Genomic DNA, 576,716 nt, shown 5'->3' on the forward strand with positions numbered 1-576,716 from the left:
GCCGCGACAGCCGTTTGGGAGAATTTTGGAACTTGGCAGTTGGAATCTGGACACTCTTGATTGGTAAGAACCGTTGTACGGTACTTGCTCCGAGTTTTGAAGCCTGGGTTGGCTATTTGAGTTTGATTTGTGATGACCGGTCATATCTTGTATTGATTATTGTGCGAATATATGCGTTGCAACACATATAGGCAGGTAATGTGGAGATATTTCTCCGGAGTTGTTTAAATCTGAACGGCGCACAGTTTAAGTGCCATTTTTTTGATAATACTGCATATTTTGCATTATTTTTGAGCATGCCTGCTTTTAGCGCACTCCGTAAGTGGTGCTGCTGCTTTGGAAACCGGTTAAATCTCGAGGAATATGCTCCAGCCCCCCCAGAGGGGACTCCTAATAGGGATATGTATGTGAAGCATGGTCTTTCCTCTATAATGTACAGCACAGTGTGGAGGAAATACACCAAAAAGGATCCTGAGTTACGATGGCCTTTTTATGGATCGTTTGATATGCGTAAGATTGAGTATGTGGAACAGTGTATGTGTAAACGGCGTGCTCGCCAAGACATGTTTGAATGTGTACGGTTATGGGTGAAGATAGTGCGTGAGCGAGAGAAACGTGAGAAAGCGCTGTTTGATAAAGAGCAACGGAAAAATGATCATGTGAGAGCACAGGAAGCGAAGCGTCGGGAGGAAAGAGAACTGGCGGAGAGACAAGAGAAAGAGCGTAGGTTGCAAGTCTCGGGTCAATATGCTGTCCGCCAGCCACTTTATCCTGTCCTTACTAATCTTGAAGATGATTTTTATTTATTAGATCGCTCTCCGCCCCCTTATGTTGGTGCGTCCGCCCCGAGATCACAGGATTCTGGATCGGTTTCGGATAAGGTAGACACGCGGTCCATGTTATCAGTTGAGCGTATGGGTGAGCTTCGGAAAATTTCTCTGCGCGTGCTTAAAGGCAAGCTACCCCTTGCTGAATTGTTGGAATCTTTGGAAAGTTGGCAGGATAGAGAGAAGCTGTATTTTGCTGCAACTCTTTCTGATGAAGTGATTACTGCCTTTCGGAAATATTCAGATGTTTTTGAGCCTGATGATGTAGTATCAGATTCTAAAGCATTACGTAACGGTGTTTTTTCTCCCTCTGAGGTACCCGATGCGGTCCGACGGCTGTTTGCATTGCGGGACGCGGCGAGTGAACTTAAAGAGAGAGCGCGCCTACAGGCAGCGGAGAAGGAGCAATCGGATTCGCATATCGGCGGCGGCCAACCATCTACTTCCCATTCAGATAAGAGCGAACTAGTGCATGCTAAACCGATGCGAGAGGCGGCATCTTTGTATGTTCCTCCTAAAGGAGCAGGAAACAGTTCAGATATATCTTCCCCCGATGCTAGGGGATATTTTGTGTATAATTGGGTTTATACTCCCTGGCATAGGGCTGATGTTATGGCATTAAAGAATGCATTGCCTGACCCCCGCAAGAATCCAGCGGCCTTTTACGAAGAGGTCGAAGGGGCCTTGAATTCTTGTACTATGACTTTAGCGGATATAGATTTGTTCTTTGGGCTCATTTTACCACCGGATATGTGGAGATCTGTGCGGAAGGTGGATGATGTTACCGCTTTTAAGGCTAGGTGGTCTGAGATTGAGGATGAGGATAGGGAGAGAAAACCCGCGCAAAAACCACCACGGATTATTTTAGACCTTCCTGCCGCTATCTTGACTAAGTTGAAAACAATTATTCCCCCTAAAAAGATTGACTGGAATATGTTAGCCTCATGTAAACAGAAGGTTGATGAATCAGTTTCAGATTTCTTTACACGCTTTGAGGAGACGTTTCATGATTTCAGTGGTCAGTCACTTACGGATGATACGAGTCGACATCTTTTTGTCGATAAATATGTGGCGAATTTATTACCGGGAATAGCAGCTCGATTGAAAGCGAGTGAAAGTTCTTGGTCCACCTCGTCCCCGGCATCCCTCCTGACTATGGCTCAGTATTATGAGCGTCAGGAACAAGAAGCGAAGGGGAATGAGGAGAAGAAATCGAAAGATTTGAAAACTAAGGTGATGTTAGCACAAGTATAGTATGTGGTCCGCCTCGTCGGGGTGTCGAAAGAGGTAGAGGAGGATTCTATGGTCCCCCTTCAGGTCGGTCAGATGTTAATAGAAATCAATGTGCGTATTGTAAACAGTCGGGTCATTGGGCCAGGGATTGTCCGGTATTATATGCATCTCGTCAGGGACGTGGTCAGGGACCACCGAGAGGTAGAGGGGGTTTTTCGAATTTTAGAGGGCACTCTAATGATCGTGCTCGATTTGACCCTAACGTGCAGCAACGAGATAGACCTAATGTATTTGATCGGCAACATCAGTATCAAATGTCTGGGAACGACCGTTCTGGGTACCATGATTCGCAGCATGCGTAGGATTGCGTTGGATGGGGGTTGGAATCAGTTGAAGTGCCGGTTGATCAGAAGGGTCCTTATGTTTCAGCAAATGTTTTGGGTTCTACTGATCGGTTACTAGTTGATACAGGAGCTACTCGTAGTGCGCTGTCCAAACAATTGGTTCCGAGGGCTCCCCCATCTGGCTTAATGGTTACATCGGTAGGGTTTGATGGTACACTCTCTCGAAGCCCTCTTTCCCGACCCCTTGCATTCCATGTTGACCACTTTTCTGCACCCTGTCCGTTTTTGCTTGCCCCGAACACGCCTGACAACATTATGGGTCTTGATATGCTCAAGCACTTCAGAGCAACGATCCGCTGCTCCCCTACTGGAGTACGTGTGATCTTAAACGATAATCACCCCATGACAGAACGGATGTGTGTGGTTGCAGAGGATACTGTCTTAGCTTCCCTCCCTCGTACTTTGTGGGCTACTTCGGATACTGATGTGGGACAGATGGTGATTCCGCCTATCCACATTAGTGTCCAGGAGGGTGCGGTGTTACCACGCCTCCCTCAGTATCGTATTTCCCAGGAGGGGGAGGAGGCACTCATACAGATTGTGCAGGATTTGATTAAGGTGGGAGTAGTGGAGGAAGTTCCCTACAATGTCTGCAACAGCCCTATTTTACCCATCTTGAAAAAAGATACCGATACCAGGGTTTATCGTTTTATCATTGACTTAAGGGAAGTGAATAAGATAGTGATACCTCAGTATCCAGTGGTTTCTGATATCACGATGTTACTCACTTTGGTCCCGCCAATGGCGACCACGTTTTCAGTTATTGATTTGAAAAATGCTTTCTTTTCGATTCCTATTCATCCTGATAGCCGATACCTTTTCGGTTTTACTTTGAATAATAGGTCTTATAGATTTTGTAGAGTCCCTCAGGGTTATACAGAAAGCCCTAGTATTTACAGTCAAGCATTGAAAAGGCAATTGGATTCCTTTGTTCTGCCTGAGGGTGTCGCCCTTATACAATATGTCGATGACATCTTGTTGGCGGCCGACACTCCTGAGCTGTGTGAGAAGTGTACGTTATCTTTGCTTTCCTTTTTGGCATCTCACAATCACAAAGTGTCGAGGAAGAAATTGCAATTCTGTAGACCAAAGGTGACTTATTTGGGTCACCTTTTGTCTAAGGAGGGGCGTGCACTCACACCAGATCGTATTCAAGCAATTTTGGACACGCCAGTACCTTCCACACAGAAGGATGTGCGTGCATTTTTGGGCCTTGCTTCTTTCTGTAGGCAATGGATATTGGGGTTTTCACACATAGCTAAACCGTTGTTAGCCCTTTTGACAAAAGACACACCGATTCCTCTTCCCTGGTCAAATGAGTGTGAAATTGCTTTTCAGCAATTACGACAAGCTCTTTGTCCAGCACCAGTGTTAGGTACCCCTGATTATACGAAGCCCTTTTCACTGTACGTACATGAGAAAGATGGATGTGCATTATTAGTTTTAGTGCAGATGCACGGCGACAAGCAGCGCCCTTGTGCATATTTTTCGGCTGTACTTGATCCTGTTGCCCGATCATTGCCTGGTTGTTTTCGCTCGGTTGCGGCGACAGCTGTGTCAATACGCCAAAGTGAGGGAATTGTGTTATCTCACAAACTGTTGGTATTAGTTCCCCATGCTGTTAATGCCCTGCTTAATCAGACAAAGACGCAGCATTTGACCAGTGCTTGTTTAACGGGATATGAGTTGACGCTTTTGGCTCCTCATATTACGTTAAAGAGATGTGCAAGGTTAAATCCAGCCACATTGTTGCCGTTCCCGGAAACTCAGTCTGAAGCACGGAAAGCACATGATTGTATTCTTGTGACTGAGGAACAGACAAAGGGTCGTATTGATCTCCAGGATACGCCCTTTACAGATGTAGATGGAGAACTATGGGTGGACGGATCATGCCTGAAGTTACCAGATGGTACGACTTTAGCAGCGTATGCAATTACCACATTACAAACAATAGTGGAGACTGCACGCATACCGCAGAAATCAGCTCAAGCAGCGGAACTGATAGCATTAACACGAGCATGTGAGCTCAGTGCAGGATTGTGTGTGAATGTTGATACAGATAGCCGCTATGCCTTCGGAGTTGCGCACAATTTCGGCCTACTCTGGAAGGAGAGAGGGTTTCTAACGTCACATGGAGCACAGATAATGTACGGGGAGTTAGTTCACAACCTTTTGACTGCATTAACATATCCAAAGAAGATTGCTATAGTTAAATGTAGTGCCCATAAGAAGGTGGTTGATAAAGTTGGAGAAGGGAATGCTTTAGCAGACCGGGTGGCACGAGAGACTGCGATGCAGCCTGGTGCTACTGCAATGTATGTTGTGAAGTCGCAGGCAGAAAGATGGCACGATGCTAGGAGAGAAGTGCTGGAAATACAGAGGACCGCTTCCGATAAGGAACGGGAGCAATGGTCCAATGATGGAGAATTAGATGATGAAGGGTGTTGGAGAAGTAAGCAGATGGATAAATGGAAGTTACCCACAGCCTTCGTACAACCTATGGTTCAGATGGCACATGGACTAGCGCATGTCGGACCTTCCGCAATTGTCAAATTACTCACACGAGTTTGGGAGCATCCGGAGATCGCTAGTACGGCAAAGAGGGTAGTGCAGACCTGCATGATTTGCCTGAGGTACAACCCAGGAAAGGGTACACGAGCTCCAGCAGGAGGATTTGCAACACCTACTGCACCCTTTGAGGTTTTGCAGATGGATTACATTCAGCTTGAGCGCTGTAACAATCTGAAGAATGTTCTAGTAGTGGTTTGTGCCTTCAGTAAATGGGTTGAGGCATACCCTACGAAAGACAATACTGCAATGACTACAGCCAAGATGCTATTGAAGGAGTTCTTCCCTCGATATGGTGTTTGTAGATTGTTGTGGAGTGATAACGGACCTCATTTTATAGCAGACGTTATCAAGTATGTCCTGAAAGGCCTAGGCATTACTCAGAAGTTCCATGCAGTGTTTCACCCTCAGTCTGCGGGATTGGTTGAGAAATATAACGGTACTTTGAAGCTTAAGATCGCTAAGATCCAAGCTTCGACTTCTTTGACTTGGCCAGACGCTTTACCGCTGGCATTATTGTCAATTAGATCAATACCGCATTCTCGGACCGGTCTCACACCCTACGAGATCGTGTTTGGACGCCCAATGAATATTTGGGGCCCACCAAAATCGAAATCAGTGCATGACGTACCTTGTGTAATGATGAATGATTATCTGGCACAGTTAACGGATAATTTGGTTTCTATTCATCAACAGGTTCGAGAAGCGCTCCCTGATCGGTCCACAGGTGAAGGTCATAACCTCCGACCTGGCGATCAGGTTATGATTAAGGTGTTCGAAAGGACGAACAGTCTGGAGCCGAGATGGGTTGGTCCTGAGCAAGTCCTGCTCGCAACGAGGACAGCTGTGCGAGTTTCCAATTGGAAGAACTGGATCCACTCTTTGCACTGTCGTAAAGTGCCGCCTGGATTGGTGGAGCCTGCTGTGTTGACCGACCATCGAGAAATCCTGACTGCAGATTAAGGCCGTGCTGTGGAACCGGACGACACTGAGGAGCTCTTCCCGGACCAAGCGATTCCTGGAGGAAGAAGATATCACCTCAGACCAAGGAAGTGATTTTTTTGTATCCAAAGACGTTGTCAGAACGGCCCTTAGGTTAGTGAAACGGAGAGCCAATGAGGCAAGGGGGGGGATCAGCCCTGCATTAGTGTAGTGACACCCGTCTTGGCCCGCTGGTGAAGAAATCAACGGCTGCCTAAGGGGAAGAGTTCTGACAACCTTTTAGTTTCAGGAAGATATTGACTTCTTATTACAAGATGGAGAAGAAGAAGATTCTTTGTGCGACAAGCTTTATTATCATTGTGGCTATTGTTGGTATAACCACATGGTTTGTTGAGTATGTGACTCCTGCCCGTGAGTTGCTTGTTTTGACCACTCCAGTGCCTGAGGAGCACTACTTTTATACCCTTCCGTATCAAGAATTGAAGCATCGTCAGTCTTATTTGAATAACACATTCATCCAGATGTTGCATCATACCCATGTTGCTACAAATGCTACGAACTGTTGGATATGTGGTATGATGCCAGCTCATCAGAAGAAAGGAGGAACGCCGTTCATACCTCTTCCTTTCTCTCATAATGGCTCTTGTAGAGCATGGTACACTTTGCTTTTTGCCACACGGAAACCTACAGTGGGACGATTACTTTTCAGACTTAATAGGGAATGTCACCAGGATAAAGAAGGCTATCCACAAGCGAATGGGACAATATGGGAGTGGGAAGAATATCGACCAGACAATGAATCGATCCCCTACATTTTCACGAACACCAGAGACACTGCTGGGAATGAACAATTTGTGATTCAAGTGGCACAAGCTCAAGCGGATCTGTGTGTTCAGAGTGTGGGTTATATTCCTGTTGGTGTTAGCGACTGTATTATTGTTTTAAACATCGACGGATTAAATAATAGTACTTTCTTAGCCTCCCATAATACATACTTTGTATGTGGGAAAAAGGGTTATTGTCGTTTACCAGCCGGGTGGTCCGGAGTATGTTATGTAGCGTTCTTATTACCTCCTGTATTCTTAGCACCTGCATCCTATCATAAAGATCTGAAGTTGTTGAATAATGTGACTGTAAATAGGTATAAACGTACTCTATCCATTGATGATGTTGATCAAACTGATACTAGCTTACAGCAGTATATTGATTTTAACTTAGGATTGTTTTTCTTTGTTGGAGCTGCCCTAAATAGTAGGAAGGTTCGCAGATTAACAAGAGTTGTAGAGGCTGTGACGAACCAAACCGCTGCTGCTCTTGGGAATCTTACGGAAGAATTACAAATTACTAGAATCGTTGCATTACAAAATCGTATGGTATTAGATGTTATGTTAGCTGACAGAGGTGGAGCATGTAAAATTATCGGAAGTAGTTGCTGTGTGTTCATTCCTGACCATACGCCATCAGTTTACAATGCTATTAATAAATTGCATAAAATTGCAGCTGAGATTCATACAGAAAATGGCACTTGGACCTTTTCTGGATGGTTTTGGGCATTGATCACTACATGGGGATGGAAGGTTTTAACTGGTCTCTGTATTATTGTAGCAATTCTGTTTTCCTGCTGCATCTGTGTTCAGTGTGGCCCTTTACTCTGTTCTCTATGTGTGTCATTCTGTATACCTGATAAGAAAGTTATTGCCAATGTCACCTATCAGAAACATTTAACCAAAGAGGTGGAAGAGATGATGAAAATTGACATATATGATGATTATTCTAATAAGCCGAATGTCTTCAGTAAATGCTGAAAGGGTCGTCTGTTGAAAACTAAAACGGCGATATGATTAAGCATTCACTAAAGACATGAATTCTCTCTAGTTAAAACATGTTTCCTGTCTTATGTTGACTAATGTCCGGACTCCATTTTGTATTGTCATGTCTCCACGTGCTTTGCACGAGAAGAGTCCTATCTTTTCGTTAGTTGCTCTTGTAATCTGCCCAGTAACAGTCTATAAATAGCTCCTTTGTCCGTCTGGCGCATGCCCAGACTTGACCACATCTGTTATCAGTTAGTCCTTGCTTGACCATGTTTTCGCAGGCTCAGGAAATTGTTAACTCCGCCCACATATTGATTCTGTATCGAAAATGTCCATAAATGGTAATGAATTTTGCTCCATGTTGTATCCACCCACTTATGAGCCCCTCTGTTGTGTATAAAAGGGGACCGTGTACGTAAGTTCTTTGTGCTACTCTATGCAATACTGAAGAAGTGTTGTGTAGGTTGTAGGACCACCCTTAAGGGTTAATAAACTTTGTCTTTGTATTTGCAGCTTCCGTGCCAACTTCCTTCTAGCTTTTGTTACAGGAGAGCGAACCCTAGTATTCTGCGGGCCTAGCTGGGGCCTGTATTCATCATCCTTTCTTACAGAATTTTGCCTGTTCCGATAATCTGTGTTGCTTGCCCCCACTGCTACCTTGTGAGCAGCTGCTAGCAACCGAAGCACACAGCTGATCTTACTCAAAGGCAGATCAACTGTAACAATATGCGTGGTGCGGTTACATTATGTCAGGATCTAACTGCTATAGTTACATGTACTGCCGTCCCCATGTATGTGTATCCTAATGGAACCCCTTTGCTTAATGTGCGTGACCTAGGTCATGGTTTAGAAAATTCAATGCACTTGCCTGTGACTCAAGACCTGCTAGCCCCAACTGGGCGTGCTGCTACTGGCTGAGTCTATACATGATGGCACACCTTCCAATAGGAGGGCCTTAAGAATGGAGGCCCCTATACCCTGCTGGACTACATTGTGTGATCCAAGGCTTGACCTTCCTTTGACATAAGGGCACCTTGCCATACATGTGGTCCGGGTATCCCCTGTATAAAGCTTTCTCCTATGTTATCCATTATTGAGCTATGTTTGTTCATCCAGACAACAAGCATTGAGGTAGACCCTAGCTGTGCCAATCCAAACCTGTATTTGGGTGCCCATCACCCAAATGGTATCTTGGCTCTGGACGACAGTTGTCTGTTACTGAACTTGATAATACTAAAATCATCGACCTCGGGAGGATGAGGGGCTCAGTGGACCTACTTGGCTGGGAGACAGCTAACAGGCTTTGGCTCTATTCGTCCCTCACTGTGTGCTCCTTTTCCCCCACAATGAGGCTCAACTGGGAAGCCACTGCATCCCTACCCACTTGACAACTTAAAGAAACCTTGTTTTTCCACACTTTATCCTCTATCGCTCCAGTTAGTATACAGTGAGTGTAAGTGTCTTTCTACCATGGACCACAAGACCATATATACATTGGTGACTGTTCCCACTATGCTATTTGCCTGCCCAGCTTCTGATGCAATTCGGAGCAAGTGGCCTTAAGCAATGGATGTCTTTAGTAATGAAAACATTAATAAGCAAGGCAATGAACCAGGACATACCTTTAAATGTCTCTGAGGTGAACCCAAGACAGGCAATATGCAAGAGACTTCGGATGCCAAGCAGCCATCGAGGTCATAAAGGACCATCCGATCCAAAAACAAGCCCCTTGAAGGTATACCCAGCTGACCCCAAAATATGCTTCCTCATGGTCCTGAACTGGACCTATGCATGTTTCTAGACGTGGCAACAACCACTCCTCCACAGAAACTCTCATTGAGCCCAACCAGCAAAAGCTGCATTTGAAATTCAATCTGAAATTTGTTTGCTGAGATTTTGGCCCAAAACCAGCTGAAGCTGCAGTTGAAATAGCTATAAAATTGTTCGCTTGGATTTTGGCCCCCAAACAATGTAAGTCTCTCTATCGATGGCCTACAATGACAGTAACCCTCAATGGAACTTCCCAAGACATCTGCAGGGCTGCCTGCCTCCAAGCATCAGGCTCACTCGCTGCACCCTGCTGAGGCACCTGTCCATCCTAGCCTCTAAACCAGCTGTGACAACGCAGGCCCAGTAGATAATGACATCATACTGGTCTCATGCAGTAAAAGGTGCCCTCTAGTGTGAAATGCGAGAACAACATGACTGGCTGTGCTTTGCGAGATAATTAAACTGTGAGACAACTAACAGGCTTGAGCTCTTTTCATCCTTCTCTGTGCTCCTTTTCACCCAATAAGGCTCTTCTGGGAAGCCGCTGCATCCTTACCTACCCAACAGGGTGTTGCCATGCACTGCTGCACACAACATAGCTTGTGCTGGAAGGAGGCACCCCACACCCCCTCGTCTGTACAAATGCCTGACTGACGCTGCAGGGCCCTTCCCTCCCTGCACATCTCCCCAGGCAGCACAACACAAATGCCTGACACTTGACCCTCGTGGCTATGCCAGCATTTAAAGCAATCTAGTTAAGACTTATTTAAGGTCATTAGTGTCAGACTCTGCAGGACAAAGCTGCCTCCCCTGACTTTAATGCATTGGAGAATGCAGCCGTGATATTTTCCCACATGTCACGCATGTAAATGTGCCTGTTATATACTCACTTCTGGAAGCAATACGCTCCAAACCTGTGTGCGCTGTCCTGCTAGGAACAGTACTACATTAATGACCAAATAACTGCTTCCTTCCTACTCCCTCGGGAGGGAATAATGGAATTCACCCACCCTCTGGCCTGTGACGGACCCCAGACTAATTCCAACAGCTACCAGGACTAAACCAATACTTAAAGGTGATGAGGCCACGTGTCTGAGCCACCTGCAAGTCACGAATGAGGATGTGTATTGCCAAACGTAAGATGTGTTAGGTAATACTTGGGAGCCCAGACATGGCGGGCGCCCTTTGTTTCCTCACTTGTGACCACCAGTTGTGTAACCCAAGGACACATACCCCTACCTGTCACCCTAATCGTCAACTCATCTTTACTAGTAATAACAAAATGCGTTTGTGCTTTGTCCTAAAACATATAATCGCCATGTTCTGCCGCCCAGAGCAGTGTTGTGAATCCCAGTTGGCGGCAGTCACTCTGATTTTGCGTTATGACAAACGGATGCATATTCATCTTACAATGCCTTGTTAAACAAATCACAACTGAAATGATGGAAGGATGACGATGTGGATATATTCAGGTATTTATTTAATTAAGAAGAACAGGCGAGCGCCAGGCTACACAGCCTCCTCTGATGTTCTGGAATGGAAACTGAACGGAACCCACAGGGATTCCAGGCCACGCTCCACACACACAATGCATTGAATATAAACAACACTGCCATAAGGCATACACTACACATCCCCCTCTCTTGGAAAAATAAAACAAAGAACAAAAATGTGAAATACATAACCATAAGAAAGTTACATGACAATATGTATACAATAAAAATAATAATGATAAAGATGGAAGGAAGAACTTTTAGGAAAACACAGAATTACCTCTCTTAACAATGTGAGTATATTCCATAACACATTACCTGACATATTCCTTAAGCCATGCAGGTAAAACCCTCTTCCTTTTACCACTATCCACACCTGTGTCCCCACTCCCTTCCACACCTTCCATATTAATGCTAGAACTACCAGGCACTTCCCCCTTCCTTACAGTGGGAAGAGATTCCGGAAGAACGGAACTCTCTCCATCAAAATTCGCAGTAACATCAAGCTCTTTGAATCTCCCATCCTGTTCCACCAACCCTCTATCAACACTCTCTCCCCAACCCAAATCGGCTTGTACTTTGCTGCAATCAAAATAATCTTCCACCCATTCAAAATTAGGTGTATGCTCAGAATTTGAAGTACTCTCTGCATGCATCTGATCCCAATCAAATGCAACATTTCTCATGTTCCACACCCTTCCATCTCCCAGCCTAACAGCATTTCGGAGAACCTCCACCACTTCAAATCTACTCTCACCTTTAGGAACTTTATCAGGTCTTTTAATTTTTACCCAGTCCCCCACTTTCACCATTACCTCCTTTGAACCATGTTGTACATCATAATACTCTTTACATTTGCCATGTGCTATTTCTAGGTTATTCTTTACCTCTTCTGGTGACCATTGTTCAATCCCACCTTTCATTATCCAGTTAGGACAGAACTTAGATCTGGGCCTTTTACCTCTCATCATAACAAAAGGTGATAAACCCGTTGTGGAATGCCTTGTCACTCTATACGCCCAAACAGCTTTTTGCAACTCTAACTTCCAATCCAAATGTTTACACATTGCAAATTGAATTACACCTTTGAGAACACGATTAAACCGTTCCACTGTACCATTCCCACTAGGATTATAAAGTGAAGTTGTCTTATGTTGGATGCCACATTTCTGGAAGTATTCTTTTGCAGAATTGGATGTAAATTGTACTCCGTTGTCACTTAAAATACACACCGGCAGCCCTTCCAAAATAAAAATCTTATCCAAAAACTTCAAAACAGTGTGAGTGTCTACTTTGTCCACAATCTTGACCACCGGCCATTTGGTGATTAAATCAACCACAACAATGCCATACTCTCTCAAGTCACCCACTGGTCCAAAAATATCAATTGCAATTACTTCCCAAGGAGGACTGGGAATTAACCCTTCACTCATAGGAGGTCTCAAGGTTTTAAGAGATTTATCTGCAGAAGAGCAAATTGAGCACCCCCTAACAAACTTCTCCACTTCCATGTCCACTCCCGGCCACCAGAACACACCCTTCACTACAAGTTTGGTCCTGACTACTCCAAAATGTCCTTCATGACACAACTCTAAAATTCTTTTTCGCAGACTTCTAGGAGGAACAATTCTATCACCTCTAAGTAATAAATCTTTATCCAAAGACAATTCTGTCCTCACACCCCAATAAGCTTTTTCCTCCATTTTAATATTGAATTTCTTTGGCCACCCTTTACAAATATAATTAGAGACCGCTTGTAAAACCTCATCCTTGGACTGTTCCTCCACCCATTCCTTTTTAGTAATGACCGGGGTGCCTGAGTCTTGGATAAGGGCAATGCTAAAATTGCCCCACGGGTCATCCTCACACTTCTCCAAGGGAGCAGGCAGCCTAGAGAGACAATCTGCGACCACATTGTCCTTCCCAGGTACATAAATGATTCTATAAATGTACTCCTTCATCCTCATGGATATCCTTGCCAGTCTAGCAGAAGCTCCTACACTGCCCTCGCTAGTCAAAATCTTAACCAGAGGTCGATGGTCGGTGTGGATGATAATAGGTTTGCCCCACACAAAGGCTCTAAAATGTTCTAACGCCCAAGCACATGCTAATGCTTCCCTTTCAATTATGGGATATCTGGTTTCCGCAGGAGATAAGGCTCTTGAAGCAACTAAATAATTCTTTCATGACCATTGTTTTCCTTCTGCGACAAGACTGCACCCAGTCCTTTGTCGCTTGCGTCCGTGGTAAAAAACACTCTAAGTTTGGGTCAAAACTACTCAAGGCATTCACATTATCCAGATATGTTTTGATCATAGAAAATTCTCTCTCACAGTCCTCCGTCCATTCAAATTTTACATTTTTTTTAAAAAGTGAACGTATGTTGTACAAGATGCTAGCAAAATTAGGTATGAATTTTGAGCAATATTCACTCATTCCCAAAAAAGATCTAACCTACTCCTTGCTGCCCGGAGCTGGTGATCTCATAATTGCATTAATAAGTGACGGTTTAGGTTTCACACCCTCGCCACTGATAATGTGTCCCAAATACGATACCTCCCTTTCGCCAAATTTACATTTGCTAAGCTCAACGCTTAAACCAGCATTCTGTAAAATTCCCAAACTTTTATTAAGCAGATCATCATGTTCTCCCTTGTTCGCAGCAGCTATCAAAATGTCATCTTGAAAGAAACTCACACCTTTCACTCCACCCAAAAGTTTGTGCGTCAGCCGCTGGAAAACCGCCGTGGCTGAGGCAAGGTCAAATGGCATATGTTTAAATTGATAACACCCAAAGGGTGTGATAAAAGCAGTGAGTCTTCTTGATTCTGGTGCTAATATGACTTGATGATAGGCTGCCGACAGGTCAATAGTTGAGAACCAACTAGCTCCCCTAAGTGAGGAAACCATTTCATTAATTTTTGGCAGGGGAAATTTCTCTATCACAATGTTGTTGTTTAGGTGGCGTAAGTCAATGCACAGACGAATTTTCCCATTGCCCTTCCTCGCGACGACATCCTTAGCTGACAAATCTTGTAACTCTTTATTGACTTCGTCCCTTATCAAAATAGGGACTGGTCTCACCCTATGAACTTTGGGCTCTGCTGCTTCTTTAAGCACTATCTTATGTTCAAACCCTTTGAGAGCTCCTAAACCCTTCCCGAAAACACTTGGAAATTATTTTGTTAATACATCCCCCATTTTGTAAGTTTCATCCATTATCAAAACTTTCTCCTCACTATTAGGGTCCAATATAATGTGTAGATTCTTTTGATCGAACCAACCCAACACGGATGGTCCATGCTCCGCCACGTATAATTTGCCTCTAGCCGATCTTCCTTTGAACCAGAATGTGAGCCACCTGAACCCTAACATGTTAATCTTTTCCCCCGTAAAACTTACCGGGTTCACATCTGTAGGGTGCAGCTCCTGCCCCATTTTATCTATGAACTTTTCTTTCCAGACTGACTCATTTACAATAGTATAAGGTGAACCAGAATCCGCATATACATTAATCCTGACACCCCCCAAGGACACTTCACAAATAGGTTTCCCCTTGACTGATTCATCCGAGACATTTATGACATAGTTCCCTTGTAAGCTTTTGACACAAGCTTCTTCACTGTCCCTTTTAACTTCAACGTCCTCATCACCATCCCATACATATTTCACATTACCTCTTCTACGGCACATTTTGCTAAAATGACCCACCAACCCACAAATGCCACATTTCTTCTTTAACGCTGGGCAATATTTACTGAACGCTAAATGTTCCTTGCTATCGCAGCGGTAACATCTCCTCTCTTCTTGTTTCCATTCTTTCTGTGCAGACTTCTGGACCTGAGTAGGCCAACGTAGTCCTGGATTCCTATTTGCGTTCTGTAATTTAAACACACCACTAGGGTCTTTTCCCGACTCTTTAACTACTGTGGCACATCTTCCTGACATCTCCGATTTTCTTACTATGGCCAACACATCATCTAAAGGTGCATCCCCATTGACCTATAATCTGTCTTGTAATGACGAGTTATTGTTATGCATGACCAGTTGGTCCCTAATAAGGTCATCGTGAAGATTATCAAACTTGCAATCTATTGCTAATCTCTTGAGGTCATCTAGCCATTCATCCACAGGTTCCTCTTTATTTTGCTTCCTTTGAAAGAATCTATGTCTTATTACGCCAATGCACACCTTTGGGGCGAAGTATCTGTCCAGGTCTTTAAGTGCCGCCACAAACACATTCCCAGCGTTATACGCAGATTTCTGCATTCGCAAATACGTTTTTAAACCCACAGGACCTAAAGAGTGAGGTAGTAGTCTTTTTTTTTGGTCTGGTTTCATCTTACCATCCTCATCAACGGCCTCAATGTAATTCACGAAATACTCCTTCCACTCCATCCATTTATTAATGGGTTGTGGTCCACTCACCCAAAATGCATGTGGGGAGCTTATTGAGAAGTTTTGTTGAGACATTCTCTGTACCTCTGTTTGGGATGCTTGGTCCCCCTGATCCATATGCAGTTCACAAAAATGTCAGAAACTGGAAATGTGTAATTGCTTGTATTAATCCACACTATCATCAATAAAACAATGACTTTTTTTTTTTTAAATAAAATGACTCTCCCGACTCTCTCACCTGTTCTTGCTTCTAAATATTGCTTCTCCTCATTGTCGAGTTTTTAATTTAATAATCCTTAGTGTCTGCAGTATGTTCTATTCCTTCTCTCCCGATCGCGCTACCTCCAAAATGGCCGCTACGTTGAACGAGGTCTCGTTACGTGACCTTGCGCGCTAGTGGTGCTAATCCTCACGCGCATGCCCCGCTCGCACTCGTCTGTTCGTGACGAAGCGAGCAGAGTCCGCGCAGGTATGGAGCGTTGCTGCAAGTCAAATAATGCCGCCGATGGCTCCCAACTGTTCGCACCAAGCTGTGAGCACAGGAATCAAACCTCAGACTCCCTCAGTTCGCCTCAGTGTCGGTGTCGGGGAGGATCCCAGCAGGCACGATCCAAAAAAAAAAAACTGCAAACCAACGATCTGTCCCTCGACGCAAATCCGTCAAAACTCCTCCGCATCCGTTACACCTCTTCCGAAATGACAGCAACACCTCATGGGTCCATCCAAAATCGTCGCCAATTGAAATGATGGAAGGATGACGATGTGGATATATTCAGGTATTTATTTAATTAAGAAGAACAGGCGAGCGCCAGGCTACACAGCCTCCTCTCCAGGACATCAGCCAGGAACTGATGTTCTGGAATGGAAACTGAACGGAACCCACAGGGATTCCAGGCCACGCTCCACACACACAATGCATTGAATATAAACAACACTGTCATAAGGCATACACAACAACAACGCTGTTTTAGACTACTCAGAGTGAAACCCATAGTCACTTTTCTGGCTATTGCTCGGTGGGGTCCACTAAACTTGTCTTCCATGCACCGCACGAGGAGACCCATCGCAAAGCGGTTCAAAGCCAGGTGCCGGCGGAGGCCCTGTGAATGCCCAAATCATTAAGCTCTCATGGAGCATGTTGCGCCTGACGCAACGATCATCCCACGGCCGGAAACAACCCCCATCAGCCCCACGTACAACCACTGGACATCTACACAGTGGGGCCCTGCAGCACCAAGGGTCGGGCTGCAAGTGCCTTGCCCCACGACAGGCATGCCATGCAAACTGCAACGCAACATGGGAACAGCCTCGCAAGCAAGCCATGACTATTGACTTTGACAATGTTTGATAGATGCATAAGGAGAATACACTACCACTATGGCTTCGTAGCAAGAATTGGTGGTGTACACCCATTGTTAAAGTTACTAGAGACCTGCCTTGTTTGGTGAAATTTTCCCTTGGGACACCACTGAATTCTTTTCGGTCGGTCCCTGTGCGCAGGCCTCAATTGCGCATACTGAGCGCGGCCCTTCTCATTCAGAAACTGCTTGCCCTGCGCTTATTATAACATGACACTGAGGCAAGGCCCGCAAAACACCCACACAGCACCCATCCCCCCGAGCGATGCGCAGTTCTTAACTGCGCATACTGGGCGTGGCCCTTATCAAACAGAAAGTTCTCGCCCTCGCTGTGAGTAATACATTCGCAAACTATGTCTAGAGAATTATTTTATGTGCTGTGTGCCCGGACCGTGTGGCACGCACTCAACGCTAACTCCGTAACCGAAACGATGAAACATACCACCTTGAAGGCGGCATCTCAGCCCCTACCTGCTGCCCTCTTTACTTCATGGTTCATGCTACTTACCAGCAAGCGCAACCTGCAACGCGAGGCAGGCTCTCCGGCGATACAAGGCAACAGGCCAGCACAGCCCCCCACAAATAAAGAGACCCCTTCTGGGCACACCTGCAGGCTTACCCGGCAAGTGCACCATCCGCAACGCCAGGGAACCGACGGCCCCCCTGACAAGCACACACACACCATATCCCATATGGGCCCCTGAACGGTCTAAATCAAAATGTAAAGGGGGGGGGGCACCTCCGCTGCTTCATGGCTGGGCCAGGCAGTGCACCTCGAGACCAAGGGCGGAAAGCACAGAACTGGAGACCAACACCCCGCCACTCGAAAACCGGGCCTGTCCACTGTGCAAGTCACACAGTGTTAGCGATGAGGGGAATGCACGGGCTGGTCCTTTGCCAGCTGGTCAAGATCCCCACCTGACTTCTGAACAAACCACACTTTAAGTGCGTGAACTGCATAAATAATTCCCACAAGTCAATGGTGCTGCAGCACACACACAAAATTGTCAAAATACCATGAACTGTATCTGGACAGGGCTGTCCTCCAACACTACCTCTCCACTGCAAATCCGGACGCCTTCTGAAATATGGAGTTTCAGCTGTAAATATAAATTAACCATGCACCACATTCAAAACCATAATTCTATGTCAGGACCGGAGGCTCCGATTATGCTTCTCATTTCTTTGCTTTATTCACAGCAGCCAATCAGATTTCTCATATATAAAAAACTACCAATCCCAGAGCACCTAGTGCCTACAACAATCATAGAGTCCACCTCATAATAGGTCCTGCCGAGGCTAACACCTCCTCTTTCTTTGCTGCTGCGCAGCCAGTTAAGTGCTTTTCCTCATTTTGTGCCTTTGAATGTTTAGATTGCCCTTTGTTCAACGCGCGCTAGCGCGACTTGTCTATGCTCATTATTGTGCTTGATTGTTCGATTTGTGCGCTTGTAGGTGTTTCCGCCGCTTAGTTGTTGGGCGCGCTTACCCTTGCTTATGCCTCAGCTCGCGCTATGGAGATCGCTTTGCTCGTCGCTACTCCCGGGGCCCTCCGCGGAGTAGCGAGTTCTTCGTGGGCATACTTGGTTCGGGAGCGCTTCGGCCTCCCCTGCAGGGCGCTTCGCGCCCGTAGCAGTTTTTAGGTGGAGTGGGAGTTGGGGGGCGAGGACGCGCGATCGCTGGATCGTGCAGTCCTCTTTCAATTGTTACGGGCGGGCCGTGCTGCGCATGCGCGGCGGCCATTTTGAGTGTCAGTTTCGCGCTGATTTCGATCGGATCGGTATTTCCTCGCTATAGCTCCGTTTTGGTGACAAGTTGTGCCCGTTTTTGCCCCCAATTACGCCCCATGCATTTCTGAGCAGAGGGTTGTAAGAATTAAGCATAGGCCTTGCCTAGAGAGGCTGTTGGCAAGCCCCTCCCTCCTTCATTGATCATTGTTTATAAGTGACTGTTGGCTTGCCTGGGGTTCGCCTCTCCCCCTTGACTGTCCATTCCTTGGACTCGGATTTAGGTTATACCTCCTTGCGACTGCTCCCTGTTCCAGGGTGTGACATGGGTTACCACTGGTATATCAAATTACACTCCTTGCATACGTGCCTGTCTTTGGGGTACGATGGCAGAGTACTGCTACGATGAAGAGTATTATGAAGAGGTTCCTTCGGGTTCTCTTGAACAGGATATTGTGGAGGCATTGGATAAAGGCGTACAAAAGTCGGTGAACACGGCTCTGGTCAGGGCGATTGCGCCCTTAAAACTCCATCTTAATGCAGCAGGGTTGGATTCCTGCCTCAAATCCACCTGCCAAATCAGGGGCCTCACAGAAGAAAAATCCCCACAAAGCAGATTTTGTGCGGCTCGCGGACTCCTTGGCTCAAGGCCAACCCGTTACGCCGCAGGCGGACCCCGCAGAGTCCCTCCATGGGGAAACAGGCGATACGGATACAGATCAGGGATCTGATGATGATGATGAGACAGCCAAGCCTGCCAAGAAAAAGAAGGAACATCACGCGGAGCCGCCCCCTCAACCCAGGGTCCTTACCTTCGAGCCCTCTGACATTATCCACCCCAACTCCACTGCATGGTATCCCTCACAAGAGGTCGTGGATTATGTGCAATCGCACCTCCGTCGTCCCTATGATAGGGAAGTCAGGGCGCGGTTGCGTTCGGAATGCCCTCAGCCGGAGCTGGCAGAGAGAGTGGCGGACACCCCTGACATGGACCCCACTATGTTAACTTACCTTCGTAAGTACGCTAAAGATCCAAAGAAAGGCATCGACCGGGCATGGTGGTCATGCCAAGATAAATTACTTGATCTCTCTGGCCCCCTTACAAAGATCTTAGAGCTGGGCTTCCAAGCCAAAGAGAGTGGTTCTCTTGTTGACCCAGAGGAACTCATAGGGTGGGCGCAGAGAGCAATTTGTCAACTGGGCAACGCAAATTGCGCCATATCTGCGGAGAGACGGCGTTCTACGCTCCTTAAATTAGACCCCAAACTAGCGGAACTTTCTACTTCGGAGGCCGGCCCGGTTGCCTAGGGCCTCTTATTTGGCCAACCGTTCCTGAAGGAGCTCACCAGGTTTGTGGCCACTTTTAGTGGCCTGGACAAGGCTCAGGAATCCCTAAGGAAAGCCTTTTGTCCGGTTTTTACCAGGGCTGCACGTCATAGAGGGCGGTCGTTCGGCTGTGGTAATTCCAATGCCCCACGTGGTCAGTACCAGCAGTACCACCAACACCAACAGCGCGGAGGCTACCAAGATTCCAATTCCTCCTTCTACCCCACCCGCAGGGCACGCCACAGATTCCGCAGGGGCATCGGCAACTCCAACAATCTGCACGACACCAGAAATTCAGGTGAGACTGATTTTGGCTTCCGAGGTGACATTGGGGGACCACATTCAGTTTTTCCTGCAGACTTAGCAAACAATCTCTCAGGATGCTTGGGTATTGGAGACTGTACAGGGACACACACTGGAGCTGTACGACACCCCGGTCCAGGGCCTTATGCCCCCTCCTATTCATTTTTCCCAACACAAGCGGATCTTTATCGCAGACGAGGTGAACTCTCTGCTGCCCAAAGGGGCCATTGTTGTGTCTCAGATACATCCCCGAGGGTTTCTCAGCAACGTCTTCCTGGTAGAGAAAAAAGGGGGCGGGTCCAGACTAGTCTTGGATGTGAAGAACTTCAATGGCTGGATCATGTATCGTCATTTCAAGATGGAGGGTATCCATCTGTTACGAGACCTGCTGCAGGAGGGAGATTGGATAGTGTGCCTCGACTTAAAAGACGCTTATCTGTCAATCCCCATTTACGGCCCACACCAACGCTTTCTCCAGTTCCTCTGGGCGGACGTTTGTTACGAGTACGCGGTTCTTCCCTTTGGCCTTTCGTCGGCACCTTGGTGCTTTACGAAACTTCTTCGTCCTGTGGTGGAGTTTTTGAGAGCGCGCAGGGTTCGGATGATCGTCTATTTAGGCGACTTCATTCTCATGGCACGTTGCCCGCGCTTGGTCATCAAGCACTTGGAATGGTCGATCTCTCTCCTCCAAGACCTGGGGTTTGTAGTGAATCCTATAAGAATTCTTGGTTTCCAGATAGATTCTCGATCCTGCCAGCTTCTCCTCCCTCCCCAAAAGATCAGAACCATCAAGAAAGAGTTACGGTCGGTATTGAGCAAGCAAGTTGTCTCGTTGCGGTCAGTGGCCCGGATAGTGGAGCTCCTAGCCTCCTCGATTCAGGCCATTTTTCCAGGCCCTCTGCATTATCGGGCTCTACAACGATTGAAAATCCGGCATCTCCGCAAAGGCCTCGGGTATGCAGAGAGAGTTCCTCTTTCAGAGGAGGCGAGGTGGGAGATGCAGTGGTGGCTCGAACACATGGAGTCGTGGAATGGCAGGGCCATCTTCGGGTCCACTCCCGAAGTTGTCATCGAGTCAGATGCCAGCCAATGGGGCTGGGGAGCCCGCTGTGGCTCGATATCCACGGGGGGGTCGTTGGTCTCAGGAGGAGCTAGCCTTACACATCAATTGCTTGGAGCTGCTGGCAGGCTCTTTCGCGATTCACAGTCTTTCTCCACAGAAAGCAGATTGTTGCATTCTTCTTCAAATGGACAACGTGTCGGCGGTTCGATACGTCAACAAACTAGGGGGGACACGATCCAAAATACTGACAGAGATTGCCAAAGACTTCTGGCATTATAGTCTTCTGCACAGAATTTCGGTGGTGGCAGAATACCTCCTGGGGCGCAGCAATGAAGTGGCCGATTGGCATTCCCGTTACCTGCGAGACTTCAGCGATTGGAGGTTGCACCCGCGAGTGTTCCGCGCTCTGAACATCTTATGGGGTCCGTGCCACCTGGACCTGTTTGCCTCGCGCCTCAATCTGCAACTCCCGGGTTTTAACAGTTGGCGTCCGGATCCGGAAGCGGTAGTGTTGGACTTGGCCCTTTTTGCAGGGTCATCCCTAAACTTTTTGCCTTCCTCCTGTATTTTTTCTGACCTGTTGTTGGCTGTTTTATGACTCTGGGCACCTTACCACTGCTGATCAGTGCTAAGGTGCATATGCTCTCCCTATGGTAAAATGTATACATTGATTGGTGTCCATGTTTGGCTTATTTGGTTTATTATCAGCCCCTAGTAAAGTGCACCAGGAGTGCCAGGGCTTGTAAATACAAATGCTGCTGGTGGGCTTGCAGCACTGGTTGTGCCACCCACAGATGCGGCCTAGCAAAATGTGTCTAAGGTCTGCCACTGCAGAACCTGCGTGCAGTCTGGTACTGTCGCGCTGACTACGCAAGTGCACCTACTTGCCAGTCCCTAAACCTTCCCTTAACTACATATTAGTCACCCCTCTGGTAGGCCCAAGGGCAGGGTGCATTGTAGGCATAAGGTAGGACATGCCCTGATGTGTGTGGCATGTCCTAATAGTGAATTACAGCCATTTTCGTTTTTCACTATTGAAGGCTACCTGCTCTCCATAGGCCAGAATGGGCTGCTGGAATTACTACACGCTGTATTCCCAGTGGACTCAGAGAGCATGGTAGAAAGTCAAGTTTAGTATGCCTGAACTCAGAATAATAAAATACTTCTTTTAGTAAAGTTTATTTTAATATCCTGTGTTTGTAAATAATACTTTTAGAAAGTTAGTATTTTCTGACCTGGCCATTTCAGTCCGCCTCTGCTGTGTGTGTGTGTTCTGCCTAGTAACAGTAAGGAGCAGGGCTGGGGAATTCCAGGAGACAGGCTGGCTGCCAGGTGGTGGGTAGAGAGAATACACCAGGATGGGTGGGAGGAGTACACCTTTGACTCTGAATAGAACTGTGCTCTGCCACCACAATGCCGGCTCCGCTCCCTGTGGAGCGGCTGATGTCTCTGCCCTGCTGCTGAAAGGAAAGAGCAGAGTCACCACAACAAAGTGCTCCAAAACTGGACTGAGCTAGGCCCAGGCCCCCTGGCTACAAAGAACAAAAGAAACTTGCTATAAAAAAAGGAGCCCTGCTCCTAAGAAATCAGATCCTGTTTGCGCCAAGAAGAAACTCTGCCTGAAGAGAAGGACCTGGAAAAGCTGTATGGAGGAGTACTGTCTCTAAGCCTGAGAGACTGGCACGCGGTGGGTGCCTTGCTGCTGGAAGGAGAGGAAGAAAAGACTGAGAAAGACTTTTGATCAACCTGTGCTTATCAAACAATCTTGCTTGTGAACTTGCCCCCTGAACTGCGCCCCAGGAACAGTGGGCACTACCTTTCCCCAAGAAGAAGAGAAGCTGCTGGAAGTGATTCTGCAAACAACTGAGCTCAGCGAACCTGTGTGCCCCTCATCTGAGCACAGCGACTTCTGCCACCGGGACTATTGTGAGCACAGTGAAGGCTTGCCTGGCCCGAGCACAGCAAGCAACTGCCCCCCCGAGCCGTAGCTCGCACAGCAAAGAAGAAACTGATCAGGCTCCAAGCGCCGAGCCTCTGCGACCCCCCTGGCCGTGGAAGCCCCTGTAAGGACCTGCGACGCACCGTTCATCCCCTGAGTGAGGCTGACGGCGCTGCGACGCGCTAGAAATCACCCCCGGCCGGCCCCTCCTTCTACCGACGTCATTGTGTGCCTGGGAGCGTTCCGAAGTGCCCCACAAAGCATCGCCGCCCACTGACCAGGAGGGACGACAACGCGACGTGGGACACTCCTCTGTGGACCCCTGAGGCTGTGACGACGATTTCCCCCAAAGAACAAAGGTACTGTGAGCTGCGCGCGCTAGTACGACCCGTCCGTTGCTTTGTTCGGGCCGTACTGGCGCTGCCGTACCGCTACGCTGTTCACGCGTGAAGCGTGAACTTTGGCACCCTTTGTATCAGCTGTGCGAGGCCCCCGTGAAGGTACGGTCCGTACTCCATTGAATATATAGGACGTTGCTCACGCGGGAAGCGTGAGGTTCTGCAAGAGGCGTACCGGACGTGTACGACGCGTACCTACGAGGGTACGGTCCGTACGGTTCACGTCCAACGTACGCGTGCTCACGCGAGAAGCATGAGAAACGGCAAGACACGTTCAAAACCTCGTACGAAGCGTACCGGAGGCGCGACGAAGCGTACAGACACCTAAAGAACCCTATTTGAGGTAGAAAATTGCCATTTTGAGAACTGTGGACTGCCTAAAAGTAACTGGAACCTTATTTAAGTGAAGACCTGTATTTTTGAAAGCCTGCCTAAAGAAATCTCTTATATAAAGAACTTTATTTTTACATAAATACAGTCTTGTGTCTCTGTGTGGTGGGTTGGTGGTTATTGTGTGGGACACTTTGAATGCTTAACCTAATGCCCTCTGGAATCTAGCCTGACTGCTCGCGCCACGTTACCTAGAGGGTGAGAAGGGGTTATTTTCCCAGAGTAATCCTTCGCCCTGACTTAGAGGAAAGGGTCCCTGCTTGTCGCAAGTGCATACCTGCGCCAACCAGAGACCCCGGATTCTAACAGGTAGCCTTGGGCGCTTTTCTTCAGAACTGGTCCGAGACTCTGAACTATGCGTTTCCTCCTTTTGCAATGATACCCAGGGTGTTGGCTCAGGCCAGACGTCAACAAGCGAAGTTGATTCTAATAACTCCATTGTGGAGGGCGCAGATTTGGTTCCCGTCGGTTTTAGAGAAGGCTTGTGCTGCGCCTCTCCTCCTTCCGCAGAGATGGAACCTGTTGCTGGACCCTCAGAAGAATCCTCACCCTTTGGTAGAGTCGGGGCAACTGCCTCTAGTGGCTGGGCGAGTTTCAGGGATAGATGGGAGGTCCCAGGCCTTTCGGGAGACGCTCACAGGTTCATTAGTGAGGCATGGTCTGCCAATACACATAAAAGATATTCATCAGCATTGAATCAGTGGTGTAGCTGGTGTTCGTTAAGCACTGACGTAAGCAGGAAGGGGTTCCAAACTTACAGGGGGGCTGAGAGGAAATATAGGGAGGAGTACACCCTCCCAGGTTATACACTGTTCTACCAAAAGTACTCCCCACCACTAACTCAAAGATGAGATTGTGAGTTGTATTCGAACAGACCTAGAATTTTCAGATGTTAAGATCCCTAAATGAAGATGGAACTAAACACCACTACTCAGTGGGGAAGGAGGCAACTCCTTTTGTTTTATATTCCCTCACACACCCTAGTGGTGTCATGCTTCATCATCGGGACACCTCGACCCCTATAAGTCGAGGTGGGCTCGACCATGTCTCAGGGAGCTCTTATGAAGATGTTTTTGGCCAGGGGGATAAAGATTAAAAGCCACAGCAGTTCCCAGTATCCCTTTTATTCTTGGAACTGTCAGTGGTGATAATAAAATACAGTTTAAGGGTCAAATTGCGATATTATGGTCCTAAGACCCTATAGCCAACATTTTTCAGTCCTGCTGAGCCCCATAAAGGGTGCTGGACTTTCTTCAGGGCGGAAAAAATGCCCCCTGGATTGGGTTAGGCAGAAGAATTCCCTGCACTATTTGGGATGAGGGCGACTAACGCTCCTCATCAATTGTCGTGGACTAATTAGCCTTGTATGTCACTCCATCTAGGTAGAGAAACAAGGAGACAAAAGAAAAAAGGAAAGAAAGAGACACCACATATAATTATATATGGAGATCCAGGAATGTTCATGTCTACAGACGTGCGTCTCAACTCAATCAAGGTGAAGACAACAGACATTTCCGGGTGGCGGGTGAAAAAACACTCTGATTTTCTCACACGTTCATATTTGTGTATTGCCCGGTTTTTGTGGCGGCTGTATGCCGCATTCTATCTCCTTTTATTCATAGGTGTACGTCTATACATAATGTACTAACACCCGTGTAATCCTCTTATGAAAAAAACACTATAAAATGTGAAAAATCGCCGTGGTTTTTTATATATATATATATATACATCTGTACATGTAACATGATCGCGTGATGACATGCTCACCATTCGCGCTCTTACATACGTCTATACTTTCTCTCTCTCTCATACATGCATTCTTACCCCGTTTTGAGAGGGGTATCAACTCCAAGTGGAAGACTACCGTTAGTGGGGTAGCCCTGTAGTCAAACACTTCGTAATCGTAAGCGTAAGTATCATCAACCCCATGAGATGTGAGTATCCCAGTTTGTCATGAAGGGTTGGCCATCAAGTAAGCGTACACATAGAAAGACACACAAAAATATAAACGAAAGACAAAGTCTGTTAGAGTTATGTTCGGTGCTGGATCCCGCGAGGGGACCAGCTCACTCCTCATACCTTAGCGTTGTAGTCACTCGGCAGCATTTACTCACGCCATCAAGGGTCCTGCCCCTCGTATCAACCTATTCGGTGGTGGTTTCACTGCTTGGGGTGCTGTTCCGTTTCCTTGTGACGCTTTAAACACACAATTCGCTATTGGTTGTTGCCCCGCCTACTTCCGTATCCTGTCACCGACTCTGTCGACTGTCATCGAGACTCATGGGAATTGTAGTTTTGGGCTTAGTGCATGTCTATTGATGCTTTCTTTAAGGGATTTTTTTATTTCTCAAACAAAGCTTTACCAATTTGCTGATGCATGTTTATGGATTCTCAACCCGTGTATATATTCATATCTATTTCACACTGGTCCATCAGAGGTGACCAATATGATGCCAATATAGCCGGCGCAATTGCCGGTTATAACTACAGGCTATCAGTATTATTCCGTCGCCTATGGATGATCTGTATGACGAAAGTGTGTGATCTCTATATGTCTTAAGCCACTCGGGTTTGAGAGTCTAGTTATTAAATAGAGAATGTATCTCATGGGACACCCACAGGAGACCGCCACCTGGTTCCAAGACGCCTGGCTCCAGAGACTGGCTGCTGAATCAATACTGTAATTTTTTTATTTTTTGGGACATACCCACCGCGGAACGCAACCTGTTTGCGTTGTTGGAGGGTCAGAAGCTATTGGTCTTAAAATAAAAATAGAAAACCAAGTGATCTAGCCATTGGTTGCTAAAAAGCAACATCACACCCAATCTCTAGTTTCCATAGTTTTCGGTTTTAAGTCTAGGTATGACTATATCTACGAGACTTGAATGTGGGGTTATGTTTCAGTTGTATTATTCATAATGAGTGTTATCTCTGAGTAAGTTGGTTCCATGGTATTGAATCGTTTAATCCAATGATGTGGGTTTTGAGTCTGTATACCCATCGTTGTTCGCGTTCCAATAGGGTTTTAGACATATCGCTCTCCCCATTCACTTTCTCAATAATTGTCCACCACAAATCTGAATCTGTGTGTTTTTGCTCAATGTAATGTGCTGTCAATTTAGTAGACGTAATAGCCCTTCTGATCGTGCTTCTATGCTCACATATACGCACTTTGATTTTTCTTGCTGTCATTCCCACATACATCAGTTGGCAGGGACATTTAATCAGATAGATGACCTTATCTGTATTGCAATTCGTGTGTGATCGCTGTTCCCACGGGTATGACATTCCCAGATCTATTTCTTTAGTCTGTTCTGTAAACGGGCAAACCACGCAAGTCCCGCATGGGTAGTGTCCAGTGACCATTGGTAGATTCCATAGTGTTGTCTGTTTTCTGGATTGTATTTTCGGTTTCTTGAAATCAGTATGAATGAGAGAATCCCTCAGACTTCTGTTCCGTTTAAAAGAGAACATTGGTTTCTCATATTTCAGTTGATTGGACGTGAGAACTGTCCACTTTTTATTGATAATTTTCTTAATCATATTGGATGATGTATTATAGGTGGTAACACATATGAGAGCGTCTGGTTCTTCTTTTTGATGTGTCTCAAGTAGGGCCTCTCTGGGTGTGTTACGAGATCGTTTTTTTGCATTTTCAATAATCCTTCTTGGGTACGATCTTTCATATAGTTTCTTTGCCAGACTATCTGCTTCTATTCTGTATTCCCCCAGATCAGCACAATTCCTGCGTATACGCAAAAATTGGCCTATTGGGAGATTTTCCCTGAGTGACCGGGGATGGGCGCTGTTGAAGTGGAGTAAACTGTTTTTATCAGTAGGTTTGGAAAATAAAGAACTGGTAATCCCCCCATTTTTTGTGCTCAATTTTACATCTAGAAATGATATCTGGTTTTGGTTAGATGTCATGGTAAATTTCAAATGTGGGTTGAGTTGATTGACCCATGTATGGAAGTTGGTCAATGTGTCTGTATCGCCTTCCCAAATTACCAAGATATCATCTATATACCGCCACCACCCTTTGATATTCTTGGTATATGGGTTGGTGGTCCATATGTGTTCTTCCTCCAGATGTCCTACATAGAGACATGCTATGCTGGGAGCAAATGTGCTCCCCATAGATGTACCGTGTGTTTGCAGGTACAGTTGATCCTCGAATCTGAAAAAGTTCTCTTTCAATGCCAGACTCATAAGTGTGATAACCCAGCTTATTGGTGCGTCCCAGGTCCATTCTCCTTGCTGTAGATATGTTTCAATCACTCTGATGCTCTCATCTTGCGGAATGCTGGTATATAATGCTTCAACATCCAGACATACCAAAATGTTCTGTGTTGGATCGTATGTAACATCCCGAAGGACGTTTAGTAGATGCTTGGTGTCTTGGATGTAGGATTTGATTTGAGTCACCAGAGGACGGAGAAACCAATCTGTGTACTTAGACAGTGGTTCCAAAAGGGAACCTAACCCTGACACAATGGGTCTCCCTGGTGGTGGTATTCTTCCTTTATGGATTTTGGGTATTGTATAGAATATTGGTGTTCTAGGATCATCACAGTTCAGGAAATCCTGCTCCTTCTTATTTATCCACTTCTGTTCCAGTGCCTCTATTGCAGAGGCCTTCAAACTTTTTGATGCCGAGACCCCCTTGTCAAATTTATTAGGCGTAAGGAGCCCCTTCTGACAAAGATTTCGAGAACTTGGTACCCCTCATCATTGACAACTATCGACAACCATAAACGCCGCCAATTCCCACAGCAAATCATTTTTACGTTGGGGAAATAAATTAAACAGTGTTTAGCAGAGCAAAGGTCAGTGAGCGTGGGGGCGTGGTCAAAGGTGTGGCTAAAAACAAAGGGCCTCATTTATGAGGCATTGACATAGGGCAGCGCCACAAGGCTTCTTGCTGCGCTGCCTTACGCCACTGTATAATGGCAGGACTGCACTTTATTTATGAAATATGGTGCCTTCCTGTCCTTCCCCCTGTGTTGGCACACAAATTGTTGCCAAGCGCCAACATAGGCAGGATTGTTTTTGTGCAGGAAGGGTCACCTTCCCGCACAAAACAACCCGTAGAGGGGTTTTCCTCTTTCTATGTATGCTGCAAAATGCAGCATACATGGAAAGAGGAAAAAATGAGGAGAAACGAAAACCTACATCTGATTGAGGTGCTTGAGTCAATGGAGGTTCAAAATAAGTGACACTCCGGTGGTGCAAACCTCTCATGAATCAGCCCAAAAATATTTTGCTATTTTTTTTTTTTTTGGTCTTTCACCATCAGGTAGCTAGATATAAAATAATGGGCGGCTTAAATGAAAAATAAAAGTAAAAAATTGTTACTCAGTGGGAAATGCACTATAGTACATCATGAAGCTCCTATTATTCAATGCACTGCACCTTGTAGCACTGCAAATACACAAGTCACTTTTCTCCACTGCACTAAATTTGGTTGGTGCAGTGGAGAATTGTGACTTTTTAGTGCTACTAGGTCACCACCTGTGACAGAGAGCACTGTGGATGTGCAAGCCATTATTTTATACTTGCATTGCACACACTATAAGATAGACTGCTACAAACTGTGCAAATAGTTTTAGGACAAAATTGAATTTTTAAAATTTGGAATTTAGTAATACCAGACCATAAGTAATGCATTTATTTTGCTTAACTTCACAGCACAGTTGTTAACTCTTTGCACTAGCACTAAAAAAAACACATCTTTGCCATCACAGTGCTTGGAATGATTCCAGCAATTAAAGCCAGAATCACTTCCAACCACCCTTTACATTTGAAAATTAACTCCTAGAGCACATTGGCATTTCATTCAGGCAAGCAGGCACCCTCCCTGGCACTAAACAACACAGCACATGCCACTCAATTAACTTCAGCCGAAGTATTGTAATAATTGGAATGAAGAGTCTGGGGTGGGTGTCCTTGTCCAAAAGGAAGAGCACGTTTTGGATTTCGGCAGAGGTGAGGTATGGAAATGCGCGACCCCCTTCCCAGGACTCCATGGCCCCCCTGAGGGTCGCGCCCCACAGATTGAAGACCTCTGCTCTATTGTAAGAGTGTTTATGGTTTTCTTGAGCTGGTGTTCTCCACGGAACACCGATCCCACTACAGCAACTGTCTCTATGGTTGTGAATTTCTTGGCCTCCTTAGCCTCATCGGGCCTAGCTTATAGAACCGTTAATAATTTCAGATCGGCTATCTCAGCAGGACATGTACAGATAGATGGAAAGCCTTTGGGTGAACACCCTTTATTGTGCAAGTTACTTAGGGGTATTCGGATGGTTAAACCCCCGCAACCTAAGTATACGTCTCTCTGGGATGTTTCGATAGTCCTTCGGTTCCTTGAGGCCTGGCCGGCTAATAAGTACTTGTCACGTAAACAACTTTCGGCAAAATTGGCCATGTTACTGTGCTTGGTTTCTTGTAAGAGGGTTTCGAACGTCCGAGCTCTGGATCTCGCAGGACATCAGTTTTCCCCTGACGGGGTAACATTTACTATATCACGGCGTACCAAAAGTAATTCTACTTCAGTGTCATTTCCGGCCTTTCCGGATAATCCCAAATTTTGTGTGGTCAGATGTCTTAAAGCGTACGAGGTAAGTACAGCTGAATTCAGATCTAATTCACATGGTCAACTGTTCATTGCCTTACCAAAGCCTTTCAGGCCTGTGACCCCAGCCACCTTGTCTAGATGGGTGCGCTGGCTCATGAGTGAAGCAGGCATTGATGTGTCCAGATTTGGCGCCCATTCGGTCCGTGGGGCAATGGCGTCCAAATCCTTTTCCATGGGTGTAAGTCTTTCAGACATAATGAATGCAGCAGATTGGTCTACTGAAACTACGTTTAAGACTTTCTATTATAAGCCTATTCTGGATGTTGTGTCAATTGTGGTGGCACAGCTTTGAACAAGCATAATCGGAGCGTCCGGCCCGGACATAGAATAAAAAATTTGCGAATATACGTGACAAGAATTTTCAATTCTATTAAGGACAACGGAGGCGAAGATTATCCCACCCAGGGTTCAGTATTATGATTTGTGATATATGATGTGTACCTTGCATTACATGACTTTTCCCTCCCTTGTGCTTATATGATGCTTATGATCTGTGTAAGGTTGTCCGGTATTACGGATTCCTGTTTCTGTTTCAGGTTCTGATGGCAAATGATGAGCCTACCATCTTTATGCTGTTGGAAGTGGAGCTTCCCTTTGAAGTTCAGTTGCAGTGACCCGCAGTTTCGTCAAGGATCACGGACTCGTCTTCACGTTTGAAGATTGGAATGTCTATTTGTTGTGAAGGACTCTTCCTCCAGGTTTACGGTTGACTTCGGATTGTCTTGGACTTCTCGATCATGAGCAGGCAAAGAAAGAGGAGGTGTTAGCCTCAGCAGGACCTATTATAAGGTGGACTCTATGATTGTTGTAGGCACTAGGTGCTCATGGGATTGGTAGTTTTTTATATATGAGAAATCTGATTGGCTGCTGTGAATAAAGCAAAGAAATGAGAAGCATAATCCTTGCCTCCGTTGTCCTTAATAGAATTGAAAATGCTTGTCACGTATGTTCGCAAATTTTTAATTATAATTTGCCAAGACCGCAGCGTTCTCGGCAAATTAGGGCTCTGGATTTTTGCGGAACTCCTAATCTACAGGCCCAGGGATTTGATCCATGGCTAATCATGGAGATTTATAGAGTTTCCGCCAGCCGTGTTTGGAACGCTGCAGACTTGGCGAGGTAGGGCTCCTGATTTTCAGAGAGCGCCTGACATTGAGGATCTGGGACTCGAACTTCAGCAAGCAGCGGCCCGTCAGAGACAAGTTGCTTCCTGTCCTGATTTTACATACATAAAAGAAGACTGAAAGGTCCTTCCTAATACCCCTGTCCTGATGAGACCCAAATAAAGGGGTCGATATGCGTAGACTACCAGAAAAGGAGGAACCCAATGATCACTAAAGTGGCATATATTTTACTCTGTACATACAAAAGAGATGTGTTAAGGTCGAGCTGTGTTTCTCTCATTTGTACAGTAGGGTTACCACACAGTGGACCGCGACAGAGTTTTGTACATGGACACTGGTTATGCAAAGAATTGGGGTCTAGGAAATGATTTAGATTGTTTGGATATATTGTATATAGGTCTAATGTCTATGTAAACTGTTTTGTTGAATATTTGTAAGAAAATGAATAGTCTCAACCAGATATGAAATAAGAAATGAAATACGGTTGCGACATGGAATGTCATATGAATGTGATTTGTTTGTGATTAATTCAAACCCAAATTAGTTGGGATCTGGATCCGATACGCTGGAGTAATTAAAGGTACTCCAATGTAATGATGTTATAATATTTGTTCCTCCACCTCATTTTCTCTTTTGAATTTATGCATAGCCCCAAACAAGTGGAGGGTTATTTGGACAAACCCCTTCTTTATAGATATCTATCTACTACAAAGAGCGCCCACAGCCCTCACTCATTGTACAGTCCTCACTCACTGCATGGGATCTCACTCATTGCGCCGAGAAACACTGGCTGTGCTTGCCCTCACTCATTGCACGCAGCCCTCACCCACTGCTCAGAGAAACACTGAATACAGAGCAGTCACCATGGGGGGAGCGCCCAAAGACGGAACACCAGACCACAGCAGCCCCAATGTTCCCCCCCGGGCCCGTAGGAAACGCAAGCTTCAAATCGAGGTCCGTGCCCTGATCAGCGTGTCAAGCGGGCAATAATTACCAAGCAAATATGCGGCGACCGATGCCCCTGATAGAGCGGAATGTTGTTCTGAAATTGTAGGGGTGCATCATAATCACCGGTAGTCCGCACCCATATATTTAGTGGGAACTTATTAACGTGTGGTTTAGAAATGTAGTACTAAAGCAGCATATATTCGTGCGAATAGAAATGTAATCATGTCACTTATGAAGTTCAATGTAGTGGTTAATCAAAAATGTATGTTAGATAATGCATAATGAATTAGTTTATGTATAATGTGATGCATTAGGTTCAAAACGTGCCCCATATTAAAGTCTGCACGTATAGTTTTGCTTATTCATGTATGCAATTTAATGAATATCAATGCTTTTAATGTGATTTTAGAAATGCGTGTCTGAATTGTGTAAAGGCCTAACTGCATATACGTTTCAGAAAAAGGCCTATTCTTTCTTATGTTAGCTGAATATTGCAGGCCGAAAATTGTTTCCCTTGGAAAGGCTCTGGGTTTTGAGAAAGTCAGCAGATCTCAGAGAGTGGAAAGTTTCTCGTTCTCATGTTTCTGTTGCAGGTGCAAGGACACCTAGCTCGTTAGGAAGACTAACCCTTTGTTTTAGGAGTTAGGATGGTAGGAGAAGCAACTATGGGAGTACACTGGAATGCAAATATGATACTTTCAGCGGAGAAGGTCCCTGGGACCTAAGGACTTTGGATGTAGTACGAGTTTCGGTGGAAAAGTACAGGAGGAAGACCTGGTTGAAGAGGTGTGACGAGGGCGTGTTCTACGATTTTGTGATTTTGAATTAGGGACAGTGCCCCGTGGGTTGAGCAGTTGAGGGTTAGGTGAGAAGCTAGAAGGAGCATCTTAGAATGAGCTCTATAGCTTTGGCTACTTACCTATGCAAAGTGAGTACTTCAAAGGAAGCATTCACTACTGACACCTTTTTCTCTCTTGCCTGGGGAAAATGCTAAGTAGGGATGACATCTTAGAAATAGAGTAGGGATAGACTAATTGCTTTTTTCTTTCTAGGTTAATGACTTCTAGAGCTAACTATTCTTTTTATCTTGAGTCAGATGAGACTCCTGCGTAGGATATTTTTTGTATTAGTGCCCATGTATTTTCTTAAGCTCGTTATCAGGTGCTTTTATGTGCAATTATTTTTGGCTTTGTAATAAACCCTTAAAGTTTGAAATTCGGAGTCAGTAATCCTTTGGAGTTTCAAATGGGGTTTGCTTGATTATGTGATAAAATTGGATTTTCTTCCCTTTACACTATTTAGCAGATAGAAAGATCCTGGCGACCTGAGAGGATTCTTGGTGATGGCAAGATAGATAAGAATCCAGCTCTATCAGTTGGTAGCAGAGTAGGATGGTTATCTCTGATAGTAAGGGGAGATCTAGATCAGGATAAGCGATTACTTAGTCCCGTAGAGTTCGAGCAATGGTGATCCATTGGATTTTGAGCGAAGGATGGCGGCGGCAGATGGAAACCGATGGAGAGTAGCGGTGCGGCGGAAGTAGCAGTTCGTGGTAGTGTGAGTATGAACAGGGTGATGTTTGTTAGATTGCGGTGCTGATTTGAGTGTGTGATGTCTTGCGGAGTTGGAATGAGAGTCGAGTGATTGAGGATTGGACCATGAGCGCGAGCGGGCCAAGAGATTTGATTTTGCTATCCCGGGAGAGATGATTGTTGTGTAGAAGACACCCAGAGTTGAGATTGTTGACCAGAGATTGTGGGAGTCATGAGATGTCGTTGACAACCCACGGATGATAGGGAACGTATGTGTGAGTGCGTGAGTAACCGACGCTGGTCGTAGGTTGCTGTATGTGGAACATCGAGAGTTTGAATCCCATCAATTGATTTAGAGGCGATTGTCCGGTCGTTTCGCGGACAGACAGTTGCCAGATTTTAGGTCAATGGTTTCGAGAGACTGCCCGGTCATTCGTGGACAGACAGTCAGAGAAGTGATTGTACGGTCGTTTCGTGGACAGATAATTACTTCAGAGCGTGAATGAGACGCATGCAAGAGTGAGGAGCGAATTGTAAAGGAGGGGAACTGCTGCAAGCGGAGGAAGGGTGACGTCAGACGGTGCCGCGCTGCGATAGGTCGGTTGGTGTGAGTCGCGCTAGTATTGGTGGATTGACATCAGGAAATGAACAAAAATACTGTGCGCAAACAGAAATCTGATCATCATGAAATGTTTTAAAGTTTTACGAGAACTTTGTAGAGGCGACAGACATGTGGTTACTCGGGGAGGAGAAGAAGCTCCTCCCGAAGATACTCCAGCCCATTACATGGCTAAGAATGTGGGGTTGCATACCATAATTTGGCTTGAAAATTGGCACAAAATGACTCAAGGGGAGGGAGAATTGCTTTTCCCACGATATGGTACTTTCAGGTTAGATGTGTTGTACCAGTTGAAATCTGTGATGTCTTCTTTGCGACCTCTGCCTAGACCGACACAATTTGAGGCGCTACACGCATGGATAAGAGAAGCGTATGACAGGAAAAGGGATAGGACTCATGAAAGGGTGAAGAAGTCGATCAGGGCATTCCAAGATGCGAGGTGGGATGCATTGGAGAAAAGGTGGAGAGTGGAAACGATTGAGGGGGATAGATTATATCCGCTAATAGAAAAGACAGGAAGCACGCAGGCGAAGAGCGTAGAGGAGGATGACAGTGATACGGATGACAGCTTGGTAGAGAGATTGTTGTCAGAAAGACCACCTCCAGTTAATACAGATTCTCATGAAGGAAAGTTGATGCCAGTAGAAGGGATTGGGGGACCACAGACTCAGACGAATGTGAGGGTAGTAGGGAAAATCTCAACAGGAACAGAGGACATGAAAATACAGTCTTCAGTAGGTACAGAAACAGTGGGAGTTGCGAGGTTACCAGATGCCTTAACAGTACCGGTTACAATTGGACCCATAGTATCGGTCTGTGATCCAGACCAAGCAAAAATTGGCAGTCTAGCGCAGTCAACTGCGGGAGAGAGGATCACTACTGAAGGGAATGGCACTCTGAGTGAAATAGCACAGGCTCCGAGACCTATAGAATGGAGTACGCCATTGCCAGCCACTGCAGATTCCTCTAGAGGACAGGTGGATGTGAGGCCAGTGAATCCAAGGTCTTTGGCCGAGTCGAGATCAGATTTGAGAATGTGGGTACCACCTGCGAGGAATCAAAATGGTAGGACGACAGAGAATGGTGAGCAAGATGAGCCTGGAAACAGACAAGTCTCTAGGAACATGACAGAAGAGAGTAGGTCTCGAGATCAGAGCTGCGAATATGATAAACGGAGTGGCGCAGCTTGTCAAGAAACGTTGAGAGGAGCCATGAGTGCGAGGATATTGGATGTGGTGAGGCTGAAAGCGGAGGTAGATGAAATAATTAATGTAAATCTGCCTTTGGACAGGATAGAAATGTATGAACAGGACGAACTGCTTTTTGTAGCAAAAGATGTGACTCGTAAAGCGAGGACTGCGCATGAGAAACTGACAGATTTGGCAAAAAGGTACGAGGTGGATTTATCCAAGACGAAGGCATTGCAGGGGAGCCATAGGTTGCAGTATAGTGATCAAGAACTGGAAGAAAAGAAGGTCATGGGAGTGAGGACACACATTAGAGATTTGATTGTAGAGTTGCGCGCATGGATCATGCTTGACAAATGGGAGGAAAGGTGGTCTAAGAAGAAGAGCTCCAAAAAGACTGCAGGAGAGACGCCACCTCCAGGTGGAGGGATGTTAGGGGTAGAGAATTACCCTTTACGAGAGGTACAGAATGAAGGATACGTGCATGTGCCTTGGAGTAGGGGTGACTTGGATGCATTAACAAACGACTTTACTCAGCTGAGGGAAAAGCCTGTAGAATGGTACAAGGAGGTTGACCGCTTTGTCGAAATCTCAAAGATATTGTGGATTGATTTGAGCACATTGTTTGACATTGTAGTACCAGGTGATTTGTGGTCAGCATGTAAAGTTGCGGTTGAGTGGCCGACTTCTGAGCCAGAAAGGGATTCTGGCACAAATGGTCCGTCGCCTATAGTTATGAAAAAGTTTGAACAAGTGATTACATGGTTGAAATTGAAGATCTCACCTCAAGATGTTGATTGGGTTAAGATAGACCGAACTGTTCAGGAACCAAAAGAGACAGTGCATGAGTATTATGAACATCTTTTGCAAGCAGTACAGTGGGTTAGACACCTTAGACCCCAAGGATATGGGACAGTTTGTTTCAAAGTTTGTTTTGGGATTGAGGCCAGAGGTTAGTCTCATGATACAGCAACATTTGATTTGTTGGCAGAACAAGCCGGTCGATGAAATTTTGCGATATGTAAGGTACTGTAGTGACGAGGTAGTCTTGAAGCACCGGAAATTGAAAGACAAACTGATGCTAGTCCAGATGCAAACGACTCAGGTCCGACCTAGTTGAGGGACGTTGGGAAAAAGGCAGGGAAATATTCAAGGGAATCAGAATGTACAAGGGCAGGGAAAAGGAAAGGCTGTAGACCCTAAGACAGGAATGGATGTGGCAACATTGAAGAAGACCACGGCGTGTCATCTTTGTCACCAGATCGGACATTGGAAACGTGAGTGTCCCTTGAACCCAGCAAACCAGGTGCAGCAGGAGGTAGAGGTAGCTCAAGTTCCTACACCTGAAGTGGTCAATATAGTGACAAGGCCGAGATCAATGAAAGGGGGGACATTCAGTCCGCAGGTACAAGTTCCCCAGCCACCGAGGGTCCCTCAGGGAACTCGGACCTAACAGCAGATGCCTCTTTTTGAAGGGTATGATGAGTAAAGCCCAGACCCTTTGGCATGACGGTGCCTGAGGGGGGAGGAGGACTGCACACTTGGAGTAGTCTTGGAGGTAGACCAGAGGGGACCGTTTGTGGAAGCAGATGTTGACGGTCACCCTAACACCTTTTTGGTTGATACTAGTGCTACCCATTCTACTGTAAGATCAGCAGTAGTTCCTAACCTACCCCTCTCTGGACAATCAATCCAAGTTGTTGGAGTAGCGAACAAGTAGTGAAAAAGAAAATGACTAACCCTTTGACAGAGCCGATCCCTGTAAAAATAGGAACCTTCCGAGACCGAAACCAGTTTGTGGTGTGCGACTCGAGTCCAGTCTGTCTGTTAGGAAGAGATCTACTCTGTAAGTTAAATTGTACCATCTATTGCACACCTAAAGGGGTTGAAGTACAGACGAAAGACAACGATGCGACCTTTAAAGTTGACAATCAGCACTTGTGTGTAGAAATGTACCCAGCACTGACAGTGGAAGAGCTTCCACTTGATCTGAGAGATTCTGTATCGCAAGATGTGTGAGACTTCACCAGAGAAGAGATTGGGTTGATCAAAGGGGTAGAATCAGTGAAGATCCATGTCAAACCGAATGCAGAGTTTCCTAGGACATCCCAGTACAATTTGTCACCTGTAACTATTGCAGGGATCAAACCTGTAATCGAGTCTATGATCAAGCAGGGGATTCTGAAGGAGATCATGGGTAGCCCATGTAATTCACCTATCATGGGACTACAGAAACCGAGTGGGAAATTCAGGATCATGCAAGACCTGCGAAAGGTCAACATGATAGTTGTTCCATGTTGCCCAGTGGTACCGAATCCATCAGTGATACTGTTTCAGATCCCATGTGATGCTGAGTGGTTTACGATGATTGACTTGTGCCAAGAATTCTTCTCGATACCACTCCATGAGGAAAGCCAATTTCTTTTTGCTTTCCGGTTGAAAAATCGCGTGTTAACATGGTGTCGTATCCCACAAGGGTATACAGAGAGTCGATTGATCTTGAATCAGATCTTGAAGAAGAATCTTGAGAGTCTTGTGTTGCCGCAGAACTCAGTTCTCGTGCAGTATATCAATGACTTGCTCATTGCCTCAGAAACAGAAGACGCTTGCAGGATTGATACTATTGCTCTACTGAATAATTTGGCAGAGAATGGGAACAAGGTGTCTCCGAACAAATTGCAGTACTGTTTGAGCGAAGTACATTATTTGGGTCACAGAATTGAAAAAGGCAAGAAAAAGGTGTCACCATATTGAATTGAGGCAATCATGAATATGCCTGTGCCTACCACTCAGCGGGAAGTCAGAATGTTCTTGGGGATGGTTGGCTACTGTCGTCAATGGATTCCCAACTTCTCTTTTGAGGCGAAGCCCTTGCAGAGGCTGACACACAAGGATGTGAGCGATCCGGTACCATGGGACAATGACCGTTTCATGTCGTTCTTAAGGCTGAGGGAGGCCATGTGTTGTGCCCCGGCTTTGGGAATGCCTGATTACAACAAGGCTTTCTCGTTGTTCTGTTGTGAGAGAGAAGGTTGCGCATTGTCAGTCCTGACTCAGAGTCATGGAGGTGTCCGTTGACCAGTTGCCTACTTTTCAGCTACTTTAGATCCAGTAGCTTCTGCGTTGCCCGGATGTCTCAAATCCGTTGTTGCAACAGGTGTCAGTATCAAAAGATGTGAGAGCGTTGTGATGGGGCACCCTTTGACCGTATATGTACCACATTCTGTTGAATTGTTAATGACGAGGACCAAAACCCAACACCTAACGAATAATAGATGAACACGTTACGAGCAAGTCATACTTGCCGCAGAGAATGTGACTTTGAAAAGGTGTTCTGTTATGAATCCTGCTACATTGATGCCTGTACCGAACTCGGACGATGAAGATTGTGAGGACCATGATTGTCTCGATGTGACTGAACTATGCACCAAGGCGAGACCTGACATTGTCGATTAACCACTTTCTGACCCTGATGAAATCTTCTTTGTAGATGGTTCATGCCTAAGAGACAATGTTGGTCGGTTGAGCGCAGCGTTTGCTGTATGTACCATCACAGGAGTTGTTGAAGCTGCTTGTCTAGAAGGAGTACACTCCGCACAGGTAGCTGAAATCATTGCTTTGACTCGTGCCTGTTTGGCTGCTGATCAAAATCGAATCACGATCTACACTGACAGCCAGTATGGGTTCGGTGTGGTTCATGACTTTGGACCGGTATGGTCACAGAGAGGATTTATGACATCTGGTTCACCCATTAGGAATGGGGAATATGTGAGACAGCTATTAGATGCATTACAATGTCCCAGGGAAATTGCTGTAGTGAAGTGTGCGGCTCATGGAAAGGGAACTGATTTTGTTTCTTTGGGCAACAATTATGCAGACGAAGTTGCCCGCTTCTGTGCAGAACAAGGATGTATATTTACAGGAGATTACACAGGAGAGAGCCAAGAAAGAACTGAGCTCAGCATGATGTTAGCCATGGCAGACACTTGGGAGGAACTAAAGCGACTGTATGATGAGGTTACCGAACAGGAGCGTGATGGATGGATCAGATCCGGATGTGAGAAAGGAGATGTTGATGTGTGGGTTTCAAGTGATGGTCGAGCAGTGTTACCAGAAAACATGTTGAGCCCAATGGCAAGGCTGATACATGGTGCAGTACATCTTGGCAGAGATGCAATGGTGCGAGTGTTTAGACAGACATGGTACAACCCGAAATTTCGTATGGTGCTGAAGCAGTGTGCCAGAGGTGTGTTTCTTGTCAACAGATGAATGCTGGAAAGAAGACCGTGGTTACTTTGAGTCACATTGGGAGGTCAGGAGGACCTTTCAATAGGATGCAGTTGGATTTCATTGAGATGCCAAAGTGTAATGGGTTGAGGTATATTCTGGCCGTGGTGTGTGCTTTCTCACGATGGGTGGAGGCTTACCCAACCCATAGGTGTGACAATCTTACCGTAGCTAAGCTATTATTGAGGGAGCTTATCCCGAGGTTCGGTTTTCCGACCTCTTTGGAATCAGATAGGGGGACACATTTCCACAGTGAAATCATGAAGTTGCTTTATATCGCATTGAATGTGGACCAGAGGTTACATTGCAGCTATCGACCAGAGACTTCTGGGATTGTGGAGCAGGTTAATTGAACTTTGAAAGCACGGATGGCAAAAGTGTGCACATCAACGTCTCTGAAGTGGCCTGATGCATTGCCACTTGTGCTCATGAGTATCCGCAGTGTTCCAGACAGGAGAACTGGGTTGTCCCCGCATGAGATCCTGATGGGGAGGGCAATGCGATTGCCAGCAGTACCAGCTACCGCTTTAATTAACATCACTGATGATTTGATTCTCGATTACTGCAAAGGACTAGCTAATGTGGTCAGTTCTGTGTCTCAGCAGGTGCAAGCCGCAACTGTTCCAGCCTCGAGTGACCTGTGCCGCGACCTGTGTCCAGGGGACTGGGTGCTTGTTCGTAAGCACGTGAGGATGAGTTGCCTGGATGTTCGGTGGCGAGGCCCCTACCAGGTGATACTGGTAACGAACACAGCAGTGAAGTGCGGAGGATTGCCAAACTGGGAGCATGCCTCCCATACCCGCAGAGTTCCAGCACCCTTGGAAGAAACAACCCCTCTTGTGAATAAAAACCCAGCTGATGTGGCAGGGCCACATGAGAGGGCAAGTCAAGCTGTGAGGGTTGCTGACGCAGCTGGTTGTGCACTGGAGCAAGATGAAGGGGATTGCGTCAATCAGAACCCCGACTTTGACTCAGATGGAGAAGGTGTTGCTGTGGGTGAAGTAGAGTCAAATTCAGCAGAAGAAGGATATAGTGCACAGGGTACCCAGGGAGAGAGCAGAAGTGCAACCAGAGCAGAAGAGGCTTGGCCCGCGAGTCAGAGGCGACTGAATCTGAGGTTGGCACCTGAACGAGACCTTGCTCCGGTTTCTGAAACGTCTGAATCAGAACCAAGCGTCGGAGAACAGGCTCAAGGAGGTCTGAGAAGGTCTAGGAGAACAGGAGTGCCGTGTCAGAGATACGCCACCCTGGAGTGGACGTACGTTGTAACTGATGCCAGGAGTGGTGAGTTCGGGGAGGTTGAGGTCCGTGACTGTGGTCAGCAATACTCCTAACGTGAAAATCGATTTGGGATTGGTGGTTCCAGGACTTGAAATCGAAGGCGTGCTGAATCTAACGGTTCCGAATCCCCCACCTCTGAGTAAAGTTCATGAACTGAAATTGCACAGATTGACCTTTCCAACGTTTGGTTTTGAGACACCGACTCATGAAACGAAAATTCTTTGTCTTGAACTTTTGCAGCATGTTTTAGAGATTCTCTGAGCTGATCTTATCTTGGACTGAAAGTGAACTTTGTTGTAAATAAAGGTCTATAAAGAAGATAACCTAGGCCCGAATGGAAGAAGAATAAATGTAGGGACTTTCCGCAGAGAAGACGAAAGAGGGCTAGGGAAGTCTTTTTGTGGACCGTGTAAATAAGGAACTGAAATTGCAAAAGGGAATTACCAGCTTCTCGGAGTGTTGTTCTAACTGGTTAGCAAGCGACGCGTGGAAGAGAAAAGAGTCTCTTGAGTGATTGCTGCTGAAGCCAAGAACTTTGAGAACTTTTTCCGAAATCATGGATGCTGGAGATACCCATTGTAGATCCAAATTAGTAGTAGGTACATTTGTAGGTGGAGTGATAGTTTTTATAATCATAGTAGTTGTGGTTTCGTATATAGTTCCACATGAGAAGGCAGCGGAGGTACAGGGAACACCTACACCTACCACTCCTAGCTAAAAGGAGGTCCCCATAGGAGCTGAAAGAGCTTTACTAATCGAAGAGAGTTGTAGATTTCACATAGATTTGTGTAGAGAGGATTTTAAGCTTAATGCGTACGCTAGACTGCCATATGAGTATGTTGATGCGATGGATGCAACAGATTGCTATGTGTGTATGCAGTTACCAGCTTCAGTGGACGAGGGCATTAGGTATCACCACCTTCCACTGACGTATGGGATTTCCTGTAGTTTGTTACTTAGTATATTTTATGAAAGAAGTCAATTTGAGTATTTCTTTTCCAATTATGATGCAGTGCTTTCTGAGGTTCCAGCTTACAAGCATTTGAACAAGTATGATTACTATAAATCATAAGATAGGCTTAGGAAGTATTTCATACCGTCTTTGGAATTGGATACAGCGTATGCCCATAGACACAATCTAACATGCTCATTGTCAGGTGTAGAGAAAAAGTTTGTGGATCAAGTAGAAGATAGATATAGAAAACTAACACAGACACGAGATAGGGGAGACAGTCCAGTAGATTGGACCGAAGAGGAAAGATCTCACAGGGCTAAAGGGAGTTATGGTCCTATAGCATTGGACAAGGAGCAGAGAGGAAAGTTGTGTGTAAGATGGTATCAGACCTATTATGAAAAGGTCCCAGTGGGACAGAGTATGTGTGATCACATTTTCACTATGGAAGATTCTGCTAAGAACTTTCTGCAAGGTTCTGATACCAACTGTCTATTATGTGTGTGGAAAGAATGCTTATGTTAGATTGCCTGCGAATTGGTATGATACGTGTTATTTGGGGATTCTTTTTCCAAAGATTTACCGTGCAGAGGATTTGGAGCTTTTAGAGACTGGACAGCGTTCGAGGGTGAAAAGAGCTGAGAGTGTGGGAGCGGTGATTGGAGATGTTTTTGGAGCAATAATACCAAGTTTGGGAGTAATTTTGAATGACGTGAAAATCAGACGATTGGCGACTGTGGTTGACGAGTTGTCGATGAACACTGCAAAGTCACTGTTACTTGTGGATGGGGAGATGTTGTCGATAAGGACAATGGTTTTGCAGAACCGCCTTGCTTTAGATGTTTTACTGGCAAAGGAGGGTGGGGTCTGTAAATTATTGAAAGTTCAGGAGTGCTGTACTTATATACCAGACCACAGTAAGGATCTGGAGAAATATATAAGTAACATCACTACAATCCATCAGGAGATAGAGGATTTCACTGAAGAGGGTGTTTGGGAAAAGGTTGGAAAAGGATTTAGTCAGGTGGAAAGTTGGTTTGCAAATTTAGGGAGAGGGTTCCTTGGCTATGTGTTGAGACCTCTCATTATCATTGGGGTTTGTGTGATTTGTTTGTGGGGATTTGTCAGAGTGTATAAGTGGTATAAAGGAAACAGGGTCGAGAGAGCTCTTAGGGAGAATGAGATGAGAATGGCCAGACAGCAGGACAGTCTATATCAGAACCATAAGAATATGGAGAGACTCAGACGGGGGAGGATGGCAACAAGTTCTGTTTAGGTCGGTTCTTTCTCCAAGGAATTTGTGTGTGTAAGGGTGTGATAACACTAGTCATCAAAGGGGGTAACTGATAGAGCGCCATGTTGTTCTGAAATTGTAGGGGTGCATCATAATCACCGGTAGTCCACACCCATATATTTAGTGGGAACTTATTAACGTGGGGTTTAGAAATTTAGTACTAAAGCAGCATATTGTAGTGTGGATAGAAATGTAATCATGTCACTTATGAAGTTCAATGTAGTGGTTAATCAAAAATGTATGTTAGATAATGCATAATGAATTAGTTTACGTATAATGTGATGCATTAGGTTCAAAACGTGCACCTTATTAAAGTCTGCACGTATAGTTATGCTTATCCATGTATGCAATTTAATGAATATCAATGCTTTTAATGTGATTTTAGAAATGCGTGTTTGAATTGTGTAAAGGCCTAACTGCATATACATTTCAGAGAAAGGCCTATTCGTTCTTATGTTAGCTGAATATTGCAGGCCGAAAATTGTTTCCCTTGGAAAGGCTCTGGGTTTTGAGAAAGTCAGCAGATCTCAGAGAGTGGAAAGTTTCTCGTTCCCATGTTTCTGTTGCAGGTGCAAGGACACCTAACTCGTTAGGAAGACTAACCCTTTGATTTAGGAGTTAGGATGATAGGAGAAGCAACTATGGGAGTACACTGGAATGCAGATATGATACTTTCAGCGGAGAAGGTGCCTGGGACCCAAGGTGAAGCTAACCGACTTTGGATGAAGTACGAGTTTCGGTGGAAAAGATCAGGAGGAAGACCTGGCTGAAAAGGTGTGACTAGGGCGTGTTCTACGATTTCGTGATTTTGCCCCGTGGGTTGAGCAGTTGAGGATTGGGTGAGGAGCTAGAAGGAGCATATTAGAACAAGCTCTGTAACTTTGGCTACTTACCTATGCAAAGTGAGTACTTCGAAGGAAGCATTCACTACTGACACCTTTTTCTGTCTTGCCTGGGGAAAATGCTAAGTAGGGATGACATCTTAGAAATAGAGTAGGGATAGACTAATTGCCTTTTTCTTTCTAGGTTAATGACTTCTAACATATAGATTGGAGCAGTTATTGGTTGCCTAATGCTTCTGGAGCTAACTATTCTTATCTTGAGTCGGATGAGACTCCTGCGTAGGATATTTTTTGTATTAGTACCCATTTAGTTTCTTAACCTTGTGATGAGGTGCTTGTATGGCAATTATTTTTGGCTTTGTAATAAGCCCTTTACATTTTGAAATTCGGAGTCAGTAATCCTTTGGAGTTTCAAATGGGGTTTGCTTGATTATGTGATAATATTGGATTTTCTTTCCTTTACACTATTTAGCAGATAGAAAGATCCTGGCGACCTGAGAGGATTCTTGATGATGGCAAGATAGATAAGAATTCAAAATTTGGAAAACATACGTGGCAAGAATTTTCAATTCTATTAAGAACACGGAGGCGAGGATTATGCTTCTCATTTTCTTTACTGAAAATTCTCAGCAGCCAATCGGATAAAGGAAAAAACAAATTAACACTACAATACCCATAAACACTCCTGGGTATCACATGACAACCATAGAGTAGACCCTATATAAAGAGCATAAGAGAATACTACATCCTCTTAGTTAAGTCCAATAGTTAAGTCCAATAAACAAAGTCTGAGATCTGTTAACCAACTTGAAAGAAGAACCAAGTCCCCAGAACGAAACCAGCAGGTCCACCGGCAGCAAACAGACGAATTGAAGCCAGCTTCAACGGAAACAGTGTTATCCTGCAGAGGTCAGGAAGACGTGTCCAAAAGTGAAATCGGCAACTTTACTTGAGATCTGAACCTGAAATGTAAAGACAGAGTCGTAATACCATACTTCTCCAAGAGAGACGTATCAGAAAGGGAAGGGTAAAAAACCAGCATATATATACAGTATAATACATAAACAATGCAGAGCATAAAACAATACAGAATCATGGGTGGGATAATCCTCGCCTCCGTGTTGGGGGGAACATTTAGAAGTTGGGTCTGCCCCCCCTGTAATTTTCATGAAAAAAAGGTGTGTGGGCCTGTTTGTTTTAAAAAAAAAAAAAAGATGCTCAATCTGTTTTGGGGAGCGGCCCCTTGGGCAAGGGTCGCTCCCCTCGGGGGGGGGGGGCAAATGTGTAGCTGGGTCTGTCCCCCGGGGGGGGCAGATCTGTGTTATTTTTTTAAAAAATCGGTGTGTGTGGCCCTACTGGGCCAGAATGATTTTTTTTTTTCAAGCCCTAGCTGTTTTAGGGAGTGGCCCCTTGGGCAAGGGTTGCTCTCCTTGGGGGAGCAAAATGTTTTTGGGGAGTGGCCCCTTTGGCAAGGGTCGCTCCATTCTGGGGAGCATTTTTTTGGGCCGTTTCTGACCCCTTGGAAGGGCAGATTCAACAATTAATTTTATTGTATGCCCACTAGGCCACCAGGGATTGTTTTTTTGTTGTTGGGAGCAGCCTCTTGGGCAAGGGTCGCTCCCCTTTATGGTTAGTTTGTGGACTAGTGCATTATTTGTATGTGATTGTAATGTTTTATTTCTCCTTTTTATTCTAGTGTAAAGCTTTTGATTCCTGTTTGCGGTTTCGGCAGTGGTTGTTTAGCAGTTTTGCGTAGTTGACTTTTTTTGTAAGAAAAACATTTTGTTGTATTTACTCCAAATGAGTATTATTGTCATGCATGAATGAATTTTTTTGTAAGTGGTTTCGTAATGGCAGCATATTTTGTTAGTGTTTTGAGCATGTAATTCTTTGCGAAGTGTTTTGTAATGTCTTATGTGTAATTTTCTTTTCTTTTTCTTTTTTAGTGGGATATTGTTGATCCTTACTGTGTCTGTGCAGAGTAGGTGGTGGTGAGTCTAGCTGCTTCTGGCAAGTGAGTGGTATTGTTTTGGAGTATATAGGTCTTTGTGATAAAGAGGCATTTTGTTTATAACTTATTTTTCAAAGTGTTTGTTGTTGACTTTTTTGACAAGTTACCTTTATTAATATGGATTATCGCTAGCCGTAGAATGACTGCTCAGCAGTTTGTTGGTATGCTGCTTGAATCTTCCTCTGAGCAGGATTATGAGACTGACAGTGCGTCTGAGGGAGAGGAGGGAGGGGAAGATTCAGGCAGTGAGTTTTCTCTCCACATGGAATCATCGGATGATGAAGATACTCTCAGTGCGGATGAAGGTACCCCCAGTGTGGAAGAAGTGCTTGTTTTAGAGGGGGATACTGATGTGCCGATGGTGCAGCAAGAGACATCGGTATTGCACCCTGAGGCTGGAAGGCTTCCGACTGGAAGTGCTGGACTCTGGGTTGATCCAAACATGGTGCAGCCGGTGTTGCCTGCCTTTAGTGTGGATGCAGGGTGTAGAGTGGATTGTGAAAATTCTTTGCCTATACAGTTCTTTCAGTTGTTTATGGATGATGTATTTTTGGCTGAGATTGTTGAGCAGACTAAATTGTATGCTGAACAGTTTTTGAGGGACCACAGTGCCACACTTAAGCCCCACTCTAGAGCTACCCGGTGGACTCCCACAAATCTGGATGAGATGAAGAAGTTTTTGGGTTTGACTTTTTTGATGGGCTTGATAAGGAAACCGTCCATGGCTTCATATTGGTCTACCAGTCCCTTGATGCTAACAGCCACATTTCCTGCGATTATGTCCCATGATCGGTATTTACTTTTGCTTCGGATGCTGCATTTTGTTGATAATACTTAGGCATTGCCACAAGATCACCCTGACTGTGACCGTCTTTTTAAGATTCAGCCTGTAATTGATCACTTTGTAGATCGATTTTCAGAGATCTATACTCCTGGGAAAGAAATATCTATTGATGAGTCTTTGGTCCTGTTCAAGGGCCGTTTGGTTTTCAGGCAGTACATCCCTAGCGGTGTGCGGAAGGAGACTCGTATGCAATGTGCCGATTGTCCTTCTAATGCTGGGCTGTGTGTGCCCTCATGTTTCAGATTGTATCACACTAAAAAGAGTTTTTGTGAGTAACCGTGAGTCTAATAGTGTACTGCCTTGTCTGTATGGTTTGATATAGTTGTTCAGTTTCACATTTGGCAATAGAATGATGTCTTTCGTTTCTGCTGTTGTTTTTGTAGTTATAGTTTGGTATCTAGTTCCAATTGGTTTGTGTTTTCTTTCTTGTTTAAAAAAACATTTATGACGGTGTGCGTGTACTGGCGCTTGGCTGGCAGTGTGCGAGGACTGGTGCTTGGCTGGCAGTGTGTGTGGACTGGCGCTTTGCTGGCAGTGTGCGTGGACTGGTGCTTTGCTGGCAGTGTGTGTGGACTGGTTCTGTGCTGGCAGTGTGCGTGGACTGGTGCTTGGCTGGCAGTGTGTGTGGATTGGCGATTGGCTGGTGGTGGGTGGATTGGCACTTGGCTTGCATTGAGTGGATTGGCGCTTGGCTTGCAGTGTGCGTGGATGGGCGCTTGGCTTGCAGTGTGCGTGGATGGGCGCTTGGCTGGCGGTGTACATGGACTTGCGCTTGGCTGGCAGTGTGCGTGGACTGGTGTTTGGCTGGCGGTGAGTGGGCTGGCGCTTGGCTGGCGGTGTGTAAGTAGTGACTAGCTGCTGGTCACTACACACACTGCTAGCCAAACGCCACTCCACGCAATCCGTGAGCTGGTGTGGTTGGTGTGTCAGGAATGTGAGCGTGTGAAAGTGATGGGCACTTGAATGGCGCTGTCTGCTGGTGTGAGTGTTGTAATGTGCTGGGCCCGCGGCTGGCGATGGGAATGGTTTTGTATGTGTCACACGTATGAAAGGTGTATGAATGGCCTGTAAAGAGGTTGGTGCCTTGTCGTGGCTTTACAGCTCACGAGCTGTGAGTCAATGGTTCAGTTTCTCGTACTTTCAATTATTAACAGTGCATTTCTTTTTTGTGAAATCTCTGGTTAATACAAGTATATATACTGAACCATCGCTCACCCTCGTGCCAAATCCAACCAGTATGTATGTGTGCTTCAGGAATAGATGGTTGTGTAGATAAAAATTTCTATTCTGTTTTCGTCAAGCAGGGTGTACCTTGTCCCTTTTTGTGAATGTTGTAATGTGTTGGTTTTGTGCCTGGTGGTGTGAACGTTCTTGTGTGTCTCATGTATGAAAGGTGTGTGAATGGCCTGTAAAGCGGTTGGTTCCTTGACGTGGCTTTACAGCTCACGAGCTGCGAGTTATTGGTTCAGTTTTTTGTCCTTTCAATTATTGACAGTGGATTTCATTTTTGTGAAATCTCTTGTTAATAAAATGCTTTATACTGAACCATCACTCGCCCTCGTGCCAAATCCAACCAGTATATGTGTGTGCTTGAGAAATAGATGGCTGCGCAGTAATCTTTGTCTGTTTTGTCTCTCTGCCAAGCTGTATATTTAATTTAAGAATAACCTAACAACTGTAGTTTTTGTCGTAAACTAAACACCCATGGGACTGCATGGTGAGGTATCTCTTGTGGATCCCAACAAGTTATCTTACCCACAATGTCCTGCAAACCTCAAAATGTGACTGTGACATTTTCCTTGCATTATTTTGCCTAAATTTTCACGTGGCGGAAAGTAACAACAAATTTTCAACCCCCCTGCATTTCTCCAAGTGTCCCAATAGAAATGGTACCTCACTTTTATGGGTGGGGCAAGTACCCGCGGCAGGGAAGGGCCCAAAACCTATTGATGTGACATCAAAATTACCTATCACAAACCAACCTGGTTTTGCAAGGGGGGTCCCATGAGTTTTTGGTCATGGGCTCGGCGGCCATCTAGGGAAACCTACCAAACCCACACATTTCTGAAAACTAGACACCCAGGGGCTTCCAGGGAGGTATGGCTTGTGTGGATCCCCCAACGTTTCCTTACCCAGAATCCCCTGTAAACCTCATTTTTAGCTGAAAAATATCACTTTTCCCACACATTTCTGTATGGGAAAGTTGTGGCATCACCGGGCTCACACAAATTTCCCACCACCCAGCGTTCCCCCAGGTCTCCCGATAAGAATGGTGCCTCACTTGTGTGGGAGGCCCAAGTACCCGCGACAGGCAAGGGCCCAAAACGTAGTTAGGCAACATCAACATTGCCTATCTCAAAACCACCTGGTTTTGTAAGTGGGGTCACCTGGGTTTTTGGCCCCGTACTCGGCGGCCATCTAGGGAAACCTACCAAACCCACACATTTCTGAAAACTAGACACCCGGCGGCTTCCGGGAGGTATGGCTTGTGTGGATCCCCCAACGTTTCCTTACCCAGAATCCCCTGCAAACCTCAACTTTAGCTGAAAAAAATCACTTTTTCACACATTTCTGTGTGGGAAAGTTGTGGCATCACTGGGCTCACACAAATTTACAACAACCCAGCGTTCCACCAGGTCTTCCGATAAAAATGGTGCCTCACTTGTGTGGGAGGCCCAAGTACCCGCGACAGGCAAGGGCCAAAAACGTAGTGAGGCAACATCAAAATTGCCTATCTCAAAACCACCTGGTTTTGCAAGGGGGGTCACCTACTTTTTTGGCCCCGTACTCGGCGGCCATCTAGGGAAACCTACCAAACCCACACATTTCTGAAAACTAGATACCCGGTGGCTTCCAGGGAGGTATGGCTTGCGTGGATCCCCCAACGTTTCCTTACCCAGAATCCCCTGCAAACCTCAACTCTAGCTGAAAAAATCACTTTTTTCACACATTTCTATGTGGGAAAGTTGTGGCATCACCTGGCTCACACAAATTTCCCACCACCCAGCGTTCCCCCAGCTCTCCCGATAAAAATGGTGCCTCACTTGTGTGGAAGGCCCAAGTACCTACGACAGGCAAGGGCCCAAAACATAGTGAGGCAACATCAACATTGCATATCAAAACATTTTTTGGGCCCTTGCCTGTCGTGGGTACTTGGGCCTCCCACACAAGTGAGGCGCCATTTTTATTGGGAGACCTGGGGGAATGCTGGGTGGTGGGAAATTTGTGTGAGCCCAGTGATGCCACAACTTTCCCACACAGAAATGTGTGAAAAAAGTGATTTTTTTCAGCTAAAATTGAGGTTTGCAGGGGATTCTGGGTAAGGAAACGTTGGGCGATCCACGCAAGCCATACCTCACTGGGATCCGCCAGGTGTCTAGTTTTCAGAAATATGTGGGTTTGCTAGGTTTACCTAGGTGCCGGCAGAGTTAGGGTTCAAAAACTACAGCTAGTCACTTTGCCAAAAAAGGGTCATTTTTCACTGCAAAATTGAGGTGTGACCACGTTGCGTTTTGCGCCGTTTCCTGTCGTGGGCACTAGGCCAACCCGCACAAGTGAGGTACCATTTTTCTCGTAGGACTTTGGGGAACGTGGGGTGGGTGGAAATTTGTGGATCCACGCAGATTCCAGAACTTTCCATCACAGAAATGTGGGGAAAATGTGTTTTTTTTTACAATTCTTTAGGTTTGCAAGGGATTCTGGGTAACATACCCTGGTGGAAGGCACTCAAGTCACCCCATCCTGGATTGCCCTGGGTGTCTAGTTTTCAAAAATATATAGGTTTGCTAGGTTTCCCTAGGTGCCGGCATCGCTAGGGTTTAAGAACTACAGCTAGGCGCTTTGCCAAAAAAGGGTCATTTTTCACTGCAAAATTGAGGTGTGACCACGTTGCGTTTTGCGCCGTTTCCTTTCGCGGGCACTGGGCCGATCCGCACAAGTGAGGTACCATTTTTCTCGTAGGACTTTGGGGAACGCGGGGTGGGTGGAAATTTGTGGATCCACGCAGATTCCAGAACTTTCCATCACAGAAATGTGGGGAAAATTTGTTTTTTTTGACAATTGTTTAGGTTTGCAAGGGATTCTGGGTAACAGACCCTGGTGGGAGGCCCTCAAGTCACCCCATCCTGGATTTCCCTGGGTGTCTAGTTTTCAAAAATATATAGGTTTGCTAGGTTTCCCTAAGTGCCGGCAGAGCTAGGCTTCGAAAACTACAGCTAGGCACTTTGCCAAAAAAGGGTCATTTTTCACTGCAAAATTGAGGTGTGACCACGTTGCGTTTTGCGCCGTTTCCTTTCGCGGGCACTGGGCCGACCCACACAAGTGAGGTACCATTTTTCTCGTGGGACTTTGGGGAACGCGGGGTGGGTGGAAATTTGTGGATCCACGCAGATTCCAGAACTTTCCATCACAGAAATGTGGGGAAAATGTGTTTTTTTGACACTTTTAAAGGTTTGCAAGGGATTCTGGGTAACAGACCCTGGTGGGAGGCACTCAAGTCACCCCATCCTGGATTCCCCTGGGTGTCTAGTTTTCAAAAATATATAGGTTTGCTAGGTTTCCCTAGGTGCCGGCAGAGCTAGGGTTAAAAAACTACAGCTAGTCACTTTGCCAAAAAAGGGTCATTTTTCACTGCAAAATTGAGGTGTGACCACGTTGCGTTTTGCGCCGTTTCCTGTCGCGGGCACTGGGCCAACCCGCAAAAGTGAGGTACCATTTTTCTCGTAGGACTTTGGGGAACGCGGGGTGGGTGGAAATTTGTGGATCCACGCAGATTCCAGAACTTTCCATCACAGAAATGTGGGGGAAATGTGGTTTTTTGGAAAAAAATTTAGGTTTGCAAGGGATTCTAGGTAACAGACCATGGTGGGAGGCACTCAAGTCACCCCATCCTGGATTCCCCTGGGTGTCTAGTTTTCAAAAATATATAGGTTTGCTAGGTTTCCCTAGGTGCCGGAAGAGCTAGGCTTCAAAAACTACAGCTAGGCACTTTGCCAAAAAAGGGTCATTTTTTACTGCAAAATTGAGGTGTGACCACGTTGCGTTTTGTGCCGTTTCCTTTCGCGGGCACTGGGCCGACCCGCACAAGTGAGGTACCATTTTTCTCGTAGGACTTTGGGGAACGCGGAGTGGGTGGAAATTTGTGGATCCACGCAGATTCCAGAACTTTCCATCACAGAAATATGGGGAAAATTGTTTTTTGACAATTTTTTAGATTTGCAAGGGATTCTGGATAACAGACCCTGGTGGGAGGCACTGAAGTCACCCCATCCTGGATTCCCCTGGGTGTCTAGTTTTCAAAAATATATAGGTTTTCTAGGTTTCCCTAGGTGCCGGCAGAGCTAGGCTTCAAAAACTACAGCTAGGCACTTTGCCAAAAAAGGGTCTTTTTTCACTGCAAAATTGAGGTGTGACCACGTTGCGTTTTGCGCCGTTTCCTGTCGCGGGCACTAGGCCAACCCGCAAAAGTGAGGTACCATTTTTCTCGTAGGACTTTGGGGAACGCGGGGTGGGTGGAAATTTGTGGATCCACGCAGATTCCAGAACTTTCCATCACAGAAATGTGGGGGAAATGTGGTTTTTGGGAAAAAAATTTAGGTTTGCAAGGGATTCTAGGTAACAGACCATGGTGGGAGGCACTCAAGTCACCCCATCCTGGATTCCCCTGGGTGTCTAGTTTTCAAAAATATATAGGTTTGCTAGGTTTCCCTAGGTGCCGGCAGAGCTAGGCTTCAAAAACTACAGCTAGGCACTTTGCCAAAAAAGGGTCATTTTTTACTGCAAAATTGAGGTGTGACCACGTTGCGTTTTGTGCCGTTTCCTTTCGCGGGCACTGGGCCGACCCGCACAAGTGAGGTACCATTTTTCTCGTAGGACTTTGGGGAACGCGGAGTGGGTGGAAATTTGTGGATCCACGCAGATTCCAGAACTTTCCATCACAGAAATGTGGGGAAAATTGTTTTTTTGACAATTTTTTAGATTTGCAAGGGATTCTGAAAAACAGACCCTGGTGGGAGGCACTGAAGTCACCCCATCCTGGATTCCCCTGGGTGTCTAGTTTTCAAAAATATATAGGTTTGCTAGGTTTCCCTAGGTGCCGGCAGAGCTAGGCTTCAAAAACTACAGCTAGGCACTTTGCCAAAAAAGGGTCATTTTTCACTGCAAAATTGAGGTGTGACCACGCTGCGTTTTGCGCCGTTTCCTGTCGCGGGCACTGGGCCGACCCGCACAAGTGACGTACCATTTTTCTCGTAGGTCTTTGGGGAACGCGGGGTGGGTGGAAATTTGTGGATTCACGCAGATTCCAGAACTTTCCATCACAGAAATGTGGGGAAAATGTGTTTTTTTTGACAATTTTTTAGGTTTGCAAGGGATTCTGGGTAACAGACCCTGGTGGGAGGCACTCAAGTCACCCCGTCCTGGATTCCCCTGGGTGTCTAGTTTTCAAAAATATATAGGTTTTCTAGGTTTCACTAGGTGCCGGAAGAGCTAGGGTTCAAAAACTACAGCTATGCCTACCCACACAAGTGAGGTACCATTTTTATCGGGAGACTTAGGGTAGTTCAGATTTGTAAAGCACCTGTTATTACCTATTGATTTATGATGCATTTCTCCCTTCCAAATGAAAGACATTGTGTAAAAAAAAAGTCATTTTGAAAAATGACCAATAATTCTCATGCTAGTATGAGTATTCCCAATTTCGAAAATGTGCAAATATCTACTGTTTCTAAACTCTGTAATTTGTTCCCATTTCAGAAATACATAGGTGTCTTTCATACCGATTTTTCCATGTATACATTTTCCCACAATAATTGCTATATACCCGGAACATAATAAAGAACCATTACAAAATGCTGCTCAGTTTTTTACTCTGGGTTCGTTGGGCTCTTGGTGAACCTACAAGTCCTATATATCCCCACAACCAGGAAGGTCAAGCGGATGTAACGGTACATTGCTTTCAAAGAGATGTCATAATTCGAAGAAGTTACAGGTGAAAACGTTGACACAAAAGGCTGCTTTTTTCAACTTATTTTTAATTTTTCCTATATTTAACTGGTAGTTTCTATAAAGAAACCTTGATGGATCTACACAAATGCCCCCTTGCTGAATTCAGAATTGTGTCTACTTTTCAAAAATGTATAGCTTTCCAGGATCCATTATTGCTTTTGTACCCATTTCTACCATTAACTGGAAATGGAAGGAGGTTGAAAGCACAAAAAATAGGAAAAATAGGCTATGTCCCAGAAAAATGCCAAAACTGTGTAAAAAATGTTGGTTTTCTGACAATATTCTGTCATTCCCTAAAAGCTGGAGAAATGGTGATTTCAGCCCCACAAACCCTTTTTTGATACCATTTGCAGAGAAAAACCCAGACGCTTTCATTTGCAGCCCGTTTTTCCCATTTTTCACAAACAAAACTAAATTTTGCTGTATTTTGACTAATTTCTGGGAACCCTCTAGGAGAATCCACATTCCCCGGGTACCTTTAGAATCCCCATGATGTTGGAAGAAAGGGACGCAAATTTGGTGTGGATACCTAATGTGGTCAAAAAGTTACAGGGGCCTAAGCGCACACTACCCCAAATAGCCCAAAAAAGGCTTAGCACAGGAGGGGAAAAGGCCTAGCAGCGAAGAGGTTAAGTGATGTTCACCAACCGCTTTGCCATCAACCTCCACGTGACCCGCCGAGATGGCGGATCGAAAATTATTGACAGTGCGATAGGCAAGACCCAAAGAAGCGATGGACGCCAGAAAGTTCACTACCAGGGAGACATCCGCTGAAGAGGGATCCACGTCCCGTTGAGAGCACCAATCACACCATCGTTTCCAGGCTGCAGCATAACGCTTGTGTGTGTTGGGCAACCAAGCCTCACTGATAAATCTGGTAGCGTCTCGCGAAAGGCCTGGGATTTTCCAGTGATCCCCGAAATTCGCCAAGTGACCAGCATAAGATTGCCTGAGGTTATCAATGGATGCGGTGATTTGAGCAGATCCAATAGCAGATTCCACCGCTGGGGTAGAAGGATCGGTATTGCACAAAGCATTTCCAGAAGTACTGGGAACCATGCCTGGTCCCTCCAAAGAGGAGTGATCAGAATTAGATCTGATCGATAACATTTGGTCCAGGCCAGGACCCTGGGGATCATTACAAATGGAGGAAACGCATAACACAGAGACGGAGGCCACACCTGTAGAAAAGCATCCGTGGCCAGAGCTTCCGGATCCAGACGCCAGCTGAAAATTACCGGAACCTGTTTGTTGAGTCGAGAGGCAAACAGATCGATCTGACAAGGTCCCCAAGTCTGAGTCAACATTCGGAACACTCGAGGGTGAAGCCACCAATCGCTGAAATCCCGGAGATGTCGGGAATGCCAATCGGCAATCTGGTTGTTGCAACCAGGAAGATACTCCGCCACCACAAACAGTTTGTTTTGGAGGCAAAAATGCCAAAAGTCCTTGGCAATCTCCGCTAGAAGGTGGGATCTCGTCCCACCCAATTTGTTCACATACCGAACCGCTGACACGTTGTCCATGCGTAGGAGAATGCAACAATTTGTCTGACGGGGCGAGAGGCATCGAATTGCAAAGGAACCCGCTAGAAGCTCCAGGCAATTGATGTGGAGATTCAATTCCTCCGGAGACCAACGGCCGCCTGTGGACACTTGACCGCAACAGGCTCCCCAACCCCACAGACTGGCATCGAATTCTATCACCACTTCCGGAGTTGATCCGAAGAGGGCTCGACCGTTCCACGACTCCATGTGTTCTAGCCACCATAACATCTCCCACCTTGCCTCCTCTGTGAGAGGAATCGGATCTGAATACTTGAGGCCTTTCTGGAGATGACGGATCTTGAGTCGTTGAAGCGCTCGGTAATGAAGGGGACCCAGGAAGATTGCTTGGATAGAGGAAGCTAACAAGCCGACGACCCGGGCTACAGACCTCAAGGACACAATCTGCTTGTGCAAAATCAATCTCAACTCTCTCTTGATTGATCTGATTTTCTGATTGGGCAAGAGGAGTTGACACGTGAGGGAGTTGACCAGAAAACCCAGGAACTCGACAGATTGAGATGGAATCAAGACAGACTTCAGCGGATTGACTAGGAAACCCAGAGTCTGCAAAAGATCTATGGTCCAAGCAAGATGCTGAATCACTAGACGAGGACACTGGCCCATGATGAGAATGTCGTCCAAGTAGATAATGAGACGAACCCCCCGGGCTCGAAGAAATTCGACCACAGGCCTCAGAAGTTTTGTGATGCACCAAGGTGCGGAAGGAGAGGCCGAAAGGAAGGACTTTGTACTCGTACCAGATGCCCTGCCAATGGAACTGAAGAAAACGACAATGTGGTTTGTAAATGGGCACGGACAGATATGCATCTTTCAGATCGAGGCGGACCATCCAGTCCCCTTCCTGAAGCAGATCGCGAAGAAGATGGATCCCCTCCATCTTGAAGTGATGATATACAACCCATCCATTGAACTCTTTGAGGTTTAAAACTAGCCTGGAGCCACCCCCCCTTCTTCTGTACTAGGAAGATGTCGCTGACAAAACCCTGGGGGTGACGAGACGTCTGCACTATGGCTCCTTTTTGAATCAGGGAGTCGATCTCGCTGGAAATAAACACCTGATCCTGAAGGGAAAAAAGCATCGGACGAGGAGGAAGAGTTTGAGAGGGGGAATGAAAAAACTCTATTTTGTAACCCTGCACCGTGTCCAGGATCCACGCATCCTGCGAGATTTTTTGCCAATTGTGGAGAAAAAACTGGATCCTGCCCCCCAATTGCACCTCCGAAAAAGAAATCAGGCTCACCTGAAGAGGCGGCATTATGTTGACCTCCTTGGGAACCTCCAAAACGGCCTTTTCTGAACTTTTTTCGGGATCCACAGGTCAGATAGAAGGAGGCGGAGGATGTGGAGTCTTGATATCTACCACGTTGGGAATTATATCCCCGCTGGGCGCATTGTTGTGAACCACGGCCGAATGACCGCCCACGATGTCGTCCGGCCCGGACGAAAAGCCCGCTTGAGGGAACCATGCGCTTTGTCGAGGCCACTGAAGGTAGCAACGAACTTAAATAATTCCTTCAGGAAAGGCTGACCAAAAAGTAGACCTTGGGACAAAGGACCAGATTCCTTTGTCCCAAGGATAACCCGGACTCGGTCCCGCCTGAATTGGTATCCCAAATAGCGGCTTTATTGCCTTGGCTACAAAAGGGGGGCGTGTTACCAGCGTCATCAGATCATGCTGCAGAAGCAGCGCAGTTGGTAGAAAAGATTAAATCAGCAGCGGCGGCTGATAGAGCTGCGGTTCCCCCCTCTTCTTCACTTACAGGTTCCAGCCCCGCCCAACCGAAGGCAGATGGTGGTCAACCGGCCCGGGCGCAAGAAAATGGTAAGGAGGTGGCCCTGCCTCTCTTGGGTGATGGGTCATTGCCCTCTAGGAGTGAGAATTTGGCACAACATGTGTCCCAGGCAACGAAAGAATTGATTTGGGCGGGAAAATATATTTACATTTTTTCATTGCTACTGGATCACAGGGAAATGGAACAGGCAAAGACACTAAAGGAGTGGATGTATCCAAGTGAATGGAGGGCACAGTGCGCTAGATTTAGGGTAGAGGAAACTTTGCTCAATTGGGTTAGGGCTTTCGCAGTATTCACGACCATCATGGCCGAACGGCCTCCTAATGTGCAGGTGCCATTGGCTTGCTACCAGAGTAGGATTGTGGGGTGGAGCGAGCAGTACCCGGGGGATGCCTGGAAGGAGTATGATGATGTCAATTTCAGGAAAGCTAAGGAATTTGACACATCATTGACATGGGACAAGGTTGACTCTGTGTCATGGCATAGGCAGTTCTCAGGGAGCTCTGCCCCACTGCAGTCCACCAGTGCGGTCAGGGGGTACTCCACCAGACCTCAACACCCCTTTCGGGCGGCCCAGGGGAGTGAGATCCCGGGTAGGGGTAGGGGGGGGGGTCTGAGAGAAAAGGGGTGTGTTGGGATTTTAATAAGCGCACCTGCACGAGGGCCCCTGGCACCTGTAAATTCAGACATGCATGTTCAGTCTGCGGTCACCCCTCCCACCCCGAGTCATCTTGCAGGTCTAAGCAGGGCAACCACAGTCAGAGGGGGAGGGGGAAGCCAGTGTAGTTCAGATAATCTGGATATCCCAACCCCTATAGATGTTTTGGCAATGATCCCTTGGTTGAATAGGTACCCGAATCACACAGCGGCCACTCTACTGCAGGAAGGTTTTTCTCAAGGTTTTAGGATCCCGGCAGGGGGGTACACAGGTAGCGCACATTGCAGGAATCAACTGTCGGTGCAACATAACCCCGCAGTGGTGGCTGCTAAGATTAGCAAGGAACTATCCCTGGGTAGGATAGCTGGCCCTTTCCAGAAGGTGCCTGTCCCCGATTTTGTGTGTTCTCCACTAGGGGTAGTACCCAAAAAAGAGAAAGGGGAGTTCAGATTGATCCACAACCTGTCGGCACCGAGAGGTGCGTCACTGAATGATGCGATTGATGAGGGGATCTGTAGTGTAAAGTATGCCTCATTTGACCAGGCAGTTGACTTATTGCGGGCGCTGGGGCCAGGGGCATTGATGGCAAAATCAGACATAGAATCTGCCTTCCGCCTCCTCCCAGTCCATCCTCTGGACCACCATCTCTTAGGTTTCACTTTCGATGGCAAGTTCTATATGGATAAATGTATGCCCATGGGCTGTTCCATCTCATGTGCTTACTTTGAGGCGTTTAGCTCATTTTTGGAATGGGTCATGAGAGAGGTGACGGGCCACCGGCAGGTTATGCATTATCTGGACGATTTCCTTTTCTTAGGTGCGGCGGGATCTCAGGAGTGTGCTTGGGGGTTGCAGGAATTTTGTGTGCTCATGCGGGCTTTTGGGGTCCCGCTAGCGCCGGGGAAGACGGTTGGCCCGTCCACCTGTTTGGAATTCCTTGGTATCGAAATTGATTCAGTGGAAGGATGCTTCAGGTTACCCATGGCCAAGGTATCTAGCTTTAGAGCAGCCCTACGTCAGTGCCTACGCAAAGACAAGGTTACATTGCAACAGCTACAGGAGGTGGTGGGGCAATTGAATTTTGCGCTTCGGGTCATCCCAATGGCACGCCCTTTTTCACGCTCTATTGCCCAAGCTATGAAAGGGCTACGGGAGAAACATCACCGCACGAGGTTGTCATCTGAGGTTCGCCAGGATATGCCTATTTGGATGGCATTCCTGGAGGATTTTAATGGCAGAGTAGTGTGGGCAGGTCCTCCCTCCACATCAGCGGAATTGGGCTTATGGACGGACGCTGCTGGGAGTACGGGCTTTGGCGCCATCCTGGGTACCAGGTGGGTCGCCCAGCGGTGGCCTGCAGAATGGAGGACATGGGGACTGACCACCAATATTGGCTTTCTGGAACTCTTCCCGATATGGGTAGCATTGATGGTCTGGCCGGAACACTTATGCAATCAATCCGTGGTGTTCTGGTCGGATAACATGACGGTTGTGGAATGCATAAACCAGCAGGGGGCACGCTGTCCACTCATACTCCGCTTACTAAAGGAGATTGTGTTGCAATGCTTAAAATGGAATGTGGTTTTCAGAGCCAAGCATGTCCCTGGCATCCTCAACAATGCAGCTGACTCCCTTTCTCGCTTTAAAATGCAGGTTTTCAGGGAACATCTTCCTGCAGCAGATCCCCAGCCGGCGCAATTCCCGGCAGCACTTTGGCAGATTGGTGCCCCAGATTACAGGACCTCGTGGTTGCTAGCTTAGCCCCCAGGACCAAGACAGCTTACGAAGGGGTGTTTTTGTCTTACCGGGCTTTTTTGGGGCAGGAATGGGAGGTTAGGTGGGCCCAGGAGGACAGCTTTGCAGCTTACCTAGAATCGATGCACAGGGAAGGGCGCTCAGTGGCGGCTGCGAACAGACATAGGGCGGCGGTCTCCTTCTTCGCGCAGGGTAAGGGCGTGCGAGATCCCACTAACACCTTTCTGGTGCGCAAGGCCTTGAGGGGTTGGCGCCGTTTACAGGGTTACCGGGGCGATAGGAGAAGGCCCATTGGACTGGCACGGCTGACGGCCTTATTGGGGGCGCTGCACAGTGTCTGTAGCTCCCAGTGGGAGGTTATTTTGTTCAAGGCGGCATTCTCCCTGGCCTTCTATGGGGCTTTGAGGGTTGGGGAGTTAGTTGCCGGGTCAAAAGCTGATAGAGTGGGCGGAATACGGTGGGCCGGTGTGGAGATCAGGGAGGACGTTATGAGAATAACAATTCAGAGATCAAAAACTGATCAGGACTCTCGGGGTCACACCATAGTGCTCCACCGGGCGCGGGCCAACCCTTGCTGCCCGGTTTCTCATGTGGAGGCTTTCTGCAGGCAGCGGGAGGGCACGGCAGGGGACACACTGCTGTGTCACGCCGATGGTACACCATTGACCAGGTACCAGTTTAGGCGAGTCTTGGAGCTAACGGTCAGACTGGCAGGTTTCGATCCAAGGGAATTCGGCACCCACTCATTTAGGATTGGGGCAGCAACTGAGGCAGTGGCGAGGGGTCTCTCAGTGGAGAATGTAAAGAAACTGGGGAGATGGTCGTCCGAACGTTACAAGAGTTATGTACGAATTGACATGTTGTGACAGGATGGTGCTCACGCCCGGTATGTTTCTGGTTTTTTGCAGTTTCTCAAACCTGTCACGCAGGGGAGGAACTCGCCACCGGGCGCCAACGACCGACATCGGCACAGCACGGAGGACACAAGAAATTGGTGACTTGGATTGTGGGCCACTCTTATGTTAGGCGTGCGGAACATGTTTTTCTTTCAGGAGACCGTAGGACGAGTGCAGCGCAAAAGGGGTTTGATATCTCATTTTTCGGGAGGGGGGTTTATGCCTCAGCCAGTTTCGGAATTTTTTCCAGGGACTCTTAGCTCAGCAGCGACCTTCCCCGTCAGTGGTGATAGTTCAGCTGGGGGAGAATGAATTGGCAAAATTGGGGAGGCGCGTGCTTACTGAGGAGATCATTTCCAATGCGGGGTGGGTGGCCAGGGCTTGCCCGGGTTCCACAGTAGTTTGGTCTCAACTTATCCCTCGGTGGCAGTGGCGAGGGGGGGTCTCGGTCAGGGCGTTGAATCACTCGGTACGGAGGGTCAACACACAGTTGGACAAATTATTTCGGACCCCCCAGTTGCAGACGATTCCACATGGGTGTATCTGGGGCGAGCATTTTTACTTGAGGGACGGGGTGCACTTGACTGAGGCAGCGAACGTCTTGTGGTCTAATAATGTCTGGGCCTGGTTGGAGGGATTTGCAAAGTAAGCGCGCTCCTGGTTTAGGTCTAGGTAAAGGGGGAGGCCAGATCGTCGGTTAACAATGCTGGCCTGTGGCGGTAAGGTCATGACCGGTGAGCAACTATTTGAAGGTCTGAGGAGGCGGGCATCATCCTACGGAGGTGCCCGCCCAGGGGGAGGGGCCATTGGCCCCTCCTAGAACTTCAGGGGCAAGGTAACTGGTGCTTCAAAGTGGCGTGGGTTGGGGAGTCACGCTTTCCTTAGGCTGGTAGCCACCCCGCGCGCGCATACTCATGACGTCACCGGATGGCGCAGAGTAAGGGCCCTCCTTTAGTGGGTAAATGAAGTTCACGGCGTGGACCGGGTAATTACCGGGCCCGGCTGCGCATGCGCACACCTGTAGGGGAGGCGCAGCTAGTAGGACCTGACACCGGTTAGCGACCTTGCCATATGGCCCAGAAATGTTAGTATACAAAAATGCAGAGGAGGATGTTAGACTCGGTTAGGAAACAATCTGTATTAGAGTCTTTGTTAAGGATAGTCACTCACACCTGTTGACAATAATGTATCTAATGTCCTGCTGATTTTTGTATAATTGTTTATCATGCAAATTATAAAATTTATTGTTTTTTAACTTAATAAATACGGCCGGGGGGTCTCGCGACCTCCCGCCTTCCAAAGATACCACGTCTATGTTCTGTGTCCGGGGGTGGTGAGGTCATAGGGGGAGGGCGGTAGCCAGTCACTGACCATGTGGAAAGGGGGGGCTCTTGGCCCCCCCGCTTGCATGGCGGTGCGGCGACCTCCCCCGTCCTTCCGGACTTCTCGGTGGTGGGGCGTGTCCACTGGAGCGCGCCCTGCCACCGATTGGCTGCCACCGTGACCCGGATGTCGTTAATCGACGTCCGGGTCGGAGGGGAAGGGCGCGGGCCACTGTGGGATAAAGAGGCGGGGAGCGTCCAGGTGACCCCCTTGTTGCCTGGACGCTCCCCCACAACGGACGTGCCCCGGCGTTCGGGGCTTCAATTTTCCCCACCCACCATCCCTGGAGCACGCGGTTGATGCGTTACTAGTCCGACTAGCGGGCACTTGGCACGGTAAACTGTTCTGAAATGTTGGTTTCTGATGAGGTTTTCTTTTAGGACTTTTTCTCCCATTGTAGTGATCAATATTGTATCGTGAAGTTATGTTCTTGTTTATGCTTTCTCGTAGGCCTTTTTTCTCCCAAGGTAGTGAATGATACTGTATTATGTGTAACTGGTGCAGTCGTGTTTAGGCCTTTCTTTCCCTTGTAGCTTTATGGTGTTATACATGATGTGTGATTTTAGTCAGTGTAGTTGTCCTTTAGAATTTTCTCCCATAGGTCGTCGTATTTATTAGGTATGGGGCATGCGGTAAGGTCATGACCGGTGAGCAACTATTTGAAGGTCTGAGGGGTCGGGCATCATCCTACGGAGGTGCCCGCCCAGGGGGAGGGGCCATTGGCCCCTCCTAGAACTTCAGGGGCAAGGTAACTGGTGCTTCAAAGGGGCACGGGTTGGGGAGTCACGCTTTCCTTAGGCTGGTAGCCACCCCGCGCGCGCATACTCATGACGTCACCGGATGGCGCAGAGTAAGGGCCCTCCTTTAGTGGGTAAATGAAGTTCACGGCGTGGACCGGGTAATTACCGGGCCCGGCTGCGCATGCGCACACCTGTAGGGGAGGCGCAGCTAGTAGGACCTGACACCGGTTAGCGACCTTGCCATATGGCCCAGAAATGTTAGTATACAAAAATGCAGAGGAGGATGTTAGACTCGGTTAGGAAACAATCTGTATTAGAGTCTTTGTTATGGATAGTCACTCACACCTGTTGACAATAATGTATCTAATGTCCTGCTGATTTTTGTATAACTGTTTATCATGCAAATTATAAAATTTATTGTTTTTTAACTTAATAAATACGGCCGGGGGGTCTCGCGACCTCCCGCCTTCCAAAGATACCACGTCTATGTTCTGTGTCCGGGGGTGGTGAGGTCATAGGGGGAGGGCGGTAGCCAGTCACTGACCATGTGAGAAGCATAATCGGAGCCTCCGGTCCTGACATAGAATACGGCTCTATCAGTCACTTTGCTTTTGCGTAAACAAACCCCTTCAATACCTCATGAATTTGTTTTCTTTTTTCCATGGTCTTTACGGTTGGCCACCCTAGTCCTAAAAAGTAATGTGCTTCTTATTTCCTTCAATAATTTCCCGTAATCTCGTCACATATTCAATCGTTTCTATATAAGGGAAATGATGCTTACTTCATCTAGACCTAAAACAAGAGACTTGCTAAAAAGGCTGACTTCCTTTCTAAAATAAAAACAACATTTTAACTTCCTTGATTCCGGGGGCGGCAGGTGAGCTCATTGAAAAGTAAACATTGATACCTTGTTTCTATTTCCATAACATTAACCCTTTGATCAGGCACTCTATTGGCTCGCAGTTCCGGAACTATGAAGGCACCTGTAGTGCGAATGCGTGCACTGAACGCGAAAGAAGTAGAACGAGTTTAATCTGAAAAGCAGCGGCCATTTTGAAGAAATCGGTTACAAGAACCGTTCCTGCGCGGATCCCATACGTTAACAACACAAATGTTTAGAAAGTGTGTTGTTTGATTCCAAATTCCAGCAACTTTTATTTTCTTAAATACAGTACAAAATACTAAATTACATAATAAAATACTTCTACTGTGTATCATATTAGAAAATTTTTATTAAGTAGTTTTATCGTATCAATTAGTTTCTTTAATTTTCTAAAACGTCTAATACGGTGTTAGAAACATGGGAGGCGGTCTATCGCATGGCGAAAAGCTCCATTCTCGAATGGCCGCCCGAGTATCTCATACACCCTGAAGATGCCGGCTGTCATTTCGCTCCTTGCAGTGTCTCGACCAGCTCTTTTTCTGCTCTTGTAGTTCCGCCTAGTGACCGGTGCAGGAATTGAGAGAATCCAGACAAGGGAGTGACAGCTTAGAGCGGTGTCTAAGGATCCCAGTGGGCTACGTAGGTGGATCAGCAGGATGGCTGCGCCAGCGCCCCCATTACCCCCGCAGTTCAAGAGTTTACAACATCACCTGCGGACAGCCCAGGAACACGAGAAGCGCGACCCGGTGGTAGCCTATTACTGTGAGTATGAATGGCAGTACAACCGCGTTGTGCTAGATTTTGAGAGGGTGGCAGTTAAATAAACAGCTATCACATTGTGTCTATACATGCGTGTAACCAGCTTGAAAACGTACAATGGAAAGGAATCGGAATATCATGTTTGCAAAGTCAGCAAAACTCCTAACTCTGCTCAAACTGCTTCCAAGTTCGGCCAAAGGGAGTAGGTAGTGTTGCGATTTTGCTGCACCGCCTTGCTTCTGTGACGTGCAGGTACTGCATCATCAATAAATGTAGTGGGTTTCTAAAGCAGAGAAAACAGTGGCCCGTAGTAACAATATTCTTAATGCAATAAACCTGGTAATTTCAATCTATTCAAAGCAATCCAGGACAATTTTTAACCATAGCAGCGCAATTCATTTTTGTGCAAGACAAACGTGCTCGGTACTTTCTTTCGAGTTAATACACTCAAGTGATAACTTGTGATCAGTAAGTGTTTTCAAAGTCTTCGGTATTTTGATCTCCATATAAATTATGAGATCATCATCAGGACGGAAGAGAGTGACAGAAACTGCACGATTTGTCTTGCACCAGTACATTTTGATGTCAGGCGGACCACCTTCGACAGGCTGTCGGTGGCGATCCACAAGACATTCAGGCCATCATTCCGACCCCCGGATTACAATAAATACCAAGGGATTAGGATGTCCCTTTCTTACTTCCTTTAGGCATCCGAAAAGGGACTCTGGGGACCCATTCAGGTACCCTAAGGGCCACTGCTAAGTGGACAGCCCCCGACCCCCCCAACACATCTATGCACCGTGCGTCAGGCACCCCATGTAACGCAACTGGTGCTATGTAAAGCCCTCTGATACCCTATTCCGGGTCAGGTTCGTGCTATATAAAACTCCGTAAAAAAATTGGTGTCGGGCACACTATGCATGGGTGTGGGAAACATGTCATTTTCTTCTGCTGCTTGTGCTGTAGCCAAAGCCTCAGTAGAAAAAGGCAGTTTTCGACTGCCTACCCGGCTGTCTTATCGAAATATGGTGGGTGGGACCACCGACTTCTTGTTGGGCAGTGCCAATCCCACTGCGATGGTGGTCGGTCGTCCGTCCGACTGCCATCGTAATTAGGCCCATTGTTACTAGGGTCCACTCGTTTCCCTGCTATAGCTACCCCCATTCCCCTGTGATCCATGGGTCTCCCTTGTCAGACTACTACTACCATGTGTGATTCAGTATTTATCCTATGATGGTCTCTCCCCTCTTGTGTGAAGGTCTTACCTTTTTAGCTTAGGGGTACAGAGGGACCAGGGCTGAGCATCTAATTACAACTATTCCTAGTGGGGTCATTTATGTATCTATCTAACATGGAGTGAACCATCTCCTAACAAACCTACATGTCTGGTTGAGCATCTAATTACACCTGCTCCTGGTGGAGTCAGTCATGTTTCTATTTAACTTGGAATAAACCGTCTCCTAACATATCTATGTGTCTGCTTAGTTCTACAAAGTGTCCTGCATCACAACATGTGGGCTACCGAGAGATCACCCAACCAGGATCTCTAATGCCTGGCTGGATGGCAGGGCTGAAAACGTTTAACTCAAATAGCATAACCAGGTGCTCATCCATAAACACCTTTTTTGCATCCACCATCTCGGTATGGTGAATTATAAAAAAGACAAATAGCAGATGAATTATAAAAAAGACAAATAGCGGCTGGGACTTGCTGGATGCCGCCATTTGTGTCATCAAGCTAAGAAGCCATTGCATCATGAGGTGTACCATGCATATGTCATTCTGCTATTTTTTTTTTGCAAATACCACTCAGAACCGACAAAATCCATTTTTGTTGTTGCTGATACTGTACAGCAGTGATGATAATCATTGGACTAGTCCCTAGATTGCAAAGACCAGACATATTTGCATTTCCAGTGCTTATTTTAAATTACAGCTGTTAATAAAGAACCCCTTAAAAAAATAATAATAGCAATTTGGATGGGAGGTTGGAATAGAAACAAACTAGAAGACGTGATTTTTTTCGCCACGCATACTATTTACTATGCTGAATGGCAGTTAAGGTGAAAAAGTAGTGAAAAGTGGTTTAACGAAAAAGTATTGTAATAACTAGTTTAATTAGGTTGTTCTTTTAAATACATCTTTCCTCTTAACATACCTGTGTAGTGTACTACTGTCAAGATGCTGGGCGAGATTTCTGCTTGCTTCTCTAAGTTACAGGGGATGAAAATCTAATATGCAAAGTTACTTTGGGTAAGGGTCATTATGCTTGCTAAATTGCTTTTTGCAACCTCGAGGCTTGACTTCTAATCTCTATTTACTCTCTTGATGCTTTTCCTAATTGTGCCTGGTTCGGCAGGTCGCTATATGTTCCAGTGCCACTGATTTCTTTTCTGGCAAAGTTGAGTGTGTTTAAAGAGGGTAATAAAGTGAGCTATTAAGCAATATAAAAGAGTAATCCAGTTTCTTCCACATCTCACTGGAGCCTCCTGCAGTCGGAGTTCCTTTCCCTCATTGAAGACAACATTCAGCATAGTGCTAATAATAATGGGAAGCTGTATCCAGTTGTGTGATTTGTCTGTAATGATAGAGACTTCCTGAAGGTTCCCAAAGCCTAGAACCTTGCAGAAAACCTATCTAAGATGAGGTTCTGTACACACAGCGCAGTATGGTATACAGTTTCTTCCTGTGCATCACTTATATGGGTACCACAAACACGATCTGTATAGGAAAATTCTCAGCTATACAGCAACCACAACAAAACAGACCGATTGTTCTGGGTAAGCAGTATACAGAACTGGGAAACTGACCCATGCAACAATCTGCTAGCTATGAGGTTGATGTGAAGAAACGGAATGTACAATGAATAGTGATATTTACATCAGACGCATGTCCTATTAAAGCATTGCATTTACATCTGACTTTTGATGCTTTCTGCTGCCTCTAGTCTCAATTTACATAACAGAAGCAAACCTGTAAGCCAGACAACTGAAAATAGATTTGCAGAGCCGATAGTTCAGCTTTAATGTTCTAACGTGAAAATACAGACCTGTACAAATGAGGAGCCTGTTTTGATGTGTTTTGCAACTTGCCTTTTCAGGCTCTTTTATATTTTTGCCCAGTAATTTATTGTCTAAACTTGCAACCCAACAAGGCACAAACCTAGTACTCTACAATGTAAAACCCCTTCCGGTTGTATTTGTCAGAGTTCATATTGTTAAACACCTTCCTATTGCTTTTGTCAGAGAGTTCACAATGTATAAGAACCCCCTTCTTAGTTTATTTATCACAGAGATCACAATGTAAAACTCTTTCCTAATGTGTTTGCCAAAGGTGCTATGCAAAGCCATTTTCTAATTATTTGACACAGGGTCTGCGTTAACAACATCTATATCCGTTATTAACAATGGAACTACTTGGCATACGGCGAATCACATCTGCTGTCCAATTAAATGCATGTAAAAGGATTAACAAAGGGGCCGTTTAAATCATGTATTTTTTTTGTAATAAGATGAACTATGCTAAAAATTAAGCTCGTGTTTAGCCAGACCTAAAATTGAAAGACCAATTTTAAACCTGATTTAATTTCTCCGAATAGCGCACCCCAGTCGTTAAGGTTCAGTCAGGCACCAGGAAACTACCTGTGTTGACTCTGCAATTTATAATCTCAATAATATATCTTAGATTTGTATTTTCTGTTCTAAGAAACCAGGGCATATTGTTTGTCCATAATTGTTTTGAAGTGACCTTCATTTTCATGTTGGTTACAAAAAGTCATTTAAAAATTATTTTTATCTGCCGACCATCTGTGTTTCCCTGCATAGTACGTTCTGTATATTTTTAGTTAGCTAGAAGGATTACATCAAAACTGTAAATATCTGTAAATGGTGAGCCCTCTGTTATGAAAGACTTGGTAAATTAATGTATTGGGTCAGGTATTTATATCTTCTTCTTCAGCTTCATAGTAACCAGACTAGCTTTGTTTTTCATACAGAGTTGAAAACAGTACTTGAAATTGGGGATAAGTTGGTTCATTCTGGTCAAAGGATTCAAAGATATTTTGGTAGTTGATAGTAACAAAACGGATAGTAAAAATGCCTGAAACTTATATTACACAAGTTAGCTGGTTAACACAATTTCCATTATTATATTGCGAGGCTCCATTCCTGTGGGAAAATAGGCCCCTTTGTTACTCTGCTTATAGATTGCCCACCCACAGAAACATTAACTCTAAATGAAGTTCTTAAAGCTATAAACCCCGGACAGATCTGTAAAACTCATGCCTATTATGTTTTGCTTGTAAGAAACGCAATTTTAAATGGCATCCCTTTATCCAGTTCCTGCCTGTGTGCTAAAATAGTGTCTATGGAAGAAAAAAAATTGTTGCACAAGAGATCCGGCAAATTGCAGTCTTGTCAGTTTATTAGTTAATGCAAGAACCATTTCTCAACAGTTTTGTTAAATGGACTGGAATTACAATTATGCCACATTGCAGTGATTCTCATCAGAGGAAATACAAGGTAAGTTTAAGTCCATAAAGAAGTGTGTCAGGGGTGTTCACCTGCTCTATTCCTCTTCTTCATGTAAATCAACCAGGTTGTGGATTTTTTAAGCACCAGCTTTAATGATGCCCCAATTTAGGTGCTTCTAGGATCTCAGTTCTCCTGTTTGCAGACAATGCTTTGTTAGTGTCAAAGACCCCGGAGGTCTACAGAATCTCTTAGATAAATAATCATGTGAGGTCCGACAATTAACTCTTCTAAAATTAAGCTGATTGCTTTTAGATCCTAGAAGGGTATTAAAAATGCCTTCCTCTTAAACAATTTCTTCTGGGACTAGTTAATGATTTAAGGTACATAGGAATATGACTCATCAAACCTAAAATGGAGCAATACCATTCTAAAATCTAGGAGTCTCTTGGCACAGCACACAGGTCTAACAGTGCATTTTGCTTGGAAGCATGGTGGACGTGTGATCTATCCTGTATTGCACATAGTGTCAAAATATCTATTTTTTTTGTGTGCACAAATTTGGGAATTCGACAGTGTGACTTGTTTTCTGTATGTGAGCCTGTTTCTTTAATCAACTATTGCTACTACCAACTTGTACACTAACTGTCCTTCTGTTGTTGGACCTTGGCATTGTTAGCATATATTTTCCATAAAAGCTTATACTGCATTTGTATTGGGTAGAGGGAATCCACATATTTAGGCATTACAGAGCCTGTATGATTGATGTTTTAAGTTTGTAGGGGGGCAGGCCGTTAGACTTGATTTAACATGGCCACAAAATGTTAAGTCTGAGAGGCATGCTGCGGTTATGGACTTCTGCGTAAACTATTTCTATTGATGTGGCAGCCCTTGTTAAAGGCATGTTTAAGACCTAGCAACAGAGTGCTTTGAGTACCTAAGTTCCTCAAGGCACTGGATGTGGTCGAGCCTGCTATAGCTAAGATCCTGTACATCACATTTAGATTAGGCACTTTACCTCCAAACAAGTTTATATGTAAGTGGAGCTCTTCGCCCAGCTGGTACAAGTTGTATCTTCATAGTACCAAATGGGTTGGGAAAGAAATACCTTTTCCTTTCAAAAGTTCACTGCACACTTTACCGAGGGCGAAATGGCTTAGGGACCTGTTCGGAAACGTGGACATTATGAATGTAAATCAGCATTTAGAAATTTGAAAACAGACACATTTACCAAAGTTAGTTTCGATGTGTCACGCTATTATAATCAAACCTTTGTATATTAAGTATTGATTGCCTTTTGTGTATGCATGAGCTGTGTTAATTGATGTAATTTTACTAAAATGTTTTTATCTTGTTTACAGTTTTGTTTACCTTATATAAAATTACTTAGTTGTAATTTGATGCATTCAAGTAAGAAATCGTATATCGCTCTGCATGCAAGCAGTTTAATAATTAGTGAATGAAAAGTATTAGTCACTGACCTGTGCTTTTGCGGTGGCTTTATTTCCAGTTATTACAGGAAACTTTGGAGCAGAAAAATATACTATATAACAATCTCGGAGTCATGGTGTAGAAGTAGAAAGACTGATGACTAGGATGGTAGGGAAGAAGCACACACAATGTTGTATAATATGTGTGTAGCAGCAAGTGATCTCCATAAAGCCTGCTAAAGACAAGAAGATCAGTTTTACAAGGATCATGGTCTACAATGAACAGTTAATCGGTTGTTACTGTGAGGAAGGTTCCAATGCTGAAAGTTCTAGTTCAATACATAAGAGGTTCTGGTCTCATAGATGGTCTGTTTATCTTTAAATGTGTTTGTGTCATGGTTGGTACATTTGTTATTAAATGTCCTTGTCTCATGGATGTTGTGTTTGTCTTTAGATGTGCTTGTCTCCTGATTCTATCTTCGTTTGATCTGTAGCCACAGTTTGGCTGTAGTGGTTTCATACATGAAAGGAGGATCACAGTTTTTTCACGGAGGGTTTTGAAACAATGCATTTTGTGCTGTAAATAAACTGGCATGGGAAGCCTTGGTTAGAGCCTAGTGCCAGGGGAGATGCCTTTGATTTCCCATTGGATATAATTTGGAGGGAAGGAGAATGGAGGACAACGTTTGTGAGCGAGTGTGATTTGTGACAAGCAAGTTATATTACCACCATTGATCTGGTAGAACTAGGCCTGCAAAGTGCAGCACTTGTTAACGGTGGCAAGGAAGGGATTATTAGTCTTACGGAGGAGACTAGTTGGAGCAAGGATTCCTGTGAAATTTTGTTACATATTATAATGAGAATTTGCACTGAAATGTAAAAGAGGAAGGTTATAGTAAGTGCTAGATAATTCCATGAATATTATGATTGATTGAGTACCTCCAACGTGCCTAATTATATCTGTTCTGCAGTAAATATGGATATCACACAACGTAAAACAATCAAGATAAGGTTTCTAACCAAACAAACAGATTTAGATTTAGTGCACCGTACAGTGTACAGCAGTTGGAATCCAATGGGGAAAGTTTTGTAAAAGGCACATGTCCAGCCCACAAAGCAATGCAATAGTGTTAATCAGAGAAGCCTGCAGTTAAACTCTGTGATCTGTGGATCCCAGATTACCTAATATGACATTTCAGACTACAGTAATCTAGACATGAAGATTAAGAGCGGAGTCATCCAACTTTTAGAAGGTTTCTCCCTAATGGCAGCCAGATAGCAGGAATCCAGGGAGTCATCAGACAAATAGTCAGGGTGGTAACGGAGTGCCCCACGATCAGGAAAGGCCATCCGATTTCATATTCAGAAGCTACGCATTGTATGGCTAAGTTGCTGTTCTGTAGTCCTCGTTCATTCAACTGAGCATCGTACCATGCTCAGTAGTATTCTGAAAGTCAGGCACTGTCACTCTGGTCTGGCACAATGGCAGATTGTGGAGGAGTCTGTTTTTCTGCACTAATCTCCCGGACCTCCACCAGCCTTTTCTGTGCCTGAATGCTTGTGCCAGCTCTACACTACAGAGATGAGGGCCAAAGCATGATGCCCCACTGCAAGACACCAGGTAAGTGGGCCACATGTCACCCATCTGTTATGATGAGGAGCCATGATACATCGTTTTTAAAAGACAGTATGGAGTCACTAAAGAAAAGAAGCGAATATGAGCTTAGGGTGTGTGGTTGGTTGGATCAATTTATTGCCTTCTTAGTCAACAACATTTGGGTCTATGGTTCAGTTGCTCCATTATTCAAGAGAACAAACTTTCAGCCTTAGTTGTTTTCTATTCAAGTTAGAAGACATACCTCAATTTTTATGAATGGTCAAGACATAATTTTGGCAATTGTATTTTGACCTACTGCACCATGATGTCATTGACAAATGGAAAGGTTTTGATGGCCCAGTTGGAACCCCAAGTGTTCAAGTAGAGATGAAATATAGCTTTGGGTAAGCATTCATTGTGGGGCAACCCACATACTCCTTGAGGTGTGGGGGGGGGGGTGAAGAGAGTTCTCCCTCCATCGGGGTGAATTGTCTCAATATGAATAATGCAAACCATTTGAGAACTGTGATAGGTATTCCCATGTTTGAGGGGAAGGGGGTCAAGAGGGCCTGTTAATAAGATCTCAAGGAGGACTACAATGCTGTTTTCTTTTTCAATTATTTAGCCTTCTGTCTTTTGCTTGGTAGAACATTATTTTGGGGCTGCAGTGTGAGGCTGAACCCTCATGGTGGTATTAAAGTTGTATGGCAATTATTGCTTCCATTTAAAGCGTAGCTGCTTTTTCAAGGATTTTACCCTGGAAGGGAGATTGAGTAATGAGAGGGATGGAAGGGAGTATTTTGAGAGTTTGTTGGAATTTGATTGCTGCTAAAGAGTAAATTACGGTATTACTGAAGTTGGGAATGCTTGAGGAGAAGTATGATTGATAATGTGGATAAATGGGTGAGGGCTTCTGAAGAAAGAGTTTCAATGAATAGGGCATTCCTCAAAAGAGGCAGCTTTTGATAATATTTACAAGTATGGCTTTGGTCATTGGGCTGAAAGACTGCTGATTCTATATGTGTTAGTTGTATTATTGGACTGTTGGCTTACTTGTTATTTAGATCTGTGTTCTATCTCTGCCCTGATCTTGTCCATTAAATACTGGTTTATGTTGGTACATTTTGGTGCAGAATTAGGATTGGGATGGTAGAAAGGGGGTTATTGCAGTGTTTGATTACCTCTTAGATAGCCTTCTTCCCATTGGCGTGTATGATGAAGTTCAGCTAGTAACCCAACTTGGTTTTGATGTTTTGATTATTTGCATACTGTCTTTAGTGTGCAAGTTTTATTTCACTGTACTTGCTTCCATTGCTGTTTCAGTCTACACGGTTCTCCAGTACTTGCAGAAGGGGCTCTAGGGTGAGCCAAGAGTTTGGGCTTGGCATTTTTCTGGTGAGCAATGAATGAAGATCTGCTTTGTGGAAAAGGATGGCACTTAGAGTTTGCAGCGCTGACTTTGTGTCTCGCTATGAAGACAGATTAGTAGAGCCAAGAGGTGTTCCTGCAACTAATCAATAGGGATATTTTGAATTATTATTATTATTATTATTATTATTTTATTTTGTAGAGCGCGTAGTCACCCGGAGGTATCCCAGCGCTAAAAGTGGTCTCATGAAGACTTTTGTGAGCTTAGGTTGACCTCTGTCAGGTTTTGCTTTGTGTGAGGTGCTGATTGGTATAGTGTCATTATTTTGATATGCTTGGCAATTGACAGTTGGAAAGTCAGGGTATTTCATTTTTTAATATGTTGATATGTGAGCTCTTGTGGATATGGAGATACTGTATGAATATGAATTTACCCCAATTACTACATAGTTCATCAGCCTCTGCTTAATTTGCAAAGTTAAAAATGTTTTCAAAAGTTATTAAAAGAGCAGCCAAAGGGTGCTGTGCGCACTAGACAACGTATTAACCCCTTGTGTGCCACGCCCTTTCCCCGCCCTGTGCCGGCCGTTGCATTAGCGGGCGGGGTTTATGACGAGCTGGACTCGTCATGGGCACAGCGCAACCGCGGCCCATGACGAGTCCAGCTCTTCATGGGCACAGAAGGGGTTAAAGTTAACAGGTTACCTTCAGCTGCTGATTACTGTAATCAGCCATTTAAAGAGATGGCCGTGCTATCAGACAGTGTAAACCCACCTGTTTGGATCCAGGGACCAGCTTTTGCCAGCAGTAGGAAACCTAAATATAATCCAAACAGGGCGAATGGAATGATTCCCTCTTTATTTTTTATTTTATTTTTTTAGTTTCCCTATTGACATATATTAAAGTTTATGTAACAGACACTTTTGTCAAGGTGCAGTTATTTCATCAGAGCGCTTATGTTTTATGAAAATCACAAATATGTTTAATCTCTTTCTAATGACCTATGTCTTGAATCGTTTATTACCTCCTAGTGAGACATAGTACATATGAAATATAGCATAATGTTCTGTAGAGCTGTTTTTTTTATTAATGGAAACCAGTGCTGCAAATTTGCCTTTTCCTGCATCATGGTGTCATTTTCGCTGTACTGTGAAAATTAAGTGGAATTTGATCTTTGTACTCTAGTCATAAATGACCGTGCATTGATTAGTACAGTTGCTCTAATTAACATGTTTTATTGGGTCAAATTTATTTTCCCTGGCGTGGCATAAAATGTATGAGATAAAAATGTGTTTAAATATTACGATTTCATAAACTGTGTTGGCTGCTCGCTGTCTAAAATGCACTTTATTGCCTGCACTGTAATGACTGTTGTTAAAAGTTGTAAAACCAATAAAATTGCTTTATTTTTAAAAAGTTGTGTCATAGCAATTGTTTCATTACTAGCCCCAAATATGCCACACATCCATGTACACTGTCGGTTTTATTTGTATAGATTGTTTTCCAAGTGAGTGGTTTGTGCCTCACTCTTTAGTGATAGCTTTTTCACATGACGAAGGAAGGAGTCCCTGCCTGGCACTGCATACATTCAAAACTAGGATGCCACCTGTATGCCCGCTAGTTGTCACTGATGTACGTTTAGATGACTTGTAGGTTCTTGCAGAAATATCACTTTTTTGGGCACAGCTGGTGATCTGGTTTAATTCCAGCTATGGATCTGGATGGAAGTAAAATTGATACAAGTAGAATTGTCTCAATCTCAGAAATTCTGGAAGTTAGAAAATAAGGAAAACATTCACTCTAGTGTGTAACAGAAAACAGACGATCTTCCTAATCACATACATATGATATGGCTATTTTCTTTGTTAAGGAATTAAATCCAAGAATGAAAGGACAAACATAAGTTGTGGGGGTGAACATGTTCTTTATCGTACACAATCTTTTTTGATGTAAAGATTCCAAGCCACATTTCAGAATAATATAAGAATAATCTGGATTTTATCATCCAAATATGGAACTCTGTCAACAATGTGGGCACAGGTAGGGGATCAGATACGAGTGTGGTCACACCTACCTCTGTCTTTGTTTGGTAGATCCGCCATTTTTAAAAGGATATCCCTCCCTCGTCTCCTGTACCAGTTACAAAATCATCCCTATCCAATAAAACCTACATGGTTCCGCCAACTGAATGCGATTCTAGCCCGCTTCCTCTGGGGGGGCGGTGCATCACGGGTAGCTCTAAGGACCTGCTTTCAGTCTACCTACACTGGTGGAGTGGCTACCCCAGATATCCAGGCATATTACATGGCCTCCCATTTGCTCGTCCTCAATGACTGGTTGTATAGTGATCATCTGGACCTGGCATATGCGGTTGAAGGGTGGCTGTTGGGGGATAATGCCCTCTATATGGTCCTCTATTCAGTGACATTACTTTGTGAGCTATCACCTGCCATATCCACGATTTTTAAGATTTGGAAGACGGCACTCCGCCAGATGGGCTGGTGGGGGAAACTTACTAGGGAGACTCCACTGTGGAATAATGGCCAATTACAACAGCTAATACACCTGTCTGGGGCAGTAGTGCATGGATGCACCCTTAAGTCCTTCTTAGATATACAAACAGAATACGCTATGCCCTCTCAATTCAATTTTATTTGTTAAGGAACTCCTACGGAGGTCCACAAAAATACACCAATACAATAAAAAAAACATATTTTTAATACAATACAAAAAATGTTTCCCTTTTTTCCCTTAAATATAACAGTAGATTAAAAAGTGGGAAGAAGGATAAACATACTTTTTATACAGTGCAAACTTCTTCAATATCCATTAGACGTTACAACCTAATAGCTAGATTTTTTTCAAATTTCCTAATAAATAACCAGAAAAGTTTTTACAAAATTGGAATATCCTATGACAGACCATTTCATTTGGTGGGAATAAAACAAATTTTCGGGCCTCCTGAGCAGAATGAATATTACATTTAATAAATGATGATCTTAAAAACATACGCCTTGCCCTTTGTAATTCCGGACACACAAATAACACTTGATTGAGATCCTGGATTTGTATATGACACAATTCACAAATTCTCTCCTCTCTTGGGCAACAGGTTAATTCTCAAAAGAACCATCTGTCTTCTAATCCCCTGTGGATGATTCCAAGTTAATTAAGGCTGTGGCCTTTTACCCAACGCACTCCCATAAACCAACTCATTGTGGGACTTGGATTTACTTAAAACTATATCTCTTTCCATACTAATCGAGCTTGCAGACTTCTTTAAGAATAACTTCAGTGCAGACTTTGGCATAGGTGAATTACTATTTGAACTGAGCCCAAATATGTCAATTGTGTAAGCAAATGTTCTAAAGAATGCCGATTGATCCTTTAGCTTATCAAAGATTTCCATTCTCAAGGCAGCCCTAAGAGAGCCCTCATCCCCCCCAAAGGAGAGCATTCCTCCACCTCAGGACCGCTGACAGAGATAAAATATAAGAAGAGACTAGACCGAATTTCAAGCGTAGAACATATGGGGCAGCCAGAGAATTTAGATTACAAATTGGGCCGAAGAACGAAGGGAGGAAGATGAACAATGGTCCATACCGGCCCTTCAAATTCCACCTGCCAAGGCTTGGACATCATTAGCCCTGCAAATTAACTCCCTAACATTAGCTAACTCACTTAGAGCTTGCAATGGGCGCTCTCTGTCGGACCTTGAGGGTAAACATACTTTTAATCGTCCTGGCCAGACTTCGCGTATTGATTACATTTTGGTTGAGGCCAAGACATGGACGAGGGTTTTGGATTTTATGATCCACCCTCGCCATGATAGTGACCACAATGCGCTGACCCTCGATCTGACTGTAGTGATGGAAAATAGCCCCACGCAAAACAGTGGTAGGCCTCGACCCTTATATCTTTCAGGCGACAGAAGACGCCTTAAGTGGACGCTGATTCTTAAATCTCCTGACAAAATCAGCCTTATCTACTCGGCCACATGTAATGCCCTTGCACAAATGTGTCAAACCTTAGAACAGGACAGTGATATCAGGAAAAATCAAGTGTCCGAAATCCATACTGGGCTAGTTACTATACTGGGAAATTATCTAAACCCCTGGACTTCTAGAAAAAAGAAAACCACAATGGCACTCTCCTGGTTTAACTATGAATGCAAGGAGGCAAAATTAGCCCTATTGGCCACACTAAAATCTGGCGATATGAACGCGGTCGCTATGAGTAGAATTAAATACAAGCAGACTGTAAAAGTGGCTAAGCAGAATTGGGAATACGAGAAATGGGAGGACATCAAAAGAGCTCTTACCAAAAAGGATATGAGAGAATTCTGGGCAATTGTTAGATCAGAATCAAAGGAAGGCTTTATAGCCGATGATCCCAATATTGCATCGAGTCAATGGGTTGATCACTTTCAGAGTTTGTATGCTCCCCTGGCCCCCACTTCTGAGGCCCCATCCCCCCCTGATGTGATTAATGAAGTTATTGATAGTATATCTTCAAGGGAGGTAGAAAAGGCTGTAAATAGACTTCCAGTAGGCAAGGCACCAGGCCTTGACAAGATTCCAGGGGACCTATACAGGCATAAACCCGAGGTGTGGATACCATATCTCTGTTTACTTTACAATGCCATTGTCCATGGTGCTCCCATTCCGAATACCTGGGCAGGTGCCGAGATAGTCCCGGTTTTCAAGAAGGGCTCCCCTCTCTTGCCTAGTAACTACCGCCCGATTAGCCTAATCGACGTCAGCCAGAAGCTCTTTGCACGTATTATTCTAGATCGAGTGCAAGCCTGGATGGATGAAAAACGAATACTAACTCCCTACCAGGCTGGCTTTATAGAGAAGACATCCACGGTGGACCAACTTTTCCGACTACAACTTCTTTATTGGAAAACCGTGAGGGTAGAGGGTGGCAGCCTCTACCTTATCTTCGTCGATCTCAAAGCAGCTTTTGACTTAGTCCCTCGGCAAACTTTGTGGGCGGTCCTGGCTGAGATGGGGATGCCTGCCTGCCTTTTGGGGATTATAAAACGGCTCCATAATGATAATTTCGCCCAAGTTAGGTGCGGTAAGTGGGGCAATCTGACCCCAAAGTTCCCTGTTAACCGTGGAGTTAGACAGGGATGCGTCCTGGCCCCAACCCTATTTTCTCTCTATTCTAATGCATTAGTGTCCCACCTGAGGGGAGTCAAGGACATCGATGCCCCCAAACTTAACAACGAGCAGGTGGTCGCACTAATGTTTGCTGACGATACCCTTCTGGTGTCTAAATCCCCTATGGGGATTCAACGTGCCCTCGATAGTTTCTCTGAATTTTGTTCCCAGAGAGGCCTTGAGGTCAATTCCTCAAAAACAAAATTCATGATATGCAACCCGCCCAAAAAAAATGGTCCTAACCCTTCTCTCAATGGTGTTACTCTGGATAGGGTTTCAGTCTTTGAATATCTCGGTGTCACTCTTTCGGATAGGATGGAATGGGGTCCCCAGCTAGCAAAAGCTAAATTACGACTCACGCAGACTTGCGGTGGGATCCTTAAATTATACAGAGCTTCCATCTCAAAACCGATAGCACCCATCATTGAGATATATAAAGTACAAGCACGGGCTGCATCTCTCTATGGGGTTGAACTATGGGGGCACTGTCTAACCGGAGACATTGGCAGATCTGAGAACTTGTTCCTAAGGTCGTTAATGTCCCTACCACCCAGCACTCCCCTCATACCACTCAGAATGGACCTGGGAGTAAGGTCTATCCAAGACGAAATTGGTTTAAGGCCACTATTGTATTGGCGCAGGCTGTGGGCAACACCAGAGTTAGTGGACTATCAAAATGACTTAAAATCGCTATTGACCCCCCGTGGTATAGATAATATACCGTGGTTACTTTATATTAAAAGGGAGCTCATTAGATTAGGGTTTCCTGCACTATGGCACCATCCTGAATTAAACGCCCCTACACTCTCTAGAGCTGAATTGGCAAACGCTTTTTGGTTAAATAACAAAAATATGATGCTAACCAATAATAAATCAGGCTCACTGACCATGGACTTCTTCAATACTAAAGAAGACTTCAAAATAGAGCCAGTTTTAGACCTGATGGAGCCTAACGCCTCTAGGAAATTATATATGCAATTCAGGTATGGAACATTGCCCCTGAGAGCATTCACAGGAAAATGGTCGATAAATAATCCTTCTGACTGCCCAACCTGTGGAGCTTCTAGTGAAAGTGACTTACACGTCCTCTTTTTTTGCCCCACATATAAATCTATCAGAAAACGTTGGCTCCTTCAACTCTGTAGGAATTTGGGGACTACACATTGTAAAGTTGCCTACAGAATTCTGAAGACAGACACTGCATTACCCATAGTTTTTTCGGTATCACGTTTCTGGTATGCTGTGTGGCGAAGGAGAAGTTTCCTTTTATTGTCAAATCCCCCGGAATAATTCAACACCCATTGATGTTATTTCTCATTGTTTTTATAATATTTTAATCTTTTAATCTTTTATCTACTGTTTTAAATGAATTAACTGCCAATTAATCTAATCTTTATGGTACTTACTTTTTATGAACTGCAATTCCCTTTTCTTCTTTTTGTACACTTGTATGTCTTTGTGGATTGCTTATCTTTTATGGTCTACGACCGAAATAAAGATTATTTTGATTGATTGATTCCAAGTTAATTAAGGCTGTGGCCTTTTACCCAACGCACTCCCACAAACCAACTCATTGTGGGACTTGGATTTACTTAAAACTATATCTCTTTCAATACTAATCGAGCTTGCAGACTTCTTTAAGAATAACTTCAGTGCAGACTTTGGCATAGGTGAATTACTATTTGAACTGAGCCCAAATATGTCAATTGTGTAAGCAAATGATCTAAAGAATGCCGATTGATCCTTTAGCTTATCAAAGTTTTCCATTCTCAAGGCAGCCCTAAGAGAGCCCTCATCCCCCCCAAAGGAGAGCATTCCTCCACCTCAGGACCGCTGACAGAGATAAAATATAAGAAGAGACTAGACCGAATTTCAAGAGTAGAACATATGGGGCAGCCAGAGAATTTAGATTACAAATTGGGCCGAAGAACCGCCCTTCAGCCTTATCAAAGGCAAGCCAGTAGTTATTATCCAATACTTCTGCAGCATAATTTAATGAGGGAGGAATTTTAACCTTGAATACTGACAGGACATAACTAAAATGGCGTCTCCCACAGGTTTGATAAAATCTGTTTAGAGCTCCGTCCTGGGAGGCAGCCTTACCAACACACAGTTTAATATGCTCTGAATCTTGCCCATTTTTAAAAAAAACCTTTCCCAGGTACAAATATGAATCCATCAATTCTAGTTCTTCATGCCCCAACAACCACTTATACCCTTTCTTTATTCCATGACGTTTCTTGCGGAAGATTAAGATTTTGCTTTTGAAAATATTAATTTTCAGAAAATGGTCCTCCGCATATTTAGTTAGGGCATCCAGTCGACGTTGCAAGCCAATAGGAGTTAAATCGAAAATTGCAACGTCGTCTGCATATAGTAGGGAACCGATGGACAATGTACCAATTCTAGGGACATCCCCCCTCACTGAATTTAAAATGCCTGTGAGAGCATATTTATAAAAGGAAAACAGAAGAGGGGCCAACAGGCAGCCTTGCTTAAGCCCATTATCAGTCTCAACCCTACAAGATAGACCCTGCGGGCCTCCCATCATCACTTGACACCAGATGTCTGTATGTAATTCTATCAAGAGACCCAGGAGATGGTGTGGCTTACAAGATGGTGAAGCTTTATCCACAGCGTTTGACGATCCACTTTATCAAATGCCATGGAGAAATCCATGAAAGCCGTATAAACTGACATGCTTCGTGAGAAAGTATATTTCTCTACAATGGTCTGGACAGCCGTGATGTTGTCCAGGGTTCCATGATTCTTTCTAAAGCCAGCCTGATCTGGTGGTAAGATGTTCTGGTCCTTGGCCCATTGCTGCAGGTGACAACGTATACTTTTTTTTTTTTTTAATTTGTTTTTATTTTGTTAATAAACAGCAGTACAAAACAGCAGTCGAACACACAGTTTTCCACAAGATAGAGCAGTTCAGTAGCAACTGATAGAGACAAGTTCGTAGGAAGCAATTCTATAACAGTACACATCCTCAATATCCACCACCCCGCGCCCACACCACTGGGCCCCCCCCCCATCAGTCTGAGTCCGAGGCATCATCGTCTGGATCTGAGGGCGGATCACAGATGTCACCCCTGAATTTATTCCACGCCCCCCATACTTTACCCCATTTACGAGGGCAGCCCCGCCTAATAAAGGCCGACCTCTCAGCAAACATGGCCTCGTCCATGTCTGCTCCCCATGCGGTTAGCCTCGGCAATTCCTCTGTTCCCCATTTTTGGGCTATGTTGCGTTTGACTATCATTATCCCTAGCGTAGCCCATCCCTGCGCCTGGCGTGAGAGGTCGTTAGGTTCCCATATATTTAACAGGCAGCGTCTAGGCTCTGGCACCAGTGAGACTCCCCCCGACTGTGACAACGTCCGCATCACCTGCTTCCAGTACTCCTGGAGTACAGGGCATTCCCATATGGTGTGAAAGAAAGTTCCCACCTCCCCGCAGCCGCGCAAGCAGAACGGATGTGGCGCACTACCTATGCTGTGTAGGGTGTGTCTGGTGTAGTAGGAGTGGTGCAGAGTGTGGAGCTGTACTAGCCGGAGCCTCGATGGTATACCCGCCTCTCGTGGCGAAGCCAGCGCCTCCCACCACTCCGGGTCATCAAATTCGCCTACATCATGGGACCATTTCTCTCGGAGAGGACCCATTGGGTCTGGTAGGTTGTTGATCAGCTTGCGGTATGTAAGCGATGTGGCCCTTTTAGGCATATAATCCGTTAGTAATCTGTCCTCCAAGGGCGACGCCTCTGGCACTGTCTCGCCAGGCGTCAGCCTCGTCAGTAAGGCGTGCTTGATTTGTATGTATCGGAACCACTCGGAGGACGCCAGCTCGTATTGCTGTCGAAGACGCGCAAAGGTAATTATGTCATCTTTGTGCCACATGTCGCCAATCGTAGAGATCCCGATATTGTCCCAATTATCAAAGCCCCTGCTGTTTCTGAGCTTCCCGAGTTGCTTTGTGTCCCGACAACGTATACTTTTTGCAAATAATTTACCCGAAGCGTCCAACAACGCAATCTGTCTAAAACTAGTAGGTAGACTCTTCGGGCCCTTTTTGTACAAAGAAACTATAATACTCCCCTTCCAAGATCAGGGGATATTAATCGTTCGAAAGCAGCAGTTAAACAATGACACCAAAAGAGCTCCCCATGCCGCTGGCTCCTTTTAAATTAACACGATCGGGATTCCATCCGGCCCTTGTGCGCCAGAGGTTCTAGCACTCTTTATGTAAGCCACTACTTCATCCCTTGATGGAGGACCATATTCCAAAAAAGAAGACTTCTCTATGGTGGGCATCAAAAAAGGTACTGAACCATTATTTGTATATAATAGTGAAATATACAGGGGTGTGAAAATTAATTAAATATCTACTTGTCCATGGGGCAGGTTGCTTCATAAATCTACTTGTCCTGTAACAAAATCCACTTGTCCCTTTTGTGCCATGTAATGCGGCGACGAATTACAGCAGCAATCTCATTATATAAGAGTTCTGATATAGCATCCTTAATTATGCCAGGGCTTGTACCATAGTAGGGTTTGAATACTAGCAATTCCCTTATGTTTTTTTTTATAACACACTGAGTTGTTTGGTTCCATAAATCGTACATTGCATTATATACTGTTTAAAACATCCTAGCAGTGTTTGACTTGCATAACTACAGATGTGCGCCTCAGCTAGCAATTCCCTTATGTTGCTACGTTTCTGCAGGTCTACATACTGGGGCTGAAGGTAGTGCCCTTTTGAGTCTGTGTAAGCCTACAAACTTGCATGTTTTAAGGGTTTTCACTAACTCTTTTCTAATCTTTTCCCATACTGAAAAAGTATGGAAATTTACTCCTGACAGTGGCAGACGTAAAACCTCTTCCAGGGTTGGGGAAAAAAGTGGTTGGAGGAAAAAAGAACTTGAAACATTCAGATTTTCACATGAGCAAATCTACACATGCACATTTGCTCATGCTAAAATGCAGTTCACAAATATTTTTTAGGAGTACTATTTCTTGGCCTACTTCTGTAAATTCTTGTGAATTCACAGAAACTGTATATATGCACTTAATGCAAGGATATATACCATGGATGCACTTTTGAGACTTTCTTTAATAATTGGGCCTCTAATTAGGCCTTGTGTTAACCATGCCCTTTTGTGTTTAATAAAATTATGTCTCTCTCGCTATCAGCTGGCTTCACTGTGAGTGACCGTATTCTGCTCTTTTACATGGAGCATATTGGCACACAAAGTAGTTTTGTTCAGTGCCCGGAACTGCTGTGGCAATGTGTGCTTTTTGAGACCAAAAACAATTTTTACATTTGCCAATGCTTGTTAGAATGGTGAGGGACCAGCAGCTCCCACACCGATAAGATTTTACAAAAACCATGTCTAAACAAGTCACGCATTGACAAAACCAAAAGCCTGACCACCAATTTCAGGCCTACTGGCTTTGCCAATGCTTGTTTAGTTTTGTTTCCTTTAATCTTATTTGTACTGGTTACACCGATTTTCCATTATGAATATTTTTGTGAAATACAAGAATACATCAACATGTAACTAAATGATGCTGCAAAGTTATGGTACTTACAATCTTAAAATGTTTTTTTCCTACTTGCATTTTAAAAAAAATATTTTATTTTGAAAGCAAAGAACCATCACTATTGCTTTTAAGCTTCTGCAAATATTTGCATATAATCAGAGAGCATTCTGGAAGCTTTATACATAGCCTCATATTACTAAACTTTGAAAACGTGTGTACACATTTACACTCGAACCACCGCCAGTAGTGAAGGCCGAGCTTACAACATTTACTTTTAGTGCTCACCCTAATAAGTGCTTTGCATTAATGAACCATAAATATAAGTTTAAACAGCATTAACATATGGACACACATATTACCTTAACTGAAGACAATGCCCTTCCCTAATCCATAATGTGGTACTGTAAACTGGCAGCCAACAAGTTTGTGCTGTAGGAGTTTGGGCCTACTTGTCCCAAGGACAAAATACACATGAAAACTTGTTGCCCTTGACCCCAAACAATATGTCCAGGGCATCGGGCTATAGGAATTCCACATCCCTGTGACCATCCACTCCCTTTCTGGAATCGGAGTAGGGAGAGCCCTCTATCTTGAATCGCAATATTCTGCAATCGGGTGCCAGAATTTCTTTGAGTTTTTGCCTCTAGCGGCTTCCTTCAACCCAATGCATTTGGCATCAAACTCCCTTCTCTTTTCTCTGAATTTATAGCGACTTCTTGCTCGCTTAAGGTGATTGATTTCCTGTTGTTTGCCAATGGAGTATTGTAAATGTTGTTTTCGGACTAAGCGGTTAATATCTTGATTTAATACTTTCAGCAAGGGCAAACCCTGGTTTGCAATGCGGGTGCCAGCTGAATCAGTACTTAAATTTTGTATCTCCTTCATTTGGGCCTCAAAGAACTGTATAATGTTTGCGGCAGCAAGGCCCTGCTGTTCTACTTGGCTTTTCTTCACTATCACACCTACCTCGGTGGTATTTTTTGGGGTCCAAAAGGAAGGGTAGGTTAAAGGCTATTGTCAAACCTATTACGCTGTGGTCATTCCATACTGACGGAGATACCACTAAGTTTTCACAGGCCCCAAACATTTGGTAGGAGACAACCACATAGTCCAATAGGCTTTGTGTATAATGGGAGTTGAAAGTAAATTCTGCTATTTTATCAAGTGGTACCCTACCATTTATAATGACCAAGTCCATGCTTCTGGTACTATCAAGCAAGAGAAAACCCAGTTAGTCCGTTTTTATTTTATTTGGTAGTAGAGAATCTGGAATATGCCAGATTTCCTCTTTATCTGGATTGGCATAAGTCTCCAGTGCAGAATTCGAAATTTTCGCATTCAAATCTCCCACTAATACAACTAAGTGGCATTCTTCCATGGGAGCTATCTCATGAATATATGAGAAGAGTGTACTCAACAAATGGTCGAAGTTTCCCTTGGGGGGATATATAGATTTGCCACCAGGAAGAAGGTAAGACTGCCAGATTCTCCCAAACATGACAGCTTAAGGTAAATACAGAGATTTGATGGTGGAGAAAAACTTTCTGATTCCAGTTTATCGAGTTATTGATCTAAATGGAAGCCCTGCCGCTGGCATGTCCCCTTTCGGAGTGCTTGGCATAACAAGAGAAAACAAAAAAGCCATCACAATCAAAATCTTTGCACGACCAGGTTTCTTGTAGACATATAATCTAGGGATTCAAGGATTTAAAAAAATTACATTTCTCTTCTTTATGACCTAACCCGGCCATATTCCAGGACAGAAGTACCCCCCTCCCCTCCCCCCCCCCCGGCTACCTCAAAGGACCGCTTCTTTCTACTACCGGACAGTTGGTATTCAGGGCTTTTGCAACCCATCTCCACTGGGCCAAGTCGACTTCTATGTCTGTGTCCTGACAGGTGCCTATGGCATCTGACATCCGATTTATTGAGCGACCCTCCTTTATTTAATGAGACCATAATATTTTTAGCATTACCCAATGGGAACTCTGAGTTGGTGCCTAAAGCGTCTAACACCACAGGATTACCGTCCCTCTGTACTTTCGGGCACTGAATTATAGGACACATAGTGGAATATTCCTTAGATTCTAATACAGGCATCAGATCCAGCCATCGTTTAAAAAAATGCTTGCAATTCTGCATGACCAAATTGGCCACAATCAGAGAACTAAAGTTGACTCTAGAATAAAAAAAGCTCTCATGCAGGTTAATCTTCACGAACGAGATATCCCTACTTTCTATTAACTTTAGTGCCTCTATTTGGGAAAAGAGCTTAAGAATGAATCCTCTGTTTACCGGACAGGATTCACCATCAAATAGCCAAATAAAATCCATGATAGAAGAAGAAACATTCTGCACCACATTATCTTTCTTTACAGCGTCTCTTGGGGGGATCCATAGAAGCACTCTATCACCACGACTGACAGCTTGTGCCTCCTCATTAAACTGAGTCATCAAGTGCGACACAGTAGTGGTGATTGGAATATCTGACTTTCTATTATATGATGATGTTATCCCTGTGAGAGTTCTATTAGATCCCGTCTGTGAGTTGCCCAGTGCTTGCGACCCCACCTCTAAGTTAGCATATACATTTTGTGCCCAGTATACTAGACCATGTCTGATGTATGGCAGCCCCACTTCCCTTTAGAATTCTTCTACCCAAGGGATCACACGACTCACTAGTCTGAAGGGAATAGGATACTTGTGGAGACTGCAACACTGGACTCGATGGAATATCTGCCATTCCTGTAGTCCCCATTCTCCCGTCTGATGTTAAGTGCACTATAATCGGGTCTCTGGGGGCACCCTCCTCAACTGGCAATTTGAGACCTCCCTCCTCCATTGTAATCTGAGGATCACACTGGCTATCGGGGATCTGTGGGAAATGTTATTTTGCCATTTTCCATTCAGGGAATCGTCTTGTCTTTTTATGTTTCTTTTCATATTATCCCCTTTGAGGTTTATTGCGAGACCTTCCTTCTTCTTGGCTTTTGACCCTCCTTTCCCAGATGAGGTAGGGGGCTGGGCCTGTGATGTGGATGTGGATGGGGCCTCCCCCTCCATCTCTCCCCTGCCTTTTTGCCCCACATAACTCCTGATGGTATCATCTTTCTTGTTATCCCTACTGCCCTCCTTTTTCCCTTGATGAACAAAGGGTAAGATTTTAGTGTGACATTTCCCAAGGGGGGCCCACTACGGACTACCCAAAAAGTGAGTTTAAACAAAGCTCTTCCTTTTCAAGATTACACAAAAGTTCAATGGGGGGGGGGGGCAGTAGGAAAAGGGGTATTCCTGCTTGAACAGACACATCTCTCTGCTCTCTCTGGGGGACAGGAGAGAGAGGTCTGACATCTGTCTGTTCTCTCGTTTGTATAGATATCTTAGGCGAAGGTTTAATGATGTCAAATTTTGTTACCTTTTGCACTTCAGACAGCATTATAGAAATCATTTCCAGCATATGGTCTGAACTTAATACAGATTTCTCCAATAAAGACAAAATGGAACTTGGTATTCTTTCAATACAGACAAAATATTCAGAGGGCACAGCATGCTTCTCATTTTCATTTCCCAACTTCACTTGTGAACAAGGCAGGAATACGTCATGTACATCATATGCATCATAAGCAGACTCCAGGGAAGTACCAATCAAGTGACTTGTGCTACAGTATAAAAAAAGCAAAGAGAGTTGTCTGGGGGAAGAACTTGCAATTGGAGTATTCTTCTCCCTAAATCTACTCTTAGAGTAACCATCTTTGTCAGCATGATCATAAGGGACTTCCCAGCCCCTTGTTTGTGCTTCTATATCAATGTCTGGAAGTGTAAAGTCATCCCTTGGGTAAGATTTTCCACAAGCCGTTGCCTTCTCACCCATAGCAAAAACGCCTCCCCCCCCCCCGAATCCTCCTGGAGTCCTCTGGTACACCCAGGTGCACAGTCATCACTTGTTCCCTTGTCCGCGCCCCCCTACTCCAGAGAGACAACAAATGCAGCCACAGTCATACTATTACATGTTTCCCTATTTACTGGAATGTTTTGATGACTCTGCTGGTTAAGAAGATGTTCCAAATCCAGATTTGCATACAAGTCAGCGACTGATGGGGTGGATAGACCAGCAGTAGGGCACTCTAAGTTTGATTGATTTGGAGAAATGTGTTTGCTCTGCTGACTCTGTTGGGTTGAATGGTGAACACGAGAACCGGGGTCCAGGTTTATGCATAGGGGGGATATCAGATGGTTGTCCGCTTGAGCCGTCCTCCGCTCCTGAAATTGTCACGGCCGTGGCCCCTACGCAGTACTTTATCTGACCCCCCGCGAGGCCACAAGGGTTCCTCCGTGCTTCCCCCAAAGACGAGTGAGGAAATGTTGCTAGGAGAGGCTTAGAAAGCAAGTTTTCTTGACCCAGTATTGCCTCTACAGGAGCAGACCAAGGAGTTTTTCGAAAAAAGCCAGTAATGGTTGGCTGGGCTTTATAACCGAGATGCTTTAGATGTCTGGTCTCGCTATAAGATCTCCTTAATATACTTATACGGCTTGGTGACGAGGAAAGTACATGCCCGAGCGTAATTTTTTGGAGGACATCTCGCAAAGGCGTACTTAAATGTCAAAAAGGAACAAGCTCTCGCCTCCACTCAATTGCTTGTTAAAAAATAAATGATCCAGTGATTTGTCAACCTGATCCCACTAACCAATGAAACTTGCTGATTACTGTTACTTGCAGCTTTCCCTTTATTTCTGCGGCTGATGGCTGAAACCCCGCTAAGGTAGCGCACTGGTGGCACATGACAGCAAGCACACCAGACAGAGCGAGGAGGAAATGAGAGGAGACAGATGGGAATCCCTCAGAGACCCTGCTCCCCCTGCCTTCCTCCCTTCTTACCTTGCTCCGGACTCCGCTCCTGGCGCTTAATGTTGTATCACCAGTGTCACCACAGGCCACTACAGCCTCAATAGCCACAATAATCTCAATTACAAGAGGTCCCTCAGCCACCAGCAAGAAAGTGGAAAGTCAGAGAGACTGCCACTCAGCCACCAGCAAGGAAGTTTGAGAGACTGCCACCGACTGCCACTCAGTCGGTAGTCAGAGACAGGTCGCAGAACACAACTGGAAAAAGACGTCCGATGTAAAACACCAACTCTATCCGCTGGGCTGGCTAACGGTCTGACCACAGTCAGACGGTGGGCGCTTGGTGAAAACGCTGGTGAAAGTGCTGGGAGGGAAAAAAGCCGCTCGATGTCCCAGGTTGTTTTTTTGTTGTTGTTTCATTTCCACTCCCTCACTGCCTCCTTCTCTGCTTGAGCTGCTGGAGCAGGCTCTAATTCCTCCGTGTGGAACCAAGCGAACCAAGCAGATTCCCGGTTCACTCCCCGGCTTCCTCCACGAATTACCTCGCCCGTCACCCTTTGCCGCTGCCAACCTCAGTGACCTCCGGGGCGGGGGGCCAAGCCAGTCCCAGCTCGCAACTCAGCAGCTTTTCCGGCGGCTTTCCTGCTGCGGCGGAGTTTTTTGCAGCGGCGCTCACAGCCTGCCCGCTCTGCCTACTCTGCTCCTCGCACACAGGCTCAACTGACCTCAAAACGTGGACTGGACTCACTGCCCGAGGCTGAAAACAGCTATAAATAATATGAGTGTCCTGAAAGTCCAAGAATAAATCACGAAATAATAGATGAAACGGGTCAGAACACTGATGACACTGTTGGCGCTCCTGCCCTTAGACGACTCGTTTCCAGATAGGAATGGTCACAACACTGATGCCGCAGTCAGCGCTCCTACTACTCTTTCTAGAGAGTCGAAGAGATTCAGGAAGCCGGTCCAGTGCCGGCACGAAAGAAGAATTCCAAGGCCTTCCACACGGCTGGGGCCGGTAGCAAGGAGAACACAATATGCAGGTAAAGACGAGTGAGACAGGGGCTCACTCAAGGATGTAGCAGCAGGATTCAAAAGCGGCGGACTTCAGCGTGGGTCAGGAAGGTCAAGGATATGCTATGCCCCGTACGCAATTCTTTCGCTATCTCCACTTCCGACATGCATTTACCCCATACCTGTTTCACTTGACGGAAATCCCTCAATTTAATCCCATCGAAGCAAAGGTGACCTAGGAGATCATAAGATTACTAAAATATATCGCACACTTATTAACAACACCCCCACCGCGTTGTCTAAAACTAGGGAGACATGGCAGGCAGATCTGGGTCCCCTAGAGGAGGATGATTGGGTGGAGGCTCTAGAGTCCACATGCAGAGCAGCAATTGCAGCTCGTCTGATCCTTATCCAGTTCAAATACCTGCATAGAGTCTACTACACCAGACACAGGCTATGGCGTGCTGTACTTATCACATGCCCACATTGCCTGCGCTGCAAATCCTTAGAGGGTGCATTCCTTCATACCTGAGGTCCTGGGATGGACCATAGCCTCCTTAACGAGACTTGCTCTACTACATATTACGGAAGACATAGGTGGGAACAGATATAAGCGTCACCTCTTATTCCTATGCCTTACACTTGCCAAACGGGATATTGCCCTGGTCTGGAAAGATGAATTTGTATTCACCTTGAATGTAGATGGCAGAACTTTTCTCTTTACCTGAGGTCATTATGTTCCTAAAGAGCAGGAAATGTGGCACAGATGTCCTTTTGTTATTTCTTTCTTTCGCTCCTTCTTTCTTTTCTTTTCTTTGTTCTTTCTTCTCATGTCTTTCCTTTCTGTGGTTATTAATCTTTCGAGCAGTTTATTCCTTGTGTAGTAAATCCGCTATTATTGCTGAATATGTTGCTCCATATGCTTGTCATTATATCTATATGTACGGGGTGCTCTCTGAGACCCCGGTGTTGTATCGGATGTCAACAATAAAATTATGCCGTGAAAAAAAACTTTGGAGATTATTTCTGTACAAGATGATTGCAAGTATCTTTTTCTGGTAATGATTTGCAATACTGTGATAATCTGACATGCTCAGATAAATGCCATGAGACTGTCAAGATAAACATCCAGGAACGGGTTAACCCGGTGAAATGCGACACCTCCGCAGGGCAGGAAAGCTAAAGCAGAGTGGAGTTACTATAAATATATTTAGCTATATTTTGGCTATTTTCTCCGTAACCTCCAGTGCAATCTACAAACCGTAAGTATGTTTAGAATCCCTAGGATGTTGGAAAAAAGGACACTAATTTGGCGTGGATACCTTATGTGGCATTCACACCAATGTGGTTAGTGTGTATGTGTGTATATATATATTTATATATATATATTTTTTTTTTAGGGGTAAATGTGGAAAAAGTGCTCCTCAAAAAAAAAAAAAAAACAGTTTTCAGCCTAAAAATGTGCTAAAGTCAACATCTTCCCAGATTTCATGAATATGCAGAGCGGAATCAAAATTTTTTTTACTGCAGATTTGACAGTTTTCAAAGAGGTATCCTATTTTCTCCTATTTTTTGTGCTTTCTAGTAACTTCCAGTTTGTGGTGGAAACGGGTTTGAAACCCATGGGAGATACTGGAAAACTATACATGTCTGAAAAGTAGATAGAATTCTGAATTCAGGAAGAGGTTATTTGTAGAGATCCCTTAATGAGTTCCCAAAGAAAATAACTGCAAAAATTAAATAAAAAACATTAATACGAGTAAGAAAAAAACAGCAGTTTGTGACCACGTTTTAATCTGTAAAGTCTTGTCTTAATGCACGATTTACAAAAGCAATATAGCGTTATTCCCAGCCAAAGGTATATAAAGGGTTTGTAGGTTCCCCAGGAACTTGGGGTACTCGGAGCCAACAGCTGAGCAGCATCTTAACATGGTCTTCCATTGCATATTGAGTTCACAGCAATTCATGTGGTATGATATAAAGAGTGAAAAATGGGTATGAAGGCAACCTCTGTATTTCCGAAATGTACACCAGATACTGAGTTTAGGAGCAGTAGCAATTTGTACATCTCTCAATTTCTGTGTACCCATACTTCTATATGATTCTGAGGGCGTTTTTCAGAATTTCTTCTGGTTTACATTTCGAAGGCACATATGCAAAGAGAAATCCAATTGGTAATATCAAATATTCTACTATTTTGTGTTCTCACATGCCTCCCAATTAAAAATGGCACCTCCCTTGTGTGAGTAGGCCTAGTGCCTGCAAAAATTAAGTTTTTTTTTTTTTTTTTTGCAGTGTAGGCAGTTGTGGATTTTCTGCCCTATCTCTGCTGGCACCTAGAGAAACCCAACAAACCTGCACATTTTTTTTAACTAGACACTTTGGGGAGTCCAGGGTGGGGTGACGTGCGTGGCTCTCGTCAGGTGTTCATATGCTGAAGCCCTTTCAAACCCAAACTTTGGCTAAAAACACACAAAAACTGAAAACATCTGGATCTACTGGGAGTCACAAATTTCTTGATACCCAACGTTACCCCAATAAAAATCGTATCTCATCTGTGTGAGTGGGCCTACCCCCTGGGACAGGAAAGGGCCAAAAACACAATGTGGAGACATCAAAATTCTTGTCACAGACATTACCTGAACTGGGGTAGCTGCCATTTTTGGGCCTGGCTCGGTGGTCACCCGAGGAAACCTACCAAATCCAGGCATTTCTGAAACCTAGACACCCAGTTGCGTCCAGGGTGATATGACTCCTGTGTCTCTCACAAATCTTTCTTACCCATAATGCCCTGCAAACCTTTTAACACGTCCTTAGCACTCGAAAGCGGAAGCTTTGATGTCTCCAGCTCATCTATAGCACTCAAGGAGTTAAAGAATAGCCCAGGAGTGGACCTTTGCTTTTTGGTGACCTGAGGGAAACTGGTAACCTTATCCTTTTCAGATTGTTTTTCTCTCTCGGTGTGCTGTAAACAGATGTTGCTCTAACAATGTTATTTAGATTTAAGCTTTCCTTCAGAAAGTCTCTCACGCAGGTACAAATATGGACACCATCCCTTCACGAGCCCCTCATACTTTGTGTTGCTTGCCTCAGTCCCCTCCCGCATTGTATTGCTTGTGTGGTCCCTTACGCATTGTGTTGCATGCCACGCCCCTCCCGCCAGAAAAAACTCACTGTGATGTTATCAGCATTGGCTGCGTCATAGGTCTTTGTTTTTCTAACTTTTGGCCATGGTGCACAGCAGGCCTGGGGCTGTGTAACGCAGTTAGAACACATTGACAAAACTAATAGCTCTGGCATAAGCGAGACCTATCGACTTTGGAAATGCTTGTAATGATTTGGTGTAAATCATTCAGCTGTTTTAAAAATATTAGTGTTCAGAGAGGGGCTCTGATTGTGCATAAAGGGGTTAATTGGCAGAAAAAGTTAGATATATCCAGAAAATTGGTTCCGCTGGAGTCCAGCTGGGCTGTTGCGAAACCCTAAACATGGAAAAAAATAGGCCATTCTGATTGGCCGGGGGAAAACAGGCATTACATAAGAGGAAGGACTATTAGTGAACGAATGTTACGAAAGAGACAGAGCTGTACGCCTCCCTTGTGGTTCCTCTGGCTCCGTTGAGACCAGAGGATGATGGAGATTTTCTTCTGTAAGATTTGTTGAATGCTTGTCTGATTCTTCTGTATGTGCCCATGAAGCAGCTTGAAAAGTTATCAGAGGAGGAGGGGAAACCCTTTGAGTTTTATGTTGGACAGAAAGAAGGGGATCTGGCATTGAGGGGTTTGAGAAGAAGTGAACTGGTTTAATTGATAGTACAGTTAAGTAGCTGAATAAAGGAAGTGTACCACCTAGTTGTTAATAAGCAGGCGAAAAGGGAACGGATTTTCAGATGAAAAGAATACTTCCGTCACATAAATTACATTTGAAATGAGTGGAATCAAAGAAAGAATGATTGATACCATTGCTGCACTCATTTGAGAATTTTTCAGAAAAAATAAGGAAATGGGCGCATGTTGAAGGAGTGTAAAACAGTGAGTAAAGAGGCACCTGAGGATCAGGCAGTAGTATCCAAGGATGAGAATGATGTCTGAGATTCAACTGCTCACTAGGGTGGAACCGGAATTCCCATTAAGAAGGTTTCTGGATCAGGATTGGCAACTGGTGCATACTCGTGTGCAATGGACCGGATATGATATGTGGCTTTCACAAAAGACTTTCTGAATGTGCTTGAATCCTGAGAATTGGTACTTGGAAGTAGAGAGAACTGTGACAGTGTCACAATTGTTGTTGGTAGATTTGGATGCTTTGTTTTCCATTGTGGTACCTAAGAATCCGTAGGGCACTGATAAGGTGGTAGTGCGATGGCAGGAGGAGGAGCCTACACAGATGGCTCCAAAATATGAGTCTTCGCTGAACGTGATGGATAAGTTATCGGATACTTGAAGGAAAAGGTACCAGTACAATGCTTAAATTGATCTAAGACTATGCAGACCTCACAAGCCAAGATGAAACTTTTACATGCTTATTAGAGATTGTTACAGTTGTACCACAAAGTGTAGTGGAATAGAAGATGCTATCCAGCTCAGGATGCTGACATTATTATCTGACTTTGTAATGGGGCCATGTTCCGATATTAGTACCCAGGTGTACTGTCTGTCATGTATTGGCAAGCTAAGACAGTTGAAGAAATATTAGTATGTGAGTGCTATTGTAGTAAATACCTTGGTTGTAAATAAAAGAAAGACGCAGATAAAACTGATGATGGTAGGAACTGATTTTTTTCTACGAGGTCGCCCGGCCACGCAGATGGCAGGAGTACAGGGACTATCAAGGGTGCTGTGTAGAGGGGTTGAGAGGGGGAGAGGAAGAGGTGTGCAGAGTGACAGGGGAAATCAACAAAAGGCTTGCTTTAAGAGTGGAAAGGTTGGACACTGGGAAAACAAGTAGCCGAAAGTAGGAATTGGAAGGATGCAGGAGGGATACCTCTGTGGTCTTGTCACCTCAATTTGTTATGCTAAATTCTCCACCAACCATGATTCCTCCGAACTAGCCAATGTCTGCATGGAGTGATGCATTTCTTTGCCTCAACTACAGGGGTTCGGACAAGCCCTAGCTGTGCTTAATAGGGTTGCCTGGAAGGGGACGACTGCTTGTAGACTCATGTGTCTTTAGTTGATCAGGAGGGTCTTTATATACAGGGTAAGGTAAATGGACACCTTGTGAATGTCCTAGTTGATAGCAGAGTCATTTAATCTACAGTGAGACCATCAGAAGTTCCCCAGTTACCCCTCTCAGGAAAAATGGTGCATACAGTCAGCATTTCAAATTCTGTCACTAATCATCCATTTTCCACCTCATCCCCATTAACAATAGTTCCTATTCAGGAACAACATGGATTTATGATCAGTCATTCCAGCCCTGGAAATTGAACCGGATTGTGTATCGTACCCCTGAAGGTGTGTGAGATCAGGCCAGAAATCTCAATGTGCTTTTCGTGACATTGGTTATGCAGGCGGAGAATTGTTCCAGGAGTTAAGCATCTTGTCAGAGAGAGAGAGCATGAGTTTGGTGTCTTCAGCACAGGATATGATGTTGATTCCGTGGGCTCGGATGATGCTGGAGCCTGGGGTCATGAACAGAGTGAGCCTGAGTGAGCATTGTTGTGGAACCCCGCAGATTAAGTTGATGACGTTCAAGTTGAAAGAGGCCAGGCTGACCAACTGGGTGCTGTCTGTCCGGTAGGATCAAATCCAGCGAAGGTCAGGACTGTCGATGCCATCTTCATGCAGTTGTTGGATAAGTATGTGGATGCTGAAAGTTCCAGTAGAATGTGGGCCACAGTGTCACCTCTCTGCATGATCATTCGAATGTCTGGTTTTCAGCCTCCACATTAGCATCACTTTGTATGCTTCAGATGGGTTTCTGTCACTGCTAACGTGGATTAGGGGTATGTGTGTGTGTGTGTGTGTGTAGAGTGTCCTTGTGTGATATGGTGGCTGGGGAAATTTGTTTGGGGCAATCTTGTTGCTGTTTTTGCTGTACTAAATGCTCTGCAAAAGGACTCTCGATGTTGCCACTGACACACTACATGAAGCTCAGTTATTGCTCAACGTCGTCCGCTTGCACACTGAAGGAGTTTTCTCTCAAAAGAAACATTCAGGTCAGGTGGCATTCCCAGTGACTAAGTATTCAGTAACATCATCGCTTCTTGTACCGCTGGGAGGGGCCCAGTCACAGTAGTTCTGAATGTACAATTTGTGGGCATTATTTCACAGAGACAGCAGGAATGACTATGCACAACTGACTGCCATTTGAAGGTGTGGCTTTTAAGAAATCTACTCATAGAAGCGCTTTCCAGAGGTAGACTAGCGTCATATCAAGGCTGAGTAAGACGGCAGTAAATGACGCAGCAATCAGCATAACAAGCCCGCCTTCACCATCATTTCAAGTTCTATCTTCTATCAAAAAGCTGGTGTATACATTCACACCACCTTTTCAGATGTCTTTTCCGCATTTTTAATCAATAAACTTTGTATGTTTGCAGTGCTTTGTGAAAAAGGATTGCAGCTTTATGCTTGATTGTAAAACCATAAAGTAGATAACCGAAGGAATTGCTCACGCTCTCCCCTGATGTGAGATTTTCATTTAACTAGCCCTTAGGACTGTGTTCATGAAACACCAAGTCTATTTGCTATCTCCAGTCTCCTGGCGGACTAGCCATATTTTATCTGGATTGTATCAAATATTTTATGTCAATACTGCAGTGTGTGATAAGCTACCGACGTTCAGCTTTCCATGGCGTTAATAGATTCAGGTTGCAGTCAATAATGCTGGAGAGGGGAGGTGAGGGGAAGTCGAGGTTGCCATTGTTAATTTTTGAGACGGCAAAATCTCTGATCTTGCCGCTAAGATTGGATATGGGGTTGGGGCGAATGTACTGCCAGGTTTGTGTTCTGATTTCTTTCCTTTTTATTTGGATATCAGGTCAGCTGAAACAAAAAACCTGGTTGTCTATGGTCAGGACATGCCACAAATAGGCTCCTGCTCTGCCCGCTCCTGCTCTGCCCTTGCCGTACTTAAAGCTGACAGTGCTAACTTGTGGCTTCGAGAATAAAAATAAATAACATTTATAAAATAAAAAAAGTTTTTTAATATGTTTATTGACATTTTTTCTGATTGCAAGACAATAACTGGTTATCAGTAGAATATGCAAACATGTTCAAGTAGACAGCAGCTGCGTATCTAATCAGCAGTAAAGGAGAGTTAAACAATGCTATTATGCACCAGAGCATTATTGTGGGTCCCATCTTCCCCTTCCAACCATATACCCAACCATATAAAATCATTGTGAATCAGAGAGCGAGAGTCCATAGTGTGCAAGCCAAGGCTTCCATATTTTCCAAAACTTTTTAGGGCAGCCCCGTGCCTTATAGGGCGTCTTCTCTCCTAGCATATACATGTCCATGCTCTTTCTCCACTCAACAAGAGATGGAACCGCCGCGGCCCCCCACACCCTAGCTATGTCTCGTTTCGCGACCACCAACCCTAGCTGCAGTAAGACCAACTTAGGTTTAGGGAGGTCAATGTCCGTGGAGATTCCCAGTAAAACAAATGAGGGGCTAAGTGGAATCGTTTCCCCCAGGACATTCTCCATCTCCGCCATCAGAGTCGTCCAGTACGTTTGAATCTTCGAACACTCCCACACCGTATGATAAAATGTACCCTCTGACCCTAGACAATGCAAACAGGTGAACGTTTCTGCCCTCCCTATGCGGTGCAGTCACATTCTGTCGTAGTATGCCCTATGCAAGCATTTGTATTGAATCAGCCTGAGGCGCGATCGGATGGCTTCCTCTCGAGGATGCATCAGTGCCATTTCCCAATCCAAATCGTCCATCTCCTCCGCTTCCCATTTCATTCGCAATTTCAGCTCTGTATCTGGCTTATTGTTTATTATTGTCTATACGTTTAAGAGACCGCTTTTTCCGCTATTTCCACTATTTCCCCCCTTCAAGAGTCGTCCCTCTAAGGGTGCATATTCGGGGATGTCATCAGTGTCTAGGCCCTGCGCCCGCCAGGCATGTGTCAACTGTAAGTACTTGCAGTATTGAGTCGTGTTCATGTCGTATTCAGTCTGAAGACGTGTAAAAGTGACTAACTCTTTGTGGTATAGTATGTCTTTAAGTTGTGAGATGCCCAACAGGTCCCATTTTCTAAAATCACGCCGCTTCTTGATTTCTGGCAGGCGATTACCCACCCATATCGGGGTCTCCCTAGTAACCCGGCCGCCCCATTTCATCTGTCTTTCCGCTTGTTTCCATGCTGCCAGAACGATCCGTGTCGCTGTAAGGAGTTTTTTAACCCCTCTCCCCCCGTATATATAGTGCGTGTACGGGTATTTAATGAACTGTGTGCGCTCTAGAGCATACATGGGGTGATCCCTCTCTATATGTTCCCATTCATTCACAACTATTAAATCGGCTGCCCAATAATACGCCCGAAGATCTGGCAGGGAAATGCCGCCATTATATTGATTACGCTGCAATGTCGCCAGGGCTACTCTCGGCGGCCGTCCATCCCAAAGGAATGTCCGCAGTGTGTCATCAATCCTGTTGAACACTTCCACTGGTATTAACTGATAAGTGTTTTGTAACACGTAAAGAAACTTGGGGAGCACTATCATTTTGTATGAGGCTGCCCTACCCAGTAGGGTCAGTGGCAGGGACTTCCATCTCTCCATAGCCTCGCGAAACTCCCTAAGCACCCTAAATAAATTATGATCCAGCGCTAATTTCGCATTTGTTGTTAAATATAAATACCTAGATATTTAATGCCCTCTCGGGTCATCTGGAGCTGGCTTGGGCCTATGGTGTAACCATCACTTTCCTCCACCGGCTATCGATAGGATTTCCCCCAGTTAATCTTATAACCGGCATGTGCGCCATATGCTTCGCAACTCCCCATAATGCTTGGGAGTGTTCTTTCTGGGTTTGTCACATACATTAATATATCGTCCGCATATAAGGATATGCGTTCATCTGGCCCTGTCGTTCCCTCCGTCCAAAAACCTGTTATGTCTGGGTGTGTTCCAATCCCGCAAGCGAGAGGTTCCAGTACCAGGGCGAAGAGTAGAGGGGATAGAGGACAGCCCTGACGAGTGCCCCTACCTATGGGAAATTCCCGTGATAGCACCCCGTTGACTCTGACTCATGCCACGGGTCGGTCATATAGTACGGCGATCCATCGCCGGAACACCAGTCCGAAGCCAAATTCCTCCAATGCGGACATGAGAAAGGGCCAATGTACCGTGTCAAATGCCTTTTTGGCATCAAGGGACAGAACAAGGTGTGGATCATCCCTCTTGTTTACCACTTCCAGCCAGTTATGCAACCGTCTCAGGTTAAGCCTTGTCGACCTTTTGGGCATAAAGCCCGACTGGTCTCTAGGAACTTTCCCAGTTTTCAGCTGGCCAATGGCCATCGTGATTTCTTCTTTTGTAATCTTACTGTCTAAGGACTGTGAATCATCATCCTCTAGCCTGGGGAGCTGTATCCCAGAGGACAGAGTATTGTCCTTGATATGGCATAGCCATCTTTATGGTGTGTAGTGTTCAGCCTATCATCTGTCCCACCTCGCTCTCTCCGCTGCTGTGGTTTCTGCGATCCATGTGTGTCTACTGTCTCACTGTTTTGTCATGTTACTGAACAAACTCCCAACTCTTCAGTCCCTCACCCCCCCCCACACATCACCCCCAACATCCATCTGACTACCCCTAGGGTCAACAGGACCAACTGCGTCCTGATCATATTGGCAAAGTCTATCGCCCACCCCCCCAAACCCAGTGTCTCAAACTGTGCTCAGTCCTTCTAGTCCCCTCCCATAAGCCCACAAACCTCAATTATGCAGTCCTGGAGGTTAAGTCTCAAACTGACAACTTCAGAGTTTGCTTAACGAATACCAAAATAGGAAAGAAGAAAAAAAAAGGGGTGGGGGGAGAACGGGGGGGGGGGGTAGAGGGGAAGGGGAGGTGGGGAGGGGACAAAAAGCTCTGAGGGGAGTGGGTAAGGGAGAAAAAACAGCAAAAGGAGGAGGAAAGAGAAGAACAAATCTAAAAAAAAAATCAGGGCAGAGCATGTGGGGTGGCGTGCGATGTGTTTTCCTGGTCCGCTACTCTCGTTGTTCTCCAGGCCATTCTTTACTCATCAGCATCATTGTTCACGGATGGTGTCGGAGTGTCTTTTCCAGTTGCAATGTTGTTCCCGCCCGTGCACTCCAGGAGGTTGATGTTGTGCATCAGGGGGTGCTCTTCGTCCGAATCCGTGGTGATGTCCTGATCAGTGCAGTCTGCCGAGCGGTGCGTGGCAGGGTCTTCAGGTGTCTCCAGCTCCTGGGGGCTGGCCAAGCGCAGGACGCCCTCCGAGTCCGATGCTCGTGGTGCAGCCTCTGCCACTCTCCTGTTCCGGTAAGGTGTCGGTCTGAGTGCCATATTTGGTGCAGTGTCTTTATTTCTCCGTGCACGTCTTTGTGATCTAAAGGTGTTAATGTTCAGTGAAGGGGCCTTCCCAGAGCGTGGCGGCACTCCATGGGGCGCTCTTGGTAAGGGGTGCTCCTCCAGCCAGTGCCAGGGCTCTTCTGGGGTGCTGAAGAACAGGGTCTTACTTTGAAAAAACACCTTAAGTTTAGCAGGAAAGAGGAGCATATACGTAATTTGCAACTGTCGCACTTTGTCATTCACAGAATCAAATGTTTTACGTTGCTTTAGAATTTCTCTGGAGTAGTCCGGGAATACTATTATCCTTGCGTAATCTATTCGAATTTCTCCTTTCTGCCGGAATGCCCTGAGAATGGTGTCTCTATCCTGATAGTTAAGAAACCTGACAATCCGCGCGCACGGAGGTGCTTCCGGCGGCGGCCTGACTCCCGGTATTCTGTGTGCCCTCTCAAAGATGAAGCATGGTGAAACATGGGTATCAGGGAATGTGTCCAACAACCATTGATGTAGGTAAGTACCCGCATCTGCCCCTTCAATTGCCTCTGGAAATCCGAGAAAGCACAGGGTATTTCGTCGTGCTCGATTTTCCGTGTCAACTCTCCAGAGGACCTCTTTCAGGGTTGTCGTCAGTGCCTTGACCTCGCCCCGCAGCGCGTGAGTAACGTCTTCATCTTCTGAGATACGATGCTCCGCTTGCGTGACTTTTTCGGAAACATTGCGGAGATCTTGACAGAGCAAGTTAATATCGATTTTTTTTTTTTTAATCTTGTCTATCTTGCCTTCGAGCACCTCTCTGGAGGACTGAATCGACTGGAGGAGGACCGCGTTGTTGGGGCGGGGTGGTCACCCGGGCCTGACCCGGTGGAGTTCGGCACCTGCAGTGGTTTAGTAAATTTGTCCATCATTCCCTGATTCTGTGTTTTGGGGTCTTTATCTCGCGCCATCGGTGGCCAACACTAGGGTGTGGCAACCGTTAGTAACCACTGTGAATCACCGGGGCTTCAAACGTTACAGTTCGCCTGAGTCTCTCACTTTCTCCACCAAGGGGCCCGTGGAGTGGGGACGCAATGTGTGAACTGTTCCCTAGTCCGGTCTTCAACCAGCTAGCGGGGGAAGGTAAAGTCCAATCGCAGCGTGAGCCACATCGGATCCTCGTCTCCACTGTGACTCGGACTCGGCCCCACGTGTCTGCACAAAGGTCGCGGCAGCCCGATTAGTCCTAAGTGAGCAGATGGGTTTTTCCTTCCTACATGTAGCGCCACTAACTGTCCTCAAACCCAGTGCCTTCCACGCACGCCTATGTATCACTCACCACTTCTTCGCTGCACCAGGTCGCACTGTCGTGGTCTCACGGCCTTTCCCCGTGCGGACTGTTCAGGTGTTGTCCTTCACCGCGTTATGTATGTTCCTTACTGCTGGGTCAGTCTGAGAGGGTTCTTACAAAGCTGCACTGACAGGTATTATGTCTCCCCCATAAATGTCGCTTTAGCCCTTAGATAGGCACCTTCCAGTGTCCCTGTGAGCGAGTCTGTTAGACAGTGTCCTATCAGTGATTTGCGTCACCCCCAGCAGTAGTCCCGGAGGAGGGAGGCACATGGTGCCCACGTGTTGCCTGCTGGATGGCGAAGTCCCGGCGTATTGCTGTGGACCTCGTTTCTGTGGCCCTGAAATCACCTTTCCTGCAAGTTATAGTCCTGTACACCCCGCGTCAGGCCTTACTCACTGCGCAGCCTTCCTGAATTCCCCCTCTCCGACGGTCCATGTCCAGGGGGGCCGCCGTCCACGCTGAGCTCTCCCAATAGGGCACAAGGCCCCTTTGGTCGCTCTACCCGGTGTCCAACCTGGGGGAGAGGGGGGCACCCACGGCCACTCGGGCGCCGATTCCTCCCCTCGCGGGGCACCCCCTTACCTCTCCTCATGCCAGTTCTTTGCCTCCTCCGACGTCGGCCTCTCAGGCGAGGGCCGGCCGCCCCGGCAGACCGCGTGACCGGGTCCGAGGCCGCGGCCCGTCCACACCTCCCTGCTGAGCACTACCCAGTACTGGCGCGGCCTGCTCCATGTCTTGGTGCCGATCGTCGCACCCCCGGTCCCAGCAAGCAGAGCCCAGTCTCTTCAGGGGGAGGGTTCCTCCAGGCGCTGCTCCCTATGGTGTCATTGGGAGGCACCTTCTTAGCCAGTCTCCACTTCAGAGGCGCTCCCGGAATAGGGTATCCGTCTCTCGGAGCTCAGCCCGTTGCCATTTTGTCTTCGCCCGTGTCCGCCCAACTTCTGCCGATTAAAGGCACCACGGGTAATATCGCTCCCAGAGCGCCTCACCGGAGCACTTGGGTCAAGTTCTGCCACTCGGTCCGTGTCTTTGCGGTACCGGATCACGTAGAGAAACCAGGAATTAGTGCAGGATCAGTGTTCGGCCATCGGAGCTCCGGTCGGACACGTCTAGTCCACCATGCTCTTCGTCACGCCCCCCTTATAAAACATTGTTGACTCCTTTGTATTATTTATAGACCAGCTAGATCGTGGCATCAATGGCTATTGGTCATAATACCATAAAGTCCAGGCTATTTAGGATTAAGGACAAGATAATTAACAAGGTTAAAGCCTTTTAGATCTGGTGTAAGCCAACACCTTTTGATTTTACTAAAATTATATGTATAATATACTTCAATCAAATGACCTTATTTGGTCTAAGTATACCATAGAAGTATAAAAACATTAATGCAAATCATCAGTAAATCCATAAGTCTCCTGTGACAGTGTAAAATAGGCACGGCATCAAATAGCAATAAAACACAATAATGCATAATCGATAAAAGCATGGAGAGCCATATGGACTGCTAACATATTTTTTTAATTAAAATGTTACATAGAAATAGTGCCCCTTATAGTGGGCAATGTTTGCTAATAGATAAAAGCTGCTTTACTGTAACATATATTCGCCTCATTTAAGAGAAGTAATAAATAGCGTTTTCCCACTAGTAAATACAATTTTCAGAAGAATATAAAATGTAGCTTGCTTTGTGCTGAATGGTCGTTGCAAGGGCACACGGGTAAGTGGGGGAAATAGGAACCCTGTAGGGGAAAGGTAGCCAGAAAATGCATAATTTGGATCCAAGTAGCAGAAAATGGTGATGCTGATTGCACACTTATGTTAAATATGGCTCAATACTAGTGCTTGGGCAAATCCACATGCAGGCCTGGACTGTTGGCTTGTATGCAACCCTTCGCATTCTATCCTTCAGGCATCCAGCTAGAAAAGTATTTTTCAGGGTAGTAAGGGAACTAGCTGACGCAGTACCGGGAGAGCTGAACAGATACTCTTGTCCCATGCTAAGGCAGGTGTTTTGAATATACCTCATCCAGGGGATACTCAAACAGCAGTCAAGTTTCAGGCAGTGGGCAAGCACGTCCCTCTTAAAAGAGGCCTGGCTCTTAGTCCAAAATCTGAGCCACAAAAGTAGGGGTTGCATTTTTATAAAGTCATTAATGTACCCAATCCCCTCCCCTGTTTGCATATGAAGGAGCTAGTGCTTTTAGGGACTGCTAATAGCCTTGTGATAAAACCATTCTCAGTTGTTTCGAGGCACCGCTGATTGCTAATGCCCCACACCCCAACTCCATCGGAGGCGACCGCACAACTCTTTGTAGATGGCTGTGAATTCCCTAATGGGCTTCTGCGGGCAAAATTGAGGACAGCCTCGACTGATTTGGAGAAGGCAATGGTGCTACTGGAGTTCAAGTGTCCCCTACATAAGGTGTATGTGAAAAGGAATGCCTAGGTAGGAAATAGCCAATTTTATTGCTGTTTACTACAAAGGTAGTACTATCCTTCTTCCTTCCACCGAAGACCATTACATGTGTTTTGTTCTGGTTGACCCTTGGATCTAAGCTTGAATTGACATGAACTTGCAGAAGCGGTCCAATAAGCTTTGCTGACCGTTGTCAGTTCTGGCCATTAGGACAGTGTCATCATCATAGAGTGGGGATACTATGATCACCTATAGAAGGACAATCTGCCCTATGTTCTACTAGGTGACCCTCCAGGTCATTTACATATAGAGAAAAGAGAAACCGGGCCAGGTCCCAGCCCTGGTGTACAGCCCTTGCAAGACTGAAGGCTGTTGTTGTCCCCCTCTCTCCCTGGGCCATATCTCACACTGGCTGTGGCATTGTTGTGTAGCTCCCTAAGGAAGTTAACAATGTACTGGTCAGCCTCTATGTCAGTCATAATACTCAACAGTTTAGACCTATTGACAGAGCTCAGTTCCATAAATACCAGATATTGCATGCCCTGCTTAGCCACAGTGTATTTACCTATTAGCATGTGCAGATTGAGGGACTGCTCGACTGTTCCGAGACCAGGACAGAAGCCAGATTGGAGTTCCGAGAGTATGTTGCCCTCATCGGCCCATGTCTGTAGTCGAACCAACAAAATGAATCCCATAATCCTAGTGGGAAATTAATCAGTGAGATGGGGCGATAACATTGTGGATCGCTTTTTGAGCCCTTTTTGAAAATGGGAACAATAGTAGCATGGCACCAATTCTTAGGGGGGCCAGCAGCTAGGACAACATTAAGAACGTTGGCCAGGAGTGGGGCCTACAGTGAGGTGTTGGTTTAAACATGTCAGAGGGGTCCCATCTGGGTCAGCGGCTCACCCAACTGGACAGCTAGCCACCACCCGCATAACTTCGCTCAGTTCGATTTTTGTGCCGGCAAGAATGTCATAAGGGTTGAAAGATTAGAAGGGTCTGGCAGCAACTGGTGTAACCCCATAAGGACAGGCTCCTCAGACTATATCGATAAGAAGACAATTTCCCTGACATATAAAAACCTGATTTATAATACCTAAAACCCCCTTGAAAAACTCTGGGACCTCTGGCAACGAGACTTGGGAGTGTTGGAAGATAATAACTGGCAAGAGGCTCAGAGCTCTCCCAGAGAAGTTGCCATATCTGCAAAATTAAGACTCATACAACTGGAAATACTCCCTAGAGTACACTTACCTAGAACCGCGATAGCTAAAATGAGCAAAGGACTGGCAAAATATTGCCAGAGAGGTTGTGGGCAGGAAGGCACATTTTATCATCTGATTTGGGACTGCCCAGTGATAAGGAATTACTGTCAGGATGTGACGCATACAATGACAGGTGTCTGGGGGGGGGGGGATAGTGGGACAAGAACCAAAACTATGTCTTCTGAATATTTGGGCACAGTCGCGGCCGGTATGACTTGCGGTTGGGTGGGCGTGTGGGGGGGGTCGCACGGGGAGGGGATCGGGAGGGTGGGGGTTAATTTAATTTAAAAAAAGAAATTTTTTAAAACTTACCTTCGCCTCCGGTCCCAGACTCCCGCGTCGCGTCTCCTGCTCAGTGCTCATAGGAAGCAGAAGCAGGCAGCCTCGATCTCCTCCCCTATGCCAATCACAACGTTGCAATGGCAGCGTCTATGGGGAGGCCGTTTTCTCCAGGTTGGCTGTGCATGGAGAAAACAGAGAGTGCTGTGGATTAGGAAACAGACATGGTCGGATAACGTGGAGCTCCGCAGTGGGTAAGTACGACAAAAATTAGGTTCCATGCTAAGATATGGGTATTTCTAGTGAAGGTCTCCAGATGAGATCTGTGTGGTTTAAGGGACAGAGAGTGGAGCGGTATTATAAAATCATCTACACGTAGCTAGGCACGTTAAGATTGAAATCTCCATATGAGATCGGCGTGCTTTGGGAGACGGAGCGGGGAGCGGTATACTAAGTCCGTCCACGTAACCAGGAACGTTAAGATTCTAATCACGTGCAGATTGCTCACTGGACATTGAAGCGATAGCTATACTATGTGTAGGACAGCTACTGAATACCCCACTGGAAGTAAAATGAAGGTTCCCTAATTTCAGTGTGTTTTCCCTTTCTTTTGCAGTACTCGTACTGTACAGACTCCCTATGGATAACAAATGAACATGTACATCAACGTCCGTAGCTCTCACACTGAAAGCTTGTAACAGAAAAGGAACTGGCTACTACACAATAAGTAGCAAGCGTCAAGGTACGCGATTGGTATTTAATCATGTTAAGGTCACAGGTAGTCCATGACATCTAGGACCATCCACTCACAATATGTTTTTTTAGGTCTCGCCTAGCGACCCAGAGCATGCGCTGCCCGCTCCTGGTGAGATCGATTGTCGTCGCTTTGGCTTGCGAAGCGAGGGTGGAAGCTCCACCCACGCTTCTTATTGGCGCGCCCGCCAAATCCGTGCTTTCTATTGGGAGGGAAGCATGTTTGGTTCCCTCCCTGTCTTCCTTCGGCATGCCTGCTTGGACAGGGCATGAGCACGCGCCCAGACAGGACATATGCACGTGTATGTTGTACGAGCACAGCGCGCTGCTTTGCTTTCATTCTGCAGAGTTCCTCGGGCATTCCGTGTAATGACAGTGTTAGCAGAACGTGCAGCACGCTTTCACTTTCTTTACTCCCCGCGTTCGCTTTCTTAACTTTCCGCTTTTCTTTTCTTTTAAGTTTCGTTACGCCACTGTGTAGACCTCTCGGCCTGTAGTTTACCTTGGCGCCATTTTTCCGAGGATTGTGGTGGAATGAATTATGAAATGTAGCCCTATGTAGGTGGGTCGGGAAGAGGCTGCTATCTCTTCCGGGCCCCGAGAACGCGGCAGGTTCGTGGCAGCAGGACAGCGCTGCGTAGGTCCAATAATGCTGCAGGAATGCCTTTGTTTCCCGTGCGTGATGCTAGCCAAAGTGGGCGCTGCAGATACCGCTGTTGGTGTTTGCCGGAGCCGCCCTGGCTATTTCGAGGTTTGTGTTTTTCCAGGCCTTGCGTTTCTGGGTCCTGCGGTGCTTGGGTCTGTTCTTCCAGTGACTAATCTTCCCGGCTGTGATCATCAAAGTAATAACATATGTATAGATATGTCATGTAATTGCAGCGCGCTCTGTAGAACAGCAGAGGCAAGAGGGGCTTAGGGACATTTTTTTCTTCTGTCAAAGAGTGGTAATTGGGCTATAAAAGTGTGCTTAACTAGATACCGGCCGTTTATCAGATGCTAATTTGGAAATTACTATTTGTATGATTTTGAAAAATCAATTAATTTTAGCTGTGAAGTTGATGGTTCTCGCATTTACGCAAGTTTAAGTTATTGACATTGTAAAGGACAATCTGTTTAATTTATGTTTCAAAAACCAAAACATAAATAAAAGGCAGTCATTTACAATGCCAATAGCTCAAACTCGTGTAAATGCGAGACCTGTTGCATTGCAAATGCTTGTTTTTCAAATCTGTAGGGTACCATTCTCCTTACTAGTCTGCATTATAAACCTAGGAACCGTAGTAGGACAGTGGCAGTGTCCGATCAAGAACCGCAGTGTATAAACTGAGGATCCATAGCAAAGGTATATCAAATAAAGGTATCTTTTGTCGCTACAGACAATGTACCCTCACAACAACGAGGGGATTCGCTTTATAGAAGAAAGGCCTTACTATTGTCTTTTTCCTATATACATCATAGATATTAGAAGAACCCGACTTTGAGGAGTTTGGCTCCGCACCGACTATATTTCATCATTTGAATACTATGCACGTCCCCGACTTCCTGGCAGGAGTGCAATGAGCAAGGTGATATCTATAGCACCTACAGGTAACTTTTTACAGTATAGCTAGCTTTTGGAGGATTAAGCACCACTAGGTGATAATTCGCAAGCGTGCTCTGAATAGGTGATTCACTTTTCCTAGTATGGTTTTTCTATTTTTTTTCTTGTACTAATGTCTTAATGGTGATTCATAGCACATTCTTTGGGGACCTTAATAGCATTGAGGTTGTGGCCACCTCGGGGCATGTTACCCTATATTATACACATGCCTTCTCCTTCAAAAGCATAAAGTATCTATTGTTTCTTTGATTGGAGAGCAATAGAATAATGGTAGGTATTCCCTCATTTCTCTTTCTTTCTCCTTTAACTAATAATCCTCATGCATGTAACAACATGACCAATTGTTTTAAATCTACTGCACTCGGGGTGAGGGGTTTATGACATGATCCTTGATGAGGATCATTCTCTTGTTTTATAGAATAGACAAATGGAGAAATGCAAGATATCTCCATGGGTGCATATAGTATACTCATTAAAATTTTCTTCTCCCATTTATTTCTTTTATTGCTTGATTTCCCCTTCCTTCACCCATTATAATTCATAAAATAATAGGTCCTGAAGAAGATGGAGAACAATCATTCAGTCCATTGAAACGTACGTCCGCCAGAGAGTATGACACCCCAGTTATCAGCACAGCAACCAATGGTTGATGTTATCACCCCGTTGTTTCCATCTGTGCATGCAGTGTTGGTCTGGGATGTTGAGTGAGAGTGTGTAGTGTGTGATATATATAGGGTTGATGATGAGAGAGGTGTGAGTGTGTGGGGGAGTGTTTACTGTTTTGTCATTTAATCTGAAATTGTTATTTAGGTGCCGATATTATTTGTACCACCTATATGGTATTAGCTTGTAAATAACGATTATGATTACAGCAATGTATATGTAAAATGATGCAAAAAGAAATGACATAGTCATGTGTAATGTGTGAGAATTGAGTAAAAAAGGCAAAAAATAAAATAAAAAATGAAATAATAGAAAATATTTGAGTGGAGGAGTAAATTTTTAATGCCCCGATTTTGAGCTTATGAAAGCCAAGAACAAAGAAATATAGGTCTTGAGGGAGTGTGTTTTTGAATTTTTGGTGTTTGTTTCCCTCTTTCTCCCTGACCTTTAAAGTTATTGCTTATAGGTGGTTGCCTTCTCATCCCAAGCAACTGGTGTAACCCCTAAGGACAGGCTCCTCACAGACTATATTGATAAGAAGACAATTTCCCTGACATATAAAAACCTGATTTATAATACCTCCGACCCCCTTGAAAAACTCGGGGACCTCTGGCAACGAGACTTGGGAGTGTTGGAAGATAATAACTGGCAAGAGGCTTAGAGCTCTCCCCGAGAAGTAGCCATATCCGCAAAATTAAGACTCGTACAACTGAAAATATTCCATAGAGTACACTTACCTAGAACCACAGTAGCTAAAATGAGCAAAGGACTGGCAAAATATTGCCAGAGAGGTTGTGGGCAGGAAGGCACATTTTATCACCTGATGTGAGACTGCCCGGTGATGAGGAATTACTGGCAGGATGTGACACATTCAATGACAGGTGTCTGTGGGGGGGGATAGTGGGACCAGAACCAAAACAATGTCTTTTAAATATTTGGGAGCAGTCTCTGCCGGTATGACTTGCGGGTGGGTGGGCGTGCGGGGGGGGGGGGGGTCGCATGGGGAGTGGATCGCTGGGGTGGGCGTTAATTTAATTTAAAAAAAGAAATTGAAAAAAACGTACCTTCGCCTCCGGACTCCCGCGTCGCGTCTCCTGCTCAGTGCTCATAGGAAGCAGAAGCCGACAGCCGCCCTCTCCTCCCCTAAGCCAATCAAAACGCTGCAATGGCAGCGTTGTGGTTGGCTAGGGCACCTTCCGTACAGGCGTCTATGGGGAGGCCGTTTTCTCCATGCAGACTGTGCAGTAGCCTACATGGAGAAAACAGAGAGTGCTGTGACTGGTTTGGTCGGCCCTGGTCGGACCAAACGGTCAGCGTCCATAACATTGGGCTAGCCACTCCGCCCCCAACCAGGCATACATTTCTTCTGCTTTCTCGCAGTGCGAGAAGCAGAAACGTAAAATGGTATTTATACCATGTTACGTTTCTGTTTCTCGCGCTGCGAGAAAGCAATGGAGCAGCGCTCTGATGCCCACGTGGAGGAGCCGCCCCTGTTTCAAAGGATATGGATCTGAGCCCCAAAGACCAGGTATGGGTGACACTGGGAATGAGGATAGCGAAACGCAACATAGCTAGACGCTGGGGGCTTCAGAAGCACTGTTACTCAGGGACTGGGTAAAGGACATGGCTACATGTATGATCACAGATAAGGCAATATATAAGAGCAGGGGATGCCCCAAAAAGTGAGATACAATCTGAGGAAAATGAAACGACTGTAGAGTGGGAATCTGCACCAGCCTTACAGAGATGCCAATAAGGAATAAAATACTATATCACGGTCTGGGATTGGGGAGTGAAGATGAATCGATATCAGATTAGAATGTTGAAACCATGTATTATTGGTTGTGACTTGATAGTAAATGTATATGGACCAAGTTGTAACAGGTTGCCTACAACAGAATGTGTAATCCATCAATAAAAATAATTCACTTTGCGCAAATAGTCCCAGCTCCCTGCTTCACCTACATCTCCAGGCCAGTACCAGTGTGTCCCTGTTTGCATTTCGCAAGGAAGACCTTCATCTAAAGCTATTTTGGGCCTTCCCTCCGTTTTTTTGGTTTCTCATTCCTGATAGGGTCTTTTTCAGTGCGGTCTTTCAAGTTCATTGGTTCCAAAAAAATTCAATTGCCATCCTCTTGCTGCTTGCTTTTAGATCAGTTTCAATCAATACAAATGTTGCAGCAATATATTTACGGGACTTAGGGCCTCATGTAGGTAGCCAAATACCGGTCGGTAACGGCCGATTTTCGGTAAATATGCCGTTACCGACCGGTATTCAGACAAGTGAGATGTAGGAGTCCAAAAACCACTTTTCGGTAAATATGAGGCGGTAAATACCGATTCATATTTACCGAATTCCAAAATACCGAATCAGATTTACCGAATACATAATTAACGATTCGGTAAACATGAAGTGGTAAATATGAAGTGGTAAAATTGAAAATGACATGTAGGAGCACTCGGTAATTAAGAAATCCAGGAAAATCGGTAAATAAGAGTCGGTAATTAACACGGATTGAAAGCAGGTGGTAACCATCAACAATGCATATAGGCAAACCCAAAATGCAACAGCGTGGACAACATGGCCGCCATGTACGTCATTGCAAGGCGCCTACGTCTACAGGCAGCAGGACTGAGGGTGTGGCGACGGGAGGAACAAATCTACAGACAGCGCATCACACTATTCCAGCTGACTGATGCAGAGATACATGAGAGGTACAGGCTACACCCCGAAACCATCATGGACTTAATCAGGGACCTTCACCCACTCCTGGACCAGCCAATAAGAAGGGCGCACGCCATACCCCCACATGTGCAGGTGCTCTGCAGCCTACATCTGCTGGCATCCGGCAGTTATCAGGTGGTGATAGCTGCGGTGGGTGGGGTATCCCAGAGTTGCCTGTCACGTTTCTTCAGGAAGTTCCTGGATGCCATGATGCAGAGAATGCACCACTACATAAGCTTCCCAAACACACAGGCTGCACTGCAGAAAACAAAAACAGACTTCTATCACATGGCACAGTTCCCCCATGTCATCGGCTGTATTGATGGTACACACATCCCAATCTGTCCACCAGATGATACAGAGCACATCTACAGGAACAGGAAGTCCACCCACTCCATCAATGTGCAGGTGATCTGTGATGCAGGGAACATCATCACAGATATTGTTGCAAAGTTTCCTGGGAGCACCCACGACTCTTACATCTTCCAGAATAGTGGGATCTACACACGACTGAGTGCCGGAGAATTCGGAGAGGGATACCTGCTAGGTAAGTAACAGTGACGCCCCTTGAAACCTGCAAATCATAGTGTATAGAGGCATGTTACTGATGGTTCCCTTTTACTCATCCAGGCGACAGTGCATATGCATGCCGGTCATTCATCCTCACTCCCTACCTACACCCAGCAACCCAGAGTGAGAGACGATACAACGTGGCACATAAAACAACACGCAATGTGGTGGAGCGCACGTTTGGACTACTGAAGAGCAGGTTCCGCTGCCTGCACAAGAGCGGAGGCGCACGCCAGTACAAACCCATCACCTGCTGCAAGATTATTGCCACTTGTGCAATGCTGCACAACCTTGCCACGAAAAAAGGTACAGATGTGGAACTAACATATTTTGAGGACAACGAGGATGAGTCAGGCCAGCCACAGGGCAACGCAGCTAGAGTGCCAACTGCAATCGATGGGAGAGAGAGACGGGCAGAGATCACATGCAACTATTTCTGAGTAAGTGAGGGGACACAGCGAGTTGTGAGAAGTCCTGACGTAGTTTTAATGTGGCACCACGCCATGAACACATGAACAGGCCAATCAGGCAATATACCATCTATACAAGGAGTATGTCCAGGGTTACGTCACCCAATGGGAAGTGGCTTAGCAGGGCTACATCAATGTTTGCGCATACGCGCTGCAGTGGTGGATTGCACGGCCTGTGCATCCTCACTAGAGCCAACCCCAAGCCGCCTGCTGCTCCTGCGTGCTTCTGGGACGGGGGGTGTGATGCTGCTGCTGGTGTCGATGCTCTCCGCAGCATCCCCTGCAGCAGTTGTCGACGCCTGACTAGTCAATAGCACCCCTAGTGCACTTGTCACCTGCACCATCCCCCGAGACAGGTCGCTGCAGCACTGTGTTAGGCCCTCCTGCATCGTCACAGAGCGCCGGCACAGTAGAGAAGTCGCAGTTGCCAGACGGTTGAGTGCCCTGCTGGTAGTGTCCCTTCTCTGGCGTTCCCGGCGCCGTGCTTCGATGTCAGCATCTAATTTGCTGCACAACTGCTGGATTGACTGGGACATGTCCCGAATGCCCGCAGCCATGCCGCTAATGTTACTGTCCATGTTGACTAATGTTGTCCTCATCACCCGCATGTGCCTCTGGACTGACATGACTGCCTTTGATTGCAGGCGCTGTTGCTTCAACATTTGGCCCTCGAGACCCAAGAAGACACCATGGCCGTCAGTGGGTGCTGGTGGACTCTGGACACGCGACCTGCGGCGCCCTCTTGCTCCCGTCTGTGCTGCCTGTGAGGTGTGGGGCACAGTGGCATGGCTCCCTTCCTGGGGCCCGGTGCGGTCTTCTGGGCCCATGCTGTCGTCTGACGAGGTGTCTAAGGCTCGTAGCCTGGCTGCTGGACGCCTCCTCATTCTCACACCTGCAAGCGGAGATGTGGCCGGTGATTCGAACATGAGTGGCGATGCTGGCTATGGTTGTGGTGATGCTGGCTCTGGTTGTGGTGATGCTGGCTCTCGGTGAGGTGATGCTGGCTCTGGGTGCGGCGAGGCTGGCTGTGTTGGTGGTGCGGCTGCCAGTGGGCCTGCTCCCTGGTCTGAACTTGTGCTGGCTAGAGGTGATACTTGTGGCCGGTGTGCCGTCTCTCCTGCAGCATGCCCTGTCCTGCATGATGTCACATCTGTGGACAGAAATACAACATTGGCTCAGTGTCCCCGAAGGGCTGCATTGCAAGCGTCACAATAACACATTTCACATTCCAATATGTCCTCTGTCTCCTTGTGCCTCGAGTGCGTGACATGCCTTGTTGCCCTGTAACATTTACGTCATGGTTAGTGTTGCCCTGACTACATCTCCCGGAATGCATTGCCTGTCTGCACTGACACGTGTGGACTGCAGTGTGATTCTCGTTTCACAATGGGGGATGTGGGATAGGGGTAGGGGGGGCTACATTGCTGTGCTTTCGTCTTACCTTGGTGTGTTGCGGCTCTGGCAGAGCTGTCGGCGTCCCCAAGACCCACGACGCTCTCCTGCTGGATTGTGGCCGCCACCAGCTCCTCCAGTTCGGTGAGGGCAGGTGCCCTGTTGGTTCCACCTCCGGTCTGGCTGGCCTCCTTCTGGATGTCGCCCATCTTCCTCTTGGTTACAATCCTCAGGTCATACCAGCGCTTTTTGAGGACCTCAATGTCCCTGTGGGTCACTCCCACAGCATTGACCTGCGCCTGGATGGCCAGCCATATGTTGCGCTTTTCCGCCTCAGGCACTTGCAGGGATTGCCTTCCAAACAGCTTCTGGTGCTGCTTCACCACCTCCTCCACCAGCACCTGGAGTTCCTTGGGGCTAAATTTCAGCTTCCTCCTCCTTTCCCCTCCGTCTTTCTGTGTTCTCTGGCTGGACATGCTGTTCGTTTACCCGCTCGCACATGCAACGGCTCCCTGCCTCTCCTCTGCACTCCAAGCCTCTCCAGGGTCGGCTAATTATGTACACCTGCCTGGGTGTGGCCACTTCGGCTAATTATGTACACCTGCCTGGGTGTGGGCACTTCCTGGTTGGGTGGGCTGTGGTTGCACAGGATTAGCTGTTTCGTCAAGTCATGTGATTTTATTTACCGAATCCGTACATACCGATTCGGTATTTTCCGATTCGGTAAATACCACCTCGGTATTTTCCGATTCGGTAAATACCACCTCAGTATTTTCCGATTCGGTAAATACCACCTCGGTATTTACCGATTCGGTGAATTCCGATTCGTGATTACCGAATGTTACCGAATCGGTAACTGTTACCGAATTTTTACCTACATATAACTTACCGATTCTAATTTACCGATTCGGTACGGCTCGGTATTTAAGAACCGGTAAAATTTATTTACCTACATGAGGCCCTTAGTCTTAAAAGTCATGCATGTCTTGCTTAGGGAATTGTCCATTCTTCACAAAAATCCACCGGAGTTCACAGATTGACTTCTTAGCAGGACACGTCCCATCACATCTGAGTAAGAGGGATGTTTGACTGAGTGTGTTTCCCATTTCTACATATTATTTAATTACCATTGTGAGGGCTTATTGCCCTGTTCAAGGTCATTCAATCACCTGTTCTACATCTGCAATTACCCTTTTGGTGGAACGATTCATAGTTAAAGGAATTGGGGTTCCACAGAACAAAGCAAACACAAGGAGATGATTGACAGAGTGCTGAAACTTTTCAGACACCCCTAGTCACAGATCTGGGTTGAATCCATCATCTTTCTTTTGCTCACTTCGCCACTCCAGTTCAGACCCAGCCATATGCAAATCAGTCTTGACCCTGTGCCTCATGGGAACAATCCAGCCTGAACTGCCAAGCAAGGTCTTCTCTGGACCAGAAACAAGAATCCTGGGACCGGTTTGAGGGTAACACCCCTCATCAGCCAAGCTAGCTGGAATCCAGTGGCAAAATTAGCAAGGGACCCACTTCTGGGTATATCCTGCCAAATTAGAGCGAACAAAGCAAACACAAGGCTGCTTGTATCCGGTCCTGGGAAGACCTAGCTTGGCAGTTTGCGATGGACTGTTCCCATGAGGCACAGGGTCAAGACTGATTTGTCTTCGGCTCTGTATTTAAAGAATCAGACTCTTTCTTGGAGGCCCGGTACCTGCTTCTGCATTCCTTTGACCTCTCGATGACGTTTTGGAAGTGATTCCTGTGACTTTGTCTATTTTGCTAGTCTGCTCTCTTCAGGTTTAGGTCGATGGCCAACATATATCTCTTTTTTTAGTTTCAGTGCATTTCTAGATTCTCTTATGGCTGTGAATGTGATGTGTATGGAATCATCTTCTGACAAGTTGATGCCGGACTTTGTCACTCTGGATTTCCCGATGTTTCAGCCACAGCCCAGCTGTACAAATGCTGGAAAGGAGAGATCTGGGGGCTCACTTCCTGCCTCCCACGTCCCGGGTTCTTCAGAGTTCCGTCCGGGGCACAGCACTTTGCTTAAAGGCAGTTTTGTATGCCCCTGCATTACAATATCCGCCTCAATCTTTCAGCAATGTTAGGTGTCACTCGGGGGGTGTGAGGTGAGAGGGAGAATGATCGTGTTTTGGCTCCAACTGTCTTGCTGTTAAAAAAGAGGGCAGGGGGAGGGAATAAAGGGCGTGGATGGGATCTCTGTATTCTCCACAACAATCCTTTCCCGTGAAGAGAAACAATTTATTTATTTAATCATTTGATATTGCGCACAACTCACTCCCGAAGGAGCATCTCGGCGCTGCACTGCACAAGAGGAGAAAAAGAAAGTCTATAAGAGCCAAGACTTATGTCCCTTCTTGAAGAAAGGGAAGTCTTGGCAAGTGTGAAGGCCAAAAGGAAGTTTGTTCCAATGATAGGGGGCATTGTAGGAGAACAACCTGCCTCCGTATCCTAAGGTGCGGGTGGGAGGAATCGCCAAAGGCTCCTTGTCTAAAGATCTCAGACATCTAGAAGGAAGGTAAGGTTTTGCTGGGACGACAGATAAGTTTGCCGCGACTTAGAAAGAGCTTTGTGTGTCAAACCACAAGGTTTAAAGATGACACGCTTTGTAATAGACAACCAATAATGCTTTCTTAAGATTTGAGAAGAAGGCAAGTACGAAGGAAGGTTCTAGATAAGTCAATAGAGCAAGTATTGGCAGGCAGTAACAGACTCAACATTGGGAAAGGGGAGAGTGGGCAATAAAACTGTACCTGGGTTTCCTCTCTGTAGCTGGGCTTCCACTTCAGCTTCTTCTCTTATCCAGACTGACATGCACTTCTTGATCTTTATTTGGGCCCCCTCTGTCTCCTCACCAGCCCCTTGTGCCCGGTGTTTCTCAATCTCCCAGGCTTCACCCCTGCAGGAGTAGATAGCTGGTAGCAATCCTCTCATCTCCTTTGCGCCATCACCACTTAGCTGGTTTTCCTTCCCCATGGCCTCATCTGCATCACCCAAACATGGCTGGTGCCTCTGCCATGTGTTTCGCAGGTCCCTCATTCATCCACACATCCTACCACGCCGTGGCTGCTGCTGCCATCTTGCTGTCTTCCAGCTGCTGGCAACCTTGGGAGTTTTCACGAGTGCTGTTCACTGCAGATGGCCCTAGTCCTGTCTGGGGATCCACTTCCGAGTCCTGGATGTTACTGAAATCTGGGATGTTATAGGATATTTTTAGCTGGTGAGTGAGGCAGCCGGGAGTTCACTCAAACACTCCATCGACAGTCAGCCATACCTCTCCTCAGGGTTGGTATAGATGTCTATCTGATTTGCTATTCTTATATTGATTTAAGACCCAGATGCCCTAACCTAGCCTCGAACCGAGTCCCAAATGGGAAGTAGCAACTTTTCAGTCATGTTCCCTATCCTTTCTTTACTTTTAGTCTGTAGTTTGCTACGTAAAATTTAAAACTTGGTAGAACCTTGATGCTCTTCTGCTTTCACACCTGTCTGGAAATAATCAAATCAAAAACTTTGTTTAGTGCCCCCCTTTCAGTGGAAGAAAGTACATATATTTTTTAATGGTCTCATATACCTCTGTAATACTTTTACTAGGCAGTGAAATGTGGCAATTACTATTTTTTGATGTATAGTCGATGCAGTGGCTTAATACAGGCCTCCGCAACCCCTGCAGTGCGGGGGAGGGGGCTAAGGTCAAGGGGCCCCTTCAGCACAGTACTCTGACCAGAGAGCCCTAATTGAGTCTGGAGGGGGCCCCTCCATGTACCTTGCGGGGGGGGGGGGGGGGCTCAAGTTTTGTTACACCAGTGCAACTATGTCCAGGCTGGCTGACATCCTTATTTGGCCACATCTCACAATTGTTAAATTTGCCTCTAACATTGCACTTTAAATGACCTCATAACGAGGTATTTAGACTCCAATATAATGATAATTGATTACCACAAGCCCTTGAAGCAGAGCAGCGAATAAATCTGTTGTTTGTTGGAAGGATCAGCCAAAAAATGTTTTGTCAGTGACTCTTAAAAGTACCGCTGAGATCAGTGTTTCAAATCAATAATTTCAAAACCGAAGATGTGCATTTTGCATGATAAAGATTAAATGCTAATCTGTTACATTTAGGTATTCTGACCAGGCCTTCCTGAATGATAGCCATTATCAGTGAACGTTTTTATGTATTATTAGGCTCCCATATAAAGATTTTCAGGCTATCCAGATTAGCAAAGTGCTTAATCAGACTTTCGAGTACTAGGCAGCCCCGAGTATTGGAATATTATTGCAAAACAACCACATTTATTAGGTTACTTTTCGCTGTAAATTTAGGTTCTGTTGACTCTGTCTATAAATGTACTGTATATTCTGTGTGAGTTAGAATTTCAGATTTACTGTCAGATCTTTCGAATCCTTAAAGGAGTTACAATTCCCCATAAACTTGGATAGGCTAACTCGCTCAATAGTCTTGCCGTCTTTCTTAAACATGTCTCTAGAAATTGCATTACACTAAACTTGCTCAAATTCTCTTTTATTCCAAGAAGAAGTTAGCTCTCTAGACTGCGTTCAAGAGCAGTTATAGCTCTCTGCAGTTCAGTTATAAATGTCGGCATGTCATCAACAATTTGCACTCTTTTATTGTCAGCTTTTAAACCACTGATTGGAGAACACAAAATGTGTATCAGATGAGATGTTGATGGGACAGACAATCAAGGTAAAAGACTGCATTTATTGCTATGACGTACAAAGCAGAAGTTGAACTTTTTCATTTTACATACAGTTATTTTGAAGAATGATGAGTAGGGGAGGAGTTGGTGGCCTATAAACTAAAGCAGCTCTTTAATAGGTAATTCTTTCAACTAGATATAAAACATGTGATGGATGTTAAAGATGACCAGATCAATGTTACAACTGTTGCTTTAATCAGAAGTCTAGTACAAGCCAGAAACCCCTTAATACAGTTAACTTTCCACAACCAATGGGGGCGATCACCACAGGTGGAAAATCCATTCTAATTTAGTAATGCATGATAATAAGATCTTTAAGGCTGTAAAGTGGTCCTGTCTGGACAAATAGGTTTTATAGTATTTCAAACATGAAAATACTGCAGTGCAACTAAGTGTACTGATCAGTTACATTCGGAGTTGATCTTTCTGGCACGTATAAAAATCGCTGATTTTATATTACTTCCAAATGAAGAAGAGATGTTCACAAATGGCAGCTTTTGGTCCAGAATCTTTTGAAATAGATTTTACAAGATTGTGATCACGATTTGAGGTACATAATGGAGGCCGTTGAATTCTAAGGGTTACACTCAATATGAGATCATTCAGAAACAAAAACACAATCTAAACACCACATATGTAAATATAAAAAACATAGCATATAAATGAACTTTACCCTGCTATTATTGAACTTTAATCTCAAAGACACGATCGTTAAGAAACGTTCCAGTAACACAGGTCTAATAGTTTGCGTATGAAGCAAGGAGATACATCAAAGAGCCAATTGAACTCATTGGGGTGATTACGATGTTGGGCAGACGTCGGGACCAACCGACCTCAGGTTGGCTGTACCGACTGCCTAATCATGATACGACCGAACACTGTTCTGTCGCATACTCCCATTCCTCTATGGTAGTCTGTGTTCATCCCTGCACCATCTGGCAGACACCTCAGGGTGCCTGACACACGATGCAGGGATGAACAGGGGGCACCAAACTGAGGCCGCAGAGGCAGGACCCCATACTCCCTCTCCGACAGGCTTCCCTTGTCAGAAAGCCCAACAATGAAAGCCTGCCGGAGACAGAGTATCGTAATCCCAAGGGCGGAAAGGCCGCCCTTTGGGATGACGGGCAGGCCTCCGACTGGCCAATGGGCCCCTTGAGCCCGTCGGAAGCCAGCCGTAATGACCGGCTGGTTTAATTTCTGACTGCCAGCGTTGTAGTGTGCCGGTCGGAATTTAAATCGAGATGCGCCCCTTAATTTTCGTCCATCAACTATTTTTGTCAAGAAATAACGGGTGTAGCTGTAATAATCTAGGTTATTTACTAACCGAATTAGAATAATTGGTAGCCTTTCCTTGTTTCATACTACACCATCTGTTTTTCTCAAATAGCAATACTCAAGCTTACTGAAATATCCTTTTCCTAATATGCATCCCTGTTCAATATATTCCATAAATGTATTTATCTCTAATGCATGACTGATTGTGTTGGTGTCAACCTCTTCCTTTTTAATGTTTTGCTGAACTTGCCAACAGCTGTTCTTCTCAACTTTTGTCTATAGCACATAATTGAACTGTTCTGTTTCCGTTGCACCAAACACAGTTCTAGGCTTCTTCATCGTGAACCTGTTCCTAAATAAACTATCACAAAGAAAACTTAATGTAAAGTTAAGTTAACTCAAAGTCAAAACACAGTTTGACATTGATGAAAAATCAAGTGTCCAGAGTGTGACATTTGAAAAGTATATATTTAGATACTCATGACAATTACTTTATAAACGGTGGGGCAAAGAGCAAAATTTCTTATTTACAAGACTTTAAAAATGACAGAAAATACAAAAAGAAACATATACTGCTAAAATCGCGAACACGAGTAAACATTAAACAATCTAGCTTTTCCCAGAAGCAATTAAACATATATTTATCCTTTCTTGTCTCAATCTCACAATCCCACTCTATGTTCTTTCTTTCACAGACTTAAAAAGGAGTTTTCTCCTTACTTGATAGAATTGACAGTACTGTTTTCAGTTTGTGCCTTTGCTCTCCTGATTGCCTTACTTACTTCTCTGTACTTTCCATACTAACTTAAAAATTCACCTCCGTTGTGATTACTTGTAGAATACGAATTCGGGCCTCTTGGCTTTACACATTTGAGCACTTGTTTTTGAGTGACATATTCTCTTGTTCTTCTTAATTTAGATTTAAATTGTTTTTTTTCCACTCATGCATTTTCCAGACCCTTGCCTCCATTTTTTAGGGGATTTGCCTCAGCGTGTGCTGACTGTTTCTATTCTCTTAGTTAAGGAGCTTGAAATCTCTAACAATCAAGAATTGCAGTTCTGGTTATGTCAAGCTCTATCACCTCACCTTTGGATAAGCTTCTTTGATGCGTCTACTTAACTGTGAACTGGTAGTATTGTCTATGTTGGTGGCATCCTTTCTGGACTTATGATTCATTCTTGGATTGGTTTGCCAGACCCTTAAGAACTCTGTGGCTGTGGAATATGTCTTCCCAGAGAGGGTAACCAAAAACTCTCTGCCTGTGAGACTACCTACCTGGAATCCCTTATGAAGTCTATCATGGTAGCAGTGGCTTTCTAAACCATGACTGCTTTAAGGAGTTGCCAGCTCAGACTGGAAGGATCTGTTCGAAGAGTCTAATCTTAACCTCTGTGTAATATGCTAGTTACAAATGAAGAGCTGCATGTTTGGGATTGTGTAGCCTCACCAAGGTACCTGGTAAGAGTGTTCACCCACTTTAGAGGTAGAGTTGGAAAAATATATGAGTGTTGACTGTGACAATCCCGACTCTCTGATTGCATTTAATTGTTTCCTACCCGGAGACAGTTTTTTAATGCACAAAACCTTAAGAAAATAGAGAACTATGCTGAACCTGAGTGCGCCCCGCCCCTCGTGGTAACTTTCTTTAACAGCACCATCCTCTGGCTGGCTTACTGCTCTCAACCCATTCCAGCCTTTGTAATGATCCAAATAATTGGCTGGTATTGTTACGGGTTTTGATGGTTTATGGGCTAGTCTTTAGATGAGTTTTCATTTTCAGTGTATCTATTGTCACGGCTATTGATAATTTATATACCTATTGCTCTATCTAGATGTGTCTTTCTCTGTCACCATCTAAAGTCATAGCTGTCAGTCCATTTCTGTCTACATCTTTATTTTTCTGTAGCTCTCCTTTTAGTTCTTTCTTATCCCTATCTCCATCTCAGTCTGGCTAGCTTGTAATCTCTTCAGCCTTTTTCTATTTTTCTTCTGTCGAAGTCCTGCTGTCTTCATTCAAATCTGCTGGGACTATAGTCTTAGTTGTTTCCTTTTCCACTCTTTGAACTGTTCAGTTAGGTTATTTTTTGTTCTTTTTATTTGTACCTAATTTTGATTAACCATTAATTTTTATCCAGCTCTCTCCTAATTTAACTTTCTACCATTTAGCGGTAACTAAGAAATTGTACTCTTTTGCATATAGTTATTTTTATTTTTAAGGTTTAAAAAAAATCTTTTTACTGTATTGCATTGTGATTATTGATTTATGATTCTCCAAGTACCACTGACAGAGTTCCACATTAGGTTCAGCGTGCCTCGTCTAAAGCTGAGCTAAGTGTATTTCATGGAGGCTTTTGACCTGCCTTTGAATGTGAACAGCTGCTTTGGGGCATTGTACAAGCTCAGCATGTCTCTCTCCCACTTCTAGCCAATACGCGAATTCCTCAAAACGTGGCATAGAGTAGTGATGATAGCGAACCCGCCCACAATTGGATGCTTACCTGCTGTATTTTTTTTCATCCACTTTATTTACATGTTCGTCAAATCATGAAACACTAACAGACAATATATTTCGGGAAGAAAGATTACAAAAAGAAACAGAAATGAGAAATAAAAACAGCGAACCAGGGAAGGGGGACACACGTCAACGTTTTGCATAACTTTGTTAAGGAAAGAAAAAAGCATCAGGTGATAGTCACGAAAATGGTCTAGAATGTACTAGTGATATGTAACATTGAATCCCGTCATGAGTGAAAGTGGGATTGTCAGTTAAGATTGGTTATTCTGGTCATCTTCTCAGGTAGAGGCCTTGCAAGGCGTTCAAGTGCCTTCATCTTCTGAGTGGGAGAGTGAACATCACCACTGGTAGGATCCTGCCCGCTCTTCGCTCTATCTTTATATGGGTAATGAATGGGTGGCAGGTCCTCTCAAATGTGTATACGCGGTTGTGGGCCAATGCTGATGGGCGTTCCACGACATAGATTACCCACACTCGTCCCCACCACATGTTAATGGAGGGTAATGCTTGGAGTTTCCGTAGTTGGGATATACTGAGCTGACCAGCTAATAGGATACGAGTGATCAGTTTTCCGATTGAGAGGGTCAGGGGATAGGTCCCCTCTGCACCCGGTCAACCAAGGAGGACTGTCAAGGATCAGTTGGGAAGAGTGGTATGAGTTATCTGTTGTATCTGGGTTTGGATTTCCCACCAGAAAGTTTAGAGGTTCATGCATGACCACCAAGTATGAAGTAGCGTGCCTCGTTCCCCACAGCCCTTCCAGCAGGTGGCAGAAATGCCAAAACATGGTGTGTAGTTTCATGGGGGTGCGGTACTATCTAGTTAGTAGTTTATTGGTGTTGGCTCTGGGCTGTATGCACATGGAAGATCCTGCAGCTCTCCTCCACATTGCCCTCCAGTCGTCATCAGAAATGTCTAGTCCCAGATCCCGCTCCCATTGTATAATGTAGGTATTTTAAGTGGGGCCCAAGCGCTCTAATATATTTGTATAGCCAGGAGATTCCCCTCCTTCGCGCATTGGTTGCAAAAAGGGATTCTATGGGAGTATCCTTTCTGTTAATCTGTTGTTGGTGTAGTCTCCCTGCTACTAAAGGAATTGCTTGTGTAAGACGGTAAACATCCAGGCTGGCTAAGGGACACTTGGCCATTAAAGTTTCTCTTGGTCGAAGCTCACCATCTTCGAAAAAGTATTTCAACCTAGGGGTATCTCCAGTATTCCAGGTTGTAAAGTTGGGATTGATGATCCTGGTTGGAAAATCTGGATTTTGGGTTATGGGCATTAATGGGGAGGGTTATCTGGGGAAGGCGATCTTGTGTGTCAGTGAATTCCAGTGTTCAAGCAACGTTATCATAAGGTTGTTGATTATGCAGAGCCATAAAATACATTTAAGGGGAATAGTAGTTCATGTGAGAAAATAATTATGGCACTGTTAAAATCAATGATGGTGGCAAATTTGGTCGTACAATCCGGATGTATTTTCTTGTACGCAAAATCTTTGCTTGTCCTCAAATGTTGTACAGCCCCCAAAAAGTTACGTGTGTTTATTTGGTGACTGGAGTCTAAGATTTAAAAAGAAAGCAAAATCCAAAAGTCACGAGAAATGCAGTTAAACTGAAGCAAAGTCACATTTCCATCGCAAGAGCACAGAGTGAACCAGAATCACAAAAGGGAAACCAAAATAAAATTACACAGAAATGTTTATAAAATTATTTCTTTCATCCGTATATTTTCAGTGAGATTGAAAAGCCGGGAAGATGGGTTAAGCCATCCTCTGGCACAATTCACATCAATTGTTCATGTTCCCACAGTTCTCCCTGTACTGAATAATGTTTTCCCTAGCTCTACTCCAATGACTTGTGTGAAAATAGCTATATTGTGAAACATTTTCTAAAAGTAAGTTTCTATTGTACTTGGTGTAACAGCATCAGGCTACTAATTGGAGATCCCAGTGAGAGCTGTTCTCCCATTCTATATTTCATTCAACAATCGGTGAGTCAGTGCACCCCCTATTTAGAAATTGACCCATCTAGGATAGGTCAGATGTTGGGATCTGCTTTGTGGAAGCTCTTCCATCAGGTTGATTTGTTGCATTGCCAGGTGTGCCTAATCTTCCACTTGGCGGTGCTAGGAGAGTTGGGCCGCAATGTTGGGGATGGTCAAAAGGCCTGCCTTCCTTCCCAGGCTCGGGAGACCCATGACGTGCAATCGTTGGATGAGGAATAGTTTCAAAGTGTCATGGCCTTGGAGAGGAGAGGATCCAACTGTCCCTTCATCATAGGACTGCATCTTCCTTATAGTCACCTGATAGGCACTTTCGACCACCTTCATTAGGTGACTTTCTTGTCTTCTGTTCGAGGTAATATGAGGCTGAGAAGTAAAGGAGGGTCAGAGATGGACATAATGCCAGAAAGGCTGGTGGTAGCTGTCCTAAATCGCATGGTGGCAGTGCGAATGGTAGCGGAGGCAAGGTCCTTTTTCCGTCTCGCCTCAAAATAGTCATAAGGAACTTCTAATTGGAAACATACTCTAACCGCTAAAGCCCTGATTCCGAAGGCTGAGTAAGTCGTGCATCTCGAAGTACCATTAGCCACAGTATCCTTGCGTCCACTTGCAGGAATACAGGTCACATATAGTCTGGACTTAAGTGTCCTTAAACGTGCTTGGATCAGTTGTATCACAAATAACAAATTGTGGACAGGGAACTGTTACCATCTAGAATCCAATCACTTTTTTTCTCAGTGTGATTTTCTGAAAAGAAAAAAAAGAACAAAATGCTAATGTACAATGGAATTATGTTACAGAAGTAGTTCCTGACTAACCACCGGACTGTTTGCTTTGACTACTCAAAATATGAAGGCGTTCTTGTGTCTAGGTTATTGATAGGAATGTGCAGGGTTTTATTATGGAAATCGTACGTAGTTCATGATTCTTGGAGAATCCATTTGTTGTGTCTGGAGTGCAACGCGAACAAACCACGCAGACTCAAGGTATGATTCTAAACTATTTTTTATTTAAGGGCGCTGTGTTACTTTGTCTACTTCTGGGGAGCTTGTCTCCACCCAGGCCTCTGTGCTGTCCTCACTGGAATGCTCTGTTCCTCCCTGTCCTGTAACAGGAAGTAGGGTCCTGGAAGGATTCCGTCTTCACGGTCCTAGTGTCCTCCTCACACAGCAAAAAAGCCCGTCTATTTAGAAAAAAAATATTGCTCTGATATGACATCTACAATCTCCCTGAAGAATGACAACACAACATTTCCCCCCACTTGAAGATGAATTCTCTTGGTGCCTTTCCCAGCCTCTTATTTTGTCAGTCGATCGGCTCCTGTCCCTGGGGAGATGGCATGATGGTCCTGTTTTTGTGGGGTCCAGCTGATGGGGTGAATTTGCCATTTTCGGGGAAGTTTTAGAGCTCAAACCAGTACTGAAGCCCAGGTGTTTTTTGTGAACATGTGGGAGACGGTAGATACCAATCTGGGCAACTTGTGTGTTGCTTTTACGATTTTTAGCGAGATGCTTTCAACCTGGTTCCAAGATCTAAGCTCTGAGAGGTACTTTGCCTCTTAAATTTAATTGTGCAACTATTTACAAACAATTGTGCTCAGGTAAGGTGAGCCACGAATGGTTAACTTACTAAGAATATTCCTATTAAGAAATGGGTGCACAGGGCTGTGTCCTGTAATGAAGATGGTCGAAAGTGCCCCTGTATTTGGCTTTCAAGTATGTGAGCCGGACAATGACCCATAAGGCCATGAGCTGCGTAATTAAATCTCAAGTGTCCGATTGTTTGTTTTAATCATCCCTACACCACACTCCCTATTAAAGCCACCGTTCTGTTATGGGCTGGTGTATGGGTTTTTTAGCTACCGGATCCTCATTCCCCGGATCCTCATTCCCCTGATCCTCATTCCCCTGATCCGTCCCTCAACTCACAACTAGGGCCGCCCGCCACTAGAAGATTCTCTTTTTTTTTTTGGTAATAACTTCCTGACCTATTATTAGGTACTGGGACAGATATCATCCTGAATTGGGTAAATTACTCACTAATGAGGATGTCCCGCTCCCATTCTTTAGAGCCAAATATTGGGGCACGCTTTAGATGACCGAATATCTGACTTTCTCTCTTCTTCCAGTGTGTGAATTGGACAATAGCATTTTATGGCGCATCTTTGGTTGTGGCGTCTCCTTGCTGTCCTGTCTTTCTTCTCCTGAGACCTTTCATTGTTGTTTTCTTTCCCCTTTGCATTTCTGTCTTGTGTTTTTTTTTCTTGATGGTGCAATGTACATGCCTTTTTTGCACTCCTTTCTGGCTTTAGAGTATGCATCTTTGTCTTTAGTTAGTTCTGCTGCTTTTGCCCTCTGACAAATTTCTGTTAATGGGAGTAGCTTTTTTGAGACGTTTGCGTTTCGTAGTTGGTGATAGACATTCCTTAATGACTTGCAGTCAAACTGCATCCTCAGTGAAGGTGGAATTTAAGGAACAATGTTGTACCATCTTTTCTAGCCTTGCATTGAAAGCTGTTACGGTCTTGCCTGGCTCTTGGCATGCCAAATTGAAGATGTGGCAGTCTTGGGACACTTTCCTCTTGTGACAAATGTTCCAAGTCGATATTGGCATTCATGCCCTACAAGATTGATCAGAAGCCTCGATTTTTGTCTATCTTGCAAGTCTCCTGCTGCATTGAAAAAGTCATCCAACTTCTCCAGCCACCTCAGTCATCTTGGTCCCAAACTCTGTGTACAACAGCACTTATGTTGGAAAGCTGAACAGCAGGGTCAGCACTGCCTTGAGTCAATTTTGAAGCTTGAAGATCGCTGCCTTTCTCTGTGTTGGGTATCTATTTCAGTCACTCTAACTGGGTTTACTTAATTAGATCCATTCTCTAGTTGTATGCCACTTTGTTGGTGTTGGTTGTATGCAGTAATGTGGCTTTTATTTTATTGGTGGACTGGACTTTTCCATGTTTTTTTTTTTAAGTATAAATAATTCCTTGACAATCCTTTTTCTTTTTATGTCACTTTGCGCAAGAGCACTTCTATGAACACTTCTCTATACACTTCTTTGGATCAACCTCGATAAAATATCTCGATGTATATAACTGAACTTCTTTGAAATATAAATTGAATTTACTTTTTAAAAACCCAAGTGTATTCTTTTCTTCTCTCACTGGCAAGGATCAATCAGGTTGATCATGAAAAACTGAATCAATATCGTATTTTTGCCATAAGGACCACATGGTTGCATGCATGATGCATGGGAGACAGTCAAGAGACAGGAGGAGGAAGCATCAGATTGAACAGCAGGTTTGGGTCAGAGCAGGTTGTGCGAAGAATGGAGATGAGGTTTGAAATGCAGCAGATGGGAGACCTGTGCTGCCAGATAGCTTGTTGTCCCCAATGGTTAGACATTTCCATGCACTAGCACACATAGGGAGAGATGCTATTTTGAGGCTCTTCAGGCAGAATTAGTTTAATTCCCGTTCAGAGTGATGGCTGAGAATCGTGGTCACTGTTGTCACCTGCCTGCAAATGAATGTAGGGAGGAGAACACCACTAATGTTGAGCCACCTTGGAGGATCAGGAGGTCCCTATAACAGAATGCACTGGGACTTCATTGAGATTCTGTGCACAGTGAGTTGCGATAAGTTCTGGTTGTGATGTGTATCTTCTGCCATTGGGCAGAAGCTCACCTCACTAGAGGGAATGACAGTCTAATTGTAGCCAAGTTATTAATGCGAGAGTTAACACCGCAGCTCGGATTCCAGCTTTTTCTTGAGTCAGTAATTTGGAGATCAAGGAAAACAAGAGTGCCCAGTTGCCGTTTCTCAGCTCCTAAGTGGACATACTTCACAGACAATGAACTCGAGCTGATCTTCTATATTTGAATGGTTAATGGGCAGTATACCTACAGAACTGCCGTGAATAAAGGCTACCATACTTAATTTTTGGATTTATTTAGGTTGCTGATTCCAGCCTTTGTAACTGAACTCTAACTCACTGTACTTATGAACTGAACTTTGTTGCACTCAGAACTTAGTTGAACTGTTAAGATTACCCAGGGCCAAGGCTCCTAAAGAAGATTAGAGTTGCCATTCTAGAACAAGGTGGAGTAGGGTTAGCTATGGGTCACGAAAACAACTGTACATAAGATAATTGTGTGATGATCAAATCGTTTGCTATTTTGCACAGATAGAAGTAATTTACAGTGATCATTAGTTTGCTTGCAACTGTCTTTTTCCTTTTAAAAGTCTGACTGTAGAGAAAGCATATCATTTAATGAACCAACGTAGAGTAGTTATACCTGTTGTTTTGATCATCCCCATCATTTTATAACTTCTTAACAATAGGGCTGAGCTCCCCTACTTATATACTTGTCCCATTATAACTACATCTAAAATCATTATCCATGCTCCTCCAATAGAAGATATAGTTTTGACCTGGGAATTTTGCACAAAAATGCTTTGGAAGGAGACTTTTCTTCCAATGTATTTTTTAGGTTACTATACGAATATGCGGACAAGTAAACGGCGCAACTCAACAGGACACCAAACATTGGGGGGGAAGTCCTCTTTAAGAGGACGGAATCCCATCACCCACCGAGGTGGCATGCTTCATCATTTGGGATCTCCTCTTGGCTGCAACCTGGTGCAGCCAAGGAGCTACAACTCCTTGCTAGTGTATAGGAGGAGCTTGCAGATGTTTTAGTGTAATCTGGGGGCTAGATCTCCTAAGATCGGTGAAGCAAGAAACAGTGTGGTGAGAGTACGTAGTGCAGTGTAAAAGAGAGGTGTGTTAAAATTGCCTACCAGGAGAAAAATACATTTATTGAGTATCCCGTGGTGTCAAGAATTGTTTTGAGCCGGGACCCCCCCTTTTCAACTTTTAACTTTTCTTTAAACACCGGCTGGTGTATATGCTGAGTAATTCTGACCGCTGTGTCTTTAGATGCCTTTTACCCAGAGCGAACTACTTAAAAAGATTTTGTGTTTCCAGCAATTGACGTTGTAAGCACTGAGCGTGGTTGACCGCTTTGTTGATTAATCCTTAGCGGATCACTCTATATACATGCCTATTTTCAATGAGTAGTCTGTGTCTTCGGGCACATTTTATATTATTTAGACGACTTTGTGACATTTTCATTTGAGTGTAGGCAGATCCTACGTGCTTGTGAATTTCTGATACCTGCTGAGTTTAGTGGCAAGTTGGGTGGACCGACAACGCTTCCAGCAATAGCAAACTACTTCCACTAACAGTCTGCATTCCACATATATATGCCTAAATGTGATGGGCAGTTGGACTATGTCTTCCTGCACATGATGGTATATTGTGGTGACCTTGCCAAACCCTTATTCAGTTAATAAGCAATAGTGCTGGTACCATGATGGTCCGCCATTTTTTTAGTTCTATCCGGTTGTGTGGTACTAGTTCTCTCTCTTTTCCACAGAGCGTTGCCTCACGCCCTGAGTTGTCACCAGGGGCTGTGGGTGGGTAGTCCTCCCGATTTCTTATGGGTAAGGAGGTTGACATTTTTTCCTTCTTTCTGTACTTCTTAGACATGCAGCATTTTTTATTGATTGAAAATGCTTTTCTATAAACAGACAAGTATGATGTTTGCATATTTTGAGTTCGTTTTTCTCTTTTTCAACAGGTGTTCAACATGTATTTCTGTAGTCTCTACAAGTATTACACAGGTATACTGTTGGTTGTATCGTTCCCAAATAATTTTGTTTTGATTTGTGATAGTTTTCACTCACTGAATCTTGCAGTAGTAACAACTAGGTCCTGAAGAAAGCCACGATCAATTCATGATCAAGATTGGCTGAAACATGTAGACCTTTCCTATACTCTTCACTTGTGTGCCCGTACATTTTTTCAGACCGCGCCCTGACTGCTTTTTAATTCTTGACACCACGGGATACTCAATGAATTTATTTTTCTCCTGGTAGTCAATTTTAACACACCTCTCTTTTACACTGCACTACGTACTCTCACCACACTGTTTCTTGCTTCATCGATCTTAGGAGATCTAGCCCCCGGGTTACACTAAAACATCCGCGAGCGCTCTCCTTTGCACTACCAAGGAGTTGTAGCTCCTTGGCTGCACCAGGTTGCAGCCAAGAGGAGATCCCAAATGATGAAGCATGCCACCTCGGTGGGTGTTGGGATTCCGTCCTCTTAAAGAGGACTTCCCCCCCCCAATGTTTGGTGTCCTGTTGAGTTGCGCCATTTACTTGTCTGTTTATATATAATTTGTTCTAGGGACCCGCGGATTCTATGGTATTGATATATATGATAGGGGGACTTATCCGCGCAGGTCTATAAATCTCCCGCAAAACCTCTTTCTTACTTGGTAGTGTGTGTACTATACGAATATGCCAATGTTATGGACGCCAAGGACTGTTTCGTGGTCACCCATTTACCTGCATCAGTAGCTGAGGATATCACCTAACATCACATTCCCCTTGCCTATGGAATTTCTAGTAGTATTCTCCTTAGTCTTTTATACAGCCAGAGTCACTCTGAGTATTATTTCTCAAATTATGATTTAGTTCTCTGAGGTGCCCATGTTTAAACACTTATGCGAATGAGATGGAAACAGTTTTTCATATCTTTAGGTCTCCCACTACTATTGACACTGCTTGAGCACACAGACACAACCTGACATGTCCAATGAGCCCCACTGAGAAGAAATTCATAGATGACTTAGAGGACAGGAGAGCTGTAACGCATCATTGAACCATGAGAGGGATGAATATAATTAAGGATGTGTGGAAGGAAGAGGAGAAAAAAGACAAGAAGATGAGAGTTTATCCTAAGTTAAACTTAGACTGCCATCACCAAGGGAAATTGTATATACACAGAAGAGAAGATGGGGTCAGAAATCAATTTATGGAGTGAGTCATTGTACTCACAAGTTTGAGGTTCTCTGTAATACAAATTAAGTGCCTGCTGGTAAGTATTGGTCAGTCCTGGAGTTTATTATGTGCGTGGACAGCATGCTTATTTCTGTTTGCCTACTAATTGGCAGGCACATGCTTTCAAGCTTTAGTATTCCCCAAGGTTTACCATGTAGATAGTTTGAGTGATCATGCAGTTGAGTCCCCTGGTAGAACCAAATGTAGTAATATTAGTGCTTCAGGGATAGTTGTAGACATTTTTGGTGCTATGATTACTTCAGTAGATGTTGTTCCGAACAATTTAAAGATGAGAAAGCTTTCAACCCTTGTTGACAAACTTGCAACTAGTACAGCTGGATCTTTGCTGGCTATTGATACTGAGCTGATAGCTATTAGGTCTATGGTTCTGCAGAACAGATTTGCATCAGATATCTTGCTAGCGAAAGAAGGCGGAGTCTGCAAAATGCTGAAGATTCAAGTATTGTACCTTTATCCCTACAAGAGTAAGGGGATTAGGGGATATCACTGGCATGATGACTGAGTTAAAAGAGTTGGAAGCAACAGGTACTTGGGAAGTGTTAGGTCAGGGATTTTCTATAGGTAGTTGGCTTCGCAATATTGGCAATGGACGTCTAGATGCTATAGTGAGGCCTATCTTAATTGTTGGTTTTGTTTAATTTGCTCATTTTCCATGGTGAAGGGATTTAAGTATAGGAGGAACAAGCAGAAACCAGTTGAGGGAAAGGGTTCAAAGAGGAAGAGAGAAGAGGTTGAGTTGGAGGAAAACCATTTTAAGGCTTATGCTGGGATGAAGTAGTTAGAAAAGTCCAAACATAAGCAACAGAAGAAGACTCATTTTTATGCTGGTCTCAGAAATGTTGATTGTTTTGTGTTCTGGCTGTTCTAGCCATCAAAACAGCTGCGTAATTTTGTGCCCTGTGAATTTAGTCTTCAAATATTCATCTGCGTAATGAGACATCAGTGTGCAACGTTTTAATCAGAATGTCAGCAAGTGGCTATATTTACTTGTAGTAGAAGCCACATTTATATAATCAAACTCCAATCAAGGTTTTGCTTAGGTTAATTGTATTCATTCGACTGCAATTTTCTTTCTTAACGTTAGCCTGACTTTGACTAAGACAAAGCCACTCAAATTATCTCTTTATAACATGCACTGTAAGTTTCACATGATCTTTTCCCCGCAGGTGCCTTATTGCTGCTTGTTAGAATAGCCTTTTGTTTATGCTGAGAAACTGATAGATTAGGGAGCACTAATTGAAATTTGGATATGGACATGCAGTGTGTGAGGGTGGGAGAGAGCGTCCTGTACCCAGCAGACCCGACCATTGCTACTTTCAAGCCATACAGCTGTGTGCATCGTTGTTCACTGATGGAAACATGGGGAGTCTAACTGCTCCTAGGCTACGGTGTCTCCTGTTTGGTTCGTCCAGAGGTAGGTGGTGGGACATATCTTCCAGAGACTTCTCTTTTGTGATTTATTTGTGTGCTTCTTAAGACTAGTTGGCAGCTCCTGTTCTGACATTGCAGAGAGAAGACCTTTCACAAACTCTGCTGATTTCCTCTACCCATGGTGTTGAGCTTTATGCTTAAATATCTGTACGCATGCACCAGAACCTTAATTTGGTTCATCTTATGCTGAGACCTTATTCTTAAACTTTATATTGCCACTTTCAAAGCCTTATTTAGATTAGGGAAGTTCCTTTATGGAACCATTCTATTTCTTGTTTTGTATCTTGTTATGTTTTGCATTTTCTTTATCATATGCAAATTAAGACTTCACAATCAAAAAGATATATATGCTTATTTGATCATCTGATTTACTAATTGATCGATTTGTAACTTGATTAAAATGTACAACCAAATGTTTTTTCATGGTTTGGATAGAAAACCATGAACCGTTTCTTGATCACATGCACAAAAATTGTGACAATCACTTAGAGATGATGCAACATGCACGTCCAGACAAAAAATTGCATCATATTTCATGCGAAACATACAGATCAAGTCAGCCTTGGAGTGGAACAGCCACAACCATCACACTTTTGGAGTCATATTGGTGTCAAAGTAATGTAAATATTGTGCATAGTAGCTCCCTGTATGCGCTTCCAACCGATAAAGGCCCATACAGACCACTGGCGCAACTTAATAGATGACTAGGCTAGGACATTAAGGTACAGGAAAGTGCGCCAGATCACCATCATATGTGTCTGGAATATAGGGGGAACATATTACACGGTGTGATTCTGAGCTATTCTTTATTTAAGGGCCCACTCTGTTACTTCGATCTTCTACACTTGAATGCCTTTCTCCTGCTGACACTTCTTGTCCAGTCTCTGTAATAGGAAGTGGTGTCCTGTGAGGATTGAGTTGGCAAGTTCAAGTGGCCTTTTCAGAACATGACAGCTTTGTGTGCGGTGTTTCTTCTTTTTCATACACCTGCGCGAAGGTCTAATATTCGCTCACGAGCTTGACTAGCTTTTGTCGGCGAGGTATATTTTCTCTAGAGAACGAACCGTCTGTGCCAATTGTGAGCATTTTCTATACGCGCGCTCCACCAAACCTTGTATAGCCTGAGAACTCTGAATTAGTCATTTAAAGAACTTACTGTATGCAAGAACTTTTCTAGCGAGTCAACTCAACTTACCCTCATGCACGTCCAAAATAGCAAACGTTCCAATTCAATAGGTAGAACTGTTCGACTTTTACAGATGTTACGTTGTTTTTGCAAACATATATGCAAGGTTCGTACGCAAATCGTCGCAGTTTCCATAACTCATTTCCAGTAAAAAGCCGAGGGTCATCAGAGCGTATTCCTTGGTGGACGAGTAGAATCCAGCTAGCCAGCAGAGGGCACGATTGTAAAGGCAATGGGCTTGAGCGCTCGCTCTTCGAGCAGGAATAAAACTATATAACGTGAGTGAAAGCCTCCTACAACATGGCATGTTTCCAATTTAAGTGAGTGCCCATTTTAGAGGACCCAAAAGACCTGGTCTTCTTTAATATGTTCGACAAAAATGGAGTGGAAAATGTGCTTTCTAATTTCATATCTGAATTCGCGTCCTCGGCACATATCCCACGAAATAAGGAGTCCGTGTTTATCTGATCTTGCATGAGTTGAAAAGAAATGAAACATTCAATTTAGCACACGTTTATCCAGCAACATTTAACTGCTGGCACAATTCAAGTATTGTGTGCAATACAGGCCGGCTGCATCAAACATTTTATATTTCCCGCTAAAGATTAACAACATTTAGCTCTACAGTGCAGAGAAATATAACACGTTATCAAAGCGTAAATTACATTTTATTTGCCCCATATATTTTTCTTTTAAAAACGTGCTCATGTTTTGCAGACTGATCCCTTTTCATTTCCTTAAGTGTATTCCGGGCGGTGTCATTTCCACTTTTTTGTTGTTGTTGAGAAGAGATAAGTTTTGCTTAATACCGCATAAAATGTAGGTATATAATTTTACAATTGCACAATTTTTGTTTAATTTGAATTATTGACATCAACACATGTATGGAACTGATCTGCCAAGTCTTTGAGTGTTACATCTGTTTTTAGTAACCCTGGGCGGACAACTATGCTACGCTTGCGTAGTTTGTGCTACTTCGCGCTACGCGAATTGCACGTAGCACAGTGCAAAAATGCGTAGCGTAGTTGGCATTTTTTGCTCGCTCGCGCTCCTCAACGCCAAGTTTGCGACCGCGAGTGAGCGAAATGACATCCCAGCGAGACTTTTTCCTCGTTAGCGATGAGCAACATCAAGTTGCCGATTGCGAGCGTGGAAAATAAACCTCCCGGCGAGATTCTCAACGCGGGGAGGTCAGGTTTCTCATTGCAAGTGGTCGCGTATGCTCGCGACTGCTCGCGATGAGAAACTATAATTTCTCGTTGATAAAGCTGCTGCTCAAGTAAAAATCTACTCGAGCAGCAGAAAACGACAGCTCGCACTGTGCAAGCTGCCGTTTTCAATGATTGCACAGTGCGGACAAGCATCCGGCACTGTGCAATCATCGCGAACAGCGCACTACACAGTTCGCTTAGTGCTACGCGTATCTCGCGTAGTGCAAAGTGCACTTTGCGTAGCTACGCATAGCGCTACTATGCGAACTACGCCCAGGGTTAGTTTTTAGGGAGCAATCCTGCGTCATGAGCATATGCTGTCGCTTGAGAGACACTTTTGTTTACAAAAAGGGCTTGCAGCACACCCATTGCTTACCATTTGTTGGCTTCAGTTTCACTCTGCTTTGCTGCCTCCCGATTGCCCAGCACAGGTCAAACGTCACTTCCGTTACACTCTGTGGCACATGGACCTAGCACAGATTGATTAAATGTAGTTGTTGTCCATCTGTTGCTCGTGCTGTGATTGAGGTATTATTTTCCCCCTGTTGCTGCTATCCCCCACCACCTACCCCTTCTCTGTATTGCTGTCCCCCTCCCCGACCACCCACCCGCCCCTTCTCTCTGTTGCTGTTCCCCACCCGCCCACCCCTTCTCTCTGTTGCTATACCCCACCCGCCCACCCCTTCTCTCTGTTGCTATACCCCACCCGCCCACCCCTTCTCTCTGTTGCTATACCCCACCTGCCCACCCCTTCTCTCTGTTGCTATACCCCACCCGCCCGCCCGCCCCTTCTCTCTGTTGCTATACCCCACCCGCCCGCCCCTTCTCTCTGTTGCTATACCCCACCCGCCCGCCCCTTCTCTCTGTTGCTATACCCCACCCGCCCGCCCCTTCTCTCTGTTGCTATACCCCACCCGCCCGCCCCTTCTCTCTGTTGCTATACCCCACCCGCCCGCCCCTTCTCTCTGTTGCTATACCCCACCCGCCCGCCCCTTCTCTCTGTTGCTATACCCCACCCGCCCGCCCCTTCTCTCTGTTGCTATACCCCACCCGCCCGCCCCTTCTCTCTGTTGCTATACCCCACCCGCCCGCCCCTTCTCTCTGTTGCTGTACCCCACCCGCCCGCCCCTTCTCTCTGTTGCTGTACCCCACCCGCCCGCCCCTTCGCTCTGTTGCTGTACCCCACCCGCCCGCCCCTTCGCTCTGTTGCTGTACCCCACCCGCCCGCCCCTTCGCTCTGTTGCTGTACCCCACCCGCCCGCCCCTTCTCTCTGTTGCTGTACCCCACCCGCCCGCCCCTTCTCTCTGTTGCTGTACCCCACCCGCCCGCCCCTTCTCTCTGTTGCTGTACCCCACCCGCCCGCCCCTTCTCTCTGTTGCTGTACCCCACCCGCCCGCCCCTTCTCTCTGTTGCTGTACCCCACCCGCCCGCCCCTTCTCTCTGTTGCTGTTCCCCACCCGCCCGCCCCTTCTCTCTGTTGCTGTTCCCCACCCGCCCGCCCCTTCTCTCTGTTGCTGTACCCCACCCGCCCGCCCCTTCTCTCTGTTGCTGTACCCCACCCGCCCGCCCCTTCTCTCTGTTGCTGTACCCCAACCGCCCGCCCCTTCTCTCTGTTGCTGTACCCCACCCGCCCGCCCCTTCTCTCTGTTGCTGTACCCCACCCGCCCGCCCCTTCTCTCTGTTGCTGTACCCCACCCGCCCGCCCCTTCTCTCTGTTGCTGTACCCCACCCGCCCGCCCCTTCTCTCTGTTGCTGTACCCCACCCGCCCGCCCCTTCTCTCTGTTGCTGTACCCCACCCGCCCGCCCCTTCTCTCTGTTGCTGTACCCCACCCGCCCGCCCCTTCTCTCTGTTGCTGTACCCCACCCGCCCGCCCCTTCTCTCTGTTGCTGTTCCCCACCCGCCCGCCCCTTCTCTCTGTTGCTGTTCCCCACCCGCCCGCCCCTTCTCTCTGTTGCTGTTCCCCACCCGCCCGCCCCTTCTCTCTGTTGCTGTTCCCCACCCGCCCACCCCTTCTCTCTGTTGCTGTTCCCCACCCGCCCACCCCTTCTCTCTGTTGCTGTTCCCCACCCGCCCACCCCTTCTCTCTGTTGCTGTTCCCCACCCGCCCACCCCTTCTCTCTGTTGCTGTTCCCCACCCGCCCACCCCTTCTCTCTGTTGCTGTTCCCCACCCGCCCACCCCTTCTCTCTGTTGCTGTTCCCCACCCGCCCACCCCTTCTCTCTGTTGCTGTTCCCCACCCGCCCACCCCTTCTCTCTGTTGCTGTTCCCCACCCGCCCACCCCTTCTCTCTGTTGCTGTTCCCCACCCGCCCACCCCTTCTCTCTGTTGCTGTTCCCCACCCGCCCACCCCTTCTCTCTGTTGCTGTTCCCCACCCGCCCACCCCTTCTCTCTGTTGCTGTTCCCCACCCCTTCTCTCTGTTGCTGTTCCCCACCCCTTCTCTCTGTTGCTGTTCCCCACCCCTTCTCTCTGTTGCTGTTCCCCACCCCTTCTCTCTGTTGCTGTTCCCCACCCGCCCGCCCCTTCTCTCTGTTGCTGTTCCCCACCCGCCCGCCCCTTCTCTCTGTTGCTGTTACCCACCCGCCCGCCCCTTCTCTCTGTTGCTGTTACCCACCCGCCCGCCCCTTCTCTCTGTTGCTGTTGCCCACCCGCCCGCCCCTTCTCTCTGTTGCTGTTGCCCACCCGCCCGCCCCTTCTCTCTGTTGCTGTTGCCCACCCGCCCGCCCCTTCTCTCTGTTGCTGTTGCCCACCCGCCCGCCCCTTCTCTCTGTTGCTGTTGCCCACCCGCCCGCCCCTTCTCTCTGTTGCTGTTGCCCACCCGCCCGCCCCTTCCCTCTGTTGCTGTTCCCCACCCGCCCGCCCCTTCTCTCTGTTGCTGTTCCCCACCCGCCCGCCCCTTCTCTCTGTTGCTGTTCCCCACCCGCCCGCCCCTTCTCTCTGTTGCTGTTCCCCACCCGCCCGCCCCTTCTCTCTGTTGCTGTTCCCCACCCGCCCGCCCCTTCTCTCTGTTGCTGTTCCCCACCCGCCCGCCCCTTCTCTCTGTTGCTGTTCCCCACCCGCCCGCCCCTTCTCTCTGTTGCTGTTCCCCACCCGCCCGCCCCTTCTCTCTGTTGCTGTTCCCCACCCGCCCGCCCCTTCTCTCTGTTGCTGTTCCCCACCCGCCCGCCCCTTCTCTCTGTTGCTGTTCCCCACCCGCCCGCCCCTTCTCTCTGTTGCTGTTCCCCACCCGCCCGCCCCTTCTCTCTGTTGCTGTTCCCCACCCGCCCGCCCCTTCTCTCTGTTGCTGTTCCCTGCCCCTTCTCTCTGTTGCTGTTCCCCGCCCCTTCTCTCTGTTGCTGTTCCCCGCCCCTTCTCTCTGTTGCTGTTCCCCGCCCCTTCTCTCTGTTGCTGTTCCCCGCCCCTTCTCTCTGTTGCTGTTCCCCGCCCCTTCTCTCTGTTGCTGTTCCCCGCCCCTTCTCTCTGTTGCTGTTCCCCACCCGCCCGCCCCTTCTCCCTGTTGCTGTTCCCCACCCGCCCGCCCCTTCTCCCTGTTGCTGTTCCCCACCCGCCCGCCCCTTCTCCCTGTTGCTGTTCCCCACCCGCCCGCCCCTTCTCCCTGTTGCTGTTGACCACCCGCCCCCCCCTTCTCCCTGTTGCTGTTCCCCACCCGCCCGCCCCTTCTCCCTGTTGCTGTTCCCCACCCGCCCGCCCCTTCTCCCTGTTGCTGTTCCCCACCCGCCCGCCCCTTCTCCCTGTTGCTGTTCCCCACCCGCCCGCCCCTTCTCCCTGTTGCTGTTCCCCACCCGCCCGCCCCTTCTCCCTGTTGCTGTTCCCCACCCGCCCGCCCCTTCTCCCTGTTGCTGTTCCCCACCCGCCCGCCCCTTCTCCCTGTTGCTGTTCCCCGCCCGCCCCTTCTCCCTGTTGCTGTTCCCCGCCCGCCCCTTCTCCCTGTTGCTGTTCCCCGCCCGCCCCTTCTCCCTGTTGCTGTTCCCCACCCGCCCGCCCCTTCTCCCTGTTGCTGTTCCCCACCCGCCCGCCCCTTCTCCCTGTTGCTGTTCCCCACCCGCCCGCCCCTTCTCCCTGTTGCTGTTCCCCACCCGCCCGCCCCTTCTCCCTGTTGCTGTTCCCCACCCGCCCGCCCCTTCTCCCTGTTGCTGTTCCCCACCCGCCCGCCCCTTCTCCCTGTTGCTGTTCCCCACCCGCCCGCCCCTTCTCCCTGTTGCTGTTCCCCACCCGCCCGCCCCTTCTCCCTGTTGCTGTTCCCCACCCGCCCGCCCCTTCTCCCTGTTGCTGTTCCCCACCTGCCCGCCCCTTCTCCCTGTTGCTGTTCCCCACCCGCCCGCCCCTTCTCCCTGTTGCTGTTCCCCACCCGCCCGCCCCTTCTCCCTGTTGCTGTTCCCCACCCGCCCGCCCCTTCTCCCTGTTGCTGTTCCCCACCCGCCCGCCCGCCCCTTCTCCCTGTTGCTGTTCCCCGCCCGCCCCTTCTCCCTGTTGCTGTTCCCCGTCCGCCCGCCCCTTCTCCCTGTTGCTGTTCCCCGCACGCCCGCCCCTTCTCCCTGTTGCTGTTCCCCGCACGCCCGCCCCTTCTCCGTATTGCTGTTCCCCGCACGCCCGCCCCTTCTCCGTGTTGCTGTTCCCCGCACAACCGCCCCTTCTCTGTGTTGCTGTTCCCCGCCCGCCCCTTCTCTGTGTTGCTGTTCCCCGCCCGCCCCTTCCCTGTGTTGCTGTCCCCCGCCCACCCGCCCCTTCTCTGTGTTGCTGTCCCCCGCCCACCCGCCCCTTCTCTGTGTTGCTGTCCCCCGCCCACCCGCCCCTTCTCTGTGTTGCTGTCCCCCGCCCACCCGCCCCTTCTCTGTGTTGCTGTCCCCCGCCCACCCGCCCCTTCTCTGTGTTGCTGTCCCCCGCCCACCCGCCCCTTCTCTGTGTTGCTGTCCCCCGCCCACCCGCCCCTTCTCTGTGTTGCTGTCCCCCGCCCACCCGCCCCTTCTCTGTGTTGCTGTCCCCCGCCCACCCGCCCCTTCTCTGTATTGCTGTCCCCCGCCCACCCGCCCCTTCTCTGTATTGCTGTCAAATTCTCTGTATTGCTGTCCCGCACCAACCCGCCCCTTCTCTGTATTGCTGTCCACCACCCACCCGCCCGTTCTCTCTATTACTGTCCCCCTCCCTCCCGCCCCTTCTCTGTCTTGCTGTCCCCCTCCCTCCCATCCACCCCCTTCTCTGTCTTGCTGTCCCCCTCCCAACTTCTCTGTTTTGCTCTCTCCCCACTCACCCCCCCTTTTCCATTTTGCTGCCCACCTACCCGCTCCTTCTCCGTTTTGCTGTCCGGTTTCCAAACCACCCTCCTGCCCCTTCTCCATTTTGCTGTCCCCCTCTCACCCACTTGCCCCTTCTCCGTTTTGCTGTCCCCCTAAGTCTCCATTTTGCTGTCCCCCTACCACCCATCCGCCCCTTCTCCTTTTTGCTGTCCCCCACTTCTCCGATTTGCTGCCCCCCCCCACCCACCCGCTCCTTTTCCGTTTTGCTGTCCTCCAACCACCCACCCACGCCTTTGCTGGCTTTTCTACTGTGCAAACCAATCCATAACCACTCGCCATTCAGCTAGGGTGGGGGGGGGGGGGTGAGGGGAACTCCACTTATGGGCAATGTCACGATCGGCCACCATTGTTGCCATTCCCACCATTATCTGCTCATCACATGGAGGGCCCTGGTCCTCCAAAATACCAAGTAACCCCATGTTTGGAGTTCAAACCACCGTCCTACCAAATATCCTTGACAGCGTCTTCTCTCTACCCTGCCAGAAGCCCAGTGTTCGGGGGCAGGTCCATAGCATATGATAAAAGTCTGCGCTGGTTTGGGAACATCACAAACAATTTGGTTGATACAATATCCCTGCTTTCCATAAACGTTGTGGTGTGAATAGTTTATGAGGAGATACTGAGGTTGAATCCGTTGCATCTTGGAGGAGAAAGCTAGCTAGAGGGAGCGAGGGGGCATCTAAGTATCCCTCTAATAATCATCCTAACTCAGACCCTGCCACCCCTTCCACCACCTCCGGAGAGATACCAGTGTGTCTGGAGCTTTATCAACCAGTCTGTGATATATCGGTGATACCACCCCTTCACCGAGGGGGCCCATCAGACGTTTTGCCTCAGGTGGGCTATAATCCGGCAGGGTGGCCTTGGCTTGTATGTGGTAGGATAGGGCGTGGCCAAGTTGCAGAAATTTATGAAACTGTGTATGACCGCGAGAACTAATGTTGCAGTCCCTAAAAGGAATGTATGAGGTCCCTTTCGCAAATGCTTAACAAAAATGAATGTGTCCATATGTAACGCAACTGGTGCTCATATAAAGCGCTCTGATACCCGATACTTTCGGGTCAAGTTCGCACTATATAAAACTCCCCCAAAAATAAATATATGCCCCAGTGTGGTAATCCCATTGTCGTCCCAATGTCTAAATCCTTCGAGGTTGGCAGTGTGGTGCAGCCATTCTTCCTCCCATAACGGAGTCATGCATGTGAGTTTCTTATTCCATCCTGTGAAGAACAGAGCTGCGCGCCAAGTCCTAATAGATGTTTCTGTCAATGCAGATAGACTGTTAGGGGTTGCAAAACCAGACAGCAGACCCAGGACGTCACCGAGGCCCACATGAGAAATTTCAGCCATTAACCAGGATCATCCCACCCTCCAGTTAGCCATTCATTAATCAACAACATATTGGCTGTCCAGTATTAAATCTTATCGTCTGCCAATCCCTCCCCCAGTCATAAAGCGGCTGCTGGCACGTGCCAAGCTCTATATGCTGTGGTCCACCTGACCACAGGAAGGTCTGGGCTTGGTGTTGATCTGTTGAAAGCAGGTGTTAGGAATGGAGAAGGGAAGTGCTGAAGGACATAGAGGAACTTAAGCAATATCATCATTTTGAAAAGGGCAACTTTTCCCAATAATTTGAGGGAAAGATGTTCCAATCTCTGGGTGTCTTCTTTCATCCGAGTGGTAAGGGGGGAGAGGTTGAGTGCCCAGGCCAGCTCCGGATCCCTGCAAATGTGAACACCTAAGTATGAGAAGCTTAGTCTCTGAATGGGAATGGATGATTGCCAGTCTGTTGTGTTGTGGAGAGGTGGGTAGTACCTAGGAAGAGGATGATGTTGTCAGCATACAAAGCAATTTTGTCCTCCACAGACCCAGTCCATTGCCATTCCTGGATCCGCGCATCGCTTTGAAAGAGGCGCGCTAAAGGCTCGATGTCAAGCGCAAAGAGGTGGGGTAGATTGAAATCTTTCATTAGTAACTGGGTACCCTATATTGCCTTCTTGGCCACCGCCCTAGCTAAGGGGGCGGCTATCCCTGAATCGTGGAAAGGTGCCGAGATATTGCCCATCTATAAGAAGGGTGATCGCTCGAGCCCAGGGAATTACCACCCGATCAGTCTAATCGACTCGATCCAAAAAATCATCGCCAGAATGATTTTGGCAAGAATCCAGTCATGGATCGAGCTGGAAGACATTATATCGCCGTTGCAGGCTGGGTTTAGACCCTGCATTAGTACCATTGATCAGGTCTTTAGGTTTCAACTGATCGTTTGGAAAACGGTCTATCTCGGTGGTGGCACTTTATACGCCGCCTTTGTTGACCTTCGGTCAGCATTTGATCTAGTTCCCAGGACAAAACTATGGGGGGCATTAGCTGGACTAGGGATGCCAGTCGACCTTTTAAACATTATCAGGTTGCACGATGACAATTTTGCCAAAGTCCGCTGGGGGGACCAAGGGCAGGTCACTGACAAATTTAAAGTAAATCGGGGTGTCAGGCAAGGGTGCGTCTTAGCGCCAACTCTTTTTTGTTATTCATAAATAGAGTTGTGCAGTATTTTTCATCTATTTCAACTGACGTCCCCTCTTTGGGTGGTACCAAGATCCCACTGCTCATGTTTGCTGATGACACGCTATTACTGTCTCAGACCCAGATGGGGTTACAGGCGGTCTTGGATAAATTTGACACCTTTTGTCTCGATCATGATCTGCAAGTAAACGTTTCCAAAACCAAATATATGGTTTTTAACAAAGGAAGAAGCGTGGCAGGTCATGTTACGATGAATAGTGAAACCCTCGAACGTACGAACATTATGACCTATTTGGGGATCGTTCTTGAAAACAAATTGAGCTGGAAGCCCCAAATCGATATTTTATCTCTTAAGTTTGTTCAGCTTTCAGGGAGTTTGGTAAAAGAACAGAGACAGTCCCAGATAAAAAGGATAGGTCCAGCAATTAAGATTTACAACTCCAGGATCAGTTCTGCGATTCTATATGGTGCAGAACTCTGGGGTTTTGCTGATCTATCCCCTTTGGTAAAGGTGCAAAATAAATTTCTGAGAAATCTCACGGGCCTTCCTAGTTCAACTCCAGTGAAACCACTATTACTGGATCTTGGTTGCCGTTCAATTGACGACATTGCTCGGTTCAAACCTTTGGCCCTCTGGAGAAGATTGTGGACTACCCCGGAATTAGCTCCTTATGCTAAGGTATTTTTGGATGTTCGCTCCCTTCTGGGCTCCGGCAATATAGTTTGGTTCAAGCAAGTCAGTTTGCTATTGGATTCCATGGGTCTGGGAAAGCTATGGTCCGACTCTGCAAATCATCCTTTCCCACCCAAAAAGCTATTCAAAAGTCTCTACTGGTCTCAGTTACATCTGAAACAGTCATCCCTTACTTCAGCAGAGTCTTTGACCGGCAGGTTCTTTGAGTGGAAAAATGTCCCACTTTTAGAAGACTACTGGGATATTATTAGTAGGCCCAGCGACAGGAAACTCTATCATCAACTAAGGGTTGGCTCCCTACCTACCAGATTGTTCACCAAACGCTGGAAGGGTGAGGTGAGTGATTCCTGTCGCTGGTGTACTGATTGTGTTGAATCTGTTGGTCACATATTTTTCGCCTGCCCGGCCTATGCAGCCCCTCGGTCTAAATGGCTCAAACCCATCTGTCGGAACATGGGCACTAGGGTAGGGTTCGTGGCATTAACAATCTTAAGATTTGATACCAGCGAATGTATTGTAATTGCTGTAGCCAAATTCCTAGGTTGGGTTTGGATAATTAGAAACAGGACATAAAGGCACCCAATGATTTGTTTTATCTTGTTCTTATCTTGTTTAATTCTGAAATGTTTTTTCATCTTTTATCTGTATGGAATTTTTTATATTGTGTTGACTTTTATGATGAATTTAATCGATAATAAAGACTACATGACTGGAAATCTTTCATCCATTTGAATCTCAATGGTGCTCTAAAATCTTACTTTAAAATGTAGAAAACCTAATGGGGGAAAAGAAAACATTCTTTATTGTCAACAAAGGAGTATGTAAGGTATGACATATTTTGTAATTATAGCTTGATTATGACTTATTCTTACAAAATGGATTACAAAGCTAGAGCCTAGGGTTGATCCTGAGTGCAGTATTTGTGGACAAGAAAAATGGAAATGATGGTTATAAAATTTAAAAGCAGAGTTCCTTTATTGTTAACCTTTCCTTTATTGAACAGACTTAGAGACCATTTATTGGGCCCAGTGTTTTTTACTTCATTGCGTCATCAGGGGCTGAATGCCATTGATTTTGTCCAGCAAACAGTCTCTTTAGATGTATCTGTTTTAAGTAGTTTTTTAAAGGAAAAATGAAAAAGGTAGGTTAGGAAAAGTGTTTTTTCAAATATGCTGTGCTTTATTTGTGGATTGTATTACATTGAAATGCACGTTTAGTTAAATGTCACTTATTGGGGCCTATTATTATACTATTTTATGGCCTTAATTCTGCCTTAAAAACGTACTATTTAATCAAGTCAACTGTACATTTCTCTAATCGTGTGGAAAGGTAATCCATTTTGGAGTTGTGGAAATAGTCTTGATGAGGTAGGTGGGTGGAAAAAGTATTTGTCATTTAGACATGTAGAAACATGGTCCTTTAGCCATCAGTGATGCTATATGGATCTACTGTCTCTAAAGCACTCGTCGGTCTTTGATTCCAGCTCCTAATTCTCATACTGTGTAAGAAATTAGTCACACAACTTGGACTCTTTGCTGGCATGGTGTGATCTTTAAATAACTAGTTCTCCTTTATACGTGGGACAGTTGCCTCATGATTTAGATGACGGCTGCTGTGGCGGCTGGCACAGATTGAGGTGGCGCGCAGAGGGTGGGGGAGCTGGGAGAGGGGGTAAAGAATAAAAAAAAGTACCTTCTGGCGCGTCTCGCCTCTTTCCATCGTCCTCTCTGGAACAGAACACCCAGGAAGTACCCAGGCTGCTCTGAGCCAATCACAACGGTGCAATGCAGCGTTGTGACTGGTAAGCACCCTGGATCCTCTGAGCCAATCACAGCTCTGCAATGCAGTGTTGTGATTGGTCTAAGAGTAGTAGTTTGCTGCTCAGCAAGGGAATGGGGTGTGAAGAACATGGACAGTGTGCATAAATGTTTGGCCAGTCCCAGAGGACCGGTCAAACATTCATGCACACTTTAGGGAGTGCAAAACACTCCTCCCCTGCTCTGTCAGCAAAGCAGCTCTGTCCCGTCCCATCCCGCCCGCTAAGCTGCCACAATAAGGAAATAATAACTTAGAGTTATTATCATTATATTTTTTCTTTAGTGACACTGCTTAAAAGCAGTGGGGCCAAGGTCCTCCGCCTTAATGGAGGAGCCACCACTGCATGGCTGATGTATTTATTATACCTTGGACCCAACTGCTAACTCGACGCATTAGTTTCAAAATAGCAGAGTAGAAACCGATCTGATATTCCGTGCAAGTGAGGAATGATAAGGCCCCTGGGTAGATGGGGCGAAGCTTTTCGACACAAAGGCTAAACATTATGAGCAACTAAGTTTCAGAGCTGGAGCACCAGTATTGAGGCCCAAGGTGAAAAGGATTGTTTGGAGATTTCCTTTGGCAGGTGTCGAGACGTAGTCATGCATCACTAAAATGCTTTTTTGATGGAAAGCCTTTTCTCAGGGAAGTTTAGCAACAGCGGCTAGCGCCCCTTTCTTGTTTTATCTTGAAAGATGTAGAATGATTCCTTTCATTTTATTGGTGTACAAAATGGCAAATAGCCTCAGCATCATCTGGGGAAACATGATGCCATTCACCCATCTGTTCCGCTACCTGTCTTGGTAGGTTTGTCTTTTAGTTCCAGCAGTGCTTAATTTGTATAAAAAAATATAAGTGCTACGACTCAAGTCAGGAGGCCTCTGTAGCTTGCACAGCCCATTGCCTCTGTCATCGTTGCCATTGACAGTACCTACATCACTACTAACCAGCACACAGCTACAAGTGTGACAATTCAGCCTATTCCAGGTCCCTAAAGCTATAAAATTAGCTTGGTGACAGGTATTAGTTGTTTTTAATGCATACTGAATTCAAGAGGGTCACCAGATAGGTATGTTAATGCTGGACGCCGAGAAGGCTTTCGATCGAGTAGCCTGGGGATTTCTTTGGAGTACTATGCTTTCTTTAGGCCTCGGTCGAGGGTTTGTCTCGGCGGTCCAGCAATTATACCTTAGCCCATCAGTTGTTATCAAAATCAATGGGTGTACATCTAGTTCGGTTCAGATTCAGAGGGGTACGCGTCAGGGTTGTCCGCTCTCCCCATTACTGTTTGCCCTATACATTGAGCCCTTTATTAGACATCTATTACAAAATATCTCTATTGCACCGGTAATACTTAACGGAATAACTTTAAAAGTTACGGCTTATGCAGACGATATTGCCGTGTTTACCACTAATCCTGAAACAGCAATTAATGCTATTACGCAAGCAGCTGAATATTTTGGCTCCTTTTCGGGGTATAAGCTCAATATTAACAAAACACAATCGCTTCTTAATTACGAGACTTTATCTCCAATACCTCTTTTGGGGTTAACTAACTCGGCTACGTATTTGGGGGTCTGTATTAGCGGCCGTATCAAGGATTTTATGCTCCTAAATTATGAACCGCTACTTAAGAAAACTTTAGCGGATTTACGGAGATGGCATAAATTGCCTCTAACTATTTTTGGAAGATGTAACGTTGTAAAAATGAATATCCTGCCGAAATTTTTATATCTTTTTCGATCCATTCCGTTAAGAGTCCCAATGTCATTCTTCAAGCGGCTTGATTCAGCCATTGGTAGTTTTATTTGGGGTTTTCGCAAATCCAGAAGAGCACTTGAATACATAAAAATGGCATATGAGCACGGTGGTTTCCTTCTTCCTGATTTTAAAACTTACTTTTGGTCAGCTTTCCTTAATCGGATTCAGAGCTTACTTTTGGGACCATATGCAACCAAAATATGGTCAGCATATCAGCTTGCTGTTGGCTTTAACACAGGGTTTCTCTTACATAGTATGTCGGATCCCAATTACTTTAAGAGAGTGCGTTTTAAGATTGTTAAACATATTTACTATATTTGGCGAGATATTGTTAAAAATTTTGCCATACCAGAGTTACATGAACTTATTGTTTTATGGGGAAATCCTTGTTTCCCGGATATATTTTCAGACTCAACGTTCCGGCTGTGGTCTCAGTCGGGTTTAATAAGGCTGGGGCAGTTATATGATGATCATGGGTTTAGATCATTTGCTTCTATACAAGAGGAATTTGGATTATCCCATAAGATGTTTTTTAAATATTTACAAATTGGGGATTATTTTTTACATAGGAAGGGCCTGTTTACCCTACCTGAAACTACAGAGGTAGTGCGTGCTGTTTATAGGATTTTTGGCCGAGGCCAGATTGGGAAAATCTATAAGTGTTTCCGATCTGTTAGTGAAAGCGATGGCTCGCTGATAGCGACCAAACTTTCTTCTTTGTTTCATACAGATATTAATAATGATGAAATTACTGATTCCATGGCCATAATCAACTCGGCTGTTATTTCAATTAATTTGAAATTGCAACATCATCGCACTATCTTTATGCTATACTATACTCCGAATGTTATTTCTAAATGGATCACAGAACAGGCCTCAGTAAAATCATTTTGTCCTAAATGTAAGGAATATGCGGCGGATCTTAGACATATGCTTATAAAATGCCCTGCTCTTACGTTATTCTGGCATGATATTGGAAATGCTATTAATAAGCTCGCTAGCAAGGATATACAATTAACGGAGAAGGAAATTGTTTTGGGCATGGTTTCGGATTCAGGCCCTCTGTCGGCCTCATTGATCTCAATTTGTATTATTACTGCTCGGCTTTGTATTGCTCACGCTTGGATTGACCCAGTTTGCCCCAAGATTACTGATTTCTGGGTAGTATTAAGAGAGATGTATGAAATGGAATCCGCAGTGGCTAAAGCTCGGGGTACACGTTTCAAGGTCAAATTTGGAAGGATTTGGTCAAGTTTACATTGGGATTAATGGGAGAGGAAGGAGAGGGGGTTCTCCCGTAGCTGGGGTATCCGGTTTGCCTCTCTGGATTTTTTTTGTTGTTATATGTATTGTTTTTCTGTGCCCACAATTTCAATATGTGTTATTTAGGAATGTTTTGCTCTGATCCTCTGATCTAATTGGATGTTTCTTATATGTTACTCTGATTTGTGCTGAATATATGTGACATAAAATTTAATAAAATATGTATAAAAAAAAAATGCATACTGAATTTATAAACAATTGTTGCTCCGCTTATACAAACAGCACCACCATGTGGCAGCTGTCATAAGTGCTGGTGTCGACAATTAAGTGCTGGTGCTCAGCAACGGAAACCACAGGCTCAAATTAAACACTGAGTTCCAGAGGATTTTGTGCCTTAATAAGCAACATATATAACATTAATACTTCTAAATCTGTCTTGCCAGTCAGAAAAAGGTTGCAGCAAAGCAGCCTCATTTATTTGATGTCATTTCATTATTTGGTTACACTCTAGTGTCCCTCTGTGTGTGTTGTTTGGTGAAACATATAGAAGTTGATAACTCGCACCATGTAGTCTCAAAACAGCACCATTCCAACTACTTTACCTGGGAGCAGCACAGCTTTTGCATCAAAGGCTAATCAGTGATGGGCTTTTGTCTAGTACCAAAATAAAATGCAGTAATGGAATGATCATGTTGCTGTTACATAGCTGCTTTTATGTGTATTTCACATATAAGTTTTGAGCATTAGTTCTACTACAGTGCACAAGCTGTTACCTCAAGCATTAATTCTAATTATTTGCATCCTGTGTCTGTTCGTGTTCTTGTACTAACCTCTTGCCCCCTGTGATGACGTAATCTGTGTTTGTGTCCAAATTGAAATTATGTATTTACATTTTTTTTTTTAAAATTTCTGTGACAGTGCTGGCCTTGTTCTGAATTGCCAGCGGTTGAGGAATGGATTTAAGGGGACACAAAGCCAGCCCTGTTAGAGGAGCTACTTTATGTGTGGATTACTGGCCGCTTCTTCAACTTTTTAAAGTGATCCAGTTCAGCGCTTGGCGCCGGGACCAAGTGTTCTGCCTCCACGACTGATCTGCCCTTTGAAGCAGAGGGCTAACCTGTCATTGGAGCTGTTTATTGATGGAAAAGTCGCTTGGTCAACTCTGGGGCCTACTGGCCCTGAAAAGAATCCAGCCTTCCAATTAAGCTGTGGGCGCAGAATGACTTCCTTGTTCTCTGGCAGGCCAAGCTTTTAGGCATTGAGTAGGAGCAGCATGCTTTCTTTCAGCTGCTTCTATTAGATTTCAGATAGTCGCTGCTGACATTAAATGTTGGCCCGGCTGCCAGCCAATCGGGCGCAGTTGAAGTGCTCAGATACTTCTCAGGTGCCAGGTATGGAGACAAAACATCTCCCAGATTTGCGTCAGTGGATTGGTTTGCCCGAGGTGACGGAGACCTGTCACCACTCTGACATTACTTTTACATGAACAAAACGACAGGGCAATTACCTAACCTTGACATTACCTTCATCTAGAAGGTCAACTGTTCCAACTCCAGTTCTAAAAGTTTGGGAGCTGGAGCCATCACGAGGTCCTGGCAAGCACATGTGATGGTGGAACACCACTGTGACCCGATCAGGCGTTGGTTTCACTTTTTACGGCTGCAGTCCTTGGAAGCCCCTCACATTGCCATACAAATGAGAATTAAGGGCAGGCGTAGTTTTTTATTCATCTTGTATGTCTCATTAATCTGCTGGAAAAATAGGCAAAAATCAATTTAGGATTTTTATTGTTACGTTTGTTTAATAATGGTCTATGGTCCCTCTGACAATTTTGCTTTGCCGGATAGACTGCGAGTTGAAACAGTGAGTTTTAAGTACTTAGGCATTCAGGTCATGCCTGATAGCAATCTCTGTCTGGCTGCCAACCTTGGGAAGGTGTAACTACCTTTCGGGGAGATGCAGAACGCTGACGTTGGCTGGCCCCGACTATTCTGGGGAGGGCTGCCATCTTCAAGATGATTACACTCTCCAAGGTGCTGAACAGCCTCCATAATATGTACCGTACTATCCCGGAGGAGATATTTAACAAAATGGAGAGGTGAGGATGTTACTGTGGCGTGTGAGACACCCCAGGGTAGCATATCGGGCAATACAGTGGAACTCCTATAATGGGGAGATATCACTTCAGGATATCTGGACCCACTATTGGGCTGCACACCTGATACGCCTCAATGACTGGCTGTTTCCACCATGGGATCACCTAACTTATATGTTGGAGAGGGCCCGGCTACTACCAAACTCCCCTCTACATTCCATATATGAAGGTGCCGCTTCAGGCAGGTTACTGCCGGTGACGTTGGGAGTATGGCACAGAGCCTCCAAGATGACAGGCTGGGCTTCGAAGGTTATATCACCAAAAAAGGTTTCCTTTGGAAAATGTTGTATTATGTAAGCACCATATATTCAGTATAATCCATTCTATCCTAATTTCATCTCATTCAACTACATCCTATGCATCCACGGGAAGTGAGACCATATATCCCCAACAGATAATCTAGACAACTAAATTGTAAAAAAGTACAAATCAATTTATTGATTAAAAACTCATACGATACACAATAAAAAAAATAAAAAAACACAGTTGACATGATCGATAGCACTGTAAATAACCTCCCCTATATTGTGAATTCCACAATCACAAATACTAGTAATACATTAAAAACAACAGTCCAGTTAAAAAAGAGAGTACATATCATAGACCAAAACACTGTGTCATTAACGTAGTACACATCCGTGGTTGAACAATTTTAAGGGCTGGAGCCTGGTACTTTTCTATTTGTTAGATACTCAATTGCCACAGCCACTTCACGGATTGTGTGGTTTTCAGCAAAGCGTTGATGCGTTTAGATGGATATATTATAGCACCATCTTTCTCAAGACAAGGCTTTTGACTCTCATTGACTCTAGATTTATACTTGATCAATTAAAAACACCTATCATTTGCACGGAAAACCACTCCAGATTCTTCTGTAATGTAGGCGGTGCCTAGACCGACCAAAGATTAAGGCTATGACCCTGCCAGAATCCCGTTAGCATGACAAATCGTCCCAGTGGGTCATGTCTTGCCTGGGTAATATGCTGCAGGGGATTTGAGAAGGATACCCGCGCCTCTAGAGCTGGAGGTGAAACCCACGTGCATCACCAATGAGTAACCCCATTGGTCAAGTACTTTATAATGGTTTCCCTTCAGATGAGTTTCCTGTAACAGGACAAGATCTGGGGCATGCCTACGAACATACTGCAACACCAAGGTTCATTTAATTTTACTACCCAGACAGTTGATATTACAGGACATTACCTTCAGATTTTCACTGACTTGCGACCTCATAGTATGATGAAGTGTATGACTCCCTATTCCCCACCAGTGCCAGATTATGGACTGCCCCACTCTAATCTAAGTCCCACTTTTCATCTTGCCATGTGGCTTAGCAAACATTCATTATTTTGAACAGACTGTAGGAATAATACAGAACTATGCTTGATCCCCCTAAATCCCCACTCCCTGCTACTCAGCACTGTAGGCATGAAACACCTGCCACCCCAATTTGCAGAGCGCCTATCGCCCTTTTTTTTTTTGTAACATATTTTTATTGACATTTTCAGATTTAATATACCGTACATCATTCACAATTTTCCAGCAATTATGGCATAAAGTACAGTATGCGGTATCACACACCATCTGTAGATCCTGACTTAGATTCATCAGAAAAATTATATGATCAAGTACGAGCCCGTGTGTGTATCCCAAGGATACGAATGAATAATATGTCATGTGAACAGGGGAGTAACACAGGTTTAAACTAGGGGAAGGGCATGGAAATTCACCTCCGGACCGCGTAACCGAGTGTACAAGCTGTCGTGTGGGTGTAACTCCTCGAAGAATCGCGCCTAGACCTCCTCTTAGGTTCGACCGGCAGCGGTAATAGTGTGCACTATCAGGCTATGTGAGACTGCTCTATCGGGGCTAATAGTGTGAATGTGTCATCTGTAGGGTCCTCGCTAGGGGTCCATTGCTTGAATCGAAATAGTAACATGGCCCATTCCATTGATATAGGGTTCTTGCGGACCCCTCTCACCTCCTCCTCCCGCAATGTCTCCTCCTCTGCCGTCGCCCATTTATGTGTCGCTCCCACCCAAGCTGCCAGTGGGGGGCCGGTGGGGGATCGCCAGTGCATGGCGATGCTGCGTTTGGCCAATAGCATCGCGAGGGAGTGAAAACGAGTCTGCACCTTATGTTGCTTACGTACTCGGAAGATCCCTAGGGCGCTGGCCTCCCACGTGTTCATAGAAGTAATCCCTGTAAGGTCACTTAGAGCAGCGTGAATGCGCTGCCAGAACGCTCGAATGATGGAGCAACTCCAAAACGTGTGTCGGAAATCTGCGTCCTGTGCGCTGCATCTGGGACAAAGGAACTGTGTGTCAGGGTAGTAACGTTGGAGGCGCGCTGGTGTTAAGTAAGCTCTATGGAGTATGTAGTATTGAATGTTTTTAAAGCGTGCGTTTCTAGATACCTTCTTGGGGTACTCCAGAGCCCTCTCCCACTTCTTCTCGTGAAGCACGCGCCCAATTTCAGTTTCCCATGTGGCCCGCAAGGTCTCTAGTGGTCTGATGGTTAACTCCCGTATGGCTTTATAGAGCCATGTAGTTAAATGGCGACCCGCTCCCATGTGTAGAATCGTGTGGAGGACTGGATGTACACGCGGTTCCCCCCTTCCAAAGTCGTGATATGTCCGGTAGCTATCTAGTAGTTGACGGTGAAGCAGGAACTGCCCTGGAGGCAGGTCGTAGTCCTCCACCAGATTGTGGAAGGGTCGAAGCTGCCCGTCCTCAAAAAGGGATTCCATCTCCGTGATGCCACAGGATGTCCAAGTGCGAAGAGCACCACTTGTGTAATAGTGTTCCCGGTTGGGCCATCCCACCAGAGGGAGCAGTGGGGAATACAACGGTGTCCCCGAGGACATGCAGTGAATCCTTTGCATGCACCTCCGTGCCACCGCCACCTGAAGGGGGTACGTACGTTTCGGCTTAGTGCTGGGGAGCAGCAGGCGGCAGAGCGCCAATCGCCCTTAACAGAATAACTAACAGGTCAAGGGTTAGGTATCACCAAGATGCCTAGGGCCACCCCCAAAAGTCGTGTTGTGTGGAGGAAGAAGGTAGGACAAAACAAAGAAAAAAACTTACCTTGCCGATGCCATCTCCCGCCTCATTGCGCTCTTCCTGCATCTGGGCATAGGCTCCCAGACTGCACTGCGGCCAATCCTGATGCTGCATTAAAGCTGCATCAGGATTGGCTTGAGTGCCAGCAGCTTGTGCTCCCATGCAGACTGGGAGCCTGTGCCTCCTCTCTCCAGCCCCAGCAACGCAGCTGGGCTGGAGAGAGCTTCACTGCGCATGAGGGTTTGGCTTGCCTGAGACGGCCGTCCAAACCCTAATGCGCTGTGAAGTAAGGGCCCACCACTCCCCCGCCAGCAGTGTCATTCCCTGGACTCCACCGCCGCCCCCCCCCCCCCTCCCCAAAGTCTCCAGGATGAGTCCAGGGGATTAAGATAAAACTATAATAAAACAGGCTTAAAACCCATTTCATTATCGTTTCATTTGCTGGTAGTGGCAGGGGGCGGCGCTTCTCCGCTCTAATGGAGCAGCCGCAGCTCCACTTCCCCACACCCAAGGCACATCAAACAAGTTATGGACGCCCACTCCCATATGTTGAGGATACAGAAAGGGACAAGGGCCTGCGTCCCCCGGACTCTTCATCTCACGACCCAGTCCCCCTCGACCCCAAGCACCACTCCAGGTTGCCACAAGCTTGGCATATATAAGAGTACAATAGTACAATTTTTTCCCAGCAAGAGTACCACACTTACTCCCTCTGTAATACAGAGTCCTGGTTTTTAAGACCATCAGCACTCTGTTGGCGGGTTCCTGTCCCTCAAGTGACTGTGCCATTTTAGGAAACCTCAGCCTCCGCAGCTTCCGGAGAGTATCCTATTGGGGAGGTCTCAGAGTCGTTCTCCTGCCGGCTTGGGTGGGTTTCTTCTTCCCCCTCTCTCAGTTGCTCGCCATCCAGGTGTGCGACAGCCACTCCCAGGGCTCCGCTGGCATGGCGAAATACCATGATTTACCCTCCACCACCACTCGGTGCCTTGCAGCAAAAAGCAACATATATTTGAGTTCTTTAGCGCAGAGCTCTCATTTAACCTCATCAAAATTGGGGTGTTGGTGCAGCACTGGCAGCAGAGATAGGGAAGAACAGCATTGTAGTGTTCTCGTACTGCAAGTTCCCAACGGAGTGTGCGACCTGAAGTATAGCGTCCCATTCTCAGTGGTTAAAGACTCTGGCAATAATCGTGTGTAGGGGTTTCCGGTTTTGGCGTCCGCACTGGCGCCCAATGCACCTGCCCTACCGAGAAGAAATTGGAGAGACGCTTGGCCCAGAAGTTGTTAACAATTAGATCTTCAATAGACAAGATGGCTCTTGGCCCCTCTGCCCTCCCGGGCACACCCACCACACTAATGTTATTACTGGGGGCTCTGCCTACCTTGTTCTCCACTAGAGCCGCCATGACCTCCAGTTGTTTAGTGAGACATTGGACCTGAACCTCCAGTTTTTGGGACTTCGTTTGCAATGTGAGAATATCTGTGTCAGCTGCTGTAATCTTCTCTGACATTTTCTTGAAATCTGCTCTGAAGAGATTAACGCCAACTGTTACTGTTTTGATTTTGGGCTCCAGAGTGCCCTTGAGGTCTTGAATCGCTGTCACCATGTTCCCCAGGGAGGGCTCAAACGGTTCTGTTGTAACCATTCCGGGTGCAGTCCCCTCCACCAACTATTTGGGCACCGTGGATGATTAAGGAAAGCACTTTAAACAATTAAATGGACGGGGTCTGGTAATCGCCGTACGACACACTTCGAAGAATCCTGCCTCATCAGTGGACCGTGTCCCAATAGGAGCCCCGGTGTCCGTATTGCCTGGGCCTTTCCCTCCAACTCCCAGTACTCGTCACCTGTGTGTCCAGCAAGCTGGGTCCTAGGTGTCGAAATTCGGCAAGACCCCTCACTTGCCCCTGGAGCCTACCCCTCCAGGGAAATTTTGGCCCTCGGGTATGCGTGGGTCCAGTCCAGTAACTGCAGGTGCCACCCAATGGGGGAATGTATGCAAATATTATGAAAGACACCCACGCGATGTTCCTGTGGTGCCTGGAAAAGGACCACAACCCAAAGGCCTTTTCAGATTGTTAGACCATGAATCTGAAGGACGCCTGTGAGCGCGCCACAAAGCTTCTGGCCGATCGACGCGCAACTCTGGACCGCTCCAGGTCCCGTTCGCAAGGGAGGTCCCGGGACCTCTTTCTGAGTCACTAGCACTGATCTTTGTCACAATCCCAGACTTGTTCAGGTAAGTCCCCAGAAGAAGTCCAAAAGTCAAAGCGCTCTTAGACTTCCCTGGCCGCTCCCATTTATTGGGCAAGGTGTGGGATCAACGCCACAGGTCCAGGCTCACTTCCAGGTCGTCCCTAGGGAGCCCATGCCTGAGCCTTGGTCAGGCATGGTTCTACCCGAACCAGGGTCCACCCGGCATTTTCCAGATTTTTACAGAGCTGGAGGGACATTCGCCCAACTTAGAGAAATGTATGAGGTAATGAGGCTCATTTTAGGGCAGCCGGACCTCTCGGTAGCGCCTTTAGGCTCCATGGGTTCAGTAGGGACACCGACTGGTTTTCCACTTGTGGGTTTACCCTCGGCGCCAATCGGACCCTGGTAATCCAGTGGTGGATCCGGATGGGCTGCAACTTCACGACCTCCTCCAGGGACCCTTCCAGTGTCGCCGGTTCTGGTGCATGCATGCCCAATGGTGGCACTGAACCCATTGTGATTCGCAGCTCCGATACACAGCCGGATCTCCATTGACCAGAACCACATGGTGTAGTGGCTATGGAGCCCTACTTGAAGGGCCCACTGAGGAACATGAATGGGAGGAATCTCAGGATCCCTATGGTTATTCCAACCCTCTAGGAGAGTTCATGGCCGACTAAAACTGTTGCTAGTGGTCTGGATACCTCACCAGACAGTGGTGTCCCCTCTCCTCCCAGGGTGGCTGTGGAGGAAGGGGGCTCTTTTGCGATGGCGGTAGAGGTCAAAACTAACATCTTGATAGAGATGCTTCAACCTGAATTGTCTGTATTCCACCCCACCCCCCCGAATCCCTACTCCCCTTCAGTGAGGCCTCACTGATGTCCTGCAAAGGCCCTGGGTACAGTCCTGGTCAGCCTTTCCTGTGCACAGAACCATTGCCTGCCACCATCCCCTGCTCCCTGCAATCCAGCCTTCCTCATCCAGCATCCCACCTCTGAGAGCCTGGTGGTCCAGGCCTCGATCTCCCAAAATCAATGGGATTGGAAATGGAGAATTCTAAAGATCATCTCTACAACCAGGTAAAGATGGTGGGGAAATTTCTCGACAGTCCAAGAAGATGAAGTCGTCTACTAATTGATGGCTGACTAATAAAGTTTAATAACAAAGTTTAATAGTGGATTTTTAGTGATTATTTAAAAATAATCAGAGCCGGATGGTTGTCAAAGCTTTTTGTAATGTGCAGTTTTGGGTGATCAACTGGAGTTGGAAAAGTAAATTATACTATTCCAACATTCAGTGCCCCCTCTCCGCAAGTCATTGTTTCGACTTGCGGAGTAATGGTATGCGGAATCACAATGCAGTCGTGATTCACAACGCGGTCGTTGTGATTCACTGCGGGGAAAAAGGCTGCGGAATAATGTCATAGATTCCATTAGGCAGGTCATTTTCAGTGGACAATTAGCGATGTGACTTTTTTGTTCGTAGGTCCCATCTCAAGTTGCACCCCCATTGTCAAACTACCTGGTGGGCATATTGCACATACTGGTTTGCTAGTGTGCGTTGGTACCTCATGCCCGGCTCTGTGGCTTTCAAGGTCAGCAAATCAGCCACTTTGTGATGTCATCTCTAGGAGTAATCTTAAATGGAATAGAAATTTTAAAAACGGACTAAGGCCGGTGAGGGAAAGTGGCGACTGTTACAATGGCACCAGTTTCTTCTGATTCTATTTAAAGTTCTTGCTTTTCTCTTTTTTTCCCTTAAGGTCGTCTATATGCCATGCAAACTGGGATGAAGATTGACAGCAAATCCCCAGAGTGCCGCAAATTTTTGTCAAAACTGATGGATCAATTGGAATCTGTAAGTAAGGGCTCGCTTTCCTGTATTTTTGTTTGTTTCAGAACTACCCAATCTATTTAGGCGCGGGCAAACCAGATTCATGCCCGGTTTTCGTGATAATAACATCCTCTATACTTAAGAAGGAACCTTAAAACAAATGATTCAGATAATTAAAGTCTAAGTTAGATTCTACCCTTCTTTTGGCACCTCTGCCATATGCCACTCAGCACATTTCTTAATAAAGGGTTGTAGAGCTTTCTCAAGTCTGAGCGCTCTCATATCTGGTCTCACCGCTTTTGATTCCCTTCAGCCTATCCCAGTTTTTGTGAAATCCTACTTTCATTGTTTCTCTTTTCTGATCTATTAAAGAGGAGTGGTTTGCTTTTTTTTCTTGCTCACAATGCTTGATCTGCCTCTTTTGTAACGTGAATGGTGGGTTATTAAGTAATTCAAACAAACGTGTATTTTCACCAAAACCCCCTTTCACCACCGACACGCGCAAGACTACCTTCACTTCTTTCTTTGGTCAGAGGCCATTTTTAATATAATAACGTTATTGTTTAATATCATTACTGCATGTTCTTCTTCATGTTCACTAATTGTGGTCTGTTGATGGCAGGTCCTTTAGAACAGTCAAGTCAATGTGTATTTCAGCAGCTGATGAGTTGCAGCTATGTTCTCCCTCTTTGATGTGTGACTTAGGCTGTTGTATCACATAACAAGCTGAACAATCTCTCAACAACCTCTAATAACAAACGGGAACCGATTTCAGGGAGTGGCATAAGCGAAGCGCAGCCGAAGCAGGCTGTGAAAAGATACCAGACACTCTGACAGCTTTGAGCCATAGACCAGTGATTCTCAAACTTTTCGATTCACGGCTCCCTTGACCCATTGGCCGTTGGCCTTGTATCCCCACTGTTACTTTTATTGGGAGGGTGGGGGTATGTAATCCCGGCTTCGGGAGTACTTGCATTTTTCTCCCTCAAAATAATTGTGATGGAGCTGATGAATGTATTATATTCATATACTCATGGTGTTTTGTATTACTAAGGCGGCGCAATAAAATATTTCTATTTACACTTCCCTGCCCATGCCATTTTTAGAGAACCCTCTCAAACTTTTTCTATCCCACATACAATACTAGATAGCACCCCATAAGCATGTAGGCCCCATTGCCAAAGTGTTTCTGCACTTGAAGAATATTTGCATGCACTTCCATTTCTACCCATGTCATATGTGCCATTAAACCTGTCTCAGCAGGGTGATTCAGCTTTATTTTAGCTGTCTCCGCCCTGAAATTGTCTCCAATTCAATGCAAGCCAAGTATGTTCCTCTGATTTCTTTTTTTCTTTTTAAACGTCCCTCTTTCTTGCTTCCAAATGTTGTCATTATGCCCAATGTTGGCATGTTTTACCTCCCTGTGCTCATAGAGAGAGCTGGCCTGTCTGGAAATGTCTGTGTACTGAAAGAAATGTGTACTGGAAGTACCAATGGTTCCAATGGTTCAAGTACACATATCTCTACTTCATATCCCTTAGTGGTTTGAGAGATAGGACAACTTTACTTTTCCTGATAACTTGCATTGGTGTAAAATGCCTTTGGGGAAAAACAAAACTATCAATGAGTCTAACAAAATAAATCGGGCGTCTTCTGCTTACTTTGGGAGTGTTGCAACGTGGGGATTCAGTGAAATATGGAGGTCATCTCCCTCGACATGCCATCAATTAAGCACTACTTTTCCAGCTTTAGGCATGTCACTTACAAATCATCGACATCATGCGTTTAAATCTAATTAGTGTAACTGAAGCCAACAAACCCCTTTTACATTAAATGCATTAAAGTGCTTCGTGCGCAACTCCCCTGGCTAGTTTTGATGGCCCCCAGGGAGACATGGTGCACAGATTGGGAACCACTGCCAATAGACCCGTACAGATTTTAATAGCAGGATAAGAGATTCAAGAATTGAAGATGTGGGGCTAGGATTATTCTGAACTTTGAGTACCATTTGAGTATTATTTTTTTCAAAAGGGAAGATCAGAACTCAAGCCACCAATATTTCGGTATACATTGGTCTATTAAGTTGTAAATGTTCTTAAAAAGCACTTAACTCCTGTATGAGGCTTGCGTTTATGCTGCTAGTTAGGACCATGCAGCTGTGTATTAAAACCTTGCGATGCTGTGACTGTTTTTGCATCCTCGCTTTAGAGAAAAAATAGAACCCAGAATGCTCTGCATCGGCTCCTTTATCTGTTATTGATGCCCTTTTGTGAGAATCTATGCAGTTGTAGGTCTTTTCAGTTCCTTGTGTTGCCTAATGTTTGACCTCCTCCACATTTATATTGCAGTATGAGCTTCTCAAATACCAGGTTCCGTATCTAGAACCCAAGGTATGGTATTATGTGAGGTCTGATTGAAACCTGATGACAAAAATCTGGATGTGGTGGGGAGAGGGAACATTTAATTGAGACCTTACTATCCAACACATTGTGCTTTACAAATATTTATAATTCCAGACAGTGGCTGGAGGAGTGAGTTGCTCAGAATAACAGTTATGGGCCATGTTCCACACCATGTATTAGAACGTGGTGTGTGCTTTCGAAGATTACCAATTTAGTTGTCACACCACATCGCATGCCTCCCTGTCGGTTTTTCTTTTCAAACTTAGGGAAAATATACTGTTGTTTTTTTTTCAGTGGCATCCCTCTCTTCAGATTATTTTGCTTTCATTGTTTTCCTGCTGCTATGTATTTCGTCATGGGTCCTTCTTTTAACCCCTTCGATGCGGCGCCGATTCCCGCTCAGCGCTGACCGTTTCTTGCGCGGGCGTGGTCATGACGGAACGTTTCCGTCATGAGCACAGCTCAACCAACGCTCATGACGGAACCGTTCCGTCATGAGCGCCGAAGGGGTTAAAGCAATGTGTTACGTGATGGAAAGATAGGAGTTTCTCAGGTACAATTTGTTATCTCTCGATTGGTCGGTTCGAAAGTGAAGGCAGGCAGGGGCGTAACACAGGCCCCCCGCATCCCCTGCAGTGCGGGGGGGGCCAACAAGCTCCAGGGGGCCCACTCAGCACTGCACTTCGGCCGGAGAGCTCTTGATAGAGTCCGGAGGGGGCCCCTGCACGTACCTTGCAGGGGGGGCCCCTCAATTATCGTTACGCCACTGGCTTTTTGAGGCAGTAATTTTGAGGACTCTCGTGCAGAGGGGCAGTGCTGGATCCTAGCATATATTCTTCTCCCCAAACACAAGAATCCAGGATACAAGCTGCTCCATCAAATCGTACATCAGTCCGTCTCCTTCCGAAGCTTTTGTTAAAGTAGGATGGATGCATGGATTAAATTCCAGATTAAATCAATTTTGCAACAAGCTAACCCGAAAATAGCGACTAGACACCTCTTTCCTCAGATGGGGCTGCACAATAGGCAAAAGAGAAGAGGCAGTGTGCTCCCGACAGAATCACTGTTTGGGTGTGGTGGTAGCCACGACCGTTTGATTTTACTAAAATATGTATAATATACTTACATATAGTGCCTTTCAGCCACCTCTCTTCACCCATTGGTCGGTTGTTTTTTTAAAAACATTTCTTTATTGGTTTTCGTTTAACTGCCAGTATTCTCTTACAAATAAGGAATATACAGTAACCATTGGTCTGTTATTACATTTTGCTTCCGTTCATTACAGCATATATTATAGCATGGGGAAGTTGGTCAGCCTACGTAAACCACTAGTTAACTTCACTTTGATTCAATGCATTTTTCTTTGAGCACATCCGCACCCATGTTAGTTCCCTTCAGTGCCAGTGTTTTAGTTTTTACTTTATAATTACTTTAGTGTTGCCAGTGTTTAGAGACTGATGTGATAGAGGGATGCTTCTGGTGCACATTCCATTGTTATCAGATCCCATCTCCTGCCAATGTTGCGGTAAATTCCTTATGTATTGTTTTGCTTTTCTGGCTGCTGCTATTTTACCGCACACCAGATAAGACTGTGGGCATTTAAAACTGTTGTGTCGATTAAGTTATCCTTTTTTTTCTTTTCTTTATTCTGTCATTGCTTCCTTTTTTCCTAAAGTATTGGCTTCCTTCCTCACTCCCTTCGTCCTTCCCTCTCTTCGTCCTTCCCTCTCTCTCACTCGAGGCATGGCTTTGGAGTACAGGGCTAGACCCCCCAATATTTCCTGTGCTCAGCCCCTTCACTCATTGGCCTGCAGGGACCTCAGGCCATGAACTTTGGCTTCTGGACATTCCTTTAGGGCACAGGACACTGGGTACCCTTTAATCCACGTTCTCTGCCCATACATCCTTTGACTTTCACCCATAGGTCTCCTTGTGCAAGGAGAGAGTGGCAACACTGGGCATAGCAGGCCTTGAACACAGGGTGCAGTGTTCATCATTTGTAAATCCCTCCCTTTTTGGGGGTCCCTTCAACTGTCTCCATTAGGATGAATAGCTCTTGTCTGTATGTTATTTTTATCCTGTCTCCTCTAATTCCTTGTGGCACTACCAATGCACCTACCTAAGAGCTTCTTCCGGGAACTACATGACAACATGGTCTTCTTTCTGAATTGGTTTGGGGCCCAAACAGGCAAAGGCTAGCACTCTCCACGCTACAGCAACCGCTGACTGAAGGGGGCCTGGGAGCCCCTAGCAATGAATTATACTATGCAGGGGTGCAGCTACAGTGGCTGAATGGCATCACCTACCCTGGAAAGATGACAGTGCGCAAGGTACTGGGTACCATCCCGATATACACTTGGCTGTCGGACCTTCAGAACCACCCTCGAATCGAGACACGACAGATGAAGATGGTGCCCTTTAGTTGTCAGTTATTTATATACGCGGAGACTCTATCCACCGTACTCTCCATTGATACCTGTGTGGCTGCACCCAGCATTCCAAGAGGTGCTCCGTAGATTTGATCAGGCACCCCAGAAAGAGGCGGGTATAAACTGAATGGAGACTTTTATGACAGTGGTACCCTTAGGTCCTTGAAAAACACCATGGACACCTCTGGGCTAACATTGGGACAATTCCTGCTAAATCACGCACTACAACATACGATACTTTCTGTTTTTGAACAAGAGTTGACCAAACCGCCCTAATCTCTTGTCCTGCACACACTCCTGACGCATGGAGGGGCTCGCCGAACTATCATTGTGCTTTACACCATTCTTAACTCCACTCCGTTATGACCACACAAGGGGGCTAGGGTCAAATGGACTGCAGTCCTCCCACAACCACTGATGGACAAAGCGTGGGTGAGGGCCCTGTAACAGGTGAAAGAGACATCTCGGACCCTCTGATTACGCTCGATCTAATTTAACTACCTCGACCAAACATACCTGACGCAACAACGACTTCACTGCTTGTTTCCTGGCGTACCACATACCTGTCCTAAGTGTAACACACCCAACGCCAAGTTCTACCACATAGTATGGGATTGCACAGTGATCCACAGAGTGTGGGAGGAAGTCACTAGGGTGGTAACGGCGATCACAGATCACACATTGTTGGTCATGTCTACTTGGTCTTCGACCTCGTGCCAAGGGAGACAAACATCTACACAGGTTTATAGATCTGACTTTTGTATTATTTAAATTTAATACAGCAATGGCCTTAAAAATGCCTACGGCTCCCGACATTAGGAGCTGGCTGACTAGGCTTATCAAATGAGGGAGAGCAGAGTTTGACACCATTGAGATGGCGAGGGTGCGAGAGAGGGGTCCTGTGAACAGAGGGAATTAGGAGATGTACATCTTGAATATCAGGCCCAAAATCGATGACAGACAGCCCTGAAAGTGTCATAGGAATCCCTTCCACTAATGGGATTGACCCCCTCCCAACCTACAGTAGTGCTTCTGGGGACGAGTTGCATCACGCCTAGGTAAGTGAATACTCTATTGCATATTGTAGGTGTGGGATTCCAGCACCGGTCATGCGCTAGGCCACATGTTGCGAGGGGAACTTTCCCCCTGACTCCTCCCCATGCTGCTTACCTGTGCGCAACATTATACTGATGTTCTTGATGACTCCGATATTGATGTTCTTGGTTTGTTGTCTTTTCCTTGGCATTGGATACATGACTGGATGTGTATATTACTGTGTGCATTCAACCATATATACTGTGTACATGTCTAAGCTCTTACAGTCTTTGATGATGAGAATGATAATGGCCAACAAGGCAGAATGTTGCTACTAATAAATAAAAAATAAAAAAAAGATTGATGCTGACTTATACTCAGATCTAAAATATGCCCGTGGCTTAGATACCACCCCCTGAGACAAAGTTGAGCTCTCCAAAATGGACCTCCACTGCGGGCAGTGTCTCTTTCTCGTTTACAGTGTGCTGCGCAGCTGGAGTGTTTAAACTACAGTTGCCTACCTCAGAGACTAAGGTAAAGTTACTTCCAGAAATGTTGCAGCCTGCACCTGCTACTTCAGAAAGTTCTTACTGCCTTTTAACAAGGCTCTGGCAGGGACATGGACGGTGGCTTGGTCCAAGCCATCCTCAACTCCCCCTTTAGATCGTCCTGTGGCTAGACGTCATAGGCCCACCCCTTGCGATCCAGACTTTTTGACTCCGCACTGGACTTTGAAAGTTTGGAGGGCAAGCTTCCACCAGCCGAACTAATCCCAATGTGTTCCCTATCGCACATTGATGCATTTGGCAAAAGAGACTTTTCTTCCAGTGTGGCACTGAGATCCCTGAATGCTGTTTGCCTTCTTCGGTGCTGTACAAATGCCTTTTGGGATATGGTGAGTGAGATATCGGCATTCCATGACGAGTTCAGGAACACCTTCTCTCTGGCAGACCAAGACATTCAGGATGCAACAAAATATGTTTTGAAGGCCTCCTGGACACAGTGTACTGTGATCAGGCATTATACCTAGATGCACACCACAGAATGTTCTGCAGACATGTAGTCGTCCCTTATGGACATCTCATTTGATGGTTCTTGAGTTTTCAGTGGGAAAGGTGATCCCGCATTGGAGTGTTTAAAAGACAGCTATGCTTGGTCCTGCTGATTGGGCTTGCCATCTCCAGTCCATCGGTTTCACCAAAACTGCTGAAAATTCAGAAGGTACACCCAGGATCTCACCTATTGTCAGAGGAGACCCTCAAAACTCTTGCAGATGCCAGGACAGCCCTTCCGTGGCTCAAAAAAGATGTGGAGGTGGCAGAGGCTGTAAACATCACTAGTCATTTTCTTCCTCCTCCCCTGCTGCAGCTGCGGCCAAGCCACTTTCATTTCTACCCCCATGCTCATGCACGATTGGTAGGGGTCAGAATTTGTTTGTTCCTGCCCGGCTGCTGTGCTATAACTTCACATCAGTGGGTGCTGCAGATTATTCAACAATGTTACTCCATCTCCTTCGCATTCACATCCATTATACCCCACCCATTTTTGTGCAGGTTTCAGTAACCAACCCTCTATTCTTGTGCAGGAAGTGCAGTCACTCCTGGCTAAAGGGATAGTCTTAAAAGCAGATTTGGGCTGGGTACTACTTACCTTATTTGCTAGATTCCAAACTAGATGGATGACCCAGTTCAATTCTGGAAATTTGGCTTTTGAACCCTTCCTATGGAGGGACAAGTTCCAATGTTGGCCCAGGTTCTTTCTTCTCTAGATACAGGGGACTGGATGGTGCCCTTTGACTTGTAAGATACGTACTGTCATGTACCCATCCTGCAGTCTCAAAACGCTTCCTCCGTTTCTTTGTGGGGTTGGAGCATTTTCAATTTATTGTTATGCCCATCAACCTTTCTTCTGTCTCTCGGGTGTTTACGAAGGTGATGGTGGTGGCTGAGGCCTGTCTTTTCAGGTTGTGAATACATGTGTTCCTGTACTGCCATGACTGGTGGCTGAAAGCCCACCGCAGCCATTTGTGGACCTCTTACAAATAATGATCACCCTTCTTTCATCCCTGAGATTTTCCATTATCAACTGAAATCCCATCTGCTGCCTGTGCAGAGGATTCTCTTCAGAGGGGCCATTCTGCACTCCACCCCAGCAGTGAGTTCAGGACTTACAGGTTATGTACCTGATACTTTGGGCTCACTCTTGCATTCCAGCAGGGACGCTCTGATGCACTTGGCCACTCGGCCACCTGCATCCTGCTGGTGTTGCATCCCCGTTGGCACAGTCACCTTGCAGTGGAACCTCCGTCTGCAGTGGGTCCAGCACTGTGGCAGCCTTTTGGTCATCGCCTGCATTTTGGAGGAGGCAGCCTGGGATAGTTAGTAGTGCGTGTTAGGCACCAATCTGCCGTGCGGCAGACCGTTCTACCTACCCCACCTAGAGCTCACAATGGTGACAGATGTATTGCCACTGAATAGTGGTGGTCCTCTAGAAGAGGTGTAGATATGGTTACTGTGCTCCCTTATGGAGCTTAATCCCATTTAGTTAGCTGTGAAGGCCTTCTTCCCATCCATCATGGTACATCTGATTCTGGTCTTGACATCAGGACCACTGTATGCTACTGTAACACACAGGAAGGTGTGAGGTCATGGATCCTGTGCCAAAAGGCACTTCATTTCTGGAGCAGCAGGGTGGATGAACTAATCAGATATCAGCTGGTAATTCACAAATGACATCCTCATCTGGAAGTGTCTGAAGGCATCTCCATCTGGTGAGACATGCCCTGGTTGGATCTTTTCACTGCCCCTAAGGACATACTGTGTCAAGATTGGTGCCCACTGGAGTGTCTGCCTCTGTATGCCCTCCTACCTATGCATCTCCTGGCAAGAATTCTGAAGACATTCAAGACAGGCCAGGCTCAGATCATCCTGATAGCTCTGAATTGGGCCAGGAGAGTGTGGTATGGCGATCTAGTGAGCCTCAGCATATGCCTACCCCCACCCACCCCCTAATCCAACTACCCCTTTGGGAGGACTTCCTGTCTCAGCAACAGGGCAGTTCCTGCACCCGAATCATCACAATTTACATCTCTCTGCATGGGGACTAGGCAGCTCCAACCAAAGGGATTTTATTTACCTGCTAAATTCGTCAATGTTATTCTTGAGAATAGGTACCCATCTACCAAATCTGTTTATTGTGGTCGTTGTGGACGTTTATGACCTGCTGCAGAGATTATCAAGATGATCCTATGCAAAACAAACTATCAGATCTTGGGTTATTAGTTCTATCTCAGGCCAAGCAAGGCTTTGCGGTGGCACTGTTAAAGGTTGTTTGCGAGCTCCCTCCAGGGAATTTTTGTGTTTGCCTCACCAGCCTTTATTATTTAAGTAATTAGTTGTGATGTGTTTCTGAAGGGTCTTACATACATGTTTCCCCCAAAGCCCTTCATTGTGTCTGGACCTTGATTTGGTGCTTATGTTCTTAATTTGCAAAACCTTCGAGCACCTGCATAGTTGGACGCAGAATTACTGACTATCAAGACTGTATTTCTCACTGCATTTACGTGTGTTATCAGTGAGCTGCAGGCACTGTAAGTGCAATCTTCGCACACCACCTTCTTCCTGGATAAAGTGGTACTACAATCCTAGACTTTCTCTTTTTTTGCCAAAAGGTGTGTTGCCCTTTCTTGTGGGATAGGCTAACGTTCTCCCTGCTTTTTTTGTTTTTCCTCATCCCTCTAAGGAGGAGGAGAAGCAGCGCTCACAGGACCCTAGAAGACCACTTTGATTGTACATCGAGTGCACAACAGAGCACCGGGTGGATGATAAGCTGTTTAATCAACTTAGCCGGTGCTACGAAGGGAATGGTGGTCTAGAAGCAAACCTTGCCTAGGTAGACTGTCCTGTGCCTGAAGATATGCTTTGCCGTGGCCAAAATGGAACCTCCTGAAGTCCTTTGGGTCCCTTTATCCAGAGCCAAGGAGGCCACAGTGACATTAGCGAGAAATGTTCTGGTATTGGACATCTGCCAGGCTGGGAATCTGCACACATTCCTTCACCAGGCATTACTCTTTCAACAATGTCTAAAGGAGGGCTATTTAGCCTGCTCAATCCTGTAGGGCATCCTGGTGTAAATCCACACCCCAGAACCTCAACCTTTTTGCTATGTTATCTATTCTCTGTTGAAGAGGTGAGGAATCTGGGGTTAGAAGTATTAATTAATAGAAATTACTTCTGCCTCCCCTAATGTTCTTTATGGAGGACACTTTGTTATTCGTCAGAAGAAGTTACCTACGTTCTGTAATGTTCTTTACGGTGGATAGTCTAGTATTCATCAGCAGTTACTTACCTTCCCAAATGTATTTTATGGTTGATATTAACTGCAGATTCCTCACCACTGTCTCCTTTCCCGTACTGAGTTAACTTTCAGCTTCTAAAAAGGTCCAAAGTCTTGGAAACTCTCACTCATCCAACTGGCCATGAATGATCAGCATCCGAGGGTGCAGAAGATTTCAAAGGTAAACTGAAGGTAAATTGACCTAATGGTGTTGGGATAGCAGATATATACTGCTCTGCGCCATCACTCATGGAGGCAGAGGGAGGTCACCTCAGAGTGTAGTGGCTGCACCTTCCTGCTTGCGGGCCCTATTGCTACATAAGTTCCAAATACAGGCTGGAACCTGGGGAATTCAAGAGGTGAAAAATCTGCATTCGGATTGAGAATCCACCAGAAAGTGCATTATTAAAATTAAATAACTTGTTTTTTGAGAAAGGAGTGAGGAATCTACCTTTTTAGTCATATCTGGGATCCCAGGTCAGTTTTGCAGATCCTGTTACACTAAATATATATTTTTTTATTTGAGAGCAAGATATGCATTTCTGTGACCCTCCCCTTTCTAAAAATACCCACAGGGAGTTCAAGTCTGCTCCAGTGTTCCCTTAATATTTTTCTCCCAGAACTTTTTTCTGCAAGGCAGAATCAGTGAGTTACTGAGGTTCCTTTGCTTCATGTTATAGTGGCAACAACGAGCTTTAATTGCCACAGTGAGTCATTCAGATTTCTTGGATGCACATATCCATCTGGGATAAGTGACTACTAAAATGGCCGACTAAGAAAAGGGCTGTACCGGCTAGCCCAATTTGATTATTTTGCATTTTTTTAATCCATTGATCCTCCCAGAATTTGTAAATTACATGGCAGACTTGCTCGAAAACCATTAATAATCCCACCTCAAAATATTTGTTACTCCGATAAATATAAAAATACTACTAAATTAATTTGCATCGAACGACTGAAAAGAGCCTGTGTTCGTTATGGATGGTTGTGACATTGCAGGTGTTGGTTGCATGTTGCATTCGTTACACTCCCTTGTTTGTAAATGTTCATGCACATTGTATTGATTTTTTTTTTTGTGCGCTCTGCTTTCAATGAATGTTTTTTATTTGCATATTTTTAGGCTCACTTTTCATTTTTAATTGCTTTGACTGTTTCTGGTTAATTGCGTTTGTAAAATTTATTTTTCTTAAGATTTACTTTTTTCACATATGCTGATCTATGGCTTTGGAAAGCTGTTGGTTGTTTTGGTTAGTATAGGTAGGCACTCATTTACAGTGTGCGTGTTCAGGTGTTATGTAGTTATCTATGCCCTTCTCAGCCTCCAATATGGGTTACGAGGACTGTGTGTGCTCCCAAAGACCGAGTACTGGTTTCACTTTTAGAAATACTTATGTTCAATACATTACAGTGGAGTTGGTATTGTAAGAAGCTAGTGTTGAAGCGTATAGACCTTATTTTATGATTGGGACATGTTATGTATGATGCCATAGATTTGATTGCTGTATTATGTAAAGTTATGATGCAGGCAGTAGGCCTAACATCTTTATTCTGAAAATAATTTGTAAAACCCGGAGGGTCTTTAAGATTGGATTATAATTGTACTGTGTTTAGGTCTTTAGACAGCTATTTTGCTTATGGGATGGCAGAGATTACTGTGGTAGACAAGGGTTCAGTGTTGGTTACCCTGCCTGACAAACCCTGGCTAAAGAAGACCGCACCTGTGTTAAATGGGTCTCCCCACTTCAGCCCTCGGCTCTGTTGACCTGTGAGAGATGCCATTTTGCCTGAAAATGAGTGTGCATCAGTGCCGGGGCTGGTGGACCAGTCCTTTAGTTTTCCATTTTCTTCCTTTATAGCTCCCTTTTCATTTCTTGCCTTTTTTTATTGATTTGTTTATTTATAAATCGATTGATTTGGAGCACCCCGCAGCTCCCCTGATACGACTACCGGGTTGCAGGCTTGCTGCCCCTTTCATCTGCAGTATGCCGCATAGCCACTGCATTTAAACTGGGCAGCAAGCTTGAAATATATTATTTATAGTATATAGTTGTTTTACCTTTCAAGATATCTTCAGTGCTTATAAGCAGCATCGGCCATTGTGGATAAGTTTAACACTGTCCTATTTTGCATGATACCATTTCAAAATGGCTGCCAACAGCAGTATTTTTTGAGTGGCCATCTTGAAATGGTATTGTACATAGTATAGTTTACCTTTCTAAGATGATTGACACTTAGATTCCAAATGGTGTAGTCATGTTGGAATTTTAAAACACGGATTCACTTTACACATAGGGATTCTAAGAAGCCATCCAGCATTATATTTATATTTATTTGTTTGAATTTGTTTAATTTCCACCGTACGTCTGCCGCATTTATCATTCTTTTTAGACTTTTATTTTTTCTTACATATGCTTGTTGAATTTGTGTTTATTGTGGAAGGGTGGGTGGTTGAATGCAAGACTGAGTCTGTGGTTGGATGAAATCATGCAGGAGTGCCAGGATGAGTGACTGATTGTATATATGATGAGTTTGAGTGTCTAAATTCACAAGTGAGGCACTCATTTTTAAGCGATACCAAAGGGGATGATGGATGGAGCGTTTGAGCTAATCAAACACTCACCCCCAGTCAACTGATCTGCATTTAATCCATCATCATTCTTTAGCTCACTCCACCACCCCAGTTCAGACATGGCCATATGCAAATCAGTCTGACCCTGTGCCTCATGGCAACAGTTCAGCCCGAACTGCCACGCCATGTCTTCCCTGGACCGGAAACAAGCATCCTGGGACCGGTTTCGGGTTCATAACCCTCATCAGCCAGGCTATCTTGAATCCAGTGGCAAAGTGAGCAAGCGACCCACGTCTGGGCAAACCCTGCCAACTTAGGGCGAACAAAGCGATACCAAAGGGGATGATGGATGGAGCGTTTGAGCTAATCAAACACTCACCCCCAGTCAACTGATCTGGGTTTAATCCATCATCATTCTTTAGCTCACTCCACCACCCCAGTTCAGACATGGCCATATGCAAATCAGTCTGACCCTGTGCCTCATGGGAACAGTCTCACCCTAAGTGCGCCGGGTATGCCTAGACGTAGGTCCTGGGCTCACTGTGCCACTGGATTTAAGCTATCCTGGCTGAAGAGGGGTGAAACCCCGAAACCAGTCCTAGGATGCTTGTTTCCGGTCCAGGAAGGACCTGGCTTGGCAGTTCGGGCTGGACTGGTCCCATGAGGCACAGGGTCAAGACTGATTTGCATATGGCCAGGTCTAAACTGGGGTGGCATGGTGAGCAAAAGAATGATGGATTTAACCCAGATCTCTTGACTGGGGGAGAATGTTTTGATTTGTTCTGCATTCCGTCCATCAGTTGTGTGTCTTTTGCTTTCTCGCCCTAAGTGCACCAGGTATGCCTAGACGTAGGTCCCGGGCACACTGTGTTATGTTATGTTATGTTACATAGTTTATAAAGCGCGTGAATCACCCCCGCAGGGGTCTCTCAGCGCTGGCCAGGCTGTGCAGGTGTGATGAGATAGTATCATTCCGAGAAAAGGGTGGTCTTAAGAATCTTTCTAAATCCCAGATAGTCGGAACACTGTCTGAGCGGGAGGGGCAGTTGATTCCATACCAGAGGGGCTTGGTAGGAGAAAGATCTGCCTCCCAGTCGTGTTTTTTTAATCCTAGGAATGAGTAACAGCGCTTTAGAACCAGACCTCAGGTCACGGTTGGGGATATACAGTTGGAGCCTTTCAGTCAGATAGGAAGGGCCAGGGCCCCACAATGCTTTGTGGGTCAGGCAGCAGAGTTTAAACTTAACTCGTTTCTTCACTGGTAACCAATGCAGTTGTCGAAGCAACGGAATAGAGGCAGATCTGCTTGGAGCTTTGGTGACTAGTCGTGCTGCGGTGTTTTGCACCACTTGCAGGCGGTTGAAAGCAGATTCGTTGGCAGCAACCATTAGTGCATTGCAATAATCCAGTTTATTTAATACCAGGGCCTGGACTAATGTCCTCTGGAATAAGTCAGGTAGATATGGAAAAGCTTTCTTCAAAAGGCGCAGAGTAAAGAAACATGTGCTGACAGTGTAAGAAACATGATCCTTCATAGACAAGGCCTGATCGAGGCGAACGCCGAGATTTTTTACTGTGAGTTTAGGCGATGGGGCGGGCCCCAACTCAGTAGGCCACCAAGTTGGTGACCACATGATGGTGGCGTCTCCATAGAGGATGATCTCTGTTTTCCTAGCATTCAACTGCAGGAAATTACTACTCATCCACTCCGAAATGGCCAGCATACCTTGGGAAAAACAGGTTTGAGCAGTTGGTGAGGATTTGTCAAATGGGAAGATAAGTTGAGTGTCATCCGCATAGGATATGGGGATGAACCCAAGAGATCTTAAGAGAGAGGCAAGGGGGGCCACGTAGATGTTGAACAACGTAGGGCTCAAACAAGAGCCCTGTGGCACACCCTTGGTCAGGCACTCAGTAGTAGAGCGAAAAGGGCCAAGGTTCAGGGTTTGGGTGCGGTCGGTGAGAAAGCTGGTTACCCAGCTGAGCGCCAAACCCCCTAGTCCTGCCCCTCTTAATCTTTCGAGCAAGGTCCGGTGGTTAACCGTATTGAACGCGGCAGAGAGATCTAAAAGGACCAAGATGGCGGATTGTCCCTGATCTAACGTCCGTCTAATACAGTCGGTGACAGCAACCAAGGCAGTCTCAGTGCTATAATTTGCACGGAACCCTGATTGTGACGGGTCCAAGTAGCCAGTTGTTTCGATATGGTTCGAAATGTGTTTATTTACATATTTCTCAAGGACCTTGCTCAAGTAAGGAAGGAGGGAAATAGGACGGAGGTTGGCGAGATCATCCATGGGGAGCTTATTGTTTTTATGTAGAGGTATCACCTGTGCAGCTTTCCAGGAAAGAGGAACAAGCCCCTTGCTTAGAGAGGAGTTAAACAGCATGGTGGCAGGGTTAGCTAATGCGTGCGGAAGAGACGCTCCTAATCTTGCAGGCATAACATCTACGGGAGAGCCAGATGTGATATTACGTAGTAGTGTAGTGGTCTCATCCCATAGAAGGGGGGGGAAGGAGAGCAAAGGTGAGGGATTGACGGTATAGGGGTTTACAATACCATCAGATGTTGAAGTGTGACAAGTATTAGCAAATTTATCATAGATGGTATTCATTTTTTGAATGAGAAAAGAGCTGATTGTATTACAAAGAGATTGTGAATGCAGGTTGTCCAGGTCACAAGCTTTGGGACAGGTGAAATCTTGCATGATTTGATGAAGGATTTTCGGCGCATTACCTGCTAGCCTTAGTTGCGCAGCTATATATGTTCTGCGTGCTTGTTTAATTTCTTTGTGGTAAAGCGATAATGCAGCTCTGAAATTTGCTTTATCGTTGTCTAGAAGGGTGCGTCGCCACTTTCTTTCAAGATTTTTGCATTTGCTTTTCGTAGTGCATAGTTCTGGGGTAAACCACACCGCCAAATTATTCCTGGGGGCTTTGGAGCAAATTTTTTCAGGGGCAATTGAGTTAATAGCCGATAGAACAGTGGTGTTGAAAAGGGAGAGATTATCTTCTATATTATTAGTATGGGGAAACCTAGGAGGAGTAAAGGCTACTGCAAAGGACTCTGGGTTGATTTTTGACCATTGTCTATAGGGAAATTGAATGTGTGCTGCCATAATAGAAGATATAAGGGGGGACTGCACTTGGAAATTAATAAGGGCATGATCAGTCCAGCATAATGGGCGAGGGATTTTACAAATAAGCCGGTCTGAGTTAAAATAATGTCTATAGTATGCCCAGCCGTATGGGTAGGACCCTCGTTTTTTTTAGAAAGGTGCAGGGTTGACAGGTCAGAGATGAAGGCTGATACTTCGGGCAACAAAAGATTATCGCTATGGATATTAAAATCACCTAATAATAGGAAATTCTCCGACGCAATCACATGGGGGGCGATTAATTCCATTAATTGAGCGGAGAAGTCCTTTATAGGGCCAGGGGGGCGATAAACCAGAGCCCCCCTCCAAAAGTCGAAAAGTCGTGGGTGACCATTTCCATTTTAAAGATCAGGATTTCGATTTGGGCATTGGTGCGTTGATCTAAGATAGAGAGTTTTACACGATCATTATGAAGAATTGCAACCCCCCCCCCCTGGTTTTCAGCAGCCTGTCTAGGCGCTGAATCCTGTAACCATCAGGAATAGCAATCTTAATGTCAGGGCCACTGGTGGGTTTCAGCCAGGTTTCAGTCAGGAAACCCACATCAGGCATATCAGTCGTGAGTAAATCCCATATCTCAGATGAGTGTTTAGGGAGCGATCTTACATTGCTTAAAATGCCCTTCCAGTGGTTACACTGTGAATTATTAGGTGGTGATGTATAACTATTACTGATCCTACTTGTATCGGGGTACACAGGGGGCCTGATATGGTACTGGCCAGAGATACATCCTTGAAAAATATTTCCAGGAGTTTCAGCTTCCCAATTGCACTGAAATCTACAAAGTATGCAGGAAAAAGGTCCTTCAGGGGGATGAGGTGCCGTGTTGTGGCATGACAGGCTAGTTAAAGGTGACCTATCATGGATGGATCTGAGAGCAGCGCCGCTAAATACCAATATACACTTACTGGGGTTGTCTATGGTAATAGCAAGGTCCCTGGCGTCTGGCGGCGTCCCGGCGCGGACGGGCGCAGACGGGCTTGCCTTTGGCGCGCCTTCGGTGCGCCGCCGCCGCGCCCGCTGCGCGCGCTTGCGCCATGGCCCACTAAATAGTATGCGAGGAGCAGACGCTAGACTGCTCCTCGTACTACCACCAAGATGTCGGGCGGGCGGGCAGGGAGTCGCAGGCTACAATGCAGGGAGTCGTGTAGAAAAAGAGTTGGACGGTATGAATCGCCCCAAGGTAAAAGATTTTAAAATTGAAATGTATTCCACTTAAAAAGTGAACAAATAAGACGCATTAAAAACACGTTAAAACTTGAAATAAAACACATATAATGCCACTGTGCCACTGGATTTAAGCTATCCTGGCTGAAGAGGGGTGAAACCCCGAAACTGGTCCTAGGATGCTTGTTTCCGGTCCAGGGAGGACCTGGCTTGGCAGTTCGGGCTGGACTGTTCCCCTGAGGCACAGGGTCAAGACTGATTTGCATATGGCCAGGTCTAAACTGGGGTGACATGGTGAGCAAAAGAATGATGGATTCAACTCAGATCTCTTGACTGGGGGAGAATGTTTTGATTTGTTCTGCATTCCGTCCATCAGTTGTGTGTCTTTTACTCTCATTTTTAAGCCACGCCAATTGGCATTGCCAATGCTTGTTCTTTTCTTTACTTTTCAGTGGATAAAATGTATATTATCACTGGATATTCGGTAGAGATCAATGAATTCCTCAGTTTGGTATAAAGGTGGGGAATAGAAAGGGTCTGACTGAAGTTCTTGATCAGCAAGTGCTGTTCTTCAGAGTGGCATTGTCGCTCTAATACTGTGCTCTTATTTCAGTGACGAGTAATTTCTAATCAGAATCCACTTGAGCGCATTATACCTAGCTTGTCATCGTATTACAGAGAGACCTTTTTCAAACAGACCAGTATGAAACTCTCTTTACCTTGAAACTTGAATCAAATATCACCAATCCTCAAACTGACGCCTGGGCGTTCCAGATCTTTGAAAAATAATAAATGATCTTTTCCCCTTTTAATGTTTACTTAATTTATTTATTTATTTCGAAATTTTTATTGCGCAAACAAATACCCGGAGGTGTCTCGGCGCAGGTGACAAAAGGAGAGACTGAGCCGCAGGATTACTGGTTAAACAGCCATGTCGTTAAGAGCCTACGAAAGCTTATCAGATTGGGGGCAGTTTTTATGGCGAGTGGCAATAGGTTCCAGAGCTTGGGTGTGGCAACCAGGAAGCGTCTGTCTCCCCAGGTTGCCGTTCTTGTACGAGGTACTGGAAGCAGGCAGATGTTGGCGGATCTCAGCTGTCTCTTAGGACTATACAACTGGAACGCTTCAGTCAGAAACCTTGGGCCAACGCCATGCACTGCCTTATAGGCAATGCAGAGGGCCTTGAATTTAATACGGCTCTCTACTCTTAGCCAATGTAGGTGACGAATGGCTGGGGAGATTGGCTGGCGGCGAGGGATATCAAGAAGAATTCTTGCAGCCGCATTCTGAATGGACTGCAGCTTAGATAGAACGCGTTTCTGGGTATTTAAGAAGAGGACATTCCCGTAATCGATTTTGGAAAACACAAGGGTGGAGACCAGGGTCTTCCCAGCTGAGGTGGGAAGGTAAGGCAGTATTTTCCTAATTTTCTTTAGAATAAAGAACGCAGATGACACAACCTTGTTGACATGAAGGTTGAATGAGAGCTTGCTGTCGAAAATAACTCCCAGGTTTCTGGCCTTTTCAACAGGGACAGGTGGAGAGCCCAGCTGGTTAGGCCACCAGGCAGAGGACCAATCCGGGGAGAGTTTACCGAAGGTCATAACCTCGGTTTTGTCCGAGTTAAGCCTCAGACAGTTGGAGGACATCCAGGTACTGACAGCAAGCATGGCCCTTTGAAAATTAGCTGCAACCACTGGGCCATCCTTGTGGATTGCCAGAACCATCTGCGTATGATGTAAGTCGCAGCCCATGGGCCTTTATTACCCTCGCTAGGTCCGTTACATAGATATTAAATAGCATTGGACTTAGCGAGGAGCCCTGTGGGACTCCACAAGGGAGTGCAGAGACAGGAGATTAAAAATTACCCAACTTCACTGTCTGAGTGCGGTTGGCGAGAAAAGATGAAATGAGATCTCTAGCCATACCGTTTATCCCCAGAGCTGTGACACGATCGACCAGAATAGCATGGTCGACCGTGTCAAAGGCTGCGGACAAATCCAGGAGGATCAGGACAGCCGCACCTCCCTGGTCCATAATTGCTCTGATCTCATCTGAGGCTTTTATTAAAGCGGTCTCAGTTCCATGACCTTTCCTAAAGCCAAACTGCGTTTCATCGAGAAGTTGGTAGGTATCGATGAAGTCTGAGAGTTGTTTATTCATCAGAGATTCGCATATTTTGGCAGGAAAAGGGAGACAGGCTATAGGTCTATAGCTGGCCAGAGCTGTGGGGTCCAGGGAGGGTTTCTTCAGAAGGGGTTTAATCACGGCCTTCTTCCAAGGATCTGGATAGCGGCCAATTTGGAATGCGGTGTTACAGATTTTCATGAGTGGGTATGAGATCACCTCACTGAGGTTAGCCATTACTGAAGGAGGGCAGGGGTCTAAAGGGGAGCCAGACTTGGTAGTGGAGATAAGTCTGCTGATTTGATCTTGCGTAGTGGGAGCAAAGAAGGAGAGGGAATCATAGTCAGTGGCTGGTTCTTCATCACTGCAGACTCCGACTCTTGTCCCCACGTTCCCTGCAAAAGATGAATATATATCTGCCACCTTAAGGGTTAGTGCTTCGATTCTACTGCATTAAGGAACAGCAAAACGTTTCTTGCATAACAATGAAGCTGCCAACTTTAACACCAGCAAATAAGAGAAGAATTCATATTTCTTAAACATTTTAACATGAACCTTGAAAAACACAATTGATGTATCTTACTGACATACATAGTTTTTCTTTCGGGTTGTATTTGAGTTTCCTTTAGAGTGACTCACAACATGGACAAAAGCTATTAATCCACAAAAAGGGCCCTGTTATCATAGGGGTTTGTGAGGTGCAAATATATTTTTCCCAACCTTGGCAAAGTTTTGTGGAAACCTATGCAACTTCGTGAAACCTTATGCCTTGCTTCAAAGGTGTGAAAACGTTGACACGCGTAACGTCTTAGGTTGCACATTTCCTATTTACCACTTATGATCCTAAGATGTAGCGTAAAAGGGCCTGCATAGCTGCTATCTTACTGAAAATCATAAACTGTGCGTCCGTCTCTCACACATCTTGATTCACCATGCTCCTAAGCGCTTCATCCTATAACACAATAGCTGGACCTTGGTGGTCAACACTTATGCCATGGAAACACTTGCTAGGTAGGATCAAAAAGCAAATTCAACAGCCTCCCAACAACAAACCCTGCACAGCATAGCTTGCTGCTCATGCAGACCCTCGCTTAAGTGACCCACATAGGGGTAGCCAACGGTATATAAATGTTAAAATATTGTACAATAAAATGCGAACAAAATGCGTCTCCATTTGATATACTTTGTAGGAAATGATGCTCTTTGTAGAGTGGGAGTATTCGTAAACAAACGCAGCAAAGTCTTCATTTGCTCAGAAAAATTCTGCAAAACTTTTTCTAGTGCATACAAATGTTTTGCAAATGGTAAACTCGTCAAACTATTCTGCATACTTTTTCCAGATTAGCTTGATATTTTTGCAGTGACTATTGTCTTACTCCTGTTAAAGTGCTCTCCCAGTGTTGAAAAAATTTGCACCCTTCACGTAAGGTAAAAGTATTGTAAATGTCACCAGCAAATTGTAAACTTCTCAAGTAAACAGGCAAATATAAATTCATATTTTTGTCCAACTATTTTCACATTCCCATACTTTGTGGAAAGTGGTAGCTTAAGTTATTCGAAAGGCTTTTCATTTTGTGTCGATGATAACTTTTTTTGTTTATTTCTGATTCTTGCACTTTCGTTTAGAAGTGAGTTTGTGTGAATTTATACCAATTTGCCTTTAAAATAAAGGTATATAGTCATGTAGAACAAAACTGTTCTGTTTCGTTTTCCGTAAATGTGACTGAACAGCTAACCTATATCTAAATATATGTCTTATGTCCGCCAGTAGTCTACTGTGGTTCACGAGTTTTAGTTATTTCAATTGGTTCTTCACTACAATGGATTTAAACAATTAAATTGTTGCTAGACCAAGCTTTATGTTGTGCAGGTTTATTTTCGTACTGATGGTGGTTTGTGTACTCTTATGGTGACCACTCAGATAAAATCCAACAATAAGTAGCAGGTGAAGAAGATAAGATTACTACTTTGAGTAAGCCAGGAATAGAATAAAATAGTAACATATCACATCTTGGCAACATTCTATAAGTGTGCCTTCTACAGTTTATGTTAAGGAGAAGTTAAAACATCTCCTGGGTCCCAAAGTTATAAGAGATCTAATATGCCCATAGTCGCTATGCTTCCTCAAAGTGAAACCGTTCCGAAAGGGCGGTAAAGGTTGAGGGGGTATGCGTCTCGTGAACAATATTCCCAAAGTGTTTTTTCTTGGCACTGTAACCTTCTCGCAGGAAGCTGGCACTGAGAAAGTATGTGTAGCCTAGAAATTGTTCTAATTTATATTCTTCTAGTTAATTATTTTACTTATTTTAGGAAATGTTTTCCCCCTTAATTTTTTTTACAAACATTATTACCACACGTTTCAGATTTTACTGGTGTATAGTGAATTTAATGTGGTTTTGTGCCTCTTAAATGCACCGTGCCTAATCTACTTTCAGGCGTTTCCTCCAGAGTTTACCATGGCACGGTTCCACCCGTATCCCTGCTGTAACTCGAGAACACAAGTCCTCGCTGTACACCGGGAGTCCACCAGCACTTATGCTTGGCATTTCCCACGTGATTCAGCCATCATTTTCAATTTCTTGCCAATTATTATGCTACATGCTTTTTTGCTAACTTCAATTACTCATAGTTTAGTCACAGACTCAAAAGTCTGCCGAGAATGCACACGCAGTGCTTCCGACTTGAAATTGATCATTAACAAGTCAATTCCACTGGAACTCCTTTTACGGCGCGGAGGGTATAATGGCCGGATTGTTAGCTGCTGCTCGGGGCTACGAAGAGCGATCTGACCATTTTCCCTTTCTTCACCCTGTCACATAATCCGTTTACTGTACGTTACTTGCTGTTCTCAGAGGCTCAGTGCAATCTCTGGGGAACAAAGCTATTTCTTTGTCGCCCTGCCCGTGATGTATGGAGGGTCGGAGACTGAAACATTCTACAGAGCGGTACAATAAAATGGTGAAACCGAAGCATGCTGCAGAGTAATGCTGTATCCGTGTGACTATCTGGATTATTGGGGAAAGGCATCTTTACTTTATTTTCCATGCCATCACCTGCATATAAAAAACAAATCACGAATGAGATTCTTTCAAACCTCTTCAATAGATCTTCCTGGGTTTCAGGTCAGTAAAGTAATACACTTGAAGTTACATTACCATATGTAACAGCCAACACGCATTCCTCTTTTTGATTAATTTAGCATGCACCAACACATTCTTGTTCTTATTTTAACAAGCATTGGCATAGTCAATAGGTCTCGCCTTAGGGACCTTGTAAGTATTTAGCTATGCAGCACATTATTCTGGGTGCTACAACTTCTACTGATACTTCACTAGCCACTGGTTAAAGGGGGAGCCACAGCCGCCAGTGAAGGCAGGAGGGGCTTGTATAGGGCACAAGAGAGTGAACAAGCTGCGAGGGACAGGCACTACACCCTAGAAGGTGGGCAGTGCCCTTGTAATAGCAACGGAAGAGTGAGATTGCAGAGTGTGAGAAAAAACTAAGAGTAGAACGAGCTAAGGTCAAGAGATTTGAGCAGAAGTGAGGGTGCAAACAGTGAGAGAGAAACTCAGACAAAAGTAAAAGAATTATTTAAGAGAAAAAGACTGAAGAGCTGAGCAAAGAGGAGAGTGCAAAGATTAAGCAGAAACAAGTGGGCAGAAAGGCTAAATAAAAACAAGCATTGGCATAGCCAATTGGTCTCGCCTTTTTGACCTTATAAGTGTTTAGCCAGAGCTATTGGATTCAGCAGTGTCTTTAACCCATGTTGTAGAGCATTAGGCTGCTGTGCAGCATGTTGAAAAGTTATAATAAAAAAGTTATGTGCAACTGAATGACCCTATTTAAAGCAAGTTTAAATTTACAGTTACACATAATTCAGTAGCAAACTACACAAAAACAATATACTCTCAGAAAAAGAAAGCTAAAGTGAAACATGTAAAATGTAATCGGTCCCCTGTCTCCCTCCGTCTGGGGACCTCCTCTCACGGCACCCGTACGGTATGGCGGATGAACGCTTGGTTCCTGTAAGACACGACTTTGCCGCGTCCCTTGGGTGGGAAATGGAGCTCTATTTCTCTACCAACACGGGTTCTGTCTCCTCACCGGGAACATTGTGGGAGACTGGTAGGGCTGTACTAAGGGGTGTGGCTAGAGGCCTGATCCATGCAAAGCGTGTAGAACAGTCAGCCCGGCTTGCACTGCTGGAGACCCAGGCGGCGCAGCTGGAGGAAGCCCAGGCCGTCCGCGACAGTGAGGACTCCGCTCGGCAGCTCAGGCTGCTCCGCGAGGAGATATGCCAGATCTCGCTAGAGTCTGCTAAAATGTTATGGCGCTCCTCGGTGGCGCGCGTGTATGGCTGGGGCGATAAGAATGGCAAACTGCTGCACAATTTAGTGTTCTACCCCATACCCAACCGTATTATTCTGGAGATCCGGGCCGAGACCGGGGCTCACCATGTCACAGCTCAGGCCATCGCTCAAACCTTCGCCAGGTTTTATGCGACCCTGTATGCGGCCCGACCTCCACGGACCTCCTTGGTGGAGTTGCTGGCCCAGGCCGGAACCCACCTGCCCTGCCTCTCCCAGGCGGCTTCAGAGGCTCTTGACCTCCCCTTCACTCCAGAAGAGATACACGGTGCCATCTTGCTGTTGCGCCCCGGCAAGACGCACGGGCCCGACGGCTACCCCCAAGAATATTACGCGGCCTTTTGCGACACACTGGTTCCCCACTTAACGGCCCTATTTAAGCACGTAGTGGAGGAGTGATCCTTCCCGCCAGAGACGGAAGTGGCCACTATTGTAGTCATCCCAAAGACACAGCCTCCTTCCCTTGACTGCGCGGATTACTGCCCTATTTCCCTCATCAACACGGAAGTCAAACTCTTTGCCACTGTGCTGGCCCAACGGCTCCGTCCTCTCCTGCACGACCTGGTTCACCCAGATCAGTGCGGTTTTATGCCAGCCCGGGGTACCCGCCATTGCATACGCCGCCTCCACCTCGCCCTCCGCCATCACATTACCCCGTACCTGGCGTTGCTTTTTATAGACTTCGAAAAAGCATTCGACACGGTGGATTGGCGTTATCTCGAGGTGGTGTTGGAGAGGATGGGTTTCGGCTCCCCCTTCCGTCTTCTTATCCGGGTCCTCTACACTATTCCTCGGGCACAGGTCCTCATTAACGGTGTGCTGTCTGAGGCATTCCCCATCCAGAGGGGCACGCGCCAGGACTGCCCACTCTCGCCGCTTCTATTCGCTTTGGCGATGGAGCCCCTGGCCTCCCTCATCCGTCAGGACCCCCTTATCCGAGGCTGGGCCTGGGTTCCAAGTCACACCGGCGAGATAGCCCTGTACGCCAATGACGTCCTGTTGTTCTTGGCAGACCCGGAGAACTCTGGCCCGCGATGCTTGGCCACTCTTTCAGCATTTGAACGGGTCTCCGGCCTCAGGCTCAACACGGCAAAGTCCACGCTGGTTCCCCTGCACCCCTCCCGGGCATGCTTTGACTGGCAAACAACTATTCACCTGCGCAGGCAATCATTCAAGTACTTGGGTGTGTGGATTGCCCTCCTCCCGGAGCTTGAGTGGGCCCTGAACATCACACCCTTGGTCGCCAGAGCCAAGGCGGACCTTAGGAAATGGCAATCCCTCCCTCTCAACCCCCTAGGCCGGAGTGTCCTCTTCAAAATGATGGTTCTCCCTCGTTTTCTGTACGTCTTACAAAATATCACTGCCCATCTCCCCGGTAGTTGGTTTCGGGAAATAGACGGCATCATCACTCGGTTTCTATGGGGAAGTGGGAGGCAGGGAATGTCCCTAGCACACTTTTTCGTATTCCTCCCTACGATGGGGACAAGGGGGTCACTAATCTCCACCTCTACTACCTGGCCACATGACTAATAGTGATCCACGACTGGTTCGCTGGCAGCTGGTCCGACCCGGCGTACCCGGTCGATGGACTTTGCGCACATTCAAGCTTATCTATATGGGAGCCCAGTGCCGCGGGATCTTCCCCCCCGTCACTAGGGTGGTGCTAGTGGCCTGGCGCACAGCCCTACTCCACAGCCCTACTCCACGTTCGGTGGGACCGGAGACTCACCAGGCAGACGCCCTTGTAGAGCGGAGCATGGTCGGGGGGGGTCTCATCGCTCCAAGGTTTTGGCCAGTGGGACCTTGTCGGGGGCTCGTTATTAGGGGACGTCTGGGTGGGGGACCATATCAGATCCTTTGCAGACCTACAACAGCGTCACTCCCTCCTTCCATCCCAATTCTACAAGTATCTGCATCTCAGACACGCCCTCCACACACACATTCTCTCCCCCACTGCCCTTCCGGAATTCAGCCCCTTGGAGGCCCAGGTGATGATGGGGAACCTTGGCAAAGGTGGGGTGTCACAGATATACCGATCCCTGGTGAACAATGGTCCCACGTCCCTCGACCGACTCCGTGCCCGATGCGAGGGATTGCTGGGTTCCCTGGAGGAGGCGAACTGGAGAGTCGCACTTATGGCCCCTAAGACCCTGACAACCTCCTCCAAATTACGTCTCGTCCAACTTTACTACCTCCATGCGGCATATCTCACACCCGCATGCCTGTACAGCGCCCGCATGCGTCCTTCCCCAGCCTGCGCGCGTTGCAGCCACGCTCCAGCGGACTTTTATCATGTGGTGTGGCAGTGTCCAGTTCTTGAACTTAAGCTTACGCGGGCTCTGGGTTGGGAGGTCCCCCATGACCCACTGCATCTGATCCTGGGGGTGTTTGACGGCCTAGATGGGTCCCGGGCAGATAGGCGCCTCCTAGGAATAGCGGTAGCAGTGGCGAATCGCGATATAGCAACGCCATGGTCCCAGGCTAAACCTCCGACTGTGAGGCAGTGGAGGCGTGGGGTGGACTGGTGTGGAGCCCAGGAAGAGCCCCTCTTCGAGGCCCGAGGCTGTCCTGAACTTTCTGGCAAAATATGGGGCAAATGGTTTAACTTGCTGCCCGCTTGAGAGGTCCGAGTCTGTTGGAGAACTATTTACTGATTGGCAAATGTTATATTTACTTCACCGGTGCTCTTTGAGTCTCAGACAGCATGCTTTGATTGTACTTCACCCCAATGATATGTTTGATTTGCTATCGCTGTATTGTTGTATCAAAAATGCAATAAAGTTGATTATAAAAAAAAAGTGTAATTGGGGATTGCATCGCTAACATGGAATACCTTTACAGCCGAGACCTAAAAGATAGCGTTTACCCAAGTTTTAATTTCCAGTACTCATCTTCGCTTGAGCTGTTATTGCGCTCCCCACAGTACAGTAATGACTTGCCGCTTGTTAAGGACTGCAACTCTTTTATCAATGGAAATGAAAAAACTCTCTTCTCTAAGCATCGGGAAAGAAAGCTAACTCCAACTGCGCAAACTCCAACTGCGCAAATGGAGAGGAATGGTCTGGGATGCCTGTCCCATCCTACAGCACTTAAAGAGATCCTGGCATGTCATGGAGCTTATGGTGCTCCGTACTCCTATGTGAAAATATGCCTCCCAAGGCAGTCAACAACCTTCAGCCCTATCCACCCCACACAAACACATGAAGGGTTTTAAATTTTAACCCTAGCTTTCTATTCATACACCCACCACCAAATTAAAACAATTTGAATGAACGAGAGGACGTCATGCTTATTTCGAAGATCTCGAAATGGCATTGTGCTACAAAGAAGCAAGACTCCAGTGCAGGAATGAGATTATGGATATCAATCCAAAATTTGGTGTAGATGTACATGGGCACCAGTGCAATCCATGTGATTGGAAATCTTTTAGGAAAATATAACCAGTATAGTGTGCGCTATATAGTTTCTTCAGTTGCAATAGCAGAAGCGATTCGTGTAACAATAGCCTCGAGGATGTAGCAACAGGGGAGTAAGGCAGGTCCAGCAGCTTCTGCGGTGCCGAAGGAAGAGTGGGAAGGGGAAGGAGGGGTAGAGGGCGGGCAGTGGGGGTGGAGGGGTACCCCTATTCAGCTCAAGGCCAATGAATAACCAGGGAGACTCCGTGGCCCATCATCACATTCGGACAGCGGGGGCGGGGGGTGTAGCTGCTGAAGGTGATATCACATAAATGAAGGGACAAGCGACATTGCCAGAAACAACAGGTTTACTCCTCAGGGTAATTAGTGAAGGTTTTAAAGCAGTCGCAGCCCTGATTGCATGTTAACATCAATCACGCTTGAAGTGACGTCTTTCCAAACCTTTTTTTGGTAGTCTTATCAGGACATATATTGGAATATAATGATGTCACTGGTTTTCCTATATATGACAGGGAGAAGTCTAATTTATTGCAGAAAAGTGTACAAGAAGCACATCGTGGTACACGTGCAAACAGGAGTCATTTTGTCTCCTTAAACAAGGCACCAGCGTTATTTCTGGCCTGTGTCTGAAGTGCTGAACCCACACTAACTTTTAGACAAATGATGAATGGTTCCGAGGCACCAATTCATTTATACAAATAAGCAAAGATGTTTGAACTAGGAAATTTCTGTGCCCTCACAAAGAAAACGTCAAGGGTGAGAGGTTCTGTGCGCCTAAAACACAACAGCAAGTAAAAAACAAGCCCACACAAAACAACAAGTGCGGCCGCTAAAGTGAAATCAACCGCGCTCTGTTTAATTAGTAACCTGAGCCACGACAAGGAATGCAGCTGCCACCCTGCGCGCCGCTACTCGCTCCCGAGGGCAAAACGCCGTGGGAGTGAACCTTTGGAGAAGAGGTGGGACATGCACCCGCCTTTGGCCATTTGTGTGCTTTCATTATTGAAAGACACACGCAAAGGCCAATCCAATGTGTGGGAGCAGTCAGACCCACACGAAAAAGTTTAGAGTGCTCACAAGAAGCCTCCCATAGGGCAGCGCATGCACGCTGCGCTAGGCTCGACCTAAAAAGTGCCAAACAAAAAGAGTAGATCTTGGTGTTGTATAGCATGCCATTCAGTGAAATTCATCTCTGAAAACTAAATATGAAATCAAGGGCTGCCAGACTGCTATGACCGACCGCAATTATCAAAAACTATCTATAAGTAGAGTAGAAGCCATGACCCAAATACCAACTTGATCACCAGTCATCCATTCCCAAAGGCTCTGCCCACTCATCAACCAAAGTCAAATCAGATTTCGTATTTTGCAGCTGGGATAGACACCCACAACTTAGATGAAATAGCACACTATACGTAACAACAAGTCTAGCCACAGCTAAAATTGTTGATTTTCAAAGTAGGATTATGCAAAGAATTTGCAACAAGCTGGACAGGAGCATGCCACCACAAAATATTTGGAAAACAAAACAAAAATAAATATTACATAAAGAATCCAACTTTAGACAGCTCAAATGAACCAAAGGAAGATTTTTTTTTAACGTCAGTGAAAGTCAAATTACTAGAAACACATTGCATTTACTTGCAGAGTTCAAGTGCACATTTTGATATGGTCACAGGGTTCGCCACCTCTTCTACGCACCCACACAACACGTTTTACATTAGTGTGTCACTGCAGGTTGTAACAGTGACATTAGCCATTTGTGGCAGTATTATGGAAGGCTTTGAGGGCAGGACTGGTAAAGCTTTCTACCACAACACAAGAGATAAAGAAAATGCCTACAAAGATCAGTTGAAGGAATCGTGCTTCGATGAATAATGAACGGTAGTACCACAGGTGAAGTAAAAGACACTGGGGGAAACTAAATAAGTTGCTTGCCAGACATTCGATTCCTTTATGATTTAAGCGACTGAGGGTTAATGCCTTATAAATACAATTAAATGTAATAAAATTAAAACATTCTTAATGTCATCTTTAGTTCCACAAGGGGATCTGTGCTATCTTCTACTTAGATTTCTTATTTTATTTAGCGGATTGATGGGCCCAAACGAAGGAAAAGCGGTACGAGGAAATGTCAGAAAAAAAGACCGTCGCCCCCTCCCACTATGTCTCTTTTTCCATTCAATTTAGGAAAATGTGACTGTCTTTATCTTTCTTGCTTAAAACGTTAAAAAAAATTGGAGGATCATGGTCACAGAAGGAAAAAATAATAATACGTGCACAGTGAAGTATCTATATGTGCAACACCTGTAACGTTTGTAAAAGTGAAATAACCAGGGCTGATTGAGTCCACATGCTCGAGGTTGATTTCATTAACCAACAGTTCCTACAGAAGATTAGATACATCTGCAGCCTATGTTTCTTCATATTCACAACTTTGGAAGAGAGGCTTCAATTGCACTTTTATACAGTAAACAATGCAGAGGTATCATGGAAAGTTAAAAGATGGGTTATAAAAGTTACCATGAAATCGCCAAATAAGGGGTGGGAACCAAGGACACTAAACCAATAATAAAGCTGCTTGGTTCCAGACACCTTTTTAAAAATCCACAGTGCCCTTTATAGATTTGTGCTACATGTGTTACTAATCTGCTTTTCCTGTGTGGGACATGAGCCAACAACATAATACACTAATTCATACTTTCTTTCGATGCAGTGCTCACAAGTACACTAGATCCACGTGTAAACAGCTCATCCATCCAGTCCAGAGATTTGCTTCCTTTTTGCATTCAGAAACTTGTCACTCTGCTATTAAAATGATAAATGGGACTGCAAGTCCCATAATACAAAGCAAAGCCATGGACTGAATGAGTTAATCCCACACGTAGCTGAGAAATTTCAGAACTATGAGAATCATCGGCAAGTGCGACTAAAGTACACTCCTGCTCTTGTGAATCATGACCGAGAACATCGCTAAAAAGATTTTGCATTGCAGCAGTTCAGTGGATTAAGGAACCTAGTCAGCCTTTTCGAATGCAGTTTGGAAAACGGGACAGTGCAAGGCACGCTAAAACAGACAAAACCAGGTTCAATATAGTGGGCCATTATAAAATGCAAGGCCGGAAGAATGATGAGCGAGGTGGTTAAATGTTTGTGTCTGCAGGGGGAAATCATCTGTCAAACCATTGGAGGTCGCCCAGCACCTCCCCGATATCTGAAAAACACAAGGAATGTGTTGGTGAAAGGAGGTGTCTGAAAGTGCTCCTAAGGCGGCTCTGGAGTACGAGCCTGGCCTCCCAGGACCACATACATCACAGCAATCAGTGAGCAGTTAACACATAGCACATACATGGAGCCCATTCAGTAAGCAGCTACGACTAAAGTGAAGAATAGTTCACAAAAACAATCCTAAAATCTTGGCCACAAGTGCCCAAAATAATGCTCATTTTAACTCACAACAGAAAATGTGCACATTCAATCGAACGCATCGATCGTATTTGCAACTTTTCAGAGGCACAACTCTCCTGAGGCGGAAGCCGGGAGATGCTCGATTTTTAAAAATTGTAAAACTGTCACAAATACTTTGCTTTTAACCTGCACTGCACTCTCCTAGTGCTTACCACAACTTCCTCATCACTGCTTCGCCGCGCAGCCGATTGAACGCTGACACGGCACAGTGGTAGTCGCCGCCATTTGCTTCCCTCAGCCCACAGGCCACGCCCACGGCCCAGAGGCCACGCCGCCCTCGCCCCAGCTATTTAAAGCGCGCTGATCAAGAGCACGCATTTCAGAGGCACAACTCTCCTGAGGCGGAAGCCGGGAGACGCTCGATTTTTAAAAAATTGTAAAACTGTCACAAATACTTTGCTTTTAACCTGCACTGCACTCTCCTAGTGCTTACCTCAACTTCCTCATCACTGCTTCGCCGCGCAGCCGATTGAACGCTGACACGGCACAGTGGTAGTCGCCGCCATTTGCTTCCCTCAGCCCACAGGCCACGCCCACGGCCCAGAGGCCACGCCCCCCTCGCCCCGGCTATTTAAAGCGCGCTGATCAAGAGCACGCATTTCAGAGGCACAACTCTCCTGAGGCGGAAAACGGGAGACGCTCGATTTTTAAAAATTGTAAAACTGTCACAAATACTTTGCTTTTAACCTGCACTGCACTCTCCTAGTGCTTACCTCAACTTCCTCATCACTGCTTCGCCGCGCAGCCGATTGAACGCTGACACGGCACAGTGGTAGTCGCCGCCATTTGCTTCCCTCAGCCCACAGGCCACGCCCACGGCCCAGAGGCCACGCCCCCCTCGCCCCGGCTATTTAAAACGCGCTGATCAAGAGCACGCATTTCAGAGGCACAACTCTCCTGAGGCGGAAGCCAGGAGACGCTCGATTTTTAAAAATTGTAAAACTGTCACAAATACTTTGCTTTTAACCTGCACTGCACTCTCCTAGTGCTTACCTCAACTTCCTCATCACTGCTTCGCCGCGCAGCCGATTGAACGCTGACACGGCACAGTGGTAGTCGCCGCCATTTGCTTCCCTCAGCCCACAGGCCACGCCCACGGCCCAGAGGCCACACCCCCCTCTCATTTATAAATGTGTAATCCCCGGACGCGCAGCGGACGTGCGCTGCGGGCGCGCCGTATGCGCGCCAAAGGCAAGCCCGTCTGCTCCCGTCCGCGACCGACCGGGGCCAGGGGCCAGGGGCCACCCCCCCTGCTCATCCACCATGCCAGATCATCACCTATAGTTCTCACTCCCTTCATCAACTAAATCAGGCCGCAGGGTCACCCTGCCTACACGCATGGGACCCATCTATAAAACACCCCGCCTGCAACCAGTGCGGTTTTTATTTCTCACCCCATCCCAAAATGAAACCCAGAATATACTCTATGCTCCTGCTCAATTGCCGATCACTCCCCTAACACTCCATGGAAATTTCCCTAATGCTAGAGGAAATAAGCCCAGACATCCTTTTCGTCACAGAGACGTGGCTGCAGGAACACTCGGAACCCTACTTGGTACAAGCCCTTCCACCTGGATACCAAATACTCCGCCTTGACCGCAAAAATGTATTGGCGGTGGGCTAGCAGTAATCCACAAAACCGGATACGAAGTCAGTAGCACCCCCGTGCATTTTCCAGACAGTGAATGTCTTCCTTTCTATATAAAATTCAGCCCCACACATACCTTCTCTGGTATGCTCATATACCGCCCGCCAGGGTCACAAGGTCAGTTTCTTTCCAATCTTGCTCCGATAGCTGCAAACCTTGCACTTAGCTCCGCTAATTTTACAATCTTGGGCGACCTCAACATCCATCTGGACGACCCGAACGACCCAAACACCAGAGAACTATCCTCCAGCCTAAAGGCCCTCGAACTACAGCAACGTGTCCTTGGGCCCACTCATCTAAAAGGCCATCTCTTAGACCCCATCTTCAGCAACTGCCCCAACCTTCACGTTGGAGACCCTTCCCCCCTTCCCTGGTCCGATCAGTTCCTCATTCCTTTCACCTGGACCCTCCCCAATCACCCCTTCCTAAACCCCCGACGATTCAACAGTCACGCAACTGGTCCAAAATCCCCCTACCTGAATGGCAGGACATCGTACAGCGCACCAAACCTGTCAACGCCTCTAATCCCATCCAGGGCAACGAGAATTACAACAGATGGATTACCAGCTCCTTAGACCGAGTACTCCCACTAAAAAGTACCCATCCCAAGCGGGGCAACCCTACAGCCCCATGGTACACGACGGATCTACGGGAGGCTAAACGCGCCTGCAAACGAATCGAGAGGAAATGGCGCCTCGATTATCTCCCGGCAGACAAAGCAAACTATAGAGCAGCTATCAAAAACTACAAAGCAAATATCAAACTAGCTCAGGCCAAATATTACGAACAAAAGATCGACAAGGCAGCTTCTAAACCCAAGGAGATCTACCGGATAGCTAAATCCCTCCTGCAACTTCCCGAGACCCCTAAGGATCACAACAATACCCAGACCCATTGTGAGGAGATAGCGGAATTCTTTCACCATAAAATAGAAGTCATCAACTCCTCTTTCTCTCACTCCGCCACCTCGCCCAGCGAAACCGCCAACATAGGCCCCACGACAGTCCCACTCTATGCTCTCAATCTCATTCCGTCACTAGACCGAATCAACCTAGAAAAGATTATGGGACTGGTCAAATCCGGATCACCCACCGATCCAGCCCCCCCTAGGGTTCTTATCCCGATAACCAGTCAGATCTCACCTGCCATCCAAGACCTGCTCAACTCCTCCCTCCATACTGGCATTGTCCCGCCTCTGTGGAAAAGAGCTATGGTCAAAGCTCTATTAAAGAAACCCAGCCTCGATCAAACCAATCCTTCTAACTACCGACCTATCTCCCTTCTACCCTGGCTCAGCAAACTTCTTGAGAAGCACGTCAACTCTGTTTTGACTGACTTCCTAGAATCTAACAATATACTGGACCACACCCAGACGGGTTTTAGGCCTCGTCATGGAACGGAGACTGCCCTGATAGCAGTGACGGAGGAGGCAAGAAGGATCCTGGACGGTGGCGGGTCTGCGGCCATCGTCCTACTTGACCTAAGTGCCGCCTTCGACACTGTAAATCACGACATTCTACTCCACCGCCTTGGCATGAAAGGAATCTCAGGAACAGCACTCACCTGGATGAGATCCTATCTCACAGACAGATCCTTCCAAGTATTTGAGAAGGTTTTCACCTCCTCCAGTAAACCTCTTAATTGCGGAGTGCCTCAGGGCTCCTCCCTGAGTCCCACCCTTTTTAATGTTTATCTTAGCCCTCTAGCTGATGTCGTCCGCCCCTTCGGTGTGAAAATTGTCACCTATGCGGACGACACACAGCTAGTGGTTGCGCTGGACCCACCTCTCAACTCCCACCACAGCCTACACAATTGCTTGGAAGCAGTTGCCGCCTGGATGTCAGGCTCCTGTTTAAAACTAAACGGGGATAAAACAGAGGTAATGCTCCTTGGAAATAACATCATGAAATCCATTGATTCCATCTGGCCCCTCTGTTTAGGCAGCCCCCCACAACCCAAGGAACAAATCAAGAGTCTAGGCATCTGGCTGGACCAAACTCTTACATTCAACCACCAAGCAACCAAGCTTGCCGCCACCTGCTTTGGGCTAATGAGACTACTTTGAAAAATCCTCCCTCTCCTTCCGTTTCACTCAAGACGGATCATGGTCCAAGGACTAATTCTATCCTGTCTCGACTGCGGTAACGCCCTATACCTTGGGGCCCCACAGTCCACACTCAACAAACTTCAAATCATTCAAAACTGCGCGGCAAGAATCCTTCTCGACATCCCTCGCCGAGTCTCAGTCAAAGCCAGATTGAAGGATCTCCACTGGCTCCCTGTGAGAGCTAGAATCGAATTCAAGAGCATGTGCATTGCACATCGCTCCTACTGGGGAACAGGCCCTTCCATCAATCACCCCTTGGTAAAAGCCTACCATCCCAATGGCCCCCTCAGATCCGCGACCTCCCACCTCACCTCAATACCACGCATCAGAAGAGCCAGATGTGGAGGCCGGTCGCTCTCCTACAATCTTGCCAAGATCTGGAACTCTCTCCCCCTCCCAACCAGATCAGAATCCAATCTACTCACTTTCCGGAAACTTCTTAAGACCTGGCTCTTTAATAAAACTTCTACCTAAATCTTCCCTCAGCTCCACTAAATCCAGCGTTTCCGGCTCAATCTACTCTCCTCTGCAGCGCTGGGACGCCCCTGGGTAGCCATCGCGCTATATAAATTCTCTTTCCATTCCATTCCATTCCATTCCAACTCTTTCAGTCACTGCATTTGGAGGTATCATTTTATAGCTGTATATTAAAAAAAAACAGGCCTACAAAAAAAAGCATCCCTCTGATCCCTCTGATTCCTCAAATGCACAAATTCTTCATGACACGCTTTTTAAATTCAGACTTCTGAGCAACCGGTCTTAAAGTATTGGGAAGTTTCCACAGCTACAGAAAGTTGTTTGTACTGAGGAGCCGGGGACTTGGCATTGCCTACAGAGCTCGCCTTAGAATGGACTGCCTCTGCAGTTCCATCTCGCAATAAATATTCCTGCAGCACATTCTAGACTACTGACACCGCCTATGAACGTTTAACACCCACACCAGGTACCAGAACACACAAGGCACTTGGAACCTGGCAGCAGAGTTTCGGAGCCTGCAAAAATGGAAGATTTTCTCATTTCATTGCAGTGATCCAAGAGACTCATAGCTGGCGAGTGCCACCTACAGACAGTCGACATTCCAACTAACAATACTTTGCATTACGGTACTTGCAGTTCATTTTAGCATTTTAAAGAAATCTTAAGCATGGCGGTCTACAAATTCCTATCAAGAAACAAGCCCAGGCTGAAGTTCCTAAAAAGCCTGGGTGCACTAGACAGACCTCATCTGACTATGGTAATTATTTAAGAGCACAAGGCAAGCAATGCCCGTTCTCCAAATTATGTACAAGTTTATCTCAGATTAAATACCTCTAAGAATAGTAGACCAGAGCAAACATTCCAGAGGTACGCATGACATCCACTGTTTACGTATTGGCTGTCCATGAAATGCTCAGTCGCAGTCAGTCAAAAACTAATTTTTGCCCATAACTCCTGTGTGTAGGGGCTCGTTTACACTGACATGTTCAAGCGAGTAATTTAAACAAGACACAAAATTCTGCTTTCCTAATAAGTTTCGCATATTATTGTTTCAACAACTGCATATTTATATACATTGCCATAACGTTCACTTTTCAGGCAGGGGTGAAATTAAATGCCAACATGATCTTTCTGGATAATCTAATAAAAATATGCCCCCATTTGTGTCATTACAAAAAGGAGCAATACGACTGTTGGAAAAGCACAACGTGCTAGTTACACAAAAACCTATACATTAACGAGTGGTGCACGCGCACTCACAGGAATGTAAGGAATGCAGCTAACACCCGGCCGAGACCTCCAGGCCATTGGAGTCAACGTTTAGAGAGAAGGCGGGACATGCACTCCTCTTTGGCCAATTGTGGGCTTTCTATTTTTGAAAGCCACACGCAATGGCCAATCACTTCAGCTTTTCAGCAAACTCGTGCGTGTGACTTTTTTTAGCCACACGCACGAGTTTGCTGAAAAGTTGAAGTGATTCCAAGAGGTCATTTTTTAGAGCAGTGCATGCGCGCTGCACCAGGCTCGACCTAATGAAACCGCAAAAATCAGAGACGTCAAAGAGGTAAAAAGAGAGCTGAAAGGCAAAAGAGAACTACGCGGTGAAGGAGAGAAGCAGGAGAGCGAGGCTGGGAGCCTCATGACCGCATCAGAGAGGGGTCTGCAAGGGCCATGACTTGTCGGAGAACCGGACACAGGTAAATAAAATGTCTTAGACAAGGCCAGGCAAAGGGTGAAGTTTCAATCTTTCTCGTCTACAGAGATGCATTTTATGCAGCAGCATCCGTTTTCTATCTGGCTGTCTACAGCCCACCTCTCTAGCATCAAGGAGCTTTCCAATAAGTTACCCAGCAGATCACACTAACTGTGCAAATCTGTAAAGGATAATGAACGCGTTCTCACAAATAAGATCTCAGATTTATATATTTGCACCCCCCATTCAGAAACATAGCTGAGATGTTAGTGTATGATAAATTCTTTTTGCGTTTCCTTTAGCTGCTATTTTCTTGGGGATAGGTTTAAGGAAGAATGTTGTAATGGTTTGATAACGTATATACGACATGGGTAGGCACTTACAGACTTCAATCACCTACACTTCATGTTTTGAAAAGAGGCACGCTTGAATTTTCAGCAAAGCTGTAATATTTCAAAGACAGAGTACCACTTACCATAAGTACATGGTCTCCTAGATTGCATACAATAACTGTTGCAGTCTTTGTGACCTTTGACACAAGGACCTTGCATGGTCTTCAGCTTTGTTCATACCGAGCTCAATGTCAATCCAGTTACTACCGAAGTCCTACCACTTCTGCTGAGAGCTCCAACTTCACATGGTTATGTAAGGATTTGAGAATACAAAATGGGTCTTATACCAGTGTGTTGTTGCTCTCATATGTTTAAATATGCAGCTGCAGCAGAACGCACATGTAATGAGGTCAACCAGTGTGTAGCTGTTTGTGTATTTATGTATATTATTGTGGAAGAAGAAGAGAAGGACCCTTTATTAACTAAAGGAATAGGGTTTCGTATTCAACTAAGAACATATGTTATTCCCTTGGCAGACCACTTACCCTTTCACCATTATAAAACTCAGACTTACTTCACTCCCATACATCTATTATTCATACATCACGCTGCTCATCAATAATCAGAGGAGAGTATATCAATATGTATACTCTCTTATATCTATAGTGTGCCACTACACAGGCATATTTCTAGTTTTTTTTAAGTACTGTATTAGTAGAAAATATATATTTACTTTTTGTGTCTTGTACTTCAATACATATTTAAAAAAATTCCAGTTGTAAAACAACAATTTTATAATTCCACCACATAATTGCTATATTAAAAATAAGTACAAAAAGTTACACCAAATATCAGAATAGACCAGAGAAGAAAAAGAAAGAGAAAAAGTAGAGGGTGTCCACAAGACAATACAATTTGTCATAAAAACAACCTTTCCGTGATAAAGTCTAACTGGGGCTAGAACACGATGGATTAACCATGTTCCATCTGTTGTGCCAACCCCCTTTACAGATTAGGAACCCAAAGCGTTGAGGCGGTTCAATGGTATCGTTCTGGTTTACACTATCTTTGTCAAGACCATCACAATAACTCACACTCGTTGATTATGATAAATAATTTCGTACATCTTCCGGGCTAACCTGTCCGGTATTACTGATAATCCTTGTTGTTATTTATTTAGGGTCTCTGAATCATTTAAAGACTGCTTTGGTAGAGTTCCCAAAATCACAAATGAACCACTGAGATTCAATGATTTCTTTTCAAAAGCCTTCTTAAACTTAAAAGTAAGGTTTATTTTCTTTGTTATAGTTAATATTTATGGTTTTCTATCTGAAACGGAGCGTCGTACACGATTAAGCGCCGAGATATTAAGACGAAGGCTCAGTAAGAGTGTGGTACAATTTGGTAGCTGTGGATGGAAAACTATGAATATTAACCAAAAAAAAGAAAATAGGCCTCACTTGGAAACTCTACAAAGGAGTCTTTAAACGTTTCAGAGACCCTAAATGAATAACAACAAGGATTATCAGTAATACCCTACGGGATAAGCCTGGAAGGTGTACAATATTATTTATCATATACAAAAAGTGAGAGTTTTTGTGATGGTCTTGACAAAGATGGTGTAAACTAGAACAATACCATTGAAATGCATCAACGCTTTCTGTTCCTAATCTGTGAAGGGAGTTGGCACAACAGATGAAATATGGTTAATCCATAGTGTTCTTGCCCCAATTAGACATTATTGGGGATAGTTTTTTTATGAGAAATTGTATTGTCTTGTGGACACCCTCTAATTTTTCTCTTTCTTCTCTTTTCTATTCTGATATTTGGTGTAACATTTTGTGCTTTTTGTATTTTTAATAACAATTATGTGGTGGAAGTATCGATGATTGTTGTTGTTGTTTTACAAACTGGATTTGTTTTTTTAATGTGCATTGAGGTACAAGACACAAAAAGTAAATATATATTTTCTAATAATAAAGTACTTTAAAAAAAAAAACTTGAAATATACCTGCGTAGTGGCACACACTATATATATATATATATATATATATATATATATATATATATATATATATATATATATATATATATACTGATAAAAAACCAATGAAATTCCCCCGTTATAGTTACTGTAGGCAACTATAACTCACGCGACCGCAATCCTCTGCTGATGCTAATACTGTATTTAGACACTTATTTGCCCATGTCTTCTTCCATTAAATTTTAGCTATACATATATTACAAATATTTTTTTTTCATAAAGACACATATGTCATCAGCAGAGGATTACGGTCGCGTGAGTTATAGTTGCCTACAGTAACTATAACGGGGGAATTTCATTGGTTTTTATCAGTAAAATGTCCAGCTAACTATAACATGTGTGAAACCTATGGTTTTTTCAGTGAATTTGCAAGGTTTTTTAAATGCTAATTCCTAACTATAACGTGTGTGAAACCTATGGTTTTTTCAGTGAATTTGTACGTTTTTTTAAATGCTAAGTTACTTTACGCCATTCGTGGGGTGCGCGCCCACTTAACGCAGTTCGTTCCGTGCGCGCACCGTGCGCGCACAGTGAGCACGCGGTGCGCTTCGCGCACCGTGCGCACATGGAGGACATATGATGAGCATCGTTGTGACAGGTAAAATATATGTTTTGCTTTGCTGTGATATGCCATGTACAAAAGATGCCCTTCGGGCACCATTTGCACATGGGGTGGGGAGAGTGTGGATATTTTTTTATTTTTTTTATTATTTATTACCGTACGTATACGGTAAGCGTAATCGGCGAAATTTTCGATAAAATTAAAATTGCCTTTTTTCACTTGGGGGGATCGTTGGGGACTCCCTCAACATGGCTAGGTGCTTGGGAGCTGTCTAAACAGCCCCTTTACATGTTTTTGCCCTTTGTTTTTCAACCCCCTGTCAGAGTGCGAGAGAGAAAATGGCGGCCGCCGCTTCCTGGTTTCGACCGATTCGAATGTTTACTAAGATCTAACGGCCAATCAGAATCGCGCTCGCGCACGTCACCGTACGCGTACGGTAAGCACACGGTAAGCGCACCGCAAGCTGGCTCAGATATATATATTGATTTAAAGGCTATTTTCTCAGAATCTACTGAACAGATTTACACCAAACCTACAAAAGGCACTTCCTTGACCTGAGGACTACCTCTCTGCAAAATTTCATTTAACTCTGTTCAGCCGTTCGGGCTGTAGCTGTGTCTAAAGGTCCTATGGAAAAATGCATGGGAAAAACGCGTTTTGGGACCCCCCTTTTATCTCAGCCCCCGCTTGACGAATCCCCCCGAGACTTTCAGGGTAGGAGCGGAGCGCAGCGCCCCACCTATTTTGAAAATTTGGCGAGGATTCGTCGACCGGCGCCAAAGTTATTCAAAATAGAATGTTGCGGTTTTCCTATGGAAACAGGGTCCTAACTATAACTACCTACTGGCGACCGCCAGTAGGTAATATATATATGTGTGTGTGTGTGTGTATACATATTGATATACTCCCCTCTGCTTATTGATGAGCAGCGTGATGTATGAATGATAGATGTATTGAAGTGAAGTAAGTCTGAGTTTTATACTGGTGAAAGGGTAAGTGGCCTGCCAAAGGAAGACATATTTTCTTAGTATTATTGTGGAAGTACAAACTGCAGATATGGCTTGGGAATCCCTGGTTTTCAGTTGTGTTTCAAGAGTATACGAAAAAATCAAAAAGTTTAAGACCACTGCTATTACTTCTACAAGAGTATTCCTAATCTGAGTAAAGGGCAACCCCATAGCTCATGCAGCAATGTTTCTCTTTGCTACAAATTCACACCCCAAAAATCATAAACTTATTAAGTAGTCTTAAGTAAACTTTTTTTGCAGTCCTCTTTGAATATATCGCAATGGTGGATGGCACCAGTAGGCAATGTTGAATTAAGTGCAAAATTAAGGCACATAATATGCGAATAATGCAATTTATGCAAAGTGGTTTAATATTATCTGGGTATTTTGACACAGTTTTGCATAAAAGATATCAATGCTCTAAATTATGTACATTGTTATTAAATAACACTGCACATTCAGCAGACTTCATTCAACATGTAATTTCATAAAAAGTAATAACTTTGATGTGCAATTAAATACAGCAGTGCTATACTATTAAAAATGCCCTTACAATCTTCGACAGTAAAATACAATGTGTAAAACATATACAATGTTGCACGTAGCAAAAAACAACCATGTGCGTGACACTGGTAGTAATTGCAGGTTGACTCATTTATTAGGCAAGCCCAGTTAATTTTAAAACCAGTCTACAGTTTTACGTTTTTAATGTCCCTTTTAGAGTTAGTAGATGATAGGATGTCATGAATGTGGCTCAGAAAGTTTATCAATCAGGTGTAAGCGCGACTACTCACCCGTAAGGGTCTCAAGGCACTGGGGGGTGGTTGCAGGTTCCAGTCCATCAAGGAGGGGGTCTGTCAAAGAGCCAGGTTTTGAGGTTTCTTGCGAAGATGGCAAACGATGTCTGTCTGAGGTGGAGCGGAAGGTCGTTCCAGGCTCTGGCCGCGCGAAAGGAGAAGGAGCGGCCTCCCGAACTGGTCTTTCTGGAGCGGGGGACCACAGCGTAGGAGAGCTGGGCTGGTCGTAGGGTCCTTTGGGGTGCGTGAAATTTGAGTTGGCTGTTCAGGTATGCTGGTCCGGTGTCGTAGACGGCCTTGTGAGCGTGGGTTAGCATCTTGAAGGTGACTCTAGCTTCGATGGGGAGCCAGTGGAGTGTGCGCAGGTGCTGGGAGATGTGGCAGTGTCTTGGCAGGTTGAGGACCAGTCTTGCGGTGGCGTTTTGGATGTTCTGTAGCTTGCGGTGAGATTTAAATAGCATTTTCCTCCTTCAGTGTGTTCTAGTCAGACACTCGCCCGCATACAGCCACCAAGAACACGGGCAGCTGCAATAATGACAGTCTCTCATTGTGACCGTGCCAGGTAATCCTCTTTCATAGTGCCGTTTAGTCAGGCTAGCGATCCCTGCTGTCTGGAGCTGCCTCAGTCCTCTCCCGTTGTCTGTGACACTCAGGCTGAAATGACCAGTAAGGACCACAGGGTACCTGCAGTAATTATAATAGATTCACTCTCAGCTGGTGCATACTCTGCAATTCCATGGCTCATGTAAGGCAAGTCCTCAAGCTCTATAGTTCACATTTGCCCATGTACTTATTCATCATCTGTACCTAATTGTGCCAGCCCGCACAGACTGGCTGTGCAGACTTAAGCCATACTCTGCTCCATTTGAGCACATCAGTTCCATAGCATAGGTAAGAACTTTGGAACATCACAGAATGTACTTTGCTGACCAAATGGGGAGAGAGATAAACTAGATACGTATCTTTTTCCCTGCTCTTTAGAACGTGTCACTCGTAAGGCATATAAATGTCACATATACACGCATTCCAAGCTTGGGAATGTCACACTAAAAACAGACAAATTAAGATGCAAGTTATATGTTGAACACATTTCAGTGAGATGCAATATTCCGGCTGCCTATCCTGATCTCATGTGCGTTGATTTAAAAAAAAGAGAGCACGAATCTGATGTTGAATATGATATTGGGAGGCCGGGGCTACATGAAAGCATGGCAAGCAATAGTATTCCTTTTGGGGAACAGAACAGCGGGTCGGACTGTTAGCTGTGAATGAACCCGGGCAGTGAATCTCTCGGCTAAGGGTCTTGGATAAACCTGAACCGGTGTCACATAATCTCTCACAGGCTACAGCAAGCCATGCTCTAAAATTCTATGTGGTCACCGGCTCTACCCAGCAACCCGCCCTGTCGTGTTTGACAGTAGTCATCTGCTCGGGCCGCTACCACAGGTCCTACCCCTGCCACGTTTACTGAAGAGTTGAGGCTCAGTTGGTTTCGGTGGTCATCAGTTGCTATCAGTGTTTACATATTAGAGAGGCACATGTGGACTTCCCAGCCAATGAGCACATCGGAATTCCGTATAGCACAGCACGATTGGTTGAGGTGTCAGCAATTCTGAAATCGGAGCACACAACATTCTACCTCCTTAAAGGAACCAGGCACAATAAAAACAAGCGTACGTGGTGTATAAAAAGTTAGGCGCACGCAGGAAGGAGGGAGCGAGTGTTGACAACTGTTTAGAAAAAGTGCTGGACAGCCAAAAGGACCCTGAGGCTGCGATGCCCACACAGGAGGGGCCTTCGTGCGCGCTGTGCCAGGAGGAAGCATGAGTAGTGGCCAACAAAAACAGATGGGAGGAGGGAGTAGGGGCTATCACACGCTGTCCAGTGTGATGACAGACAAAAATATTCTCTTAGTGAAATCGCCAGGGAGGGAACTCACCACACAAAGGAGGGACATGTGCACAAATGCACCAATAACAACCCTGCATTTCCGAATGCCACAGATAACAACCAATAGCAATCGGTGGGTGTACCAAAAGCCCACAAAAGCGATACACCAGGTCTTGCAGACAGCGCAAGCACTGTCGAGGCTCCACCTAAAAGGGGTCATTTAGTGCCCATTTCAGCTATCTCCTCTTTTGTACTCACCTTATCTCAGACCAGCCACCTCACACAGTACTATGCTGTGCTGCACAATATCACCTCTCTTCGCACTGTCATCCAGTGAAAAGTTGATATCACACAGAGAAAGAGAAAGTGAGCTGGAAACCACTGCACAGAGTGAGTTTTCAGCTTGTGTGTGGAGGTTCTGCACAGCTGAGGCTCTATCAGTGGTTTGATATCTCAGCAGGACTTTAGCTGCAACGTCAGACTCATTGCATGTGTTCTTTTTTTAATTGGGAGATGTAGTGTATGGCCCACTTTTCCATTGCCCCTTCATGGCTGGCTTTGCAGTGGTAGGCTCAAAGCCCACCCCCAAAACCCTCACCCTCACCCTCCAATGTCCCTACACCTCCCTCACAAGATGATACAGTTGTGCAGGTTGTTGGCTGGTCTGTATCAGTTCCTCTCTCACTACTTTTGAAAGCCTGACTTCCAAGTCCTGCTTATTTCAAGCACAGATGTATATCATTTAGTACAATGAAGGAACTGGTAGCATTTCACACACCATCTCAAACTTTGCACCCACTGCAGAGTATATTGAGTATTCACATTTAAAGCAACTTTAACATTCCTGTGTATTATCTAGTAAACCTAATTTGTGCACCATTTCACTTTAATGACGTGTTATTCTAGTTTGCTGAATCTACCTTATAATGGTGCCAAGACCACTAGAAGGCAGACACTTTCTCTCTGAGTTTGATGTATATCTTCGATACGGCTGATATCATTCTCAAAGCCAATGAGAAATATCTGCAAGCATTCAAATAAAGGTTCAAATACTATAACACAGTTCCAAAATAAGGCACACTTCCAGCATCTTAGTTCCTCCTTCAAGAAAGCCCTAGATCACACAGTTTGGAGGCACTTCTAACCATATAACTAGAAGGTATGACTTCCCTACCATGACAGGGAAAGGCACTTCAGATAACTCTGTTACTAGACCGGGTAGAAGAATCACAAATGTCATCTCACAATGACCCAACCTGAACAACACTGACAAATGTCTGTAGTATTCCCTGTAACTCAGTCATTTTTATGGCCCACCTTGAGAGCCCAGCTGTGCCAAGACAATTATGTGAGCATCACTAGAGGTGGGCTTTGGCTTCCCCACATTTTGGGAACCAGGAGTACATGTTTTGATTGGACAGAAGTTGTGTGCTTCCACACAAAAAAAAGTGCTTGCCCTCCACGCAGCTGTGATCATTTTCTTTATCCAGCTGCCTACGTTTAAATTTTAAGGGGCACCCACATAACATTGGAATGCTATTAAATAGTCTTGGCTAACTAAATAATTAATTTTTTTGCCTGGCAACAGCATAGATTGGAGGAGGGCGGACATTAAATTACAGGGATTTAAAAATCTGGCTTAGCAGTGCAACTGTTACTTAAGTTTTAAACCTACACCAATATTATTCTATAGTTCTTTGCTTCCATTCAAATACATATCTATTCCCATGCGACTTACTTGTGATGCTTAGCATTGACATACAACATTCCTTTCAAGCCAGACTTATTGAAATTGAGGCGGGGTTTTAAGCCAACTGATAGGACGAAACATGTCTTGAACTCAATCTCAAAGCCCAGTCAACTGACTAGCAAAGTATTTGTCTTAATGCGGAGAAGAAAGCCCTGGAAGTGAGCTCATCTCCAAAAAGTTAAATTTCCTTTTGATGCGTAGGCAAATCTACTGGATGTAACCTCAGTAGGTTCAGAGAACACAACACCGGCATCATCCTTAAAAGCAAAAGCCACAATGCAAGAAGTTGTTAACCAGCAACAATACAGAAGGAACCTGGCACATTAATTGGGTATTAAATAACAAAATGTGATGGGTGGAATGTTTGCATAGGTATCAGCCCCTGGCAACAACGAGACCATATTCTAGTCCATTGGTTTTTTGCCTATTGCGCCAATCATGCGGAGTGCAACCATGTGCAAATCACTCTTGAGCCTGCTCCAGTAGGAACCGCCCAGCCTGAGCTTCCAGGGCACCCTTTCATGTGAATGGGAACACAAGCAAACATCTGATCGATGTGAGCATTGTTGGGCTCCATCAGTGAGGTGCTGCTTGGATCCTATGGCATAGTGAGCACTGTGCCTATGACAGGGCACACAAATAACCCTTAAGGCTTCACTTTGAAACAACAAAAGGTGATGGATGGCAAGCTTGTAAAAAGTTCAGCGGTTAACAATTGCTTGGTCACGTTCCAGTCCATCGCTGTTTGCCCACTGCGCCTCTCCAGACAGGGAGCAGCCATATGCAGCCAAGTCCTCCTCCAGTGGGAACATTCTAGCTTGAACAGCCAGACATATCCCCTCTGAAATGGAACAGAAGCAACCCCAGACCCTTTGTGTCAAGTCTGGTCATTAGTGCTTCTGCAGGTATTTCAACCTCTACCTTATTCTCGACACCAGGTGAGACACATTTGTCAGAAATATTGTTCCCAAAAAACACTCATATTTGCTTGCAAATGTATGGGGCGAAATACGCTAAAAACATCTCCTGTTCTCTGTACCAAGATCTCCTGCTCATTCACAGTGCTCTCTGACTCCCCCCACCCCCCCCCCCCCCCCCCCAGTGGGTTGTTACTGTTTGTGAGTCTCCACGTTTTCAAGACCTTTCCCTGTTCTGTTGCTTGTTCAAACTGTGATTTCTTGAGTGTTCCTGCTCCCTTAGAGGGCCATCAATGTTTTTGATGGGATCGTGAAGATGTCAGTACCTAAGCCATGGTAGTTATGACAATGACCGGTAAATGGTCGTTCATTTCATTCCTGACTGCTTTTTTAATGAATAAAAAGAGAACAAGATGTAAAACTGCCAGTTTTTGCCCTAGTGGATTGCCATATTCACTACTGAGTTACAGTCTCTGCTGCTCTTATCTCCATCTCTGTACGCGCATAGCGAAGGCCCCTGCAGCCTGCATAGTACTAAGTGAAGTTTGGGGGTTGTGCGAGCAGATACACTCACTCAGTAGCTTTTGTATACTTGTGAAGTGCCTGACTGACTTAATGTATAAGGATATCTCTCCACATTTTTCCAAGGAGAGCCCCATTATCTTGTCTAATGTCTCTGTGATTGTCTGATGTCTCTCCGTAAAACAAAATTTCTACCTCAGAATTATCCCTATGCGCCTTACGAAAGTTCAGTGGTAAACAACTTTTTCACAAAGACTCACATTTTCAGGTAATAAAAAGCAAAGTACTGTTTCCTGTTGGTAAGCATGGAAATTGACTGAACCCTAGTTTATTGACTTGTAATTAGCTTACATGTCTTATTTTTCTGTAATATGACGTTTACAAAGCAACTACCTACTTCTGACCAAATTAGAGAAATTATCTACAAAGTTTCAAAACTTGAGGGATTTTGTTGTAGAATTAATGCTTCATTTCCAGTGGTCCTACTCTTGCCTTGACTAAAGGTATTTTTTGTGGAAGGTAGCCATATTTCACATAGGAAATGTGTAGTTTACAGAATGACATTTCACGCATGGACAACCGTTGAAAATGCAGCATTTACGAACATTCAAAATTTCCTTTAAGCATTTTTGGTAGTATGGAAACAGTAGACTAGTATCTTTTGAGCTAGTCCTGTTTTTTGTTCTTTAACACCAGCCTAAAACTTTCCTTATGCGCAGACAGTGGATCCATTCAAGTGTCCCCCATCCACCTGCTGTAACTGAGGCAGTCTTATTTGCTTTCCCTAGTTTTATTAGAAACCTGACTCTTCTTACGCTCAGTAGCATCTTTGAAAGAAGGTCTTTGAATTACAGCGTGACGCACTAAAATTGAGCTTTAAGGCACCGGAACAGTCTGGTCAGTTGTTTTAATAGGGGCTTCATTTGCATCAGATCGTGCTGTATTCCTCCTTTAAAAGAACTTTACAACATAAATTGTGTTTTTTTATGTATGTACACATCACAGATTTAATGCGAGGCAGTTTGGACGGAAATAATAAAGCGTGTGTGAATGATATGCTTTCACCACAAATTAATGTATTCCTCCAATTATAAAAGTCATACAATTTAATGAGTTTTTACGGTGCCTAACTTAATACACCCAACTATGCGAATATTTATAATCAAGTCACCAAACAAAAAATAACTGTAAATTTAGAAGGATGGAAGCTTGAAATTTATGTACACAATCGAGTGGATTTCAGAATGTTACTCATTTGCCCTCAAGGATTTTTTGGGGCGGGCCATTTTGTTTCAGTTTAATTTTTCTTTCAGTGCACTATACAGTTAATCCCTACTGTCTCCACGCATATTGGCTAGAATCTTATCTGTGGTGTCAAATGTCAAAAGCTCCGTTGGGATAGATTGACTGGAGAAGTTCATTAAGGTCTCCAAAATAGATTTTGTTCCCATACATTGCCTAAATTCAATTTCAAAAGGCTCAAGAAGTTGATTGTTCTTGAAGCAATCTTGAAATCGCTTAGTGACAGCCAAACTAGATCAGTGGAATATGGCGACTGGGAAATGGGATGAATGCTGCCAAGGAATTAGGGTCCCAAAAAGAAACTTCTTAAAAAGGTTATTCTGCAGTATTCTGTTAACTATGAAAAAGCTGTATTCTTTTGCAGAAGTGGTGCTCGAGTTTTACAAAATAGTTTCACAGCCAAGACAACAGATATTCATAGTTATCTTGGCGTTTCCACCCTTTATTCTAAGAGCAATAGTATGATTTGCAGAAATTGTCAAAATGAATATTGTCATTCAAAGTGGGAACACAGTTCTGAAAATGTATCTCAGAAATTAGATCAATATTGATAGATGAATAGGAGGTTTTATGAGAGGCAGACATCTCATTGTTAATTACAAAGTTTTACCAGAAAACTAGGATGTCAAGTAGTTGCAGGGATGGTGACAGAGAATCAACAAATAAGTGACAACCTCTTGCTGAGAAATCTGGAAATTTGAAAAACTTCTTTATTTGTAATTCATGAGACATACAATTTTTTTATTAGAATTTTCTAAATTACTTTTCTCTTTTGAGTGCACTGCCAGAGATACCTTGGGTCTGAGGGACTGATAGCACACTGACTTAGCTAGAGAAATAGTCAGAGATGGAAGAGTATGCAATCAAGCCTTAAGCTGTTTCCAAAAACTTTGGTAAGTCTGATTTTGAAAATTGAAAGGAAGGCAATTCCATATTTTAGAAGTCAGAAAAGAGATTTGTGTGTAGCAAAAGTAATTTAAGGTAATTATTCCTTTTTGAGTGCAGTTTTGAATAATGTAAGCAGAGAGATTGGATAGATTTTCCTCTGTGGTGATTTGCTGCATGGTGATCCAAGTAAATGAAAGAATCAAAAACGTGATGCAGGATAATGAGTTTTGGGCACAAGTCAGAGTTTCTTGTAAGCTGAGCGCAAGTGTCAGTTTTTAATGTAGTGATTCTGGCCATCAGCCATTCATAGATTTGAATTACTTGTAGAGTTCTCTGCTTTAAATGATAACCATCCGGCTTGAAGATGGTGCTGTGATTTGGGTATGTATTCTTGGTGATTGTAGAGAGTACTTTGAGTGAAATTATTACCTTTGTCTGAAATAATTTATAGGAAGCCACCAGTAGACTGCTACAGTGGTCCAGTTTGCACAGGCTAAGTGAGATCATTACCTTGGATGTGTGGAAAGAATTGTTTTACTGTACCTTTGGTATGGTCAGTAGTTGAAAGTTGACTACTGTGGCAGTGTTTGGCATGTCATTTAATTTATGTTTGGCATATATCCAAAGCTTTACCATGCCTTATAAAACCACATACTCCTGACACTTACCTTTTGATTCTCAATTCTGATAAATAACCAATATTTCCCAACGGCCTTGAAAATCATCACATTTTGTATTTGTAGACCGAACTGAAGTTAAGTTGGAGTAAAATTGAGATGTTTATCCTTGTCATTGCTTGCCATTTCTTCTTTTACCCCATTTTACCACACTTAATGTCCCTTTATTTTATCCCCCTTCCCCAGTAAAACGCAATCTAATGCTAAAATGTCAATTTAAATTTATGACAAAATGGTTTTGAAAAATCTTTCTCAGATGTGAGTCCTGAAACACACCACTCCATCAATAAAGCAGTGGTGGTGGCAGCGTAGATCAGCTTCAGTGCTACAAAATAATCAGAATCTAACTGGTCTAATGGTCTTTAGCCAACAAAAGTGGTTTCACATGTCTGGCACTCATTCAGCCCATACATGTGCTGCATGGTAAGGCTTTAATCTTCAACAATTCTGGGTACTCCACAGAATTTGTTAATGTGACATCCAAAACACTCCTTCTTTTTCCCTTCAGGATTAGACAGTATTGAGGAGTGAAAAGAAGTGATTCACTTCACTTGAGGGAACTATTTAAACTGTTCCACTCACACATTGATGTTAGAAAGTAATCTTTTGTTGGGTAGGTTATATGCAGAATATTTATAAAAGGATGAAATAGATCTAATACTGAACCATTAATCAAAACGCCCTGGAGTATTGCCTTGTGTCAAGGGATATACTAAAGACCTTCTTAGCTAAAAAAAAAGAATTGTATTCTGGAACATAAGTAGAAACGGCGCTGGCGCTATGAACAAATTCATAGCAAACAGCAATTTGGATTCTACCACAACATAAAGCTGAACAATGAAGAAGTACTACACCATCTATCTTATTTATTTTGGCTATCCTTTAAAGCATTTTTCCAAAATTAGAATTCCACAAGCCTGATGCAAACTTAGCCGATTCAGTTCTCAACCTTTCTGTAACAATGGTTTGCCACTCCATCAGAAAGCAACTTATCCCAGATGTCACCTATCCAAAGAATTTACCACTCTGTTTCACATTCAAATCCTTTCCTTAACCTCTCATACACCAAACTCCTCTGCTACATTTCACTGATTTTCTCTGCCATCTTAGCCTGATTTCACTTACCTTTTCACTTCAAGCTACTATCTGACCCTTACCCGGCAGCTGTCACAAAGCTCCTGTCATTCCCATCAACCTCTTTGTCCATTCAAATGGCTCTCAGCAGCTCCTTTCAAGAAAAAACCTTCTCCGAAGACCTAAAAACCTTGTGGATTAAGCCACTCCTGGAAAAGCGTACACTTGACCCCAGTGTACTATACATCTATAGAACCAATTACAAATACATTCTCCTGCAGCAATCTGATGGAAAGAACAGCTTTATTGATTTTATCGATATCAGATACGAGTTATTAATATTAGGCAAGTATATCGGTTTAGCCATAGTCAAATAGCATTGTACATATTTATGGTGTTGTGTGTATAGGTATGAGGGGAAAACATTTCTGGTGTATTACAGTGCTTTATTCTTGTTTTGAGTACGTATGCCCAAAGTGTAGGCAGCACAATGTTTCTATTATCGGTGCAAATAGAACGGCAAACCCCATTCCCATATTTGTCTTAACCTACACCTCTTTTAAAGACCCTTCTTACTTACACTATGTAGTGGGCAATAACTAGATTGGTAACATATGATAAAAGAATATATTATACCTGTTTATATTACCGAGGTCATGAGCGACCTCAGAGCTTTTACATTTCATGATGGATCATAGTGTCAAATCTGTGAGTAACATAACCTTTTTGGTTGATATTACATGTAATTTACCATTTAAATAAAGATTGCTTATCATTTCACTCTTCTTCTTCCATCAGTTCCTTTATGCCATTTCAGACCAAGTGTATGGCAATGTCTCTTTCTCATAATAGAAGTTCACATAAAGAAGGAAGGGTTATCACTTTTGGTCTTATAAATAGCTCGCACGTGGCACTACAGAAGGTGCAATACTTAGAATCTGTATAAATAGTTGTTTAGTGTGTAAATGCTGTATAGAGCCACATGTAGCCAATCCTGCCTATTTAAACAATTATTTCTGATTTCTGCATGATTACGGCTTAACCAGACTGGACAGACCAAATAACAGTGGATTACTAAAGACTTAAGAGTATGCCTGGAGTCAACCCAACATAGGAGAATGTACTAGCAGGCGTTTCACTGTAATACCACCCCAGTACTTTTGTTATGAGTGAGTTACATTTTCATATTGCCGAACGGGAACAACATCAGTTAGCTTGTCTTCAGTTTCCGAAACCATTTTTTTGTTTTAACTGTGCCCGGGAATGAAGTGCTGATCATTCCTTGCTTATTTCATCACTTCGTTGTGAAAGAAAACCATTGCCATCCAGGTTTACAGTATCAAAATTCTCAACTAAATAGGCAATTAATTTAGGACTGCATTTAAAAGGGTATTTAAATATGTTCATTGTATGATATCTCTTTAAATGGCTTAATTTTGTCTGTCTTTTAGTTGAAGAAACAACTTGGGGACAGTGAGTCCATCACTAATGAAGTAGTTGGCAGTGCCCATGTGGAAAACTATGCATTAAAAATGTTCTTGTACGCTGATAATGAAGACCGAGCTGGACGATTTCACAAGTAAGCAGATTGCTGGCTTCCGTTATAGGCTTAGAATGTACTTGGAAAAATGAAAGCAGCTGAGTGTTTCCATATTTTTGATGGATACCAGTAGATTTCGCAGTACTTAATCAAATTGCCATCAACAGCATTAATTATTAAGGACATGTACATGAACCCAACTAATTCTGATTTAATATACATTTGAATTTGAGAAATTAGCTATACTACGTAATATCACTTGACAACAAATCCCTCCCCCCATCCATTTTTGACCAATTTTTGCTCATGCCTCCCTTGACAGCTCATCTTCTAGCGTCTAGCTTCTGGAGTGAACACATTGTTTTTGTTGAGGAAGATAGGTCTTGGACTTGTTCCTAATTGGTGTTTTGCCAGCTAAGAGTACCACAACTGGTCTAGCCTCATTGATTGAAGGCTGTTGCAGGACCAATTAGGGGTCTTCTGCTATACCTATAACTAAACAGGCTTATATATCTACTAAATGACCTTCTCCTTTCTCTTTACCACTTAGACAGATAACCACCCTTGGTGCATGCTCCTGCTGCATGGAGATTGGGTGTCCACCCTGCCCATTATCCATAGGATATTTTTCTTCTGCTGCGCGCATGTCCCTGTTTCTCAGAAGCTGATGGTACTATGGTTCCTTATGGCAACTTTACAACTGTACTATTGCATCTGAGTGGCAATTCTTTACACTCATTTCATTTTGCAGATGGAAAAGTTACTTGCTTATCAACCCACTTCTGCAGGTTTGTATATTTAATTGATGTACCGGGAACTCACCAAAATCTCTTTGGAAGAAAAAAAATGAGTTTGATGAACTGATGTTAACAACCTAAAGAATAAGAAAGGAGCTAAAGATGAATCAAAAGTCAAGAGGATTCTGTGTTTTTTTCTCCATGGTTTATGTAGATGAGATGGTGGCATTCATGAAGCATACAATGTTCTAGAGTGCCACCATTGGCACGTTCCATGTTGTTGCATTTCTAGAGGGAGGAACCCATTGTGACAAACTCAGTATGTGTGTGGACCTACATTGAGTAGCCTGTCTTCCTACTAAGGTCACTGCACCCAATACCCCATGTGTGGTGACAATAAATGTGTATCTTGAAAATCTTTTACATGGGGAATGAATAATTAAGCTGAGTAGTCAATCAGAAGGACTCACTTTTTAGGACCAGGAGGATCAGCATCTTCCTAAACTTCCATCTGCAACCCACAGGGAAGGTGAATGAAACATTTCCTTGCTACTGTAACAGAACATTTCAATTCTATTGAGGACACTGAGGCAAGAATTCTGCCTTAACTTTCTTCACTTTATTTTTCAGCAGCCATTTTCAAAACCTTACAATATGACTTAATTTCCCATGAAGCCTTGGGAAAAAGTCAAACCGTAAACTGTCCAATCCACAAACAGTGAGCTATTTATAGTGCATTGTCCCTTTTACTGACTCCTCTTGCTTCCGGCGACACAAGCCGGTTACCGATGCCCTCAATCTTGTTTAGACGAATCAGTTCCTAGAGAAAAAGATAGATTTCCGGTAAAACTCTTGAACCGGTCAATTCAGAGGTGCATAAACCATGCAGTATACAGAATCATAGAGTCCTCGTGGTACATCAGTTATGACTGAATTATATATACCCACCCTTACGAGGGAATGTTCTTCTGTCTTAGGTGGTAATATGCTCCATATTCTTGTGAGGACTAATCCTCACCTCCATGTCCTTATAGAATTGAAAATTCCTGTTACTGTAGCTAGGACATTTTTCAATCTATGTCAGGACCAGAGGCGAGTATTTTGCTAGTTTAAAGCCTATCAATCACCAATGAGGTGATATTAGGAACTGGCTTTTAAAGTAGAACCTTTTAAAAGTAGAATCCGAAGATCAGTCTGCGGCATTGAGGATGTCTTCCAACACTGCGTCCCCAGGAAAAACTATTTCGATGCCATGGCTCCTCTTAGTGAGTTATCACCACATATCTTTGTATCAATGGCAGCTTCCTGCATGGCCCATTTAACCTATGCAGCAATAGTAGGAGAAAAGACTGCCTTATGTGGCTTATTGAGGCCAATGAAGTTGTCTTTCTCCATGTAAGCGGAGTTCTGCCGTCAAAGACTCACATGCTTTGATACATCTGACCACACACAACTTGGGGGAATCTGCAAAGGAAGGAAAAGACACCACTCGTGAATTACACTTTGACCTTCGTGAAATATAGAAAGTAACCCCCATGGGGGTTAATACTCTACCCTCTAAATCCAGAGCTCTCACATCCGAGACTCGTTTAAGGGACAGCGAGCATTGCAGGGTAGCCAATTTGGCTCATAACTCTTTCCTTGAGAGGTATTTGTTGGATTGCCAGGACAGGAATAGTTTCAGAACCTTATTGACGTCTCAAAGAGCCGAGTATCTGGAGGAAGGGACAGCTTAATGCCTCGTAGCAGTATGCGAACTATGGAATGATCACCAACATGAGCATGGCTAGCCGAGATCACTGATCTAAACGTATTGATTGACTGGTAAGCTAGGCCTTCACAGGCTAATGAAGTAAGAAAATTCAAGATATGAACATCAGTCCCCACTGCATCCCAGCATATTTGGTGACACCAGCCCAACCATCGAGACCAAGCCGATCGGTATCGTTTAATGGTACTATCAGCCTAAGCTTTCGAGAGGAGGGACGCAGCTGGTCGCAAAAGTCCTGGGACTTTCCAATGTTTCTGGTAATCTTCCACCACATAAGATGTAGAGACCCTTCCAGGATCAGATGATGGCGATTCCCCTCTGGATTGCGAAGGAGATTCTGAAAGAGGGTTAGACAAACTGTAAAATCCCAAGAAAGTTCCAGAAGAACTGATCTCCAAACTGGGGTCACTACCACCAGGTTTACCTGTTGTCTCCGCACCTGGGCGGAAAGATGCATGATCATGGCATATGGGGGTAACGCGTACCCAGTCTCCTGATGCCAATCCTGGAGAAAAGCATTGGTCGCTGTCGCACCGGGGTCTAGTCTCCAGCTGAAGTATGTGGGTAACTAGTGATCCAGGTGGGATGCAAAGTGGCCCAGTGATAATGGACCCTACCTGGTTTGAAGAGCCTGGAAGACTGCGGAGTTCCTTTTTCAAAGACTCATGTGGGCTAACCACAACTGGAGTTCTTCCTTGGCCTCCTCTGACAGAAGTACTACTTGAGAATACGTAAGTCCCTTCCGAAGATGGAAGGCTTTGAGTTGCTGAAGTGCCCAATACTGATGGGGCCCTAGTAATATAGCCTGGATTGAGGGCGATAGTCCCACCACCCGGGTAATTTGTCTGAGAGGTGAATCCGTCGTAGTTCGTGCCTGTTCTTGTTGACCTTCTGAGAAGGAAGGCGGAGAGTGGCTTGAACCAAGTCCATCACAAATGAAAGAATCACCAGAGTTTGTATGGAAACCAGAACCGACTTTGTTTGGCTGATAATGAAACCCAGGGACTCTAAAAGGGAGACCGCCATCTGGAGGTGTACGGCGAGAGTCTGTGGACACTGGTTTAGGAGTAGAATGTCCTCCAGGTACACAATAAGTTGTATGTCCCGGGCTCTGAGGTACTTGACCACATGGTGCATCAACTTGTTGAAGCACTAGGGGGAGGACGACAATTCAAAGGGGAGGGTCGTGAAGTTGAAAGTCCACCCGCCATTGGAAATGGGGGAAACGGCGATGTGATGGGAAATAGGGATGGTGAGGTATGCGTCCTTGAGATCGAGACGCATCATTCAGTCGTGTTGAGGGAGATATCTGAGGAGGTGGATGCCCTCCATTATTAAGTGAACTCCACAATTCCGCCTTTGGTGAGCAGGTCTGCCACCTCCATTTCCACCAACGCGGCATCTGCTGCCGGGAATACCAGCAGGGTAGGGGGAATCTGTTGGGAAGCTAAGCCATAAAATTCTATACAGAAACCCGGCACCGTTTGAGGAACTCATGAGTCTGAGGTGAGAATTGCCTAGTTGTATATAAATATTTTTCAGTCGTCCCTCAGGCGTTGACCCGGAAACACATTGACACTCATCTTTTAAGGATCAGTGGTTACCACCGGCTCTGCGGCTGCCTCTGGAACACCTATATTAGGGTATGGTGGGGTAGAAATTTCCGAAGCAGGAGTAATCCTGCCATTTTCCTCGACAACCACTGTAGCCACTGCCGGAAGCTTGCACCTGGGCGTGACTGGCAGAGCGCCCCCTGCCTCGCCCAGCCCCAGTGAAAACCCGGGACGTAAATATCCTTTTAAGAGAGGTCTGAGCCTTGTACAGGGAGTTGACGGTTTCCACAAATTTACCTAGTTCACCTACAAGCGAGTCTCAAAATAGCCCCCTGCTTTATTGGGCCTGCCTTTGAAGTAGCAAGTCCCCCCTACTTGGTGTCAATTTTTATAAGCAGTGATCTGCGCCTCTCAGTCGAGATGGCCCACTTCGCGTTGCCCCAAAAAATAATGGCGCTTTAGGCCCATCCTGATAGCACCTTGGCAGATATTAGGGTAACGGATGCCTTCGCGTCCTCTGTCGTATCCAGGATTCATGTCAGTGGGACGGAGAGGTCCAGGAGTGTATCTTGGCAAGCCTGCCAGGCCCGATCAATGCCTTTCTTTGGGTCTTTAATATACTTGGCCAGAAAGGTGGCCATGTAAGCATCGATTTTGGGTGTCAATGCCACCTTACCGCCCAGAGACGTATGGGTCATTCAACTTGTACCCGGCTACGGACTTCCTTGTCTAAAGGTTTGCGCAGTCTCTCTGCTATCTAGGCTGCAACCTTGTCAGACAGGAACCACTCAGCGGAGCGGGGACGCAGTAGTTCCGAAGGGTCCAGCATATCTGATGGTGTCTCCTGGCGGGTAGCACTCCCTGGCATCTCACCACTGGGTGGCTTAGGGGTAGGCGAGAGATGCCACGGCCAAGAGCCAGTATCAGGGTCGCCATCTGAGCCAGAGGGGGAGTCAATCCTGTCTAGGGGAGTAGGTGCTATAGGAAGGGGGTCTGTATCGGTGGTTTGGGGGTTTGAAGGACCGGGCGTGGGCACCAGTATAGGGTTAGCAGGCAGAGACTGGGAATGGTCCTTTAACGCCCGTTTTAATCGTGCCAATGCATCCAGGTCGATGCCGGTAGCCTGGTCCCGTTTGCACTATGTATCCAGCGCCGGACAGCTAGGTGGCCCCAGAGGTAACAGGAGAGAGGTACCCTAAGTGTCTTCCCTCGAAGGGAGGGGTTTAAAGTAGTATTCCACCATACTAGGTAGTTTCTGCTCTAGGGGTGCTACCGCCTGCATCACTGCTTTCAGAATAGAGGCCTCCATCACCTCACATAAGTTATCGTCTGTGGGGAGATAGGTCATGCTATCTTCTTCAATATATGACTCCTCAATATTACTCATGGTACCCAATGAGTAGGAAGGCAAGTGTTTTATTGGGGATCTCCCAATGTATTTATTGGGATCTGGATTGTACAGCCTATGAAATGGCAATATGAATGTTGGGGGTCTCCTAAGTGATAATGATGGCCTATAAGGCCAGTGAGGTACGGAGTTAAGCTTCCAGGCACAACACACACACCCAATGATATGCAGGGTAGAGGGATGCCTGGGCCGGTGTCCCACAGTAACAAGCGAGCACTCAAGCTAGTGTGATTGCGCTGTACACCACAAATGGATGATGACAGACCCCCACTGTGTGTCCAGGCTCAAGGCGTGTGGGGCAACACTTGAATCTGAGTCAGCCTTTTTTTTATAGTGAATTTCTAGGTTTAAATAAAAAACTTCAAAGTAATATTTGATTATTATATGTTAATGCAACTGCTGTGTGCGGCGGAGGTTGGCTGCAAATGGCCCCACCGCAGTCCCGGGGAGCCCCACCGCCCGGGGGCTATGTGTAAAGTTAGTGCGGGGGAGGCCCTTATAGCACCCTTGTCCTAGTGACTGCCACCTCCTCAGCGCAAATATTGTATTAACGCGGGGAGCGCTAGGCCCCCAGCAGTCCCTGGGACGAAATTTGAAATTCATGCAGGGGGCAAGCACCACCCCAGCAGCCCCGGAGACCACCACCCTGAGCTAAAGTGAAAAAACATGTGAGGGGCCTGTGGGGTACCCCTGTAGCCCCAGGGACCGCCACCCGCCTGGGTTGTGTCCTGCAATGGAGGGGGGCACGTGGCCACCCTCCTGGAGCCAAAGATGGCCCTGGGGACCGCCACCCTCCAGAGCCTGCTACTGGTATATCCCAGGTTGCCCACCCCTGGGACATAACTGTTTGCTATGGTTTGGCGGGAGCTTTACCGCTCCTGCCATGCCATAGGAAACTGTGCTCACTTTCAATGAGCAAGAGCATTGAAAATGCTCTAGTTTGCTGAAAGCAAGCACAATTGCGTTGGCAGAGAGGGATCTGCATGTTATTAGCTCCCTTTGTGTCAAAGCAATGCAGGCTCCCGCGGGAGGCAGGGAGCCGGCAGGGACCGCGTGGGTCTTGAGGCTGCCCCCACGGGGGCCGGGGCATGGGGTTCCCACAGCCGAAATCAGCCCGGGAAGGGAGGCCTCGTGGCCTCCCATTCCCTATTCAAAATAGGCCTTGCCCCAGGGATGGTGTCCCCGGGACCAAAATTGTCTCAGGGAAGTGGTGTCCTTTGTGTCTGCCCCCCCCCCCCCCGATAAATATAAAAAAAGGTTTTAAAAGACGGGCAGGTCGCCGGAGGCCCCACCCCCTCTCGTTTGCTCGTTGGACCAACAAGCCCTTCTGTTACCTCCAGTAAGTCCCACACAGTCGGGTTGCTGAGAGGTCTTCGGAGGCCACACACCCTCTCTCCACCACTCTGCAAAAGCGCCTCCTGGTACACTACTGCTTGGGGAAGCAGTCTCTTTGGCTGCTCAAGGTCCTTGGGGGCCAATTACCCCTCCTGTAATACCCACACAGTGGGGTTCCTGAGAGTTTGTCAGAGGCCACGCCCCCTTTCTCCACTACTCTGCAAAAGAGCCTCCTGGCACACTGCTGGTTTGGGGATGAAGCTCCCCTTGGATGCTGATGGTCCTTGGAGGCTGGGAACCCCTTCTGTTACCTCCAGTAAGTCCCAGACAGCAGGATTGCTGAGAGCTGGTCGGAGGCCCTGCCCCCTTTCTCCACCCCTCTGCAAACGCAACTACTAGTTAAAAAACCATAGAAATTCACAGAAAAAAACAAAGGTTACAAGGACATTTATAGTTAGGAATTAGCATTTAAAAAAACCTTAGTAATTCACTGGAAAAAAACAAACGTTAGATACACAAAGGGTTCAGCGCTATATAATGTACATTTGTTATTCCAGGTTCATGTTTCCAATCAAAGAATAAAATATTCAAGAGTCTTCATTTCTTGATAAAATAAATTTCTTCTTTATTTTTCTTTAAAATGTTTTCTTTATTTTCAAGAAGCCAGAGATCATAGCCAACGCGTTTCGTCTCACATCGAGACTTCTTCAGGGCTATTCAGATTAAAATGAAAGAAATACATTACCTTATATGATGAGGATGAAATAGGAGATACCATGCAATTGGCGACAAATCTGGGCATCTCTCAAGATTATACAATTGATAGCGGTTTACGTTGTACCTCAAAATTTATGCCACCAGCAACACAAGAAACAGCTATAGATGATTTTTACAAAAAAGTCACTACTGATTTACACACTTTAGAAGACCAACATTTTAAAAAACGGGGTTGCGTACATAGTAAGAATCTCAGTGATGAGGAATGTATTCTGCTACAACTATTAAAAGATGACCCAAATTTGGTGATTAAGGAGGCCGACAAAGGCGGCAATATTGTCCTTATGAATCTGGACGATTACTTGCATGAGATTGACAGGCAACTGAGTGATACTCAATGCTATGAGAAACTGGGGAACAATCCTACTTTACAGATAGAGACAAATATCAACTCTAAACTTTGGGATTGGCATGAGTCTTGTCTATTATCAGACCAAGAGTACACATTTCTACAGGTCCACCATTCCCGTTCTCCATGCATCTATATCTTGCCAAAAATTCATAAGGGGGGTCCTTTCCCACCTGGGCGCCCCATTATTTCTGGGAATGGTGGACCAACAGAACATATTGCACAATATGTTGACAAATTTCTACAGCCAATTGTAAAAAATCTGCCATCGCATCTTAGGGATAGTTCTGATTTGTTGTGCAAACTAGAGGACTTTAATTGGGATCATGACAACTTATTATTTGTGTCCATGGATGTTGAAAGTTTATATACTTGTATTCACATCCAGGACGGTATGAGAGCTCTCAAATACTTTCTTTTTAAAAGGGGAGCACAACATCTGGAACATACTGATATGCTTCTGACTATGGCTGAGATGATCTTGACACAGAATGCATTCTTACACAATGACACATGGTTCCTGCAGAGGCAGGGCACTGCCATGGGCTCCAGATTTGCTCCATCTTATGCAAACCTTTTTATGGGATTGTACGAGGTGGAGCATGTCTGGGGCCCTGGAGCACGTCCCTGGAGTGACAATGTGATTTTCTACGGACGTTACATCGATGACATTGTCATGATTTGGCATGGAACAGTGGATCAACTTAATTCTTATCATCACTATCTGAACAGTAACAATTTCAATGTGAAACTGACCATTCAACATTCTGACAAAAGTATTGAATTTTTGGACCTGAAACTGTTTGTAAAAGATAACGGTATACACAGTGATATTTTTAAAAAAAAGACCTCATGCAATAGCTATTTGCATGCTTCAAGTGCGCACCCTCCACCGACCATTGCTGCCATTCCATATGGTGAAATGGTCCGCGCAAGACGAAATTGTAGCCTCGATGAAGATTTTGTTACTAACATCAAAAAAATCAAAAAGAACTTCACCAAAAGGGGTTATAATCAAACCTGTCTTGACAATGCCGAAAAGAGAGCTATGTCCCTAAAGAGGCAGGAAACATTGATACCGAAATCACGAAACAAGCCAAACAATGAGATACAGGAATCTATGGTTCTATTCATCACAGAATACAATGTATTCAGCAGCCATATCTATAACATTCTAAGGAAAAATTGGCATCTCTTAGAGAAAGAAGGTTCTCTAGGCAACACCATATCTAAAAAGCCAAAAGTAGTATATCGAAGGAGTAAGACACTGAAAGATATACTAAGTCCAAGTTATGTCAAAAAAATCGAGACTCCCTCTGCCACCTGGTTGCCCAATAAACCTTTGGGCTTTCACACATGTGGGAATTGTTGTGTCTGTAGATATGGTGTTAATAAAATCAAAAAGTTCATGGGTAGCCAATCTAGGGAATTCTCAATCAATCATTTTATTAATTGCAACACGACATTCACAGTATATATGGTTATATGCGCCTGCAAAAAGAAATATATCGGCAGCAGTATCCGCAGCCTCAAATTGCGGATACAAGAGCATGCCAGAGCAATAAGAAATATTGATGTGAAGTATCCAATAGCTATGCATATACATTGTGAACATCCTGAGGATAAGAACTTCACTTTCTTTGGCATTGACCATGTTAAGGTACCAGAACGGGGAGGTGACAGGGAGATGATTTTGAGGCAACGTGAAGCATCATGGATATGCCGTCTTAGGACCGTTAGATTTGGCCTGAATGTTAACACTGAGCTACATCATTTCTTGTAGATATGGATTAGCTGCACTCTCTGTTGAATACTATAGTGGCTTACACCTATATTTACATCTATTTCTGTAAGGACTGCAAGTCTGAAATTCTATCCACAACCTATATAGCCTAGGTGAACATGAGAACACCTAGTGATGAGATCTATGTGCTTGTTCCTATATACATTTGTCCTATCGGGCATTGTTTATACCATGATTTTCGGAATGAAGCATAATATGTCCTCTTCATTAATTCTCTTTCACAAACTAATGATTGTGTTTTCCATGATCTCTGTACGATCTTTTTGATAATTATAGCAAACCGTCACGGTAATGATATATCAAAGCCCTGAAACTATTCAGGTTCTCTTAGGTAAAAATATTTTCTACATATCTACTTAAAGATGGCCGCCATTTTGAACCAAAATAAATCAAGTTATACGTGGCGCGTTTTCAAATGCTTTTTACTTCTGCATTGAAAATATCGCATTAACAATGATTTTTAAAAAAAAAAAAAAAAAATATGTTGCCTATGATATATTTGACTAATTGTGACAAACCGTCATGATAAGGACGTATTAAAGCCCTGAAACTGTTTGGGCTCTTTCAGGTAAAAACTTTATCCATATACACACTCAATGATGGCCGCCGTTTTGAACTAAAATGAATCAAGATATACATGGCGCGTCTTCAAATGCACATACTTCAGCATTGAAAACATCGTATGAACAATGGTGTCGTTATACGGAAAGCATATTGACTTATCCATATTAGGCATTTTTTATAAATCGCATTATGGTTGGTTAGCAGTAATAAACAATTAGGACTGCGAGAAAAATATATTGCCGTTTCTGCAAAACTCATGTAATATATTTAAAGAAACGTGTAGATTGAGACCAGTAATTCAAATTAATAACTTTTACACTTAGCGAAAAACATAATTTGGCGAATATCTAAACCATGATACACGCTCTTTGAGCGCGTTATCAAGTCAAAAATGGCCGCGATACTAGGATCATCTTGCGGTGTTGCCTGACTTCAATTCTAAGCATTGTCCGTCTTCTAACTTTTGTTAATTGACATTTCCGGGCGGGTATTTTAAAAGGACGCGGCTGTAATTGCTCGTCTTTGCATCAACAACACGAAGGACATACATCTTGGGCTACCGTGCCGTTCTGGGTGAGTTTAATCCATGTGTGATTGCCATTATGTCTCGTAATGGACAAAAGATGTCAAGGCTTTTTATGTTCTATTCTGTTTTTTAATGTTAGTACATAAAAGCAACTTTATAAATTCTGGTTTATTGACAGCTCGTGTTTTTTAAAAAAATGTTGTATTGAAATGCAGACGATGTCAAATGCCTATATACTATGAGGTCACTGGTATTCGTATGATTTAGATTGTCATGGCCTAGGTTGGTACAACTCAAAGATGTCCGCCTCAGTTTAGGCATAATATGGCATCTTACCGGCACGTTTTCATAATGAATACATACTATGATTTATATTGAAGACTCTTGAATATTTTATTCTTTGATTGGAAACATGAACCTGGAATAACAAATGTACATTATATAGCGCTGAACCCTTTGTGTATCTTGTGCTTATGATAGGACTTGTTCCTAAATAAGGAGTATAGAGGGGAGTACTCCTTGGTTCGTTGCGCTATCGTGTGGACTCAAAGACACCTGTCATTTGTTGGGTGCGGATTTCTATAGCCTCTGCCCTCTTTCTTTTGTGTTCAAAAAAAACAAACGTTACAGGAAATTAATAGTTAGGCTCAGGTTTCACTCGTACAAAACCAGTCAAATTCAGCAGTTATAGTTAGCTGAGCTAACTATAACTTGCGCCCCCGCAATTCACTGCTTATGACCTCACTTATTACATCACTCCTGACATAGTCAGTGACATCACTGATGACATCTCAAACAACCAATTTGACTTGTTAGATCGATTTACCTTTTTTCGAATGTGTGCAAAACTCAGAGACTCTTACCAAGACATCCCAAATGCACCAGCGGAAGGTATGACCTTTAACCTTTACCCTCCTGCTCATGGCCTCCTCTTCCCGAAACCTCCTATCTATCTTTGTGCCTATGCACAAGATGAAATGCAACTGAACGCCCAGCGTGCTAAGCTTCACAGGGAGACAGTGTCACTCCATATCGGATAAAAACTGAGTGTGTGTGTGGTGCCTCATGAGGTCTCTATCCCCCCAATGGCAAACTCTGCCTTATACACTTTTGCTTTCTGCATCAGATGTACTATACACTAAAACTGGTGCGGGGCCCTTGCACGCTACATCCTTAGCCTGGGCTGGCACTGCTATCTCTTCCAGCGAAATTCCAGATGAACTTAAACGCTTGCTTGCCCTGGCCTTGCTGAGGAAAGGGTGGCCTGTACGTAGAGCCTTCGACGTGTACCCAATATTCGTGACTGGTTACTGGATATGGCATACTGCCAAGAGCAGTTAACTATATTTTTCTATGCTGCCGCCCCCCTAGTACATCTAGAGACATTTGGGTACCGTTTCAAGACTACATGCTGATGCAGCCGATGCCGCACCCACTGGCACCGGAGCGCCTCTATAGCGATTATGTGCCCATACCCTTTACATCAGTGCCATCTGCTCTCTAGTTGGGGAACACAAAGAGGATTTGTATCTGCAGAATGAATTACTGGCCAAGGGTTGACTGCTATTAATATTTTTATTTTATTTTGTATTTAAAAAAAGTTTTATATAGAGCGAACAAGATCCCAAGGAATACCAGAGCGCTTTACATAGGGATGAGAGGGAGAATAAAACTCCAGAAACAATATCAAGTAAAAATACCAAACAGTTGTAGTCACAATAATCACAGACAAATGGAACACAGTGTAAAGGACAGGCTGCTATGGGGGGCACACCTTACAGCCAAGAGGAGCAGAGAGCAGAAACACAAGTTGGTAAAAAAGTTGTAGGGTCAATGCAACACATGTTGGTGCACTAGTTGTAGGATCAGTGGTTACGAGCAAATGCACATAGCCCAAATTAAGGCAAGAATTTGTTCATTAGGAATCTTTTGGCTTCAATTTTGAAAGCAGTTATTGATGAGATTCTGCGCAGTTCAGGAGGAAGAGAGTTCCAGATCTTTGGGGCAGCACCTGAGAAGGCTCAACGACAAGTTCTCTTTTTGTTCATGATACGTGGTTTCATGAGGAAATTGTTAGCGCTTCTGGAGGCTCTCTCACCACAGGATAATTCAAGCTTTTGCGCTAGGTATCTGGGGGTGTTGGCATGCAGGGCTTTGTGCGCTAGAACGACAATCTTTAACTGATTTCGAGCTTCATAGGGCAACCATTTAAGAGATTTTAGGACTGGGGAGATGTGCTCATTTAGTTTGGTACCAGTAACTAGTCTGGCCGCAACGTTCAGTGCTGACCTTAGTTGAGCCAGGGTGTATTTGGGAAGGTCACAGAGCGTAGCGCTGCCATAATCTAGCCTCGGCAAGACCAGTGCTTGGACCGCCTGTTTTGAGGAAGGAAGGGCTTGATATTTCTAAGTGTCCTCAGCAAGTGATTAGCTCCCTTACATACGTTGCTGATATGATTTTTCATATTCAGGTGCTTGTCCAAGGTGATTCCGAGTGATTTGGCAGAGTCTATGATGAGAGGGGTGCAATTGAAAGTAGTGAGGTAAGTCAGCCAAAGGTCAGGCTTGAGGAGGTGGTTCGGAAGAGAGATGAGAAGGAATCCAGTTTTGGAGGTGTTGAGCAGGAGGTGGTTCTCAGTTAAACAATTTTGAGTAGACGTTAGGGTAGTGTTGAGTGAGATAATGTTATCCAGGGATGAGATTTTCAGGTAAAGTTGTGTGTCGTCCGCGTACATATGGAAGGGAGTGTTCAAAGCACTTAGAGAATTAGCAAGAGGTTCCAAAAAAAGGTTGAAGAGGATAGGAGAGAGGGCGGACCCTTGGGGGACACCCATGAGTACTGGAGAGGACTGGGAGAGGGAGTGGTTTGCCTTAACTCTTTGTGTTCTGTGGAAGAGGAAGGAGGAGAACCATTGTAACACCAAACCCGAGAATCCCATCCTATTCTTCAAAGTGGAAAGGAGGTTGTTGTGATTAACCGTGTCGAATGCTGAAGAAAGATCAAGGAGGATCAGGAGGCAGGAGTAATTTTGGTCAAGCATTTTTATGATGTCGTCCACAACGTAGGTGAGTGCCCCTTCCGAAAGCCTGATTGATGCTGGTTAAGGAGTTGGACATTCTCCATGTGATCACAAAGTTGGGATTGTATGCATTTTTTTAGTAGTTTGGCTAGAGTGGGGATGTTAGATATGGGGCGGATATTATTGAGGTCAGATTTATCTGCGGTTGTGTTTTTTTAGTATGGGTGATACATGTTCTGCTTTTAGACAGTCTGGGATCGTGCCTTGTGATAGAGAAGCGTTTACAATCCTTATCCAGGTGGGAATGAGAATGTTCTTGATCTCTTTGAAGATGGTCGGGGGCAATGGGTCACAGAAGTGGTTGGATGGATTGATGCTCTGAAGAATCCTGTTGATGTCTTTTTCACTGAAAGGGGTAAAGGTGCTCCAAGAAGCATTGTTTTAAATGATCAGGCTGGTGAAATTGGGCTTTTCTAAGAGGACAAGAGGTGGTGCGGAACCGTAAGCTGGAAGAAGAACCTTCTTGGAGACAAGTTCACTGGAGATGAGTCTTGATTTCTCAATGAAGGAAGCAGAAAATTAATAGCCAGACGGTGGACTGACATCGGAGACCGAGCGATTTGGATCAACCATTGATTGTTGTTTGACCAATTAGAAAAGTTTCTTGGGGCGATTTGCGGCTTGATCAAGTTGTTGTCTGAAGTAATCTGCCTTAGCGCTCTTGATTTGCTTGTTATAAATACTCCTGGCCTCTTCAAGGAATTTTAGTTGATCCAAGGAGGGATTTGACCTCCAGGCTCGTTCAGCTGCCCTGAGGTTGTGGCATTCCATGTTTAAATTGTCGTACCATGGTTTGGATTTTTTGTTGAGGTATTTTTTAGTTGAAGTGAATATCGTCCAAGATGTTAGAGATGGCCGACTTTAATTGTATTGTGAAATTATTGGCTTAAGACATAAGCCTAATGTTGTTCAAACGACGATTTGAGATCTACACCTTATATTGTTTAACCACCCTTTCATCCTCACTCCAATCACGAATACCCACGCCTTTTTCTTTTTCCTACCTAGGGACACTGTTATCATGATAATGTCTGAATAATGATTTATGTGTGCAATCAGTGTGATTAAATAACACTGAATATTTATTTATTATACTTTTTTTTTTTTATTATCTTTTCTGGTTTTATATTTGATCTTGATGCATTGTACGTTGGGACCACTTCTGATAGTGTTTACAGCAGGACTAGTGTACAGTGATACTTGGTTACCAGTGGGTTTGTAACTTTTTGGTCGCTGGGAGGGCAGTCTTATATTCATATAAGCTGTTAGAGTAGATTTTGGTAATGGTGTTATGTTAGTGTGTCTGAATAAAGACTCATATTTCCACCAATGAGCAGCCAAACCAATTGTTTTTTTGTAATTAAGGACTGTCTAGTAGGCGTGATTTTAGAGTAATGAGGGAAGTGTTACGGACAGTCTCAGTGATTGCTGTTGTGGTGTGTCTGGCTCTTAGATCTCTATAATCTATTAAAAAAACGGTTGAGTTTTCTGTAATTTTGCATGTGGCCTGTCGTGGCTCCATTAAATTAAGCTGTGCAAACCTACATTACATTGGGGGAAGATTTAAAATAATGTCACGGAGATTACCAATGTACTGTAAAGCAAGTTGGATCTTGTAATGTTTTGGAGCTGCCCACCAAGTTGAGCTCATATTAAGCTCAAGTATGCCTGAAGCATCAAGAGGTGGACAGTGAAACCAATGAACATTAATTGTTAATTATCTATTGCCTATTCCAGGGGTTTTTAACCTTTTCTGTAAGAAGAGCTACCTATAGAGAATAGAAAATATCTTGAGCTACTAATATTTTTAAGGGTATGATAGTGACGACATTAGCCAAGATTCAATGTGTTCCCACTCTATGCACATTTACCAGCAGGAATCATGGCAGTGCATCAGGCAGGCTCTCAGCAGTAATGTAGAAATGGCTTTACCAGTTTGAATGTCTTTAAATGGGTAATACATAAAAGCAAACTTGCAATACCCCTGGCATTAAGGTAATAATGTTAGTAATAATTCTACCCAACACCACAAGGGTTATCAGCTTCAAACATATTTTGGAAATTCGTCCAATGTTTTGTTAAATATCAGTTTAGGATAGCTACTTACAGGTACCCAGAGTGAGTTACTCCTTGAAGAAACCTGCTTTAGTCTATACCACTGTATCTAGAATGTATGTCAGAAGACTTTCATTAAGAACCCAGCTTTAAGATATAGTAGCTATTTCTGGTATTTGACAGGATTGATCTTAAACTAAAAATGCAATTTTTCTTTCTGCAGGAATATGGTAAAGTCTTTCTATACATCAAGCCTGCTGCTTGATACTCTGGCGGTGTTTGGAGCTCTCACTGAAGAAGTAAGCTTTTTGTAAATATCTTTTGTTTGTCATGCTTCTTTTCTTGCCCTTTCAAGTATAAAGACATTCACTGGCAGCCTCTCTTTCTGAATTCTAAAAACAAAAAAAAACTGAGTTGGGGTTCACAGCGATTTTGGCAGCTTGCGTACTAATTTTTTCCTCATCGCAATTTAAGACCCATGTGCAGTTATGGAACAGTGCTTTGATAGGAACATCATGATGGTTGAAGTCAGACTAGCATAAATTGAGATGTCATTGTTGGGCTGTGTTTTGAAATATGCCACCAACACAAACTTCTTTTGTTTTATGTGTACATTGCATTCAACCTAACAACAAACTGAGATTAACTCGCAGACTTTATCTGTTTGACATCCCTTCGATCCAACCCAATAAAGAATGGATTCATTAAAATGCTATAGATTTTTTAGGCATATTTGTCCATAATCACACCCATTTCTGTAATAGAGATAACAGGTATATAGCAGTGTGTCATTTTTCTACCGGCTCCCTCTCCAGTTTGGCGTTAAATTCGATACTGTTCTTAAATTCATGGTCTTAGAAATAGGAGTAAGTGGAGTTAAGATAATCTTGGGAAACCACATCTGTAGCATCCGTCAGATACTTCATTACTTTTTCATGTAGTGCATTAGGACCGATAGTTTTATCAAGCTAAGTATTTTTTTTTGTAACATGTTTTTATTAATTTTCATAACATTACAATTCACACAAACAGTTGTGCATAGCTTGTATATTACACTATAATAGCGATTACAAATACGGAACTATTCTACCCACTCCCACCCCCCTTACAGACTCAGCCTTATATTGCTATTTATATTTGGCAGCCAGCACTACGGTATGGACATTGGTATATACAAACACAGTCGTATTCCATAGCCTTTCTAGTGTAGAATGTGTGTACACCATCCCGCAGTTTGCCCCACATATTGTTACAACTGATCCCAGTAAGTGTGCTTGGGCCACCTTACTGTATCTTTACATCCGTAGCTATAAATTCTTCCAGCATCAGATTCCAGTCCAACGAAATGAGCTTTTTACGCAGTCCTCTATGTTCCTCCCGCTTAAGTTCCGCCCCCTCTGCCCTACCCCATCTAACCATTTCATTATACCAGTCAAGTACCAATTATGATCTGGTAGTCTTCCACCTCATAGTAATATTTCTCTTAGCCAATATCAAAGCCACATTTGCGAATTTGCGGACCGTGCCTCCCTTCTTTCCACTTGGGCCTAGTCCTAATATACAATACTCCAATAAGTCCCTGTTCCTTACCAGGGCAACACCATTCACTATTTGGTATACTGTTGACCAGTAATGGATCAATCTCGGGCAGTCCCATATCCATATCATATGTAGTAAAGTTGTATTTGAGGAATGGCATCTAGGGCAAGTATCTGCCATATCCGGGAACATTAAGCTTAATTTGTGCGGAGTCAAATTTTGCTGCTTGGTAGTAAAAGCCTATGTAATTCTCCCCGCTCCCAGGCATGGCGCGTCATGGCGATTTCTTGTAGATTGCGTCCTGCGATCCAATATGCCAACCACTGTAATTGACCCGCATAGCAATAAGCTTTCAGATCTGGTACTCCCAGACCCCCTTGTTTCATATCCAGTTTTGATTTAGCGAGCCCTATTCGTCTTCTGCCCGCACCCCATATTAAATCTATTAGGAGAGAATCTAGTAATGGCATCTGGCAATGGCTTCTCATCTCGGCACCGATAGTGGCAATGAGGTCCAGAATAGTATTTGCGCCTTAAGCGCCGCTATAGCTTGGTTTAAATTTCCTTCTAGGATATCTTCCGTCGCTCTATATATCTGGATTCCCAGATATCTGAAGGTAACAGTCACTGTTTGAAATGTCCAGCGTACAAACCGTACCGGATCAACTCATGTCATGTCATTAAAACAATACGCATATGATTTGTTTTCATTTATGGAAAGACCCGAGAGCCGCTGAAATGTAGCAAAAATCGCGGGGATTGGGTCATAATTCTCATTCAGATTATTGAAATATAATATGAAGTCGTCCGCATATGCCGAAATAATGTGTGTCTCTCTTCCCATTCGTATCCCCCTGTGTTCTGCCAGAGCGTGCAATTTGAGAAGTAGCGGCTCAAGGATCAGGATAAATAATAGAGGTGAAAGCGGGCAGCCTTGTCTGGTTCCCTTTGCTATTGTGTAGGGTTGTGAGATATGAGCACCCGTGCGTGCACGTGCTGTGGGGTTCGTATATATAGCAGCTGTATCCACTTCAAGAATTCATCCGTAATTCCAAACTTTGGGAGAGTATATAACATATATTGCCACTGCAGTGAGTCAAAAGCTTGACGTAGGTCTAGTGATATACACCCCTGTGCCGTGGCTGTCGCCGGTGTACTAGACATCACTTGATGTAGTCTCCTAATATTAAGGGCCGTACTTCTACCCGGCACAAATCCACATTGATCAATGTGAATCAACCGAGGGATAAGCTGAAGGATTCTATTTGTCAATAACTTACTCAGGATCTTATAATCTGTATTTAGAAGTGAGAGGGGGCAGTAGCCTGCCATATCTTTATTATCCCTACCTGGCTTCGGGAGCAAGACCACTGTTGCTTGTAGTGTGGTGTTAGGAAGTGAACCGGTGTCTAGTGAGGCCTGATTTAGTCTCTGGAGATAGGAGACCAACACTTCTGAATATGTGGCATCGAATTCAATGGGCAGTCCATCATTGCCTGGTGTTTTGTTGCGAGGGAGTGCCTTTATTGCCGCCCTTATTTCCATGGCAGTTATAGGCCTCTGCAGGTCTGGCTTGTGATCGTGTAATATCTGTGGGAATTGCAGTCCCTCAAAGAAGGATTTGTATTCATCTACACTGAGCTCTTCCAGCTCCGCATACAACTTTTCGTAATAGTTTTTAAAGGCAGTATTTAATTCTAATTGGGTACGTACAACATCACCGTCTTTAAAGTTAATTTCAAGAATAGGGGGACACTGGTGGTGCATCTTTGATTCTAGCGAATAATGGGCCTGCTCTATCTGCTATTGCATGTTGCTTCTGTATGTATGAGCGATAGTCTAAAATACGAAGGTCTTCTAGTAGTTGAGCGTGTATAATATGTGCGTCTTGTAACTCGTCCTTATGTACGGCGCTTGATGCTGCTCCCTGTTCTAGCTTACCCAACTTTTGTTCCACTTCTTTGAGTTTTTCCTGTAAGACCATGCACGCTCCCACCCGTGTGCTAATCGCCACACCTCGTATCACAGTTTTAAAAACGTCCCATTCAATTTGGCGTGTACTGGCAGTGTCTATATTGTCGTTAAAATAATTAACTATGGCTGTGGAAATGGCCTTCTGAAATACCGGATCCTCCAACAACGATGGGTGCAACCTCCAGGTTGGTATTGGTGTGGGGACTTTGCCCCATATTAGTGTGACTTCTATGGGGTTATGATCCGAGTAGGTTTTGCCTAGGTACGTGGTGTCTGTAACATTAGCAATAAGATTTAACGAGCAGAATACTCGATCTATGCGTGTATGTAGTCCACGTGGTGCTGAGAAAAAGGAATATTCTTTATCCCTGGGATGCGCCATACGCCACGCATCTCCCATGCCCCTGCCCTCCGCCCAGCGCTTAAGGGCACCTGCTTGTTTTCTACACCCCGTGCCCTGAAGTGGGGTTTGTGACCTGTCCAGGTCGATATTCATCACCGCATTAAGGTCACCTCCCAATACCCAAGGATACTCCTCCCACCTTATCAATACATTGCTAAGTATCTCAAGCAATTTATCTTGCTCTGTATTTGGAGCGTACACACTCCTTATCACTATGTGTTCCCCGTCTAGTAAACCATGCAGCAGCACATACCCACCACTGGAGTCAACCCTTTGTTCTAGTAGGGTGAAGGGGGTGCCATTTCTGATCCATACTGCAGCCCCACGGGCGAATGCGGAGTAAGTTGTGTAAAATAATTGCCCCCTCCATTTCTTCTGTAACTTCGCTGCTTCTGTACTAGTTAAATGAGATTCTTGAAGGAATACTATATGTGCCTTCCTACGATTTAATTGTGCCAGGATCCTGTGTCTTTTATGTATGGAGCCCAAGCCCCTAACATTCCAGGATGTGTACGTATAGTTACTAGGCTGCGTCATTGGTTTCGCTATAGAACGGCCTACCATGGACACAAGTCTCTGCACGCTGGCTGTAAAATACCTTAAGTGCAGCTGAGTCCCCATACCCTGATAAAGCTCCCAATACAAGGTTCCCCCATAAAACGCTAGAGGACCAAACCATGAAAAAAAGTTCAACAGGAACTTCATAATTCTATGACATGGTGCATTCGCTATAGGGGGAGTGATAACCACCAGTCTTATTACACACATCAGTCTACACTCAATTCTGAATATCTGCGGAGCTCCAGCCAGTGCCCTATCCTGGTACAATTACAATGATCCACAAAACCATTCGGCAACAAATTATAGGGAGTTACATACTCATCTGGTAAAGGCTTCAGACTAAGAAATAAAAATCTCAGCATTCAACTTTAGTAATCATTGGCAGTCTGTGGGTTAACCAGAGGGAACAGCGCCAAGCTATTCTCCGAGTCAGAATGTGCAGCGGTATCTTTGGACGGACGTTGCGTCGTGCTCCGCCAGTGCCGCCGCTGTCAGGAGAGTGTCTCTTTGACTTTCCGTGATCTGCTCCGGCGATGGGTTCACACTGGACCCAGGTCACTGTTGCCGTTGCTTGTCCGTTCTCGGTCCTCTAATGCTCTGTGGTTTGGACTGCTGCCGTTGACTGGTGTGAGAGGAAGCCTGTGACGTCATTGGTGTCAAAGTAATTTCTACCCAGTCCGCTGCTTCTTCTGGGTCATCTAAGAACAGGGTTTTCTGGTCATAGATAACTTTTAGTCGAGCCGGGAATAACAAAGCATACTTTAAGTTATGGTCCCGTAGTTTCTTTTTAGCATCTTGGAATGTGGCTCTCGCATTCTGGACCGCTAAAGTAAAGTCTGGATAGAGGGAGACAGTTTTGTTTAAAAAAAAATGTTGAGCGTTCTCCCTAGCAGCGCGCAGTATCGTGTCTCGGTCTTTATAATTTAGTATCCGCGCTATAAGTGGTCTGGGCGGCGCACCCAGGATAGGAGGTCTAGGTGGTACTCTTTGAGCTCGCTCTACACTATAGTTCTCTGTCAGGCCCATCGTTGCCACTTGTTCACACAGCCATTTTTCAACATATTGGGTAGGATCAGACCCCTCGCTCTTTTCCGGTATCCCCTGTATGCGCACCTTATTGCGGCGGGATCTCCCTTCCACGTCATCCACTCTGTCCTGCAAGCCTTTCAATTGCCGTTGTATCTGGTCTATTTGCGAGGTATGTATTGTTTGCTGTGGTATGAGGTCATCTAGTGCTATTTTATTAATTTGACCTTGTCCGCCAGTTTGATGTGGTCCACTTTCAACAGTGTGAAGTTGGTGCTCAGTGTACCTATTTGGGCTTCTATAGCAGAGCGCGTGTCTCTTATTTCTTTTAAGATCAAGTCCAACTTGGCATCCTGGCGACTTGGTCCCATAGGCGGTATCACAACCTCCTCTGGACTGCGCATCGAAGTATCCTGCATGTTGCTCACTGTTTCCTCCTGAAGTGGGGGATCCGGTTGTTTGGTTTTGGTGTGTCCCATTATCGGAGTAAACAAGGGTACAGCGTGATCCTGCAATTCACTGTGGTGTTCTCCACTCTGCACGTATCACCAGACACCTCATTTCGTTTCATACAGTGCAGTGCCCACAGAACACAAGCACGCGTCCCACTAAAGCGCCACAGATAGTTCCCCGCCGGGGCCAGCTTTTGCAATCCAGGTTGTAGCTATGTTTCGTTTCTCCTTTTAGTATGGCTCACCACATCCCCTTGACGTCACCGACCCAGCCAGACTGCTAAGTCGTTCCGCACCTCACACTGCAGAGAATATTCCTATAGACACGGTTGCACTTGTCCATTTCCTATATTTACATGGCAACTTGTTCTTAGGTCATGTGCCTCTATGTCAACTCGTATCTTCTTTGTATTCACTTGTTTGTGGTCGCTGCTCCCTCTGCTTGGCATAGGGGTTTTCAGTGAATATAAGACCACGCAGTCCTTGTGCTTCGTTTGCCGAATGCCTCCGCATTCCTCTGTTACACTGGCAGTTCGGGAGCGTGTTCGCCAATCAGTAGCAACTGAAGTGCCCTCTCAGTCCGCTCCTGCACAGTTAACACTGAACCAATAGCGGCGTGTGGCGTAGGCTGTAATCCCTTGAAAAGTGTCTGGCACTCTCTCACGGCATGCCGGACAGACGATGGACCCCCGGGGCTCCACAAAGTAATAAGGAGGAGGGGTTCCCAGCACAGCTTGAGCATCCCTCACAGATTGGCGCACCTTCCATGTCTCACGCAGCTCCGACCGCCATCTTGTGGAGCGCCGATCCCCCTCGTACCTCACAGATGTCTTCCTCTATGCCCGTATCATCCTCGATTCCCCGTGCGCCAGTATCGGAGAACCAGCAGGTGCGTCGGGGCTCCGCAGTAGTTATCGCTGCATTGCCAGCCAGTCGCGAGCAGGAACACCCTCCAGCGTCACCAGGCCTCCAGCTCTCCTTCTCTCCAGTCGACGTTCAGCTACTGGCAACTTTATCAAGCTAAGTAAATTGGGGTATTTTGAAGCTACTTTTCCTACACTTTCTTTACAAAAGTGCAATAGGCTTCTCCCAATCAGTCAACTTCGTTGCCAGATCTTTGCACTATGTATCTCTTATTGTACGAATCTTGAGGGGGTGACAGTCACTTAATGCTCGGCAAAAGGAGGACACGAGCCTCCCACTGCCCACTTAGAGTAAGGGTTGCTTTGTTGGAAGAGTTTTTGGAAAGCCATTCCATATTTTGTGAGTTACATTAGCGATTATTGCATATTGTAAAAGATGCCGCTTAGCAATTTGAAGTTTGCCATTGATGCCCTACGTTTTCCAGGTTGAATGTTATTGTACATTCCTCCATCCTAATGCCCCTTGCCTTAGCTGTTTCCATTTTGTAATATCAAGCAGTTTTTCCATCATTCTGCATAACTATTTCTGAAGAAGGAAGCCAGGCATTCAATGTTTCCATATTCTATTTAGTTCCAGTCGTGTTGAACATGTCAAGCATAAAACTGTTCCCTGTTGCATACAGTTGTTAAGAAAACTTGACATTTGCAAGGTCATGATCCTTAAGAACAGTAATTTTTTGGGAGTCTGCAGATCATAGAAGGCTTGTTTCCCTGTGTTCATGGTATTTCTCCATGCAAATCAGTCAAGCAGGTGTCTTATGCAAGAGAGAACAATGATTCTGTACATTACTGCAAAACCTTAATGAAGTCAGACAGTCTTAGCACTACCTAATTTGTAAAGAAATAGGTGCTGGGCCCAAAGTTTTGCACAGAAGCCTGCGACCGGCGCTAGCGGTCGGTGAGGGTGCCGAATACCAAGGCTGCATAGTCTTGATCCCACTGTATGCCTCTTTCATGCACCACCAAACACTCCTTCAATCAATCAATCAATCATAGGCATTTATAGAGCGCTCTACTCACCCGGAGGGTCTCAAGGCGCTGGGGGGGGGGGGGGGGGGGGGGGGGGGGGGGGGTGCTGCTACTGCCCGAACAGCCAGGTCTTGAGCTTCTTCCTGAAGGCGAGGTGGTCCTGGGTCAGGCGCAGGTCGGTTGGGAGGGAGTTCCAGGTCTTGGCGGCCTGGTAGGAGAAGGATCTTCCTCCTGTTGTCGTTCTTCGGATGCGGGGGACGGCGGCGAGGGCGTGGCTGGCTGATCGGAGGTGTCGTTTGGGAGCGTAGAAGTTGATGCGGTTGTTGAGGTAGCTCGGGCCTTGGTCGTGAAGAGCTTTGTGTGCGTGGGTGAGGAGACGGAAGGTGATTCTCTTGTTGACCGGGAGCCAGTGCAGGTCTCTTAGGTGTCCAGAGATGTGGCTGTGTCGTGGGATGTCGAGGATGAGTCTGGCTGAGGCGTTCTGGAGCCGTTGGAGTCTCTTCTGGAGCTTGGCGGTTTGTTCCGGCGTAGAGGGCGTTGCCGTAGTCCAGTCGGCTGGTGACGAGTGCCTGGGTGACATTCTTCCTGGTCTCGGTGGGGATCCACCGGAAGATCTTCCGTAGCATGCGCAGGGTGTTGAAGCATGACGAGGAGACGGCGTTGACTTGCTTGGTCATGGAGAGGGAGGAGTCCAGGATGAAGCCCAGGTTGCGTGCGTGGTCTGTCGGTTTGGGTGCGGTGCCCAGGGCGGGGGGCCACCAGGAGTCGTCCCAGGCGGAGGGCGAGGATCCCAGGATGAGGACTTCCGTCTTGTCCGAGTTCAGCTTCAGGCGGCTGGTCGACATCCACTCGGCTACCTCTTTCATTCCTTCGTGAAGGTTGGCTCTGGCGGCGGCAGGGTCGTTGGTCAGGGAGAGGATCAGCTGGGTATCGTCGGCGTAGGAGATGATGTTGAGGTTGTGTTGGCGTGCGATGGCCGCGAGGGGGCTCATGTAGATGTTGAAGAGGGTTGGGCTCAGCGAGGATCCTTGAGGGACGCCGCAGATGACTTTGGTGGCCTCTGACTTGTACGGTGGTAGACGGACTCTCTGTGTTCTTCCGTCGAGGAAGGAGATGATCCATTCCAGTGCCTTCTCCTGGATTCCGACGTTGCGGAGGCGCTGCACTAGGGTGCGGTGGCAGACGGTGTCGAAGGCCGCGGAGAGGTCTAGGAGGATGAGGGCCGCTGTTTCTCCGTTGTCCATCAGGGTTCGGATGTCATCGGTGGCAGCGATGAGGGCGGTCTCGGTGCTGTGGTTGGCTCGGAAGCCAGACTGTGAGGGGTCGAGGGATCCGTTCGTCTCGAGGAAGGCGGCCAGTTGCTTGTTGACGGTCTTCTCGATGACTTTGGCTGGGAACGGGAGCAGCGAGATGGGGCGGTAATTCTTGAGTTCGGTGGGGTCCGCTGTTGGTTTCTTGAGTAGAGCGCTGAGTTCGGCATGCTTCCAGCTCTCAGGGAAGGTGGCGGTGGTGAAGGAGGTGTTGATGATGTCCCGCAGGTGGGGTGCGATGACGGCGTCGGCTTTGTTGAAGACGTGGTGAGGGCAGGGGTCGGTCGGAGATCCGGAGTGGATGGAGTTCATCATGCGGACGGTTTCTTCGGTGCAGATCGGGGTCCAGGCGCGGCGGGTGGAGGTGGGGGGCGGTGGTTCGGTCGGGTTGGACGTGGCGTTCGTCGGTAGGGTGTTGAAGCTGTTGTGTATGTTCGCGATCTTGTTGTGGAAGTAGGAGGCGAGGGAGTTGCAGAGTTCTTGCGATGGGGTGGTGTCGTTGTTTCCGGCGTTGGGGTTGGAGAGCTCTTTCACGATGTTGAAGAGTTCCTTGCTGTTGTGTGCGTTGTTATCCAACCGGTCCTTGAATGCAGTTTTCTTGGTGTCGCGGATCAGTTGGTGATGCTTCCGGGTGGCAAGCTTGAGGGTGGTCATGTTGTCCGGGGTTGGCTCCCTTCTCCAGGCTTTCTCGAGGGCTCGGCAGTTCTTCTTGGAGCTCTTGAGTTCGTCGGTGAACCATGGGGCCTTCTTGCTGCCGGGTCTGCTGGGCGGGGTCCTCAGTGGGACATTATGCCTCATTATCTCACTCTTTAAGGTTTTTACATCCCTGCTTTCACTGTTTGTACTGTTTTCCCTCTTTCTCTTCCTCCTTTACCCTTTTTGTGTTTTCCTCTCTCTTGCGCCGGCCAATGTATAAGGAGGAAACTAAGTACCAGTCCCCAAAAACGAGTTGTGGTGGGTCCCTCCTGCAACCAGTGGCTTAAATTAATCTAGGGAGCATAACTGTTTTTTTTTCTGACATTGCCAACAGATAAGGCATGTACACCCAGAGATTGATATTTTTTCAGTGCAAGGAACTGTTTTAGGGCTAATGTAATATGTGCTTGGGGAGAGGAGGAAAAAGAGTGAAAATGTTGTTAAGACCTTGCATGAGTTTTGATGATTCAATGGTATCTAAAGGATGTACCAACCAAAAAAATGAAAATAGCATTTAGTTTAGTGAACAAATTGTACAAGTTTTTTAAAAACGTTATTTTTCATTTTAGAACAAGTGAGCGCGTGAACTCCCATGAAAGCGGTATTAAGTCGACATGAATGACATCTGCCTGAATATATATACACCAGTGACACAAGAATTACCAGCCAACGTGGCTCGCAGTATATACGATCATGCACTTACAGTGAGGTTAACGTGACAGGGAGGCACAAAATCTATGGTATCATATTTCAACTAAATTGTACAGTAGGTAGGTGTGTTTGTAATCTGCCAGCGTATATAAAATCACAGCGTCTATAAAATCACATAAGAGCTATGGCCTTCGGTGTCGGTGCGGCCCCAGTTGTTCAAACTGAATAGCTAACCAGATCTACAGTAAGGTCTGAAAAAGGATATGCATATGAGGCAGAAATGTCTGCTGTTACTGAAGAAGGAAACTGCATGAATGAAAGGGATTAAAACAATCCTGTAACTTGAGAGTGGTTCCCAGTCACATATGGGTTTGTTCCAGGTTAGTTTTATCAGAAAAAGCCTCTCTATCTAATATTGAAATGCCTCTTCTTCTGTGGGATGGTCTTACATTATCATGAAGTGTTATCTGTATTTACTGTCCATCAGTTGTGAGTCAGTCAGAACTCTGTGATTGGGTGTCAGCTTTGCTGGATGTGAGAGAAGCAATGATGTACAATTTATCAAGAGACCTTGATTATGAAAGGCTCGTTAAATCATGATCCTGGTGCAGACCGATGTTTATGCAAGGATCACAACTACACAGTGCTTAATTTGTAAAATATTAAGTGCCGGGCACTGACCAGGAGGCTACTGCAGCTTGCACCACCCATCGACCCTGTCATCGCTGCCAAACAACTACTAACCATCTCTATCGCATGTAAATGCGACAGTTCAGATTATTCCAGGTCTCCAAAGCTAAAGGAATGGCTGGGGAGGCAGGTATTAGTATTTCTTTAATGTATATTGTTTTCCTAAACAACTGTTATACTGCTCATCTCTAAATTACATGAGCATCGCCACCTTGTGGCAGACTGCCCTAAGTGTGGTGTTGACAATTAGGTGCCGGTGCTGAGCACCGGAAACCAATTAAGTGCCGGTGCTCAGCACCGGAAACCTCCGGCTCCAATTAAGCACTGCAATTACAAGTGTTGCAATGTTGGTCGCTCCCAGTAAATACCAAGTGCATTAAAGATTGCACCTTCAGATTTCCACTCCTCCCTTCAATGCATTTCCACAGGGAAACCCTGATTAAATTAAATGGGGTAAAAGGCCTTATAAATACCAGGACATGTGATTTTTAGTTCTAAAAAAACGAACATAGGCATGTTCTGCCTCATTTTTGAGGCATAAACTCATAGTAAATATATGTATTTTTATGTTGTTTTCTTTACGGTACTCCTAATTTTTATCATGTGCCAGGCAAGGGCTGTTAACTGCTGGGTTATATCCTGAAGTAGTAATGAATGGGGAGATGGACAATGCACAGATTGCTGTCTTGCAATGTTCTTTATTCTGGGTCCTACTTTTTCATCATGACAATACTTACTCTTTCTTATACCCATGCCATCCTGTATGGTCTAAGGCCCCAGTTGATTCTGCGAATGTATCTAAACAGAATGTTTCAGAAAAGGGCTGGAAAATATATAGCTTGATTACTGGGTAGAGATAATTTTCTAGTAACGACTAGCAGGGTTGCCTGCATCTCTGACAGTGACTCACCCACATGCCAGAAAGATAATACAAGGATGGCACAACCTCTTAGAACCACAACACTCTTTGTGGGATTTATATTCTTGATAGATATTTCTAACCGCAGATTCCTCAGCTTTTAAATATTCTCCAGGGGTCAGGCTGGAACTGGAATTTTGGTGTGGTCTTGCTCTACGTTGACTCGTTCCACCTCGCTAATGTGCAGAGTTGCATAGAAGCACCTCCCATGCACACTGTTTTCGGGTCCTTTCTTTTCATGCCTTCAGATGCAGACCTGCAGCTATCCCTCATCTCTCACAAGCCAGTTCTCTTCGGATATCAGTGCCCAAGGGAAATGTCACACCCTAAAAACAACAGTGTTTAAACCTTGTAGAGATAGTTGCAAGCAATTTTCTGTGACAGATCTCCATCATGTATCCATATTGTGCTTGGGGTCAGACCATGACTCTATGGCCTGAAGTGAGTGCACCCAGAAGAATCTGAAGCCGCCCGTGACTGTGAGGCGAAGTTATACATTTCCAAGCACCAGAAGACTCCATACCATGATCAATCGACGTTGAAAGGAAAGTTCTGTTTCCGCTCCCGAAGACATTCCAGCAGCAGAACATCACTGCTGTCAAAGTTATTGGGTAAGTCAAAAAAGAAGAACAAGAAGTCCAAGCCGGACTTGCTCACTTACTGCCACTCTTGAACTCCAGAGAAGGCGCGAGGGCGCCATTGTGCCTCTCAGTCTCACTGCTGAACTCAATCTCTTTCAGAGCGATTCTGAATCTGGTCCCCACTCACCCTGAATTTATGGGTGCATCGATGACACTGTAGCAAAATTAAAGAATTTGCTGTGTCTTTTTGTCACACTACTGGCTTCTTCTGGTGTGCTGTCAGGCCTAAGGAACAGCAAGGTCCTCCACCAGGAACCCCCTGGTGGTACTGCCCTCTGCAAAACACACAAGATGATGGACGGAATGTTGTACATTGGCAAAACATTCACCCCCAGTCACAGATTTGGGTTTAATCCAGCGTTATTTTGCTCACCATGCCACCCCAGTTCAGACATGGCCATATTCAGTCTGAAACCCCGAAACCAGTCCTAGGATGCTTGTTTCCAGTCCAGGAAGGACCTGGCCTGGCAGTTCGGGCTGAACTGTTCCTATTGGGCACAGGGTCAAGACTGATTTGCATATGGCTGGGTCCAAACTGGAATGGCATGGTGAACAAACAAACAATGGATTTAGGCTCAGATCTCTGTACTGGGGTGAATGTATGACATTGTTCTGCATTCTGTCCATCAATAGTTCTTTTTGCATTTGGTACTGCCCTCTGCACCAGCACTCTGGATCCATTACAGGCCCTGCACCAGCTTTGGTGCTGAATTTGATCCTGGTGCCATTACCTTCACCAGACCTTTAACCATCTACACCAATGTTGACACAATCGACTCCAGATGATGAAGCACCACCGATGGTGCTCCCTGACTCTGAGCCAAAGTGGCTTCAACCACTGAAGACAAAGCACCCCAATCTCACAGGGGTTAAGCCTTCTGGCAACACATCAGACTCTGACACATTGCCTTTCCCTCAAGGAAGGCTCGGGTCATCCACAAACTGTTTGGTACTGATTCGAACAAGGATCATTATGATGAGGGTGATTAAGTAGTTCCCCAATACACAGATGATAACTAGTGAGAGGAGCTCCAAACACTGGCTTTGTATCCCCACTAGTCTTGCCACAGAGGACAGTGTGTCTTCTGTGATGGTGATGGGGAACGCCACTGATGTATCAGGCCAATTGCCCACCATGGAGGTAAAAACCAATGTCCCCTAAGAAGGTCCTCCAACCTGGACAAATATAGAGCCTGTTCTGCTTATCAATGAAGCTTTGACAGCTACCCTACGTGCAGCGTGGGTGAAGCCATGCTCCTGTTCCTGGTAAATGGACAGATAGCTTGAACGCATCACCCAGCTCCCGGTGACCCAGTCTTCCTGATGCAGCACCGGACACGGGAAAGTTTGGTGGTTCAGGCATCCAACAGCAAAATCAATCCTAATGCTGTTGTTACTATCCTATTGGACTGCGAATGTAAGTGCATTCAAACAAATAGCAAGGACATGTTTTCTTCCACAAACCTTGCATTGCTCTCGGTCACACCAGTTGTATGCTTGGCTTTTACTCAAACATACTTTGGGACTCTGTTGCCCATGTTTTACCTGCGGCAGCCGAGGACCCCTGTTGTGTCCTCACATAGGCCATTCAGGACAGCCAGGCTGGGGCAAAATTCACCCTTCGATAACATCTGGATACTGCAGACTGCATAGGCAGGAGGATTGCCACTAGTTTTGTGCTTAGGATTCATGCCCAGATGAGGTCCACGGGTTTCTCCAGGAACGTCCAATCTTCTGGAAAGGACATGTCCTTTGAAGGCTCTTGCCTATTTTGTCCAAAAAGCAAACTCAGGTCTTGAAATATTTAAAGATTGGGGTTCTGCGCACACACTAACTACACCTTTGCATCTTAAATTCTATTAACTGTGATTTCAGAAATGGCACTCTATTACCCAGCACTGAAATAAATAAAAAGGTTACATTCATTTTTGTGAGTGGTAATTGTGTATCTCTGAACATGTCAATCAAAGAGTATCTTCATTCCTAGGAACTAGATAGACTAGGCCTGTTTCCTTCGCATGTCTTTTTTTCTATAAATTAAATAGTTTCTAAGTGGTAATTGGACTGGGGGGTTAAGGAGTTTGAGCTGAAACTACTGGATACTTCCACTGAGCCAGGCGTGAGTAATGGTGCAACACTGCAAAAACTTGCTCCTTTAATGTGGAACTGTTGTCAGTATTCTCCAAAACAACTTAGTTTGCCCTTGCCTGAAAGAGACCAGAGGAAGACTGTGAATTCAGAATGATGAAGAAAGCGAAGGATCATATCCAAATATACGAGTAAGAAACATGTGAAATCACATTGTGTACTCAAATTTCACCGGTTGGAGTAGGTTGGCTTTTATAAGAAAATAGTTCTGATCTGTTACTCATCACAAGAAAGCGGTCAAGGTGGATCTATTTAAGAGGTAAAAATGTGAGCACATTTGAGAGTAGTTTTTTTTTTTTTAGTCAAGTGTGATTGTGAAGGGTAGTCTTATCCATAACATGAATAGGATGTTGCTTTGTCATATGATCAAAGCTTCCTATCCTCCCATGACGTTAGGTGTCTTGATGTTTCTGACTTGGAAATTCATTTCATGATACCAATCATTTCAGGTAGAGGGGCTACTAGGCTCCAACTCCTTACTTCTTCATAACCTTTCAGAATTTGTTTGCGAATACAGTGTGAAACTCTGATTCCACAGGGTCTGTATGCTCCTGTAAACCAACATTAGGCAGGACTGAATGGTTGACATGCAGAATGTTAGTGTGGCCAAATAAGGGGAACGGATGTTTGGGGTGGTGCTTTGGGGAGGGAGACATCGGACGAGATGATCACTTTTTTAATTATTTCATTTCATTTTGCCAAAAACGTTGCGTTCAATGCTACAGTTAGAAGCTCGTTATAGCATAACATTAGCATGCATTTGCAGTCCTATTGTTTACATTTCGGCAATTCTTCCATATTAGTATAATTTCTATCATCATCTCAACTTGCATTGTGTTGTACAGTGCCTCAACATTAGGATTATATTTTGTTAGCACGTTTTATTCCTTCGCCCAGCATGTATTGTCCTAATACCTCCCATATATCTCTAGGTCTAGAATTACTTGAAAATTAACACTGTGTATACTTCTGAGTGTTACAGAGAACTAGGTCCTTGAGCCAGCCTGAAAACTTAGAAACTGCTCTCTCCTCCAACACATAGCTACTCTGCGTCTACCTAGCAGCAGTGCCATCACGCTGTACTTCCTGTTGGCTTTGGGGAGATTCCTTCCATATCCTAAAAGTGCAATAAGTGGTGATGGTTCGAGCCAAAGTCTAGTCATCTCGTCAGTCGCCCTCAAAATCTGCGCCTAGTATTCACTGTTGCCTGAGCAGCCCCAGGACAGTTGCTTACCTTTTTCTATTTTTATAGGAGCGGACATCTGATTATTAACCTTAATTCTTACAGCTGGTTGTGTATACAGCAATTTGGTCTATTGTAGCATGGCCTTCCACAGCCTCATTCTTTGCAGGACAACCTGTAGAAATGGCCAATATAGTAAGCCAAAGGCCTTAGTTGCATCCAGAAACAATGCAACCTCTCTGATTCCGGATCTAGTTGGTACATTGCTATAAACAAGGTCCTCAAATTGTATGCTTCAATCCCCCCGTATGGATCTAGATATTTGTGGTTGTACTCCACTATAAAGGCCTATGTAGGTCAATGGTCTGTGGGGGGACTTGCCTGACTTCAGAATGGATGCCTGTCGCTTTTGTCAGAGTTAGGATTAGTATACCTCAGACCCTAGCTTCTTTGTACATCGGGAACAGCAAGAGAGTCAACTCTTCAGCATATTTCTTGTAAAATTGTATTCTTAGACCATCACTACCTGGTGCTTGTGTCCTTCCTTTATGCCTTTGATGGCATCCTTTATTTCAGCCAGGGAAATTGGGAAACACAGTGGCTCTTACTGAACCATCTATGGCCACACCAGTGGTACTTTGTCGATGTTTGTGTTTGCCGCCAGTACACTCAGGGCCGGACTGGCCGTAGCGGGCACCGGGCAATCCCCCAGTGGGCCGCACGGGTGTGGGCCGGTTTTGGGCCCCTGGGGGCCGATTTTGTTACAGGGCCGTCAAAATCGGTCGAAAACTGGCCCTGGCAAAGAGCTCTGCCGCACCCCCAACCCCCCCGGGGGGCCGGCCGAGCACTTTGCCAGGGCCGGTTTTGGTTCCCAGTCCGGCCCTGAGTACACTTTGCGGTACGCAAGGAGTCAGGGGTGACATTGTGGCACTCCTTCTACCCATTCAAACTGAACTGTATCTGATGCGGCTTATTATGGGTGCACTGTTCCAGCCATAGTAACCCTGAGTTATATTTTCCCAGAAAGTTAATCTATCTTTCTTCCTCATCTGGGAAATCCTGTACTTTAGTGTATATTCCTATGAGTGTTTTTGAGTCTTAAGAGATAATGTATGCATCCTCAAGTGTTTTGATCTCTTTTTCTAGTGTGCTTAGCCTAATGTGGAAAGATCTAAGTAGGCCATCACCTTTAGTGATGCTCTCCCATCTGTACTGCAACCTTAAACACCTCCCACAGCACGGAGTATGAATCGACTGAGCTTGGTTACTGTCAAACTAAGCATGGATAGCTGCCATATTTCCTGCTTAAACATACTATCTAATAACATATTGGGCTGGAATCTCCTCCATAATCTACATTCTCCCATACTATTTGGAAGTGTGTGTGTACCACTGGTAAGTGGTCAGGATATGTTCGGGAGAGGTGTGTTACCGATTTGCCCACCTAGTGGTATCTTTCAAGCCCAACCAAAAATAGACCATGTTCTTACTTCCATCCTCTGCATGCCTTCTATTTCTGTGTATAGCCTCGTCTCAGTGTCAAGCGTCTGCCTTAATCCTTCGTATTGTAATTCTGCAATTGGCTGACCTCATTCTATAGATCACAACATCTCCTCTAAAAGCCTATCCATGTAACCTAACATTACCTAATCTCTACAAGCCTTTCTATCTCACCGCCCATCCACCTGAAATCACAGAGCCCCACTAATGATCAAACCTAACTCGTCTGAATATAATCTGTCACTAAGTAACTGGAGTAAATATATGCAAATCTTTCAATAATCACTGGATTAACTGCTAACCTTGGGATCCAGAGTAGCTTGCTACTCACTGTTAAGCTCTTCAACATGTCGTCAGGGGTAGTAAGTGCTAAATAAATAGTTACATTTACAATTATAGTCTCCTCCCCATTCTGTTGTGTTCGGTTGCAGTGCCTCACAACTTGACATAGAATGGGAGAAAAACTTGGGGTCATCATGATTAGGGCCATAGGTATTTATAATATGGGACGTCTGCAATATACCATGTTCTATAAGGTAGTGGCCCTCTGGATCTGAATCGATGCTATACGTTTTGATCACTATAGTTACTTCCCAGGCATATGGCAAGAAGAATGTATGCTCTGTCCATTTTTGGTCAGAGGTTGACTCAGGTCAGTTTCTTGAAAACAATAGTATGTCTATGATATGTCCATGAACGTATGCTATGATCTGATGGTTATTCAGTCCTCTCATGTTCCATGACATCAGTTTGAGATGGGGTGGGACAGTGTCACTTTGCGCCATACTGTGCATTATATTACCCAGGCCTAGTTAAAGCGCTAGTGATTGCCACTTTCCTATTAGCCTGTACATCAACATCTGTACTTGGCCTTTAATTCCCCACTCCCCACCCACAGTGAATTAGAACTCTCTAATGAGCCCCCCCCCCCGACAAATCTGTGGCTGAGGCAGAGCCATAGTCACCCACACTACTCCAGTAAACATTTCCTAGAATTGAGCAAGTTGCTGGAGAACCTGAGCAAGACTGATCTTGCAAGGTTAGTGCTTCCTTCAATATAGTTCAGTGTAACAGCTTCATATTTCTAGCTTAGGGCAGGTGACAGTTTTTTGCAGCCAAGTATAACATTGTCTACAACGAGAGACAATGGCGCATTAATCGACCTCACATGAAAACTCTTGTCCCTTCTTCCCGCCCTTCTACAGTCCATCAGGCATGTAGCGAAGAGCTTCAGTTGCCTCATCAGTGCCCAGGCTTTTCTCCACAGGCTTCTGTGACGGCCACAGGACACAGAATTAAGTCTTCCTTCTTCTGGTGCGTGTGAAGGATCCTGCCGGTCAGGTCCTCATCCAGCACCAGCATCTAATGGGCTTTCATCTTCCCAATCTGGTCCTGCCAGTTATTGCAGCCAATGTGCATTTTTGGAGAAGCTTTCTATGGATTCTTTGCCGTGGCTACAAGAGCGATTTCACTGCGCAGCCATCTTTGATGGTGGGAGCTGGTGCCCTCAACAAGACTGTGACCTGATGGAAAGGAGTTCTGGATCAGAGTCATAGAAACCTCAAAATAACAGTAGCTAAATATAATTACCAAAAGAATAGCACAGCAGCTGCTGTTCTTGGCAGATAGTGATATTGTGAAGAACACATTGCCTCATGGACATTGAAGCCTGCAAAAAATTAAAGGGCAGACTCATGAACGTACAAGGTTTTTGATCTGACCTTCATATGCCATTCCTCAAAACATGAATCTCATGAATTTGTTATTTATTGCAATGCTAGCTCACTTAATTATGAATGATAGCAGAGTGCTGCTATTTACTTTCTATTCTGATTCCTTAATGTTGCCTTGTCCTTCGAGGCTTCCTGAGCTGTGGCTGGATCTGTTTACTTCCACTGACCATCAGTTCAGCTCCACAAGCGAGCCTGCTGCCAAAGCCGCACAAGCAGCAACTTTGTCACCAATACGTTTGTTTGATCACTGCGGTCCCATATCGCTCTGCAACTGTGCATTCTTGTTTGAAATGTTCCAGTAAACAATCGCAAAAGGCCATGCATCATCCTCCTCTGATGCCAATAACCAGAATTCGCAAATACTCGTATGTATGGTTTGCAGCATTACTACGTGTATGTGCACCAGCTAATCTATACTTGGGCATCACCAGCACACTCTCAACCCAGGAACTCCGGAGCCATTCGTTCGGAACCAAGAATGAAGGAAACCAGAAAACCTGTCACAACAGACCAGTGAAATGTGCTGAAATCATTGAAGAACCCCCACCCATGACTCTTTATTGGAACAGAAATAATTACAAATAAATATATAAAGCTGCTTCTGATGGAAACTGCAGATTCTTCACCTTTGGTGAAGCAGCAAACTTTTCAGAGAGCTCCTGTGCGGCACTAGGTGACACCATGCATCTCCGCTTTGGCTTTTTTTCAGCCTAGAAGTGATGGTGTGGAGCAGCATATGAAGCCAAGCCCTGCACGCCGATGTCCGTGCCTTTTAAAAGCAGATCCTGTTCTCCACTCCCTTTTAGTATGTCTGTCGATGACTTCCACAAAACACATCTACTGTACAATTTAACAATGTCCCCACCTAAAACTACTGGTTTCAAGCCATGCAGTGACTGCAGAAAACAGATGTCAGTCAGAGTCTCTCACAGTGTATGTCTTTGGACGTGTGGCACAATTCCAAGCCATGTAAGCAGCGTGACTTTATGTACTCGACCATGAAGTGAAGCTGGATGTCCCCGAAGACCGGAGTAAGTCACACTCTTGAATGATGTTGAGTGCTGAAACTTGCTCTTACTCCGGCGGCCATTCCCGCAAGGCAGTTTCTTTGTAATCAAAGTCCTCCGGTAAGTCAAAGTACATGTGGAAACATGAGAAAGCAAAGCAGGACTCAACCCATTTCCAACACTCTTTATCAAAAGTCGCTAGGGTGTTGAGGGGCCACTTTATCTCACTTCTAATCACTGATTGAGGAGCTGATTCCACAGTTGGTCCCAAACGCCCGACTTGCACGGGCCACCAGCAACGCAGCAGGAAGTTGAGACATTAAAGGAACCCATGCTGCATATCTTTGCCACTCTTCCGGCTCCCTCTGGCATGCCTTTGGGTTTCAAGGATCCTCAGGGGCCGCCAGTGAATTCATCCTTTGTGTCGCCTGAACCCTTGGAGCACAGGTGCAGACTGCTCATCTGGCTCCAAGATCTGCATTAGTTTCTACTTCATCGACGCTGATGCCACTGGAGGAGAATCCAGTGCTGACTGTAATATCCAACCCCGAACCGGTTTTGTCTTGACACTGACAAAAATCATGCTCTAAACCTGCTAGATCGCACCTTTTCTCTATTTCAACTGAGTCCGATACTGTGTTTCCCTTACCATGGTGCAGCCTCAGAGGAACCATTGTGTTTTTGGCTCACTCTTGATGAGAGCTTTAACCACCCAGAGATGGCGATGGTGAGGATGGGGATCATTTAGCCCCTCATTATGATAATGGTAGGTTCTATATTGACTTACAGGAGGCAAGTGGGATTGGTGCTTCCCCTGATACTGAGTTGATTTTGCATCTTGGACCCCCAATGGGAAAGAGTGTTTCCTTTACTGTGGTCATTTGACGACCTACTGAGGTCTTGAACCTAGTGCTGCCTTCTGTTGAAGTTAAGGCAAATGTCCTTACAGACGTTTTACAACTTGGGCCTGTCTTATCTGAGCCCTTGCTTTCGTTTAATGAAACCCTGTCTGATGGTCACTTGGTCCAGGCCCTGTTTTTAACCCACTGGTGAATAAGCAGGTGGCCAGGCTACCTTGATTTCTACAGGCATCCTCCTCCTCCAGAGAGTCTGGTTATTTAGGCTTCCACCAGTAAGGTAAACCTCAATTCACTCTCTACAACCCCACTGGAAAAGGAGTCAAGGAGGATTGAGGCGTTCGGAAAACAAATGTTCTCTTCGGCTAGCCTAGGATTGAGGTTGGGAAATGCAGTCTGCCTATTAGACATTGCCAGCGAAATCTTGCCGGGGGTCCAGGAAGACCATGGGACTGCTTGGCTTAGACCATTCAAGATAGTCAAGACGCGGGCAAGTACGTGATTTGTGCTGACCTTGATACTACTGAATGTCTGGGATGAGCGGTCGGCACCTTGTCTGTTGCATCGTGTGGTTGGCGAACCATGGGTTTCTCAGGAGACATCTCAGGAGACATACAGGCATCCCTTGGGGATATACCTTTCGATAGCTCAAATCTATTTCATGAGAAAGCAGATTTTCCCTTAGAATGTTTTAAGGAGAGTAGGGCCAATGCACCCTCCCCGTGCCTTTCTGCCCTTGTTTCCTCACAAGTTTAGGAAATGCTGAGGCTATTTAAAGAGGGTTGGCATACAGGCAACGCAAGTCTCAGCAGCGCTCCTGCAGTCCTTCCAGTCCTTTCAAGACTAGAGGTAGGATCTGACATCAACACACAGGTCACCATAGACATCAGCCCTCCAAGTCATTCTTCCCTGCAGGAACAGCCTCCAAGCCGCTTTAGTTTGCGCACAACCACCCTGTCGGAGGCAGGATCAGTGCTTTATCTCAAGTTGGGTGGCAGTCCATAGCATCAGATTGATGGGTCTTCCAAATCAGTCGTCATGGGTATCCTTACAGGTTTTTTCTGCTGTGCCCCATCTTTGTCCCACATCAAAGCAGCTCTCAGACGAGCACCTGTCCATTCTAATGTAAGAGATATAAGCTCCATTTTTCATAAGAAGCCATTAAGAAGGTTCTGGACAAAAAACATAGGGGTAGGTTGTTATTCTTGCTATTTCCATGTGTCGAAGAAGGATGGAGGCTTTTGCCCTAGCTTAGAACCACGCCCTCTCGATGACTTCCTGCGGAAGGACACATTTGAAATGCTAGTGGTCCACCAGGTAGTGTCTCGCGTGGATCCAGGTGACTGGATGTCTCGGACCTGCAGGATGCATATTTTCATGTACCCATCTTGCAATCCCACAGACGTTCCAAACGGTTCATGATTGCCCATTAGCATTTTCAGTTTAATATGCTCCCCTTCGGCTTTACCAGTGCTCCTCGGGTGTTCACGAAAGGGAAGGTGGTGGTCACTGCCCTTCCTTGGGATACCAGTTTTACCTTACCTTGGTGACTGGCTGTTGTTAACAGGTTTGCCACTGTCAGTCGGGGACCACCTCCAGACAACTGGAAACCTTCTGATATCATTGAGGTTTTCGATCAATGAGCTGAAGTCATAGTTGACTCCTACACAAAGGCTTCCTTTTATAGGAGCTATCTTGGATGTGGTGCAGTTCAGGGGCTTTTCTCTATTTCATCGAGATCGGGTCCTTCGTGCTCTGGACCCAATATTTCAGACTCTGTCCACTAAAGTTAGAGCAGCTCTGAGGTTTCATGGCCTTTTAGCCTCCTGAATCCTCCTTGTCAATTTTGTCAGGTAGCAGATGTGGGTTCTGGAGAAGTATCTCGTGTTCCAATGGGCACAGCAGCAATGAAACTTGTTAGATGCTATCCAGGTTTTGGATGGGACAGCCTGCGTAACCAGTGGTGTCTGCGTGATCACAATTTCCCCTGCGGCAGACACCTCTCCCTTCCTCACCCAGAGATGACAGTGGTGACTGATGCGTCACTTCTGGGTTTGGAAGGCCATCTGAGGTAGGTGGCGATCAGAGGACTGTGGTCTCTGGCAGAAACCTGGCTCCTTATCATTCTTTTTGAGTTGCAGTTGAGTTGCTGAAGTCCTTCCTGCCGTCCATTAAGGGGAGGCGGGTGCAGGTTCTCATGAACAACATCACCGCCATGTGGCACAGCAAAGAAGCAGGGTGGAGGGGAGTCCTTAGTCCTGTGCACAGAGGCTCTGCATCTCTGGAGTTTTTTGGATCATCAGGGAATCTCCCTGATAGTGAACCAACCACATGGCTGAATTCTTGAATACCCAGGGTGGAAAAACTCAGCCAGCAACATTTGGCAGATCACACATGGCATCTGCATCCCACGGTGGCACAGGGCATCTTCCAACAATGGGAGAAACCCTAGCTAGATCTTTTTGCCACCGTGGAGAATGCACAGTGTCCAAACTTTTGTTTTGCTTGTTGGAGTTCTCCTGAAGACTCTTGCTGCGAAGTGCATTCCGGCTACGGTGTAACGCTGGACTCCTGCAGCATTCCAGCTTCTGCCTCTCCTGCTCCGAGTTCTGAACACTATCAGGAATAACCATGCCCAAGTCATCCTTTTGGCTCCTGATGGTGCTAGGATTGTGTGGTACCCAGAACTTCTGGGCTTGAGTGTCTTGTCCCCCCTCCCCATAACACTCCCATCCACTGGCCCCGATGACTCTACCACCTCGGAAGGATCCAAACCTGCTCAATCTACACCTCCAAGCGTTGAGACAGAGCAACAACAGTTGTCGTGCATTTGGCCTACCATCTGAGGTTGTGGATGTCATCCTTGCTGCCAGGTGTCCGTCTTCGGAGTTCATTTACCAGGCGCAGTGGGACAGATTTGTGGCCAGGTGTGAATGAGTAAGGCAGACCCTTTACAAGCTAAAAAGTCAGATGCGTTATTGTTTGTAATGATTTTTCTGGCCTAGCAAGTCATTGTAGTGGCCACTTTTAGAGATTATTTTTCGACCCTTGCAGCCTTTCTATGTTTTCCAAACCAACCATCCTTTTTTAAATCACCTGTTGTGATCTGGTTCATTACAGGTTTGACACACATGTTTCCTCTCAAGCCATTGTGCTACCACAGTGTCCCACTTGGTCTTGACGTTTCTTATGTGTACTTCCTTCGACCTGCCCCCTGCATGAGTGAACTCCTGGGCTCTCCTGGTACAACTGCCCTACACTACATGTTTTCCGGACAAACTGGTGTTGGTGACTCTGGGAGCTTTCTTGCCTAAAGTCATGACTCCATGCTGGGCAATCCATCATTTTCCAATCGTGCTATGCCCCTCGTCAGCCTGCAAAAGAGCAGAAGAGACTCCATCGATTGGACCCCTAAAGAGCTTTAAGTTTTTACATCAATTGTAAAATGCACCATCGGATGGATAATCAGTTTTTGTCGGTTTCTCTGGGATGAAAAATAGGAAGACGGTGCGGAAAAAAACTGTTGTGGTGGGATAGTTGTCTACATTAAGATCTGCTACGCAGCGACAAAAAAGCAGCCTCTGGAAAAGTCACAGCTGCCACAACTACGTTGGCAGGTGGACTCTCTGTCCTTGACATCTGTCAGGCCACAACATCAGCGTCAGTGGACATGTTCACAAAGTACTACTCATCATCTCCTTGTGGTTGCTTCACAATGCACTACTGCCTTGCCAACCAGGTCTAATGGGAAGGGTATTTCGCCCAATCCGGCCTGCAAGACGTTATGTTCCGAGCCAACTCCTCAGACCCTCCACAAGGTTGGGGTGCTTTTCTCGAGGTATGTATTCCTCGTTAGAATTGTCCAACAGAGGAACATGTTGCTGACCTTCAGTAACGCTCTTTCTAGTGGATACCCTATCTAACCGCAAATTCCCCTCTGCCCTCCCACATCCTGTTCTGTGGAGTGGTCTCTTCTTACTACCTAAAAAGGTCCCAAATTAGAGATATGCACACTGTTACCATCAATTGTTTTTTTCTTTGTGTCCAAGGGCATGCAGAGAGTGAAGCAAGAAACTGGCTTTGGTGCAGTGGGGTGGTGCCTATATGCGGATCTGCTCTGTTACTTGTGCGGTGAAATGAAGCCAGTGTGGAGTTGCATAGCGTCACTTAGCGGCAAACGGGAGCACTTTTATGAAAGGTTTCCAATCCTGTCTTGTACCTGGCGAATATTCTAAAAGTAAGGAATCTGCTGTTGGATCTCAGACAAGGTGGTTCTGCAGTCTAGTATCCACAAGAAAGAGGAGTTACCTCTTTTACCCTTCTTTGGTCTGTTCATCTGAAATTCACATTTTGATTGTGTCCACCACAGCACAGAGCATGGAGCAGTGAGTCAGTCCATTTCAGCGATTTGCACTATTACACTGCGAGAGATGCAATTTTATATTTTTCTTATCACGAGTACATTTTAAAGTCCTAGCTGGTGAGCCATACCTTTACATTGCCAATGTCTACTATTAAGTTTAAAATTTTTGGCCTATTCACAAATTTACACATAAGTATATTTACAGATGTAAATATAACTCACTCAAAAAGTGTGATAATGTACTGGATGAAGTAACTGTATTAGTAAGACAAGACCGATCTTGTTTAGAATGAAGGGGAAACCTTGCACACACTTTTGTTGCATGCGTCATCATAGACGGACTCATCCCACCTTGATTAGATGCTCCTGTACATTATCGCATCTTTTGTGTTTTTTTTATTGATATTAACCACTTCGATGCGGCGCACATTTCCACGCTGTGCGGGCGAATTTTACGTGTGCGCAAATCGGACGGCCCCCGGCCGTCTGACGCACACGCTCACCGTGACGTCCGACGCACGGAAGAGGTTAAGGAGGACAGGGCAATAATGGAAACAAACTTTTACTCTCTTGCACCACACGTAAATATTCTCATGCAATTTGTAGAAAATGTTCCACTTTTAGCTATTCACCATTTCCGAGTGTAGATTTACTGCAAAGTGTAGACTTAATTGTCTCCTCCCCCTGAAACAGAGGATGTAGCCATATTTCTGAGTGCAAAGTTAGTTCTAGTAATTTTTAGGTTGAGCCTGGGCAGCGCATGCGCTGCTCTGCTGCATGCTGTATTGAAGTATGGAATAGAAGCCCCGCTCACTCTCCGCCCATATTTGTCATTTGCTTGTGTCATTGTCCTTCGTAAATGCTGGCTTCTAATTCGTTATTAGGCTTGATACTCCCTTCTGAGTATGGCCTCGTCTTCATTTGTAACCTCCCATGAGGACTGACCCTTTTACTTCGGTTGTTACACAGAACGTCTTTTTTAGTCTGTAAGCACTATTTTCTCTAAAGAGTTTCTCCTACTGCAGGCAGGACATGCTTTCCTACTACATTCAGCGCTCCATGCAAGTTTTCACTTTCTGAGCATCCCTGCACAATGACGCCCGCTTTTTATGTCTCGCCTGAGCCAGCGCATGCGCTGCTCTGGCGAGACATTTAGTGAGTGGGGTTTCAAAAGTCCGACAGGGTGGCATAGAGCGTGCAGTTACGCGCACAATGACGAGCAGAGGCGCCATCTGGCTTTCCTCTCTCGTCATGGTGCACGCACACCACTCGCCACAGCTGCTTTCACTTTTGCCGTAGCGCGTTTTTTAAAAATTTCTGTTTAGCGCGCGCGCGCACAACTCCCGGGCTTGTTTGTTTTTCTTTTTCGGTGGTATGAGGCGCGCTTGTTTTTATTACCTTACTAGAAGCTTTGTGATTGGCCTTTCCAAAACAGGGGTCTATTACTACTTTCTGAATCTTGATCCCCTCTAAGGAAACCTCCTGCTGCATCCATTTAGGATTTACATTTCCACTAGTGTAGTAATACTTCTGTTGGTTATTACAACAAGAGGAAATACTGAGCATGTAGCCTTTTCATCTGCAATAACATGTCAACAGTGAACATGGTTCAGTAATATTTCCACTAGATGTCCAGCGGGGTAAACAATATTAAGGATAGGCATTATCTTTATTTGTATGCCGTCCACGTTTCTTTAAGTTGGAATCCATAAGCAAAGGGAAAACGCCTTTCCTTGCATTGGTAAAGTGCTGTTTTTATATCATAAATGAAATGTGAAACTGTGTCTCAGACCAGCAGTCTCAGGAAGGTCTCGGCTTGATTTCAGTTTTTATTCTGGTTACCGTCTCCCTGTGGGGGTGCTCACATTGTTGTAAGGATATTCTGTTCTCCACAGTTCTGGGGGCCATGACCACCAAATAGAGGTCACCAGCGCCAATCCCCTGGAGTTCTTCCAATCCGAGCTGCACCAGTCCTGGCATGAACAGTGCTGCCTCTCTTGATATGGAATAAAACAAATCGTCTTGAGGGTCAAGACATCACCAGAAGGGCGGATATCATCACACTAGAGGGGAAGGATTGTAAAAAAGACACAACCTGGATGCAAGCCAGCTCCATGCCCAGACATTGGAACACTCTCCAGAACTTCAAGCTTGGTCCGACACCTCTACGGCTCAGCGCAAGCATCATTTAATCACTCAACAAGGACTACCTACCATCTTCCCAAAGGCAAGTTTTTCTTTGGGACATCTTAAAAGAAAACCACAAACAAGGCACGCCTGCTGGCATGAACAATTCATGATATCTGTTGGGCCTAGACATTATCCCTTAAATGTTCTTAATGGGCCTGCCATTTAACCTGTTGGTTCCATGGCTCCCAGGAACTGCCCTAGAAAGAGTCCCATTCTAGGCCTGTTTATGATGACAGAAAACGGGTTTGTTATCGAGATTTCTGCATGCTGTACATCTCTTTGAATCTTTCACTCCCCCCCCCCCCCCCCCCACCCCCCCCTTCCATAATGAATTACCTTTAGAAGCTTCTAAAGATTGTGGGAAAGGAGAGAGACAGACAGCTCTATTGGATGACACATTTACCAGACATCATTTACCGGTGGAAAAAAGTGTATGAAGATTTAGAGTCACTCAGGGTGGGAGACTTCAAAGGCAAGGCAAGCCGCTGCTGGCTGGGATGCAAATCTACAGCAAAAGGTCAGATAACTGCCGCTCTTTTACTGGGAATGGGAGCACTCCTGAGGTAGTGTTATTATGCCTCTGACGCTGCACATTCCCCTAACTCTACATAGCAGTGCTGATGAAGAATGGATACAGCATATTGATGAAAGCCGCCGTTTTAACCGCTGCAGAATGGAGGAATCTCTGATAAACACATGGTATTCGTGTAAGGGGCCGCTATCCTGGACACAATTCAGGGCCTGTGCTAGCCAGTCTGGCGGCCGGGAACGAAACCTCTGTAAAAACACATTAAGTCGGGGTGGAATCGAGGCTCGGAGATCTGAGCCACATGCCAATGTTAACCTGCCTTTGTGAAATGGAATTTGAACTGGTGGTGCTGTAATACGATGATGCAAATATTATTTTGAGCACTACCAGTGTTACAGAAACATGAGTTGAATATATTACTGGACTCTGGTGTTTTTAAATATTGGACTTGAAGTACGTAGATGATGTAATGAAACATGTATACGGGGGCATACAAATACATTTTGACATTTTGTGTCTGTGTGATTCTTGTACTTGAACTTTCATCAATATCTACTAATGACGAGTTACATTTATTCTCAGACAACCTATGTTACCCTAGTGAAATCAACAAGACCAACAGTGACAGGGCAGTTTTACAACCCACTCTTGGTCAATGCCAGGGATTTCTGGGACTTGTGTTTGCCTGTTACATTTCTGGTCCGCTCACACCCAGTCATTGGCTGCAGTACAATTTGTCAAGTTTGACCGTCCACACTGACGTCAAATACCAAAACAAATCCTTCCACCCGAAGGACAAGAGGTTGGTAGTAAAGTTGGCTTGTATTTATACACGTGGCCTCACGTTCCTTCCATCTAACTCGATAGAAAACCTCTTCACTTTAAAATATTTTCTCAGAGCCCGACAAAACCATGGAATGGGATGATTGTGAGGAGTGCACCAGGGTGCTGGGCGCTCTACACACCCAGGCCTTGAGTTCCCTGCTCGAGTATTCTTGCAGCAAGGAGGTCGCCCAGTCTGAGAAGAGAGTTGCAGTGTCTCAGGGACCAATTGGGTCCTCTGGGCTTTTTAAAGGTTTGTGAGCTGAGGTGGCTGCAGGGTGAGAGGGGGTTCCAGAAGGTGTTCCCTGAGAACCTGCCAATGGCTCTCCCAACAGGTCATGATCCAGGGATGACTAAGGGGATCTAGTTGGAGACATCATTCAACATCTATATTTTTCACCACACAGGATGTTGACGTGTGCTCATTAAAGCTGTACATCGCACGGATGACACAAGTGCAGATCTTTTCCATAAAGGAGGTACCTTAACAGCTCCGAGCTGTGCGTCATAATCAACTGGAGCATTTTTCTTTGTTTACTGACCTCAAATAAAAACAAGCATTGGCATAGCCAATAGGTCTCGCCTCTGAGACCTTATAAGTATTTAGTTATTGCAGCGCAATATCCTTACTGCAACAACATTAACTGTTGCATGGCTAAACACTTATAAGGTCCCAAAGGCGAGACCTATTGGCTATGCCAATGCTTGTTTGAATAGGTCTCGCATATACAAGTTTGAGCTGTTGCCATTTTAAATGGCAATGCATTTTATGTATGTGCTAATCAGCAAAACAGATATATAAAAGGAATTGTCATTTACAATGCCAATTAAACTCTCGCAAACGCAAGACCTGTTCACTTGGCAGCAGAGATCACCGCCACCGGGATGGAGTTCTCCCTCTGGTAAAGTACAGGGACATTTAAAAAAGCTTTGTGGAAACACTGCCAACGATGTTGTTCTTTTAATCTTTTAACTTCAAGCGTTAAGACTGTTCATCAGACTCCTTGTTGTTTCAGATGCTCGTCAGTGAGCCGTGCAGTGGCCTCTGCCAGGGAGTGGACAATGTTCTATTGAACAGAGCTTTGGCCCCTGAAAGCCTGCCTGGCTGGAGCGAGCTTTTTGGAGGGGGCATCGTTAATGCCGTGCTCGAGTTACAGGAGCTAGGTGACCCCTAACCATGTGCCTCAGAATGCCTTTCTGATTACATTACTCTTTTAAAACACTCCCTTAAGTTAGACATAAGGGAACTTGCCGGAAAGAACGGTTGGTGCTTACTTTTTTCCCAAACACACAAGCTTCCGTCTTTGTCCTCCTCACTCAGATGGCATGTTTGATTCACCACTTTGAGTCGCCAACTTTTGAAATGAAGAATCGAAAGAAAGGGGAACCGTTCTTTTAAGTTGTTTCAGGTCATGACAGAAGACAAAAGTAAAACTGAAGTCAGCAGCTAAGAAAAGATTGGACTAGCTTTCGCTTTCTATGGCCCTTGTTCCTAAAATAAAGCAGTGAGAGCCGGACCCGTGGGGCTGCATTCCCGGCCATGGTTGAAATCTGCTTCTACGAGGCTTCAATCCGGAGGCCTGCTATTCAAGCGCGCAACACCCATTGGACTCAAAGGGCTTCAGCCCCCCCCCCCCGTCGTGTGTGGCAGCCCGGGATGAGACAGCTTCCCGGGCACCCACACAGCCGCACCCGAGCACTTCACAGGTCTTTAAAAGACCATTTGCATGTTAATGAGGCCTCGCTGTTGTTTCACCCCTTCTAAGAGCCCCTGCAGCTCCACTCTGCCTATTGCTTAAAGATTCAGCCCCCCCCCCGAATTTTTTTCTTGGCGCCCCCCCCCCCCGAAATTTGGCTCTAGTTGCGCCCCTGTTCAAGATAGATGCATCTTGAAACGATCGAATGATTTTTTTTTAATGAAAATTGATTATGTGGCTGCTATCACACCACCATTGCCCCTCAGAAAGCATTTACAGGCCAATCTTTCGGTGCTAGCCCGCACATTTCTTATGGCTGTCTTGGCAGTGGAATGCACCTGTTGAAGGATGCTGACACCACTTGTCTTGATGCGATGATACAGATTCATTTCACAGCCTCGCTTGTAGGAAAGTTAATCAAGTCACTCGGAGAATCTGTAGTGAAATCGGCGTTTTTATTTGTTTTTTAACTGTGCCTGCTTTTCGTTGAAATGTATATGACACTATGTTGGCAATCTTATATAAGATCTCAGTACTGTGTCTTCAGTTCTTGGTTTCTCTTCCTGCGTTTTTTCAGTTTCGACAGATCCCAAATACATCTCTGTACATTAATGCACAAAAGGTTCTTTGCCCCCCCCCCCCCCCCCCCCCCCTCGGGCGTTTAAAGTCCGACCTTTTCTTGTACTGTGAGTGTTAATAAAACTAGACTTAATCCAGTTCATTGTGGGGGGTGACATGGGACTTGTAGTGGTAAAGTTGGATGGCAAACTTATTTTATTAGTGGCACTTATTTGCCTTTCAGTTAAAACTGTGGTCCCTTAAGCTCCAGCCATGCCAAGTCAGTGGCCATGTTTGCCTGGCCGCAGTTCGATATCAAAGGGTGGGATGAAGGTCATGACGTTTACAAACAATTGCTGTTATTACAATAAAAATCACCGCCGCCTCATGACCATTATAGCTAGATGGGTCGCGAAAGTTTATCATTCTGAAAATTGGTACGTGGTTCTGAAAAGTTTGGGAATCACTGCTCTATTCCTATCCGTTAAGCTGTCCAGGGGTCTTAGTTTTTATTTGTTTACGTCCCTTATACATTGATTGTTGGCACAAGATCTAAGTTTCCATTTTGAGGCTCTCCTGTTGTGAGCCTAGAAAGTTTCTTGTGGGATGTTAACTCTACATCCTCACCTCCCCACCTGCGCCGCACACACACTCATCAAATGCTTTACCTAGTGCTGATACCTACTCCCTTAATTCTGGGACATTACAAACCTAAAAAATGTAGTTCTTGGAGTGCTTGATTCCCAGCTCCCCTCATGTCAGATGCCTAGTGCTAGTCATATAAAAAATAAAGATTTTGCAGATGTCAGTCAGTTGTGTTATTTCTGCTCGCAGCGGGGAGGAGAGCCTGGAACAGATACAGTATCTTGGAGAGAGCTGTCATTTTAAAGGAGGCTATTCTCTCTACCAAAGAAAGGGCATGAAGGTGCCAGGATGAAGTGAGTGCCTTCAAAGAATTGGGTTAAGCCTTGGACATTGGTTCTAGTTCAGGTGTAGAGATCCGGGGTCAGACACCCTCAAGGGAAGGGAATCAAGCATTCAATGGAAGTGGGCGTCTCCGCTTGGAGCTTGTGGAGGAGCGCTGTGTCCCCAGACGCCACCATGCCCAGTGATTTCCCCCAGGTTTACTTTAAGACCTGCCAATGCCTAGTATTCCCTTCTGATGAAGGGGTTTCAGCTACAGAGCGAAGAGTATGTTGGAAAGTGGAAAGTGGACCACCCTGTCTGGAACTCTTTTTATTCAATCCTTCCACGATTTGATTTCATTGACCCTAACTCTGGCCCTTGGGGAGCCATAGAGCACTTCGATCCAACCTCTGAATCGCACACCGAATCACGCCTTGTCTAGGGTTGCTCTTAGCATAGATTGGTCTACCCTGTCAAATGCTTATGTCGCATCGAGGGAAAGCAGAGCAGCTTCGCTATGACGTCTCTGGACTAGATCTATGGCATGTAGGGTGCTTTTGGTGGTGTCACTGGTAGATCGAGACCTTACGAATCCTGTCTGATCTGTGTGGATCAGATTGGTAAGGCAGGCCTCAAAACAGGTTGCCATAATTGTAACCATAATTTTGGTGTTAGGAGTGAGATGGGCCGGTAGGTTTGGCCCCAGGTCAGGTCTTTATCTAGCTTGGCAGTCAGTACTAGAGTGGCCCTTGCTAAAGATGATTAAGGTCAGTCTGCAAGACTGAGACAGTTGGTTATTTACCTCAGTTAGTAGGGGCTGTATCAGTGTGGCACAAAGCTTATAAAATGCGACAGTAAAGCCGTCTTAGCCCGAGCCTTTTCCCAGTTTCAGGTGCTTTATGGCCATCAAAACCTCTGCATTCAAAATGGGCTTGTTTAGGGCCGCTCTGTTGTTGCCAGAGAGGCACAGCAGACAGAGAGATTTCATGTAGATCTGTTGAGCCTCTTTATCAGCTTATTTGGCTTGATACAGAGTGTGGCTGGGCTGTATGTCCATGACTTTGAACGTAAATTCATTCAAGATGCCAATAATCCTTTTATCTCTTCCATAAGTTTTTGGAAGAGATATATCGATGATATTTTCATGATCTGGAAAGGATCATATGAGTCACTACAGGACTTTTTACTCTGGATCAATACTCTTGACCAGAACCTAAAATTCACTCACACAGCAGACAAACAGGAAATTGTTTTCTTAGATGTGGTGATATCGAAACAAAATGGTCAGTTTTCCACCAAAACGCACTACAAAACAACAGCGAAGAATAACCTCTTGGAGTTCACAAGCTTCCACCTGAGGCCCTTGCGGGAGAATTTGCCTTCCGGGCAAAACTTGCGGTTAAGGAGAAACTGTAGTAATTTGGAAGACTTTCGTAAACAATCTTCGGACCTGACTGTCAAGCTCAAGAATCGGGGCTACCCTGTTTCTGTCCTCAACAAAGGTTATAAAAGGGCACGTAACCAACCCAGAGAAGCACTTCTTGACGAGATACCAAAAGAGCATAATGACATCCCCTTGACATGTGTCACTACCTTCAGCACAGCCTCCGACGCAGTCAAGAAAACCATCAATAGACACTGGCGTATTGTTAACAGCAACAACAAAAAATGGGACAAACCCCTGTTTTCTTTTAAGAAAGGACGCAATCTCCAAGACTCTCTGGTTAACACCCGCCCTAAAGACTAAGCCACCAAGGGCCCTCCATCTATCATCGATGCGTGGGATCTACCCAAAGTGACGTGCCATTACCCTTGTTCTAATTGTAGTATCTGTCCCCTCACTACACACACTAAAACCCTAGATCTTGAACCCCACAAAGTGTGGACGCAGAAGGCCCACACTAATTGCAACTCCACAAACGTGGTATATCTGATAACATGCCCATGTGGGTTACGATATGTGGGCATGGCCACACGAAAAGTTAAATTACGTGTGTGCGAACATCGCAGTAACATTAGATGTGGTCGGGTTACCACCATAATTAAGCAAACACTTCCTACAACTCAATCATACAACCAATGACTTGAGATGGACAGTGATTGAACAGATTACTACTCAAAGAAATGTTCAGAAGATTCTGTATGAAAAGGAACAGAGGTGGGTCTACCGGCTGGGCACGCACCAACAGGGACTGAATGATAATATTCCTTGGGGCACTGTGCTACAGAGCTAACCAACTACCGCACACCCCGTTCTTCTGTTCTGACTATTGACCCTTACCTTGATTACAATCAACTATTGAGACAGAGTCACTCAACATCCCCCATGGATCCACATTACCTAATTGCCCTTTCATGTCATCCATACAGTGGGCATAGCCATGACCACTGATGCCCCTTTTTTTACGACTGTTCATAACTACTGAACGATTTACCATCACTCAGGATGTATATCTCCTATGGGCTCTGTGTACCCACCAGTCATTGTCTACCTGTTTTTTTTCCTATACCACCTGCTATAGGTATCCATCATGAGTAGCCAAGCAGCACATTGCAACACAGGATCCGCTTTCTGGGATACCTGTTTATCTGTGCCTGTTGCCCTCATGTTATTTCTCATGTGCGTTTTTTGTTTCTGGCATTAGGTTGTTCCCACCCGCGTTCTTTAGTATATTATAATACCCCCTAACCAAATCGGACTACAAACATACCTACCAATCTTATTGTGGTGTTGTATTTTCTCCATGACAACCATTCTTAGTATTCCCGTGATTGGGGTTTACTGCGGCCCAGGAAATATCGGCAGTACTCATTGGTTACTGTTGGCCGCTTCACCAACGCTTAAGTGCTGACTCTTCCGACTGGCCTTGTCTCTCACTTAGCCATTTGTCCTTTTCCTGGCGCACGTACTATGAGCCCTTACGATTGGCCATTTCTTGTAGCGCATCCCACACCAGCCTGATGACGCGGTTTCCCTTGAGTAACCGCCCACCATCAACGTCGGGCTTAAAGGAACTACCGGACCGCCATTACATTATCTACGGGTTCCGGATAGAAGAGGGTGTTTCCAGGTTCCAAGCGGGTGCCTGGCGTCGAGGGCGTGAGTCTATCCTTGTCTCAGAAGCTAAATACTTTATTCTTCTGTTATTAACATGCTGTTTATCCCGATTTCCTTTTGTGCCATATTGCCACCACCCCCCTCCCGTGACCTATGGTACAGTGAACGATTGTACTACCTGTAAGAACTTTTAATTGCTTTCCCTAACTATAATTTTCCCAGCAGCACCATTGTGGATGTTTTTACTTTTTCCCTAGTTCACATGTTATTTAGTAAAGCTAAACTGGCATTTTGTACACCTTTGGGCCCCATAGTCGATTAGCTATACAACCACGTTGTATAAGTCTGGTAGGGGACGGATGTCCCCATTCACGAGGATTTCGATTGGAGTCCTTTATGTGCACGAGTTCACTAATAGCACCACATGTGAACTGGATATTGTCTATGTAAGTGCACCATGAAGAGCACGTTTGCATAGCTTCTGAAACTGTGACAACCACTAGGAGCATACTGACAAAACTTCTCTTTGTCTGTTTGTTTGTTTGTCAATGTCTGTCACATTTGTCATCAGAATAAACTCGGTTCCTCTCTAATTTCGTGGGAATCTGAACTCCTAGTGTTTTTTAAAATGTTTTTTAAGATTTTTCACACTAGCAACCCCTGGTCAGGGTGGGCCTTAGCGCGCTTATACTGCCGGGGTTCATCACTACATTTTGGTCCTGAAGAAAGCCTGAATAGCAATCACACATAGGCATAAACATGTTGACCACACCCCTAGGGATAAAACCAAACTTTTAATTTAGTTCTTTATCCCACACAACATACATTTTATCCATGTCTGATTGGCAAAATTAATAATTTAATTTTTTCACAGTCTAGACATTTTTAAAACTCACTATTCACTCTTCACCAAACACCAATTACCAGCTCCTCAGTAAACTGGCGTCGCAGCACACTAGGGTGGCATTCGGCCACTCCTGATGGGGTCCTATGATAAAGCATGTCACCAACCAGGTTGGTGAGCGAGGGCTTTTTTTAGAAACCTAATGGATCTTTCTCTTCAGTAAAGTCTAACTGTTATTTTCTACATGCTTGCTCTTCTTCTATTTTGATGGTACACTCCTTTGTTGATTTTTTGATTTGACTCGAGGGGAGTAGGAGTGCTCTAGAGTTGTTTTTTCCCTTCCTCTCCCATTGATTCCTATATACTTGATACAGAGTACACTACAATTAATTGAAGGCGTCCACCTACTCTCCTTCTGAGGAGCACTGGGTGCCAGCTTTATTAAGCCTTTGCGGATGTAGCCCTTGGCGTGCTGAATTCGTAGCTTGTTTGCCAAAAGGGAGCCCATTTTATCCCCCCACTCGTAAAATAGGGCACCCGATCGGGCTAGGATGTAGTTGGCCTGATTGTATTACAGAGAATTAATTAACAGTAGAGTGCGTTAAGACCCAGCCAAAGTTTCTTAGAGGGTTGGATTTATGAAGTTTGAAGTTGCTCTGCCAGGAGCAAGTCATCTTTGAGTTGGAGGAGCTCGACTTCTCTCATTCACTTAAGTCAGCTAGCCTCTCTAATGAGCACCCCTCTCACCACTGTTTTTAGTGCATCCCATACCACTCGGGGCTCACTTCTCCTGTATGATTGAATTGAATGTATTCTCGGATGGAGGTCGTTACCTCATGTCGTACTACCGAGTCCGTCAGGAGAGCATCATTCAGGCTCCAGGTCCCTCACTTATGTGTCCGATTGGAACTGGGCTGAGATAGCAACATCTGAATTGGGTTATGGTCCTGGGAAACATATCTACTTGGGCCAGTAGTCGCTGATCTATCAACAAGTAATCAATACTGGCACAGTTGTTGTGACCCTCAGAGTAGTGCAAATAGTCTGTAGTTGGTGTCGGTATCACCAGGTGTCAGTCAGGCCCAACTTTTGGAGGACAGTCCTACCCAACGCCGACAATGTTGGCGTACCTCCTACCATCTGATGCGACTTGTCAAGGGTAGTGTCCATGACACAATTGAGGTCGCCCCCAATCAGGAGATGGTGGTCTGTGGCTCCTGCTATCTTTTGTACTAAGGGTATTAAGAATGTCTCCTGGCCAGCGTTCGGGCAGTAGATGTTCTTGATTGTGATGGGGTGCCATCCAAGTTGCCCAGTAACAAAAGTAATCTCCCTAGTCGTCAGTCAAGACCCTTTGCTCACGAAATCTCGTGGGGTCTTTAAATCAAATTGCAACCCTTGCTGTTTTAGTGGGGCGAGGCACAATATTGGAGCAGGAAGAATCTAGAGTGCAGTCTGCGTTGGTCCTCTTTGAGGACGTGCGTCTTTCGTAACAGGCAAATATCCCCCCGAACCTCTTCAACTTCCACAACACGCTGAGCCTCTCTCTTTGTAGGACTGTTGAGGTCCCAACTTTATATGTTAAACCCCGTAAAGTGGGACTTAAGGTCATGGCAAGTCAGTTGATGGGGGCCCTGTGTTAAGCCCTGAGCCCTGTGGTGCAGGTGGGTGGGTATGTATATACATCTCATGTAGGGTGGTGTTGTGACCTTTTATTTACACCCACCAACCCGAAAACAACAGAAACAAGCACCAGTAACTAGTGTCTCATATATGGGGACGAGTAAAATCCTGAATGTTTGCTCAGGTCGTTTCTGTCCTAAACCCTGAAGTCGCAGGGCCCAATTTCAATTGGAAGCGGCCTGAGGCGAGAAAATCAAGAGGAGCGTGCCATAGCGCCATACCTAGACATCCGCCATGTTAGGCTGCGGGCCACGCTCCCGCCCTTATTATTTAAATAATCTGTTGTTATGCGTTTTTTGAAAGGACTGCTACTTTCGTCATGCTGCAGTGGGACTGTAACTTGGTTCTCACATATTCTATGTGCACTGCTAGCTCATTCTATGTGAACCAAATCTGCTACTACGGCGTTGGCATGCAGAATTCTTGACCTGGACATCTGTCAGGCAGCAACTTGGCCATCACTCCTTATGTTCACAAAGCACTACTGTCTGGACAGCCATGTTTGCTGAGAGGGGCATTTTGTCTGCTCGGTCCTACGGGCTTTTTGATTTAAGTCCATTCTCAGCCATACCTCCAAATAGGCACTGCTTTTGTATCTGTTCAAAAGGTGAGGAATCTGCAGTTAGAAGTTTTAATCACTGACATTCGGTAAGGCCTTTTCTGGTATAGACTCTATCTAACTGCAGATTCCTCACTGATCCTCCCTGCTCTGTGGATTGGACTCTCAAGTCAAGGAATCGGCACTCTGTTTAAAGTTAGTTTGCAGTTGGGGCTCTGGGTCTGGGGTGGAAAAAGCCTCGATAGCAACTGTTAGCACGCAGGAGTGGCGCCTATTCAGACACTGTGCGCCATTTCCGGAAAGGAACAGCGTCAGTGCGCACAACCTACTGACATCAGAGGTATTGCTGAAAAAGTTTCGGATCTTGTCTGACACCTGGGAAATATTCAAAGGTGAGGAATCTGTGGTTAAATATACTTTCTACCAGAAAGAGTGTTACTGAAGGTAAGTAACTTGTTCTTTCAGACTTTTTCTGACCTCAAGCCACGTATTTTATCGGTTCCACCCCCCAATATACCACAAAAATATCACGCTTTATATATTATGACCTAGTATTTTGCTTGTTTCTATGTTATTAAAGCGTCATTCACTATATAGAGTCTTGCCATTCTGTGCCCAGGGTCTTGAGACCTTATGTCAGTGATCTAAATAAATATGACTTATAAAGAGAATTGTTATTACTAAGAAAGCACAGCCCATGTTATTTGCTTGTTTGCCAAATGAGACTGTAAAAATTTGTTTCCATGCATTATATTTTGGCGAGTATCATATATAATTTTGTATGCATTCTTCCAGAATGTTCATTACAGAAAGTATGCCAGGTGGAAGGCAACATATATTCACAATTGCCTAAAGAAAGGAGAGACGCCCCAGGCTGGACCTGTTGCAATGGAAGGCTACGGTAAGTCTTTGGACGTGTTTTTCAAAAATTGCAATTAATGAACCAGACAAATTGGTATTCGAACACTTTTTCTTTATTGTGATATGCAGCTTCAAAACCACATTTTATTTTTATATAGTGCGAACTCGACCCAAAGGTATCAGAGTGCTATACATGAGCACCAGTTGTTACATTTCCATACTGTTTTCTTGTTTAACATCTTAAGTCTTATCACTCTCAGAATAGCCCTCATAATATTTCCTGAGTTAATACATGTGATTTAATTTTTTTTTCTCTGGCAGTGAAAGAATTATTGACTGTCCTAAACATCTGAATGCTTGAAAATGGATAATAGGTTGGCCCAGTCTTCCAAGCCAATTGAAATCTTGATAATACTAATTTAATCCGGACATCTGTCCGCGGCTGCAGAAATGAGTACTAGCTCCACCTCTAAGCATGATGGCTGTTTGGATGTCAGTACACCTTGAACACAAACTCCACATCACCTGTTTGACACAGCCACAAAATGATTGGTGCGCGCCTCAATGGAGATATTAAGGAATCCTTGGACTAGTGCAGCAGTTTCCTTTCTCGCTGTTTCTCTGATTTGAAGAACAGAATCTTTTAGCACAGGCTCCAATTTGGTTTAGCGGGCGGAATTAGCGGCAGAACTTCTTATTAAGTATTATTTCGAAAACCTCTGATTTTTATCTTGCGGCGAATTCTTTGGCACTTTTAACATTAATTCTTTAGTCTTGCACTTGTAAATTTTGCACTTGAAATTGCTCTGATATTTTTAATTGCAGCGAACTTTCTGGTTTTTATCTAAAATACGTGCTTACCTTGACACTCCATATTAGAGAAACGGGGGAAACAGGGCCAATACTCACCAACAGAAGTTTGTAGCACCTCGCGGCCTGCGATCTCCATGGTCCACCGCCAGTCATTAGCGGACTGTTCGATGTGGAGGGAGATCTCCGGGAACGGCCATTATTCTTGAGGTGTCTTACTTCCTGGTTGGGCCACTTAGAACCGCCATCTTGTTTGGGTTTGCGGTCTAGCCTTCCACCACTCAACCAGGCCGGGCAACATAAAAGGAGGAAATGGCGCGAGCGCGCAACTGATTTGAAGAACAGAATATCTTAGCACAGGCTCCAATTTGGTTTAGTGGGCGGAATTAGCGGCAGAACTTCTTATTAAGTATTATTTCGAAAACCTCTGATTTTTATCTTGCGGCGAATTCTTTGGCACTTTTAACATTAATTCTTTAGTCTTGCACTTGCGAATTTTGCACTCGACATTGCTCTGATATTTTTAATTGCGGCAAACTTTCTGGTTTTTATCTAAAATACGTGCTTACCTTGACACTCCATATTAAAGAAACGGGGGAAACGGGGCCAATACTCACCAACAGAAGTCTGAAGCACCTCGCGCCCTGCAATCTCCCTGGTCCACCGCCAGTCATTAGCGGACTGTTCGATTGTGTCTTACTTCCTGGTTGGGCCACTTAGAACCGCCATCTTGCTTGGGTTTGCGGTCTAGCCTTCCGCCACTCAACCAGGCCGGGCAACATAAAAGGAGGAAATGGCGCGCAGCGGACGCGCCACCGGTGCGCCGAAGGGGCGCCAATAGCAAGCCCGTCTGCGCCCATCTGCGCCCAGATCGCACCGATCGCCAAAACCCCTGGTCCTGGAATTGTACACCATAACCACATCATTGAATATTCCTGCGAAGAATTACTGGCCCTAAGACAAGGTAATACTTCTGACACAGTCGGTGTGCTACCTGATGCTCCTTTGAGCACTTGGCCTTTGACACCCATATACACAACTCAGCCTTCCATAATAGATAAATTTAATATCCATTGCCTGCTTCTTAACACCAGATCTCTGGTGAAACATCAATTAGAGTTTCATAAGCTTGTTCTCACATTGAACATAGACATTGCCTTTCTAACAGAGACATGGGCAGATGAGAGCTCTGACCCTGATATTATTGCTGCCACACCTCCTGGCTATATCATTTTTAGGCAACATAAGAGGTGGAGGTTTGGCGATTCTATACCGGGATAACTACAAGACTAGATTTGAACCATTATAACTGCTGGGTCTTGAAGCTATGACCTTCTCGATTGAACCTCCAGACTCACTTGCTATCAAAGGAGTTCTGATATACCGCCCCCCAGGAGATAGGAATTGTTTCATAGATAAAATCAGTTCCATTATGGAAACTGTTATTACTAATCAAAGTTACATGGTGCTGGGAGACTTTAATTTTCATTTAGAGAATATGGAAGATCCTAATTCACTTAAACCTCATGGACTCATTTGGTCTGCCCTTCGTTAGTAAAGGTCCAACACATAAAGCTGGCCACATGTTGAATGGTATATTTTCCAATTGGGAACATTTTAGGTTATCTCCATCCCTCCCACTAACCTGGTCAGATCACTGGGTGGTTACTTGGTCTATGATGGTCACAAAATTAGGACAACATAGACTGACAACAATACATACTATTAGTAGAGCCTGGCACAAAATTGAGCCATACATTCTGGCAGAGGCAATTGCCACTGCCCCCTGCCAACTCGAGCTGGGTGAAGACGCAGATCGTAATATTGATATCCTTTCTTGCTGGCTATATACCATGTTGGACAATATAACTCCCATCTCTCGAACATCAAAAAAAGAAAGGAAGTTGTCCCAACCTTGGTATAATGAGAATTTAAGACTATCTAGACAGGAATGTCGTAGACAGGAACAAAAATGGTGAAGAAGCTATGAGGCAGATGAGAAAACAGCATATAAAGTGAAACTTGCAAAACATAAAAAAGATATAATAAAAGCCAAAACAGACTATTTTACGAAAAAAAATAAGAAATGCTTGTGACACCAATAAAACTCTCTTCTCGGTAGTTAACAGATTGGTTAAACCTAATAACACCAGCCATAATGAATCTAGTCAGGACTTCTGTAATGTGCTGGCAAATATTTTTCAAAGAAAGGTGACCAACATTTACAATAAGTTCACTAGCATTGATTGTCAGAGTAATTTTAAAACCAATCCCAAGAAAGATTCAATTAGCTTTTTTGAATTTACAAAGCCTTTAGATGAACAACTATCAGACCTTATTTTATCAATTAAGTCAGGCTCTCCCAATGATCCCTGCCCACCCAGTATAATGCATTTGATCCGTACACAATTGGCAATGTACTTGGGCCCTATTATTAACCTAGTATTTGCCAGTGGATTTTTCCCTACTCAATGGAAACCGACTTCAATTCTCCCTCTCCTAAAGAAGGACAATCTTGATAGTTCAGAACCCGGTAATTACCGCCCAATTGCAAGATTACCCTTCGCTGCCAAATGTATTGAAAATGTAATGAATAAACAAATTACTCAACACATTGAATCCAATGTCATACTAGATGAAACACAACACGGATTTAGGAAGCATCACAGCACAGAGTCAGCCCTAATTACTGCCACTGAGGACATTCGTCAATTTTAGATGAAGGAGGTACGGCCGCTCTAGTGTTGCTTGATCTCTCGGCTGCCTTCGATACGGTCAGCCATGAGATCTTGGCTGTTCGTATGCAAGAAGCAGGTATAAAAGGCACGGCACTCGAAGTTTTGAAATCTTTTCTGAGCAATCAGCAACTTAATATAGCAATGGGGTCGGTAACCTCTAAACAATTTTCATTGCCATGTGGAGTTCCGCAGGGCTCTGCCCTGAGTCCCACACTTTTTAATCTATATGTTGCACTGCTTGCCTCCATAATAAAAAAAGCAGGATTTGTCTTGGCTTCCTACGCTGACGACACACAGATTGTGGTGTCTTTAACAAAGGGAGGAAAGCACCCGGGTGAGGCCTTTAAGATCTGTATGAAGAGTGTGAGTGATTGGATGGATGTCAACTGTTTGAAGTTGAATGCAACTAAAACAGAGGTCATCATCTTTGGTAATAAACCTTCCCTCTGGACACCTGATTGGTGGCTACCTGCACTTGGTTTGCTACAAACACCCGCTGCCAAAACCAAGGATCTGGGTATCATTATTGATAAAGAACTTAAATTTAATGCCCAAGTTAGCAAAATCACAGCCATCTCTTTTTGTGCCATTAGACTAATTAACAAAATAAAGCAATTTTTACCAGAGGATCTCCTAAAAACAGTGACTTTGGCTCTGCTCCTCTCCCGTCTAGATTATTGTAATAGCATTTACCTTACCATCAATTCAGGCCTGATCAACAGGCTCCAGATTGTACTGAATGCGGCAGCTCGCCTCATTCTGAATATCCCTAAGAACGTCTCCCCAAAGAAGCCATAAAAAAACTACACTGGCTCCCAGTTAGGCAGAGATGTAAGTTTAAGGTCCTATGTCTGGCTTTTAAATCATTGCACAATCTGGGACCAGCACAGTTCAGAAACAAACTAAAATGGTATGTTCCAAACAGAACCCTACGGTCCGGAACAGCGAGGAACATGGTAATTACCCCCTTCAAAAAGGCTACTTGGGGAGGCAGGAGCCTTTTCAGATCAGCAGCTATGCTGTGGAATACACTACCCATCACCTTAAAATCAGCTTCCTCTTTGATCTATTTTAGGAAAGGTCTGAAAACCTGGCTGTTTACACAAACCATCTAACTCGCTCAACCAGATTACGACCTTGTGCGTATATTCTCACTGTTCTTAGATCATGCATAGCGCCAAGACGCCTTCGGGTATATGCTGCGCTTTATAAATTTAACTCAATTCAATTCAATTCTTGTGTTGAGGTCCCTGCATGCCCTGTGTTCCTTGGTCTTTTGAGACAGAAGGTTGAGCAAAATAAGGTTCAAACTCGGGTGACGAAGTGAGCTCAAGAACGAAGATGGATTCAACCCAGATGTGTGACTGGGGGTGAGTGTCTGAAAAGTTTCAGCACTCTGTCCATCATGTCCTTGTGTTTGCTTCATTTGCCTTACGTTGGCAGGGTATGCCCAGACGTTGGTCCCTTGCTCACTTTGCCACTGGATTCAAGCTAGCCTGGCTGATGAGGGGTGTTACCCCGAAACCATTCCCAGGATGCTTGTTTCCGGTCCAGGGAGGACCTGGCCTTACAGTTCGGGCTGGACTGTTCCCATGAAGCACAGGGTCAAGAAGGATTTGCATATGGCTGGGTCCAAACTGGGGTGGGGAAGTGAGCTAAAGAATGATGATGGAACTTAACCCAGATCTGTTATTCGGGGTGAGTGTCTGAAAAGTTTCAGCACTCCGTCCATCATCTCCTTGTGTTTGCTTCACTTTCAACTGCAACCAGAAATGTGGAGTTTCATGACAAAAGATTAAATGGCCTGAGTCCTCACTTACAGGCTCCTCTTATACAAAATATTGTATTCAAAGTCCACCAAAATTGCCTTCCAAGCAATTGTCCAACATTACATGATCAATATGGAGTATGTTGAAAGTTTAAAAGTGTAGTAAAATTGATTTGTGTTCCGTCTTTAACCTAATACACCCTTCCTTAGAAAGAGCTGCAATGAGATTATAGTAGCACAAGTTGCTTGAAGGTAACTGCTACTAGTCTATAAAAAAAAATCCCTTTCTCTCACCTACCAGAACTGTATGGTTCCTGTTTTCACAATGACTTTTCTTTACAGTGAGGAAAATCAGCACTTTGGAAAAGAAATAACAATGTGCCCACTGATCTGTTGTGGTTGCCAGACATAGAGAATCTTCTACTCGCCTGCTGGACATATTCAAACATGCAATATTGCTCTTGATTGCAATAGAATTTTCAGTCTGTTCCCGACCCCAAACAAAATGTGCCATTTTTTTCAATAATGACCGTAGGTGCTCCACCACCATTCAATGCCTTGAGTCATAATCCAGTTCCAAACTGTAGCATCACTGATTGATGACATAAATTCCTGTAAATAAGGTATTGGAAACACATCCACCCAAATGGCTTCGTTAAAACATCTCATCACATAGTCTTAAATCCCCATTGAACTCAAGCGAAATCGCGACTGGGAACACGCAGTCTGAACTCTGAATGGGTTCAATAAGGTATTTTACAAATAGATTGCACAGAATTTCTTTCAATTTCATCCTATAATTCATGGGCAACATTTTTCAAATGTTGCCGCCCAGGTAAGGTAAGGCATTCTCACACAAAAAGATTTTATACTCAAAATATTTCACTCTACCTAGATGATTCCCAAACAGACTAGGAAATTCTTCCTTCAACTTTGCATACTCTGTGTTATTTACAGTTGATACACATCGCTCATCATATACAGAATACAAAGGTGCGTTAGCACTGGGATCCACCATGATGTCAAATTCCGTAATGTGGGGCCACCCAAGGACCATGGCACCTTTTTAGCCACGTACACTTTACCACAACACTTCCTAGCTCCAAATTTCCATTCTGCTTGCATAAACCCCACTATTTGAATTCTGTGCCTAGAATTATTGCGAGAATTAACACAGGTTGCAGCAAACACCCTTCCAGGCCACAATTTATCAAATAAATTATTGCCCATAATGGTATACCAAGCACATGAATCAACCTGTACTCCATCAATATTCAACAGAGCTGGACAACTAACCACCCCGTTCTCACTATCATCGTTCTATATACTTAAAACTATTCCTTGCATCCTTAGCCCATCTTCCCCGGCTTCCTTAGCAATGTGATTAATTTTCTTCCCAGTGCTCTTACACACGCTGCTGAAATGTCCCTTCTTCTTACAAGTGCTACACACATTGCTTACATAGGACATGTTTTTGAATTTGCAAGATGGTTCCTCAACCCACACCAGTAACATGACATCCATTTGGAATTGCCATTCGAACCATTTGTTCGCATCACATGATAACCTTTTACTTTTTGCTTAGGATTTTCACCATTTCCAATAGCACCTACAGCGCCATCATTTTCACTCCCTGTATGCATTTTTGTGACACTGTGATACTTCTTGCAACATCTACAGCTGCTTGTAATGATAATTCACCATACGACCATAGTTTTTCCTCAATCTTCTTGTATTTGGTCTTCTTAAACAATTGGTCTCTCATCATTTGATCGTACGACATATGCTCAAAAGCACAAGTCACAGCCAACCCTCTCAAGGCTGCCATGAATTGATCATTTTTTCTCCTACCTTTTGTACCGAGAATAGAATTTGAATCATTCCATTTATCTTTCTAACATATCTTTCATGCATTCGCTTTACAACACATTGGTACACATCTGCATTCCCTACATTCTCTAAGGGAGGCTAATTCTTGAACTTCCTTAATCCTATAGTACCTAATCTGTCCTTGAGCCAAGATAATCATCTATCTGGAGTACATTCACCATCCTCCATAAGCTAAACATCTGCCTCAAACAAATATCAAGCCACATTTCCCATTGTATGGGAGATTGTGCAGGTTGAGCAAGGAAAAAGGGGGAGGTTGGATGCTGGCCATATCATAATAACACTTTAAAAAAAACCTTGGAAATGTTTACACACAATACCAGTCAATGCCATCCTTACAACATAACATCCCTGCTGTAATACTTCAAATTAAGTGACAATAGATGCACATACATTTGCCTTTCTCTGAATAGTTAAGCAGTTCCAAAAAATGGAACCAACAGCAGTACTAGATGAATGGTGTGCCGATCACTGAAACTAGCACAGGGCAGTATTAAAAAGAACTGTAGAACTCTGCTCCAGCTCTACCTTACAAGAAATGTCACCAAGCATCTGCGTCCATCCAGGCAAGAATTAGGCCAGGAACACACCAAGGAGACACTGACGAGGCACTGTTAAGACTTGGAAAACTGAATGCGTTATGCCCCGGCACGGATCGCCATGATCAATACCAGAGGCGCAACTAGAGCCAAATTTCGGGGGGGGCTGAGCAAAAATTTCGGGGGGGGCTGAACTTTAAGCAATTGGCAGAGTGGAGCTGCAGGGGCTCTTAGAAGGGGTGAAACAACAGCCAGGCCTCATTAACATGAAAATGGTCGTTTAAAGACCTGTGAAGTGCTCGGGTGCGGCTGCTTTTTTGCCCGGGAAGGTGTCTCATCCCGGGCTGCCGCACACGACGGGGGGGGGGCTGAAGCCCTTTGAGTCCAATGGGTGTTGCGCGCCTGATCAATACAACACAGGAAATGGCCTCAGAATCTTCTGCCGCTGACTCGATGAGAAGAAAATGGCACGTTGCTAATCAACAACGTGTGAGTGACCAGGCGTGCCCTTGACGCTCGTCGTTATGGCAGCCACGTCTGCTGGCGGCACACAACAAGGCTACTGAAGCCTAGTGCGCAAGAAGGCACCGACGCAGTGCTATCGTTCGGGACCACTACATTACAGTGACATCGCTACTGCAGCGTAGACTGGACCACTGGGTCGCATCATTACTGGGCTGCTCGACTCTGTCAAAAGCCTTTGCAGAAGAGAAACGTGCCGCAAAGGGCGCAGCAGGACGAAAGCAGGCATGGCATGCACGCCGGTCGCAGGAAGAATAATCAGCTGAGGCACAAACCGTAAAACAAGCATTTGCAATGCAATAGGTCTCGCAATTACGCGAGTTTGAGCTATTGGCACTGTAAATGACAATGCCTTTTTTTGTTTTGCTTATTAAAACATAAATAAAAGGCATTGTCATTTACAATGCAACAGCTTAAACCCGCGTAACTGCGCGACCTATTGCATTGCAAATGATTGTTCTTCTACTTGCCCACTGTGTAGACACTAAGTGATATTAATGGTTTATCTACGGAATTGATTTGGGGACCCCAAAGACCATATGGGCTGCAGGAGATGGATGGAAAGGCGCCTGCCCATTTAGCAGCACTAGGAATTTGAATATCGTTTGATAGTGTTGCACCAAGGCTGGGAAGTGTAATGATTCTATAAACATTTTTCGTCTTACATGCTCACGATTTCGGGTACATTATTATAATGTACACAAGTCTCATATAGAAACCTGTTTTGTAACGGCGGTTGCCCTAGCTGCTAGACTGCCTTCGAAATTGATAAAAACAGCACAGGTGATGCAAGACAAGAACGCATCCGGTGGGCATTTTGTTTTTGTGCCCAGGAATACGCCCAAAAGTGTAAACAAAAGAAGGGAAGCGCCATGACAGTGCATCTTGACCACTTGTGTGTAAAGCTGCATTTATTGTGTAAAGTTGCTAAATGATGAAAACACAGGCAATTGTTTTTTCTTACAAATTACCCACTTAAAAAGCAACTGTAGCTACGTGCTTAAAGCTACACACAAATAAAAGTTGTACCGTTAAAAATCAATAATGGTTTTCTTTGTAATACGCTTTAAACTTTCTTTTAAAATATATTTGCTTACACGTTGGTTTCGTAAGTGTAATCATATATTGTAATGTACTGGCATTTGTTTAGGAAAAAAAGGAGACTGCAAGTCTGCTATAGTGTGAAACATTAGCACGTTTCGCCACTTGCGAAAGAAAACCAGGACAAGCTAATTCAGTTCCAATAAGCCTTGTAGTAAAGATCGTAATCTTTTGTTCTGCAGCATCTGTGAGATGCAAATCAGCACACAGCAGGATACTAAGCTTGTAAAACAAACTGTAGGTCACTGCTGAAGTAAGGGGTAAAAGGAAAATAAATAAATAGTTAAGGATAACTAAACAAAAGTCTCGTAAGATTAACATATATCCTGTCATCGAAGTTCGATCATTGTCAACCAAAAGATAATAACGTGAATCATTTTAGTTCTGTTAAATAATTCAAAAATATTATCTTGTGTTTAATGATGACGCCATACACATTCACATAGCTCTTGTGAGCTTATCCCTCACCATGATGCAGATTTGCGCCAGGCACAAACATCTGTTTTGCATTAGGAGAATGTCCTGTAATCTCCTCGACTATACAGATGAAGACCCCTTTACATTCTATATAGTATGCCTGTCTTGAAGGCCTTACAATGTTTTGTGGAATAAAAGGAGCGCATCTTTTATTTGTTTCCTGACGTTTGACTGACTCTGCCATGTGGTGGACTATCATTACAGCCTGTGCTGACAATTAAGTGCTGGCGCTGAACAAAAGAAACCACCTACTCAAATTAAGCACTGGATCAAAGCTGACCAAGCTCTGCAGCTTCCATATGCATACTATATAACGACTGAGGCGTCCGAATGTCAGCAGACTCCTTCCCAGGGCGCCCGATTTCATTGGCCTCGAAGCCCGGAGCCCGAATTTCCAGTTTTACCCCCGTGTGATGCTTTCCCAGGCACTTGATACAAGTGCCTGCCCTGTTTACGCTCTGTGTGCCTGGCGGACCTGCTATTACAAAAAACCTGCACAGAAAAAGGCAGACCTTTTCGTTTGGTTGTTTTCGTTTCTGTCTTGTTTTTGAAGAGAGGCGCTTTAGCTTCCTGGGTGAGACTAAGTTTAGCGTCCTTGTTCTAAATATATTCTGAGACCTCCGCGCTGGTCTAAACACGTGCACCAACCACCCCAGCTGCTTAAAGGGACAGCTCGTATATTTATTTCCCAGCTCTGTTCTGAGGACCCACGCTCTCTCTTGTTTATGTTTTCCACACGCGTAGCACCCCCGCGGGCTCCAAAAGGCTGCTCGTTTAGTTCCCAATGTGTTCTGAGGCCCCCACAGCTTGCCTTGTTTATGTTTTCGACACTTGCAGCGCCCCTGTTGTTCCCAACAGGCAGAAACTGGGCGTTCACAGACTCTATTCTGAGACAGGTCAGCGATGCGAGGCGGGAGACTGACTGTTAGGGAGACGGAGTTGGTGTGAGGGGGGAGGGTGGGTGCGAACATGACTTTTCCAACCCTTAAATGCGCTGTACCCAACTACACGTGCGATGCGAAGATTGGTCAGGTGAGGGGTCGGGCAGGGGTGGCAGTGATATTAATAAGATAAAAATAATATTGTTTTTCACACAGCGCTTGATACCGCATTCATGTGGTTTCGAAACGCTGTAAATAGCAGATACTAATGTTACCCAAATGAAAGGCACTCAGTCTGATGGTAGTCAGTTTACGTACCTGGGAAGGAGGATGGTTTAATCAGTCTTCCTTGGATTCATACTCATGAACAGCAGAGCGCCTCATACCTCTGTGGCGAGGGACTACGTCTAGGAGCTATCATGCTCGTTATATTCTGAATAATAACAAATTGCATAACATTGTGAACCGCAGCGAGATCATGCATTTGTAAAGTGCACTATAATAAAATCCAACAATAGTTTTGTCTGTAATTTTAAAAGAATCAATATTCAAATGTAGAATGTTAAGCTATATATCGACGAGTATCACAAGTTAAATCCATTCGATAGATATACAAGGCCCCTCCCTTCTAATTAGCTATGCCCCATGTACATATCCCACTTATTAGACATTCACAGGCCATTTTGCTGCAGTTTTATACAGCGCAAAACTCAGCCTGAAGGTATTGGACCGCTTCACATGAGCACTAGTTACATTACTGAAGTTCAGAATCATTTTCCTTTTAGCACAGGGATCCTGTGCAGGGCTACAGAAGCCTACTGGGAAATGAGGAGATTCTGCCCCGCCGCAGGCTGCCAAATGGTGGGCGCGCCGCATGCACTGTGTGAAAGTGATCGCAATCGCGATCACCGTGCGGCCCGCGAAAGTGAAAGCAAACGAGTGCTTTCAGGCCTCCAAATGGTGCGCGCGCCCGGCCGACGCACATGCACTGTATTTGGAGGCCTGAAAAGCCACTGTTTGCACTTCCAAAACTCGCTTACTATAAGTCTCGCCAGAGCAGCGCTAAAGCGCTGTCTCAGGCGAGACCTAAACAAGGCCATACCAAGCTGCACAGGATCCATAATAACTTCCGTCCTGTCCAGGACTCACAAACTTGTACCAACACCAGGAATGTTAAAGCAATATGTAGGTCAAGCTGTAAATGGCACAGAAACATCAAAGTAGTAATGATTAATAAGAAACTTATAACTATTCATTGAACCACACATACCATTTGCTGAAATCCTTGCATCCAGATGACGTGGAGCTCAACATCAGGACCACCTCATTACTTCATAACCGAATTTATCCCACTTGTCGAGGTTCTACATTTTACTTGGGAATTTCACTTTTTTTTTTAAACCCTACACTGTTTGCAGGTGTTATTTTATTATTTTAGTTATTGAATGCACCTGTTTGAGGTGTTGCTTTCTGCGATCTTTAATTTCTTTGCAACTTGTATCCTTGTGAACACAGGTTTCTGTCTCCACCTGCACGTACACTATAACAGTGCACAACTCAATCACTTTAAAATACTTAATTCTTCACAATGCCTAAGTACCTATTGAAGTAGGATGTAGTTAAGAAAAAGGTTTGTTATTCAGCCATACATGCCAACATTTCGAATCAAGAAAGACAGGTGCTGAAAAACAAAACTGGAGAATTATTTTCCCCTATTGACTAATATAGAACGAATCTTCGGTGTAGAACAGCTAGAATAAAGCAATTTCTTGCTGTAATAATTGGGGGTCTACCACGTGTATTGGGTCTGTTAGCATGTATGTTCAGCAAATGCAGGCAACATTTGATACATTTTGATCCAATAAGTCAACAGAACTGCAAAGATGTCCCCCACTCTTCTTTCATCCACTCTGTGCCTAGGTGCAGCTACACAACCATAATAACACAAAGCTGAAGCCTACGGCCACTACACCAAAACACTTTCTACATAGGCCTAACTTGTAACCCCTAACTTTCCAAGTGCGCATGATGACACTGTGTAATAATAAGTAATTCTATATGTCTTTCTTGTTGAACCCATCCACTCTCAAGTGCAGCTACTTGTGACCCAATAATAGGACCTCCGTGGTCCTTATACAAACACTTGCAACATATGTGAGACTATAAACCCACACACTTCCAACCAAGCCCAGCTATGGAACAGCAAGCTATCCATCCACTGACAGTGCATTGGTGTCTCGTTAGGGGTGCAAAGAGTAAGTGATAAATAGATGCTTAGGCAGTATGTACTCTGAGACTGTGATCTATAATTCAAAGTCTTTAACAGAGCTTTGTATTTTATGCCCTTTCATAGTTAACCAAGTAGGCAAAACTTAAAATCGTAAAAATTCAGAAGCTTTATTAGTTCAGCAGCAAGATCATGTTGTAATATTTCATTCTTCTCTGAAATCATAGTTGAGCACAGTGAAAGTCATTCAGAATTGATTAGAAATTTTCTGTAATTATCTTTTTTTATTTGGCCAGGATAACTCAACCAGGTGATGCATGAAGGGATCATCACCTTCGTTAATCTGATTGTGTGGCATCTTAAATGATGCATTGATTATACATCTATACAGTTTTCCTGGTCAGAAGGAATTGGGTTGTCTTGATATGAGAGTGATAGGGATGTTTGTAAAATGCCAATTGGAGTGTGGTCCAGAACTTCAGTTCAGGCATCTGCTATGTAAAAGGTTGCATGTGAAGTGGATAGAACGATTCCAATTCTGGGGGTTTCTCTCACATCTATTTCTCAGTAAAAATTACCGAAAACATGTAATTGTTGTGCGAGTTATGGATTCTAGTCCCAAACACAACTTGCAAATTTCATTTTTTGTTTTTGGTATTTCATTATCGTATTTATCTGCACTGTAATTGTGGTTTTTAAAGTACATTTCTGAGGTATTTCTAAACATACATTGAGATGTTCGAACTAAAGCTAATCACACCCTCACTGTAACCTCCGTGTTTGTTTGATCTTGTACCACATCCAACAGTTGCATGTCACCAAAACTCCCTTCATGAGGCCTATACCACATCCAACAGTTGCATGTCGCCAACACTCCCTTCATGAGGCCTATACCACATCCAACAGTTGCATGTCACCAACACTCCCTTCATGAGGCCTATACCACATCCAACAGTTGCATGTCACCAAAACTCCCTTCATGAGGCCTATACCACATCCAACAGTTGCATGTCGCCAACACTCACTGCATGCGGCTGAAGGCTGTGCGCAACGGGGGTTATCCAAGCGGAGCTGTAGAGCTTCAAAGTCATTTAAATATTTTTCAGCATTTATTGAATCCTGTAACAGATGCACAAATCATGACCATCCAGTACTCCAAACTCCTCCATAAGAATCCCGAAATCCCGTATTAAAAAATAATTTCTTATGGAGTTCCTTTTTGGCCCCCCTCCCATGGGTCTGTGAGTCAGTGCAGATCTACCCTTTCACTGTGTGGCATTTTTGTTTTTATTTTTCACAAGACTGTGCGGTGCACTGTGCCCAGTGTGTTGGGTAATCGCGCCCACAACAAAACATTTTCTGCCAAACATAGCGCAGCAGATTGACAAATCTGCAGTGGGAGACACAGCTCCCTAATAGATTGGTGTGCCTTTATGTTTTTTAGTAGGATTCATGAATCTCCCTTAAATATGCGAGTCTGCAGATAAAATACAGATTAACAGTCCAAGTAAGTCTATAATTTAACCCCTTTATGCCTACCCTCATACACTAATTTCCTGTAAAATGCTGAATAGATTTACACCAAACTCAGCAATGGCACTTAGTTGAGTAAACAAATACCACTTTCTTGTCAAGGCTGGTGTAGTAACGTTCAGTTGTTTTTCTGCAGAGAAGAGCAAAGAGTCCTGTGGGCGATGAAATGTAAATGTCATGTTTTTCAGATTCCTTTTATTTTCAAAATCCCCTCCATCCTTCTTCTTCTGGAATATCTGCATCAAACTTGCCATCTACATTTTTTAACTTAATTTTGGAAAGATTCGTCAAATGACTCCAAAGTTATAAGAAAACCAAAAATGTATTTTCGATCTCTGACCTAACCATATATCTACACATTGGCTATGTGTGTATATGTATATATATATATATCTATATATAGAATTCGGAATTTACCGCACACATTGATAAACACTCCATAGATTTCCTTGATGTCAAAGTTTACACAACAGAGAATAAGTTAGAAACAACATTACACCGAAAAGGCACTGAAGGAAACTTAACTCTACATGCTAATCGCTTCCACCCAAGGCACCTCATTAATAGCATTCCCTATGGTGAATTTTTACGACTCAAGAGGATATGTAGTTCCGAACATGACTTCAAGAAATGCCAACAAGAAACCTGGGCAAGATTTCTCAGGAGAGGATACAACAATAGGATATTAAGTCAAGCGATTGCCAAAGCCAATACAGTATCAAGAGAAAGTATGTTGGCGAAGAAGAATAGTAGTTCAAAGGCAACACAACATAATATCAATGAAAGGGACAATGACAGCCTAAAGATTAGGCTAATAACATATAGTCGCCCGGAAAACAAGCTAAGGGCGATTGTGAATAAAAACTGGTCAATAGTACTTACTGATGCAGTTATGGGTGAAAAAATGCCAAATAAACCTACTCTCACAATCCTATGAGCTCCCTCCATGAGTAACACATTGGTTAAGAACAGTCCAGAGATTAGCCCAACTACCACCTGGCTAGCTCCCAAAAGGGCTTCTATAGGTGCAGCTCTTCCAGGGCATGCAAGTTTGGTGTTAACACTACTCACTATACTACACCATTCAGCTCAGAACAAGTGCTTATAAGGGAGAATTACAATTGCTGTACAGAATTTGTAGTGTACGTGATTGAATGCACCTGTGGGTTCTGATATGTGGGGAGCACGAAGCTACAGGTGCATATGAGAATACTCCAACATTTAAGGGCTATCGTCAACTCAGACCCTTCATACCCTGCAGCTAGACATTTAAAAGATGAACAAATGACCTCAAATGTCTCACTTATTTTGTCATAGGAGCAATACCACTGCTCAGAAGAGGTGGAAATGGAGAGAAACTACCAAGGATATTGGAGTCAAAAATTATTTCAGAACTAGACTCCAAATTCCCATCAGCGTTGAACAATAGCGAAGATTTGCACAATTTCTTATAAGCGTATATGTATTTTATATTTTTTAAATATATTTGTATGTGTGTGCTATATTTTGAACATTATAGAAAGGAACAATGGTACACTAGAGGCCATTAGGGTCCTGGGGTTGCCAAGGCTAGTATTATTTCTATTATTTAAATGAGCATTAGTCCGGTAAGCAAGAAATATGTCCACATGAGACTAGTTACGCAATATATGCATGGACGCAAGATTGAAATGACATCACATTTATTAAGAGCATAAAGGGAGTATCATTTTTTTGCTATTTAATTGATAGTTCTGGTGCTCACACAAGAATATAGTGAAAGTGCGTGAAGTGAGGGGTGCTTGTGACATTTAAAATTACATCGCATTGACAACAATAAACAAAACTCCAAAATAAATTAATGCAATGAGGGAGTTTCGGTTGTAAAAGGTCGACGGCGTTTCGATCTCATAACTTGCTAGATCATCATCGGGATGAAAGAGTGTGAGCAAGTAGAATTGCACAGGACCGTGAGGTCTGATCCGGAGGCCACAAGGGGCCAGGAAGTAGGGCGGGAATGGCGGAGGAGAGCCGGAGTCTCGAGTGCCGATGGCAGCGAGGCTGCGTGTAGTCTGCAAGTCCGGAGGCCACGGGGGCCGAAGGAAAACTGGAAGGAGCAGTGAGCTATTTCCGGAATAAATAATAAAGTAAGGAATATAAATAATAATAAAGAGTGCCCCGGGGAGGTGGTGGTCCCCGGGGTGTGTGGGGGGGGCTCTTGCCCCCCCCCCCCCCCCACACACACATCTCTATTTTTTTTTTTTAAACAGAGGCCCGGGAAGGTGGCGGTCCCCGGGGCTGCGGGGGGCCGCGTGCCCCCCCTGCATCCAATTCAAAAGCCCCGGGGAGGTGGCGGTCCCCGGGGCAGCATGGGAGGGGGGTTGGGACCCCCCTACGCATTCATTTTAAAGAAGCCCTGGGGAGGTGGCGGTCCCCGGGGCTGCGGGGGGGGCGCGTGCCCCCCACACATAATTACCATAGCCCCAGGGAGGTGGCGGTCCCCGGGGCTGCGGGGGCCCCCGCGGGCCCCTGCTATTTGTTTTTGACATTTCCCCCAGAGTGAAGCTCTTGCCCGGGAGGCTTAGCAAACCTTCCTCGGTGCAGAGATAGCGATATTTTTCTTTTTTTTATTTCTCAGGAACTACTGAACGGATTCACACCATTTAAAAAAAAAAAGGTCTCTTTCTGAACCAAGGGCTACCATTTTGCCAAATTTGATGTAATCCCGTTCAGCAGTTCGGGCTGTAACCTGTTTCAAAATTCCTATGGAAATTAACATGGGGTAAACGCGTTTTGGGACCCTCCTTTTTTCTCGGCCCCCGCTTGACGAATCACCCCAAAACTTTAAAGACAGTAGCTGACCTGAGTGAACCATTAGATTTGAAATTTTCGTGAAGATTCGTCAAACGGCGCCAAAGATATTGACAAAAGAAAAAACGCTTTTTGAATAGAAACGAGGTCCTAACTATAACTACCTACTGACAGCCGCCAGTAGGTAATATTATACATATTCCGTCGCAGTTGATCCGTAGGTCATCAGATAAGGAGATTTATTTCAATATGCAACCAAATAATAAGGCCTTCTGTTTTTATCGACACACATAATCACAGATTGCAACTGTGAAATTTAATAAGATGTACGAATTCAGCCAACACGTGTTTCACAACACAGTAACTTCTTCAGGGCTACTGAAATACAGATGAAATGCTTAAGCAAACTATCCCCATCATAATTCTAACCCAGTTAGGAGAGTCTTTCCATAAATTGCTAACAATGGTATCCTTCAATCATCAACAAATGCTGACAAGCAAATTAAGCAACCAAAGACAATAATATGATTCAACGCCTTCTGACATCCACACCATACTCCCTCTGCAAACCTGCCCCCCCCCCCCCCCCCCCCAGCCCAAATTGAAAAATAAATGACCTGGCTTCCTGCCACCTGTCTGTACCACTCTCTGCACATCCAGCCTCCTCCCAGTCCAAAGCCTCACTCTCTGCTCTCGCACTGAGAGTAGTAAACCGGCCACACTCTGACAGCGATTCTGTGACAGCCGCTTGTCAGCGTGGCATAATCTCCCCTCTCAGTGCAGGTCTGCACAGATTGCACTGCCAGGAGAGAAGGCGGTTTCCCTCTCTTATCTCCCTTAGGTCTGTGCGGACCTAAGAGAGAAAGGAAAAGGCAGGTGAGACGCCCAAGCAACATCCCGCCACTGCATTACGGTCTCTTGAGACCCAAGCGAGGTGGCAGAACAAAGGGGAAGCAAGCACTTCCCCTTGGTGAATCCAGAACACTAGTTAACCACTTTCGTAAACCCCTGTTGTGATGTCACAGCCGTGAATAATCACATTTCAAACCGGTTATTCACTATAAAGGCTTCTTAAGGAAACTCTATACAATAGAGGTGTTACCCATTTGCAAGGTGGAAAACAAATTATCAGCTTTGTGGCATTTGTTTTGTCATCAGACCCAATCACAATCCTTTGAAAGATTTAGGTCTTCAGAAAAGATTTAGGTACTATGTTTTCTGAAATGGGCCAGTGGCCTATTCATCTGCAGGTACATTCACTTGAGGAAGAGTATTTTCCTTGGATGTATACTCAGCTGGTTAACTTTCTTTCATAGATGCCGCTCTTGAAATTGGCATCCCTGGTAAAGTAGAGGACAATCTTGAATTTTTCCTTAGTTAAAGATTGTGTTCGGTGATCCTCTCTTGCTACAATTCAGGGCGCGCATTACAGCCTTCCACTTCCTTAGATCACCAACCATCACAGCAAGCACAGAAAAGTAAAGGGTCTGAATGAGCACTGTTCACTTTCCGCAGCTTCCCCTGGGCCCGCCACATTATGCTTTCGTTTTTATAAAATAAATAAAGGTGAGCAGTGCAACATACACTCTTGTGAGTAAATGAACAAGAACGAAAAAATAAACACTTTTTAAATTGTTGTCACTTTTCATTATTATGGATACATGAAAATATGGTTGGATAAAACCATCACCTCTTTGGTTCTCACGAGCGATAGTGCCTTCAAGTGACCATAAATAAAAAATATGTTAACAATAAGGAATCATTTCAACCAATAGCATAGTTCATATCGAATATATGGCTCTGTATCAATTAATACGAGTGGATATAACTTCTGTTTTTTTTTTAAATCTCTGCTATCCTCTCCCTATAATTTATCAATGCATTTCTCGTTGCCTTATGCAATAGGAGACCTATGCATGACAGTTTCTGATGTAAATAATGCAAGTTCCATGTGCCATTCTGTGTTTTGTTACACTATATCCTCTTCCGGCAACCACATAATTTTTCATTTAATACAAAGAGAAACGAGTAATGTTCGCTCTGCTCACGATGTGGGCACCCTAATATAGCATGAAATGTATAATAGACATTTGTATGTTTTTTTATATGAATCATGCTGTGATGGAAATTCAGCAGTTCCAATTATTGTGATGTCATCGGAGTTAAGGGCATATGACATCACTTCCCGGCAACATCCAGGGTTAAAATTCATATATCACCTGACTAATGTCAAAAGGCACTTTCGCAACCCATAGCATTATGGTGATTTGACGTCTATGCACACATTGTATCCTGTGTCCTTTTGGTAAATGCTGCAACTGTTCATCTCATAATGCCCAATATCCAGTGCTTAATTTGTAAAATATTAAGTGCCAGGGCTCCGACCAGGAGGCCGCTGCAGCTTGCACCACCCATCGCCCTTGTCACCGCTGCCAAAACAACTACTAACCATTTCTCTCGCATGTAATTGCGACAGTTCAGATTATTCCAGGTCCCCAAAGCTAAAGTAATGGCTGGGGAGGCAGGTATTAGCAATTTAAATGTATATTGTATGCTTTAACAACCATTGTTCTGCTCATCTCTAAATTATATGAGTAGCGCTACCATGTGGTATACTGTTCTAAATATGGTGTTGACAATTAGGTGCCGGTGCCCACCGGAAACCAATTAAGTGCCGATACTGAGCACTGGAAAGCACCGGCTCAAATTAAGCACTGCCAATATCATATATCCTATACAAGAAAGTAAACCGATGTTTTGAACGAACAGTTTTCAATTTCGATAGATTTCCTGGAAAGTTAATCTAGTGGTTCGGATTTTATAAAATTTCTATAGATCATGGCGAACATCTGCACTAGGCGAGAGGGGAGAATTGCTTCCATGTGAAGGGCATGTGTTATTCACTCTTTAAAGTGTAACATATAAACAGCGAGAGACATCTCTTGTAAACCCGGCTTGCGCCTTTTTAAAAACGCTGAAAAATAAATCCGCTCGGGGGTTGACACTGGTTGCGCCATTTCATGCAGCACAATGTGTGTATCTAATTATAATCCGAATTCCACTTCTAGACTTAGCTGTGAAAGAATTTGTGTAAAAATCTAAACAGACATCAAACAGTGGGACTAAAGGGCCGCACAGTACAAAACCATACACTTCACTCTTAGAACTTTGGTTAACGTTCTTGGTTCTTTAAAGGTGCTGCTGTGGGTGGCGCAATAAAGGAAGATTGCAATAATCCGAGCCTCCGGTCTTGTCATAAAATCTTGTTGGCAGCCTTCATTATTATATAGAATTTTCCCACTATCCTTACACCATGTGTGGATAGTTCAGCCTCTGTGGGCACCAGCTCGACACATGGCGGCCATCAAATATAACGCAAGTAGTTCTGAACCAGCGGCATCGTGCATGCATACAGACTTACTCTTGAAATAGCTCATATTTTAAAGGCATACGTCATTTAATGCACAACAGAGTAAAACTGATGCGGAAATTACAATGTGTAACAAGCTTTGAAGATTCCATATTCAACTTGTTCATGTGACAACAGCACTAGTGTATGCGCTCATATTACATTATTTACCCAAACACCTTTTAGATTTTACAGAAAAAAATAACTATACACATGTCATTGTGTTTCAGTCTTATAACTAAAGGGATGCTTCACTGGCGTGCGGGTGCATGAGTGCGCGAGTGTACGCAAGATTGAGCCAATGGGTTGATTAATGAATACATACATGCGTGCTTGCTTGATGAGTCGTTAAGTCCTTAAACTCACCAGTGAATGACGAGGCACTTTCGGTTGTAAGCCAGATCTACTCACTTTACATTGTAATTTTAATGGTAATTGCATTTATATAGTGCTTTGTTCCCCTACTAGGCGTTGAAACTCTGTACGGCAAGTAGCATGCTACTCTGGAGCGCAGCGTTAGTGGTTAATCCATTGGCATTTGGTTACGGGGATTCGAATGTGCTATCAAAGAAATCATTCAATGCACTTACTCCAGTTTCTTTGTTGGAGGTTCAATTATTAGGAGTTGGGTGTGATCATTAGTGGGAGCTCTGTGAGTTCATGCAAATGGTTGGCCAGATTAGTAGGTAGACTAGAGGAGGTTAGGATTTGTTGGGTTGCAGGGATATAATACCAAAGAAGGAGAGTTTGTGGTCTATGAAATGAGATGTGGGCAATATACAATGACATGTTACAAGAGATTGAGATAAACAGGAGTGCAACCTTGAGTAAAGCAAACACAAGGAGATGATGGACGGAGTGCTGAAACTTTTCAAACACTCACCACCAGTCACAGATCTGGGTTGAATCCATCATCATTCTTTAGCTCACTTTGCCACCCCAGTTTGGACACAGCTATATGCAAATCAGTCTTCACCCTGTTCCTCATGGGAACAGTCCAGCCCGAATTGCTAAGCCATGTCTTCCCTGGACCGGAAATAAGCATCCTGGGACCATTTGGTTACGGGGATTCGAATGTGCTATCGAAGAAATCGTTCAATGCACTTACTCCAGTTTCTTTGTTGGAGGTTCAATTATTAGGAGTTGAGTGTGATCATTAGTGGGGGCTCTGTGAGTTCATGCAAATGGTTGGTCAGATTAGTAGGTAGACTAGAGGAGGTTAGGTTTGTTGGGTTGCAGGGATATAATGCTAAAGACGGAGAGTTTGTGGTCTATGAAATGAGATGTGGGCAATATACAGTGACCTGTTACAAGAGATTGAGACAAACAGGCGTGCAGCCTTGAGTAGTCTAGAGTCTGAAATAGGATGGAAGTTAAGGAGAGGGGCATTCGAAGGAAAGAGATTAGAGAGGACCATCAAGCTTTTTAAGTCAAGGTGAGTTTTTCATGCATAGTTTTAGTTATATAGTAGAAGGAATCTTTAAAGTTAGCATACAATCTGAGATGTAAAACTGTAGAAAGAAATAACATTATTTGTACGTGAAATAGTGCTATATTAAGTAGTTATTTATAGGCACTAGAATCATTGAACCATCTGACCCAGCATAAAGGGTGTTTGACTACACAACCAAACAAATAATCAGATTTTGTCATATAAAAAAGAGGACTAGCCAATGAACTACAGTTGGCCAGTTAGCATAGACATAAATGAAAGACCACAATAACGGCACACCTGAAACTCCCCCAAAACTACCGGACACTATTTACGCACTTTCAGACCTTCTGAGAAAAATGTGTCATTACAAGGCCTTTCTGGTATCGATGCCAGGAGACTAGGCAACTTTGTATGGGCGGGTGGTGTCTGTGCCTGGCACAGGACCCCAGAAGAAAGAAAGACCTCTAGATAATTATGTGACTTATGTGCCACATCAGTTGGTCTCACCTTGTAGACCTATTTGCTATGCCAATGCTTTTTGTCGATGTTGTGCCGTATCAGCAAAAAAAGAAAAGTAGCGCAGTGACTTTACCATTCATGCGGGCCGTGCCGTAAGCATATGCATGATCTATTACACTTGTGCGCACATGCGTCACCACACGTTTGCGTACCTACAGATTGCTGCAGGTGCCATTTTCTTTTTTCTTTCTTGACCAACCTGAGACAATGGACGCCACTCAGATTGGTAAATAAAAATTGAAAAGAAATGTTAAGTCTGTGAAAGCGATTTTCTTGTAGTGGATCTCTAGACAGCAACTACCAGCTGCTAAACCTTCACAAAAATGCAAATTTAAAACAAAACTGAAAATTCCTATAAGAGATTGGGAGCAACAGAGTAGCTGGTGGGTGGAAGCAGTGGGGAGTGGGTGAGGGATAAACTAAAAATAAAGGTAGGTGAAGGAAGAAGGGAAAACTGAAAAAGTGAGAGAGCAACGTAGAGTACTAGAGGGGTTTGTTGGGGGAAAGGCCATAAGACTGAGAGAACAGCAGACAAAGGAGAATGCAACAGCAAGTATTTTGTAGAAGTGAAGCGCACGAGGGAGAGAGCTAGAAAACACATGTTCTCTCATGGAATGCTTAACAGACAAGCATTTACAATGTAATACGTCTTGCAATTGCGAGATGTTGAGCTATTGGCATTGTAAATGGCAATGCCTTTTATAATATTAAAAGGCATTGTCATTTACAATAGCAATAGTTCAAACTTTTGCCAAAGCGATACCTATTGTATTGCAGAGCACGGTGTCCGTGAATCGGACGCCGCTCTCACTATTAAAGTTTAAAAAAAAGAAACCGAGTGTGGTGTCCCTGAAGCGGGCGCTGCGCTCACTATTAAAGTTTTAATAAAAAAAAAAAAAAAAGGAAACCGAGCATGGTGTCCCTGAAGCAGGTGCCACACTTAACATCAAAGTAAAAAAAAAAAATTGGAAACTGAGCGCGGTGTCCCTAAAGCGGGCACCGCGCTCAGCATGCAAGGTAAAAAAAATAAAAATAAAAAAGTTGAAACTGAGCACTGTGTCCGTAAAGCGGGCTTGGCGCTCAGCATGCAAGTTAGAGCAGCATAACGCGCTATAAGAAAAGCAGCCACCATTGTCCTGTGTGGGCGGGCTGCAAATATAACAAGCATTGGCATAGCCAATAGGTCTCGCCTTTGGGACTTTATAAGTGTTTAGCCATGCAACAGTTGCATAACTAAATACTTATAAGGTCCCAAAAGCGAGACCTATTGGCTATGCCAAGCGGCCATGCGGCCGAGAAAGTGATCGCGATCAAACATCAAAGCGGCCGTGCGGCCGCAAAAGTGCAAGTAAATCGCGGTAAAGCGCGGCGCCCGCGCACATGCACTGTAGCTCTAGGCTGGCCTGGTAGCACTTTTTGGAGCCCTCTCAATAAGTCTCGCCAGACCAGCGCATGCGCTGGGTCAGGCGAGACCTAAAAAGCAGCTTTCATTGTCTCTATCAGTGTCAATAAACAAATTAGTGCTCACTGACTTATAATGCAAACTGTGTACCAAGCCAAGTAAAAGTTCCAGTCGTTATGAGAGGTAACAAATGCAGACAAGGCGGTACCAAGGAGGGACTAACTAGCCTATTTACAAATCCGAAGCCAGCATTTACGAAGGACAATGACACAAACCAATGACAAATATGGGTGGGGCTTCCAGTACATACTCCAATACAGCATGCCTCGCAGAGCGAGCAATGCATGCACGCTACAGCTAGGCTCTGCCTAAAAAAGTTTACCCTAAAAGTGAGTAGTGGAAGGATGCAAGTCAGTCAATCAAAAGGTTAATAAAGTGTCTATGCTTCAGAGGAGGGACAAACACAAGGAGAAAAAGAAAGAGGAAGGAAAGCGACCGAATAAGAAGCAATCAAATGAGTGACAACAAAGCCACTCTGTAGAAGCAGTGGGCGGGCTCTGAGCCCATTGTAAGTTCTTGTTATAGCCCACAAAACGCCTTTTACAACCAGACTGCTAAAAGCTGTCCGGTAGGTGAGACCTAAAAATGTTGCAGAAAACATTGCCTCCCTCTGGACATGACGGCTAAGAGAATAATAATTACAATGATGTAGGGAGGGTGTAACCAAGTTACAGAATGGGATGCTTTTAATCTCTAGCTGGAATAGTAATTAAATATAAGATGGAGGGCAGAACAGCTATGGACTTCTAGAGAAGAGATGCTTTTAAGAGGCTGGCCTTGGGAATTCACTCCACTAAATCAATACCCAAAGTAAAACTTATTGGTGCTATCACAGGTGAACCCGTGCCTTCTGTGAGGGTGGCTGTGCACGAAAACACATTCCACAGCTGACTTAATGTTCTTGTAATACAAGCGCTGCAGGTGTGCCCCCATGAGACTGACCAGTCTCTCATCCACCAAAAAATAAACAGAAGTAAGGCATACAACTATTAGCCCCAGCCCAGGTGACCACCCTCAGTCCCACCACAAAAAGCACATCAACTTGCACCATCTCAATCCAGCCATCTCTGTGAATTTTAAACCCAGACCCTGACCAACGTTTATCGCTACAGACCTGTGCAGACATTGGTCTGAAATAAAAAAAACCTAAGGGATGCAGTTTAACTAGTCTTGCTTAAAGGACCATGTCACTGGGAAGGAAGGTTTGTATAATGTTACAACGCATTCCGTTGCGACGCATGCCTTTGCCACGCATGCGTTACAACGCGAATGCCATTCCCAGGCATAACCTTTACCACGAATATTCCTTTACCACGCATACTTTTACAACGATTTTCGTTGTAAATTCATGCATGGTAAGGGCATACTCTTGGTAAAGGTTATTCCCCCACCCCTAAACCCTTCTTACAAATACCCCTCCCCTGCCCTTAACCCTAAAACCGCACCCCTGCGTTTTTTTTTTAATTCTAAAATTCCCCTTACCTCTCCCAAGTCGTCTCGTCTTTCGTCTCTTCTCTATGATCTCTAGATTTCACGTTGCACGTCGTAAAGAGGAAACGGAAGTGCTGTTTCCTCTAACGACGCAGATTGCCTCCCGATTGTCTCCACATCGCTACTTTATCAGGTGCGAGCCCCCTTTTTTAATTTTAACCTTTACCACACATGCCTTTACTACGTATCTCGTAGTAAAGGTATGCGTGGTAAAGGCTTTTTGTATTAACCACTCATGCGTTGTAATGCATGCGTGGTTAAGGTTATGCGTGGAAACGGCCGCGTTGTAGCGGCAGTTTCCCGTAGGAAGTGGTCAGACCAAGAACACTGGATAGTGAAAGAAGTGTGCAAGCAGGTTAGTTCAGGCCATTTAGCCTTGAATCACAAGAAAATAAACCTGGAATGTAGGGAAGATCAGGCTGCGAGAGGGTACAGGTAGCGGAGCCCAGAAAAAACAACTCCGGCTGGGCAGAGTTATGCACAGGTTGGCTCAATTAATACCTAAAGAGGAAAACTAAGTCTGCATCAATTTCTCTTTTCGTGCCTCAAGTAAGAGGTTGCTGATTCCTGAAATGCAGTCGTCTTTGTACTGCTTTCCGGAGGCTCTGTGCACTAGGTGAGTTTGTTGTTTGTTTGTATTCTTGTGTACATCCAGCTCCTCGCTGCTCATACTGTAGGGTCGAAAGTGCCTTGGCTTAGTGTCCAGGTGATCGCTTGCTCTTCATTGTTACATTCTTGCAGGCCAAATATGTTACTTGGTGGAGAAGACTCTTGCCACACGTCTCCTAACTAGTGCTCTACATGATTATGGCATTTTGCTCACTGTGTTTGCGGCTTGCTGTCCTGCCACATTGTACTTTTTTTAACATGTGTGACCACTGCCCTCATGCTCAGGTTCTAACACTTTTAATAGTTTGTGACACCTGAGTATTGTAGTGGGGTAGATGCATTTTGTATGAAAGCCATTTGGGAAAAAACCTACTGTCTCTCAGTGGTGAATCCGTACATGTCATTACTGTCCTCTTCATTCTCTCTGATTGTACCTATGAGAGTGGGTACCCATACTGCACCCCTCCTCCATGAGTGTAGTTCCTAAGGTTTATGGTGCTCCCTTGGGTGAACGGTTGTCTGTTTGCCGTGTTCCCTCTCCTTGCATGTCTGCCTGTGATGTTCCTTAGATGACCCCCTTCCTCCAGTATTCGTTATGAAGCCAAGTACACTGCAGCGTAAAGAACACCTCTTGTGAGTGCCCTGCAAGTGCTTTCTAGAGCAAGCCTGCAGCACCGCTGCTTAACAAAACCTGCCCCCAGCACTGCTGCTTAACAAAACCTACCCCCAGCACTGCTGCTTAACAAAATCTGCCCCCAGCACTGCTGCGTAACAAAACCTGCCCCCAGCACTGCTGCTTAACTAAACCTGCCCCCAGCACTGCTGCTTAACAAAACCTCCCTCCAGCACTGCTGCTTAACAAAACCTGCCCCCAGCACTGCTGCTTAACAAAACCTGCCCCCAGCACTGCTGCTTAACAAAATCTGCCCCCAGCACTGCTGCGTAACAAAACCTGCCCCCAGCACTGCTGCTTAACTAAACCTGCCCCCAGCACTGCTGCTTAACAAAACCTCCCTCCAGCACTGCTGCTTAACAAAACCTGCCCCCAGCACTGCTGCTTAACAAAACCTGCCCCCAGCATTGCTGCGTAACAAAACCTGCCCCCAGCAATGCTGCTTAACAAAACCTGCCCCCAGCACTGCTGCTTAACAAAACCTGCCCCCAGCACTGCTGCTTAACAAAACCTGCCCCCAGCACTGCTGCGTAACAAAACCTGCCCCCAGCACTGCTGCTTAACTAAACCTGCCCCCAGCACTGCTGCTTAACAAAACCTCCCTCCAGCACTGCTGCGTAATAAAACCTGCCCCCAGCACTGCTGCTTAACTAAACCTGCCCCCAGCACTGCTGCTTAACAAAACCTGCCCCCAGCACTGCTGCTTAACAAAACCTGCCCCAGCACTGCTGCTTAACAAAACCTGCCCCCAGCACTGCTGCTTAACAAAACCTGCCCCCAGCACTGCTGCTTAACAAAACCTGCCCCCAGCACTGCTGCTTAACAAAACCTGCCCCCAGCACTGCTGCGTAACAAAACCTGCCCCCAGCACTGCTGCGTAACAAAACCTGCCCCCAGCACTGCTGCGTAACAAAACCTGCCCCCAGCACTGCTGCGTAACAAAACCTGCCCCCAGCACTGCTGCTTAACAAAACCTGCCCCCAGCACTGCTGCGTAACAAAACCTGCCCCCAGCATTGCTGCTTAACAAAACCTGCCCCCAGCACTGCTGCTTAACAGAACCTGCCCCCAGCACTGCTGCTTAACAGAACCTGCCCCCAGCACTGCTGCTTAACAGAACCTGCCCCCAGCACTGCTGCTTAACAAAACCTGCCCCCAGCACTGCTGCGTAACAAAATCTGCCCCCAGCACTGCTGCGTAACAAAACCTGCCCCCAGCACTGCTGCTTAACAAAACCTGCCCCCAGCACTGCTGCTATTGTTACTGTATGTATGTATGTATTTGCATTTATAAAGCGCACTGTAACCCTATGGGCATCCTGGCGCTAGGACACAGTAAAAAGAGGTAAAAGGCAAACTGCAAACAGAGCCGGTCAGCTGGTTACACTCTAGGAAAGAGCCAGGTCTTAACTTGCTTGCGGAACAGCAGCAAATCCTGTATCGCTGCAAAACCAGCCCTCAATAACAAAACCGCCCCCCGCTCCAAAACCGGGACCCCTGCCCCAAAACCGCCCGCCTTTCCTGCCTCTTGGGCAAACACCCATGGACGCTATACCAGTCCAGCCCTTGTCCACCTACATCAATAGAGGTCACAGACACTCCATTTGTATTACTTATGTTGGTACCATTCTTCCCACAGAATTAAGTCAAGGATTGTGAATCTGTCCACTGGTACTGGTACCACGGAATAGCCCCAACATCTAACATGGAGGTAATGACATAAAATGGAGTAGATGGGTGAAGGCGTACATGCAGGGTCACCTCAGGAGGGTACAGGAGTAGGGTGGAACAAAGAGGATGGGAAGGAGCTCATAGGGTTGAAACCCCTAGATGCTAGTAATGAGCTGAGATGGCCTGTTGTTTAGGCAGCTGTGCAAGGGCTGTCTGAAGAAGAGGGGGATCTCAATGGCAGCGTTGGAGGGGTTGGTCTACATGGGGCAGTCACTACTGTAGAAATGGCTGCTGACGTCCAGGGGGCAATGAGGAGCTTTCGTGACCCCCAATCCACCAAACTCTTGAGCCATTATATCATCTGCGTTTTTCTTGCCTTTTAGCTGCTTCCTTAGGCATCCTGCACTGAATGTCTTTATCCTTCTCTTAGGATGTTGCACATTACGTTGTCGCAGGACAATCACAAGGGCTTCTCCAAGATTACATATGTTGCCCTCTCTTCACCTCTGTAACTTAACCTTGTCATTTGTCTCCTCAGCGTACTGTCCTTTTCAGCTACCTTTGCACCCTGGAGGGTAGTTTATTTTGCTTCCTGTACAACATGCCGGGCTCAGTGGTTTGTTCTTCATTTTCAACAGAGCCACACTTATTCAGAAGTTACACTTATGGCACTGTCAATTCCGAGGCGAGGAGCAGCGTTGTTTCACCTTCTTTTCTGCTGAGTGTCCACAGAGGGGCTTTCCCAATGTTCCAATCATCCACAGTGGATGGCCTGGCCGAGGACCCAATGTCCTCTCCCACGCATGAGTCATGTAAATGTACGGGTTCCCCAAAGCTCCAGTGTACTCCGCCTTTACACAATGCACACTTGATGATCTGCCCACAGCCAGGACTCATTGGAATCTGGAGGATCACTAATTTCCAGCATGCAACTCCATGGGAGCACAGAAAATGGAAGGCTGTAGGAAATGGGACATATAGGCAGCTCTAAGGTGAGCGACATCTGACGGGATAATGAAATGATACAATCCCCTGAGCTGCAGGAACAACATGAACTGACAGGGAGCCAATACCTCAGATACCTTCAGCTGAGTAGACTACAATCTTCTGTTACAGGATATGGCTGAGGGGATACCATTATGTAGTGTTTTGAGGGTGCCTCTGATCAGCCACGCTATCTCCCAAATATACCCTACACTACTGCACAATAGTCTCCCACCACTGGATAGCCTGAGAGATAAGTGCGGACAGGACCTGGACCGGCTGGAAGATGATAATTGGGGTTCGGTCTGTAGGTACCCAAGAGAGGTCACTATATGTGTGGGATTCCGCCTGATCCTATTAAAGATATTCCACAGGGCTTACTATACAAGGACCAGAATGCTCTGAATGGGCAGGATCTATAATGTTCTTTGTCAAAGGAAATGCCGTCAGAGAGGTACACTGCTACAAACGATCGAGAGCTGCCCCTGGGATCAGCTCAGGGATATTGTGGGGAGGTGGGCCACAAGATATCCACAGTGATCAACCTATCTGCGGAACCTACTCCTCAATTGGTGGCATTAGGCATCTGGCGAGAACAAACTTTGGACAAATATACGTTCCTCTTTTGTAAAGTTGCCTTGATGTTGGTGAGGCGTGAAATAATCGGACACTGGGGAGGTGTATCGGTCCCAACCCAGCAGGGTTGAGACTTCAGCATAGAGTGGTGTATGAGGGCTGAACAATTGGTATACAGGGCACAGGATGTCCGAGTAAATTTGAAAAGATATGGGGTCCTTGGAGAGATGCAGGGGACTTGGGGCCGTACTACAGTAAGTGCCTTGGGGGCACAACTGCGTTTGTGCCCGCTTTACGTGCCCCCTGGGCACTTTGGTATTACAGAAGGGGACGCAGACCCTTGTGCGTTCCCTCCAGTATTACTGAAGGTGCTGGCTCATTTAAAGCGCCAGCGCTACCTTCGGGGGGGGGTTCCCTCACTTGCATGGGGGCGGGCCCCATGCAAATGCGAGGATTCCTTTGACTCTGTGCCCACGCCGTATTATCGATACAGGCGCAGAGGCAAAGAAGCTCTTAGGTGGTGCTCGGTGAGTGTGGCCCCTGAGAGCAGCCCTCTGGAGGGGGGGGAGGGGATGCCACCTGACATCCCCTTGCCATCGGCAGTGTAGACAAGCATTGGCATAGCCAATAGGTCTCGCCTTTGGGACCTTATAAGTATTTAGTTATGCAACACAATATCCTTGGTGCAACAACATCAACTGTTGCATGGCTAAACACTTATAAGGTCCCAAAGGCGAGACCTATTGGCTATGCCAATGCTTGTTAATGATACAATGAACACCGTCATGTTAGATGTAAAAAATCTAGTTAAAGGTTGCTAAAAGACCAGTAACATGCCCAGTACACTCAGGCATGCAAGACAGAATATTTCACTTGCACCCACCGCTCCACGCAGATGGAAACATGACATCTGGATATCAAAATATCTCACATCGACCAATGAGCCAATTAGATATTTTCTTTTCATTCTTTACTTCACCCACAACACCAACTCCATCAAACCACTGTTTAATCTACCACCAGCATACTTTCAGACACAAATGTATACATTTATATCATGAATCACAGGCCCCAATGACCCAATTCAGAACTGTTAACCTCGAAGCTTTAATGTGAAGGAAAATGAATCTTAGGTCTTTTATAGATAATGTTTCCTTAACAATATACAATGCGCAAACGCGTGGCTAGCTCACCCCTGGAAACAAAATGGAAATATATTAAGAACAACATAAGGGCGAGATCACAGCGCTAAGTGGCCAGCATTTATGAACACCAAATAATCTATTCCTACACATTATCTAGGCGTCCAAATAATCAGCACTTGAAAAATAAAAATGGCACCAAAGTCACATTTCAGATGTCATTTACCCTGTCGGCATACTCATGAATGTCACATTTCAAGCAGATGTGCGCTTCTGCTTACAAGAACCAAAAGAACTTCATACTACCTTCCACAAAAAAACGAAACTCATGAACGCAGCACATGATGTCTGCTTTCTCATACACTGCCAAGAGAAACTACCTCTGTACAAAGCAGTGCCCCGGACAGGCCTCTTAAGACTTCTCCTGCACGCACTCTAAGCAGACCTGCATTAAAGACTTTGACTGGGAACAGGCGATGCTATTTCAAACTCGTGGCTGGTCTCCTTTGCCTCCTCTGGCTGATAAAAAGGATTCTACAATGTTTATTTTCCGCCCAGGATTGTTTAGTAGGGGTTTTTCTGTAGGAAGGAGACTTCCTGGAGGGAGCACTGATTTACATCATACACACCGTGATACCAGCAGGCACAGAAGCCAACACTATTTCAGTGGGCCTTTGAACTCATTGTGAACGCGCGAAGCAACAACAAACAAGGGAGGGGAAGGAAGCACACTAGGTGGAAAGGGGGCAGGAGATATAACGAAAAAGGAAGAACAAAAACGGAGGTTGGATGGGCAAAGGAAGAAAGAGGCGACACGCGAACTGGAATAAATAAAACTAAAAAGGAGGAAACTAGCATTGGCCACGAAAGTGATCACGATCTGTGTGAAAGCGAAAGTGATCACGATGACGCACTAAAACATGCAAGGGATGCGCGCGCATGCGCGCGTAATTGTTGCACGTTCTAGCAAGCTGGCTACAAAGCTGGGGGGGGGTAATGCTACCGCCGGCCACAGCTTGCCTGCGCACATGTACTGCAAGCTGTAGCCGGCGGTAGCATTTTTTTGAAGCCCTCACTTACTAAAGTCTCTCCGTGCAACGCCTGCGCGCTGACTCAGCGAGACCTAAAAAACGGAGCGGCTGCGCATTCAGCCGTACAATATCTCACTTTCATTGTTTGCGCCAGGCGCATCTTTTCATAGGTGTCTCTGGTGCAAACAATGACAATGCATAATATGTCCCATGGGGTTCTACTTGGGATGTTGGGGGATGACACGTGTTTGTGGCTCCGGATTGAAAGTGTTTATCTGTCTACGTGCTACAGAACATTGACTATTTTGTGTGTGATAAGGACCCGACCTTTAAGCCTCGCATTTTCGGTTTACAGTTTGTTATGGTACTCTGTTTACATACTGAAACACTTAAAGAAAAGGTTGTTTTAAAAATGGGAGCGCAGAACGATCTCTGTGCTTCTCCATTCATCTGAACATTCAGGTGCCTTGTTCAATGTGTGGTTGTGCACTGCATTGCTCTTATTTTAAATAGTTTGCTTTACTAGATATTCAGATATGGCAGCATGTAAAATTAAAGTCTGCTGTGACCTTATACTCCCTGTCCACCAATCAGTCAAGGGCCCCAGTACTGCAAGCAGGTCAGGAGGGCAGTGTAAACACCTTCATGGACAGTCTTTCAGTTTTTCCAGCAAAGACGCAAACATTTTACGTCAAAGATGATAATTCTTTTGCCTGATTCAGCCCTTGTGAACTGAGCCTTGTCAGAGGGCAGTTTACTCCTCTTCAATCTTTCTACTCGTCCTCTGGGCAAAGTACAGAAGCAGGGCCTTTACTATAATCCCAAGCTTAGTCAATCACTGTTCTCAGATAGCAGTTGGCCATGTTGTAGTGGAACAGGAAAACATTTTTTTTTTTTAATGGCCGCAGTTTATGAGGAGTCATGCATGTGTCATGGCGCTTCAGACCATGCTCTCAGTACTCGTCTCCGTTACCATTCCAATGTGGTCGCCATTTGCGCGAGTGTATGTGCAGGCATTATGAGACACCAGCAACCATTTTTTTCTTTTTCTTTGCCATTCCAGATAGCTGTTGCCTATTTTAGAGCGGTAAAGTGAGAGTGCTGCTGCAAAAAAACATTGGCAAAACCACTAGGTCACATTTGGCTTTTAAAGTACAAGACCTGTTGGCTTTTGCCAATGCTAATTAGGTGTGACAGTGCAGCAGTCTATGACCTACTGTTACCAGTTCTGGGGCCAGAAACATTTCCTGCGCTTATTTTATTTATCCCCCTCAGATGGGCCAGGTCCCTGAGGGGGCAGTGGGGGATGTATGACGTTACAATGCGTGCTGTTACAATGCGTGCTGTTACAACGCGTGCTGTTACAACGCGTGCTGTTACAACGAAACTTTTACAACGCAAGTGGATTTACAACGCTATGCCATTACAACGCAAGTCTTTACATCGACTTGAGCTAGATGGCGTGCTAACATTAGAAAAGTGTAATTTACTATTCCAACTCCAGTCCACTTAACAGTAGGGAAGGTGTTGGGATAGTAAACTACACTATTTGTAATGTTAGCACGCCATCTTCAGCAGGGCCTATCTGCACTGACACAGTGTAACTGTTGGTGCCACCGTGACTTTTTGACTGCTGGGTCTCATGTTCAGTTATTGCCATTAACAGAGGCTGCGCTCCTTTCTTGCATTTAAAGAGGAGTTATGGGATATTATCTATTATGTATCTGTCCCCTGCAGTCACCCATGTAATTCCACCTACATTTACATGTGCTACTCATGCACCTTCCTTGCTTGTGACATCATTCTTTTGCCTGTTGACACTTATCTGATCAACCTGTTAGTCAGTCGGACATTTGGAGGACCGATGTCTTTTTAACAGGGTTTTGAACAGATTTACTCCCTTGTATCCTTACCATTTGTTACTGTTAGCCCTTCCACGCTCAAGGTCACTGCAGTGACAGCTTTGTTACAGTAGTTTTTTCCATTCTTTTAATAAGCCTATATCTCCTGGCTCTATCTTGATGCGCGCGCGTCTCCTTACACACTATGGGAGGCTATCTGGGGTATCCTGCTAACTTCAGTTTGCTCACAAACATTCAAGACCTCCTCTCTCCTTTATAAGAATCAGATTCTAGGTGCACTATGTTAACTTAATCCCATTGTCATCTCATACAAGTCAAAAGGCTGCTCATGAAGTACCATGCTTCACCACGGAAATTCTAAATGTAAATGTCTCCTCAATAAATATGACTTTACATTGGCTCACTACACAGACTTTCCTGATAGAATCAACAAGTAGAACTTGGACATCTTGAGTCTAACTGTAACAAGGTTCAGCCTGATCGCTCAAAACATTACGGACTCACTTTTTCCAGAGTTGTATTCCATCCTCCACTTGGGCTGAGAAGGCTAACTAGATGCAAAGTGTCTGTGTTTAATGGAAGAACCTTTTGTTGCAAACAAATATGCCTAAAACGTGCAACTTTGAATCCTGGATGGCTAAAGCGATTGGCTCTGCCTCCAGATCTACAAGGATCAACATTATCTATTTCAGTACCAAAGAACACAAACGCCATAGATATCAGGGCTCACCTGAGGTTTCCACGGGAATGAGAGGCAGGAGGCCCAACTTCCCACTATCACATAGTCCGCCCAGCAGGGTCAAAGCAAGACCAGTGTACAGAAGGAAGAGGGGAAACAAGGGAAGGAGAAAAAAATTAAGACAGTCCCTCAGCACGATCTGGGCTGCAAGGATTCGTCACTGGAGTCTTCTGTAATCCTGTAAATAAAGGTGCATAAGCAGACTACTGTCCAGGTAACGTGGGATAATGGTGTAAACATCAACTACACAGAAAGCAATGTTATCTACCTGGTTCTTTCCCCTCTTCCACTAGTGTCCAACAAAAGTGTTTCGGGAGTCAACAATTGATTCTGTATTCAAAAAGGAAAACAGAGAGAATTACCAAGTGTACCATGTTCCTTTTATGTAATGTATTTGCACTAAGTCATGTGCTTACCATTGTCAAGAACACAGAGAAAAGTAACCTAGCCCAAAAATAAGTAGCCTAATCACCAACCCCAATTAAAGGCCTGAGTGATTAATAACAAAGAAAAAATGCGCAGGCTAACGTAAATTATTATCTCCTTAAATCAGGAATCAGAACATTAACTGCTATGCTTCAGTACAGCCATGAATTACATCATAAAAGAAATGCAGATGCCCATAACAGCCAGGGATAATCCAATTAGGTACGTGTTTGCTTGGGGTAACATTTAGGAACTGTTAGACGCTCAGAAAGGGAAGCACAAGCGCTTTACCACCTTGAAGCCAAGATTCTGTGCAGGGTATTTGGTTTTGCAGGATGCACCCTGACGAGGATGCCGTGAGCAGGTTCGAGAGCGGGCTAAACACCCCTACGTGGATGCCGTCAGAATGAAGGAGAGTGAGCTGGAATTACCCGCCAAAGACGCCGTGTGGAGCCTGAGGTAGCCGACGAATAACCCGACGAGTGGAGTCTAGAGACAACAAGACTGGAGCCGTGACCCGGAAGCAGGACATGCACCTGGACGTGAAGGAGCACTCACCAGGACTAGAACGCGAAGCGCTCTTTCCGTCCGGACAGGTGCTTTTGTACCAGCGCGGCTCCAACCCTGCTGCTGCGGCATAGACGGAGCATTCCCGACAATAGATAAATGAATAGCATACATCACAACACAATTAGTTACATCTACACAAACACCTTCCCTGGTACTCTACACTTGCAGTGGGGTGACAACTGGATTCCTTAGTTTGCTTCTTCTACTCTCTGTATGGTGAAAAGTATAGCAGCACTATGAGCAAACCTATGACAAAGGGTAGGTATTTCTTAGAACACACCCTCACCAGTAGCATCCCTGTGCTTTAGGATCCACTTTCATATCCCCTAAGCGTAAAAACAACCAGAGCATATATATCTTAGGTTAAAAAACATCAGAATCCTTGATCAAAAGCAGTCATTGGCTTGGGATTGTTTAACCTATTGTTAGAAGGTGTTATCCGCATTATTACAATGTCCTCATAACCTCATGTATAAGAACATTTCACCTTTTACTTTAAGTCGATGTATTTGAATAAAAAATAAACATCATCTGGTGCTAAGAATGCGGTGAGTATCCCACATCTATGAATGTCTCAACAAACTTCAAGTCACAAGTAGACTGTTCAGGAAAGTCATCACTAAATAAATAAATGGTGTTACGTGAAGAACCAGGCTAATGTGGCGCAACATAGACCTCAACAACTTCTCAAGGTGTTTAGGCCTTTCTAAAATCCTACAGCCAACACAATTCTTCCCCATTGAAATAAAAATGTGAAGAGTTTTGTCACTTCTTTACACAGAATATTCACTAGGCCAGTCTTAAATTCTCCTCCTTTTTGTGAAGATCTCATCCACTTGTTCCAGTAAAAAATATTTACAAAGTCCAGAGAAGTAGAAGTATATGAAAACTTCACTCCACTATGTGCAGACCCACTCTAAAAAATCTGCCTCTTCTCTCAGTTTTTCAAATGTCAGCAGTGATCAAATTCAGATTGTTCTGATCACATCCGCTTTCCAATACCGAACCCGTATTTACTCAAAAATATTAACACCTCATAAAAGTGAGGTGGCGGGGCTGGTTCTGGGAGAGGGGGGATTCAGTTGCCGAAAAGTGGAATAATTTGCTGTATGTAATGTGCCTATTTTGTTGCCTGAAAATCAATAAAACAAAGTTAAACCTAAAAATATTAACACTTTTAGAGATCACAGATATTTTTTACAAGCCCAAAGGTAGGCCAAGTACCCTGACTAAAAATCCAGTGATGATTATTCAGCTGTCAATCACTTTCATCCAAGCACAGGTCTCTACTTCATTTGCTGAATGATTGATGTATGTGCTACCATTCTACTAAATAGCCTTGTCGCCACTACTAATTTGTTAATATTAAGAGTTTATCAATGAGCCTCCAGGCCACGTCCCAATATGGAAATAGGCACTATTCAAGCATTAGATGATTCTCTGTGATTATGGACAGAAGTGATTCCTTCTTCCTTAGCCTGGTACACCCCTGATCAGCATTCGTCACAGAAGATAGTGAGAGGCTTCTTCTCATTATGAAGGCCATAATGGGCACCAGTCCATAAGTCCTGAAATGGTTTACCTCTTTTTGTTAAGACAGAGTCTAAGTGCTACTGCTTTTGATGAAGAATTGTCTGTCTTTTCCGCGTCTGTTTGACATTTACCCGAAGTCCCTCAAAAATGTGATAGGACACTCAAAAATCACTGCATCAATATTCTCATGAAACACTTCTTACAGTTGAATAAGACATGACACTCCTCCCCAGCTGACAACTTTTAATTTAAAGATGGATGTTTCTTCATTCTGTAGGGGTCAATCTGGTAAAAACAGAATTATTTTCTTTCTGTTTTTCTCCCTACTGTTTCCCTACCCAAAACTGCATGTCTCAACTTGCTTATCCCACATTCTCTCCCACTCGCATGTTACTCTACAAATCCACGGGCTTCATTCTTATCAGCAGGTTTGAAGGATCATATCAATGACACAGTGAAAGGACTATCACTTCAACTGCGGATACAGTGGATTTATTATTGTATTGTTTATTGAAGAGTTTTATATAGCGCTAGCCAGACCCAAAGGTATCGGAGCACTTCACAGCAAGGGTTAAAACACACGGTTTAGCAATCGTACACACATTGATTGATGGCGCTATTGACAGTCTCGGCGCAGTGAGCAGCATTACAGGAAGGGAAGACACAGGGAATCAGTATTGAGCATATTGAATGGAGCCGATCCTCCGATGGGGAGGGGGGAAAGAGGAAGGGGGAAGGAGGGGATGAGGTAGAAGTCTTAGTGAGGCAGTGTCTCTATCCTGCAGTGTCCAGGCTTAAGCGATTCGGCAGCGGCTATCCATTCGGGAAAGAACAGTAGAGGAAGAGGTCTTTGAGTTGCCTTTTGAATTGTGAAAAGGAGGGGGTAGTCCTGATATGGACTGGGATGGAGTTCCAGAATTTGGGGGCATTTCCGGAGAAGGGTGGAGAAGCGTTTTTTTGTTTTTGGATTTTTGGCGGGATGAGGAGTAGAGTGTTGGAACTTCTGAGGCTTCTTGTTTGACCGGCCTTCTTAAGTTTGGCAGCCAGGTAGGCGGGTTTCCCTGTGTGTAGGGTTTTGTGCGTTCTGAAATTGGAACGCATTTCAATTGGGAGCCATTTTAGCTCTCTGAGTGCGGGCGAGAAATTATCAAACCTCTTTATTCCGGAGACCATTATGGCTGCTGCGTTGAGAGTTGATCTGTGGGGGGCTAGGTGGGATTTAGCTGTACCTGTGAGGGAGGCATTCCCGTAGTCTAGTCTGGACAGCACCAGAGATTGAGTAGCTTGCTTAAGGTCGTTAGGCGGGATGAAGGGTTTTATTTTGTTGAGTAGCTTCAGGGTAAGGAAGGCACTCTTAGCGGTGTTCTTGATGTGTTTGGTCATGTCCAGTTTGGGGTCCAGTGTGATTCCGAGAGATTTTGCGGAATCCGCCAGGGTGAGATTGCCATTTAGAGCATCAATTGCTTTTATCCATTCTGCGATTTGGGGGTTCTCTTCTTTATTGGAGATGAGGAGGATATCCGTTTTGTCTTTGTTGAGTTTCAGGTGGTTTAGTGAAAGCCAGTATTGGACTTCTCTTAAAGTGTCGTTGAGTCTATGAATGTCATCAACGTAGGAGGTTTCAAGGTAGATCTGGGTGTCGTCCGCATAGAGGTGGAAGGGGATGTTCGACTTTTTGAGTATGGTGGTGAGGGGTTCCATGTAGATGTTGAACAGTTGGGGTGACAGAACTGATCCTTGGGGGACGCCTCTGCTGACGGGGTGAAGGTCTGATGAGAAGTTTCTAATCTTTATTCTGGAGCGGTTCTTGAGAAAGGAGGAGATCCACTTTAGGACCACCTCTTCAGCCCCTACCCTATCTTGAAGTGCCTTGATGAGTAGGTTGTGGTCCACTGTGTCAAAGGCAGCCGTCAAGTCCAGGAGTATGAGTAGGGAGCATTGGCCTGCATCGAGGGATTTGTGTAAATCGTCGATGACATTGAGGATCGCTGTCTCTGTGCTGCAGCCTTTTCTGAAGCCTGATTGGTGGATGTCTAAGAGGTTGGTGCTGTCTGTGTGTTGAGTCTGTTGGAGGAGAACACATCTTTCCAGGATTTTACCTAGGAGAGGAATATTGGAGACGGGTCTAAAGTTATTCAGATCTTTAGTGTCTAAGCCTGATTTTTTCAGTAGTGGCGTGACTTGGCCGACTTTGAGGCAGTCTGGTATGACTCCAGTTGTAAGAGAGCTGTTAATGATTTTGGTCCAGAATGGGGCTAGGGAGAGATTGAGATTTTTGGCCAGCTGTGCCGGTATAGGATCCGAGGTGTGAGAGGAGGGTTTGGAGGTGGAGATCATTTTGGCTATCTCTGCTTCAGAGATGGGGTTAAATACTTTCCAGTGATTTGGTGGGAACTTGTGTGTGGTAACTACTGTCCCTAGGGATGCACTCCTGTGAGGGGGACTGTGGTTGACCTCTAGGGAGAGCTCAATCTTTGTGATTTTGTCATTGAAGAAGTTGTCGAAGTTCTCACACAGGTCTTTGGAGGACAGAACTAAGGATGCAGAGGGTTCTGAAGCTTGTTGGCGAATGAGCTTGAAGAGTTCCTTAGGCCTATTTTTTGCGTTGTCTAAAGCATTGGAAAAGAAAGAAGTCTTTTAATTATTGATGTGTTTGCTGTCTTTTCCACGTATTGCTTTGAGTTGGTCTCGTAGGATTGGGGACGGGTTGTTCCGCAAGTGTTTTTCAGCAGCTCTTAGTTGTCTTCGTTCAGAGTTTGTCTGTGTTGAACCAGGATCTGGATGGGGTGTTCCTGACTCTTTCTTTGTTTCAATGGCGCTATTTCGTCTAGAATGTCAGTCAGTTGAGTTGTAGTGGGCTGTGAGTTCTGTAGTGTGAGATCCTCTGAGGGGATGGGGGGAGAGAGCTTATCCTTTCTTCCAAGTCCGATAGGGGAATCTGAGTTACATTTCTCACACAGTGAAGTGGGACCTGCGTGGGGGACTGGCCTAGTAGCACTTGGTTGATGTGGAATAAGATGATGTGGTGGTTGGACCAGTCAACTGGGAGGATGTGGTCGATCGTGACTGAGTCTGGATGGGCAATAATAGCATCAAGGGTTGATCCTCCATTGTGGGTTTCCTCTACGCAGTGTTAAGTAAGGTTGTTGTTGTGTAGAAGCTCGTTCAGGGTTTGGATCAGTGAGTTGTTTTCGTTATTCCGGTGAAAGTTGAGGTCACCTAGAATTAAGTTGTTGTCACGGAGTGAGCAGTGAGTTATCAGGTCAGACAAGTGTTCTCCAAATGCGGAGGTGTGGCCGGGCGGATGATAGAGGAGGTGACAGAGTAGTAGTTTGTTGTCACTCGTCTTGATGTCGACGGTTAGACATTCAAAGGTGTTGTAGTTGAAGGAGTCGGTTTCTGTCACGGAGATATTGTTCTTGTGTATGATTGCTACACCCCCTCCTCGCTGGTCTTTTCTGTCTTTATTGATGCTTGTACAGCCTGGGGGTACTAGCAAATCTAAAAATGGGGAGGAGTACTCATTAAGCCATGTCTCGGTGATGAATGTGATGTCGCTGTCATGTGTAAGGATGTTTCTGCCAGCTCTCTTGCATGTTTGGTGGCTGATCTGCAATTTATGAGCATGCAATTGGTGGAAGTCAACCCGCTATTGTGTTTCTTCACTAGGGGGGCCCAGGGAATGTTCGTGAGGATGAATGGTGGTCTTGTGGTTCTGGGAGGAGATTGGTTTCTTCTAAATCCTGTGATGACCTGGATCTTGGCTTTTGGGGAGATAGAGGAGGCAGTATCATACGAGGAGGCAAGCTCCAACGCTTCGCTCGTGGACAATGCAGCTCTAGTTCTTTTGGGTCTCTGTGTCTGGTTTAGGAGAGGGGTTGAGTTCCAGTTGTGCCCCGGAGCCTTGGCGAGCCTTTGATGATTCGAACTGGAAATAGTGAGGGAAGAGTGCAGGCGTGTGTTGGGCTCTCGAAGTGTGTTGTGGTTCAGTAAGATTTCACGAAGACCCAGGATTATAGTTTCTAGTTGGCTTTCTAGAAGAGCGAGACGATGTGTCGTCTTCTCAGAGGAGGGGGTGGGGGTGGTCTGGGCGGGGCAGTCCCGAGAGGGGGAGAGCTTGTCCTTGTTGAGCTGGATTTTAAAGTCATTGGAGTCAGTGTTTTCCCTGTGGGTGGCCATGGGATAGGGAAGCGAAGAATCGTGTTGTGATGCTGGCGTTCTCTTGTGTGTGAGTAGAGGGAGGGCACTTGGCTTCATTGATAGGGGATTAGGGTTGATAGTTGTTGGATGGGGGTGGCATTGCGGGGAGGAGGGTTAGGCACCAGTTAAAATTATTTAAAATGTTCATCAGAGAACAGAACCTACGTGCAGTGGTTCAGGCCTTGAGTCTGTCGGCATTAGACTATGAACATGCCCTACTGATGGATCACCCCAAAAACGTGGCTGCCCCACTGCTATCCTAGCACAGTGTTACAGCTCAATTAATTCTTGCCTGTTGATGTTTTGGCCACATCATTCCAAACTGAACACTCTTCACTGGTACCCCATTGAAGCCTTCTGTTTATTTAAGACAGCCTATTCCCACATATTTAGTTTTTTTTTTTTTTACAATGCTGTTTTATCAACTTTTGACAAATAGTCCCACCCAGAAAGAACATGAATCATAACTTCTAAAATCTTGTTGGCTAGGTGCATAGAGGAACACGTTCTATCTGTTTGTGGGGAAACTGAGAAAGAGGTTGGAGTTTCTAGTGAAACAAACAGGATGGCGAGAGTCTCTGATAGGAACGAGAGAAATCATTAGTCACAATACCTAGAACCAGTGAACAATTCAAGCATCAGGGTTTTAGGTGATGGTTAAGATCTCCACTCTTGCAAAGTTCACATAGATGGGTTATCCGTTTTTTGCAGAAAATAAAGTAGAGCAAGAAAATCTGCTTCTTAAGATACCCCAATTATAACAATATCCACAGCCCTCCCAGGTTAACCTGACCCTTACTATGCCTGGGCCACCCTGCCTTAACCGTAAGCAACTCCCACCTTCATTTTTCCCAGATCTCGTATCCTTCTCTTCCAGGTGTGTGCAACCTCACTCACCCTCATGCCTTCCCCTTGGCCCCCTTTTCCAATTCAGAAAACAATGTGCATTATTTGGAGCCAAAGTCTGAATCAATCTTCAACAGAATGTATTTCAAAAGATGCTTACATGTAAGTCACAGAAGCTTAATCGAAGCTAGACTCGTACAGGCACTGTGGACAAATAAACACAGGCCAGAAAGGAGACAGACCAATCTTCCTGGAGTCAGCCATCCTTTGAAACAGAAAACCTTCCAATCTAAGACATTATTTCGGATGTATGACGTTACAATGCACACTTTTACAACGCATGCACTTACAACGCATTTTTTACAACGCATAATCCATTACAACGCATGACATTACAACGCATGACACTACAACGCATTTTTAAAAAATACCTTTACAACGCATTGCCATTACAACGCATACTACCTTTACAACGCATACCATTACAACGCATTATATTAAATTACATTTAAGGTAAGTATTAGATAGTATAGGGGTAAAAATTACTATTCTAACTCCAGGGGGTGCAACAGTAGGGTAAGTGTTGGATAGTATAGGGGTAAAAATTACTATTCTAACTCCAGGGGGTGCATCAATAGGGTAAGTGTTGGATAGTATAGGGGTAAAAATTACTATTCTAACTCCAGGGGGTGCATCAGTAGGGTAAGTGTTGGATAGTATAGGGGTAAAAATTACTATTCTAACTCCAGGGGGTGCATCAGTAGGGTAAGTGTTGGATAGTATAGGGGTAAAAATTACTATTCTAACTCCAGGGGGTGCATCAGTAGGGTAAGTGTTGGATAGTATAGGGGTAAAAATTACTATTCTAACTCCAGGGGGTGCAACAGTAGGGTAAGTGTTGGATAGTATAGGGGTAAAAATTACTATTCTAACTCCAGGGGGTGCATCAGTAGGGTAAGTGTTGGATAGTATAGGGGTAAAAATTACTATTCTAACTCCAGGGTGTGCATCAGTAGGGTAAGTGTTGGATAGTATAGGGGTAAAAATTACTATTCTAACTCCAGGGGGTGCATCAGTAGGGTAAGTGTTGGATAGTATAGGGGTAAAAATTACTATTCTAACTCCAGGGGGTGCATCAGTAGGGTAAGTGTTGGATAGTATAGGGGTAAAAATTACTATTCTAACTCCAGGGGGTGCATCAGTAGGGTAAGTGTTGGATAGTATAGGGGTAAAAATTACTATTCTAACTCCAGGGGGTGCAACAGTAGGGTAAGTGTTGGATAGTGTAGTGTAATATTATGCGTTGTAATGGTATGCGTTGTAATGGTAGTATGCGTTGTAATGGAATGCGTTGTAAAGGTAGTTTTTAAAAATGCGTTGTAGTGTCATGCGTTGTAATGTCATGCGTTGTAATGGATTATGCGTTGTAAAAAATGCGTTGTAAAGGTAGTGCGTTGTAAAAGTTGCGTTGTAAAGGTTGTTCCCCCATTATTTCCTTCAAGTTACTCCCTCACTACATCTACTCAAGGGTAAATAGAACCTGATTTGAGACAATGTTATTATGTCACTTCTTTTCAACAGTCCCACCACGAGTAAGAGTAAATATGGGTCTCCTTGCTTGAGTTCTAATTGATTCAAACGTTTTCAGTACTGTGTCTTGTCGACAAGGTACAGAACAGGTAAACTCAAAGATGGAAAAAATAAAAGTTCAGGGGAAAGTAGAATGAGTAAAGAAAAAAGTGGAAAAAGGATAATGTACCTCAAAGGCCCTGGCAAAAACAACTGTCTGTACTCCTGGATAGGGATTGCCAGACTGTCACCATCAGTACCATCGCCCCAGAGTCTCAGACTACATGCAGACACAATACTTCCACTTTCTCTGTATATGAAACAGTGTTGGTGTTGCCTCCTGATACTGTCCCCAAAAGTAGATTGTATGGATAGGGAACCTGTGATACTGCCAGGAAACCACACTGAACTGTATACGTGACAAGACACCTTATCCTGCTTTATTCATGATAACACATTTCGCAAAGTAAACATATCAGCATGTTTCAATAGAGGAGACACATTATTCACCTTTTTGTGCAAGAGTAATATACACTTAGTAAATCAGTAAATGATTTGATTTTTGCAACCTCGTTATGTGGAGAAGTGATTTTACTAAAGGATTGCGCCTGCCAGAATGATGAGCAACTAAGTAGGTTTTGTTACTTATTGTGTTGGTGTTTCGCTGTTAATTATCGACCTGTTTCAGCACATCATAAGATAATTATTATGCTTTCCTCAGGACCATTCCAGAGATGGAAAACTATCAAAAACCCTTTGTGCCTACGACAATACCTGGGATCCAGTTTTTTGATCCACCTTATAGTAATCACATTTAGATACAAAAATAATTCAATGAACTTAAAAGCAAGTGTTTTCATAGTTTACAGGTCTAGACAGAGTATCTAAATATTTTTATATCAATTAGGACTGCAGCAATAAGTCACTTTTTTGGTCTTACTTGTGTTGAGGATATTTTAGTGTAATAAGATTGTTCCACAGCAGGTTCCATGGAAGTCCTGGTTCAGTTTGAGGAAGTCTGAGGTAGAGAGATAAAACTGGGGATAGTACCATGACCAAATGGCACCACAGCCATGATTTAGAAGTAATTTATGCAGGAACCAGCCCCATTTTGGCCCAGATATTCAACCCTTTTGATGAGATGGGATGCCTAACTCTCTCCGTGTTGGAGGCAGTCTTGTGTAATTCACAAACCAGGCAGAGATGCCTGTGATGTAGACCAACATGGCTGGTGAACGTAGACACCAAACTAATCACAGGGATTTTGACTAGCACTTTCGATACCGAGAGGAGAGAAGAGGATCCAGAACAATCAGAATTTGTGATGGTGCAACAGCATATAGAACATTGATGGGTAGAGTGCACTCCTATTTCATAATTTTATCCGTTTTAATCAGTTGTAACTATATATTGCGTGCATCCCGGGAACGTGGTCAACCCTCCAACCACGTGAGACAAAATCCATCATCAGTTATAGGTAACGGAGTATTGCTCCCATACCGAAAGCACTGCTTTTTTTGCATGCTTTGCACAAAAGATGCCACGATTTATTCAATAATGTAGATTTATTCCATTATTCCAATTTTCATTTTTTCATTCCTTTCATCCTTTGCATGAAAAAACCAATATGTAATCAATTCTAATGCGGTAGATCTGCCCATCCGGGCCTTTTTCTAAGTCAGGAAACCTACATAACATCCTCGGTAGTGTTTGTATCCCAATGCATTTCGGGCTATTTCATCGCCCTTCTTCAGGGGTGCACTACAAATATAAACAACAACATTTAGACTTTGTTTTAAAACTAATTTCATGCCAATAAAATCATTACTCGTATAAATGTTTTGAAATTCAATGTCTTAATCGGCGTTTTCCCTCTAATAACTCCCAGCGCTAAACTGTTCACAATATACTTCCCTCCTTCTTTATCACAGTCACACGTTAAGGAAAAAGCACGGTCTTATCTCTCCCACAGCATATAGACCATAGGAAACACGTTCTGCATCCAGTGGCAAATGTAGAGAATGCATAGGTGACAAGGAACAATCTATAGTTGCTCACCCTAGCTGGTTGGTGAAGACCCCTTTGGTAGGGTCACAGAGGCTTTCCAGGCAGAGCCCGTCAGAAGATGTGCTTGCGCCTCTGCCTATCATTTGTGTGTATGTGACATGGCCTCAAACCAAAACACCTTCAAAGTCCATGTCTCCATTTCCTTCATGGAGCTGTAGCTGAAAAAATCCATGCTGGCAAACCCTTGGACTGTGGCTTCCCCAATCACTTGTACCACACTGTATCTAATGAGATGCTGGGAGGACGGGACAGCTGATAAACACTCTGGGGTAGCTAGGTGGGTTGTGACTATTAGGAACCCTTGTCTGTCTTTGTCAACTTGTATCAAGATTTAAGGGAGGGTCTATCCAACTGTTGGAAGTCGCAAACCTCCAGCCGCGGTCTGTGCAGGTAACAGCGGTGGGGCCGGGTTAGAGGGGATTTCGAGGGACGATGCCAAGGGAATATTAATTATTTATTTCATTTTCCCTCAGCATCGTCCCTCGAAATCCCCTCTTACCCGGCCCCACCGCTGTTTCCTGTACGGACCGCGGCTGCAAACGTCTCATTCTGTGGCAGCACAAGAGTTTCCTTGAATAAGAAACCAAATACAGATTTTATCAACAACTTTCCTTTACATCATTTGCATCCAATGTCCTTAGGTCCTCGGGTAGTGCAGGCAAGGTGTCCTGTACTGGACGCATGACTCTTCAGAGGAAAACAGTCCTGTAATCTGCATCAAAACACTTACAAACACACGCAATTAAATAACCCAGTAATAACCGGCTGTAAGGGTGTTTGAGGCAGTGCCCCCAAGTCTAGGCTTTGGGGGAGGATGAAGAAAAATGGCAGACTGATCTGCTTCACTCTGACTGCATAGCCTGCCAGCAGACATGCCACAGAATAATGATCCTATAGACATACACTGGGCATGCGAGGTCACCCCCGTTGCACACACCCAGTGGGGTTCTGAGAGGAAGCAATGAGGACAGTCAGGGTCTGTGAAAGCAGCAGGGTTTTCCAGACCTCCAAGTGAGGAGTCACTCACAAAGAGCCCTCATGAACTGAGCTGAGCCTGCAGGCGCTGAAGACTGTAGAGTGGCCTTGCAGATGCTTCTCTGGTGTGTCTCTTTCCACTGAACCTTGCCTGCCCTTGAGACTCTGTTCCAGCCTAATACTTGGTCTAATTTATGAAGGTACATGGCTTCCTAGCTGAAGGGCGGACGGCTGCAGCTGGTGGCTCCCTGACTCCTGAGGAGGTCTAGCACCATCGTCGTCACATTGCCTGCAGTGTCCCTCACCTCCCTCCTCTCTTATCTGACAGCACAGGGCACTCCTCCCAAAACCTGGCTGCTAGGCAAGTATGGAGAAACCTGTGTGAAAACCTTTAGCTGTTCAGAATTACAGCACTTACTGTAATGTGCGAAACCTGGATTGTGTGAAGCTGTCCCATTGTATGTGCTCCTACCTATGTGTGGGACATCATGATTTCTAGGATTTTCTAGGCAAGGAATGCTGTGTGGGGGACAGACAAGCTGTCTGAGATTGCTGGTGCTGGCTATTGTGTGTGAGACACATCGGGGGCCGTATCCTACATGCAACACATTTTCCTTATTTTCACCAGGCGTACCTTTTAAAAGGTGCACCCAGTGCAAACAAGGAAAATGCGCCGTATTAGGATGAATGCGCTGCCCCCAGGGCAGCCGCAAACTCGCGCTGCATCAAGGGCAGCACATTTGTGTGGAAAACGGAACAGCTGCTTTGAAGTCACTCCGTGTTTCGCTCTGCAGGTGGCATCCGCCTGCCTTTTAAGGGGGATTAGATAGCCTCCTGCAGGCAGGTGCAGTGAGTGACTGCACCCACCTGGATTTGGATGTGTGTGGGGTCCATAGTACCCCCCCTTCCAGAGGGCTGCCATCAGGGGGCGCATTGTCAGTGCTCCTCCTGACGGCTTCTTTGCCTCTGTTCCTATATTACGGTGCAGGTGCAGAAGCAAAGGGATTCCCTCATTTGCATGGCCCACACCCCCATGCAAATAAGGAAATGCCCTCTAATGATAGCGCTGACGCTTTACGTGCGCCGGGCTATTGGTATTACAGAAGGGGACGCACAAGCATCTGCGACACCCTTCTGCTATACCAAACTGCTCTGGGTGTGCGAAAGTGGACGCAAATGCCCGTTGCGCCCCCGAGGCACTCCGGTAATACGGCCCCAGGTCAATAAGATTATAGGCACCCCCTGGAATGAGAACCATCTTCTATAAGAGATTATTTTCAGACTACGGTTTTTGTCCCTGTGAGCCCTATGATCTGAATGAAATTATTTAGCACTCCTCCCGGGTCTGTCCAGTATTAATCCATTACTTGACTGTTATTCAGCAGAGTTCAGCTTTTTTCCAAACTTTTAGGTATCACTCCACACTCTTCAAAAAATAGAGGCTTTAATATCTCGCACACTTTAAGAACTACCACCTTAAAATTGCACCAGCCACCTCTGACACACACACACTAACTCACTTTCACACATGCTCTCACACAACTCAATTTGGAACACTTGCTTCCATGACGTTCTCTTCCATCCTGTTACAATTCCCGCCCACCCTCTTACCATTGCCTCCCACCCTCTTACCATTGCCTCCCACCCCATACCATTCCCTCCCACCCCCTTAATAATTCCCTCCCACCCCCTTAACATTCCCTCTTACCATTCCCTCACATCCCCTTAGCATTCCCTACCATTCCCTCCCACTCCCTTACTATCCCCTCCCATCCCCTTAGCATTACCTGCCACTCCCTCCCACTCCCTTACCATCCCCTCCCATCCCCTTAGCATTACCTTACCTGCCACTCCCTTACCATTCCCTCCCTTCAGTGACCTTTCCCTCCCATCCCCCTCACCTTCCCCCTACCCCCTTACCATTCCCTCCCATCCCCTCACCTTCCCCGTCGTCCCCTCGCCTTTCCCCTCTACCTCCATTATAAACCTAGAGAAAGGGACTTAGCCAAGGGTGGAATAGTGTTGCCGCAAACAGAGCAAACCTACAATACTTTGTTGCATATGAGGAGTCCAGCTGCACCGCGTCAGATAGCCTGCAGGTACTCATTAATAACCATGACAGAGTTCGGATGCCTGCACTCCTTGCTAAGGGAAAAAAAGGTCGAAAAATTCCAACATAGAAAGGGTTGAGGGAAGATTAATGTGTAATGCATTTAGGAATTTATTTAAATGGTATCAATTGCCCTGCAGTTTTATTGTACTGCAGTAAGAAATGACCCCACGTGGAGGTAGAATGAACACATTTCTTCCTTTTTCAGTACGGACACGTTACCCAAGAGGCAGTACGTGGCGAGTCACAGTTCATCGAGAGGGTATATATGGTTTGGTTATTTAAGTCAAATACTAAATTATTTTTCCAGAGTAAGTCGTTAAAAAAAGTTTGCTTGCAGGTCACAGAAAGGCTAACTTCATGATTTCTATTTTCTGTAGAAGTAGAAATTGGCCCACTGGGGCTTGAGGTGTGGAGACTACACGTACCAAAACCAATACGCAGAACCTTTGCTCGTATGTCTGTGCAGCTTAAAATGTTGAATAAACATGAAATAAAACGCCACTGTTTAGGGTGCTGACGACCAGCAAACAGCAATAAAAAAATAAAAACGAATGTGCTGCATTTTAAATAAAATGCTAAGAATCTTTAAACCTTTCTTAACTTCAAGCATAGTAATTTCTGACATTTCCCCCGTTTCTTAGCTCTAATTGTCACTCTAGTCCCTTTTTTAGTTCCATATCTTTACAACCACGCATTATTATAACATTTAACCAGTCTTGTGTCTGTTTTCCATTCCTTTTGGTAACCTTAAGTTCTTTCTTGTGTTAGAATACTAATGCAGTATTGCTTTGCCAATTTCCTCTGTTTTGACTGTATTTTTGTTTGGCTAAAAGGCCTGCAGAGGACAGACTGCTGTACTGTGTATTTCCCGCCGTCTGTCCCACCAACAGGACCTGCAACCTTCCCGTCGTAGTGCGTCACCTTATTAGTGGCTGAGAGCGCATTATTGTAGTGTAAAAAAAGGCGAGACACGGATGGTGTATATGTATGGCATCTGTAAAGTCTCGTACTCAAACTATAAGCGGAGGTGGGTGCTTTAAAACACAGCTGCTTGCATTACAATCACTTGGTTTATATTATGGGCACACGGGCTAAAAGTGCTCTTTGTGTGCTCCAAATGCCCGACCATGTTTGCCAGGCATTACAGGAAGATACTACAGGAAGATACGGAGAGCCTATGTGACCATAAATGCAACAAATACATATATAATGTGTGCAGCGGATAAAAGGAGTGCCCACCAAATGTGCTCTGCTTCTGTTTGCTCTGTTGGGGTTTGCTTTGAGAGAACCACCGCCTGGGAGGTCTGAAAACCATATTCGATGTATCTTAATAAGGCCCTACCTGCACTACAAAACTCAGGCTTTCTTACCCTTTACATATTACACTTTCGAAGCAGCTTATATTCCCACCTGGTTACAGTCAATTTGGCAGGTGGTGGGGATGAATATTGTTTTTATTGTTGCTCTTAATTTTCTGTTAAGATCAGATCATGATTATGCTCACTTGATCAGATCTGAAAGCCACACAATGTTGCATGTATTTTGAAGGAGAGTCCAAACTTCACCTGTTGCATGCTGTTAGAAATGCTAATGAAAATAAGCATTGGCATAGCCAATAGTTCTCGCCTTTGGGACTTTATAAGTGTTTAGCCATGCAACAGTTGATGTTGTTGCACCAAGGATATTGTGCTGCATAACTAAATACTTATAAAGGTCCCAAAAGCGAGCCCTATTGGCTATGCCAATGCTTGTTTTCCTGGCCACGGTTGAGGGGTTAGCACAAAAAACCTTCCATGATGGAGCATTGGTGGAAGAACTTTTTGGGGTTAGTTTTGTGCAGATATATATCAAATGGCGCCACATTTATTAGTGAAGAAAAAAGCACTCTTCTAATGGAAATAGTAACAAGCCCTGCTGTGTAATAATTTCACTAAAATCAAATGGTCTGGGCTAAAGCCAGGTCTAAAAATTTAAATCATGTCACTGAACGTGATTGTTAGGGGGTTCTTTGAAAGAGGTGAATAATTTAGATGATAAACAGGAACCGTGGGGAACAGTCTCTTGACTTCTAAAATGTCTACTTCCCAGTCCTATGTAACCCCATCTGGTGCAGGAAAATCAAACAGTCACGTTTCATGTGTGATAATTAGGGTTGCAGCGAGTCTATTCGCCAGACACGTCGCCAATCTAAACCTAGCGTGATACTGCATCACAGATCATACTGGAGCAGAACTGTTCCTCGAGTAAATAATGAAACCAAACTAACGCATTTTAACTAGATTTCAACACTTTAAATAGGCTTAATGTATCAATGTATGCATGCTGTTCTATATTAATTGAAATGCAATACATTTCAGTCGATTTGGGGCTTCGGCAATGCGCGCCTCTGAGGTAAATCCGCTAAAATTTTGAAAAACACAACATTGATCAGTAGTGACTTAAAAGTGAAAGATTAAAGGTGCATTACAGGTTATTCGCAGATCTTGTGCATTTCTGAAGCCCAACAGCGCCATCATGCGGACGGCTTCACCCTCATATTAAGCAGAACAAGAATGTCATTGTTGATCGCGTATGTGGTAGATAAATCTATGACATTCTTATAGGGGGTCAAGGCTGCTTGTCATCGTGGCAGGCGCCAACCGAAAAAGTGATAATCAGGCACAGTGGGCGTAACAGATTATGCCAGTGTGTGCGTAAGGGGCTATTGAAATATAAGCGAGAAAAATATATAATCAAGCACGTCGATATTGCTAAAGGAACAAGCAGTGATAAGAAAGGCAGATGCGGCGGCGAAAGTGAAAGTAATGGCCAGCGATGCGGAGAAAGAGATAAGAAAGGCAGATGGCGGCTGCGCGTGTGCACGCAAGCGTGCACACAGGCTTGAGGCCAGTAAAAGCTTGTGGGTAGCACTTTGAAAACCCCCTTACTAAAAGTCGAGCAAGCAGCGCATGCGCTGCTCTAGGCTCGACCTAAAAAATCACAAAAATTGTGTGACTATAATTGTGTATCTCTCCAAAAGGTCGTACTTAAAATTCTCTTAAACACCTTTAGAAGCAGTTTGGTCATCTTCTAATTTGTGGCACTTTAGGATGACACTGACCGAGGATGGAATGTGGCACCTGTGGGGTGTCAGTTTTTAAGAAACTCTGCCATTTTGATTGCTTCTTTTAGAAGGTTGAATTTGAGAGACAATATTACATAAAGAATATTTTCAACAATGCTAATATAACACCGATTTTTCAAGCCTGGAGTTTTCTGAGGTGTCTTTCTGTTTTTGTTGGTGTATTTTAATCGCTGTGGCTCCTGGAAATGATGTCTAAGGATACTGCATCCTCAGCGATTTCTTTTGAATGCGTTTGTGTTACTGGACAGTGTTTTTGTGAATGTGCGCAAGTGGAACCGTTCAGCGAATTTGTGGTTAGGTTTTGTATGCAGATTATTATCTTAGTTTTTTGGTCCATTTCTAAAGTTTTTAAGTTCTAAATAAACCAATATTTTAAATTGGAAACTGGTTTCAGGCGGTTTGGGAAGACATTCTGCTTTATATTTATAAAACGTGATGAAGGTGGGTGTCGTAGTTCGAACTGGGGACAGATAAGTGAGCTGAATGACTCCTGTATTTAAGAGATTAAAAGGGGGAGCATTTGGAAAACCTCACAAGACCAAGTTAAGCAGAAGGACTCGTTTCATATCTCGTGGCGAAGAGAAATGCTTTTAATAAAGGTATAATATACTATACTTTGTAGAATCATTTGACACTTTAGGAAGCTGCTCAGAAGTGAAAACTATGAGTACCTTTTGAAGTCACTGCACAATTTTAATTGTGTTCACTTTAGAACTTCGAGCTGGTAAAACACAAGTAAAATGAAACGCAGGCAAGGTAGTAAGAGCAAATTTATTGCTTAGCCACCAACAGTTCGATATTTACCTTAATTTAATATAAGAAAAATGTAAAACCAAGGTAGAGTGAGGATGTTTATCTGTTTCGCGTCATGATTTAAATTAAATTATTAAATGTACAAAAAGTGGCCTTGTATAGGCTTTATCGAAGGTGTGTTACTAGTAGGCAGAGCATACATTTTATAATTTTATTACACTTTACTAATGTTACTCTGAATCTGATCTGTGTGCTTTCATTATTGGTCGTTTGTTTTTACTGTGGCTGAGCCTAATTTTGACGAAAGTGTTGGAAATAGAGACGGTTCAAGTGGGTGATGCGGTCAGGTTGTGCTTTCATTACTGTATACATAAGAACCTTACGAGTTCTGTTGACATGCAGTTTTTCCCTGAATTATGTCCAAAGTGCTGAGCTTGGCTGTGTAAGCCCACAGCCGATCGAGAGGGTGTGCTGCCAGGCAAACAAGACATTTTGCCTGAAGTCCAGTGTTTCATAGCTTAAAGTTTAAAGACTGTCTCGCATCTGTCCCCGAAGGCGCCATTTTGTGTACACTGGCATTAAATCTGTGACTAGGGAAAGGGAGGTAGCTTTTTCCGTGATGAAGAGGTATTTCTTGGTCAGTGTGTAAGAAGTGTCCCAGTAGGGTTCAGTGGTGTCCTGTGAAGGTACGCGACCTTCGTTACAAGAAAGGGGTATTAATCCCTACTAAGTAATATCACTCATTGATTATGAGCTATTTGGAGAAACCAGTTTGGTAGCTCATGGTATTCAATACATTAATCATCATAAAAAACAAGGAGAGTGCAACAAACCATAATCTTACTCACCATGCATTTATTTTCATGATAATTGGTGAAACATGCAGTCTTTCTTTTATCAATTTTGTAGTCAGGGTTGCTCCAGAGGGAACGTGCATGTAGCAAGGGTGCTCAAAAGTGTGTGAGTGAAAAAGGGAGAGAGAATTCAGAGTGGTGACATAGGGGAACTAGACATAATTAAAACAATGGACTGGTTTTCAATCACCGTCCTACAAAGCCTGGCCACGTTTCACAGTATACAATCCAAATCATATAATTTCAAAATGACTAGACATCCTTTCTAGTATGGCATGTGGGGAGATTACGGGTCCCAGGCTAAAACAAGGGGGCGTCGACGTTTCGACCCGTCTTTGTGGCCTTGAGGGTGATTTAATCCTCGGCCGTGCGGATCTTCATCAGGACAGAAAGGGGCAACCTGTACGGGTACCGGTTTTTGTCATGTGCCTAAAATGAGTAAAAGCGGTGATAAGGAAGTTGCACTAAGGAAAACCTGTAGCATGTAATTGCATACAAGGTTGCTTACCCGCTACGATTCGCGGGACTGGGTTCTTCAATTTAAACCGTTGGAATAAGGTTCATAGTTCCTGTGTCCATGCGTATTAATCCGCTTGGGGATACGTTTTAGGTCCGTGTCTGAAATCTGAAGAATGAGGTCAAGGTCAATTACATATAATGCATGTATATACGGGACAATCATGCTCGTACAAATATGGGGTCTGTTTACCTTGAAGCAGAAGAATGCAGCATCCACTTAAGAGGAATTGTCTGACGGACGTCTAAGTATCTCAGTCAGCTGGAATTGATGCCACACTAAAATGTAATAAAAGGAACATAATTCACCCTCGGTTCTTGCTTGCAATCAGTAGATGCAAATTTGCGGGGGATACGGAAGGAAGTGAAGGGGAATTTGTTGAATGACCTAGTTAAGTACCTGGATCCGCTCAGTGGTCGCATCCGTGTAACGCCTCGAGTTACTGGCAACTGAAAGACGGCTGACCGTGAGGACGTATTAAGCCTAAGTACCGCGTCAGCGTGAGGTTGACGGCTCCGGTACGTAGAAGGAACAGAGTTGAAAGACTATACCGGGACCCGTGAACGACCTGTTTAGGTCGAAGATGTTTTCAACACGATTGCTCGGATATCCCCTGAAAAGGCATAAGGGTGACTTTGCGCATAAGGGGTGAGGGGCCAATAAGGGATTCCCAAACCACAAGGCAAAAATTATTGCAATGCATGTTCCAGACAATTCTGTTTCGACTCGAGAAAAAGAAGGTAAAAGTTATTAAAAACGGTGAGATAAAATGCAGTGCAGTATGTATAGTAAAACGCAGCAGTTGTATATCGTGAAGTACATGTTGTGAGCCACAAAGTATATAGGTTACATGTGATCTAAGTTGCAAAATGTCTTTTGTATCGCATTGCACCCAGGTCCTTGACTATTGGGTTACCCCATTTTTGTAATGGCGTCCTGTGAAAGTAAGCAAAGAAATAAAATTGAAAGGCCAAACAATTTATGGAAAGGAAACCCAGTGCCTGACCTTGGATTATGGGACAACTTTCTTGATAAGGGTTGGCCCTGCCTATGTGGTAGGGTGGGGGGAGGGAGATGGAGTGGGGAAGGTTGTTTGCTTATCTAATTATAGGTTACCAGCACAAATCAACGGTCACATCTTTGTCCCCCTCAGGCAAATATACAAATAGCCCTGGCATTTTATCACTGGTGCTTACGAAACGAAAGACCTAAATAGCACCATCATCGTGAGCTTTTCCATCTTCCCCTCTTTTGAGGAGCAGATGGGGTAATTAAGGTCTCTAATGAATGAAATAAAGGAGGACTGAATAAGACAGCACAATATATTCAGCTTAAGTCTATTCACTATTGTGGCGCAAATGAAACACCACCATTCTATAGATTGTGTATGTGTGATCCTGTGTGTCCACTAAAGGGGACCGCTGTATATGTAGGGTGACCTCAGGTTATTTTAGTCCCGCTGAAAGCTCTAACTTAGAAATGCTACATACATTTGAATGGATTTTATTTTTTGAATTAATGGTGTTTAGGTAGAGCATGATTCACAGCCAAGTGCTGGAGAGGAGATGGTGTATTTTCCATTCAGAAAAAGTAGTCTGCCTTGTTGCCTGTGATTCATAGGGATTGTTAGAGAACATTTGGGCCACCCTGCATGGATGTGACATGTTTATTTAGGCTGTCCGACATGGAGGTAAGAATGGTAAGAAAAGAGAATATCACCTGTAAAGTAAATATGAAATGCATGCAAATTGGCTGGGTGTGTGTTGCCCTCCCTTAGCCGCTCACCACCACCAATTCTCCTCCCAGATAAACTGATGATTACGTGAGGGCCTGAGGGTGATAGTAGGACGCACAACTATTCTGAATGTTTGCCAATCCTTGGAATGAGTCAAGTGTATATGTAAGAATTAGATTATTTTTGGTTCATTTGATGAGAAAAGATGAAACTGTGCTTTCTTGTGATCCCGGTCAGCCCTATCCTGGAAGGATTGTTTCAAGCTGAAAGCAGTAGCTCTTTTGCATCTTTGAAGAGGTTTAGATGCTTGTCTTTTATTTGGGTGTGGTTTAACAGTCTAGTAGAACTAAGGTTTCCCATTTAGATTATTGTTCCTGTAGTGGTTGGTCATGAAGAGGGTGGAGCTCTACCTCATGAACCACTAGCGGATTCAAAGTTACATTGAAGCTTAATCAGATCGGGCTGAGTGTTGTCTGTTTTCACAATTTCTTTGCATAAGGAATTCTTTTCTAGCCTATTACCTCAAACGGCTTGGGCAGCTCCTCTGTAATGTCGGAGGAGTGTCACTCCACTGCCCAGAGCCAGCAGATGATAAAATGATGTCACAGTGTTTTTATCATTTTATTTATCGCTGTCCCGAGCCACGCAATAAGTATCCCACCTTTCCCAGCCAATGTAACCGCCCACAGCCTAAGGCTTGTGGTTACGCGCACAGGCTCCACCTGTTTTAAATTATCATTCCCAGACGCGGGCGCGATAATTGAAAACAGATTGCCTGGTGCTCGCTCTCGCGCGCATCACTAGCGGGTTTATTCTTGTTTGTGTATGTCATTCCCAAACTTCACCTAACATAACATTTGCACCTCTTCCAATGGTGATTTATAGAACCAGTATGATTTTGTTCACGAAGATAACGTGCTTTTGTATCATATGTCACACTCTAATGGCAGCTCTAGGCAATTGGGTGATCTTAGTGCTTCGGAAAGGTGCCAGACTCCAACTACAGAGACCAGTGAGGAGCCCACCCCCGCCCTTCCGCCCCCTCTTCCATGGCCCGTTAAGCCTCTAAAAGTGCAACTAGAGGGCTCGAAGAGCTCATCGTTTATGCTCATTCAGTCCTTGAGGTCTCTGCTGAGGCTTTTAGGAGTTCCAAAAGTACCCACGGGTCAGAAGGGCGACAGCCAGTCCTCCTATACTTCATGCAGCATCACTGTCCAGATCGGGGCAGTGAGATGCATGCACGTACTGGGAGTGAATCCCGCCATGCTTAGTGCTGCTGACTGGAAAGACAGGGCTTGCACGGAGCCTCTTGTCTGATAGTGGAGCCCAGGTTGCAGCTATGCTGTTTGAAGTGTAAATCAGCGTGTTGCGCACACTAGTGCGGTAAAGAAAGTGGTTGGATGTCTGACAAATTTGACACACAAGGGGAGGAGACGATACTGACACATTCAGGGGCTGTCACGCATATATTCAATAGAAAAGCCACATCCGATGTGTAGAGCGCTGCACTGCCCGCCTGTGCGGCTTTTGGGTGTTTTAATATATAGAAAACGAAACAAGCGGTTGCACAGAAAATGCCCAGAATTTTGAGGGGGGGGTGGGGGGGATGGGGGGTACTTCAATTCGCTGTTCAGTAAAACACGTGAGCGCGCGGAAATCACTAAGCGAGAACCGCGGTTACCTGTTGAAAGTTAGCGAGCAGACTTGTGCTTTCCCTGTCTAGTGTTGTGGCCCCTCTTTCCTCCTGGACATCCGCCCCACCCATGCATCCAGCCGGTACAATCAGGTAAGGGTATCTGGAGCAGCCTCCAACAGCGTGCTCCTTCCCTCGCTATGCACATGTCTTAGCATGTTTCTTCTGGGCGTAGCATGTCCAAACAAGCACCCTTTGCCTCTCTACAAGCCCAACTTAGTTAAAACAATTACTTTCATCCAATTATGTGACCGATTTAGACCACACCCACGAAGAAACTGCTGTAAACATCGCCTCCGCAACTCAGCTTGTCGTGTGCTTCTAGCAATACTACTTCCAGCGCTCCACCACAGCCTAAACATCTTCTAGGCGCAAGGTGGAGCGGTATTAAAAACACTTCGACATGAACGTGCAGATCAAACGTGCCTAGAGCCCAAAATACACCTGCCCTTTTTTGTGTTTTTTTGTGGCCAGTAGAAAAACACAGCAGAAAAACAATCTGTGGAGGGATTTATTTATGTACGGGTAGGGTGAGCAGACTTTGAAAACCATAGACCAGGACATTTGGCAAAAATAGAAGAACTACAATTTCACAACCCAGGGGCACAGAATGACTTAGATGGCAAACATAGAAACACAGCCTGCAAGGTACTAAGGAAATACATTAAATGCAACTTTTAAACCCAGAATCGTGCAAGTTAATTAAATAGCTTTTTCTGAAATCCACAAAAACATGCCTCCTGGTGTTTTTAGTCGCCCTCTGGTGAAGCAAGCATTGGCATAGCCAATAGGTCTCGCCTTTGGGACCTTATAAGTGTTTAGTTATCCAGCACAATATCCTTGGTGCAACAACATCAAGTGTTGCATGGCTAAACACTTATAAGGTCCCAAAGGCGGGACCTATTTGCTATGCCAATGCTTGTTATAAATCGAAACGGGTCCTGCAATAGGACTATTCTCATTGCTAGCAAAACATGAGAGTGGCCCATTTGTTAACTACATTCAAATCATAGAGGGGCAGTCATATTGTGCTGATCTGTGGATCGCCACAAAATTACTGCATGCAGTTTACGTCTATTTTCCTTCGAGATAGGAGGAGGCTGATTGTTCAAGATATGCGGGGGTGGGGTAGATACATGGGGTTGAATAAAGGCTCACAACTCAAAATTTGCACAGCAGCAATACATGATTGTCCAGTCAAATACTTGATTTAATGAAAAAAGAAAAATATATAGATTAAATTCAAAATATTTCCAGTGCCACAGCGCTATCTGAGAAGCAAGATCCCACGGGGCCATTTGGCCCTAAAATCTGTCTTAACTGCACCACCAGTAATGGAGCAACCGGCCTCTCTGAGCGCATTTCCTTCGCGGGCGCTGAGGCTGCAGCGGCTGCCTCTGATAAGTTGTTTGCACTTTGCCATTAGGGCTGCAGTCAGGTGTGATTGAGTTCCTCACACATGGTCCTGCAGCAGCCAGGGGTTCTTGATGCTCCTCCGATGATTAGTAAGTTCCCTGGGTTCCTTACCATAAAAGAGGTGAGAGGACGGTGCAAGGATCTGAGTGCTGGTCCTCAATCACTGCTTCGACCCACTTGGTTCACCACTGTGGCTTACTTCCTCCTATGGTCTCAACCGGACCTTGCTTCTTGCTTTGTCTTTACGCCTCCCCCCCCCCCCCCCCCAAAGCATACAGGGTCACCGGTTCTCCTTTACGCATGGGCTACGGCCCAGTAGGCACAGCAACAAACTTCCCAGCAGCTGACTTGATACTGAACACAGGCTACAGCCTGATATATGCGGCAACAATCTTCATGTAGACCCCACTTTGTTTAAGGGGTTGCTGAATTAATACTTTGCACAACTGATGGCCCACTCGGTGCATCAGTGGTCATGGCTGCCCTACTCTAACATATGAGGGGTTGCTGGCTTTTCCCTGCACACCGGCAGTGACCTCCATCGATGCAGCAGCCGTGTCCTCCATGGTCGTTATGGGGATCCACTGTCCAGGGTTTCTCCATTGGACCTCGTTCCCTCCAGTGCTCTTCTTGCTCTCACTGGGCACACCTGTCTGGGCAAGCATGCAGGCACTAATACTCTAAGTTTCAAGGGCAGGTTGTCTTGGATTACCCTGGGTGATGTCACCTCTCCCAGCTGGGAGACTAGCAGCCTTGGCCCCCAGTACTGGTCATAGGCAGAAGTCTTGCAGAGCTTCTCATCTTCACACAGCCCAACTGGCTGCTTGAAGATTTACAGTTTTTGGGGTCTCAAGCTCCCCTTCTTATAGTCCGTTTCCAGACACCAAATTTGATTTAGGGTCAGAGTCTTTGAAGTTTATGTTGGGGTCTTTTGTTTCCCTTTGCAATGCCCTCTCCTCTTTTCTCCTTTCCTCCCAAAAACATTCTGACAGAGCAGGAGTGACTCCAAATCTGATAGCCCCACAACACAGGCCATGGGAGTGACTAGAGGTTCATACCTGAATGTCAGCCACAGTGATATTTGAATCAAACGGTTACCCCAGGGCTTCAGCCCTACTCCTTATGATTCTCTTATCAGCCCACTCGCCTTCCTAAGATGTGCCCAGGCCCCTTCCCAGTCTGAATCAAAGAAGTGTACTGAAGAACCTGGCTCTATCTTCCTCCAGTGTGCCCCACCCAGCTTACAGGAATGCAGCAATACTCAAATCTGTCTGAGGGGTTTCCACTACCTCTTAGCTTCATGTTTATTCACTCAGTCTTGGGTCTCCCAAAATGGAACCCAGAGTATTCCATGTTTTGGACCCTTCACAGGAACAGATACCCCCAGCACATGCATATAATATACACGCACTGCACAGTACGTATGCCTGTATTGTACCATTCACAGGCACACATACACCCAGCACATGTATACCACAAACGCACTGTGCAGCACTACACACAAAACTGTAGGCCAAAAGTGAGATGAGCACACAAAAGCGTTACTTTAAATGAGTGAACCTGTCGGCCTTACTCCAGTGACACAGGTAAAAAGGACCTGTTCACTCCTACTGATCACTACAAGGTATGTTGCCACCACCTCACTCATTCTGTTAAGTCTTGACAAAGGCAGTAGCCTTTCAGCAAGATGAGGGTAACGCTTTGGGCACCTGTCCCAGTCCAAAAAGACCAGAAACTGTGAGACAGGCCTATGTCATGACTCATCCGTTTTCGTCCATGACAGCAACATTTCAGCTATAGTGATCCAGACATTATTACATTTGGACCACACAGGGTAGCTGTGCCCATCAATCACTATGCGAACGACTTTTCCATCCCAACAGAATGAAACTGTCTTTAACTTGCCGACGACATAATTCTGCCTTTAAGACATACATTTTCTGCCTGTGCAACTCCCTCTGAGTGTGTGTAGGAGGTTTTGTGCTGCTGAAAAATACTGTCTGCTGGTGTGATACTGACTCTGGAAAAGTTACTTTTACCCGGGCTACATTATACCTTTTTAAGGTTATGTATATGTGACTATTTCCCTGTGTCTAATTCTCAGTCTTTGTGGCTATTTGCCAGTTTGGATTGCATGTATGTGTTTGTTTGAGAAGGACATCTCTTTCCTAGAATATGTACTCGGTACACAATGGAATAGGCAGGTGAGCTATGTATACTAAACGTGCAGTAGCTAATATCTCTATATAATGCATCTCAAGCACTAGTCAGAAAGCCTCTAGGATTGCAACCACAGGCGTTTCAACAAGGTTTATGGTATAAGGTGATTACTAAAGGCTCACCCAAAAACTACAGACCTCTTCTGTACTTCTTCCCTGCTAACACTCGAGTCCCATGAAAGAAACTAGTTGTCGGCATTATTAAGGATCTTCTGTTAAAGAACTTACTTTGTGAATATTATAAGTGCTTAACTGAACACTCTGCTTTATTGTTTGTTCTGACATTATATAATCTATATTTGATGGGATTTCGGACCATCTCTTACCATCCATTGGTCTGTTCTTGTATAATTTACATTTTTTTCTAGCCACAATATCATACATCATGGGGCAATGGGGGAGCCCACTTCAGCCATTGGCTAACTACACTGTGAGTGACTAGATTCTGCTCTTTATCGAGGAGCGCATCCACACACAAAGTAGTTCCCGTCATTACCATGGACTACTATGGCATTGTGTGCTTTTTGAGTTCAATATATATGTCTGCCTCTAGACATTTTTCATATTGATAAGAGCCAAGCAGATCCCACCAACGCTAACGTTTTTCAAAAAACATGACAAAACAAGCATTAGAAAAGCCAATAGGGTGACAGTCAATGCCAGGCTCAGTGTCTTTGCCAAAGCTTATAGCATGTGTGGTTTAGTTTAAGTAGTAACAGAGGGATGTCCATCAGCTGCTGCTAGTCTGTTGTTCACCTTTCTGTCATCATCACAGTTCGTGGTGCTTTTGGTGTGCTTTTGCCTGCTTGTCTCCTTTGCCTAACTAGTTTCCTTGAGTGAGGATACAGCCCAGGATAGGAAACGTATGTCCCCCCAGAATTTCCATCTTGCCAAACTCAGCAGCTTTGTAAATTGTTTTATTACATTCTTACTGTGTGCATGTACACCACAATATTTTTACATCAGTGATGTGCATAGTAGTATACTGGCTCATGATAAATGTGTTTGAATTTTATTAGACCTCAGACTTCTTCACAGTGAAATGTCAACGTTGCCACATTAGAGTTCAGTAAGAATCTTTATTAAATCATACCAAAAATAAGAGACTAAGGGAAAGTCAAGATTTTTAGATCACCACATACATCCACCTTGTGACTGACTGATCATCTGCCTGATGGCAATGCATCACCGCTGTTTATTTCTATGCCCGCAGAGGATGAAGATGACGAAAGTGGCTTCGCTTTTCAGCCTCCACCTGCAGCTCATTCGTCGTCTTCCACATATGTACCTGGCGACATGCCATCGAGCAATTACACCGGAATACAGATCCCTCCTGGTGCCCATGCTCCAGCCAACACTCCAGCTGAGGTGCCACATAACACAGGTACGGAATTAAATTCTTGAGAAATGTTTTCTTCTTGATCGGGGTGTCAAGAACAAATAGAACGTAATGTAGGACTGACGGAGATGCTAAGTTATGGTGCTTGATGGAAGCCTTTAGCTCATTTTATCCTGTTTCTCCCCTATGAATGTTGATGTGTTCGATATATGGGAAGGAAAAACAAATGTGAATCTCACAATCTTTACAGTTACTTCCTTTGTCTCCAGTGGTCACTTGTCAGCATCTTCTAAGTCTGGCATACTCATTGATGACCTTGGCAGGCTTCTTCAAGTCTGTTTTTTTACCGTAAGCAATAATGTGTAAATAGTCTTCCATTTAATGCAGCTTTCTCTCAATGCTGTTCGTTGGAGAAATCTGCACAGCCAGACTGGATACCTCCTCCACAACCTTCAGTAAATATGCCTGGCCTACGTGATTGGGGGAATGAGTGCTTCTCATTGCTCGTCATCTTACTGTGTGCTTAACTCATGGAATTAGTTGGCAAGGTCATGAAAAAGAGAGATTTCAGCCCATAGCCTGTTGGAATGTAATATGGAAGCAACAGGGGTTCAGGGAATCATTCAAAAAAAGAAAAATTGTAACACCTGACGACCCAACACATAAAGATCAATTTTACAAAAATTGAAAAAATAATGATAAGGTACCCACAATCGTTTGTCAAAGTATGTTTGTTAATGAAAAAATATACAAAATGGATAAAAAGAATTAACAGTAATAAAACTGGTGCGCACGAGGTTACACAAACATATACAATTAAGATATATAACACAAAAGGGTAGTAGTGTTCCAAAACATTTGGAAAAAAACGCACATCAAGAGCAACAATGATGTAATTAGAGTTCAGTCAGTGGCGTATTAGGTATATATTTGCTATAAGTATAGCGGGGTGCTGAGGAAGCTGTAGGCTCTCACTACCCAGGAGTGCCGTTGGTAAGTTGAGAAGACAACTTATCCAGAATCATTAATGAAAAAAACAGCTATTAACGCACACCCATCCTGAAGTTATAAACAGTTGTATATCAAACTCTTGTTATGAAGCCAATAGTTGGACCAGTAATTCACTCAATGTCCTTCAACAGTTCCAGAGTGTTCCAAATTTTCATAAATTGATTCACATAGACTTTAAATCTTCAAAACACGTATTCTTTTTAATAGTTCATCGAACTTGTATCCAAATTTGCAAAAATCGCAACAGCCAACACGTGTTTCGTCCGTACTAATGCGTACTGTGACTTTCTCAAGGCTAATAAGAGAAAGGTCAAATGTTAACTGGAAATGGTGACGTCCAGGTCAAGATTGGTTCAATAAAATATAGCACAAAGGCTATATAAAGATGTCATCAATTCTAGTGCACTCCAACACAGAATTAGTTGTTATCCATGTTGATAAGAATAAGTCACCAAGCACTCAAAGTAGTGAGTGAATCTATCAATTGATCCGTAAAATTCAAAGTAAGTCCACACTTATCCAGACGCGCTTGATAACGCTCACAAACAAATCGTAGTCACAGATGCTAAGTTATGGTGCTTGATGGAAGCCTTTAGCTCATTTTATCCTGTTTCTCCCTGTTAATGTTGATGTGTTCGATATATAGGAAGGAAAAACAAATGTGAATCTCACAATCTTTACAGTTACTTCCTTTGTCCCCAGTGGTCACTTGTCAGCATCTTCTAAGTCTGGCATACTCACTGATGACCTTGGCAGGCTTCTTCAAGTCTGTTTTTTTACCGTAAGCAGTAATGTGTAAATAGTCTTCCATTTAATGCAGCTTTCTCTCAATGCTGTTCGTTGGAGAAATCAGCACAGCCAGACTGGATACCTCCTCCACAACCTCCAGTAAATATGCCTGGCCTACGTGATTGGGGGAATGAGTGCTTCTCATTGCTCGTCATCTTGCTGTGTGCTTAACTCATGGGATTAGTTGGTCAAGGCCATGAGATAGAGATTTCAGCCCATGGCCTCTTCGAATGTAAAACATCTCACTAAAATTAGTAGATTTTGCTTCATTAGTTGTAGCATGGTAATTGAGCAGCAAACCTTGCTGTTTCTTGGCCATATATTAAATACCACAATGACCAGGTAGTCATGAACACCCATACTCTTCAGAGACCTTGCCTAAGGTCTGTCATGCCATGTTACTGTGATGCAAATTCTATTTTTCCAGTTTGAATGCACTTAAAAGGCCTTATTAGACTCAACCTCAATACATTTGCTGCCCATTATCCAGAGGAAAAGAGGAATGCCTTCATGTGTTTCCTAAAGTCATATTTGTTTTTGAAAACGGGCATAACTTTCCATAGTTGGGGCAGTGTTGCACAAAAGACACGGGCCCCCTTAACAGGCTGTGTAAGTTTTTGTTGAGATTCAGTAGCAGAATTGAAGCAGATCCTATGATCTTAGCTGAACTGTAGTGTATGACTTGGAAACAAAGAACCACACAGCTAAGAAACGTCATGCTTTGCGCATAGTATTTAAAGTTTATACGCTTCCAACTGGTAGTCAGTAAAGAGTTTGGAGTTTAGTTGAAATATGAACTCTGTCTTGAATCCAGCAGGGATAAGGCGAATAAATTCCGCAATCAATACCCGAGACGCAAATGTATTTAGGCAGAGCTAGGTATACTGTTGACAAACTAGATATATACCTGTACCAGAATTATCAAAGCTTATTGGGAATACAGCAAGAACAGAAACCAAATTCTCAATTACCCAGCTTTACCACTGTCTTTGCTGGATTCAGATTTAAGTGGTAGGAGTGCATCCAGCGTTTAGCTTCCATACGCTTTTTCATATTTCCATGGATTTTGAGTGTGATGGCAAATAGCTTCACCTGCATTTCAGAATCATAGTACTTTTCAAATAGTCTGTGGTACAGTAGCTGCGGCTACTTTGAAAACGAATATTTAGTTCATCTTTATACAGTCTTTCTCCTCTTTTTAGATATTTTAACTTTCGGCAACTAAATATTGTCAAACTAAGAAGGAAGAGTGAGATTCTTTTTGTGGGTGGTTACGTTAAAGACAGACTACTTCTACAAAGAAGCAGGTTGACTGCTTATGTCAATCCTCAAATGAAATAGGGCTTCTCTGTTGACAGCCGTAGGACTGTAAAGCTGGTGTTACTATCTACCATTCATGACTCCAGTTGAAATGGAGGCAGCCAAAAAGATGGCCAGCTTTAAATATCTTGTGAATTCAGGCAAATAGCCAAGAAAAGTAAGGCGGGAGAGGGCAGTTTCAGGCAAAGATGGGTCTTTTTTCTATTTTTGGGAAGATATTGGCAAGTGCTGCTATGTTCAGTGAGTTGAACGTCCCTCCTATAGCTTGGGTGAATTTTTCTGAAACATTCATAGTAACCTGGGTATGCAATACAGGTGAATGTCCTGCAAGAGAATAGAAAAATGGCAATTTTTACTTTACAACCAGCTCGAAATGTATGTAAACATCATGCATCAACAAAAGGTCCTAGTCCCAGTGACGTACCCAAGTACCCATGAATCTCTACCAGAGTTTAGAGCGCCATTGTTTACAGTGTCTTGCATAAAAGTTAAGAAGAGGGATTGGACAGATCCAAGATCTTGTTGCCTAATATCCTTATTAAACTCCCCTGCAAAGCACCTTGAGAAAGTATTCCTCTCGTCAACGGATTGTTGAAGTGAAAAACTGGTTTTACTCAGATGTTCCACTGAGTTCAAAGAAAGATTGGACACCCAAGAAAATATTAATTATTTGGCAAATAAGGTGTCATAGTGTCTGGAATGCATGGGATGATGCATGGTCGAACGTCTCTGGTGCAGCCTCCACTTGACATCTGGATCCCCACTTTAACCTCTCTTGCAGACCTGTTATTTTCTCTGGTTCAAGAGACCTGGGTCACACTTGTCTTGGCCAGTGCTGTTCATGATTATGGCATTACTCACTAGTAATGTGCTAGTGAGCAATGGGGCGAGTGTTTAGGGGTCAATCCAAGTCGGCACTGCTTTCATGGTGGGCGATTACTGCCCATACAGCCCAGCTGGGATCTTACCAATGGTTAGAGGTAGCTGATTTTATAAATGAGGTGCATGTCCTTTGTACCTAAACATCGCTGGGTAAATCTGACTACTGACTTCCCCTGGTAAATCCATGTAGTAGATCATACACTGGAATCCTTTCATTCTCCCCTCAGTATATGTTGTGTATCCATGCCAGTGCTTGGATATGTGAGGTGGAATACTCAGGTTGGGGTATCCCCTTATGAATGAAACTCCTAAACTTGGGAGGTGCTTACTACGGTTACTAGCAGTCAGAGGTTGCTGTCCCTCCTTTTCCTGCCTATTTATATGCTCTGCGTCTTTAGAATCACCTCTGCCAGGAATTCAAGCCAAGTGTACTGTATGGCCTTACATACGAATTCCCAGAAATAAATGTTTTTTGTTCTGGTGTGAACCATGAGGGAGTTCCAGAGAGTCAAGGTGTGACTTGTGACAGAGCAGCACTCGGACAGAGACCGTGGCCTGGTGGGATTTACCCAAAGGCAGACACAACGTAAAACAAGCATTGGCAAAGCCAAGGTCTCAACAGTGCAAGAGTTTTTGGCATTGTCAATATCATTTAGCCATGTTTAATAGCAGCACGTCTGCTGTTCAGCATGGCTAAAAGTCCTTACAAAAAAGACAGTTGACGTAGCCAGCGCTAGCTGTGTCATAGTACATTTTTGTCTGGCAGCAGGGGCGGGATAAGCAACAAAACACGGGAGGGGTGGATGGAGGGTGGGGAGAAAGTAAATAAAAGGGTATTTAATATTTGTTAAAATGTTCCCTACACTTTGCATAAATCGTACAAGCCTTGTGGTTATCTGCGTCACATAACACCAACTACAACAGTCTCTTCGAAACAGCCCATGTGCTATCTACTCGAAACCCAAAAAGGAGTTAAAACCCAGAAACTAGGAAACTGTAGTTCACTTAATATTGTAGTTATCCTAGAACACTTGAAAGGACGTGACAGTAAATCACCCAACTATATTTTAAATAATCTCACTAAATAAATCATGCGCATTAAATGTGCGTTAAAACAACAATGTTCTCAAAGAAACCTCAAAACACATGTACTGATTAAATCTGATTGGATCTAACACGGTGTAGTCCAAGAGGGGGAGCAAATCACCCACACTCACAAAAGCCCTAAAGGGTTAAATTCCCAGAAACTTGAAAACAAAGGTTTGCTTTATTTTGTGGTTAAAATGGGAAATCTGACGAGCTTTCCTGTCACTTAAACAGAAGTGTCAGTCACTCACTAAAAGTTAATGTATATATATTAGAGCAGTTGGAATAGACTTAAAGGAATGACTCAATACATTGATGTGAATGAAAAATCTTATCAATTGTTTTTGGAGTTGAATGAATCAACTATATTATCTCCTTGCTGCATTCAGAGATAATGGAGTCTTGTTACATATACGGGATGCTGCTGCCAATGCAGCGTCAGTGTGCACGTTGGTCAACGCTCAGGGGCCTCATCCTAAGATGGCGGCCAGTAGGAGGTGGTCTAGGCAATGTACAATCGCAAGTATGCTGTCTCAAGGAAGACACATTGTTAACCCTGTCGAGCAGAGTGCGAAGGCTGACATTGGCAAATAATAAAAAACTAAAGTCCAATAACAGATTGAACAGAGCAGGCCGCGGGTATGGTGATTCATGTCAGATACATTGTATCCCTGTAGAGCAGAGCGTGATGACTGTGGCTATTTCCTAATTGAATGTACCGCAAATGTGACTAGATAGGAACTAGATTTACAGGCCTATTTACAAAAATGGAGGTCGGAGTGAGTGTAAACACAAGCGCTTGTTTGAAGTGTTCTTCAGCAAAGTGAAAAGTCGTTCCTAAGACAGAAATGGGAGCAGTGAATGGATAGTAGTAAATGGTCCATGCTCTCAGGGAAGGCTAAACACAGGAAGAGGTATGACGCATGCATGCGTTTAGAAAAATGGGGCGAAAGAATATGAGAGCGACGATGGAGCCAGCAGTTGGGAAGCCTATGGGTGGGCTGAGGCCCACATAGTGAATGCAAGCTTTCTCATCAAGACTGCGCATGCTCTGTCGAAGTCGAGATCTAAAAAGATTTGGCTTACGCCCCACTTCTGCATCCTGTGCTTTGTGTTTCAGGTAGGAGGTGTTTACCTGCAACTAACAAGGAACAAAATGGCAGTTGCACCCCAAACACCTGCACATATAAGGCCAATGCTAGGGGGCAGTTACCCTACCAAAATAATTTTCCTTCACAACAGCAGCACTTATTATCTGGGTTGAGAGGAAAACAAGTGGGACAGGACTCAGGAAATCTAGCACTATATAAAAATTCATATTGTTATTAGGGGACAACATTGTTATATTTTCAAAAAATGACAAGTTGATATATATAAGCAAAATAAGTGCATCTCTAAAGCATTTGAATCTGACATGAAGTTTCATATTTGTATGCAGCGTCATTCATTGCTGATGCTGTGACACAATTCCTTTGTCCTAGAGCGCATTTTTTTTACTGAGGTGACACCTGGGGAAATTACATGATCTATATAAATTGTTTCAATCACTATTAACACATTAGGCATCTGTGCTGACTAAGGCGCAAGGTTTCTCAATCAGTATGACATAGCTGGTAAATTGTTAGAACCCTGTAACTTGAGTGGTAGTTTTGCTGTCTGGACTTAGAATCTGACTCTTGAGGTTGTGTATTCTCTGTAAAAATTTGTCTCCCAACTTGTCTGTTCCAAGTATATTGTCACTCATACTATTTGACTGGCATTCTTCTTGATACGACCGTATGGAATAATGTTGGGAAGTTGGAGGTAGAAATGAAGGGGGTTGCTCTATAAATTTGAAAAATGCATAATTGGCTATACCCAATTGAAAACCCAGTTTGTTTGACCCTTCTATCAAACCTCTACCTTTTTAAAAAATGTTTTTCTTTTGAGGGCATAGGCAAGTTGGAAGTGTATGCAAATTTTCTCCTGCCTAGGGCAGCAATTATTGCGTTTCCAGGAAGGATGTGGGGGGTCACAACCCCTTATTAAGTAAGTATGTATTGGAAGGTGTTACTCCACGGTAAAAAAAAAAATTATTCCAGTAGAAGAGAACAAGTTAAACGTGGTAAATGTTACACAAGTGAGCCTTACAGGAAATCTCACACTACCTTAGATTTACAGGTACGTTTCTCGGATTGGTTGAAAAACTCTTTAAAAGGGTTTCAGTGTAATCCTAGGCGGGCCGATTTCAGAATTTTTTTCCCCTCTGCTCCTGGCCAGTCTGAATTCCTCAAACAGTGTTTGCTCCTCTGACATTTTCTTCTCATTCCTATGCCCTTGTCCTGTGCTGCAGTTGGTAATATTCCATACGAATTTTCCCGCAATACCGCACAAGATTTACCAGACCAGTGTTTCTGCCTCTCTCGCCGAGCGTGTCAGACTGTCCATACCAGTGTCTGTGCATCGTTAGTAAATCTAAAGTGATAACCTGGATTTTTTTCAATACCTATTTGCGATTAAACAAAACTCTGTTTCGGATCTTAATTCCACATTGATTTTAAAGCGCAGACAGTTTTTCCCAGAGTTTGTTTTTTGGAACCACTTGCCTCTTCTGTTTTGTCGAGCTTGCTACTTTACTTAATCATTTTTCAATCAAACATTTTCAAGATTGCAGTGCAACAGATGTTTCCCCGCCCCCCCTCCCATTTTTCCCAAGTTATTATCTAGTTCCTAGCAGGGGGTCAGTTAACACCTTTTCCTTTTTATCAAAGGGAAATCCTTTAGATAGCAGCGAAGATTGCCATTCAGCATAGTTCGGCACGAACACCTCTAAAGCAGTATAGAGGGAAAATGCTCACGTTTATGGCTATAACATGCTATGTTTTTGACTCTGACTGTCAACAACTATTCATTTTCATAAATGATAAGATCACTTCATATTTTTATGTTTTTGTCTTTCTATCACATTGATTAGAAGTGACAATTATTTCGTTTGCAAGTGTTTATGCACACACGAAGCGTATCGTGAGTATTCTAGTAAGTAACTGTACAGTTAGAACCTTATATAAACATTGTCATCTAGCGTTTTTATATACAATTGTATGCACACGTGCCTGTAGTTAAGAGGATTCAGTTTACTTGATTTAACACCCTGTATTTTTAGTCAAAAATATTCATAAGCACTGAATTATCCCAACCTCCTGCTGAATCCCGGAGCACTTTCGAAGCCTATGCTCGCTTGAGGGTGCGCTCTCTCTCTCTCTCTCTTTCTCTCTCTCTCTATATATATATATATATATATATATATATATATATATATATATATATATATATATATATATATATATATATATATATATATATATTTATTCACTTAAAAAACCGTAGGTTTCAGGGGCGTTATAGTTAGCTGGACTTTTCACTCGTACAAAACCATTGAAATTCCCCCGTTATAGTTAGTTCAGCTAACTATAACTTGCACGCCCGCAATGCACTGCTGATGACGTCACATATTACATCACTCATGACATCACTGATGACATCTCAAATGACATCACTCATGACATCACTCATGACATCACTGGTGGTATCATCCAGTGAATGTGTGTTTTTCTGAAAATTACATATGTTTTATATATGTATATCTCAATGACTATGGAAGAATAAATGGGAATATAAGTGTCTAAATGGATGATTTGTTTTTGAAAAATTGATTGTATAACTAACTGATTAAGTGTATCTTAGTGAATACATGGCTTAGTGAGTAATGTTTAAATATGTAAATATCTGTATCAGTCTCTCACTTTGTGTGTAAGTGGCTGCATGGGTTGGTGAGTAGCTACATGAGTGTCTATATAGGTTATTAGTTGGTTTTTTGAGTATCAGTATGAGTGTCTGAGTGTCTGTATGGTTCGGTGGGGGGTATTACATAGTGCATAGGTGCATGAATGAGTGACTCACTGTTTGTATGTGTTGAAGACAGCATGTGTGCAGGACTGTATGGGTGGATGAGTGTGTGCATGGGTGTGTTAGTGAGTGAATGACTGTCTCAATAGTGTCTTAATGAGTAACTACATATGTTTTAAACTAGTATATGTGACTATTGGTGTATATAAGTGAGTATATGTGAGAGTGAGAGATTGAAAGAGTTCCTGTATGAATAAGTATGTGTTTCTATAAGTGATTGTTTAAAAGACTATGTATGTGTAAGTTTCTGTAGAAGTAAGTGTGGTGGTGTGTATATAACTGTATATGCAAGTAAATGGATGTTTGATTCTTTATTCGCATGAGTGACTATGTATGTGAGTAACTCTATGGATGAGTGGCGTTGTGTAACAGGATGTATAGGTGTATGAGTACATATGATGAGTGAGTACATGTATGAGTGACTGTATAGGACTGTTGGTGAATGAGTATGTGGATCTTAGAATTACTGAATAGGTTGTTGTAACTGATATTGGTATGTCCATTGTTTAGAAATTTTTTTTTTCTATTTTTGAATGTGTGTATCAAAGGTTATATATTAGGGGGAGATCAGGTCTGCCACTCTATCACAGGGATGATGTCATCAGTGATGCCATTTATTCTTCCATCGACCTTGAGAAATACATATATAAAACATATGTAATTTTCAGAAAAACACACATTCACTGGATGATGTCATCAGTGAGGTCATTTGAGATGTCATCAGTGATGTCATCAGTGATGTCACTGACCATGTCATGAGTGATGTAATATGTGACTTCATCTGCAGTGCATTGCGGGAGCGCGAGTTATAGTTAGCTGAACTAACTATAACGGGGGAATTTCAATGGTGGTTTTGTACGAGTGAAAAGTCCAGCTGACTATAACGCCCCTGAAACCTATGGTTGTTTCAGTGAATTTCTAAGGTTTTTTAAATGCTAATTCCTAACTATAACGTGCCTGAAACCTATGGTTTTTTCAGTGAATTTCAAAGGTTTTTTAAATGCAAATTTCTAACTATGCCTACAGAGATAGGACATGTGAAGAAAGAAGAAAAAACGCTCAGAAAGAAAAAAAGAAATGCAGAAAGAAGCAACAGAAGTCCTCACAGACGAAGAAAAGTGCAGGAAGAAGGATAACATGCAGAAAGAACAAACAGAAGAGCAGAAAGAAGCCTTGTTGCAAAATCATCCTGTACCCTCAACTTTTTCAGACGGATACTGGTGGTAACTGTGTCTGACTAACCAGTCCTAGAGCCAGTGCTATGTTAAAAGACACTCAGAATACAGTGAAAACACCTACATACACTAGGGAACACTATGCGTTGGGGTCCCTCTGTGATCAGCATGACCGCCTCTGTAAGCCCCTAGTATATAATAGGGCAGGGGATTAAAACTACCTCTTAAAACGCGCCACAGGGCGTGTTTGCACACGTCCTCTCAGGCCCCGTCCCCTCACTTCCCCACTGTGTAAACACGCCCTGTGGCCGTTTTAAGTTGGGAGATTAAGTCCCCTTGAATCCTGAGGGTCCCTAGGGTTCAACTAGCCCACTAGGTACCTCCAGTAAGCGCCACAGAGCTGCGTTGCAGAGAGGTGTAAAAAGTGGCACGGCCTGGACCACCTCTCTGCAACGCAGCTCAGTGGCGCTTACTGGAAGCACCTGGTGGGCTAGTTAGCCCCCAGGGGCCCTCAGGATTGAAGTGGAATTATTTCCCCAACTTAAAACGCGCCATAGGGCGTGTTTGCACACGTCACCTCAGGCCCCGTCCCCTCCCTTCCCCACTGTGTAAACACGCCCTGTGGCCGTGTTTTAAGTTGGGAGATTAAGTCCCCTTTAATCCTGAGGATCCCTAGGGGCAAAATAGCCCACTAGGTACGTCCAGTAAGCGCCATTGCAGAGAGGTGTAAAAAGGGGCACGGCCTGCACCACCTTTCTGCAACGCAGAGCAGTGGCGCTTACTGGAAGCACCTGGTGGGCTAGTTGGACCCCAGGGTCCCTCAGGACTGAAAGGGAATTATTTCCAGAACTTAAAACGCGCCACAGGGCGTGTTTGCACACGTCCCCTCAGGTCCCGTCCCCTCCCTTCACCACTGTGTAAACGCGCCCTGTGGCCGTTCTAAGTAGAGAGATTAAGTCCTCTTGAATCCTAAGGGTCCCTAGGGTCAAACTAGCCCACTAGGTACCTCCAGTAAGCGCCACAGAGCTGCGTTGCATAGAGGTGTAAAAAGGGGCGTGGCCTCAGAACACCTGTCTGCAACGCAGGTCCCTGGCGCATACTGGAGATACCTGTTGGGCTAGTTGGCCCTCAGGGACCCTCAGTATTGAAGGGGAATTAATTCCCCAACTTACAACTGGCCAGGGGGCGCGTTTGCAGAGTGCTGCAAGGAGGGGACGTGGCCTCCGTCGCGATGCCGGTCTTTTATTTTTTTTATTTTTTTAAGGAGGAGGGCTGTGTGGCCCCTCTTCTTTTTCTAATTTACTGGCCCTGGGGACCCCATCCCCCAGGGCCTGCACCCTAATTTCTTTTGTTGGTAAAAAATTAATTTGGCCCTCCCAAGGCCTTAATCGGCCCCGGAGACCCCAACCCCCGGGTCATGGCCTTTTAAAAAAAAAAATTCTTTAGGAGGGGGCTGCGTTGCCCCCCTCCTCAGGCCACTTATGGCCCCGGGGACCCCATCCCCCGGGGCCGGCCTTTGTTTTCTATTATTTTTAAAAAATATATATTGATAGAAAAACCTAGGACATGCTGGACAAACCGTATGTACCAATCACCATGACGATTTGCTTGATGTTCATTAAAAGGCGACTATGCATAGAATGAATCCACATGGAATGTATTTACACCGCTAGTGAAGCTCTGACGTGTCTGACGCCCTACCGTGCCTAATCCCAGCGCCCCCGCCGGTGGGTACTCTCCAAGTAGACACCCTTGTCGTTTATTTATACAAACATGGGTAGCTATTGACGGGCACATTTAATATACACGCACACCAAGCCATTTAAAGGGGATTCGACAAAAATTCGACCAAACTATGCAAGAAACCCCCCTCACGGTTAATAAAACACACATCCACCGCCGGATGTGTAATACTTTTTATTTTACTCTCTGGAAAGGAGACGAACCTCACTTGAGAGTCACAGCGTGCTCCTGGCTGAGCCCAATGCTGTGTTACACCCACCAGTGCCCGCCGAGTGCCTCACACCTCTGTGTTGTATTCCACCAGCTAGTGCGTATGCTATGACACTCTCTAGCCCATGTGCACTGCAACACCACCCCGTGAATATGTCATGCCACACTTGCCTTCGCACGGGTTATATTGCCCCATCTAACATGCCTTCCTCGATGCCTATGTTATAACGCACATCTCTATGCCATACATATTACAATCTGGGATCCATATCTTTGTCACAGTGTATATGCAACGTTACACTCCCCAGCACATATTTTATATTACAACTTTAGAGACTGGTTAGGTTACACAACACTGCCCGGTGCATATTACACTCCAAGGCGCATATCGCATAGCACGCGCTAGTGCCTGTGCTATCTCGCGCTCTCCAATGAATCTGTCAATGCGCACAATGTATTGCATATTATATTTCACGCCCCGGTTCATCTTATATCACACTTTTTGGTGCATAGTTTATACCATATACTATATCTAGTTTTCATTGTCAATCGTGCTCTCAGGACTATGTTCTATATAACACTGCGTCCACCTACCCTTTTCACGGGCATTACATTTTACAGTGGAGGGTCAGGGGGTGTTTCTGCCAAGTGAGCCCAGAGTCAGTCACAAACGTCCTCTTCTTCCTGAATAAAAGTGAGATTATGCTGCATACTTGTTCATATTTTAAGTAGTTCGCACGCACATTTTAAAAACAATAAAGTTCCCAATACCCACCTTCTCTGAACAGTTAGCCTGCTGCCCCATCCACCTCCTCCCTATCCTCTGTTGTCTGAATCAATGGACTAGCCTCCTCCCTCCTGCCATGCATGGTCTGATGTGCTGCCACTGCCCTCCATTTAGCATGATGTACCAGTCCACTCCTCCTGCCCTCCATTGCCCAATTCTATGGCCCATCATTGACCTCCTACTTAGCCTCTGTGCTTAGCTTGCTGCCCCTATTCTCCTTCCCCCTGCCCTCCGATGTCTTTGTGCATACCCCTGTTCCATCCTTTTTGCCCACCATGTTCCATGGACCTGCCACTCCTATCTACTCTGAGTGTTCTGTTGAGCTGCCCCTCCCCTTCCCCCTGCCTAGCATTGTCAGATGACTGTAACCTGTCCCTGCCACCTCCACACTGTCCGTCCACATGCCATGCCCCTATCCCCTTGCTCCTGTCCTCCATGGTCCATTTTACTGCCACACTTTTCTGCCCTGCCTGGTCTGTTGTGCTGCAACAGCTCCTCCTGCCTGCCCCACGCGGTCTGTTGTGAGGCCCCTTCCCCTGAACTCTCTTGTCTGTGCCCAGGTCCTGACCCTCCCTTCTTTCCTACATGGTCCTTTGTGCATGCCCCTGCACCCTCCTTCTTGCCCATCATAGCCATTGTACTGCCACTAACCCTCCCGCTTGCCATGCATGGTCTTCTGTGCTGCCATGGCCCCTCCCACCTTCCCTGTGTGGTCAGCTAGCTGCCCCTGACCCCCTCCCACCTTCCCTCCATGGTCTGTGTGTATGCCATCATAGTCTCATTGTTGCTCTCCATGGTGTGTCTTGTTTCTAGTGCCCATCCTGCCTGACCTCCATGGTCATCTTGCTGCTCCTGCCCTGCCCTGCCCCCTTGCCCCCAGCCCTCTGTTTCCTTGTGCAGACCCCTATTCCCTCCCTCCTGGCTTGTCTATTCCATTGTAATGCCCCTGATCCGTCCCTCCTGCCCTTTATGGTCTGTTATGCTGCAGCTTTCTCTTCTGTCTGTCCATTATGGTCAGCTAGCTACCATTGCCTCTTTCCCCTCTGTTCTCTGTTGTCCATGTGCATGGTCCTGTCCCCTCTCTATTGCTTTCTATGGATTGTTGTGCTGCACTCCAGTCCTGCATGCGCTGTGTGGTGTATTGTGCTGCTGCAAACCCTGATGCCTGCCCTGTAGGGTCAGTTTGGTGCACCTCTCCATGTCCCTCCTGTCCTCTGTTATCCGAGTCCATGTCCCTACCCCAATTCCTCCTGCATACCATGATCCAATGTACCATACTTGCGAACATTTTGAACTTGGTAAGAGGGAGATTTTGAAAAAAAACTGGGGTATTGATTTTCCCCTTTGAGTTACATTTAAAAAGAGGAGATTGTAGATAGGAGACAGATCAAATAAAGCCGATTTGAGCTTAAAAACATTGGACGTTTCCTGGCTGAAACTGGTCTGTTGGCATGTATGGTTGTACTACCACTGCCTCTTCCTTCTGCCCACAATGGTCTATTATATTGCCACAGCCTCTCTTGCCAGTCCTGTATTGTTGGTTTTTTGCCCCTGCCCCCCTTTCCACTGCCCTCCATAGTATGCTGTGCTGCCACTGCCCTTCCTGCCTGCCCAGTGTGGTCAAATTGTTGCATCTGCACTCTCTTACCTGCCTTCAATTTTCAGAGTCCGTGCCCCTGGCCTCTGCCTCTCAACAGTATCCCAATGAACAACTAGATTGCTAACATTCTATATTTATTACAAAAGTGTGGAACGCCTGACGTCATCTTGATGTAATCAAAACTGTAATACCTAGAGTATTTCCTTTAGAAATTACATATATGAGGGTCTTATTTGCATCAAAATTATGGTTAGTGCTCTAAAAAACTAAACTTGTAAATTATTTGTAATCTTTGTTTTTTTATCCAGTTGACCACTTGATTAAATGTTGCACTTAGGAGAGAGGATGTGGTGTTACTTCCAGAGCTGCAGACTTTGCAACTGGGGAACCAGGTTGGAGTTTCTGCTTCAGCTCAACATTCTTTGATTCTGGTCAAATCACTTAATCTCCCCATGTCTACAACCAAAATGAATTTGATCTTGTGTGATGTAACCAATGCTCATGTAAAGCACTCCAATACCTGACAAGTCTGCACTATATAAAACTGCAAATACACAAAACATAAGTGTTTTGCACACTTCTGTCATTGGGCTATACTTGGGCTACATCTGGGTGATATTTGGGCTACATTTGGGCTCTTTTGTCTCTGGTGGACATTTTGGGAGACTTATTTGTTATGATGTTTCCTAATTTCCTCATTTACTACAGTCTCCTCAGTAGGAAATACTTTCAGTTTTTTACTTTGATTCCATCAAGAAGGCATTCAGATGTGTCACACATTTGCCATAAATTCAAAATGTTAGCACTCTAGTTGCTTATTAGATCACTGTAGTAAAGCTACTGCTCACCAGGGAAGTCTGCTGCTGGTATTGAAAGTGCACGTTTCAGTCTGCATTTCAGAATTTTTTAATGAAATAGAAGAGGATTTGAGAAGTCACTCAAAATGTGCCCTAATTTTTCTTTCTGCAGCACTAATCATACTTTCTATGGCAAAATGAACCCCTCATTTTGTTCCTTTTTTAATTAACTGTTTTAAGAGTTACCACTTTATTCCAACCAAGATGGCTTCAGGTTTGCCATACGTTTGTCATAAGTAGGACTGTTAGCGCTCTAGTTGTTTTTAAGAACACTCTGGGAAGCTGCAGTAGAACACAAATGAATCAACTGACAGTCTCTGTCCTTGTTGGATGTACATGTTTTACTGAGAATGTCAGACTTCATTCTCGCATGACTGAGAAAGATAATATGAATTTACAGAAAATATGCTCTCAGTTTAGCTGATAGATCACCTTCCAAACCTCTGTGGGAAAAGCATGAGAAAATATTTTTCTCTCAATCATGATATCCCAGCAGAAGGCTTTTTCACATGGTGAAATCACCTTAGAACATACCACAATTCCTAAAATGAGTATGGTACCATCAACAAATGATTTATAATGTAACTAAAGTCTTAAAACCTTCTGCAATGCTTTTTAATGAGGTGCTATCATGTATATTGGTCCAAAGATGGGTGCCAACACTTCTTGGATGAAGTGCTGACAGCCAATCAGATCTCAGGATGAGATGTGTGGTTAGGCTCCGCCCACATATATATATGATTTTACTTTTGATTTTCTCAGGAACTACTGAACAGATTGACACCAGACCTGCAAAAGGCACTTCCCTGACCTGAGGACTACCTCTCGGCCAAATGTCAAGTAATTCTGTTCAGCCGTTCGGGCTGTACCTTGGACTAAAGGTCCCTATGGAAAAATGCATGGGGAAAACGTGTTTTGGGACCCCCCTTTTTTCTCGGCCCCCGCTTGACGAATCACCCCGAGACTTTCAGGATAGGAGCGGAGCGCCCCACCTATTTTGAAAATTTTGCGAGGATTCGTCAACCGGCGCCAAAGTTATTCCAAATAGAATGTTGCGGATTTCCTATGGAAACACGGTACTAACTATAACTATCTACTGGCGACCGCCAGTAGATAATATATATATATATATATATATATATATATGAACAAGACCTCTTGTAGGTCGAAACGCGTTGTGGCGGAGGGGCAGGGCATCCAATAAATTTCCGTGCACTGAATTTTGGCTCAGTTTTCGTCTTTTTCCTACGATTTGGATGATGTGTGGTGAAATCCTGTTATATATATATCTCCAACCACAAGATTGCCTGCTATAGAGTAGCCACACGACAGGTGAGTAATTTGCCAACATTCGTTTATTGCAGGTACAGCGAAGGCAACGCCATGCAGCACAGGAATCAAGTCCAGCCCAAGCCCGACGCGTTTCTTGTTGCCACTTCTTCAAAGGCTCTGGACGACCGCATGAACACAACACTTTTCGGCACTACTATTTGATGTATAGAGACCCCGCCTCAGTGGGCATGGCCAACCTCGTGGCCTGCTGGACCTTATAGTGCCAGATTTTCTACAGTGAGCTGTCGCTTCGATGCTTCAAGTGTTCACAGTAAACCCCCAGTGGGTCATGATGCACGGCTTGGGTTCCCGTTGATCCTCTCAGTCTGCAACAAACCGGCTCCTGTCCCAAAAGCCGTGGCGTCGATTGACGACACCGCTGGAATGCTGAACCAGCACTGGGGCTCCACTCCGCAGCTCAGGCAAAAGCCGCTAAACATCCAACCACATGATGTTCGCCACAGTTCCTCGATCGGAACACTACAAGCTGAAATGAGATAGTCATGTTATACTCGGGATTTGTGTAGCATCAGAGTATAGTAAAAGCAGAGCCATTGATACACTAAGAGGATTCAATCCATGGGAAGGGATAAGAGAAAAGCAAAGAAAACAAGGAGAAAAAAGGAAGACCAAAAACTACAAGAAATAATTCAACAAGAGCAAACCAGGATTCCAAGAATCTATTTTAGTTGAACCCTGAATTTACCTTAATGCTAAGGCCTAATGTATCTTTCAAGCCTTAGGTTTTAGGATGGTAACCGGATGCAAACTTCAAGTCAGTAATTAGATGTCTATTTAACTCCTTCCCAAATTGGGATCTAAATAGTGATATAGATGTGGATGGAACACTACACAGTCTGTCAAAGCAGGTGCAGTCACAAGTCCTTCACAATGTATCTAGTCTGCCATCTTGGCAAAGTTATTGACCACAATCAATAAAATAATACTCTCTTAATCAGAAATAGATATACATACAAATAAAGAGTCAGTGTGTGCCATGGATGTTGCAGAGCAGGTATGGGGAGCAATATGCCTATGGATAGACCCCTTCTTTGACTTCTTGTCTTAAGCACAGAGCACACCATGTTGAGCAAAGGCATAGACTTGATATTGATCAACATGGCGTCCGAGTAGGACGTGCCTGTTCGTCGCTCCGGTCCGTGGCCTAGGCCCTGCCTGCATAGCTACGTCCAGCGTGGCGCTACCTGCCGACTGGGACCCTGTGTGGATCCATAACCTGCTTCAGCACCTCTGCTCTGATTCCGGTATGGTGACGGCGTTTGGCACCGGGGATAGACATGCCTCAGACTGGGCACGCTCTGCAGCCTACCCCGCGGCTCTGTGAGAGAGAGAGCGGGAGCGAGTGAGCTTGAGGCAGCTGTCTGCAGGAGTTGTCCCCCCCCCATGCTGATTGCTGGCTCCTGATACGGAGGGATTGAGGGTCTCTGGTGTCCTGCTGCCGGAGAGTGCCTCAGAACTCACAACACAACCCCCATCACAGAGACAAGATGGTGGCGTGGATCTGAGCCCACCAGAGGAGTGATCCTGCACCCGACCGAGGTGAGCCATCCCGCAGAGCAGGTTAGCTATCGGGCGCATCTGAACCATTGCGCTCTCCCTCCTCAGCGCAGCTGCGGCCCCTGAGGATTACTGCTGATACTCCTGGACCTGTGAGCTCATCAGAGGGAGCCGTGAGACGCTGGCCTTGCTTCCCCACCTGCTCCCTGGCTGCCAATTCTCGTCGGGAGGCACCCTGGCCCTCACTGCTGGAGCGGCGTGCTGAGCACTACGCGAACAGTCTGCCTTGTGCGCGGAGTGGGTCTGGTCGAGGACCTGAGGCTCAACAGCAGACGTGCAGGGGGGGCACCACCTCCACTCAAATTAGTATAGATTACACTACTGCTGCACTGGAGGGGACCAGAGGTTAGAGGGGAATCCTCAAGCGGCAACCCCTGTGCCACATTGGGAGTATTGGGAATCGGCACAATACCCGGAAGTGGCGGGGCAGATCGCCTACATCAGCGGACCGTGGAACCACCCCTTTACCTGAACACACTAGCGCTGGCCCCTGTGACAGTGGGGTGCTTATACTGGCGGTGGGTAGGAGGCCTGCCCAGCGGGGAAATTCTTGTTTACTTGGTGAGGGCCCTCTTCGTACGCCAAGCCACCCCTCAACTACCGGCGAGGAGAGGTAGCTACCTCATGATGGCTACAAATAAATTCCGGAAGGACAGATCCGTTAAAGATCTCCTAATCAAGGCCGGAGCCGAGGGTGCTGAGGCAATGCCAGTGCAGAGCGGCACGATGGTGCGACAGAGTTCTTACGATTTGGAGGGGCCGGTCACGCGCAGTGTCCTGCAGTTTCTCTTCGCAGAGCTTACGCGGGAATTCCACACAATGAAGAAGGACCGAACTGTGGAGATCCGAGAGATGCATAGAGACATTGACTTGGTGGGGGAGAGAGTTGATGAACTGGAGAATCAAAACGACCGCCCGGGACGAGGAGGTATCCCAGCTTCAACAGGAGGTCCTGCGACTTAGGGACCAGCACTTAGATCTCCAAGCACAAACAGAAGATCTTGAGAACCGTTCCCGCCGGAACAACATACGGATCCGAGTGGTGCCTCAGGGGACGGAAGATCAGGACATTGAGGCCTTCGTCACGGATTTGGTCCGCCACGTCCTGGGAGACCCTCCAGACCAGGAGATCCGACTTGACCGGACACATCATGTGGGACTCAGACGACCATCGTCAGCTCCTCCCCCGACATTCTAACATGTGTACATGACTTTAAACTCAAAGAACGCATCTTAAGAGAGGCGAGAGCCAAACACCCCATTGATTTCTGCTCTTGCAGACCCATGCTTTTCCAGGACCTGGCGACTTCTACACTAAAGAAACGGTGGGAGTTGCGTCCCATCACAGCGTTCCTTCGCTCCAAGGACATCGCCTACTCTTGGGGCCACCCGTTCAGACTTATCTTTAAATGGGAGGGCAGGCTTTGCCAGATCCGTTCCTTCGAGGAGGCCGCCTTGCTTCTTCACCTCCCAGGGGATGACTGCACCACGCCGGAGAGGGCTTCCCGCACCAGGTGCCGAGCTGACCCCGCACGATGGCAGCGAATTGGGAATTCACCACAGAGCCTTCAACCGGACTCAGAGACCATCGCCAAGGAATGCATGGCTGTCCTACAATCCCCGTCAGATGACACACATACCGCAGATTGAATGCATTGACTATGGGGCTGTTACACGCAATCTTACTGGTACTCACAGTGCTCTATTTGGCTGGGCCTGGTGCGGGATGGGGGCAGCGGGAGTTCCTGCTATCCATCTCATGCCTCACCACAGGGCAAGTTGCCCGGGACATTCGTGGACTCTACAAGTAAATGTTTCTTGTTTGTTTTTTGTTGTGGTCTTTGGGACTTTCTCCTCCTCCTCTGAACTCAGCTGGAATGACGATACCCAATACTCCACCCCTCTTTCCATCTATGCCGGTCCAGGGACAACTCATTGTTGCACACATAGGGACCCACTCATATATTTCCTGACATTAATATTGTGTCCCTTACGTCAAGGGACTGAATAACCCTACCAAACGGAGAGCTGTCCTGTCCTACCTCGAGCAGTCGGATGCTCATATCTGTCTGCTTCAGGAAACGCATCTATTGTCCTCTGATACACACAGATTGAGATCCAGAGCGTTTCTCCATCAGCTGTTCTCATCTACTACTTCCAGCGGGGGTGGCAATTCTGGTCCCCGCTAAGTTCCCGGACCAAATAGGTAGCAAACAAGCCGACATCATGGGAAGGCTTTCGGCACACACTTTTTCACTGGACTCCCACAAATTCACAATAGCTATGGTGTACTACGCCCCCAATGACGGGCAGGAGGGCTTTTTTAGGGAGTAATTCACGAGCTCACCGGCCTACCGGACAAAACACTGCTTTGGGGGGGGGGGGGTTAACTCGAACTTTGATGGCGTGATGGACCGCTCGGGACAGAGATGAGGCAGTCAGGGGCCCTTTCTAGAGAGGGGAAACACCTACTAGCAGAGGCCGGACTTACAGACATCTGGAGACTTCGCCATCCAGGGACTAGGGCATACACCTTCTACTCCCACCCACACAAGACATATGCCAGAATTGACTATGATCTCACCTCCGATTCACTGACGCAACAGACACGGGACGTAGAGATCCTTCCATGCCCATTGTCTGATCATTCGGTGATAAAGATATCTCTATCTCTTCATCACCGCCACCCTACCCGACGCTTCTTGTGACTGCATGAGACTATGTTACAGCTCCCCTCAGTAGTACAACAAATCCAGAAGTGCATAACGGATTACTTAGACCTTAATGACTCCCCTACCATCCCTGTGACAACTCTATGGAAAGCACTGAAAGCAGTGGTTCGGGGGGGGGGGGGGGGGGGGGGGGGATTTCTTGGCATAGCGGCGGCTGATAACAAAGACAGGAGAGAGAAATGGGAGCGCTTGACGGGGGAAGTGGCCAAGCTACAGCGCATACATCAAAGGACGGGGGCACCCAGGGTCTGGAAACTTCTTAAAGCAGCCAGGGCACAGCTAGCAGGGCTGGATGTTGACCGGGCTGAGTACACAGCCCTCCGCCTGAAACACGCATCCTATGTGGGAGGTGATCGGTGCGGGCGCCTTCTTGCAAATCGACTCCGGGCGCAACGACAAGCGTCCAGAGTCACACACATACGGGACCAGCGAGGTAGGGACTGTGATGATGACCCTAAGATCGTAGATGCGTTCCGACAATTCTACGAGACCTTTATGAGGCTCAATCTTTGCCTGAGAACGGACCAATCCATTACCTTCAAGGTGTTGCCACGGCTAAACTTTTACCAAACCAGGAGGCAGAACTTGAGGCCCCCATACGGCTGGAGGAGGTCATTTCAGCAATCTCCCGTTTGAAACCCAACAAGTCGCCAGGCCCGGGTGGGTTCTCCTCCGTTTTTTACAAAACGTTTTGCACCGTATTAGCCCCACTCTTGGTACGGGTTTTTAACTTGATTGGGTCTACCCTGGCTTCCTCCTTTCCGCCCTCCATGATAGAAGCGTTGATAACGGTGATCCCTAAACCCGATAAGGATAAACGCCTTTGCGGTCCTTACCGCCCTATATCCCTTCTCAATGTGGACTTAAAGATTTTTACCGGAATCCTGGGGGCCAGACTTTCTCGTCATCTTCCCGGGCTGATCGACCTGGATCTGTCCGGGTTTGTCCCCAGACGCCAATGCTCCGACAATACCAAATGACTTGAGGAAAAGTAGGTCGCACACCGCTCGTCACACCAGCAAGTTGCCCCATAGGACTGTGGGAAATGTAGTGGCGACGGCGGGTACGCCTATGCCACAAAAAGTAAATAGAACAGTATGTGTATGCGTTAGCCATCCCTGGACACGTGTTTCGAGGTAGTTGCCTCTCGTCAGCAGGGAGCAGGTCAATGTAAAGGGGTGCCGCGTGGACTGCCAAATGTAATTAAAAGCAGGTCAAGTACCTCTCCTGGCGCGCAGGTGCAGACTCAAGGCTCGTCAGCCCGTTGGCTTAAGGAAGCCGTTTAAATTGAGGAAAAGTAGGTCGCACACCGCTCGTCACACCAGCAAGTTGCCCCAAAGGACTGTGGGAAATGTAGTGGCGACGGCGGGTACGCCTATGCCACAAAAAGTAAATAGAACAGTATGTGTATGCGTTAGCCATCCCTGGACACGTGTTTCGAGGTAGTTGCCTCTCGTCAGCAGGGAGCAGGTCAATGTAAAGGGGTGCCGCGTGGACTGCCAAATGTAATTAAAAGCAGGTCAAGTACCTCTCCTGGCACGCAGGTGCAGACTCAAGGCTCGTCAGCCCGTTGGCTTAAGGAAGCCGTTTAAATTGAGGAAAAGTAGGTCGCACACCGCTCGTCACACCAGCAAGTTGCACCAAAGGACTGTGGCAAATGTAGTGGCGACGGCGGGTACGCCTATGCCACAAAAAGTAAATAGAACAGTATGTGTATGCGTTAGCCATCCCTGGACACGTGTTTCGAGGTAGTTGCCTCTCGTCAGCAGGGAGCAGGTCAATGTAAAGGGGTGCCGCGTGGACTGCCAAATGTAATTAAAAGCAGGTCAAGTACCTCTCCTGGCGCGCAGGTGCAGACTCAAGGCTCGTCAGCCCGTTGGCTTAAGGAAGCCGTTTAAATTGAGGAAAAGTAGGTCGCACACCGCTCGTCACACCAGCAAGTTGCCCCAAAGGACTGTGGGAAATGTAGTGGCGACGGCGGGTACGCCTATGCCACAAAAAGTAAATAGAACAGTATGTGTATGCGTTAGCCATCCCTGGACACGTGTTTCGAGGTAGTTGCCTCTCGTCAGCAGGGAGCAGGTCAATGTAAAGGGGTGCCGCGTGGACTGCCAAATGTAATTAAAAGCAGGTCAAGTACCTCTCCTGGCACGCAGGTGCAGACTCAAGGCTCGTCAGCCCGTTGGCTTAAGGAAGCCGTTTAAATTGAGGAAAAGTAGGTCGCACACCGCTCGTCACACCAGCAAGTTGCACCAAAGGACTGTGGCAAATGTAGTGGCGACGGCGGGTACGCCTATGCCACAAAAAGTAAATAGAACAGTATGTGTATGCGTTAGCCATCCCTGGACATGTGTTTCGAGGTAGTTGCCTCTTGTCAGCAGGGAGCAGGTCAATGTAAAGGGGTGCCGCGTGGACTGCCAAATGTAATTAAAAACAGGTCAAGTACCTCTCCTGGCGCGCAGGTGCAGACTCCAGGCTCGTCAGCCCGTTGGCTTAAGGAAGCCGTTTAAATTGAGGAAAAGTAGGTCGCACACCGCTCGTCACACCAGCAAGTTGCCCCAAAGGACTGTGGGAAATGTAGTGGCGACGGCGGGTACGCCTATGCCACAAAAAGTAAATAGAACAGTATGTGTATGCGTTAGCCATCCCTGGACACGTGTTTCGAGGTAGTTGCCTCTCGTCAGCAGGGAGCAGGTCAATGTAAAGGGGTGCCGCGTGGACTGCCAAATGTAATTAAAAGCAGGTCAAGTACCTCTCCTGGCACGCAGGTGCAGACTCAAGGCTCGTCAGCCCGTTGGCTTAAGGAAGCCGTTTAAATTGAGGAAAAGTAGGTCGCACACCGCTCGTCACACCAGCAAGTTGCACCAAAGGACTGTGGCAAATGTAGTGGCGACGGCGGGTACGCCTATGCCACAAAAAGTAAATAGAACAGTATGTGTATGCGTTAGCCATCCCTGGACATGTGTTTCGAGGTAGTTGCCTCTTGTCAGCAGGGAGCAGGTCAATGTAAAGGGGTGCCGCGTGGACTGCCAAATGTAATTAAAAACAGGTCAAGTACCTCTCCTGGCGCGCAGGTGCAGACTCCAGGCTCGTCAGCCCGTTGGCTTAAGGAAGCCGTTTAAATTGAGGAAAAGTAGGTCGCACACCGCTCGTCACACCAGCAAGTTGCCCCAAAGGACTGTGGGAAATGTAGTGGCGACGGCGGGTACGCCTATGCCACAAAAAGTAAATAGAACAGTATGTGTATGCGTTAGCCATCCCTGGACACGTGTTTCGAGGTAGTTGCCTCTCGTCAGCAGGGAGCAGGTCAATGTAAAGGGGTGCCGCGTGGACTGCCAAATGTAATTAAAAGCAGGTCAAGTACCTCTCCTGGCGCGCAGGTGCAGACTCAAGGCTCGTCAGCCCGTTGGCTTAAGGAAGCCGTTTAAATTGAGGAAAAGTAGGTCGCACACCGCTCGTCACACCAGCAAGTTGCCCCAAAGGACTGTGGGAAATGTAGTGGCGACGGCGGGTACGCCTATGCCACAAAAAGTAAATAGAACAGTATGTGTATGCGTTAGCCATCCCTGGACACGTGTTTCGAGGTAGTTGCCTCTCGTCAGCAGGGAGCAGGTCAATGTAAAGGGGTGCCGCGTGGACTGCCAAATGTAATTAAAAGCAGGTCAAGTACCTCTCCTGGCGCGCAGGTGCAGACTCAAGGCTCGTCAGCCCGTTGGCTTAAGGAAGCCGTTTAAATTGAGGAAAAGTAGGTCGCACACCGCTCGTCACACCAGCAAGTTGCCCCAAAGGACTGTGGGAAATGTAGTGGCGACGGCGGGTACGCTATGCCACAAAAAGTAAATAGAACAGTATGTGTATGCGTTAGCCATCCCTGGACACGTGTTTCGAGGTAGTTGCCTCTCGTCAGCAGGGAGCAGGTCAATGTAAAGGGGTGCCGCGTGGACTGCCAAATGTAATTAAAAGCAGGTCAAGTACCTCTCCTGGCGCGCAGGTGCAGACTCAAGGCTCGTCAGCCCGTTGGCTTAAGGAAGCCGTTTAAATTGAGGAAAAGTAGGTCGCACACCGCTCGTCACACCAGCAAGTTGCCCCAAAGGACTGTGGGAAATGTAGTGGCGACGGCGGGTACGCCTATGCCACAAAAAGTAAATAGAACAGTATGTGTATGCGTTAGCCATCCCTGGACACGTGTTTCGAGGTAGTTGCCTCTCGTCAGCAGGGAGCAGGTCAATGTAAAGGGGTGCCGCGTGGACTGCCAAATGTAATTAAAAGCAGGTCAAGTACCTCTCCTGGCGCGCAGGTGCAGACTCAAGGCTCGTCAGCCCGTTGGCTTAAGGAAGCCGTTTAAATTGAGGAAAAGTAGGTCGCACACCGCTCGTCACACCAGCAAGTTGCCCCAAAGGACTGTGGGAAATGTAGTGGTGACGGCGGGTACGCCTATGCCACAAAAAGTAAATAGAACAGTATGTGTATGCGTTAGCCATCCCTGGACACGTGTTTCGAGGTAGTTGCCTCTCGTCAGCAGGGAGCAGGTCAATGTAAAGGGGTGCCGCGTGGACTGCCAAATGTAATTAAAAGCAGGTCAAGTACCTCTCCTGGCGCGCAGGTGCAGACTCAAGGCTCGTCAGCCCGTTGGCTTAAGGAAGCCGTTTAAATTGAGGAAAAGTAGGTCGCACACCGCTCGTCACACCAGCAGGTATGTAATGCGGGCGGATGATCCGCCCGCATTACATACCATATATTGAACTATTCAACCATGACTTCACATAATGTGCACATGAGGCAATACTGAAGAAAGTCTGCACATCGCAGCGTTAGCAAGACCCTAGACATCAAACGAAAATCACGGTTCATCTCGTGAGAACCCGGCTGGGTACTCGCGTGAGTTCATTTCCTCTCCTTTTCACTTTTTCACAAGACACCACAACGTCACTAAGAATAATTTCATAACTCAGATGTCCCTGTATTGACAGTCCTGAAGAGACCCTACATTTGCAGAAGGGTCGAAACGCCGTCGACCAGTGTATAGGACGGACCATTACCCAGTCTGCATCATTGTATATGTGGACTGTCTTTAAATTGTATCCAATTGGCCGTTCTACATAATTTTATGGAAACCTTGTGTCATGAAATTTGTTTCACAATGTACAGTCACTTTTTGGTTCCATGTTTCACTTGGGGACACTACGCACAAGTTTTGCGGTTTTGATTTAATGAAGTGTATATACTGATTGCTGTCTTTCATAAATAATTATTTAAATGTACTGTGTAGAGAATTTATTTTGCCCCCTGACACTATAGTCCTTACAGTGTTATTGCGACTGTGCAGTATTATCATTTATATTAATTCCTTATTATCCACTGGAACCTTTGTCTTTTTACATTACGTAATACCCTGGTTCCTTGTGAGTAGGGTTCCCCTGTTGTTAGTAGTGATATATTTTATAGGGTACGACGCACAGTACGTAATGTTGCCTCTATTGAGACTGCCGCTAAATTGGCCACCTACTGGTACCTAACCCCAGTGAGGCTCCATAGGGGTAACCCTTCCCGAAGCCCGCAGTGCTGGTGGGCCTGTGGTTCACTGGGCACTCTTACCCACCTGCTGTGGGAGTGCCCATCCCTGGGGACATATTGGCAGCAAATCCCTGACAATGTAGATTCCCACTTCGACACCCAGATTCCTAGATTCCCAGTCTATGTTCTCCTGGGCCTTCCCAACCCCATCACCTTCCCCTTAAATCTCAGAGGGGTAAGCAGATGGCATTAGCTCTAGGAGCAGCAGTCCAAAATGTTCTGTCGCACTGGGGTACCAAGACAGTCCCTACACGCCTAGGATGGCTTCATAGGTTGTGGGCCATTTTGGGGATGGAAAGGATCTCTCTCTCTCTTTGACTCACCCAGGGGCCTCCTTTCACGACCTGTGTGCTCCCTTTCTTACGCTATTGACATCAGAGTTTACAGAGCTCACCTGCCCAAAATACCTACGCTTACTGAGACTTGCAGACCCTTCTAAATAGACTGCCCCAACACTTCCACCATTTAGTATGCTCTAGACGATCCTCTCCTAGATTGTTCCTTGTTCTTCCATCTAATAGGGGCGGGTCCTTTTTTAGGGAGGAGGAGGGGGTGGGGATGTTTCTTCTTTCTTTCATTCTTTTTTGATGGTCGAACATAGCACTATGACTGCCGGGTTGTACCCCGATGACTGCAGAGCACAATGGCGCGTTCGTTCTTTCTCTATGTTGAAAACTAATAAAAGAAATTTAAACCAAAAAAAAGTGCATACATTCACCCACATGGACTTTTAGCTACTTATGGAAATCAGTACAACCCTGTTACTCCCTATGAAGTGGTTGTCTTTCTTCTGCTGTTTTGTCGAAAACACCAGCACATTCTCCATAATGTTCAGGATGATGCACGTGAACCACCCCCATCTGAAGAGGATGATGAACCAATGGCTGTGCCAAACTCAGGGAGCTGGTGGTCATAGGCATCATCCAGCAAGCATTTGTCAAGGCTAAAGGATTGAACGATTAAAAGTTTGTACTCGCTAATCCATGCAGTTGTTGAAAGTGAGCCAGGATATACATACCCAAGATGATTCTGACACTGCATTCTGTGCCTGTATCACAGACATCAGACTCATAAGGACACAGCTGCTTTGTCTACAAAAGTGCTTAATTCCAAAAGTGTGCTGGCCATCTCAGGACACCTGATTCTTAAAGCTCCCATATTAGGTTATCTCTTTATCCTACACTTTGGTTATTTTCGGGGTGCTCAGCACCCAGCATTTTTTAAGAATGCTGAACCGAAGTAACGACCTCTTCAGGTCCTGTAGCCTCACCTCAAAGACCAAGTCAAGGTCTCTAGCAGCTCCAAGAGTGGGTTCCTCGACCAGCGAGGAGAGAAAAAAACTTGTTTGGTGTCTTGCATCTCTCTTAGGAATAGAGGAGACAGAAGTAAGTTTTTTCTGACTTCAAATATCGTTTACATTTATTCACTTTTAGTTTACTCAGATTTGCTTTATGGGGTCCAATCATCTCTTCACAGATATTGACCAAAGGGTTACACAGGGTTGTCTGGATGCCACACTTCAGTGTCTTTCCTGAAGGACTCTCCTGCCTGAGATGAATTAATTCAAGAGTTTATCGTCTGATATTTCTAATCACATTCTTTAGGAACTGGTCAAAGGTAGTTTGTCAGAACATAATGTGCTAGAATTGCCTTAATATTGTAAAATACATAAATATGTTGCTCACTCCTTCATGGCCTGAGTGGGCAGAGTCCAGTGATATAATATGTTTAAAACATATGAAGAATAATTCATCCGCTGGCTATTATTGGCACAATTTCTTATTTAACAGCGCTATCCAGGGGGATAGTTCTAAGGAGTGTGAACAAAAGTGTGCGTATTTGTTCGTTGGGTTGGACACTTGCAAGTCTTTGCTACCTCACAAAGCAAGTCAAGCCTTTTTTTGGGTATCTGTGGCATTCATTATCAACCGTGGATGACCACTGTTGGTGTTTTTGATCTTGCATTCTACAGTGGCAATTGAAAATCTATTAAAATACTTTGACAATCCAAAAAAACACATTGCAAAACACACTGCACAATGATTCGTTTTCACCATTTTGCAGAATGGTTATGTGGAGTGGAGGAGCTGACTGACATGAACAGTCAGTGTAGATAGTGCAAAGTATAATGCCTGTTCAGCCAAGCTTTCATGCATAGCTCCTAAACACCAAATGACTGCACATTATTCTTCTTGACTCCAGTTTTCAACCACTTATCAATGCTTCATGGGAACAGGTGTAAAGGGTGTGAAAATTACTGGACGAAGCTGTAGTTTATTGCATGAGAACAAACTAGTCGGGGCAGATAGAGGAAGAAGGAATCTTCTTCTGCAAGCAACACTATCAATGTGGTTCTTTACTCCAGTGACGTCTCAACAGAAGCCAACATCACTTGTGTTAATATTGGTGTTAACATTATGCAAAGCAGTCTTTACTCTTTGTGTAGGAGGATGGTAAGACAGTTACGCGCCCTTGTCAATATGCAGGCCATATTGACATTCATCTGTTCTATGAATTGAAGACAAAGATAGAGGATATAATGTGTCAGTTATCACATTATTATTGAAAATATCAACTCACGCTAGCTGTTGGACCAACCGCCTGCCTCCATTTCTGATTCCTGTAACTGCCAAGTAGATGTATATGACACCTTTAGCCTCTCCAGATAGCTTGCCCAGTAACTCGTTGCAAATACTGCAAAGTGATATGAGGTATAAAACCCTCTGTTGCCAACTTCACTTCCCTCTCTTTAATTTGCTCTCTCACATCCTTGCTTCCTCTCTCTTCCTCTTTTCTCCTCTCTCTTTCTCTCAACCTCTGACTGGTACTCCGTTCTTTATCGGCCGGCTTGTATTTTTTTTTTACCACTGGTAGTGCCTATGATGGACCAGGGCAAGGGCAATACGCTGAAGAGCATCAAAGGCCACCCGCAGAAAGGGACTGCTGGACAAAGAACTTGTAGACAAAAGTAATCATGAGAACACTATTGGCCAAATGCATGGAGCGTGTAGAAGAGCAAATGACAATGGAATGGGCGGTCCGAATTGCCATGCATGGATGCGCTAGAGAACGTGCCACTGGCAGACAGAATGGAAAGCTCTATCTGGTGATCTCATACAGAAATGTTACACTCGAGACATAAAGTCATGGGAAGGATAGGTTGGAAAGGAACCAGTGGACACATGTAGGGAAGGCACACTGTAGCAATGACTAGCCAACGGGACAGGTCAAGAGACAACAAGAGGAAACATGCAGAGGAAGGTGGTGTAGACAGGTTGGTTAAGAGCAGCGTTGTGTTTAAAGATCACGGATCACTTCTAGAAATGGAATGCCAGACAGGGCCCCCAAGCAGGATGGGCCAGACAAACAATAAAAGCAACATAGAGCACATCAAAGAGAGGGCATTAGGCATGATAGGTAAGAGAAGCACAGACTAGGGATCATGTGCAGAATGAGTGCACTGGGACCTGAGTCCTCTATTACCATGAATGAGAGAAGCAACCAGGGCCACATGCAAAGAACCTACATTGGAGCCAAAGGCCACAGGGCAGATGGCTCAGTCCAGTATCAGAGGAAGCACCTCGAAGAGTTTGTGGTAGGTAGGTGCAGGAATGGTGCACTCCAACAAAGAACTGTAAGCACAACCACAACAGAGTGCACCAAAGAGTGCACCAGGTCAAAGGAAGGCCATCTTACTTGAAGAATGGATCAAAGATTGTGGTGTTCATCATTAAATATCTCCAAAGGCCATTTGTGAAATGCTTGTTGCTTGCTCTTCATTGGAGTTCATACTTTCCTATGCAACCATGAGAATTTAATTAGGGTAATGACAGTTTAAAGACCGGTCAACAGAGGCACCACTATAAAAAAGAAACAAGCACTACATGCCTTCACCCACCCAGTCCCATCAAGTGGTCACTGTGGAATACTTCTTATTCTCCACATTTCCGCAATGTAAGTTACTGACCCCATCTATTGTGCCTTTTATATGCACGTAAAGGTTTCTGTCTCCTATGAAGATAGTGAATCTGGTGTAAATGACCTGTTGCTTGTGCACACTTTGGGGCATCATCAATCTTGGACAAAGTAATGCTGGTGAGTGGTGTGCCTTCCTGAAAAGTAAACATACCTCAATGTATATCTGCTCAGTGCTTCTTGGCTAAGCTGACCATGCAGCTGCCAAGACTAACACGAACACATACTTCATGTATACTTTATGTCAACGTTGTACATCATAATAAAGGACCGCATAAACACCTTCCCCATTTGTCATGTTATAAGACGTATTTGTCTTCAGTACTCTTTTGACTAAAGGCATCATGATGCTGTGGAGAGTCTTATGAGATCAACACCTCCAGTTGACCCAGTACTAATTGGAGAGTGAAGAGTGAGATAAACATGGGCTCGGGGCACTTCACTAGCAATATTTTCAGATCCATCAAAGCTGAAGATGGCTGTATATTTGAAGGGTCTGAAGTGGAATCTGTTTTTTTTTTTAGTTGCTTGCACCAAGATCGTTCTTACTCCTATTTGCCTTTTATTTATTTCTTTAAAAAAATAGAAAATAGTAGATATATGCCCACAAGCATGGTTCAGCTTGTTCCTAAAAGAGGAAATGTTGACCGTAGACTTTACACACTAGTCTTCTAAACCAGAAACTAATGAAATAGCCACAGTGTTGAGAATACGTTGTTGAATTTATGCAGGTAGCATTTCTCAAGTCTTGTTTTTTTGAAACCCTAATGGTACTGTAATTGTCGTCACAGGGTGTATCTTGTCCTTTGTGTGTGGCCTATGTGTGCCGTCAGAACCAGGACAATCCTTCAGCCTTTGTCACGTCTGATACTTTGAGCTGAAAACTCTGCTCACTTTACAGACAGTATTGTGAAACAGCATGCATGCTGGAACTTGCAGACCCATACCCTATAAATGAAAAAGTGAAACAATATGTTCTACATTGGTTGGCTCAAGGGCTGTCGGAAGTAAAATCAAGGGCTAGGAGAACTATTTTGTGATCTGTCAGCATGCAAGGCCAAAGGTCTCCAACGAAGACAGCAAGGACAAATGGCTGGAATTAATTTTTAGAAGCCGTCTGCCCACTGCTGAGAGGTTGAGAGGTCTGTCACTGATAGTCAAGACTGAACAACCAAGTAGTCCACTCAGACCTAAGTTGATACCGTGCTCTTGGTCTTGGCAGATGTGTCTGTCAGCAGATATGAATGATCAGTCCTTGTGAGTGAATTACATTACAGGGGAGGAAAATCTCAAGGTAACTACACCTGATGCTACCTGAAATGTCTTTTTTTCTCATCTGAGAAGTACTGTATGAGGAGATTAAACCTCTCTCTACAGCTCTGCCACAGGTCCGACTAATTATTGTCCCCCTCTTCCAATTTATTCTCGGGTTCCTGATGAAAGATCCAAAGAAAAAGACTTTGGTTGCAATGATGGGCCACCATATCGCTAACATGTCTCGTTTCCCCGCTCTTTGACAGATGGATCATAAGCCAGATTGGACTCTTTTTTCGTCTGTCCCTAAGTAGTCTAATTTCTTAGACCAGGTGAGCTACTGCCTGAAAGTTTTGTGGAAACTGATGATCATGGTTTACAGTGCTGTAGGAGGTCCTGAAAAGTAGCCACATCCATAACCATCTTAGAATTGCTAGTGTTTGGCCTCTTTCAAGAAACTTCATCAAATTCAATGACATGCACGTCCTGCAGAAATCCATAGTAAGATGCAAATGCTGTTTGGGTAAATTTACCAATACCAAATGTTACTAAAATATAAGAAAAAAAGAAAAAAGATGGAAATGAGCCATATATGGAGAGAGGAAAATAAAATAAAGGGAAAAGGACAGGAGGAAAAAGAAGGGAGGGAAGACAAACTAAACTACAAAGCAGGGTAGAGAGGGCAGGTAAATGGATTATTCAAACGAAGCCCAAGTATAGTACTGCGGGGGGGTGGGGGGAGTGCTGTTACAATGACAAGACAGAATCAAGAGTCATGGCAAATTGGGAGTGGGGCATCCTTCAGGAAGGGAGACCTCATTAGAAAATATCTGCTTTGTCCATTAAGTTGTAAGTGACCTTATCATAGTATGCAGTCTTGTATATTTCTGCAAGTCATTCCTCATGAGACGGCAGTTGTGGAGAACGCCAGTGTTGTAGAATACAGATCTTGGCAGCTGCAAGGGCACTGACAAGCAGATGACCGGCATGGCGGGTCACCTCGTAAATGTCCGATAAGTCATTGAGGAGAAATATGGGGTCCGCAATGTGGCGAGGGCAAATCCATTGTCTCCCGGAGCATAGACCCCACAGAAGGAATGAATGGCAGATAAGTCAATTAATATATGAAATATATCACAGGGTGCGTGATCGCATCGCCAGCAGGCAGAGTGAGGGAGCAACCTGAAGCTGTGCTGGGGTCCCATGCAAGCCCTGAAGAATCCTAAATAGACTCAACTTCATCTGTGATTCTCGGACTCCCCGTTCCAGGGCTTCCAAGAGTTCTACCCAGTCCTCCTCATTATATTCCATCTGCAGGCGAGCCTGCCAGGTTATCCTGAGGCTAGCCAATTGTGGCTGGGAGTAGAGGTGGCGAATCAGAAAATTAGAGACCCCGGACATCACACTCTTTAAACTGACCCCAAGTGTTAAGGTAAGAGAGCACCAAGGAACATGGGATGGTCTAGGGTTGAGGACCCCATTTGCTCTGCAGGCAATGACCTAATTGTGTGTAGCGCCATTGTTGAGTATTCAACAGGCCAAATTTGTCCTGTGGCATCTGAAATCAGCTGCATGAGTGTTAGAATCCGAGCTCTACGCCAGGAGCCCCACTCAAGCATGGCCCCCCTATGCGAATACCAGTATTGTTTCAGAGGGGAACCTTGTCATGGAGATGCACATCAACCGAAAAGAGCTTGTGAGCTCGTATCTAGGTGGCGTACATGGCTTTCAGCATAGGGTTGGGGGATCTGGTGGCTGGGCCAGATGATAGAGGACCTGTAATCCCAACGAGGCCTCTTGGAGTCTGCGTTCGATCGCAACCCATAACAGGGTGTCTTGAACCTGAGGGTGCATGTCTGCCATTTGTGCACGCCAGTGTAAGACTATACAATAATGCTCCACAGAGGACAGGCCCGGTCCTCCTGCTGATCTATGGGCAAAAAGCTTCTGAATTGCCAGGCGAGGTCTCGCTGAACCCCAGCTGAAGGCCCCAATGGTCTCCTCTATCTGACGGAGGGTCGAGAGGGGTATTAGTTGGGGAAGCATGCCCAACACATACATGATTCGTGGGAAGATAACCATTTTCACTGCTTGAGTCTGTCCCCAGAGAGACCTCAGGTGCGACCAGTCCCGAAGTCCATTCGCTCCATAATTGGGTCCAGGTTGTCCGTCACCATGCACGCGAGGCCTCTGTTAACTCGGATGCCTAAGTACTTAAGGCAGGAATTCTTCCACTGGAATGGATAACCGGCGATGGTGGCACATGTGGTGATTTGCAACCGCAGCAGGGCTTTGCTCTTTCCCCAGTTCAACTTTTAGCCGGATATTGGTGCAAAAATGTCAGTGATCTCTAACATCGTGGGAATGGAGGAAGGTAAGGGTGTGTGAAATGTCATCTGTATAGAATTACAGTTTTGAGGGTCCTCCATGCTTGGGGATACCAATGATCTGGTTTGATTGGTGTATGGATGCCGCTAAAGGCTCCATTGCAAGCAGAAATAGCAGGGGGGAGAGTGGGCAACTCTGACTGGTGCCGCTGCAGACTGGGAAGGGAACTGAAAGAAAGCTCTCACAATTGACTTGTGCTGAGGGGAAATCGAAGAGCCACCTCACTCTGGAGGTGAAGTTGTCACCAAGGCCAAATTCCAAGAGTGGGGCAAACAGGTAGTTCCATTCTATCCTATCAAAGTCCTTCTCTGTATCCAGCTACAGCGCCTTGGCATCACCCAGAAGATCCGTTGCTAGCCAGACCACATGAGCTAGTGTGCGAAGATGATTACGAGATGACTGTCCTGGGACAAAGCCTACTTACGAGTGGTGAATAGGAGTGGGAAGGACCCCCTAGAGGTGGGCCACTAGAATACTGGCCAGTATCTTGACATCTCCATTAAGCAGGGATATAGGACGATAACTGCCACGAAGAAGAGGGGCTTTTCCTGGTTTGGGAAGGACTGAAATCAATGCCCTGTTGGAAACTAAACCCAAGGAACCCATGCGATCAGTCTCAGCGAAGGTCTCATGGAGAAGACTCACCACCTCGGAGTTGGTCCATTTGTAAAACTCTGCTGGTAAGCCGTCTTCGCCTGGGGCTTTATGATAGAGTATATCAGAGATGGCCTGCTCAATCTCCTCTTCAATGATCGCCCCTGAAGCAGTTGCCTTCCTTCCTATTACTGACACGATAAGTGAATAACATCCAAAATGGCGTTCATCTGCGCTGATCCCTGGACAAGTTCCGGGGAGTAGAGGGCCCTATAGTAAGATGCAAACACGTCTGCAGTTTCCTGTGACTAACACCCCAGGGTCAATGATGATTGCAGGAATGGCCATGCCCTCCTCCCTCTGCCTGCGCTACGCCACCAGTAGCTATCCTGCCTTCGCTCCCTGTTCGTAGTGCCGGTATTACAACCGCGGTAGAGCATACTCGGCTTTGGATGTAAAAAGAGTATTGAGGTTCTTACAAGCCCTCTCAAGGTTGAGCCTGGCAGTAGCAAAAGGTTGTGGCTATATCTGCCTCCATTGCTTTCTGACGCTCCTCCTTCTGCCTATTGGGCAGGGCTGCGTCCCTCATCAGCTGCCCCTGTTTGTCGCTGTTAGACTTGGCATCTCACAGCTAATCAGTGGTAAAGTGCAAGTGCTCCTGTGGTAAAATGTGTTATGGATTGGTGTTTCCATGATAGGCCTGTTTGATTTATGTGTCAGTCCCTAGTAAAGTGGACTGCGTGTGCCAGGGCCTGTGAATCCAATACCGTTGGTGGGCTGCAGCACGGGATTGTGCCACCCACACGAACGGCCCGTAAAAGGTAACTCAGACTCGCCATTGCGGAGTCTGCGCACAGTTTGTATCTGCCATGTCGACTTGGCCAGTGCTCACACTTGCCAGTCCCTCACCTTCCCTTTTCTTACATGTCAGCCACCCCTAAGGTAGGCCCAAGGTACCCCTGTGGGCCGGGTAGAGTGCATGTGAATGGTAGGACATGCCCTGGTGTGTGTGGCATGTCCTGATCGTGAACTACGGCCAATTTCGTTTTTCGCTATTGCAAGGCTACCGGTTCCCCATAGGACAGAATGGGGAGTTTGTTTATAACATTTTATAAACATAACTGGCCCGGGGAATTGGGTAGGAAAATAAAGTTTAGTATGCCTGAACTCAGAATCTAAAGATGCATCTTTTAGTGAGGGTGATTTTTCCATTCTGTGTTTGAAAATGCCACTTTTAGAAAGTAGGTATTTTCTTGCTCAGTCATCCCATGTGCCTCTGATGGAATATGGATTGCCTGTCTGGGTTTTGGATGACAGAAGGCTGGGGAGCAGGAGTGGCTCCAGATAGTCTAGGTGGGTCAGGAAAGGGCTGAATAGACCTGGGCTGCAATTGGGGAAGGGGGAGGAGATTTCCTTGCCATGCCGTCTCCACCTCCTGCCAGGAAGTCACACCAGAGAAGGCAGAACTGGTTCTGGCTGGGCACAGACACTCTCTGCCTAAGAGATCAAAGGATTTGGGGATATAATTATTGGGGCCCAGACCCCTGATTTTTAGAACTCTTTTGGATCAAGAAGACTGCCAAGAAGAAGAGCTGGAGAAGCTGTGAGGAGGATCTACCACATTGATGTGTGCTTTGCTGTGTTGGCCTGCAGTGGCTGCTTCTGTTTTGGGCAGTGAAAGGACTGAACTGAACTTTCTGCCATCTACTTTTGTGAGTTTCTCCAAGGGCTTGAGGTAGAGCTTGCCCCCTGTTCAAGAAGTCTCAGGAACAGCAAAGACTTCAAGCTCTTCTGCCCTCAGCACTGGGGACTGTGTGTTTTGTGCTGCAACAGAGGAATAAGCAACCCGACGCAGTCTATGACACCGCTGCTGACTCCATGTCCTGAAGGCACCGCAGAGGGCACTGCCGCTACGCCTCACCGACGACGCCTGCTGACTCCGCCACCGAGCCGCTGCTCGCACCGTGACCTGTGGGCACCCCACTCTGCACCGTCTCGCTTCACGACGACGCCTTAACGTCCCTGACGAAATTGACGCAGCTGCTTGCACCGTGGTGTGAGGGCACCGCTCGTAGAGTGCACAACGCACCACCTTCATCCCGCACAGCAGCCTTGGCCTGCCGGCGCCATCGACTCCAGACGACAGCGCTCCAGCAACGACAACACCGCTGCTTGCACCACGACCTGCCAGCACCGCATTCACTTCGCACCGTGACCCTGGTCTCACCGACAACGCCATCTGACACTGCTGCTCGCACCGCGACCTGAGGGCACTGCACCGCTGCACTTCGCACTGCAGCACCCAACACCTGCCGAAGCCAGCTCTCCTGACACAACAGAGAGGAGATCTATCTGCAACGCTTGTGACTTCGAGGGCTGGGACGATTCCTGCACCAACCTCCGGAACAGACGCATGCAGACACCGTGCTTGCGGAAGCTCAACGAGAGGTCGCTGATGCCCTGCATTTCTAAAAGGTACTGTTTGTGGGTCTTCCCGACACCGTAGCTGGCGCAATGCCGCGGTCAGCCAGAACTGTTTGGATTTGTTTGCTCATGGCGCTGTGATAGCCCCTGACGGAGCTATCGACATCAAGGAACTATTTTTCGGGCATATTTTGATAACCGAAGATTTTTAAGTACTGTATTGTGGATTTTTATCGTTTTTGGTCTTGTCCTAAGTATATACAAATATTGAATATATTTCTAAACTGGTGTGGTGTCTTTTTGTAGTGGTTACACTGTATTACTGTTGGTTATGTGCAAATGCTTTACACACTGCCTCTAACATAAGCCTGACTGCTCGTGCCAAGCTACCAAGGGGGTGAGCAGGGCTTATTTTAGGAGTGTAACTCGCTTATCCTGACTAGAGTAGTGGTTTCTGCCCGACTTTGGCTACATGACCTAGCCGGCCCAAAATCCCATTTCTAACAGTCGCCTTCACCACCGCCCATAATGTCAAAGCAGAGTCAACCAAGCCATCATTGTTCTCCCTGTAAGTATGAACATGGGTTTTAAGCTGGTTCTTAACTGCTGAGTTGTTGTAGCTGGATAGGTTAAGATGCCAGGGCTTATGAATTGTACCTGCAGGACAATAGAGGAGTGGTCAGAGAGTGCCCTCTCTAGTACTGAAATCTCCCAAAGAAAGGGAAGTGACATCAAGGAAAAATCCAGTCATGGTTGTGTGCCATGAGCCGAGGACAAGTATGAGTATTCCCAGTCTGTTGGATGTAAGAGACGTCATGTGTGCGAAGGTCATGATCTCTTTAGAGGGCTCTGTCCACATTATCGGATACTTCAGTCAGACTAGTGTGGTCTAAGACCGCATCCCAGGCCAGATTACAATCCCTGCCTATCAGGATGTTCGCTGTATCTATTTCCGTAAATAAATGGGTGAGTTAAAGAAGGAATGCACGCTTCTGACCCTTGAGCGCATACTCTGAACCTATGCATAATACCTTCCCGTTGATCTTTAGTTTGGCAAATACATAGCAGCCCTCCGAATTAACCCAGGTTTTAAGCACAACATGGGGCAGTGTTTTCCGAATCAAAATGGCTACACCACATTTCTGGGGTGCCAATAGGTCATCTGCTGCTTGCGCAGTACAGCAGGTGCCAATGGGTCATCTGATGCTCGCGCAGGACAGCAGGCGTGCATCTCTTTGCCCACCCAATCACGCCCTAGCTTCTCAGCCTCTGCGAGATGTCTCCTGAAGGAGAGCTATATCCCTGTGTTTGAAATTGAGATAGGAGAGCACTTTTTGGGTTTGATACAATGTGTTAGACCATTGACCTTCTAGAAAAAAATGCAAGGGTGTGTGCACGGACATGAACTTTGTGAGAACCAAGGGGTGAGTCTAAAGGTCGAGAATGATACTGGGTGGACAGGGAGGTTAGTCAGGTCCCACTAGCAGTCTATGTGGCGGAGCTGGGGGGAAGAATTGGAAAACAGAAGAGAGGAAGAAGAGAAAAGAAAATAAGAAAACAAGAAACAAGTATGCAGAAAAAAGAAGGAAGAAAAGAACAATGCACAAATTAACACAATGCCTTCCTCCGATCACTCGTCTCTTTAGAGAAGTCTGCCACAATCTGTATCTTGTGTCCATCAAAGGCGTAGGGTTTGTTCTCTGTTGCATTTATCAGGATATGATGCACCTGCTCATGTTGGAGGATGCAGACAGTAATAGGTCTCGGACCAGATGAGGCAGCAGTTTGTTTTAGTCTTATTATGTGTTCTTTTCATCTCAAGTGGTGTCACGTCTTTTAGGCTAGTCCTGTCATGTATACCCCTATTACATACATGTGTCCCATCCACACGACAATAACAATTCTAAACAGGTGACCTTTTACCTAGTAGCTTGCTCCTGTCTCTTTGACACCAGGCTCTCAGTACTCTATCATAATCCCTGTACCTGATGTACATAAGCATGTCCTCAGGAACGGTATAATTATTCTGTATAAGGGTCACCACTTGTTTCATCCTTGGCCAACAGCCAGCTGTGCTTCAGTGTATTTGTTTGGAAAAACATTTATGATTGTTTTCAAAACATATAGATTCTAGAAGAAACCCGGGAGGGACCACTCTAGTATATAAGACCATTATTTCCCCCTGCAAATTCGAGGAGAATTCCTTCCAACCTGACACAGGTCCTGCATGCTAAATCTTCGACACGCAGCGGTCTGACATCCCTTACGGGGTTTCATCCTCGAAGCCGAGATGGGGTCCTTCGCTCTCAACCATCAGGTGAGGGGGTTGGTTCTTCCCTAGGGGTTTCTTGGCTACATACACACATATATGCATATACATGCTACACATACAGATCTAGGCTAGGTACATTTAGGCAAATTACTTAGGGCTCGCACTTTAGGAATATGCAAGTGCTACTGTTTTTATCTGAACTGCTTATGTTCATCTTATTAGCACTATGGTAGAAATGTATCTACTATTTACTATATTGGCACTAGCAATCTCTTTCGTATGCTTCTGTCTCCTGATTGTCGCAGCACATATGCTTTACACAAGACTGTCGCTGGACCAATAAATACTTATTGAAACTTCCTAAACGCCATCCTGTGTATTTTCTAAGAATAAGCAAGCACAAGTGTCTGAGCGAAACGTACTGTACTGTTTTCCAAGATCCCTGAGGAATCAGGGTTGCCATGGTCAGTGGTTACCAGAAACTACCTACACCACTGTAAGATACAGGGGGGTGGTAGTAACACTGTAGAGCTAGATGGTCTAACGGGTGACATACCTGTGGGGGTGTCCGGAAGCAGTTGGGACACCAAGCCCTCAGTTTAGGTCATCTAAAACGTGCAGGTCCTGTGGATTCCTAGGAAGTACATGACAGTGGAGGTGAGAAGATGATTCCAAGAAGCGTTGAAAGGAAACCGCAAAGAAAGCCTCTAACATCCGCACCTCCTGCCTTTTCAGTGATCCCAAAGAAACGTAAATTATCCCTATGGCTTCGGTCCTTAAGGTCCATAATTTTGTTGCACATGTGTAGGAAAGTGGGTTTCTGTTGCAGTAACCCCCCCCCCCCCCCCCCCCCCCACACTTTTTGACAGACTACTGATGCATTTTCAATTGATGTGCCCTGGATCCCTGTCAATCAGGTTCCCAGGGCCTGTGTCCTTTCCCCAAAACTAACCCAATTGGCATCTCTGGCCACAGGTCAGCCCGTGGTAAATGGTACCACAAGTACCCAGTGCACTGTGACCAGGGAAGTCCTCTAAGGGCTGCAGCACGTATTGTGCCACCCTTGGAGGCCTTGTACCTTTACACACACACACTGCCTTTGCAGGCTGCGTGTTTTGGTGCAGAACAAAGTGAAGAGTAGACATGGCACACATCCCTGTGTGCCATGCCTACAACCCACTGCCCTGGCATAGATCAGTCACACCTCTAGCTGGGTGCCCTATGCCAGTGGTGAGGGTACAGGTGCATGAGCCTGTACCCCTACAGTGTCTAAGTCCATTCTTAGACATTGTAAGTGCAATCCTGCTGATCCAGCGGAGTACCAACAACGGATACTCCACTACCATATACTCACCTGGGCCCATAGACACACACAATTGAGTAAACCGCTGGAGTCAAAGTTTATGATTTCACAATTTTTAGGATTAGTTATTTCTTATTCCTAACTAACCTTTCATTGATCAAAAAGTAATTTCCTCTGGTCAATGGACCATTAGTTGAACTAGTTGATGGTGATATTTAACATAATTCTAACTTTCTATACCTTAAAGTAAATAACCACAGACTCGGGAAAGTTTTAAATCTTTATCGAAATTAAATTCATGTGAACCACTTCAAAAATACAGTGTAGTCACCATCATTCATAGGAGAGAAAATGTGATTGATTAATCATCAAACACATACTACGGACTCATACAATGATCAATGCTCAGAAAGGTAGAGGACAGAGAGAAAAGAACATCTGCAAATAACGTGAAATTATAATTACCAAGAATGGTGTGAAGACCAACCCCCTGGCCCAAGGGCTGTCAAGGGTCCTCCGGGAAAGGTCAGGAGACAAAGACTTCAGGACAGGATAGTTGACCTCTCTAGAATGCCGACGATTGTGCTGCACCCCTCTCTGACACTCTGTTCCTCCTCGAGATTGTTCCACGATCTTCTTATCTAACCCAATTAAATTAGGATAGAAGGTTCTGCATTCGGCTTCTTCATCAGTATCTCTCCCAGCATCAGCATCTCCCGCTCCACACACACGACATCCCGAGCTCTGCTAACTAACTAACTAAAGCTATCTTAATTATACCGTTCGTTCTTCATGTACCACCCACTAAAGTTTCAATATCGTAAAAATACGAAATATGATTGGTCAGGCAAGGGGGGAAGATCATCACACCATGCTTACATACCATCTAAGTCAGTCCGACCATTGTTCACAAACCCATCCCCTTAATTTTTATTCATAGTTTTCTGTTCACACATGTATTCACATTTTATTTGCAACATTATTATAACAGTTTGAATGTGAGTCCACTTCGTTGAACTTTTCACCATCCGTTCCCAGAGTAGAATACTTTGCAACCTTGGCTCCCGCTCAACATCTATGCCATCATTCCGGGTTAAACTTTCAGCGGACATGTGCAGTCTTTCTTTTACTCAGATAACTTCACTTATAAAAGAGAGGCCCAAATGCGCACTAGTGATAAAGTCAGAAAGACAAATATTAATTTCACAAATAAATGGTTTCACTGTATACCATCCATCTCTACTCTATTCCCCTTTGCTTATTAATACTTTCCCCGCATTAGCAAAATAGCTCGTTTTTGTTTCAGCTAAGCAGATGCCATGCACGCGAGTCTTCAAAACTCCATTTTAGTATCTTATGCTCATGCACAAGAATTTCCCTCCAAGCGATAGCTCGTCATACTGCATAGGTGCAGTTGACGCATGCGCAATAAAGATTTCCCGTTTAAAGTGGTTTTAGTCCTTCGTTCATGTTATCCATATTAGTAAACATATAAGCAAGCTTCACTAACCCGCGTATTTGTGTGGTGCGCATTAGTTTTACACAAAACACTTTTAGTCACTTGTTAGTGAGTTAAAGGAGCGGATTGCTTCCAAGCAAGTCTCTTTTCTACGAGTCCTTGCTCTATCACTGCTATTAAGAGTATATGGTGCTGGGAGCTTGTCATAACGAACTCCACAGCACCATAATGGCTACACTGAAAACTGGGAAGCACATTAAACTCACACTGATGCCAGTGTGAGATTTAATGAAAAATGCACACAGAGGGCAACTTAGAGATGACCCCCTGAAAAACGACCATCCATTGGTGGGTTCCCTGACTGGTACACACCAGCCTGCCACTCCGAGACCTGTTTCTGGACCCTTAGGGTGGGAGCCTTCGCTCCGTGAGCCCAGATACAAAGCCTTTCCTGGGCGGAGGTGCTCACACCTCCCCCAGGCCAGGAAGAGCCATCTGTGGCAGGGGAGCTTCAAAGGACTGGCAGCCTTTGTAATGCGACCCCCAGCCTCTCCTGCTAGCAGAAGTAGGCCCCCTTCCTGTCTCCCCTCCTTTTTGGCAGGAAGACAGGCGGGAAAAACTAGCCAGCCCAGAAGGTGTGCCCACCTCTGCCAACTCCACCCCTCAGGTGGGGGAGGCGAGGTGAAGCCCTCTCTTCAGTGCTCGCCATCTTGCAGATGGCAGGCACTCCCCAATTAGGATTAGGGATTGTGTTCACTCTCCCATGTGGGGTGAGCACACCAAGGGTGTAGTCACCCTAAAGTCAGTAGCCCATTGGCTACTGACCTCAAGGCCCCTAAAAGGCCCCCTAAATACAGTATTTAGGGGGCAGCCCTGAACCAAGAAGGCAGATTCCCGCAACCTAAGAAGAAAAAGGACGAAAGAAGACACCCAGCAGAGGAGACTGCAGTGAATAACTGACTTGGCCCCAGCCCTACCGGCCCATCTGCAGTTTCCGGAGATCCTGTGCCAAAAATAGTCTTGTCCTGAAGCCAGTGACCTCCAGATCCCCTGGGAGGACTGACAGCCTTCAACAAAGTCCGGATCTCCTGTGAACAGCAGCCCTGTTCAAAAGAAACTCCGAAAACAGACTCTGAGCCTGCTGAGGACAAAGAAACCCGACGCTTGGAACTACCACTGCACCCGTTGCCTACGGCCCGAGTTCGAGTGGCCCACCGGTCCCAGCGAGGTCCCCCAGTGCTCCAGAGTCCGAGTCTACCGTGGGTTGACCCCTCCAGGACTCCCCGACGTCGCCTGCAGCCTCTGCACGGAGACCCCCCCAACCGCAGTGGCTAGGTAAGGTGAAATCCAACCTCAAAAGACACCCGTGTATCCAGCCGCCCTGCGCCCTGGAGAAAAGAACCTGAGGTGCAACTACATCCCCTAGCCCTCCAACTTACCTGCCCAGCTGTTTATTCCCCACGGAAGTCTTCCTGGACCGAGCCTGCAGTTAAAAACCAAAAACGAAAATCCCCATTGAAAACAACAGGGCACCCGACGCCAAAACAGCACTCTGCACCCGGCCGCCCCAGCGCTGCTGAGGGTGCACCTTGTGTGATGGCTGGCTTCCCCTTTTACCCTGAGCTAAAGTCCAGGAGCTTTGCTCCCACAGCCAAGTGGCCTGCTCGTCAGCAGCCACCAACCGGAGGCCCCCTATCACCCAGTGGATAACATTGGGCCTCAACACACTGCACCTGGCCGCCCTAGTGCCGCTGAGGGTGTAACGAGAGTGCATCACTGACCCTGGGAGACTCCTCAGTCTACCCCCAGAACCTCAACTCCCACTACCAAATACTTACCTCAAAACCGATAACCATATTTTCCTCCATAGGATAACATTGACCGTTTTTCTTGGAAAAGTTTCTGTGTGGAGTTTGAAAACCTAAAGAAATTCTTTAAAATTGTACCGGTTAACAAAAACGATTTTACTTACCTGTTTGCAGGAAATGTCCCAGTGTAGTATCCAGGTATACTACACTGTGTAGGAAAAGTAATCTCAGAAGTAACTTACCTGTAAACACTATTTTCCTCCTTAGGATAACATTGACTGTTTGTCTTGGAAAAGTTTCTAAGTGTGGAGTTTGAAAAGCTAAAGAAATTCTTTAAAATTATACTGTTTAACAAAATCGATTTTACCTGTTTCCAGGGAATGTCCAGGCATTCTACTCTGAGTAAGAAAAGTAATCCAAAAAGTAACTTACCTGGTATTTTACTGAAAATCCTATTCAAGTCTATGTACTGTATTTACAAATCATTGCATTTCTCTGAAACAATACTGTAAGTCAAATCGAAGTACATTTACTACTGCAAACCAAACAGTTTACAAACTGCATTACTACTGTAAAGTATTTATCTCTTACCTGTGCCAGGCTTGCTTGGTTCTAGAAAATAAAATAACTAAAAGAATATTTTTATACAGAAACAATTGGTCTGAAGTTCAGTCTTTGAGTGTGTGAATTCATTTGCTGACAGAGTGTGTGCAACAAATGCTTAACACTGTCCTCTGATACTGCCTTACTACTCGACCAAACTACCACAATAAGGTTGTATCTAACTTTACCTCTGCCTACCTTTGGGGTTCCACTGGACTCTGTGCACACTATACCCAATTTTGGTATAGTATATACAGAGCCAGCTTCCTACAACAAGGTGCAAAGATCCATTTCCCTGTCTGGCAGGAGTTTAATCCTTGATTAAGGAGAGGATACACAGTGGTCTAATGCCTCCACCATGTCTTGAAAACCAAAGATCTCATCACAAATCAGCTTTGGTGAGCTCCTTAATTTTTGCGTCCATCGTATCCATTCAATGACCCACCGAAGTTACCTCTGAGGATCTGATCCATTGTGGTCTCCGAAGGGCCTTGCGAAGAGGATGAAAACTTAGTTTGGGACACCTCTGTATTGAGCAGCTACCTCGTTGAGTCACCGGATGCCATTCTGGGCCGACAACAGTCAAGCTAAAGTGATTTTAATGAATGTTACCTAGGAAAAATGCATTAGCGAGCTGAGTGTCCCTCATGGGTTATTTTCTCTATCTTTTCATAATATGACTATGAATTTTTATTTGAAACAAGATATTCTGCCTAATTTATGTTTATACCCTTCCTCTCAAGAGGATGCAGTTCTTTACTCCCTTGATGTGGGCAGTGTGGTGTAAATATATATGTTCCCTGTTTGTCTCTGTTTGCGGCACAAGGCTAAGACACTTTCTTTTGGAACCTGGAGTAGATGAAGGTGTTTTACAGGCGTTCTTCACTCCTAGACCTAGAATAGTAGCATTCAAAGAACCGAGTTGGAGCATTCAAGGGGGAACTGAAACAGGTGTCCATAGTGGAAATTTGAAGATTGGAATCATGGTGTCCCTGCACATGTAATTTTCAATACTGGCTTCAGGAAGGTCTTGGTTTGGCACTGCTTAGGGTGGCTCTACTTTGTGCTGAATCTACCTAAGGCATAGTATATACTAAAGTCCAATACTTCTAATGGTTTGCAGTGCGCAATTGTTTCTTCCATCGCATGGGAGTTTGCTTTTCATGCTCCTACCAGACAAGGACTGTGGCCAGGAAGTGGGACAAAGTTTTAATGCTTGGATTAGTTATTGGCAGTCTTCATTACACTAGAGTCTACTCTTCATTGTGACAGTCATGAGACCTTCTGCTCGCCTTCCCTTTGGATGGAAACAAGCAGGATGTGTCTTGAGGGCTTTCACAGTTCATAAGGGCTTCATGACCTGGAGTTTCTTTTTAAATTTAGGAGCTGGAAGAGATCTGTCTCAAGGGTTGCCCGCCCCCATGATATAATATGATAACTGGGCCGTGGAAGAGTAGGACTGTAATAAAGATTATCGGTAAGTGAGCTGAGTATTCCCCCATATGTTCAGGAAGTGATGAGCTCAAATGTGGCATTCTGTGTTATCTAATACGATTTAGAGTGGAAAGTAAATATCTTACAGTAGGGGGTGTCCTACTGCAATTCGAAGAACTTAAATTCTTTCTCACTTCTCTGCAGGTGTTGCAAGTAGTACTGTTGTCCAGCCCACTCCACAGAACATCCCAACTGTGGATCCTTCACTTTACAATCCTAGTTCTAAAGGTAAGAAAAGTATCATGCTTTCTGTTCCGATGTATATCTCTGCTGATTCCTTTCTTCTAAGAAAGAATGAGTAACACATCTGAGAAAACTGGATGAGTAGAATTCTCCATTTGAGTTTTGTATTCATTGCTATAATTATGCCACGTGCATGCACTTTAAACGTATAGAATACATTTCCAAATTTCAAGCGGGTAAAAAGTCTTCTGGTGCCCTATTTTGCTAATGTCATGGTGCTAAGCTGTTCTAAAATGTGCTTAGTTCTTTATCCTCCATTTTGTCAAAGAATATTTTGACACTCTGCTGGTGTGCTCTGTTCTGCATTACTCCACTTATCTGGGGTGATATTTAGAAACCATACATTGAATGTGCTGGGTGTCTGGTACTTTGTGAGTGAAATCTTGACATTAGCTTTGTATGAAAAGGGTGAACCAGTAATTGTGTTTATTTCTCTTACTGGTTACTTTCTGTGGTTCATGTGTACTATGTTTGTCTAGAGTGGAATGTTAACTTTGAGTTCTAGAAGGTTGGTGGTGACAGTTGGAGCTGGCAGAGGATCTGATTGGCCTTTGTGTTTAAGTGAGTCACCCTACACAGTATTGGGCTTATTAACTGCATTGGTTTCTGTCTCTGAAGGAGCTTCTAGGATCTTCATGTTCACATTTTAAACCTCTTTCTTGTTGGTTAATCTTTTTAGGTTTCACCTGATAAAACGCATTTACGAGACATTTTGTTAGCTTAAAAGTGGCTCAGACCCACCTGCCTATTACTTACCATTGGTTGGCTTCATCACTCATATTTCCTTGCTTCTCATTTGTCTGTACATGCTGGCTCAATTTCACCGTTTTGTGTTTGTCCTTTCCCTGCAGCATGAACCAAGTACTGTTTCCTTTCTGCACCCAGTATCCTTCCACTGCTCGGTCGCTTTCAGGGTTACTTCTTTTTACTTTAGTTACAGCACTCCAAAAGAGTACATGTGTTTGCAGGCTGTCTCTCCCCTATCTCACGTTGTTGCTTACACTGTCCCTGTCCTTCCCACCCCTCCAACATTTCTTTGTTGCTTGTCCTATCATCCACCCACTCCTGCATTCCGTTGTTACTTGGCCTCATCCCTCCCACTCCTTTTGCATTCCGTTGTTGCTTGCCCTCGTCCCTTCCACTCCTTTTGCATTCTGTTGTTACTTGCCCACGTCCCTTCCACTCCTTTTGCATTCCGTTGTTACTTGCCCTCGTCCCTTCCACTCCTTTTGCATTCCGTTGTTACTTGCCCTCGTCCTTTCCACTCCTTTTGCATTCCGTTGTTGCTTGGGCTCATCCGTCCCACTCCTTTTGCATTCCGTTGTTGCTTGGGCTCATCCCTCCCACTCCTTTTGCATTCCGTTGTTGCTTGCCCTCGTCCCTTCCACCTCCTCCGAAATTCCCTTGTTGCTTTTCCCCTTCCACTCCTGGCGCAAGCTTGACTGGCACAATGTATTTTTTAAGCTCAAGTTTCTGTTATTTTTTTTTTGTTAAATAGTATTTATGATGCACAAAGAATAATATTTGCATAAAGGATGTTTTCCGGTGACTATCCACTCTGATGCTCACTTTATCTCCTGCATCTGCTATAAAACAGATTATCATTCTTGCTTTTTTACCTTATTTAGTTGTGCATACAGTCTGGGCTTTGTTTTTCTGGAATCATGGAATGCATAAAAAAAAATTGACAAAGTACAATAGCTCTATTATTTGGCTTTGATATTGTCCAATGTTTTTTAAGCATGTTGTATACCAGTACGGCTGCTGTGCAGCATTGCTGAAAGTAAAAATAAAATAGTGCATTGAGGCTGCCTGTATTAAACACATCATATCGCTTTTTTGGGTAGTTTCAACCATGCTGTACTACAAGGCTAAAAGACATTCATTGACCAAGCCAATAGAAGAGACCTATTGGCTTTACCAGTGCCAGTTTCTGCTTGTGTCCTAGGTTGGTTTATTTGCCTTTTACTCCTTTGTGCATGTCTTTGTGTCAGCCACAGGACCTTTGGAGTTGTACTTCCTTTCCTCGTCCACGCCCCTATTCCCAGTTGTAGGAGTGTGGTGAGAAACTTGAACTTGGAATGTATATCATATGCTCTTTAGCCCTGTGCTTCTTTTACAAGGGGTGTATTTATGGAGTGCATGACTATGCCTCTCCCTGATGTGCATGAGTTTTCTCTCTACTTAGCTGTTGGGGGTTGTTTCTAAGTATTGAACTGAAATGGTTTAAATTCTGATGTGAGACATCTCCCTCCCCATAAGGCGCTGTTGTGTTTGTTCTCGGCACAGCAGTGTTACCACCTGGTGAAAGAATGTTCATCCTCATGGGATTTTCACAAGCGTCAGAGAGTTTGGATGATATTACATATGCTTGCTCATCCTATTCTTCTTGCTAATGATGTTCTCACAAATCCTCTTGTCCTTCTTGAGTCATTAAAAAATATCCCTTTTTTAAAAAAAAATTTTTTTTCTTTTTGCTTAAAACTTTTGATAGATATGTTCAAATGTATGGCCCCACTAAAACGAGCACAATTGTAAATGTGAAAGATTCCTACTAACCAGGATTGTGGGCCGTTGGTCTGCAATGACGTGTTTATCAGAAAATGTCTTGACTCTTGAGGGTAGCTTGGTTGTACAGTTATGGCCAGCCTCAAGCCGGTGCTGTGAAGGTTGTGATTCAGAGTACCTTGTCAATTACTTCAGGCTCATTAAAGGTGGAAAGTCCAGCCAGAATTATTGCGTTTTTAAAAGAACAACATTTTAATAATCAGTCCAGTGGTTGGAGGGGTCATCCTGAACATTGAAATTGGGATAGCGGTCAGTGGTGTAACATTAGCCCTGCAGCCCCCGTGGTGCGGAAAGGAGCTGCAGCTCTCCGGCGCTGTGCACAGGGGGCTGGCCCTTGGCCTGAGAGCTCTTAACTGGATCCAGAGCCCGGGGGGCCCCCCTGCAGTTTTGTGATACCACTGTCATAGGCCCTTTTGCAAAGACTTCCACACCAGTTGACCTTCTTGGATTATTTATTTGAGCTCAGCGCTGTGAACTTATTGCAGTACCAGGCGATGCCCAGGAATACCGTTAAATTGGCGTTCTGGGTGGTTGACGTCATTCACCCTTAATGGCCTGGATTTTAGCCTCAAGAGGATCCACCTCCGAGGCACTCTCTTTATGCCCCAGGTAGAAGCAGTCTGCGCCGAATATGGCACTTGGTTGTCTTTAGTCTAAGCTCTACATTGTGCATTGCAGCCAATACATCCCAATGGTGTAATATGTGATGGGTCCAGCTGTCTCTGTATGCCACTGTGAGGCTTAGACAGACGACACGAGGCATCCAGCACACGATTTCCCAACCTCCGGAAAGAAGCAAGTACTTTGTTTTACCCTGTCGATATGAAAGAGATAAAAGGGAGGACAACCTCGAACTTTTCAGTGAGCTCTTCAGCTCAGGAAATGGGGAGCAGGTTGTTTTTAGGTTTTGCCTACACCTTGCATGCACTGTCAGCAGAAACTATTGTAAAAAAAAAATGTAAAAGCTTTAAAACTGGCTTAAAGCCCACCATCATACTCACCGTTACTTACCATTGGTTGCCTCCCATTACGATCTCATTTCCTTGCTTCTCATTGGTTAAGGCTTCGTCCTTGTTCCACTTTCTCCTCTTCTTCTTTGGTTGTCCCGTCATCCTTGGAGCTTGGGCAAAGTATAGTTTCCTGTCTCTGGGGCCACTGACCGTTACTGGTAAAGGTACCTTGTTCTATTTTATATCTAGCACTCCTTAAGAGTGCATGTGTTTACAGGCCCTTTCTACCACGTCTCTCGCGCTCATTGTTCCACTATCCCTCCCACCCCCTCCCGCTTTATGCTATGGTTGTTTTGCAGTTTTTTAAAAAAATATAGCACAAACTCGACCTGAAGGTATATGATCACTGCATCGTTCTTTCACCACCATCGTGTCCCACCCTTCTCCCTCTTGTTGCTTTTTTTTCTCATTTCATTTTCAGGAAATTTATATAATGCACAGAGACCCAAAGGTATTGGAGCACTTTGCATGAGCCACATTTACTTTACGCAAGGACACATTCATTTTTAGGCACTTGGAGTTTAAGTGATTTGCCCCTAATCTCTGGATGTTGATTCAACTTTGAGACTCAAACCTAATTGTCCAGTACTGCAGGCAACAGTTCTGACCCTAACGCCACATCCCCTTTAAAAAAACATTAACAATGCCAAATATCTCACTCACAGCTATTTGGCTTTGTTGATGTTTATTTTAAAGATGTTGCATGGCAGTGCGGGATGGTATGCACCATGACGTAAAGTAAACAAAAAAGCAATAGAACACGATCAACGCTAGCTGTGCCATAGCACTTTGTTTTTAGTTACCTTCAGTCGTGTTGCACAGTAGCTTGCGCTGCTGTGCAACATCTTTAACAAATATTGACAACGCCCATAGGTCTCGCAAAGGCGAAACCTATTGGCTTTGCCAGTGCTGTTTAGTCTGCGTAGAAGCGGAAGTCAATAGCCCCACTTTTATCACAAGAACCAGTGGGCCATCTTAGGGACTCTGCTAGGAGTCAATTACAGCTATGCCCGTATCTTGGTGACCGCCTCAACAATGCTCTCCTGAACCTACCTAGACATTCTGAAAGATTTAGATAATACTGACATGCTAGTACCAGTGAAAGTGTCATTGCTACCCTAACCTTCATCTTTGCATCTGGGATAAAAGTTCATAGAATTGTACAAGCCGTGCCTTACATTACTTTTGCGGCGTTAATGTCAATGGAAGGGACAGTTGTACTCCCTCCAAGGAACCATTTGTGTGTGATCCGTGCAGCATGTCGAGGACGAGTTCACTCTCTTGTTCATCTTTGTCTTCAACCACAGTGAGTTCAGCTATCGCGACACACCAGTAGCATGGCAAACATGACCTTTCATCATATATTAAGGAACAAAGTGAACCATATTACCATTTCTCCTGTGACTTTTATATGTGCGTAGGGTACAAAACTAGGCACAGAGCAACTGTGTCCTAGAAAAGGGCAGGAACTGTCAGACACAATTCAGAATCCTTGACTATGTAGCATGAATGTTGTGGGTCGTGATCCCTATCATGTAAAGAAATATTCTATGAAGAGTTGATCTTCAGCATGCAATGCCGCACCTGCATTGTCTCCTGAACATTGAATAGGTGATCATGTCATGGGAGATGCAACTTTGTCCACGTTACCAGACTAACATCTTCTAATTGTAGCTTGATGTACTTCTCAGTACACAGTGCATGTCGTGCAGTTCCTAAAAATATATAGGATCTGCAAGTTTAGACAACCTAAACTAAGGGATTGGTGTCAAGACTGATTCCAGACACCCCCAAAGAATATGTTAGCTTTTAGATCAGCTAGCTCACAGTGCGATAAGCCACCTAACCTTACCAAGGAGCGAATAGTTTCTGGCAACTATCGAGCACGACAACCCTTGATCCTTCAGAGATGGTGGAAACAGTACAGCGCTTTTCGCTTAGACAATCATACTCACTTAGTCTCATAGAGGTCCACAGAATAAACAATGGGGACGTTCTCAATAAGTATTTATTGAACCAGTGTCATTCTAGTATAAAACATGTTTTCTGCGACAATCATTAGACAGAAGCAAATGTGTAAGATTACAAGCTCCAATAGAGTCAATAAAAGGTAGAATTCTACCATGGTGCTAAAACAGTGAATATATGCAGGCATATATACATGGCAGTAATTGAGCGTACTCCTACGATGCTGACCCTACCTAAGTGTACCTAAGTCTACCTAGCATGTATGTGGGTGTAAAACCAAGAATCTCCTAGGAAAGAGCCAACCGCATTACCTGATAGATGAGAATGAAGGACCCTGTCTTGGTCTCGAGTTGGACACCCCGCAAGGGATGTCAGACTATTGCGTGCTGGAACTTCTGCGTGCAGGGAACTCAGTGTCTTGTGTCAGCATGGAAGCTTCTCCTCTGACAAACCCTCAGCCCTCCGCATGACAAACTTAAACAGATCTTCACCATTCTGATAGTTCAGTAAAATCCTCAACCACTCCTGGCAAGTGCTCCAACCAAAGAAACCTAGCTGGAGGAAGTTCAGGTTGGCTTACTTGATGGACGTTTTGAGGGAGTATTTTGCTTGATTTTATTTAACAGATTACAGGTATTGAGCAAGTATTTTACAGTCAAGTGTCCGTGTTCACTGTGGGACTACGGGAAACCAATTACTACCATTACAATAGAAAGAGAGTGCTGCCAAGAGCTCATCAGAAAACCCAATGACATTAATCTGAAAACAAAAAATAGGCAAAGCACGAGTTGTAAATGCATCTTTTCTTGTATTTCGTGTTGATAGTTTGTTAGAATGTTGTTCTCTTCAACAAAGAATATCTACCTCCCTTAACTGAACATATGCCCTTATAATTGGTTCATTGAATATAGCTTCATTGTCGTAGTCGCTGTGTGGCGTCAGAGACTCGTACTGGCAAACTTGCATTTTTTGGCAAAGTTATGCGATATAGAAAAGTATGAATCAGAATGTAGCGGCCTGGCACTAAAGCACACTCCTTTTCAGGCAACGTGATTGGGCAAAATGCAGTCGCTTACAGTGCAAAACAGCCGTTGCCCTCCCCTGTACTGCGTGCTTTGGTGGGTATAGCCCAAATGCGAATTACATTTGAACAGACCAATGGGGGCTGCCTGACTCGTCCCCGCAGGGGACCCTCATAAGAGGGCGGCCCCTTTATTGCCACAGGATGGCACACTGGACAGCCTAGTGTCCGGTGACCCCTTTGGGGTACCGTGCGTCACTTCCGGCCGAGGTGGGGGAAGGGGAGAGGTATATATGCCTCCCCCGCCCACCTGGCGGCCTCATTGGCCCTCACCCTGACGCTGTTTTGGTTGTGCTGTGTGACTGCTGCGGATGCCAGGAGGTTAGTCGCCTGACTCACTGTCCTGCCCCACCCCACCCCACCGGGGTCTCTCCGTAGGGGCCATGCCCGGGAAGGGCCTCGTCTCGTTCCGAGTCCCGGTCCGGTCCTCGTCGCCAATTCTCGGTTGTAGCCATGTAGCGGGGTGGGGCACTGCTTGCGTGGGTGTTTAGCGGGGAGAGCGGGGACCCAGGTGAGGAGGCGTACCTACATACAGGGTCGGCCTGCAAGTGGCACGGAGGCGCAGTGCTCGTGGCGGGGCGAGCCCGGGCCTCGAGCTGAGTAGGGACCCCTGAGTCATCGCGATTATGGGCCAAGCCTCCCCCCCCCCCCTTTTTACTGCAGCGGGCTGTGGAGTCTGACTCTTGAACAGACGTTTGGGGTTCGGGTACATGGGGTCAGTTTCCCTGTCCGGTACACACACCCATTTCCAGCCGCGTTGAGCACTCACCGCTGGGTCCCGGAACGCATAGGGCAGCTTGCCGGCGCAGGGCCAAGCACCGGGGAACGGCGAGCGGGAGCGTGTCACCTCGCTAGAGGGGCTGCATGATCCTGAGGTTTTCTGTTCCCTTTTCACGAAGAGTATGTCGGGGCATACACCCAATTTCACGGGGACCTTGGGGTCTCTTTCAGCGTGTGGGCGTACAGGAGTGTGCTTGCAGCCCTCACCGCTCACAAGGACCTGCATCGATATGCTGATGTGGGGGGTGGGGCTTCAAGGCCAGATGCGTGCGCCCGCTACTCGCCACAAGGCTGTTCTCCACACCTGGCCTCCACGGTGCCTCTGATTCGTCTCGGTCATCGTGCTGGGTCCGCAGGCCAATGGGGTTGCTGGCCTGGGGTGCGCCCTCCACGTGCGACTGGACTTGCCGTGCCCGTAATTAATGCATCAGGTCCAACTAAGCGCTCCGACACACCCGGTCATTGCTAATTTATGTTTGTCCGCGAGGAAGGAATGGTATGGGGTGGATTCGGTACGGCTATAAAACTTGAAGTAGGAGACCGGGTGAACATATTATGTCACGGTCTTATATTCCATATTATATTGTTACTTGCCGGTTGCGTGAGAAGGTGTCAATGACGTCAAATGGGCCCGGTTGAAAGGAAGTATATGCAAATACTATTCCTAGCGCGTAGATGGCAAGTTGGAATGATGGCTGTTTTAAACTAGCTCAGTTGCTGCTTGTTCAAACTCGATCGCGCCACAGTGCTCTGCAATTTTGAAGTACCATGACTGGGTGAGCACACTGTCAGCTCTGATTTATGTTGTCCTTGAGGAAGGATTGGTATGGGAAGATTTGGTACCCCTTTGTATTTTGGGATTATGTGGCACGGTCAACATATGTCATGGCTCTATATTATATGCACATGAATAATGCTGCAAAGGCTCTGGTTATGGCCGGCCACACGTAGGTTAGCCATACTCGTGTTCCCTGCCCTGCTGCCTTCCATGCCGTGCAGCAGCGGGTTATGTTGGCCGGAATGCTCTGGTCTCTCGTGCTTTGGTTGTAATCTGCATGTTTCCCATGTGTGGGGCAGACACGGGGGGCAGAGGGTGCTTGGCAGCTTGCAGAGAAGTGGGGGCTGGGGGAGTGTGAGTGTTTGTAGGGGGTTGGCAGCTCGGACGGGAGCTCGTTGGTTACTTGTTTTGAGGTAGCGCTTCTCGCTTCACATGGCCAATACTTTTATCTCACTGGTTCTTTAGTCCGTCACTTCTCGTGGGTCTATTTCTCTGAGGCTGCGCTAGATGTTGAGCTGTAATTCGGCTGGAATGTTCATGTCTGTGATAGGCCGGGTCAATAAAGTTTTGTTTTGAAAGTCTTTCATGTCAGCATTGGGCCGAGTTTAATAGCTGTTAATAAATAGGCTGAGGTGAGTTTAGAACCCTGCAAACGTACAGCACTAAGGGCCCTCCCGTGATGGTGCTTTTCAGCGGTGGTACGATCGCCGTAGGGGTTTTGTTCTCCAATTGGGGCATCGTCTGATAGCTACATGATTTCATCTCCTTCTTTGCTCGATTATGCTCACGAGAAAGTGTCTCTCGAGTCGGTGAATTAACACTTGTCACACTGAAATCATGAGAATGTCACTTATAGCAATCCATTACTTTGGCAGCTATCATCATTGCGTTTGGTCCCATATCCCGTTATCCACAGTGAAGGACTGACTATGACTGTGACTGACACAGTTAACAGCAGTTTACAGAATCACACGAGGGGTCAGAATGTTCACGTCTGGATGATCTGCTTGCTGCATCACAAGCAATATGGTCTGTGTCAGCGCGCTCAAGGGAAAGTTTGCAATATAGTTTACAAGCTCAGTTGCTGCTTATTTAACTCTGCAACTAACAACATTGACAAAGCCAACTTCCCTGACTTGTCAGGTTGATGTTCTTGCTGCATCATACATCCGGATGCAATGACAGAAACAGCAAAATACCAGTCGGGAGGCACACCATCTAGGCACAGAATGGCTCCCTCAGGCACAGGGGGACCCGGGTGCAGGTACTCAGGGGGTGTCACTGGGGGCAGGTTTACACCAGGTGTTATGGTTTCAAGTACACTAGAGGGGACACCGGGTGCATTACTCATGTGTGGTCACGGTGTGCAAGTACACACGAGGTGTCTCGGTCTGCAGCGCAAGACACGTTTCCAGGTATTACGACCAGCAGAACCGGGGCATCTAAGTTCACGTAAATAAAGGGGGTTTTCTAATGGAATAGATGGACATAGGACAGATGTGCCATGACTTCATCCTCGGTCGCCTGTCCCTTAATTACATGCAGTGAGATGTACAAAGATGACTATCGCATTTGTCATCGTCAGACCTTTTGCTGATGTACAATGGGGATTTGAATATTGCAGAGGGAGGGAAACAAACATATATTCAACCCTGCCCAAATAGTCACAGGGATGCACTAGTTCAGATTCAACCCATGCTTTATATGTACATGTTCTTGTTCATACCACACGGCGGTTAAGTTGCCCACGAACATTAATAAAGGGCTGCAAAGGCCTTCTACTGCTTATCCAGCAGATAGTTTGGCTCATTGGACCGGGTGGTTTTCTGGTGCACGGCTAGGAACAGCACAACCAGCCGGGGAACTTTAGTCATGCGGTCCCTACATACCCCCCCAGCTTAATTTGCTCCATTGTGCGGACTACTTTAAGTATTCGTGAATGTTTACACCAAATAGGCCAAGAGCTGACGGGTTGTTGGTCAACTTATCGGGTTTCCAAAATGCAGAGATTCTCAATCATGTGTTGTCCGTACAAACTTGGGTAGTGAAGTAAACGAATTGGAGATCCATATGTCAGAGGAATTAAAGGTATAAAGTCATCCCCGGTCTCATGCACCTGATATGGATTATCTTTGTGAGGACTTGAATGACTTTCATGCTTTAACCTACAGAGCTATCTTAAGTTTTTTCAATCACGTGGGCGATGGGTGAGAAGACATTTGGTTTTGCGGGGATAGATTGTGATGGTCCAACGCAACATCTATAGCATCTCTTAGACCAAAACAGGCCTTCAGTTGAAAATTTGGTCAGTGTCACAGATTTAGGTACAGTAATATTAGGAGCTGCTGCCGTGTTCCAATGTTGAAAACACAAGTCACTATCCATGTATATTGAGGCTTCGGCATCGATTCTTTGCATCATGCCTGCCTGGCGTTCCCCATTTTTTCACCGCTTAGACAGCGAAGGGTCTGTCCATGGTTCATTGCATGGCCAGTTATTGCAAACAGGTATTTCGTTATTAGGGACTGGCAGAGGGGTCGTTTCGGACCCACTGAAGGTGGGGTGGCAAAGCATGAATCTGGAGACCTTAGAGTCCAACACTATGCTTGGGTTCTGATACGCAAGACGCTTCGGATGCATGGGACACTAACCCCAACTGGGTTGGTTTCACATGGGTGAGCTGACAGTGGTGCCCTTCATGGGAGAAATGGTTTTAGGGCCATGGAAGTGATCATTAGGGTCCGCAACCAAACCAGTGCAACAGGGGTTAGGTTCAGAGACGGAGTTGTCCACTTATTATATGGAAGTGGCAGGGCTATTCGGAACCAATGTAAAGGGACAAAAATGGAGTTCTGGCAGGACTATCTTGTCTAGGAGGACCTGCAAACACAGCTTGGGCTCCACATGTTTCCAGGCATTGTTTCTGTGCACACCCATACGTTTTCCAGCTAGGGGACGCATCACACTTTTCCAGGTAATAGGAGCAGTTAGTACCAGTGCATCTGAGCTAAAGTTAAATAAAGGGGCTTTTAACTCTTATTTGACTTGCGGCGCTTCAAAGACATGGGGTTAAATGTGAGGCTAGGCTACCTTTATAAACTCATGGGCAGACTGCAGCACGGTTGGTATTTGCCGGGCTGCTCAGAACCTGTCAGTACACAGCTGCTTGAACAAAGAACCGACGGATTTAACTTTGCCCACATTAACTTAAGTTGTATCACAACATCACCATTTCCTTAGACTCAGGGCCACTGGCATTATGGTGAGGCGGCAGCAAGTTGCACAAACCTTGGGGCCTGCAGTAGCCTCTCATATACCTCCTCCATTCTGGCCCACACTTGGTCCATTCAGCTATGACTCCACTGTTGGTGTGGCTGATACAACAAAGCCTTTATTTGTTTGACCTCTTTGAATTTAACGGTTTGTTTAATTTCTGGTGCCCAGAATAACTGTTGCAGAAAACCAAACACGGTTTTAATATCTTTCTGTCATGGCAATCCACCTTTGTCGCACAAGGGGGAGGGGCACTTACATTTTCTCCCCGGCTAGGTAGTTGCGGGGTACGCACTTGTCAATTTTGTAACTGGTTTAACCTCACAAGGTGAGAAAGTCAAGTCTGGACTTCCGGATGTGCGGCAATGGCCCGCAACTGCTATATCCAGCAGCAAGTTCACTGGTGCTCAATCTGACGGGGGGGGGGGGGGGGGGTGTTTCTGGTGCGCGGCACAGTCCCTCAATTGTCACCACTGGCGCCACTGACAGTCGGCCACTAAGTGGCACTGTCTGGCTTTCAGATGGGACCACTGAACAGGCACTGAGTAAGTCAAGATCATTGGTGACTATTGCCTTTGGATTTAACGTTTATTTCAATTTCTGTTGCCCAGAATACATGGGACACATTGGCACGTTATGGCCATATAGGGTTGTGTCTTAGCAGGAGTGCCTGCGATTGGTTTGACTGGTTTTACTTGTAGAGTCTGGATGTGGGCAGGCAAAAACAACAGTCTAAAACGCAACAGCAGGGGTTCACACGCAGTGGAGGGCCCTTGGCTAGGTGCACTAGTAATCTTTCTACCCGAGACAGTGTTTATTTAGTGGTTATTCAGGTACTAAGGGGGGAGATCTTAGGCAGTTTTTACATGCCGGGAAGTACGTCGTGATGAAGTAACAGTGTCCCAAGTTGCGCAACATGATATATACATTTGGATAGGGTGCTTGTTAGAAGCTGCTTTGGGTCCAGCGAGTGCCCAAACGGGGCGACTGGTCAAGAGACCAACATGAATAGTTACTCTGCATGGTGTACTAGAAGGGCTGTTGTCTAAGCAGGTCTCAAACTAGCCTTAAACGCATGATGGAGACAATTAGTGACATGCCTAAAGAGGTAAACCTTGTGATAAAGGGATGGGATGCCAAGGGAGATAGCTTGGTCGGCTTGCACAGGCAGGTGATTTCCGCAGGGGCTTAGCTAGGCTTGCAGCCAGGCAGTGAGCTTGTACAACTAATGTGATAATGTTAGGGTTGCAAGCATGCACCAAGAGATGGACCCTCGAGACCATCCAGGACAGACAAAAATACCCGCTCTATAGCCAGGGAGCTAGGCAGTTGCAGTAGCTGCCTGCTAATTTGTGGGTTGCGGTGCAATAAGCTGAGGGGAACATGGGGTCAGAGCATAATTTGGCTACAATGATTGAAGAAGGATTGTTTTGGCGTTCCCACTGCTCAAGAAGGGACAAATATTTTGTTCATGTGGTTCCCCCTTTTAAACGGCAAGTACACGAGGACACCCGTGCTTATGTCACATATCCCATGGCAGGATAGTCACCAAAGGGGGGGAATGGCCATCGATATGCCTTGCCAGGACAGGGATAGCCAATCACACTAACTGGAGCCTGTAGGGGAGAGAAATGTTAGAAACATAGACGGTGGTGTGCTGGGCCCAAAACCCCTCACCAAAGCTGCGAGGGGCATCAGGCTGTCAGATGTCTTTGAGGGACGGGCAAGGGCATTAAAGCGCCGTAGTGCGTGACACAGCATTTGCAGGGACGCAAAAGGGTCCCAGCAGATCCACCAAAGGGACTACAGCGAAACATGTGACACAAAATCTTGTAGTCCGACACCATTACTGGTGTAAGTATCAAGGGTCACAGGTGGATAGCAAGGACCGGGCATCGGTGACCAGTTGAAGGTTCGGCAAGCAGGGTAGGCTGCGTAAGTTGTCACTTCACGAAAGGGTGCAGTGTCTAATAACGGGCACCATACATTTATTCCCTCAAACCTGTTGTGACACCATTACTATGTGCACCAGGGATAAATTGAAAAGAACTATGAAATTGTCTGGTCAATGTTGTGAAGTAATGCACCCTAGAAGAAGACCACGAAGACCACACGGTGCAAATTAGCAACCTGTTGGGGACAGGTGAACTTCAGTGGTCTGAAATCACCCCCGGCTCCCGTGGCATGGAGCTCGGTTGGGGGAGGCGATGGAGCCTGCGCACAGGAGGTTCATCTGCGCTATGCGTAAATTCACTGAGCAGAGGAGATTTGGCTTCATTAGACATGGGTTCTACATGCCAAATTCACAGGGTGTTTAGAGGACGATGGGGTACATCTGTCCAGTATAAGCATGGACCTGTTTCTTGCTGGATTGGGGAGAGGCCCTAGAAATAGCAGGATGTAAGTAGGAATGCCGGCCTTGGAGGGGGGCCCTGGCTGCGACGGTCGCCACACCCAGGGCCGTGGCGGAGTTACAGGGCGATCCAGAGGCGGAAAGGTACTCAGGTGTACCCTCTTCAGGAGCACAAAGGGTGCTGAGGCCTAATATCCCCAGGAAGTCTGTGCAGTGGACCCTGAGGTGCGATGGCGCCCCGTCTGTCCTACGGGCGGTTGGAAACCTGTACAACCGGGGGTCGCTTCAACGCTCCGTCCCTCGTGGGGGGGGTCGTGAGTAAGAGGGTGGACCGATAGTTCACCGGAAGTGGGAGGGGCTATCCCCTCACCACAACCGCTAAGCACCGATTGGCTAAGACCACGATGCATATAGTTGTATTACGAGTTTTTTTTCGGGGGATAAGCTGCCTCTAGGCCAGACCTAAAAGTGTATTGCATTCTGTCAGTTAATTGAGACCTACTCGAAGTCCATTTTTTACTCTCACTACACATTCTACATCCATCATTCTGAAGACAGCTCGAGGCCAGTAGGAGTTGGCTTAGATTGAGCATGAATGTCAGTTTTCAACAATGACTAAAGCTGATAGACCAATATTATTTTTGGACTTGATTCAGAGAGTCTGGATAATTTCAAGAAGTCTAACATTTGTCATGCGTTAACGTTTTGCTATTTCGGATTCCAGCCTGGGGATTTTTATTAATTGCATTATTTAGCAAAGTTACAAATCTAAATTACGTATTGCGCGAAACTAATGTGTTTCGTGTAAACTAACTTTGATTTCTCATGGGTACTCGAAGCGGATTGTAGTTAAAAAAGTACAGAGTTGCGTTTTTATGAAGCCCCCCACCCAGCCCCCCATTATTTTGCCTTCTGCCTTTTGGGATCCTGTGTAGAGAGAACCTCTGTACTGAACTGGTCAGTCTACATTTTTATGGAGGGCTTACTTTTTGTGCTCAATGCCTTTTATCCTAGAAAAAAATATCTATAGCTTTAGCTTAACATTCATCCCATTTGTAGACGTGCATTGGTGTATGGAAATGAGAAAAAAAAAAACCTGAGCTTGCTTCTCTGCATAATACAAGAATACAAGAAGCATTGCACCCAAAAGAAGTCAGGACTGTTGGATGTGTCCAATGGTTCTTAGTTGCATAAGATGAATAAGCAACAACTTCGGCTTTGTTGTATATAATAATGAAAATGCTAGTTCTGACATGATGAAACTTTGAAAACCGTTACATCAAAGGCAGTCAATGAAGGGTGGTACTGCTGCAGAAATATTTTTTTTCACTCTGAGACCCGTCTTAGCACCTACTTTTTAAAACTCAGCACCGGCAGGACCCGGCTCACTTAAAGCCCTGGAATCACCAATTCTTTGTGTATGGAGATCAGTGCTAAATTCATAAAGTAATAAGTGCCAGGGCTGTGGCAAGGAGGCCACTGCAACTTTGACTACTCATTGCCCGTCATCGCTACCAATGACGGTACCAAAACAACTCTCTGTGCTGCAAGTGCGACAGTTCAGATTATTCCAGGTCCCCAACACTAAAGGAATGGCTGCGGAGGCAGGTATTAGTACCTTTTAATGCATATTGTATTCATAAAAAACCGTTGTTCTGCTCGTCTCTAAATTAGTTGAGCAGCGCCACAATGTGGTAGACTGTTGACAATTAAGTGCCTGTGCCGAGCACCGGAAACCAATTAAGTGCCGGTGCCAAGCACCGGAAACCACTGGCTCAAATTAAGCACTGATTGGAATCAACCATTTTTTGTAACAAGGGCTTACATCCTATCCTCCTTGGAACACTCGCACGTGACTATACCTTTTTCAAAAACCTGATCGTTTTTACATTTTGTGATTTTTGCTTCGGGATTAACCGCACTCCTTCCAGTCTCAAAGGCATTTCTTCCGAAGGAAGAACATCTAAAGAAAGACTAGTTGTAAAGCTGCTGAAAGTTAATGTTTAGCGTCATCAACAAAACAAGCATTGGCATAGCCAATAGGTCTTGCCTTTGGGAACTTATAAGTGTTTAGCCATGCAACAGTTAATGTTGTTGCACCAAGGATATTGTACTGCATAACTAAATACTTATAAAGTTCTAAAGGCGAGACCTATTGGCTATGCCAATGCTTGTTTTTTAAATGCCTATATTACATCCCATTAGTTAACACACTTATGAACCTTTTAACTGCCTCGCGCAAGACAGTGCATGGTCCTTTAAACAAAGGGCATCCATTTTCACTAACAGAACCTGCATAGGGTTAGAGAAGTGCTCCAGCAAGCAACAGCTGCATTTCAAATATATATATATTTTTTGATTGAACAAAAATCAACCACTCACACATGTCCAAGAAAAACCAAATAGGCCAGAAAATTGGAGTGAATGCATGCTTGTAGATAGTTGAAATGAAAGTGTCCTTCACTCAGTCTGTGTAAACTGGCAGTGAAAAAGAGAGAGAGAGAGAGAGAGTGTGTGGGTAAGAGAGGGAAAGAGAGCAGAACAGGGGCAAACACTGGTAAGTAACAGAGTAAACCTCTATTTTTCAGAGTTCACCCAAGACAATCTGGGAAAATCTGTTTTTTTAAACTGGACCAGGGAGACCAAAGAGGGCTTTAAAGAATAGCAGATGATCTTGGAAGCTACACTAGGCGCAAATGCTTGTAATGCACACCTCTCCTGCAAGTCATATGTGATTATATAAATCTTACACCTCGCCATATTCACTGCTCAGCGACCATGCAATGATTTGCCTGTCCAGGTCGGCTACTGATGGTAACAGGTGGGAAGGAGCATCTGCCTGTGGTCATGAGATTCCCCATTTTTGGAGAAAAAAAATTCGAGACATCCTAGAATGCTGACATGTAGAAAGCCTGTTAATGCATCACTGCCTCTAAAACTCACTCAAGTCAAGGGATGAATTACTGGAATACATCTCTGCACTGTTCGGGAACTGACAGCCCCTCTCGTTAATAGATGGCTTCCAGCAAATAACCCCTTTACCTTAATTTTCTTATGAGCGCTGAATATTACAAACATGCTTTGAATGTTTATTTATTTTACAAGGTAAACAGTAGAAAATGATAAATAAAAGTTGTAAAGAAGTGAGGGGGATGAGGCGCAGAGGAAGGTGGTGGAGAAGAAAGAGCAAGTGAGCTGAGAAAGATAAATGTACGCAGAAGGCAGAGAGAAAGTTGGGAGTTAAAAGGAGAGCGTGACCCAGAAGGCGAGCGTCCTGCTGTGTTAAAGTTAAAGCACATTCGGAAAAAAGCCAGATGTCCCCTGAACGCGCCGCTGATCGAAAAAGAACAAAAGTGAAAATTAAAACACATTAGGAAAAAAAAAACAGATGGCCCCTAAACGCGCCGCAGATCGAAAAAGTACAAACGTGAAAGCTAGGAAAAAAACAGATGGCCCCTGCGCTCCCCGCTGCTCGCTCTCGCAAGGTGGATGCCGCCACATGCACGAGTGTGTGGAAAAGAGCTGACCAATTTCTAAAGGTCATCTCCTAGGACAGCGCATGCGCGTTACCTAGGCGAGACCTAAAAACTAAATATATTTAATTATGGCCGTCATCAGTACCGATACATGCTAGCATTTGAATTACATACAGAGCTTTAAGTGGGCCGGGTCTTGCCGGTGCTTAGCACCGACAGTTCTATAAAGCAGGTGCCATACCGGGTCTCTATCGGACTCTGCATTTTTGCCCTCCGGGTGGACAAAAAAAATCTTACCTCTGAAGCAGTTCCACTCTTCACTGCTTTTGAGGTAACTTCAAAGAGACTCACTACAGTACTTTCACAGTCTCATCATTTCAGAACTGAAGCATTTTCAATATTCTATACAATGAAGCATAGTTGTTGCCGATTTATCTTACACAAACAACCACCATTGGCAAAGCCAATAGCCCTGGCTTGTTGTAGGTGTAATGTTTCTTGCTGCATCAGTATTATATATCTGTATGCAATAACGAGCAGAAAAATACCAGTCGGGAGTCGCACCATGCTAAGCACAGATTTTTAGCTTGCGTATAGTTAAGCCATGCCCTTAATTACATCGGCCACCCCCCTTTGAGAGACCCTTTCGTTTTTTCATTCCACTTAAAGCCCTGATTACATATGTCTAGAAGAGAAATCTTAGCAGTTTTAGTTTAAAAAAATGTGCAGTTCACTTATGAACAATTCTTTTTATTAGACGCGTTTGCTCGGTTAACGTTTGGAAGACCTCTCCAGAATGCGAGGATGACACTAAAATGGCGCCCACATACCCCACACTAAGCCAACCTAATACATCAAAAGTAGCCTCTTACTCGCAGATGGTAAGGATGCTCGAAAGTTACTGCCTGTCCTCCACTGCTCCGCTCTATTCCATGCCTAGGTTTGCCCCAACACATCTGGTGCATCCCTTCAGACCTCACGCACACTACAAAACCCTTCCATTGTATGGGTGCGGATGCTCAAACGCAGACTACAGGGAAGGCAGTGAACAGTCTCTTCCCTAGACGGTGGATTTAGCATGGATGTTGGGACTACACTAGCAACGGTCCAGTAGCTGACATTAAGGTATGTTAGAATTTTTCTTTAAAAAGCACTACTCACAACACCAGGGATCGAAATCAGGTGATGTCGTTTTCAATACTAAATTAATGAAGTCCTAACTTACCTTTGATATGACTGAATATCAATCACTAGACCCCCTTACGTCCTGATAAATGTATGTGAACTAGGGGTTTGCGAAATTCACGCGCTATGTTTACGCCTAATTACACGAAATGCTAGTCCGTCATCTAGCACTAATATTATAGCGTGAAATGCGTCCTTGTGCAAATGTTTGACACAAGGAGGAATTTCATGCTAAAGATGGTGCAAGAAACACAAGTGGTGCGAACAACAGACAGTCGCGTGCTGGTTCTTCAAATTGTTCCTGTGCCGTAATTTTGGCAAGACCAGCTGAATAATTGCGTAATTAATTGACATGGCAGCATGAAGGGAATTTCTCGTAACAAGTGTAGCGTGAAATTCCCGAAATTACACCCGCATAATTTAAATATCACCCAGGCCTCGTTTGAACCCACATTAGCAGCAAACCGTGCCAGAACATGTCAACACTTGGTGATACCTTGTGCTTCTAATATATGTCCATTTGGTTTTAGACTCGTAGGGGAAGTCCCATTGAAGGCTTTTAATCCACCGGCATATAGCTTTAGTTATGGGGGTCATAACAACGACAGACTGTAGGTGTAGCTACATACACATGGGCATATTAGGACTAGGCTTGACGGCTAGGGAGGTAGGAAAGACTTCAGCAATACTTACTATCTTACAGTCCAACTGACATTTCATACTCTACTGAATGTTGAATCCCCATTGAGGAGTGGACCTAATAATGAATCATGTCAGTGTCAATGGGTTAAACAACATATCACATACATTTATAGCCAGGGCCATTGAATAATGTGATTTTCGCATAGTTTTGGATTTGCTACATATTCCATCATCAACCACATAATCTACAGATTTTAACTTTTTAAAAAACATTTCTAGCCCAAACGATTCAATGCTATGACACTTATTGCTGCCCAGTGGAAGGCCCTTTGCAAAGCTGGTCTAATAATCTTTCTTTTGCTTATTGCTATATTTGGGTGTTAAACTAGTGCTAATGGGGTGCAGCCAATGCCCAGACAGTGTTACCAAGTTGAAAGTTGACAGAATAATGAATTAATACTGTTAAAAAATTATTCTAGAGACCCTGCTTAAAGCCATAAGGCTCACCATAAACTTCTGATGGGACCCCTAAAATGGTCTCTAGTCATGGTGTAGTCAGCAGGAGTGGTATCAATTGCCAGGCCAGGTCCTCCGTGGACTGGAAACAAGCATCCTAGGAACGGTTTCAGGCTTTCAGCCCTCATCAGCCAGGACAGCTTGACTCCAGTGGCATAGAGAGCACGGGACCCACGTCTGGGCATACCCGTCCCACTCGGGGTGAGAAATGCAAAAACAACAATTGATGGACAGAATGCAGAACAATGTCATACATTCACCCCAGTACAGAGATCTGGGCCTAAATCCATCGTTTTTTTGCTCACCATGCCATTCTAGTTTGGACCCAGCCATATGCAAATCAGTCTTGACCCTGCGCCCAATGGGAACAGTCCAGCCCGAACTGCCAGGCCAGGTCCACCCTGGACTGGAAACAAGTATCCTAGGACTGGTTTCGGGCTTTCAATCCTCATCAGCCAGGATAGCTTGACTCCAGTGGCATGGAGAGCACGGGACCCACGTCTGGGCATACCCGTCCCACTCGGGGTGACAAATGCAAAAAACGCAATTGATGGACAGAATGCAGAACAATGTCATACATTCACCCCAGTACAGAGATCTGGGCCTAAATCCATTGTTTTGTTGCTCACCATGCCATTCCAATTTGGGCCCAGCCATATGCAAATCAGTCTTGACCCTGCGCCCAATGGAAACAGTCCAGCCCGAACTGCCATGCCAGGTCCTCCCTGGACTGGAAACAAGCATCCTAGGAGTGGTTTCGGGCTTTCAGCCCTCATCAGCCAGGATAGCTTGACTCCAGTGGCATGGAGAGCACGGGACCCACGTGGATGGGTATTATGCTTACATTTTTGTCGCCGACTGTCTGTATCTTGTAAGATTTCGTGGGGTTGTGTGACACGAGATTAATCATGTAACTGTTCGGGAATTGTCGTTCCTACTGTAATGTGCTGAACTGCTGGTTTTTGTTTTCATGGCTAAAATCGATAAAATAGTTTATTAAAAAAAAAAAGAACTACTGTGCTCACAGCATAATCATTTCTACAACACAGAACAAACATTTTCATGAATTCCACTAGATAGATTTGCAGTTGTAACATTGACTCTACTCCTCTCCCCCAAATATGCACCTTCACTGCATAAGGAAATCCGTTTTAGTGACTGTTGTAATAAATAAAACGCTTTTTAAATAAAGACTGACAGTGTCGGGAATTAAGTGACTGTGTCCATTACACACACAGATTAAGTTGTGGCACAATCACGTGCAGTCTGCTATAACCGTGCCTGCATCAGATCCTTTAGAAAGAGGCTTGTCTCCAGCTATGACTCTGCATGAAGGAAGACTGACGCTGTAATAAGTATTAAAAGTATGCCAAAGCAAAGAAGCAAACCAGAAGGAACTTTTTGCGGGAGTTCAACTATTTGTAACGACTTGGGCGAACATTTTGGGCTAAAAGCTAAAAAAGCACACCCTTTCAGCTGTGCGGTGCTTCTTAAAGAGAATTTGCCAGAGGAGCACCACAAGCAGCGATGTTGTGCTCTTACTTGTAGTTCCTGTTCCAGCCAGCGGTGGCTCCCCCTCTAAGGCAGAGGAGGTTCACCCTACAGAAAAAATAAAATGATAATACCACAATGTTATCATTTTATTTGTCCCTAGTGGGTCTATAGGGGTGGGACTTGGCTGCCCACAGAGCAGGAGGAGGAATAGTGGGCACTTTCTAAGTGCGCATGAGAGTTTGGCCGCCCGTCTTGGGCCAGCCCGACAGTCATGCTCACTTAGCATGTTCTCCACCCGGCTGTATTGCACAGCTTGGGTGGAGAACATGCACAGCCTCCCAGCCCCTGTCTGAGTGCCAAGCCACGGCGCTCAGAACAATCACAACGCTGCTGTCATGCTGGTGACAGCAGTGTCGTGATTGGCTAGGGGAGTCTGGGAGCCTGGGTGATTCGTGTTTCCTGTGTTGTGGACAGAAGGACAGAGGAGAGGCGGCCTCTGGGAAGGTATGTTAAATTTTCTTTTTTTCCCCCTTTTGTTTTTTAAACCTCCTCGCCCCAACACTATTGCCCCGTAGCAGCAGTTACTGATTCGAGCACTGTGAACAATATGCCAAGCATCATCATGGCACCATTAGGCAACGATGAGTGTCTGCCTGTGCTCCACTCATATCAAGTGGCATTGTCTACAGTTGCGGTTGCCAGTGGCCATGCAGGATCTGCACCTCAAAAAGGTGAGAAAGAACAGCAAACTAGTGCAAGACATGATTATTCTTTAGAAAAATCCATGTGATAGTCTAGCAGTGGGATCTTCCTAGATATGTGGTGTGCACAAGTATCATTTATGCATGCTTAGAACAGTTGAATAATCAAGTTTGCACCAGAGTGCAAATTGTAACATGCATGCTTGGTCCATTGATAGTTGTCAGGAAAGAGCTAAGAAGTACTTAAAGCACTATACACTCTGAATTAGAAAGAGTATGTACTTCTCTCCGAATGAGGAAGAGCCTGTACTTCTCTAGGAATGAGGAAGAGTCTGTACTCCTATATGAATGAGGAAGAATCTGTACTCCTCTATGAATGAGGAAGAGTCTGTACTCCTCTATGACTGAGGAAGAGTCTGTACACCTCTATGAATGAAGAAGAGTCTGTACGCCTCTATGAATGAGGAAGGGTCTATCCGCCTCTATGAATGAGGAAGGGTCTGTCCGCCTCTATGAATGAGGAAGGGTCTGTCCGCCTCTATGAATGAGGAAGAGTCTGTCCGCCTCTATGAATGAGGAAGAGTCTGTCCGCCTCTATGAATGAGGAAGAGTCTGTACGCCTCTATGAATGAGGAAGAGTCTGTACGCCTCTATGAGTGAGGAAGGGTCTGTATGCCTCTATGATTGAGGAAGAGTCTGTACGCCTTCCGAATGAGGAAGAGTCTGTACCCCCTCCGAGTGAGGAAGAGTTGTACTCCCCCTGAATGAGGAAGTTTGTACGCCTCTCCAAATGAGGAAGAGTCTGTACGCCTCTCCGAATGAGGAAGAGTCTGTACGCCTCTCCGAATGAGGAAGAGTCTATACGCCTCTCAGAATGAGGAAGAGTCTGTACGCCTCTCAGAATGAGGAAGAGTCTGTACGCCTCTTCGAATGAGGAAGAGTCTGTACGCCTCTTCGAATGAGGAAGAGTCTGTACGCCTCTCGGAAGGAGGAAGAGTTTGTATGCCTCTCAGAAGGAGGAAGAGTCTGTAGGCCTCTCGGGAGGAGGAAGAGTCTGTACGCCTCTCTTAAAGAGGAAGAGTCTGTACGCCTCTCTTAAAGAGGAAGAGTCTGTACGCCTCTCTGAATCTGTACGCCTCTCTGAAAGAGGAAGAGTATGTACTCCTCTCTGAAAGAGGAAGAGTATGTACTGCTCTCTGAAAGAGGAAGAGTCTGGTCGCCTCTCCGAATGAGGAAGAGTCTGGTCGCCTCTCCGAATGAGGAAGAGTCTGGTCGCCTCTCCGAATGAGGAAGAGTCTGGTCACCTCTCTGACTGAGGAAGAGTCTGGTCAGCTCTCCCAATGAGGAAGAGTCTGGTCGGCTCTCCCAATGAGGCAGAGTCTGGTCGGCTCTCCCAATGAGGCAGAGTCTGGTCGGCTCTCCCAATGAGGAAGAGTCTGGTCGGCTCTCCCAATGAGGAAGAGTCTGGTCGGCTCTCCCAATGAGGAAGAGTCTGGTCGGCTCTCCCAATGAGGAAGAGTCTGGTCGGCTCTCCCGATGAGGAAGAGTCTGGTCGGCTCTCCCGATGAGGAAGAGTCTGGTCGGCTCTCCCGATGAGGAAGAGTCTGGTCGGCTCTCCCGATGAGGAAGAGTCTGGTCGGCTCTCCCGATGAGGAAGAGTCTGGTCGGCTCTCCCGATGAGGAAGAGTCTGGTCGGCTCTCCCGATGAGGAAGAGTCTGGTCGGCTCTCCCGATGAGGAAGAGTCTGGTCGGCTCTCCCGATGAGGAAGAGTCTGGTCGGCTCTCCCGATGAGGAAGAGTCTGGTCGGCTCTCCCAATGAGGAAGAGTCTGGAAGGCTCTCCCAATGAGGAAGAGTCTGGACGCCTGTTAAATGAAGAGGAGCGTGTAACCCTCTCCGAATGAGGAAGAGCCTGTATGCTTCTCCAAATGAGGACGAATATGTATGCCTCTTTGAATTAGATAGTCTGTATGCCTCTAAGATTTGGAAGTGTGTGTATGCCTTTCCAAATTTGAAATTGTCTTCATGCCTCACAAATTAGGAATAGTCTGTATGCCCCTCTGAATTTCGAAGAGCCTGTGTGCCTCTCCAAATTTTAAAGAGTCTTTATGCCTTTCTGAATTGGGAAGAGTCAGCGTGCGTCTCGAATTATGAAGAGACTGTATGACTCTCTGAAGTAGGAGGAGGCTGTAGAGCATAGACCCAGTGCAGAAACCGCATCATAGTAAGGTAAGGTAAGGTTGGGGTTGTTCCGACTTGGAGCTGGGTGCTCATGTCAGATGTCCAAGGGCTTGTGGGGTTTATTCTCTGTGTTTTCCAAGGAAGACTGAAGCCGCAGTACAGAGAACACACAGTTTGACAGTAGGAAAATAGTAGAGAAATTAGACCGTCACTCAGATGACTAGCTCCCTGTAGTGACATAGGTACTATGATGCACATTTCTTTTTACCAGACCCCCTATATAATTATTGTGTTTTTTTCATAAGGGCAGCCATCTATGCAGGCGATGAGAGGTATTAGCATTCCTCTTCGCGGTGAGACCGAATCTGGTTTCACTTTTGCTTCGCCTTCAGACTTTGGGCCTTTGTCTATTTTCCTGTGTAGGCAGGGTGTCAGGACCGAGTATTAGTGGTAACTGGTTCCTTGGGTTTCCTGCAGCAGTGGTTCATAACTTGTGGTACAGTGATCCCAGTGGTCCGGGAAGCATACTCAAGTGGTCCGCCACAACATAGAAAATTAAAAAAACACTCTGTAAATGTGAAGGAATATTCAATATCACATTATATCCAAATTATAGCTCATTTTTAAGCTATAATTTGGGTGTAATTTGATATTGAATATTTGAGTCTTTTATTATTGTTTTTTAAATTATTGATGTATTTTAATACTATGTTATGGAATGATCAGATAATTGAGAATTAAACTGAAAATCAGTGGTTATATCTGTGAGGAAATTATATCTTAGAGAATCTGACACAAGTAAGGCCGTCTTTTTTAAATTCAGCACAATTCAGTACGATATATATTGTATTATATTTTTACATATGAAAAAAAAAGTGCAATAAATCTGGATTCTTTCTTCTAACCAGAAGTCACATAGTAGTTATTTCTGGTTGATATGAGTCAATGAATGTGTGCTAAGGAAAGGGAGATATTTTGTATTGGTTAATCTACTTTGTGACCATGTCCCTTTTCTTAACAATAAGGTACCTCTCCCATTTTTAGGTCAAGCCTAGCGCAGCGTGCATGCGTTGCTCTAGGAAATCGGCCTCTTTGAATCACTTCAGCTTTTCTACAAGCTCGTGCGTGTGGTGCTCACACGTTATTGGCCTTAGCGTCTGGCTTTAGCATGCAATTGGCCAAAGGCGTGTGGATGTCCCAGTTTTTCAGGAAATGTTTACTCCCAGAGCATTTTGCTCTCGGGAGCCAGCAGCGGCGCACAGGGGCCATCTGTTTTGGGTCAGGTTTCCTTGCCGCTTTCATTAGAAGGCACGTCCCCTCCACCCCGGGCAAGGGACACACCCCAACTCCACAAGAGTGCGCTTTTACGGACGTGCTTGTTTTCTCAGCCTTGTAACTCCGGTTTCTGGGAAACCGTGCCAGGAATAACCCCTTGTCTGTGTCTGCAGAGTGCGCTTTCACGGACGTGCTTGCTTTCCCAGCCTTGTAACTCCTGTTTATGGGAAACCTTGCCAGGAATAACCCCTTGTCTGTGTCTGCAGCTCTGCAAGTCACAGACACCACTTGGTCGAGAAACCATGCCTTTGGCCCGCTGGGGGAGCAAATTGCAGCCTTAGCAGTCTTGTGAACGATCTGCAGGGCTTTTTATTTTATTCTTGAACACGCTGAAACAGGGGCTAGAATTTGGAAACATTAGTACATAAATGTTTATTCGAATTTTTTATGGTACACGATGTCATCGAGGCACCTTTAAAAGGATTTACTGGTTAGCCTATTGCTCTGATGACTGACCAGTTCTGCGTATTTATTCACAGAAAGCCCCGCGTTCAGCAGTCATTAGGTGGTGTGCCGTATACAATTTCGTAACTGACTAGGAATTTGATTGATGCAACAGTTGGGCGGGGTTCATATTGAGCGTGGATTTTCCTGTGTTGCGTGTTCCAAGGTTGAAAAGGGGTGAAGCCTACGTCATATTCGCCGTTGTTGCACCGTCTAGGGCCAGAATCACTTGTGGCACATATTTGGCTAGGGTCACAAACACTTTATATACACTCTAGTGCGCCTTCCCTAGTGCACTCTCGTGTAAGGGTATCAATATGCTTGTGTGCACATATGGGTACTCGCACCCTTGTTTACCCACATTTAAGGGTAGTTGCGTCCTTATGTGCACCCTTGTCTACACCCACGCCCCTCCCCCGGTACCCCCCTCATCACCAGAGGCAGGACACACCAGGACAGTATATGGTTTCAAAATGAAATAATGAATTTCAGCATCGAAGTATGCCTATTATCTATATGTACGGCTAAAGCAGCATTAAGTATTTATGTAAACCACCCTACCATGACGCATGTTTGTAAGGACTGTTTGCTTGATTCCTGATGGACGTTTCTAATTTTGACTTCCGTGAGTCGCATGTGCACGGTAAGCGACGTGGCTGGAATGTCCTTAATCATTTCCGATCCATCCTCAGATGGGCCACAAAGGTGACTTTCCCCAACATAATGGGAAAAAAACATGGTTACATATTGAGGAACTGATAGTGAAAGAGAGTACCACAACCTATAGCTGAGGGTATAGTAGATATCCATGCTGCACTATGCATATGAGATGTGCCCCCCCTTCTTGCCTAGCGCTGTCCCATTTTTAATAAGGTATATATAGCATTGGCACTGAATTTAGTAATACAATTTTTTTTTCCGGTTGGGAGGACTTTTTTTTATTGTAAAGCCTTTGTTACACTGCAACTGTAAGCTTTTAGTTTTCTGCTTTTGGGTTTTTCGCTTCTTGGTACATCATTTTCTTCACTCCCTCTGGCTCACTTATCTCTCCTCTCCATCGCTATTTCTTTCACTCTCCTAGCCTTTTTTTTTTCTTCTGTCTTCCACACCCTTTTTTAGGTCGCAGGCTAGTCTGGCTTGCTAAAACCATCTCTGGGACATTCAGAAGCTATCCTAGGAATGCCTTCTGATCATTGCTTACGATAGGCTTTATGATCTGTAACTTACATTTGCTTGTTTTGATTTAATTTGGTTGTGGTCCTTTTATATTCACTGCGTAGTTTTAATGTGATGCACATGTACCCTTTCAGCGTCAGAGTTTTGATAGTCTACAGATAAATGCTATAATTTGGCTGTATGTGAAAATCTAACATCGCATATGTGCTGTACAGTTAACTGCATTTGTGTGTGTTTTTAGTACACCGCTTATGGGTGTGGTATTAATGGATTTTGAGAGCACCAACAAATCTGATTCCAACCACTGTAGATAAATATCAAATCTTGGTAGGCGCAGTTTCATATGAAGATGTCCAGAAGTAGCCCACAACATTTTTAAAGTTTATATGTCACATTGCATCTGTCTTTGTTAACAATATATACCCCGTGCTAATTGTAACGCACCATCTGCCAGTCACAAGGTTGCCCTGATGCATGTGTGATCTGCTGCATGTTGGAAATATTAGTTTTAAGAACCATGCTTTCAACTCCCTCCCACCCAAAGGCATGCAGTCTTCCATACCCTTCAGAGCACCTGTACAGCATGTCTTTTCTTTACAGCATATCTTTACAAGTTCAAAACTGCTTCAATTAGCAAATGTGGGCCACGGTTTTAAGGTCTTTGATTCACTAATGGGGGCCACTTTTTATTTTGGTGCCCAGGCCTATTTTCTGTCCCAGTCAGACCCAAGGCCCTCCCAAAGACCCGGGCCATGGAAATTCCTTCTGGAATGGGGGCAGAATCCTCCACCAGTAAAGAACTCGGGAATTTCAGTGAAAAGGTGGTGGTTGATTGAGGGATAAGAGGAGGCACTAAGATGTATCCATATATTAATGTGGTTGATTTGCGTGTGATATAGAGAGGTGTTCCAGCTATGTCAGACAGTGCGGATTGTTAATATGTCCCTGATAGAGTGCGACAGTGTGATTGAAGGGTGAAGGATGATACTTTACACCAGTACCGTATGTATTGAAACTCCAGTCCTAACAAATGTGTTGTGGAATTTGTTAAAAATGCAATAAAATGTTTAGAGTGCCTTTTCTAGCAAACTGGTTACTGTCACACAAGACACTGAAAAAAACTTTTCTATTCCATAACTCAATTAGCGGAATTTCTCGATTATGGAATTGCCCTGTACTTTAGCATCTTTAAATGTCTTTATCATGGGCGTCAGCTGGTTCAACATTTGTAAGCCCGCTATTTTTTTTTGTTTAAGCTCTAGGGTAGGGAACCTATCTCAAACAGTCAGTCAGGGGATTTCAGATGCTAAAAATATTCAAGTCCTGCTAGTGACTTTTCAGTTCAGTTAGTTACTGGGTCTGCTTTTCTTCAGTTCTGACTTTTCCTCTACAGCCCAGCCAGAAATCCTAGCTCTTCTCTGGATCTCCTTCAGCCCTCAAGGAGCGACTTACTGTAATGGGAGAGAAATCTCCTATCTGGCCTCTAGCATTTGAAACTCTCTTCCCCTTTCTTAGCGGCTCATTCCACAGTCATTACATTTTGAAATTCAGAAACCGTTTAAAAACCAGTTTCTTCTGAAATTAGATTGTATTATCTCTCGTCAGGGTTCCATATTGTGATGTTCCTGTCTGCGCTTTAGGAATCACTTTGGAGTAACGATGTGCTCTATAAAACATCAAGTGGCCGTGGGCCTTTGCTCTTCAATTGTTTTATGCTGAAAACTGCCATAGAACAGGAGCTTTGTTTGTTTTGAACTGGTTTGTGGGTGATGGACTATTGCAGGGCTTGAAACAATCTAAACACAAGGTAAAGTACACACAGTGCAAGCATCACATATGATTCACCGCACCGCTTCATTCAACTTAAATGGAATGCACAGCTATTTGCATTCAGTAGGAGATGGTTGCATTGATGGCGGCTCCATGTCAAGAGACTGGTGTATGTGTCCTTATGCAAAATGGTGTGAAAATGAAACCAGAAATTGAATTGTGTGATAATAAAGCAATACCTAAGGATGTTCTTATGGTGACATTCAGTAAGGCAAATCAGTGATAAATTTACACATTTGTGAAATATTCGTAACATTATCTTTTCTGTCACATACCTTGGAATACCTGCCCACGGAGCCTGAAACCACAATTTGCCCAAACGTACTGTGCAGTCATGAGAAACTGAAATGTCATGTTGAAGTGTGAATGAAACCCCCACTTTTGATTTCACTTATCAAGAGGCTAGGATAGTCTTCTCCAAAATTCTATGTGTGTTGATAAATATCCCAGTCCCCTTGATAAAGATCCGTTCAATGCAATTTGATCACTACTCTGCAAGCTGTTCTGGGGTGGTAAACAGTCCTGTATACGATGGTAGATGCTTATGTTGCTGTATGTGGGAGGACCTAAAGTCCCAAATGTGGAAGTTTACTAACGACGCAGGGACACTATCAGACACTGGTTTCACCCTTGCCTGGGGACCCCATATTTGATTTAGGTGTGGGAACCGGTAGCTGAAGGTGGGCTGCACATTGTGCTACACGAAGGACTGACTAGGCCCTGAACTGAGGCAGCCAGTGTAGCCACTTCTTCCTGTGCTTGGCATAGCACATATTGGCCAAAGGACGCCCTCCTAACGGGCCCCCAATCGTGTACTGTAAAAAACCTGAGTATTAAGTTCGACAATGCCCTTTTTTTCCACTCACAGATTCAGGCTCTGACAGGCTCTTGTTTTGGGCTGTTATGGACTCTGAATTTGTTTTATCTCTGATCTCTGAGGATTCTAAGAGAACAGTAGTCCAAGCACTAATAACCTCTAAATGGGATTATGGAAATGCTCTCTGCATGGGTCTCTCTGATTACCTCCTGGGTAGAATCCAGGTGGTGCAGAATTCAGCTGCATGGATCCTCCTTAATCTCCCCCACCAAGAACACATATGTCCTCACATCTGGGAGCTCTTCACTGGCTTCCCATAAAAAAAGGATCATTTTTAAGCCTATGGTCCTTGTTCACAAAGCTTTGCCTGCTTCAGGAGATGGATACCTGAGAGAGAGGACTCATGAATATGTCCCATCCAGAAATGTACGTTCCTATGAGCGTCTGACGAGAGTTCCCAAAATTCGGCAGGCCACAACAGGAGGCAGATCCTTTTTCCTATCTTGGGCCTGTCACACGAAATAAACTCCCTCTGGAACTGCGTTCCATAATCGATCTTTACATCTTTAAGAAGAAACTAAAGACATGGATCTTTCAACAATCTATATAACAATCATTGTGGGTGCAGGCTTCCTGATCTAGTGCCGGAATACCCCCTGAGTAGCTATGCACTGCATAAATCCTGTTAACATAACAACATCACAAAGTCACCCTGGGTATGCTCTAATTATCTGCCAAACCACTGTTACGCATTCCCAACTAGTTATATGAAAGCATTGGTATACCTACAGGAGTGTATACCAGTGACAACTGAAGCCGTGCCTTGGTATGGGGGATGCCAGTCAAGGAGGGCCATTGTCACTGCTCCATGCAGAAAATAACACTACGGTCGACGGTTTACTGTAGGTTAAAAGCTTAGTTCAGACATCAGCATTAAAAGGACCAGCTGTTCTCAAAGGTATTCACTTACCTGTGACAGGCACTCAGTGGAATCAGAAACCTGTTTAAAAGCGGTCTTGTGAGTGGATAGTGCCATTGAAAAAAACCATGGACAACTTTTATTTAGAGTAAAAACGAAATAATAAGTTACTGGCCAGGTAGATCGTAGGTATTGACTAGATTGCCTAAAACGAGATCATGTAACTAAAGGTTTAATTAAAATAAAATGGTACTAAATAATTGTCCTAATCCGACCCCGTTTCTTTTGTAACTTTTTCTCATGTTAATCTTCCCACAGGAGATGTCCGGCTGACTCCAGAAGACTACACCCGAGCGCAGAAGTATTGCAAGTATGCCGGCAGTGCACTGCAGTACGAAGACGTCAACACCGCTGTGCAGAACCTGCAGAAGGCCCTCAAGTTACTCACCACAGGAAGAGAGTGAAACCTTTTTCAAATAAATGTGTGTCCGGCCCTAAAGAAAGAGAAAGCCCGTCTATTATGCCTTCAGTTTGTAAGACGAAAACTTTTTAATGGGGACCATCTTGTCCCGAAACAGCCTCCCTCCATGTCGGACAGTCGCCGAAGCACTGATCAACGCTCCACCTGCTTCCCCTTTCCCTACCGTTTCTGGTACTGTGCACCAGTACCACAGGGATGACCTGGGTTTGTCAAATTAAGTTGCCGATAACCTCCAAAGCAGGGATCGAAAAAGTACACTTCTTTTATGTTGGCAACATTATTTACAGGTGTAAAGAATTGTTAATATCCCCTTTCAGCCTTGACAAAATAAAATTAATAAATCTGTTACATTTTGAGTCTAAGTTTGTAATTTCAAATTGTTTAGTAAACTAACCTTAGGGATATTTTTTAATCAATTACTTCACAGTAGAGGAGTTTGCATTAGTAACCTAAACGACATTGAGAATCTATCTCGAAACGGGCGTGGCTTAGAAGCCAACAATGGCGGACGCGTGAGCCGAGACCTCCGCGCCAGCCGGGCCGATTATCCTGAGTATTATGGTGTCCACCAGGGCCTGGGGGCGTGCTGCAGAGTGCCCGACCAGCTGGAGGTAGCTGAGACCCTGTTTACGCCGATTGGAGGCCCGGGGATGTGAGGCGATTGACTTCGGGACGGCATGTATATCGCCAAGGCTAAGGCAAAATGGCGGTCTGAGTCGCTCCCGTAGCGGAGGAGGAGGAGCGGAACTGCGGCCGGTCCTTGGGGACGAGTAAACGGATGGTCGATGGTCACTGAGGCGCGGAGTGATGCTGGTGCCTCGTCCCCCTGCTGGAGACCGTCACTGGCCGGCTCCGAGGAAACACCACTGTCCCAGCCGGGTGCTCCGAGCGACGCACAGCGGTGTGCGCGTCAAGGGGAGGTTAGGTCCTGAGTGTGCCAGGAGGCATCGAGCTGCCGCCACACGCCTGAGTACCCGAGGAGAGGCGAGGACAACTGGGCAGTCTGCCCGCTTGAAGGAGGACGCTGAGGCCGATTCTTCCCCCCCACTGAGCTATGCTCCCGTGTGGGGCAGGGACACAGGCTATCGCGACATGGGCAAAATGGTGGCCTGCGGCTTTCTCTGACTGCGAAGTGAAGTAGCGGACCTGGCCGGGGCACGGGCCTCAGCACGTCCCTGCCTGAGGTGGATGGCAGCCTGGGGTGTGCCAACAGGGGCCTGAGGCCTGTGGTGTGGCCCTAAAGTGCAACAGTATTGGGCTGGCTGAACTGTTGCGGGCTGCACCCCGCCTGTGCCTGTGGACTTAGGCGAAGAGTGCCTGGCTGCAGTGAAGGGGGTCCCGCGGCGGCTGGCGTCCCCTGGCTGGTTGGGAGAATTGGTGACGCCAGAGAAGCTCTGGCAGGCTGAGCGGGCTGGGCGCTTCGTCGTGCCGTGCCTGAAGGACGCAGTGGAATTGCGGTGTGGGACTGGGGCTGGCCCACAGCGGAGCGCAGCAGCGGCAACCTGAGCCCTAACTTGAGGTCTGGGGGGTCTGTGCAAGCTACTTGTGGCCCTAGAGGCCAGGAGGCCGACCGTATATTTCTGGGCTGGCATATACAACGCTGGACATGGAAGAGGCGCGTGCTCCACCCGGTGGCGATTCGCGGCTGGGCAGGGGAGTGTAGTGCTGCCTTCAGCTTGGTGCTGTGTGGGGTCCCTGGCTGGAACTACGAGTTACGATCCTGACACAGGGGCATAAAAGAGGTGAGGCAGAACTGTGTGGCCCCCGCCGTCTTTGCGATCTGATTTCACTGATTCTTGGGGACCTGGTTTTGAGGTCTGGACCTCGGCACCACGAATATAGGACAAGGGAGTAGTGCACAAGTGTGGCAGCCCAGAAGACCCTGGCAACATATTTTAATGGTGAGGGGTATTCCGGAGGGGCGCAGGGTGCAGTGACAAATCACCCGCTGCATAGGACCTCTGTGACTGTGCACTGGAGGGATGGGTGGCTGGCACTCTGGCGGCTGCCCCCTGACCGCATAGAGAGGGGCGAACCAGATACTCAGTTGGATATCCTATTCCGTTGGCGATGGGGAAAACCAGACGGAAGCTGATGGGGTCCCCTCCAGACCACGAGATACGGCACCTGACCAGGTACATAAGGAGTCAGAGAGTGAGACCTCAGACGTCCCTGTCCAACAGCAATTGGCTAAAACACTAGCAGCCATTGCTGATACCAAGTTGACGCTGCACCAGGACATCAGCATCGTGGCAGTAGGTGTGGGTCTGTTGAGGACAGAACATGCGAAGCTGGCGAACAGGGTCAAGCAGACCGAATCCTCCCTGGCAGTCATTGCCCCGGCGCAACAGTCTTTGACCACCCAGATGGGGGAATTGTCCACTAGAGTTGCTGTTCTGGAGTGGAGGGCTGAGGACGCAGAGGGACGGAACCGAAGGACTAATGTGAGAGTCCTGTGTTTGCCGGAAGGAGTGGAAGGTAATAATATGATCCAGTACCTGTTGAGATGGCTCCGCAAGGTGGTTGCATCAGAGGGATTGACGCAGTTTTACACTTTAGAGAGCGCGCACTGCGTCCCGGCCAGACCACCGGCCCCAGGGAGGTCCCTGCACCTGGTGGTGGCTAGACTGCTCCACTTTAAAGACGGAGATGCGATATTGCAGAAAGCGTGCACAGAGGGACCATACGACGTTGACAATAGCAAAGTGTCCTTGTTCCCTGACTACACCTTGTAGGTTCAAAGGCATCGCACCTCCTTCTTGGAGGTCAAAAGGGCTCTATGCAATGAAGGGATCCAATACTCACTGATGTTCACGGCCGGACTGCGGATAGTGCTGGACGGAAAGACGCACTTCTGTGATTATCCCAAGGCTGCTTGGGAGTGGCTAGAAGCCTATAAGGCAGAAGGCTGACCCGGGAAACTATCGAAGGTGGCTCAGTCTGGAGGTTAACTCTGCTGGGCGTTTGCAAGAGGCCCATGCTAGATACGGCGAAGCACTAGAACGGTTGAGGTGCCACAGTTATCGAGAGTATCTTGAGAGGGTGCAGAGGGAAGAGGGGAGAGCCGTCCGCCTGTTAGCGTGGTTGATTAAGCCCGAAAGCAGGGGAGCACCGATCATGCAGGTTCAGACAGACACCGGGGAGTTGCTTCATGACCCTCATGCCATTAATGCCCAGTTTAGAACTTTTTACGAGAAGTTATATTCTAGTCCCGGGCAGGTCTCCCACTCTGACATTTCTGGAGGAGTGGCCATTGCAGACGCTGGATGAGCAGGTGCAGGAGGACTTGGAGAGCCCAGTTACTCTACATGAGGTTAGGGCAGCTATTGCGGCCATGGCAAAGAGGAAGACACCGGGTCCGGATGGACTTCCGGCTGAGTTTTACGCGGCATATGTGGATCAATTGGCGCCCAGACTGGTGACCCTACTTGCAGAATCTCTACACCAGGGTGCCCTCCCTGAATCGAGCCAGAGCGCGCTGGTAATACCTCTCCCCAAATCTAGGGAGGCTAATGCCCCAGTAACAGATTATAGACCACTCTCAATGCTCAATCTCGATTTCAAGGTCCTTAGTAAAATACTGGCGGTCCGGTTGCTCCCGCATATACACACCATTATTCATATGGATCAGAATGGCTTTATCTCCTCCCGTAATACCTCCTACAATGTGCGCAGGCTGTATTATGTTTTGTTCCATGAGGAGACGAGATCCCTGCCTTCGGCAGCTGCCCTGTCAGTTGACCTGGAGAGGGCCTTTGACACGGTTGGCTGGGAGTATCTTTTTGAGACTATGCTGTGGCTGGGCCTTGGGGAGGGGTGGGTGAAGTGGGTTCAACTGTTGTATGCCTCACCAACTGCACGGGTCAAGATTGAGAAATCAGTATCCTCCCAATATCATATACAGCGGGGGCTCGGCAGGGGTTCCCTCTATCACCCCTATTGTTTGCACTGGCGATTGAACCCCTTGTAGAGTTGATTCAGCAAGGTGGGGCAGGACTGGGTATTAAACTGGACGGGCGGATCCATACGATCTCATTGAATGCTGATGATCTGTTGGTGTACCTGCAGGCGGCAGCGCCTGGTACTGTAACGGCGCTTACACTCCTGGAGGGCTTTGAGGCGTTGTCGGGCTTGAAGGCTAACAAGAAAAAGACCTACTTGTTCCCTTTAGTGGGTCCGACACCTCGGCCAGGGTGCTTACCAGCTGACATTTATTGGGCCCCCCACTCATTTAAATATCTTGGGATACAGGTCTTTCATTCCCTGGAAGATCTGAGGAGTAGGAACCGGGACAGGGCATTGCGGTCTCTCAGGACATGTGTGTATTTCTGGCGCACTCTGCAGCTGCCTATCATGGCGATAATTTCTTTACTAAAGATGGTTATGCTGCAGAGATTGCTGTACTTCTTTGTTAATTTGCTGACCCTGATGCCCCGGAGATGGTACGGCCCTCTTAATGCCCTGATGAGGGACCTAATCTGGGGGTGTGATAGATGCCGGGTTTCCCTACAGACGTTACAGCGCCCAATGGAACAAGGAGGTCTGGGGGTGCCAGATTTCCAGCTGTATATGCTGGCTGCCCAGTTGCAATGGCTGGCGCAGTGGATGGAGGGTGTAAATGTGGAGGGGACCTGGCTAATGGAAGCCGACGGTGACCCGGCTTTCTTGCTGGCCAAATTGTTGAGACCGGCGCTCAGTGTTCCATACATGTCGGTGCTGCAGCTTACGGCCATACACACCCGGAAAAGCGTGCACAGGTTGGGTGGGACCCTGTGGTACTCCCCCACGCTACCATTGGTTGGGCTCCCTTGTGGAGACCCACTGACGGTGTTTACGGTGGGACAGCTGCAGGTGTGGACAGAGACGGGTATAGCCTCGGTGGGTGATTGCTATCAAGGCGGCTCGCTAGTCCCGTTTACAGACCTAATGGATGCCTTTGGCCTCGCTCCCGGCCAGTTCCTGCAGTATGAGGCTTTGGTTCGCACCTTTGGACAGTTATGGGGGGATGGCCCTGCGACTCACCCAGTATTACATGCATTGAATACATTGGGCACGGCGGGGCACCAAGTGAAATGGCACCATGAAGTACTGGTTGCCGCAGCCACTGGCCCCATGACAGATCTCCGGAGTAAGTGGGAAAGAGCGATAGACAGGGAATTTTGTAGATAGTGAATGGGGTAAGGTACTGAGATTTCACAAGAAAATTTCAAGGAACACCAGACTTAAATACACGCAATTCAACTATATACATATGGTGTATATGACACTTCATAGATAAAATGTTACATACGGGGGTGAGATGCGAAAATGCCCGAGGTGTGCCTATGTGGATGCCGGTTTCATACACATGACATGGAGTTGCGGCGTAGTACGAATGTACTGGGAGGGAATTTTGGCCAGGATTAAAGCTGCATTGGGGAGGGACCTGGCACTGTCTGCGGAGGTCTGTTTGTTGGGGCTTTTCCCACGTCCTCCTAAGCAGAAAGTGGGGAATCTATTTATAGACCTGGCTTTGGGCATAGCTAAGAGACGGATTGCTCTGATGTGGAAGTCCGCTACAGGACCGCAGGTAGCTAGTTGGAACAGTGAGGTTATTAGTTGGGCGGGAGCGGAGACCAGAGCCTTGAGTTGGGAGAAGGCGAGGGGCATCAGGAGAAGACCGATAGCAGATTTATGAAAAGAAGTGCTGGCGAACTGGGAAAACCCGGAGCAAACCAGTAATGCCAGTGTAGAAGAGGTGAGTGGCAGCTAATGATTCGCACTTGTCTGCACAGGTGGGCCTGGCGGTAGAGGACTCGACAATACATAGCCTCCCCTCCTGGGAGTAGGACCGGGTGACTCTGGTCCTGGGAAATCATGAGCAGTGGATGTGGGATCCAGCCCTGTGGAGTGGGGACTCATCGCCTCCTCTTTTTCTCCTCCCCTTCCCCCCCTTCGGATGACACAAGCGAGGTACAGCATATATTGCATAACTGCTAAACCTCATGACTGCACTCCCGGAAACAGGTGCCCCTTGGCATGAAATGTTCTCTTTGTTCCCTTATTTTTTGTTTCTTTGGTTTAATTCTCATATTACTGGAGTGTGTGCTCAAGTCCAATAGGTTGAGCATATGATCGCTAAGGACAGTGCCCGATCCGGGTATAAAAACAGAGTTGCCCACCGAGACAGGGCGAGGAAGCAGCGTTAGACAGGGATTATGATAGATATTTACTGGGGCGGCGGGCTCTTATGCGAGCAAGGATGAGCTGATACCAGTCTCGAATAGAAGATTAATGTTGATAAGTCCTACCCCAGGATTGCCGTTGTAATGTGTAATAACCTGTCTAGTGTGATAAATGAACAATACATTGAAATGTTGTTGTTACAAATATTGTGTAGTCCAAAAAAAAAAGAGAGCATCTATCTCGAAAAAACAAAAAAAGAGAAAAACTGAGGGATTTTGGCTGCACATGGTTGTCCCATCTACCTCCCTCTCTCCCTACCTCCCTCCCTCCCTCCCTCTTCTGCACCTGTATATGGGCACACGGTCCAATAATTTGGATTATTTGTTAGGAATGTTATTTTGTTTTCTTCATTAGAGTTCAGCAGAAAACAGTATCTCTCTGTCTCATACGTACCTAACGGACTGAAATAATATTCCTCCTGGTGTTGACTCTCTGACATCCTGCCTGTGTCACCTTTTTTTTCGGTGAAGCACCATCTCACACATGCCATTGACTTGAACACAAACTGTGCAGTGGATGAAGAAGATGTTAATCACAGGTTTTATGACATCCCCAATTCAAGCACCCTTAACTGTCTGTATTTCTGGGATGATTTCATTGAGACACCTCTTTCTTTGTTCTTTGAAAACTGGATCCCCTGTGTTAAAACCACATTTTCCAAATCCCCAACAAAGCAGTGGTGAAGCAGGGGGCATGGGCTCTGATGCAAGCAAGGAAATTGGGCTCCTACCCCTCTTGTTTGAGTAGTAAATAAAGGTCAGCCTTAACTGGGATGCAGTGGACACCCCTTCCCCATACGGCTGAGCCTCCCGGCTGCAGTTCCTGCTGGTTTAGTGATCGCTATTCTCCGACAGCAAGATAGATCTGACCACAGTGATGAATTGTCATTATCATTTGAGTACTAGTCTACTTCTGAATATTTCGTGCTGAGTCTCGATTCCTCCAGAGTTCCAATCCAGCAACATTGATCCCAGTTACTCAAGATGTAAGTCATCCCTTGTCAGATATCTCAAAATGTTATGCTACCCGTCTGAAAACATGAAGCACAAGATGGAGGGAACTAGTACCTCCAAACATGCGTTGGTGCTTCCTTCTGTTCCAGTACCTTTCTTGACCAAGGCACTCCATCCCTCTCCAAAGAAAGATGCAACAGGAAAAGTAACCATTTCAGTACATCACTTCTCTTTGAAATCGTTCTTGGTGCTGTTTGTGACATGGCCCTAATGAGAAAATTGGTAATTTGTCACTATAGATGTCTGCATCATAATCAAGCTCTAGGACTGGGCTTTTGTGGATTTTGTGAATGCTCTAGACATAACATTCAACACATTGGAACCACAAAGGAAACAATCAAAATTGTGTCATCTGTGTTTTTATTTTGGATTTCTAAACGTTGCCACTAATTATAACTTCAGAAAGCTACTTATCAGATTCAGATCTGGGAAAGCTTTCCCATCTTTTTTCTTTTATGCTTATATATAGGTACACGTTTAGTTTCAGGTTCTGCATTTTCTCCTACATTGCCAAGGACCTGGAATTGTACACCACTGTGGATTTGCCTCCTTTCTACGATGAATAGCTTGTGGGATACTTTGTAAACCTACCTTCTCAAACTTTTATACTTTTGTGCTGTATTTTTATTTCAGTTTGTTTACATTTCAGTCTGTATTTCGGTGTATAATGTAACTTTTTCAAGGATTGGATTTTTGTTTATCTGTTTTTTAAGAACTATTATTTTGTTTCATTGTTTTAACTTTTGTACTCTGTTAACCCTGAGATTAGGGCTGTCCTTCACCAAATGTTAAAAAAAAAAAAAGAAACTGTGCAACCTTTTTCTCATTACCATGTCCAGTTCTATCCAGGAGTGCCCTTTCCCAAGTCGTAGAGGTATCATGCCCTTTGAAGCATGATGACATCACACAAAGTGACATCCCATGGCCTTTAACCTGTTTGCATGTGTGACTTCATATCATTTTCAGTTCTGCTGCAATCACAGACTAACCAATCTAAGACAAACGAAAATAATAATTAGACACTGCATAGAATAATTCACAGAGGGTACAACAAAGAAACAGAGGAACAATACCTTACAATAATAGCAAAACTACATAACTTAATAAAACCAAGAACAGAAAATATAAACTAATGGACTAAAATAGAGAACTCTTAGTGATAAAATCCATAAATGTCTGTTAAAAGCTTAAATGATGGCGAATGAGTCGGAGAAGAAGTCGTATTAGTCCCACATCCCTCTTTCCCCTCACTGGCATTTACACAATTACGCATCAACTCCACTTTATCATCTGGAACCAGTACCACCCTGTCATTATTCCAAACACGTACATCACTAGTGCACACTGCATGAGGCATCGCTTGGACCACCCATACTGGTGGAGAGTACTTTGACACACCCTTCATGATGTGACCTGGTTTCTTTATTCTCACCCCACTTCCATGTTTCACACACAACTCCTTATAAGGGACTTAACATTATGAAACATAGCTTGAACCCTTTCACTGACATCCACAACCAAAGTCACATGACATTTAATGGCTCTCCAGTGGTATTTTGTGTATTCCTTCCAGACATGGGGACAAAAGGGCTTTGGGTGTTGCTCACTTCAGCAGGATGTCCGGGGGGAATGAGTTGACCTGCGCCCCTCCAGAGCTTCAGCGGATAGCCTCAGGGCTTGCCTATCCCCTTCCTGACTTCTAAGGGCTGCCTGCCTGGTCACTGACAAATTCAGCTCACACCTAGGCATCCCTGCCTCCCCTGGACAGTTTGGATCTAAACTCAGGAAAGAGGAAAGGTTAGACAAAGGGGGCATCCCCCACCCACAGGCTGACACTGGGGATAAAAGTGACTGCTTCAGAACCTCTCATCAGGGGAATTGAGTAAATATCAGAAAAAATTACTTTGTTGTTGAAGAAGGAATATTTGTCTTGCTTGCCTTGAATCCAGATTTCCAGAAGTCACTCCAAGGGTCATTTGGCAGACCTGTTTGAACTACAGTAACATAACAAGCTTCCAGAGGCCTCCCTGCAACTGCACACCTAACCACCACCAACTGGCCCTGTCTGAGCCCTGCTGCTTATCTCTGCGGGAGTAAGTCCTGATCCCCAAGAGGTGTCCCCAGGTCCTGGACCCTTAGCTAGCATCAGAGTACTCCCCCTGAGGAAAAGGTGAAGATACAGATGTTTTGGGCTCCTTGCAACCACCAAGTGACCACTTCATGCCAAGAATCAACCCCTCATGACTACCAACGTGAAGCTCCAATGTGTCCAGCTTTTTGCCCAGACATTGACTGCCTGCGACAACCCCCAACATAAGGCTACAGCGAGAACTGCACTTTCTCCGACAGCCCACGTCAATCACCAACATGAAGCTCCAGCTACAGCTAGCTCTTCATGTCAAAAAAGCAACCGTTCATGACACCTGACCTGATTCTCACCTCGAAAACTTTCTCCTCATGGCCTCCACCGTGCAAACAGTAGTTCCTCTTGTAGACTTGAGAAGGTAACTCTTGGAGGGAGGAACCTGGTTCCTGTATTAGACTTGCGCTTCATTGCTGTTGACCAGAACTTGTGACTTCCACCAGTCCAGCGCAACAAGATAACCGCGAGTGGCGCATTGTGCTTTTCGCAAAAAGAACAAATGATGGACAGAATGCTGAACAGTTCAAACATTCACCGCCCCAGTCACAAATCTGAGTTCAATCCATAGTTTTTTTGTTCACTACGCCATTACAATTTGGACACAGCAATATGCAAATCAGTCACAAATCTGAGTTCAATCCATAGTTTTTTTGTTCACTACGCCATTACAATTTGGACACAGCAATATGCAAATCAGTCTTGACCCTGCCCCCCCCACGCCCCCCCCCCGCCCCCCCCCCCCCCCCCCCCGGAATCAGTCCAGCCTGAACTGCCAGGCCAGGTCCTCCCTTGACCAGAAACAAGCATCCTAGGACAGGGTATCACCCCTCATGAGCTAGGTTAGCTTGAATCCGGTCAAGAACAAGAGACAAGGGAGACCCTACTCACAAGGAACCAGGGTAGTGTAAGTGTAAGCAGAAACAACGGTTCCTGTGGAATAATAAAGTAAATAATGATACTATTTATATGCACAATCGCAATAAAAAGTTAAGTCGGTATCCAAAGGAGAAGACACCATATACACCTTAATTTCAAGTAATTACAATTGTTATTTATGTATATAATAATGCAATGTTTTACAAAAAAACTACAGAGCAATAGTTTGTAGTGTCCCCCGTGAACATGGAACCTAAAACATTGGTGACATATTTGTGACATATACACATGGTTTCCAATATTTTTTAAAGTTGACCATCATAAATCAGTAATGAGAACAGCGTCTTTATGAAATAACAAGCGCTGAGGAATGGTTCGCTTTAGTTTTTGCCGACAGCGTTTCAACCCCTTATGTAATGAGGAGTCTCATCAGGACCTAATGATGTAGGGACATCTAAAATTGAAGGAAAAGAGACTATAAGTGTGTAGCCTTAATGGTACCAACGTTACTTGAAATAGAGCACATGGGAGCGGCCTGTACCTGAGGCGAATGTATCAGCGTGAAGGACATGCACCCCAGGTGAAAGTGTAAAAGATTACTCACATGGTACCCAGCCAGGCACTGCACATGTGAAAAAGGAATTAAGATTAGGAATGATCCATTAATGTTTAATAATCAGCACATGAATAATCTTGAGAGAGTACTTCCGTGGGAGAACTTACCCCAATGTGAGGGGAGGGAGGCTGACAGCGGGGGTGGTAACAGCGCTTGATGTAAGTAAAGCGCAGGAACACGTAGATCTATGTATTCTTGTTTGGTCTCTGTGAAAGAGTGGCGACAATTAATGTTGTGTGGTGCCCGATAATTGAAACACATGGTGCATTAAACGAAGGAATGGTCCTTCCCAGGGACGAAGTTATCCAATATGAGCAGGGAGAGTATGATCGCTCTACCCTGCGGAATGCAGAATTCCAATTGTATAGTAATTTATATACGGCGGTCCCGTGTATCTGAAGTAATAGAAGATCCGCGTTGCTTAGAATTCCAAATATATAATAATAACAAGACGGTCCGTGTAGCTGTAAAAATGGGAGACAAGTGGGGCTTTATTTAGTGACTTTTGTGGTTCACCCTGACATGGGTTGTGTTTATTATTGGAGCATGGCTTCACCCCTCAACTAATAATCCAATTTCTTACTATAGTGATGTGCTGTTTTCATTGTGTATTTTCCATCCATCAACGAGATATTAGATTTTTTTTTTCATGCAAGCTGCGGTTGTTAGAAATATGTGATGGAACTTTAATTTCGAAGTTTCTAACCGGCACATTTATGTTCTTGTCTATTTTGAGGTTCAAAGAGACAAAGAAGAGCAGCACTAGAGAGTAAATGCTTCTCTTATTACATTATTAAAGGTTTAAGTTTCTTTCTACTATTTAGTACATCAATGCCTTTTGGCCTGGATAAGCCAATACTTTGAACAAGAACCAAGAGTGGATGGGAGGGGTGTGGTAGAGCGGCTGACTCCAGAGCACAGGGCTCACAGTTTGATTGCTGGCGGTAGCTCAGCTCGGCACCGTAATCTCCCTGACAGCCCCCAGAACCTTGAGACCCCTAGGGATGATTAGTTTGCGCTTTACAAATACCGGATACAGATAACATAAATACACCAATCGAGAAAAGAAGTGATGGTGCCAAAAAGTTTTTACAATTATTTAGGTATCAATCTTTTTATGAATGGCATGACAGAAAGGACATCCGTGATTAACATAAAACAAAATCTCAGCAATTCTGTAAAGAACAGCACCCCATTAATATATTGTATGAAATTGGGTTATGGTTTGAGGGGAATGAACCCATCTCAAGCGGTAACTACAATTCTTCTCGGGGTGAAGTCACAAGCAAACCCTAAATTAACCTGTACTTAACTCTCGGTTAGCTTGGCACAGAGCAGTCCGGCTTAATTCAATGTGGCAATGTGCAAAGTATTTGTGCAACACTTCAAACAGTAACATAGTGAAAGTAGACCACAAAAGGAGGCCACAACAGAATAAGAAAAATAGAGTACATTTTATTAAATAAAACAAGATAACAACAGAATCAAAGATATCAATGTAAAAGATTTTAGTGAAACTAGTGCCAAAATGCCTAAAGCGCCAACTATGGATATCTGGTTGCTCTAGCCTGAGACAAAGCACAAGTCACGTTGGAGAGCGGGCTGGCTAGAAGGACCCAGTTATGCCCACCGTACAGGGTGCCTTAAATCCAGGTTGGCAGAGCATTTAGAAGGATCCACGTCGAGATGCGGCGCGCAGCCGAAGCAATGCATCGGTTCTAAAAAGCAGTGAGGCTGCGGTGCATCAAACATCTCATAGACGAGGGCTTGCGATGCAAGGTCCGGAGTTGAGATGCTCCGTACAGTCCAGGTGATGAATTAGTTCTGATGAGCTGTGAGGCTGTGATTGTGATGCGGAGTCTGGCATAGCTGCAGTCTGCGAGGGCTTGCGTCGAAGATTCGTCACACAGCGGCGGTTCCGATGCAGCGATGAACTGTGTTGCAATGCAGGGCTGCGCAGCGGTTCCGATTCATGCAGTAGCAGTGATGTGTCCATTCTGCTCAGCGTAACAACGCACATCAGAGGAGATGCATAGGTTCCGTTGAATCCACAGAGTCTGGCAGAGCACCTTAGGTCCACTTTCCACTTCAAGGGTCCAATACTGGGGTGGCACCACTTGGCAGAATAGACTCGCAGATGGCAGAGTCCAGGCGCAGATGTAAGGTTGTTGGAAGCATGTTGTGTCCCTGAGGCTTCAGAGCAGGATCCTAGCCTACTAGCCTTTGAGTCATGGTGGATTCTGGGTTTAAGAGATGTAGGTCCAGCCTTCTCACCCAGGCAAGAGGGCACAGGCAGCAGATCAGCACAGGAAGGCAGTAGTCCAGCAGGGCAGCAGTCTGGCAGAGTGGCAATCCTTTAGCTGCTCAGCAGTCCTACTTCCTGGCAGAGTATCCACAGGTCCAGAAGTGTACTGAAATGGTGGTGTCTGAGGTCCAGTATTTATACCCTGTTGTGCCTTTGAAGTGGGTAGAAGTTTCTAGAGGTTTACCTTTGAGGTCTCCAGGTATCCTGCCTTACCTGTCCTGGCTCAAGACTAACTTCGGGGTATGCAGCCCTTTGTGTGGAGGCAGGACACAGCCTATGCAAGTGTAAGTAGGGCTGTGCTCAGCCTCTCCCACCAATCCTGCAAGTGATGGCCCATCCAGGCACACCAAAGCTCTCTATTGTATGTGGCTGTTTAGGAGGAATACACAAAGCTCAATGGTCAGCTACACCCAGTCATGTGATCCAGGTACAGGCTGCAGACACTAAATGGCTAAGGCAGAAAAATGCTAACTTTCAAAAAATATAATTTTCAAAATTGTAATTTAAAATCCGACTTCAGGATTAGTTAGGATTTTCCATTACTATTCCAAAGACAGCGATCATCAACTGGTTGCCTGCTCCCATTTGGAAATTACAGCTTATTAAATATTATAAGGTAGCTGCAATGATAGGCTATGAGAGAGGTAGGCCTTGCAGTAGTGAAAAACGAATTTGAGTTTTTCACTACCTGGACAGGTAAAACGTAGAATTACATATTCCACTTTGTAAGTACACTGTACCCTGTCCTCTTGGCAGTCCAGGGCCTCCCCTAAATGTCACTTGTATGTTTTAAAAATGGCAAAATGTTTACTATGCCAGTTTGAAAATTGCACACACAGGCTGAAATGGCAATCCTGAGACATGTTTAAAGGGCTAAGTAGGTAGGTGGCACAATCAGTGCTGCAGGCCCGCTAGTAGTCTTTAATTTACAGGCCCTGGGCCCATGCAGTGCCACGCTACCAAGGACTTAAAATTAAATTACATGTGCCAATGGGGATAAGCCAATGTTATCAGGAAGGAGCACATGCACCTTAGCACTGATTAGCAGTGGTAAAGTGTGCAGAGTCCTAAGGCCAGCAAAAATGAGCTCAGCAACAATGGAGGCGGAAGACGGAAGGTTTAGGGGAAGACCACACTAAGGCTGACCAGTCTCCCAGCCATACTTTATCAAATTAATATTGGGTAATATACAGTCTGTCTCAATTAAGATATTAACACATTCAACCTTAAGCGCCTCATGGTGGGAGATGATAGAGCAACCATCATCACACTGATCCAAAGTCACTGAGTTAGAAAAAAACACCTACCCTATCTTCCTCCTATGCGGCCCGACAGTCAGAGAACGGCGACATTCCTTTAGAAAACTCCGTCACTTTGAGTTTGAAAAAAACCACCCACCCTATATACCTTCCTCCTATGCAGCCGACAGTGGTGACATTCCTTTAGAAAACTCTCCCCTCTCAGGCCTCAACTTCGAGCTCCACATTCAAGCAATTTGTCCCAAAAGTCCATGGCTGAGTCCACCTGTGTAAACACAAACTTCACTCTCCTCTTCACTGGATATCTAACCTAGGCACAAAGCACCTCACTGTTAGCTCGTTCCTCCATTCAAGAAACATTGGCAAAACCAATAGATCTCACCTATGTGAAAGCTATTAGCTTTGGCAATGTGTTTTAGCCATTATGTTCACCAGTGTGGCTGCTGTTCAGCATGGCTAAAAGTTAGTGGCGTTGAATGGGCTGGGGTGGGGTAGATTAGAGTAGGGTAGATTGGGACAGACGGGAATGGGGTAGAGTGGAGCGGAGTAGATTGGAGTAGAGTGGGGTGGGTTGGGATAGATTGGAGTAGATTAGAGTGGTAGATTGTATTGGGGTAGATTTGGATGGAGTGAGGTAGATTGGAGTGGAGTGAGGTAGATTGGAGTGGAGTGAGGTAGATTGGAGTGAAACAGATTAGGGTAGACTGAAGTGGGATAGATTGGAGTGGGGTAGGTAGGAGTAGGATAGATCAGGGTAGATTGGGCTAGTGTGGAGTGGTATTTGTTGGGGTAGATTGAAGTGGAATTGGGTAGATTGGGAAAGAGTGGGGTAGATTGAAGTGGAGTGGAGTGGGGTAGGTTGGAGTGAAATAGATTGGGATAGATTAAAGTGGGGTAGATTGGAGGGAAACAGATTGGGATAGATTAAAGTGGGGTAGATTGGAGTGGGGTAGATAGGAACAGGATAAATCGGTACATTGGACTAGTATGGTGTGGGATATATTGGGGTAGATTGAAGTGGTGTTAGGTAGATTGGGAAAGAGTGGGGTGGATTGGGGTAGATTCGAGTGGAGTCGGGTGGAGTGGGGTATATTGAGTGGATTATAGTAGGGTTGAATGGAACAGAAGGCTGTTAGATTGGGATAGTGAGGATTGGGGTAGAATGGAGTGAAGTACATTGGGGAGAGTGGAGCAGATTGGAGTGGTGTGGTGTAGATTGGGATGGGGAGGCGTAGATTCGAGTATAGTAGATTGGGGTAGATTGGCGTGGAGTAGATTGGGGTAGACTGAAGTGGGGAAGTAGGGTCAATTGAATTATGATAGATTGGGGTAAAGTCGGGTAGATTGGAGTAAATTGGAGTGGGGTAAATAGGGGTAGATTGGATTGTATTGGAGTGGAGTGTATTGGGGTAGATTGGATTGGTGGAGTAGGGTAGATTGAATTAGGATAGATTGGGGTGAAGTGAGGTAGATTGGAGTGGAGTGGGGTAGACTGGAGTGGGGGTAGACTTGGGTTGAGTGGGATATATTGGGGTAGATTGGCGCGGGGTGGGAAGATTGGGGAAGAGCGGGCACTGGATTGGGGTAGATTGGAGTGGGGGTGGATTGGAGTGGGGAGGAGTGGATAGGAGTGGCCAGGGTGTAGTGGAGTTGGTTAGATTGGGTGAGTTATGGTAGGGTAGATTGGAGTGGGGAAAATTAGAGTGAGATGTAGTTTGGTAGTTTGGAGAAGGGTTGATTGGAGTGGGGTTAACTGTAGTGGGGTTAGATAGAGTGGTGTGGGATAGATTGGGATGGGTTGGGTAGATTGTAGTTGGGTAGATTGGGTTAGGATGAGGTAGATTGGTGTGGAGTAGATTGGGGTAGAATGGAGTAGATTGGAGTGGGTGGATTGGATGGGATAGATTGGAATAGGGTAGTTTTAGATGGAGTGGGGTAGGGTATATTGGAGTGGAGTTGATTAGAGTGGAGTGTATTAGATTGGACTGGAGTGTTGTAGATTTGGGTGGCATGTGGTAGATTGGAGTGAAGTGGAGTGGGGTAGAATAGGGTGGGGTAGTGAAGAACCAGAACTCTTTGGGTCTGGCGGCGCAGGGTACGCCCAAGTCTCCGGAGTTCTCCTGCTCAGCTACACAGAGACACGGGACACTCTGTCGGCGTTAGAAGATCAGATTTATTTAGCTGCAGCTAGTACAGTTATCCTAGAAGTACACAAAGTAGGTTCTCAGGAGACTGCCACTTCACTCTGTGGCGCACAGGGTTTTATACTATATAAGGTTCATATACATTAACAAAAAAGCACTCCCAGAACACACAAGAAAGAGCCAATAAGGAAAGTTGGAAAACAGGGTAGAACCAATAGGAGAGATTGGAAAACAAAGGTGTCAGATGACTCGAAGAAACCTCTCCTCCAACTATGTTTGTCACCCCTCCCTCAAGCTAATTCATTAACAGACTCATAACTAACTTGCAGGTGGCGAGATACGTTTGTGTGTGTTGGAGGACAGTTGTGAAACAAGAGAATGCTAGCAGAAGACAGTGAAGGATATAGGATAAGATAAAGTCAGGAAAGAATGGCGTGAATCAACAGATAGTTGAGACGGGATTAGGAAAACCAGACAGGGATTAGTGTACTCGGTCAGTCCTAACACCAGCTTTGTAAATAGAGGCAGAAAGCGTATTTCGACACCAAGTTGCAGAAAAAGCAGAATAGACTTTGCTCGCCGTGCTGCCTGAGTGATAGCAACACAAAGTGGCGGCGGAGCACAAAATGGCGGGTCGATTCGATCGCGATCAGAAATCGAAATTCCTCAGACCCTCCTTTTGCCAGAACTCAGGCAAGATAGACTCATGCTAATCTGAGTCAATGTCGATAGTCATGAGGTCATCGAGTTGTTGCTGTAACATCATTCTTATGTTTTCTGTTACCTGTGGTTTGGGTTTTGGGATGCACATAGTAGCACAAAGGTCACAGATAGCGGGACCACAGTGCATACAAAGGCAACAGGAGAAAATAATGGTCAGAATTATACCAAGAAATGTCAATGCTTTCCAACCCCATTTGGACAGTAGTCCCCAAAACCACTCCGTAAAAGACCAATCTCCTTCGTCCTGGTGAATAGACTCAGAGATTATGTGCAACTTGGAGATAGCTTGGTATACTGTCGGAGCATCATTAGGTATGAAAATACAGCAACTTGACTCGATCAATTTGCACACTCCACCACGATCTGCGAGAACAAAGTCTAAGGCAACTCGATTTTGTAATGTCATAAGACGATCCGCCTGTAGTTCTGCCGTGATGTTACTTAAGGCACCTACAGTGATGTCTATTGTGGTCTCTACGACACGAACCAGTTGCCTTATATTTCTGCTGTTGGCCATTGGACCCCAAAAAAGAAGAAATCCTTTGAGGAAATCTCCTCCCTCTTGTCCTGCTGTGTCCTTCAAATCAATAATCCCTCTGCCGTATCTGGTTCGATGATAGTTTGTGGAAGCGGTGTATGTAGGGGGAAGAAGAAAAGCTATATAACAGGTACCAGAAAAACCCGTGGGTAACCATGTGTAAGCTCTATTATAGCAAATAAAATAGGTGCCTTGAGACGGCACTAGAGGAGGCGAGTTGTGAGAGGAATAAACGTACGTGTAGGAGCAGTTATTCCTTTGTATAGTGTCAGAAGAGCGATAGTTTATCTGTAAGCAGAAGTTGCCCTGATGTGGTACAATCCAAATCGGTGAAGATTTTCCTTTCTTAACTTTATCACTAAGACTAGACATATATTGGGTGACATTCCAGTTAGTGTACGCCTTTCTTTCGTCAATGAAGATTTTACTATTTTCCATGATTTTAGCCATAGCTACCATTCCCTTAATCAAAGAACTATGACTAAAATCCGGATCGCTAACATGTGAACTAACAGATCGTCTGAATTTGCTTTGATAAGCATTGGAGAAGATGACGAAATAAGCCCAAGCAGAACCCTCATAAGAAAACGGGAGAACTAAATATGGCATTCCTTTCTCTGTGGTGTGTGGCATAAGTCCACACACCCAACAGTTAGTTGTATTAACCACTAACTGATGCTTATGTAATAACTGGACAAAGGAATTGTTATAATATTCAGTTCTTCTGATGAGTTCATGTTGAGGAAGAGTATGAAAGAGATGTGGAGAGACAGTTGAAGAAGACTAAAAAGAAGAAGGAGAGACAACTTTTGGCTGCAGAGAATAAATAATCCAACCTATAAATGCCAAAACAATACACAATAATATAATAACACATAACGTTATACTGAAACGACTGTACATTATTTTACAGGATTCTTTCTTTATTTCTTCCTTTCTCTCTCTTTTGCCTAGTGTAGTTTCCATCTTGCTAATGGATGCTCACGGCAATCTTCCTCGATTCCTCGATTGTCTACCGTCCTATGACACTGTAAGTCCTGCAGGCCTATTGCCACTACTCAGGTCGTGATTCAGACTACTCCCTGCAACCGGGACAGAATACTACACAGGAGAGAAAATTCTTAAGTGTTCTTTGGTCTAGGTCTTAAATTGTATCGTTCCCTCCCAGGAACCTTTTGATCTTGGAACAATGTTCGTGGATTAGTCGTATCCAAGCGACGATGCGATGGTATTGCTTCCTGCAAAACGTCGTCGTCTTCTTTCTCAGACAGTGGCCCATTCAGGTGTGCATCACTAAAAGGCACGAATCGTGGAATCTTTTCACTTTCACAGTCACCAACACCCTTGCGTACCCATTGATCGTAGGGCAAAGGCAAAGGCACTTTCTTACAATGCACACAGTGAATCCAATTCTTCTTTCCTTCGACTTTAACTGCTGTTCTCGTGGTGAGCAAGACCATTCGGGGCTCCCTCCATCTGGGCTCCAAATTCCTTGTCCTCTGGAAGTTTTTAATACAGACCCAGTCACCTGGTCGGATGGAATGACCTGGGTCTGTGGAAGCATTCGGCAGAGCACTCTGAACCTGTTGATGGAGAACACGCAATTTAGTCGTGAGATCATGCAAGTAATCAATCAACATTGGATATGGCAAGTCTGAGTATTTCTTAGGGCGAGGGACTCCCCATACATTAGCCGGGCATCCAAAAACCACTTCGTAAGGGCTAAGTCCCAAACGAGAGTGTACTGCAGTTCTGGTGGATAGCAAGGCTAATGGCAAAGCATCGGGCCAATTGAGTCCTGTACTCGCTTGAACCTTTGCTAGTTTCAACTTCAAGGTTCCGTTGTAACATTCTACTAAACCCGCTGATTGTGGATGATTTGCCGCATGGAACTTTTGCTTGATACCAAGACCTACACAAACTTTCTGCATAACTTGGCCAACAAATTTGCTCCCATTGTCACTCCAGACAATGCGCGGCAAACCAAACCTGGGGAAAAATTCTTTCAATAGAATTTTGGCTGTGGATAAGGCTGTGTTGTCTTTTAGAGGGTATGCATCTATCCATCTTGAAAAGGCGCATACTACCACCAGAACATATTTGAGGTTGTTGCATCGCTCCATATGAATATAGTCGATTTGCAACACCTCAAATGGATATGTCGGGGGAGCAAAGTGACCTGCTGGAGTTGGGGTTCCCTTTCCCGGATTGTACATCAAACAAACAATACAATGTTTCACTACATTGTCTGCACATTTTGGGATTCTGTCATTTTGCCATACTGGAGCCAGAAGCTTGCATATACCTTTCGCACTTAAGTGGGCTGGACCATGTGCCATAGTAACCACTGGAAGCACGTAGGCATCTGGTAACAGCCAACGTTGGTGTTCAGATAATTCCACCCAACAACCCATCTCATCTAACATTCCTGTACTTTCTTTCCACATGCTCAACTCTTTCTCTGAAGCCTTGTTCTGAATCGATCGTACACTTTCTACTGTATCCTCATACATTCCTCTCTCTCTAACCCAATTTGCAGGACCCGCCACATACATTCGACTTGTTGCATCTCTCGCTGTCTTTTTCGCTACCTCGTCTGCGAATGCATTTCCTCGACCAACATCATTTGTAATCTTTTTGTGTGCACTACACTTCACGATTGCTATTTGGGTGGGTAAGGCAAGCGATTCGAGGAGATCAGTCACTAACTGACCATGTTGTATTATGGTGCCATGTGAGGTGAGGAAACCCCTTTCCTTCCAGAGACGCCCAAAGTTGAACGCTACACCAAAAGCATATTGGCTCTCAGTGTACACGTTCACACTTTTCCCTTTCGACAATACACAGGCTTTTGTTAAAGCTATCAATTCTGCTGCTTGCGCTGAATTATGTCTAATGCGTGCAGTTTCCACAACTATATGTAAAGTAGTCAACAGCATAGGCTGAAACTGCATCTCCGTTAGGCATTTTAAAACAAGAACCGTCTACCCATAGAGTTCCATCTGGATTCTCTAGTGGTGTATCTTTCAAATCAATTCTTCCTTTTGTCTCTTCCTCAGTACGGAAGAAACAATCATGCCGTTCTTCAACACTTTCCTCATCTGGAAGAGGCAACAGAGTAGCTGGATTTAGGGTATTACATCGTTTGATGTGTACGTGGCTAGCCAAAAGCGTCAGCTCGTATCCAGTTAGACGAGCGCTCGTAAGATGCTGTGTTTTCGTTCTATTTAGTAAAGTATCCACTGCATGTGGTACCATGACAATGAGAGTGTTATCCAACACTACTCCAGCAGACTGTCGGATAGAAATTGCTGCTGCTGCTGTCGCTTTGAGACAACTGGGCAATGCTTTAGCTACAGGATCTAACGTAGCCGAAAAATAGGCACATGGCCGCTGTTTGTCTCCAAATCGCTGTGGTAAAACTGACAACGCACAACCTTCTCTCTCATGAACATAGAGCGTAAAAGGCTTAGTGTAATCAGGAGTGCCTAATACAGAAGCGGAACACAGAGCGGTACGTAAATCTGCAAAACTCTTTTGGCACTCATTAGTCGATGGAAGGGGCTGAGGCGTATCTTTCAAAGTGAGGGCCAACAGAGGTTTGGCTATTAGAGAGAAGTTAGGGATCCACTGTCTACAATAAGAAGTAATACCTAGAAAGGCACGTACCTCCCTTTGTGTGGATGGTACAGACATTCGTGCAATTGCCTGTATTCGTTCTGGTGTTAGTCGCCGTCCCTCCTTTGATAGGAGATGACCCAAGTAGGTAACCTCTCGACGAACATATTGTAGTTTGGAGGGTGAAACCTTATGATTCAGATTAAACAAATGGCGTAATAATGCAACAGTGACATCTTTGCAGATATCTTCTGAATCAGCGGCAACTAACAAGTCATCCATATACTGGATAAGAGCAGCACCAGACGGCAAATGAAAAGTATCAAGATGACATTTTAAAGCTTGACTGTAAATAGAGGGACTTTCACAATAGCCTTGAGGTGCGCGCTTAAACCGGAAGCTTCGGCCTCCAAGAGAGAAACCAAAAATGTCCCTACTGTCTTCTGCAATGGGAATACTAAAGAAGGCATTCTTTAGATCAATAACAAAAAACCAAGTCGCTGTAGAAGGTATCATTGTCAACAAAGCAGTAATATCTGATACTACGGGAAACTGTGGTACAACAATTTTGTTTACCTCCCGGAGATCAATCACAAAACGATATACAGGTGGTTGAGAAGGATTAGTGCGTTTAAGAACAGGAAGAATAGGACTATTGCATGTGTTACCTCTTGTTTCTTCAACCACACCCTTCTGGATCAAATCATGAATGATTTCCAAAAGCGCTTTTTCACCTTCAGTGGAAATTCTGTACTGCGGAATGCGTGGCAATTCAACGTTAGGCTTAAGAGTGACAACATAAGGTGGAATCTCAAGACAACCCACATCGTTCGGACCAGTGGCCCAAAGCGCTGCTGGAAGAGAAAGCAATTCAGGTGGAAACTGATCTTTGGACAAATACATTGGAGAAGTCAGTTTCCGTCCCAAGGTAATATGTACACCAGAAGGAGAACAATATATCGTAGCATGCATTCTTTTCAATAAGTCCAAACCCAACAGATTCTCACTGCAACCATTCGTCAACAGAAGTGGAGCTTCCAAATCATAAGGGCCAATTGTAATAGGCAAAGGGCAAGAAACTGGGTTGCGAACAGGGGCGCCAGAGAATCCTACAGAAACATTCGTTAAGCCGGACAAAGGTGCCCCAGGGAGTTTGGAATGAATGATAGAACTTCTCATTGCCCCAGTATCTAGAAGAAATGGCTCTGAAACACCCATTGTAGTGACGTTAACATAAGGTCCATTCTGATCTACTGGAATCGGCACAACTCCCTTACTTTGTCTATGGCTGTCCTAGTTGGCATGAAGACTTTCATTTCCGTTTTCAACATAATAATCTTCATTATAATATTGCGTAGACCTAACATTTTGCTGATCAAAACAGTTCACAGAATTTGGAGAAGGAAGGGCACGCTTTTCTTGAGTCAACACACCCTGACCTCTGCCTCTGTTTGCTGACTGAAGGCCAGCACGACCTTGTGGAGCAGATAATGCTCCGTTGCGTTGCAATAAAACTGGACAACTATTCTTAAAATTACCTTCCTCTCTGCAATAGGCACATTGATTAGGACCTAACTAAGGTCGCGGAATGTATGACTCAGGTGTTTGATACAACCTCTGAAACTGCGGAGGCTGTTGAAACTGAGGCTGAACATAGCGAGGAGGATAAGCTTGTTGCAAGAGAACCTTTGTTTTTAATTCTTTCGGCTTTTTCTCTTGCTTTTCTTTTTCCTCCTTATCTCTGTTTTCATAATATTGCACAGTAGCCAATATCTGGGCAGATGAAGAAACAGCCCATGAACTTTCAGAATCTTTTAATTTGTGTGACAGCTCGGGAAGCAAATTGAATACGAATTTGTCCACAAATAATCGCTGTCCACCCTCTGTAGCCATATCTTGACCACTGTGATCAATAAAGGTCTCTTCGAAACGAGTGAAGAAATCAGAGACACTTTCATCTCTTTTGTTTGCATGCTGCTAGATTATCCCAATTAACTCTCAATGCAGGCATCATAGTTTTCATTGATGTAATAATCCTACCAGGGAGTTCCGAAATCAAAGCTTCAGGCTTTGCACCACCCACTTGATCTCTATCGGTAGTAGTTATAACATCCCAAGTAGCACCTAATTCCTGCGCGTGATCCTCTCTACGAATCTTAGCCCATATTGTCTGTGGGACTACATTTCCCATTAGCATATCAATATCTGCCAAGTTCATGATGCAAGCATCAACTGTCTGTGATAATTCTTTGTAATAACCTGCAGGGTTTTTACGCAGATCTGGTAGAGTCTGCTTAAGGGCCAAGACTTCAGATCTCTTCCAAGGGACATGCACCCATATACGTTGGAAATGAGCAGGAATAAGTGGATTAGCACCTATTGCTGCAACCTCTTCCTTCCATACTGGAGGAACCTCTCTCATAGGATAATTTTTCGACGTCAGTTTAACCGACGGGTCAGAAACAAGGAAAGCCTGAGAGGACAATAAGGATCTATAAGAAACAAGTGTCCTAACAGCTTTCTCAACCTTAGGACCCACAACAAGTCCTGAACATCTAACAGGTCTTGTGAGATTGGACTCGAACTCACATCTTCCCATTCTTTAATAAGAGTGTCGCACATTATATTAAAAACATATCATTGCGTAGGCGCATTCCATTGCGAGAAGGTAGGCATAATATCAAGCACACTGTATTGTGGACCCTTCTTGATCCATTTTCGTGCAAGAGAGTCCAACCACTCTCGTTCTTCAAAATCTGGGAACTGACTACGAGACTGTCTTCGAGCAAAAGCCGGAGACACATTTAAAGCTTCAAAGAAAGGAGATAGAATACCAGTAACAGTGTCTGTGAGACGCTTACGCACAGACGGAGAATTAGACATGAGAATTGGAGACAAAGTATTAGGAGAACTGACAGGAGAAGAACTGATAATTGCAGGAGGAGCAGAAGGAAAAGGAGATCTAAGATCAGGAGATGAGGGCAGAGAAGTCAAAGTTAATGGTAAAACCGGCAAGGGCGGTAATACTGAAGGAATCAAATGCGGAAGAGCCGGAACAGGCGGAGGTACCGCTGGCGGCTGGACAGGCTGTAAAGGCTGAGGTGCATTGGCACTTTGTGCATAGGGCGGAGGCAACCTTAATAAATGGGAAATTAGGGGATCTTCTTCTATATCTTTCTTATTATCAGAAGGAGAAACAGGTAACACCGGATAGCATTTATATATCGCCATACGATGCTGTCTTTCTGAAATTTCAGTCGCATTGTCAATTTTATCGTCTTTAAACAGTTGGGCAGCCTGTATAATTGTCATACCCTGTGCTTTCCTATCTCGTTTTGCTTGCTAAATTTTTTTCTGTTTGGCTTCCTTACGCCAAAGGCGGAAAGAGTCAAACTTTGCCGGCCGGGCTTTTCTTTTGAATAAAACTGCTTCCAAATTATCTAACACATCAGGATCAAAGCTACCATTTTCTGGCCATTTTAGAACACCATCTTTCTTTGTGTATCGGGTCCATGTCTCGTTAAAGGCAATGGGGCCAATACCATGTTTTGAATAGAGCTCATATGTGGGAGTTCCAACCGAAGGAATCGGACAAGAGTCCTCAAGTCGGGAATCCCTATTACAACCAAGACAACAAATTCTTCCAAACTTAGTCAGACCAGGCATCTCGAGATGTCACTAGACTGTTCACAAACTTCAAGGGAGTAAAACTCAGTTTACGCAGCACAAATGCACTTACCCTCGGCTTTGTTTATTGCAATAGACAAATCTAAGAACCAAAGAAAAACAAAGAACCAAAATTGTGGGCGCGACCCACGAAGATACTTAACTAAGGACGTCTTCTCCCACCAACAGAGGCCCGTCTATCGTCTCGCCTTACCATACATCATCAAAGGAAGGGCCAAAGCAGGGCGGCAGTCAGGGCAGCGATCGTCAGTAGCCGGCAGGAAGGAGTAACCGCGCTGCAAAAGACCTTCGGACCACTTTCGACATACAGGGGTCGCTTAATGTGGCTCGCGAACCCTCCGGAATTTTCTTGCGGGGTTCCTCACGACCTTCAGGCAGAACCGGTACCGCTGAAGCCACCCAACGTTGGGCGCCAGTTGAAGAACCAGAACTCTTTGGGTCTGGCGGTGCAGGGTACGCCCAAGTCTCCGGAGATCTCCTGCTCAGCTACACAGAGACACGGGACACTCTGTCGGCGTTAGAAGATCAGGAGACTGCCACTTCACTCTGTGGCGCACAGGGTTTTATACTATATAAGGTTCATATACATTAACAAAAAAGCACTCCCAGAACACACAAGAAAGAGCCAATAAGGAAAGTTGGAAAACAGGGTAGAACCAATAGGAGAGATTGGAAAACAAAAGTGTCAGATGACTCGAAGAAACCTCTCCTCCAACTATGTTTGTCACCCCTCCCTCAAGCTAATTCATTAACAGACTCATAACTAACTTGCAGGTGGCGAGATACGTTTGTGTGTGTTGGAGGACAGTTGTGAAACGAGAGAATGCTAGCAGAAGACAGTGAAGGCCAGAGGATAAGATAAAGTCAGGAAAGAATGGTGTGAATCAACAGATAGTTGAGACGGGGATTAGGAAAACCAGACAGGGATTAGTGTACTCGGTCAGTCCTAACACCAGCTTTATAAATAGAGGCAGAAAGCGTATTTCGACACCAAGTTGCAGAAAAAGCAGAATAGACTTTGCTCGCCGTGCTGCCTGAGTGATGGCAACACAAAATGGCGGCGGAGCACAAAATGGCGGGTCGATTCGATCGCGATCAGAAATCGAAATTCCTCAGTAGATTGGGGTGAAGTTGGATAGACAAGAGTGGAGTCCTGTTTGGAATGGAGTGAACTAGATTGGGAAAGATTTGAGTGGGGTAGATTTGAGTGGGGTAGATTGGGTGGATTAGAGTGGAGTAGATTGGATTGGAATGGGGTAGATTGAAGAGGGATGATTGGAGTGGAGTTGGATTGCTGTGGGGTAGATTGCTGTGGGGTGTAGAGAGGGGTAGATTGGTGTGGAGTAGATGGGGTATATTGGAGTGGGGTAGATTTGGAAGGGGTATATAGGGTTAGATTGGAGTGGGGTAGATTGGTGTGGAGTGGGGTAGATTGTAGTTGGGTGGAGTGGGGGAATTGGGGCAGAGTGTGCTAGATTGGAGTGGGGTAGATTTGATTGGAGAGCAGTAGGTAGGAGTGAAGTGGAGTGGGGTAGATTGGGTGGAGTCTGGTAGATTATGGTGGAGTGTGGTAGATTATGGTGGAGTGGGGTAGATTAGAGTGGAGTGAGGTAAATTGGACTGGGTAGTTTGGAGTGGGTTGAATTGGGGTACATTGGAGTGGGGTAGGGTAGATTGGTGTGGATTGGAGTGGGGTAGACTCGGGTAAATTGGGGTGGAGTGCGGTTGATTGAGGTGGAGTGCTGTAGATTGGAGTGGAGGGGGTAGATTGGAGTTGGGTTGAGTTTATTGGGTTAGATTGAATGGAATGGGTTGGAGTAGACTGGAGTGGATTGGGGTAGAGTGGAATGGGTTGGGGTCACGTGTCGTGTCGTAGAGTGCCTTAGAGTGGAGGGGCGTGGAGTGGAATGTCCTAGAATAAAATGGTGTTTTGTAGAATGGATTGCGTGTCATAGAGTGGAAGGGTAAAGAGTGGAGTAGAGTGGCGTAATGTGGAGTATGCATGATGTGGTGGCGCACTGCCATTACAGACAACACATTTTCAATTGAAATGACCATTACATACGCACCGAAATACGGTTTTACTGCACACAAACAAAAATGTGTGCAAATGTCATCACCTAGTGTATTGATGTGTTTTGATTGTATTCAAATATTTGTTTCCACACTTCAGAATTACAAAAACAAATGTGCTTAATTTGTAATAGTTATGATATAGTCTGAAACATCAACACAGTGATTTTTTATTTTTTGTGTGCTAGAAAATAAAAGCATCCAATACCCTTTCCTCATACTTGGATACTCAGCGGGATTGTCACATTCTCTCACTTAGAAGTCAGAGAAAGAAGAGTAAACACCAAGCTCCCTTGGAAGAGAGAGCTTGACATTTGACCTCTGTCTTTGACTGCACAACAAATGTGACAAGATTAAAAGGCCGGTTTACAGAAATCAAGTTTGTTTAAGAATACACTAAACAAGGTTTGGGCAATGGGAGGGACGAACTCAAGCTGGACAGCCTAAAGCAATAAAGCCAGCAAATAGAAAGCCAGAAAATGTGATCTACAAACCACAAAGCCAATAGTAAGCAACAGACAGAATGCATTCCTAGGTCAACTTTCTGAGTGTCCCCACAATGTCTTTAGCAGACCAGACGACTTCGACTGAAAAAAGGGCTTTCTTAATTGATGGCTTCTTGGGGCTGATATCTAGGAAGAGATGCCTGTCAAGACCGATCGTCATTCTGGCTTTTTTAATTGCAGCTCTTATTACACAGTCTCTCATCTCCAAATCTGCCAAAGTGATGATCACTGTACTTCTTATCTTTCTGTTGTTGCGACAAGGTTACAGAGGCAAACTATGAACATGATTTACATTTGTCCATTTTGAGCAGATTACAAAGTATTCCTGTTATATCTGCATAGGAACTCACAACACTCTCAGCTCGAATCCCCTTCATAGGTTTTCCAAGCACTCAATTTTTGTCTCCAAGATTGAACACGTGTCGTAGCCAGTGGCGGCTGGTGAAATTTGAAAGCAGTGGGGCGTAAAATTTGTGTTTGCGTGCACCACAGCGAGCGAGTCCGAACGACCTGGTTACATGTTGAAAAATTATTTTTTTATTGGTTCCCCTCTCTGCCTCCCTGAGAGTGCCCACTTTCATTTTCTTTCAGTGACACACAGGGCTTTAAGTGGGATGAAAAAACAGTGGGTATGAGAGCATAGGGGCATTGCCGCTGTAATGAAGGGCGTGGCATAAGACAGTTAAGTTAAAACTCTGTGCTTAGCATAGTGTGTGCCCCACTGGTATTTTGCTGCTTCTGTCCATTCGTCCAGATCTATAACACAAGTAACATTACACCTACATACACCAAGACAGGACTATTGGCTTTGTCAATGGCTATCAATTGCATAAGATAAATAAACAACTACTATGACTTTTTTCATATAATATATTGCAAATGCTTCCATTCTTGTGGGCGAGGTTGTGTAGTAACGCCAAAATTCAAAAGTGAGAAACGTAAAGGTCGAAATCTAACGCACTGTGAGAATGTTGTTATCGGTTTAAAAGCTGCACGACCTTTTCCCCAAATGTAATATTTTAAATGACGATATTCGTGTGGTGTTGCGTTCAGTTACTTATCCTAAACCCCCAGAAAAATCCCTATAACCCCATGGTTTATCCAATGCTGTTATGTACCCTGAGTCATACCCCATTAGGCAATGTTTGCCACCACAGACGTGTGCTTCTGTGACTGCTACGACTGGTGTCCAGTCAAACAGTACTAATTCGCTCGACACCGGAGGGGTATTTGCTTGTGACGTGCCTGTCGCAGATTTCTCGGCAGCAGGTGCATTAACCAACCAACCAGCCCTTCCAGCTATAAAGGTTGGTAACAAAGTCTGCCTCCCTGAAACCCAAGCCGGAGCCGCGCAACAATGAAAGGCTACATCCATCCCACGGTATGTTATTATCATGTCTGGACACAAAGTGCTGGTTATGTACACATGACGCAAATAACGAATAACCACATGACGCAAATAACGAACACCGACCTGCCAGTGGGGGGAAATGGAAGGAACAGAAGGCGTCATCAGCTCTCGCCATGCAGCAGGGACGGGTACCATGGCAGAATTGGCAGTGCGCTCGGTGTTGTTCGAAGGGAGGTAGAGTTGGGCACCGCGTTTCATTTGCCATCAGGCTGCACGCGGCGGCTGGAGAGTCACAGTACAAACGAGGCATTTTTTAACGTACATACATAACTGTGTCTGGAGTCCAGGGGCGGCGCGTCACTATCAATAGTGCAACAGGTGCAGTGCTCCAACCCAGCGGTGTGTCAATTAAGCCAAATAATAGCTGCTTATTGGTACATGAATGTGTGTGTGTGGCGGCGGGGGTGGGGGGGGGGGGGGGGTTGGGCAATGGTTCGGACCCTGCATAGCCGGTTCAGATTTTTTTTATAGCATTCTGGGACTTGTAGCTAGCTGTGATTTTATATTAGTGTGCTCTGGACTGAAAATCCCACAATGTAAAAGCAAAAATGGACTGGGTGAGTTATACAGGTATACAGTATAGGGTTAATTGCAAATCAGAGGACGACAGCCCAGTTAAAAAACATAATGCAACTATTTAATACTATAATAAAAATCGAATTCGTGGCACAATTTCAAATAGCTCCTGCTAGCTTTGAATTCATATCATCAGCGCAGTGAGAGCAGTATCATCTCATTGGGGAGCACGTGCTGGACAGAGGGTGAGGAGTATCTTACCCAATGCAGTCGGTACCATGCTCAGGAAGTTCCCAAGGCGCTGTCGGTCATGGAGGGGCTGGGGCGCTGCCACGGATGGAGGGCAGAGGGTCGCGCGGGCACAGTCCACGGGTGCAGCTGGGGGCACGGCGGCATACCCTAGAGGTCAGGGTACAGGAACGGTGCTCCCGGCATCGGTGTGCGTCAGCCTGCATGGGGAGTTCAGCGGAATCTAAACAAGGTGTATCGGCACACAACCACTCCCAGGACCATTACCTGCTCACCGGGCACAGGCCCGCTGCCCCACCCACTCGGCCAGCGGCGGCCGGCATGCTCGAGGGAGGGGGTGGGGGCCGCGGGTGGGGATTAAAACAATTAAAAATAAAACATACGTAACGTACCTGAGTGTTGGGTACCTCACCGCCTCAGCTCCTGGCCGGTCACGCTGTACTGGTGCAGCGGCGGTTGGGTCCACGTGTTCCTGCTGCAGGAACAGGAAGTAGCCAGCAGGCAGCTTCCTCCTCATCGCAAGTCAATCGCTGCGCAGGCGCAGGCGCAGCAGGAGAGCGCCCCAGCCGGGACATTTTCTCTGCATAGAGAAATAGTGTGTGTGGGCGGTCCTATGCGAGGGCAGGGGGGAGTGGTTTACCCACACTGTTGTGGGTACTGACTGTTTGGTCGGCTCAGGGCCGACGGCCAAACAGTCAGTATCTACAACAGTGGGTAAGCCACTCCCCCCCTGCCCTCGAGCACGACCGCCCACCCTCCCGCCCCCAACCAAGCACAGAGGCACTTCTGCTTTCTCGCAATGCGAGAAGGCAGAAACATAAATGGTCGTTTTTACCATTTATGTTTCTGCCTTCTCGCACCGCGAGAAAGCAGTGGGGCAACGCCCCAACGCCCTAATGGGGGAGCCGCCACTGGTCGTAGCGCTGCACTTGAAGTTTCCAGATTCCGTACTGCTTTGAAAGACTTTCATCTGGCTTTCCAGGGACTGTGTTTTCTTCACCATCAAGTCTTGCTCTCCTTCCACCACGTCTGTCCAGTTGCCAATTCCTTCATTGCCCTCGCTGCTCTCTCTGAATTCACTGTTTTCTCTGCCATTTCAGAGCGCATTGCAGTAAGTGTTTTCTCGCCTGGCATAAGTTGTGTTTCAGCATTAGCTCCAATATGTGAAAAATGTCTCCCCTTACACGAATCTCCTTTCAAATTTAAAAAGTCCTCCTTATGGTCTCCTTTTTCCGCTTTTCTTGCAGGTAAAGTTGGTATTACAAGGGCTCAAGCGGTTAGGGAGGGCACACTGTCATCTCTTCTCATGCATAGTCTTGGGTTTTCTAAACCGCCACCACCAGTGTAACTGTCTATTGGGTCGTCCCAGCAAGTGCGTCTCCTGCTGCTCGCTCAGGTCTCTGGGGGTTTTCCAGGGTGTGGACCTCATGACGGCCTCTCGAGATCCAGCCCTTTCTTCCTTGGCTAGATCCCCTGGCATCTCATCTTCTTGGGGGCCACTCTTTACCTCAACAGCACTGGTTTAGTTGCACCTCCTAGAGTTCAAATCGCTAGTAGCCACCACTCCCAGCGCTCCTTCAGGTCTTGGTGCTGCCTAGCCACCCAGGCTCTCACCAGCCACTATGGGGGTTGTCACCATTGAAGTGCTATCACTTCGTTAGATGTGTCCGTGTTTCTAGAGTGGAGCGGGAAGCAAAGAAGTCTCACCATTGCTACAGTGAGAGAAGCCAGTCTTCACTCCCTCAGGACCTGCTGTGTCTCTGAACTCTCCAGTAGCAAATGGGAGGTGGCATTCATCGACGAAGAATCAGGGTCCCGCTTTGCAGCCTTAGATCATCTTAGTCATCTTGGTTGCTGGTGGCCCCCCCTCCTGTTTGAAAACATCTAGAGAAAGACTTAACAAAATGTTATGAAAAATTCGAAATAAACAACACTAATTAGACGTGGTCATCATTAAATCAGGGGAGCTCAATGGGAGGATTTTCTAGTAGCCTTGGAAAAGAAACTATGTATAGGCATAGTTTGTCACATGCTATACTCTTGGGAATGGATGCGACTTGGGCTCTGTATATGAACCTGACAAAGGTGGAACAAACTGAGCGAAAACGTGTTCAAATGGCAGCATTTGTTTTTCATCACTTAATCTCTTGGGCCCTCAGAAAACAAGAGTAGATTTGAAAATTAGTCTCTTGAGATGTATTTTTTAAACGATATTTTTAACACAGAGGATGTATGGAGAATGAATGTGTGTGTTGGAAAGCAAGAGTATGTATGTTACATGGATAGTAAGGAGAATACTTTGGACCGCTTTAAAAGGTGCTGGGAGTGATTTTCCTATGCGGAGGTTAACGACTGGATGATCCTGTGTGATCTGGTGTTTCCATATTCGGGATTACTGCTGAAGCCTTCTAACTGCAGATTCCTCACCTTTTAAATATTCCTCAGGCTTCAGATTGGATCCTGAACCTTTGAGCAGTACCTCTGTGTGCTGATGGGTGGGGCCGTGCAGTTCCATACTGATGCTGTTAAACTCCACGAAGTGCGGGGTACATCTAGTCACTACGTCTGCATGCTGACTTCAGTTCCTTTCTTTCCATGCCACCAGCCGCAGATCCGGATCTACCACTCATATCTTTGAAACAGTTTGTTGAAAACATTTTTTAGTGTGCAAAGGAAATGTCACATTCAAAGACAATCTGTTTCAATCCCTGTAAGGACTGTCTCAAGCAAATGTCTGTCCCTCAGATCTTCACAATGTTTTCCTGTGGTGCCTGGGGTCGAGCCGCAACTCCAAGGCCTGCAGTGACAGAGAGTCAATGAACCACAAAGCTCTACGTCACCAAGCATCGGTAGACCCCACAACTTGACTAGTCTAAGTCCAAGGGTTGGCCTCAGTCCTGTTGCCGGTCTTGAAGCCAAAGGAGTTGATCTTCTGGTAAGTTGAAGGAGCACAAAAAATCCAAGTGGGACGCTGCCCATTCTCACCACTTTTGTACTCCTAAGGGGTCCACGGATGATCTCATGTCTTTAACTTGCTCTCGAAGTAGGTTGACAACAGAGCCATCCTGGTCCAGTTTGGGCAACCCTACATTTTTTGTCACAGCATCCCCCTCCCAAGAGCTTAGTAGTTTAGACGTTTACTAGCTGGACTAATCTGGGCACTTTCCTGAGTTCTCTGCAGCCACCTGGGTTGAGGCAGGATCCAGTGATTCTTGACAAGTTGGCAGGCCATATCAGACAAGTGTGGTCTGCAGAAAATCTTGAAGGGGTACTCCTTGCCCTCAATTGGTACTCACCTGCACCTTCCCTTGTCCCTTCACCCTATTTTAGACCTGCACCCTCTCAATGCCTTCCTCCATCGTAAAAAAAATCAAAATGCTCACACTAGCCCAGGTCTTGTCTGCCCTCTACGCTGGAGACGGACCGTGGCATTAGACCTGCAGGGCACCTATTTCCATATACCAGTCCTGCAGGCTCATTGGCGCTATCCAGAGTTCATGGTTGGACAGGAGCATTTTCAGTTTGCTGTGCTCCCCTATGGTCTTACCAACACCTCTTGGGTGATCACGAACATCAAGGGGACTTGTCCACCCATGTCCAGACTTCGGCGTAGACTGCTAAACTGCAGTTGTGGTTACTAGACTAAGATTGGCTCAGTAGCAGACCCCTCTACCTACCCCATCCAAAGCTGACAGTGGTGACCAATACATCACTTATGGGTTGAGGCGTTGACCAGGGAGAGGTGGAGATCAGAGATCTTTGGTCTCCAGTAGAGGCCCCACTCCATATCTACCTCCTGGAGCTGAGGGCCATCTGTTTGCCACTGCAAACCTTCCTTGGATCCATCAAGGGGTAGACTGGTGCACATGCATACGGATAATACCATAGCAATGTGGTATTGCAACACACAGGACGAATTGAGGTCCTGGGCCCTGTACCAGGGGAAACTATGCCTCTGGAAATGACTGGACCATCAGGGAGTCTTCCTGGTGGTGAACCCCCTGGCAGGATATTTAAATGCAAGAGCAGACAAGCTCAGCCCAGCAGATCATGAGTGGCAGTTACACCCGGAGGTGGCGTAGGGTTTTTTCTACGAATGGGGAGAACCTTGTCTCGATTTATTCGTCACCACCGAGGAGACACAATGTCAGCAGTTATGCGTATCGGAGTTTACTCAGCGCCCCTCACTAGGAGACACGTTCTACCTAGAGTTGAACTCGGGACTCATGTTTGCCTTCCCGCCAACACCTCTTCTGCTAGAGTTCTTAAGAAGAATCAGACCGACCGGCCCAAGTCATCCTTGTGGCTCCATATTGGGCACAAAGAGTATGGTATCCAGAGCTCCTGGGTTTGAGCATCTGTCCTCTAATCAGTATGCACCTCTTGGAGGACCTGCTGTTGCAGCAACAGCCCAGGATTTTGCACCAAGGCCTTTACAGTCTCCACCTCCAGCTGAACACCTTTGACCTTCCTCATGTCATCTTGACGACCAGGTATCCCTCGAGATAAACTGTATTATGCCTTTTTTTGGGACAGATTGGTGGTTTGGTGCTGCACATGCCAGACTGACCCACTCCAGGCCAAGTTATCTGACTTTCTGTATGTTTTGTCTCTCGCCTAGCAAGGTTTTGCTTTGACCACAGTTAAGGGATATCTTTCAGCCTTTTTCTGGTTGCTGGATCAACCCTCATTATTTAAGTTACCTGTGATGCATTTGTTTTCTGTAAAGGCCTACAACACTTGTTCCCTCCCTTTCCTTTTGTCATGCCACAGTGAGACATTAACTTGGTCAATATATATTTGATATGCACTCCTTTTGAGTCACTTCACAGCTGTCCTTTGCAACTTCTCACCCTCAAGACGGTGTTTTATGTAGCTATCACATCAGTGCGGCAAGTGAGTGATCTGTAGGCTCTCTGTGTTAACTCTCTGTACACCTTCTTCTTAGACAACTTAGCTCTGTGGACACAAGCATCCTTCTTGCTAAAATTTGTGATCCTGTTCCACGTCAGTCAAACCATCACCCTGCCAGCATTCTATCCTCCACCTCCCCCCACCCTAGAGGAGAAGAGACTCCATCACTTGGACACCATAAGAGCACTGAGCTTTTGCATTGATCTTACCAGAGAATACCTAGTGGACAGTCAGCAGTTCGCGAGTGTGAAAAAAGGCTAGGCAGAAAAGGACCATCACCTGCTCGATCACACTCTGCATCAAGACCTGCTACGTATTACCAAAAAAGCAGCCTCCAGAAGGATTGCAAGATCATTCCACCAGGGTTACCACAGTGTTAGCATGAAGAGTACATGTTCTGGACATCTGCCAGGTGGCTACATGGGCAATACTCCATACATTCAAGAAACATTACTGTCTGGACAGCCATATTCAGCGAGAGGGGCATTAGGCCGACATTGGGTCCTTCAGAACTTTTTTGTTTGAGCCAGTTCACAGACCCACTCCAAAGTGGTACTGTCCTGGTATCTATTCAAGAAGTGTGAATCTGCTGACATCTCTACCAGAAGAAGTCTCTTACCTTTGGTAACACTCTTTCTGGCAGAGACTCTAATTGCACTGTCCTCAACTAATCTAAGGGCCGGTCTGAGTACCCAAAGCAGCCCTAGCAATTTTTTCAGACCAGCCCCTGAAGAAGCACTGGCTGGCACTGGGAGGCTGAAAACACTCGCTTACTGCTTTTGTTACTGGGGAATACTATTGCAGCACTGCTGCAAAGCTGGCCCCCACCCTTCCAACCTCCCAGGGAAATGCCCGATGACCGCTATGGCCAGTACTGCCCTGCCTAATCTCCTATTCTCCACGTTCTGTGAATATGGCTCCAAGCCAAGTTGCTGTTGGGGCTCTGCCTCTGGTGGCACGGACAGTATGAAAAGCAACAGATGTCAGCACACGGGAGTCGTGCCTATATGGCCCTACATGTCATTTCCAAAGCGGAATAGCGTCCGTGTGAAGAAGCATGGCGCCACCTACCCGTGACCAGAGATACTGCTCTAACGTTTCCGGATCCAGTCTGACACCGGGGAATATTCAAGAGGTGAAGAATCTGTAGGTAGCTAGTGCCTCTGCCATAAAGAGCGTTACCCACGGTATGTAACTTGATCTACTAGGTCTGCACATACTAGGCCCTACGATCCCAAGGCTGGAAACATTGGGCATGTTTTCTTCCAGTGCGGCTCAGCACCTTTTTGAACCTTGTGCAATGACTCTGGGCAGAGGATCAGCAACATAAATGGTGGATACATTCCTGCCATAATTATTTTAAGGTGCAGAGGTTAGCACACTCGGCTACAGTGCTGGCTATGGATCTACAATCTTCATCGTTTGGTAAATCTTATCAGAGAAGTAGAAAAAAAAAATTGAATAAACTGATTTTGCAGATACTTTTTTGTTTTTTGTGGTTAGTTTGATTTTTGTCATCATAGATTGGTATCTATTAAGGAACCTTGTGATTTACTCCCGGTCTCATAGTCTTTCCTTCATTCTGGATTCTCTTTGCAAAAATTAAAGATTATGAGAACAAGAGGAGCTGGCTTAACAAAACCGACTATTTTAAAACCATAGTGTGATAACTATATACTTTTTAAATCCATAGCCTGTTTTTTCCCACTTTACTATAAGCAGCAAGTTCAAAGATAATGAAACCGCTAGGAACTTAGCAATGTTACGTTTTTCTAAGGGATGTTTCCGAACCAACACTTGTTTTGCCTCGTTATTTCTTGGAGATTTTGAGGCAACCGGTGGGAAGAAGACAAAACAAAGGTTATAGCGATTGAGCCTGGTTAGGCTATCGCAGAATGTACCAGATGGCCTACAAAGCTTCCTTTGTGGGTAGGGAAGTGTCTTGAGAAAGAAAAGCTGGAACATTATTTTGGGTCACTTCAATATAAATTGAAATCCCAGCAATTAAATTCTTTTTGGAATTCATATTCCATTGTTACATATGAGTTTAACATAAATTGTATATGGATAAAATGAATGCTGTATCTCCGAGGAACCTATATCATAGCTATAGTTAAAAACAATTGCATTGTTTGCTGGATCGAGAAGTGATTTCAAGACTAATTCTCACATCAGAAACATGATTTTTATTCAGGCATTGCAGTCTGCTTTTTAAGCCACGAGTAAGCTAAACTAAATGAAACTCTTGCCAGGAAATCTGTTTATTTGTATTTAACATTATTTGTGTATAGCGCATTCCACACCCTGTCTTGAGGGGGAGAAGTGGTCAATGCATTTTACATCAACAGGCAAGAATAAAACATGGAAAATCAAAGAGAAAATAAACTACACACAAACAACAATTACTCTGGAAAAGATAATAGAAATTATATAGTAGGTACATACCTATTTAATGTGTGATGAAAGAGATATTACTGGCATGAATATAAATAAGCGATAATATGGGAATCAGAGTACACGTAGGTGGTGTCTTGTGTGAGCACGTATTTAAAAAGAATTGTTTTTTTCATGGTGGTTCTGATTGATTCTGTGTTTGATCACTTCCGATGTTTGCTCTAGAGAAACATAAGCATGTAGTCAAGCAGCGTTATACTGCTATATAGCCAGAATTTCAATGTATAGCAAATTAGTAGAACATAAAAAGAAAAGCTACGCTTTGATTTCTTTGGGAAGAGTTTCTCTTTCGTTTTCCCCATTTTAATTTCCTAAGATTTGTACTCGTTTGCAAAAATATATAAACAGAGGTGTGCTCAATGCATGAGAAAGTAAATTAAACAGTGATCAGTAGTCTGCTTTTTAATGCCATTCTGTAAAAAGGTTAATCTAGGAATGGGCCTGTTACTTGTGAAAATATGATTTAAAAATGCACCTGCAAAGTTTCTTACAATTAAAAACATATATTGTTAGTACTATACGTAGACAAAATAATGCACATTCAAGTACGTGCTTGCTGTACATTAGGTTCTTTGTAGGTTATTGAAAGCGTGCCCTGAAGAATGTTTGCTAAAGGTTCAAAACGTCCCTTTCCCATAAGTACTGAATCCCTTTATCTACTGAATAGCTCGTTGCACTGAAGAAATATGTTGTATGATGTTACAACGCATTCCGTTGCGACACATGCCTTTACCACGCATGCATTACAATGTGAATGCCTTTCCCACGCATAACCTTTACCACGAATATTCCTTTACCACGCATACTTTTACAACGATTTTCGTTATAAATTCATGCATGGTAAGGGCATACTCTTGGTACAGGTTATTCCCCCACCCCTAAACCCTTCTTACAAATACCCCTCCCCTGCCCTTAACCCTGTAATTGGACCTCTGCTTTTTTTCTCTAAAATCTAATATTCCCCTTAACTCTCCACGTCGTCTCTTCTCAATGTTCTTCCGTGTTGACGTCGCATGTCGTTAAGAGGAAACGGAAGTGTCTTTCTGTTTCCTCTAACGACGCCGATTGCCTCCACATAGAAACTTCCACAGGTGCATTTTTTTTGGGGGGGGGGAGACCCCCCCCAAGCCCCCTCTGTTATTTTTAGCCTCTAACACACATGCCTTTACTACGTATCTTGTAGTAAAGGTATGCATGGTAAAGGCTATTCGTTGTAACCATGCATGTGTTTTAATACATGCGTGGCTAAGTTATGCGTGGAAACGGCCGCGTTGTAGTGGCCGTTTCCCAATAAATACATATATTGTTGACATGACACACACCTATCACAGAAAAGTGATCATTTAAAAAGAGTACTTTGCAACGTAAAAGAGGAGATGTAACCGGGCAATTTGCATACAGATCTCTAGAGTAATTTTTCAGGAAATACCAAAAATATGAGAATCTGCAACTGCGTTACAACTTAAGGGCATATTCGCCATCTCATTTTGGAGTATGTAAAGGAGTAGTATTCTAGTATTTTCTTTTACGGCTTTGCAAACTGGACCCAACATTTCTAAAATGAGCTTAAAATCTGAATATTCAGGAAATATTTATATAAAGATAGTACAAATAGTGCCCTCTTTGCTCTTTTACTAATAGGGAGTTGGGGTTTCAGGGTCAACTCACAAAGCATTATAAGAATATGTAAAAGAAAATAATTCCTGTAGTACTACTTCCCATAATTATAAATACTTTGTGAATCAACCCCTCTGTGTTTTACTGGAACAACCTATGTTAAATATACATGTGAAATAAAGAGCTAGTAGTTAAACTATACTACTGATAGTACCAGCCGTTTTCACAAATGACTGCCCAGTGGAAAGAATGTTGTAACATCTCTTGAACAAGCCCTTCCAAAGCATTTTGAAAGGCTTTGCTATGCTTTGGTTAAAATATAATGCTTAAGACTGCTTTTCACTTGAGAAAACTAGAGGTCCCCAAATGAAAAATCCTCACTAATACCTCCAACACATTGCAATTAATCAATTTTCAAATTGAATAGATATGCTGTAAATTCTATCAGAACTGTTTTGAATGGGTTTATTTTGTGATCTTTAAGACAGTACTTCCACGTCTTTTGAAGGCTCTTTGAATTGATAAATCATTAAATCTGTCCATCAAAACCTCTTACTTCCTCATGTGCAACATGATTCCAACATATAGAACAGCCCCACTGAACCCAAGGCTCAGAGGCACACTCTAAGCCTTAAGTACAAGCTGCATTGTAATTCCGATGGGGCCAGTAACCGGGGTTACTGGACCCATCAGAATTCCAAGGTTCATTGAAACACCACATAGTCAGTGTTTTTCACCAAGAGACTTGAGTACCAGAGAGTATCAGAAATCTCTGGATGAAATATCAGGTGTGAAATGGGAAATAACCTTTCGAAGCTGGATCAGTATTGCAGAGTTCCACAGCAATTCCTCATTTCTTAAGGGACCCTGAGAGACCCCATGTAATACCCACTAACTGTCTTAGATCGTTTCTTGAGGTCAATATTTCGTGCGTCAATAATTACAGGTAATATGCCTATTCATACTTGATTCTGCATATACAGGCTGAATTAACATGATTACAGTTGACATGAATTTCATGTGATGTTTAGAAGTGTGTTTAATAATGTGTTTTAGCTATGCCACATTTTCCTGTTAGTCGCCATTTTAGACAGGATACATGCCATCTCTGTCACTCACTCCTGCTTCCTCCTCCCTCCTGGCCTGCATACATCTTCTCCGCATAGGCTCCAATGAGCAATGTCAAGCTGACGTGTAGTAGTTTATTTCCCCTGTAATGATTAAATTGTTTTTGATTAACTTTTCCCTGTTTTCTGTGACTCAAAACATTATTAAGGCCCCTTCTGCTGCTTCTGTTGTGAATACTAGACCGTTCATTCGTTGAAAGTTTAATTGTTTCAATGTTTCATATTAGTTAGAACATCTCCGGATAATAATGGCATAGAGGGTGCTGACTAAGTGTTTTAGAAATGGGATGGGGCTTATGTGGTAAGGTAATGACGTGTATTTTTCTGGAGTTCTGATTTGCTAAAGAAATGGTACTTTTGTTCACACTATGATGATTTCACAGTTTTCCCAATTTATTATGCAAGAACTGTGCATAAGAACCCCTTGATTTTGGGGGTGAGCCAGAAGATTTTCCTGTTTTACTTGTAATACTGTGCAACTTCTTTTTGATTTTGCTCCTCATTTGGGACTTAGAACAATTTCTGATTTTGCATACTGTGTATCACTTGAGAGCGTTTGTGGCATTAACTCTGTACCTCTTATTTCTGAATTTTGCACTAAAACCCTTTAACTCTTTGTTGATCTAGAATTCAGTTATCGAGTGGGTCTCATTACTTATTTGAGCTGTTATTGTCTGATAATTGATGGTTATGGGTTGTCTTAATGCAAAATTTAATCTAGGGAGAACCAAATGAGGTAAAACTTTGGTTTGTCTAAATTTTGGGGTGCCCACAACTGCCACCAAAAGTTACTATGATCCCCGGTTCAGGAACTCGGGGGGGGGGGGGGGGCAGAGTTATCGGGTACTACACCAGACCACTTCCAGTCCATTACCACAGCCATTGTTACTCTCTTTTTGCATAAAGATCATAGAGAAAATGATTGACAGACGACTCTCGGACTATCTAGAGGATAATCATATTCTGGATCCTTCTCAGTCTTGGCTTGGAATGGCTCACAGAATGGAGACAGCCTTTTAAGCTGGTACAAATGGCATCAGGACCAGCTTGGATGACGGCAGATCAGCTATGCTGATCCTGCTTGACCTTTCTGTAGCTTTTGACACAGTGTCACATGCAGTCCTCATTCACAGACTGTATGACATTGGGGTGCATGGACAGGCTTTAGGGTGGCTGTGAAACTTTTTAAAGACAGAACGTAAGTTGTCTCTGTTCTTCAGTTTAGGTCTAGGAAGATGAATAATGCCTGTGGAGTACCCCAAGGAACCTCAGTGAGCCCCATGCTTTTTAATATATACTTGGCACCTTGACTTAGATAGTAGAATCCTTTGGATTTGTGATCATGTCTTAAATGTAATGTAAATATATGTTTTTTTATATAGCGCCGATCACCACTAAGGGTATCTCAGCGCTGTATTCATACCGCTAAAGGAACCCTTCCTGGCTTTCCATGTGAGGTGTCCACTCCTGGGCACCCCCGTGGTGAAGGCCAGGCATCCCAGCGCTGTTGGGGCCGTTGTGGAGATTAAGCAAGCTATTGCCCAGAGTTGCAGCGTGGGACCCATGATTAGAATAGGCACTGAGGCGAGAATATCCGGTCCACGGAATTTATAGCCCGAGACCCTGCCGCGACGGGAATCGAACCCTGGTCCCGGACCAGTGCTCTGCATCGAGGTCTGCCGCGCTAACCATTGAGCCACACTTCTCCACGATGATACCGATGATACCCAAATAGTAATATCTGCTGAGCAGGACCTTGAGATAACGAAAGCTAGAATCCAGGATTGTAGGAAAAAGTTGCTTCCTGGATGAAACAAAATTGCTTATACCTTAACGGAAGACCAAGATTATGCTATTCGGGTCAGCCAAGAAGATCTGGTCGGAAGACTGATGATCCTTTGAGCTGGGAATAGCTCCCTATCCCAAAAAGGTAGTAACAAATCTGGGCATTCATCTGGATGATGAGCTCTATAGCCAGCCAGGTCAAATCAATTTACGGATCATGTTTTTGAATTTTTTCGTTTGCGTAAGAAATGAAGGTTGTACTTTGAAGGCATAATAATTTGCATATTTAATTTTGATCTGAGGCTCCTTCTGCCTCTGTATAGTCGGGCTATGTATTTGCAGAAAACCAGGGCCTATGTCATTTATATCCATATACTTTGAAAGCGATCTATATAGCGACTAGAAGGCAGGGTAAACGTTTTAGGACTAGTGATATGTAGTCCTAAAGGTGCAGAAGCAATCTTGTAGCTGAGTTTTGCATCCTTGAAAGTCCATCCAGGATATATGATGATGTTTCAAGGTATAGTCAGTTAAAGTAATCCAACTTAGAGATCACAAGAGCAAAAGCAGCATTCACGTATTTTGGGGAATCCCATAAAAGGGAAGGTCTTTTATGTAATGCTGAACTTTTGAAGAAGGATTTGACAACTGTCGCTCCTTGGGGAAAGGGACAGAATAAATTTGAGTCCAATAAACCATGCAGATTTTTTATACTGGTGATTGCTATGGTGGAGTCAGCAAATTATCATCGCTAATGAATCCTAAGTTCAGTAGCATGTGCCTGGATAAGTTCTCCTGAGTGCAAGATCGAATGATTAAAGAGGTTGTAATTGTTTTCTGAGATGCATTATTGAAAGTGTCTAAGCAATATATTAAGATGGCTTGGGGCCTCGTGTATATGTTGGCGGTATGTATACTCCATCTCAATGGTGGTGAAGAATACATACCGCCAACATAAAGGTCAGTCCCATTTAAATCCGGACCAACCTTCAGGTTGGCTTTGGCTGCAACTATTGCATCACCGCCATAGCCAAACCTCTCCGGTGGCCCAACAGAATAAGGGCTGTCCAGAAAATGACTACATGTCTGCCTACTCAATCAGGATGGGGGGGGGGGACATGTATCCGTTTTTTCACTGTACGTCACTCCCAGGCAGAACCTGGCAATAAGGGACAGTAAAAACCCAATAATGCTCCCCCATCATGGGAGATGACTCCCATGGCAAAGGGAACATTACCTTTTTTCTTTTCTTAAAGAAAATCCAGTCCTCCACCTTTGGGAAGTACAGCTTTGTTATCTATTCTTAAGGTGAAGAATCTGCAGTTAGTCACAGTGGAGCCACAAAGGTCCCACCTTTCAGTGGACGGTAGCATTGCTGAAAATAATCTAAAGATCCAGTCTGGTGCTTGATAATATAGTAAAAAGGAGTTACCAAAGGTAAGTTACTTATTCTTCCTGTTGAAAAATGTTCACTTGACTCATTCTGTCTAGTTTTAAAGTAGCATGACTGTGCAAACAAATTTTAAAATTTGTCTCAAATATGTAGATCAGCAGTAACTATTTCCTTATAGACGACACATAATCTAATTAATTACATTACGATTCAAGGTGAGTTTAGATTGCTGTTCCAGCTTTTTTGGGTCTTGGTCACTGTATTAACATGTTCTAATCACTAATCACTACATAACCAAGTTCTGTCTTGTTCTAAACGTTCTAAACGTAATTGATAAATCAATTCTTGTTTGGTCATTGCAACTAACTCATGAAGGACATTGATAACATACATTCATCAGGTTGTGGCATCACCCAATTGTCCAAAACTGCTACTATGAGATTGTAAGTACAGCTTGGCATTTTTTTTTTTAAACTGATCCTTTTAGAGCAATTTTCAAGTCATCAAGGCACCAGACCTTGTTTGTGCTTATGCTCAGATACATCCACTTTTACTCTAGAGTACCCTGTCCACACCTGAGTGATGTACATTGAGCCAACTCGAGTCACACAACTTAGTCCCCTTAAAAGCCAGATGGCAGCGGGCTCCATTTCCTGACAATAAATCACTTGTTGTTTCATCTCTCTTTTGCATCAAAGGGAAGGCGACCTTTTAATTAGTGCAGTGGGAAGTGTCAGCCCACTTTCTTTGGAAGCCAGCAATCTGTTATGAGTTCTCTGAGGAGTATACAAACACCACTTAGCAAGTTGATAGGCCTTTCTGGACATTTAAGGCCTGACTGAATTACAGAAGCATTTCTAACATGTGACAAAAGTATAATTCAGATTCTAAAATATAACAAACTAATCTCTGATTTATCTGCTTCATGAAAGAATTACATATGCCCCTTAGATTTCCATTGATATAGAGGCTGCCATCACGAAGTAACAAATGTATTCTTTTTACGGGGAGACAATCTCCTACAGTTGATCATAGCTACTGCCGTGATTCATTTTCTTAGATTTTATTAACAGTTGCTACTGCAACTTGTTGGGCTGAGGTTCTGGAACTTGCTCTTTTTGGGGAGTTCATTCTTTAACTAACTAAATATAAAATGCTCCTGAATCTTGCTCTTTTCCAAGAGGACTCTTTAAGGGTTCTTATTTAGGTTAGGACCCTTAGACTAAGATAGGGTCTGTTTCCTTCATGGAACATGCTGTCCATGTTATGCTGACTCTAATGAAACCTTTTCTCGATATTTCTGTAAATTGACTAATCTGAACAAAAACAATACCAATCTCTTAATGAGAAATAAAGCTTTAAAACTATTCTAAATCTCTCATTATTGGCTGCACATTAAGTTACTGAAAGTTGATGATTATATTTTAAATAAAAAATTGTTATAGCTCCCTTCTGCCACGGTGGCCAAGATCCATTGGCCTGAAGACGGAGCAATGCCAAAAATAGGAGGCTTTTGTTGTAAGTGCTTTGGGTCTGCACTGGTCATCAAATTGCCCTTCCAAATTTTGGGCACTAACAGTCACCTCTGCTAACTGGCTCACCCTCTCTGCCGTTCACAACACTTCAGATTTGTTCTCTAGTGCCACTGCCAGGGGATAAATCTATTTACCTTCATCTTGCTCTTTGTTCCCTCAAATGAGGTATATTTCAAAACAACATTATATTTCAGAACACCAGTACACACTCTTCTTGTCTGTTTCTGTTTTGCAGGGTCCACTTCCAGTGTACACTAGGTCCCAGTGTCAGTTCTGCTACTCCAAATTTGTACCTCATTAGTCAGCAGTGTTTTTCAGCTTCATCTTGTGTGTTCTTCAATGGGAGACCATAGGTCATCTATGCTCGTTTGAACAAGTTCCCTGTGGACCCTTCCTGCCATATTTATGGTTTATAATTGTCAGAAGCATTGTGCAGTGCATTTGGTATGTACATGGTACTCTCTGCTGTATTTCATGGTATGCAACATTTTCAATAAAGAGCAATAGAAACTGTTCTTCACAAAAGTATTCTCTTTTTTTAGTCTGAATGCAATTAAGTGCATTTAGAACTGCACTTATGTATGCCATGCTTGTATCTATTTTAATTGATGAGTACAGTTATATTTGTAAACCAATTTAGTGTGTATGATCTGTCGGTCTGTCTGTCTTAGCACAACCTTCTTTGCAACACTGTCTGTCTTAACAGCACTATCTCTCTATACAATCCTCTCTATCTGTCTTTTTAAGCCTCTCCATTGATCTTTCATTGCAATCCTCTTTATTTGTCTGAACGTTTTACAAAAATATTTCAAAAAAGCATTAGCCAAGGCAGGAGGCTGGCAGCCAATTTCAGACCAACTGGCTTTTTAGGTCTGGTGTGAGCCAAGATCTTTTAATTTTACTGCAGTTATGTGTATAACATAGTTACATATAGGGGGTTTCTGCCATGCCTCATCCATTAGTCTGGGGTGTCAATGACATGTCTTCCAGCCACTGCATCATGTGGCTTTGTGTTAGCACACATTGGTGGAACGTCTGCTAACCCACAGCCCCTTGATGCATGCAGCAATGGCTGGCTTCACTTTAAGTTACAGCTTGCCAACCTTTCACAAGGAGCACATCCACACACAAAGTAGTCCCTTCAGAGTCTACTAAGATAATGTGTGCTTTTTTTAAACAAGAGAAATATTTTTGACTTTAGCCAATGATTTTTGTAGATTGATGATGGCCCAGTTGCTTCCCCATCAATAAGGGTTTGCATAAACCGTGAATCATTGAAAAAAGACTTGTAAAGCGTAACAAATACCAAATGGCGTCAAGCCGCTGATAGCAGTTATTCTTCAGAGGGGAGAGAAAATAAGAAGGAGCTAACTAATAGCCATTACAGAGTGAACAGCCAACTCTTTAAGGCCTTATGAAATAAGGCGTGAGATTGAAGAATGGAAATTGAAAGGGAAAGCGAGGGGAACCATGACATAACAAAACAAGAATTGCCAAAACCTAAACGCTGGCAGCCAACGCTAGACCTATTGCCTTTGTCAATCCTATTTCCATTTGTCTGCAAGTAGAGATTTTCTGAGGTGTCGACCAGGGTCCTGCTTGGTTGAATAAGCCATTTTAGGAGTTCGACCATCCCCCTTTCTAGTTGATTTTAAGAGCAGAAACAAATGATCGGGAATACACAGGCTCACTCTGTCACCTGGATAAAGCAACAAGGTATCCTTTAAGTTTCAGACTAACAAAGTCTTGAGCAAGCGGCCAAACAAAGTATCAAAGGAAAGTGCAACAGTGTATTTATTGAGTTCAGTGTTGCCTCAGCACAGAAACGTATTAATCAGAGAAATGGTTAGGGACAAGGCAGCACAAGACAGCCATTCCTAACAGTAGGCAGAAGAGATTGTAGTTGACTGATTCCACAGAGAAGGGCGTGTGCATAACTGGTTGTACTTACATTAGGTACATAAGGAGGAAGGAGGCCAAGGGGAAAGATTTGTTACAGCCAAGCAACTTGAAGTGAGACAGAGGATTCACTTCAGTATTACCAGTATAAGCATGACTCCTGCCACGGCTGTCTTCTAGCCAACATCTTCATGCTAATTTCTACAGCCGTGGCCCATGCAGGTAAGAGCTGTGGGGCAGGGTGGAGGGGGATTTCGAGAGACGATGCACAGGGAAAATTAAATAAATAATTAATTTTCCCTCATGGCCGTCTCTCTAAATCGCCCCCCACCTGGCCCCACCACCCACCCCTCTTACCTGCACGGACCGTGGCTGAATTTCTAGCCAATTTTACAAAACCGAGGATACAGTTAGAGAATGCCACAAAACACGTGTGCAGTCTTTCCCTTCACGAAAGGGGTTTGCGACCCAGTACAAATCGCAAATGGAAGAGGGTATAAAAGGGTCGTACCCTTGCAATGGTATATTTCATATACCATACATATATGGCTGATGAGGGGTGAAACCCTGAACTTGTCCCAGGATGCTTGTTTCTGGTCCAGGAAGCACCAGGCCTGACAGTTTGGGCTGGTCAGTTCCCATGGGGAGTAGAGTCTAGGCTGATTTGCATATGGCTGGGTTTAAACTGGAATGGCATGGAGAGCATAAAAACAATGGATTCAGGCCCAGATTTCTGTACTGGGGTGAATGTTTGACATTGTTCAACATTCTGTCCATTGATTGTTCTTTTTGCATTAGTTGGAAAGCAGGCCATAGGATGTTGTTTTTATTCTCATGATTTAAATATTTATTCTTTGTTTTATGTTCCCCAGTTTCTACCCCTCACTACTATCTCTCTAACTGTGTTTTTCACTTTAGTGGAGGATGTCATTTCACTATTTACTTTATAGCCCTAAAAAAGAAATAGACCGACTCTATGTATCCTTTGGCTTGCTGTCTTTTCTATTTGTGGAATCCCACTGCAACCCACACATTCACCTTAACTTCCTTTTGATCGTTGTCTCCCTTCAACATTCACGTTCTTAATATGCATCTCCTCTTCATCCCCAACCTCTCTGCTTCATAGTGTTCTCCCATGGTTTCATATCTCCCTGAAAATCACCATAATTTTCGCTGTTGTCATGATTCAGCAGGACTATTTCAGTAGCTGGTGTTCAGTTTCCCCCCAGTAAATTCACTCTTATAAGTCCAAAGAGTCAGAACAATGCTGATCATTCCATTTCTGGCTTAAACATCATGATATATCATGCTGGCACTGAAATCCCTTCTTTCGCTCAAAATAAAATCCTTGGGGGAGATTTACTAAGATTTTGCACCGTGTTTACATCACAAAAGTGACGCAAATCGGCGCATAATTTTTTTCCCGATTTACTTTCCAGCGGCGTTGGAAATAACAGACAAGTAATGCGCATTACTTTGCGCCATGGGGGCGTACGAAGGGTGGAGCATGGGTGTACCCATGCAACTACCCAAGGTTTCTCAATCTGGACCCAATTTACTAAATAAAGTAGATTAGGTTTAGCGTGAGAAAACTGCGTGCTTTTCAAGTAGGTGCACGGAAGGAGAAATGCTTTAATTTCTCCTTCCTTTTCCGACTTTGCATGCGTGCTGCACTGTGCAACACGCATACAAAGCGGGAAACGCTTTGAATTGTGTCTGGGCATTGTATTTTGTACAGGAAGGGTACCCTTCCTGTACAAAACCTATGCTAGACTAATGCACACACCCTAGCGCTATGGTGCTAAGGTGTGTGCTTGGCGCACAGCAGCTGTAATCAGTGCTGGTGCAAGGGGAAGGGGAGGAGAGAGCCATATCTCTGAAGATATGGTGCTCTTCTGCTCCCTCCCTGCAGCGCAATGCAGCGTAGCCTCGCGGGGGGCTGCGCTGTGCTGCGTGATTTTTTTGTGAATCTCCCCCTCTGTTCTCATCCAGTTTGATCCTCCATAGTCGCTCACTGAAGATCATTGCCAAACTGTCTCCTGCCTACCAACTGGCAGCCTTAGGTCTGCCCACAGGCACCAGATGTATACTCGGCCATCCTGATACCAAAGATTTGGTGATCAATCCTTCCATGCTTAGAGCTCTTCAATCTGGACCTCTGTACCATTACACCTAAGAGTGGAAAGTGACTATAACAAGCTCTGGAAATCCTTAAAGACTCACCACTTCAACCAGGCTTTCGGCTAACTCAGCCATGCTTACAATCGAAACATACTGTCCAATTTGATCCTACCATCCCCTCCAATAAGACATCTATCCATCCTGTCCAAAGTGAGGTGCCTGCCACCATCAGCGACTACTCAAGACTTTTGCTCTTCCTCAAGGCCTTGGTACCCCCATTACAGTAAGCCCTTTATATTGTGGGACACTTCATCGTGCCATGTTACGTAGTTAAGTTAAGACATATAAATCAGTAAGTAGAAAGGATAATTTATATATAAATGGGGTTGTCAGGTGGGGGCTCTACACGAGCTAATGTAATAACCCCATGATATAATCAGTGATGTTGTGCCTATAAATGTAGTGGTACTTAATGTAGTGGCATATAACCAATAGATACCTTACTAGCTATCTTGATCTTCCACTTCCATGTTTTGTTTTGTTTTTGTTTAATTTGTATGTTTGCTTTTACCTATTCCTCTCCTTTATCTCACAACTTCACAAATTGCTGTGAGGCACTGTTTTAAAAACAATAATTAAATACCATACCTTAAATATTTCTCATGTTATAAAAATTGGATCCAATAAAAATCATTTGTAACTAGTCAACTGAAAATTTCACCTGGGACATTCTTGTTTGGACGAAAATATCCCAGCATGGCAAACCGGTTTGTCCTCCTGCCCTAAATGTATGTGAAATAGATACCCTGGCTTTTTGTTTGGCCCTGGCACCATACGAATCTACCATGTACTGAGAACACTAAGCCTGTCCATGGTAAAGCAAGGTCCAGAACCTGTTCTGTGACTTGGAGGGGCACACAAAGAGTACCCATATAGCAGGCATAAGACTACAGTCCATCCCCAGGGTAAGTCACATAAAAGGGTAGTAGCAGTGTACCGAGTTTTTGTGAATCATTTCTGTGACCGAATCTTTTTCTCTGTGTCAAGATAAGTGAGGACTATGGTCACTTTCTTACGTAAAGCTCCACTGCTATGTGAGCAGAACAAAAGATTGAGGAACAGAATATTTTTGCCTTACAAACTTTTACCGTTGAACTTGAATTTGAGAAAGTGAACTGAAGTGTTATGCACATTTATTCATGGGTACTTTTGAGTGAACTGCACCTGTGCTTAATCTATGCCTAATCTTGTATTACAAACTCATGGTTATAGACACTAAGAAACCCTGATTTTGGGAGGAGGTTAGCAGAGGTGTGTAAGGCCTCACTGAAGATTACAAACAGGATTACAACTTTGTGGCTGAGAGCCCTAATAGTGCTGGGTGGTATTTCATTTTGTTGTGTGATTGAAATAATTTCTTTTAGGTTGTCTTGCAATTAGCATTTTTCATTCAGCCTGCTGCATATTTCAAGCATCCATTGTTGTTTTTATTGTTGTTGATCAGGCCGGATGCCATTTCCCTCATCTTGAGTCTCCCAGAGTTGGGCTGCCATTTTGGTTTACGCTTTCACTTTTTTTACATGCCTGCCTATTTAAGAAGGTCCACAGTGTGGGCATGCAGTGGGCGCACACCGCAGGCACACCACTGGCACAGAAAGGTGCACCAAAGACAAGCCCATCTGTGCCCTTCCGTGCACCAACCATGCACAGCAGCAGCCCTGCTGCAGGTTTTCTCACTGAGATAGCCACAAGACTCAGTGAGATGCAAGAGTCTAGGCATACCTATTCAAAGGAACGGATTTTTAAGGTCAGATCTGAATATCTAATGCTCCATCTTGTCCATAGTGGTATTACACACTCATCAGGTGTTGCCTTTGCATCCATATTTGCTTTCTTGCATTCAACAAATGTTAGTTTGCCATCAACATCTTCTTTAGATACAGTCTTTTTGAAGCTTGTTCAGTTGTGAAGCATGCTGTAGATACTATGCCTGATTCTAATCCTGACCTGGGGGGAAGCATGTCTTGCCAATTACAATAATGTACATCTTCCACCTCCTTCACACAGAGAGGGTGACTGGCTCTCATGTATAAAATATATCTTAGTTTAAAAACATTACAAATACAGAATCTCTGCCAGGCCGAACATTTATGCTTTACATAAAGTATTTTGGCCTTGAGCTCACCACTACCGTGGGTCTTTCGTGGATTTTGCACTAGACTTTAATTTTATCTCACGCAGCATTTGTCATGTTATCCAACTAACATTTGGGCAGATGCTGCTAATACTTCGGCCACCTCGGATCTATTGAATTCTTTGCCGGCAATGGGTCTTCAACAGTTTGTTACTGGGCCTACACATGAACCCTGGATTTAATCTTTGTTCCATCTAGTTTGATGGAGTTGAAGGCGGTATGTTCTCAAGTCTGGCCTGACTATTCACTTCTTACTTTTAATCTCTGCGTAGCTGATATTTCCTTCTCCATGGGATTGAGTAAAAAAAAAGAGATCTGCCAGCCCAACGCTGTCCTGATCCAAATAATCTCCAGGGGCCATGGGGGATCTTCATTTGTCTTCCCCTCCTCTTTCTATGACGGGCTTGGTAGTGGAGGAATATGATATCTATCCGACATGGATAACTAATGCACTTGATATATTTCTACCTTTGAAATAATAGGACTCTGCTTCAGTGCCCCTCTGCCCCTTGGTTCAATGATGAGTTGGTTTCTGCTAAGCGCCAATGTAAATAAATTGAAAGAGCATGGAGTTCTCATTTTTTGATGGAATTAAAAATTGGTTTTAAACTGGCATTAATGAGGTATAAACTGGCTTTAATGAGGTATAAAAAAAACAGATTAAAACAGCGAGGGCAGAATACTATGTAAAGGAAATCCTTTCGGCCCCCAATTGTGACAATCTTTTCTATCACACGCACTCTCTAATCTCTCATGGTGCTACATCAAGTTACCCCTATACAATTACTTTGTGATGATCTGGCAGCGTTTTTTGAGAATAAGAACAAAAATATTCAAACAACTTTTACTTCTCAATCAAATGTCACATTTACCGATAACTCATTCTTCAGCATTGGATTTTGGTCTGATCTCTTTGAATGCATGATCCTCCCCAGCACTGCTAGATGATCTTGGTCAGAGAACAGAAAGCAAGCATCTTGATGTTGCTAACACTATTACATCAGGCTAATCACTGAACTCATTGCCTCTCAGAATATGGAAATTCCTATCTGACTATCTTACCTCGCCTTTAGAAGCGATATGTGATCATTCCCTGGAGGTGGCCATAGTGCCCCGAAGTGGAAAAAGGCATCACTGCTCCCTCTTTCAAAGAAGCTTCTGCTGGCCCGTCAGTGCTTAGCAATTATAGACGTATATCCCTTTTGCCCTTCCCTAGTGAAATTCTGGAGAACTATGTGAATACAAGACTTCTGAGGAGCATACCTTACTGGATGAAACCCACTTTGGGTTCTGTCTCCTTCATGGTAAGAAAGGGTCCTTGCTTATGGCAACAGATGATCTGCTTATGGCGGTAGACAAGGGTCATCAGATAGACATAGTACTTCTTGACCTGTCTGCTGCATTTGACACTGTCAACCATGGCACCCTAATTGCAAAATTGGCTGAGATAGCTGTCAAGGGGAGAGTTTTGTAGTGGCTGACATTCTTCCTAAAAGGAAGGATGCAGGCAATTATTCCTCCTAGTCCTCATTCTTCCTCCAGAGCAGTTGGGCAGGGAGTTTCTATGGGCTCCTCCCTGAGCCCAACATCATTTAATGTGTATCTAAGACCCTTGGCCAAGGTAACTGCTCCCCTTGACCTTAATAATGCCGCCTCTGCTCAACCAGTTCTCCCACGAGGCAACTCCCCCCCCACCGGAACTCTCACCACAACCCTTAACCTACTGTCACCACACTGATTGGGCAGTATGCCTTGATGAGATCTCGATCTGCCTGGGCCACCTCATGGACGAACTCCAGAAATTGAAAGCCATCACTATCGAGCATCTACCCATGCTCAGACACACTAGTACCCTAGGGACCTGGCGCAACTCCCAAACATGCTCATATCTTGAAACCCACCCACAATCACAGAGGTATAAATAGCGACAACCTCAAGTGCGTTAACATCCCTGGTACTCCCAGCAGCCATTCCACTAGCCAACTGAAATGTGTACTTCTCAAATCCAGATCAGCTAGCAAACATGCCTATGATATCTGTGATCTCATACTAACAAATGAGCATGATATCTTTATCCTCACGGAAACCTGGCTAAACCGCTCCTGCACTCCTATACTTGACCTAGTAGTCCCTCCCAGCCATGACATAATTCGACTTGACAGAACTTACATTTTGTGCTCCGACAGACCTCTTGAGACTTCAGTGTGCCAAGACAGATAAGGGGTCAGGTGAAGAGACTGGTGCTGTTATTGGGAATCACCAGTGACTGGAGCCTATGATCCCACGCACTCTATATGTAGTCGGAGACGTGTGGGCTGAGAATTTGCTGCTACTCTTCCCCCAAGAAGAGAAACCTCCCAGGGTTAGGGAGCCCAATTCTGGGAAGTCTAGCAAGTGTCTGTACAGGCAGGAAGTGTTGATGGTATCAGCAATCGATACAACACCTATTGATAATAATTTAAAAGTTAACCCCACTTCATTGGAGGCTGATCTAACTTTGGAATCATTGGCAAGGATTGCTTCGTGGAATGTAGCAGGAATAGACAAACTTCTGCCTGATGTCTAGTGGGGAAAATTTATTGACTCCTTCAGCATATGTCTATTCCAGGAAACCTGGTGTCTATAGAAATGGGTACACATCCTTTTGTGCTGAAGCAACTAAAAGCACTAAGGGGGGCGTTTGGATTAAGACTTCGCTTCGATCTACTATTAGCATCCTGCCCTGTGATTCCAAGGATATTTTAGCACTCAGACTTTTGTTTCTCTCTGGTCGGTCTCTAAAATTAATCAACGTTTATAATAGAGTAGAGGGAAGAAATGATGAAACCACCACTATTTACCAACTTGAGCAATTGCTCCTGAAACATGGGGCAAGAGACTTTACTATGGTGGCAGGAGATTTTAACTCAACATTCCAACTGATAGCCGCTACTCCACATGACTTAACTTCCAAGTTGGATAATCAATGGGGCATACCCCACTTAGAATTGCCTAAAGTTAGATGGTCTCCAAAAGCAGGCCAGTTACTGGCATTAACACTCGAACACGATCTTAGAGCCACTAATGGCAGGTGTACGTTGGATTGTCAGGGTAAAGCCACTTTTAATAGACTGGGCCATTGCGGTAGAATAGACTATTTTCTGGTCCAAGTCGAGTTATGGCCTGCCATCATAGATATGGAAGTGATTGACCCAATAGATAGTGATCACAACACTCTTAGCTTGACATTATGTATTTAAACAACTACACACCATGGGAGTAGGGTAATTGTGATATTGGAGCACTCCAGCCCACAAATAACCTTAGATCTATCAGGTGGGAGTGGGTAGTTAAAAACCCTGCAGCCCTAACTACCATCAAGTGAATTGTTACTGCTGACTATGAACATCTGTCCAAATTCCCTAGTAACCTGAGAAATGATATGATGGCACAAACGCATAAAATGCTAGGGGGGGAAATAAGGGATGTCTTGGGTAAGCCAAAAGAAAAAAGAAACTCTGTCTTAAATCCGAGTCTTGGCTCAACAAGGCCAGAACAGTGGCTAAAGGTGAGCTCCTTGTTGCTATTAAAACTAAATTGCTATTAGAGATTACTAAATCTAGAGCACACCATAGGGTAGTGATTACAAATGCAAAAAGGAAGTGGGAAGATTCACTATGGTCGGATCTGCACGGTGCCTTGGTTAAGAAAAACACCAAAGAATTTTGGCAAATTGCAGTTGTGGTCTCAAGTGGGAACAAACCAATGCTCGATTTTTGTATTCAACCAGAAGAGTGGGTAGCACACTTTAGCCAATTGTACACAGACAAGCACAGGATGACAAACTATAGTGACCCCTTACGGGTGAGTGTCATCCTATTTGAGCCCAACAATCTGCAATTCTCGCTTAGTGACACTGAAAGGGCAATTAGTTATTGTGCTCCTTGACATGCCCCAGGACCCGACAGGATACCCATATATCTATACAGAGAAAACTTAGAAATTTGAGGACCATATTTTAGTCTGCTCTCCAATAGTATTCCCTCGGGCATGGAAATCCCCCAATCATGGAAGCTGGCAGAAATAGTTACCATCTTCACGAATGGGGACCGTGCACTCCCAGTATACTGCAGGCCCATCAGCCTCGTAGATTTATTTACAGAAACGTTTCTGCAAACAGGTGCTTGCCCATCTCCAGGATTGGATTTGTGAGGGGAATATTATTTCAGAGTGGCAGGCAGGTTTCAGAGCACAAGAGAGCACCTTAGATCAAATTTTCCGTTTCATGTGCATCTTTTGGAGGGAAGTGACTATCAACGATGGCAACTTGTATGTTGCCTTTGTTGACCTGCGAGCCGCTTTTGATATGGTTCCGAGATCAAAGCTATGGGAAGTCGTAGAAGGTATGGGTGTGCCGGCTTCCCTTCTGAATATCTTAAAAAGGCTACATGTGAACACCCTGGCACAAGTGAGGTGGGGGAAAATGGGGTTTTAACAGAGATGATTCACATTGATAAAGGAGTAAGACAGGGGTGCGTATTAGCGCCTACCCTGTTCACCCTGTTCAGAAATGATGTTATATCATAGTAACAAAAGAAGGGAGTGAAGAGGTAATGCTCAAAAGAGCATAAGAGGTGGATACTACGTGTGTTTCCTACAATGGTGGAAAGCACACAGCTTTGTTCCACCATTGTAGGAGACACGTAGTCTGGAGGAACACTACTATATATTTCTTTCCCATAAGGGTGGATCCCTTTGTTTTTTTACCATAAATTATGTTATACATTTCTTGAGCAGGGATTGTTGCGACGCACCAAAAATAGGACGACGAAGGGTCCCTGCACTCCTGTTTGCGGACGACACCCTGCTTATATCTAAGTCGCCGCAGGGGCTCCAACAGTTGCTTAATGACTTCCAGGCATTTTGCCTGGAACGGGAGCTGGAGCTACATAACTCCAAAACTAAATGTATGCTTTTTTGCCCCAGACTAAAGACTAAATGTAAGAAGCAGCTGTATGTGGATGGCACCCATCTAGAATTAGGGACAGAGTTTGACTATCTTGGCATTAAGCTTACACAGAATTTGAGTTGAGTCCCACAGCTGGAAAGAGTTCAGCTATCCCTGATTCAACAAACAGTGAAAAAAAGTGAAAATTAATTGGAAAACTAAATCCAGAAAGGTGGCACAGGCACTAGAGATCTATAACGTCAAAGCTCTAGGTGCAGTTTTATACGGTGCTGAGCTGTGGGACTGCTCAAAATCCAGTGACCTGCCAGTAATCGAACAATTCTTTTTTAGATCCATGTTGAAACTTCCGGTGTCCACCCCGTTGATTCCACTCTACTTAGATCTAGGTCAGAAAGGAATTACTCCTAAAATTGTACTTAGAATGCTTATGTTCTGGCACCGGCTATGGAAGACCATAGCACTTGAGTCCTTTAGGGTGGGCCTGCGCAAACTGATGACTCCAACTTGTGTAGACAAGATCCTGTGGTTGCATATTCTTAAGAATTTGTTACAGAAACTAGGCTTAGGTGAATACTGGAGTCAACCAGAAACCCTTGGTCAGATTAATAAATCCAGCCTCAAAGCTGCATATTGGGACACTGTAGAGACTGTTTTGATAATGAACTGTAAGGGATTGCTTTCGGCTGCATTTATAAATTTTATACTGACATCGTCATTTGAGGACATGATAGATGAAACTGTACCCCCATTAACAAAGAAACTATACCTGCAGTGTAGGTATGGCTGCCTGCCCGTAAATAATTTTAAAGGTAAATGGAGTAAAGCAGGAGATGGGGTCAAAGGAAATTGTACTTGTTGCCAAGGGGTACTTGAGTCACTTGAGCATGTTCTATTTTTCTGCCCCTTGTACAATCAGTCTCGATCAAAATGGATAGCCCCACTATGTAGAAATTTGGGAGTAAGTAAGTACAAGGAGGCGTATAGAATACTGCAGACAAATACATCTCGTAAAATCGTATTCTGTACAGGCAAGTTTTTAATGGCAATGTGGATCAGGCGTGCCAAGTGTTCCCTTGACAGTCCTTAGGCTGCGCCGTACTGCAGGGTCTTGCTAAAGCTGGATCGTATGTTTTGTACTATTTTATGTGTATATTGTTTTTTTTTTTTAAATGTATATAGTATTTTATGATGAATTTTTCCGGCCCCACCTAATAATGCAATTTTTATCGCTTTACTGTGCTGTTATTGTAACGGACCGTGAATGAGTATTTTTAATTATTTTATGTTTTATTTATATTTGTGTTTGTAAGTGTTTGTTCTATGGTGTACTTTTATGATCTATAGTGATCAAAAATAAAGTTCTTTGATTGATTGATGTCTGTGATCTCATCCTAATAAATGAGCCTGATATCTTTATCCTTACGGAAACCTGGCTAAACCGCTCCTACACTCCTATACTTGACCTACTAGTCCCTCCCAGCCATGACATAATTCAACGTGACAGAACTATGAAACAGGGTGGGGGAATAGCTTACATACACCGAAATACACTCTCTGTGTCTCAATCAGAAACCGTCAACTTGCCCACAAGTGAATAGCTCTGCATCAACATCTCAAGCAATAACAGCCCCATCTGCAAACTTCACATATTCTACCACCCCTGGAGACAATCTGTCTTTCATTGAACAACTCAGGGAAATCATCACATCCAACAATGACCCTTAAGTGTCCCAAATCTTCCTTGTAGACTTCAACCTCCACTGGACTAACCCAAACAATCACGCAGTGAACTGTCTAAAAACCTTCCTATGTGACCACGATCTAACCCAATACTGTGACAGCCTACCCACAACAAGGGTGAAACATGGGACCTTATCATATCTAAAAGGAACAACATCACACTGCAATCCATTATTCCATGTGACTTGTCTGACCACTACAGCATCATCTTCTTTATCAACCTGGAGGTAACCCCGAAGAGGGACCAACCCAAGAAAACAAAGCAATGGAAAAGGAACCATCGAAACTTTAATCCCAAAGTCTTATCAATGCAATGTAACACTGCCCTGACTACACAAACAGGCATGATAGATGTTCATGACCTCCCAACTTCTATAATTCCTCTATCTCTGGCACCGTTGATTCTATAGCCCATCTACAACAAAAAAATATTTCCGTCAAAATCTCCAAACCTTGGTTCAATGACAACCAAAACTCTGAACGTTGCTGTCTAAGGTTAGCAGAAAGAACTTGGAGATCCATACCCTCCACCAAACACCTTAAACACCTTAGATCAGTTTGGAACTCTTACAACAGAAAAATCAAAGATGCAAAAGCCGACTTCTTTAGAACTCAACTTAACCAAGCCAAAAACCGTCCCCAAAAACGTTTTGAAATCATTAAGCAACAATTGCTCAATACACCTAACTGACCAGACCATGGTGACATCATTCCAACATGCAAGGAATTGGCTGCATTCTTCTTTGAAAAAATTAAAAATCATTAAAATCGACCTAGATTCAAAGAGGGCACTTCTCCAAATACAGGGATCGCTTCTACACTCGCCTCTTTGGGCTCTGACCGGTTCGGTCCCCCTGGAGATGTCCCGAAGAACAATGCTTCCTGGCACACTTACACTCCTCTAAGCGAAAGTGACATCTATAACATTCTTCTAATGGACAACCCATCTAATCACTTCAGTGACCCACTACCATCTCCAATCTTCAAAGAAATAAAAGCTGCCATTCTACAACCTCATGGTGTAAGATTGTTAAAGCCTCACTATTGCAAGGAACTATCCTCGACTGCCTAACAGTAGGGCAGGTAACCCACATACTAAAAAAACCTAATGCAGACAGTTCTGATCTTAACAACTTCCACCCTATTTCCAACATCCCCACTCTGGCGAAACTTCTAGAAAAATGTGTGCAAACTCAACTCTGCATACATATTGAGAACTTCCAACTCTTGGATCAACATCAATCCGGTTTTCATAGAGGTCACAGCACTGAATCTGCACTCATTCACATCATGGATGACATTTTAAAAATGCTAGACCATAATGAATCATCAAAATAGGCAACGCAGCACACCACAAAAGTACAATAATACCACAATTTATCCACTTGGTTAGAACATATCCATGAGTTGTATAGTTCACATGAGACTGTAAATCATTATCCGATCTTCATTGGAATGTTGTATTTAGTGTTTATCTCCAAGTATGCGTCCAATTTCAAACAGCAGCCGACGCGCGTTTCGCCCGCAGGGCTTTTTCAAGGCTGCAAGCATTATAAAGAAGAAAAGAAACATTCTGCTTGACTCAATAAGTAAACATACCTTGGAGTGTGACAATCTCACTTAACTATATAAAAGTAAAGAAGAGAAATGAGATTGTGCTGGAACACCCGTGACAAATATAAGAGTAAAAGACTCCATTCAAGGTATTGACCACCACCTGAAAGAATCCGCTGTACCAAATAAAAGTAAAAAAATAAAGTAAAGGATAAAAGATAAAAGAACACAACAAGAGGTTGTGGCGTGAAGCAGGATCGAATGGTCATCTTAAACAAGTAGTGTTTAGATAGTATTGGATAGTGATTGATAAGACCAATAACTACAACCTTACTCTGTGATAGATGGTCTAATTAATGGGGGAGCCTATGTCTCACCTTGAATGGTTATAATTTTAGACTGCACTGTAGGTGCCTCCTGTTAGTATCAGAACTTGTTTCATCAATTCTGCAAATAAATCAATATACACATGCTTTATGTACAAACGTTATAAAGTTATATTAATAGCACCTCAACTAGCAAGATAGTTTATAAGTGACTGAGTCGCATTTGTTTATTATGAATTCAAAATCTTACCTAATATAAGTATTTTCATCAAATGTTTATATACCACTTCGCCAATGACACACGTTAATCAGGTCCTAATTTTGCGCCGGGAAACCCTGTCTAGGGTAGCTGTGCGCCACATAAATTTAATTAATAATAATAATAATTTGTCCTAGTCCATAGAGATGATTCGCATTGGGACCAATGTACGTCTTCTCTGTTCAGATAAAGTACAGAAAAGTCCTTTTATAGATTCCCAGTATGTAAAACAGAACGTGTATATGTATATATACATATTCTTTATATTGTAGTTAGCATTGAGTCTGAAATCGGTATTTGAAGGACCATTCGTGATCCTAGTTAGAAAATATGTATGTCGAGGTTATACATGACTCCCTGACGTAAGAAAAAGTGTATGGGCGGCCCCAAAATGATAATTGACCGGTGACATTAACAGATAAAACCTCACCAAATAATACTAATAGGTCTCTAGTCCTGGCCAATAATTATGAGCAACACCAACAATAAGCCAAAGTTGTATATATAAAAAAAACGAAAACATGCATATGACTGTTTTCGAGTGGTAACTAAGGGGCGAACTCGATGTATAGAACACCAAGGATTTGAATGTAGTTCCATGCCTCCATTAGAGGCCACTATTTCAGTGTCTAGACATTCACCTAGTATCCGTATGAGCGAACACCTCGTCCTGTCGTTTGGCATCTTGACGCTTGTTTGCTCCCGCCATTGTATACGGAGCGGCACACTGGTGGGGTAATGAAAATGAAAAACGGACTAGATGGACCGCGATAAGGAGTTTCTTTAGAAATTCGGCGGCCATCTTATAGTAGTGCACCTAAGCAATGCTTTCGTATGAAAACCCAACTTTTATATTTTTTATTCTTATTGTCCAAGTGCTCGTTATATGAAGCTTAAACTTTGTTTAGGCCCGTTTTGCAACGAGGGTCCCGTGATGTAAATATTTCTAAAAATAGATAAACTGATGTTATAGAGTTGAAAATAATCTCGCTCCACAAAGAAGTGGTCGCCGACATAGGAGGGAGTGTTTAACGTTTCTGCATTCAAGTTAATTTCTTATGTATTTCATCATTAACACTTCACTCAGAGAAATGTAATGGATTCTTGTCATAGTATGAAAAAAGAATCAATTTAGAATATTATATCTAAACCTAAGTACACGATCGCGTATGGCTTGATTAATTGTGATTGGTGTTACTAGTTAATCAACTCGATGTATAATGCACCAGCTATAATATATAGTTGGAGAGCATTTTCTGTGCAGGCAGCCAGTCTGAACAATCTGCTGATCTCGCTATGGTCCTTCAGCAACCTCTATGCCTTCAGGAAAGCTTTGAAAGCCTAGCTTTAGAACTTTTAACTCCCTGCATGTGTCTGGATTTGGTTCTTGTTAGCTAGCACCAGAATGCCTTCCTGGGTAACAATTTGTGCTATATACATATTTGTATAATAATTATAATACTTTCTTTTAACACAAAGAGAAGCACTTTTCTGAGCAATATGTTATTGTATCTGTTGGTCCATTGTCGTGTGCTAAGCTCTTGTACGCCTGCCGTACCTTGCTAAGAAGCCTTTGGCTGCTCTACCACGCTACCCCATTGTCAGTGTGGAAAGGGTGCACTTGGCCCAGTTTGCATCGCCATACTGGGATGGACCCAAAGACAGCCATGTCAAACGACCGCATCCATCAAGATTGCCCCGAATATGGTCTGACAATTCTTACTTGTAAATTCAGACAAGAGTAAGCTTATTATTCCTTCAAGGGTGTTGGTAGATAAATGAAAAAACATCTTTGCTGGAAAAAGCTAAACTGCTTAAAATCTCAATTTTTCCTCCTCTACTTTCCAACTATTTTGAAAATTTCGGAAGACCCATCTCTTCAAGTTCTATTTGGCAATTTATCACTACATTTTCTACTACTTCTTTTACTTGCTTTGACTGTTCTTCTCTATTCCTCCTTGTTTACGCCTCTGTTGCCCTTGCAGAAAGTTATGAGCTTCAGAAGTCTACCCAGACATTGAGGCAAACTACATAAATCTTTGTTTGTCAGCATGGAAGATCTATTACTACTCAAAAATCTCACCCACCTCTTCTAGATACTTGAAGATCCACCTTGTCTCAGAACATTGCACCAAGCCCACTCGTGAACTCGTTGAGTGAATATGTAAATTAATTCTTACCAATCCAGTATCAGAATTCCCTAAGCCTTAACCACCAAAAAGCATAAACATTGTGGCATCGCCTATGAATGTCATAATGGGTATATAAGCAAATAATCTCAGAGACGTACAATTCAAATATATGGAGAGAGCTGCTCAATTGGTGTAGGATCAAATTCTCTGTTCTAAAGATTCGTATTTAAATGGACTGTCCCAACTATATCCTTGAAGTGTATCCACTGTACTAAATCTGATCATGCTTGGAAATGTGGTGTATTATGGTATTTTATATAGATTTGTTAAGCGCACTTGCCACCCATGAGGGTATCTAGACGCTGAGTAGGTGAATAGGACAAACCTATACTCAACCACGGGTTTTGTTGAAAAGCCAAGTCTTCAGCCTCTTGTGGAAATCGAGAAGTAGAGAGGAGGTCCTGATGTGTTGGGGAGGTCCTTCCAGGTTTTGGCAGTGATGTATGAAAATGAAGAAGCTTTTTGCATTTGATTGTACCAAAAAAGGCAAATAATTACATAAGCAACGACGGTTTCTTCATTGCCCCCCCCCCCCGCCCACCGACTGTACCGCACTAAGCACGAAAAATAAAATGGCAATTAAATGATTTCATTGCCAATTTATTTTTCACTATGGAGCGTCGCAGCCGTTAGCCTGCATGAGTGAGGATAAAAGGGGGGATGTTCTCTGTTGCCGATTGGCTGCAGAGGACTGGCGCAGTGACTGACTGGGCGCTTCAATGTTCGAATGTCAGTTTGGCCGGCTGTTTTAGGCACTTTTATTTCTCCAATCCAGCTGTGTTGCACATCCGGGTTGGAGAAAAGCCAAGGCTCCCTGTGCCTGAGCGAGTGTCAGGCCAGCCCGCTCATGCAAATCCAGGCACTGCTCTCATGCTAGCTTGAAAGCAGTGCCTGGATTGGGTGGAGAGCCTATGCTGAGCTCCATGGACTGCCAGGAGGGCGGAAGAGAGCTGGAGAGGCGTGACGAGGCAGCGTTAGCACAGGTATGTATTTTTTTATTTACTTATTTGTATTCCCCGTACACCCACCCCTATTCCCCGTCCTCCCCCGGCCGCCTCTCCACTTTAAATGGTGGCGGCCGCCCCTGTACATAAGCAACATATACTGACAGTAAAATTCAATGTATCACACAGTGATATTCACATCATACTTTAATTTCAACAAGCATAGCCATGGAAAATCAGGGTCTCATATTTGCCAGAAAATCACACCGACAGCTCGTGGTTCACATTCAGTGCATATCTTTGATGAAACCTTAATTGCACTTTGCTTGTTGGGCCGCAGAAACACCTTCTTACTATTTATCGCGGATCATAAAGACCTTGTATGTTTCAGCAGTAAACCATATACGTCATCATGGTGAATTTAATTTATTTAATGTGTCACTTCTTTCATCTTTGACTCACTTACCAGCATCAAAATAAATCTCTCTTAAGCTCTGAAGAAATGAAGACAAATTTGCGAAGGATTTATATGTGTTCTTTCAGTGCCCCTAACTGAATAGTTGGCTATGTGTATTTTCGTTTTTAACACACCGGTATGCAAACTCAAAAATATGTTTGCATTTTTACTTTGGAAAGTTAAGAATTCCTTCTCAGTTAGCTCATTTGGGTGTAAAGCATTCATTAGTGAGTAGAAGAGTTGTAAGTAAAATTGGAAGTGTAAGGCACGGGTGCAGATTACCCTATTAAGTGTCTCACCTATTATTGAGTTTAACAAAATGTAATAAGGTCAACAAAGCAAAAATTATGGTAGATGAGTGCCACCCACCAGGTACTTTCCTTTATTCCAAGTTATATATGACCTCATAAACTTTACTCAGGTGCTCATTTGTAGTGCCAGGTAAATATCCAGTATATTTGCGCGTGTTTTAGCCTATTGTGCGTGAAGTGGGAAATAATGTCTGAGACATTGCATTACTTTCCATTTTCTGATTGCACTTACCGCCAGGGGCTGTATTGCATGAAGTGCCCAGGGGGCCCAACATTCATGTGTGCCCCTCTTTCTGCATCCCGGGGACACTCTGGTATTAAAGAAGAGACACAGATGCTTGTGCGCCCCTTTCTGTAATACAGCGCAGGTGTGGTAAATGCTTTGCCTCAGCACCCGCGCCATCTTATGGAAGTGGGTGCAGAGGCAAAGTGGCCTTCAAGAGGCGCACAGTCAGTCCTGCCCTTGCAAGAGAGTAGAAGGAGTCTCATGCACCTCTGTGCAGGCCGGTGCAATCCCTCACTGCACCTGACTGATCTCGATACCCCTTGAAGGGCTGGCCAGGTGCTACCTGCTCTGTGAAAGGCAGAGCAACTGCTTCAAAGAGCCGCCAGGGATCAGTGCATTGATTATAATAATAGGGTGCATCTGGCACACTTTGTTAAAACTGCAGCTGCCCAGACAGGGGCAGTGCACTTTCTATAATACAGCCCCAGGTAGATAGGTTCAGAACAAGTTTATTTAGACAATTTGTCCTTAAAACATTCTAAAAAGAAGCTCACTTAACAATTAAAACACTTTAAAAGGAACCCCCTTCTAACTACCCGCCCCCCCAACCCACTACATTTCATCATTAAAATTCTGTTTAACAGATCATAAAAACTGAGCGATTCCAACTGCCACATCTAAATAATGCATTTCTGACAATAGCTCCACAGCTTTCTTCCTATGGAGAGCATCATATTTAAGAAACAGAGGTCTTAAAAACTTGATTCGATTTGCAACATAAAGTCCATAAGAATATGCGTAAGGGAGCATTTAACTTTCAGGGGGCAGGGGCAGAAAACACTATTATTCTGCACCCTAATCCTGTGTGGGCGCGATGCGTAGATTGGATTGCATCTCACCCTAGCCCTTAATATTTAATATCTCAATCCTGGGTCTGGTAACTGTGATAAATAAGAAAAAACATTATCCATTATGGTTTCTTCCTTAGATACAATAGGTCAATTGATTCAGACACCATAGAAACAAATTCCCTCAATGCAAATTTGCCTGGAAATGGGAGCCAAGATATAATTGTACCACTATCTGAATGGAGGTTCCTAAGTGCAATTAGTCTGGTTCTTACGCCCATTGCCCACATCCTTTCACTGCTTCGGATCTCTTCCCAACACAATTTGGAGACTTTAACCAACTCATCATCCTCTGATAATGTGTTGAAGTATCTTAGAGCCAGAGTAGAGGCTGCCATATTCCAAGAGACCAGATTGCACTCTCTCCTTATTGCCTGAACCATGGTACCTTGGGGGAGTGATAGGAGTCTTTTAAGCACTACCACTTCCAAACTATCCCATTCATAGGTTGGATCAAGGGAGAAAACCTCTCCCCCATACAGGCCTAGTGGAGGTATCTTCCCTTCATAAGCCTTTAGTAATGGAGTATGAGATAGGTCCCCAAACCTATCATTGAATCTTGACAGACAGCTGGCCTGCAATAGGGCCTTCTGCTTAGTGGCATCCCAATGCGCAGCCAAATTCAGGTTCCTCCTAAAAATTAAGGCCAGATATTTATATTGATCAACTTGCTCCACCACCTGCGTATCTAGATGCCAGGAAAAGCTTTTTTTTTTAACCAAAGATCATGATCTTTTCCAGATTGATACGGAGCTTGTTCTGCTTACTATAAGTTGCCAGGGCATTGAATTTTCTCTGCAAACCAATTGGGGTATAATCAAGTAATACCAAGTCGTCTGCATAAAGCAGACATACGATATGCTGGTTCCTAATTTTTAGCGAAAAGGATTTAGATTGGAAAATAAAGGTTGGGAGGTCGGCCAAAAATAGACTAAAAAGCAAGGGTGCTAAAACGCACCCCTGATGCAGGCCGCTGTCAATAGAAATTCTATGTGATAAACGACCCGACTTATCTAACTCCACCTGGGCCCAATTACTACAATACAAGGATTGAAGTGCCCCAGGTAGATAGTGCAAGACCAAACTTGTGCAAGCACAATTTCAGCTGAGTTCTGAATCCACTCTTGTGCTAAAATGTGCGCAAACATCATTTGCTCCTGTTTTGCACTGGTGCAAAGGTCTAAATGAGGCTCTCAGTGTCCGTCCCTGTCCTTTTAGCCTGTCTCCTTGTCTGTTTTGTATTCTTTTACTGCTGTTGTTTTCATCACTGTAAGGTATCTTCATCTATCGTTTATCATTTTGGTGAAAATATTTCAGCAATACTCCTAACCCACTTTCAAATGTCTTCACATGACTTTTTGTCAAACTTCTGGAATAATGCATCTGTTAAAATGTGCCCACCTCCTTTATAAAATCCATGGCACTTAAACATTTCTTCTCATAATTCCCCTCACCTTACAGACCCCCAGATGTGCATCACTCTTTATAAACTTTCTGATGACATAGAGCAGCCACTTGGACCATCCTTACCAACGGTTGGTTCATTGCATTATGTGTGATAACTACTGTTAACGCACATATCTCAATTATGAGTTTTTTTATAAATATTGGCTGGTGAGCGGACAGCCCGGCCCACCGCGGTCCGGGGGCAGTGTACAGAGACAGAACCGAGTGGCTGTGCTAGTTGAGTAGAATGGTGGTGCCAAGTAGTTGCCCCGACCAACGGAAGGCGCGATACCGACGACACTGGGGCCAGAGGCTCCAATTTGGAGGTCAGGCAGACAGCCTGGGGGATCCCCTCTGGACTGCTTACGGCCCTATTGTTATCCTGACTGAGGGATCACCGGGAGGCGCCCTAGAACAGCCGTGCTGGTCATGGGGAAAGACCCACCCCTTAAAGGCGCCCAAACAAACAAAATTATACAATACACGGTTCTGGGCCCGACTTCGGCGGACCGCCTCAGAACATACCCAGAGCAGGGGACCCACCAAGGTTCAGCGGCCCCTGACAAAGCTGATATTTTGGAAACTATCCGTGACTCCAGAGTGGCGCTGGAAACCAAAATGGACGGAATGGCCATGGACATCAACCATCTGCGCCTGGATCTCAGGAAGGTAGCAGACAGGGTTACCACCACAGAAGGGGACCTGAACGCTTTGCAGACTGAGGTCCGTCAGCTACGGGAGACGGTAACAGCCCTCCAGGACCACATGGCCCGGCTGGAGGACAGGGCAGACGATGCTGAAGGGCGGTCAAGTAGGAACAATCTTCGTTTTTTGTGATTTCCAGAAAAGGCAGAAGGGCCGGCGGCAGACCTATTCCTGGAAGATTTGATTGGCACAACATTCCTGAACCTCAGGCTCTCCAAAATGTTTGCGGTGGCGAGAGCTTATAGATCTCTTGGGCCGCCACCGAAACCGGGATCCCCGCCCAGAGCCATGATCACTCGATTGTTCAATTTTAGAGACCGGGACGCGATCCTGCAATTTATTCACACCAATGGTCCGCCCAGATTTGAAAACCATGACATCCATATCTACCCAGACTATACGAAAAAGGTGCAGGATCTACGGAATGACTTCTTAGGTGCAAAACACCGGCTGCAAAACCTCAACATTAAATACAGCTTAATGTTTCCGGCCAGGCTCCGAGTACAATACGGCGACAAGGTGCACTTCTTTGGTAACCCACCGGAGGCAACTGACAGGATGGACTCATTAGGCTTGGACCAAAATCAGGGCTGGCAGGAACAGAGAAGGCGGAGTAGTCGACAACGGAGCCGGCAACGTCACGATGAAGAGCAACGACCGAGGGTACGGGATCTGGCAGATCAAGGACGCATCATGGTGGGACCGGATGACATTTTACTTACGGAACTGGAGGTGATCCCAACGCAGAACCAGTTCTCTCCACTGTGTATGGTACAGGAAACACAGTCAGAGATGGGGGTGCCAACAGCCCGGTTGTTGGGGGCTCTGGAGACGCATAAGTGGCGGACTTGGCGCTGAGACCGAGGGGTTCTGGGTCGTAGACACTGTGAGTACCTGCTTTGACCCATGGGGCACTTGACTTTGCCGTGGGACCTGCTAGAGAGGGCCTCGGGCCCACAGACATTGAGGGGGGGGGGCTGGAAATGTTTTTGAGGAGGTTACACTATTTCGCCCATATACCCTTAGACTCGCCGGCTGTAGAGTGTTGAGGCGGCCTGGCTAGACTACCAGTCGGGCCGAGCCGCGCGGTGCCAGTCAGTCGGTTGAATCTCAGAGTTTAGGGGGGGGGGGGGTTCCTGACTTGGGAGAGTAAGTTCATTTATAGTCGTTATTTCAAGTTGGGGGGGTGATTTAGGGGGTGGGTGGCACTTTGGGGCAGGGTTCTGAGTCCTCAGACCAGGATCGGGTTGTGAGAATGAAGTACTACCGCCTGAGGGTGGGGGGAGTTGGGGTTTCACAGTATGGTTATGTTCAGGCTGCTGCCGGGCCAAGTCTTTGTTGCATCATTGGAGGTCGGAGAAGATCCCATCATGGGAGGTCACGCTACAACACTATTGGGGGTACCCCACCCAAAAGTCGGGTGCCGTGACACACACAGCTGCTGACTCATGCCAGGTGACACACAGAGGTATAAACTTATAACGTGGAATGTCCGGGGACTCAATAATATGGTCAAACGGATATGGGTGGCAACCTACCTTAGGCGGTATGGGATCAGTATAGACCTGCTCCAGGAGACGCACCTATGGGGGGGGACTGTCTTAAATACGTCCAACGCAGATGGAGGGGTCCGTTTTTCGCTACATCCTACTCAGCGTTTGCTAGGGGAGCGCTTATTTGGGTGGCACCAGGAGTTCCCTTTCAGGCTATACACTCTAAACAAGATCCTGATGGGAGGTTTGTGTTGGTGGAGGGGACACTGGATGGGTGCAGTATATGCTTGGTGAATATTTATGCCCTAAATAGTGATGATGGTGGGTTTTTAAGTTGAGTCTTGGGGCAGCTAGCTCTGGACCCAGACACGGAATTGATTGTTGCAGGAAATTTTAATTGTGCCCTTGACGGGGAGCTAGATAGATAACCCCCAAAACTGGATTCCAAACCTAAAGTCAGAGAAGCAATGGGCCAGATGCTTCAAAACTATGGCTTATTGGATATATGGCGACACCGCAACCCTGATCGTCGAGTGTACTCGTGTCACACACCTGCTGCCAATACCTATAGTAGGTTAGACTACTTCTTTATTCAAAAGACGGCGGCACATCAGATAGCGGAGGCGCAATATCTGGCCCGCTATTGGTCCGATCAATCCCCGCTATTAATAACATACTCGCTGGGCCAGCCGCGATCTAAGGTACCGCTGAGGAGGCTCAATACCGAAGCCTTTGTGGACCCGATCTGTAAGGATGCCATAACGAACAGACTGGCTGCCTATTTTGAGGTGAACTGTGGCTCAGCCAGCACCAGGGCGATCGAATGGGACGCAATGAAGGTGGTGATACGGGGGGTGTGGATGTCCACGGAGGAGGGGGTTAAGAAAGTGCTGGAACGCGACCTACACCAGCATGAGGAGCACTTGGCGGCACTGGAGAAGGAGCTTCCCACGAACAGGGAGGGGCCGGCTGAATGGGCTGAAATGCGACGAAAGATAGGGGACATCTGGGACTCGCTAGGCAAATTTAACAAAACGGCGAGCAGGCGTCGCTGGTATACGGAGGGGGATAAGGCGGGATGGCTACTAGCACGCCTGATTTGGGCGGAGACTCGATTCTGGCACTTAAAAATGACCGTGGCCATGTGGTATATACTCAACACGAGATCAATAAGGCATTCCTGACCCATTTACATAGAATATACTCCGAGCCCCAGTCCCCCATGGCCTGTAAGGTTGTGGAGGCCTATTTAGCTGAGGTGGAATTGCCTTACATAGACCCGGAGAGTCAGGAGGCCTTAGGGGCCCCCTTTAGCGGGGAGGAGATACGGGCGGCGATCGCCCACCTGAAGACCGCTAAGTCCCCAGGGATGGATGGCATAGCAGCTGAACTCTATAAAGAATATGGAGGGGTCCTGATCCCTAAACTCCAAGAAATCACGGCGGAGGCCAACGAATGCGGAATGCTCCCAGACTCCATGCGGGAAGCATTGATAGTGATGATCCCCAAACCAGGGAAGGATCCCCTGCTCCCCAGTTCTTATAGACCAATTTCAATTCTGAACATGGGCCTTAAAATCATCAGCCAGGTGTTAGCGAGTAGGCTCCTCCCATATCTTCGGTGACTGGTACACGATGACCAGTCCGGTTTTATACCGGGCAGGAATACGCTGCGAAATATCCGCCGCCTTGCACACGTTATGCAATCATTGGAGGGACGGGCCCAACAGAGCACCTTAGTGTTCTTAGACATCGAACAAGCGTTCGACTCAATCCGATGGGACTATCTCTGGCAGGTACTTCTAAAAATGGGACTAGGGGAGGGATTTGTAAACTGGGTAAAACTGCTCTATGCCCGACCGGTGGTGAGGGTTCACACGGGACGTTACGTGTCGGACTCAATACCTATAGCGAGGGGGACGCGGCAGGGATGTCCGCTCTGCCCCTTGCTGTTCGCCCTGGCAATGGAGCCATTGGCTTGCCATCTCCGCGGGGTACTTAAGGGACAGGGCATACGGGTGGGGGGTTCGGAGCACGTCGTATTGCTGAATGCCGACGACGCGTTAATATACCTGAATCGGCCGACCAAGTTATTGCTGACCATGATCACTACACTGACGCAGTTTGCTGCCGCCTCCGGGCTTTCCATCAACAAAACAAAATCACAGCTTTACGCGATTGGTTCGGAGAGCGACTGGGATGGAGCCCAGCGCCCGGAGATGGAACTCCCATGGGTAGAGGACACACTCCGATATCTGGGGATATGGATCTGTAGGAATGAAGCCACTTTTTAACAACACAACATGGGGAGGATAATCCGGGGGCTTCAGGGTAGTATTGCCTTTTGGAGCACACTTAAACTCTCCCTGATGGGGAAGATCACCTTGATAAAGATGGTGGTCCTGCCTCGCTGTCTGTACACGATGCAAGGTTCCTTCTTTGAACTCCCGCACCGGGTATTCAGGGAATTAGATACACTGCTTGTCCTATTATTATGGAATGGGAAGCGATGCCGCATTAGTCTAGAGGTCATGAAGCGTAAGTGGGGCAAAGGGGGTTTAGAGATTCCAGATTTAGAACTTTATTATTTCGCATCGCAACTTCAACATGCTATAGCCTGGTTGGACACAGATCCCTCCTGGGAGAGGTCCCGGGTGGTAGACACATATGGGGACCGACAGTTAGGAGCGCTTCTCTTGCGGGCAGGGGGGCACCGGGAACACAGTCCTCCATTGGTACGGCTCTTAGCTGCAATATGGAACCGAGTGGTACGAAGACTAATCCAGGAACGGCCGTTTGCCCCAGAGGCGGACTTCTGGCTAATGCCACCCTTTGCTCAAATTGACCAGGTTATGTCAACTGATAAATGGAAAGATGGGGGCTGCCTGATGCTGTCTGACCTCTACCCGGACAATAAATTCATCACTTATCAGGAGGCGGTGACCACCTTTGAGCTGGGATCAGGACAGTTTTTGCAATATGCCAAAATAGCAGCAACGGCATTACAATAATGGCCCTCGTTTCCAGAGTCTCCGGAGCACACCCAAACTCTGGCCACTATGATCACCATGACTGGGGGGCGGAAGTCTGTGACTCATCTCTACAGGGTGCTGAGGGACGATAAAAAGAATGGCCCCTTAAAAATAGAAGAAAAATGGCAGCAGGTGTGTCCGCAGGAGATCACACCGCGGGACTGGGAAAAAATTCACGAGAGTGTGCGGAAGGTGTCGGTATGCAATCGCTTCAAACAAATCCAGTATAATATAATACATATGACTTACCTCTCACCCAGGCGGCTTCAGGCCATCGATAGTTCCAGGGATCCACACTGCCCTAGATGTCGCACCGCTCAGGCGGATTTTCCACATATGGTGTGGACATGTCCAACGATCCAGACGTACTGGATGGAAGGGGGGGGGGGGGGGGGAGTTTAATTACAGTTGAGTTATGTTGAAGCACATAAAAACGAAGAGAGCAATGAAGACTGAGAAACCTCCACAGGTGCGAGCTTAGGTCTAATCTCTGCATGTATTATTGTTGAAATGTTCACCACTTCGGCTGAAGTGGGTGAGTTGTATGATTGTCTCTGTACATGGTCTGCTGACTTGGAGGAACAAACTAATAAAGAAATTAAAAAAAATATATATATATTGGCTGGTGAAACCTGGTGATATTTATCGGGGGAAAAGCTGGGTAATTACCAGAACATGCAGGCTATCTTCTGGTAAGCACTAAAATCTGCATTTTATTGCATGGAAAGGCATACTTGGGTGGTATTTATCGCACCTGATACATTCTTGCTCAGGAGAATCAGGTGCGATAAATACCACACCGTTTACTGAACCACTTCTAATGATTTCCTTAGACATGGCTCATTGTTCTCTCTGTGCACTGATTCCAAGTTACGTGCAATAGGATGGGAGATTTACCACAACCGGAAAATACCATTCACCCTCCAATTTTCAGACTGATGCTGCTGGTGTATGGACTTTTTGAACACTGGTGCAATGTCATAAAGTGCATAGTTTATGTTCTGAGCCCGCTAAAAACATGTAGAATTGGCTAAGGCCTGTTTGGCATATTTAACTTATTTACATGTCCCTAGTATATGGAACTCTGTAAGTTAAATGTCAGTACTGATCAGCAGTATTAAAGTGCACAGAAACACTAAACCAGCAAAATCAATATCCAGAGTACCACCAAAACCAGGAGGTCAGAAGCAAAAAGACAGGGGAAACATGCCAAAAGATGCCAGGTCTTACCGTGGGAATACAGTCATAGCCTGGCTTCCATGTGATCAATAGTTCCACCTTTGTAAGGCGCAAGCTTATCACCCCTAAGTGTATCCAAGCACTGGGGGGCTGTCAGGGAGATTAAGTCAGCTATTGCCCAGAGTCTCATGATGCTGAGCTGAATTGCCTCCGGCGATCGAATCGTGAGCCTTGCGCTCCGGAGTCAGCCTCTCTGTCCGCTGCGCCACACCTCTTCCACGGTACGCAGGTCTTTGTGCATTTCTTCATGCTCCTTGTGAGATAATGCATCCGTATCTGCATGTCTCTGTGTGAAGGCAGTATACAAAGCCAAAACTATTCATTTTTCGCAATGCTTGTTTCTTTCAATCAACTCATGATCATCAAAGGGCTATTTAAAGTTACTGTAGGCAACTGCCTATGGCTGTATCACTATAGGCCACATGATGGTGCCAGACTGTAACGATTGTCTTAAAAATTGTGTATTTGCTAGTGTTGGGCACGCCAGACCGCAAAATCTCATTTTGCTTGTGGATTTTATTATTTTACTGCATTTCCCTGTTACCATCTCTTCTGTCCTTACCCCTCTTTACTTACTGAGAGGGTGTCAAGACAATAATGCGCATGCTTTAATATTCAAAGAGTCTCTGACCCTGGGGCAATAGATGATTTTCAAGTGTAAAGGTGAACAAAAGATGGAGATTGAAGGGTTCGAAGAGAGTAGAATGCATTAGTTCCTGCAAAATACCAAGCATTTTTTTAGTACAAGAAGTCGTCTATGACAGGGCGTTTTTATGACGTGAACTGGATTACTCTTTGTTTAGACATTCTTTTTGCATGTTTCAGGGTGACCAGGCGTCCCAGTTTTGCCAGGACGGTCCCAGTTTTTCACCTGCTGTCCCAGCAGATTTCAAGAAATTTAGCTCATGTCCCGATTTTTAGAGAGGGTCGACTGAAAACGGTGGGAGGTGTTTTTTTATGTTTTACAAAGCAGGGATAGTTAGCAGTTGTTTCAAGAAAGCAATTTAATTAACAGGCAAGCTACTGGGTTTAAAAATTGGAATGTATGTATGTTCTTACTGCCTGTTCTATAATTCTCTGCTGAGGATCGCTCTCATCGCTTGAAGTAAAATTGTAGTCCTTCTTCTATTTTTGTGAAATGTCCCCGTTTTTGGCTTTAAAATTCTGGTCACCTAGCATGTTTGCCACTCCACTCAGGCCACTCCGAAATACAGTTTGAGGCTGGCCACAGACACTTGTTTCCGAACTCGTTCTCCTCAACCTCCAGAGGGGCACATTTCGACTGAGTAGGCCGCGTTCAAACTGACCTGTGCCGGTTAAATGCGCAGCTAAAATTAGAACTGCAGTTTTTAGGAATATAATGGCGGTTTTATTAGTACAAAGGACTGCTTATTAAGATGCACAGCCCACAAAACCAAACCGCTGAAAGGAAACCCTGAAGAGAAATTATAAATCACTAGAAGCAAACGTTTCAGCTTGTGACGCTGGCTGCTTGGAGCGAGATTGAGTCATATGGGGGCTATTAAGTGTGTTGATTAAAGGACATTTTAACATGAGGAGGTCATTTTTCAGTTAAGAAACCAGAGTTTCTAGGAATCAGTGTCACGTGCAGTGGTATAAGTGGGGGGAGGGTGTGTGTGCGCAAAGGTAATGAACGCGTAAATACCCAGCAAATGATGAGTGAGCTGCGTCACACCGCCGATCCAGTAAGTTTCACCATTTCTTCAGGTGGCGCCACACTTCTAAAAGAGAAACAATAGTGGTGACATCTGTGTTTTTTCTAACCCCTCCCAGACGAGCGAGCGCCCCGCGTAGGCAGGCACCCAACCTCCCCAGTGGTAATACTTGAGTCTTTTGATGGTGCAAAAGGGCCGCAGTGTTATTCATATAACAGGATCAAACAATGCATTTCAAAAATTCTTTACCCAATCATAGCACATCATTATTGCACAAAGTGCCAGTAGCTCCAGTTCAGTCAGTTGAGTCCATAACAGCACCCTGTGGCAGCACCTTGAGCGAATGCCCCATTTCCGCAAGGGTCTAGCACAGGGGTACTCACAAACTTTCTCTTGGGGGCCAAATTTACCGTGTGGGTTTTGGCCGAGGGCCGCACCTTGGGGGCGGGGTCATTGGGGGAGGGGGCGGGGCTAGAGCAACTAAAAAAAACTGTGACCATGAGGTGGAACACAGGTCCCTGCAGCGGACGCCTTCGTCCACTGAGCCACCGGACCCGGCATACACATATCTCTCTCTCTCCCTCTCTCTATCTCCCTCCCTCCCTCCTCTGTCTCCCTCCCTCCTCCGTCTCCCTCCCTCTCTCCTTCTATCCGTCTCTCTCCCTCTCCGTCTCTCTCCGTCTCCCCCTCTCTATTTCCCTCTCTCTCTGTCTCCCTCCCTCTCTGTCGCCCTCCCCCTCTCTCCCTCTCCCTTCCTCTCTCCCTCTCCTTCCCTCTCTCCCTCTCCTTCCCTCTCCGTCTCCCTCCCTTTCCCTCTGTCTCCCTCCCTCTCCCTCCATCTCCCTCCCTCCTCCATCTCCCTCCCTCCTCCGTCTCCCTCCCTCTCTCCTTCTATCCGTCTCCCTCCCTCCTCCGTCTCCCTCCCTCCCCCGTCTCCCTCTCTCTCTCCGTCTCCCTCTCTCTCTGTCGCCCTCCCTCTCCGTCTCCCTCTCCGTCTCCCTCTCCGTCTGTCTCTTTGCCTCTCTGTCTGTCTCTGCCTCTATCTGTCTGTCCCTGTCTCTGCCTATCTGTCTCTGTCTGTCCCTGTCTCTGTTAGTCTCTAACTCTATCTGTCTGTCTGTTTCTGTCTCTCCCCACTGCCCTCTGTCACCCTCTGTCCCCTTACCCTACTCTCACACCCTGCTGTTCTCTTGTCATTCTTTGTCACCTCCCCCCCCCGTCCCCCCCCTCTGCTTGTGTGGCAGCTGAGGCAGCTTCCCTTCCAGGGCACACACACAGCCCCACCCGAGTACTTCACAGGTCTTTAAGAGACCATTTGCATGATAACGAGGCTTTGTTGTATTTCACCTCTTAGCGCCGAAGCAGCTCCACTCGGACTATCGCTTGAATCCCCGGGCCCCCACAGAGCAGAGTCTGTGTTTGCTGACACTGTTAAAAAAAACAAAAAACACCGGTACGATGTCTGCAAGGTCCGCGTGCCGCCAAGAAAGGCTTGCCGGGCCGCTGGCGGCCCGCGGGCCGTACTGAGTACCCCTGGTCTAGCACATCCTGCACCCTGTAGGCTACACCTTGCTGCCAAGTGTTGTAGGCGGCCCTTGTGACTAACCCAGGCTGCAAGTGCCGTGTCTCGGCTGACCCCTTGCTTACCAATGGCCTGCTCTCTTGTGCCCCTGCCGTTAGGCATCCCAAGGGGTCATGGTCCTCCTTTTTCTATAGAGCTCCCTCTGCTGTCCCTCTGTGCTGTCTCTGCCACGCTGCCTCTGGTTTACCAACCTCGGGCAGCTCTCCCCACCTGCCCCCCCCCTTCCACTCTCCCAGTTGAATCCTAGCAAATCTAGAGCCCCCCCAATGTGGAGGAGGAACAGGCCACATAAACTTCATGCACGTCTGACATTATTAACTTTAGGTTTGTTTTAGTCCAATGCCAAGACAGCACCCCCTGGCAGCACCTAGAGCGATAGCCTCGTCTTCTTGTGGGCATTTAGACCCAATGTGGCCCCCTTGGGTTCAACTTACTGCCGAGATTTGTGTGGGCCCCTCATGTCTTGCCCAGGCTGCAAGTGCCGTGTCCGTCCTGTGCTGACTCCCTTCACTGACAATTTGCCTGCTACCCAGTGCCCCTGCCATAAGGCATCCCAAAGACACGTACTGGAGCGGCTCCTCTTCATAAGCTATTGTGCTCTTTCTAGCTGAGCTCCCACTACATTCCGTAGAAACAGGTCCATACCCACCCCAGTCAGGTGGACCCTGTCTGCCTAGTAATGGCCGGGGGTTTTGGATTAAAGAGCCATATGCCTTACGCATCCGAGAGGTGGACTCTGAGGTCGGGTCCAGGTGACTACCTGACACCGCCAAATTTCATTGTTAGGTGCACAAGGTGAATGCTTTTCTAAACTTTTATCCAGTGAATTGATTTCAAACAGGAATTCCCAAAGGAGCAAGGGTAAAATCTTAGGGGCACATGCATCAAGCTAATTTGCGATCACAAACGTTGCGAATCGGTAAAAAGGTCTGTTTGCGATCGCAAAATAGCTCACTCCAATACATGAAGCCCATTCGCACAATTTCTTCAATAATAAGAAATCGCAAACCCAATGCATTAAACATTCGCAAATATCGTTAAAAAATCGCAATTAGCAATTCTTAAATAAGAACAAATCACATCCGGTGGTAACCATTTCAAATGGAAGAAATCAGGTGCAAATTATCAGCAAACTACTTAAACAGTCCCAGAATGCATCAGAATGTTTCACAATGGCAGCGCTCTACTTCATGGCGATGAGGATGAGGCTAAGTGTAGCAGCACAGAGAAGAAGGAGGATACAGGAGCGCATTTTTAGAGTGCGCTTTACTTTGCTAGGGCAGAAGGAGGAAGAGATTTATGATAAATATAGGCTGAATGCAGACACAATCTATGAGCTCATAGCTGAATTGGACCCAATACTGCAACGTCAGACTCACAGGACACATGCCATCCCCACTCACGTGCAGGTCCTCTGTTCACTGCACCTCCTAGCTTCAGGGAGCTTCCAGGGAGTAATTGCTTCAGCTGGAGGTGTCTCTCAAAGTGCCCTATCGCGATTATTTAATGCATTCCTTGATGCCACGTTGCAGAGGATACACCACCACATCAGGTTCCCCACAACACCACAGGAATTGCTGCAAACTAAATTAGATTTTTATAATGTTGCCCATTTCGCACATTTCATTGGTTACATTGTTGGGATGCATGTAGCCATTTGCCCACTCTCAGTGAATGAGTACATTTACTGCAACCGGAAATCTTACCATTCATTGAATATTCAAGTAATCTGCAATTCAAAAACATTATCACAGACGTAGTGGCTATTTACCCTGGCAGTGCACATGGCTCCTACATCTTCCGGCATAGTGGCATACACAGACGTCTACTTGCGGGGGAATTTGGCGAAGGATATTTGCTTGGTAAACATATGTAATACTCTCTTGCACACCTGTCTGCCATGGTGACACATAGCAGTGACTAATGTATGCTCTCATTACATCCTGTAGGTGATAGCGCATATGCTGTGCATTCTTTCATCATGACTCCATATCTAAATCCTACAACACAAAGTGAGCAGCGATATAATGAGGCACACATCTCCACACGCAGCGTGATTGAGCGGACATTTGGTTTACTGAAATCTGGGTTCCGCTGCCTCCACAAAACTGGGGGTGCATTACTGTATAGGCCGGACACTTGCTGCAAAATAGTTGCCACATGTGCCATATTCCACAACATAGCCACTAATAGAGGCATTCCCCTGGAAGACTCTGACAGCGAGCCTGAGGTAGACATCCAGCCAAGACAACCACCATAAGCGGCATGTGGTCCAAATGCAGCAGAGGTGAGACAGAGACGGGCAGAAATCACGCAACATTACTTCAAAGGTGGGTAATAATGAAACAACACAGCATGTGCTCAAAGGTTTATTGTGACAATTGTGTGGTTGTGTTAATGCACACATACCATGTGCAGGCAAGTGCAGTGCGAGTACAGACAATTAAATGTCATTGCCTTGGCACTTAAACTTCAGTGGGAACTATTTACAAGATTCTGGTTACAGCACCAGAATTGTACCCGTCCATATGTCTACTTCTTCCGGCCACGCACTCCTGTGGCCCTCCCAGTAGGCTCAGCCACATCCCCCATTGAGCCATCTGTGCCGGTGTTGCTCCTGGTACTGCACCTCCTGGGATTTGTCGCAGGTACCAGAAGGTTGCTGAGGCTCGAGGCCTCCTCACTGTCCCCCCCCTCCCCGCCTGCAAGCACGTTGTTTTCGCTATCTTCAGCAGTCTGGAGTTGTTCCACTCCATTCGTGACCTGGATGAGGCCCCTGGCCACATCCCCGCAGCAGTGGCTCATCCAGGGCCGGACTGGCCGTAGCGGGCACCGGGCAATCCCCCGGTGGGCCGCACGGGTGGGGGCCAGTTTTGGGCCCCTGGGGGGCGTTTTTGCAGCATTGGTGCTAAATCGGCCCTGTAACAAAATTTGGCCGAAAACAGGCCCTGGCAAAGAGCTCGGCGGCACCCCCAACCCCCCGGGGGGGGCCGGCCGAGCACTTTGCCAGGGCCAGTTTTGGTTCTCAGTCCGGCCCTGGGCTCATGTCCATCTGCATGCTGACAGCACCCCTGGAAAGCTGAGCTGTAGTTGTACTCAGCCTATTGATACCCCTGGTGTAACCGTCCAGGGGCCCTTTCAAATTGTGATGCCTCCTGCCATGGGAGGCATGCTCACCCTGGATGACCCTGCGCAACTCGTGCATAGCTGTTGCAACAGTGGCTAGGTTTTCCGAGTTTGCCCTGTACTTTTCAACTACCGCAGTGGTAATCTCTCTCAGGCAGTCACGTATGTTCCCCATGTGTGTTACCATTGTCCCCAATTGGCCCTGCATGATCCTCATGTTCCTTCCTTGCAGGCTCTGGACCCTCAGCACCTTGCCCTCAAGCCCACTCCAGTCAGGTGCCCCATTGTTCTCTGCAAACGTCAGGATTGCCCTGGGCCTTCCCCTACGGAACTGGATGGAACGGTGCTGCATTGGTACCTCTGTTGGTGGTGGTGGTGTGTTGCCAACCTGCTGTGTGGGAGTTCCTGTGTGACTCTCCTCCTCACTGTCCAAAGCAGGCAGTGGTGGGACTATTCACCTGCATCGAGTGGGAGCCAGTATGGGTGAGGATGCTGGCACTTCTGGTCCCTCCTCAGACTGTTTCACTGGTCCCTCTGACTCATAGACGTCGGCCACGTCACTCTCCTGCGTTGCTGCATCTGTGATTTTAAACAGTGCAAGTTCAGTTATTTTTTTCTGCACGTGTTTGTGACATGACGCATGCAAATGTCTAATAAGTGTACTTCTGTTATGGACAAAGTCTTCTTTAGTCACTTCCTTGCGTACTCTGCTGCACTAAAGCTGTTTTGGTCCCTTCTTCCCTTGCCCTTACATTTGTCTGTATACAACTCCCACAATGCATTTGGGTGTTGCAAGTAAAAAGTGGACTGGACTCAGGTGTGCTACACTATGCAGGGTGTGCATATGGGGCTATTTTAGTAACATTTAACATTGAAATATGTTTAGCCGTGGTCTTACCTTGGGAGGTACCCATCTGTTCAGAGGTGTCGATCTGTGTTATCAGGACGATTGCCTCTGGCGGCAGTGTGGATTCCACCATGTCCTCCAGTGGTGTGTTTGCGCGTTCAGAAGATGGTTCTACCTCCAATTTGTTTTCAGCCACCCTCTCTTTAGCTCGGCTGCGCAGGTCGTACCATCTTTTGCGCAGGTCTGAGATTGCACGCTGTGTTACCCCCACTACATTAACCTTAGCTTGGATTGCCAACTCAATTTTTCTTTTGACTGACTCTGCAACCTGTAGAGAGAGTTTTCCAAAAAGCTGGTCGTGGTTCAACACCACTTCCTCAATAACGATTTCAAGTTCTTTTTCACTAAATTTGAGCTTTCTCTTTCTGCCTTCTCCTTTATATTTCCTATTTTCTGTGGCCATGCTGTTCTTTGCTCACTGCTTCTCCTCCAAACATAGCTTTTTCCTGCTGAGCTCCACTAGTCTGCCTCCTCCTCTGACTCTCTCTGTGAACAGGTGTGTGCATTCACTGATTCACTTTCTGGTTGTGATGTCACCCCAATGCAGCAATATGAGTAAATCACTATTAGCAATTCTGTAATAGCGAATTCACTATTATCGATTCGGTAAAAGCGAAATCACTATTGAGAATACGATTTTTACCGAATCGCTAAAATATAGCGAATTTTTTGGTGTATTCACTTTTGCGATTCCGTAATAGCGATTTGTTAAAAATTGCTACTAAGAAATCGCAAAAAAGTTTTTGATGCATCTTCCCCTTAGCTCCTAGCTCATAATACAGTCAGCTGTCAAGAAAAAGGACAACTTACTTTACATCTGCTGCAAGCACTCATAAGTTTATACTTTGACACAAGGGTAAATTAAGATTATCTCCAACCTTAGCCATATCAGAGAAAATATTTACAGGCAAAGGGCTGAAGCAATGATGTATTTTCGTTTAGTTCCTAAAAATACATAGGATCTGCGTATTTAGACAACATAAACTAAGGGATTGGTGTCCAGACTAATTCCAGACGCCCCCAAAGGATATGTTAGCCTTTAGATAAGCTAGCTCACAGTTCCACCATAAGCTTCCTAATCTTACCAAGGAGAGAATAGTTTCTGGCAACTGCTGAACATGACAACGCTTGATCCTTCAGGGATTCTGGAAACAGTACAGCACTTGTCGCTCAGTCAATTGGGCTCATTTAGTCTCAGAGAGATACACAGAATAAACTATGGGGATGTTTTCAATAAGCATTCATTGAACCAGCACCATTCTAGCATAAAACATGTTTGCCGAGACAATCGTTAGAAACAGATGTATAAGATTACAAGAACCAACAGAGTTAATAAAAGGTAGAATTCTACCATGATGTTAAAACAGTGAATATGTGAAAGCATATAGACATGACCGTAATCAAGCGTACTCCTACGATGCAAACCCTACCTAAGTGTACCTAGAATGTATGTGGGTGTACAGCCAAAAATCCCCTAGGAAAGAGCCAACCCCATTACCTGATGGGAGAAAACAAAGGACCCCGTTTTGGTCTTGAGTTGGACCCCCAGCAAGGGATGTCAGACCGCTGCGTGTTGTAACTTCTGCAGGCCGGGACACCAGTGTCTTGTGTCAGCATGATCGCTTCTCCTCTCTTTATCTATTGTTGGTATGGGTCTTTTATACCATAAAGATGGCTTCAGGGTTCCTTACACAAGCGATCTGTTGTGAGTACGATTATGCAAAAGAGCCTAGAACAATACCTGCGATTATGTAAAGTAGTTCTTTTGACGCAGGATGAAGATGACTATGACTTTTACACAGAGTATGTTCATGCTGTTATGTACGTCATGTGCAGGGACTTTTCTAAGAATCCTCATGCATAATAAATTAGGCTAGTTTCAAGGAAACCGATCGACATTTATTCAGCACATAACTGGGTGAAAGGTCAGTGCTAGAGCCGTTATGCAGAGCAAGGTAGGACAAATGTAGGTAAAACGTTGTGTAGCTACCTAGGCCTAGATTGGGATACATATATGATTAGACTGACTGAGCACGCCGAAAGCCATTTTGCTCAGTGAGGGCAGAAAAATAAAACAAAGCGATGTTTTCGCATTCCAATTTGGCTGGTTCTGGAAAAGAAAAGGGCCAAATTGTTCCCATCACACGGAGAGCCAATGTTTATGTGTCCTTTGTGGGAGACGCAACATCATTGTCACTTGCATTAGCAGACGACAGTCCCGTCCATTGTGTAGCAGGAAAATAAAAACCATGATACCAACTACAAGTAGTAGGACCAGTGTAAGCCCTCCAAAAATGCTTTCCAATATGGAGTGTATGAATGCTGAAATAACTCTGAAGATTGATTGAAAGGTGCTCAAGAGTCCAGAACCTATGCTTTTAAATAGGTGCACAATCCCCTTCGTATCAGACATGCGAAAGATACGATGAACCATTTCCCCGAAATGGAGTAGGAAGCCGGTACGGACTAGACTCTGTCTCAAAAGTTGAAAACCTGTACAGACAGCTAGGCAATAAAGGAGTATATCTGCATTGTTTTAGTGAGCATGTAGGGGCAAGCCTATTATAATAAGATATCGGATCTGAAGTGTTAAACACAGAAAAATAAGCAAACTTTTGTGTAAATGTTGTTGAACTACCTTTCGGCAGTGTTGGGCAATGTTCCCATTGATGGATAGAGAAAACTTTGCATGGGATACTTGCTTTGCGCAAGAAATGATGACCATAGTGTTGACAACAAATCATGGTGTCAAAATTAGATGTATCATCATACAATTTATCATTTGAAAATGCAGCAGATTGTTATAAATCAGACAGCATGGTATTTACAGTTTCAAAGTCCCAATCATCAGAGAAAGTACTGGATGTGATGAGATCACTTAGAGAAATCTTAAATAAATGTGGTATTTTTAAAAGTTCAGTTGGACCATATACATCATGTAATACTGTGTCCCAAACTTCCTTCTGGAACCGGAACTGCTGTAATGTTCACTAAGGACAGGTCTCTCTGTTCACAGTGTGATGATGCATGCGGTTTCAGGACCAAGTTCACATGTTGTACAGCAGAGCGTTCTGGAATATAATGTCCATTCAGTAGCAGGAAAAAGATTGTCACTACACCTATCCAGAGGACTAGGAACAGTAGACCAATGGCAATCCAGAGCTGTAGCCAGGGAAAAACAATACAAGTCTTTTTCAGCCAAAGGTAGAAGTCACAATTCTTTTGTTAGTGGGAAACAGCTGGTGGCGGTAACTCAGGTTCACTTGGATCAAACAAGAAAGGTTCAAAATCAATGAAGTAGCCAGATGCAGTTCGATCGATCTTTGGTAGCTCAGCAGGTTTCGTAGAACTGGCAGATGTCTCCTGTCGAGACATATTCACATAGATGTCGGTATGAGGCTGAATTGAGATCTGTGTTTCATTTGTACTTTGTTGCTGTTCAATTTCAACAGGTACAAATTCCATTCTATTGTTAGTAACTCCTTCACCTTGTAGTGTAGAATCTTCAAAAAATCTTAATCTTTCTGTCTGAAATTCCTGTATGGTAGCGAGAGGAGGTCGGTGGTTACCCAGGAGCCCATGCAGCTTACTATTGAGTATTGGCCACATAGTGTGGTTTGACCAGATCAATTGAGACAAATCTCTTTTTTTTCTTGTCTTCAAGAGGCGGAAGAAGTACTGTTCTTGTTCCTTTGACAGTCAGGACAGTTGCTCTGTAAGACGGCCCAAATTCTTTTTCGTCCACAACCTTTTGTCTGACCAGGTCCCCAGTCTTCAGGACCAAGGCAGGTCTTACCAGAACATCTTTTCCTTCAACAGTGGCGGTGCATTTTACATGGACGTTGCTTTGTAATGCCCGGAATTCATTGAGGTCCTGTAAAACAGCCAAATGATCATTGATGTCTAATGGTTTTTCATCTGCCACTGTGCTGCCACAGTCGAGGTCAGGTACCCACATTATAATCCCAAACGGAAATGTGTATGGAGTATGTCACCCACCAGGGAACCTCTTGGCATGTTGTTAAGTGCCCTCTGGACCCCATATAGGTGATTGACCCAACTGTCACCTGAGCCTAATACCCTTGCTGTTAAGGATTGTTTTAAGTCCCGGTTTTTCCTCTCCACAATCAAATTTCCCTCTGGATGATATGGGGAGGAGTACCGCAAGACCACACCCAAACTTCCCATGGCTTCTTTGTAAGCCCATGAGCTAAACACAAGGCCACGGTTGGAAAGTAATGTGCCAGTTGCGTATGTCCCTATGAAGACTCGCAAATCATCTATAACAGTTCGGGCATCAGTCGAGCTATGAGGCCAAACCCACTGGAATCTAGAGCATGAATCCACTGCCACCAGGATGTACCTGTAAGCCCCATCAGATTGTAAGGGGCCGCAGGGGTCCAAATAGATACATGTGAGAGGGTTGTCTGAGATCAGTAATGGTGGTTGTGGTGGAGGTGCTACTGTGGAACCTTTCATCTGCTGACAGATGTGGTACTTAAGGACATAGCCCTTGGTCTGTTTAGTAAGACCTGACCACCAATAACCCTGCTTCAGTAGTGAAATAGTTGCAGTGATACCTACATGTACTGAACCCAGACCCTCATATGCAACTAGAATTAAACCTAATCTGCGATCCATGTTTGGTATTATTCTAACCCCCCACTCCTGGAATTTGAGCATACGGAATGTTTTGCACATCTAACTTGTAGGAGTACTTGAGTAGCAAACCCTTTGGCAAGGCTGAGCTGTTATTGCACATAGTGTTCACAGCTATCCTCATCTGTCCATCTATCCTCATGTTAGAATGAGTGATTTCAGCAAAAGCAGCAGTTCTCACTGTCGCCTTGGTAGCTTCATCAGCCAGTGAATTCCCTTCAACGTGCACGCCAACACGCTGATGACTCAATGTGTGAATTACATGAGCCTGTGGCAAGCCTTTTCTTCAGCTCTGCCACTTGTCCCAAAGCAGCTTGTGCTTTATAGTGCAACCTTTGGAATCTCTGAACCCATTCTTGCCCCAATAGTGAAGATATTCATTGTATGAATAGACACATTAAAACGAATTGCACACAATGAGTGTGGGTAATTCCGGATCTGTATTTTTTAGTGCCAGTATCAGGGCTTTTAGTTCTGCCATCTGTGCCGTGGAATCTCCTAGAGACTACATCTGTATATTGCTAGGACGGAACTTGCCATCCCATTTACGTCGTTTCACAATCGCACGTGCTGTGCTGTATTGCTGTTTACTTCCTATGGCAGACTGGGCAGATCCGTCAGTGTAAATGATGTATTCATACTGATCTCGAGGCATTATTTCATTTAGGAGAGGATATTCTTGTTCGTGCTGCAGGAATGCTTTTGTTTTTAATACAGAATCACATTTGTTGTCTATATCTGTTGCAGTGAGAGAATTAGCCCATTGTATTCATCACGGATGTAGTGCTTTTGCATTTGGAATGCTTGCTTTGGTAACAGCCTCTAAGAATGGCACCAGAGTCATGACAATTGTGCTTTTCCAGTCTGTACTGCTGTCAGTATCTTTTCGGTGCGAGACACTATTTAAAAACCAGGACACTTCTCTGTTTAACCCAGGCTCTGCACAAAAACCGGGACATTTCTGCAATTTTGAACAAAGTGTCGGAACACTGCCCAAAAAACCAGGACGGTCCAGGGAAAACCGGGACTTCTGCTCACCCTACCCATAAGTGCTCTACAATGTGCCACTTAGCTGTATAACCTGCACTGTGCCAGGAGCCAAAGTGGTACCATTTCCACATTGTTGTCAATACGGTTACGTTTCCACCCCATTCACCACCAATCACCCAGCCATAGGATGGCCGCTCTTGTGAGTCCACCTGCGTGGCCCATGACTTCCGGTTCAAGCCTGTGTCGCAGGGCCATTCATATTTGCTCAAGCAAGCTCTTCCCCCTGAATATCCCTCTTTAACATCATTCTCTGGGCGATGGACAGTGACTGCTCATTCTCCCCTTTCACATTCACAATGTGAGGATTGTATTGTATGTACATAACACCGGTAACTGTAGTGGCTGATTTTTATGTTGCATTTTGTTTTGGGACAAGGCAATCCACGTGCATGCAAACAGGTAACGGTATGATGTCAGCAGCTAATCTGTGTATGCCTTTGTGTGGCTGCCGTTCCTTCTGGGCGACGATAGACAGGCAGTGAGAAATATTCCTGCAAGTGAAAATGAACCTTCGCGGATGCTGTTCTGTGATCTGCGTTGCGTCCGATAGGTATTGCTTGCAGTCACAGGAGGATATTTACTAAGATTTTGGGCCATGTTTGCGTCACATAAGTAACGCAAAGTAGCACAAAATCTTTTTTTCCTAATTAACTTTCCAGCGCTAAACTTGGTTAGCGCTGGAAATAATGTAACAGTAATGCGAAGCAGCTCATTGGGCTGCTTCACGTTACTTTGGGGCGTGCCAAGGGTGGTGCATGGACGTCCCCATGCCACCACCCAAGCTTTCTCAAGCTAAACCCAATTTACTAAAAACAGTAGATTGGGTTTAACGTGAGAAAACTATGCCTTTTTAAACAAGGCGCAAGGAAGGAGAAATGCTTTAATTCCTCCTTCTTTTTCCGACTTTGAATGCGTGCTGCACTGTGCATGAATAGTATTCTGTACAGGAAGGGTACCCTTCCTGTACAAAACCAATGCTAGTCTCAAACACACAACCTAGCGCTATGGCGCTAAGGTGTGCGCGTGGCGCAAGGCAGCTGTAATCAGCGACGGCGCAAGGGAAAGGGGAGGAGAGAGCCATATCTTTGAGATATGGTGCTCTCCTGCTCCCTCTCTGTCGCGCAACGCAGCGCAGCCTCGCGGGAGGCTGCGTTGCATTGCGGGGAGATTTGTTAAGTCTTCCCCACAGAGTGACATTCACTTTGCTGAAGGCGCATTTCAAATTATTTAGTTACTGATATGTCAGGCGTAATTTATAGCTGCCAGGTGCAAATGGCCCCATAACTTTGTAACGCCACCAGCATGTCCAGTCCTCTTACCCAGGTATGCCCCCTTTGCATGCTGGGATTTTCAGGGCCATACATACCATGTTCAAGTGCAACTTTAAGTCCCAGAATGCAACATACTGTTCGCATAAAGAGTGGCCATCGGTTTAACCTGTGACCTTTCGTCAATTTGGCCTATATGCTGCTTCTTGTGCTTTACCTTTGTGAGTATGGCTTGTTCTGTTACTATTTTGTTTTACTTGCTTGATGCATTTGTGAGAGAGGCCTGCAATGCCATTACAGAGAATATACTTCTGTGTGTGTGATGGGGCATGAGTTTGTTCACTGCTGATGCTATTTAAACTACAGTTTTCTAAACCCTCTGGATTGCTGTCACAGTAATTTGCAAAGGAAATAGGGGGAGTTGTGTTTAAATATAAGTTAAAGGTTTATAGATATGGACGGTTATAAAAATACACGTTTTACCTAGCGCTTCAGACCGCACTTTGTTTTCTCTGCGCTGTGACTGGCCGATGCTACTATTACCCAATGTATTGGTATCGCCTTCTGCTGTGGGCATGAACCATGATTAATACTAACTTACAAGGGCATTAACAGTATCCAACCCAGACTTATGTCCATGAGCCAAACTGTCTGTACGTGTTTCATGTCCTTACCACAGAATGAGGAAAAGCGGCAAACAAGAGGAGCTAGTGGCAAGCCTCCAAGTATTGTGAATTGCTGTGCCAACCCCAGTGTTCTATACAGGGAGCTAATGTTTGTTGGTACTTCTAAAGCACAGAATAAGCGACGCACGCAGGACTTTATAATAATTGTAAGAACGGGCAAGTCGAAAAGGAAATATAGGTGGGTATGACCTGCAGTCATACACAATTAAAGTGCCCTTCTTCCTACATGGCTGATGGGCTCCCTTAACGTCCTTATTGAAAATATTTAGTAATATTTGGAAACGCTGACTCAAGATTGTCTTGCTTCTCTGGTTTACCATTTCGCTTGATGGCACGAATCTTTCAAATTATCTTGCCTCCCTCTAATGAGGGCAGGAGTGCTGCAATGCTTCTCTGTTGCTGTCTGTTTTACAATTATCTAGAATACAGAAGTGACTCCATTGTAGTCCTGTATGGGTCCTACTTAACACTTGATGAAATGCATGCTTTCATGATGAAAGCGATGCATGTTAGAACTAGTAGTTACTAATGTTTCCTAAGCCTGCAAAAACTACACTCCAAACTGTGTAGAAGTAACACATGGAACAATGCTCTCCCACCACTCAAGCCTTAATTCTCAGACCTGCGCTCACCTCATCAAACCCGATTTGGCTGCCCAAAGCTTCTGTCACCACTCAATGCGATGCCTTCAATGCCACAGTGCACCTCTGAGTATTTGCTGGCCCATGCAACGGCAGCCTTCCTCACTAAAGCCAGGCAACCCAGAACCCCAGAAGGGAGAAAATGTGGCCAAACGGCTAGGACGGTCGACCTCGGAGCTGGGGAAGCAGGTTCAAGTCTCGCAGGGACGCTTAACATTCTGTGGTTCTGGGCAAATCACTTAATCTCCCCGTGTCTAACAAAAATGAATTTGTCCGTCTGTAACGTAACTGGTGCTCATGTACAGCACTCTGATACCTTTGGATCTAGTTTGCGCTATATAAAACTCCACAAAAAAAAACATTCCTCATAATGTTTATGCATGTTACCCAGCCTAGCTTTCTACTAGCTGCTCAGCCAGAGTGAGAGATGGTATCGGAATGTTAGTGTGACTGTGATGCTTGGACTGCCTGGGTGCCTGTGTGGATGAGTGGTGACAGTTGGAGATGGACTGAGCAGTCTCTAACAACCTGGATACTACCATCTCTCAATTTCACAATTGTATGAGAGTAAGCCTGGGCAAAGCACTACGCTACGCTCGCGTGGTTTGCGAAGTTTGCGCTACTTCGCACTACGCGAATTGCACGTAGCACAGTGCAAACATGCGTAGCGTAGCATTGCATAGTGCAGCTGTCATTTTTTGCTTGCTCGCGGTCCTCAACATCAAGTTGGCGACCGCGAGCAAGCAAAATGACATCCCGGCGAGACTTTTTCCTTGTTCGCGATCAGCAACATCAAGTTGCAGATCACAAGCATGGAAAATTAACATCCCGGCGAGATTCTCAACGCGAGGAGGTCAGGTTTCTCATTGCGAGTGGTCGCGTATGCTCGCGACCGATCGCGATGAGAAACTACCAGTCCACGTTGAGAAATCAGCAGCTCGAGTAAAAATCTACTCGAGCAGCAGAAAACTACAGCTCGCACTGTGCAAGATGCCGTTTTCAATGATTGCACAGTGCCAGATGCTAGTCCGCACTGTGCAATCATTGAAAACGACATTTTGCACAGTGCGAACAGGGTACTACGCAGTTCGCGAAGTGCTACGCGTAGCTCGCGTAGTGCAAAGTGCACTTTGCGTAGCTTCGCGTAGTGCAACTTCGCGAACTACGCCCAGGGTTAATGAGAGCAGTCAGTAAATGGATAGGTAAACATTGCCTAAAACTTAACTCAGAAAAAACCGAGGTCGTTCTTTTTGGCAATAAACCTCTTTTTTGGCCCTCCCACCTCCATGCGGCAGACATGGAGATTCAATGCCTGGTTCCTCCAAGACAAGGAGTTTCGGAAGGTGATGGGACAGGAACTCAAACAATATTTCCTTTCTAATGACAGATCCGTTTCCTCTCTGGGTGTTCTGTGGGAGGCGGGTAAGGCCATAATTAGGGGGGTTGCCAAGGGCCAGCTTAAGCGTCAGTGGCAAGCCCAAGTAGAACAAATTACCAGTCGGGAGGAGCAGGTTCTGCGCCTCGAGTGTTCCTCCGTTCAATCTCCAGATGCCCCTGAGGCCAGACTTCTTCCCCAGCTCCGGTCTGAAATCAAGCAGTTGTCGCTGGAGGCGGCCAAACTCCTTTGGCGTTCTTCCGTGGCCAGGGTGTATGGTTGGGGCGATAAGAATGGCTCGCTCCTTCATCGTCTTGCCACATACCCTAGGGCAAACCGCATAATTCCTGAGATCGTGACGCAGGATGGCTCGAGGTGCCGTTCCCCAAAGGGGATGGCCCGTGCCTTTGCCTCCTACTATCATCAATTATACGAGGCCAGACCCCCATCCCTTTGTCTCGCAGATATGTTGGAGGCCGGGGGCAGCCTCCTCGCCAGTTTGGACCCCGTTAGCCAGAAAGATCTTGACCTCCTCATCACACAGGTGGAGATAGAGGGAGCAATTGCCCTTGTTTCCTCCAGCAAGACACCGGGCCCGGACGGCCTCCCTCAAGAGTACTATATGCAGTATCGGGATATTCTCACCCCGCATCTGGCGGGGCTATTCTGGGAGGCCGTTGAGAAGGGCTCCTTCCCGCAGGAGACAGATATGGCCACCATGGTGGTTCTTCCTAAGTCCCAACCACCCTCGCCACGTTGTGCAGACTACCGTCCTATCTCCCTCATTAATACCGAGGTTAAATTGTTCGCCACGATCCTCGCCCAACGACTCAAGCCTCACTTGGCCATGTTGGTCGATCCCAACCAATGCAGGTTCATGCCCTCGCGTGGCACCAGGCACTGTCTCTGTAGAGTGCAAGTCGCCTTAGCACATCGGCATCTTCTCACTCCAAATCTCGTGATTCTCTTGGTGGACATTGAGAAGGCCTTCGATTCAGTGGATTAGGGGTTTTTAGAGGATGTCCTTGAGAAGATGGGACTCGGTCCCCGCTTTCGTGCCATGGTTAAGGTTCTCTACACCTCCCCCCGGGCCTGTGTACTGGTGAACGGGGTTCTGTCAGAGCACTTCTCGGTTCGCAGGGGAACTAGACAGGGTTATCCCCTGTCCCCCTGCTCTTCGCCTTCGTGATGGAGCCCTTGGTATCCATGATGCGGTTGTGAGAACATGTGCAGGGTTGGGAGTGGCCCAACACCGAAACGGACAAAATTGCAGTCTATGCAGATGATGTCCTCATCTACTTGGCAGATCCTGCCCGGTCGGGCCCCCATTGTCTCTGCATTCTGCACTCCTTTGAACAGGCCTCGGGCCTCCGGTTGAACCCTGATAAGTGCCCTGGTTCCCCTCCATCTGTCCTGTGAATGTTTTGACTGTCAATCCAACATTCCTCTTCGCCGTCAATCCTTCAAATATTTGGGGATATGTATGACCTTGCTCCCTGAGCTCAGCTGGGCCCTCACCGTCGCTCCCCTGGTGAAACGGGTCAAGGCGGACCTCCAGAAGTGGCAACCATTGCCCCTGAACCCCATGGGGAGGGTCGCCCTCTTCAAAATGATGGTGCTTCCACTACGTATTACAGAACACCCCTGTGGGCTTTCCCAGGGCTTGGTTCCGTGAACTCGATAGCATAGCTACCGAGTTTTTGTGGGGGAAAGGTAGGGCCCGACTGGCACTCAACGTTTGTAGGATCCCCTCGTTCGATGGGGGCTTGGGGATGAGCCATCTCTATTTGTATTATCTGGCCACGTGACTTCCCTCCATACATGATTGGTTCAACGGGGGATGGTCAGACTCGGCCTACAGGGTCGGGAATTGGGCCTCGCCAGATTTCAGGCTATGTTGTACGGGTCCCTATTCCTTCACGCTTACCGGAGGTGAAGCTCTCTGTGTTGCTGGCCTGGCGGGTTACACTGCGGCATACCAAATGGACACACACACTGACCCAATGTACGCCCTTGTGGCAGGGGACCTGGCTCAAAGAAGTTAACGTGTTGCAGGGTTTCAGGGCCTGGGACCTTATAGGTATTTCACAGCTAGGCAATGTGTGGGTGGGGGTCCTTCAGAGACCTTCAAAACAGATATTCCTTGCATCAATCACAATTCTATAGGTATTTGCAATTGTATCACGCCCTCTACATGCACCTTGCGACAGGCACACGCATTCCTGACCACAGCCTGCCTGAGGCTCAGATAATGTTTGGGGACCTGGGGAGGGGTGGCATCTCCTGCATTTACCACACACTGATCAACAATGCCCCACTTCCCTGGACCGACTGCGTATTCAATGGGAGGGTTGGGTGGGCTCCTTGGATGAGGTGGATTGGCGTGACACCCTTATGGCTCCTAGGATGGTCACTGCCTCCGCTAGACTGCGCTTGGTGCAACTATATTATTTACATGCTACATATTTCACTCCAATGCGCCTTCACCGAGACGAGCTTAGTCCAACCTCCGCTTGTACTAGATGCGGCCACGATCCCGCTGACTTCTTCCAAATGGTATGGGTATGCCCCCGCTTGGAGCGGTTCTTGGGGAAGATTGAGGAAGAACTCACTGAGGTTTTGGGTGGGAGGTCCCCCATGGCCCAAAGCACATGATCCTGGGCATTACTGATGGGTTGGATGGGTCTCAGAACGAGAAGTTGTTTTTCACTACAGCAATGGTGGTTGCAAAAAGAGTTATTGCAGCCTCCTGGAAGCTCTCTGAACCTCCGAACATTGGACGATGGAGAGCTGGGGTGAACTGGTGTGCCACGCAAGAGAAGGTTATGCATGAGGCTTGTGGATGTCCCAAGAAATATCGTAGGGTTTGGGAGAAATGGTTAGGGGTGTCGTTTAGTCATAAAGGGAATGTCCAATTTCATTTTCCTATGTTTTTATCAATGTCTGTAAACCGGGTGGTGCTAATTCCTTTTCTTAGTCCTAGAATTTCATGGTGTCGTGTTGTATGGCTGATGTATTTCTTCTATTATGTCAAATTAATAAAAATGTGTTTATCAAAAAAACCTCTTTTTTGGAACCCAGCTTGCTGGCCTAAAGAGTTGGGAACTCTTCCCTCTCTAGTCAATAAAGCAAAAAATCTGAGTGTAATCATTGATGACAAACTGGATTTTAACAAGCATATTTGCTCCGTGGTCTCGTTCAGTTTCAACATGTTGCGAACCATTAGGAAGATTCTCCCTTTCATTCCTTTGACCTCCAGAAAAACAGTAATCTCTTTATTAGTTCTTTCAAAACTGAACTACTGTATTGGACTGTATGTCAAGCTCCAGAGGCATTACAAAAGGAGATTACAGAGCGTCCATAATGCTGCGGCAAGACTTGTTCTTGACCTGCCCAAATTTCATCCTATCTCAGCATCCATTAAAAAACTCCATTGGCTCTCAGTAGATTCTCGCATTAAGTTCAAGGCACTTTGCCTTGCATATAAGGTCTTACACAACTCAGGACCCACCTACCTAAGACACTCCTTCTCCTGGTACATTCCTAATCGAGATCTATGATAAAAAAACTATGTTGATGATCCCTCACCCAAAAATTCAAGAGAGTTTAATGGGGGGTGAGAGGGGCAGCTGTTCCTCCTCTGAACCCCGGCACTTTGGAACACTCTGCCTATACATATCAAAGCGGCACCCACTCTTTGGACTTTTAGGAAACTGTTAAAAACATGGCTGTTTAATGTCTAGCCACTCTGTCTTCTCTTCCTGATTACTGCCCCACTGCAATACCCTATATAGTGCCAAGACACCGACGGGTATTCGCGCTCTTTACACGTTTATTAACATAACATTATTAACATAACTTACATAAACAACAACAAGAAGTGAGATGAGGGGCGACTTACACACAAGACAACAAAAAGTGAGGTGCAGGGCGACTTACACACAAAACTGTAATATGCGAGGCGCAGGGCGACTTACACACAATAAACACGATACACAAAATGTGTGTAGTGTAAGAACAGCACATAGAAGAGGGGAACCACCCACCCAGACAAGTACCACCCATATAACACATATTCCCCTGAGCACCTCCGTGCTGGCTCCAGCTGCTTCTAGGGAGGCTTGTACTCTGGTCAAGTTGGTTGTCCTTGTTGCCTTCCCCAAGCGCCCGCTGCCTAATCCCTAGCACCGCTGTCCTGGCTGCAGTTGCCGATATGGTCGGACAGATGTATTCCTTCCACGATTCATCGTTTGTGATTCTTCCTTTGCCGCTACTCCTGAGCACTGCCGGCCTGGCTGCAGGTTCGGGTAAGGTGGGACAGAGGTGCTCCTCCCACGTTTCTTCTTCGGTGAGAGTCTTGGGTTGTCCCTACCCCACGATTCAAGGACACCCGCACTTCAGGCCCTGTTGTTCTCATTGCAGCTGTAGGTCCCCACGACCGCTCCTGAGTCCACCACCACGCTTTCCAGGGGATAAAGCAACATAACCAACACTGTGATCTTAACGAGCAGTGTGCTCCTCTCCACGTCGCAGCCCGCAACCAATCTGCCGCAAACTTCCCGGGCAGTGCTTTTCACCCAAGTCGCTGCCCACCTTCGACGCCCCTCCAGGGCAGCTCACGAGAATACCGGCAAGCTGGTGTTTTTCACAGGTAGCATGGTTCCCGCCAATAATCCTTCACGCGACTCCTCTGTACGAGGCAGCGAATCCCTCCTTGACGTGGCCTGTCCCAATGGCATTTTATAAAATGTACACTGTCCAAGCAGTAAGGACTAGTAAGGAGAAATGTTCCTATTTATTATAATGTGTGACTCAACAGATATTCTTCTGATACAGATGATATACAACTTTATATTCTTTGTGGATGGACACCCAACACATGACTTTTTCAAGGCTTTTGAAAACGCAAGTAGTCAGCGGTCCCTAAAAGATGGCATAATCCAAGATTACGTAGTGGAATGGTCTCCGTGGGTACACAAGAAGAGTGTACTTTGTCAGAAAAACGGGTAGTAATGGAACTACTGCTTATCTCTAAGAGACGGTGGCTGAAAGTTTGACAAATGTAAACCAGAAATAAAGTGATCCACTGGTTCCGGAGAATAAGAAAAATGCTAGTAGTCAAGAGACAAGAGCAAGTCTGGTGAGACTCAAATTAAAGTAGTTCACATTAGGAGCCAGGAGTCCAAGGTAAGCTCCTGTGAGAAGAAGACGGCTGGACCGAGTCCCTGTGTGGCTCCGCTCCTACTTAAGTGTATAACAACTCCAGACTCACCAGACTTGCTCTCGTCTCTTAACTACTAGCATTCTCTTTATCCTCTGGAACCAGGAACCGTTGACTACTTGTGTTTTCAAAAGCCTTGAAAAAGTCACAAAGTGATGAAACTGGTGGTGTTTGTTTATCCACAAAGAATATAAAGTTGTATATCATCCGTATCAGACGAATATCTGTTGATTAACACGTTATAAACAGGAACAGTGCTCCTTACTAGTCTTTACTGCTTGGACAGGGTACTTTTCATACAATACTATTTTGAGTGCTTTGGTTTACAAATATTATATGATTCGAGTGACTGGATCTGTCCAGTCTGCCATTAAGACACCTTTGGTAGTATGGTGCACAAACCATTATAGCACCATCAAACTATCTGTAAACTTTGTATTTGAAATACCTTACCCACTGGACATGTATCATACGATGTGCGACATTTGCAACCACTACTACAGACTATTATTTTGCTCTTACATTCCAGAGGCACCTCCTCTGAGCTAGAGGTAAAATAGATAGAACATAATAAAGAGGATCATGAGTACAAGACCCGTTGCCAAGAGGACTCCACTGAGTTTCACTTAGCTTGATGGGTGACATTAATTTACACTGCTGTTCTTTTGGTGTAGACTTAAATACTAAGGCCCATATTTACTAAGCCTTTGTGTTGCGGATCCAAGACAACACAAAGGCTTAAGTAAGATTTCCAAACCACACATTGGTTGATTTGCACCACCGTGCATGACTTTGTGAAAAAATGTAATGTAACGCTGCGACTTGGGCTGCATTGCCTTACATTTTATAGTGATGGGCATTCCATCTGTGGAGGATGGGCTGTAGAATGGTGACATTTTGAGGAGGTTGACTGCTTGAGACTGGGTTTTGTAAAGTTAAGCTAGCGTTAGTCATAGGAAGGCATTTGGGAATGAGCCATGCTAAGCAATCCAATGGAACTTCTCCTGGATATCCCTGATCTCATTATAAAAAGAATATGAGCTTTACTGAGAAAAAGATCATGTGAGGATAGTGTGTCTTAAAAAGGAAACTGAGAAGTTGGCTATTACACAGTCTGAAATAAAGACAGGTTTGTAGATTTTCTATTGAACTACATCAAAGTTCAGTATAACCAAACAGATACATCTTTTATATCTTCTTAGCTGGGTCTTCAGCTTCAAACTGACAGTAGGTTGTTTCCTCCATCATCTTTTGAATCTGGACAGTCTGTTCTCCTGTTGGTCTTTTTGTGCTATTCAGGGTGCTTGGTCTGTTAGCTGTTTAGTTTTTCCAATGAAGTTGTTTACTTGACCCTTGGCTTGATGATCAATTATAAGAGTGTGACCCAATGTAATTGCAGTTTAACAGGAGCTTGATCAATATTTGGGATTTCTTCTAAATGTATTAATGGATTGACAGTCATGCCTAGCAATCCTATACGAGCGTTCCAGTACAAATGCACACAGGCGATCACCCAGACAAATGGCGACCTGTCAATTTGATTACAAACATTGTGCGAACAAAAACATAGGATCCGAGGACTATCTGTTGCATTGAGTAGGGACATGCAGTATGTGAGTAAAGCAGATGGCCTTCAGCTCAACTAGGTAGTCAGCGGATTGTTGCTGTCCTGGGACACACAACCAGATGTTAATTTCACTAAAAGTCTGCAGCTTTTCAAAGCCCAAGATGTTCATGCTGTCAAAGCCCTAACAAACATTGGCAAAGCAGACAGGTTTAGCTAATTTACAAGTGATAGTGCTTCTCCATTGATTAGCAATGTGAGAGTGTGTCAACGTTGGGTGGATGTGTGAATTGTTTTATGAATGAATGAGTGCCTAAGTGTAAGGGTAATTAATGGAGTGAGTGGATGGTTTGATAAATGAGTCTATGTGTGGATGGATGTGGTGAGTGCACAAAACAATAGGTGGATGCACTCAGGTTGTGACAGTCCTACAATCTGACACATCAGACAGCAAGAATTATCAAGGATATGCCAATGTAAGCATTATGTCATGGTTGGTCTACTGTATCGAATGCATTACGTGGCACTGTATTGCCCTGCATGCATGGTATTGGATTACCATGCAGAGCTGGAATATATTGTGATGTTTCATTGCATAGTATTTTGCAAAGTATGGTACTGCATTGCATAATACAGTTACGTATCGATGCATAGCACTGAATCGTATAACATTTTACATTACTGTATTACATTGTATAGTGTCGCCATATAGTATTGCATTATATAGTGTCTATGAAGTGAATTGTATTATGTTCATTCATTCCTTGTATGAGGCAGGAGGTTTTGAAGAGTTGTGCAAAAGTTTGGTCACCATAATTTATGATTAGAAGATTTTACGAATGGTGACTAAGGGCTCTGACTACAGTTATCATTCAGAGAACTTCATGTAGATTCAAATTAATATTTCTTTGCAAAAACCTATTATTGGTGCAACAAGTGCAGTGGCACCAGGGCCCAAGAGCCTAAGCGGTTGGCTTCATCCCGAGTTGGACTTCTTTCACAACCCAACAGGGAAGCAGGGCGGCTAAGGTCCCTGTACATCTGCTACTCACCCATTATCAAGGTACCTTCCAACGTTTAACATATTATTTCAACTCTGACTCAGGCATACTGTTTTGAACCGTGTCTATCAGAGAGGTTGTGTATGCACTTTTCAGGCTGTAATCTGGATCCTGCAGGCACAAAGAAACATGCCCAGGAGAATCAGATTGGGGGATAGGTACAGTTCATATGTTGTGCTTTGTGTATTGCAAACACCACAAACAGCTCATCCATGTGATAATATTTCTATCACACTTCATGTCGACAAATCTTTGTTTTCTTTCAACATCCTCCTTTGCCTTTTCCATTAACCGCCCTGCCTGGGAGGGGGGGGGGGGGGGGGAGATGATATTATTATATAACTGATGCGAAATCTTGGCAGAAGCAGGACCTTGGCTTTCATTCATGTTCTGTTTACTTTGATAAGTGCCACATCCAGGATAAGCTTATTTTGATGAAATGTTCCTAGCTTTAACACTGCTACAGTTCTTGTGTATCCTAGTGGAAAATTCTGCAGAAAGGTTGCTGACATTTGAAACTGTGTACTTTTGTGAACGTCAGCACTAGGGAGGAGTAATTCATGGACATCTAAATTCATAGCATGTACAATTTTCAGCAAGATAGTTATAAATCGAAGGCTCAAACATAACAGCTTAAGAAAACTGGCTTGTGCTGGTTCAATAAGGCTCTTTCTACCTTGCCAACACCTGAGCACCTCTATTTTACATTTACCTCACAACTTTCTACAGAAGCCAACCTGTGCCAATAATATCACGCTTGGAATGACGTGTCAAGTGTGGGCGTCCTCAAGTTAATGTTAATAATTGGAAGAAGGAGATTTTTTTTAACCCTTAACTGCTGAAGTTCCTCCTTCCGCCTCCCTATTGCTGAGCCTTATTTTTGATATTTGTGGCAGTTCAAGCTACAGCCTTCCTAACTTTTGTTTAAACCAAAGGTGTCCAGTCTAAATCCGAGTCCTTTTGTTCCATATGTTGGTGATGCTAACAGTATCCAGGTCTTGTGGAATCCCCCAGAGGAAACCTAGAAAATCACCACAATGTGCCAGTATTTTCTTTTTTATAAAAAAACAAAAACAACGTAAATGCTGTGTAATAAAGTGTGTTTTTGTTTGCAAAAATGGCATCAACAAATGGTCACTCTCTTTCAAGCTTCCAGAAATATGCAGAGTGGGGAAAACATTTTATCACCAATGTTTTTTGCATTTTTCTAGATGGAGGTCAATTTCTTGTTGTAGTTGTTGTTCCAATTTGCAATTAGTTGGGCAAAAAAGTTATGAAGCCCATGGGTGAACCCATAAAGCTATGTATTTCTAAAAACTAGACATTTTAAATTACCAAAGGGTTATTTGTTTAGATTCCACAAGGTTACCCCTAAGAAACATTAAAAAACACAATTTTGAAAATAAGTCAGAAAAAAGAGATTTGGGTTTCATTTGTAACCTTATGCACTGAAGGTGGAGAAGTGTAGCTCACTGGTTAGAGCAGGCATACCCTGAAGCAGAGGTCAGACCCGGGACCAGGGTTTGATTCCCGACGCGGCAGGGTCTGGAGCCCAATTGTCCACGGACTTGATAATTCTCGCTTCGGTGCCTACTCTAAGCATGAGTTCACACTAGGCAGCTCTGGGCAACTAGCTTGCTTAATCTCCACAACGGCCCCCCCGCGGCGGGATGCCTGGCTTTCACCTTGGGGATGCCCAGTATGGATTATCTCACAGGGAAAAACCAGGACGGGTTCCCAATGCAAGCGCTGGGATGCCCAAGGGTAACCGTGCGCGATATAAAACTCCTAATAATAATAATAATCTACAAACGTATTATGTCATTACATCCATCAGACACTTCTATATCACAGGTATATACAGTTTGTGTTGGTTGTCGAAAAACCCACCATACACAGAGCCCTCTAATGGTCTATGGCTTACAATGCTTTTTCATTTGTTCATTTATACTAACAATGCTTTACTCTGTCAGGACAACTCTAATCAATAAACATGACCTTGAAGAAAAGCATTCCATTTTTTTAATGTACCTAGGAATTTGAGTTTATGGGCTAGTCATACAGGGACAGGAAAGACCCAACATGCGATCATGTGAAGAGAGGAAATAATTTTTGGATAAGATATAAACTGTTTGGGTGGTTGTTGGGTTGTATGACACAATACCGACCGCCACAATAGCAAAGAACACAAATTTCACCAGATAAATAGATTTACTTAACTATACTCTCCCTGAATTTGAACAAGAAATACATAAGTATTGGCAACAAAAATATTGCTGTAATAAACATCTATGACATAGGGCCCGATTATGATATTGAACGGACCGCCACGACGGCGTTAGGTCCGACCACCGCATCATGATGCGCAGCGGTTTGTGGCAGCGGGCAGAGGGACCAACATACGCTGCCGACGGGCTCCAGGAGCCCATCGGACCGTCGGTTGGTACGTAATTCCATACAATAGGGGAGGTACCTGCTCAGGCACCGCCATAGTGATTACGATGGCCCATTCTAACAGTTTTTTCATGGCGGTCCGACTGACATGAAACGCAGCTGGAATGGGACTTTAGTGCCCCCAAACATCCATGCCTTGTGTGCCAGGTACCATATGGTGCCTGGTTTATGAGGCATGGATGTTTAAAAACATCAGTTTTTCCATTGTGGCTTATGCTGTGGCCCTTTTCAGGCCGTAGCACATGCCGCAATGGCAAAAGTAATGATTCTGACCGCCTACACGGTGGTCACATCATAATTTGGCGGGTGGGACCTCCGCCTGCTTGTCGGTTGGTCCCAATTCCGCTACGATGTTGGTCAGGCGCTCGTCCCTCTGGCATCGTATTGAGGCCCATAATATCAAACTCAAAAATACAGAAAGTAAAAATATCGTCATCTTATTAAAATACATCAGTCAAGCCAAAAATATCCAAAACAACATCGACTGCAACAAACCATGTAAATTAATCACAAAAATATTAATATCATTCAGTAACAATAGCGAACAATAAATAATTTTACAAACCACAAAATTAACAGACTACTTAAAATATCTAACTGATTTAAGTATTTAAAATATTAATGAGTTTTAAAATCCTGTTTACTCACAAGAAAAGTAAAATAAATAAACACCAAATTAAACTGATTAAACATATAAAAATAAAATAAATAAATGTAAACCAATTTATAAACTATTAAATACTAAAATATTGCATGTACTTGTATAATACATATCTATGTTATGAGGATTTCTATAACACACTTATCACCCGAAAGGGTATTCAGGCACTAGAGCACATGTGTAATCCGATTGGAGCTCCAAGTTGAACAGCTATATTTTTTGTTACTTGCAGAACACAAGGAGAGATGGGTAGGTCCTGTTGTGATGTGGAAGGTTGTTCCAGGTTTTGGAGGTGATGTAGAAAAAAGAGCCTCCTCCTGTTTTACTTCTGCGGGCGCATGGCATCTGTGCTCTGCAGTGTGGCTGAGCGTAGTTGTCTAATTGGATGGTAGAAGGCAGTGGTTGAAGTAGGTAGGTCTGGCATTTTGGAGGGTTTGATAGGTGTGGAAGAGCAGTTTGAGGTGGCAGCGCTTCTGGATGGGTCGCAGGTGTAGCTCTCTGAGGTAAGGCGTGGTCTGTATGCTGAGAGGGATGCCAAGGATATGTTTATGAAATTCTTGGGTTTGGAGGTGTATGGTGGGAGTCTGACTAGTTGGGTACTGTCAGAGAGGAAGGAGGCAAAAGTTACATTTAAACCTTAATTAGTGTGAGACCTGTCAACTTTTGGCATGTTTCCCCAGTCTTTTTGCTTTCTGGCCTCCTGTTTTCAATAGTATGTTGGACTTCGTTTTGCTGGTTTAGTGCCTCTGCTTATTGTCTCACTGCTGTTCCGTGTTAAAGTGCAAGTGCTCCTACTGTAAATTGGGTTTATGGATTGGTGTTTCCATGTTTGGCTTATTTGATTTACTGCTAAGTCCCTAGTACAGTGCACAGTGGGCCCGCATCACTGATTGTGCCACCCACACAAGCAGCCTCTCAAAGGTGTCTCAGGCCTGCCACTGCAGTGTCTGCACGCAGTTTACTTCCATGTCGACCTAGCAATTGCCCCCATTAGCCAGGCACTAACTTTCCCCTTTCTTACATGTAAGGTACCCCTCAGATAGGCCCCAGATACCCCCCTGGGGCAGGGTGCAGTGCATGTGAAAGGTATGACATATCCTAGTGTGTGTGACATGTCCTGATAGTGAAGTACTGCCAATTTTGTTTTTCACTATTGCAAGGCTATCAGTACCAGAGGTCAATGTGGGAGTTGCTTTGCAACATCTTACAAGAATAACATTCCATTGGGAGTGGGACAAGATAGAGAAATGGAATTTAGGCTTTCTGAACTCAGAATTTAAATGCACATCTTTTTAGGGAGAAGGTTTTTAAATTGTGTGTTTAAAAATGCCACTTTTAGGCATTTTCTTGTTTAACCATTCAGTGTGCCTCTGCTGGTTTGTGTATTAACTCTCTGGTTTTGGAGTGACAGGGGCTGGGCTTGTGCATGGACTGTAGACAGTCACCAGGGGGGTTGAGGTGTGTCCTGCCTTGCCTGGGTGACTCAAAGTTGTGCTGAATAGACCTGGACTGCATTTGAAAGGTGGGAGGAGTTTTTACTAGCACCTGGATAGGGAGTGTCTCCTCTGCCCAATGCTGTCTCCACCTCCTGTAGTGACGCTGGGCCAGAGAGGACAGAACTGGTTTGGACTGGGCTCAGAAATCCTTGCCACAAAGAGAACAAAGGGGAATGTGGCATACGTATTGGGGCCCTGACCCCAGGACTTTAGAACTCTTTGTGATCAAGGAACCTGCCAAGATGAAGAGCTGGAGAAACTGTGAGAAGAAACTACCACTTTGCTGTGTGTTTTGCTGTGTTGGCCTGTAGTGGCTGCTTCTGCCTTGGGCAGAGAAAGGACTAGACTGAACTTTCTGCAACTTCTTTGTTTGAGTTTCTCCAGGGCTTGATGTAGAGCTTGCCACCGTTCAGGAACAGCAAAGACGTCAAGTTTATCTGGGAACTGTGTATTTTGTGCTGCAATAGAAGAACAAGCAGCGATGCTGCTTCTGACTCTGTGTTCCTGAAGGCACCACAGAGGGCACTGCTGAACTTCCCTCTGCAACCCGGGTCTCACCGCCGCCGCCCGTCACCACTGAGCCGCTGCTTGCACAGTGACCAGTTGGCACCACTCTTCGCACTGCAGCGATTCACGCCACCGCCCTGGTATCCCTGATGATGCTGCTCCACGTCGACATTAACGCCGCTGCTTGCACCGTGTTTTAAGGGCACTGCTTTAAAGTTACACGACACACTGCCCCATCCTACACCACAGCCTGGGCCTACCGACGCCAGTGCCATCGACTCCAGTTCGTCAGCCGATGACCGCGCTCCAGCAACGACGATGCCGCTGCCTGCACCATAACCTGCTAGCACCGCAAAGAGAACTGTCTCACTTCGCACCGCAGTCCTGGTCTCACCAACTGGACGACTGCCACCAAGCTGCTGTCTGAGGGCACCGCACGCCGGACTGCTGCACTTTGCAAGGCAGCCCTGATGCACGCAGACACCAGTCCTGACTTTAAACGCACAAAGTTCGATCTTCAACCCTTGTGACTTCAAGGTTCCGCCGGCTCTGGAACTCACCTCCGGAACCGACACCTTCCGATGCCAGCTCTTCGGAGCTCACCGCGAGGTTCCTGATACCCAACATTTCTAAAGGTACTGTTGTAGTGAAGATCGTTATCTATATATGAACAATGCTAAGTTAGCACAACCGTGTTAGATGTTAAAAAGCCATCTTGCCGCTTTTGCTGCTTTTGCACACGACACTGTAGTCACATGTTATTCAATTGAGAAATGCTTGCTCGACTTTGCTTCACATGAGAACTGTCTGTTGTTCACAGCCCAAACAGTGAGCTGCGACCTTGGTCTGTACACAGTGTAAAGAAACAGTCTGGGTCGCTAGACGGTGCATGTTGTTGAGTTCAGGTTGATCGGCCCACTAGTTTAGCCATAACACGCACGCAGCTGCAAATACCTGAAAGTCGAGTGCTTTTAATATCGCAGTGTTACATGTTTTCATTACATTCGGAAGAAGAGCTTTCCCAGGAGCAGAGCATAGCTGATCCTGTGATGTGAACTCACTGAGCTGATCTTTACGGTATGGGGTTCCCCATTCAAGCCTAGAGACCTTTTACTAGTCTAATAATAATACTTTTAGTTTACTAGCGAAAGGAAGGTGGCTTAGATCCACTGTCATTTTAGTATGATTACTCCTTTCATTTTCTATGGTATTGTAACTATGCTGATGGTTTTGATTTTAATCGTTTGTCTGCTTATGTTAGCCAAACTGCTGCATCTTAGGACACGAAGTTTATAAAATAAACTCTTTAAACTTTTACCGTGTCTCTGTTTATTCTGTTGTGGACTGGTATGAGAATAATTACGAAAAGGTATTTCTGATTCCCACCATTCCTGAGAAATATACTAAGTCGCTTGTTCTGGGTTGTCTATACATTGGGACCGCCGAGCTAAACCTCGGATAACGAATGGGACACTGATGCTGGCCGGATAAGGGGTTCTGGGTTCTGAGGTGAGTTTTTGGTACACCACAATTCACTGAGGGCCTGGGTTCCTGCGCATAGTTCTGTGCATAAGCAGAATCCCTGCAACATGGCGCACCTAACGTTTGGTCTATTGATTTGAAACGCCTTAGTAGTGCTTGTATTAGTCCACAACACCCTCACTCTGGTTTCCGGATAACGGGAGTGACGGTAAGGATGAATTTCCTTATTGGCTTGCTGAGAAATTTGATCAATTGGAAGCGGTTTTTCCAAATACATCTCCTGTGGAAAAACACAGGATCCTCACCATTACTTTGCCTAAAGACCTGGTCCCGGATATGGCCGATTGTGACAACTGGGGTAAGGTCTTTGCTGTGACCTATTTGAAGTGCTATGGCACTCCGTCTATGTCTGTGCTACCATCCGTCATCAAAAAGGTTCAGGAGAATCATGGTGCGGAGGCTGCTATTGAATTGGGAATGAGGCTTGTCGACAGCTTCGATGTGGTATGCTCCATGGTAATGGGCAACCTCAAAGGAGATGCCATGCAGTTCTAAGTTGCAAATATGATGGACCGCGTGGATGACCTCGACAAGCCCAAAGAGTTCGCTAAAGTAATTGCGAAGGCATATAGGACCGTAGGTCGTAGTGCCTTGGGTGTAAAACCGACTGTGATCATTCCTGATATAGTACAGCAAACTAAGGTGAGCTCGTCTACGAAAGACGAACGCCCCAACTTTCCTAAACAAAGTTGGAGAGCTAAGAAACCGGGGAAACAGCAACAGAAACAGGGGTCGCGTCCTGCCTCACCGGTACAGTCGTCTACCGAACGCACATATGATCTGCGCGATCGATCTCGTATTAAGTCACCTGATAGATTTCAGGTTTCTGAACAACGCTCTCCTCGTTCTTCACAGGAAACATCGGCTTCACAATCCGGTGGCGGAGACCGTGGGAAAGGAAGGGGTGCTCAGAGTCATGAGCAGCCCCGCCAGTCGGACGGCAAAGGCAAGCAGGACGGATCTGCACGTCAAAGACCCCCGTTTCAGAAGAAGAAAGTTGCTGCACTGACAGCGAGGTATGCCTCAGATGGTACGGACGCAGCTTCAGAACCTGACATGGGCGCTAACGCTGCTAGACAGCGCGGCGGAAGTTACAGTAGTGCGACAAGCACTGCGTCCATATCTGGTGGCGACAGCAACTGATATATTCGTGAATATTGAAACTGCTGATACTCGGGTGTCTCCCCCAGATAGACTGTATATTATAGTCATTCAAATTGAAGGTGACATACAACGTACAATTCAAAGTTTTTTTTGGGATAATCTGACCACTTCCTATGATATTCTATTGGCGGAGGCAGATTGGCCCCCGGCTTTCGTTTTAGATGCTCCTAGAGGGGAGGAGGTCATCCTCCCGTCCTTTGCGCACACAGTGCCGATGGTCCAAGCTAAAAAGTACGACGCGGAATGGGCTCAGGTGCAAGCGCCTGCATTATATCGAAATCAGGTTGGCTGGGATAAATTGTCTCCCGGCCATGAGATTCCGTTGCGGACTACGCCCCAACCTCAACCCCAATACCCCATGCGTCGCGAAGCTGGACCTCACGTCGCGTCGATCCTCAAACAATTGGAATATCAAGGAGTTATCGAAACATGTGTGTCACCTATGAATAATCCTTTGTTCACTGTGACGAAGCCTGACGGGTCGTACCGCCTAGTTTTGGATTACCGGCACCTAAACTTTCATTGCCGGACCTGTGCAGTACAAAACACCCACAGTTCAGCTCTCGTCGATAGTCTTGTGAGAAAAAGGTTTAAAACCACACTTGACATTTCCAATGGCTTTTATAGCCATAACCTGTCCTCTCTTAGTTGCGAGTGGACTGCGTTCACCTTGGGTGGCAAACAAAAACAATTCAAAAGATTACCAATGGGCTATAAGAACAGCCCTGGAGTCTTTGCTGCTCGCGTGGTCTCTCTCTTAGAGGGCATAGACTCTGATGCGTACTCGTATGTGGATGATATTTATCTCACAGATGACGAGTTGGAACCGCATCTCCGTCGCGTTGATCGCATTATTGTTTTGTTTGCAGACTTCGGATACAAATTTAACTTTGCGAAGTCTCACATTGCGGAATATACAGTGTTGTTCTTGGGGTACGAACTCAACAATGAAGGTCGAGGATTGGCTCCGCACTTTCTAGAGAAGTGCGCATGCCTCCGTGCTCCTACGTCACTGAAGAAATTACAATCTCTGCTGGGTTTTCTGAATTTCAGTCGGACTTACATCCCGGATTATGCCCAGCGTATCAAGCCGCTTTATGCCTTGGTACAACCTACTTTTTCCAAATCTTGTTGGCTGCCAGAGCATTCAGCCATATTGCAGTCATTGCAAGCTGATCTTCTTGCTTCTACATACTTACTGACGCGTGATAACCACACTAACCTGGTCATAAGAATTGTGCCTGGCACAGTGGGTTTCATGTATTTAACGTTCAATGAGGGCGACACCGTCCCCATTGCTTACAAATCTCACTTGTACACTTCGGCTGAACTGCGGTTTTCCGCTGTCGAGAAAGTTCTGACGGCAGTGCAGATGGCGATTCTGAAAGAACGAGCGCTGTCACAAGGTAAACGCATGTTGGTGGTAACACCGTATCCTGCCCTTGAGGCGGTGACAAAAGCTAGTGTACCGAATTCTAAAGCTTTGCATCCAAGGTGGATACAATGGGCCACTTCCTTGACATCGCCGGATGTCACATATATCTTTGACGCGGCACTTCAGACTCAGGAGTTTTTGCAGTATGAATTCGTTCATCCGGCTCCTCTGTCCTTGCGCCCGCTCGAGAATTACCATTGTGTCATATACACTGACGGTTCTGCGCAACCGGCAACTGGATCAAAGCACACCTATTCAGCGGCTTGCGCAATTGTGGTCGGTACTTTCGTAAATGGAGAATTCCAGTCCGATGTCGTGCATACGCAGTCATTGGGTGATTGTACCGCGCAGTTGGTGGAGCTTCGTGCTCTGGTGCTAGCGCTAGAGTTTGCTGATCCCCGAGTCACTACCCTTATAGTGAGTGACTCCTTTTATTGTGTTCAATCTTACAACGACAATCTACATTTTTGGTCTCAGAATGACTACCATGATTCCAAAGGTAGCATGATTAAGCATAAACTGCTTTGGGTTTGAGTGGCAGATCTTAAAGAACGTCTGCCTCTCGTGAATGTAATTCACACTCTTGGTCACCAACGAGTTGGTGTCCATGCTTTCGGCAACAGCCTAGCTGATGAGGCAGCAAAAACAGCAGTGGCAACATATTTAGTAGCAGCAGTTACAAGATCCAAAAGTAAGATTGATGATGACATCTTGGCAGCTATTGCTGCTACAGAGCAGTGAACGAAGCCACCGAGAGGTTTCCCTGCTCGTTACCATTATCGCTTAAGTCCTGATAAAGTCCCATTAGTGAGGATTAATGACGTTGGTGACAGATTGATTCCCAACGCGGACTGCAGACCTTCTTTGATATAAGCGGCTCACGAGGGCACGGCGTCCGCGCATGCCGGCGTTGCAGCTTCTGTATCTCTGTTACAACAACGTCACTGGTGGTGCGGTTTGTATAAACAAGCCAGAGCTTATGTTCTTAATTGCGACATTTGCCAGCAGATTAAACCTTCAACTGCGGCGCGCCCACCACAAACTCAGTTGTACATATCTAATAAACCAATTGGTTGTGTTTATTTAGATCATTCGGTCTTTTTACCTCTGATACTGCGTACAAATACATCTTGGTTGCAGTGGATTTGTGCACACGTTTTCTGTGGGTCTGGCCACAAAGGAGTGCTGATTCTCGCACTGTCATAAAAGATTTGCGTGTCTTTGTTGGGAGTTTTGCATGTGGTACCTTTCATTCTGATCAGGGCCCTGCGTTCGCCTCTAAGGCGTACAAAGAAGCCATGAGAAATTTGGGGGTCCAAGTCAAATTTTTGTCTCCATACCGACCTGAGGGTAATAGTGTAGTGGAGCGAATTAACCGTGACTTAAAGCAATCTTTGACAGCCAGAGTTTTGGGTACTGGCCGGAACTGGCTAGCCCACTTGTATGACGTAGAACGTGCACTTAATAATCTCCCTAGAAGGTCTCTGGGTGGGCGGACCCCATACATGATGCTCTTTGGTGTACGAATGTTTGTCCCAGACCTTGATGGTCTAGACATGGCGGCGTCAGCCGCACCCTTTAACGTAGATGAACACTGTGCTGTATTGCAGAATCTTCAAGAAGCCAGAGACAGTCTAGCGAAGGAACACGTACCCTCCTCATCTGATGCTGAACTTCAGGTTCCGGTAGTCGGCTGGCTACCTCGAGTTGGTGATCTGGTCCGTGAGAAGGTGGAGAACAAGAAGGAGTTCGGCCCCTCTTATCGTGCACCGGTTCCACTGCTTGGAGTACAGGGTACTAGAACAGTCATTTTACCTCCACTTCCTGGTCGAAAGGATAACAGGTACATCTCGATTGACAATGTCAAACTACAGCGAGTGGCCGATTCTTCTTAGTATGACTCCGGCAGTTTCTTTCCCTTCGATGCTGAGAAATTCTTTTGTGGCCCGAGCTTCTAACGCAGTGCCTGATGTTGCCGTCGAGATGCATACCGTTACTGGTCCCTTGTTGCCACCAACACCTAGTGGTATGCTTGAAGATGTTGAGTATGCTTATCCTGACGATGTTACCTTGCCTGTTTTACAATCTACCACAGTTGCCCACTCATAAGACTCTTTTGATTCTCGTTCAATGACTTCCATTGCCCCGTCCAAAGTTTCGATTTTTTTGGCCTGGTTCAAAAGACATTTTTTAATTCCCCCTTGGACTTACATTTGGCTGGTGCTCATATGTGTTTTTTTGTTTATGTCCATTGGCTTTGTTGTAGTGGTTTTTAGACTTATCAATGGACACTACCTGAAAGAAAGATCAACGATTCGACTAATTAATGGAACTTTGGCCCCCCACTCCTCATCACACATTATGAAAAGGGACCAGACTTTTGTGAACATTACTGCCTGGCCTATACGTGATGGGATCGCTTGGGATGCCGTAAAATTTCAAATTCATGGCCCCACTGAAGTAATTAATGTGCCAAATGTATTTCGTGTTTCTATGGGTGATGTCGTTAAGCAGAACATCCACTCAGATGACTGGGATGTTCAGGCCATAGAAGCACTGTTTTCTGATTTGAAATATTATGCTGCGTTTGATGCTGAGGATTTGTATTTAGATACTGCTAATTATGATGAACAATTTTGTTATCAACATTATTACACGCATTTCCTACACAAAGCAAATACGTTTAGAAATTTTGTAAATTATACACAATGGGAACACTGCCCCGCCCCTAGGATGGGCAGCTCTGCCTCGTTGGTGGAAAAATTCACCTATTTTTCTGATTTTAGTGTGTCAAATCCGGCCTCCTTTTATTTTAAGGTTGCCCCTGAGTCTGCTTCTAAAGTTAGACTGACACACACCAAATTGTTGTATTCCAAGTCCTTTATGGACGAGTTGGCAATTGGCGGGTATGATCTGTGGAAAGCTACTGTCGATTCGGTTTGGGGCTCCAAACGATGGCAAGTACAGGGAACAGAAGCTTTGCATCGCGCCTGTCTTATCCCGAATCACATGTTATTTTTAAATTCGTCAATTTTTCAGACCACCTGTTTTGGATTGGCGACTTCTAAAAGATTAAATTCTCCCTCCGTTCCGGATCTGGGTGCTTATCCCAATTGGGGTAATCATACGGATCTATCCCTTGCTATGTTGCAGACGTATGTTTCCAACACATCCTTCAATATTTCTGAACTGAATCCGGAAGGGTGGTTGGTGTGGCAGACGAGTTCGGATTCCTGTCAACATAGGTTTCTGGATTTAAAGCAGGGGTATACATAGGTTAGTGTAGACCCCCGTTTTGAATCTTCTCACACTGTAACTACCTACTCGGTAGGGAAGTTATGCCAGTCTTGGCTGCAACATTCCACTTTAGCTTCTGTTAAACTTCATTTAGCACGATTAAACGACAAAATAGATTTGAATGATTTTGTTAAGGGTCCTGCAATAGGCAGGTCCAAACGATGGGTGTATGCTGTTTATAACGAAGTTTGGAAGTTATCACAAATTGAGGTTGCATCCAGATTACGTGCTATTGATCAAGCCAATGTGGAAAAGGTGTTGGCTGTAATAGATAATAGTATTAACACCCTATCTTCCAGAATTTATACCTTAGATAATATTGTATCATCTGTGGTAGACATTGTGCAGGATGATTTGTCTGTTATGTATCATGGTCAAAATCAGTTGCGTTCTATTATGCAGTTTGCATGGACGTTGCAAACGTTAAAGGCAGGGAAAGTCCCTTGGGATTATATGAACACTTCATATTTGTTCCTTCCTTTTAATTTAACTGCAAAACAACAGTTCATGTCCATGAAAGATGCTACATATTCCTTACTACACATTGAAAAGTTAGAACCTTTGTCTTTCTCTGTTGCTGAATTGAATTCTGCTGTGTGGCTTGTACATGGGTTGATCACGTTACCGTTCCCCCTGTTTAAGTTTAGTTCGTGCATGAAACATTATGCTCTTGGCAGATATGAACAATTAGGTACTGCCTTCCTGCATGAAGTTTGGTCACTCCCTTTCACATACAGATGTGTGAGGGACGGCAAGGAGGTTTACTTGAAAGGTGAAGAGTGCACTTCCACTCCGGATCACTCTGCTGTGTGTAGGCACATTCAATTGCATGGTGCATGTAATGTGCACGCCCCTAATTTAGCTTGCGTCCTGAAAGGGATTGCTGTGCCAGTTATAACTCCATCTTTTACGCTGCTTGCTAACGGTAGTTATTTGCTATTAAATAATGAAGGTTGCTGTGGGATGTTAGTGGGGATTCCCTACATAGTGACTGTATCACGGAGAGTAGTTTACTGTAATAACGTCCTTTTCCCACCCCCGCATGGCCGGCTCGATGTATCCATCTGGCCTTCCATTCCAACCTTGAAAGCAGAGTTCAACAAAATGAGCAGAATAAGGGCTCTATTGTCTCAAACAGAAGTCGCGTTGACTTCATCCCGGGAAACATTTGTCCTTCACGTAGCAAACACCCGCACTGAGGTGCAAGCGCTTTTGAATACTGATCTCCCACTTCATTTTGGGACCCTGATTCAGACTATCTTCAATGCCTCGTCAACAAGTGGCATTGCTCATTTTTTTAAACCTGTGGGCTCCGGCCTCGTGACCTCTTTTCAAACTATTTTTGGTGTGATCCCGGCCTTTTTTCATTCTATTTTTTCCAGCGTCTTCGGAGGTCTCCCTTTACTTCTCGCCCTCATAGCTGGAATACTGTTGTTGCTCTGCGCCCTGCGCTATGGATGCACAACTTGCGTCACACGGCAACATGTCCCGGCTGCTCCATCTTCGTAACCAGATGCTTGAATACTATGGCACTTTACCACTGGCAACTCTAAGCATTGCCTATGGATTGTTCTTCCGGTTTCCCTACTTTACCTGTGTGCAGCCCGTCTTTCATTGCCTAGATTGTCCATTCCAATGGGCTCTGGATTTGTGCTTGTCGGACTCAGTGTCTCCTGCTCCGGATTATGATCGGCTAATGAGCCCCTTAGTGGCTCATGAGTTGGACTGTTCTGGCGTCGGGATTATGGCCTGTGGAGCGGCATATGGAGTCCTTGGGAATTGGGACATCGGAACGGCTGCTATTGACTTTTTAGCGAGAAGTTATCTTGAAGAACACGCCAGTTGTCCTCGTCTGGTGCTGGAGGCTCCGGTGGTAGAGGAGCATGTATGTTCCTTCCCCGTCCTGAACTGGATGGCAGATAATTTTGCGGAACGTTCCATTGATTTTCTCTTGGAAGCTGTTGCAACTTATTGTGCTTATACGTTGATGGATTGACTTTTGAACTTTCATTTCGTCCTACATCAATAAATGAGGTTTTTTTTTATCCTTAACTTGGGTTTTTTCACTCCTATTAAAAAAAAAAATTCTTCTCAAACTTTTTCACTTACCTTATATGGACTTATAGTTCATGCCCTTGGTTCTGTTCTATCAAACTTGAACTCTGCGTTCTTGCAAGTGCGTCCTACTGGTTAGTGGTCCGATCAAGGGGGGGGTGTAGTGAAGATCGTTATCTATATATGTACAATGCTAAATTAGCACAACCGTGTTAGATGTTAAAAAGCCATCTTGCCGCTTTTGCTGCTTTTGCACACGACACTGTAGTCACATGTTATTAAATTGAGAAATGCTTGCTCGACTTTGCTTCACATGAGAACTGTCTGTTGTTCACATCCCAAACAGTGAGCTGCGACCTTGGTCTGTACACAATGTAAAGAAACAGTCTGGGTCGCTAGACGGTGCATGTTGTTGAGTTCAGGTTGATCGGCCCACTAGTTTAGCCATAACACGCACGCAGCTGCAAATACCTGAAAGTCGAGTGCTTTTAATATTGCAGTGTTACATGTTTTCATTACATTCGGAAGAAGAGCCTTCCCAGGAGCAGAGCATAGCTGATCCTGTGATGTGAACTCACTGAGCTGATCTTTACGGTATGGGGTTCCCCATTCATGCCTAGAGACCTTTTACTAGTCTAATAATAATACTATTAGTTTAGTAGCGAAAGGAAGGTGGCTTAGATCCACTGTCATTTTAGTATGATTACTCCTTTCATTTTCTATGGTATTGTAACTATGCTGATGGTTTTGATTTTAATCGTTTGTCTGCTTAAGTTAGCCAAACTGCTGCATCTTAGGACACGAAGTTTATAAAATAAACTCTTTAAACTTTTACTGTGTCTCTGTTTATTCTGTTGTGGACTGGTATGAGAATAATTACGAAAAGGTATTTCTGATTCCCACCATTCCTGAGAAATATACTAAGTCGCTTGTTCTGGGTTGTCTATACATTGGGACCGCCGAGCTAAACCTCGGATAACGAATGGGACACTGATGCTGGCCGGATAAGGGGTTCTGGGTTCTGAGGTGAGTTTTTGGTACACCACAATTCACTGAGGGCCTGGGTTCCTGCGCATAGTTCTGTGCATAAGCAGAATCCCTGCAACACTGTTTTGGGGGCCTTTCCGACACCGTACCTGGCCCACGACACCGCGGTCAGCCAGTACTGTTTATAATTGTTTTCATGACGCTATGATAGCCCCAGACGGAACTATCGTCTTCAAGGAACTGTATTTTAAGTCTATTTTTGCTCATTGATATTTCTAAGAACTGTATGGTGGATTTTTATAGTTTTTGGTCTTGTTTTGCCCAGATAAAATATTGGATATTTTTGTAAAACTGGTGTGGTGTCCTTTTGTAGTGTTTTCACTGTATTACTGCTGGTTATGTGCGAATGCTGTACACACTGCCTCTGAGATAAGCCTGTGCCAAGCTACCAAGGGAATGAGCAGGGGTTATTTTAGAAGTGTAACCCCATATCCTGAGTAGGAAAAAGGGTACCTACTTGGACAGAGTAACAACCTGCCAACTAGAGATCCCCATTTCTAACAATTAGCATCCACCAAATAAGGAACAAACTGTCAGAAAAAATTCATACTGGTGGCTACTTCGTCTCACAAAGTGAGCCTGAAGGCAATGCCACAGTACTGAACTGTCATGCACGCACTCTTGGCAGGGACCATGTCGTGCATGGCACACAGTGCACGCACGACAGTGCAGGAATAGGGGGGGCACAACATGGGCCCCTAGCCACAATGCCCAAAGAGCAAAAGCACCTTTTCATGGAGGGGTCGCACCATGAAAAGGTCGTCGGAAATGCAACTCGTAATTGGCACTGCCTCCAATCCCCCTGCCTTCCCCATTGCCACAGGATCCTGGCTCCTGGCTGTGGCAGCGGTCTTGTGGTAGTACGACCGCCATGCTCCTAATTGGGCAGTCGGACCACCTACTCGATGGCGGTGTTCCCATCACCGACTCCATGGCGGTCCTCGGTCCGTCACAATTGTAATTGTACCCTTACTAACTAAATTACCAGTATAAGAAGAGCACAGAATCTCACTATTTGCTGTGAAAATGTTACATCTAGATGAAAGCAACACTATGACGGATTCCAGAGGGAAAATCCAGGACTTAACCTTCAGAAAATCTAAATTACAATAAAAAAAGCAATATAAGCACACTAACTTAAAAGTACTTGAAACTAACTGCTTACTGTTTAACTTAGAATCAAATACTAAAACATTTCTTTCTCTTCATAGATATCTTCCAAACTGTCATTAACATTGGAGAACTAAAGACGAAAACGCCATCCTGCTGACCAAAAACATCAACTTCCCAAACAAACTCGAAAAACTGCTTTTGAAAGTAGGCGCATATGATTAAACATTAACTAACTAAAACCCTCTAAATGTAAAAGATAATACTAACTCCCATACATCTAATAAACTGAACAAATCCTTTTTTAAACATTTGATTCAAACAAACATTCTAAAACCAACAGGGAAAAGCCACCACCTGGCCCATATCTTGAAAGAATTAAAGAAAACCTGAAGAAAAAAAAATAATTATATTAAAAGAATGGGTGGGGGGAACTCGTGGAGTACAGAAAAACTCAGTGAGATTCCACAGAGTTCAGCCATCGGGTGGAAAATATGCACGTTGCGTTGCTTGCACTGCAATTTAGTGCCAGTAGTGGGAATGGCACCATCCGGTGCGCAAGAGTGCACAGCCAGTTGAGTAGATTTTGTTGCCGCTTGAGTAGAAAATCTGCTTGAGAAGCAGCCCTCTGTCTGCCAGCGACCACCCGGGTCAGAAAATAGTGCTAGGTGTTGCCAATTCTTGCCATTGTCTGCATTTCTGGAGCCTCGTGGGAAAAGAATCCCACTATGTGACGATTGACCAGAACTCAGCGTTACAAGAGTAATGGGAAGTGGCCGAATCTGCCAGTTCCACAGGTGAAATGGAATATTCCACCCACCTTTAGTTAAAAGGACAGCAAAGATTTAAGTAAAACATATAAATACTGGGAATGCATGTTATAATGTTAACATTAAATGAAAATATAATTTTCCCATAAAATAATTTGTATGTAGTTCTAACATTTACAAATATGATGGCAGAGAGCAACTTTGATCACCTCCCAGAAATGGAAACAGTTCTTATCGCATATACATTCAATTTGGAGAGCTCAAGCACACGGAAAATGTACAAAATACTAAACCAATGCTTGTTATAGGAGAGTCACTACTAGACATAATGCTGTCCTTAACATTGCAGAACATAACCAACTCCCAAATGTAACAGAATTAGAAGTAAGACACTTTTTGCAAGACCTCAGAGAAGCAAGCACTAACTCACACGAAGTGACTGGTACCATTAAAAAAAATTATACTACCACAAATTTCTGAGTACCGTACGAGGAAACTGCCAGCAATCTCAAATTTGAAAGACTATTAGCGTGCAACAGAAAGGCTACAGTGGAAAACCGTGGTGCTCCTAGAAGTTTCCAAGACATAAACATTTCTGAGAATCTAACCACTACAAATAATAATGAAACCTTTGTCATGCACAATAACAATAATTAAAGGAAAATAATCTATGTAGCAAAAAATATCTTTCCTAGACTAACCGAAAACCAAACGTGGGTGATGGATGGTATTTTTAAATCGTGCCCTTCACCAATCACATATCATAATGGTAATATAGCCCTAGTATACTTACTTCTTCTTTACAAGCAAAATGCTACATACTATGAACTACTTAACCATATTAAAATGAAAACTAACAACTACTACCCCCAAAACATAATTATAGAATTTGAGTAAGCAATGATACTGACAATCTTACAAATCTACCTACACATAGCCATTTATTTGGGGACACCTACAAAAATCTACACTAAGACACATTACAAGTTTGTTGTAATAGGGTGGGGTATTTACCACATACCCCACCCTATTCTGAGTTTTCAGCAAGAAAACGAAGCATAACATGCAGCATTGGTTCTAAACACACTGTTTTATGCATGCTTTGCCTTTTTTCTAGGCCTTTTCCCTGATATATTCAATCAGATTTGACCTGCTGTAATTTATCAGGAACAAACTGTGAGGGTGTGATATTTATCACACAGCTCATAATTCTGATCCTTGTGTACACATGTGTTTGCACAGGGATTGAGATTTAGCCCTGAACTCCTATTGAGGGCATAATTGTAGAATATGCAACAAATGCCCAATTCACCTTTGGAATAATGAAATCAATAACCGAAGCATATGTACCAGTCACAGAAGTAGCTAACCATTACAACCTCCTCAAGAAACCCCCAACGAAAACGAAGTCCCTAAATGGCCTATTTTAAAGATGCTTGGGTTGACAGACTGCATCGTTCTAGGCAAAGACGCCAATCCAACTTTCAAATACCATGGTGGAACTTATATGATAGCACCATGGTTTAAAAAGAAAAGCCAACAAAGCAGTGGAAACATGGCACAACATCTTCCAACCATCATTCGGCCCAACCCACCCTACCTCTTACCAATTCCTAGAAATCCTAAAAAAAGAACAAAGCTGCAAACAACTAAGAATAGAACAATATGTAAACCAAATTAAACCTAAAAAATATTAAAATAAAAAAGAAATGTACAAAATGCTGCAATTCAAAGTAAAATACTTTATTAACAATAAGGAACTACACTACCTAAACCTACAAAAAAAACAATACTATAAAGCGCTTATCACTCCAAATTATAATAAACAGAAAGACAAAAACGTTCACACTCATTAAAATATATGTACTGATAGATAAGATTTCAACAATTTCTACTGATCAGTCCAATGTACACATATATTTCTAACAATATCCAGTAAAACTGATAAATACTAATAATTTATTATAAAATTAATAAATTGCTAAAAAGCGGTATAAAAATGAAAATAAAAATATAAAACTACAAGCATTTACTAACAAATGCATACAACATATAGCAATTAATTTATCATCACAGTACAATAAATAACTTTGAAAAAAAGCAAACATTTCCTACCCACAAAAAAAAATAAAGATAGCTTGCAGTTTTGTAGCTAATGACCATGGTCCTCCTTGAATCTACAAACAACAATCCACAAAATTTGGCAGAAATAATCCCAAAACAATGCAAAAATGAAACCGGTACAAAGCATGTCCATAGTCCTAGGAAACTATTCAAAATTAAAAAAAAAATTAAAAAACGCTGCATGAGAAATGAAAAAGTAAAAGGAAAGGCTTTTCAGCTCCTTTTTGCATAATTTTTACTGCACTTTAAACCTGAAACGGTATTGTTTTGACAAATACTGGTTGCTCCCTTGTGTCTGGACAAAGCTATACCTCTCTTAAGAGTTCTAATAAAAGTGAAACATGTTATGGGTTGCTTTTATTCATTCCAGGTTGGCTTGGGTGGTATTTTACCACTCCAAAGCTGTAATACTATACCTTGGTGGTAAAAGGTTTAGTCATTTTTCAGCTCGGCATGGATGGCACTAGCTATGGGGTGTGGCTTGTACGAGCAAGATCGCGGACATGATCTAATCTCGCTCCCCTACAAACCCAATTAATCCGTACGTTATACCCTGCACTGAAAGCCATCCGACTGTCCCGGGGCTACCCCGATGTGCTGCGGTGCTCGCCGGTCGTGACGATGCCTCTGAAGGAGCAAGCCTGAGGGACTAGCCCGCACTGCTGCTCGAAGACGAGAAGCAAGCAATGTCAGTGAGTACGTGTCCCTTGAAGAGGCAGAGGGGAGCTACTCGGGGCCCTGACAAAGAGGGACGTCTTCTGCCCAGGTGCCGGAGAGATGGACAGCAACAGCTGGCAAATCTTGTGCCTGCAGCGGCTGAGGAGTGAGCGGCAAATGGGTGGGCCGGGCAGCCGGGCAGCCGGCTGACTCGCGGAGGCCCCGGAGCTTAGGTGCCGTGCGTCTCAGGAAGAGGACCAAACTCTGCCCTGGACACGAGAACACGAGTTTCATATCACGGTAAGGCCCTGATACGTAACAGGTGAACACAAGAGGGGAGTGCACCAGGCTGCTGTCCCGGAAGGTGAGTCATACACCCTACAGATGAGGTGAGGTAGAATGCACGCACCAACTTTGCGTTGTAGGGGAGCCCAGCTGTACCACTGCCCATCAGGCCAGGATGGGATGAACCAGGGGAGTGGGCTCGCAAACATCATCAGCAGCAGATATGGAACACCAGGACTCACAAGACTCCCAGAACCCGCCATCCGAAGACCGGTCAGACGCTATCCTACGAGCTATCGAGAGTTCCAGACTGTCTCTTGAATCTAAAATAGATAACAAGGCTGCAGAACTAAAGCTTCTAGATGCAGACCATTGAAAATTACCTGACTTTGTCACATAGGTAGAACAGCCAGCCACAGACTTTATGGAGAGCCAAATGGAGGTGCATGAAACATGACTCCGACAGTTGGAGCAAAGAGTGCAGGATATAGAAGGACACTCCAGACAAAATAATATTTGCCTGATAGGGCTGCTGGAGGGAGCGGAGGGTCAGGCGCCAGTGGATTTCACCAAAAGATGGCTAAATGAGTTAATTACAGAAATTTGGAATAAGGGCAAGATTGTCTGTGTGCTTCACATGATTTACCATCCTCCTGGTGACAATTTGATCTTCATAGAGCAAATCATGGAGCTTGTTAGCTCATGTTCTGATCACCCATACCATATCTTCCTTTAAGACTTTCCTCTTCGATCTCAACTTTTCTCAGTTCTGTAAGGGACCCACCTACTACAAAGGCACCACCCTTGACCTCATTATTGCTAGAGACAATCTCATTCAAATGAAGTACATCGACTGGTAGGATCATCATCAAATTGCTTTCCACATACTGGAAAAGACCACTAGCAGAAAGGGACAACCTCTTAAAGCAAATCTATGGTCTCACAACATGAGAGACGTAGACATCAATGCTCTTACTTCCATCACCATGAATAGACTTCAGCCTCCACCTATCATGACTAACCTGGATGATCTTTCTGACTATTACATTAGCACTGTGGCTAATATCCTTGACACCATTGCACCAAAACATTTTAAAAGGATTCCTCTCAAACAATCCACCACCAGCCTCTATCAGCTACGGAAAATGCGAAGCGCTTATAATAAAAAAATCTGCATTGCTAAAACTTACCATTTCAGAGCGCAACTGTACAGCGCCAAAAACAGACCCAAGATGCTATTTGAAATCATCAAACAGCAAGCAAACCACACTTCCAACCCAAAACCAGTCCTCCGTGACTCCACTTCCTAGCGGGGAGGACTTCACAGTGGACTGCTCTGAAAAAACTAGGAAAATTGAACTGGAGCTCCAACCTGTCACTCCCATGGTGCCATCCCTAATCCTCACCACATCTCCAGAGAAGCTGGTGGTTCCCTCGGCAGTCTCCTTTTTTCTCAGTTGTTCTCCCAAAAATGACACCTCTTGGAATTCCTTTATCCTGCCAGATTACACAGAATTACTCCACAAGATGGCAACTCTAAAACCGGCCAATCACTTCAATGATCCACTTCCTGCTACATTTTTTAAAGACCTCAATTTGGCCATTCTACCTCTTTGGTCGCAGATTATTCATGAATCACTACTGCAGGGGAGCATCCCTGATTGCCTCGAAATTGGGCAAGTCACTCCCATCCCTAAGAAGCCCAACTCTGATTTATCTGATCCCAACAACTTCAGACCTATCACTAACATCATGACGTTAGCCAAACTTCTCGAGAAAAGTGTCCACAAGCAGCTCTGCAACCTTTTAGAGAAATTTCAACTACTGGGCCTCTATCATTCCAGTTTCAGAGAAAGGCATGGTACTAAAACTGCACTAACGCATCTTGTGGATGACGCCCTGAAATCCCTTGATCAGAATGTCCCTTGTCTTCTGATCCTTCTGGACCTGTCTTCTGCTTTCAACACCATCAAACATGAAACCTTGATTAATCTTCTACAACGTAGGATGGGTTTAGCAGGACCGGTCGTAAAGTGGTTTACCTCTTTCTTAAACAACCGCACTCAAAGGATTAAACTCAACCAGTCCCTTTCTTCCAGTACCCAGATCAGGATTAGAGTTCTGCAAGGATCTGCACTCTCACCCACGCTCTTCAACCTTTTTATTTAACCTCTCACTGTCATTCTGATCCAGTCTAACATTCATTACCACATGTATGCGGATAACACACAACTTTACCTGTAAAGCTCCTCTCTAGATGACATTAAAACTTTAAATGAGGCTCTTTCGCAAACTCAACATTGGTTATCCCAAAACCATCTTCTATTGAATACCCTCAAAACTGAATTCCTGCTGATTGCCCCCAAAAATCACTCCGCACCTACCCTGGACTGGCTAAAGCAACTCACAGCCCTTAACGGCACACCTCACGTGGTTTATTCCGCTAAATCGTTAGGCATTACCTTGGACAAATTACTTAATATGCAAGCTCACATTAGTGTCACTATTAGGGGTGCCAGCTTTCATCTTAACCCCTCAAGAAAATCAAACCTTTCCTTCCAACCAAATACATACAGCCTGCTGTACAATCCCTGGAGATCTCACGTCTTGAATATGGTCTGGTGACCCTTGCAGAACTGCCTAAAGCGAACTTGGCCCCTCTCAGAGCCACTCTCAACGCTTCGGCCAGGCTCATCACAGGCTCCAAAAAACACGATCACATTACACCTGACCTTGTGCAGCTTAACTGGCTGTCTATTGAAGTGAGGATTTGTTTTAAAATAGCTTGCCTCACACATAAAGCCTTGCATTACAACACTCCGGCCTATCTGGCGAACAAGCTTGTTCTTTCTGGCTCAAGTTGAAACTTAAGAAGTACGTCCACACCTCTCTTGAAACCTCCCAAATTCAAGAAGAAAAGTACGTACAAACGTGCTTTCTCCGGCCTTGCACCTAGAATTTGGAACGCTCTTCCTACTGAGATTAGAGCCAATCCTTCCACTGCCTATTTCAAGAAACAGGCCAAATTGATTTCCCTGTGTGATCATTAACTGCATCATCGTGTTCTCTTTTACATGTCCCCTTGTTGACAGACCTGACATTTATCCCAAAATATCTTTCTCCATTTATTTTATGTTTGGTTGTTAATTGTTATTTTATCCGAGGTCCCTCCCCCTACAGGTTTGTCAATTATTTTATTATGTTGTGTCGAGTTCACTTTTGCTTGTTTTGCTGAATGTTACAAGAAATATTTTACACCCTAGGAGAAATGGATCTAGTGTGGCCCACTACCAGGTCCCTGATCTTATTTGTGTACTCTTTGTGGTGTAACTGTGCTGACCTCTATTGTACAGAGTTTATTCATGCCTTCGGCGTGTGTACAGCACTCTGATACCTGCAAGGGTCATGTTGGCACTTTCTAAATAAATAAAATAAATAAATAAATACCAGAGAGTACACTGTCCCCTTATTTCTCAGTGGAAAGAGCACATCGCAAACCATTTCGGAAACCCACTCTAGGATCAAACCCTCGACCATTCCTGTTCAAAGTACTTCACAACAGGGATAGGGAGTCCCTCCTGAGGGAAACCTAGAAAATACAAGAGATACGAGTGGAATAACGTTTTTGATTCCAAACTTTTTAAACGTTGTCCCTGTTTCTTCCTTCTCCCCTTCTCGCCCCTTTTTCTTTCTTTTCAGCAGTAAATACGCGCCCTTATTCCCTCACCGAAGCTTTGAATTCGAGTTTTCGAAGGTACGCGCACTGCATTGTTGTTTGCTTTACCGTTCCCCTCCACCCTAACGCAGCTAATATCACTTTTTCTCTGGACCGTGGCTCTGTTTAAAACACCACTTTACCTTTAGAGTGTCTATTGAAAGGCATAAGCGTTTAGATGTCCATCTGCTTTACGTTTTGAGCGTCTATAAAGGCAGCAATGTCACTGTGAATCTAAAGCACACTATGGACTATGCCGCAGGTATTTCTTAAACACATTACGACATACTCCTGTGCCATTACCCATTCAAGATGTGCCCTTCTTTCTACAAACGCATTTCATTGTGTATAACAACTTTACATAGACAACTATAATTATGTTTTCCTCACTATTAGCTTACCATTAGCTATTTACCCAGTGTTTATCCGAACACCCTTGACAAACATCTTTATGATATCGATTTTAAAAGATTTGCCATGACTATATTTGCTTAAATGTCTATAACTACGTCCTTCTACCTGCTGTGTGTTCGAACACCACTTGCACATTTGAGGCTATACAATAATGCTGTATCTAAAGATTTGCCATTGTTTTATTTGCTTTATTCTGAACTGAACAATATAGCATAATTTCATCATATGACGACTCATGTCCTTTCAAATTGATTAGGATTTCTACGTCTATTTTCTTTCTTCCCCTTTTCTCCCCCTTAGGTATTACCTTACTTGAAGTTCAACAGAATAATCCTCGACCTTCTACCTTGGTTTTGGACAATTTCCATTTCCTTTACACATTACACTTTTTTGAGGTCCTGACGAAAGCCACCCGACCCTTCAGGGCACCTAAGGGGCTGAAACATGTCGACCAACCACTCGGACTAACTGTGCAGTGGACTCATTATATGCCCAATCCAGCACATTACCGCTTTTATTCTCTTCCCATGCTCCAGACAGAATAAAACAGAGTCTAGGCAGCATGAGGAATTTGCTATTTTAACAATTTTTTCACCCTACACGAGCACTTCACAATTTTGTTTTTTTATCTCTGATCACTACTGTAACATCCAGTGGTTCCCTCCGGGCGGAGGAAGCTTGAAAGAAAACCCAATGATGATGCTGTCACGTATTTAAAATTCAGGCGGAGAACCAAGATATACCGCCCCACAAACTGTTTTACGTGAATGAGGGTTTTTTATCGAATGTCGGAAAGAACCACCTGAACCTAGGTATAAGTGATCCATTCTCTTTGATTATAAATCACCAGTTGGAAGCCGAATGGATCGTAGCTTCTTCTACCTCCCTCCACATTGATTTAAATATTGTAAATAGTTTACTCAGGCGCTGTTATGTTCCAATATGGCTACCTACACATGTTACCATAACAGACGCTGGTAGGCATAGATCTCATCCTCCTCAGCCAACACATACATACATATTTACACAATGTTGCCACAACGAATCATTACATGGAACGTAAGAGGTTTACGCACCTCCTCCCGCAAGTATGCCGTTTACTCGTACCTAAAATGTAACAATGTACAGATAGCTTTGCTGCAAGAAATTCACCTGACACACTCAGAGGTAACCAAACTGCAGCACAGGTAGAGAGGGCATATTATCGCTACTGATTACTCGCATTTGCTCACGGGGTGTTGATCTGGATACGCCCGGGTACCCCATTTTCAATTGAGGCAGTAGAAACAGATACAGAGTGGAGATGCATCTTCCTCGGAGGTAAGCTGACGGTAGGTGTCTCCGAATAGGAAACATATATGCACCAAACAAGGAGCAAAAGCCCTTCTGGAACAAACTATCGGTGGTGCTATCTAAGTGGTGTCATATGCCATGGGTGAGAGAAGGAGACTTCAATAATGTATTGGACACAACAATGGACCGATCGTTTCCACCTCTTAGGGGTACATCGGTGGCTCATGGGGCCTCCCTGTTACCGTCCTGGGCAGGTGGCTGGGGATTGGTGGACACTTGGAGACATCATAATCCCAAAGTGTGAGTTCATTATTCTTATTTTCATACGTTACATGTTCACATAGACAGGATCTTATGCACACCCAATATGCTACCATATGTAACACAGGTGGAATATATGGGAAGAAAACACTCGGATCATAATCCTCACTACATCACGCTAACATGGGACACACTGCGCCCTACATCCCCAACCTGGTGCCTACAGCCTGCTATGCTGGAGGACACATCGTTTCGTACCTTCCTTCTCACTGTGGCTGAGAGTTTTTTCACACAAAACACTGGCACGGCAACATCGGCCCTGCCGGGGTGGGATGCCTTTAAGGCAACAATACTGGGCAGCAGTATGGGGCTGGGCAGTGGCATATGGAGGCAGGTAGAACAGGAGCTCCGAGAACTGGAGCAAACATTGCTGTCTCTAGAGACAAGGGTGGCTTCCGATCCCTCCTGCTCTTCCGAGCTGTTGACAGTACGAGATCAACATGCCACGCTACTAGAGAGGCTGAGATGTCTAAATTATGCAGCACATTCTGGCAGAACGCACGCCCTAGCAGAGAGGTCGGGGTCGTTACTTGCGTGGCTGATCAGGCAAGAGCAACCACGAGGTCCTATTACTGCACTCTACTCTCCAGAAGGGGTGCTACATTATACCCAACAGGAAACACATAATAACCTGGTTCTCCACTTTACATTGCTATATCAATCGGCCATGGAAGCTTCTGAATCTGACATAACCCACTCTTGAACAGTGTCCCCTTCCCGCAGCTCACTCAGTAGCAGCGTGCCAAATTGGATGCACCCATAACAGTAGAATAAATCCAGGGTGCTATTAGATCCTTAGCCTCAGGAAAGGTACCAGGACCAGATGGCTTTCTCCTAGAGTTATACAAAGCATATGCAGACCTATTTGCCCCCACATTACTAGGAATTTATGAAGAGGCCATACAACTAAACCAACTACCGATCTCTATGTGCAAGGCCACCTAGGTCACTCTCCTAAAGCCGGATAGAGATCCCACCAGATTAGGCTCTTATTGGTCACTTGCACTATTGAATGCAGATTATAAGGTACTGGCCAGCATGTTGGCTGGGAGTCTGGCAGAATTAATACCTGAACTGGTGCATGAAGATTAGAATGGGTTTATACCAGATCGATCTACATCTCTTAATCTGCATTGGTTATTCAGAATCATGCGATATGCACTATTGACCTGGCCCAGATCCGGCTGTATGGTGTTGGATCTGGAAAAGACTTTTGACACGCTGGAATGGCCCTACTCTTTCTATGTCCTACCTTGGTTCGGCCTGGGACAATACTTCATTTTGATGGTAAAACTACTATATAGCAATCCAAAGGTGAGAGTCAAGACTGATCACGTGCTATCGCAACCAATTCCGGTATTTAGAGGCACTCGACAGGGATGCCCCTTTTTTCTCCCCTTCTTTTCTCACTAACTATTGAACGACTGGCTCTAGCCCTGCTGGAATCAGCAATTCCATGGGGCATTCATATGGGTGCAGTTACACATGCAATATACCTCTATGCGGACGATCTTCTTCTATATCTACGTGATGTCGGGAGGGTCCCTGATACTATATCTACCATACTCGGTCACTTTGCTCATCTATCAGGACTGCTGGTTAACTGGGAGAAGTCCTGGCTATTTCCATTTCTAACTGACCCGCTCGACCCAATGCTTATCATCAAAGACACCTCGGTTAGCTGGCAACCAAGCATGTTTCGTTACTCGGGCATCAGGATATATCACAGTGATCGGGATCTACTAGATGGCAACCTTACTAGGGCACTTACCTCCCTGACATTGCAGATGGTCTTTTGGAAGACACTGGCTCTGTTGGTGGAAGGTAAGGTTTCACTCATTAAGATGATAGTGCTCCCCCATCACCTTAATTATTTTACAAATCTGCCTTTATATTTATCACTTTGATTTTTCAAGCCAATCGAACGCTTGAACCTAGAGCACTATTATATAGCATCTCAGCTGCAGTGGGTGGCTCGCTGGGTGGAGGGCAGGCACTTACCGGACACGATGACAGGGGAAACCTCATGCACGATACCCGCTATTCTTTCTATCTTCCACCTCTGTAGCAAGAGGAAAGGCCCGTTCTCCCTATGGTTGCAAGTGTCTTACCATTGTTTTCACAGAGCGCTATTCCTCACCAGACGCATATAATGTTAATGTTACCACAACTTGTATAGCGCAACAGCTGCCCCAGCAAAGGGGCGTTCCGGCGCTGACAGCAGAGCAACTGGCACGTTCGGATGAACCAGGGGCACAGGCTACGCGGCGGGAAACAGCTGTGTTTTAATGCCTTCCTGAATTCTAAGTAGTTGTTAAGGCCCCGCATGTGAGTATGCAGCGAATTCCAGAGGTAGGCCACCCTACTGCGGAAGGAGCGGCCTCCAGCTCGCACCCTCCGTGTCCTGGGAACCACCACCAGGTGTTGACCTAGTGAGCAGAGGTGATGTGCGGGGACATACGGCGAAAGCAGGTTGGCCAGGATGTTAGGGGTGGTGAATTTCAGAGCTTTCAAAGTAATGCAGAGCGCCTTGAATTCAATTTGCCTGGCAACCAACAGCCAATGCAGCCAGCGAATGGCATCTGACACCGGGCAGGACTTGCGCAGGCCAAGCAGGGTTCTTGCTGCTGCGTTCTGGGCCCTTTGTAGCCTCAGAATTTCAGCCTTATTTGAGCCGAGGTACAGAGAGCAGGCATAGTCCAATCTAGACATTATTGATGCCTGAATGATGGTCTGATGTGTGGGTGGATCAAAGAAACCCAATAGGGGTCTAAGTCCCCCAAAATAGCCTGAAGCAGGTATAACCACACGACCCAGGGATCCCCTTGCTCCGAATGCCAAGGGGGTTCCAAACCACCACACAATCCGATTTGGGAGATTGGCAGAACGTGGGTATACATACACTAGAAGACCTGTATTTAGACGGATCGCTCCTACCATTCAACAAACTGGTGCGAGCGGAAGATCTGCCCCCAGGACATTTTTTAATGCATGCTTCCTGGATCAGATCGTTGCAAAGCAGATTGGGGGAAATTACACAAGAATTACAGACAAATATGGTACTCCAATATATCCATGTCCTGGGGAACAGCAGCCATCTCACTCACTGGTTTGTCGATGCATTACTCCTTTAAGCTGCCTTGGATTTGACCCCACTGCGCACGAAATGGGAAACTGACTTAGGGCGCGCATGCACGGACACAGAAGTAGTGAGTCCTGTACACGTCCCACGCAACGCAAGGTTCAAACTAATACAATTCTACATAATACACAGAGTGTACCTTACTCCGGAAAAAATAAATTGTTACTTTCATAGAAATGATTCACATTTTCCCCGGTGCATCCACCTAGATGCAGACAGTACACACATGTTATGGTTGTGTCATAAATTGCAACAATATTGGGAAGGTGTGATACTGCATTTGTCCGAATGCACAAAAAGACAACTCTCAAACACTTGGGAAACATGCATACTGGGGTTATTTCCTAGAAATAAAGTGCATAGATCCACAAACCGATTCCTAGATTTGGGCCTGGTGGTGGCTAAAAGACTTATAACAAAACACTGGAAATCTCAGGAGCCTCCGACACAGTTGGCATGGACTCGCTCTGTCATCAATTGGGCGAAAGCCGAAGGCGTGTCACTTCACAGAGAAGACAAGCTGGCGTTTTGTAAGTTCCCACTCTCAGACAACTGGAACTCAGTTCTCACAACACTTCAAACAAATCTGCAACATGAACCAGGTACACATACCTCATCATGACACAGGCAGCTGGAAATCAATTGAATCAGATAAGGGGTACCAACCTTTTTTTTGTACTGTATGAAGGCACATATATTAGGAAATACTGTACCATCTGGTCAATATTAGATAAACGGCACTGTAGCTATGTGTAATATCTGTTATGAAGGAAGGCCTGGAGCACCATTATGCCTGAAGTTGTTTAGTTTGTTAAGTTGGTAAATATTTTGATCTCTCTATTTCTACTAGGACGTTCTGTATACACGGAATAAACACCTGGAGAAATTCACTGTCATGTTAGATATATTGTGAAAATAACAATAAACAGATCAAACAAAAATGGATGGCACTAACTAATCTTATGCTTTAAGACTTTGCTGTAAAAATGGCAAAAGGCTTTGTCACTTTCTAGCTCGGTGTGGATAGCACTGCGCTACTCCTATGCTGAACTTTTTGTAGAAAAAACAGATATTTGAGGTGAGCAGATTCAGAATGCCAGTGGTGTTGTAAGATGGTCTATATAGGAGCTGCTCGTGGAGTCAGGCGTGGCCACCGGTCACAAAATCCAAGTAAACTTCGAAAGAAAGTCGCGAGCACTTAAAATGAAGTTAAAGTATTTAATATAAGTCGTCCAGCCCCTGCTACGTGTTTCAGCTCTTCAGCCTTGCTCACGCACATGGTGGTTGTGAAACCAAACACCATATATACATGTTAGTGTTGATACAAAGTGATCATGAGCATGAAAACAGGACTGGCCATACGGCTTCAACATAGTCACACAGATAATATACCATCATAATGGACTGGTAACTGGCGTGTTACAATACATATAAATAATCCAAGGCATTTGTACGATTTGCAAAACATGAAATGAATTACAAGATGGAAAGAAAATTCATGAATATCCACAAGGGTGTAGTATAAAATTCAAATTTAGTCTAGTCAGCTTGTATTTTGCATATGGTAAATGATATAAACAGTAACAACATGCTGCTGTGGACACAGGTTGTCAAAATAATACAAATGAAATGTGCAGAGTAACATGTTGAACGTGTTTTGTCCCTGGACAGACAAAATTATGGTTAAGTTACCCCAATACCTATTGCCATAGTGGAAATGTAAAGCATAGAGCGCGTGCTTCAAGTGGTAACAGAGGTAAATATGCAACTACCAGCTCTCTCATCTCAAAAGTAAAAACAAAGTTGCTAGAGTCACGCATTTGTCCTCGGTATAAAATGATGAGTTAGATAGGTGTTCGACATTGAAGGGGTTGTATTTACTATTCCCACTCCATAAAGCATTGTGTGTGAAATCTTTGATTGAAATTTATAAGCATTTTATGACGCACAATGAACTTTGTCATTATTATCTACAACATTATGGCATTATTAATGCAAAGTGGTGAGATTTTTCGCATTGTACTATGCATTTGCATACAGTGATGTTCCCCCCCCCCCCAAAATATTTTAAAAAAATACTGTTTACACTCCAATCTAAGTCATTTTTGGGAAAGTATTGGATATTATAGGAGTACGATTTACTATTCCCACTCCAAACTCATCCACATTGTGGATGGTTTAGGCCATTGAAGGGGTTCAATTAACTATTCCCACTCTAATTTACACTACTTTGCTGAAGACGTTGCACATTAAAGAGGTAAGATTTACTATTCCCTCTCCAAACTAAACTACATTGGGAAAGGTGTTCTACTTTACAAACATGAACCCCTTTATAAACAAATAGATATTTTAAGTAATATGTTCTAACATGTAATGTACATTGAAATTTTAATTTTTAAAATTAAAATTTCAATAAAATGAAATTAAATTTTTTCCATAGCAGAATTTGTTTGTATTTCTGCAAGAGAAAGTTATCAAATCTATGAGGAATAATAAAAGTCTTACAACCCAGCGTTCCCACACTATAAAAATGATACCTCATGTGATTGAATGTGCCCATCACTCAAGATAGGAAAGGTCCCCAAACGCACTGTGGAAAGATCAAGATTTTTCCTTTCATTTGTAGTCATTCTTGGGATGCGGGTACCTGCGGTATTTGGTACTAGGGCTGGCTTGCATGAATGGAAACCTACCAACCTCAGACAGGTTTTGAAGCTAGACACCCCTGGCGTGTGGTTTGCACAGATCCCTCTATGTTTTTATTTTTAATTGGAATCCCCTATGAATTAAAATCACTGGGTTAAATCACAGAATCGCAGAAAATCCTGCCAGCATTGCCACACTTCCCCAGATAAAAACTGTTGTACATGTTTGTGGCGGAAATTATTGTCAGTCAGAAGAGGCTCCAAAACTCTATAAAAATGTAAAGATGTTTGCTTTCAATTGTAGTCTTCCAGGAAAATCCACCAGTCTGTGGCATGTTTGAAAACTGGGTATATGGGGGAGTGCCGTGTGGTATGGCGTCCCTAGGCTATGGAATCCTACCCATGTCTAAAATTTGGTGAAACCATAGAATGTTCTCACATACCTGCCAGAGAAAGCTCCAGGATTTGTCTACAAAAGTCTTATTGCATTCCCACATATCTGCCAGACAAAAACTATACTATACATGTGTAGAAAGGCCCCAAAACGCATCATGGATACGCCATGTGTCTGCTTTCAAAAGGTCTACCTCCCCATTTTCCAACAACTCTCTCAATAAAAATGGTACCACAGTTGTCTATATGGGTTTATCACCCTACAAAGGAAAGATCTAGAAACAGACTGTGGAAATTCAATAAGTTTGCTATGATCTCCGGACATTTCCTCACATACCTGAGAGAAACAGCTCTGGAAACTGTGGGAAACAACAAAGGTCTTATTATTCAAATCTCCTACACTTCTCTGGATAACTTGTGTGGGTGGGCCTATCGTGGTGGACAGCAAAAGGCCAAAGGTCAGTGCGGAAAGGTCAAGATTTTTGCTTTCAATTAGAATCATTGTTTGAATGTGGTAGCTGCTGAATTTGGGCCCGGAATCAGCCAGCATCCAAGGAAACTTAGCAACCCCAGGCATTTTTTAAAACTTTATTTCCTGGGGATTGCTGTATGATACAGTGTGTGTAGATCATACTAAGATTTATTGCCCAAACTGTCATACAAACGTCAACATTTAGGTGAAAACACAGACTTTTTTCACATACTTGTAAGAGGAATTTTTGGAATCTATGGGGAACAACAAAAGTCTTATAGCATTCCTAAACTTATGCAGATAAATATGGTACTACATTTGTGTGAGTGGGCATATTGCCAACAAAACTGAGATTCTCCTGCTGGGTAAGTATACCCATACTTGGGGTGATCATAGATGGCCAGAGATGTTAGGGCCTCCTCTAAAACTTAAATCTTCTGTAAACAACCTTGGCATGTAGTTTGATGATTCGCACTCAAATCCATTATAGGATTCTTCCATCGACAAGTTTGCCAAATGATTATACAATCACTTATCATTTTGCGCCTGGACTACTGTAGCATTCTTTATTTGGGCACCAAAAAAATCAGTTATAAATCGGTTACAGATTGTCCAGAATGCAGCCGCCAGATCTTTTTTCTCCCCAAATTTTGCTCTGTGTCTTGACTCCTCTGTAAACTTCTCTGGCTGTCTATTGGTAAGGGTATGCAATTCAAAGCCTTATGCATTTCTCATGAGGTCATGAACAAGCAAGGGGCTCCTAGTTTTGCTGTTTTGTGGCAACCATGCCTGCCTACCAGAGCCCTGCGCTTGGCAGATTCGAATCGGGCATGTATACCTCGGATTAAAAGAGCCAAGATGAGAGAATGTTCTTTTCGCGCTCTGTCTCCGGCCTTATGGAACACTCTGCTGCCACAGTTAAGTCCGCTTCAAAATCATTTCAACTTTCGAAAGCAGCTTAATAGTTGGTTGTTCACACTCTAGGCCTTTGCCTGCTTTCCTCTGTAGTGTTTTGGCTCGTCTCCTGCCGTTCTTTGTATCAGTTAGCAGCGCTGGGAAGCCCTGTTTCAGTGCAGCTAGGCACTTTAGAAATTCCTTTAATAATTAGGCAAAGTGCAGTCACTAACAGTGCAAGACAGACCGTTGTTGAACTGGGCGGATCTGCTGTCCCATGCTTTATACAATGGTGTGTGGAAGCACAATGTAAATGACAGTTGAGCAGAACAATGAATGAAGATGGCTAGCCCACGATTAAGAGTTTGGAGGAGTTCTGTATCCAGATTTTGGGTGGTTGGGATTACCAATACTGGACGGAATCTTCACACAGAATTCTTTCAGTTATGAATTAGATCCCTCAGAATGGAGAATAACTATTTGGACCCAGGATTACCAGCTGAAATACTTCATGCTGTTCCTGATTCTGAATAGTTTATTAGACAGCTAGTTTGGGAGGTAAAAGCGGAATGTCACATTACAGGATCTGGTGGGGGTCAGTTAATGGGTCTTGGCACTTTTTGCAGCCCTTGTACAATGTAATTTTTGTGTCCATATTTTCCGGCAGGTCAATTCTGGTCTGGTGTTCTCACACCCGGCAACCCGGGCTACGGGAAGACCTGTGAGGAGGAGAATTTTAGGTCTCAATGCAGCCGGGCACCCACACTCGATGGGCCCGTTACAATGATCGGTTCATCTCTTATCCATCACCTATGAGGCCTTCTGTCCTACTCTTCTGAGGCGGAATCATTCTAGTTGAACCCTAATGAGGATCTTGATTTATTTGGGGTAGATCCTTTTTCTGTAACTGACCGATAGAGGTCAGTACACATATATATCTACCTCCGGTCCTGAAGAAGTGTCGCTCTACTTCGGAGCATTTAAGACACGAAACATGTTGACCTCAGTCAACTATAGGCTACTCTAATATCCTTATCCATTACAGTAGCCCCACTGTTTTTATCTAGTCCCATCCCTAACACTAAATTAAAAGAAATCATAAGGGCCAGGGTCTATTTTATTCGCTTGCCTACATACACTAGGAGTCAGTGAACTCACCCTGCTTACACACACCCTTCACATATGGCGTTCTCAGATCAGAAGATCTCCGCTAAAGATGCCACCAAGCCCATTGGACATTGCAGCGCCGGTCCGACGAGGAGCGCCCTATGATGAAGCATGACACCCTAACAGGGGTGTGAGGGCATTAAGATCTGAAATACAGATCTCCCCCCCTGAGATTGTAAAATTACAGGCAGTTAGTGATATTCATCACCTCGGCCTCTAGTCAGGAACTGTTTCCTTTTCTGATAAATACAGTATACTTTAGGAGCACAGGAACAGGACCTCATAAAATATCCAGCTCTTCCGTCCCCCCACTTTGATTATACATACGGGAAGACCTGGCCACTCTTAATAATGCAGAGCAGAATTTCACATTGGATTTCCACTCTACACTACTTGTAATTGGGGCATCTGTATGTATAAACGTTTATATTATTTATTCATGTGTTTTTATTACATGAAACTGGTAACAAAGCTAAACCTGTTACTAGGGTACACCTAAACTTTCCCTCCTACAAAGGCAACAATTATTTTGTCTTTTTTTTATTTTTTATTAGTCCTCATTTCACCATGACTACTGCATTCTGAACCATTTTGGTGTACACTGTGTCCGTCTATGGTCCGTGCAGGTTTAGGCTCCGAGCTGCCCTGGCTCGCATCTTGGGGGAGAGAAAACGAGAATACAAACTGGGTTAGACCTCCACCGAGCCCATGGCATGATGTAATCATAGGACCTTATAAACGGATTTGTAGCCAGCCCAGCCTATTTTTTTTTTTGTTTTAATTTTTTTTTTTGAGGTCCTGTCTGACCATGTCAAATAATCTTTCCATATCTCTTTTGGGGTACTTGGATTGCATTTAATATCTAGTTCACATGTCCACTTTATCGAGTTTAACCATGCTGTTGGGTGTGGGGGCTGGGGGTCCAACCATCTTTTACAAATCTCTCTTCTCGCCAAGAGGAGTAAATATAACAATAGACCCCTTTGCGTGTTGCTCAATACCTGCAGAGATGCATTATTTACCCCAAATAACACCAACGTTTCAGTCAGGACAATATTCTTGATAAAAATAGCCCTTAGGGCAATTTCAACAATCTTCTTGGATTCCTGGACAGGTGTAAAAACATGCACATCACTAGCTCTTAAAAAGTTGCAACTCTTACAGCTGGGAATTGGTAGTAGTACAAACTTGGCTAACCTCAGAGGGGTCCAGTATATCCTATGAATAATGAAAAAATTGTGGCGTTTAAGATCGTCGGGTGAAACAAAAGCGTATAAGGTTTTTAAAGACTCTGCCCACAACAAATGTATAGAGTCTTCCTGGGAAGTATTTACCCAGACGCCCGAAAGAGCCTTCATTTTGTCTTCTTCAGCCTCCAAGAATCGACCATACCATTTTGCCACCTCTTTGGTACCAGGGTTTATGTCCTGTAATGCGGCTTCGAAGTCCTAATTTCCCCCCACCTCCTCTGCAATGGTAGGAAACCATGAAGTGAGCTGAAGGTATTTAAACCTAGATAGCCTGATGCTTAGTCTGCTATTCAGAACATCCCACGGAATCAGTCCTTCAGCAGTCAGGAGATAGTTATTCCAGCTTGTTTTAATGGTAAACTCAAAGCATCTTTTAGACAGTCTGGTGTTCCCGGGGATTCCCAGATGGGGGCAAGATCTGAAAAATAGCCGATCTTTAAAAGTCGTCTCACTGTTTGCCATAATTTCAGTGCTGATTTTAAAACTTTTAGCCTGACTTTAAAAAAAAAATTGGAGCTCCAAATTTATACAGAAAGGCCTCCGGGCTCAAATCTCTAGCCATTTCCGCCATTATTGATCCCCATGTGTTATTCAAAGGTTCCCCAGCCAACATGCAAATATTTTTAAATTGAAAAGCCATACAGTACTACTGAAGGTCAGGCAACGCTAGCCCCCCCTTTTTAAGACTACTCCGTAGTTTTCTCCAGGATAGACATATACCCCTAGATGCCCAAATAAAGCTTGTTATTTTCCCCTGGATTTTATTTATTTCTTCCGTTGGGAAAGTAAGAGTTATCCCATTAAAGAGATATGTGTTCACTCTCCCATAGATGGAAAGTGGCAATTTCTTCCATCTATTTAGTTTTTTCTCCACCTCTTTCATGACTCGCTTTAGATTGCAGGACGGGATCTCCTCTATTTTTTCCATGATGTCTAACCCCAGATATCTCATTTTCCTACATCTTGTACCTTCCCACTGTTCCACATTCCAGCACATAACTTCCGTCTTGGGTGGATTTATGGCATAACCTGAAAGGGCCCCATATTCCCTAGTCAATTGTTCCATCCTTGTTAGTGTAAGGGTTGGGTCAGAAGTATTATATATTATTAAATCATCTGCATATAACGCGATTTTACTGTGTAGTGGGAGTTGTTGTAAGAGTATAATTTGTTTGTCTGCTCTCAACAGGTGTGCTAGCGGCTCTATGTAGAGGTCGAAAAGGAGCAGGGATAACGGGCAGCCCTGTCTAGTTCCTCTGTGTATCTCGAAACTGTTAGTCAACTTGCCATTGATAAGGATCTTGGCCATTGGATGTTCATATATTTTTGGGATTGCTCTTATAAACTCCTGACCAAACCCCACATAGAAACCCCCAACTAACTCGATCAAATGCCTTAGCGGCGTCTATTGTTATCACTGCCAACGGGATCGATCGTGTTACTGCCATATCTATTGTTCCGATTAAGGACAAAGTAAGGTCCTGAATTTGTCGTTTTGGAACAAAGCCTTTTTGATCCATGTGGATTAGTTGAGGGGCAACCACGGCCAGACGTCCGGCCGAAATACCAGTATATATTTTATGATCAGTATTCAATAGAGAAATCGGGCGATAAGAGTCTGCCCTCTTTGGGTCTTTAGTGGTCTTTAGAATTAATGTTATTATGGCCTCACTCCATGACCTCGGGGTGGTGCCTTCCTCTCTATAAGCTGCGTTGAAGAGAGCCTTCATCTCTGGCACAATTTCATCTAATAACAGTTTGTACACTTCGACTGGTATAGAGTCTGGGCCTGCGGCTTTGTCATTTTTCATGCGTTTAATCTGCTCTAATATTTCCCTATCGGTAATTGGAGTATCCAGCTTATTCCTTCCGTCGTCTTTTAGGGCTGGGAGGCCTAAATTACTCAACCAGCCTTTTAATGCTTGCCCATCCGGACGCTCCGATTCAGTGTATAACTCGGAGAAAAGGGAGACCAAAGTCTCCTGTATTTCTTCTTCTTTGTTTGTAGTCAATCCCCCCTGATTGATTATCAACTCATTAATGTTGTTTCTTGTTCTCTCCGCTTTAGTCTTCCAAGCAAGGAGTGCGCTGGCTCTTTCCCCATACTCGAAATGCTGCATACGGGCATTAGCCCACCTAGCCCTACATTTCAGGTCTAATTTAATCCTGTAATTTATCCTGGCCTCCTCAAGGTTCTTCAGAGTCTCATCCCTTAGCTGTGTATTATGTGTGTCTTGCTGTGCTCTTCCTTCTAATATTCCAATCTCCTCTTCCAGTTTTTCTAGGTCAGCCCAATCTACCTTATTCTTATATGAAGCTGCACTTTGTAATACTCCCCTAAGGTACGCATTAAAAGCATCCCATATGACTCCAATCGAGGCCGATTTGATGTTAATCCGAAAAAATTCAAGGGTGGCTTCCCTCAAACGAGCAGACACGTCAAGATCTGACAATATAGACCTCTTGAGAGTCCACCTAGGGTTATTAGGTTTTTTAAGTCCCTTCAATAGGATACTAACCATTGTAGGGTCAGAGATGTGCCCTGGGAGTGTACGTACTTCTTTAAGGTTTCCTACCAACTCCCTGTCTACAAATATATAGTCCAGTCATGAGAAATGTCGATATTTTTTACTATGAAAAGTGTATGCTCTTTTATCAGCCATTAAGTATTTCCAAGAGTCAACCAGGCCCAATTCAACTAACATATGCTTTAGGGCTTGTCTTGTCTTTATCCCCTGGGGTATGGTACCATTCCGACTCATAGACCTGTCCACTACTGGATCTAACAACGTATTAAAATCCCCCCAGATTATTACTGGTGCTACTGTTTCTGCTGTCATAAGTTGTAGGTCTGTTATCTGTTGAGGGTCGTCTACGTTGGGACCATAAAACCCGATACATACTATTTCAAAGTCTAAACCCCTCAGGCCAGCCATCGGTTTTGGGGGCAACCAACTCAACTCCTACTCCTTTCCTTATTATTATGGCCACTCCTTTTGAGTGTTCCATTTGGTCAGAAGCTACAAAGCTCCTGATCCAATTTTGTTTACTATATAGTTCCCTACTTTCGATTGCTGTTAAATGGGTTTCTTGAATAATACTTATATGTGCTCGTGACTCTTCAAGATACCTCAATACCAGACACTGTCGACTTTTCGTTCTTAAACCGTTAACATTCCATGTTGTGATTATTATATTGTCACCTTTCCCTGTCATGTTTTAGTTTGTCTAGTGCCTTAGAACTCGGGGTCTATGCGTTGTATTGATGTGCAATAACGTGTAGTAATGTGTGGAATGAGGACTTATTTTTATAATTTTTTTCCCACTGCTCCCCACCCTGTGACCATCCCTGACCCACCCCTTGGGGACCCTCCTACCAATATCAGGCATAAGGGAATGGGGTGTTAGTTGAAGGGGGAAGATGGCGGCCGCGAGGTAAACGGCCGCGGACCGCAAAGGGAGGAGGGTGTGTGCAGAAGGCTTCCCACTCTCCCCGTCCTCTTCAGACCGCCATTTTCCGGAAAATAATGCAATAACAAGTCAAACGGCATGAGTAGGGAGATATCTGGGCAGACCCTTACCGTTCGCCTGCCCCGCCAGAGAAACACCATCGGCGCCAGTCCGGTGAGAGCTCCAGTGTGGATGAGAGCATCGGTTCTATTGCGCCGCACCAGAGGGGGGATGCAAGCAGCGTCAGAACAAGCACGGAAGCTCCGAAGGTGCCGCCGAGAAGCGATCCTCTGTGGGCTGAGAATGGGGGGAGGCTGTGCAGTAATGGAGACGGTTACCAAACATTGAAGGAGCCCCCCGCAGCAAACAGTACAGAGGTGGACGCCCCATATGGAGAAATCCAACGATACATTTGCTAAGGTTGGTAACAACACGCCCATTTCGAGATACATCCTTCGTGCAAGAGCCTTGGGTGCTCAGGAGAACCTCTATGGGGTAAGTGAAGAATCCTCTACTACCTGTAAAAAAGTATTAGGAGACAGAGCTGTTAGCACGGCACACCCTAAGGCGACTAAGGTTATAAAACTTCCTAAACTACAAGGAAAGAGTCCACGTAGTAGAGGAAAGAAAATCTCGCCCAGCAGCCTAAAATCCCTCTATTACTAAAGACCTACTATAAAGTCCTGACTCACGGAATGGCTTCTGGGGGGAGTGAGGCAGTTAGTTGCGACAGTGGGGGTCTGGGAGAACCGCAGACGCAGAGCAGCGGGGACCAGGCAGTCGACACTATTGGAGGCAATGGGAGTGGGTCAAAAAGCTGCAGCAACAGCGAGGGGGCAAGAGGAGGTGAAATTGGGTCCGAATATGGGGTTAGGCCAGACTTCGAGGTTCCTACCCAAAATAAATACAGTGTGCTGTCTGCTTTGGAGACTGGGCACCAAATTGAAACTGAATTAAATTTGGAACATGAGGATGGGCTAACTCCAAGTAACCCTACACAAGTTGAGTTTACATCATCAGCAACACGATCCAACATAGAAAATTCAGATATACCGTTGACATCTATATTAATGAACCTCTGAAAAGACTTAAAACCCCGATTTTAAAAGTCAGAAGCCAACGAGGCCGATATCCAGGCTTCGTGTTCGGCGCTAGCACAAAAATTAGATGATGTGGTTACCCAGACCGGGCAACTGGAGGTGGAAGTTAATTTGATGCGCAATAACATAATTAAAAACTCAAAAGGAGTAGAGATATTGACCAAGGAAAATGTTGCCCTTAGAGAGGAGATGGAGCGAATTGAGAATCACTCTCGCAGAAACAATTTGCGACTTATAAATGTTCCGGAAGCTGCAGAAGGGCCTAACATTAAAGCCTTTGCGATAAAAATACTAAAGGAGACTGCCTTAAAAGAGAGACTAGATATTGACCTTGAATCAAAGATTCAGAGGGTACATAGGAACCCGTTTAAAAGAAATATGCAACGACAAAAACCAAGAAAGATTTTGGTGAATTTCCTATCCTATGCTGTTAAAGAGATCATATTGTTGGCAGCCTTAGAAAATGGGCCATACTCGCTCCAAGAATTGACATTTAATATCAAGCCAGACGTCTGTCATGCCACCGACCAAAAACAGTGGGAATTAGGGAAGAGAATGAGAGATTTAAACACTTTAGGTGCTAAGGCCCAATTAAAATTCCCAGTCATGCTTCGTGTAATGTGGAACAACCAAATGCGAAACATAAGATCAGTAGAGGAGGCGGACAACCTGATAGAAACAATAAAGAAGGGTGGGAAGCTCTGAACATAAGGATTGTCGATTGACTATTTTCAGTATCAAGAGGGGCTAAATCATGCCTGGATAATTTGCCCAAATAACGTACCTTAATGCAACCAAATGTAAATAGGAGCTGTTATACTAATCTTACTTGTGGAAAAAAAAAAATGAATGAAGTGAAACACTAATATTCACACATTCAGCGAAATTAAGGAAATAATCACAAATAAAAATGGTGGGTAGCGCGGGGAAGCCTCATATTCACTATAGCGCGTTCGAATAAGCCCACACCTCCTCGGCAGTCCCAACAGGCTTATGCCTGATAGTAGTAGGAGGGTAACAATTATTTTGTCGTGTCAGAAATTTTGTTGAGGTCCGAGTGCGGTCAGGAACAACTGTGCAATCCTTTTAATAAGTGTTGACAATTGCCTCTTGAACCTCAGGAGCAGGAACAGTGCAATGATTTCTGCCCTCAGTGCAAAATGCTACTTCCGTAGCAAGAAAAAAGCAATTCTTCAGGCATTTTGTTGGTATTTGTGTTGTTACTTGGCAGCCTTACCACACCTTATGAAGGCCCTGGCCATGCCCAGGTGCTGTTTTGTACTATGAGCTCACAGAAACATCTAGCATCGCCTCTTTTAAGGTTTGACTTTTGGAGTACTTAACACAGAATATACTTTTGCCCAGTCATTGCTGTCTGCATAGAGAAAAATAGATATTTTATTCACTTTGAGTTCAATTGTTGATTGCTTCCCAGCCAAATATCGTTGAACTCAGATCTAGGACAACTGGCTTTCTCTTATGCAGGTGCAACTAGGCGCAGTGATTTTTTTCCAAACATTTCTAATCTTGTTTAATTTCCAGTTATTGGGCTATATGCACGGAGAACCCTAAAATTGTACACCCCACAATGTCATCTTAACAACACACAATCTGGTGGATAAATTGGAGGTGGCGTTACACCTCATTTTCATGAGGCAATGTGTCCCTAAGATACTGCACCTTACTACATATCATAAATACTGTCAATTAAATAAGGACAGACTCAATAACTCAGCTCTAGGGCAAGAATAGAAGTTTAAAAGATTGATTACAAATATTCAAAAAGTATGGTACAGAAATTGTAAATGCATATGGCTATTGCCTTAAAGGCTCTCCTCAAATAGAAAAATGCAGGATAAGATGCAAAATTAGAAAATGTCTAAGTCCCAAATGGGCAGCAAAATCAATAAGAAATTGGCCAGCATCCCTAACAGCACCAAAGAGAATTCAAAAAATGTCTTCCAGCTCACCCTGAAATGTGAGGGTTTTCTTCGCATAGGTAAGCATCAATTTTTGCAAATTTATCATAGTGTGAGCAAAGGAATTATACTTCCAGCAAATAAGAGCACAGTTCTATTAAACGTCTTTTTGCCTTACCATCTGAACACTATCCCACTACATGAATATTAATTCTGCTCCCGCTATGCTAATATCACCCGGAGAAGCCAGAGCAAACTAGGTTCAAGAACAACTGCAAACAATTGTGAAGTAATGCAATACAGTGACCTTGAGTGAGAGCTTTGGGAAACTGCAACATTACTGTGTCAGTGATGGACATTTTGCTTCAATAACCGCTAAAACAAGGTCAATGGAAATAAACAAACATGACTGTGTTCAACTGTGTTGTGCAGAAACGATGAACAGTGAACATGCAGGAGGAGGGATCCATTTTAAACAAGTTCGCATCAAGGCCTAGCTGAGATCTAGTTAGCATAGGCCAGAAAAAGTTACTTTAGCTGGTCATTGGAATTTTGTTTCAAAAGCAATGTATAAATGCATAAAACATCTTACATGATTTTTTTTTTTACACTTTACACTCACTTTTCATTTGGCGGATTCTCGTTTAAACAATAAATGCCTAGCTGGATCTTGCGAGGTAGTGATAGACACTCACAATACTCATATTGTGTCTTTTGAAAAAGAATAAGTATTTTATTCACTGGAAGTTCAATAGTTGACTAAAATGTGGAAGTTTCACCATTAAGTATGTGTTTACTTGTTCAGGGAAAATTGGTCCTCTCTAATGCAGTTGCAGTTAAGCTTGGGCAAACGTTTTAAAATAAATGTAATCTTGTGTAATTCCAAATTTTTCGGTTGTGAGTATTTCATATATTATTTGTTTTTTAAATTCCTTTATGTGTTATTTACGTCCACTCGAGACTTGTTCCAGCAGTAAATGTCCAGCGGAACAGAGAGTCTGTTTGGGGCCGTAAATAACTGCCAGAATCAATATAAAAATGTCCCTATTACTGAATTAGAAAGTTAAAAAAAAAAAAAAAAAAGTGGCCCGGGTTTACAAATTGGGGCAATTTTGAACTCGTAAAGACACCTGTATAAATGTTTTTCAAGGCATGGAAAACTGCATTGGTTAGAGTTTGCTGCAGGCAATGTTTGTTTTAATACCGGGAAAATCAACGTGAAGAAATAGACCACCAGACCACAAAACAAGCCCACAAACAGCCCAAAAACGACCCACACACTGACCTGGCAGACCAATCCCTCGGGCACTAACGGATTACTCCTTGGGCCAGTACGACCTCGCGAGAAGATGTGCGACTGAGTTTTTGCTGATGCTCCATACACTGCACTGGCAGTGTTCACTGCCTGCCTTTGGAAACTTAATGGAAAACATACTCAGCAGATGTGTCTGTTGTCTTACTTTTTTACGGAAAGGCATACTTAATGTGCGATTTGTACGCAGATTACCACCAAGTATAAATCCAAAGTTAGTGAATTTTCCAACAAATTGCACGTTTTATGAATGGAATAATTCTGTAATTTAATTTTCCCCGCACCTCGGTTTAGCCTACGGTCAGTGCGCATGCGCGTAATGATGGAATACAGAACAGTTACATGTTCAAGGTCATAAATGCGGCCGAGGGGCTGCATGTCTGGTCTGCACAATAAGAACAGTCATCAAACCAGACACGAGCATGCTATATGCATACGTCAGCATTTACAAAATTGGAACTGGAAATATAAATTCAGCTGGGATAAGTATTACACTCAAATAGAACCTAATCTATCTGAATAGACATTGCCTGGGCAGGTCTACTTATGGCAGTGTTAGGTCTCTCAAAGAGAGCAACGGGCAAGGAAAGCAGTGACAAATGAGAAACAGTCACAAGAGAAAAGACTCTTTTGAAAAACTCCCCCCACCCCATCTTCTGGAGGAGCCTCCCCCTGGCCTCTACGTTGAAGACACTACAGCCCCTGTTACGCGGGCTGCCTCCCTACAATATTCTCGCGACATTCTGCCCAGTAGGGAGTTCAGATTTTTCAGAAATGTTTTAGCAGGGTCTATCTGGGAAAAGAGAAATTTCTACTCCTGGTACTCCATCCATGATTCTCACTTGGTACTCACAGAAGCTGTGAATCCTCTCTTAACCTCTTCTTAACAGCTTTTAGCACCAAGGGAGTAGCCTTTCATTCATACCTCAAATGCCATCAGGTGAGCGAAGTGAGTAAACTCTAACCACACTAGGTGAGGCCCCTTCTATCCTCCTTCCGTCCAACTCTTTCTCCACCCTTTAAGCCTTTTTTTTATTTAAATGTATTTTTATTGGTTTCACAAAATAGTAAGTCAGGCATCATACAGCAATGTAGAAGGGCATATAGACACGTGATATAACATGGCCTATTTACCATCAGCACAGGATAATACTCTTTAGCAATGTTAAACATCCACAAGTGTCTGCAAATGGCAACATGGAATGATCCAATACCCTTGAAATCGTTTTTCAATCAGCATGTCTATACAAGTCATTCTCGTGATCCTGGTATGTACCAGGATGTTTGGCAAAGTGGATGGCAAGTTATGAAAGCCTTCAGAATATAATATTATTAAAACATCATAACAATAAAAACAATCTCCCCACCTCCCCTCCCTCCCCGCATGCTCGGCCTTTAACATTCAACAATGGTATTTGCACAACATCCACTACCACGTGTGTGTGCATTTCGGCTTCAAAGTCTGCCGGGATGGAGCTGTATGATCCCATTAATGTACCTAGCACCGCACACAGGTGGCATGGGGAGCCCAAGTGTCCCATATTCGCAGGTCAGACCCCCTTGCAATGACTCCAGTGTGACCTAGTAAGACAGAATATCTATCGCGGTGTATTCTACCAGCATTGCATTCCAACTTAGTGAAATCGGTGTTTTCCTTAGGCCCCTAAATTCCTCTCTTTGCAGTTCAATCCCTTCCGCTCTACCCCATTTCAACATTTCGGTATGCCAGTCCAGTAAGGACGGGGCTCTAGTGGCTTTCCAGCGTGTGGTTATGGCTCTCTTGGCCAAAAGGAGCGCTAAGTTCGCAAAACGTGTGGTAGGGCTGCCCTTCTTTTCACGGGGTCCCAGACCCAGTATACAGTATTCTAAGGTGTCATTCCGACGCACCGGGGCCACTGCCGTCAATATCTTGCACACCGTCGCCCAGTAATGTCCCAGTCGGGGGCAAGCCCATATCATGTGTGTCAATCCTGCGTCGGGTGCGTGGCAGCGCGGGCAGTCATCATTCGCCCCCTGAAACATAGCGTTCAGCCTGCGTGGGGTTAAATATGCCCTGTGTAGCAACACCAACTGAATAAATTTGAACTTGGGGTTGCGGGAGACCTTCTTGGGGAACCCCAATATAGCATCCCATTCTTTAACCGTAAATGTACGACCCACGTCCCTTTCCCACTTGTCCCGTAGCGGCTGTAATGAGTTCGCTCTCTCTACTCGAATCCCATGAGTGAGCCATTTAGTCAGTCGAGCCCCGTTACCCATTAGATACTGCATGGTAAAGGGCAATAAAAATAGATCGTAAAACCACACTACTACCAAGTCAAAGAAAAGAAAATAAAAAAATGAATTCTGAAGAAATCCTCTTTATAACACAATATAATGCATATAGTGATCATGTATACAATATTTTGCGAAAAAATTGGCACCTGATTGCCACTGGACAAATGCCCTGTGGTAGTATATCTAAAAAACCAAGGGTGGTGGGAGAAACGCTAAGAAAGATACTCTGCCCAAGTTATATCAAGAGTGCAGATAGCAAACCCATCACATGGCTGCCCTGCAAACCTTCTGGATTTTTTGTATGTGGATCCTGTATCTCATGTAAATTTGGAAGCAATAAAAAAACAAGATTTAAATATAACACACAAAAAGAGTATACAATTAATACATTTATTAATTGCAATACAACGTACACAGTATATGTACTTGGATGTGCCTGTAATAAAACCTATATAGGTAGTAGCATTAGAAGTCTAAAAATCAGGATCCAGGAACATATAAGGGCCATAAAAAAGAAAGATGATCGCTATCCCGTGGCAATGCATATACAGGAATGCCATCCTTCAGAAACAAATATATGGTTCCATGCTGTGGAACACATAAAAACACCAGATAGAGGTGGAAACCGGGAAGAAATTTTAAGGAAAGCGGAGGCAGGTTGGATATGCCGCTTGAGAACAGTAACTCTGGGTCTGAATACAAATGATGAATTGTATCATTTTTTGTAAAAATCTATGCCCTGGAATGGTATCCATCATGAGAAAAAAGTTTTCTTTCCGTCAGCCTGCTTTTCCACCCCCTCTGATTTCTGACTAATAACTATAGTCAGTTTTTTGGGCCTGAGCCGATTTGATACCTTGTTGTTCTTATTACCACACTGAAGAACAAGCATAATTGCCTGAGGTTTTGGAATTATCATAATGAGATAAAATCATTTTGCGAGAATGATCAATACAGATCAATGTATAGAAACTGACACTATATGATGAACAATACCGATACTGAGCCATGTGCAGTTGGAACGTAATTATGTTAAGGCATGTAATAAACTTAGAATTCTCTATCTCAAGATGGCGTTTGAAGATTATCTCTAAAAACGGATTTTTACCTATAGACGCAGTTATATAGTTTTGTGATCTAACACACATGCCCGGTCTGAAAATAAGCAAAATCCGAAGACATTTTAACATTACCAATAGTGTACTCAATAGTGCTGACAAACGTGCAACAATATAAATTAATTTATAAAATAAAGAACTGAGGTTTGTAAAGGCTTGCAGGGACCATAAAAATTCCCCATGTTAAGATAGCAGCCCAAAATACTTTCACAAAATGCTTCCCTTTATTTATAGACGCAGGTATATAGTTTTGTGATTTAACACACATGCCCGGTCTGAAAATGAGCAAAATCCGAAGACATTTTAACATTACCAGTAATGTATCCAATAGTGCTGATAAACGTGCAACAATATAAATTAATTTATAAAATAAAGAACGGAGGTTGTAAAGGCTTGCAGGGACCATATAAATTCCCTATGTTAAGATAGCAGCCCAAAATACTTTCACAAAATGCTTCCCTTTATTTACAGACGGAGACGTCTTACTTCTTGACCATATACATGCATGGTCGAAAATAAAGAACGGAGGCTTGCAAAAGCTTGCAAGAACCTTAAAATTTCCCCACTCTAAGATGGCGGCCCAATATACTTTAATAAAATGCTTCCCTTCATTTGCGGACAGAGATGTTCCGCTTCTTAACCAAATACATGCCTGGTCTAAAATAAGCAATTTATAGGACATTATATTTAAACATCACCTATAGGCTATACAATGGCGCAGATATGCATGCAATAATGTAAATTCAATTGCAATACAAAGAACGGAGGTTCGCGAAGGCACTCTAGGACCCCAAAATTGCCCATCCTAAGATGGCGGTTCCAAATACACTTCCACAAACGTAGATGTCTCGTTTGGTTTCCGAGGATGCATGCCCGGTTTTAAAATAAGCAAGTTAGGGGATATTAAATACAAGCTAATATATTCTCTATTATGTAGCAATTCTTTTTTTTAAATATACTTAAAAATAACTAAGGAAACTCTGGGAAAACACACTCCAAATTAGGATTTTCTCACTCCAAGATGGCGGCGAAAAATACGCTGAAAAACAGGACTCGTAACTCTAATCAACACAGGTGTATCGTGTTGTGATACCTTCTGGCGGGTATTTAAACTGAGCATTCAGCTCATTACCTTTCAAACTGACGCCACGCGAGTATGCCGGCTGACTGAATAATCACAAGTAAGTTTTGGGGAATTAGGTATGGGGTAGTAAGCTTAAAATATTAGTTTGAGCTCATTAGTGGATAGGAACTTATGGGTGTAATCCTTTGAAACCCACAAGAACTTAAACTTTATATAAACTCCTTGACTCGTATTTGAATTCGGTCTGTTATGTGGATATACTTATCCTCAATTTTGGGAAACGTCTCTTGAGATATGATTTGAGTAATTTACATCAACGCACATGATAGGATAAGGTTTCCACAAAAGATATTGTATACAAAATAAATCCCGATATTAAGAAAGTAATATGTATGTCAGAAGTGAACATGCACACTTAAGACCAGCGATACACTAAATGTTTTCCTTTTTCCTGCCTACTAGATAAAAATCGAATGAGGGGTGGCTGACTTTGAATAATCCAAATACAGGCAGAACATTGCGGATTGAAAAATAAGACATTTGCCATATCTCTTTTACAGGTATGGTTATCAAATTATATTAAATTATATAAAAGATTAGCAATATATATCTTAGATATACGTGTATTGTATTCTAAAAACAAATAATCCCTTCAATAGATACCAAACAAAAATTTACAAAGAATTTGAAAAAGAAAGAAATTTGCACCATAATTGGATAATGCACAGACCACGAAAAATAAAGCTACTTTTTAGTGGTAAGCAAAAACCAATTTATATAATATTATTATTGATTATGGTTTACCTAGTATGAAATTGGGCCGAAAGAATGTAAAAATGTTTGATATATAAAAAAAGAAAAATGTTTGATATATTAAAAAAAAGAGAATTTTTTTTTAAGGAGTATGAACAAAGAAAAGCAATGAAATGTTTTAGAAATAGTTTACATATTGTCTGTATTATAATAATTGAATCAGCAGAGTGATCAAGATCCTATATTTATACATAAGGAGAAATAAGCGAAATAATCAGTTTTTACAAAAGTTTTTATAAAAGTGTAAAGTATGGATCCATTGAAGCTATTATGAAACTGGAAACAACATGGTTTATGTATTTAATAAAACTTGGTGTAAATATTGTTTGTACTGTATAGAATGTGTATATTGTATATTTATGTAAATAATGTATATTCATTTTGTAAATATATATATATTGTTTATAGCCCTGAAGAAGTCCGTGAGGATGAAACGCGTTGGCTATGGTCTGTTTTACATGTTGAAAAGAAATCTCTGAATAAAAGGATCTGATGGAAAATAACTCTGCTGAAAGCTCCTGTGTTCTTATGGAATAGAATCTACTGACATTTACTTGTGTCGTAATTTTGCTTTACATTTCAATTGTATTTAGAGTGCTGGGCCATTGTGTTGTATCTATAGTGATTTGAGGCAGTCTGCTTCAGGAGATTTAGGGGTTTTGGATCTCCGGTCATTAGCACCATCTATAAATAAAACTCCACTAGGGATAAGTGCAATTTTTCTGCCCCAAACCTTGTTCTCTGCTTAAATAAGTTGTTAAATTGGGCTAATTAGCACTATCTTTTGTTACTTGAGCAATACGCATCATGGACTTTGATGACAATCGTGAGGAAATGTTAGGGGACCTGTTTAAATCAAAAGGACCCAACATTAATACTGTTAAAACAACATCTCCAAAAAATTAGGGTTTAAGAGAAAAATTCTTTAGACTTGAAAAACTGAAAAAACAGGAACTTGCCAAATGGTGGGATGGAGCGACCTTACGCAAATATATTGAAAATAAGAAAATCCCACGGGGCTTAAGAATTTTAATTTTTCCGAATTATGAGGATCTGGAACAAGATTTCTTAGATGATTGGGAAGAAGGCCTCTATGATGCATCTTATCGTATGATGAGAATTCTTATCACTAACTCTGAAAGAAAAGTCAGCAAAATCAAGGAGGAGATGATAAAAATAGAAAAAGAAATTGCTGACATAAACCTTAAAGAAGCCATTGCTAAGAACTATGAAATTCTGAAAAAGGAATTGGTGGCGTACCAAATCTACTTAAAAGATAAAAAACAGAAAAAGATAATAAGAGATGAGGCAGATTATGCAAGTGGCCGTATCTTTACCTTCTCCAAGAAATATGACGATGTATCTCCCAAAATGACCACAAATCATGGTACTGCTGAAAAGGTAGCAAGTGTATCTTCCAGTTATAGTACCTCACTCTCATCAATCGATAGTGACCCAGGTGAAGGAGTGAGCAATTTAGAACTCTCTACTTCTTCCCATTTTTTAAGGGAAGTACAACGATACAGATTGGGAAACAAAAAGAAAAACCCAAATCAAGAACTAGGAGGGGAGGGAAGAAATACAAAAACAGGCGTACAAACCCGTTTGCAAAGCAAAACACAGATGAGAAAGTAAATTGCATATCTGAGGAATGTAACAATGATGATGAAACTACTGATGATGATTTAAGTCTTAATGAATTGAACATTGTTAATTTGTCAGAAAGAACTTTGACAGATCATGAAAAAGATATCCTACGAAAGGGATTACATTTTTGTGTTACTAATTCTTGTAATTTTGTAGATGTTCACATTGATCTCTTTAAATTTGTAAGAAAATTAAGATTAAAAAAATATTTTGAACATCAACCATGTGTGCAGAATGGATCTTCTAATATCTTGAATGCCTCATCACTAACTATTGCGGATCTAAATGTCACACATCTCTTAGCAACCTTAGACAATGAGAATGATAATGTCGATATTACTGATACTGCGAACATGTTGGAAATCTCTGAGGATACCTCAATAGATAGCGGCCTAAAAGATAAATCAAAATTCCTCCCACCTAGAACTCATGATTCCTTTATAGATGAGTTTTATAATAAGGTAACTTTACAACTACACCAGTTGGAGGATAAACATACTACTAATGTATATTGTAAACATACATATAACATGACCAAAAAAGAATGAGAGCTGTTAACATCATTAAGAGAGGACCCGAAGATAGTCATAAGAGAAGCAGATAAGGGAGGAAATATTGTGGTAATGAACAAATGTGAATATCTGGGTGAAATTGACAGACAATTAAAAAACAATGACTGCTATACCCAGTTGAAGGAAGATCCTACCAAGCTAATTGAACAAAACATTAATGCAAGCTTACGTGACTGGCACGAATCAGGCCTTTTAGCAGACAAAGAGTACAAATATCTACAGGCCTTTGATTCAAGAAAACCCTGTATCTATATTCTTCCTAAACTACATAAGGGGGGGGGGTGGATTTCCCCCATGAAGACCCATTATATCCGGGAATGGGGGCCCAACAGAGCATCTTTCAGAATATGTGGATGGGTTTCTACAGCCCTTTGTAAAGAATCTGCCATCATACATCAAAGATAGCAGGGATGTGCTGTATAAACTTGAAGATTTTATCTGGGATAGCAATGATTTATTGTTTGTCACGTTAGACATTGAAAGCCTATATACATGTATAAAAACTGACGTTGGATTAGAGGCTCTCAAGCATTTCTTATATAAACGAAATGCATGTCACTTGGAACACACTCTCATGCTCCTTGAAATGACTCGTATGATTCTCAATATGAATGCATTCTTGCATGATGATAAATGGTTCCTACAAAAGCAAGGTACAGCCATGGGATCCAGGTTTGCTCCGTCTTATGCAAACCTGTTTATGGGTTTGTATGAGACGGAGCACGCCTGGGGACCAGGCTCAAAAAATTGGAGTAATAATATTATCTTTTTTGGAAGATATATAGACGATGTTCTATTAATATGGAATGGAGGGGTGAAAGAATTATCTGAATATTATAATTACCTCAACCAAAACAGATTCAATGTTAAATTGACTATGAAGTATTCAAGGGAATCAATTGATTTCCCTGATTTAAAATTGTATATTGCAAACAACAAAATACAGAGTGAAATTTTTGTGAAACCCACTGCATGTAACAGCATATTACATGCTGAAAGTTCGCACCCTAGGGCTACGATTAATGCCATACCATTTGGAGAAATGTTAAGGGTACGACGAAATTGCAGTGAAGAAAGCAAATTTAAAACCAGCATCAAAAACATCAAACAAAAATTTAGATATAGGGGATATACAAAAGAATGCTTAAATCAGGCTGAACTAAGGGCAATAAAAATAGATCGTAAAACCACACTACTACCAAGTCAAAGAAAAGAAAATAAAAAAATGAATTCTGAAGAAATCCTCTTTATAACACAATATAATGCATATAGTGATCATGTATACAATATTTTGCGAAAAAATTGGCACCTGATTGCCACTGGACAAATGCCCTGTGGTAGTATATCTAAAAAACCAAGGGTGGTTTATAAATAGGGAGAAACGCTAAGAAAGATACTCTGCCCAAGTTATATCAAGAGTGCAGATAGCAAACCCATCACATGGCTGCCCTGCAAACCTTCTGGATTTTTTGTATGTGGATCCTGTATCTCATGTAAATTTGGAAGCAATAAAAAAACAAGATTTAAATATAACACACAAAAAGAGTATACAATTAATACATTTATTAATTGCAATACAACGTACACAGTATATGTACTTGGATGTGCCTGTAATAAAATCTATATAGGTAGTAGCATTAGAAGTCTAAAAATCAGGATCCAGGAACATATAAGGGCCATAAAAAAGAAAGATGAACGCTATCCCGTGGCAATGCATATACAGGAATGCCATCCTTCAGAAACAAATATATGGTTCCATGCTGTGGAACACATAAAAACACCAGATAGAGGTGGAAACCGGGAAGAAATTTTAAGGAAAGCGGAGGCAGGTTGGATATGCCGCTTGAGAACAGTAACTCTGGGTCTGAATACAAATGATGAATTGTATCATTTTTTGTAAAAATCTATGCCCTGGAATGGTATCCATCATGAGAAAAAAGTTTTCTTTCCGTCAGCCTGCTTTTCCACCCCCTCTGATTTCTGACTAATAACTATAGTCAGTTTTTTGGGCCTGAGCCGATTTGATACCTTGTTGTTCTTATTACCAAACTGAAGAACAAGCATAATTGCCTGAGGTTTTGGAATTATCATAATGAGATAAAATCATTTTGCGAGAATGATCAATACAGATCAATGTATAGAAACTGACACTATATGATGAACAATACCGATACTGAGCCATGTGCAGTTGGAACGTAATTATGTTAAGGCATGTAATAAACTTAGAATTCTCTATCTCAAGATGGCGTTTGAAGATTATCTCTAAAAACGGATTTTTACCTATAGACGCAGTTATATAGTTTTGTGATCTAACACACATGCCCGGTCTGAAAATAAGCAAAATCCGAAGACATTTTAACATTACCAATAGTGTACTCAATAGTGCTGACAAACGTGCAACAATATAAATTAATTTATAAAATAAAGAACGGAGGTTTGTAAAGGCTTGCAAGGACCATAAAAATTCCCCATGTTAAGATAGCAGCCCAAAATACTTTCACAAAATGCTTCCCTTTATTTATAGACGCAGGTATATAGTTTTGTGATTTAACACACATGCCCGGTCTGAAAATGAGCAAAATCCGAAGACATTTTAACATTACCAGTAATGTATCCAATAGTGCTGATAAACGTGCAACAATATAAATTAATTTATAAAATAAAGAACGGAGGTTGTAAAGGCTTGCAGGGACCATATAAATTCCCTATATTAAGATAGCAGCCCAAAATACTTTCACAAAATGCTTCCCTTTATTTACAGACGGAGACGTCTTACTTCTTGACCATATACATGCATGGTCGAAAATAAAGAACGGAGGCTTGCAAAAGCTTGCAAGAACCTTAAAATTTCCCCACTCTAAGATGGCGGCCCAATATACTTTAATAAAATGCTTCCCTTCATTTGCGGACAGAGATGTTCCGCTTCTTAACCAAATACATGCCTGGTCTAAAATAAGCAATTTATAGGACATTATATTTAAACATCACCTATAGGCTATACAATGGCGCAGATATGCATGCAATAATGTAAATTCAATTGCAATACAAAGAACGGAGGTTCGCGAAGGCACTCTAGGACCCCAAAATTGCCCATCCTAAGATGGCGGTTCCAAATACACTTCCACAAACGTAGATGTCTCGTTTGGTTTCCGAGGATGCATGCCCGGTTTTAAAATAAGCAAGTTAGGGGATATTAAATACAAGCTAATATATTCTCTATTATGTAGCAATTCTTTTTTTAAATATACTTAAAAATAACTAAGGAAACTCTGGGAAAACACACTCCAAATTAGGATTTTCTCACTCCAAGATGGCGGCGAAAAATACGCTGAAAAACAGGACTCGTAACTCTAATCAACACAGGTGTATCGTGTTGTGATACCTTCTGGCGGGTATTTAAACTGAGCATTCAGCTCATTACCTTTCAAACTGACGCCACGCGAGTATGCCGGCTGACTGAATAATCACAAGTAAGTTTTTGGGAATTAGGTATGGGGTAGTAAGCTTAAAATATTAGTTTGAGCTCATTAGTGGATAGGAACTTATGGGTGCAATCCTTTGAAACCCACAAGAACTTAAACTTTATATAAACTCCTTGACTCGTATTTGAATTCGGTCTGTTATGTGGATATACTTATCCTCAATTTTGGGAAACGTCTCTTGAGATATGATTTGAGTAATTTACATCAACGCACATGATAGGATAAGGTTTCCACAAAAGATATTGTATACAAAATAAATCCCGATATTAAGAAAGTAATATGTATGTCAGAAGTGAACATGCACACTTAAGACCAGCGATACACTAAATGTTTTCCTTTTTCCTGCCTACTAGATAAAAATCGAATGAGGGGTGGCTGACTTTGAATAATCCAAATACAGGCAGAACATTGCGGATTGAAAAATAAGACATTTGCCATATCTCTTTTACAGGTATGGTTATCAAATTATATTAAATTATATAAAAGATTAGCAATATATATCTTAGATATACGTGTATTGTATTCTAAAAACAAATAATCCCTTCAATAGATACCAAACAAAAATTTACAAAGAATTTGAAAAAGAAAGAAATTTGCACCATAATTGGATAGTGCACAGACCACGAAAAATAAAGCTACTTTTTAGTGGTAATCAAAAACCAATTTATATAATATTATTATTGATTATGGTTTACCTAGTAGGAAATTGGGCCGAAAGAATGTAAAAATGTTTGATATATAAAAAAAGAAAAATGTTTGATATATTAAAAAAAAGAGAATTTTTTTTAAGGAGTATGAACAAAGAAAAGCAATGAAATGTTTTAGAAATAGTTTACATATTGTCTGTATTAGAATAATTGAATCAGCAGAGTGATCAAGATCCTATATTTATACATAAGGAGAAATAAGCGAAATAATCAGTTTTTATAAAAGTTTTTATAAAAGTGTAAAGTATGGATCCATTGAAGCTATTATGAAACTGGAAACAACATGGTTTATGTATTTAATAAAACTTGGTGTAAATATTGTTTGTACTGTATAGAATGTGTATATTGTATATTTATGTAAATAATGTATATTCATTTTGTAAATATATATATATTGTTTATAGCCCTGAAGAAGTCCGCGAGGATGAAACGCGTTGGCTATGGTCTGTTTTACATGTTGAAAAGAAATCTCTGAATAAAAGGATCTGATGGAAAATAACTCTGCTGAAAGCTCCTGTGTTCTTATGGAATAGAATCCACTGACATTTACTTGTGTCGTAATTTTGCTTTACATTTCAATTGTATTTAGAGTGCTGGGCCATTGTGTTGTATCTATAGATACTGCATGGTAAGCAGTGTATTCGTAGGTGGTTCAGTGTCTTCGGGTGACCACGTGATGTGTATGTATCTGGAAATATGTGCGTGTAATAGGAACAACGTATATGAGGCACCATGGACATGTACAAACGTTTAATGCAACATCAATACACCCTCCGTAAAAACATCTCCTAGTGTAGTGATGCCCGCCTCAGTCCACGCCTTTAGAGCGCGGTTAGAGGTAATCCCGGAACATGTGGGGATACCCAACAGTGGAATGGTGGGGGCATACGGTGTCTTCCGTCCAGTATACCTTACGGCACTTCGCCAGTAAGTGACAGCTAATTTCCCCATAGATACATATAAGGATAATATTTCCTTATGGGTCCCACTCCTGACAAACGTGTTAAACAGTTATAATAATATAGGATTTCCATCTACGTGGCAGGAAGCGATAGTTGTGCCTATTTTTAAAAAGGGAGATCGAAATGACCCCAAATTTTATAGGCCCATTTCTCTACTTGATTACTTGATGAAAGGGGCAGGTAGAATCATACTAAATAGATTGCAGATATGGGCCAAGGAGGGAGGTGTTCTCTCTAAGTTCCAGTATGGTTTTAAATCAGGAGTGGGTACTGTCGAACAAGGACTTAATCTGGCTATAATAATTGGTAAATATGTGGTGGCAAAAAAGGGCAATTTATTCCTGACATTTGTAGATCTTAGCTCAGCTTTCGATTGTTTGAGTCATGAGGTTTTGTGGGATACGTTAACAGGGCTTGGTATTGATTTAAATATTCTTAATTTTATTAAAGAGTTATACAGAGGGGCAGGGGCAAAGGTGCGGTTTGGAAAAAAAGGTGAATGCACCAATAAATTTCCAATTATGAAAGGTGTTCGTCAGGGTTGTATACTGGCACCTTTTCTTTTTAACTTATATGTAAATGGTGTGGCAGACGTTTAAAAAAAAACTAGAGGTAGATTATCCCAAATTTGATGGCACGGCGGTCCCGATCTTGTTGTACGCAGATGATGCGGTCATAATGGCAAGAACCCAAATAGGCCTTCAAAAGGCGATAACTAGTTTTTCAACATGTATGGGAGAAAGAGGTTTAAAAATAAATTTTGGGAAAACTTTCACCATGTGCTGCTCATCTAAAAATAAGATTTCCTGTGACACTTTTTTAGACCAGTCCAAGATAGGACAAACAAGTACTTTTTCATACTTAGGGACAGTTTTTAACAATAGAGGTACTTGGACAACAGCGGTTAGATCAAGGAACCTTGCATTTGCTCGCGCAATAGGCGCAGTAAAACAGTTTGCCAATAAATTGGGGGGTAGGCCTGTTCGTATCCTGATGGATATTTACAAGGCCAAATGTGTGTCAACTGCCATTTACGGGGCGGGTATTTGGGGGATTGCAGACTGCCAGGAAATCCAAGTTAAGGAAAACTTTCTCCTGCGCTATCTGTTAGCTGTCCCCAAATCCACATCCACATATGTTTGCCATAAGGAACTGGATTTGGTTTACATATCCGATTTAATTAAGATAAGCCCATTACTGTTATGGAATAAAATATGGACCTCTACTGCAACTGATTTTAATAGAGCAATATTAGCAGATTGCATCAAATGCGAGGGCTCAAAAAATATCCAGTGGCTTTCATATGTCAAGGACTTTATGACTAATATGGGTCACCGAGTATACTTTGACACCCCCTCATCACTATCCTTGATCTCCAGAAAGACATTAAAAGAACACTGTCTTGCCTTTTTGGAGGATCAACGATGGTCTAGGGAGGGGAGTAAGGTATCCGTTATTCAACATCATTCACTTTTACAGGGTCCTGGTTTGCAGCTTTATTTATCTCCCGAGCACTCTAGTTACAACAGAATGTTATTAGCACGGTTGAGAATTGGTAGTTTTTTTAGGCTACTAACCTTTCCAGCTATTAACGATTGGTCGACCAATTTAACTAAATGCCCATGTGATGATTCCTCCATACAATCCACAATTCATTGTGTTCTGTTTTGTAAATTTTATGTATGGGGGAGAAAGAGATATCTGATGCCTTTGTTAAAGATCTGGGGTTTGAGACAGTGTAGACCTGCTTTTTTCAAGTTGCTTTTATTAGAAGATGAAATCTCAATAATCGCTGTATCCAAATTTTTAAAATTTTCAATTAGATGTAGATCCTCTATGGCTTAAACCCAATTCTTTTCTGAGTTATATAATCTTTGTATGATGTACTTAAATTGTTACGTATTTCGATCTCTATTATTCTGTTTTTATTGTATGTATCAATTTTTAATGTGCTTTTACGATTTTTAATGGAAATCGAATAAAGCTATCTTTGACTTGACAGCTAATTTCAATAAGTGAGGCGTCGACGTCAACGGGGGGCCTGTGGTAGTAAGAGTCTGTGGATGATTCCCTTATCCCTGTCTCGTGCTGACATTTCCAGCTCATATAAATTGCGACCTGCAAGCCAGTATGCAAGCCATTGCAACTGGCTGGCGTAGCAATACGCACATAAATCCGGCACCCCCATACCTCCCTGATTCGCAGAAAGTTGCAGTTTCATCAGGCTAATACATCTACACCCTGTGCCCCAGATTAGCTCCGTCACCAGTGAGTTCAATACTTTAATGGACCCATGGGGACAAGCAGCAACAGGTTTGTGAAAAAATAAAGGAGCCGTGGCAATAATACCATTTTTGTGATGGTTACTCTGCCCGCCACCGACAGGGGCAATGAGACCCAGAATTGAATGTGGGATTTGAGTGTGCCAATCGCATTCCCCAGGTTGCCATCCAGAAGGTTTGAGGTAGTGCGATAGATTTGTATTCCGAGATATTTAAACGTGTTGGGTGCTATGTGTAAGGTCCAGGGACCGAACCGAAAGATCCAGTTCCTCTCAGCGCTGTCAAAGAAATACGCGTATGACTTGGCAGCATTGATGGCCAGGCCAGAGAGACCTTGGAAGGATTAAAAAATGGAGGGCATAGGATGAGGATCAGCACTCATATCCTTGATATAAAGAATAAGATCATCCGCATATGTCGAGACAGTGTGGGATGTACGACCACGCGTTATACCCCGACAGCCTGCAAAAGTACGAAGTCCGTGTAGGAGGGGCTCCAACGCCAGGATAAACTACAACGGTGACAAGGGGCAGCCTTGTCTTGTCCCCCGAACCAATACATATTGTCCTGAGACGTGTTGTCCTGTTCGTGCCCGTGCCGTGGGATTTGTATATATAGTAGGCGTACCCATGCTATGTATTCTTTAGTTATGCCAAAGCATGCGAGGGCATAGAACATATTATCCCAGCGTAGGGAGTCAACCGCCTGCCTCAGATCAAGGGATATGCAGCCTTCTGTAGTTCCCGTACCGTGTGTACCTAACATAACTTGGTGTAGCCGTCGGATGTTGAGTGCTGTGCTCCTACCAGGGACAAACCCACATTGATCAGGATGTATCAGCGCGGGTATAAACTGATTAAGGCGAATGGCCAATAACTTTCTCAGGATTTTATAGTCCGTGTTGAGGAGTCATAATGGTCTATAGCTCGAAATAGGCAGGGCATCCCTCCCGGGCTTCAAAAGTGAAACCACTAACGCCTGCAATGTAGTATCGGGGAGCCCGTTTCCTTCCAAAGATTCGTAGTAAAGACATTGTAAGTGAGGAGTCAGCAAGACAGCGTACATTACGTAAAATTCGTCCGGAAGACCATCAGTCCCTGGAGTCTTATTACGTGGTAATGCCTTAATTGCCTGTCGTATTTCCGCACCTGTTATGGGACGTATTAGGTCGTTGCGTTGACGTTGTGTAAGTTGGGGGACGCATATACCATCAAAGAACGGTTCACAGTCAGTGCCAATAAGGCCGGGCAATAGACCGTATAGGAGTTCATCATAGTCTTTAAACACGGCATTGATGTCTAGCTGCGTGTTTACCACCACATCTACTAGACTAGACTCTCCTGAGGCGGAAAGCCGGGAGAAGCGTATTTTAACTTCTTGCACTGCTTAAAAACTTGCACTGTTGTATTATTTTTAAAAAATCGTCTTGTTTTTTAATACTCTGACACATTCTGGCAGGCTGTTCCACACCTCCCTCCCACTCACCGTACTCAGCCGATTGAGGCGCTGGGCGGTGAAGGTACCCGTTTACTCCAGAGGCAGCCGGGGAGCGTGCAGCCATCTTACGGGTAAAGAAGGGTGGCGGGCTAGTTGTGGGAACATCTCTGCATAAATGAACGCGTCAGTGCGCACGCGCTAGACTAGACTTTCCTGAGGCGGAAAGCCGGAAGAAGCGTATTTTAACTTCTTGCACTGTTTAAAAGCTTGCACTGTTGTATTATTTTTAAAAAATTGTCTTGTTTTTTAATACTCTGCCACATTCTGCCAGGCTGTTCCACACCTCCCTCCCACTCACCGTACTCAGCCGATTGAGGCGCTGGGCGGTGAAGGTACCCGTTTACTCCAGAGGCAGCCGGGGAGCGAGCGGTCATCTTACGGGTAAAGAAGGGTGGCGGGCTAGTTGTGGGAACATCTCTGCATAAATGAATGCGTCAGTGCGTTCGCGCAGCGGACGCGTGCAGCGGGCACGCCACCAGTGCGCCGGAGGCGCGCCTAAGGCAAGCCCGTCTGCGCCCGTCCGCACCCGGCTGAGCCCAGAGGCCACACACTCTGCCCGAATTAAGGTAAATTTTCCCCTTGCCTCTCATATCTCTAATTCTGGTAATCTCCTACGGAGGCTTAGTAGAAGGGAGTCAGATAACCATCAGAACCACCTGTGCTGCCAGCAGAAATTCCCTAGTATACTGGAGGGCCCAGTGGCTTGTAGTTACTGTAAATTTCCGGCATTGTCCAGATATTAGCGGACGCTGAGATCAGGATTAACCTAATGGAGCAATAGGCCATTGGGTTAAAGCACCCCTTCGAAATCTGGTACATGATCTCATCACACACCCCTGACATATGTTTTTTTACGGAAACATGGTTAAACCCCATTAACTATCCACTGATTGAAGTGGCCATTCGAGAGATGTATACTTTCTTGCATCTGGATAGAGAGGGAAAAACAGGTGGTGGGATAGCGATAGCTTATAAAAAGCATCTTACAATAAATTGGATATCCACTTTAAGAAATTATAGTACGGAAATAGGACTTTTTAAGATTATAACCTCACCTATGGACAGCTGGACTGGAGCCTTACTATACCGCCCCCGGGCTCTAAGACTGATTTCGCAGACAAACTGACCGAATGAATTGCTATGCATGTGCTTGCTGCAAATAAGTTCCTCCTATTGGGGGATTTTAACTTCCATGGGGAAGACCTTATGAGCTTGGAGGTGAACAAACTCATGTCCACTCTCGATATGCTTGGCCTGACCCAGAGAGTGACTGGTTCTACTCATAGCGCCGGGCACATGTTAGATCTTGTCTTTTCTAACATTGATAATCTAACCTGTAGCCCCCCAGAGCCGCTTACGTGGTCAGACCATGCTATGGTCAGTTTTGCCATCAAGCTGTTCTGCCCTAAGTTTCCTACCCCTAGCTTGGTTAAGAAACAAACAATGCTTAGGCCTTGGTGCAATCTTACAGTTGAACTCTTTGAGGAGGCTTTTCAATTAGAGAAGGGAAAAATGGAGATGGGAAATGAGCTAACGTTGGAGGACTTCAACAAGGCGTTCATCACTGCCTTGGATGCAGTCATCCCTAAAAAGAACAAAGCTCAGCTGCTAAACCGCCCATCAGCCTCCTGGTACACCAGCGAGCTTAGGACGGAAAAGTCCAAATGCAAAAGATTGGAGAGAGTTTGGCATGTCAGCAAAGCAACGCAAGATAGAATGCAGTACAAACAATCTCTGTCCACCTATCACCTCAATTTAAAATTGGCAAGACGCCAATTTATTTTTAACCAAATTGAAGGTGCTGCTAATGCCCCTAAAGCACTTTTTAGCATAGTAAAATAATTTGTATCTCCTCTTGCTTGCAGGCAATCCCCCGTGGAAACACAGGATTTTTGCAATCAGCTAGCCAGTTATTTTCAAGATGAGATCACTAGAATGTACGCGAACTTCCCATCTAAAACTGCGCTAGTTCCTGATTCCTCTATATATAGGGATCTGGAAAAAAGGACAGGAAGTACTTTGGATTGTTTCACCACAATCACTCTTGAGGAAGTCTCTAAAGCACTTGCCTCAGCTAAATCAGGCTCACCAACTGATCTCTGTCTACCTAAGACGATGGCTCTTTTAGCCACCAGCTGTGCGCCAGTTATTCTCCAACTGTATAATTCATCTATACAATCTGGGATTATTCCAAGAATATGGAAGGAAGCATATGTGCGTCCTATCCTGAAGAAACCAACGGCAGACCCACGAGAACTTGGAAATTACCGTCCGATCTCTCTTTTACCTTTATTGGGGAAAGTGTTGGAAGGCATGGTCAACAAACAACTAAGCCAATATCTAGAACTAAACGAAATTTTGGATCCATCACAATCGGCATTCCGACAGGGCTTTAGCACCGAGACTGCTATTTTAGCAGGCACGGATTCGCTCAGGCTACAAATAGATAAAGGGGGTTCGGCAATACTGATACTACTAGATCTCTCCGCAGCATTTGATACCATCTCACACGAAGTGCTAGCGGAGAGATTGGACTCCTGTGGTATCCAGGGAAGAGCTTTAAAATGGCTGCGAAACTTTATGGCTGGGAGAACACAGACAATCATGCTCGGCCCACACCTGTCAGACTCAATCAGCTTAGACAAAGGCGCACCTCAGGGCTCTTGCCTAACCCCGACCCTATTTAAGTAGCTCTTAAATAATTAGTGAGTACTTCATTTTTTCAGCTATATATTAGCCTACTATTCAGTCAATCTAATGGCATTGACTTGTGTGTACTACTTACTTTTTCTTTTTTCTTTTTACATTTTCTTCATATTTTTTTTTTCTCCAGATTTTTGTGTATTCTGGAACTTTGACTACTTCAGGATCACTGCGTTTGACTGTGATCTGTGCTATCGGGGGGTGTGCTTTGGTTTTATTGTTCTTGTTCTCACATTACAGTAGGTTTTCTTAACTTCACACGTTTTATTTTTTCGGTCACTTTTGGTTGTGGGCGACAATCATTGAATTACTTAACGTTTGAGGGTCATCTTTGTCTCTTCCCTGTTTATTCCTGTGCACATTTTGACGCTTTACGCTTGTCCATTTGATACTTGATAACTTCTCCTCGTATCTGATCACGTTTCTCGGTGCTATTTGGTTTTTCTTGTTCTTGGCTCTAATGCTTTTCTCTCTTTCTCTTCTTTTCACTTCAAAACGTTATGCTTACTTAAAACATTAAGTTAACATCAATCTGTACTAAATCTTAACTATGATAACTTGTTTGTGTAGTCTCATGTAGTATATATACTCTTTTCCAGCCTTGATAAAGTCTGCATATGTATTGTGGTACAGACGAAACACGTGTTGGCCTGATTTCAATTATTTGCTGCTGGGAAATCTCGTATAAAAGAATAAAAAGAAGATGAATACACAGCATTAATGGACACTTTTTTGAGAACGCAAGCATTTATGTTGTTGTATTTTAGGCGGATATCGCCAATTGTGATTGTGTCAGAGAGTGCTATTGCTGAACAATTTCTATGTGTATATGCAGGTTTTTGATCTGTTAATTAGCACTGTTGGGTAATCAGTGCTACCAGTTTGTACAGCACCCCTAGTTTGACAAATATTCAAGCGCTTAAATATGTATGATAATTTTGACGGGTATCTTTCACTTGCAGTGCGGCTTATCCCTGTTGAGGGATTGCTATTACCCTCCATTTTCAACTTACCTATTTAATATTTATATGGCCCCTTTAGCAGGGATAGCGGAACAACTGAGCTTTGAGATCATCTCTTATGCTGATGATACTCAGCTTATCTTCCCGGTTGGCACTGACATAATAGCAGAGAAATCTCGGTTTACCAGAGGAATGCTTGAAATTTCTAATTGGATGACGCGGAACTGCCTCCAGCTAAGTCCCGGCAAAACCGAGTTAATGCTAATCGGTAAAGCCACAGTCAGCTGGTCAGATGACTGGTGGCCCGTCCAATTGGGAGTTGCCCCTGTCCCGACTCAATGTGTTAAAAATCTAGGGCTAAAATTAGATCAGTCTCTATCTATGAGAGACCATATAGGCGCGACAACCAGCTCATGCTATTATAGCCTGCGTCTGCTGCGTAAAATCCTCCCCTTCATGCCTACAATTCATCGCAAAACCTTGGTCCATGCTATGGTCATCAGTCGCCTGGACTATGGTAATGCCTTGTTGGCCGGGGTAGGAGAGACCTTGCTGAGCAAACTGCAAGTGATCCAAAATACTGCAGCTAGGAGGGTAATGAATCACCCAGTGGGCTCCGCATCAGCGCCCCTATTGCGAGAACTCCACTGGTTATCAGTGAGAAAGAGATCGTTTTTTAAGATCTGTTGTCTCAGGTACACAGCACTTAATGGTAGAGGCCCTAAATACCTCAAAAAGAGACTTACTAAGCACGCACCTAACGGAAACCGTAGGTCCGGCGTGCGAGGTCTCCTACAAGTGTCGTGTATAAGGCTATGTCGTTCTGGAGGAAAATCCTTTTCGTATTTAGTACCAAGATATTGGAATGAGGTACCAGACTCCCTCCGCAAAATTACAATTCATAGCACTTTTAGAAAACAGTTAAAAGCCTTTTTATTCTAAAATACCCTGTCGGTTTTTTTCAGTCTCAGGAATATCTCTAGCTAAGCGCCGAGATGCCCCCGGGTGATTCGAGCGCTATAGAAGCATATATAACATAACATAACATAACATAACATAACATCTATGTTGTTCCGGATTTCTAATATAGGCGTGGGCATGGGGGCGTTCTGGACTAGCCGCGCCAACAGTGGCCCGGATCTATCAGCTTGTGTGTGTTGTTTTTGTGTGTATAATCTGTAATCCACCACACGCAGCTCCTCAAGCAGCTCCGTGTATTGCATGTTAGCCTCTCGCAATTGTGTCAATTGGTAATTTGTCCCTGCAGCCTCCCCCTCCAGCGCGGCTGATCTGCCCTCTATTTCCATGAGCCGCTCTATAAGAGCGTGTCTCACTCCTGACTTAGTGCTGATCGCCACCCCCCTGATGACCGTTTTGAAGGCGTCCCATTCTACCTGTTGGGAGCCAGCAGACCCCGTGTTTTCGTAGAAGTAATTAGCTATCGCTTCTGAGAGGGTAGTGCGGAAGACCTGATCCTCCAGCATCTCAGGTTGTAGTTTCCAAGTCGGTATCGGGGCTGGAAACTTACCCCACTGCATAGTGAATTCCACAGGGTTATGATCTGACAGGGTTTTCCCCATATGGAGCATCGAAATAATGGACTCCAACACAGCGCCGGAGCATAGTAATCGATCTATCCGAGTGTGTAGTCCGTGTGGTGGTGAATAAAAAGAGTATTCCCTGTGTCCAGCATGTTTTGCTCGCCAAGCGTCTTGTAGTCCCCAGTCCTCCGTCCAGCCCTTGAGCGCCTCCGCTTGTTTTCTGCTTTCAGTGGCGTGTAGTGGGGGATGAGACCTGTCTAAATGAATATCTAACACAGCATTGAAGTCACCCACAATCACCCAGGGATATGCCGCCCATTCCGTCAAGGCTGTACTCAGTGTAGTCCGATATTTATCCTATTCGGTGCATATATACAGCCCATGACCACATGCGTCCCATCTAATAAGCCATGTAGCAACACATATCTGCCATTTACATCTGTTTTCTGCTCTAAGAGCTTGAAAGGGACAGTATTCCACAGCCACACCGCTGTTCCCCTGGAGAAAGCTGAGTATGTTGTAGCGAACAGCTGACTCCTCCATTTTCTCCAATTTGGCGACCTCCCCACTACTATGATGAGTTTCTTGTAAATAGGCTATGGCGACCTTCCTTCTGTTAAGCTGTGCCAGAACTCGGTGCCTTTTATGAACTGAACCTAGCCCCCTCACGTTGCATGTGCAGTAGGTGTACGTGTTATGTAAAGCCATCATGATGTCGAAGGGGAAATTGAACTGTGATTTGTGGAGATTGAGACCCTGTAGAGAAAAACTGCTGAAAAGCTGAGCATGTCACTACACATAAACTCCCCAATACTAGGTCCCCCCATGAAACAACAGAGGACCAAACAATGAACAAAAGTCCAACATGGACTGCAAACAAGAGATGCGTTATCGCATTCGCCAGGGGGGTGGAGGCCAGAACCACATCAGTTCGTGAAAACAACATGATGTGCATTCAAGTATGTCCTGATTACAGTGACACATTTCCCTGTAAAGCATATGTGTTCCGGACCCGCTAAGCAGGCATCCACAGCAATACATACAGTACATATACTATATATACATTACCACTCCCGGACATCCCGAGGCAGAACATCAAAAGTCTCTGGCGACGTGGGCAGTAATCAAGGGAAACAGTGTCATGCTAGCGTCAGATTCAGAGCGCACCGTGTCCGCATCAGACAAGTGTTCCGGAGATACCGCTTCTTGGGCATCATGAACCGCCAGGACCGCCGCTGTAAGGAGTGCATCTCTCTGGCTGGTCGTGATCTGCTCCGAGGTTGGGCCAGAGTCCACAGTACTCATAGCATTGCCATGGCCCGATCGGGGTAGTCCAGTCGTTCGTATTGGGGAGGCACGACATAGTTGTTCTGATGGCAGTGAAGTCTGAGAGTTCTCTGGTGTAAAAGTTATTTCAAGTCAGTCCGCCACCTCTTCAGGGTTCTCAAAAAAGTACGACTTCTGACCATAGACAACCTTCAGTCTAGCCGGGAAGAGCAGTGCGTATTTCAGGTTGCGGTCTCGCAGGGTTTTCTTCACCCCTAAGAATGTGGCCCTAGCTTTCTGGACTGCAGGGGTAAAATCCGGGTAAAGTGAAATTGTCTTGTTCTCAAAGCGCACGGGGGAGTTCGCCCTGGCAGCCCGCAGGATAGTGTTGTGGTCCTTGTAGTGTAGAATGCGCGCTATCAGCGGGCAAGGTGGTGCGCCCGGCCGAGGAGGTCTGGAGGGCACCCGGTGCACCCTCTCCACACTGTACAGAGATGTTAGGCCTTCCGTCGCCACATGGTTTCTCAGCCAGTCCTCCACAAACTGTGTGGGGTTGGATCCCTCGCTGCGTTCCGGTATACCAAGTATGCGAACATTGTTGCGGCGGGTCCTCCCTTCCACGCCATCCACCCTGTCCTGCAAGCCCTTTAGTTGTCGCTGGAATTGGTCAAGTTGTGTGGAGTGCATAGTCTGTTGGGGTATAAGGTCATCCAGTGCTAGTTTATTCGACTTGACCTTATCGGCTAGCTTTTTGTGGTCCGCCTGCAGTAAGTTGAGACTAGTGGACATCATGTCTATGCGTGTCTCCAGCGCCATGCGTGAGTCGCGGATCTCCCTCAGAATCAAGTCCAGCTGGGCATCGTGGGGGTCTGTGCCAGTAGAAGGTATCACGTCATTCTCAGAAGCGTTAGAGGGATCACTGCCAAACGTGAGCCGCGGTGTATCATCTGCGGTGGCATCTGTCTGTTTGTTTCTGGTGCGCCCCATCGCGTTACGGTGGCCCTCCGTCCGTCACCGTCCTAGGATGGCCTCCTGTGGTGATCTCGAGGGCCCCACTCCGTGCCGACTACACACCCAGTGGAACACAGGTCTTCGGCGTGCCTCAAGTACTCGTAGAGGCGTAAGGATCGTAGGCCGTGAGCATTCAGCTTTTTCTGATTTTTATTGCACACTTCCGGTGTACCCTATCCGGGGTATCAGGCTCCGTAACCCCAGTACCCAACAGGATAGCCTCCGTAGTGTAAGGTGTGCTTTGACAGCAATTAGGCCTGTGCGCCTCCCTATATTCAGGGCAAACCGCAGGTGAAGAGCGTCGCGACATTCAGTTTTTGTGTATTGGACAGGGTGGGCAGGGGTGTAAGCACTCATAGAGTCCCCATGCAGCAAAGTGGAACCCAGCACAGCCGGGATGCAGTAGGTACCTCACAATCGGGCCAGCGTATGTGAAGTGCCACCATAAATTGCCATGCCGTCACTTGAGGCAGGGAGCAGAGGCGATCAGCACTGTGCTGGGAGCAGCCCTCTGTAGGTTTCTATATCGCGCCTCTCAGCTCTACAGGAGACAGCAGTGGACCATGCTTCAGGCGGGGGGTGAAATGCCCGTAGACCCCACGCACCACAGTGTCAAGAGTGCCAGCCCACACTCAGTCCCCTTTGAAAGCGCTAGCAGTCTATGCGCTCATTCATGCTGGTTCTGGGCCGGTAGCGGGCGCCATTTTGTCCGCCGGGGGCTGCTGCCGTGGCGCAGCAAGTGAAAAAAGGGCAGCGCTCACCTCTAGCGACGTCTCCGCTCTCCCGAACGGGAGCCACCAGCGCACCCGCACCTCGGCCCCCCTCCAGCAGCAGCGGAAGTTCCGTTCAATCCGCCAGATCCGACGGGCAGCCCTTCATCGCACGCGGGTCCACTCCTTCTCTGCTCCTGCCGCCAGTCGTCCAGGATGAGTGCCGATATCAGCAGTTTGCATCAGGCTCCGGGAGCTTCAAGCAGATCCACAGGTTCCAGAGAGGCTCCGCCGTCCCAGGACACTCGACCCAGCTCAGGAGGTCCGGTATTTGGCAGGATAATTGGCTATGTGTCAGGGTAGGAGACGGAGCTCTTTCAGCTCACGTCCTCCATGCCCCTTAAGCCTTTTATGAGCCATTCATCTATCCACCTTTTCATGCTTCCATCCATTTATCAGTTTACCATTCCATCCATCCTTCCTTAACCATTCTATCTACCCTTTGAACTTTGGACTCTTCCAACCATAAATCAATTTTTTTTCATTCATTCATTATTTCATCCTTTTATTAATTCACCCCATCCAGATGTCCATTTATCCATCCACCCATTCATCCAGCCTTTCATCATTCCAGCCATTCTTTCTTTCATCCACCCATGCAAATATTGTTTTACATTTTCATTCAACAGTCCTTTCACCCTTGCATTGAACTTTGGCTCTTCCTTCTTGTCACAGTTTCCTTCTTCCTTCCGTATGTCCTTTGTTTCACTCTTTCTTCCAGCCCTCTCTCACTTTCACAGACACACACTCAGTAGCGTAGCTAGTGTATTGTGGGCCGTAGTGCAACGAAAAAAATGAGCCCCTATCTACTATTTGAATGATAAAAAACACCTAGAAATCAGAGTGCAGTGGGCCTCTTAGGCCTCTAGGCCCCGGTACCACTGCACCTAGTGCACCACTAAAATATTTGCCTCTGCACACTCATTCCTTCTATTTTTCTACTCTTTCACCTTTAGGGCCTCTTTTACTATGATTGACTCAGCATTCCTGACCACTCTTATGGTTTTCCCCTACAAGACCTTTTGTCTACAGAGTTGCATTCAGAACAGGTTCATATATAATTTTTTGTCAACATCATCCCCCACTTGGGCTGTTGATGGAGCACGATGGTGCCCTAAAATTTTAGGGGTGCATCATAATCATGAATAGTCCTCACCCGCATATGGTTACATGTGGTTATCAGGAAACGTGTCGTAATAATAATGTGATGTTAAATTGATAGAAAAGGCACTTGTGCTATGCAAGAGAAATGAAACGACATCTATGCTTGGAAAGATTAACCTTTAGTAAATTGCATTTGCCTAAATAAAGGCTAATGTGTAATGTAATGCATTTCGATTTAAACGTGCACCATGATGAAGATTACACGTGGAGATGACGAGTTGTGCTTAATGTGTAATAATTGCAGATGTTTGCAAAGCAGCATTAACATGTGTGTATAATTTAATGTGTAAAGGCCTAAATGAAATGTTCACGTTATGTATATGAAAGGCCTAATCGTTTATTTTATGTTGACCGGTTTGTGTAGGCCTGAAAATGTTATTTCCCTGGTAAGCTCTCGTATTTGAAGGTAGTCAGCGAATTCATGTGCATGCAAGGTTTCCCTGTTCTCACGATTCAGTTGAAGGTGGAAGAAGTTGCCTTTGTTAGTTAGAACTAATGCTCTTTGTTTTAGGAGTTAGGCATGGAGGAGAAGAGTTACTTTGTAAATGGAATGTCGATATTTGGGAGCCGGTGTTCTTTCTCACTGAGGAGGCCTGGGAATCAATGTCAACGTGCTGAACATTGGAAGGAGTGTGGAGGTCGGTGGAAAATTACCTATGAGAGGTATCGGTTGAGATGAGGTGATCTGTGGGCATGTTTTACATCTTTGCATTTTGTATTAGGGAAAGTGTCCCGGGGGTTGAGTTAGGAGAGGGGATGAGGAGATCGATCTGGAAAGAGCTTTTAGAACAAGCTCCGTAGCTGTGGCTACTTGAACCAACAGCGTGAGTGTACTTCTTAGGAAGTCTTCACGAGCTGACACCTTTAATTGATCTTGTCTGGGAAATGTTAAGTAGGGATGTAAACTTAGAGATAGAGTAGGGATAGTCTAATGCTTTTCACTTTTCAGCCACAGATGAAGTCTGACTTAAATATTGGAGCAGCCTTGCTTGCGTTTTGTTCTTGGAACTTTTCATTCTTTACATGATTCATCGGATCAAGCTCACTCGTAGATATGGTTTTGTATTAGTTCCCATGTATTTTTACAACTTCGTCTTGAGGTGTTTGTTCATCCAGTTGTTTTTGGCTTTGTAATAAACTCACTAACTTGGAGTTTGGAGTCTGTGATCCTTTGAGCCATAGTTATTACGGATTGTTGGATTGTCGAAATGAGTTATTTCTCCCCTTTACACTTCTCAGTAGGTAATAAAGATACATCGACCTAGGGTTCCTCTTAAAAATTTAGTAGCGGAACCCAGCCTTGTCAGTTGGTAGCAAGAGGACGGTTACCTCTGTAGTAAGGGGAGAAGTTAGGCAAGAGCTAGTTAGCTAGCTAGTTACAAACCCCATAGAGCCCAAGAGATGGTTGTCCAGAGGATTGAGAGCAGAAGACGACGGCGTTTGGCGGAGACCGACGGAGAGTGACTGTGCGGCGGAAATAGCAGTTCACGGAGGAGTGAGTATGAATAGGGATGATTGTTAGATTGCGGTGATGATTGTGTGATGTGCTGTGGAGTTTGAATGACAGTTAAGTGATTGTAGTTTCGGACTGTGAGCACGCGTGCGGTTCATGTGATTTTTGATGATAAGCTCGACGAGTAGCCTAAGATCCCGGGATAGATTTGTGGTGTAGAAGACACCCAGAGTGTAATTGTCTAACCATTGATTGTGGGAGTTGTGAGAAGTCATCGACAAACCCACTCGATATAGGGAACGACGGTCGTGGGTTACTGTGTGTGTAAAATTGAGTGATTGGATCTTATCAATGATTTATATGACCGTCTGGCCGTTCGTGGGAAGATGGTCGAGGGCAGTTTTTTCGGTCTTTTCGCGGCCAGACAATTGTCAGATTGAGGTAGACAATTACAAGTGACTGTCTGGTCGTATGGTGGACAGACAGTTGATCAAGTGATTGTCCGGTTGTTTGGTGTACAGACAGTTACTTGCTGTACGAGTGAGACGTGTTAGCGACAGATTGTAAAGGAGGGGAACTGCTGAGTGAAGAGGAAGAGTGATGTTGAAGTGTGCCGCGCTGTGATAGGTCGGTTGGTGTAAAGACGCGCTGGTAACATCAGGAAGTGGAACAAAAACATTGTGGGTAAAAGAGATGATTTCATCATGAAATGTTTTAAGGTATTGCGAGATCTTTGTAGGGGAGATAGAGGAGTGGTCACTCGAGTGGGGGAAGAAGCACTGCCCGAGGATACCCCAGCTCATTACATGGCTACGAACGTAGGGCTCCATACTATAATTTGGGTTCAAAATTGGCAAAAGATTACTGAAAAGGATGGAGATTTGCCTTTCCCACGTTATGGTTCATTCAGATTTGATGTGTGGTATCATTTAAAGGCAGTGATTACTGCGTTACGACCTTTACCTAGACCAACACAGTTCGAAGTGCTAGATGCATGGATGAGAGCAGCGCATGCAAGAAAAAGAGATCGAAGTCAGGAAAGGGTGAAGAAGTCAATCAGAGTGTTTCAAGATGCGCGATGGGATGCATTGGCGAAAAGATGGAGGGTAGAAACCATTGAGGAAAATAGGCTGCTTCCTCTAAGGTGGGAGACGCTCAGAGGAGAAGAGAAGAGAAGAGGAAGATGATAGTGACACAGATGACAGTCTATTGGAAAGGTTACTAGCAGAGCATCCACCTCCATATAACCCACGTTCGGAAGAGGGAGTGAGAGCAATTACAGAGGAAACTGGGGAGCTGCAGACAAACTCTAGCATAGGAGTAAGAGGAAGGATTTCAGCAGGAACAGAGAGAGTGGGGACACCACCATTGAGGGGATCAGAAGCGAAGGGAAATATCGTTATGAGATTGCCGGAAGCTCTTACAGTGCCAGTCACCATTGGTCCCATAGTGTCAGTGTATGATCCAGATCAAGCAGAAATGGGAGTTTAGTATGACCAGCAATGGGAGAAAGTAATGATTCTGGAGGGAATGGTACAGCGAGGGGAAGCAGTCACCCTTCGAGACCCATAGAATCGAGTACACCCTTGACAGCCACTGCAGATTCTTCTAGAGGTCATTTAGAGCAGAGAGCAGCTAGGACAGGGTCTTTGGCCGATTCGCGTTCCGATTTGAGGATATGGGAACCCCCGTTGAGAGGCCCTAGTCGAAGGATGTCAGGAGGTGACAGTGGTCAGGGAGTTTTGGGGATTCAATCTGTCTCACGGAACATAATGGAAGAGAATCAGCGGGGAGATCAGTGTAGTGAGAGTGGAGAGTCGAGTAGTGAGTCAAGTCGAGGAACGATTAAAGCTGCTATGAGGGCTAAAGTGTTGGATGTGGTGAGGTTAAAGGCAGAAGTAGAGGAAATAATTAGTGGAAATTTGCCATTAGAAAGGATGGAAATGTATGAGCCAGATGAATTGCTGTTTGTGACGAAGGATGTAACTCGCAAGGCGAGGAAAGCACATGAGAAATTAACAGAGTTGACACAAAGGTAAGATGTAGATTTGTCCAAAACAAAGATGTTACAGGGAAAATCACAGGTTAAATTACAGTGATCAGGAACTAGAGGAAAAAGGGGTCATAGGTCTGAAAACACATATTTGAGAACTGATTGTAGGGATATGTGCATGGAGCATGCTTGATAAATGGGAGGAAATATGGTCAAAGAAGAAGAGTGCCAAGAAGAGCATAGGAGGAACTCCACCTCCAAGAGGTGTGATAGTGGGAGTGGAGGCTTACCCGTTGCGAGAGGAAACGAGTGGAGGGTACGTGCATGTCTCTTGGAGTAGAGGTGATTTGGCAGCATTTACCAATGA

The 576,716-nt window shown here is 44.9% G+C and overlaps 1 protein-coding gene across 1 annotated transcript; it reads left to right on the forward strand.

The window, feature by feature from the left end:
- The first annotated feature begins 64,697 nt into the window (after window positions 1-64,697).
- VTA1 (vesicle trafficking 1) lies at window positions 64,698-405,766 on the forward strand. The gene is made up of 8 exons (XM_085611654.1): window positions 64,698-64,955; window positions 158,167-158,261; window positions 209,849-209,976; window positions 226,119-226,194; window positions 265,082-265,187; window positions 327,848-328,018; window positions 374,313-374,396; window positions 405,256-405,766. The coding sequence occupies exons 1-8, from the start codon at window positions 64,850-64,852 to the stop codon at window positions 405,399-405,401; spliced, it is 912 nt and encodes a 303-aa protein (XP_085467780.1). The 5' UTR covers window positions 64,698-64,849; the 3' UTR covers window positions 405,402-405,766.
- The last annotated feature ends 170,950 nt before the right edge of the window (window positions 405,767-576,716 follow it).

Source organism: Triturus cristatus, chromosome 6, assembly GCF_964204655.1.
Source record: "Triturus cristatus chromosome 6, aTriCri1.1, whole genome shotgun sequence".
Classification (NCBI taxonomy): domain Eukaryota; kingdom Metazoa; phylum Chordata; class Amphibia; order Caudata; family Salamandridae; genus Triturus; species Triturus cristatus.

Bases quoted from the DNA above. Each gene is read 5' to 3' on its own strand.
- VTA1 (XM_085611654.1), top strand. From the start codon at position 64,850: ATGGCTGCGCCAGCGCCCCCATTACCCCCGCAGTTCAAGAGTTTACAA. The intron at 158,262-209,848 runs GTAAGTAAGGGC...TCTGTCTTTTAG, and splicing joins TGATGGATCAATTGGAATCT to TTGAAGAAACAACTTGGGGA. The intron at 226,195-265,081 runs GTAAGCTTTTTG...GCATTCTTCCAG, and splicing joins TTGGAGCTCTCACTGAAGAA to AATGTTCATTACAGAAAGTA.